Source organism: Lagopus muta, chromosome 19 (genome assembly GCF_023343835.1).
Source record: "Lagopus muta isolate bLagMut1 chromosome 19, bLagMut1 primary, whole genome shotgun sequence".
Classification (NCBI taxonomy): Eukaryota; Metazoa; Chordata; class Aves; order Galliformes; family Phasianidae; genus Lagopus; species Lagopus muta.
Genome location: NC_064451.1, coordinates 6578245 through 7130255, shown reverse-complemented (window position 1 = coordinate 7130255; position 552011 = coordinate 6578245). Strand labels below are relative to the sequence as shown.

At 47.7% G+C, this 552011-nt stretch overlaps 28 protein-coding genes, 1 long non-coding RNA gene and 3 other non-coding genes across 88 annotated transcripts in view; 15 read left to right on the top strand and 17 right to left on the bottom strand.

The window, feature by feature from the left end:
• VAV2 (vav guanine nucleotide exchange factor 2) overlaps positions 1-85397 on the top strand; it is a 99897-nt gene extending 14500 nt beyond the window's left edge. Inside the window, exons 2-28 of one of the 2 annotated variants that reach the window (XM_048965899.1) lie at positions 8193-8309; positions 47731-47789; positions 57069-57137; positions 61891-61993; positions 63582-63680; positions 64832-64900; positions 65505-65605; positions 68428-68527; positions 69323-69418; positions 69835-69903; positions 71953-72039; positions 73859-73944; positions 74221-74353; positions 75297-75406; positions 75649-75750; positions 75838-75926; positions 76446-76462; positions 76743-76764; positions 77635-77762; positions 77925-77999; positions 78339-78391; positions 79134-79250; positions 79337-79424; positions 79513-79636; positions 80358-80444; positions 82151-82305; positions 82813-85397. In XM_048965899.1, coding sequence (XP_048821856.1) covers positions 8193-8309; positions 47731-47789; positions 57069-57137; positions 61891-61993; positions 63582-63680; positions 64832-64900; positions 65505-65605; positions 68428-68527; positions 69323-69418; positions 69835-69903; positions 71953-72039; positions 73859-73944; positions 74221-74353; positions 75297-75406; positions 75649-75750; positions 75838-75926; positions 76446-76462; positions 76743-76764; positions 77635-77762; positions 77925-77999; positions 78339-78391; positions 79134-79250; positions 79337-79424; positions 79513-79636; positions 80358-80444; positions 82151-82305; positions 82813-82860 — 2403 coding nt within the window. In that variant the 3' untranslated portion in view covers positions 82861-85397. The remainder of the gene's footprint in view (positions 1-8192; positions 8310-47730; positions 47790-57068; positions 57138-61890; positions 61994-63581; positions 63681-64831; positions 64901-65504; positions 65606-68427; positions 68528-69322; positions 69419-69834; positions 69904-71952; positions 72040-73858; positions 73945-74220; positions 74354-75296; positions 75407-75648; positions 75751-75837; positions 75927-76445; positions 76463-76742; positions 76765-77634; positions 77763-77924; positions 78000-78338; positions 78392-79133; positions 79251-79336; positions 79425-79512; positions 79637-80357; positions 80445-82150; positions 82306-82812) is intronic. The other variant, XM_048965900.1, reaches the window with a different exon arrangement.
• Positions 85398-85509: 112 nt separating this feature from the next.
• Positions 85510-107393, top strand: SARDH (sarcosine dehydrogenase). 3 transcript variants are annotated; one of them, XM_048965895.1, is made up of 22 exons: positions 85510-87999; positions 88074-88167; positions 88789-89110; positions 89704-89882; positions 90202-90381; positions 90865-90988; positions 91102-91202; positions 92251-92355; positions 92878-93007; positions 94444-94530; positions 94633-94723; positions 96589-96730; positions 97684-97767; positions 98102-98215; positions 98766-98904; positions 99148-99261; positions 100637-100784; positions 101064-101157; positions 103990-104152; positions 104398-104566; positions 104984-105119; positions 106896-107393. In XM_048965895.1, the coding sequence occupies exons 3-22, from the start codon at positions 88795-88797 to the stop codon at positions 107019-107021; spliced, it is 2742 nt and encodes a 913-aa protein (XP_048821852.1). In that variant the 5' UTR covers positions 85510-87999; positions 88074-88167; positions 88789-88794; the 3' UTR covers positions 107022-107393. The 3 variants fall into 3 exon arrangements, with proteins under 3 accessions (XP_048821852.1, XP_048821854.1, XP_048821853.1); XM_048965897.1 differs by having other exon boundaries at positions 88747-89110; XM_048965896.1 differs by lacking the exon at positions 85510-87999 and having other exon boundaries at positions 88054-88167.
• A 1676-nt stretch (positions 107394-109069) lies between these two features.
• DBH (dopamine beta-hydroxylase) lies at positions 109070-120841 on the bottom strand. Its single transcript, XM_048965909.1, has 12 exons — positions 119941-120841; positions 118018-118164; positions 116993-117250; positions 115998-116174; positions 115458-115560; positions 114246-114412; positions 113437-113580; positions 113321-113359; positions 112852-112911; positions 112171-112298; positions 111582-111741; positions 109070-109647 (listed from the first exon to the last, which is right to left on the bottom strand). Exons 1-12 carry the CDS (start codon positions 120319-120321, stop codon positions 109522-109524), a joined length of 1890 nt encoding a protein of 629 aa, XP_048821866.1. The 5' UTR covers positions 120322-120841; the 3' UTR covers positions 109070-109521.
• FAM163B (family with sequence similarity 163 member B) lies at positions 111273-139593 on the top strand. Of its 3 annotated transcripts, none has more exons than XM_048965927.1 (3): positions 111273-111287; positions 138901-139016; positions 139122-139593. In XM_048965927.1, exons 2-3 carry the CDS (start codon positions 138924-138926, stop codon positions 139509-139511), a joined length of 483 nt encoding a protein of 160 aa, XP_048821884.1. In that variant the 5' UTR covers positions 111273-111287; positions 138901-138923; the 3' UTR covers positions 139512-139593. The 3 variants fall into 3 exon arrangements, with proteins under 3 accessions (XP_048821884.1, XP_048821882.1, XP_048821883.1); XM_048965925.1 differs by lacking the exon at positions 111273-111287 and adding an exon at positions 126014-126713; XM_048965926.1 differs by lacking the exon at positions 111273-111287 and adding an exon at positions 131881-131994.
• Positions 139594-141515: 1922 nt separating this feature from the next.
• On the bottom strand, positions 141516-163376 carry ADAMTSL2 (ADAMTS like 2). Of its 11 annotated transcripts, none has more exons than XM_048965888.1 (19): positions 162347-163376; positions 160248-160359; positions 159514-159656; positions 158881-158956; positions 158404-158506; positions 156775-156920; positions 156552-156675; positions 155929-156009; positions 154874-155049; positions 154046-154385; positions 152991-153372; positions 149037-149140; positions 147677-147803; positions 146614-146827; positions 145519-145674; positions 144756-144926; positions 144510-144686; positions 143384-143528; positions 141516-142219 (listed from the first exon to the last, which is right to left on the bottom strand). In XM_048965888.1, the coding sequence occupies exons 1-19, from the start codon at positions 162397-162399 to the stop codon at positions 142101-142103; spliced, it is 2949 nt and encodes a 982-aa protein (XP_048821845.1). In that variant the 5' UTR covers positions 162400-163376; the 3' UTR covers positions 141516-142100. The 11 variants fall into 11 exon arrangements, 10 of the variants coding, with proteins under 10 accessions (XP_048821845.1, XP_048821847.1, XP_048821842.1 ...); XM_048965890.1 differs by lacking the exon at positions 162347-163376 and adding an exon at positions 160458-161865; XM_048965885.1 differs by lacking the exon at positions 162347-163376 and adding an exon at positions 161483-161865 and having other exon boundaries at positions 160248-161381.
• Positions 163377-167977: 4601 nt separating this feature from the next.
• MYMK (myomaker, myoblast fusion factor) lies at positions 167978-174106 on the top strand. The gene is made up of 5 exons (XM_048965922.1): positions 167978-168112; positions 170298-170412; positions 172281-172429; positions 173031-173147; positions 173752-174106. Exons 1-5 carry the CDS (start codon positions 167978-167980, stop codon positions 173896-173898), a joined length of 663 nt encoding a protein of 220 aa, XP_048821879.1. The 3' UTR covers positions 173899-174106.
• Positions 174107-184729: 10623 nt separating this feature from the next.
• On the bottom strand, positions 184730-190833 carry LOC125702524 (uncharacterized). 2 transcript variants are annotated; one of them, XR_007380629.1, is made up of 5 exons: positions 190722-190833; positions 189242-189315; positions 188758-188827; positions 187693-188002; positions 184730-187340 (listed from the first exon to the last, which is right to left on the bottom strand). It is a non-coding gene; the product is annotated as an uncharacterized LOC125702524 (long non-coding RNA). The 2 variants fall into 2 exon arrangements; XR_007380628.1 differs by having other exon boundaries at positions 184731-187340; positions 187693-188019.
• A 252-nt stretch (positions 190834-191085) lies between these two features.
• On the top strand, positions 191086-195435 carry SLC2A6 (solute carrier family 2 member 6). 2 transcript variants are annotated; one of them, XM_048965910.1, is made up of 11 exons: positions 191086-191213; positions 191299-191466; positions 191860-192022; positions 192102-192308; positions 192891-192990; positions 193216-193427; positions 193570-193722; positions 193870-193978; positions 194188-194361; positions 194625-194770; positions 194856-195435. In XM_048965910.1, the coding sequence occupies exons 1-11, from the start codon at positions 191086-191088 to the stop codon at positions 195021-195023; spliced, it is 1728 nt and encodes a 575-aa protein (XP_048821867.1). In that variant the 3' UTR covers positions 195024-195435. The 2 variants fall into 2 exon arrangements, with proteins under 2 accessions (XP_048821867.1, XP_048821868.1); XM_048965911.1 differs by lacking the exon at positions 192102-192308.
• Positions 195436-195601: 166 nt separating this feature from the next.
• CACFD1 (calcium channel flower domain containing 1) lies at positions 195602-205484 on the bottom strand. The gene is made up of 5 exons (XM_048965923.1): positions 205100-205484; positions 201020-201092; positions 200525-200650; positions 200334-200441; positions 195602-199929 (listed from the first exon to the last, which is right to left on the bottom strand). Exons 1-5 carry the CDS (start codon positions 205221-205223, stop codon positions 199836-199838), a joined length of 525 nt encoding a protein of 174 aa, XP_048821880.1. The 5' UTR covers positions 205224-205484; the 3' UTR covers positions 195602-199835.
• Positions 205485-206705: 1221 nt separating this feature from the next.
• On the bottom strand, positions 206706-226135 carry ADAMTS13 (ADAM metallopeptidase with thrombospondin type 1 motif 13). Of its 6 annotated transcripts, none has more exons than XM_048965878.1 (30): positions 225603-226134; positions 225232-225298; positions 224128-224408; positions 223789-223930; positions 223284-223423; positions 222802-222885; positions 222590-222714; positions 222116-222262; positions 221663-221797; positions 220967-221117; positions 220202-220306; positions 219642-219793; positions 219467-219530; positions 218805-218931; positions 218438-218583; positions 217447-217567; positions 216688-216768; positions 216269-216450; positions 215702-215837; positions 213831-213960; positions 213442-213631; positions 212621-212738; positions 212136-212265; positions 211373-211552; positions 210610-210814; positions 210046-210355; positions 209556-209702; positions 208912-209088; positions 208398-208582; positions 206706-208124 (listed from the first exon to the last, which is right to left on the bottom strand). In XM_048965878.1, the coding sequence occupies exons 1-30, from the start codon at positions 225675-225677 to the stop codon at positions 207966-207968; spliced, it is 4392 nt and encodes a 1463-aa protein (XP_048821835.1). In that variant the 5' UTR covers positions 225678-226134; the 3' UTR covers positions 206706-207965. The 6 variants fall into 6 exon arrangements, 5 of the variants coding, with proteins under 5 accessions (XP_048821835.1, XP_048821838.1, XP_048821839.1 ...); XM_048965881.1 differs by having other exon boundaries at positions 212621-212735; XM_048965882.1 differs by having other exon boundaries at positions 212621-212714.
• Positions 226136-226251: 116 nt separating this feature from the next.
• REXO4 (REX4 homolog, 3'-5' exonuclease) lies at positions 226252-230330 on the top strand. 2 transcript variants are annotated; one of them, XM_048965912.1, is made up of 9 exons: positions 226252-226477; positions 226722-227170; positions 227454-227609; positions 227805-227998; positions 228150-228238; positions 228522-228596; positions 229266-229340; positions 229577-229740; positions 230037-230146. In XM_048965912.1, exons 1-8 carry the CDS (start codon positions 226301-226303, stop codon positions 229721-229723), a joined length of 1362 nt encoding a protein of 453 aa, XP_048821869.1. In that variant the 5' UTR covers positions 226252-226300; the 3' UTR covers positions 229724-229740; positions 230037-230146. The 2 variants fall into 2 exon arrangements, with proteins under 2 accessions (XP_048821869.1, XP_048821870.1); XM_048965913.1 differs by lacking the exon at positions 229577-229740 and having other exon boundaries at positions 230037-230330.
• Positions 230331-230453: 123 nt separating this feature from the next.
• Positions 230454-242097, bottom strand: STKLD1 (serine/threonine kinase like domain containing 1). 3 transcript variants are annotated; one of them, XM_048965905.1, is made up of 19 exons: positions 241463-242097; positions 241294-241389; positions 240800-240844; positions 240404-240478; positions 239663-239767; positions 239175-239245; positions 238864-238979; positions 238261-238373; positions 238000-238160; positions 237376-237506; positions 236630-236713; positions 235603-235719; positions 234931-235065; positions 234196-234324; positions 233685-233813; positions 232679-232807; positions 232051-232188; positions 231663-231742; positions 230454-230740 (listed from the first exon to the last, which is right to left on the bottom strand). In XM_048965905.1, exons 1-19 carry the CDS (start codon positions 241475-241477, stop codon positions 230693-230695), a joined length of 1917 nt encoding a protein of 638 aa, XP_048821862.1. In that variant the 5' UTR covers positions 241478-242097; the 3' UTR covers positions 230454-230692. The 3 variants fall into 3 exon arrangements, with proteins under 3 accessions (XP_048821862.1, XP_048821863.1, XP_048821864.1); XM_048965906.1 differs by having other exon boundaries at positions 241789-242097; XM_048965907.1 differs by lacking the exons at positions 241294-241389; positions 241463-242097 and adding an exon at positions 241217-241239.
• An 84-nt stretch (positions 242098-242181) lies between these two features.
• Positions 242182-255137, top strand: SURF4 (surfeit 4). Its single transcript, XM_048965917.1, has 6 exons — positions 242182-242441; positions 248792-248978; positions 250113-250189; positions 250786-250829; positions 251775-251961; positions 252259-255137. Exons 1-6 carry the CDS (start codon positions 242394-242396, stop codon positions 252523-252525), a joined length of 810 nt encoding a protein of 269 aa, XP_048821874.1. The 5' UTR covers positions 242182-242393; the 3' UTR covers positions 252526-255137.
• Positions 255017-258437, bottom strand: SURF2 (surfeit 2). Its single transcript, XM_048965918.1, has 6 exons — positions 258295-258437; positions 257878-258032; positions 257628-257731; positions 257004-257207; positions 256260-256429; positions 255017-255501 (listed from the first exon to the last, which is right to left on the bottom strand). The coding sequence occupies exons 1-6, from the start codon at positions 258379-258381 to the stop codon at positions 255418-255420; spliced, it is 804 nt and encodes a 267-aa protein (XP_048821875.1). The 5' UTR covers positions 258382-258437; the 3' UTR covers positions 255017-255417.
• Positions 258438-258468: 31 nt separating this feature from the next.
• On the top strand, positions 258469-262113 carry LOC125702515 (surfeit locus protein 1). The gene is made up of 9 exons (XM_048965915.1): positions 258469-258614; positions 258891-258969; positions 259088-259215; positions 259595-259677; positions 259766-259957; positions 260469-260541; positions 260853-261015; positions 261278-261359; positions 261650-262113. The coding sequence occupies exons 1-9, from the start codon at positions 258552-258554 to the stop codon at positions 261714-261716; spliced, it is 930 nt and encodes a 309-aa protein (XP_048821872.1). The 5' UTR covers positions 258469-258551; the 3' UTR covers positions 261717-262113.
• A 689-nt stretch (positions 262114-262802) lies between these two features.
• RPL7A (ribosomal protein L7a) lies at positions 262803-266508 on the bottom strand. Its single transcript, XM_048965919.1, has 8 exons — positions 266399-266508; positions 265820-265940; positions 265246-265395; positions 264757-264897; positions 264331-264410; positions 263884-264014; positions 263423-263492; positions 262803-262971 (listed from the first exon to the last, which is right to left on the bottom strand). The coding sequence occupies exons 1-8, from the start codon at positions 266399-266401 to the stop codon at positions 262867-262869; spliced, it is 801 nt and encodes a 266-aa protein (XP_048821876.1). The 5' UTR covers positions 266402-266508; the 3' UTR covers positions 262803-262866.
• Positions 264102-264174, bottom strand: LOC125702767 (small nucleolar RNA SNORD36). The gene has a single exon (XR_007380690.1). It is a non-coding gene; the product is annotated as a small nucleolar RNA SNORD36 (small nucleolar RNA).
• On the bottom strand, positions 264568-264644 carry LOC125702773 (small nucleolar RNA SNORD36). Its single transcript, XR_007380696.1, has one exon. It is a non-coding gene; the product is annotated as a small nucleolar RNA SNORD36 (small nucleolar RNA).
• Positions 265464-265538, bottom strand: LOC125702774 (small nucleolar RNA SNORD24). The gene has a single exon (XR_007380697.1). It is a non-coding gene; the product is annotated as a small nucleolar RNA SNORD24 (small nucleolar RNA).
• Positions 266509-266546: 38 nt separating the features above from the next.
• MED22 (mediator complex subunit 22) lies at positions 266547-272447 on the top strand. Of its 2 annotated transcripts, none has more exons than XM_048965921.1 (4): positions 266547-266732; positions 266936-267016; positions 267353-267561; positions 271118-272447. In XM_048965921.1, exons 1-4 carry the CDS (start codon positions 266610-266612, stop codon positions 271308-271310), a joined length of 606 nt encoding a protein of 201 aa, XP_048821878.1. In that variant the 5' UTR covers positions 266547-266609; the 3' UTR covers positions 271311-272447. The 2 variants fall into 2 exon arrangements, with proteins under 2 accessions (XP_048821878.1, XP_048821877.1); XM_048965920.1 differs by having other exon boundaries at positions 266549-266732; positions 271112-272447.
• Positions 272448-272871: 424 nt separating this feature from the next.
• Positions 272872-275567, top strand: SURF6 (surfeit 6). The gene is made up of 4 exons (XM_048965914.1): positions 272872-273059; positions 273423-273638; positions 274234-274325; positions 274742-275567. Exons 1-4 carry the CDS (start codon positions 272966-272968, stop codon positions 275408-275410), a joined length of 1071 nt encoding a protein of 356 aa, XP_048821871.1. The 5' UTR covers positions 272872-272965; the 3' UTR covers positions 275411-275567.
• A 168-nt stretch (positions 275568-275735) lies between these two features.
• Positions 275736-302480, top strand: GBGT1 (globoside alpha-1,3-N-acetylgalactosaminyltransferase 1 (FORS blood group)). Of its 11 annotated transcripts, XM_048965868.1 has the most exons (40): positions 275736-275954; positions 276299-276438; positions 277669-277751; positions 278102-278214; positions 278312-278440; positions 278597-278707; positions 278971-279066; positions 279326-279489; positions 279731-279850; positions 280617-280696; positions 280853-280941; positions 281465-281587; positions 282170-282343; positions 282599-282714; positions 283379-283505; positions 283656-283695; positions 283799-284034; positions 284940-285157; positions 285628-285803; positions 286267-286447; positions 286878-287024; positions 287470-287614; positions 287849-287965; positions 288283-288369; positions 288510-288623; positions 288942-289126; positions 289418-289482; positions 289812-289944; positions 290460-290534; positions 290739-290805; positions 291413-291554; positions 291871-292031; positions 292241-292378; positions 293164-293275; positions 293426-293531; positions 296237-296299; positions 297133-297183; positions 297270-297305; positions 299247-299381; positions 299738-302480. In XM_048965868.1, the coding sequence occupies exons 1-40, from the start codon at positions 275823-275825 to the stop codon at positions 300420-300422; spliced, it is 5412 nt and encodes a 1803-aa protein (XP_048821825.1). In that variant the 5' UTR covers positions 275736-275822; the 3' UTR covers positions 300423-302480. The 11 variants fall into 11 exon arrangements, 9 of the variants coding, with proteins under 9 accessions (XP_048821825.1, XP_048821827.1, XP_048821829.1 ...); XM_048965870.1 differs by lacking the exon at positions 278971-279066; XM_048965872.1 differs by lacking the exons at positions 299247-299381; positions 299738-302480 and adding an exon at positions 297597-297777.
• A 2355-nt stretch (positions 302481-304835) lies between these two features.
• On the top strand, positions 304836-344039 carry RALGDS (ral guanine nucleotide dissociation stimulator). 6 transcript variants are annotated; one of them, XM_048965848.1, is made up of 18 exons: positions 304836-304968; positions 336600-336710; positions 337079-337275; positions 337400-337474; positions 337589-337782; positions 338096-338217; positions 338335-338550; positions 338663-338766; positions 339088-339172; positions 339750-339827; positions 339906-339992; positions 340323-340355; positions 340537-340658; positions 340738-340833; positions 340939-341140; positions 341377-341703; positions 341851-341965; positions 342054-344039. In XM_048965848.1, the coding sequence occupies exons 1-18, from the start codon at positions 304948-304950 to the stop codon at positions 342227-342229; spliced, it is 2361 nt and encodes a 786-aa protein (XP_048821805.1). In that variant the 5' UTR covers positions 304836-304947; the 3' UTR covers positions 342230-344039. The 6 variants fall into 6 exon arrangements, with proteins under 6 accessions (XP_048821805.1, XP_048821803.1, XP_048821804.1 ...); XM_048965846.1 differs by lacking the exon at positions 304836-304968 and adding an exon at positions 313644-314095; XM_048965847.1 differs by lacking the exon at positions 304836-304968 and adding an exon at positions 324327-324787 and having other exon boundaries at positions 341458-341703.
• Positions 343520-352050, bottom strand: GTF3C5 (general transcription factor IIIC subunit 5). Of its 2 annotated transcripts, none has more exons than XM_048965854.1 (11): positions 351933-352050; positions 351486-351696; positions 351045-351243; positions 349891-350083; positions 349325-349429; positions 348726-348840; positions 348002-348082; positions 347608-347705; positions 346787-346869; positions 346358-346500; positions 343520-345661 (listed from the first exon to the last, which is right to left on the bottom strand). In XM_048965854.1, the coding sequence occupies exons 2-11, from the start codon at positions 351598-351600 to the stop codon at positions 345501-345503; spliced, it is 1293 nt and encodes a 430-aa protein (XP_048821811.1). In that variant the 5' UTR covers positions 351601-351696; positions 351933-352050; the 3' UTR covers positions 343520-345500. The 2 variants fall into 2 exon arrangements, with proteins under 2 accessions (XP_048821811.1, XP_048821810.1); XM_048965853.1 differs by having other exon boundaries at positions 351854-352044.
• Positions 352051-354333: 2283 nt separating this feature from the next.
• CEL (carboxyl ester lipase) lies at positions 354334-365254 on the bottom strand. Of its 2 annotated transcripts, none has more exons than XM_048965851.1 (11): positions 365068-365254; positions 358961-359111; positions 358612-358734; positions 357854-358051; positions 357638-357768; positions 357233-357340; positions 356774-356891; positions 356156-356342; positions 355431-355634; positions 355070-355267; positions 354334-354583 (listed from the first exon to the last, which is right to left on the bottom strand). In XM_048965851.1, exons 1-11 carry the CDS (start codon positions 365080-365082, stop codon positions 354406-354408), a joined length of 1611 nt encoding a protein of 536 aa, XP_048821808.1. In that variant the 5' UTR covers positions 365083-365254; the 3' UTR covers positions 354334-354405. The 2 variants fall into 2 exon arrangements, with proteins under 2 accessions (XP_048821808.1, XP_048821807.1); XM_048965850.1 differs by lacking the exon at positions 365068-365254 and adding an exon at positions 359613-359686.
• A 3736-nt stretch (positions 365255-368990) lies between these two features.
• GFI1B (growth factor independent 1B transcriptional repressor) lies at positions 368991-379499 on the bottom strand. Its single transcript, XM_048965855.1, has 7 exons — positions 379186-379499; positions 374654-374782; positions 373020-373172; positions 372306-372574; positions 372003-372140; positions 371432-371597; positions 368991-371078 (listed from the first exon to the last, which is right to left on the bottom strand). The coding sequence occupies exons 2-7, from the start codon at positions 374766-374768 to the stop codon at positions 370900-370902; spliced, it is 1020 nt and encodes a 339-aa protein (XP_048821812.1). The 5' UTR covers positions 374769-374782; positions 379186-379499; the 3' UTR covers positions 368991-370899.
• A 3719-nt stretch (positions 379500-383218) lies between these two features.
• TSC1 (TSC complex subunit 1) lies at positions 383219-410858 on the top strand. Of its 6 annotated transcripts, none has more exons than XM_048965635.1 (23): positions 383219-383357; positions 390501-390563; positions 391554-391727; positions 392523-392626; positions 393261-393413; positions 394733-394877; positions 395881-396035; positions 396366-396439; positions 397885-398063; positions 398524-398633; positions 398884-399007; positions 399378-399490; positions 399818-399890; positions 401161-401259; positions 401992-402562; positions 403243-403286; positions 403418-403584; positions 404385-404567; positions 404944-405054; positions 405575-405697; positions 406684-406871; positions 406987-407145; positions 407822-410858. In XM_048965635.1, exons 3-23 carry the CDS (start codon positions 391622-391624, stop codon positions 408315-408317), a joined length of 3477 nt encoding a protein of 1158 aa, XP_048821592.1. In that variant the 5' UTR covers positions 383219-383357; positions 390501-390563; positions 391554-391621; the 3' UTR covers positions 408318-410858. The 6 variants fall into 6 exon arrangements, with proteins under 6 accessions (XP_048821592.1, XP_048821594.1, XP_048821595.1 ...); XM_048965637.1 differs by lacking the exon at positions 383219-383357 and adding an exon at positions 383405-383517 and having other exon boundaries at positions 406687-406871; XM_048965638.1 differs by lacking the exon at positions 383219-383357 and adding an exon at positions 383406-383517 and having other exon boundaries at positions 403433-403584.
• On the bottom strand, positions 410488-417758 carry SPACA9 (sperm acrosome associated 9). Of its 3 annotated transcripts, none has more exons than XM_048965665.1 (4): positions 417336-417758; positions 414679-414881; positions 414160-414307; positions 410488-412944 (listed from the first exon to the last, which is right to left on the bottom strand). In XM_048965665.1, exons 1-4 carry the CDS (start codon positions 417477-417479, stop codon positions 412936-412938), a joined length of 504 nt encoding a protein of 167 aa, XP_048821622.1. In that variant the 5' UTR covers positions 417480-417758; the 3' UTR covers positions 410488-412935. The 3 variants fall into 3 exon arrangements, with proteins under 3 accessions (XP_048821622.1, XP_048821623.1, XP_048821620.1); XM_048965666.1 differs by having other exon boundaries at positions 414169-414307; XM_048965663.1 differs by having other exon boundaries at positions 410488-414307.
• AK8 (adenylate kinase 8) lies at positions 410969-481301 on the top strand. Of its 6 annotated transcripts, none has more exons than XM_048965655.1 (13): positions 410969-412088; positions 419397-419481; positions 423420-423469; positions 424104-424217; positions 429055-429123; positions 435703-435784; positions 437414-437485; positions 438006-438203; positions 440970-441101; positions 442867-442956; positions 455642-455783; positions 478622-478702; positions 480722-481301. In XM_048965655.1, the coding sequence occupies exons 2-13, from the start codon at positions 419400-419402 to the stop codon at positions 480969-480971; spliced, it is 1362 nt and encodes a 453-aa protein (XP_048821612.1). In that variant the 5' UTR covers positions 410969-412088; positions 419397-419399; the 3' UTR covers positions 480972-481301. The 6 variants fall into 6 exon arrangements, with proteins under 6 accessions (XP_048821612.1, XP_048821611.1, XP_048821615.1 ...); XM_048965654.1 differs by lacking the exon at positions 410969-412088 and adding an exon at positions 418159-418263; XM_048965656.1 differs by lacking the exon at positions 410969-412088 and adding an exon at positions 418464-418610.
• A 3429-nt stretch (positions 481302-484730) lies between these two features.
• GTF3C4 (general transcription factor IIIC subunit 4) lies at positions 484731-496082 on the bottom strand. Of its 2 annotated transcripts, XR_007380595.1 has the most exons (6): positions 495717-496082; positions 493115-494935; positions 491554-491684; positions 490534-490622; positions 489198-489632; positions 484731-487361 (listed from the first exon to the last, which is right to left on the bottom strand). XR_007380595.1 is itself a non-coding variant. In XM_048965640.1 (5 exons), the coding sequence occupies exons 1-5, from the start codon at positions 496056-496058 to the stop codon at positions 489568-489570; spliced, it is 2448 nt and encodes an 815-aa protein (XP_048821597.1). In that variant the 5' UTR covers positions 496059-496082; the 3' UTR covers positions 487921-489567. The 2 variants fall into 2 exon arrangements, 1 of the variants encoding a protein (XP_048821597.1); XM_048965640.1 differs by lacking the exon at positions 484731-487361 and having other exon boundaries at positions 487921-489632.
• Positions 496082-538637, top strand: DDX31 (DEAD-box helicase 31). Its single transcript, XM_048965647.1, has 20 exons — positions 496082-496209; positions 497250-497503; positions 497658-497733; positions 498196-498239; positions 498691-498761; positions 499349-499413; positions 500328-500372; positions 501916-501957; positions 503447-503511; positions 504254-504373; positions 504743-504849; positions 505466-505701; positions 505992-506165; positions 508262-508321; positions 514259-514309; positions 516045-516184; positions 520891-520972; positions 526479-526590; positions 530280-530460; positions 538205-538637. Exons 1-20 carry the CDS (start codon positions 496171-496173, stop codon positions 538356-538358), a joined length of 2118 nt encoding a protein of 705 aa, XP_048821604.1. The 5' UTR covers positions 496082-496170; the 3' UTR covers positions 538359-538637.
• Positions 538638-543344: 4707 nt separating this feature from the next.
• Positions 543345-548665, bottom strand: BARHL1 (BarH like homeobox 1). Its single transcript, XM_048965660.1, has 3 exons — positions 547775-548665; positions 544836-545058; positions 543345-543721 (listed from the first exon to the last, which is right to left on the bottom strand). The coding sequence occupies exons 1-3, from the start codon at positions 548205-548207 to the stop codon at positions 543427-543429; spliced, it is 951 nt and encodes a 316-aa protein (XP_048821617.1). The 5' UTR covers positions 548208-548665; the 3' UTR covers positions 543345-543426.
• Between the last annotated feature and the right edge of the window lie 3346 nt (positions 548666-552011).

The following is a 552011-nucleotide window of genomic DNA, read 5'->3' as shown; positions in this document are numbered from 1 at the left end:
CTTTCCCATCTGGGCCTCCCAAGCTTTGTGAGACTTACTGTTGCTATTCGGTTAATTCATTTCCTTGCAGTGTTGAGGGGTGAGGAACTGATACCCTGAATGCAAATCACAAAGTGCGCTTTGTGCACTAAGAGAAACAGCGCTAACGCCTGCATTTGTGGATGGTTTTCCTTTCCCTCATATAGAGAAATGCATTTGGAGCCATGAGGGGAGAGCCAAGTAGGATTTGGGGGCTGAATCTCAAGCCTGTTCAAGTTGAAAACTCATGGAAGGCTTCTGCTGATGCCTGGGCAGTTCTGAGAACTGAGCTGTGTTTCAAGACTTGGAACTCTTCTTTTGAATGTTGAAGGCCCTCTCTGCAGGGAGGAGGAGCTGAAATGCAGGGCCTTCATCCCAGCTGGTTGCTCTCCTTTCCCACTGTCCCTTCACACTGTGAAACGGGCACTTTGTCAGCAGCTTGCCCTGTTTTAATGGATGTGGCCAAAGGACACGTGGCTATGGTTCCTTGTACAGAGGGAGGTGGTGGCAGAGACCTCCGTGAAGGCAAAGCACATTGATTGCATCAGTGCTCCAAGCTACATCTGTCTTGATGTCTGTTGCTTTATAGAAAGCAATTGAGTTGGACAAGCAAAGCTTGCTGTGCTAAATGCGTACTGCCTGCTCCTGATTTACTTTCTGGTCTTTACAGAAGAGATCCCAATGGGACACACTGCAGCTCTGAGGTGAGGCTGGCATCCCCTGGGTCTCCCCTCTTGTCCTTAAAGATGAGTGTAACGCAGTAGGCTGTGTGTCTGGTGAATGTCCAAAGCAAAAGCTGAGCCACAAGCAAACAAACAGCAGCAGAACGTGTGAAGCCAGAGGTGCTCTGGCTGCTGCGTGCAGCTCCCATGTGCCACCACGATCAGAGAAACATCCAGAGGCCCATTAAAAGCACATTGTGAGCTTAATCTTGCACGGTACAGCCTAATCTCATATGCAGGTCTGCATCAGCCATCTGCAATGTGAAGAGTAGGGCTCTGGTTTTAATTACTTGTTGAAGAAGAAGCTGGGGGATATCTTTCAGCATCATTACCCGGTGTCATTAAGCTCAGTTTTTGGACTGTTTGTTGTCTGCTTCCAATAATGCCATCCCAGTCCCCAGAGTGTCACTTAGGAGCAGTTTCTCACTGAGCCCACTGGCAGAGGGTTGGCAGCCTGATTTTAGCAAGGACACACAGGTAAATGTGGGCTTGGGCAAAGCCCAGCAAGCTCTCTTCTATTCTGCCAGGGCAAACCAGGGCTTCCTGTGCTTCAGCACTGATGTTGATGCTGAACTGTGATCTCTGGATCTTGTCAGGCAGCAGCAAGACTGGACAAATCACGATCCATTAAAGCCTTTCAGCCCCCCAGCATTGCCATCCCGGAGGTACCCGGCACAGCCTTTGCTGCATATCCAATTTCTAAGATTTCTTGCTGACGCTTGTATCGAAATGACAGGATTTTCCAATTGTTCCAGGCCATTATGCCCTCCATCAGCGATTTAAAAGGTAAAAGCTGCAACAAATGCAGGGTTATAAATATTTCTCATGGCTGTGTTCTTGCTTTTCAATCGCACTTTCCCTGTGTGCGCTGTGCTGCTTTGGCTCAGTGGGATGAATTGCATCGGGAGATGGGTTTGTTCAGCACCTCTGATTCCTGGCAGGTAACCTGGCACTTCTTGCAGGGAGGAAAACAACACATTTGGTTGTAATTTCTGAGGCTTTGTGAAGGGGAAGCAAGTCTAATTGGAAACGGATCACCCCAAATCACGCCTGCGTGGAGAAATGATGCTTGAATAACGCAATGGCAGCTCGTACAAAGCTCTTGCCAGAAAAGTCTGCTGGATGTTGAAAGATTGCATGCCACTGGTCTGATATCAGAGCTTTTGAAATAAGATTTCCTAGGGGGCTTTAAACCAAAAGCGTGCAGCATCTGCAGCGAGACAGATGTGTGCCTCGAGCTGGGAGCAGGCCTGCCCCAAATGGCTGCACTGTCAGCTGAGGGTGTGCCAAGATAGCAGTGGGCACGTAGGATTGGGCTCAGATGGAACTCATAAAGTTGATACAAAGATCTTGAATTCAATGTGCAGATTTGGTTATTATTTCATGGTAGTCCGCATAGCAGAAATGATGTTGCAGTCAGGTATTACAGGCATCTAACGCAGCTCCTACCCCACGGTATGTTTCTGAAGTCAAAGCTTCTCTATTCAGCATCTTGGTTTTAAACAGAATAAAGGTTTTCTGTGTGTTTTATGAGCCAGCCCAGACTCGCAGCTCCTGCCTGGGGTTCCCTCTCACAGCTCTGGCCCCAGTGCTTGACGTGACAAGGGCTGATTTCCCCACTTGGCTGCCGTCGCTCCTCTCAGGGCATAGCAGAGCTGTTCTCATCTCTGTCCTGTCAAGAGTTCATCACGGCCCAATTCCTCACCCATCCCAAGGAGCAGAAAAACAATGACTGCTTGGAAAGTTCTGTGTAAGCATATCATTCTGGTGTAACCCTATATACAGTTACGTAATTACCCGTTTTCTTTAACAGCAGCTGGATTCTGCGTTACAATTCGATTGTCATGGTTGGGACAAGCCCTGTCCTAAAGCTGCTGGCCAGAATGTTTTGAATTTTCTTTGCTGCAAGCTCAGTGCGTGGGAAGGAGTCTGATTTCTTGATCAGCTACAATAATATATATATATTTTTTTACCTATGGTTGTGTTTCATGCATGATGAAGCATGAGCCCTGGTGAGGCAAACAGGAGCTTAGGACTTCATGTCAAGAGCAAAAAGCCGAATGATTCCTGTTTATTCCTGGAACTGACCTCCCCGATGGAGCTGTGCCTCTTCCAGCAACAGGAGAAATGAGCTGGGCTTAATGAGTGCAGCAGGGGACTCTGCTGAGGGTGACAGACATGGGCAGATGGAGCAGTGCCTCCGAGCCCCTGCAGCCTCAGACCTTGTGTCTCGCTCAGTCCAAGCCAGGATTTGGCAGTGTGCTGCTAATGTGCCTCAGAGGCAGTCCAGTGCTGCTCTTGTGTGGGAGAGGCTGAAAGAAGCCTCTTTGTGTTTGGTCTCTAAGGGCTGTGGATAAGGATGCAGGTCTGTCCCAGTCCATGAAGGCATAGCGCGCTGCTGCTGTCCAGGCTGGTCCTGCCATGCAGCACAGAAGCAGCCAGGGAGGGGTTTTCATGGACCAAGTGCTGATTTGGGATAACCCACGGGCATTTGTCAGCCCAGGTTTTTCCAGGATGAGTAGGGATGCAAATCCTCTTCTATTTAGCAAACAGTGCTGCTTCCTCACTTTCCTAACACTAAGAATGTGGCAGGTTCCTCAAAGCTGTGCTGTCCTTCACCCAGAATTTCCCTCTCTCAGAGCTGGTGAAGACTTAAACCTTCAGAAAGGATCAGGCCCATCTGCTTTTCCCAGAGCTTGTGCTTATTCCTTTGCAGATTTCTTCCTTAAAGACACCCTACAAGATCCATCTCTGGAGTATAATCAGCATGGAGAACTGAAGTAAGGTTTTCCAAATCCTCAGTGCCAAGGTTTCAGCGTGGTGGGTTTGCACCCTGGCTGCTCTTGTTGCATTCGATGGGTTTTGGCAGCCCTGGGGCTGAGAAAGGCAGATGTGCAACCACCTGTGATAGAAAGGCTGGGGCAGTTGGGTGAAGCCTTTCCCTTCCCTCTGCTATGCTGGCTTTCCCCTTGGGACCTTTGCCTGCAGACCCGGGAGGACTTCACAAAGAGGGGAAATGCTGTCCCCGGCTGCGGCCAGCTGCTTTCTTTGGGAAGTCACAGCTTCCTTCCGCCCATTTACAGCCCCTGTGCATCGCAGTGGCAGCGCGGCTCTGCCGGCTCCCTGGCATGCTCACAGCAAACCTTCCTGGCCCTGCTGCCAGGGATGGCTCAGCTTCCCTCCAAGCTCAGGGAAGGTCATGGATGCCGTCAGAACGTGGCCCCTTAGGATGTAAAGATTGTGTTTTCATTCCCTTACCCTAAACCACAAGGCATTACCCCGTTCCCTCCTCCAGCCCTGCGTTGTCATCTTGGGTTCATCAGACACCTGATGGGGGTTTTGTTCTGGATATTGCTCACTTTTCTCTGAAGGAACACGTGTAGTGGGTGAAGTGAGCCTGCTGGCTCAGCCTGCAGCAGCCCCTGAGGGTTTGGGGTCAGCAGAGCCCCCATAGGATGCAACAGGTTGGGCTTCTGCAGCTCTTACAGCGCTGGCTGGGCCTACAGGGGGACTTTCCCCTGTGTTTTCTCTATGTGCACGTCAGTGCGTTTCTTCTGCATCTCTGAGTAATGTGGATTTAATCATTTGATGCTACGCTGCATCTCTCATTCTTCCCACGTCCTCAGAACATCAGCCACCTCGGCGGTGCTTGCCCTCAGTCCCTCCTTGTTTCAGTAATTGATGCTTTGTGGGGAACCCAGGGGCTTTGCTTAATGTTCCTGCCGACTCTGGCTCAGGAAAGACTTCCAGCAGTACTTGTGTCTGTAACTGAGCTTTGTGACTTGGGTGAATTTAATAGGTTACTCTGGGACCTCCCACTATTGCTTTTTGTTTGTTTATCTTAAATTGATTTTACAACGTTCTGCATATTTGGGCATCCAATACAGAACCTCTGTATTGTTCTCTGAGAGACCTGCCTGGAAGCCCACACGTTGTGAACAGCAGCAGTTCCCACAGCTGCCCAGAGCTCTCTGCTCACCATACCTGTGCAGGAGCAAGGAGAGCAGCAGGCACAAAGCAGGGCAAGGGCTGTACCAGGTTCCTCCTGCTCAAAGCAGGAGCTCCTAATGATTGTGTGCTGTCCCCGGAGGATGAGACTTCAGTGACATCTTGAGAGCTGATGCTCCTTGCTGGGAAGCACCTTGGCTTGCTTCTGCTCTTCCCAGTGACCAGTAATTGTTGTTTGCTAGAGGAGATGATTGCTACCCCTCAGGTGCTCTCCTAGGGTTAATAAGGGCTTGTGGGTGGTGGTGAGGAGACAAGCTGTGGTGAAGGTCAGTGCTTATCGGTGTTTCGGTCTCGTTAATCAGTCTTGCTAAGTGGAATTTGCCCAGTCTGCGAGGCTCTGAAATGGGGAGAAATAATAGCACTAAATTGTTTGAAAAATAATTTTGTTCTCCACTTCTCAGTAGATAAATCTGCTGTCCAACAACCTGAAATTTAATCTGTCCATCTAAAGTAATTGATGAGCTGCGACTTGAATCCAAATGTGAATGGGAGGGGAGATTTTCTGCAGAGATGCTTTTGTATCACTTCTGCAGCTGCTGCTTTCTGCTAGAGACAATGGGATGGAGCAGGGGAGCACCAGAGCTGCAGAAGGTGCAGGGCTGCTGTTTGGAGTGGGACATGAGCTTCCATTGTGCTTGTGGCTTTAATTACTGCTCCCAAAATTCACTGGTAAAGCCTTGATGTGGAGGAGAGCTAGACCAGACAGAGATATTTGGAGAGATAAGGAGGTAAAGGTCATGGTTTAACGAGCGGTGGTCAATGCAGGGTTCTGGTAGCTCCAGCCCTGTGGATCCTGATGGGCAGTTGGATACTCCTAGACTTTCTCACTGCTCCTGACTTTGAAACAAGCAAAGGGAGTGTCAAGAGCTCTGTGCTTCAGCTGGCTGCAGGCCTGCTTGTGCAAGCACCTGCATGGCTCTTATCTGGGCTTCGTCACTCTTGTTGCCTCTCCAAGTGTTAAAGCAGCACGCGGGGAACTCAGCGTGACTCGAAGTCAGCCCTTTGTTTTCTTAAGAGGTTTAGACTGCTGCGTACCCGTTTCACCACTGATGATTGCAAATTCCATATTTTCTCAATGAGAGCTTTTTTCCTTTCCCGTTTGTGACGGCCGTGATAAGCAGATGCTCACAGCTCCCCCATTGAGGGCTTTCTTTTCGCCTGGTGTGTTTGGGCTGTGTTGGAAGTCAGATAAGAGGAAATCTGACATCACAGTCAGGAAGTGCTAAAGAAAGTCGCTTTCGTCATTCGTCATAGGTTATCTACAATGGTGAAGCTGCAGCATTCCTTGCATGCTGCAGGGCCCATTTAAAGCCCACGGCTTTGGACCAGGTTCAGCAGCGTGGCTCTGTGCCACCCAGAGTTATTGTACGTGGCTCCAGAGCACTAACCCAGCCCTGCAATCACTGCTTCCCAAAGAGACCAGCTCTGAAAAGCTGTGAGCTTTCACATCCCACAGCAACAAACCACCTGCCCCACTTTTTCCTTTCCCTAAATTCTATCATTCGGTTTCTCTCGGGGATCCCAAGCCTTTCACTAAGTTTACACCAGCCTGAATGTAGGAATTGGGGTCTGCTGATGAGCATCTTCCAAATCCCACCCTGGGCTGTTTGGTTGCTGAGCAGACACTGCAGCATTCACAGGCTTCAACCCAGAAGCTGCTGAGGAACTTCTATGCGCAGGGCTGCTGTCATCCTATGATGTGATGCTGAGATTGCACTCGCTGAGTTTCTGCAGGGCTGGTGGCAGTTTGTTTACCTCTCTGCAATGCAGTGCACTGAAAAATAAGCAAATCTGTTCTGAAACTTGGTGTGTGCAGGTGTTGGGGCCCTTCTGCAGCCAGCATGGCTCAGGGGCTGTGGTCGCTGCTCATTACCCACCCCAGCAGCGATTCAGGGCATTCTGTTTCTCCAGATGTTTCTTGCTCCCATTGCTGGGCCTTTGCAGCGTGTCTTTAAACAGATGATGGGGCTCTTCTGTGATGCCTGTCATCCCTTCCTCGACGCTTGTCACTGTGTGAGCTCGGTGGCTGGCTGTGTGCACACGGTGTCTTTCTCCTGCTAACTCAGCAGCTGGTGGCCTGATGGCTCCCAGGTTGGAATTGGGTGAGCAAAGACACTTGGACACAGCCCGTGTTGGAAAAAGTATTTGGTTCTGTCCTTCCTTAGCAGGGACAACCCAGGGTTGGGAGCCCTGCCATGGTGTGCTGGCATGCTGTTGGAAATGGTCAGGATGAGGCATTTCATTGCCTTGGGCATGCAGTCTCTGAGATCTCTCAGAAAGGAGGCAATGTGAAGCTGGAGCTTTTCATGGAATCAAAAATGCATTATGTGGAAGGTTCAGGATCTGGCATCCTCCACCTCCAGCTCGGCTGAATACCAATGCTGTGCAAGTCTATCTGAAGTGAGCCCTTCAGCCATCCCTTCTCCCCAAGCCCTGGGACCTGCAGGGGTGCTCTGCTGAGAAATGCCCCTTGCTGTGTGCAGTTGTGGCTGTAACCTGTGCCAGTCACGTTCAGAACTGGAGGCTGAAAAGGATTTAAAATAAACACGTGCTTTGAAATCTGAAATCAATGGGGCTGCCATGTGAGAGCAGCCATAGGCCTGCTGCAAGCAACCGGCGTGCACAGGATGTGAATTCCTGCAGGCACCCAAAAGACAAAGTTGTTTCATAACCCGTATCAGCAAGAAGTTGTAAAGCGGTTCCAAAAACCCTTTCTGTCTAGACAGGTTATATTTACGGCAGCATTTATGTGAAATAGAGGAATGCCCCAGAAAAACAGAATTGTTTTCAGTTTCTGCCTCTGGTGCTTGTTTGTCTAATGAGAGCACTGATGTGATGGCTGCGCCCGGTGCTGGGAGCTCAGCTTCACGTGGAGGGGCTGAAGGGGAGGAAAGGTGATGGAGTGTGGGTGAATCCAAGTGTTGGGAATGAGGTGGTCCTGCATCAGCACTGACCTGAAGCATCATCCTAACGGCAGTGATGCTGACGTGCTGCAGTTGTGCTTACAGATGTAGTGAGTACAACTTGTGCAGGGAGCTGCCAGCAGGAGCGTGTTGGAAATGGTTAAAAGCTCAGCGCTGGGCTTCTGTAGCCCCTCAGCTGTAATTTATATTTGGGTTAAGGCTTGAAAGGGAAACATTCTGGCTCGAGCTTTCCAGCCTTTCCGCAGTGTTACCTTATGTTTGAACTGTGAAAGTTGTTTTTCAAAAGGGTGTTTGTTTCTGCTGTGCAGCTGAGAACACAGAAGTCCTATCAGGGCACCAGGAGCCCGACTTCTCCAGGAACAACAAATAAACCAACGCAAGCGTTTTTCAGTGCAAGTCCCCAAGTTCCTATTAACTTGTCTCACACCTGAATTTAGCTGGGGGAAATCTCCATTCAAATCTGTGCCCGTCTCGCTTATTTTTTTTTTTCTTCTCCCTTTTATATTTTCCTTTCTCTCAGTTCCTCTGCTTGAAGAACATCCGAACCTTCCTAAAAGTGTGTCACGACAAGTTTGGGTTAAGAAACAGCGATCTGTTCGACCCCTTTGACCTGTTTGATGTGCGGGACTTCGGCAAGGTAAGAGCACAGCACCTGGGGGATGCGAGGGCTCAGTGCTGCTGCAGCTCTGCAGGTTTGTGCCATGCTGTCGTGAATGTGGGAAGGCTTTGTGATTTTTTTCTGAGCCAATTCTGTGCCTTAACCCATGCATCTGGCTTGCAGTAGCTTGAATATCTGGGGGCTGATTCTGCTGTGTATTAGTGAATTAGGGGAGCAAGCAGTTGAGCTTTGTACAGGTTGCAGAGCCTCTGGGATCAGGCTGCAAGTCCATGGGAGATGGCTTTTTTGGGGGGGGATGTGCTTCAGGGTTTTCCCCAGGTGTGTGTGTGCAAATCATGCACTGTCCACCCCAGCTGCTGCTTCTACCACGAGCACAACAGCCGTACTGAAATCACTGTCAGCTCTGCGATGGGGCGCAGGGAGTTTCTGAAGTGGTCAGAAAGTTTCACGCCAAGGCAAAATTAGCAGCAAAGTGAAAAATGCATGTGGAGGGTTCCCCCCCTCATTACCCCCACTGGGTGCTGGCTCTGTTGGTGCTTTGTCACCCAGACAGGGGGGGACTGAGTGCATCCTGGTGTTGTGCTGCAGCTGATGGGCAGCACTGAGTGCTGTAGGAGCCCCAGCTGTGAGGGAGGAACATCCTACGTGGTTCTGATAAGAGCCTGTTGTTCTGCTCCCTCTGCTTCTGACATGTAAGGCATCAGGAGTGCACTGTTACTCTGATGGATTTGGAGCTCAGGGAAGCTATTACATGGGACAACTGCTATATTCTGCAGTGGAAAAGGTGTGAAAAGATTTATTAAAGCTCTCTCTCTATTGTTTTACCTCCCTGTAGCTGCCAGGCATAAGCTGCTTGAAGGCATCTTCTCCTCCTCCGATTATCCAAAGCGTAGATTTTCACTGCTGATGGGGATGTATTATTTGATATTTATTGCCTAATTTATTTCTGGACCATTATCTGGAATGTGCAATCACAGGGGCTTGTTTTATGAGTTTTTTAATTTATGAAATACAAGGCAGCTCTTGTTGCTCTGGGAATAGGAATGCACAGAGGGCACCTTTTGGGCTGGGGAAAGAAGCGCCGCTAATTAAAACGCTGCTTTATTGTCACGTTTCTCTCGCTCTGTGCTGCTTCACATCACCATAGGAGTCCACGAGCAGAGCCTGGTGGGATGCAACTCCTGGAACGTGTCAGCTGAGCACAGCTTTGTTTCCTTTGTGTCCTGGTTTAGCTTCTCCTGACTCCTCCTGTTTACTTTTCGGAGGTCATTGAGGACTTCGCAGCCTTTGGTCTGTAGCAGGGGAAGCAGATGATGCGCTGTCGGCTTTTAACCCGTAACAGTGCCGTTTTTGTTGGTTTTTAAGAGGCTTTGGAAAGGAAAAAAAAACTTATCACAAACTTCAGAGGGACCCAAGCGTGCTCGGTGGCTGGGATCGTGCTCGCTTTAATGCGCCCTATCTTCAAACAGCCTCATGTGGTTTGCGAGGCACAGGTTCTGCACACTGAAATCTCTTCCTGCTGTGGCTGTCATGAGTTCGGTGGGATGTCAGCTGCCCTGAGTCCCTCTCAGAATGTCCCCATTGTCTTTGCCACCTTTCATTCCCACTCGATCCTCAGATCTGCGTTCAACAGCGGCAAAGCAAATAAACAGGGAAAAATCTGCAGCTGACCGCAGCGCCTTTCCGCCTTTGAGCTGCAGTCCTGTGAGCTGAAAGAGCCTTCAATTCACGTTCCCACTGGCCAAGGGCAGACTTCACACACAAAAAATCCTCCCCCAAGCCATTCATTACTTATACCAGTAGTGCGTTTTGGCCTGTGAGACGCTTTGGCTGTATTAGAGACTTTCAGAGCGGTGCGTAGGAATTAAGGACTGTTTAATTACATAGGGAGCAGTGCTGGGTGGTTCCTTTCTGAGGGCTTGAAAGCAGTTATTTCTCTCTTCCAGACCTGAAGGCTGGTTAGACAGCAGTCACCGACAGCACTCGGACTTGCTGAAGTGTGATTAGCAAACAGAATGTGGCAGTGGGGACTCTCATCCCTCTTTGGGCTTTAAGCTCAGGAAGTCGCTGCTTCCTTGCTGCCAGCAGGAGACCAGCTGGAGAAATGGGATCGCTGGCCATGTGGGCTGCTGCAGCCCAAATCCCCACGGGGCTGAAAAGATCCATCTCAGCCTTCGTGGGATGTTGGGTAATTGGCAAGCGCGGGCTTCTGCGGAATGGATGTGTCATGGTTCTTGTAATCGGGGCTGCAGTGTTTCCCAGTTACCCCAGGGAGCTGAAGAGCCAATAGCTGCTCACAGCCAATATTTTCCTGATGTCCAGTTGTTTGGCAAGCCCTCTGTCGCAAGGGGAGGGCTTTGCTTCACAGCATAGGTTGCCAAAAGTGACCTGACTGCCCACATTTCCAGTTTGTAAACGCTTTAAAAGACCAAATTGTTTAAAAGAATACGTGGTTTTCTACAAGTTGTATCGCAGCTTTGCTTGGGTTTGAATCCTTTTTCCTTGCGAGGAGCTCAAAAACCATCATCCACAATAGGATGTATGAATCTGTACGTATAAACTGCTCTATGGTTGCATTGACTGCAGGACGAGGTGGCACAGCTATGTCTGAAATGAGGGTCTGGCATTGCACGGGTGCTGTGCCCATTCCCTGCTAACACAGCCCGGCTCCTGGAAGAGAAATGAAGTGAAATAAAGCCTCAGTGCTCGCGTACAGCGTGGTGCTGCACTGCACTTCATGCACATTTAATAGCAGCAATGATATAAAACACAACTCTTATTGGACTTGCTAATTTATTGGCACCGACTACGATGAGATAAAATGTACATAAATATGGATTAAACTCTTTATCACTCTATTAGTCAGCATGATAGCAGCAAGGTTCATTAAATGGAGTTACTCATTTTCAATAACTTGCAGTAATGTACCTTTTTTTTTTTTTTTTTGGAGAAATATAGTTCAAATATTCATAAACCCACAGAGTGTGCTGTTTATTAGCCTCCCACTCCTCTCTGCTTTCCTGATGTGTGTTTAATTGTCATCGCTTTTCTTCAGAAGTTCTTGGGCTGCTTGGAATGAAGCTTTGCCCCGCGTGCTGCGTACATACAGCTGCCCCATGGGAAGGGATGGCAGCGCAGTGCTCCCCTTCTTGCACCCTTTGCACCATCTCAGCCACTCAGTGGCTGCTCCGTGGGGCTTGGGTGCGTGTCCAGAGAGGGATCCTATGGAGGCTGATCTGCTGATTGCTCCGTAAGTCGCAATATATGATGTGTGCAGTGGGTAGGATGAGATGAGAGCAGCGTTCCCCAAAAGAAGGGTGTGTGCATTTCTTCTAAGCTCCCATGGGAGCAGCAGTGTAACCAGCCTGCAAAGAGTACATGGAGATGTGCGCGCTGCTGATTGTTTAACTCTGCATCAGCTTGGATGTTGGGATGGAAAAAACAGCTGGGAGAGGACGAGTTGGTTCTGTGGGTCTGCTTTGGGGTGGGTGGTGCTTTGCCTGTGGTCAGGGCGCACAGAGCTGAGCAGTGCAGGACGCAGGGGTTGTAGGCTGCTCCTTGGCTTACAGGCTGCCTCACAGCAGGTGCAGTGCGTCCCACAGATGTTTTTGACCCACGCACTAAAATCGCGCACAGGAAACCCTGACGCTGAACTTCCCTATAGCAAATAGGGGCGAATGAATTGCTGATCTCTGTGGCTAGCCAAGCGTGCACCAGGTGCTGCGTTCTGCTGCACAGACCTCCTGCCATGCTGGCCATTGGAGCTGTGGCTCCAACTGCTGTGAATTTCCCCCAGCTCTCTTATGGAAGCTGGAAGCCAAGCTGTGTTGTGCCCTGTGGTGTCTCCTATCCCCAGCTGGCTGAGAGCAGAGGCTGTGCCCCCCCTACCCGCTGGTGCCCCTCCGGCACTCAGCCCAGCACAAGCTTCTAGCTGCACGGTAACCAATTAGCTCTGCTTTTTCCCTTTCCTCTCTCCCCTACTTGCAAATCTGCACTGTTTATAGATGCACAGCTTTTCGGTGGAACCGAAAGAGCCAGAAATGTTTGTTCTGGGAAGCTTTGCTTTCTCTCCTCCCCTCCCCCCCCTCCTCCCCCCTTCTTGGCTGCTTTCCCCAGTATTTTTCCAAGGGGTCACATTAAGGGGTATTAAGTTTCAGATCAAACAAGCATGGCAGGATCTTTCGTAACTCCCATGGTCTGCATAGAAGCACTGTTCTCAAAAAGCAGCTGGGTGTTGTAATGTGTGAGGAATCCAAGGTATCGATCAGGACATGGATAAATGCATATTCCTAATGTGTAGGAAATTGATTTTCCTTTGGTTCCTTCACTTGGCTGAGTTCTCCTTGCAGTCATATTAGACAAGATTGGGGTGAAAATGATGTTTTTTACTTCGGAAAACCTTTGAGCAATAAGACATCCACGTCTCTGCCTCCACAAAGGGTTTTCCTATTGTTTAAAAAATGTCTGGTTGCATTTGACCCCTGCGAGATGTTTTTCCTTTATTATGTCATCGGGCATTTGTGACTTAATGACTTGGTGAAGATCATCATGGCTGAGAGATGTCCCCAGGCAAAGTGAGTCCTTCTATACTCAGTGCTGCGTTGGTGCATCTGGCATCACTTGAGCTCAGCTGTTCTGTGTGCATTGGCAAAAGGAAGGAAATCCAGCCCGGGTCATGTCATTGAAAGCAGTCCTGGGATAAAAGGAGGTTCTTATTCCATGATGATCCAGGGTTCTGCTGTTTCTTTATTAAAATCTTCCCTATGTTTCCTAAGCTCTTGGAGCTGCAGCATCTGATAGTGAGGTTGTCTCAAGGCCAAACGCTTCAGTTACACAGAATAATTAACATTTCTTGAAGCAGATTAACGTGTGGGTGTAACCCTGTGTAGGCAGAACGCGCCAGAAGCGAAACTCTCAGCCTGAAAGCACTGACACAACCAAATGCCACCAACCTGGGGCAGCTCTGCATCCTCCCCCTTTGGAACAGATTTGAGAGGAAAAAAAAAGGCAAAAAACCAAAAAAAAGCTTCTGCAGGAAACAGATTCCAAAGGAGAGCAGGCACCAATTGGTGCATCATTGCCCCGTGCCTCAATTACCCACTGTGATGGTGGGACCTGCTGCCAGGGGAGGGGACAGGTCTTGTGTGCATGGAGCAGGGGGGCCTACTTGGGGCTCCTCCTCCTGCCTCCATTGGCATTTGGACGGTCACTTGTTTGAATAGAAGCGTTAATGTTTCACAGCAAATCAACATTGCACAAAGCAGGGAAAGAGAGATGGTGCGTGGAAAGCTCTGCTGCTTGGCGAAGCGTGGGTTTGGTGAGGTGTGTGCTCAGCTCTCCCAGCAGCTCCTGCCTTTCCAGCACAGCTCCGTGCACCAGGGCTGCCCTCCTGCTGCCGCTTGCTGCCAGCAAGGCTTCTCCTTTCCATCCCCCACTCATTCAAGTGAATTAAAAAAAAAAAAGAAAACAACAACAAAAAAAAGTCAGCATGTCGGAGTATTTTGTTCCACTCTTTCAAAATGGGCTGCTTGTTTGTCCTTGGAGCGAGTCCAGTTTTTTTTTTTTTCTTTTTCCTCTAGAAAAGAGATTTCTTCTGCTCTCTCTGTGCTTCCCATGCCCAATCCCATTGGGTGCAGGGTGGTGGGGGCAGAGGATGGTGTCATGGACCCCGAGGCACTGACATGGCACTGACATGGGTGGTTTGACTCCGCTTGCGGTGCTGGCAGGGAGCAGTGTCCTTTGAATTGGCTTGAAAAGCTTCTCTCAGCATCACAGGTGAGGTCAGGGTGATGGAGACATATGAAAGCCATCTGCGTGGGCTGTGTAATGCTCTGAACTCATCTGCCCTTTGGGAGAGCTGCCTCTGCCCTTCTAGCTCTTGCAAACTGCCAGGGTTTGAGGTGGGTGAGGAAGAGGAGGGAGGCACAGGGGCTGTACAAGTGATGATGCTTTGCTGATGAGGTTAATGAGCCTCGGATGGTGATGCTGCAGCAAGTTCATTTATGTTCTCAGTCTTAATGGGGTGCATGTAAGTGTGGTATTTTCCTCTTCAGCATCATTTTCATCCTACTAATTACATATTAAAGCATAATTGTGTTAGCAAGGAGGCAGCCCTAATGCACCCTGGGTAAAGCTAATGGTGTGGGCACACACTGCTATTTGTCAGGGTTCCCTATCCCAAGCCTGTCTTTAGGAATTTCAGGAATTTTTGCTCCAGTGTGGAGCTGGTAAATGTTTGCAGTCGGATCTACTAAAGAATAAGGCAGTGTGGGAGAGGCTGGCTTTGGAGACTTCTCCCTGGCTGACAGATGGTGGGGATTTCACAGCCTGTTCCTTAAGTTTTGAAAAAGGTGGTGAATATTTCAGAGGAAGGAGCTTATGTGCAAATGGGCTGGAAGTAAGGCCAGCAATTTTCGTGTTCTCCTGGGGCTCGGATGGAGCATCCCTTCCAGTCCCCAGCCAGGGCTTCATCCTGCTGCCTTGCTGCCAGCAAGCAGTGTCAAATATCAGGGGGAAAATGAGAAGCCATCACACCATACGTAGAGCTTCCAGTGTTGGTGTCACCAATGTGCACTGAGAGCTGAGGGTCCCATCTGCAAGCACTGGTTTGGGCAGCAGGATGGGATCTTCTGGGTGCTTGCAGAGCCCAACCAACACAAGGTTGGTGCTGGAGCTCTGGTGTGGGAGAGGAGCTTGCAGAGGCACGGTGTGATGCAGTGGGCTCTGGAGCATCGCTCCCTTCTGTCCCTACAACATACCTGAGTCTGATGGGTGCAGCCTCTCTGCAGCGGCAAAGAGAAATTTCGTCTTCCAAACCAGTGGACTGTAAAGATTATTGAAAAAAAATTGAATATATTTCTCTCATGCGGAAATAGTGCTTTAGTTCCTGTACATAGAGATTTATCAAAAGGACCTCTGTGCTCCAGAAGCAGCGCTGAGATCACAGTTCAGTGCAGATGTGAATTGAACTGAGTCCCACTTCGTAAGAATATGAATAACCATTGTACAGTGGCAGTGTATCTTGAACCCTATGCGTCAGTTCTGCTCTCAGGCTGCTTTTGGAGACGCTAGGTTTTCACAGCAAATTAATTAAGAAAGCTTAAAAAAAAAAAGTAAAAATAAAGCAAACCCAAATTTTCTGGCTCTTGGAAATAACACGAAGTTGGCAACGAGGGCTCTGTGACGTTGGTTGCTGGGGAGCAGCAGCAAATGGAGTCCAGCAGTCCCTGCAGATGTCAGAGATGGATCCGTGTAGGTCTGTTTGGCTTTGTTTCCTTTCTCAACTGGGATGTTTGGTTCCATTATAAAAGATGCTGGATGGGAAGCTAATTTTAAGCACTTTCAGCTAATGCAGCTGTTGTGGGTGTGCTGATTTTGTAGGCCTTAGCTGACAGCTCCTCCTAGGAGATTTGGTTTCCGGACCAAGAGCTCAATGGGATTAGATGTTTATGGTGTATTAGATCACATACAGATTTATTAATCACTAGGTGATGCTGTGGTAGGGCCTTGAATGGTCTGGAAGGGGAAAAACCCATTGACCTCGGTGGTGTTTTTGAGGTAAAGAGGAAAGGCAGGTCAGGGTCACCAGCCCATGTTTGATCTAAGCACCAGACTTTATTTAAAAACATACATGCATAGGAAAAGCTGCAGTTGGGAAGGAGAAAAACTTCTGGTTAAAATCCAACCTGCAGGGAGCCGTGCGAAGGGCTCTCGCCTGAAGGCTCCACTGTTTGCTCAGCCCGTTTCCTCCATCAGCCAAACCCCAGCACGCTGCCTGCCGCCCATCCCATCACCTTTGTTCATAACATTGTTCTAATTACTGGAGTGTGAAGAATTGACCCTTCAAATGCCTCTTGGCAAATTCCATTTGCGCATTGATGCTGTTTGTCTGGCCATTAGGGCTGGCTGTAGTGGGGCTGTGGTCTGGGACTTCTCTGCCCTTCCTGGCGGTTGGGAAGGAGGATCAGAGGGTGATCCCTTCAGTTGGGCTCCTGTTGGGGTGTGTGTTGGCCATATCCTTTCTCCTACTCCAGGCCAGCAGAAAGCATAGTTTTGGGGGATGTACATATCTCTACCCCACTGTATTGTGCAAGAATTGAAGTCCACTGAGTACACTTGGGCACTAGAGTAATGGCTCTGCCATTGGAGCTGTGGACCCATTGGGTGCAAGGACCCAGGAGCAGCTGGAAATGGGCTGCAGGAGTGAGGTTCTGCAGGAAGCCAAGCTTTTAACCCAAACTGGGATGTCTGCGGGGGCATTCTGATGTATGTATCCTCTGCTTGCTCATGATAGCTGTCCCTTGAGGAAGGGGCTCAGTGCCTTTGTCTGGACCTTTTGGCCCTGGCTCAGAGCAGCAGACTTGCACACATCATTTCTAGAGGACTTTTGGTTTTTAAGTGGGTAGGGAGCTCTTGAGTAATGCTTTGGGCTCTTCCTGCAGTTGTGAGGGGCTAAAAGCTTAAAAATAAAACTGAAAGCTCAGTTAGCAAGTAATTGCAAGGTTCCTTGGCCTAAGGCTTTAAGAAAAATGCCAAGGAGGAGGTTTTCTCCCTAATGTTAGAGAATGGGCAGCTTTGGACCGGCTCCTGACTCCTTCAGCACTTACGGTAGGTCTGTGCAGCTGCTGTGAAATTACAGGTTGCTGCTGTTTGGGTTTCCGTCATCCCCAAGAGTGCCTTGGCAGCACAGGAGCCCAGGCCAGCAAGTCCTGGAGAGGAGAGCTAGGATTGATTGCAGAGGTTGTCCTCCCCTGGACCCCATGTGGGGCTGCAGCCAGTTTCTGGTATATAAGGAAGTCTAATTGCCCATTATGGGAGTGCTTGGTGCACACACCGACCCTTTGTAATGTGCCTCTTCTTGGTCAATGACTCAGGGAAGAGCAGTTATCCTTCAGAGGAGCAGCAGAGCCTGAACCTTCACTTCATTACCATGCTGTTGTGTCAGCTGCTCTGTTTTAGCCCTGAAAGGGGGAGAACTAGAAAAAAACACAGGAAGGTTGTGAAGTCCCGCCTCTGGCTAAGCAAAGGAGAATGGTTTGTGGCTGGAGATGCTCAGCGTAGGCTTCAGCAGTTGGCCTAAATGATCTCAGTCACCTTTTTAACCTTGACAGCCCTACGGTTCTTGCTTTCACCGTGGCAGAGCCCAGCACAAGAGAAAAGCAGTGCTGGGAGCCCTGGGAGAAGAAAGTGGCACTGATGGAAAAAGCTGTTGGGCTGCGTGAGGTGGAAACCTCCCCAGCGCCGTCTGCAGCGGGCACTTTGCTGGCACCTCGTGCTTACAGGGGTGTTTCTGAAGCTGTGTAGAACCCATTTAATTTCAGCTCCTCCCAGACACTTCTCCAGCTCTGTCTTTGCCACAGATCGGTTTGTAAAGAGGCAGCGATCGATTGACATGAAGTGGGCACAGATTCTTGTTGGTGAAGCTGTGGGGAGGACAAGTAGATCTTTAGATGTCAGTGGTTTTGCTCAGGTCTATTTCTAGCTGTATTAAATGCATTTTTTCTTACCCTGTTTTCTTAACATAAGCAAGTAAATGCCAAAACATGGTACACTAAGGGAAAAATGACGCACGGCTATCAATCTGAGCGACCCTGCTCAAAGGAAGGTGGCTGGTGGTGCCCATTGGGGGTAGCAGTGCAATTCGACCTCAGGTTTACCTGTGTGTAGTAAAGCTGGTCAGAGGAATGATCAGAGATGCAAGATTTGTACAGGGAAAGTTTCCCTTCCTGTATGTTTGCCTTCTGGGTGATGCAGCAGGTGTGAAATGGGAGGAGGGTATTTGCATGAGTGTGGAAGCCTATCCAAGTGATGGCAGGAGGAAGGGGCAATGCAGAAATTGTGGCTGGAACCAAGCTAATGAGAGCTTATCTTGGAGATTAACTGAACTCTACTCATTGTTTTGCTTTTCCTGCCATGAAAGTGAGTGCCCTGAACAGAATTACTCCACAGCTCTGCTCCATCTGGGGGAGATTCAATAATTATGATAAACCCATTTAAATTCCCCTTTGTGTTTTGGAGGAACAGTAACGATTCCCCTGGTGCCAAGCCTTCTTCTGCTTTGTTAATACCTGGTTTTCGAGAGTTTCCTTTTTCCTTCACTTGCTCAGGGCTGTGGTTTCGGGAAGCTCTTAAAGAGATTTAGGGAGTGCACACGCTGTGTGCCATCAACAGGGGCTGCACATCAAAGTGAAGCACACGAATAAATATTATCCCGACTCGAGGCTACTATTTATTCTTTCTCTTCCAAAACAAAACAAATTCATACGTGCCTTCCCAAGGCTTGGAATTAATAGTTTGCTGTTTAGCAGCCTGGCAATGTCAGCACTTCAGTATTTGCTCCGCTTGGCTCGGTAGATGTAGGTTTGGACAGCCCATCTTTGTAAGGTTTGGCTTTCAGAAGGTGATGAGTGCTGTGTTCTCTGATATTCAGTGCTGATGGTGCTGTCTGGTGCCAGGCATCAGCCCCACCAGCCTTTGGGGCTGCCTTGTGTGGGCTGGAGCCGGGGGCACTGCCTTGGTTCCACGCAGGAGGAACTGCTTTGCATAGAGAATAATCAAATAAAATTATGCCATCCAATGTTTTATGTATGAGGCAGCATGGGCTGTCAATAAGCTTCTATGTTTTTTAATGCGAACTCTCTCTGTGTTTCTGCTGGTGGCTGATGACACCAATTAATTTTATTGTTTGGAAATAATCTTCTGTGGTGCGTGATTTGCACAGCCTTAGCCTTACGCTTTCTAATGATTTCTCTATTAATTTCACCGCTGCCAATAAGCTGAAGATGCCTTTCAAGTGGAAAGGGAAACATGACCTAATACCACGGATAAAAGATTAGCAAGAGCAAATTAAATCTCGGTTAGTTGTGTTAGGAGCCTGGCTGATGAAAGCAGATCTACTGGAGCGTGGCGGTGCGTGGAGAACCATGAGCCTTTGGGATGGAGGGTTTGGGGGTTGTTCCTTTGGAGCCCACTCACAGCCTGTTGCAATGGAAAGTGGGAGTGCAGTGAGAGGGCAGCATGCAGTGCACTGAGTGGGGGGTTCCTGGCTGGGACATGGGGACGGGTGGCAAAGAAGAGGCACAAAAACGCCTCTTGGTGATGATGTGTTGTATGTGGGTGCATAGGAGTGTGGAGGTGTAGTTTTGTTTTTTTTTCCAGAGCTTCATAATCGATGCAGGAAGTGTTTTCATCCCTTATTATTCCAGTGTGCTGTTCCTTGGGTGATAAAAGTTTGGCCCCTATAGCTCTCTGAGTTCAGTGGGGGTGGTGGTGATGGGCTGATGGTTGGACTTGATGATCATAGGGTTCTTTTCCAACCTCAGTGAATCTGTGCTTTGTATCAAATCATCAGCTAAAAATAAAAAATCCATCAAATACTGTTTGAGGGCTGAGTGGGAAGGCTTTGGGCATTTCCTGGAACGGGCTGCCCAGTGAGGTGGTGGAGTCACCGTCCCTGGAGTTGTTAGAGAAGGATTTAGATGTACTGAGGGATGCAGTTCAGTGGGGAAACATTGGTAGTGGGTGGATGGTTGGACTGGATGATCTTGGAGGTCTTGGAAACAACCTTGGTGATTCCGTGATTCTAAATGAAGCAAGAAGGGGGAAAAAATCAATGCAGCTTGTCGCCAAAATATTTATGTGAGGGCTTCTATAAATATACAAATGTAAGCATACAGATATTTACTGCTGTAGTGTTTTGGTTGCTGTGATTGCCATGGAGCAGTGTAGGCACTGCACTGAAATGCGTGGCAGAAGAGTGACTCACTGAGGAGATGGGCTGAAGGACGGCACTCTGAAATGCTTGATGTTCCCTTGGATGCAGCTGGGAGTGGGTGCCTTAGTGGTCTCTGTAACGGTGATAACATGCTTACAGCTGGATCAAAGCCTGAGCAGGAGCTTTATCTGCTGCCCTTGGATTTCTTTGCACTGGGCTGAGGCTCACGGAGCGGAGTTGAGCCCTCCTGTAGGGCAGGTACAACCTGGCCACGTCTCTGACTTCACAGAGCAGCCACCAGATCTCCAAGCCTGCTATTTTCTGAGCTTAAACAGCAATAAAAAAAAGTGAAACTTCAGGTATTTTTCCTTTACTCTTCCAAAGAAAGCAAAACCTTGTAGAGGAACGGTTGTCAGGAAAAGCAAGAAGCAAATGAGCAAAGAAGAAAAAAAGTGCTTGCAAAGCCCCCAGGGCCGAGTGCTTGGGTTGCACCTTGGGTAAATAACTGTGCAGTACCACCGTGATGCTTCCCTCCTGGATGCTTCCTTCCCTTTCTCACTCTCGTTGGCTCTAATCTTCCAGTATTATAAGAAGTGACGAGTAATGGAGCTCTTGGCCTTGTTAAATATGTATGAACTTCTCAGGGAACGCCGGAGAAATGAGGAGCGACGGAGACGGATAGCAGATGTGCGGCGGTCTCACCACCGTGTCACTTACAGGGCTTTTTTTTTTTCTGGTGTCCTAAGTCATTATTCATAGGCAGAGCATCATGTATCCATGCTTTTCATGTACGGATGATGATGATTTTAAAAAAGAAGGCTGTATCTGGGGCGCAGCTGCGATTCTGTCACAGAAAGCTGATGCTGCAGTTCCACTTGCCCTGCCTTTTGGCTTGTTGGGTCTTTGCTGCTGGCAAACAAAGGTTTTTTTTCCCTCTTGCTGGAGTCACTCAGAGTGGGAGCTCAGGCACCACGGTGTCACGGTGGTTTTTGTGACAGATTTCTTCTTGTTGTGATGGTTATTTAAAAACGTGGCTCCTGCTGGCAGGGCACCAGCCCCAGCTTGGCCATGGGCAGAGAAGCTGAGCTCATGTGTCTGTCCCAGAACATCCCAGCTCCTCTGGGAGGGCTCAGCCTGACTCCCCAGGAGATACGTATCAGCATAGCACATCTACGGCAGCTTACATTTGTCACCATAATGCATACAGCAGCACTGATTTAATTCTTACTGGGGAAGCAAAGCTGGCAAGGAGAGGAGCTTGGGGAAAGAGGAGGACAGGCAGTGACACAGTGAGATTCGCTCGCAGGGTGAATGCTCATGTCCCAGAGTGTAATAGTGAGAGACGTGCCCAGGTTGTACGCGATGCTGCTGCTGCCCATTTATGCAGTAGTGGTGTTTAATAGGGTTGGCTTTTAGGCACGTGTTGGCTTTGCTTTTCCTCCCTGCGATCTCACGCTGTGCTGAACCCACAGAGGTGGCTGGCCCGCAGTGCAGCTCTGGGGGCTGTGATTTTCCAGAAGCACCTGGGAAGGGGAGATGCCATCTAAAGAGAATTACTGCATTGCCTATCAACTGAAAACAAAAGTCTTTTGTGCTGTCAATCATTAGGAGGCTTTCTCTTGTCAATCCGGGGGAAAATGTCTCATTTTTCCTTCTGCCAGGCTTTGCAGGGTTTCTCCCCCATTCAAACAAACCAGCGCTGGGGCCAGCTGCTGACTTTATCTAAAAGCAAAACAAAACAAAAATTGGAATATTTTATCAGGTTTTAGAACTGAGAGAAAGAAGCAATGCAAGGCAGCAGGTGTCCTGTGTTGTGGCTGAGCCCAGGTGACACGTCATTCTATCAAGCAGGGCAGCAGGGAGAAGTTTCCTTTCTTCCCCCCGTGCTTGTGCTAGCATGTTCTGTGCATGCTGCAGGAATGTGTTCTGTTGACAATAGTGAAAGAAGCTTGCTGTTTCTGCTCCCTTTCCCTTTTGCAAGATAACTTGCCTTCCTGCACTGCTCCTCTGTGCTCCCAGTGTGTGCTGGGGATGGGAGCAGAGCTGGGCATGAGGTTTGGGCTCTGGGACACGCGAGCTGCCCCTCTCTGCTGCCCTTGGGAGCCCTGAAGCCTTTGCAGAATTGGGCTGTGCTCCCCCAGTTTCACCAAAATGATTGTGTTTGCAGTCTCCACGTGGCTGTGGCACACACCAGTGCCTGTGGGTGCCTGTTGGCCATCTGCTGCTTTCTCACTGGGCAAACACGAGCTCTGATGGCTTTTTCCTGTAAACAGCTCTCTCCTGGGGCACTGTGCAGTATCAGGAACTGGTATCATTGTTCTCAAGAGCCGCATGTTTCCCTTTGCAGTAAGCTAAATATATGAAACTGCTAAATATATACGGCTGTCAGATGGAGATTCCATTTGTCTCTTGGCCCTGCTTGCAGTGTGACACCCAAATGCTGCTCTCGTTCTGTGCCAGGGGTTTCATGGTGTGCTGCAGTTACGTGACTTCGGTGCCTTTGGTCCACAGTCCTTTGCCAAGCCAAGGTGCAACACTTGGCTGATACAGACATCTGCTTGTAGCAGGGAAGCCTGGATTCTCTCTGCTCAGTTTTTGATTGCGTGCCTTTTGCTTTTCCACTGCCCAGCACTGTTTCCACTGCTCTGCCCCAGCGTGTTGCCAAGTAATGTGAGCGACTGTGGGCTACCCCATCCCATGGGATGCAATGTGAGATAACAGAGCTCGTGACTCACGCAGCCAGGGCTGCTCTTTTTGTCCTTGGGGAAACCACAGCATACTGATGCTGCTCTGCATCCTGAGACGATGCTTGTTCTCTGCTCCATTTGCTTTTGCTGCCTGATGGTTCTCCAGGGTTTTACATCAGCGATGTCTGTTTTGCCCCTCTTCTGTTGTTTAAAAAGCTATTTTCAGAGCATAGAGTCTTGGAGCAGCCTGGGCTGCCTCTTGGATGTGCAGTGTCTCTGGATCAGAGCCCAGCGCTGGCGACAACCTGCCACCTGCACTGTGCATCTCTGCTGTAGGAAACGCAGCCGACTCCCAGAGAACCTCCTGACCCCCATCAATTCTTTACTCCTCAATGGTTTGTGAACTTCAGAGCCCAGGCAGGGCTGCAGTGGGCAGCTAGTGGATGATGAACCCTCCGAAATCCCCCAAACCCTCCTTTGCAGCTGCCTCATCCCAACCCATGTGCAAGCGCCGTGACTGCCTGGTGACAAGGACAAATGAGACCTGGCTTTTCCTTTCATTTCTCTGAACGCAGAAAGCGTCTTATCCAGGCTTTTCTTAAGAGAAGACAAATACGAGCAACTCCATTTTCTTTGTGTCAGTCTCTTTTTGCTTCTTTTCCCTCTGAACCATAACAAAAGCGCTGGCACACCGTGGCCGGTAATCAGCTTAGCTCCTATTTTCTGCAGAACTCACTTCTGGAAGCGTGTTGTCAAAGGCTCCGGGGCCACAAGCAGGAGAATGCCTTCAAGGTTGAATTTGCATTTCTGCTAAATAAATTCAAGCTACTTCCCTGTACTAAGAGATATTGCTTGTTGGAACATGGCTCTGTAATAGGGCAGGAGGAAGTTTGGATGGTTTGAGTACAGAGACTTCATCCATAGCCCTGGGGAGGGAAGGGGGTTCTTGTTCCCGATCAGGTTGGGCTGTGATCTTCTGTGAAGTTGTGTGAGTCTCACCTGGGTACCACTTTCATCACTAATTGCTCCTTTATGTTGCTTTATTCAAATCATGTATCCCTGTTTGCTTTGAGCGTAAGGACATCCAGCAGTTAGCGAGCCACTGATCGCTGTCAGCACAAGCCCTTAGTGTTGGTTTGTACTCTTTTGTAATAGTAATAGTAATAAATCACGTTGCATCTCTCCTCTTTCATCTTCAAATATCCTGAAGCTTTTTGCGAGTGATCATAAAGGCAGCATTCTGCCCAGGAAACCTAGAAGGCAGGGGCTGCTCCTGTCCTGGTTATTGATGCACCAGGAGATGCTCTGTGAAACACGGGAACTCCCTCAGGTTTGATGAACAAAGGCTTTTGCCTCTCCCCATGGAGTTGAGGCATCAAAACAAGACCAGATGGCATTTGAAGCGCCTCACTCTGACAGCCAGGTTTGCTTAAGCCCTGATGAAAACACAGGAGGTCAGACTTGAGGAGCACGTGCTCCTCCTGGATTTGTTTCAAGCTCTTCTGAGGTCTCCTCTCTCTTTCAGTACAAAAACTGGGACCTTGACCGTGTCCACCTCCAGCCTCTTTTGCACCGTGGGTGGCTGGGTCCCCACGGCCCTGCTCCAAATGTCAACTTTTGGGAGGATTTTATTTCCTGTGAAAGTATTTCTCACATATCCTTGTTTAATGTGAGCTAGCAGAGGGTGCCAGCTCTATTGGAGACACTTCTCAAGTGCTGACTGAAATGTCACCGTTCCTCCCGCGCATCGCCAACACCTTCGTGCCTTTGTGCTCAGGAGAAGGGCTGTCGGAATCCAGCCCAGGGGCAGGGAGCCCCATGGAAAGGCAAGTTGATGCTTCTGGCGCTGCTGCACAGCACAGCAGTGCTGTCACATCAGAGTGAGCTGCAAATCTCAGTTCTGAGGTGACCGTGCTTCTGTTGATAGAAAGGACACAGCATGCAGAAAATGCAACCCAGCCCTTCCCCAGTGCTGTTTCTGGTTAATGTACTGAAAAAGGGTATTTCTTTACAGCCTTCGCCTTCCTGCTCGTCTGTAAGGAGCTCTGGTGTCACCACGTCTGATTCTGCTCCAGCTGGATGAGCTGGGTTGTGAGATGCACTCACCACTTGCGTACCTCAAGGCAGGGCATTGCTCGCATAAGGAATCACAGAATCATTAAGGTTGGAAAAGACCACAAGGTCATCAAATCCAACCATCAACCCACCCCTGCTGACCGCATCCCTCAGTGCCACATCTGCCCTTTTCTTGGAGGAGATCTCCAAAGCAAAGCAGGGCTCGCGCAGCTGCACTCATCCAGGTCTTCCAGGGCGGAAAGTGAAAACAAAAATGAGGGAAACAGTTGTCCTACAGGAAGCTACAGCTCTCAGTTTGGTAACTGACCCCGTGATGGGACTGTGAGTGATTGGCTGCACTGGGGGATTGTGCGTCTTTCTGCAGCTGCCTTTTCTTTCCATCTTACGGCCCTTGCTAGCACCAGGCTGGCACTCATCCCCTCCTGCTTTCTGGCAGATCGCTGCCCTCAATCACCTGCAGGCTCATTACCCGCATTGGGAAGTCGCTGCGTGCGCCGCGTGGCTCCAGCAAGCATTTCCCTCCTGGGGAGCAGTCACTAATGAGGAGAGGACCGTGCATCCTCTGTGCTGTCTGCAGGAGGGACGTAAAGCAAACAGACAGAAAATCAGTGCCTCTCTCAGATCCCTGGCCTCCTCCACCTTGTCATGTGGGTTTCAGGAATCGTTTTAATCTGTGGCAGGGACTGCCTGACGGTATTAAGATTTTTCAGTGACTGTCATTTTCTTTGTTACTTTCAGGCTGGTTGTTTCAAAACTCATCACCCTTGGCGTTTATTTACTGGGGCTGGAAGCAGCCGGCACCGTGGACTCAAAATGGAAATTGATTTATGGGGACGGTGTGTGATCTAGAAAATGTCAATTTTGTTTTCCTCTTGAGTCTCTAAATTAGTTTTGATTCCAATGAGGTTTTATACCATACTTATAAATCAGCGCCGGAGTGTGAGAGCAGGAAGATTGAAGTGGTTGAGCAGTGGATCAGGATCGTGGTGTTGGTGTTGCAGCTGTGTTGCAGCACTCCTCTCCCACGTAAGGATGCACTGGGTGAGCAGCAGTGGTTGGTGGCTGTGATGTGCACTCAGGGAGGAGGCTGCAGAAATATCATCCATGTGCAAATGAAGAAGTGAATCCTAAGGTATCCCAATTGGGAGGGACCGGTAAAGATCACCCAGGCCAAATCCTGGCTCAATGCAGGGATAGGTCAGTGCTGTTAGGGGGTAAGGCTCTGTGTTGTCAGAAATGGTGGCGCTCTAGAGAAACAGCCCCCATGCTGAGGTTTTTGGGAGTATTGCAGTCTCAGCACCTCTGAGACCAATAGGTCTCTACCAGGACTTGCCTCAGGCTGTGAAACCACTGACTTCTTGTGAAATTTGGGGTTGTTTGGGCTTGCGTGCTGGCATTCACACCCTGTGAGCTCCTACTGTGTGCAGGTGCTCCCTGGGCACAATCTGGGGCAGCTGATGTGCAAGTGCTTGAGGGAGGATTGGAAATGCAGAAATCCACCTTTGATCTGGAGCTTTCAAGCGTTGGGATTTGACACGCTGCAGAGTTAGAAATCTGTGTGGGCAAAAGTTGTGTAATCTCCTCACTGCTTTCTTGCTGAGAACTGCTAGAAAAGCCATCAGAGAGTTGGAAAGGACCTTTAAAGGCCAACTGTTGCCACCCCTCACGTTGAGCAGGGACACCCACAGCTCCATCAGGTGCTCGCAGTTCCCTCCCCTTTCTGCACATGGTGTGGAGTTGGGTGCTGTGGGGAGCATGCAGCAGGAGGTCAGTGTGCTGGGCTGGGCATGGCACAGTGGTGGTGAGCTGCTGGGTGAGCACCATCCTCAGGGCCACGCAGCATCCAAGCGGGAGCTGCTGAGCACACAGCAGTCAAGATGTTGGCTTTGAGCTCAGTGAAATGTAGGCAAATGAATGCATTTTCTGCCACTGGGCAGGAGCCTCTACCTGCCGGGCACGCTGCAGCACGTTGCTGCTGGGATAAGCTTGGTTCAAGCTCTGTCGAGTACGATATCATTTGTACACATCGTCATTTTGAATCTCCGCCGCTGTCTTTAGCTTCTGCTGCTCTGCAGTCCATCTCTTCCCTCTGAGCCACCTTGACAGCTTTCCTTGCACACACGATTGATTTGTCACACACTTGTGTGACTCTCCGCTTTTTATTTGCTCCAGCTTTGTGCCTTAATTGAAATGAAGGAGATAATACAGAGGCATGCAGAGGATCTGCTGTGCTGACCTCAGATCCCTGTCCCGAAAACTTCCAATGTCCCGCATCTGAATGAAGCATCTCCTTCTGCTGGCACCTCCCAGCCCCTGCTTGGCTGTGAAAATCTCATTCCAGACAAGATGCATTAACGCCGTGTTTATGGGGTTACTGCTGTAATCCCCAGAATTCACGCTGTGCTGCTTTGCTGTAAAGCATCTGTACGTGTCAGAACACCTTGCAAAGAAGGGAAAAAACAATTTTCCTTTCTCCTTAATAAGCAGAAAATACGATGAGCCCTGTATTGCAGCTCTTTCTATGAGTGTTCTTGAGGAAACAGAGTGCAGTAGTTGGGGCAAGAATTAGGGTGCTTGGCTGAACATTTGCCCAGCTTTGAGGTCTCCAGGTTTTTACCAGTGTGATTTCGCAGCATTGGACATGCAATGTCTGCAGGCCCAAGCACATTTGGAGGCAGCTTCAAGTAGGGAACTTTCAGGAGTTGCATGATAGATGTCCTTGGGTTGTGGCAGAAGCAAGCTGGCTGCTAGCAGGCTGGGATCCTCATTCAACCAGATCACAGCAAATTGATCCCCAGGCAATTGGTTCCCAGGGGTCCCATGGCACTCAGAGCTCTGGGATGCGTGCTGCAGGGCTGGAACAACTGGTGGTGTCAATATGAGCTGGGCTGCTCTGAGTGCACTGGAAAATTATTGAAGTCAACATGAAGTCTTGTAGCAGGTGACAAAGTGATCTCAACCTCATTGGTGGTTTTTTTCCATTTGTGACTGGTATCACAAAGCTGCTACCCTTAGCCCAGTAGGAAGCCAAGGGGGGGTTATTGGTAGGGAGACTTTTAGGTGGTCAGGAAGAAAGGAGTTTTGTGTATGTGTGGTATGCTTGCTTTGCTTTGGGTTTATTAAGCAAATGGTGATGAGTTTTTTTCCCTTTAATTGGGGAGATGTAAGCTTAGAGCAAATTTGAAACAGATGGAGTTGGTGACATCACCCTTTGTTTTACTCCTATTAGTGCAGATTACCTACTTTTTGCTAAGTCCTGAATTCAGGCTTAAGCTCCCACATCTCCTGCCCTTTCCATTCCTTTCTGTCTGCCTATTTTGCTCCTCCATCACAGCTCCCTCTCCAGATTTAGTTGTGGTGCCTGCCTTAAGAATCACAAAACCATGAAGGTTGGAAAAGCCCCCTAAGATTCCCCCCCTTCCAACCTACTGTGTCCCTCAGTGCCACATCTCCAGGGACGATGCCCCCCTCCCTCCCTGGGCAGCCTGTGTCCGTGCCTCACCACTCCTTACATGCTCCTTCCAGCCCAGATCCCTTAAACCTTTCACCATTCCTTGCCTGTCCCAGCTTCATCTGTTGGCTGCTTCCCTTGTGCTTAGCCCTGCTTTGCTACTTCATGTTCCTGTGCAATCATTTGCACTAGCGTTCCGGGCAGGGCGTTCGATGACCCGTGAAAAAAACACCATGCATCTAAAGGAGCAGCAGCAGCTTGAGCCTCCTGCCCAGCCCCAGGACCAGCAGCTGCCCTTTGGGTGCAGCCATGGGGCTGCAGGGGTTGCACGGGCAGCACGGTGCTTTCCCTGGTGCAGGGCAGGGCGTGCTGCCTGGCAGGGAGCTCCAGCAGGAACCCACTGCAGTTTGCTGGCAGCACATGAAAAGCCCCATCCACAGGATGTGTTTGTGCGTGTTCTGCTGGGGAGAGCAAAGGGAGGGCCGAGAATGGAAAGGAAGGGAGCTGAGTTACGCTCTGCGGTGTCGAGTTTGTTTCCAACAAGTTTTCTTTTGTTTTCCCAAAAGGGTTAAAACTCTTTTTATTTCCCCTTTCTCCAGCAGCGCCCTTGGAGATATCTCCAACAATAACATCACTGCGGTCCTGCTTGTGGTGCTGTGCTCATGTGGATGGGATGGATTGCTGAAAGCAAGGGCTCTTTTACCTCAAGCACCTGGTGGGGCAATGAATTAATGTGTTTTCCTGGTGGGAGCAGGAGAAAGAGCTTTACCAGGCTGTGTCACAGCTGCTTCTATTTCCCTGTGCTGGTACAGGCAGCCAGCTCCTGCTCAGCGCCACTGTCCTGCGAGCTCCAAGCATACTGAATGTTGCTTAAAAACACAGCCCTGTACAACTCCCTTTTCCTTTTGCAGTGTAGCTCCGTGCCTTTATACCTGCTGTTTAATGCCCAGGCATGTAAATACAGCTTGGTTTGTCTTGGCTGCTCTAGAGATAGCTTGGCTTCATCCTTGCCTTGGGGCTTCCAGCACGGTGTGTGCAGAGCGAGGCCAGGCACAGCGCTGAGGCTTTTCTCTCAGCCAAACAACTCAGGCATCTTTGGGCCTCCCTTTCTCCATTTGGAAAACAGCACTGGCAGTTTTCAGTCCTTTTGTGGGGATGAATTAACACGGAGTGACACTGGATTTGCTCCTGAGCACTGGCGCTGCTGTAAGAGCACCTCTGCTCCCCCAGAACTTCTGAGCTGGGCTCATCTCTGGGTAAAAGCATCCTCGTGTTCCCCCAGCATCTGGAATTGGGGCTGGAGGAGCCAAGCATCGACCTTGCAGCACTGATTGCTGTTTTTCACAGCTCTCCAGTAGCAGTGCTCAGGTCAGCACGCTGTTGGCTCTTTGCTCCCATCTCCCAGGCTGAGGGTGGAAGACAGAGGCTGGGATTGTGCCGGGGCTGCTCTTGAGATAGGTAAAATCCTCTCATCTGTCTCATTTAGATCTTATCACCCGTGTTTGGTGCAGGCAGTCCTTTCCTGCAGCTCTGCTTCCATCCTTAGGCAGTGACTAAGAAAAGACAATTTATTCCTCTGTTTAAATTTATGTAAAGTGTAAACCATTGTGTCCTGAGATGTTTATAAAGCACAGAGGCATTTCCTCTTCTCATTTCTCATTTTTAATCAGAGCTTTTTGCTTACTCACCAAGAGCAAAGCCATCATTTCTTTTCCTTTTTTCCCCTGCTTAAATGAAATGGCCCTGGTGCAGGAACTGAAAAGCAACCAATTGCACTGACAGCATTTCCTGGTTCCCTGCATGGCCACTGGTGGAGGTGATCATCTGCACCCTCGTGGTGCAAAGCACTGAGGCAGCCCCAGCAAAGTGTGGGGGGGGGGAAGGGCAGCAGCACTTCTCCTGCCCTGCTGTGCCCCTGGGTGCTGCCCTGGTGGTGAAGGATGAGGCCATGCTGGGATGGAAGCGCCCTGCCCACATCTGGCCAGATGTGTCCAGAGGGCTTTTGATGCTGCTGCTTGTCCCCAGCCAGCAATGAGCAAGGGACAGCCCTTGGCTTTTGGGATGCGTGTGGGCAACCCACTCCTGCAGTTGGGACAGATCCTCAGTTTGGTGTATTCTTACTCTGCTTCCCTTTACGAACTCTTCATGATGAAATCTGGGCAGGATTTCCTCATGTGGCAGTTGTGAATAAGAGCGTTTTCCATCTCTTCATGCGCTGCAAAAGGATGAGAAAGTGTGTCTAATAATAGCTGTGCGAGGAAGGCTGTACACAATAAAGACATTATGAAAAATATTACACTCATTCATATTGATTTTTGCTTTGTTTGCTCGCTGCCTGCTTTATTACCCTGGCAGAGCCATGAGCAATGTCATCCCAGGCTTGGCTAATGAGCAAACATCAGCTGTCAGCAGGCTGGCTTGAAAATTCACTTCCGCAGTTGTGTTACAAAGAAGAGTTAGAAATGTTTGTCCAGAGCTGGGAGTTCTCCTGTACAACCTGTCTGGCATGGAGGAACACCAGGAGGAGAAGGAGCTGTTTTGGTTTCTGCTCTGGGTGTGCAGAGCTGCTCCGTGGGGACATCTGGGCACCAGGGCTGTGTGAAGATAGGATGGCTGACCCCTCAGCTGGTATTAAACAGTCCCTCCCCAGGTTTTTGCAGGTTGTCTTTATTCAGTGACCCTTTTAAGCAGTGCTCTCTCCTCCCCACCCCCAGAAAGGGCTTAAGAGCTTGTTTGCAAGCGCTTAGTGCATTTCAAACTGATCCCAGCTCCCAGTAGCAAGGGCAGGAGTTAGCCCTGGGTTGTCTGGTGGGAAGAGATTTGGGCTGTCACAGGGACTGATGTGTGTGTTTTTTGAGCAGCATTAATTAATTAGAGTTTTGCAGTCCCCTGTCCATGCTGAGCGGCGGTTCCCTTCATTAGCACCCAGGTAAATGCTGCCTGCAGACAGCAGCCTGCTCCCCAAACCTTCCTGTCTCCTTGCAGGAGAGCACGTTCTCAGCTGGGACTAGATTTACAGTGCCATCATGTATTATTCATTGGAAATAATACATATTCCAGCTCTGCAATTGTGCAGGCCAAGGCAGAGTAATTCTAAGGATATCTCTGACCTATAAATCTTAACAGTCAAAGCATTAATAGACTTTGTGTGGTGCGTTTGTGGCTACACGAGTAACTGTTCATCTTAGCAGGGAGCAAGACCAACATAAAAGTTACTGTTTTGCAAGCAGGCAGCGCAGCATTCAGTGCAGTGAGGCATCTCAGGTGTTCAGTATTCCTCTACTTTTACTGGGGGAAATCAGTGATCTGTGCATGTGTAACGAGTCTGAAGAGAAGTTCAGAGCTGGTCTTGGTGCACGGGCTGGGAAAAGGGAGAGCTTCCAGTCTGAGGCTCTGCCATTGGGACTGGGCTGGGGATGCTCGGTCTCAGCGCTGCCTGTGCCCAAGCTGTGACGAAAAGTCAACCGGTTGCTGAAGCTGCAGGTTTTGGTGTTTGTGAGTGGGATCATTTCTGGTTGGGGCAGAGCAGGAGGAAGGGGGGAATGATGTCTCTTCCAAAAAGTGCCAGGATTTGATCGCAAAAATATAGCTTCAAGTCAATAGGATGTGGGACGTCTTAAAGGTGGAGGGAGACTTATGTTGGTCTTTTTGTAGTAAGTGCTATTAAAGATTAAAAAAAAAAAAGGCATTGCTTATTTAAAAGCCGCGTTCTTTGCTGTCATTAAATCTTTGTATTCCCAGTAATATCACTCTTACCCTTAGGTCTAACAGACAGCTTGGAAAGCCCTTTTCTTTAACCGAGTAAATAAGATTTAGCTCCTGCTTGCTATCTACCTGTTTCTATGGAAACCAGATTTTAAAGCCAAGCAGGCTGCTCGAAATCAGCATCGCTCCTGGTACGGCCACAACCTGCCCACAATAAAATGCACCCCGGGGGCTCGCGAGGAGACACTGCATGAATGGGGCATGGCTTGCTGCTGCCCAACTGGTCTCATCTCCTCAGACTCTGATAGTCAAGCTATATTTTTGCTGAAGGGATGATTTTGGCTGTGCCTGAAGGGTAATGGAGATGCTCAGGACTGTGCTTGGTGCAAAGGGAATCCTGGAGCTTTGGCTATGGCTTTGCTGAAGCAATGGAGATGGGAAGAGTAGGAAAAGCAGGGATCCCACTGGGGATGTTGCCTGGGATGCTGCTGTGAGCCTGGGCTTGGTTCAGGAGGAAACCAACTCACTGGAGTGTTGCTTGTCTCTGGGTTCCCATTCAAATGCATCTAGGTAGAGCAAGCCAAGCACCACTTCCCTCCTATTCTGGGAAAAATTATTAAAGGATAATTATGTTCTTAGATTGGATAACGAAACATTTTTCTCAGCGAGCCTCAGGCCCCAAATAGATGCATTTTTATGTTGTTTTTAACACTGCCTTTTTTTAGACATCATTTCCTTTTCGTAATTAAAGCTGAGCGATGTGATCGTCTGTAGGAAAATCTCCATTCTGTTTTTGCCGTGTCTGGGGTTCAATGATACCATAAAGCCAAAGGGCCTTCCCTGGAGACAGGGGTGTGAGTAGAAACTGTCAGATGGTTGCAAACAGATGGGCTGTGGTCCTCCTGCTCTGGTATCAGCAGTTGTGTCGCATCAGTGGTTAATGTTTTAATGAAGAACTGGAGGGGAGGTTAACGTTGGCTCTCTGGGTGGCTGGAAATCCCTGTGGCATTGGCAATGGTTATGGTCTTTTGTAGCCCATTAGATTAGATTAGATTAGATTGTTTTCACTGCCTTCCATGCGTTTGTCTTTTCCGTCCTTACTGGGGTTGCTGTGATGGTTGGAGCAGTGCTGGAGGCAGCTTTGTGAAATTGGTGCTAGTTGTGGTGGAAGTGCATCGTGACACGGCAGAGAAGGGCTGATGGCCCTCGCTGCATGGATAAGCACCACATCAGGCACCTTGAACCCTGTCTGTGTGCCAAAATCCTGACGATAATGAGGGTTAATGACACACCGCTGCGATAACCTGGGAGCAGACCCAAGGCTTAGCGGGAAGGACTGCAGCCATGGGCAGAGCCACTGCCAGCAACTCATTGGCTTTGGGTTGCATTGGCCGCTCCTTGCTACCAGCCTGGGAACGCTGCCATACTTTGTGTGGGGAAGGTGCCCTCCATCCCATGTGCTGGGATTGCTTTCATTGCTGCCCTCCACTGGGAGGGGACAGGGCATAAAATGTCCAAAAGGTTTTGCTGCAACGAGGTGCAGGTGGATGCTTCCTCCATGCTCTCAAAGTGTGCCTCAGTGGCTGGGGCAGGAACCACGTCCTGCATCTGGAGGATTTTTTCCATTCTTTTTACTTAAAGCCCTTCTGCAATCTCAGTGGAAAAGAAATCCTCCCTCCCCATCACCTATTTGTGATTGGAAGTGCTAACCAGCCATCTTTCTAATAAAAGGATGGCTGTTAAATGGAGCCCCTGAGAGCCAAGCTGCTTACAGGGAGCCGTTTCAACTTATTTCCATGCCAGCTTTGTAATATAATTTAACATATTCCAGCCCTTTCTTCTGAATAGTTATTCCCCAGGAAAGCATAGCTGTTCTGTTCTTTTGCCTGGCAGACACCTAGCTTTAAGCTGGGCTATGGGGAAGGTGGTGGCACACAGGGTGGCAGAGACCTTGGTATTCATAGCACAGATGCAGATTCACCAGGAGTTCAGCTCTGTCCGGGTGACGAAATGCTCTGAAGTTAAAACTCCAGCAACAAATGTACCTGTTGCACTTCCTCCTTTGTTTCTTTCTTTGAGATTCCAGTTGTTTGAACTCTGTCCTGGAGCACAGCGCTGCTTCCAACCTGGTGGCATCCCAGCGTGTGCAGCTCCCAGCTAAGGCTGAGCAGCAGAAGCCTTTGCAGCAGAAGCAGAGGCAGAGGTGCAGGCATCTGTCAGAGGATGCAGGCGGATGCGCGTTATGGGCTCTGCTGGATATGGAGGTGCACAGTGCACTGTGTGGGGCTCTCTGGGGCCGTTTGGGAAATGCTCTTGGAAGGAGTTGATAGGCCACGTGTCTGCTTTGGGAGATTTATGGACGGGCCTGGCCAAGCTTCCTCTTCTAATGTTTCATTGAAATTTCCCGTGGATGCTGTGGAATGCGCGTTGGTGGAGGGGAGGAGAAGCGGCCGAGTGCATGCAGCTCTGATAGCAGCAGTGGGATGGTGAGTCCTTCAGTGGGGACCGATGGGGCTGTGTGTGTGCTTTGCCAGCTTCTTTTCTCACACAGCATTGTGCAGCATGTTCTTAAGAAGGGCAGAGAATAGGATCGCATAGAGGTGGTGCTGGGTTTGCTGCCCATTGTGTCCCCGTTGCTGGAAAGCAGTGCAAATACTCTGGCTGAGCTGCTTCCTTTCTCTACGTCATATTCCCCTATATATTCCCCTTTCATGGGGCTCTTCTCTCACTGCTCTGTAACGTGCATCCTGCTCCGTGAGCTCCAGGCATCCCTCGTGCTCAACACTTTGGGTTTGTTCCCAAGCAGAGCCGTGCAGCCCCACAGGAGTGAAGCAGCAGTGCTGTGCTCAGCAGTCACTGAAGTGTCTCCAGGTCTGGGGGGCTAAATGTGGGGCTAATTGCATTAGACGTGTCCCATCCTCTGCTCGTGGAGGAGTTGTTCTGCTTCATGCTTTTAACCCCACCTGCAGTGCATGGGCACAGCTGGGGGATGCACAGGGTGGGACCATGTGCTGCCCATTCTGGGGGTAAGCAGGGGTGAGCCTGGCTCTGTGCACAGTGTGAGTTTAGATAAGAAGGAAGGTGAGAAGAAGCAAGTTGGGTTCTCCCTTGTTGCAGCAGGGCTCCAATATGTGTAACTTGAGCAGATAATGAACAAACTTGTATTTAAATGTGGAGCTGTTCTGGTGTACAACCTGCCAGCTTTTATCCACCGCATTGCCACTATCAGTGCCACAGCCCTACAGTTGTGTGGGTGAACAAACGTTACTGATAACGCTCACGTCTGCAGCAGAATAAAGCAGGCTATGAAAAATACATAAGTGGAGCCTTTGTTGGAAGAGCCTGGCTGTGCTTCTCCCCACTGTGATAACGGGTCAGGGCATTTTGCTGTGTTTTCTCTCCCTCCCCCAATGCATGAGCTCATGTACTCCCATCTCATAGCTTGCATCCCCAGGTGACTGCTGCCATGGAGCAGAAGGGAAAAAGGGGGGGATGGGTTAAAAGTGAGCAAAAATAGGGAGGAAAGGAGAGGGAAAAAAAGCATGTGGGAAAAATGCAGTGTTTTGGAACTTTTTCTCAGTCTGAGCCCATTTGTCCCCATTTCTCTGCTGTCTTCTCCATGGATATGCTTTATAGTGCTGCTGGGTGTCAGGTACCAGCTGGCAAAATTGCTCCCATGATGCATATTGCAGGGAGCTGACGTGGGACTGTGGTGGTTTGGATTTGCTGGTGCACAAAGGGACAGCCCCAGCGGCTCTAGGAGCTCCCTCAGTGTTAGCATTGAACCCCTCAAATTCCAGCAAGTGGTGTAGAGAGAAATCCCTGATCCTGTGGAGTGATGGAGAGCCTCACTTGCAGGTTCTGTGTTCTTGGCATGCCTTGCTCACTCCAAAGAGCTGTTATTCATGAGATGCATCACCTGGAACGAAGTCTCACAGGCTGATGGTGGGGTCACCCTGTGGCATTCAAGAGCATCTCCTGGATCTGCTGGTGGGAGCAGGATCCAAGCTGCTGTGGGGAGAGCCAGCTCTCTGTTTGGGATATGGGTTACACGGGTCACCCCATGGGGTGAGTCTGCCTGGGCTGGTGGAGCCTCCCTCCTCCTGCCTGCAGGTCCAGTACTGTGTGGACAGCTTCATGCAATGCCCCTTAGGTCTGCTTAGCATTGCCAAATGGCATGGGAGCAATGTGGGAGCAGGATGGTGCTCACAGCTGAAGGTCTGTGTGCTTGGGTGCATCCTGCTTAGCCCTGCCTAGGGCAGAGCCTGGCTGCTGCCTGCCTGTCCCACCACCCAAAATCTCATTTACAACTGGAGAGAGAGAGAGAGCATGCTTGATTTAACGTTTTCTTTGCAAATGTAATTTCAGAGAGGGGAATACTTGCATAAATTCACATACATCATCCGACTGTCTTTTCCCTTTTAGTCATTCAAACATGTGATTTCATTCCTCCAGCTGTAAAGCCAAGCAGGCGAATGTTAAATTGTTAAATAAGTCAAACATAATTATTCAAGTACCCAGCAGAACACGCTTCACAAGTGCAGAATCTGAAATCCAACACAACACACGTGGGCAAACGCTTTTGTGCAGATTGTACTCCTATGGGGAACATCGTTTTGACAGGAATATATTTTCCCTCTCCCCTTCCTCAGCCTGCCATGTACGGTCCTGATGCTTTTGTGGAACTCCATTCATTTTGGTGGGGAATTATTCAAACCTTTCAGTCGGTCCCTGAGCTGCAGCCCAGGCACAGCCTCTGCATCTGGCTGAAATATAGCGTGGAAAAAAGAAAGTTGCTTTGAAGAAAAACCCCTTCTTTTATGGCAGAGGGGGAAATATTGGTTAAAACTGAATTTATAGCAATGTTTGTTTTTTGAGCCTTTTTGTCCAAAAATGGAAGATAGACAGTTGGAAAGTTTGTGAGTTCAAAGGAAACCCCGCAGCTCCAAGCAGTTGGCAGCAAGCCTCCATTACTGCCCTGTGTGTCAGCACCTCTTTCTCCATCAGTTTCTCTGATCTCATCTTCAAATTTGCGTGCATGGCTTTAGGGCTGGAGTGCTGATAAGGCTTATTGGTGGCACTGTCCAGAGCTCCCAGACCTCCATCAAGCTCTGGTGAGCCCTCTTCTTTCTCAGCTGCCCTCCGACCTTAACCCTGTGGCTCTGGGTTCCCTTGGGCACGAGGTCAAGCATCCCCCTGCCTGCTGAACCTCTTGTGGTTATCCAAACCTGAGCCCTTGTGCTGCATCCCATGTGATGTCACCCCATGTTGATGCAGGAAGGTAAATCCTTTCTCCCTGTTTCCCCACAGCGCAGGGCTGACCGCAGCACCGCCCGGCTGCTCTTTGTCCCCAGCGACTGATTAAAAGCTTCAAGAGAGAGCATGTGGTGATTAGAGCTGTGTTTTCCTCCCCGCGCACCACCGTGTGATTATGTGTGTGTATTTTTGGCATCCCTTTCCTGCAGCTCACTCCTATGTCATTTCGACGTTACGCCTTGAAAATTCACCGAAGCTTCTGGTTCCCGTCGACTCCTCATTTGCTCAATCTGTTCTTATTAATTTTTAAACACGCGCGTTTTAGTGGCGGATAAACAGCTGGTGACACTTTCAAAGTTGAACTGCATCACCACGCAGCTGATGAAGCTCTCCCAGAATGGGAACTCCTCTGTCCCAGGTGCCCATTGCCTTTCCTTTGCTTTCTGTGCTGCACTGAGCCATCCCACTCAGCAGGGTGAAGCTGAGCTGGTGCTGGGGCATCCAACTGGCCACCCTGAGCATCTTTGTCATTGCTACTTGCACCCCTTAAATCACTGCCTGAAAGCGTTGTGCCTGAATCATAGAATGAATTTTATCATAGAATGGCCTGGGTTGAAAAGGACCACAATCATCATCTGGTTTCAACCCCCCGCTATGTGCAGGGTCACCAACCAGCAGACCAGGCTGCCCAGAGCCACATCCAGCCTGGCTTTGAATGCCTCCAGTGATGGAGCATCCACAGCCTCCTTGGGCAGCCTGTTCCAATGTGTCACCACCTTCCTTTCCTTTTCTTGGGAGCAGCCAAGATCTCATTTTTTATGTATTTTTTTCTTACTTATTTATTTTTAACAGCTGTATGGATTTGTTAGGTCTGAAGGGACCCTTAGATCATCTTATCTCACCCTCCATACAGCAGTGGCTGTGGAAATCCACCCTGCTCCCCTTCCACCCTGTAATTTGTGAGCTGTGACTGCACACGTCCCGCTGAGGGAGCCAATATTTCGGACATGTTTTACTGCCATTCCTTTCTATATCAGTTTGCAGCACCATTTCAGGCGCTCCCATAGCAGTAAATGCAGTGTCTGTGTAGAGCAGGGACTGAATTTAACTGATCCCATCAAATCAAAGCACTTTACAGGCACATTTACACACTGTTACAGTACAAGCAGGGGACGTAGCTTCTGATTATCGGTGTCTCTGGGAAGCAGCCTCGTGCTCTATTTCCTCATCAGCACAGAGCTCCAGCCTTTCTGCAGGCACAAATGCATTAATTGACAGAATGGTATCAGCATCCCATGGTGCAGGCAGTGAATGCTCCCCTCTGAGCTGCTCTGCGATGCTCTGCCCCTGAGGCGTGGAAGCTGCTCTGCATGGAGCATGGGGGAGCGTGGGAGGCTGCTTTGAGCTGTGCCCCATGATGGGAAACCTCTGCTGATGTTGGTGGTTAATCGTTCTTTTGGGGGGGGGGGGGGGGGGGGGGGGAACTCAGTTTGCTGTTCTAAGAAGCACTGAGCTGGGTGGGAGGACCTCTCCCAACTTTTTTTGCTCTGTTGGTGTGCGTGGCTCCTTTTGCAGTGGTGCTGGGAGATGCTCTCCAAGTGAGGCGGTGGGCTCAGACCTGTGTGTGTGGCTCTGGGGGATTTCACTTGGCAAGCCAGATGGTGATAGCAATAAAAACCCAAAGTTTGCAAGGTGTTTGTTGCTTCTGGAGGACAAATTGGAGTGAATGAAGTGAAGGTCTCTTTCTCTTAGTTGTTTCTGCCTGATGTTGCTTTGGGTTTTGAGGTGATGGAGCTGCAGTTGTTGGCTTTAAGCTGTAGGAATGACAGTGTTTCATCCAGGTGAGTGTGTCCTGCTTGGTAAACTTGGAACAACCCAAAGGTCCATCAACCCCAATGGGCACTGAGGGACATGTGGGGATGAGGTGGGTTTGGACTTGATGATCTTGGTGGTCCTTTCCAACCTTAATGTTTTTGTGACTCTAAGCAGCTTTGCTGGGAATGCCTTCATTGAGGGGGATTAAAATTAATGCAACCTAAGCCAGTTTCTCGGAAGCAGGTTGGGATATCCCTGCTTGGCATCCAACTCAATGCTTTTTCCATCTGCTCTGACAAATCCAATCAGTGCTGGGGATGGGGGAATGCATGACGTTGGGCATTGTGAGTTATGGAGCACAAAGTGAGATGATTCCAAGCACCTTGCTTGGCACAAGGTGGGCTCCAGCCCTGGGGGCATCACTGAGATACTCTGCTGGGATCTCCAGAGCCAGTGGAGAGATGCAGGGTAGTGTTTTGGCTGCCTGGAAGCACAGAGGCAGCAATTAGCTGGCAGCATTCCTTGCATGGCAGTGTTGCTGCTGGTGTTTCCTTCCACGTGCTCATACAGCTCAGCACAATGCCTCTTTGTGGTGGCTTGGTGCTGTGTGGCAGCACAGGGCAATGCAAGCCAAGCTCCGTGCACTGACATCAGCCATTGTGTTCAGAACTTTGCAGCCCGCCTCTGCGAATGTATTTACAGTGTTTAAGCTAATTAGCATCTAAGGCTTTTTTTCCTGTGCTCTTGCTCTTCAGGAACGAAGGGTGGAGTGCCCAGCAGGTGTGAGTGCTTTCAGCAGGATCTCTGCTGGTTTGCAAGGTCCAGACCTTTGGAGCCAACAAGGCACTGTTCCACTTCTCTTGTGCTTGAGCTGAATCTTTTGAAAGCTTCCCTGTTTGTCCCTTCTTCTCAAAGAGAGAGGGAAGCAGGGTGGAAATGCAGCTATTTACTCCTTGCAGAGCATCGTAGACCTGCAGCCATGCAGGACAGGGGCATCCAAGGCAGCTCCTTTGGATTTGGAGAGGGCAGGACTGTCCTTTCTCCCCGCCCAGCCCTGCAAACCTGGCCAGCAATTCTTTACCTATTTTAAATTGGCTGATTGATTGCCTTTTCCTTACTTTTGGGGTCAGCTTGTGCCTATCACCCAGCGTGCTGCTGCTCCGTCCCATGCTGAGCACTCGGCATCCTTCCAGGTTAATTACAGATCTGCTGCATTGCTAATTGGGGCAGAGGGAAGGAGCTGGCTTGGCCAGGCACGGAGTTGGGCATTGCCTTTGGCAGCAGCTCCAGGGAACTCAACCAAGCTCCTGCCTCAGCCACTTGGAGTTTTCTTTCTCCCTTCTAATTTCCAGGAGATCACGGTTCCCTGGCTTCATTAGCTTTGTTTCCCAAAGGATGTACTTTTATAGCCTGCTTTTCTAACTATTACAAAGCAATGCAAATGAACCCTCTGTGTTTTTCTTAGAGGCAGTTTAGCAGTGTGCTTGGGCTCAAGGGAAGCAGCCCTGCATCTCAGACTGCCTTGTGCTCAGGCATCTCTGGGAGCCCTCCTGGTCTCTGGGCAGCTGGGAGGGCGATGCTGAAATCACATTTGCACCTTTCATTTCTCCTCCCCTCTGGCTCCCGTTGCCCAAATTTATCCCATTATTGCTCTAAGAAGAGCAGAACGTGGCTGGGGCTTCCTGGATCCCAAAGGTGATGTGTACTGTGGTGCAATGGGATCACTTGAGAAGTGAGGGCTCGTGGTGCTGGGCAGCAGCTAGGGGAGGTGACACAGCTGTCCCCATGCACTGCTGCATACCAGGACTAAGGTAGTTCATCTTCCTGTTTAATTAATGCTGTTCTGTATCATGTGGAAATGTGAGAGTGGCTGCTGCTACCTTACACCTCACAGCTGGGACTCATCCTAATGACTCATTCCCAAATCAGCACTTGGAGGTGATAACAAGCTTTGCCCATCAATAATTTTTGAGATATCAAGACTTCTCATTCTCCTCCTTCTTTCATGCTCGTGTTTAACCGCTGTGTCATTTATGATCACTTGCAAGTTCTGTGCAAATTGATGGGGTCGAGCTCAGGCAGGTGGAGATGCTGTCAGGTGGATGTGTAATTAATTGCAGGGCCTTCCTCTGAGCACTCAGCACTGGGGTCACCGTGCTGTGCATGAGAGCTCCCAGCAGTGCTGGGATGCCCACAGAGTGCTGCTGTGGGTATCGTTCCACCCATTCCCTGTAGGAAATCTCCTGTATTCCCACTCTGGAGGTATGGCCTCAGTGTCTGGTGGCTTTAGTGTTAGCTCCCTTCCTCAAGTGCTTGCATTTATTTTCCCCCAGTCCTTTAAAGTCCCGTCAAAGTAAGCTCTTTCCTTCAGTCACTGCCAGGCTATCTGATAGTGATAGCAGAAGTAACTGGATGAGACAGAGACTCAGCATCCGTGTCAGAGAGGAGAGGCCATTAAGCAGCAGAATAAGTATTTATTGCTGTTGTGTTAGAGGAACTTGCCAGCATAAAGAAAGCAGCGCTGGTTTCAGGGCATTAATTTCTGTGCCTGGGAGCAGTGTGGGAGCTGCATGGTGCATCCAGCTCCACTCATAGTAAGGCTCCTCTACATCGGGCTGCCTTGCTCTTGCCCACTTTGCTTTTGTCTTAGGGAGGTGAGGGACCTCACCATCCGTGTTGCAGAAGGAACTGAGGAGCTCAGATACCTCCTCACGGCACAGACCTCAGTGCTCAGGGATGAGGCACTGAGTTACAATTGGTTGCGTTCCCTCCAATGCTTTGTGACAGGGAAAGACAGATTGGTGCCTTAAATATGGGAGAGGATGCGTGTGCATATCTGACAAGTTTATGATGATGCGGTACGGTGCCATTAGCTCTAAGTCCACCTGATTACCCTTCTCTCCTCCCTGTCAGGGAATATTGCTGCTTTTGCAATTGCTGCCCACTGTTGCAAGGCTGAATAATAGCAGAAAGCATGCTGGCCTCAGATTGCTCAAAATAAGGGTGTTAAAATGATACGAGAGCTGTTCCCACTGCAAATCAGCTTTGCCAGTGCCTTCAGTGAAGGCGTGTTTGCGTCCCCAACACTTAATGCAGCCAAATCATGGGTTTAATGCAGCATAACGCTGGGTTTAATAACCCTTTTTAAAAAGGAGCACCCAAGCAAATATGGCATGATGGCAGCAGAGCTCCGTGCAGCCCATCACCACTAATGGCCTTCATGCAATGTGCTCCGGAGCTGCAGAGCCCACGGATTGAGACCACGGGCTGAGGTGCCAAAGGGAAGCATTCCAGCACCATTGGGTTCTGTGGATGCTCCTGCAGCCACACTGCTCCTTTCCTCCTCTCAAAGGCCTGGGTGTGAGGTGAACTGACCCCAGCCTTTGCTGCGTGCCCTTCATGCTTTCTCAGAGGAGTTTTTGGTTTGGGTAAAGATGCTCTCGTCTGGAAAGTGCATCTCTGACAGTGTGCTCTTGTTAGAGGGCTTAACCTCATTATCTTGAGAGGTGTAATCATTTGTCACTGTGACCATAATGCAGCCTGACACGGGCGCTCTGGGCTGTGGCAAAGAGGTCTTGGGGACAGTCTGTGTCAGATGCTCATTTCAGATTATTTTAACCCTTTGCTATTCCCATGGCCAAGAATCCCTTTAGCAAAATAAGGAGTGATGCGTGTCCAGTCTTCCTTGCTGAAAATTAGAAGCAAAATCCAGCTTTTACCTGATCTTTCTGCCTCCAGTTTGCAAACTGGACACCCAACCAGCAGTCTGGACCCACGAGGCTCGTGCTGTTTGCATCCCTGGCATGCGAAATCAAAGCTTATTGCTGCTATTGCCTGGGCACCTCTTGAATTCACTTGAAATTTGAGAGACCACATGCAATGTAATCCACTGGTGGTGCTGGGAATTAACACAGAGCAATCTATTGAAATAGAATCAGAGAATATCCCAAGTTGGAAGGGACCCATAAGGATCATCACTTTCAACTCCTGGCTCCACGCAGGACCTCTCCAACTAAACTTGCATCCTTTTCAATCCTGACCCATTTGCCGAGTCAAGGGCAAAGATTTCATGTCAGTCTCAAACAGGAATGGGATATTTCAGCAAAGCCAGCCCAACCTTGTTGGTTGAAGGAATTCCCTGCAACAGCTGTGGGATGCTCAAGAGGCAGCAGCCTCAGCTGCGCAGTGTCTGGGGATGTGGCTGCACATCAGCTGTAGGTTTGATGTTGGCTATGCTTGCTGTGCACGTGCTGCAGAGCCTTACAGGCATTATGCAATAGCACACACAGCATGAATGATGGATCCGTAGTCAGCAGGTTATGTTCTGTGCATTTCAGGCTGGCTCACACGCTCCATAGCTTGGCTGCACTGGTCACAGGCAGCTCTGCAGGGCTTGGCATTGGGTTACCAAGGTGTTAGTGGTGAGAGGCTCATGCGAAAAGCAGGTGATGGATAGTATTGCTCTGGCACTTTTTTTGTTTGCCACTATCCTGCCTTGGCTGTGGCTCCCGCTTCTCCCTTGCAAACTGGAGCCATCTGGACACGTGCACCTTGCCCCTCATTGTGCATGGCTGCTTCTGTTTCAGTGTCCATTTCCCTGCAGCTCCTCACATCAATGTTGTTGCTGTTGGATACATTTACCCAACTCAGAACCAATTTACCCAGCTTGTTTCCGGATCTGTGATCTGGTTCCTTCCCACTCATAGGCAGAAGATTTGCTCTGAGGATTTATTTTGCCCTTCATGAGTTTAGATACCAACCAACCCCAAAATCAACCTCTATGATTTCAGGCTTTGATTTCACCTTCCCCCTGAGAACCATCTGTGCAGGTGTGTGACAACACCAAGCTCTCTGCCCAGGCTTATGGATGCTGCGTAGAGCTTCTGATTTGCTCAGTAGCAAACGCTGGGTTGTTCTGGATGCACAGGACCCGGCCAGGGCTCAGCACAAGGCACAGCCCCTGCAGCCAGCTCTGGGCACAGCAAGGCTGGGAGCTTCCCTATGCAAAGTGTGCTCCAGCCCAGCTGCCTCGGTTTGTTTTTGCAAATAATGAGAGAGTTTATTTTAGTTTCCTAGATGCACAGTGGTACTGCTGGAAATAAACAATGCTGGAGGAAATAGAAGAGTGCTATGCATGATGATTTATTTATTTTTGTTGTAGTTTATTTTAAAATCCGTAATTCCTAAAAGAAAGCATTGTCAATAAGGAAAAGGAAAATTAGTGGGTTTCTTGTGGATTGAAGGCTCTGTTGTTGGTTGGGTTTGTTTTTTTGCTTTCAGAAATTGTGTTTTCTTGCTCAGCCAGGATTCCTGCAAAGTGACCAATGCGTTTAAAATCTCAGCTTGCAACTTGGTTTTGTTTCAGAAGTGTAGAACCCTGATGCTGGGGTGTGCATGGCTCTCCTCCCTCACCACTTGTGCTGGGTCAGAGCAATGACCTTGTGCCAGGCGGCATAGCATAGGGCAAGGAGAAATGAGGCTGTTTGATTTAGCTCATGGCAGAAAGCACAAAGGGAAATGGAACGCCAGGAATGCAAAGAGCGTCCTCGCCCTGAGCGGTGAAACCAGCAGGAATTTCCCAGCCAGTCCTTACAGGTCAGCTTTGGGAGCAGCCCGTGGGTGCATCCGTTCTGCAGCTCCATTGGGTGTCTCCTTGTCAGCCTACGTGTGTGCACTGAGTACAGTTGTCTTGGAGGAAGTAGCACTGAGAAATGGGTGAAGAATCTGCAGAAGACCGTTTTTAAGCTCGCAGCTCCTCCCAGAAGACAAACATGCACATACAGGCAGTGTGTACAAATGATTCTGCAAACCCTCTCTGCCCCAGTCCTGGGCTCAGGGCTTTCCCAGGGCTGTGGGATGGGGATGGGGCACCCAGTGCTCCCCAACCCATTGAGCACAACCTCACAGCACCTTTGAGAGCAATCCAAGGGTTGTGCTCCTCTGAAAGCGATTGCTGGGGGCTCCAGGATGCTGCAGCCTCAGTTCTCAGCTGTTGAGCAATGCGTGTTAGGGGGGGATTCCCAAAAGCTCTGAACTGATGGAATAGTGAGCATCAGTCATCAGGGAACTGATGGAAAATCGTTTCTTGGGTATGCTGGGAAAGCAAGGCTGCTGCACTTCTAGGCTGCCTGGAAAGAAAGGGGAGGTGAGCATTACAGTGAAGTGTAATTCCACCTAGTGTCATATCTGTATTAGATTAGCTGTGCTAATGTGTCCTAGGAGCAGCTAAGCCTCAGTTGAGATCACAGACCCCTCGTGCCAACTGCTTTGGATGTGTAATGGAGCAGTTCCTGCCTCGCCTCATAGAAAATGATAGCCAGGAGGGGCAGGAAGTCTTACAGTGTTTCTCAGCAAGTAAGAAGCTCCTTAATGGGAAAAATGAGACACAGTTTAGCAAACACTTCAGGATTTACTTACTTTTAAGAATGTTGTTTAATCCTGTTGAAACTGAGAGGATTACTTCTCCTCAAACTGTGCTTTGTGCTGCCTGGGCTGGGGGCTGGTGGAGCTGTGCTGGATGCTGCTTCCTTGCTCCCCACTCCAACCTGCAGGATCTGTACTGGGAGAGCCCTCCCTGCTGCCCACCCAGCTCTGCTCAGCTGTGTTTTTGGAGCTGCCAGGTTTCGTGGAAGCTCTCTGTATCAAATCCCTCTTGGGAAGTGGGTTGCTTTGCTTAGTACCTGAGCTCATTGCTGGAGCCAGGTGCCAGGCTTTGATGTGCAGGGATGCTCAGAGATTGGAGCTTTTCATGAAAGAACAAAGCAAGAAGCATGGCTGTAGAGAAGAGTGTGCTTTTCTCTTACGTTTCCCTGGAAGTCAAACCCACAGTGCAGCTGTCTGATTCACACAGTGATTTTTGTGCTGTGCAAGTCTAATAATAGATTGCAGAGGAGACTGGGACTTCCCTGGGACTGCTCACACACAGCAGGCACAATGCAGTGCCTCTGGTCTGCCCCAGTGATCCCAAAGGCACTGATGAGCTCAGTTCCTCCTCTCCCAAACTGGTGATGCTAGAGGGCACAGAGGGATTTGGTAAAATGGGCTCTGAGGTCTTCAAAGTTGCTGATAATTTGGGGATTGAGACCTGTTAGGAGGTGGTAGCTGGTTCAGTGCTTGTCCAAAGCAGAGATGGGAATCTGACCAGCTGGTGCCTGCAGCTTGCTGGCAGCAGGGCACGTGGCTGGAACACCTTTTCTAGAAGTGATCAGCTTTTGCCTGTGCTCCTCTTTTTTTTGTTACATTACAGTAAAATGAGGAACTTTATGCTTTCTCTTCTAGTTGCTCAGTGTTCATAGTCCCCCATCAGTGGCTCCAGGGCATCGCTGTAAAAACCAGGCCAACAGGGATGGTGCTGTGGTTGCTATCCAAACAATCTCCAAAGAGTGAGAAATAGGCCAAAACAGGCTCTTGATAGCCACGGCAAAAATGATGTTTTGTCTAATTAAAAAAATCCCTTATTCATGCCCTCTTGATTAGAAGGAATTGCCAGGGGTCACATCTTATTAAAATGAGAAATAAATAAGGATGCTTTACTGGCACCCCATTAGAAGCATTGCATGGTGGACAGTCAAGGCTCTGAGGTGAGAGGAGAATCCCCTGCTGCTCTGTGTCTCCTTTCAGTGCTGGATGCCCCTCGATGATCGTTTATAGGCCAAGCTTTGACAATTCACAGGCTCATTTGCCTCGTTGAATAATTCAGTATCCTCAGTTCTCCAGGTGAAAGTCAGCTGGGAAAGGCCAAAGTGTGGCAGCTCCTTTGTGAAAAGCCAGGAGGTCCCTTCGGAGCGCTGCCAAGCACTGGACAGCTTCTGGTGGTCCCAACCCAATGGGTTCTTTGCCCAACAGGGAGCTGTGGGGCTGGGGGCAGCAAGGACCCATCCTGCAGCCCTTCATGTGCGTCCCAGTCACACATCTCTGTTCATTCCAGTGGGCAGGAAACCATTCCAGAAATAATAGGTTTATCTTTTCATTCTGGCTTTGATAAACAGTGAATAGGAGCAAGGGTAGGACATGGTTTAGATCTGTGCATGACTGAAACAGTTCTTTGTTTTTCTTCACTTAAAATTCTGCATAGCAATTAAAGCAGGAGCTTAAGTCAAATAAAAGACAGTTCTCAGAACCAGCTCACGGCCTTACTGTTCTTAATGGCAATGCTGATGGAAATATTTCATGTTGAAGCCATTCTGGTTGCTTTCTGCCAGAAGAAGGCAATGGACTGACAGACTGAGGGTGCATTGGTGTTGGAGTGCGTGTAGTCAAAATCTTTCAATGTTGGAAGGTTTGCCTCAATAGCATCACCATCTCAGTGGAAAGAGATGGAAGGAGTTACAACTCTTTAGAAATAAAATACAAAGTAAAACAGTTATTTTTTCCAAAGGTACCCTGTGCTACATAAACCCTAATGGAGCAGATCTGGCATGGTGGAGATGGGTTGATAGTTGGACTGGATGATCTTAGAGGTCTTTGCCAACTTTAATGACTCTATGGATCTATTATACGAGCTGCAGGATGGGGTTTCCTGGGGCGTTGCATGGTGTCTGTATAGCTGAAGGCTGGATGTCTTTTGTGCTCAGAGGCAAAAGCAGAGGCTGCGTTGACTGTGATGGTGATCACCCAACCTCCTGCTTTGACACACTGAGGAGCAGAGCACATCCACCACTGGGTGGCTGTGGGAGCAGAAGGTGTTCAACAAACTGTCCTCTGTCTTCAATGAGGATTTTTTTTTCTCATTTCCAGGTGATCTCTGCAGTATCCAGGCTCTCCTTCCACAGTATTGCTCAAACCAAAGGAATTAGGTAAGATCCTTTTGATACTATGCCTTAAATATTGTTTCTACCTCTCCCTGCACAGACTCACAGTGTTTAATCACACCAGGCTTTCTGGAAGCATTAGTGAGACTGGGATAAATCAGGGTTAAGCAGACACCGAGGATGCTGTTGGGACATAGGCAGGGCACTTGTAGAAGCACCTTGCCAGCTGCTCAGGAGTGGCTTACAAAAATAACAAGTAGAGAAGCCATGAGTCAGTGCTGGGGAGGGAGCAGGGTGGGGTGCAGCTCCTTTTTGTGTGGAGGCTTTGCTTAGGACTGCTGCCTTGCAGACCAAGTGGGCTCTTAGTGCCCTGCAGCTGGGCAATGCCTTTGGGAAAGGCACCTGAGCACCGTGTGTGCAGCAGGGCTGATAAATGCTGCAGGCAGAGCTGCCTTACTGCTGGGGCTGCTCGTGGAGGGAGTCGGGGAGGAGGAATTCCAAAAAGCAAAACAGCCCTGCTGAGCAGAGCCATGACCTGCATCTCCGCTGCAAATTGATTGCCATCGATTTTCTTGTTTGTGTGCGTTTATGTTACAAATCTGGAAGCATCTTCTCATTAGGAAGAGATTAAACTGGGATGAGTTCTCAACCTCGTGAACTTTTCGTCCTTTTTTATTTTTACTTTTACCAGTGTTTTTCCCCCCCTCCCCTCGCACCAAGCTGTGTAGAGCACTTGCTCTTACCACAGACCTTGTCATGGTGCTGTTCTGCTTAGGTTGTAGCACAGCATCGTTCTATGGCAGCAAACACAACCAGATGTGGGGCCACATCCTGTCCTCACCCCCCCCCTTTTGCTCTCAGCCCGTGCCAACCACCCCACACCACGCTTCTCCCCCCTGGAGTTTATTTCCTTAGCATCACGTGTTATTTTCCCTCTGCTGATATCGCCGGAGGGGGAACAGCTTTTCACGTGTAAAACAAACTCTGAGTCTTCCCATCTGTTAAGCACAAATCCGACAGATCCCACCCAGAGTGGGGGAGCAGAGGTTGAGGAATAGAGGCATGCTGTGAGTTAGGGGCTGTTAGGGACAGACCTGGTGCTGGATGCAGGGCAGGGCAGTGTGCAGGCTGGGATGTGTCTGTCGTGAATGTGCTGATTTTTCTCATTCATCTTTACAGCATTTACAGTCCCTGCTCCAGTCCCTTATCTCACAAGCCTCTGGCTCTGTAATTACACAAGAATAGCACAGGGCTTAGTGGGGCTTTGCATATAACTCTGTTTTCCCTGCGAATTAACCCTGCTCCTCTGCTCTATTGTCAGAACAGAAAACACCGTGGCATGAAAATCCCCCACTGGGCTGTTCTTTCCCATCACCCCATCCCTGCAGTGTGACAGCCCTCTCCTTTCTGAGATGATTTCTTAGAAGCCCCAATGATGAGCTAATTGCAGATGAATTAAGTTGCTCTGTGGGAAGGAGCAGCAGCTCCAGCCCCCAAAGGGACTGCCCACCAGGTCCCCAGCCTTGGGAACATGCTGCCATTGGAAGAAATGGGAAAAATCTTGCTGGCTTAGACACGGTGCTCAAAGAACATGGCAAATCCAGTGCAATTAGGGTGGTATATGGACTGTGTGGTCTTCAGCCCTACAGCATGGACACGGATCTGTGTTTTAAGGGCAAGAATTCAGGATTGCGTAAACTAAGAATGAAATAAATCCCCAGCCTTATCACTTCCCCTTAAATAGATTTCATGGCATGCAGGGTAGGAAAATAAAAATCAATCTTCTCTGCTATTCAGTGAAAAAAGAAAATAATAGTCATTCTGTCTAATAATATCTGGATTCATGAACCTTGCCAGAGAAAACCCTGTTTTGCAGAGTAAATCAGATAGCTATCAGGAGAGCAACGTGGAGATGACAAAGTGCTTCTTCCTAGGAGCAAGGTGCAGGCAGCCAAACAAGCAGCAATCCAGACTGCAGTGCGTTGGGTGCAGGGTGCTGGGCTGAGCACCATGGTGTGGCTGCAGCCTGTGCTGCACATCTGATCTGCTTCTTCCAGAAGTTCTCTGGAGGGCCCATTTTCACTCTTTGAAGAGAATCAGAGGAAATAAGATTGATTTTTTTGGATGAAGCAGTGTGTTGAATGGAGGTGGGTGCACATTTGTTCTTGTTTGGGAACACGGATTCTGCAGTGATGCAGCAGTGCCCTTTTGCCACTGTTTTCACCCATGGGTTGTTTTATAAGGCTGTGTGTGGGGACAAGGAAAAGCTCATCCTGTTGAGGCATCACCCATCAGCTGAGGAGGAGATCTGTATTATCATTTTTGTGTCTCATCTTCTTCTGCATCTGTCTGGATGCTAGTCAGCAGACCCAGGAGGAGGTTACCACCACACTCCTTGCCTACCCATGGCTGGCTCTGATCAGGGAGGCTTTGTTCCAGGTCCAGAGCCCCTGGAGCTTCCCCTGCAGACATGTCTTGCAGCCCATGGAGTCTTATTATGCTGTTTCTTTTAGTGGCTGGCACTAAATGCCTCCAAGTTCGGTGTGAGGACTTTGTAGCGGACAGGAGTAGTGCATTCTTGGAGGGATATTGTACAGAGGTTCCCCTGTGAGCATGTTTTCATTCCCTTTCCATGTTTTCTTTCTTCTCTCTGAAAGACAGCAGAACTTCTTGCTGCAGCTCCCCCCCCAAAAAAAAGCAAACCCCCAGGATTTGCTTCTAACAACTTTTATCTCAGCCTTTCTGCTGCAGCCCAGTTGTTCCCACTGCCCAGGAGCACCCAGGCCATCACACACCTGGTGCTGGCAAGCTCCCCGGGCTCAGCACGAGCAGGGGGCAATGTTTTGTCATCTCCCCAAGATGTGTTTTTCCTGGAAGCGGAGCTGTGCAAGCAAAGCAGGAGGTGAAGGAATATTGGCTCCTGCTGCCTGCATGCATTTTTAATGCGCGCAGTGAAGCCATCTGAGAACGGGAAGGAGTCAGTTTGTTCAAAGGCCTTTTACTGAGGTCCTTAATCTAAGTAAGTCCTTTATATATGAGTTGAACCTTTAAGTGACTTTCTTCAGAAGGCACTGCAGTTAATAAAGCAGGTTTTATAACGTTTGCAAATGGGGAGGAGGAAGGGCCACCGCGTTTGTCACGCTGCTGCACTCTGCTCTGTGGCTGCGTCTGGGGAGGATGAGGAGGAGGGTAGAGGATGGTGCCATGCTCTGCACGGCTGCTGGGGGTCCCCTGGGGATGGGGGATGAAGACATGTTTGTCAGACAGGTGCGTTGCTTTGTGCTGGTGGTGGCTGGGCTGTGGGCCCCCCGCCCCTGGGGATGGAGGCTCAGTGCAGGAGTGGATCCATCCGGCTGTGAAAACGTGAGCAATTAAAGTCGCTAACGATTAGGGCCTGAGTGTCTTCAGGCAGTGAGGAGGTGGTTGCAGAAGCTGTTTTGCAAGGCTGCTTTTACAAGGACTGTTTCATTCCTTGCCGATGCACTCGCTGTAATTGCACTCTACCCATTATGTTTTTTACTGCTGTTGTGTATCCACTGCGCACACTTCAAGTGTTGCTATAAAACAGGTTTAGAAAGCTGCGTCAGGGATCCGTGCCTTGAAAATGCATAGGGATGCTTCTGCTCCTGGGGCTGGGGTACAGCCCTGAAACACATGTCTGCATGACCTGAGCTGTCAGAATCCTGAGCTCCTGGTGCATGGCTGCCTTGCTGCCCCCAGTCCTCACCAGCACAAAGCTGCAGAGGTTTGGGCACAGAGCTAACAGTCATCGAGTCGGCTGGGGGTGGCTCCCTGTGGCACCTGCAGAGCTGCATTAAGAGTGACCAAAGCTTCTTCCTTTGGTGATAAGCAGGATCCTTGGCTACAAGCAGCTCTTTTCCAGCTAAAAACACTTGCAACAGGTTTATTTTGGCAAGCATGTATCCGTACAGACTTGCTCCTAAGAGAGTCTGAAAAATGTCATTGAGATGTTTTGCTGTGCAGCCACTTTGTAGGTCAGGGGAATGCTGAGGTCACTCCATAAGCATCTGCTAATAAAAGCAGCTTCCCTCGCCCCCTCCGCACCCTCGGTTCTGCATAAGGAAAATGCAGTCCTGAAGTGCACAGCTCTGCTTTGCAGCCAAACTGGGGGCATGCTGCTGTGTCACAGCTCCTTGCCATTGGGGGCCATGCTACCATCAGGCTCCCTGCCCTATGGAATCATTAAAGTAGGAGAAAACCTTTAAAAACCTCAACTCACCCCACCATGCCCTCTGGCCACATCCCTCAGTGCCACATCTCCACGGTTCCAGGACACCTGCAGGGACGAGGACTGCACCACTCCTGTGCCCACGCCACGCTGAGACATCTTGCACTGTTAGCCTGCAGAGTTTTCTATTTTCTCTTTGGGAAAGATGTTTCTGGATTCCCCTTTTGATTTCATCCATCTGTCATTGTCAAAGTGGAGCCGAAGTGACGAAGAGATCGCGCTGCTTTCTAGAGCGAAGCGCTGCTACGTGGGAATTCAAAAAAGAAAAAGCGATAATGTGTTGAAACATCAAATTATACGAGCTGTTATTTTCTTGTCTCGTAGTCTCCAGAAGTTATTTGGTTCAGATTGGAGCTAAAGATAACCCAGGGCGTGCAGCTAAGCCGTGGGCACTGTGCAGAGGGCTGTGCCGAGTGCTGGAAGTGCTCTCCTGCAGAATCATCATCTTTGCGTTATCTGACGATAAAGCTTGCTGCTTCCTCGCTGAATTTCTATCAGAATTAATCTTGGGAGAATTTTTTTGCAAGTTCCAGACCACAAATAACAGCAAATCGTAATTTTTTTCAGGAGGCATGTCTAAAATTTGGCACTGCATGAGGCTGTTCTTTCCAGGGATGAGTAATGTAACACAATAGCATGATTTTAATTAAATTCAGCAGCTTTTGGTATGCTCCAATGTGCCTTGTTCTGCAGGGAGAATTGATTCCGCCCTGCTTTATTAACGGACGCTAATAGCGTGCTTCTCAGCTGCCTCGCAGCACTTTCCCAAAATCAGTCCCTGGGTTTGTTCCCATTTCACAGATGGGAACCAAAGCTCGGGGATGTGCCCAGGGATGGGCTGGGAGCAGTGCTGGGGAAATTCGGGTCACATGGTCAGCTCCCACCGCCTCAGTGCAGCTCTGAGTAATGCTGGCTTCATCCCTCTGACCCCACTGAAGTCCGCGATGGATGCGTTTCCAGTTGCACGCAAGCATCTTGCAAAGCCACATGGTTTTCTTTGGACGGCCCCGCGAGTGCTGTGCTGATGTAATGTTGTGCTGTGTGTCAGCCTGAGGGGCGTCAGAGCCCATGGCCAAAGAGTGACCCGTGGTGCTGGGGCAGTCCTGTGGTCAGGGACCTGGGAGGTGTTAGAATCACCACCCCTGGAGGTGTTCCAGAGCTGTGGAGAGGTGACACTGAGGGATGTGTCAGTGGGCACAGTAAGATGGGTTCCGGTTGGGCTTGGAGATCTTAGAAGTCTTTCCCAACCTGGATGATCCAATGATTCAGTCACTTGCTGTTCCTCAGGGAAGGATCCATAGCACACAAAGCCATCTGTAGGATGGATGATGTGGCCAGTACTGGTCCCAGAGCTCTGGAGCAGAGCTGCACTCATGCTTAGGTCACTAAGTTAACTTGGGGGTATCCATTTGGGTGTCAGCTGATGACCAAATGTTAGTAAGGAAAGGGGTGCTGCTGGGATCCTGCAGATGAGGTCTGAGCACTTCTAGTTTTGTTCTCTGGAAGGGTTTCTTGTCATGCAGGTGTGCAGGTGCATGTGTTTGGGATGAAGGCTCTACTCACAGCCCATGCCTTCAAGCAAGTGGCACGTGGTGCAAGGACATGCCAGCGGGTCCCACGGGTCAGACTTGGCCAAAATTAGAGGAGCTGAGGCCAGCTGCTAACTTAACACCGAAACTAACACCAAAAGCTTGAAGTCTAAAACCTTGGTGCAGTCACAGGCTTCTGTAGGGTTTCTGACTTGCTATAATGTTTGCTTCAAAAGGGCTCATTGGCGGATCTGTACATCCAGACATGGGGTTGCGAGTTACTGCAAGGCATAATTATGGTTCATAGGATATCTTGAGTTGGATTGGATCATTGCATCCAACTCCTGGTCTCCTTGCTGGTTGTAGATACCATGGCATGAAAATGTTTTTCTGCCTGAGCCAGAAGCACTCAGCACAGCCCCATCCATCCCAACAGAGCTGGAGAATCCCATTTGCAGCAGCTTCAGGCTCCGTCTCTTTCCATTTATTCCGAAATCCTTTGCAGAAGGGGCAGCAGATGGGAGCAGCTCAGGTTTCATGGGTGTCACATACCCTTTTTAAAGCACTGAAGTGCTATTGTTGGACGTGGGGAAATGGGGAAAGATTAACATGCTGGCATCCAGCTCCTGGTGAGCGCTGGGCCACCTCCCATGGGTTTTTGCTAAGGATGCACGTGGCCTCACAGCTCTGCCCATTGGGTCGGGAGGGCTGTGAGTGGGATTTTGCCACCCTGCTACCGGGCTGCTGTTGTCCTCCAGAAAACAGACTGGAGAGAGAGGGAAAACAGAGGATTAGTCGTGCTGGGTTCATCCTGCTCTCACACATGGATTTGAAGCTAAGATGCTACTGTATAAAATCATCTGAGTAAAGCTGCCCCATCCCTGACCCTCTGTGATGGCATCCAGAGGCCAACAGCTGGCTTCAGTCGCTAGGACAAGGTGCCCAGATGCTGAGATATGTTCATAAATAAATCTTCCTGCTTATTGCTGTTGGAGAGCTGCAGCCTACCTCGTTCACCTGAAATAATTCAGAGGAGGGAGTGGGCAGGCAGAGCCCTGAGCTGCGCTTTCCCCACGGCCAGGGCTGTGCGGTGGAACCAGGGGTGAGGATTCGGATGTGGGATGGACCTGAGCAGCTGCCGAGAGCTTTGTGCGTGAGATGCCTCCTGAAATATTCACTGATTATCATCCAGGGGTGCTCTCCACCTGTGGGCTGCTCCTCCTGCCTTTCCAGGGTGCTCCATGGTGTGCATCTGTGAGAGCTCTCCATCCCAGAATGCAGCCAGAATGCTTTGTAAGATCACAGGGATGCTCTGCAGTGGGTGTCAGCACTGATCAGCTGTGCTGGTTCTTGTCGTCAAGCTGAACTCCCTGACAAATCACTTTGTCTTAACGTCCCTTTTAGGCTCTCAAACACATAGCATCGATCCTCCTTGTGTTTTCTTCTTTGATCTCTGGAAATGATGCTGTTGGATGCAGCGGGCTCAGTCTGTAAGAGCTCTGCTCTGGGAGGGATGTGGTTCTTAAGAGCCTTTTCCAGCAGTGTTTGGTGTTGCTGGGGTTTTTGCTCTTCATTCATGAAGTGTAAATGGCTCAGCAGGTGTTCTTTGGTGATGAATTGAAAAACAAAGTCCAATGCTTAAACAATGATTCTAAATGAGAGATTTGTTTTCAAACAAACCTTAACAATTTGGGAACTCTGCAAAACTTCTGGCTTTCAGTGATCTCGAAGTATTTTATTCATTACTGTTGGGCATTTCCAGCTATTGCAGTTAATACTGCTGATGGAGAGTAACACACCCTGTAAGGATTTTGTAGGGAATCACAAGCTCTTTGTGCACTTTATTTCCAAGGTTTCAGCTATTTTGTTATCTTTCTGTTAAATAACTGCACTCGGACTGGTCAAAGGTAGCATGGGTGAGTTGACTGCTCTGCTCCCACAGCACAAACAGGGGGAGCATCACTGGAACCACGTGTGGCTTTTGCACGGGCAGCTGGAGAGAGCAAAGCGCAAACCCAAGGCGTCGTCCAAATGGCCATCCTTCAGCTCTGAATTTTAGATGGTTCATTTAGTAATCTTCTCTTTGCTGTGACCTCCTAATTGCATTCTGAGCATCCCTATCTAGCCATTACATTGCAGAGATTCAGGTTATTAATTCTTCTCCTGCCCACGGTCAAGGTGAGGGCTCCTTGTGAAGCTGCCGTCTCCCAGAAACTCTCATTAGGAAATATTTTCCTCTTTGCTGCCTCTGTGCCTTACATGAGGGGGGTTTTATCACAGCACCCAATTACACCTCCAGCCCAGATTTGTGGTTTTGTGATTTTAATGTTCATTATAGCTCTTTCACTTTCGTTCTGCCGTGATGAGTGCTGGACAAAGAAACAGGAATGAAAAGCAAAACATTTAGCGTTTAGAAGAAAGTAGGTCGTGCCTCTTGGTGGGTTCTTGTTTTTGCTTTAACCAGAGGTACTTAAGCAGAGGTCACCTCTGGTTTCTCCTGTCCCCGTGGGCTGTGTGGGTGTTGCAGTGCTGCAGTTGGTGCTGGGGGTTGGGGCACAGGGGCGATGCCAAATGGCACAGCCCCATCTCTCGGCCCCATTGCTCTTCCCCATCCTTGCCCCTGGCACCTGTGCCAGATTGGAGATAGCTTGCTCATCAAGGCAAGGCAAATTCATGATCCCCACTCAGCGAATTCAGGGTCTGGCCAGGCCGTGCATTAAATCTTTCAGGAGAGGTGATCTATGGTGAAATGGAAGGTGGGAGGGCAGGGGAGGAGGGCACACGTGGGGGCAGCAGGAGGCCTGCATGCAGTCAGTGTCACAAGGTGCATCCAGCCCCACGGAGTCAGGGCCCCGTGCCAGCAATAATACATTGCCTTTAATTAAAGCAGTATTTTTCATCTCCTTAGTACGTTGATTATTACTTCAGAATGAGCCAAGGAATTCTTGCTTTTCCCCCTACTCCTTTCCCTTTCTCTTTTTAATCCACTTCCCTCCCTCCTTCCTTTTGCCTTTCTGGTGTCCTTTCTCTGTCCCCCCATGGTTTTAACTTCTTTCAGCTGTTGCAGCTTCGCTAACATGAGGGAGCCCTGCTTTTGTAAGGACTCCCTCGTCCTGGTCCTGATGGGACTCACTGCTGGTGATGCTTTCCTGAAGTTTCCTCCATCCCAACAAGGCCATCACCATCCCTGTGGGTGTTCAGGGCACACATAGACGCGGCACTTGGGGACATGGTCAGTGGGGATGGGTTGGGGTTGGACCTGATGATTTCATATGGTTTTTTTTTCCCAACCTCTGCAATTCTATGAAGACTTGCTGGATGCGGATTGATTTCCTAGCAGGCTGTTTGTGCAGGGCTTGGGATGCTGCTGGGTGGTGCAGCTCCTCAGTGCAGCCAAGACAATGTCCTGATGCCTCAGTGAAAACAAATGTGTTTGCAATGTGTATTTTGCTCTGGAATCAGCCCTGTCTGGCACAATGTTCTGGGCCAGGCTGAGTTCATTGGGGTTCAGGAGCACCAGTAACACTGTGCCCATCTCTTTTGCAGGCCATTCCCTTCAGAGGAGACCACAGAGAATGATGATGATGTGTACCGGAGCCTGGAGGAGCTGGCTGAGTGAGTCCTCACCTTTGCAGGGGGAGGGCACGCAATGGGAAAAGTTGCAATTTAATTCCAGCAAAGTCTGATAAAGTCTGACAGTGGGAACTGGAGAGCCAGGCCGGCTGCTTTGATCATCCTGCCAGCAGTTTGTTGGGCTCTTATGATGGTCTGTGCTTTCCCACATAGAGAGCCCTGGGAGACGTCTCTGTGAGTCAGACTGGGTTGATGGGGCAGCTCAGTGGGGTCAAGCCCTTGGGAAACCCCCTATCCTGAATCCTAACCCAACTGCTGGGCCCCCTTACCAGAAGCCCCAGGTGCAAATCCTGCAGTGGGTTCCAAGAGCCTCTGTGTTGGGGAATAACCCACCCAGGTCCTGTGTGGTGCAGTACACACACCTGTGTGATGTGTATTTTTGCAAGCAGCCCAGTTTGCAAAACCAGGTGAATGCACCAAAGCGTGCAGCACCCTCTGTGCATGGTAGAGCAGCCAATGAACCCTTTGCTGGGTTAGGGATGCCCCAGATCCATGCCAGTCCCTCACACATAACGCTACGTGCTCTGGTTGGCATCCTGCATCTATATTTATCTACCTCTTCGGTGCCTGCATTTGCTGCCCTGAGCTGTGTTGGTGATATAACAGGCTTTCAAACAACCTTGAACTAAAATGTATCTGCTGAAGGGCTGGCCCAATTGGAATTCGATGGCAGTATTCCCCCTGGCTCTGGCAGGGCCAGGGCTGTGCTTATGAAGTGCACTCTGTTTCGTACATAGAAAGAATCCATATGGGTGGATGTGCGGATTTATGCAGTTAAATATTATCGTTCCACAACATAAATAATAAGCTCCTTAATCCAATGAGTTCCTTATGGCTTCGGTTATTACAGAAGTAAATCATAAATTGCCAGCACGGGAACACAGGATACTGCCATCCCCTGCTTGTGGTTTGGTCCCAACTGCTGCAGTTTAATACAACTTTAACATATAAAAGGATCCTTTCAAGAATAGCATTCTTCAACCCCCCCCCCCCCCAAAAGTTCTCAAAATCCCTTTCACGTTGAGTTTTAAAATTCCTCATTCTCACACACATGAGCACACATGAGAAATGTTTGTGCACGAGCAGACTTGGCCTTGCAGCAGGTTATTCTGCACTGACCCGTGGGGATTTTTGCCTCTAACTGCTTTGCTGCTGGCTGTCATTGCAGCAGCCCTGGGCAATGGGATGGGATGCTGCATGCATTGGGGTCTGAGAGGCTGAGAGCTGCTCCAGCTGCTCCTCATCCCTTTGCTTGAGCCCATTCTTATTCAGCTCCTCTTTACACCATCACATGGGAGCAGTGGGGAAAGGAGTGTGTAAATAAATGTAGGGATAGTTCAAATTCCTTCATAGAAATCAGTGCTCTGTTGTGCAGAGGCACTGCCTATAAGATGGAGATATCATTCATCTGCAACAGGAAAAATAACCCTGCAGAGCCTCACGAGCCCCTTCCTGCCCTGATAAAGGAGCATCTCTGCAAGGAAGCTTCTCTGCAGCTTGCTGCTTGCTCTGGGCACCCGTTTGGCATGCTGGCAAACCACGGGGCTGCATGAGAGAACCCTTTCTTAGCAGCTGCCCATCTCGAAGCAGCAGAACAAGGGCATCATTCATGGGCTGGGAGTGACTCAGTCTGCCCCAGCAGCTTTGCCTTTCGTATTGCTCATCACCCAGCAGCCCTGGGGAGGTGAGTGTGTCCCAAATGTCGTGTCAGAGGCGAGGAAATGGTTTGCACAGCAAGCAGTAAATTGACCCAAAATGCATGGAATCTATTGCTACCAAACAGCAAAGCCACACGCAGCAATCTTCTCACTTGCAAAAGAAGCACCCCCACCTCTCTGTGCTGTTATCTGTGCACAGATAGTGCAAGTTATCCAAGGGGTTATTTTTGCCCTTTGGAGCGTTTCACTTTTCACTGTGATATCACAGTGTTTTGGGGACCGGTGTGAGGTTTTCAGATGTGGCTGATATTTTGGGTTAATTCCTGCTCAGTAAAGCGTTCCAATTATGAACAAGCTTGTGATGGAGGTGCAGATTTGGGACCATGAGAAGCACAAGTAAGCTGTGTGCCCACGGGCAGCACATGGAAGCCTGCTGGGTGCAGAGGATGTTGGTGCCTCGCTCCCACCTCTATCCATACAGATGTCACCAACACTGGGCTGCCCATCCAGGAGGTCATTACAGACAATTTCACAGAGATAACTATTTGATCTTTTTTTAAAGAACAACTGGTGATGGAAAGGGGAGGAGGAACTAAAAGGCTCACAGGGGAGTGAGCAAATTCTCTGATTTCCCATCCTCAGCCATTGGCCAGATGGCAGCCTGGGAGCAATTGGGGCAGATGGGGAGGGCTGGATGCTGCTGGTGCTTTCCTCAAAAGTGAGAACTTCTGTCCAAACGATGCCATTCATTTGGGCACAGGCCTGATCCATAAGCTGCCCCCCACCATGGTCTCCTTTGTTATATTCTTGCATTTCTTTCCCTGCTGTCACCAGCGTACCTTTGTTGTATCTCCCAAAGCAATTACGTGATCAGCAGAATCTCTCAAATGTGTTAAAGAAAAAAAAAAGAAAAAAAAAAAGAAAGAAAAAGAATTGAGAAGCCAAGGTGAGATGATAAGTTAGCTGCCACTTTTCTCATTATTTTTTTGTGTTGGAAAAACCACACACGCCAGCCAGTTAAATAAATTGCTCTGTGGTCCAGGACGCTCAAGCCATAGCACTTGCACACATCTTTTCTACTTCATCACCCAGTTTTTGTGTCCTGCTTGGGCTGTCCCTAAGGTTGCATTGATTGCTGTAACTCTTTGAGGCTCATTTTTGAGACTTATAAGGTTCCCCTGTTCTGCCCACAGGGTTGGGAGTTTGGGTTTGGTTGTTGGATGTCTTATTTTAGCTCCTTCTCCCCCTTCCTTTTGCCCATCCTGGTGGCTCTGGGTTTTTCATCAGCAGAGTGAAGCAGTGTTGTGGTATAGGTGGGTTTTGGCATGGTTGGTTCACTGTGGTGGAGGGCGTTTGCACAGAGCAGTCATTGCCAGGGAGGAAAACCTCAGCCAACTGCACTGCTTTTGCCTCAAACTGCCTTACATAAGCAAAGCTTTTACCTCTTTTTGCCTTGAATGAGTTTCCTTGGCTGGGCAAGATGCTGCCAGCCCAAAGATGGTTCTATCCATCCTAATAACAGGAATAGCAAACACTGGTGTCCTCCTCTGAAAGGAGGACAGAATCCCTTTCGTTACCCCAGAGCTCTCCATGAACCTCATAATCCAGGCTGTGATCCCTATGGATAACTCTCAGAGTCTGCTGCTGTTAGTGAAGGTGTAAATTCCCCGTGAAGACAGAAAAGAGGATCTGACCTCAAATCACACCTTGGAGCTTGCTCAAGTTGTGCAGGCAGTGTGTAGCATGCTCGGGATGCTGAGCCTATTGCCATGATAAATGCTCCAAATAGCTGCCCTGCTTTCCCACTCCTTCCAGCATTTAAAATTTGGAGCGCTCAGAGGTTGCTACTGTCAAAAATCACCCAATGCCTGTTCTCTGCTTTAATCATAGGGTGTGAGCAGTGCGTATTTTCACTTCTGGCAGACAAAATATGAGTGATGGAGTGACGCAGAGCAGCAGTGCCAGCAGCTGGGCAGGCTGCTCTAAGAGAGCTGCTCCATGCCACTTGGCCGGGCACCAGCATGCTCTGGTGCTTGTCAGCAATACAGCAGAGATGTGTGTTCATAAACAAGGCTCCATCCAGCAAGAATGAGATAAAAGCATCTTTCCAATTGGCCCTGGGGTGTGGGAGCTGCCTGTGTTTTGGTCTTGGGGTGAAGGTTTGATGTTGATGCGTAGGGGTGCGTTGGCCAACTCAACCATACGCTTCCTAATATCCTTTGAGCAGGGAAATGATGTATGGAGAGGCAGCCAGCACTCCGAGAAGGGAAGATTAATCAGGAAGCAGGAGTTACTTGCTCTGGATGAGGAGAGGAGCTGAGAATATAAATATTGGTACAGATAATAACGGTGACGGCAACGCTTGGGAAGGGGAAGATGGATCACCAGCTATTAGTGGGCATTATTACAGCAGCTGCAATGCATCACTATGGAAGAATGGGATGGATACATCATGCCAGTGAATTTATTTAAAATCCCCAAACTTTTATTAAATAAATCTGCTTTTAAAAATAGAAAGAACTGCATTTAGAAAAGAAATAAAGCCCAGTTTTGCAAACAGATGTGCTGTGCTGCTCAGTGCTGTGTGATGTAGAAATGGTGAGCGCTACGGTTTGAGCACAGCTTTACACCTCAACATATTTCTATGTAATTAATGCCCGTGTTGAAAGAGATCGTTTGCAAAATGTGTGAAAGCTGTTTGATATTCCAGTGCTTCTCACTGTCCTGATCCCATGGGATTGACTTTGGTTGGAGCTGTTAGCCATCTGCACCTGTAGATCTTGAGCACTAAAATTACTGTTGTTGATTGGTACTTGTGGCGGGTTGGATTTTCTGAAGAGCTGTAGGACTTCACAGACCTCTGGGGGACTTTGTAAAGACTCGTGTGGCAGTGAAGTACTGAGCACCATCACCTTCTGATGTCCCCTCTCAGTGGCAGCTTACAGTCTGTGCTTGCAGGGGCTTTTCTTATTGCCATGGTTGCTCTCCCTCCCTAGCAATGAACACTCGTGGCTTCCCCGTTCCATGCCAGCAATGTGCCTCCCTGTTACCCCTGGTCTCTCTCCTTCTCATTGCAGTGAGCACGATCTGGGGGAGGATATTTATGACTGCGTGCCCTGTGAAGATGAAGGCGATGATATCTACGAAGATATCATCAGGGTGGAAGTTCAGCAGCCCATGGTAACTCTTTACATTTGTTTTTAGAGCTGTGATGGAGGGGGAAGGAAGAGGAGAACATTAAATAAATGAGGGATCCGTGAATGATGGGGAACGCGGCAAGGAAGAGAAGGGCTGCCCTGATTTCTGCTGGCACAGAGCTGGGAGGAGCTTTCCATCACACTATGAGCTTCCAAATTGTCTGCCATCCTCCGAATATCTGCCACCTTCATGTAAACTCTAATTACTGTCTCCTGCCTGCAAACAGCAGACGGCAGCGGAGCGCAGCTGCCTGGAGCAAAACAAGCTTGGTGACAGATCCCCCCCACACCAGGCATGTGGCAGTGCTGGGTGGCACTGGGAGGCTGCAGACTGGTGCCCAGCTCTGGCTGCAAGCAGTGCAAGGGACCGTGACAGTGCTGAGCGAGGCATCCATCACTTCACACCTTGTCCACAGCTCCCTCTGCACCACCAGCCTGCCTTGAGCCAAGAGTTGGGTGCAGATGTTCCCAAGGAGCCTTGCCAAGGCACATGGGGCTGTCTGCAGGCTGTGCCAGAGCAGCCCAGCGGCCACCAGTGATTTTGCCACTTTGCAGAAACCAGTTGGCCCAAGGGCTGCTGCCACTTGGAGAGGTTTTGGGAGGAATTTCTGCCACAAAAGGCAAAAATAGGGCGACAGTCCCACTGTGTGGGTGCCCAGCACTTAGGGGCACCGAGGGCAGTTTGTCACTGTGTCCTCTGCAGTATTCTGTGTTTTCTTGGACACTGCTGGGTCAGTGGCTCTGGCTCCCTTTCTTCCCTGTGTTCAAGCAAGAAAGACTATTTTTAATATGGTCACCCACGTTCCTGTCTACATATTGGGTTTTTTTAAGCTTTGTTGCCATAGCAAGTGTGTAATGCTAATTGGTTTCTTGTGTTTCTGCATGCTTCAGATTAGATATATGCAGGTAAGACATGAATGAAAATACTAGGCTCCATCCAGCTGATGGGTCCAAGCCATGAGTTGCAGCATGGTGTACAGAGGATGGTCATTCCTGTGCATGGTCATTAATCACCTCCCAAACCCTAACACCTCCCAGCACGTGTTCTCAGCTCCTCTTTGCAAATGAAAGGGTGAGAAGAGCGGCTCCAGGAGTTGAGGCTTTGGGAAAAAGCATGTATGTGTGATCAGATCTGACCTAAAACCACGAGAATTGGCAGCCCTGGCAGGGGATTTGTATAATTCTAACATATTATTTATGACCCATTTAGGGTCTGCTGTGAGTTTCATCTTAAGCAAAAAAAAAAGGAAAAATAAACCAACAAAACAAAAGCCAGAGAGAGAAAAAAAGCATTTATCTCTCATTTCTTCTTTAACTGATAATCTTTGGCGATGTAGTTGTTGTAAATGGAAAAAAGGCAATGCTGCCTGTGATGAAACATATTGAATAGCAGAGCCGAGGTCTCTTCCTGTGTTTTTTGGATAAAAATCCTTCCCTTTAACCTAAACCAATGACAGTACTCCTCTGCCTTTCCTAACCTGCACTTGTTCTGACTGTGCCAGCACTGGAGGCAGAACTGGAGCTGTGCCACCCTTCAGACTCTGACCATGCGTTGTTTTAACTTTGTCTAGAAAATGGGCATGACAGAAGATGACAAAAGGAATTGCTGTTTGCTGGAAATCCAAGAGACGGAGGCCAAATACTACAAAACACTCGAAGACATCGAGAAGGTAAGCGCTGAGCCATCCTTTCAATGCCAAACCCTTCCACCTCATCACTCAGTCCTGCATCAGTCGTGCTGTGGTGGTCGTTGCACGGGAGCTGGCTGATGTGACACAGCAGCATCGATGCTCGCGTGTAAAACCGCAGCAGGAGGAGGAGATGGGAAACACATCTTAACAAGAACAAACGTGCGGTCAGAGCCAAGCAGTGCATTTCTTTCTGATTGGAAATAGATTGAGAAATTCCATCTTTTGTTCTCTTGCCCCTGGGTCTGAGCTCCAGCTCCGTGCAGCCGGGGCGTCTCGCTGATCAGAGCCGGGTTGCAGATAGCTTATCGCTTTGGTTGCTGCTGGGTGATTCGATGGTTCCTTTCTTCTGGGCGCTTTTTAGAAGTGCTGAAGCTGCTCCGACTTGTCACTGAAATTAATTGGATTAAAAGCAACGTTGCGCTGCTCGAGTTGCTGGGTTTTAATTGGTTTTGATAAACGATGGTTGGGCCTTTCCTTGGGAAATAAAATGAATGGTGGAGCTGTGGGTGCTGCCAGAGCCCGGAGGTGATTTTGGCTCCAAGAAAAGTGGCAGGAATAGAGAACAATAGGGAAAATGAAACTGATGTTTCTCATCACCCCAACCCTTTTGTTTCCCCTTTTTGTAATGGTTTGCCTCCATCTGCAACCTGAGCGCAGTCAAATGACGTCTCCCATTTTCCAAGCCAATATCCTGATGTGTGTAAATGGTGCTTTTTCTTTGAAAGTAGTCATAAACCTTCTGTTTTGGTCAGGTTGCTGCTTTGATATTCCTTCACAAAGGCTTGTGGAGGAGTTGCAGGTTCCAATGGCATATTATGGGCTGCAGCATCCTGTCTGCAGAGCGTTGAATCCGGGCTTTTTGTAGTTAAAAGCAATGTAGGTATTTGTCCAGAAAGGCATTTCCAATGTAATCCTATCAGCTGCTCTTTTTCAAGGGCAAAACTCTTGTGAGAGATACAAAGAGCTGAAGAGATAAGTTGGAGCTCCTCACAGCTGCAGCTGAGGATTGAAATGTGGTGGAGAGTCCATCAGATTCATCATAAAGAAATTAAAAATATACACCCAAAGCCAAAAAAAACCCCAACTTATTCACTCTTGACTTCCAATCCCCTTTCCTTTGCCTCCTGCAGAATTACATGAACCCACTGAAGCTGGTACTGACCCCACAAGACATGGAAGCTATCTTCATCAATTTGGAGGTAATGGCACAAACTGCTTTCAGCCTTTGCTCTTTTTGTGGCAGCTCAGCTTTCATCCTGCTTAAGAAAGGCTTTCAGATTGCACGTTTCTTGGTGTGTTCTTCTGGATAGGTTCAGCCCTTTGTGTGCTGAGTGGCTTTAAAAGATATTTTTAGCGCTCATATTAAAGTTAGGGTTTATATAAACTCTAGGTAAGGAAATAACTGTATGAGGTGGATGTTGCAGAGCTGAGCCTTCACCTGTCTGTGTTTTACAAAGCACTTAGCAGTGCTTTGGGAAGACAGCTGGGTTGTTGCAGAATTAAAGCCTGATGGGGATGCAGGATGGAGTGAAGCACAGAGCCCTCGCTGGGCCGAGCACACTGTGGGCTCCATTGGCTTGCCCTGCTCATGAGCCAGTAGCTGTGCACAGGGGGCTTCAGTGCAGCTCTGTTGGTCCCACGTTGCATCTTATCGTGGCCGTGTAGGGCTGCCCTCACTAGGATGGCTTATTTTAAAATCAGCTGCATAGAGAGCATCACTGCCTGAGGAAGAGGTGAGCGTGCCCTTCTGTTTGCCCACTCGCTTTGGGTTTGTGTAAAGTATTGATTGTTTCTTTGTTTTAGGACCTAATTAAAGTGCATTTCAATTTCCTGCGAGCCATCGATGTCTCTATGATGTCTGGAGGAAGCAGCCTGGCTAAAGTATTTCTGGAATTCAAAGAGAGGTAAAAGCAAACACAGCCTTCAGACAACTCCAGTTTAACAAATCAGGGCTTTGAACTGTATGATTCATTTCGGACCATGAGGTGCATCTCAGCACAGCAATTTCCTATGAGTCGTTCAGCAGCTTGGTGCTGTAGCATCACCAGGTGCCTGCACTTAAATACAACATGTGGACAGAGGTGGCTGGGAGGGGATAAAGGTGAGAACGTTGTGTTTGTGGTGGACCAGAATGGAGCAAAGCCTCCTCACCTTCATGGGCTTTGGCACTGTCTCCTCCTGCAAACCTTGCAGGGGCTCGAGGGCAGGATCTGGCCTTGCTGGAGACGTCTGTCTGGTTAGATCAAAGCAAGGGTTAGCTATAAAAAAAAGCCATGTCTGGCATTGGTGTTGTCCAGTGCATGATGAGTAAATGTGAAAGTTGCTTTTGCAAACATAATAGGTTCTGTGTTTTGGCAGCTGCAAGGAGGAGTGTCCCAGAACACAAAGATAAGGTTAATAAAAGTCTTTAATATTCTTAATACTAATCAAAGGCCTGATTCATTGTGGACTCATGCCAGGGTTTTATTTCACCGTGCTTAAACCAGTGTCTAGACATAGAAATGCCATTCAGAAGTCAATAACTCCAGAAATACCATCTGCATTAATAATACACCGTAAGGTCAGATATTCCATCGCTCACAGTGCCTCTTTTAGAAAGCAAATGCTTTTGAATTAAATAATAATAAAAAAAAAAAAGGGTCCGGAGAAGAATGCAAATAACTCAGAAATGCTTATAAAGCTCATTTAGGTGGTTTTGATCTCCTCATTCCTGGCACAGCTTTGTGCACACCAGTGCTGTCCCCGGGCAGGAATCATTTCCTATGAGCACAGCAGGAATGGGGCAGAGCATCCCTGAGAGTTTGGCCACAGCAGAGGTGGTGCCACCCTTTGAAATGTTGAGAACTTGCTCCAATGTCACCAAGAAAAGGACCCCAAAAGCCAGCTCTTGGGGTTGAATCGTTTGGAGCAACCTGAGCTCAATCAGCAAGGCCATCTCCTTGGGGAGAAGCCACAGGGAAAAGGGACACAGTCCCATTACAGCAAAGAGATGGGAGGCAGGAGGAGAGCTCATATGGGGAGGTGCTGTTGCCCCACTGGAAGTGTCTTTCAGAGTCCTGTTGGGTCCCTGTGCCGAGGACCTTCCTTCCCATCTGATGTACCTGTGACAAAGGGCTCTTGTTCCCATCCGTGTCCTCAGAGACATCCCATCCAGATGATGCACTGCTCTGCTGCTCTGCAGAGCTTTTTAAAAAGGAGCTGGTTTGTAACTCTTTATGTGAAAGCTGGGGCTTTGGAGTTATGCTCCCAAAGCCTCTTTGGGTCTTTCCAAGTGCTGGCAAGCCAGATACTATTGTGAGTGTTCAGAAGTTGTCAAGGGGAAAAGGCAACAGATTGATCTGTGTTGGCTGCAGGTTGGTCGGGGTGGCACAGCCCATAAATCTCCCAATTCAGTTACCACTGGGTGTGAGTCCTGTGCTCGTGGAGCAGCATCAACCAGGTGCTGGGTTCTGTCTCCCTTGAGAAGAAGGGCCCTGAAATAAGGGATGAGTTCCAGCGAGTGATGGAATATGTGTCTTATCAGCAGCAATACAGTTAGCAGTGGGGAAGGGGGGGAAAGGACCTAAACCTGTCGTGCAGGATTAATGAGCAAAATGGAGAAGGAGGGGGAATCCACAGCAAAACTGCTCTGTTGCTGTCAGGTGTTTAGATTTATAGCCCAGGGCATCCTTACGGAGCTCTGCTGTGCTGCCAAAGGCTGTCACCAGCTGCTGTCACCACACCACCCTCTCCTTGCTCAGTGCACACCTTGTGAGGAGCACATGATGCACTGCTGTGCACGTGGAGCTCTGCTGGGGCACATCCAGCTGAGTGTCCCTGGGCTTCAAGGGGGGTTTTGAAGCCTCTTGTTCCCTTATTAGGTTCAATAATTGCCACCGTAGCCATTCTGGGTGCTGCTGAAGCACCTTGCCTTTGTGTTTGGTGAAGCATTCAGAAACACCAGTGAGAAATGCTCTTGGGAAGTGGATTTTCATTGGATTTTTGTTTTTTGCTCTTTTTACCCCCACACCTCCCAAGGTGCAGGGAAGCTGTTTTGCTCACGTGCACCCTTGCTCTGCCTTTGCAAACCATGGCGTGGCATAGCCAAAAACGCAGAGCATTGCCAGCAGGGAGGCACGGAGCTGATGAAGACATCAGATGGATTATAGCAGCAAAAGCCAACTTGCAGCAAGGCGTGTGCTTGGGCTGCAGGGGTCAGCGCTCCCTGCTCTGTGCATTTCACAGAACAGTCAGCAATGCATCGGGTTTCTCTGAGCCCTTGCAGTATCCTGCAAGCCCTGCGCTGTGCAGCTGTGGCTGCAACATCTGCTCAGCCCCAGCTGCAGGAGGACAGGGCATGAGGCTGGCTGGAACCCAGAAATTTGGGGATATCATCAAATCATTTGAGTCGGAAGGGACTTTTAAAGACCATCTGGTCCCACTCCCTGCAGCGAGCAGGGACAACCACAGGGTGCTCAGAGCCCCTCCAGCCTGACCTCGTAGCACCCACAGAATTGGGGCTGCAGAACCCCTTTTGCTGAACTGCCCTGACAGCCTCCAGCCCTGCAAAAGACTTCAGCATTAAAAGTGCTGCAGTAAAAGAGTGCTAATACTTTGCTAAGAAGCGACATGGGGGAGTTGCCATTCGCCTTGTCCTCTCGCCATATATACACACATAGATCTTTTATAACAGGTTATAACAGCCAGCAAGTGTTTCCAATTACATTTGCCATTTCCCCCTCTCCAGGCTGCTGATTTATGGCAAGTACTGCAGCCACATGGAGTACGCCCAGAACACACTCAACCACCTCATCGCCAACCGGGACGACGTGAGGCAGAAGGTGGAGGTGAGCAATTGGGGGCACCCAGGGCACCCATTCACCCCAAAGCCCTTTTGCTGGGGAGCAGGACAGCGTAAGCTGACCCAGATGCCCTGGAAGGGGTGCACTGTTTTTTCCCCAGCTTTAGTCTAGACACTAATCTATATTTGCTGGGCTGTCTGTGCACTTTGCCTTGCTTTCTGCAAACACCCCTTTACTCTTTGGGCAGCAGCCCAATTTAGGGTGAAGGCTCTGTCTTTTTAAGTATCTTCTCTGGGTTTTGCATCAGCTCTGAGCCACGTGCTCTGCATGCTGCAGCAGCCTCCCCTTGCCCTGTGCTTCTCGCTTTTCTCCCCCTGGCCCACAGAAGCCCTCAGCTAACACAGCACAGTCTCATATTTAAATGGGTCTGGGTGAAGGCAGCAGTGCAAAACTTCATGCGATCACATTAGCCTATCTTAATGACCTAATCCTTATCAGCAAAGCCACAGCAACTGTCTGCGTACTTGCTTTGAGCCCCCCACAAATAAAGTGCATGCTCTCAAGCCACGGAGGAGGTGAGTTAAGCTAATGTGTTTCATTTGACATTTCCCGAGGTCTGGGAGCACTGCCTGCCCTCCTAATGAGCAGTATCTCATTAAGCTGCAGTAGCTCAGCTGCATGAGACCGCTGTGCTGTAGGGCCCAGCCCCTGTGAGCTCCTCCTCGATAACAGAAGCAAAATGTTGCAGCCGTGGGGCTTTGGGGGATGCTTATGGGGGGGGGGGGCTGTCATCGTTCTCCCCCAGCTGCCGCTCTGCTCACGTATTGATTTCTCTCCCAGGAATGCACGCTGAAGGTTCAGGATGGGAAATTTAAGCTGCAGGATCTGCTGGTGGTTCCCATGCAGAGAGTTCTGAAATACCACCTCCTGTTAAAAGTAAGCGGTTCAGCTTTAGCACTTCTCTCCAGCTGCCATCCTGGTGTAGCAACTTCAGGCTTTGATGCTGGAGAGCGAAGCGTTGCCAGATGCACGGGGAGGGTTTGTTCTCCCCTTTTCAAATGAAATAATTACGAGAGCTCCTTAACGCGCCGCAGTATTTGTGCCGTCTCTTAAAGCATGGTGACCTGGGGTAATTCTGCACTTGTTAGCCACGAGAGGCACTTAATGAATATAAAATAAGCTTGCATATAATCTGATTATGTGTGAAATTCCTGCCGTCAGCTCTGCAAAAGGGAGCTCGGCAGCACCAGCACGTTGGCTCCAGCCCCGTCCCATTGCCAGCACAGCAGCTGCAGCCCTGCAGATTGATGCACGATGCTTTCCCCATGTACCCACGTGCTTTTGTGTTTCAGGAGCTGCTCAGCCACTCATCAGACCGGCCTGAGAAGCAGCAGCTAAAGGAGGCTCTGGAAGCAATGCAGGTACAGCAGACTCGTGGGTGGACAGACAGTCCAGCATCCTGGGGAAGGCAGCTCTGCTTTAGGGCACGTGTGTGTGGATTGCTGTTTGATGGGATACACTCCCTGCTGTGCACTCCAAACTTGCAGCAGGATCACTGTCAGCAGAATTCAGCCCATTAAATCCAGGTTTTCTCTCTCAAGAGCATTGCAGGGTTCATCCCTGGCCTTGATTGTTTGCTCTGAGGTCACTTTGTTTTCTACCTCAGCTTTTTAGTGATGCTGCATTTCCCACAGTTACATAACTTTGGTGACCTTTTTAGCCACTGTCCCTGCAAGCCAGTGAGTCCAAGCCCATATGTAGGTCATTCTAGTTAGGACTGAAGGACACTGCATTCCCACTCCACTACTGAACAGTACAGCCTCAAACAACCATGCTGGGAGAGGGAGAAGGGATTCCCTCTGGTGCCACAAATCCTCACTCCCCTGAAGATGTCCTTCCTGGCTGATGAGACAAAGCAGCAGACCTGGTGACAGCTGTTAAACCCTGCTTATGGCCCCGTAATGCAGCACCCACTGCTGCTGCTGCTGATAAATAAATGGATGCAGTCTCTGCTGCAGAGTCAGCATTTTTGGGAGGAAGCTGCCAATAGTCATCAGAGAGGTTTGTTTGCTTTCTTTGCCCCATCACAAAGTGCTGGGCTAGCCAAGGGGCGTAGGAAGCAGAGCGGTTTGATTTTAATTGATTTGTAAACCAGGGCTTAACTTACAGTAGTGCTCTCCATCAAGATTCCAGCCTTTCTGTCTCCTTTGCTGGCGGACGTCGGGTGCCCTATGGGGTGAGCTGTGCAGGGGGTGGGTATCCACAACTGGAGCTGCCCTTCCCAAAGGGCTTCACTCCCTTTCACTTTGCATATGTCATCATTAGCACAGGGAGGGGGCAGGAGTTGCACCCAGAGGCTGCAAGTGGTGCTTGCGTCGTCCCTACACCTGAGCACACAGGGCTGAACCCCAGAGGATGGGGATAACCCTACACACCCAGCCTGCACGTTGCTGCTTCAAGTCACCAACAGCCCTGGAACTGAGTTTCCCTTTTGCACACAGGATGGTCTTCTCAGGAGGAGGGAACAGCCGAGCACTGATGGAGGATGCTGACCTCCATTCGTGAGGCTTTTACTTTTGTTGCTCTTTATAAGCATCCCTGGCTCGGGCGTTTGGTGATGTTATAAGTATTGTCATTTCAATCAGTGATTATCATCTGTGATTAACCCTTCCTGTGTTGGGAAGGTCTCGCCTGGAGGGGGTGTCTTAAAAAATTCCACTCTCAGATTTAATCCAAGATGACAAGGAGCTCTTGCTGAGGACGAGGAGGCAGGGAGCAGATAGGAAAATAGGGAGGTATGGTTGGAAGGATGTAAGAAGTTGTAGTTGAAGGGGATGGGTTCTTTCTCTTTGGGCCAACATTTGGGCAAGCAGAGGGTTTTTTTCAGAGAAGAGCAAGAACCACAGAGCATCTCCTCATTTTACAAAATTGTCATTGCATGGTTGGAAATTCTACTATAGGACAGAGGTGGGTGTTTTGATAATGAAAATGGCTCAGAGCTCTTTTCCCGGGGGGGATGAAGGGAATTAAGGTGAGCTGAGGTTCTTGCTGCTTGGGCTCACAGCAGATATATGCCATGCTTTGGGTTACTGGGTTCATGCATTGCCCTCTTATGGGAAATGGGAGAAACTGCAGCAGAAATGTTCCTGCATTGCCAGCACAGCACACGCCGAGGTGCTGGGATGCAGCTCAGGGGCACAGGCAGCCACGATGGATGCCAACATGGGCTCCTTTGCTTCATTTGTAATCACTTGTAATACAGCAGAGCTCTGTTGGGCTGCTTTTCCTTTTCTTCTGGTGTTGCCTGTGATTGCAGCATCCTGTGCTGCTTGGGTTCCTGCAGTGCTGCTTCTGGTCCAGCTCCCAAACGCATGCAAGGAGAAAGAGTGGGAACACAGCCCAGCTGCTGTATTGAAGGTGTTGGTTCTATTGGGGAAAATAAAAAAATCAATGCTCACTTTTCTCTTTAGGACTTGGCCATGTACATAAACGAAGTAAAGAGAGACAAAGAGACATTGAAAAAGATCAGCGAATTTCAGAGCTCTATAGAAAATCTGGTAAGTTGGAAGATCCTCCTCTCACTCCCAACTTTGATTAGATGATTATTAACGTAACTGCTTCCTTCTGTGCAATTATTGCTGAATCTGATGTGCTGCCTCAAGTAACATCGCTGTGTGTTTCTATGGTCCCTGGCCACTGATAATATTCTGGCTGTTGGTATCAAAATGGTGGCTTTATCAAAAAAGAAAAAACAAACTCACTGTGAAATAGACTGGATGAAAACACTGAAAACATTCCTCCAACTTTCTCATGTTATCAGTAGGAAAGGGAATCTAAGAACTCCCCCAAAATAGGTATCTGTCTGCTATCTAATGTAAGTACTTGATTGGAATTAGTAAGACAGAATGGTAGACTGGACATTCCTGCTCTTGAAAGCATAACAAAGCCTATCTGGAAAATGGCATGTACAATACACACCTCACCCCAAAATCTCAAGGAGATCACAGATTCATTAAGGTTGGAAAAGACCTCTAAGATACCAACCCCAACCCATCCCACTATGCCCACTGACCATGTCCCAGTGTCACATCTCTGCAGTTCTAGAACACCTCTGGGGATGGGGACTCCCCCACTTCTCTGGGCAGCCTGTGTCAGTGCCTGACCACTCTTGCTGAGGATGTATTTTAAGGAGAATCTCATCTTCCAAACTCCAGAGGTCTCAAACTTGCAGTCCCATTGCCATGCACCAGCCAGCCTTCCATGCCCTATCACTCGTGTGCTCACAGCCCTGAAAAAGCCCATCCATTTAATGCTCAGAGCTGCAGGCTGATAAGCTTTATCCCCCATGTGGGGTGGGAGGGGAGGGCTGGGCAGCTGTGAGCGCAGCTGCTCTGCAGTCCCACTTTGCATTGGGGTAATGCAATTTGGGGTCTGACACCTGAGATGCTCCAAAAGGGAGGGGAGATGCTGAGCGGTGCCCACCCTGAGGGCTTCCCAAAGATGTGGTGGCTTTGGGTTCTTTGAGCCCGGGCTTCGTTTGAGAACAATGAACTTTTAATTGATGATTATTTAACAGATGGAGAGAAAATCCTTAATTTTGTAGAGAAACCTGCAAAAATTCTCAAGTGGGATACGGGTCATTGCAGCCCATGGGTTTTGAGGCAGCCGTGATAATCCTGATCCACATGAACAGTCAGACAGCCTGCTCCACAAGGCTGTGAATGCAAATGGGGGCAGCGAGCAGCTCCCTCCTTCGTGCAGCAGGTTTGATGTGTGGGAGATGAGATGTTAACAAAGCAGCAGCTCTGTCTGCTGATCAATCCCACGCACGTTCCGCTCAGCGTTTCCTTTTGTTGCACGGACTGGAAGTTGTGGAGTGGTTGGTGTTGTGTATACAGAGCCCACGCGGCACAGCGATGAGTGCAGGCTGTACATGCAGCTGCATACAATATTTCTTTTTTTATCTTTATTTTCCTGACGAGTGGTGCTTCTTCACCAGGGGTTTTCCCTTGTAAGCAATGTGCAAGCGAACTGATGCATGGGGTTCAGCAATACATGAGGGCTTTGGAGCTGAAAACCCCATTGACCAAACCATTGGGTTGGACGCCAGCCTGTCAAATCCCCAGTGTTGGTTCAGGATGGGAATCAAAAGTAAAGAGCCCTGGCTCTGCTTTTGTAGGAAACCCAAAATTAATTTGTGGGCTTTTGCATTCTGGATCCCAAATCTTCCATAATTGCCTGGATTTGTGAGCCCTGCCCTGAGGTGGGTGCTCTCCTGACACTGAGGTCGGGGTCCTGCACTTGGGGAGTTTGGATTTTGGTGTTCCTAAGCCCACTTCTATCTGCAGGTCTCACCTATGCGTTGCTTTCTTGCAGCAAGTGAAGCTGGAGGAGTTTGGGAGGCCGAAGATAGATGGTGAGCTGAAGGTCCGCTCCATCGTGAACCACACCAAGCAGGACAGGTGAGAGAACAACAGCTCAGAAATGTGCTGGGTACATTAATCCCTAACAAAAGCACATCCCTGCTAAGGTGACAGCCAGAGGAGCTGGCTTGCAACCGCTGCTCTGTGTTGGAAGTTGTAGGAGTGCACACTGACAGAAAGCACATCAGTGTGAAATCGCAGCACTCAGAGCTGCCCCAGCTGGGGATGCTCTGCAGAGCTCTCCACGTTCTCCCTCAGAATGGGGACCTCAGTTTGCTTGCTTAACCAGCTTGCTTGTTTGCTTGCTCTGGGCAGGTATTTATTTTTATTTGATAAAGTGGTGATTGTCTGCAAAAGGAAAGGATACAATTATGAGCTGAAAGAAATTATCGAGCTGCTCTTCCACAAGATGACCGATGACCCTATGAACAACAAGGACATTAAGAAGGTAGGTGGAGTGGAGATCAGGTCTGCCAGAGAGCATTTTGGAGCTGCTCTGGCCAGTCCTTGGGTAGCAATGTTCCCAGCAGTCTTTTTAAATAGAAACAGTGCTTGCAAAATACTGGAACATAAACAGTCAGCTGGCAGGACAGCCTTACAGAGTTGGGAAATGCTTAGGTGTACAGGGCTGGGCTTGATCCTCTGACCTCCATCTGTGCAAAACAGCCCTGGAGAGAATGGGTGGGAGGGAGGAGGGAGAGGAAGGCAAGGGGATGGCAGCCCTGCTGCCAGCTTGCCAAAATCAGTTCGGTGAATGCAGCTGCCTCTGAAGGAGCAGCATTTTGCTGGTGTCCAGCTATCAAAGAGGCAGGAACTTGTGTGTAGTTAGATGTTGTATGGATGGGACGCATGACATGGGGTGTGAAAAGCCCATTTTGCCACTTGGATGCTGAAGAAATGCTGCTAGCTTTGTGTTTTAATGCAATATATTTCCTCTTTGCTCTCTAATGCTTTCTAGTCTCATGGAAAAATGGTAAGCAAAGCACGCAGTTTTCTCTCATGTTTTTCTGTGCGGAGCTGTAATGAGACAGGCAGAGCATATGTGTGTTGTGCAGGTCAGGTGTTCCTCTTGGGCTGTCAGTTGTTGTCAGGGGGAGAGATAATGGCTGGGGAGTATCTACTGGAGCAGAAAAATCCCACTTCTCTCATCTGCCACCATACAATCCCATTTGGCCCTAGTGCACAGTGCAGGGCGGATTCAGGCATCATTAGCTGTGATGTGCTGCAGAGATAGAGTTGTTCTTCCTACTTCCCTACTGTTATCCTTGCAAAGGTGCAGGGAAAAGGGGCAGGGTGCTGAGAGCAGCTCTTGAGAAGTGTGAATAAAAGCTCAGGAGCTGCTCAGGTGCTGGGAGTGCAGCGATGCGATCGCTTCTTGTTTCCTCTTGCAGTGGTCGTATGGCTTCTACCTGATCCACCTTCAGGGAAAGCAGGGCTTCCAGTTCTTCTGCAAGACGGAGGAGATGAAGAGGAAGTGGATGGAGCAGTTTGAAATGGCAATGTGAGCACTGGGCACGGGGCGAGGAGCGTTGGGCTGCTGGAGAGCAGCTCTGGTGGCAAAGCTCCCATGGAAAGGTGGGACTCTATGTGAAGGGAGGCAGGGCCCAGCATGAAGTTATCCCCCCAGTGTTTGCCCCAAAGCTTGTTTCCAACCATTGACCAAAATGCAAACAGACACCACAAGTGGCCATGAGCACAGAAGAGGTGATGGGGGCAGGTCAATAATCCCACTCCTTCCTGCAGGTCCAACATAAAGCCAGAAAAAGCCAATGCAAACCACCACAGCTTCCAGATGTACACATTTGAAAAGACCACCAACTGCAAAGCATGCAAGATGTTCCTAAGGTGAGCTATGCACTTCTTGCTGTTCTTCATTTGCAAATAGACCCGGGTAGGAGCTGAACTAACACCTTGTGATCTCCTTTTGCACAGAGGAACGTTCTACCAGGGCTATCTCTGCCCGAAATGTGGAGCTGGTGCTCACAAGGAGTGCCTGGAAATCATTCCTCCCTGCAAGATGGGTGAGTTACTTGGCCATGTCAGTAGCTTATGACATTGAGGTTAATGGATGTGAATGATCCCAAAGTTCACCCCCCTAAAGTGCTATCAGCTGCTTGTTAACAGCTAAGAACATCTGATGATGCTGTCAACTGCCTCCCAGGGCTGCAGCTCATAGTGGTGGGTGGTTTCATAAGCAAAAGGGCTGACCAAACCACCAAAAATCAAGGAGAGATCCTTGTCCTCGAACCAACCCAGGCTCTTCTGTGGTGACCCAGCACAGCACTGGTGCTCTGTGCCATGGGGGATTTTCATGGAGCAGCATCAGAGGGGGTGTGAAATCTCAGAGCTTGGTGCAAGTGAGACATCCATGCCCAGTGCTGATCCCCTCCCACCAAGTGTGGAGCTGAGGAGTGACCCCACAACCCCCCTCCTTGGTCAGGTGTCGATGCTGCTTTATGGATCCTCGTGGCATCAAGGGAAGCAGAAAATGGGTTTGCTGCCTGGTAAACTAATGGCCTATTTCAACATTTCTCTTGCAGGCTCTTCAGCAGACCAGGTAAGTTGTTTGAGGACCCTTTCCCCACATCCCTCCCTCTGTCCTTGCCTGGCCTGGTGCTCAGCTCGTGGTGGGGCACTGGCAGAGGTCTCAGAGGTCCCAGTAATTGGGGGCAGGATGGGAGACCAATGACTAAAAGTGGCCCAGTCTGCATGGCACCAGGGGCTTCAGAAGGTGCCAACCCCCAGCAGAGCCAGGGAGGTTTCCTATCCTGATGTTTTCAGATGGGGAGAGCTGGGACTGTTGTGTCCTCATAGGAATTTTTCCTCTCTCTTTGCAGGATTTGCTGAGTGCTGGACCTGGTAAGGGCATTGCTGCGTTGCAAGAGGGCATCTTGATTGCAACTGGAGGTGTCATAGAGGCTTGGGCACATGGGATGTAGGGAAAACTCCTTCTGAAATTGGAAATAAGAGCTGATTGCTGCAGGAATGGGATCCTCCTGTTCCTCAAGGCTTTGGCACTGCCTGTCAATAACTCCCTGCTCAGACAGAGGAGGGCACAGACATCTTCCTCTAATGCAAGCCACACTCTCCCTGGCAGAGCAGCTTGGCAGTGATGGAACATGCCCATGCCCATGCATGATGCGCTGCCCTCTAGTGGGAACCTGAGTCACTATGGTTGCTGCAACCTCTTTTGTATATTCGTTTTATTTTTCTTCACACCAACCTGATCAGAGTGCTGGGCTGCCCTGCCCGTGTTCTGTCTCGAAGAAGAAGGAACAATTTGTTTTTGTGCTTTTCCTGTCGGAAGGAAAGCCTGGCAAAAAGAAACCGAATCAGATGATTGGTTTGGAAACACAGCACAGTGCTCCCGCTGGGTGGGGAGAGGCAGCTGGCAGCAGAGGTGGGGAAGCAATCTGAAGGCAAACACAGTGGTTGTAGAGCACTGTGGGTAGCTCTGTTTAATGTGTGATTAATTAAAAGACAACTGGACTTTGGCTGTAAACTACTGGGTTGGAGAAGTGCTTTCTGGGCACCGCTGCAGCCCAGCACAGAGCACATGGTTGCAGGCATTTTGCTGATCCCTTTCATTTTCATGCTTTCTGCCCCAAACACCTGCCTGCTGCTGCCGTTAGATCTGCAGCTCACGGGACAAAGAACAGCAGGGGGTGGGAGGTTATTGTCATTTTGCTTTTCTTTAGCAGGGATGAAACTGCTTTGCATCTCCCCCAGGTCCTAAAATGGTTGCAGTGCAGAACTACCACGGGAACCCCGCGCCGCCTGGCAAGCCAGTGCTGACATTCCAAATTGGAGATGTGATCGAGCTGCTGAGGGGAGACCCCGACTCGCCTTGGTGGGAGGTGAGGGCCCTTCCCTCAGAGAGCTGCTGGCACGTTTTAAGCCATTGTCATCTGCATTGTCCCTTTGTCACATCTTCTGTAGCGCGGGGCCGGGCTGCACGGTGCTTGGGAGCTGCATTAGGGTTTGTCCTCATCCATACATTGCTCCTCTGTGCTCTGCAGGGGCGGCTGCTGCAGACCAAGAAGTCAGGTTACTTCCCCAGCTCGTCTGTAAAGCCCTGCCCCGTGGATGCCAGGGTACGTGTGTGGCTGTGGGTCGGTTGAGAGGGATTCCTGCTTCATTCCAGGGGGCATGAGATGCCCTGGAGGGCCCTCGGCTCTCCCCAGTCCTTTTTTACTACACGCAGCAGTGCTGTCAGCTTACTTCCCAATTAAAAAAGGCTTAAATAAATGAAAAAAGCACAGCACATTCATCCACAGCTATTTTGGGGGGGGGGGGGAGGCTGAGGGAGAAGCACTCAACCCTGCCCTGCACCCCCAGATCTGGTGGCTCTGAAGCTGCCTGGCAGAGCCCCTCCCATGGATAGGAGCACCTCGTTAGGTGCTGGGCAGTAACGAGCAGTGCTCTCTTTGCAGCCTCCCAACAGTCGTCCACCGTCACGGGAGATCGACTACACGGTGTACCCATGGTGAGTCGCACTGAGATGTGTCAGCTTTGGTTTTAATTGTTGCTTTGTCATCAACCTGTGCCAACACGGAGCTGTGAGTGCACCTTGGTGTCCAGGCATTGAAATCCACAGTGTCCGTGGGGATTTCATCGTTGAGAAAATGACTTGGGAAGGGAAGATGTAATTTCTGCCTCAGCAGGAGAGGTTGTGCTTCCATTTCCTCTCGCCTCCTCCTGCTGGCACCATCCAGGGTTTCAACTTCACGAGTCTAAATTACCATGAGTCTAAGTTATTCCAGCTCCCATTGAAGCCTCCTTCCTCTGGGGACCAATTCCCAGCCAGTGGGGTTTTCTAGGAGCCCTGGAAACATGAGGGACTTAGAACCAGAGAACCATTTGAGTCAGAAGGATCCTTTAAAGGTCACCTAGTGCTATGCCCTGCAGTGAACAGGGACACCTACAGCTTCTTCATGGTGCTCAAGGTCCATCCTGACCTCAGCCTGTCCTCACGGGGGGTGTTCCATTCCTTGGAATGCCCTTCAAACTGCATTGCCCATTACTCTTTATTCAGTGGCAGTGGCTGATTCTGCCTCTGAAGGACTGGATCTGTTTCTCTACTTGCCCAACCTTCTCACCTTTAATAATTAAGAGAGATACGCACCTTTTTGCCTAAAATACACCAGTGCTTGAAGGAAGCCGAATCCTAGCTCACAAATGCCCTGGGGAGGCAGCTGGCCCCAGGATGCTCAGCCTCTGTGGCTCAGGTTTGCAGGGAACATGGAGCGGCAGCAGACGGACAACCTGCTGAAGGCCCACGTCAGCGGCACCTACCTGATCCGTGAGCGGCCAGCCGAGGCTGAGCGCTTTGCCATCAGCATCAAGTGAGTGCATCCTCACGGGGCGCACGGATCGTGACCCCAGGAGCACCAGCACACCTTTTGCTGAGCGTCTTTGCGTCCGGTCTTAGGTTCAATGAAGAAGTGAAGCACATCAAGGTGGTGGAGAAGGACAACTGGATCCACATCACGGAAGCCAAGAAGTTTGAAAGCTTGTTGGTATGTCCTTGAAGCCCTTTGGGAGCATGGCGGGCTGATGCCAATCCTGCAGAGCATCTCCCAGCCACGGCCCCTGTGTGCTTTGCAGGAGTTGGTGGAATACTACCAGAACCATTCGCTGAAGGAGAGTTTCAAGCAGCTGGACACGACGCTCAAGTACCCGTACAAGTCACGGGAACGCTCTACCTCCAGGACCTTCACCCGCTCTCCAGGTAGGACCCATCTCAGCCTCAGTGCTGCGTTTCCAATGGGAAACCTCACCCGTTCTGTGGGTCGTGGGCTCGGTCTGAGTGGGGATTTGCAGCCTCCCAGCAGCTCTTTGCTGCCTTCCCCCTCGCACTGCCCCACTGTGCTCAGCAGAGATTTGCTGAAGTGCGGAGAGATGCGTGGCAGCTTTGGTTGGGTGCATTCAGGCTGTCCTGCCCACGTCAGCTTGTGTGTGTGGGGGTCTGGTTGCAGTGTCTCTGGTGGGGTTTGAATCCCACAGGGACTCCTTTAATGGGGCTGATGGGGGAAATGGAAAATCGAAGCTTAAAAGCAAAAAAAAAAAATGAAGGAAATCAGAGCAAATGAAAAGCAAAATCTGTGCTGTTGCAAAGCATTTGGTTTTGTCTCAAAGGCCGGGAGCAGAAATTGGAGGAAAAAAAAAATTGTTTAAAACCTTTTCCATGATATTTTATAAAAATGCTACCGATGGAAAACAGTTCTTGAAAGTTGATCAGACATCTTTTCCATTTGTGCACACCCCTGTGCCCTGGGCAGTGGCTGCACCTGCCATGGCTGCCCCAGTCCTGAGCGTGTGACCTCTGCATGCCCTGCCCTGTATTTCCCCATTGGCTTTTACAACGTTGTGCATTACGATTTTCTTTTATTTTAATTTCCTTTTTAATGCGTGTTCTGCATCTTTCTGTTTCTCTCTTAACCTCTTTGCAGCCTCCTGCGCTTCCTACAACTTTTCTTTTCTCAGTCCTCAGGGCCTCAACTTTTCTTCTCAGAGCTCCTCCAGTCCCTTCTGGTCAGGTACCCCATGGAGAGACCCACAGCATCCCCAGCTTGAAAGCCATCACAGTGGGACCTGTGTGGTCCCTGCTGTCCCTTCTGCACCCACAGGCAGCTCTGAGGGCCCTGGCCATGCCCTGCCAGTGGCTCAGCCTGGAAACAAGTGAATAAATCATGGCTTTGCAAAAAGCAAATGCTCTCCCTAAAAATCAAAGCAGGAGTTTTTTGGATTGATTGGAACTGTTACTATTGAGAAAGGGTGCTTAAATCAGTGACAAACTCTGTCGCATTGGGATCTCATGATGTACTTCAAGCTCGACTTGCTCATCCCATGTGTTTCACCAAAGGAACATTGGCATCACACCAACTTCCAGCCTGGTTGTCCTTGCTGGCTAAGGAGAACGTCTCAGTGTCCAGCAGTTTTTGAGCTCTGGGATCTCAGCCTGCTCAGGAGAACTGTGCTAAAGGGGATGGGAAACCTGGGCTGTAAGTGTGTCTGGGGCTCAGGCTCCCCACAGTGGAGTTCTGGCTTTAAATGCATTGCAGACCAGTGTCTTCCTCCCTGTTTATAAGGGTTCAGAGCAAAAATGTGTCCTTTTTATGCTATTATTTGCCAGCATTTTCTTTTTGCTGGACAGGGAAAGCCATCTGCTGAGCCACGTGTGTTTTCCCCTAAAGCTGTTGTTTGAGAACACAACTTTTCAGGGCATAACAGGGAATTTGGGATCCTTTAAGCGCACACAAACTGTGACTCTGTGCTGAAATGGGCTCTGAGCAAGCTCCTGATAAAAGAGCTCAAAGCTGTTGTGGTTCTTGCTCCATTCTCCAGCCTGGTGGGGATGGATGATTGCACGCTGTGTGTCCGCCTCTCCTCCATCGCCATCCTCATCTCCTTCCACCCCAACAGCTGGAAATCTGGGCAAAGCTTTTCCTCAAGCTTAGTTCAACCTTGGTTTGCAAAATTAAAAATAATAATAATAAAAAAAAATGAATTAACACTCAAAAATCCCAGGACAAAAAGGACATTGGATCAAAATGTGTTTCTTAAAGGTTCTAATTATTTTTTTCTTCTCATTTTGCAAACTCCACAAAAAGAACCTTCCCCCCCCCTGCTTGCCCAGGAGCACCCTGCAGTGATGTGGACTGTCCTGGACCTCTCTCCCTCTCCTCCAGCCCATCCCCACTGCTCCTTTGTGTGCAGTTCTCCAGCAGTCTCCTCCCCATGCCCTGCACTTCCCTGCACGGAGCAATGGAGATGCACTGCTCAACATCTCTCGGAGAATCCAGTCCCAGTTTTGAGGTGGTTCAAACACAAGCTGACTTGCCAAACGCCTTTTGGCACGGTGGTCCCATCAGGAGTTATAAATGATGGAAAGGAAATTTTTCCATGATTCCACCATGAATAATTGTCGATTCCTTTGGAATCTTTCCTTTTGCCACCGCCTTCCCTTCTCACCAAATTGCCCCAGCAATGGGTCACAGCCCCTCCTGGGCAGCCATGCGGCTGTCCCAGCTCTGACCACGGGGCTCTATGAACCCAAGAGGAACCACTTCACCCCTGACCACCCCATTTCACATGAGACCAGAGCTGATGCAGGTCACGGCATTGCAATGGGAGCCAGCGCCGTGGTGGAAAACCCAGGTTGAACCCCGTGGAGCTTTCCCCAGGCTTCAGCTGCTCCATGTGGTGGGGGCCAGTCCCAACACTTCTCTTTGTCCCCCTGCAGTGTTCACCCCACGGGTCATAGGGACGGCAGTGGCACGCTACAACTTTGCAGCACGGGACATGCGGGAGCTGTCGCTGCGGGAGGGCGACGTGGTGAAGATCTACAGCAGGATCGGCGGCGACCAGGGCTGGTGGAAGGGGGAAACCAACGGGAGGGTACGTGCACTTGGTGTCCCATCCCCTGTGCAATTGGTGTCCCATCTCCTTTCTACCACGTGGTCCATATCATGTGCAGATCTCTTCCTTAAGCTTGCATGCAAGGAAATTAATCATAGAATGATAGAATTGTTAATGTACTAATGTCCAACCGTTGACCCATTCCCACCATGCCCACTAACTGTGTGGTTCTGTGATTGGAAGCCTCGGTGGCCTGGGGGAAAGCAGCAAGCTGATGGCTTGCTCAGATGTCCCATAGGGTTTGCAGCACTGGGGACACATTCCTGATCCCTTCTTTATTGCAACTACAGACTGAGGCAATGTACAGTCGCTCTGAGTCACTGTGCAAATTTTGGTAGCAGCTGCATCTAAGAACTGCGTCACCTCCCCATCACTGCCACATGGCTGGGTCAGATAACTCAGCATGTGGTGACAGAGGAGCAGTCCCAGAGGTGGGACAGGAGCTCCCTGCTGCTCCCCACCGCTCAGCTCTCCATCTTCCCTCAGGTCGGCTGGTTTCCCTCGACGTACGTGGAAGAAGAGGGGGTGCAATGATGCTGGGGATGCCTCATGGAAAGTCATCGAGTGCCCGGAGCGATCCGCTGCAGACCACACGCTGCTCCCCCAGCAGCCCGGCCCCACGCCTGCCAGCAATGCCGGGAGCACCACCGCTCTCCCCAGACTCTTTAGTAAATCCATTCCTCTGTACAGCATGTGTGTGTGCGTCGGGATGCCTCCAGCCCCGGCCCTGTTCTGTCTGTAGAAGATTCGTGGTCTGTCGGATGACGTTTGTGCGGCGGCTGCTCCTGGGAGAGCCGCGCTCCCCTGAATGGACAGAGCGGAGGGACTCTGCGTGGTGCCCCCCAGGGGGGTATCCGGACCTTATTTTTCCTAGAAGTGTTTTCAAATGGTGTGGCTGAAAGCCTGGGCTGTGCCCGGGGGTTCAGAGGTGAGCATGCAGGGCTCGGGATAGGGACCGTGGCTGCATCATGTCGGGATGCACCTTGGGACCAGGGATGGAGCTGCTCATCCCTGAGGGATGACAGCTGTGAGCTGGGGAGCACATCTGGACCACGGACACGGGAGAGAAAAAAGCCCTGTGGGCATCCCGAGCCCCTTTCCTCACTTCCCCCCCCCCAGACCCCACTGCTGTGCTGGGGGTGCATGGGGCAGCCCAGGACACTGGGTGAGCTGCTGGTGTTGCAGGGCTGGAGGTGTGCCTTGCCACGTGTGAGTTTTGGAGGTCACAGGGGCACAGGTCCCGGCGGAGGAGCAGATGGGAGAATGGATTGAGCACCTCAGCGAGGTCCATTTCTCTGCAGCCATACGTGTCCCACCCCACTGAGCTCAGTGGGGCGAACCCACATGAGTAAGGGCTATGGTATGAAGTCCTGATTTATCTCAAGACATTGTGAAAGCATCTCTTCTTCTCCAGCTGTGTGCACTTTTGGGGGCCGAGAGCATTGCCCCCTCTTCTTCCCACAGGCTGTTACCGCTGCTGCTGTCAAGGAAAGGTCCGTCTGTCTGTGCATTGCCACTTTGTCCTGAGTTCCATCCATCCCAGTCTGTTCTTCCCACACTGCAGCCTGTAACGCATAGGCAGAGCTGCTGTTTGGAGAGCTGGGCTGGCATCTTCTGCTGGGCGCTGCCTTTGCCACCCAGCTCCAGAATTTCCTTCCAAAGTGCTGTTTTGAACAAATACATGTGTGTGTGTCTGTGTGTGTTTGTAGCGAGGAATGACTTTCCTATCTCTGAGCCTCGAGAAATGCCCTCCTGTCTCTGTGCATAAGTGGCATTTGGAGCTGCTGCTGTGCCCGAAGCTGTCCCTGGCACGGTGTAAAAGCAGCCCTGGGAGACACCAGCACCGTGCAGTGCTGTGTCCCAGCCTTGCTGTCAGCAGAGCTTGAGGGATTACATGGGAGAGCCTGGGGATCCCATTGGAAAGGGCAGTGTGTTCACTTGGGAACACGGCTGTGTTGCTCAGTGAGAAGCCCAGGGCCAGATCAGTGTGCTGCCCAGGGCTCTGGATAGGGCTGGGAATGCGTTGGGTTCCTTGGGCTCACCACAGCAGTGCCCAGCAGGGTGAGGGGGCACAGTGCAGGGCTCGGGGCTTTAGCAAGGTACTGTTTGGTGCTAACCTCTTCCAGGCCAGCTATTGGTGCTTAGTATGGGATGTGTCCAAGGGGCCCTGTTTGCTAAAGGAGCTGAATGGTTCGTGCTCTGCAAGGGAAAAAAATTGGGCTGCAGCAAATGAGGAGCAGGCAGTGCCCTGCTGCAGCGTGAAGGGCTGTGCTCAGATTTCCCCAGTTTTGGTGTGCCTGAGAGCACATCTAAGGTGGGCGAGACACACACAGACAAGAGAACAACTGATGGCCGAAGGTCTGCCTCAGATGCTATTAAAGCCCTATGCAACCCCCCCACCTCCCATCTGGGATGGATTCCCTGTGCCTGCAGTGGGTGCATCCCCCTCAGAAGGGCACGGTGTTCCCCCTGCAGAAGGTGCGTGTGTGACATCTCCTGCACAGCCCCCCAGGTCCAACCCCCCCAGCAAGGTCTCCCTCTCGTGTTTACTGTTGTAAGAAACTTGTTTAAAAAAAAAAAAAGAAAAAAGAAAAAAAAAGATGTTTTTCGTTTGTAAGTAATTATTCAGCCATTTGCCACGATATATATCTGTGAATAAGAAGGAAAATGTGTTTGTTTGTTTGTTTTTTTATGATGGCGAGAAAATTGTATATATATTTTAGTTCGTCGCGGACGTTCAGAATTGCAATGGGATATGTTGGAAAATAATATGTAAATTCCTTGGGTTTTTCCTTTGCACTGCACTAACGGGGGTCAAACGGGCTCGGGTGGAGGGGTCCAAAGGTAAAACTGTTTGTTTATGGGATAGGTTCTAGCTGGCAATTTGGAAATCATTTGGAGTAGCTTGTAATGCTGGAATAGAATCTTTAGCTGCTACTTAGAAACCCTTTTGCATGTGGTTCTTCCAGACCTTTTTAAGTTACAATACATCCAAGTAAATCCCACGATGAAAACAAAACAAAAAAAAAACCAACAAAAATAAAGTGTAATTTTGCTGATAGCTCCTTTTATTTTTTTTGGCAGCCGTGGTTTTTATCACCAGTAAAACCCACACGAGAGGGATGGGGTTTGTGTTGGGCTTCTGTGGGGTATAGTGGGGATGGATCCTTCCTGATGGTCGGCGTTCACACCCCACCTATAACTGCATTGCTCAGCTGATCCCATCCTGCAGCCTCAGACCCAACGGGGCTCAGCCAGGGCAGCTCCCAGCAGCTGTTCCTCTGCAGCTGCCCCTCTCCCATTGGGGTGGCTGAGAAGGGAGCGGGTGATTTTTCACAGCTTCCATTCATTTCTTTGGATCACGTTCCCAAATCCCACCCGGCTCTACATGCAGTGGCATTTTCCAGAGCGATGAAATAAAAACCACAGCCTTGCTTACAAATTGCCCCAGGTGTTTTTGGAGGAAGGGGAAGCTTCCACCCCAGGGATGCTACTGTGAGCTGCCCTACTACTGAATTAATAACGTTTTTCCCTGCTCTTCTGGCTGGGGTTAGAAGGATGCAGCTCAGCTGGGTGTCACCTTGGCTGAGCTGCAGACCCCTGCCTGGCACAAACCGTGTCCCTGTTGGTGCCATTCAGTCTCAGGGAAGCTCTCCAGCACACACCACGTATGAAATGCTGTCAGCTCTGTGATCTGAGCACTGTTCTGCCAGCAGAAACCCACAGCACAGCACTGGAGCATGGAACAGGTGAGTGCCAAACTGCATTCACGCCACCTCCTTGCTGGGGACACCCCTGGCAGCACTTGGTGACGTGCAGCCCTGCAGCGTGGTGGAAGTGGGTTCCCAGCAGATCCATGTGGCTTCATGTGACTCCCCCAGAGTGTGCACAGATAAAGGAGGCATTATTCACCGTGCCAGGCCTGTGCCATGTGCTGTAACCAGACCAGGAGCAGCCTTCCCCAAGGCATTAACAGGAGCATCTATCTCCAGCGCCCAGCTGGCTCCAGCCCTGTGCCCCGGGAGGGGGAAGGCTGCCCCAGACACAAGTTCTATTTTATCATCTTTTTTTCTTTTTGCAGCTGCTGACATAATCTCTCACATTAGTTGGACTGGCCAGGGTGCTGCTCTGAGCAAACACAGCACCGGGACTGGCTGCATTTACTGGCTGCCCTCTGCAAACAACTCTGTGCCCGGAGCACTGCTGGCCAGCTCTGAGCACGGCCCATCGCTTGGTGGCCTGTGGCCGGCCAGCACATGGCCACCTCCCTCTGCCACCCCACAGCAGGCTGCCCTGAGAGCCACGCATGGTAGCAATCCTGAGAACAAGGGCCTCGACAGCTCTGCAAACGGGGAAACTGAGGCAGGGGGGCGCCGAGGCCAGAACACAGATAATCTCCAGGCAGTACCAGATCCCACTCCACTCAAGTGGAGTCATGCAGTGGTGGTGCTTTCCAGGATCAAACTCAGGTTGCAGTGCAGGGCAGAGCAGGCTCAGTGCATGCCTGTGCAGGCTCGGCGGGGTGATGGCACGTGTTTCCAGCCTCGTGCAGGCTGTGTGATCAGCTGCAGTTCTGCAGCACGCTTGGCTGGTTCATTTGTGTGTTCGCTGTGGTGTTTTGTACGACCTAGAAAACTCCAGCTGGCGCATGCAAGCCAGCATGCCCCTTTATTTTGTAATATTTTGTAAGGGGAAGGATTGAGCTGGTTAAGTTCCCTTTGCATGATGCTGACCATCAGAAACACACACCTCCCTCATTCTGACTCTGCAGCTCCGTTGGAACCCGATGTTCAGAGGAACCATAGTACAGCAGAGCTCTGCACATCCCTGCAGGACATGGATTGTGCTCGGGGTGTCCTCTCACCCAAAGGTCATGTTTGTAATTTGCATGCACTGATGAAATGGCTCTGGCCCACCAGACAGCAACACCCCGCCGCGAGCAGTTCTGACTTGCTTACATCTCTGGTTATTTGGAGTGGTTGACGGAGGAATTTGGGCTCTCTCTTTAAAACAAACTCTTTTTGTCTTTCAGAAAAAGGAGAGAAATGCCTGAGATGGACCAATTCTGAACAACTGAGCCCCTCTGCTTCTGTTCAGGCTCTTTTCAGAGTGGGGTGATTTGGATGCAGGCCCATCCTGCGTTCTATCCAACGCATAAACGGGGGCTCCCAGGAGCGGTGATGCTGAACATGCAGAACCCCTTAACCCACAGCCCAGGCAGCAGAATCCAAACCTCTAAAGCACTGCACCTCCTGCCCAGACAGGCCCTCATTACAGGGTCCTCCTGAGCAGGAGGAGCACAAAACCTTTGTGCTGAGAGAACTAAATTAAACCTTAAATTAAACCTTTTCGTACAGCTTCTAAATGTTTGTTTTGTTGGTTTTTTTTTGTTGGTTTTTTTTTGCTGTTCACACCTTTGCTTTGAACTCACAGGTCTGCCTCAGGAACTTTGTAAATCCCTTTAAACCCAGCTCTTCCAATGCAACTGCTGGGAACTGGGGCGGGAGGGGCAGATGTTGAAGAGCTCTGTTTGCTCCCTGGCAGCCGGTGAGCCCTGCTGGCTGTGAGCCCCCCCAGCCGTGCTGTCTGGAGCCAATCTGAGAAGAAAAGTCAGAATTCCGTTCCGTTTTGCATTTCTCCATTCTTCCCGACCGGCGGAGCGACAGAAAAGGAGTAAGAGCTCATCCAGGGCTGGGGAAGCTGTGCTTGGCCCCGTTGGCTGTTGGAGCTGGTTAATGTTTTTGCAGCGGGGCCGGAGGACGGCGGTGCGGAAGAGGAGGAGGAGGAGGAGGAGAGCATCGGAGGAAGGCAGACGTCCCACGGCCATCACGAGCGTTGCTGGTGAGTGGATCCTGGATCTTCTGTGGGGATTCCTGGTGGGATTTCCCAGCTTTGCGTGGTGGCAGTGAGTGGGGTCCCATAGAGGGGGGAAGCTCTGCAGCAGAACCCAACCCTGCTGCTCCACCGCAGCCCGCTGCAAACTGCTCCAAAGCCGTGTGTGCCCAAAGCACGTCTCCAGTTTGTGGTGTAGGGCTGGAGGGCTTGATCTGCCCCCCATCCCCCCCAGCAGCCGTTGCTCTGTTTTCTTTTGATAAGGAGCAAACCTTGTGCCTTTGTCGTGGCTTTTGAACGCATGGAAAAAAGAAAAAAAGAAAAGCACACAGAGAAAAGGGGTGGTTTCTGTGGGCTGGCAGCGAGCCCAGGAGCCGCCTTGTGTTTTTTCAGGTCCATTTTGTAAGCTGGGCCCCTCTGAGGGGTGTTTGGAAACTGCTGTTTGGATACAGTTCCCTGGTGGATGGGGGTCTGAGCTCAGCTGTCCCCTGTTGGATTCCACTCGCTGCCACCATGCTGCTCTGGGTGCTGCTCAACCCATTGCCCAACATGCACGTGCTGTCACCAATACAACCACTGTCCCAATAGTGACCAGCTGGCACCCCTGCTCACCATCTGGGATCTCTGCAGGTTGACATGTCCTACATAAGCTGTGCCCTGCGGGTGGCTGCCCCCCGTCGCCTGCCAGCCCCCTGGAGAAGCCCCCGACCCTACAGCAGCACAACAGGACCCACAGCTGAGAAGAGCGTTCCTTACCAGAAGACACTGAAAGAAGAAAGCAATGGGAGCACGGGGCCCAGCCGACCACCCCCAGCCTCAGCCGAGGTGGTGGTGGTCGGGGGGGGCAGCCTGGGCTGTCAGACCACCTATCACCTGGCCAAACTGGGCATCACCAACGTCGTCCTGCTGGAGAGGGACCGCCTGACAGCGGGCACCACCTGGCACACGGCTGGTGAGCTGCAGGGATGGGAGCCTGTTGTTGCTGTTCGTGACCTCACGTTGCAGCAGGGGAAGTTCAGGTTGGATACTGGAGAGCGTTTTATTCTCCAAAAGAAAGGTGCTGTGCTGTCACAGCTGCATGGAGAGCGCTGGAGTCACCATCCCTGGGGTCTTCCATAAGCGTGGGGATGTGGCACTGAGGGACGTGTCAGTGGGTATGGTGGGATGAGCTTGGGGATCTGAGATGGCATTTCCAACTGTAAGGATGCCGTGATTGCTATTATTAATGCTATTGCTATTATTGTTAATAATATGCCAATTTTCTTTGGCAGGAAGGGGGGAAACTACAAGAGTTTAACTCGGCCATCATTTTCGGGTGCTGTGTCTTGCAGGGGTAGTTCTCCACAGAGCCCCAACCCCCCTTTTCCTATTCATTTAACACGCAATCAGCAAAAAATCCATGATCGCTCTCCTAAGTAGCCACGAGATGGAGCAAGAGCCCCAGCGGGGTGACACTACAGCGAGCGGGACGGGGAGGGGAACCACGGAGCGACCGGAGCTCCCACCTCGGTCCCACTCGGCTCCGTCCCACGCTGTCCTCCATAGGTTTGCTGTGGCAGCTCCGTCCCAGCGACGTGGAGGTGGAGCTGCTGGCGCACACGAGGGATGTGGTGAGCCGCGATCTGCCGGCCGAGACGGGGCTGCACACGGGCTGGGTGCAGAACGGGGGGCTCTTCATCGCCTCCAACAAGCAGCGCCTCGATGAGTACAAGCGGCTCATGTCGGTAGGATCAGCCCTCAGCATCCCCCTGGGACATAGCGTTGGTCTGTTGGGGTTCGTTGGGTTGGCATCAGGCAAGATGTAGCGCAAAGATGATCCTTTTTTTGCCCTTTCAGACGTCATTTTCCCAGTTTCAGAGCAGCTTGTGTGCAGCCTCATCCCATATTCCCATGCAGATCATCACGCCCACCTCCAGATGGAGGGTTTGCCTTAGAGCAATGTCATCCCTGGGCCATGTGGGGGACTGGGGAGCAAAACTTTGTCCTTGGGTTTCCTCCAGCATGGGATGAGTTCATGCTCATGGTTTTCTTGTCTGCTGGCAGCTGGGGAAGGTGTATGGCATAGAGTCACACGTCCTGACCCCGGCACAGACCAAGGAGCTGTACCCACTGATGAATGTGGACGACCTGTATGGCACTCTGTACGTCCCCAAGGATGGCACCATGGATCCTGCTGGCACCTGCTCCACCCTTGCCAGAGCAGCAACAGCCAGAGGTGCTACGGTAATGCCTAATTACTAATTAATGCCTACTGGCCCTCCACCTTCCCCAATTCTGTCTCCAGTAGTTAGATCTTTGCCCTGAAGGATTGTTGTCCTATTGGGCTTTGGTGACTCTTTGGGTCACGGTGATAAAGGAGGGAGGAACTGGGAAAGTATAGGATGAAGAAAAGACCATTAGGAGCAAGATGAGAGCCCAAGGCAGGTTCCTTGGGTTTAAGGCACACTAACACACCCCACTCCTCAAAGCAGGAATTACCAGTGTGTGGCTTAGCTCATGTGCAAGGCATGGACATAACGAATGTCCTCTGCAGCTGTGGGCACACAGAGGTGTGGTTTGAGCCTGGAATGGAGAGGAGTGTTACTGTCAGCAGTAAGAGGAGTGGCTATTCCAAAAGAAAGATGGCCAGAACCCTGCTGAGCTCCACCTTTCCCAGTGCCAGGGGTGATGCCAGCTCTGACTCTGCCTCTTTTTCTCCACCTTCAGATCATAGAGAACTGCCCCGTCACCGGCATCCAGGTCAGAACGGATGACTTTGGGGTGAAGAGGGTGCATGCAGTGGAGACAGCCCATGGGACCATCCAGACTCCTTGTGTAGTCAACTGTGCAGGTACGGATGGGACAGCTCTGCTTTGCACAGCGTGTGCCAGGGATGCACCAAGCCCATGTCCCCCAGCTGATGTGTTCTGTGTGCCCCAGCTGATGTGCTCTGTGTCCCCACAGGGGTGTGGGCACGTGCCCTGGGCCGGATGGCAGGCGTGCACGTGCCACTGGTGGCAATGCATCACGCCTATGTGGTGACCGAACGCATTGAGGGTATCCAGGTGGGTCCTGCACCACTTCTCTGTGTGCTCCAGTGATGGTCAGAAACAGAACCACCCCTCCTTGCCCCACAGCACCTCCAGGACCCCCTCCTGTGCTGCAGGACCCGGTTCTGCGTTCACCCCCCTAGCTTCTGGTAGCACAGACAGCTTCCTGCCTTATTAGAACCATGTTTAGTATTTAATGATGTTACGACTAGCAGGATCATTTTTTATTATTTATTTATTTGTTCTCAGTGGAATTACTGTAGGGTCTCTGACGTGCTTGGTGTCTGAAAGCAGCGCTCATAAAGATGCCAAACACCTTCTGAACGAGCAGAGCTGCTGTAGCTCTCCAGGCACTTCTGCACCACCCTGAGAAATCTGTTCCGCCTTCTGGCTATTGAGAACGGCTCAGGAGCTGAAGCAAACTTCATTCACTCAGGTGCCAGGGCTTGCAGAGTAACACTTTAATTAGTTTCCACCCTGCTGATACAATCTGAGTTGGAGCTTTCAGTCCTCGATGCCTCATATTCAGAAGTGCTGGTGTCTGTTCACCTTTCCATCCCAGCAACTCTGCTGGGCTGTGCAAACACAGCAAGGGAGAGGCTCAGAGCAGAGGCTGCAGCTTGCGAGCCCCAGTGCATCCTGCTCCATCCACTTCATTTCATTTGTCAACATGAAATGCAGGAGGCCCTACAACAATACCTTGGCTCTGTCTAAACGTTCACCTATTCATCATTCACAGGCACAAATCCCTCGTTTGCTGCATGCTGCTGTGCTTTTATTTTCACCCATGTAGGTGGGTGGCAAAGCCAAGCTCAGAGCAGGATCTGGGATCAGACCGCAGCCATTAAGCCACTTGGAATCAAGCACCCAAATTTTGGGGCTCCCTGAGCTCCCTCTCCCCCATTAGGTTGGGAGTGCAGAGGGTGGTGCAGCCCAGCTGCGGTCCAGCTGCACGCTCAACCTGCTCAGATGTCTCTATGGGGATGGGCTCGTGGGCACATGGGGCTGCTGGGGCTGCTGCAGCTCTCAGCCCTGGCTCACTCCTGCACCTCCCTTCCTGCAGAACATGCCGAATGTTCGGGATCACGATGCCTCGGTGTATCTCCGTCTCCAAGGCGATGCCCTTTCTGTGGGTGGCTATGAGTCAAACCCCATCTTCTGGGAGGAGGTGAGCGGTGCTGGGAGGCTCTTGAGGGAACGAGGCGGGTTTGCAGGGGACCCACATCAGTGGGGCGGGTGCAGCAGTGAGCTCCTCGTGGCCCTGCTCTGCTCAGCCTGACCATGGGCTGATTTTGGGAGCTCAGGAGAGCATTGCCCCCATTGGTTTGCAGGTGATGAGGAAACCAAGCAGTGCTCAGGGCTAACCTTGCTGTTCTGCTGGGTGCCTGTATCTTAATTCGGGCTCTGCCCCAGCCCTTACACTGCATTTTTCAATGCCTCTGTCCCAAGGAGGAGGGAGTCCCTTCATCAGATGTCCATCCCCTGACACATCTGTAATGTACAACAGAACATGCAGGGGCTTTGGGTTTGGTGCTGGCTTTGCATCTCTGTACTGAGCTGTTCTTAAAAACCCACTGGGATCTGCAAAGCAGCTCTATTTTCTGGGGCCATAGAGGTTGGTAGGGTTGAGAAGCTCTTACCCATCAGCTGTGCTCTAATTTGTGTCCTGATTCCTGTTTCCCACCTCCAGGTGTCAGAGAAATTTGCCTTCAGCCTCTTTGACTTGGACTGGGATGTTTTTATGCAGCACATCCAGGGTGCCATCAACAGAGTGCCGGTGCTGGAAAGGACAGGCATCAAATCCACTGTCTGTGGGCCAGGTAATGCAGTGCCTGGGAGCAGCAGTCTGCTGTCTTCAGGCTGTGGGTCCCAGCAGATAGGGAGGCTATGAGAAGAGGGCAGTTTTGTGGGATGAGCTGGAGATGCAGGAGCTGACACAGCTCTGCAGATCCTTGCATGCTGTCACTGCCCTACGCTCTTATTCCTGATCCAGCCCATGCACTTACATCCCATTTGTCCCTTGCTTGCACTATGCTGTGGGACACTGGGATTTGTGGGAGCACTGATCAGAGCCTGTGCTGGTGGGTGTGCATTCTGGTGGGGACAAGAAGGGCTGCCCAAACCCTGAGAGACACAGAGAGGACCCATCCATGCTGGGGCTGCAGTGGTGTCACTTTCCTGGAGGTGGCATACCAGGCTGAGCCCTGCCTTCTTATGGTGCAGAGCTTGGGGACAAACAAAGGTCCCAGCTGGTGCTGGGGCTGCTGACCTGAGAATGGAGCATTTTCTCAAGTAGCGACTGCTGTTTTCCTGATATTTGTACTATTATTGTGGAGTTTTATTTATACTATTATTGTGGACTGTGGAGTTTCAGGCATCAGGCCTGAAAACATTTGGTTTGCTTCCAGTGTCTTGCAGCCCATGCAGGTAGGAGTGATGGCACCATCGAGTTGAGCCATAAGCATTTGGCCTTGAAACCCTCCACATGCCAAAAAAAAATATCCTTTTTGCTGAAGCACTTAAAGGGAAACCCTGGAGAGCCCTGGGAAGGAGCTGGGCTGTACACAAAGGGAAAGCAGGGCACATCTCTGGCCCTGCAGCATGCATAATGCAGAGGCTGCACCCTGGCTTTGATTGAATTGCGGTGTGGTTGGAGCTGGGGGCCTCCAGCAGACAGCTGACAGCTTATAGATAGATGTCAAGTGTTTGTAATGCAGTGGAGTAATTTGCAAAGGGTCAGCACTCCTCCTTTTCTTGATTTAAAGGTGCTGCTGGTCTGCTTGCCACAGAGGAATCAGGCAGGGCTGGAGCAAATAGCAAACACTTGTTCTTTCTGCTGCGCTGTAAATATTTCACCACCAGAACAGAAAGCTGCCCCTCAGTGAGGGAGTTCGTGCAGTGATTATGGGAGCAAAGTTTGGGTGCAATGCAGACCCAGCTCACATTTTGCACGGTTGCACAAAGTGCCCTAATGCAGGGAGGATGGCACACCTCCAGCAGGGTGTTCTGCACTGCCCTTCACGTGTGGGAGGTGCACCAGGGATGTGGCTGATGGTTGTGTTGGGAACAAGAGCTTTGGGCAGCAGCAATGGCTTCGCCAAGTAGCTTAAATTCCTGGCACTTCTCAGCAGGAATCAGTAGCAGTGAAAGAGAAATAGAATGAGGAATGAAGCCACCAATGGCAGGAGCAGGATGAGGTCAGAGAAGGATCTCCACGGGACAGATCCTGGCTGATGCATCTCTCTGTGTCCTTCAGAGTCGTTCACAGCTGACCACAAACCTCTCATGGGGGAGGCTCCAGAAGTCCGAGGTTTCTTCCTCGGCTGCGGCTTCAACAGCGCCGGTAAGAGAGCGCAGGAAACCCCACTGCGTGCATCCCAGTGTGAGCATCACAGCCCGGCAGCGATGGTGCTTGGCCTCATTGGTGTCCTCACCTCTTCCCCAGGGATGATGTTGGGAGGAGGCTGCGGGAAGGAGCTGGCCCATTGGATCATCCACGGCCGGCCGGAGAAGGATATGTACGGCTACGACATCAGGCAAGGCTGTGCTGGCACCCAATGGGGAGCAGGGGGGTGGGTGTCCAAATTGGGTGTCTAGGCAGTGTCTGTGCCACAGCCCCTGTCCCCTGAGAAGCTGGAATCAATTAGGCCCATGGCTGTAATGAATTTACATGTGGGATTTATCTCATTTGCCTCATTCTGCTTCTACGCAAACTGCGTCCATCAGACTCGAGGAGATTGCAGTGTTGAGGAAGGACGGGGTAATTATGTTTGGGTTGTGTTGTTGTTCAATTAGTGCTGTGCCTAATCTTCTAAGTTAATAATCGGGGGTGATGATTGCAACTGGAGAAAGATTAGTGCTCCCTCTCTGCAGCGCTGCATGGGCCGGGAGATTTGGGCAGCGCAGATGTTGGCTCTGTAATTGCTTTTGACTTGTTCAATCGTGTCTGATTGGGTTTGGGCTTTCTTGCAGGGCTGCTTGTGACAGCAATAAGCTTGTCAGGGATAGATCTGTGAAAATCACATTGCTTTGATGGGAACGGTGGTAAACAGACCATGGAGCCAGCACGGGAGCTGCTGCTAACACATAGAATCACAGAATGGTTTGAGTTGGAAGGGACCCTAAAAGGCCATCTGGTCCCAATCCCTGCAGTGATCAAGGACACCCACAGCTCCACAGGGTGCTCGGAGCCCCTCCAGCCTGACCCTGGCTGTCTGCAGGGACGGGGCATCCACCAGCTCTCTGGGCAACCTGTGCCAACGCCTCACCACCCCTATTGTAAAACACTTTTTGCTCATATCCAACCTATGCTGGTTTGCAAAGCAGGCAGCAACCCCATGGCCCCACCACAGCAATGGTGCTTTGCCAGCTGCTGTGCCATTGGGCATCGTGGCTGTGCACAGCCCTGGCTCCTTGGGGTGCTCCATCCTTCTGGTGCTCTGCCTTTCCTGCGCTTGTCAAGCTGATAGCAGTCCTGTTTTGTTGTTTATTTATTTTCTTTATTATGATTACTGAGCTCCTCTTTAAATAACTCCCGTTCCCTCACATTTAAATATTTATCCTCTCAAATCACTCGCTTGTAAATATTTCATCTGGCAGCTGTTGCTCCTCTCCCTGCTGTCAAAATGCAGCGTGGTGGTGGTGGCAGGGCTGGGGACATCCCCTGCCATGTGTCCACTGCCATGTGTCCCTACCATGTGTCCCCTGCCACCTGTCACATGTGGGCAGAGTGGGGAAGAAAGCCAAAAATACCATTCTGAAAGGTCCTGTATGTTACATTTTGCCTTGCCTTCTGCCTGCTGCTCTACAGAACTGGGGGCTCTGGGCAATGGGGACAAGAGAGATGCCACCAGCCAAGAGGTGACAGTCCAGGAATCACAGGGCTATGGCACAGGGTATGGCAACAACACCCCGAACCCGTGCTGAACTGGCACATTCCTTCAAGGAGATCTTTCTATTTGAAAGAGGAAAGCATGTCAAACAAATTTAAAATGCTTTGGGTTTTATTTATATTTCAGTCTAGGGAGAATTGGATGAAAAATGCGAGGAATGCTTGTGGCTCTCTTCCTCTTCTTGCATTTCAGGCTGGGTTGTGCAAGAAGAGCTCTCTGAGGTTTGCCCAGTGCTGAATCAGGGCAGAATTAACCTCAATTTCTCTTGTTTCTTGTTTTTCCCCAGCGGGGTTGTATCCTGCTCTGGTAAATCTGACAGGGCCTAGGGATGGCAGAGACATGGGGACGAGCATTTTGATGGGCAAGAGACGTGATTTGAGTTTCTCTGCTCTCCTCCCTACAAAAGAGAGTAGAAATCACAATTTTACACCACAGCAGCCGCCAGCACCTCTCACTGCCAGGCTGTGCCTGGGGGTCCTACGCTCACCATCCCTTTCTCTGCCCTTCAGGAGGTTCCACCATTCCCTCACCGACAACAACTGCTGGATCCGGGAGCGGAGCCACGAGTCCTACGCCAAAAACTACTCGGTTGTCTTCCCCCACGATGAGCCGCTGGCAGGGCGCAACATGAGGAAGGACCCTCTGCACGAGGTGGGCACCCCCGTGCGTCCCTGCTCCCATCCATCAGCGTGGCACTGCTCACCCCGCTGCGCAACGCAGGGATGCTGGGGTGGGCTGACCCCAAATGGAAGTTAGATGGTGGAGATGCCAAACATTCCCCTATGACTCAACATAGCGCAGGTCAACGGATGATGAAAAAGTTCAAAGCAGAGCTCAGAGCCCCCAAAAACACTCACAGAGCCCAGCAGGGAGCTGAGCCCTTTCCAATGACTGCAAATTCACACTGCAGCATCCCTCTTCCGACAGAGAGCAGTAAAACAGACATTCCTCTCCACCGGCCCCCGATGTTTGGTTGACAGCTCCGTTGTTTTCTGTCACCGAGAATGCAATTTATTTTTTAATAATGTGTCTAATAAGCAATGCCCATTTGACTGACAGCCTGGTATTTATGCATGCAGCTCCAGTACATGTGCTTGCGTTTTATAAATAGGCACTGAATCATTGCTGAAATATTCTGCAAAATGTATTCTTTTCCGAATGGAGGTACCCAACAAAAATATCTTAATGGATCCCTAATTAATTGCTCATGGAGAGACTTTCCTGAGAGCGCAGAGCAGGAATGAGAAGGTTGCTGTGTGAATCTCTGATGTTGTTGGTGTAATTATGGAAATCGTTGGGGAGATTGGTGCTATCTGCATTCAGTGCAGTGCAAATTCAGTGCTGAAGCAGTGATTTGTGCAGTGCAGGTTTTGGTGCTCGTAGTGTTGTAAGGGGGACACAAACATCAGCCAGTCCATAGGGCAACGAGGAGTTCTGCTGGCTTAGAGGGCAACCCCAGGAGCTGATTTTGGCTGCTGATAGCTGATGCCAAGGGGTTGCGAGTTGGTTTTTGAGCGTACATTGCATGTGGCTGGAGGAGGGCTCAGAGAAAAGTACTGCTTTTAACCTTTTTGTTCCCATTTCTCTGGCTTTGTCTCAAGCAGGAGCTGCTCCAGCAGGGCTGTGTGTTCCAGGAGAGGCATGGCTGGGAGCGGCCAGGTTGGTTCAGCCCAGGAGGAGCAGCTCCGGTAAGCACAGTGCCGGGTGTGCAGGGCGCGCTGCCCTGAAAGCAGTGCATCTCCCCAGAACAGGTCCATGAAAACATCCATTAATTCACTCTAACAATAAGCAGAAGGAGTTCTGTGTGCGTGTCTGCCTGCCCTTCTGCAACAGGCAGCCGTAATAGGGGGCACTGATGTCCCTTCTGTACATTGGGAGCTGTGGGAAGAGGCATCCAGATGAGGACCTACCAGTTCAGCCATGTCCCACATCCCTCTGCCTCTCCATGCATGGTGTGGAGCAGCCCTTTGGCTTCGGGGTTCTTCCTATTACCTCCCCCTCATCCTCACACTTCTCTCCTAGGTTCTGGATTATGACTATTATGGTGCTTACAGCCGGGAGCAGCACAGGGAATACACCTACAACCAGCTGCTGGCAGATGAATACACCTTTGACTTTCCACCACATCACAGCACTGTGAGTGCAGGGTGGGGGCACGTCTGGAGCTGGTGGGGGTGATGGAGGCCCCAGAGCCCCTGCAGCATTCTGCCTTTGGATAGAGCTGGGGAGGCTCAGGGGGATGAAAACTCAAAGCTGGGGGAAACGTTCTCTGAAAATGAAGCGAAATGCATGGCTTGTGCTTGGAAAGCTCAAAAGAGGCCATGTGAGTTTTATGGCTGCTTTCCCAAAGGAAAGAAATGGAACCATCTTGGGGAAGCTTCATCCGCAGAGCATTGGCTCCCCAGCCAGCTCAGTGTCCTCAAACTGCAGTGCAGAGCAAGGGACCTGATGGAAATGGGGGAGGGAATGCCTGGTTTGATCAGATGAACCATTATTATTGATAGCTCTCACTGTGTTACTGACATAAGGAACGAGACAGGGCGTACACTGACTTGTCACACTTAACACTGACTTTTCAGTGTATAATTTGGAGCCCTCCAGTGAACTTTTAAGTCACCAGGTGTGTATCCTGGTGGTGCTTCTCATTACGTAAATGGTTTCAGCAGCGTGTTTGCTTTAATTTTAGATCAAGAAGGAATGCCTGACGTGCAGAAATGCCCTGGCTCTCTTCGACATGTCTTATTTTGGGAAGTTCTACCTGGTTGGCCCCGAAGCCACCAAAGCAGCCAACTGGCTGTTCAGTGCTGACGTGAGCAAAGCGCCAGGTACCGCCAGCCCCTCTCATTGTGCGTGGGGCATCCTGAACCAGAGCGCGCAGCAGGGACCCAAACCAGCTTTTGTTCCGTGCATGTTACAACCCTAAGGGGAAAAAAGCCTTGCTCCCATCTCTGGGTAGGGCATGGTGCACCCAGGTGCAATGGTAGTAATCGGTTTGTTTAAGAATTGGGATAAGTGTTGATGCTCCCCATTGCTGGGCAGGGCAGGTGGGCAGCGTGTCTCTCCCACAGGCAGCACCGTGTACACCTGCATGCTGAACAAACGTGGAGGGGTGGAAAGCGACCTGACTGTCAGCAGGATCAGCCCTGGTGACCCCAGCTCCCCGCTGGCCCCTGCCTTCCAAGGTAAAACCCTGGGCATGGGGCAATGGGGTTTGTGCCTCCAGCCTGAGCCAGGCATGCAGCTGCATCCTCGGGATGCTCCCAGCAGTGGGATGGGAAGCCACAGTGATGGGCTCAGCACAGGGCTCTCTGTCCTTGCTGTGCTCAGGACCATGCGTGGCCGCGGGCGCAGCGCTGATAGCATTTACCTAATGGCAGCCACCTGTTTTTTTCCACTTCCACCCCTCGCTGTCTATAACCCAATTATCCCCTTTGTGCCGGGGGGTTGTGCTGCTCATCGGTGTTATTGGGTTTCTTCAGGCCAGGATGGTGCTCTGACCTCTCCCAGAGCCCTTATCAGCTGCCATAAAGGCGAACTGAAAGGAAGCAGAGCAGCCAACCCTGAGGGCAGAAATGGCATTAGGGAGCAGCAGGGGAGGAGGGCACCAAATTGGGCTGCAGCACCACTGACAGCACTGTGCTGTGCTGTGGCACTCTGGCATCCCAAACCCCTTTATCCCCAGTGCTCAGGGGCAATGTGGTGATGGGGAGTGGTTGGCAGAGCTGCAGGGTTTGACAGGTGATGGAGAAGCTGAATAGGAACGAGTCTATTCTTCCAATTACAGTAGGTGGCTGCACTTATTATCGTTATGACAGAATATCAGAGAGTAATTTTGTAGTGGCAGGAAAGGAAGAGGAAAGATCGATCGCGCAATAATCAGCTCCTAAACCACATCCTTGGGAATTTTTCACCCAGGATTATCAACAAGATGAAATTCCTCCTCATACTCACACGCACAACTCCTTGCCTACCCCTCCCTAACCCTGAGCCCCAGTGAAGTTACATTACAGGACTGCAGTAGGGTTGGATTCCCAGCACAAAGGAGGCTCCCATCTCCCACATGCAGAGGTTCAGCCCAGCTCCGATGCACCATTCCCTTCTTCCTCCACGCCACGACATTGATTCCTTCTTAGACAAAACATTAAGATTTTTTGCTGTTCTCCTCAAGAACAGAGAGTTTTCTCTTTCCATGATGTTTTCTCCCACGTATCTCCAGGGCTTGGGCAGCTGGCAAAAGCTCCATCAGCAGGGCTGGTGTGGGCAGTGTCTCTGAACTGTCCCCCTTTGACTGGGGAAGCTGCATGCAAAGGAAAGCAAATGCAGTGAATTGTGAGGCTCCTGTGGTCCTTTGGAGGCCAAAAGCACTTGCATTATGCTACCTTTGACTTCAGCCCTTAAAACTCCTTGCATAAGAGTGGAGCAGCACCTACCAGGGTTGCTCAAAGTGCTCCTTTTTTCATGGCCCCACATCCTGACTTACACTGAGCAGAGCATCACCCCCAGCCCAGTGCCATTGATCTTAAAGCACTGTTGGCGTTGGGGGATGTCATTTTCCAGGAGATGGTTACTACCTGGCCATCGGTGGGGCCGTGGCTCAGCACAACTGGTCACACATCACCACAGTGCTTCAGGACATGAAGCTGCAGTGCAAACTCATTGACTGCTCGGAGGAGCTGGGCATGATGAGCCTGCAGGGTCCACTGAGGTGAGTGGGCTTGTGGCCTCTTTCCCTGAGCCCCATTCGTGGGATAAGATCCCCAACCCATCCCACCGTGCCCACTGACCTTGTCCCCAAGTGCCACATTTCCACAGTTCTTAAACACCTCCAGGGATGATGAATTCACCACTCCCTGGGCAGCCCATGCCAACACCTCACTGCTCTTTTGGAGAAGAAATCTTTGCTATATATCCAACCTGCTGAGAAAGCAGCTGATGCCCACCAGGAGGAGAGCAGTGAGCTCTCTGCTTTGCTGTTCCCCCACAGCCGCACTGTGCTGCAAGAGCTGCTGGACACCGACCTCAGCAATGAGGCCTTCCCCTTCTCCACCCATAGGCTTGTGAAAGCTGCAGGATGCACGGTAGGACAGCACTCGGGGTCCCAAGGGATGTCTTCTACTGCCTATGGGTTTGTTGAATGTCTTCACTGGGAAATGGTTTCCTCTGCAGTGTGCAGACAAGTTTTGGGTTTGTTTTTTTTGTTGGAAAAGGCCAAAAACCACGATGGGAACTGGGCATGGTGGCTTGTGCATGGTGATGCTGGAGGGAGCTGAGGGCCCTCAGGCAGATGAGGGGTGAGCACTGGTGATAGAGAGATTTACGTGACACTCCAGATCCCTTCCTTTACCCTTAAAAAAAAAAAAAGAGAGGTAGGGACAATTTAATATGAAATGTGTCACATCCTTCCTGGAAGGGCTGAGGAGCCTGAGGACTCAGTGCATTTGATCACAGAAGAAGCCTGACAACCTTAAGCTTTCTGTTTAAGCACGGATCATTTTGCATTTGCTGAGAGTTCAGTGCTCGTATCTGCGGTTATGCAATGGGACATGGGGATGGCCACGTGCCAGGGGCTGAGCCTTGGGGTGATGAGGGGAATCCAGCCCCACTGCCCACCCAGGGGGAGCCGATGTGTTTTCAGATACTGTTTTTTTCCCCAAGATTGTCATTCAGCAAGAAAACAGCACGGCTGGGAAACAGAATCTCATTTTCTTGCTTACTTGCTTGATGACATGCCCAGTCAATTCCAGCTAAGCCCTTGTAACTGGAAATGGTGGTTAAGAATACACTTTGAGTTCTAGGCAGAAATCAGCTGAAGTAGTGCAGTGATACCGGTTACGTGGGTCTCTGCATAGCATCCATTGGTGTAACAGTGGCTGTAGCAGGAAACAATGCTTCCATTTGTTTATTGATGGTGTTGTAAGAAATAATGCAATTTTGGAACTCACTGCAAATCTTCCTGAAAGTGGCTCAAGAAAATAACAGCAGGGATTCCTCCTCCTCCTTCTCCTCCTCCTCCTCCTCCTCCTGCTCTTCCTCCTTCTCCACCTGCCTGGTTTGTGACCCCAAAAAGAGCCCCGTGCTCTCAGGGACGGGCTTTATTTGAAGTCATCCCCAGGGAAAGTGTTGCTTGCTTGGGGATTATGCCATGTTGTGTGCTGATGTAGCCTAAAACGCACTGAACAGGAGAGTTTGTGGCCACAAAGTGTCAAAACATTGTGCAAATGTTGGTATCAGGGAAAACCCTTCTGTGGGTTTATCTTGGTTTCCCATTGACAATTACCCCATACAAAATACTTCCATGCTGTGCTATGAGAATTGCCCCACTGGGGTGAGTGTTGGTGGCACTGGTGGGATGGGGCTTGATGCCACCCCAGGGGTGTGTATGGGGACAGTGACACTGTGGTCCTGGATGCCTGGGGGTGCAGCCATAAACTTCGTGCCAGCTGCCATTGGAGCAGGGAATGGGACAGGAGTGAAATTGGGTTAAGCCACACACGTGGGCACTTTTCATTAGGAATTAAAGTGGCGTTAATTCGAATGCAGCCGGCTGCTGAAAGGCTTGCTGCTAAATCAAACAACAGCCATTTGGGTGGTGAGGAAGAACCTCGTCAGGGCGCAGAGCACTTTAAGTAAGGCACCCCCAGAGAGGGGATGGTGGCACGGGGGACCCTAAGGCCAGCCCTGATTGCAGCTCACCACATATCACTGTTAGTACTGACAGGCTACATTCCTCCCTTGTGAGAGCTGTGACAGCCTCACAGCATCTTCTAATAATCCACTTATCCCTGTGAAAGGTGTAGCAATGTTCTCATCTGCTGGAGTGTCATTGGTTTATTTGCATTTTGCTTCAAGTTTGCAAAAAAAAAAATATAATAATAATAATAATAATCCTGTCCTACAAGGGAGAAAACTGCTCACAGAAACGTTTTGGTGTCTTTTAAGTGCAAATGCCCTGATTGAAAGGAAGAACAGCTTTTCTGCCCTCTCTGGGTGAGCTCAGAGGGGCTGAACGCAGCCCAGCAGCCCAAAGTGGGAGCTCTGAGGTTTTTGTGCATTAACACAGAGGTTGAACAGAATCAGCTGGTGAGAGAGGAGAGTTCCTGCAGAGTTAATGACTCTGGAAATTACCAATTGGTTTGTGAACGTGTATATATAGTGTCTCTCATTGTATTAAACAGCAGCGAAAGGGCCCCGTTTGAATTTCACTGCTGGGTGTGGGGTGACGTTCGGGTTTGAGCTTTCTAGAATAATCAAAATGCTTTTGAATTGTTGCTCAAAGACTCAGGAGTTGATGCTATTTCATAGCTCTGTTGGAAGCTGAACAGAAACCTCTGCTCCCTCTGGGCCTGCTCTGTGTGTTACACACCTGTATGCAGCCCCTGTTCCTCTCCATGCAAGCCTAACACCCAGTGCCCCACATTTTCCAACCATACAGGTTTCCTACAACAAATGGCTCGGCCTTATTGTCAGGATGCCTGGTTTCCTGCAGCAGCAGCCTGGTTGGGGCTCTGTGCATTCAGTGTTGGATTAATTACACTGCTGGGAGCGATGCTACAGAGCACTGCCTCTGCTGCGGGATCCTGAGCATCCTCGTGGGGTGGGCAGGGTGTGGGTGGGGATGCTGGGCTCAGCCCTGGGTGCCAGCAGGAAGCTGCTGGGGGTGGGATGCATCCCCAAAGTGCCACATAGAGAGCTCACAGCAGGACGGTCCCACTGGGATCTGGCTTCTCTACCCCACCAGCAATACAGCAGATTTCAGGGACTGAGGGATGCAGTGCCCATAGGGTGTACTGGATCAGCAGAGGGAGACAAAGGCCCGGCTGGTGTGGGAGCATTGCTGCTGACCGATGGTCGCTGCCACACTGCACAGCCCTGCTCTGCCCTCAGGGATTTGGGGCTTTTGTACTCTGCAGGTGCGTGCCATGAGGCTGTCCTTCGTCGGTGAGCTGGGCTGGGAGCTGCACGTGCCCCGGGAGAACTGTGTCAGGGTGTACCGGGCAGTGATGGAGGTGGGCGCCCGGCATGGCATCACCAATGCTGGCTACAGAGCCATCGACAGCCTCAGCATCGAGAAAGGTTTGAGCTTCTCCTTACGGCAGCACTGGTTGCTTTGCTTCTGACCTAATGTGCAGATGTGTTGTTCCCAGCATGGGGGTGGGTTAATGAGGATGGAGGGCACCAGAGCAACTTTCCCATCTGTGGGCTCCTACTGAGGGTGCTTTGTCCAAGGCCGAGTGAAGCAAGGGATGCCCAACAGGCTGCTATCTCAGTCTCCAGCTTTTGCTCACCGAGGCAGGGAGACCCCTGTTTGTTCTCTGCAGGATACAGACATTGGCACGCAGACCTCCGCTCTGATGATACACCACTGGAAGCAGGCTTGGCATTCACCTGCAAGCTCAAGTCCAGCATTCCCTTCCTGGGACGGGAGGCTGTGGAAGCCCAAAAAGCTGCAGGCATCTTCCGCCGCCTTGTCTGCTTCACCACGGATGAGTAAGTGCAATGCCCTGGGGCACTTCCATGCTCCTCAGCACCCAGTGCCAGTGTGATGAGACTCACAGAGCTCCCACCCAGCCCCATGCATGCACACGGGGCTCAGCTCCCACCTGCTCAGCTGCTTTCTGTGCTCTAATTCAGGCTCTAATTTAAGTCCCACCACACATTCCCTGCTAGATACTTAATGGGAGCTGGAAACAGTGTGACAGGGAGTGGGTTGATCGTGTTGCAACCAGAGCAGCAGGAGGGCTTGTGAATCAAGCTGGAGAGGATTTGACTGCAAAACAGAGGGGGCTGTGAGGGCTGCAGCTCCCATGCCAGGGGGAGCCCCAGCACATGGGGCTGCTGCCTCCAACCCCCCTTCCTCTGCTTTGTGCCATTCCAACCTGGTTCTTTCCTGCCTTCACCCTACAGGAAGGTGCCGATGTTTGGCCTTGAGGCCATCTGGAGGGATGGTGAGGTGGTGGGCCACATCCGCCGGGCAGATTTTGGCTTTGCCATTGACAAAACCATCGCCTACGGTTACATCCGTGATCCTGCGGGGGGACCCGTGAGTATGGCACTGCCACGTCCCTCCCTGTGCCCAAGGGTTGGCAGGGATGCACAGCACCCGTGTTGGAAGCCATATGCACAAATATGTTGCTGGCAGCTGGGGTGCGAGACATTGCACCCTCGTGTCCCTCCCCCGTGCACAGTGGTGGTGGCACAGGACGAGATGGGGAACGATGCTGCAGCTCAGATGCTGCACTGTCCTCACTGATGGCATCCAGACTGCCACACAGCATGGCCCTGCCACTGCTATCCACCCCCAGCACTTTCTCAGATGTTAATTGCAAGCAAGTATTTAATTGCGGTGGTAAATTAACTGACATTATGGGAGCGACTAGCCAATAGGGGAATGGCAGGTTCCTAATTAACCCTGGGAGACTCCTGGCTGGTAAATCAGGTGCCCTCGTTAAGCAGTGTGTTATAGACAGAGAGCTGTGGGCCTGTGTGGGGACAGAGGGCTCTGGGTGATGTCCCTTGGGACTGGCTCTCTTGCAGCACATATGCTTGTGCTTTAATCCTCTGGCTTGCCTTAATGTTTAATCCTGTGTTAGTGCAGTGATCCTGAGTCAGGCAGTTCAGGGTATGAGCTATCTCTGCAGCCTCCCGGGGCAACATCTCTCTATTTTGGGGCACAGAATAGGTTTCTCCTCAGGGCAGCTTTGTGCCATGTGGCACAGGGAGAGGGATGGGGATGTGTGCAGATCAGGGGGATGCAGGGCTCAGGACTGCTCATTTCCTTTGGGGAGCTGTGCAGGAATATTTCAGTGAGTATTTAAGGGGTTTCAGGCTGTCCCTGTCCCAAAACCGGGAGGTGGCTGCAGGCTTTGGGATGCTGCAGTGGAGTCTCCAATAGGTGACCCCATCCTGGGACCCCTATTATGACTATTTCCCCCTATATTTAGGTTTCTCCCTTCCCTGCCATCTCTCTCCCAGCCACCCCTGCCTGCCCCAGGCAGTGCGATGGAGGTGATGGGATGGAGGTGGCACGGGGACAGCCCCCTCCTGCCTGCAGCGAGGCACCAATGCGGCACAGCAGCACTGAGTGCACCCCGCCGGGCACATCGATGACAACTTTCCCCTCTCTTCCCTCGCTGTAGGAAATTCTCTGTGCCTATAGGGCCGGCAATAGGGCCGACAATGGGGCTGACAGCTGCAGACGCCGCAGGGAGCAGTTGTGCTTACAGGGGCTGTTTGCGGGGCCCCAGCCCTGCCAGCTCATTGTGCAGCCGCCTGCGGAACGCGGCGCTCATTAAGCAGATGTTAATGCACAGCCTTAATCTCCCTGCTCCCTGTGCCTAACTCCCGTTTGATTTACGCCGTGACGGGGTTTGCTGTGTGGGCAGGGATCTTTCCCTGCATTAAGGCATTTTGGGTGCTGGTACTGGTGAAGGGGGCATCTGCAGGGAGATGCTAGTGTGGTCCTCTCCTGCAAGCAGCGCCTGGCTGGGCGTTACTGGGGACTGACCCCGTTGGGTGTGCATCCCCCTGCTGCCCACCCAGAGTCTATTTGTGAGACCACCCGACTTGGATGCTGTTGAAAAAAAAACAAAAATAATCCCCCAGAGAAAGAAATACTGGTTTATTTAACTCCATGCTTTTAAAAATCTGCTTTCCTCCTCTCTGTGCATCCTCCTGGGATGGCAGAGCTGGGTTATCTGCAGAAATCACTGCTGTAGGGTTGCATGGCAGAGTCCCCTAAGTATGGGGAGGGTTCACAGATGGGGCTTGGGGGTGGGGGAGCCTGGCTGTGCCTAACAGGGGGCTCTCTGCCTTCCAGGTCTCACTGGATTTTGTGAGGAGTGGCAGCTATGAGCTGGAGAGGATGGGAGTGCGTTACCCTGCCCAGGCACACACCAAGTCCCCGTTTGACCCAGACAACAAGAGAGTGAAGGGCATCTACTGAGAGCCTGCAATGGGGAGAAGAGAATGCTGCTGGCCCCATTTCCTGCCTGGCAGTCTGACGTGAACTCACTGAATAAATTTGGGTCAGATTAGAAGAGAAGAAGAGGAAAAGATTCCAAAAAGTCCAAGAATTTTGTTCCTGGATTTTCTAAATGAAGCAATACCACTACAGCAATAATTCTTTCCCGTGGGTTAATCGACCTGAAAACAGTGTTTTGCTTGACTGCAAATGAAATGGTTTCAATTTTTGACTTTGCTGGAAACCCTTTTCCCCCTAAACATAGTTTCACGCTGCTTGGAAATGAATGTTTTAAACTAAATGTTTGTCATTAATACAGCCATCACCTCCAAACCTGCCGTCCCACTGGCCTCTGTCCCCACTCTGATGGGTGTCACTGGGTTGGGGCTGTGCCCTGGGAGCCTGGTGGCTGGGGGGACATGGGTAAATGGGTGGCCCCTCAATAGTTATAGCCCTGCATATCCCTTGGGAAGGAGCAGGGGCAGGGGATGCTCTCCCTGCTGCAGGATTCTTCTGAACCGTGATGTAATTGGTTTTATCCAAGACGGTTTTAAGCATGAGCTTCTATTGGCTCCATTGGTAACTGTCACCTCAATCCCTTTAAAAATCAAGCCCAGGGTGCCCAACCATTCTGTGCTCGCTTCAGTTTTGTTTGCTTTGCTGAAGGGCTGTCTCTGTGCAGGAGATGGGGAGGGCTGATCTTCCTCAGTCCCAGTCACTGACCTTTTCCATTTCCAGCAGCACAAGAGCAAAGGCAAGTTTTGAGCTGTGCATCCAGAGAGCAATTGGTGCCCCAGGGAGTGCCACTGGCTTGCACTCTGCTTTTGAAATGAGGAAAACATGACGGTGCCACACAGCACCTTAATACTGAGCTGGGGGAAAGATTTCCATCTTCTATCCCTGGAGAAGACTGGAAAATCCCAAAGGCGACTGCAGCTTGGATCTGGCTCACTCTCATACATACTGCATGTATGTGTGGGTCTATGTGTACATCCTCTGAATCTGGAGGAGCTCCACATGTGTTGGCCCACACAGAGTGTCCCCACTGGGCACTGTGTGCTCAGCTCGCTGTTCAGGGTTGCTGGCAGCAGGGCTGCCCTGCGGTCCCCACGCTGGCACCATCCCAAAGGTCACCATGGAGGGGGTGATCCATTGCGGGTGCTGAGCTGCCAGCCCCAGCTCCCAGCCCTTCCCTGGTAGCCACCAGCCCCTCTGCCCTATGCAGGTAACCTATGGAAACCACCCTCCTCTTCCCCATAATCAGAGGGAGCAAAAGGACAGGTCTGTGGTCCCTTTGCTCACCCCATCACCGAGCTGTTTTAATTACAAATGAGCACAGGCAGCGAGGGACTCTGCCCCATCCTTCACAGCACAGCAAGGGTCTGATCTCTGCTGAAGCTTTTACCTGCCTGAAGAAATAATCACACTCCATGCTTTTCATTTTATTCCCTCTGACTAGCTCTGCTTGCTTTGCATTCTCTTTGGAGCCAGTTCCAATCCCTTTGCCTCGTGCAACAAGCGCCGTGGGCAAGGGTTTGAGCTCCAGAATGTTTTGGTTTTGCTGCAAACATTAACAAACAAAATCCAGGTGGATTTGTCTGTGAATAGGATGTGATAGCAATCCCTGAGGGGCCACACTCCTGTCCATTTGTCCTAATAAATGTGTGTTCACGTTGGCTACTCGGGGATGCCAGGATTGGCCGTGTGTCTGCTGAGATAATGCAGCACTGTCTTCCCTACCAAAGCTCAGTCTTCATCCTGAAAGGATGTGTAGGGGTTGTGTGTATGGAGAGCATGTCCCAAATCAAGGGAGGCAGAGCCTGGTGTGTGTACATGGAGCCTCTGGGTTGGACAAGGCCCCCAGCTGGGATGGACACCCTGGGTCCTTTCCCTGATTCCATCAAAAAGCAATTATTATTTTTTTAATTTTTCATTTCAATATTTAATGAAGTCATTCTTCCTTCCAAAAGGTTTGTCTCTTTCTCCCCAACCCCCCAGTTTCCCTCCCCCATCTCCCCCTCTCTCTCAGTCCCATCACCAAAGCATCATTTGTTCCCATCCACTGGCATCTGGTCGCATCAAGGTGAATAATCCCCAACGTGGGAGAGCTCATCAGGGTGGATACAGAAAGGCTCCCCCGCTACTCCCACATCTGCATTCCATGCCTCAGTTTCCCTGTGGAAAAATGTTTTCTTTCCCCCCATCCCCGGGGCCAAGCTGGGTTCGGCACAAAGCGAACCTCCGCGCTATGATTCTGGGGGCGGAAAGCAGCATTACTCAGAGCCAGGATTGCTAATAATGCACTAAATATAGAGCTTTCCATCTCCAGGGTACTTTCTGAACTGGGAGAGATGAGACCTAACCCCCTCCGGAGGCAGGAGCTGGGGCAGGGAGGCAGGGAGCAATGAAATGATGCTCCCTATGGCTGTCCATGCTGCGTCCCATCGCGGTGACGGCACACCAGCAGGGACTGGGATGCAGCTCAGCCCCTCCTGATGTCACCCAGGTTGATGGGCACAGGGATGGCAGGACGAGGCCCTGGGCAGTGAGGCTGGGGCTCCCGCAGTGTCTTGGTGATGCTAGGAAGAGGCTGCTTCTCCCACACACCCTGCAAGAGAATTGCATGCTGTGAGACAGAGTACCCGGGGACTCTATGTTTCTACATGCTTATAAAAATGAAATGATCTTTAACATTGGAAGTGTTTTTAACCCAGAGCAGGATGTTTTCCCACGAGGCATTACTAATTATTTGTATTGCAGGCGCACCCACGCATCCAGGGAACAGAGCAGATGTCTGTGGTGCAGCATATTGCACAAAAGCAACACAATGGGGGAACTTCCAGCCCAAAATGCATTGCCCACCGAGTTCAATAGAGACAGCTCAAAGCCACGGGTCCTTCCAACCCACTGTGCTCAGAAAGGCTCCTTACGGGGGCTGCAGGGAGGTTGGAGATGAGGTGACATTTGCAATGTGCCAGTGCAGTTGTTTAAACATGGCAGCACGGATGAGACACTGCAGGCAGAGGCAGAGAAGGGCTGGCACAGCTATGGGAGCTCGTGGTGACCACAGCCAAGAGAAAATCTTCAGCATCTCTCATGTATGGGGGTGGCTTTCTCAGGGATGCTGCCTGCAAGGGGCAACCTGCTGGGTTAAGATTGCTCCTAGGGCTGAGCCTGCAGGGCAGGATTCAGTTCCTATGTGATGTGCTGGGTTGAGTAGGGGCTGGGGGTGTGGGGGCTCAGCATGGGCTGGCTTTGGCTCCTTGCTCAGACAGAACCATCATGGCCAGGCTGAGCTGCAGCAAGCAGAAGGAGGGAGATCTGGAAACAAAGAGGTAAAGGTGAGTCATCAGCAGAAGGAGAAACGTATAATTTATGTTTTAGGATGAAATCCTTGTGGCGTGTCAAGCAAATCAGGCCAGAACTTAGAGCTTGCACCACATCAGTATGCTCTGCATAAAGTGGAGGGGAGCAGAGAACCCTCCCCCCACACATGACTGGAAAAGGACAGCATTGCTGCAGTATGCCAGATGGAAAACCAGCAGCTTTCTGTGACCTCAAGGTTTAGGGGAGCAGTGAGAGCTTTGGGGCTGTGTGTGCTCTGAACCACCAAGGGAGCAGCGAGGGCTGCTCAGCTCCCTGTCCCATCGCTGTGCCAGCATCACCCCGCTGCCCTCAGCCCTGCCCTGCAGGATGGCACCAGGAACTGGTGGAGAAAGGCACCGTTGGAGCTTTTAAATCTCCACTGATGTATGTCATCTCTGATGATGATGTTGTCACAACCACCATTTCTGGGCATGGTTTTTCTGTCCTCCTTGTTTTGCTGTGGATCTACTTTTGGAGATTGCACAGATGTAGCACACAACGAGCTTGATCTGCTGGGACCTGATGTGATTGGCCCAAATCCTGTAAATCCCCTCACGTTTCTCCTTGGTTCTCCATATCAACATGCTTCAACACTCCGGGTTGCTTAAAGAGGGCTGTAAATCACTTTATGCAAATGCAGATTCTCTAATTGCATCCAGCCATGCACACTGTAGTGGAAATGCCAAGTCAGGGCCTGAAGCAGTGATTGAGCACCTGGTGGGAAGGCAGGGCCAACCCAGGAGAGCTCAGGTGTATGCAATGCACTGAGTGACCAGAAGGGCTGGAGACAGGATCCACCCCTACCCAGACCTCATTTAAGGATTGGCAGTGGAGGTGAAGGTTTCTTGCTGTAGATTCCTGCATATCTGAGGCCTTCTGAAGGTAAGCAGCTTTTTTTCCTATATTTCTTCACTCCTGAGTGTTGCAACTGAGCAAATCCTCACTTGGTGCAGCCTGGGATCTTACTGCTCTGTTGTCATTTCTACACTTTCCATCATGTATTCTTTTAATGCTGGTGCTGGGGCTCTGCAGCAGCTCCCTGCCCTACATTTCCAGGTACCAGAGCCCCAACCCGTCTTATGGGCTCAGCCCAGCAGTGTTGCTGAGCTGCTTTCCCCCCAGGCCTGGATTTCTGCCATTTGCACATCAGCCTTTTGCTCTGGAAGCTCTACGTACCGGGAAGCGCACAGCTGAGGATTTGTTGCAGTGCACTGAGATGGGAGCAAAGTTGTAGAGTGATTTCAGCACATCTCTGTTGAATGCATTCCAGGGGATAGAGGAGAACTGCTCTGGGACGGAGACCTGTGGGCACGTGCAGACCTCCTCATCATTAAACCTGTGCAGGAGAGATGCCACGCTGAAATGCTGTAGAGATGTTCTGGTGAGCATCCCTCCCTGCCTTAAGCTCAACCTGGAAAGACTCCAAACTGCATATGGAAGACTTGGGGCCTGTCTGTGTGTAGGATAATCCCTACAAGGCCAGATCTCCCTGCAGGGCTGCTCAGTGTCTGCCTGGGATCACACGGTGTGCTTTACAGACCCCTTACACTGGGCCATGCAGCACAGCCCCAAACCCAGGCAGTTCCCCATTCCCGGGGGCTCACGCTGCCTCTAGCCTTAAAGCCTGGGCTTGGTGCCTGCTTTGGGGTGGGACTCCTTTCAGCCATGCCCTGTTCAACCAGCACTAAAAACCCCCATTCCCAGTTCTTCTTCCAATACTGCATAGAAGGATCCCAGCACTTTCCCTGCTTCAGTCACCCTGTACCTGTTGACGGTGTTGAAGTAGAGGTGCAGATAACCCGGATCCACGGCACTTTTGCAGAGCTCCAGTTGTGTTTGGGGGTAGTAGTGCACGTAGTTCACGCACATCTCCTCCATGATGCCAAACCCACCCTGTGGCACAGACACCAAGAAACAACCCCTGTCTATGCAGCAGCCGTGCCGGGATCCAGCCTGGCAATGCTGGAGCAACAGGGGATGCAGGAAGGGCAGAGGGGCTGCAGGGCACTGAGCTCAGACCTGTGTGCACTCACTGCCCTTTGTGCAAGGTCAGGCATTCAGGCCTGCTTGTGTGCTTTACATTAAAATGCAGATTTTCTCTAAACCCTCTGCTATATTTAGCTTTGTGCCTGTTGATGGTACCTCTGACAGGCTCTTTTTATTTTCTTTTTGCTAGGAAAAAGAGAGAAATAACATGCCTCTCTCTCTCACTCAAAAAAAAAACCAAAAAAACAAACCACACTTCTCTTTAATTACCGTTAATCCCCGGTGGAACAGTTTGTGATGGGAATTAGAGTGACACATGCTACTTCTCAATTAGCACCTTGGCATCCCAGCTACAGGCAACATAGCCTTGGCTCATTTCTTTTCCAACCCTCCCCCCCCCTTCTTGTTTCTGGTTCAGCCCAGTTTGCACTGATTTCAACTCCTCCAGTGCTGCACTCACCACGGTCACTTTGCTCCTGCCCTCTGTGTTGTAGGTACAGGTGGTGATGAGTTCGTCACCCTGTGAGGTTTCAACAGACGTGAGGGGGTGGGGAAATACAAAGCTTCCCCCCTCCCCAGACAACAAATACTGGCATGAGTGAATCCATAATGCAGCAGACCTCTGTGCTCTTTGGTGGTTCAGCCCCAGTGCCCCCCAAGCACTTGCTACAATTGCACCTCCCTGGAAGATGCCCTTCAGCCATACCCCAAGAAACATTTCCTCCTTTCCTTAATTCCTCAGAATTTCTGCCCTTAACAGTGCACCTGGGCAACAGTTTGCACAGCCAGATTTGCACCCAACTTGGCTGCTCGTCCACCTGCAGGAGCCCAAGCACAGCACCATGGAGGGAGGAGCAGGGCTGGGGCTCTGAGCAGGGCACCTGTGGGCAGCAGTGATGGAGCAGCAGAGAGAAGATGGAGTCACTCACCGGAAAGACTGCAACCAACTCCTTCAGCATGCGGATCTCCTGAGTGGGAGGAGGAGAAATGTGTCGGAATTGCACCCACGGGTGGCACCGACCCAACGCAGGGAGCAGGGCTGTACCTGGAAGTGTGGGCTGTAGTGCCCATCAGCATTCACCACCTGCTGCTCTCTGCCATCCCGTGACAGCACGGTCACCACTTTCCTCCCTGCCAGGTGAGTGTGGAGCTGGGAGGCGAAGATGCGGATCCCATCTTCAGGCAGTGCCTGGGGAAGGATGGCTCCACTGACCCCCACATCCATCCCATGCATTCCTACGTTGTGTGCTTGGGTTGGGTGCAGCCTGTGCTGAGATTTAGGGTTTTGGGACCCTACAAGTGAGCTCTTTGCAGAGGGGTGGGTGTTCAGCCTGCTGTTATATGCAACTAATGTGCAGCCATGCCTGAAGTCAGCAGGAGCCTGTGAGCTGCTTGCTTCCTTGCCCTTGTTAGTGGTTGCACCAATTACCTGTTTTGGGTAGGTCCTACAAACATAACCACTAAAACCTGCCTGAGAGCAGGGTGAGCAGTTTGAAAACGTACTTGAGTGAGCTCTTGAGGAGCTCCAGAAAGCAGGGGCGATGTCAGGAGATTTGGAACTAGATGATCTTTAATATCCCTTCCAACACAAGCTGTTCTTTAGTTCCAACCTAAGCCATTCTATAACTCTGTGATCCCTGCATTCCCATAGAGCAGAGCACCCAGCATAGCACAGCAGTATGACCTCCTAGATGAGAACAGCACTCGAGGGAGATGGAGCAGGTGGTTCCAGAGGAGAGCTGCCTTCCTGGGGAATTCAGTGCATCCCAACCAGCTGCTCACTGTGGATCACATGCAGGGGGCTTTCTTCCAGCACAACTCTATGGGAAAGGGCTCGGGGTGCGGGGCACTCACCTGCAGGGTGCATTTGTCAGTGCAGTACCCTGTGAGGATGAAGGTGGTCTCCCCCGGGGGCACGGCCATCACTGGTGTGTAGACCAAGCCCAGCTCCATGATGCCAGCATCGTGGGGACGCAGGTTGGCTGTGTAGTACAGGCGGATCCCTGAGGAATCACGGCGCCCTGGCAGGAGAGAGGACAGAGCATCAGGTACAGCATGGGCTCAGGACTGAAAAATGATGCTCTGCTTGGCACAGGTGAAAGGAGAGGTGCTCGAGCTTCTTGCTCACAGCTTTCTCCATGCGTTCAAGGCTTGGTCGCCAATTGCTCCCAACAGAGAGATAAGCAGTCCCTGTAGGGAGCACAGAGCAGAAGGACAGATCTCAGGGTAATTTGGAGGCACTTATAGACGTGGGGATGTCAGTGGGGATGGTAGTGATGGGTCAGCAGTTGGACTTGATGATCTCAGTGGACTTTTCCAACCTTAATGATTCTATGATTAATTGATTGTCTCAAAAACACAGCTCTTGTTTGTTTTACTGGCATCTCCAAAAAAAAAAAAAGACCATGTTCTTACTAGGAACGTGGCAGGAAGGAAAATGCAAATTCCTCCTTGAGATGTGGGGCTGGGTGTGAGCCTCCAGTCTCTGGGTTGGAGCCCATCATGGCATGAGGATAACAAGGGAGACCCTACTGGTTAACACAGCAAAGATGATAAGTTATGAAAGACGTGAGCTCCATATTTATAGATGTGTTTCTTCTCAAGTTGCTGAAGGTGCTATGGTTGATCTACAGTACATATGCTCTGGTGTCCTAAAAATACACTTGGGTAGTCAAGAAGTTACATGATTTTATGTAAATGAAGAAACTGGGTTGTTTGCAATCCTTTTTCTTTTTTTTTTTTTTTTTAATGTGTCTCCTGACAACGTTATCGAAGCAGGAATGCCACTAAAACAACATCCAAATTCCCCCATTCCTAGCCAGGCTGGTGCTATCTCCCCAGTTGACTTTGGTATCACTGTTGGCTCTGAGCTCACATCCCCCATCACCACCCTGCACAGAAGTTGGGGGGCATCCCATAGCAGCCCCCCTAAATACAAGTGTTGAGCATCTTCTCTGCCCGCATGCTTGAGGGTGGATCTAGGCTCTGGTGTCTGTTCCCTGACAATCCCTGGCACTAACCCAGCTCTCCCATGTCTCGCTGGGTATCGCCGTGCCCCCCACTCACCTTTGAATAACAGCGGATTGTGGTAGTGAACCTCAAGGCGCAAATATCTGGAGGAGCCCGGACCACCAAAGGCAAGCCCTGCTTCTTTGGGGTAGTAGAAAGCCTGGAAACAGAGGGGGGGGTCATTAAGGGAATGATGGGGTGGTTTTTATGGAAAACAAGCTGAAATGACCAAGGAGAGGAGTGTATGGGCGTAATCCTGAGCCCTGCTGAGGGCGGGGGTCATCACTTGTGCCTTCTGTTGTGCTTGGTGTTGGGCTGCTCTTGCAACTAAAGACTTCTTGCCTTGAACATGTGATGGCATAATCACTGAGGAGAGGGGAATCATACTGATTTGAGGAGCTGAGGAGGTGGGCTGAGGTGAGGAGGAAATGCAAACATATCCTGGAGGAGAATAGAGTGCTAAGCTGAACCCAAATCCCAATTGGGGTTGGGGCAGCCCATGCAGGGATGCTCGTTCCCGTGAGAATGGGCCTGAAACAGTTGGGAGACGGCAGGAAAGGTCCCCAGGAGTGATGATGGATCCCAACTTGCACCCACCTGAGCTCCCATGGCCCATGCTGCAAGCACATGCCTGCAGTAGTTGAGCCGCTCTGGCTTCATCTTGGAGTCACACAGATCGTTGTAATGGGGGATGCTGTCAAATTCGGCTGCGCACTGGAAGATTTCCATGTGGTGGACCAGGGCTTCATTGCCTGCTGTGATCACTGGCTCATACTGCAAAATGGCATCCGAGAAGGAGGGAAGCACATTAGGATCATTTCTGAGAACCCATCCCTGGTCCTGGTTGTTCGTGCATGCTCCACACAGAGCCCACCATGGGTATGTACTATCAAGTATTACCATGCCATGGGATGCTCATGCTCTGGGCATGAGGGACCAAAGACCAAGAGCTCTTGGCTGGCTGTAGGACCAGTCCATCAGAGCTCCTGGAGAAACATCTTGTACCCTCCCTGCAGGAGGTCGCACTGGATGAATAACAGTTTGCTCTGCTCTGTGCTGACCAAGTCCTTTGCCAGTTTTGCTAGGCTGAGAGGGCTTTGGTTTTCCACAAAGAGGGTCCTGGCCCTACTGCCTGCAGCTTCAGGGCTCCATTCCTGGCCAGCAGCTGCTCTGGGCGCAAAGAGGTGGATTCGGGGTAGAAGGGCTGCTGAATGGCTCTGGCCAAAATCGCCAGCTGCAAAACTGATCTGCAGCAGCGGGAAGGTATCAGGAGTTACGCACTTTTTACTTACACACAGATGATTCATTTCACACCATCTGTTGGAGAGAAAATCCTCCTTCTAAGCTTTCCATTGCAGAGCCATCCTTCCCCTATAAATCCCTGTGCTCTCGCTGCAGCTCGCGTCAGGCTTCCCTTCTGCTTGCTGGGTGCTCACCCCCCTCCTCCCCACCCCCCAGAGTATACCTATGCCCAATTCTTTTGCTGTAAGGAATACGTTTGGGTCCGAAATTCTCCCAGTGGAAAGTCAGGGAAGTAGTGGGCTTTGCAGAGTACCTTAACGGTATGTGAACGCAACTGCTCTGCCCCTTACCATGATAATATGGTGTTTGGCGAAGCTGTCCGGCAGCTCTGCAATATAACACCAGTAGGTCGTCTCCTGGCTGGGAATAACAATATTGGGGGTCGTTATCTCCATGGTCTTCACATTGTCGGGCAGCTCAGGGATAGTGATGTTGGGCTTCAGCAGCTGCACTCTCTGCAGCCCTCTGTACATGGTAGAGATGTTGATGGCACGGAGAGAATGGACGGGGTTCTCCAGGATCCCATAGATAAGGTGCACGGTGCCATCCTGAAGCAAGAGCAAAGTTAGGTAATTTTGCATGCAGAGTGGTACTTGTGTGGATATTTGGTATTGATGCTGGAGGCATGAGTCCTTGGGTGAGCCAGGGGCAGCAGAAATGGAACACCTCCCCCAGGGCCTCCCTTTGTCCCAGCTCCTTCTAATGAGCTACACAGCCCAAAGTAATTGTGGATGCTCCATCCTTGGAGACATCCAAGACCAAATTGGCTGGAGGGTAAGCCTGTCCACAGCAAGGGATTGGATATGGATGTGGATAACATTTAAGATCTCTTCCAATCCAAGCTGTTCTATGATCTATGAGTGAACAGTGAGGGGCCCTGCTAAAAGTGTTGCGGGCTGAGGAAGTGCTGCTGGACCCAGGGTCTGTTTGCTGCATCTTTGCTCAGCTCCTACTGCAGCCTCCTATTTGCCTCCCGCTGAGCAACATCTCAGTGTAACGCTTGGCTGCAGACTGCAAACCCAAGTGATGCAGGAAGGGATTTATATAGACCTAACACATGCTCAACAGGAGCGGGTGATGCAAACAAGCTAAAATCTACACGTTATAGAGGTTTATAAGTGGTTGTAAACAGACTGTGCCAAACGTTGCTCATGACATCTGTAGCATGCTTCCTTTCTGCTCTAAGCAGCACAAACACCTGATGCTGCCCCACGAAACATAACAGTGGTGAGGTCGGAGGTTGGTGCTCTGCTTGATGCTATGGGGGTTGAGATGGGGCCGAGTGTGTTGCAGCAGGGAGAGGGTGATGCTGTACCTCTATAAGGTAGTCCTTGGGGTCACAGGTGCTGAATGCTCTTCTGAAGAGAAGGTAGAGTCCCTCGGGGGCCTTCTGAGCCCCGAGCAGCTGGTAGTCCTGCTGGGAGTCCATGTGCAGCTGCCCATGGGCATCACTCCAGGCATCCTGTGGGGGGAGAGCACCCAGTAAGAGGGGAGGCAGCAGGTCTTATGTGGCCCTAGGGCTCAGGGTGGGGACCTCCAGTGGTGTGCAGGTCATAAGGTCCCTCAGTGGGTCAGCCCTCTTTGGATCATCTCCTTTGAATCATCCCTCTCTGGGTCACCCTCCTTTGGCTCGCTCCTCTTTAACCTGGTTAATGGTGGTGACAAAGCCATACCAAGAAGCAAAGCACTATGGTGCTCCTATGCTGAAAGACTGAGGGTTGAGAGTACAAATCCTTCTGTAATTTGGATTTGAGCAGCGTTATTATTTCGATCTTTTGCGTCTCCTGTTGATGGCTTTTGTTTGCCAAGAAAAGGCCTCCAAGAAGTACCTCGCTGCAGCACTGTGAGTGGCACTGCTTCTCTTATCTTGGGGAAAGAAACAGAAGAAAGAGAATAAAGCATCTTGGCACCATTTCAGCCAAAAGTATAGAGTGGTATTTTGAGAACATATTGTCCTTAGAGGGGGAGAGTAAAATCAGCTCCATGAAGCTAGCTTGACATTTGTTTTCATAGGAGCGTATTGTGCAAATTAATCTTGTAGTACATGGGGGGGCAGAGCAAATTTGGATCTTTTAACAGCTGACATCCAGCAGAAAAGCTGCTGGGAGGGAGAACACCGGGGCTGGAGAGGTTATAGAAACCTCCTGGCAGGATGCTGTGTGGCACCAAGTGAAAGCCCAAATGCTGCATGGTGCTCATTCAGCGAGATTAGGAATTATTCTTTATGGTTTTTTAACACAGTGCTGTGAAATGCTGTAGCACTCAGGTCATCCCACATCCTGAATGGTGGGTAATTAGCAAGAAAACAGTGCAGATAATCAGCCCTCCCTTTTATCCTTCCATTGCGCTGCAGATCACATCACGGCTGATTGCAAAAGAATATGTTTTATGGCTAATTTCAAGCAAGCAGAGGTAAAATTTAACGTACTGGAAAGCCTCACATGGGGGGAAAAAATATGAATTGCATTCTGCAGCAAAGCACAACTGCAATGTGACCGGGGTGGTTTGGGGATAGGGAGAACATAGGGTTAGTTACTGTAGCAGAAAGACCAACCACCCAAGAGCCTACAGTGGGCAGCATAGGAAAGGGCAGCGATCTGCAGCAGCAGAAACAAAGAGCAAAATTAGAAATGAGTTGTCTCCCTCCTATTCTGCTCCCTTCAGGATTTACCAGCTGCCCAAATACTTCTGCATGTTTAATTTCTGATAACGCCGCGCTGCTGGCAGTCAGCCGTCAGGTTGTGTTTTCCTGCGTCCTGTTGATCTTTGCTGTAGCTGCAGACATGAGCTGCAGCCGGCTTATTGGCGCTGGCAGGAGCAGGCTTTCTGCTCGATAACTTTTGCACTTTCTCAAAGTCAGTAATGGGAGCTGCAGGTTAATTTTTAATGTTGCTGGCAGCAGCGCGCAATGAACCGAGCTGTGGGTGCCTCCTGCATGTGTGTGCGTGGCAGAGCTGCTCGGTGCAACCACCTGTTGGAGCTCCTGCAGATGCAGCAGACACCCAGAGCTTGGCTCTGTTAGCCATGCTGATGTGCTGCTGTATTTATCCCTTCCTCTTTGCATTTTCAGATCCTATACCAAGCTCATAGCATCAATGTCTGGATCAGAAACCCCGCAGCCCCTTTGCACCATCTTGACCTGGTCCTGTGCCCTGTGCCCAATCCTCCAAACTCACGGTGGTCAGATTCCCCCATCAGGCAGCGACCCCAAACACAGCCACAAAAACACACAACTCACCCCAAAATATGAACTGTGACCATCATTCCAGAGCACGGCCAGGTCTGCGTTCTCGAACTCACCCCGGTCCGACATCCCAAAGAGGAGCCCAAACTTGAGCTTCCTGATGAGGATCTGGAAATATACGGCTTGCTCGGGGTAGCTGACGTTCCATGAGAGCTCCAGCAGCCCCTGGGGATCGAGGGGCACCTTGTAGGGGAAATAAGTGCCACGGGGAACCAAGCCCTGCAAGGCCACCACCAGGATGACCAAGAACACAGCCACCATGGTGAAGTACATGGACGCCAGCTCCCGCAGCCTGAAGCTGGGGCAGGGACACGGCGTGCTGCCATGGGTCTGCATGCTGGGCAGGATGGCACCCACCCTCCTGGCTTTTGCCATTTATGTGCTGGCCCTCCTGGGTGAGCTGGATAAGTGCTGTCCTTTAATTGCATTTGGTTGTGGGGAAATTGGATTGTGATATTGACCCCCCCAATAGACTCCCGCCCCCCACCTCCTGGCCAAACACTTGTCATTCTCTGCCTCCCTCTAATTGGCCCTAATTGCACATGGACATTATCAATAGCAATTGAACTCGACTGGGCTGATGTTATTCGCTCCTAAATCATCCTTAGTGGCTGAGAAGTGCTGCTCACTTGCAGGCTGCTCCCTGCAGGAACACGTTCTGCTTCCACCCCAGTGTGGCTCTGTCTTTGTTGCTTCTTTGCTTAAAGATACTTTTTGTGCCCCATTTCTTGCTTCTCCTTAGTTTATTAATTTTGCCACATGAACCCCCTCAAGCTCTCAGATCCACACACGCACTGCCTTGATTTGGACTCAGAGCTTGTGGCCCTGTTCTATTGATGCTGGCTCCTAAAACCAGCGATGCTCTCAGTGCTGCTCAGGATCTCCTCCATCCCCTCACAGCTCAGGTTTCACTCATGCTCCTTGCAGCAAAGTCAATTGGGCAGCTCTGCATTTCCAAGCTACGAGGGGAAACAGGTCAAGCTCAGTCCCCAGGTGTTTTAATGAGTCATCAGTGTGTGTCCATCAGCCACACTTGGTGATGTTTTACACAACTGTGACACAGGAGGAGAGGAGCAGCCAGGGGGCTGCATCCCCCCAGGGGCACAGCTCAACTCAGCTCAGCTGCACGCTACAGTTGAAAGCAGCATCCCCACTGTGCTCGAAGCTCCTGGACTCAGTCCTGGACGTGCTGTGCTCTGAGATCCTCAGCAGAAAGCATCAGATGGATGCTCCTCTTGTGCCAGCCCTGGCTCCTCGGGTGGATGTCTGGCTGCGAGAACAGATCGGTGCCTTGCCCCATTTCTAACCTCCAAGTACAGCCTCATTGGCTTCATCTCCCATCTTGGCTTTGTTTCCTAATTCTAAGGGGAAAGAAGCTGAGCTGTCAGCACGGCAGGAAGAAAAATGATCCTCGGCGGGGGGTGGGATGGGGTCTTTAGCTAACAAGTTCTATTGGAGATGAAACTCCAGGCTGCTGGCAAGTGGAGCGCCTGAGCCTTCCTGTACAGAAGGAATTTGCAGTGGAACAGGCAGGCAGGTCAGCTTGAAAACAGCTGAACTTTGGAGATAAGCAGTGAGAATTTACTTAAAGAGAAGGAAAAACATGTATATATAATACATATATATCTCTCCCTTCTTTAGTTTCTCCCAGGTTGCTGCCCGTAAATCCAGACAGAGCAAGGATTCAGCCTTCTGTGTCTTGCTCTAGGGGATATTTTAAGACTCAGGCTAGAGGTAGCAATGCCAGTTTGCTGAGTCCGGCACCCAGACTGCTTGGGGCAATCTCAGAGCAACTCCCACATGTCAGTCGGTGAGAGGGACACTGGAGGGCTGCATGTTCAGCCCCTGTCCTCAAAGCAGAGCACAGAGAGAGCAGCTTTCCTCCAGTGCTGAGCTCTTGCTGGAACTCACACAGCACTGTTGCACTGATATTAGCATGGCAGTATCCTGTATCCTCCGCAGAGCTCCTCTATTCTTCTCCATCCACCCCAGCAAGAAGAACTAAGAGAGCAGTACTGCACAGAGGATACCTGCACAGTGCCTTGAGCACCTGGAGGAGGGTTCTTTTTAATGGACAGTCCCTTAGACACCAGCTCGGCCATGCTAGGTGCTGTCTGAACCCAGCAGCAGCTCTGCTTACAGGTAAGCAGGCTTAAGCACAACTGATGCGCTGAATTAAGGATTGAAGCAGGCAGCACCCCTCCGAGCTATAATCCATTGCCTTGCTAACACGGATGTAAATTCGATTAGGGTGAGGGAGGGCACAGAGGGACGGCTGCTGTCTGCTCCTGCTGTGCTGGGCTGCAGCACGCACACAGCATCCCGTGCCCCAGGGCTCTGTCCATGGCCAGATCCTGCCCTGTGCCATTGCCCTGATCAGATTTCCTGGGTGTTGATGAGGTTAAGCAGCCTCTGACTCAGGCTGGCTCCAATGGGGTGGCAGAGAGGTCTGGCATATAGAAGAGATGCTCACAGGGGTGAGGAGGGTCCCATGGATTTCTGCTTGATTCCCCTCTCTGGACAGACCCACCTCTTGCCCGTGGGTTTGTGTCATACCATTGCCAGAGACAGTCATTATTTAACACAACAGCTAACGTGGGTGCTGGCCGAGGCAGGATGCTTAGAGGAGCCCATAACCCATCAGCAGTGGGTGGGAAAAGGCATTTCCTCCTCCTGGTGCCTGTGTCCTACAGCATGAGGGCTGCAAATGAGAGCATCACCTTTGCAGAGCCTCTGCTCTTCCCAGCTTTTCCTGCCTTCCCCTAAGGTGTTTCCCTTTTTTTCTCTATTTTTTATTTTTTATTTTCCTCAGGACCAAATGTACTCCCTCTTGCACCACTGGAGGAATCTCCCCAGACTGGAGGCAGAAATGAACCTCAGCTTCGTGACTCCCATTGGAGGATCCTGAGCAGCTTGGGTGAACACCTGCAGCTCCTTGCAGCATGAAAGGTGAGGAGGATGAGTTGCAACGAGCACCGTGGCACGGCGATGGGGTGATGTGGTGATGTGGGAGCAGGGACAGGCCACAGCTAGCAAAAAAAGAGCAGCATTTCCCCTTGGGATGTGGGTGGGCAGCCAGGTCCCTGCACCAGAGAGACATTCCATCCCTGCTGCTCCCCACAAACACTGCCACAGCTGAGCCACCTAATGAAATCCTACTTGCCTGTGCATGCTATATTAGGGTTACCATGGATATGGTGCCACAAACACTGGGCTGTGGCTTTGTTATATAAACAGGAGAGATTGCCACAAATACCCAAAATATCTGAGAAGGACAGGAAGAGACAAAAGCATTCGCTGGGTTTGTTTATACAGGGCTGTGCGATGCGGTGGATGGTGCCAGTGGGAGGTGGGAGAGATCTGAGCTGGATCTGAGAACTGGAGCATAACCAAACTGACATCATGGTGGTCCCAGGCTCCGTAGCTCTTGGAGGTTCCCTCATGTGCTCCCCGCAGACCATGGTGTGAATTGTGCCTTTCTCCAGGCTCAAGCACGTCTGAGCTGAGTGCCATGCAGCCCTATTGCTGTCGTATGGGATGGGATTCTGCTGCCTGCAGAGGGAGGGGAATGGGGCCGGTGATGCTGGAGACCTGCACTCAGCTGCTGGAGCTCTCCTCACCCAGCAAGGCTGAGCCATGCCAGGTACAGCAAGTCCCTTTGTGCAGTTGGAGAAATTGTGTAATTCAGAGCAAAAACGGCTCTAGAAATGGAGGTGGAATGTAAGGGAGATAGAGACATCACAGTGGCTAAAATTGTATTGCACTCCCACTCCCCTGCCAATAAAAGTACCATAAATAAAGTGGCTTTGCAATACCCTTCTCCACGCATTGTAACACAGATTCACGTGTCCCAGCAAAAGATGCTCCAGGCAGGATCAGATGAGTTTCCATTTGCCATCCTTGGCCCTCTCCTGTGGTCACCTCATCGCCTTCCAGCTCCCTTTCCTGAAGCCCCAAAGCAATTCTGCATTGCTCTGCTCCCTGCTGCCAGCCCTCCTCACAGCTTTTCCCATAGCCATTGATATCTGTAACAGGAGAGTCAGCAGAAGGTATAATAAAGGGTAGATTAGTGGATAAGTATTAAATACATGAATAATTCAACGGGGCTCCACTACAGATTTGTCCTACATGACTTTAGCTGTATCCAGCTTTGGTTCTGCTTGGTGGCCACGTAATCCAAGGGTCAAATGGAGCCACGTTTGGAAGGAAGTTGTCACTCATGTCACAGGCTTGAGCCTGCTCCTCCCTGATGGCAGCACATTGTGAGCAGTACCTTGGGGAAGGAGGAGGGGAAAAATGCCTTGTTCAGATGCTGAATGATGCAAATCATGTGATATTCCTGGGCAGTTTGATCCCAAACCCTGAGGCAGGTATGAGGATGCAGTGTGGATGCAGGAGGGCACTTACGCTGTGCATACACCAATGGAGGCATTGGGGGGAAGCAGCTGCTTACAACGTGTGCACCTTACTTAAAGCCTACAAATGGTTTGGCTCCTGGCTGCTGCTGCTCTGTTTATCCCACAGCCTTGGCAGGCACAGGACCCCTTCCAAACGGCAAGGAGAGCCAATGCAAGTTGTCACTGGCCTGTGGCCAGCTCTCGAGGCTTGCGACTGGCTCCCATGCTGCAGCTCCTCATTAGCACTTCCCTTCTGCAAAAATGTCTGTTGCAAAGTCTGCGGGATTCCAGCTCTTTGCACCCTGTTCTCGTTCAGCCCCTGGCACAGTGAGGCTGTGCTCACAACAGGCTGCAGAAATACGCCATGAAAACCTTTCTCTCCTTTGCAGGTTTGATAGCTGATCTTAGCAGGGCTGCTTTTAGAGAAACAGATCTGGTGTTCGAGTTCCACCAAATAAGATCTATACTTGCTGAAGGCAGCTCAAGTATTCACTAAGTCCTTGCTGTAACATTGCTTTTCCTTGCTGCTGTCCTGGGTTCAGATCAGTGAAGAATCGCTTTGACATATTCATTATAAAAGCACTTGGGAAGAAAGGAGGCTGTTTATTTCCATGCTGGGATACGAGCACAGAAACTGAAATGAATGGTCCAAAAACGAGCCTCTATCTTTCACGTTTCCAAACAAAGATGCAGTGATAAATTGCTAGACAATGACGTTTGACCCATAAAAGTAATAAAAAGCTAAAATTGTGTTTTCTTGGCATAGCTTTCCAATATATACTGCGCAAAGTCCAAGCAACCTTGAAGCAGAGCTGAAAAGGAAGCATGGTATGGACTGCTCAGTGCTAACCAGCAAGGTCTGTGATAATTAAACAGTGATGCTCTGAAGTGGACCTTCCAAAGCTGAACTATTTGTTGTCCCCTTGCTTTCATTACTCACTGTCAGACTTGTGCTCAGATCCCTGCTCAGGAGTTTGAACTGCATGCGAAGTGTGCTGAAATTACTGGCGGTAATTAGCTTATTTAGGGAGCAATTAATTAAATACAACTGTTTCCCTCTCTATAGATTAGAAGAGTGCTATAAGAGACAGTATCTTAAAAAGAGCAGGTGTGCTGTGAGAGGACCAGAGACCAATTGTTCCATCAGTAGAGGACAGGACAAGCAGCAGAGGGCCAAAAGGAAACATGAAGTTCAGTGTTAGGGACAGCAGCGACAACAGCCCCGGGGGGAGCCCACCTGCCTGAGGACTGGCTCCAAGCAACAGCTTTTCTCTGTTACCAAATGCTTTTGTTTTCGGCTTTGGGACACAAGAACCTTTTCCCTCTCCACTCTTTGATGGCCACTCGGATGAGGATGTAATTCTGTGCCACCTCTGCTCGTGCAGAGAGCGGTGTGCTCAGAGCTATAGAGCCGGGGGGAGGGGAGGGGGTCTGAGGATGGGGCTCCCCGAGTCGCTGGGGTGGTGCTGGGAAGGGAAACGGGAGAGAGCGGCTCTTACCAAAACCTCAGCGTTAACTCCTGGTGAATGGCGCGTGGGACAAAGCCGTGTAACGTGTGAGAAGCCACGGGATGCTTGTGGGGCTAAGTGGGGAGCACGGGGGGGGGGGGGGGGGGGGGGCAGAGGGATTGATCCTGATGCTTTTCCCTTGCTGGGTATAGAGGGGTTAGGATGTGCCAGCACTGGGATGGAGGATCCGTGCGGGACCACCGCGCTCTGTGCGGAGACATCAGGCTCTGCAGGGGGGTTCCCGTCTCTATGCACCGAGGGCTTCCATCCCTCTGTATCCAACCCCCCTCCCCCTGCAGCGAGGTGAGGAGGAGAAGGTAGAGGAGGACCCGGCAGCGGCGGCGTGCTGTGAAAGAAGGGGGCACCGCGTTCACGCGCCTCTACCCGTGCAGCCCCGGTGCGGGGCTTTGGGAAAGAAGGGGGGGAAGCGGGGAAGGAGGAGGGGGGGCCCGCGCTGCTCCGCACCGCCCTCATTGGCGGCCCGGTTGGCGCCGGGGCGCGGGGCGGGGAGGGAGCGGCTCCCCCGCACCGCCGCGGCTGCTGCCGGCACCGGCCATGTGCCGAGAGGATCCCCGCTGCCGGCTCTCCCGCTCGGTTCCCTGAGCCGGCATCGGCCTTCCGTCTTGTTTATCATTCACTTTATTTATACCCCCCCCCCCTCCCCGCAAATCACTGTTATTATTATTATTATTTTAATTTATTAATTTTATTTGTTTATTTATTTCTACTCTTCTCCTTTTTTTTTTTTTTTTTTTATTTTTTTTTTTTTCTTCATTCCCGCATTGATGCGTTCCGAGCTGGAGACTTCAGGAGACGACGCGGTCCTCACCTGAGCGATCCGGCACCATTCCCCCGCTTGAAGGTAAGACGGGAGGAAAAGGGGAGAGCACCGGCGCTCCACTCCTTCTCCATGCCCTCATTCTTTGCTCCGGGGGGGCTCTCAGCAGTGATTTTCCCCTGCTTATTTCTCTTCTTCCCCCCTCCCCCCCCCCTCTCCTCTTCCTGATGTATCCTGGAGTGCTGGGGTAGTCCTGGGAGAATGCCTGCAAGGGGAGAGCAGAGGACGAGCTCCGGCTGCAGGCTGGGGCTGGCAGGGGTTTGGAGGGGGGAGATGGACATGGAGAATTGCACAGCATTCTGCTCCCTGATAGCCTGTCTTGGGGAGAGTGGTCCAGCCAACGCTTTAGCCCAGGATGATAAACACCGGGATGCTCCAAGCTTGGTGCTGCTGTTCCTACAGCATCTTTAGTTCTAAAGCTGTATCTACAAAGGAGGAAGTGACAGCATCTCTCGGGGCTGGGGTGGGATGCTTTCCTTCACCTGAGTGCTCAGGTCGTGTCCTTGGCCACTCTGGGGACAGCTTGCTCTCGTTGCATGTGTGGTTTGGGGACAAAGCTGGCCCCTCTCAGGGCATTCACCCACAGCCATGTGGCCAACACCAGGGTCCTTCCTATCTGCTGTCCTGTCTCCAATGGACATAGGAACACCCTGCGTTGTCTGGGTCAGGCAGCAGAGCAGCCCCAAAGCAGTGGGAATGGAGAGAGATCCAGGGTTGAATGCAAGGAAGGTGACAGCAGGATGATCTGCTGCTTTGAGCACTATCTGGTTAATACAGCAGCTGGCTGGGGCTGAGCTCGTGGAAGCACATGGACGGTGTTTGTTCTGCAGGATGGGGGGGCTGTGGGGGAGAGAAATCCCCCGAGGGAAGATGGCTTTTCATTTCCCCCTATCGAGCGGTTTCAGACAGGATTATTTATACTTGACATAACAGATCACCAAACTTGGAAGGTAGTGGGGGTGTGCTCATACTCATTAAGGTAGACAGTTTTCTGACAGAATAAATTAAAGGTAAGAGAAGACAGCACTCTGAGGTTCAACAGATTGTCTTCTAGCCTAAAAAAGAGCAGTGAAATCAGCATAAAACCTCGATGGTAAAATCGTGCTCTTCCATGATGGATGGCTGTCATTTTAGGAAAGCTGGCTGACATCCCGATGCTTAGAGTGCAGACAGTGCTCCTGGGTGACCTCACTGGAGCATCCGTACCGGTATGACTGGGGTTTCAGTCATTGCATCTGATGTCCTCACTGAGTAAGCAGCTAAATTATAATGCAGTTAAGGAAAGTGAGTTTATGTAAATTGTGCATAAACTCAGTGCACGGCTTGTCCTCACAGCTGCCTTTAGTTGCTGGCCCTGCTGTGGTGGTGTGTGAGTAACGGAATGCTGCTGGCAGCCTTTTGTGGCTGTTTCTCTTCTCATCTGGAATCAGCAGCAAAATGCACCGTGGCTGTCAGTCGGTGAAAAGAGATTTCAAACACCTTAAAGACAGTGCAGCTGTAATTAAGGCTGTAACCTCCTTCCTCTGCATGTCAGTGTTCTGTCAGTGCAGAGCAGTGACAAGGAGTCTTAGGAAACAGTGCTGGTGCTCCAAAGAGATAAAGAATTTCGGCAAAATCCCCCCAAAGTGACTGATGCTGATTTATCACTCCGTAGCTAGGGGCATGGCCAGCCAAGAGGTATTTGTATCTGGCAGTGCTCCTGATGTGACAGTGCTGAGAAAGAGCAGGGGAGGGGTGGAGGAGAGGGGGCAGGTGTTGGGTTGAGCTTGCCGCTCATTCCTGTTCTAATTTACACTGTTCCCCACGTCGTTGTCTATCTCCTCCTCTCCTCGTGATCTAATTTATTGCAGTTGGCAGGATTTGTTCACCTTTTGTTAAAAAAAAAAATCATGTTCCAACATTGCAGCTTGGCAGAGAGACTAAAAATATGTAGGGTGATGGACTCTGACCCTGCCCAGACTTTTCAGCCCCATTGGGATCACAGCTGAGGCCAATCCGAACAAGAGACATCAGCAACCTCCAAGCCCTGCGATCCCTGCAGGAGCAGCCCGGAGCACAGGTCAGCTGCAAAGGTTGGAGGAAGATGAAAAGTCATGACAGCATTTTGAATCATTCTCAGACAGCTTAACGAGGTCCGTGACCCATTTAGGGCAGCTCAGAGCACCAGGGGAGGACCTGGCTGCCATGGATGGTGCGGGTCGCAATGTGCCCGTGTCAGACATGGCGTGGGGACTGGGAATGGGGCTGAATCAGGCCGAAGTCACAAGGGCTGGCTCTGCAGAGGACAGGCGATGTGTTTTCAGCTGATGATGCTTGTTGGAGAAGTCATCCATCCGTGGGAAGGCTGAGGCTGAGGAGCGGTGACAAAGCCACTGCTGGGGATGGGCTGCTCGGCATCCAAGTGCTCCTGGCTCCCAGCTCCTCTTCTGTTAGAGGAGAATTTTGGGGCTCAGCAGTGCCAGCACAGCTGATGTCACGCCATCCCTGGCTGTGTGCTGATGCTGCACAGTGCAGACTTGAGGTGAGTCAGGTGTGGAGTTTTGATCTCCCTCTCCCTTCAGATAGGGATCACACCCGCGATGAGGCAGAGCTGGTGCTCATCTTCATACAGGCTGAGCCAAGGCTTGCTCCCCAAGCCCCTGCCGGCTGTCCCCAGTGCTTCTCTCCGCATTCCTTTTCCCCAGCACTGAAGCCATTCACAGTGACAAACACTAATCCAGGCAGTCTATGAGCTCACCAAGCTGTGCTGGGCAGGAACACACACACATTGTCCCCATCTGAGCATGAGCTGACAACACCTGCCCAGCACTGCTCAGGAAAGGAGCAGGGCTGTGTCCCACCACCCTGAGGCACACCACTGTGCTTTTATCACAGAGATGGAGACTTGTCATATTCTCCCTGTGACATTATCCTTGCAATCTGCCCTTGGTGCATTTCCAGAAATAGTCGGGTCCACAGTAGACACGGGTGACATCTGGATGCATTACTGTTGAGTTTGGAAACATTCAGTAAACAAGACAGGATCTATTGTTTAAAGGTTATTTCGAGAGACTCCAGGCGAGTTATCCGGCCATGCAACGAGGAAAGCCTTAATGGCACTGTGATAATTGCCTTTTTCTAAGAGACCTTTCAGAATGAAGTTAGCAGAAACCCGAAAGAAAGTCTTAGCCTGTCCTCGGGACGTGGTCCAAACAGAAAATATGTGGATTTGTGTCTGTTTGCTTCAGTGCTGTTGGATCAAGGCTCAGTGGTGTGCACCTGACTGTTGGCTCCTTACCTTGCCCTGAGGGCACTCAGCAGGGGATGAAGGTGATGATATCCCCATCAGCAGGGATGCAGCCTCTGCACCACCAGCTTTAGGGATGGCTTTAGGCCACACTGTGGCTCTGCCTTGGGCACAAGCTCATCACAGGCTTTGAGCTGCAGAAGCCCATAAACTCATTAGTGTGTGAATTGCAAGCGGTGGGTGCTCTGCATGGCTGAGATTTCCTAACTCTGTGCTGGAAGGGAGCAAGCTGGGAGAAGTCTTTTGTCATTTTATATTTCCCTGGGCAGAGCAGTCCCTTGTTCTTCAGCAGCCTGAGAGTCTCAGCTGGACCGTAGTGGACCCAAGTGGCCCCTGGTAGCACTGCCCCTTCCTCCTGCACCTGCAGAGCTGGCATCAGCCAGCACCACGCTGCCCTTTCACCCACCAAGAGGTTCGGGCTGAGGTTAAAGCTTTAATGAGAGCAAACACTTGTGGTGAGACGAAATGCTGGAGGATGCACAGGGGACTCCTGCAGCCTGTGATGGGCTCAGCCATCCCTGTGCCCCAGATCATGTCCCTACTCAGGTCGCTTTCCCCTAGGAAATAGTGCATGCAATGAGCTGATGTGCTGAGCTGCTCCGAGCTCCGAGCGAGCATCCCCCTTTGAGCCAAGCATGTTGCATTGGCTTTGCCCTGCACTTTACATCCGTATCCCTTTTGCTCTTGGAGTGGATTTGGATTCATTTCAAGCTCTGTTGTGGGTTTTCCTGCCCGAACTCTGGCAAACCATTAACTCTCGTTTTTCTGTTTCTGTTGTCTGCCTTTTCAGCCAGACTGCAAGCTGCTATGTGCAGGGAATCCCCCACGCCGGGCTGCCTGCAGTCCCACAGTGACCCTGCAGTGGTTATCTCTGCTTTTCCATCACCCCTGGCCCCCAGCAGATGCTGCCCAAGGTGCGGATGCTCGAGCTCTGCTCGCATCCCTCTAGCGGTAGCCACACTGCTCCTGCCAGCGGTGGGGATGTTATGGGTTATATGGGGAAGGCTGGGTTGTCTTAGGGAAAACCTGGCCAGCCCTTCAGTGTTTAGGTTGATCAACAGTCAGTAGCAGCTCTGCTTTGATATAAACAGTTGCTGCAATTTGATTCTGCTGCATCTGCAGTTGTAGAAATCACTCACGGTACAATAGAGCGCATATTGCTGCCCTTTAGTTAACAAAATATGCGTGTGTTACATAGCAAGATATGGTGCCTTTAGTGGAAATGCAAGGCATGCTCCCTCAGGGGAAAAAGCTACAGTATTGATGCTGCTGGAGACTCAGCTTTGAGCAGGGATTTGAGATTTTGGTGCCCTGGGTGCTGGAGAAGCTCAGGAGATACGTGGCCTCGAGGGCTGTGCAGTGCCTGCAAGCAAGGATTGGCAGGAATGCCATTTGGAAGGCTCTCATGTGGAAAGAAAAGGATCTTTCTCCTTCTGATGGCATTGCCTGCTGGGTAGCTCAGCCCTGGGAAGATTAGCAGTGGGATCTGGGGGAAAATAGCCGTGCTGCCTGTGTGGGAGTGGAGGTGGGAGCAGGGGGATAATGAACGTTGATTGGGGCTTGCCATTAGGCAGACTTTGTGGTTGGGTTGTGATTTTGCTGTTATTCACTTCATAGTCCCTGTAGGACTGATTTGCAACAGTTTAGCATTGCTGACAGCCCAAGAGTTATTCCCGATTCTCACAGTGGCTGGTGGGATTCAGCCCATGGAAAGTGGGATTTTCTTGGTGGCGTTTATTTTCCCTTGAGCTTCTGGCATCAGCCTTTTGTTTTTCCTCTATGCTGAAACAAAACAAGATAGGTTAGTGGAGCAGAAATGCTAAGTCAGGGCTTGAAGCAGTAATTGAGCACCTGGTGGGAAGGCAGGGCCAACCCAGGGGTGCTCAGGTGTATTCAATGCACTGAATGACCAGAAGGGCTGCAGTCAGGATCCACCCCTGCCCAGACCTCATTTAAGCACTGGCATTGGAGGTGTGGGTATCTTGCTAGAGATCCCTGCACGCTTGAGGCCTTCTGAAGGTAAGCAAATTTTCTTCTTTTGTTTTTGTGTCTGTATCTACTGTGTTTGGACTTGTCCTCGTTTGTTGCAGCTGCAGACTTTGCTACCCTGATATTATTGCTGTGCTTTCCATCGTGTTATACCATTGAACTTATAGAAAATGCAAGGCTTTGATACCAGATTCTAAGAAACCAAGCGCTGATTTTACTTGCTCTCTGGGTACCTTTGTAAGTAGACAGAGGGCAGCTGGACTACTGTCTGAGATCATAGAATCATTTGAGCTGGAAGGGACCTTTCAAGGCCAGCTGGTCCCGCTCCCTGCTGTGATCGGGGCCACCCACAGCTCCACCAGGTGCTCAGATCCCCTGACCTTGAGTGTCTGCAAGGATGGGGCACTGCCAGCTCTCTGGGCAACCTGTGGTAGTGCCTTCACCACTTGACTGAAAGCAAATAAAACCTATAAATACTGCTGGGTTGTGGCAGCGCTGTTGGCTGCAGAGTGTTGGGTAAACCTTTAAATGCTGAAATGCTGTACCCAGAGCTTCTGTTTTGCTCAAAAACAGAGATCTGCAGAGGTTTGGATGCTCAGGGGTCGCTGGTGGACACCCACCCCCTTCCTTGGGCCTGATAAAAACCATCCCCAGCTCAGCCTGGTGGCAGCAGTGCTACTTTGGCTCTGGGGATGTGGGGAGGATGCACAGGGAACATCGCTGCATTGCTCTCCAGGGCCTCTCTGGATCAAGGAGTCATTTCAAAGGCAGTGCTTGCATCGTCCCAGTGCTGATGCCAGGCAAAAAGATACATCGCATGTGTTTTGATTTCTGAAAGATGCCATCCCTGGGAACAGTCGATATTTCAAACATTTGATCTCAGCAGCTCTGCTAAGCCCACGTGCTTTTAAGTAGAGCACTTTATGTGAAGGTTTTCCCTGCTCCTTTCTTTGCCTAATGATGGTTTTCAGCTGAGCTCTATGAATTACTTTATCTCTTCTGCTTTTTTGATTAGGGTTGTCTCGTTGTGGTGGGTTTTCTCCCTCTGATCTCTCAGAAAAAGCTGTAGCAGAAGTAAGAAGAGGGAAATAAAGGGGAAATTTACTGAAAACGGTTCAGCAGAGTTGCCAACAGTCTGGAAATTACCCTCTCAGACAACGGCCCGTATTAATTCCCCTGATGTAGCAAAGATAAATCCCTATTAGAAATGAGAACATAAGGAGATTTTACTGCCCATAAGGAAACTCCTGATTGTGAGCCATGAGGAAGCACATTGCCTTCTTTTCTCTCTGTTGATTCATGCACCATGCTAACTTGCTGGGCTGGAGAGGGAAAAACACTCTGCTTGCTTTCCCTTGCATGGGTTCGGCCTGAGCCTTTGTGTGAGCGGTGTAAAGCTGTAGCTATGGAAACTCCCTACCTTTTTTGTGGAGTTTTGTTGTTGTTTTTAAGGCAAAAAAGGTGTGTTGTATCTCCGTGGAGATTCTGGATGCTGCTGCTGAAGCAGCCCTGGGGGTCCATCCATGGCTGCTGCTCATCTCCCTGGGGCAGCCAAGATCAGCTCCCCTGTCCATGACACCCAGCAGAGACCCTACATGGGGTAATTCACTAAATGGGGTGAAAGCCCTTTCCTGCAGCTGGACAGAGGATTCTCCCCAGAGCTCCCAGCTTGCATCATTTAGTGACCCCAAGGAAACAGTGCTTCTGCTGTCCCCAGCCCATGGGCCCATCGGTCCTGAGCAAACAAGGCTCAGCTGAGCTGTTCCTGGATCCTTTGCAGAAGACCTTTTTGAGCTGCGCTCTCACCTTGTGGAAATGCAAAGCTGAGTGAATTTACTGCTTTATGGAATCGCACCCTGTGTGCGTCTGTCCTTACTTCCTTCCTTTCCCCATCCTGATGGAGCCTCAGCACCTGTAGGGTCCTGGATGAGGTGGGATTCTTTGTTCTCCCCCCCCCCCAGCACCATGACATGGAGGAGCACAGATCTCACCACAGCTCAAGGAATCACTGTGACCTGGTGATGTGCTGCTGTGTGACAGCCTTCCCACTGCCTGGGCCATCCTGGCTGCAGTGTCACAATTCCTCAGTGCTTTGCCCTTGTCCTCTGCGTCAGCATCAGTCACTTGGTGAGAACTGCTGAAGACAGCTTCTGCTCCAAGCCAGGTGCTGTCCTCTGCCAGCAGCATCGCGCTCTCAGGACAGCATTTGCAGAAGGACAAATCCCCCTTTTTCCAACTTCAGTGCTCAGTTTTCTGCACGTTGGGTCTTTGTAACCTTTCAGCTGCTCTGTGCTGGGTGGTGATGGAGATGGAGCAGTCCCCACTGGAACAGAAAGAAGTGGAAATCGAGGCAGAGATGGATGGCCAGGAGCAGCTCCTTGCTGGGGGCTCTCCCCACCCTCTCTCTTATTTTCCCCCTTAGCACTGACTGCAGCTTATCTCAAGCTGCTAATACCAAAACCTGCTCTCTGATGCTAATATCTCAGGCGGACTAAGCCGCAGTTCAAGAGGAGATTAAATGATGCAGGGTGGAAAGACAGCCTGTCTTTTTGTTTTTTCCTTTCAGAAGGAGTTCAGACAGCTTAGGAGTCTTCTGGATGACAGCGGATGTATGGAAATGATTCCTGGTGCTTACGCAGAGCGGGGTTGTTTGGGCAGGGACAGATGGGATTGAGGAGGGCAAAGCTTTCCAGTGTAGCTTACCCTGCTTTATTCCAGGTGTGCTGGAGCAGCTGCCAACTCCTTCCCTGTCCTCTTTAATATGGAGTTAGCTACGCCTTGAAAAGATCCCAGGGCACTGCAATGGCACCAGGTGGTGTTTCTTCTGTCCCTCCCCAGCAGCACCACCGCTCTCCTTTTAGCAGCTGCAGTTGCTGACATCTATGCCTGGAGTTGTGCTCACTAAGCCTCGGTGATGCTTTGATGAGCTGTGCAAATATTGTTTTTACATTAGGTGTGATTTAGTTGTATTAAACAACATTATTGCTTCATTATTGCTGTGTGCGTGTTCCCTCTTGCTCTGTGCTGGGGCTGGCATCCCCTGAATTGATTTGCTTTGTGGGCATTCAGAAGTGAGCATTCAGAAGGCTCTCTGAGCTGGTTTCTGTTTTAAATCCTAATAACATTAATTAGGGTGGGGGGATCCTGAACTGTCCCATGATTGCCTGGTTGTTGCAAACTTTTCTGTGGTATCTGGTGTAGGAAAACCTGAAACTCAGAGTGGCTGTAACGTGTGTGATGTTTTGGGCATGCTGTGCTGGGTTCTGCTCTGATGTCACCTGTGAGGATGCAAACCCACAGCATATGGAAAAGTCTTCCACTGCCCATCAGGAATATAGTGGCTTTTCTGTCAGTTTTGAGACTGCTGTGTAACGTTTAACAAAGTGCTTTGGGATATAAAATGGTGCAGGGTGATGATGAGAGCAGGCAGAAGGAGTGTGATGTTTGACTGTCTCCATTGCCCTGGTGTTGGCATTGCTCTGGGAGCATTAACACTAGGAAGGGGCAGAGCAGAGGGGAGCAATCCTGGGGCACGGAGGACCATACTGTGAGCTATGATAGAGGCAATCTTTATGCCTGCGTTATCCTGAGCATGCAGGAGTGGTGCAGCCCTGTGCTCCGGGGGCTTTGCAGCTGGGGAGCCTCGTTCTCTGCCCATATTGCTGGCAGCTGCCTGGCCCACTGGCTCCCTGTGTGCAAAGCCTTGCGCTGGCACACTGCCCTGCTGTTCTGAGCAGCCCAGCTCTCGTTCATTGACTGGGTAGGATTACAGGAACTGGGAGAAATGCAGGAATCAGGCTGCATTGGCTACCAAACGTATTTGAGCTGCTAGCAGCTGTTTGCTGCTTCCCCTTTTGGGTTCACCCTCAGGCAAAACCTTGGTACCAGGCTCCAGGGCACAGTGGGATGTTCTGCATGTTCCCCCTTTTTCCCCTTGCTGATCAATTTCCCTTTCTTCCAAAGTGGGATGTAACTGGAAGGATTGGCATCAGGGTTGGATGTGCGTGGAAGAGCTGGGAAATGGCTGCTCTGTGGGTTGGGTGTGCTGCAGAGGATCAGGTCTCAAGCTGGCAGGGGATGCAGAAAGCTTGCTGCAGTAAAACAGGCCATGGGCCTACCTGTGTGGGTGAGATGCAGTGTCTTTATGAGGGCACAGCTTTAGTGGAACCAGTGTATCCATCTGAGGTTCAGTTTTGGAGGCTTACCATCACAGCACTTCCAAGTAGTGCAAAAGGCTTTGGGGTGACTGTTGGGATGGGATGGGAAAGAATGGGAGGGGGTGCAATGAGTGTAGACTCTGCTCGTGGCAAGTCCTGATCAGGTTTTTCCTGCCACAAATCCCACAGTCTGGTTTAACCAGAACTTGAGGGTCTCTTAAAGAAATCTAAGTATGCTCACCCTAGCAGTCCCTAGCTGTCTTCCTGCAGGTAGCAGCAGAGTCCAGCATCCGACTGTGTCTGCAGCACTGCAACATCTGGAGCAAGGGAAGAAGCCATCAGTCAGGAGTTGGAGCCAATGAGAGCTCTACTTCTTCCTTCTCCAAGCTGCAAGGAACACAAAAGCCCATTTTCTCTTGCATCAAACTCCATCTGCTGCAGGCTGGAACTACTCAGCCTGAGATGTCCTGGCAGAACCAGGCAAATGGCACAAGGTTGTGCCTGTGTCAAAACTCTCAGCCTGGAGCAGTTGTGCAGGAAGGTATCTGAGGCTCGATGGGGAGCTCAGGTATCCTCCATAGCTCGAGGGCTCCTCACCTTCCCCAGGGACATGGAAGGAGCCAAGTGGCTGTAGACACGTCTGCTGGTGCCTGTGTTCCTCATAGCGAGGCTCCTGCATACCTTCCCCAAGACCACAGCGGAGCTGCAAAGCACTTCCTTTTACCAAGATATTTATTACTGAATATATGAACCTGGGAGCCTGCAGAGCGTGAAATTAGGAACAAATGTAAAAAGGAGGTCTAGACAGGAATTGTTCTGCTTATGGGCTTTTTTCCCCCCTCCCTCCTTTGCACGCTGGAGAGTTTAATGCTTCCAGGTACATGGTTTTAAGCAGACAAGTATGTTACGGGAGGAGAAATAGTGTGATACAAATGGCCTTGCTCTGAGCAGGGCAGTGGCTGTCATGCCATGCATGGCTGACCACAGGGCACTGGGGGTTGGGTGGGAGGAATGCAGAGAAAATTGCTGTGTGTTCCCCCTTGCTTTCCCCTGGGACGTGCAACCCTTTAATTCACGGTGAGCAAATGGGAGCAGCAAAGGTCCCAGGGCTGGAGCACTGATGCTTCCACATCACTGCTGCAATTTTGGAAGGCTTGTTGTCTTCCTGCTCTGAACCCCCACAGGGTTTTTGTCCCAGGGCAAAAATAGGGCAGGATTTGGCAGGGCTCTTATCCTGTGGCTGTACAAGAAGCTCTCGGCCATTACACAGCAGCACAAATTCCCTGCTCCTACAGCTCTGCTCAGCAGCAGCATAAAATGTGATACTGCTTTATCCATTCAGTACTTACCCAACTTTAGCAGGACATTAAGCACCTGAAAATATGCCACAGATTTATTTTCTTTGGAAGCAAGTTAAATCCCTGACAGATACAGTTGCTTTTCCTCAGGTGCTGAAGTAATTTGGGTTTGGGGAAGCTGGTTTTTTGGTTTAACCTGATATCATGAGCTGGAGGCCAGCTTTGTTAAAGCACTTGTCGGGTAGGTGGTCACAGTTTGCTCTCTCTGTCAATTTATGTCATTTATCCCAATCCCAGACTGATGCCTGCAGCTCTTGGGCTGTGGAGTGATGCTGCTGTAAGGAGGGATGTGTTACAGCTGTGACTGTCCCCATTATCCCCCCTGGGTAAAGAGTTTGGCATTATTCTGCACAGGATGGTGGGAATTTCAAGTTTTTGGGATAGGGATGCTCAGAGCAAGCACTGCAGGGCTTGTGTTCATCTTGCACTGTGCATCTGCTCAGCTCAGGACATGGGGGCCTCATACTTTTGCTGTGTCTGTGCTAAAACCCCTGTGGATGCTTTAGGGGGAGGGAGATGCTACTCAGACATAGGGACTGCAACGTCCCTGTGATGCTCTGGCCACAGCACTGGCTGCAATGCAGGTTTCAGAAGCATCATCCCATGTACCATCATGCTCCCTTGATTTCATCTTGGCCACAGCAAAGCAAGGAGCCCACTGCACTGTGCGGCTTCGTCCCATGCTGCTGCTTTGTGGGGGAGAAGAGTGCCTGGCCCTGCACTCGTTAAAGGCTCACTTAGCAGCTCCAGTTATTCCAAATTAAAATACCACATTGTTTTCATGAGGAAAATGGATTATAAGCTCAGAGGAAAAATGTGCATGGCTCCAACCCCCCACTTGCTGTGAAGCTCCAAGCAGGAGCCAGGCACGTGCCATGAGCAAGTCCCCATCCCCAACACAAAGCATGGGGTGTGCCAAGGGGCTGTGAGGCTCATGGCCAAACCCCATGCTGGCATCATGCAGGTTTTACTTCCCTAGACCCCCATTCTGCATCCAGAGTAGCTTGGTGATGCCCAGACTGGTTGGCCAGGACCATTTGTACAACTCCCATAGTGTCCCACTGCTGCCTGCTCACTCCCTGCATCAACCTGCAGTTGCTGGAGCTCAATTACTCAGCCCACCTGCGGGCTGCAATAACACTTAGCAAAGTTCTTCTGGGCTTTTTCCATCCTCCTCCAGCTGTCAGGTGCCATTGGGAGGGGTTGGGAGCTCCCTTGATGGCTTTCACAGTACTGGCATCCAGCCGGATCCCCTGCAGGAGAGGGGACAAACCCTTCTGCTTGCAGCATGCAGGCAAACCCAGTGGGAGCTCTCTGCAAATGGGGGTGAAGTATCTCATCCAATCCCATTCCAACCCTTCCCAACCAGTCCAATCCCATCTTCTCTTATCCTCCATCACCCCATGTGCTCTCTGTTGCAGGCTGTTAATGGAGAAGAGGGCGAATGACAGCCGGGACCGTGGTCATCACAGGTGGAATATTAGCAACTGTCATTTTACTTTGTATCATCGCTGTCCTCTGCTACTGTAGGCTCCAGGTAAGGCAGGGCAATGTGATGGAGGTGGGATAGGGTAAACCAATCCCATCTCCCACGCGTGGTGCGAGAGTGTTGGGATCCCAGCTGAGCCCCATCCCGTTCCAGTACTACTGCTGCAAGAAGGATGAATCCGAGGAGGATGAGGAGGAGCCCGACTTCGCCATGCACTCCCACATCCCTCCGCTCCACTGCAACCGCAACGTAGTGCTGACCAACGGGCCGTCCCTCTACGGCTCCTCACCCTTCAGCAAGAAGGCAACGCCGAGTCGCAGCGGCTGCCCGGGCTGCGGGCAGTATGAGCCTCCAACCTTCTTCCTGCAGGAGCCCCCTGAGGAGCTGCACAACGGGGGGGACCGGGTCAGCTTCCAGACCGTCAGCCAGGAGGAGCTCGACCTGCCGGTGAGCGTGGGTAACCTGCAGGCTCTCAACCCCAACCGGCTCTCAGCCATGCGTGAAGCCTTCTCCCGCAGTCGCAGCATCAGCACCGACGTGTGAGCCCTGCGCTGCATGGAGGACTTCTTATAATCCACCACAGTGTTTTAAAATAAAATTTAAAGGGAAAAAAAAAAAAAAAAAGTGGAGTTGGGGGTGGGGGGAAGGGGGAAAGAAAGTTGAATGTATTGCTGCATTGGCAGGGATGAGTTAAAATTCAGTGTAATGGAGAGGGTAGTGAGGGGGGCTTGACGGCAGCTGGGACGTGAGGTTTTCTAGTGCTGCGTTGCATTTCTTTTTTTTCTTTTATAAAGAGGATTTTGATATTGTGCATCCTTTTATACAGAGAAAATGGCCATCAGCCACCAGTGGGTGGTGGGCCGAGATGGGAGGCTGCAAAGCGTCTCGAGCTGCAAGGCTGCTGTGCTGTAGGGAGATGTGGCACCTGGGGGCTGCTGGCCCTGGTGTGCAAACACACACAGCCAGCACCATCCCCTGGCAAAGCTGGGCTGCTGCTGCCCATCCTTCTGCCACTGCTTTGTGCTGCAGCCGTGCACATCCCATCCCTGTCCTGCACCCTCTTGTTCCTCCCAGTGCTGTCCTAAAGGGGCAGGAGCAGTGGGTGCAGATAGAGATGGGTTATCAATCAAGTTACTTAGAGCGAGGAGGGAGGAATGATTCCAGATGGAGGAACGCACCCGCAGCTGCCCTCTCCAAATAATGAGCCTCCCCTCTCCAAATGATGCCATATGCTACTTCTAATCTAAGGAGCTGAGTGCTGGCAGAGCGAGAGTGCACCCATGTATGTGCACACACGCCCCTGCATGCACATTTCTACTTTAATTTTTAAAGATTACCATAAGATTTACTTCCCATTATTCTTATTTTTTTTTTTCAAATAGAAGCAGTCACAGCAGATCCTACCCAGCCAGGGACGTGGCAGAACACTTCATGCCCTCCTTGCTGTCCCCTGTGTACAATTTCTCTTGCACAAAACCCTCTATGCCCCAGGTTGGGCTTTATTCAGGTTAAAAGCATCACCCTGCGCTGGAGCAGGGCTTGCTGCTGCAGAGGAGAGGTGGCTACAAATCGACCCTAACAGCCTCAGTGCTGTGCTTGGGGCCAGGCTTTGTTTTTAGAGATGCAATGAGAAGGAAGCGCTGCTGTTCCATAGCCCTCAGCATACACACGCTGTGTGCAGCCCATCTGGAGATGTTGCTTTCAGCTGTGAGGGCTTTTAATTCCCCCAGGAAACCTTGCAAAGCACAAAGTCAGCCTCTGCAATCCAGTACCTTTGATAGTTTGGGGTTTCTGTTGGGGAATTGGGGCTTGGGTTTGGCCCCGTTGAATGGCAGCACAACCACGGCTGTACAGTGCTCACATCAGTTTGTTTGAATGCATTCAGCCTTTGAGTTCTTTGCCTTTCTTGTGAACATTTTCTTGTTCCAGCTTTCCCCCATTTCCTGTTCTATTTTTTGGGGGGTTTTTCCTTCCGTTGTAGCTTGGAAACTAAGCAAGTGATTGACATTCTCTAACCTTCACCTGGCAAACTGTTGTACAGGACTTGGGGAATCATTGAAGAAGAAGAAAGCAAAAAAATAAAACTACTTTGACACAGGCTTTGCTGCTGACCTTTGTGTACCCACCTTGTGAAATACAGAGGGCAGTGGTTGCAAAAGTGCCACAGGGGTGCAGGCTTTCCTCATTGTGAGATGCTCAGTGTATGAGAGGTACGAGGCTGGGGGGGATGCTCAGTAAGCCCTACCCATAAGGATACAGAACCATAACCACCTTCACATCTCCTTTTTTCACTCATTCCCCCTCAAACCTCTTTGCATTCAGGCTCCTTGAGAAGCTCGCAGTCCCTAAATCTATGTACATCACCCCAAATCCCACAGCAATAGGCCTGGAAGGACCCAACTCAGGGACTTTTTCTTACATCCAGAGCTAGGAGCTGCTGCACTCCCTGAGGAATAGGCCCAGCACACAGCACAGCAACAACCCTCCACTACACACTAGAGGATAAAGCAAGATACCACCATAAATATGACAACTTTATTAAAATATACATGGGTACAAATTAATGATTACATGGATAAAGTTCACTGTCTGTAAACAAATATATTAAAAAAGAGCACGTCTTTTTTGTGATATAAAGTGCAGTAATGTTTCCATATTATATACAATATGTCAGCATTTGGGGGGGGGGAGGTTGTAAGGACTATGGCACTAACATTTGGTTACAAGATAAAATCCTCTGAAAAAGTATACACCTCCATATTACAAAAGAGGGCTTGGGCTTGAGTTCATTTAGCAAATGAAAATCTGCTTCCCACTGTGTTAAACGTGAGAGAGCATTGAGGAGAAAGCAGGGAGGAGGCACTCACCCCCTCTGCTAGGGAACACACCAGTACTTTCACTCCCATGGGTCCATGCCCACCCCCTACTTGCATAGGCAGAAAGAAACCAAAGGACGAGACCTTGTGAAACCACGTGAATGTCTGCTGTTGGGGGAAATCAAATATACACGATTGTATGTACAGCTCTGATAACCAATGTACAGCAGCTCTGAAAGCAAGCCGTGCCAGCAGAGCGAGGAAAGGAACATCCATCCCCAATGCTCACCAGCAGGGCTGCGGCCCCAGCCCTGCACTACGAGTGGGGGGTGCGGCAGGAGCGGCAGCAGGCTTTGCTGTAGTACCAGTGGCTGCACAGGTTCACTTTGATGGCCAAAGCGCAGTTGGTTCCTGCCTGGTCCTGGCAGCTGTCATCTGTAAGGGAGAGAAGAAGAAATGGGTGTGGAAAGAATAAAACACAACACCAACAATGCAAGTTCATACTGATTCCCTTTGGCACCACACGCGGCCCGATGTGTGGCTGTGCAAAACATCACCCCATCTGCCACCACCACATCCCTATTACCAGGCAGAGCATCCCCTGGAAAACCCTATTACCAGGCAGAGCATCCCCTGGAAAAGCCATGTGCTTTCTCCATGAATATCATCATCCAGCCAAGCCAAGGTTCACATTCCATCACACATGGCCTGACCCAGGGATCCTCGCTCGGTCCCACTCTGCAGCTCAGGTTCTTCCCTATGGAACAGGTTTGCCCAGAGATCACCAGAGCCACAGAGGGATACTGGACTGAGCTGTCCCTAAGCAGAGGGGCTGCCACGGGAGCACAGAGGATGTCCTAAGCACACAGCTCCTGCCCAAAAATCCTACTTGAGGTATTTGGGGCAGATGAGCTGCTGGAGGGAAGGAAGAGAGCAAAAACCACCATAACACACATCCAGCCCCCTCCAGAGCAGTATTTTGCTTTAAGTCTGTATACAAGTTACAATTTTTGCATCGTATCCATAGGAAGCACAGCTTGCTCTGGGGGGGGGGGGGGGGGAAACCATCAGAGGACCCCAAATTCCCACACCACATCCCTGACCCACAGGCGAGGCAGAGCTGTCAGTAAAGGCACCCGCTGAGCCAGGAGCTGCCCCAGGCCTGCCTGCTGTCTTCCTGCTCTTCTCCCACCTCAGCCTTATTCTCAAATCCTATTAAAGAATTAGAACCGTGTGTTTGCTAAAGATCACAGGGGCTTTGAGCCAGCAGACGAGTCAGATAATGAGATAGTTACAAATCCCGCAGGACATTCAGAGACCAAAAATCATTAAAATAATGGCACAGACGAAAAACTTCTTAGACATGAGCTGGAATCACACAGAAGCACCATCCGAGCTCCCTGCAGCTCCCTTTTTTCTTAAGGTCAGAGCACATGGCTTGTGAGCTCTCCCCTTTATTTAATGGTCATGTATAGAGACACACAGTGGTACAGCACACAGTGCCATTACTGGGGCATAGAGAGGGCAGATCCTGAGATGACCATCAAGATAGCAGTGGAAAATGAAAGCTAAAGGTGTGCTGCTGAGGAGGGGGCTCACCTGGGGGCTCGGTGGGGCAGGGCTGCAGGTCACAGGTCTGCTTGCCCACTGGCTTCACCAGGGGGTCGCAGCCACGGACGATGTCCTTCCCCTGGTAGCACTTGACATCCCGCATCCTCACACCGATGCCGCAGGTTTTAGTGCACTAGGGAACAGAGAGTGGGGTGAGGTGAGAACCCCCCAGCACAGGGGGCTGTGCAAGAAAAAACAACAACAAAAAACACACTGGAGCAGCTGGGGGCATGGGTGAGCACTGCCCCTCGCTGAGCACTGTGTCCACACACCGCACTGCTGGCCTCTCTCTGCCTCACTGCTGCCAGCAGCAGCAGACGCCTGCAGCAGCCTGACTGCTATCCATGGATGTGCTCCCATCCCTGGGGCTGCACTCCTCCCTCTTCCTGCTGCTCTCTGCAAAGAGCCACGGCTGTGCTGCGTGGCTCAGATACTGCTTATTGCCACCGGGGGGCTGTGACCCTATAGCTTATAGGGTGCGGGCACTGGGTTTGGTGTCTGTGCAATGTGTCTAGGGGGCTTTGCAGAGCAGCTCCCGGGCTGTGCTCGCTGCCTGCTGCCCTTTGGCCGCCTCTTCATGTGGGGATTACTGCAGGGTTTCTTGGGCTAATTATAGGCTGCCACGACAGTTTTCAAGACTAAACAAAATGAGCTCCAGGCGGACAAAAGGGGCTGCATTGGGGAGCTCTTGTGGGGAGCTGGGATCAGCTCTGCAGCTCCTTGCAGAACAGGGGCATCCCATGTCAGTCCAGCCTGCCCCCAGCATCACTCTCCAGCTTCCAGAGCCCCAGCTCTGCTCCCCACCTACCTGCAGGGCAACATCCATGTGCTGCTGGAAAAAGGTGGTGAAAAAGGAGGAAAAAAAAAGAAAAAGAGGGAAAGAAAAAGCCAAAGCTAACCCCAAACAGCTCTTATTCCTGATCTGTACAATGAAGCAAGTCCTGTCTGCATTTTGTCAGAGCTGCTATAGCAAAACAAAGGGGCCCCTCTCTGTGCTCCTTTGCAAAGCTTCAGCCAGATCCATGGGGTATTTTGCAGGTGTGCAGCCTTTGGTACAAGGCCACGTGCTCAAAGAAAGCATCTTCCCAGAGCAACCCCCTGCACCCCCACCTACCTCTGACCATGGGGTGGTGTACCACTTGAAGCACGGCCGCTCAAAGCACGTCGTCTCCTCCACAGGCTTCTTGGCCACGTCGCAGTCAGTGGGGCTGTGAGTCTTGATCTTGCCATTGACAATCTCCAGGCAGAGCACAATCCTCTTCTTCACACCCCGGCCGCACGTGGTGTTGCACTGCAGGGTTCCCCACCATAAGCATCCTCCATTGCCACCGCCACGCATCGCCCCGTCCCCAGTCCTTACCCGCTCCCAGTCCTGTGCCAACCAGTGTGACGGGCAGTTCTTGTCCCCGCAGGGGTGAATGGCCAGAGGTTTTGTCTCCAGGTTGCACTGCGACTCTGGCACCACGCGCCCATCGCTGGTTTTGCAGTACACGTGTCGGATCATCCTGCCCTGTCCGCAGCCACCACTGCACTGAAACCACAGTGGGCACAGCAGGCGGTCACAGTGCAGTCCCAGCTGCACAGATAGGGAGCAACATGCCTGCATTCTCCCCACCCACCTCATCCAGGGATGCTCGGGGTTGCAGTAAGAAAGCAATGCCTGCTTTGTTTCCTCTCATTGGGAGCCAAAGCATCCCCATCGCAGCAAAACTTAGCACAGGCAGAAAGGAAAGTGACACAAACAGGGAAACATGGGGCAGTTTCAAAGAGTCTGAGTGAGGGGCTCTGGATGTCCCCCCTTTGCCGCCCTACAACTTGGGGGGAGCAGCAGCCACTCCAGCCAAGATGTGCGGAGCTTCACAGCACCGCTGCTGCCATGGAAACTGCTTATTTTTAGCCATAGGATAAAAGCTGGGTAAAAATAGCTTGGGACAGAAAGGGTCTCTGTAGCAGAAGTATGCAGGAAGGGAAAATGGGGTGAAAAGGAAAAAAGGGTCATCCTCTAGGTTCTGAGCATCAGCACTGCCAAGCTCAAGACCCCAGGCCCACCAAACCGCAGCGCTGCCACACGCCTAAAGCCACAACACAACCCAGGTGTGTCAGCCATCCCTTCCCAGGCTCACCGGTCCCCAATCAGACACGGTCCACTGGCGGTCGCAGGGCGGCCCTGTGCAGTTCTTCTCAGCCAGGGGTCGGGCGCTGGCATCACACAGCTTCTCCTCCTCCGAGCAGCGGATGTCCCGCGTCACCACGCTGCGCTCACCGCACCGCGCAGAGCACTGTTGGGGACAGAGGGGACACACAGGATGGGTACGGGGTGAATGGAACTGGGAGATGCTTCTGAGGGTTTTGCATTTTTAGCCTGGAACTCTCTACAAATGCATGATGAAACCACAGAGCTGAGATTTTTTTTATCCTGCGGATAAATTTGGCACCGTGCAGCCCAGTGACATTATTTAGAACCGGGGTTGAGTTACTGCAGTCCCCCATGCATACGTTTGCTCTGTGCATGCTGTAAAGCAGGGAAGAGTGTCAACAGCACTCAGACGCACTGTGCTGATATGTTAATCCTCAGATCTCCAAAACGTGCTTTTTTGGGGGCTTACTTCCCAAGCCAACTTGGCACCCAGCTTCAGATGCGATCCAAATTAGATTAGTTCTGCTGCTGGCTCAGAGTGAGCGGCTCCAGAGCTGTCTCAAGCAATCTGTCCCTGACACATGCTGGAGGTGTAGAGGGGTTCTGGTAAAATAAGCAGCTCTGGTTCTCTCTGCCAGTCAAAATATTGCAAGAGCACGCGTGCAGGGAGCCTTGCTCTACTGGATTGAGAAAGTCAAAACATCCTGCAACAGCAGAAAGGAGCAACCCTCCACGCATGATGGAAACGGCTCACCCAGCCTGAAGAGGGAAGGAGATGGGGAGTGATGACCAAAAATGACTTTGGAAGGCTCTGGGAGGAAAGGGTTTCATTCATTCTGCACGAGTTTCATTCTTCTTGTAGTGTGGTGCAATGGGAGGTGAGCAAAAGGTGCTGATGGCAACCCTGTTTCCATGCCAACCCCATTCCTACTTCCCTGTGCACCAAAGGGGCAATGCACACCAGTCTCAGGGGCATATGTTATTAACCGGTGTGCATTGGTCCAAAGACAACCATCACTACCAAGGTCCTAGGAGGTTCCCCTCCAATGGCCGGGGGTCATTCCAAAGCCCCAGAGCTTACCTCTGACCACTCAGACATCTCCCATTGTGGCCCACAGGCCGGGTTCTTGCAGACTTTGCGCTCGTCGGGCCGGGTGATGTCAGCTGACTCACAGAGGTCGCTGTAGACAGAGCTGTCAAAGCCTGGAGAGATCATCTTCCAGCAGCGCACGATGCGGAACTGGTAGCCCTCACCGCAGGTACGGGAGCACTCACTCCAGCTGCTTGTCTCCCACCTGTGGGAGAGCCAGAGAAAGGATGCAGTCAGCAGGAAGCTGGAGGGGTGCACGCAGCCCTCAGGGTGCTACTATCAGCCTCCAGGAGGGGCTCAGTGCAGCACACTTGGAAGGCCCTCCTTCGTTCCCCCCATCCTGCTGCAGGCGCAGGGCAGCTCCTCTCAGTGCTCAGGCTTCATGGAATGGGACCGGCCCTACTGCTCATCTCCATGCTAGGAAATAATTGGGTTACTGCAAATGGAGAGCGAAATCCCCATAGCGTGTCCAGGATAAGGGAGCAGCACCATCCCCCTTCCCTGTGCTCTTCTTGCCTGCACTGCCACCTGATCTGGTTTTCAGCCTTAATGTGCAGAGCACAGTGAGATCTTACACCCCAAAAGGTACACACATCCCCTCTTCCCTCCCCAGCACCAGCTAGCCACACTCTGCCATCAACCAAGCTGGAAAACACGCACTCTGCATTTTCACAGAGCTATACCCAGCCCCTGGTATCACCCCAGTCTTGCTTTGCACTGTGGATGAAGTCATCGCAGAGCATGCACCAGGCTGTTCTACTTCTCTCTTTGCACTGCTCATGGTCTGACACTATCACAGCCCTCCCCTTCAACAGACACCAACCACTGCTGCTCTCTACAACAAGCACACCTCTGCTGTACTGGGGTGTGCACAAGTCACACATTTCCACCCAAGACTGCAATCCAAATCATCCTTTTTTTGGACAAAATGCTGCATCAGAAAGGATTCCAGCATACGTTCCATCCCTGCCAACATCTCACACTTCACCCTGAGCACAAGCAAACCTCAGTCATGTTTAGGATGCTGAAGAGGGCACAGGGATGGGTCCCATACCTTGGCTGGCACTCTCTCCCAGCACAGAACTCATGGACAGGCTCAGGGCGGGTCATGGCATCACAGTACGTATCGTCCACTTCGATCCCATCATAGCGAACGCACATAGCATATGTGGACATCACTCCTAGTTTCAAAGAGAATACACATACAAAAAAACTTCTATGTTTTCAGCTACATTTTCCAAAGCTTCCTCCTGAAGGAAAGCAGCAAGCCAGCCCTTCTGCCCACGTGGAGGATGCTGACCAGCAAGAGGACCACGGTGGCCACCAGAGCCAACCTAAGCAAGGACCGAGGCTAGAAGTAGGTCCAGCCATCATGCTCAGCACCAGTAACAACAAACAACCATTGTGTTCACATAGAAAATGCTCAGGGTCTGCTGGGGTGCTTCCCACTTCCAGGCTGGTGGATGTAGGTGAGATGGAAACAGCCCCCAAGCCATCCCAACCACTTCCATGTCACCTCCAGTGCTGGCACAAAGAGAGACTGACTGTAGCCTAGGCTGGGGGACAGAATGCTATCCTTGTCTTTCTGTAGCTTTCAGGAACCAACAGGCTGCTCTGGCTGCAGGTAACTGCAGATGCAGCTCCAAGAAACATGATTTGCACGAAACTGAAAAAAGACATCTACAGCTCCTGACGCTGCATGGCTCCTCTGCAATATGTAATTAGGAAAAGGTAACAAGAAAAGCAAATTTTAAGTCAAGAAAAGCAAATTTTAAGTGAAACCTTCCCCTGCTAGCTGAAAACTGGGCATCCCTGGGATTGCAGTCTCCTCTTCTCCCCTTCCTTCTAATGCCAGAAGCCCCGTAATGTCAGGATTATTCCTGAGACGACACTGGTGAGCAGTGTAGCACTGTGGGACAGAGCAGGGTCCTTCCCTTCACCTGGGGGGTCAAAGAGGAGGGAAAGCAGTGCTCTGGAGACAAAAAGGGGAAATTTAAGGAGCAGGGCCAGGTTGGGGCAGGCATGTCACTGTTCCAGGCTCAGTGTCACAGCTGACATCAGGCACGGCAGCAGCAGGAGTGGGAAACCAAATGAAAAAAGCCAAATGCCGCTTTGTTTCCTGCCAGAGCAGAATCTTTCTAATTCTGCTCTGTCAGAAAGAAGCTAAGCTTTTCAAAACCTTCTGAGCACTCAAGAGGGGAAGGGAAAGCAGGAGCCTGGCAGCATGGATTTCAATCTGTTGCAGCTGCTCAGGTTGAAGGAGCCGAAACTCAGCACGAGCACCAGGACCCTGCAAGGCTGGTAAATGCTATGTGGGACTGAAAGATGGAGAAATCCCCTGTGCATCACCAGGTCCTTCCCATCCCTACCAGACACAGCGCGACTCACACGGCTGGGGCTGTTCTCGTAACTACCTGTGGTGCATGTAGAGCTGCAGGGTTCATGGGAGGAAAGCTTCCACCTGTACATGTCAGCAGCACTCACACCTTGGCCCTTTCTTAACAACTTCAATCTGTTTCTAGCAACAAGCACAAAAAAGAATAAAATAAAATAGTGTTTACAAGGAGAGCCGTGATATGCCACGTCAGAGAGACACATCTGCGAGCAGGTTGGGTTTGGGAGGGGATTGGCTTTGTTTGTCGGTTGGGTTTGGTTGCTCTGATTTTTGGGGTTTGTTGGTTTGAATTGTTTCATTTCGTTTCACAACATACCTGTCCTGAGCCCCAAGTAGAATCCCCAGCCCGGTTAGAGGCAGAGCTTCCACTGTCTAGAAATAGAGAGAATGGGATAAAAATACCCACAAGTAGAAACAGTTCAGAATTTCACAAAAGTTTGCATTTTCTGCTCAAATACACCTGGCCCTCGGCGTACAGCGGCTAAAGGCGCAGCATCTCCTCCCGGCGCTGCTGGGCTCGGGCTGCTCCCAGCTCCTGCCTCGGGGTCTCAGCAGCCTGACGCTTTGCTTTGGGACACGAAGGCATGCCGCTCGCCTACCTGCTGCCTCGGCCACTCTCGCTGGGTTGTTTTGGTTTGGATGCGCGATTGGCATCGCTCACGTTCACGCTACGGTCAAACGCGTAACGCCATTGCGGGGGAAGGGAGAACAGATTCAGCCTGGTGTGTGAAAAAGCAGCGTCAAACCAAGAACAACGGCTTCTCAGTGCGTCGTACATCCCGGAATGTTGTAACACGTCAGGGATACGGCACCTTCCCAACAGAAGGCTTCGGTCCTCAGACCTTTGTCCAGACCCTGGAGGTGCCTACGCTGATTGGAACAGGGGACAAGGCTGTATCCTGACATCCAGCTGTCTCTGGCCTGGCAAGATAGGCAGCTTTATGATTTCTAGGCAGCAGAAGCTCTGGGATTGCCTTATTTAGTTGTTCGTAAGTTCATGTCCAGCCTATCCAATCCACTCTGACACTGAGAATCCAAACGTTCCCTTCCAGACCCACCCTCCTTTCAGCCATCCTCCAGGAGGATTGCGCACAGTTCTCCTTCCCCCTGGTCATTTTGCCTCTCATTTTGGCACAACAGTCATTTCCCTGCATACAAAAGGGAACTGAAACAAACGTGGCTATTTTTGCCCCCCCCCCTCCTCCCCACAAAATAACCAGCTTGACTTGCTATGCATAGTGCTTCATCTTATCAAGCAGCTCTGCCACCGCCAGCCCTGACACAGACACCAGGACAGCGTTCAGAAGAGCCATGGGAACAGACATCTGGATTTTATGTTGCAGTTTGCCTGGAAAAGGGGCTGGGACTTCACACCACTGCTCTAAGGCACCAATGCCAGCATCATGTTGCCCTAGGATTAAAGCATCCTAGCCCAGCTTCACAAGGGGAAAAATAAAATAAGCATCTCAGGGCAGAAAGTCCATCAGTACTGCCCCTTTCGTGTGATCCTAAAGGGCTTCTACATGTAATGAGGTCACAGGGATAAGTTCTTTCTGGATAAGCCAGACATTTGGTCACAGGTCAGCGCTCAGCTTTCATCATTTCCAGAAAGACAAAACATGTTTTTGCTCTCTAAATGCCAACAGCAGCACATCATCCTATAAACAACATGGCTGGGTTTTTCCTATTTATTAAAAGCATTGTGACTTTACTTCTGCTTTTCATGCAGGACCAGCACCAGGCCATTAGTGCCAGGTGCAGGTCAGCCCTTGCTGCTGCTTTCTAGTGAAACTCTTTTACGGGGCAGCAGAAACAAACACCCCTTTTGGCAGCAGCTGGGGCTCTGGCTGCCTGTCCTCCCATAGCCAGCTGGTAGCAGGAGGAGAAATCCTAATAAGTGCAGCTGAAGAGGAGATAACTCCTGGAGGATGGCTCCTGGAGCACAACAAGCCCCTGCTGGAGGAACAGGTCTGGCCCCTGTGCTACTCCTTGCACACCTTGCTCCAGCACCCTGCCCATGGCTGGTGGGATGGAGAGCAAGACCCCCCACTCTACTTCCACATTTTGTTTCCATACACACGCTCCACAGGGCAGCACAGGTTGCTAAGGGACTTTCTGGATGGCTGGAGGGTGAGGCCCTGTGAAATAAAGCACTTTTTTTTTTTTTTTGGATGATGCTCCCGAATTCAGAAATCTAACAGCTTTTTCTCAGCTGTTATCATTTAGATCTGAAAAATTCATTTCATTCCAGAGAGCAGTGGGAAGAGGTAACACTGCAGAGCAGAGCCAAGGGAGGAATGGGAAGAAAAAGCACAATGCTTGGTACTTCCACTGAATGGCATTAAATCCCTGAGCTGTGCCTCTGCACCTTTGATAGAGATGGTTGAGGATAATGGGGAGAAAGCTGTTGGTTTGCTTTGTTTAGCACAGGTAAGGGCACTCAAGGCACTGACAGTCTATTGGGGGCCATCCTACAACAGTCACGTTGCTCTGAGTCTCAAAGCACTCGCAGTTCCTCCTGGGGAGGCTGGAAAGCATCAGCCACATTTAACAGCTCCTGGAACAGAGGCGTAGGTTACAGGGTGCTGCCCAAAGCCACCCAGGGAGGGTGCAGGGAGCAGGGCAGGCTCCTGCTGGCCCCGGAGAGCAGCACTGCAGGGAGCTGAGGCGCTGCCCTTGCTTGTCAGAGTGCTAACAAAGTGCTTGCTTTGGCAGCAGAGGCAGGGTTTCCAAGCCAAGCCACAAGAAGAGATGATAGACAAGCCCGTGGCAATGTGTAAGTGTTCTTATCATTAAGAAGTCTGTTGATATGTTTGGCTGCATGGACATTTTCTTTAGCATAAGCTAACATAAGTTCTAGATAAATACAGCTAACTATAACCAGAGAGCATTTGTGCAGTGCTTTTCATCTCCTGAAGTTCAGCATCCCAACCCATGTTTTAGCAGTGGGAATTGGGCAACAGAGCTGAAGTAGCACAGAAAGGAGCTGTGCACTCAACCAAGACAGGAGGGACCCAAATCCATGGCTGTGCCTGTGAGACCTGGATAGCCCCCAGGGCCTTGTTTCAGCCCAAGCTCTCTAGGGAATGCTCTCATCTGTGGCTTCATGCAAGGAGTCCTAATTGCTGCTCTGCCTTGTGCTGGGAACATGCTGCTGAGAGCCCTGGGGCACCTCAAGGTGTCCTCATGTCCATGCTGAGGAAATACTGTCCTTAGACTTTCACACAGCCTTGTCCAAGTGAATTATGCTGCTAGAGACAGATTACACTTCTTTAAGCTTCCCCATTGCACTTCTGTAATGCTACCACTCAAAGTCAGACAAAGGAATCCTGAAGTGCCAGTTCTATTATCAACCACTTTAAGCTGCCAACTGAGTGCTTTTGATGTTCTTATCAGAGCAGTGATTAATTGCACTGTTTCTTCCTCCATTAAGGCAACAAACCCAGGCTATTTCTGTAGGCCCTGCACAAAAGCTCTTGTTCTGCTGTGCCTCTCCAGCAGCAGAGAAGCAGCAGGATCAGCCCAGGGGAGGAGGACCATGGGTGGCAGTCAATGGGGCGCATAGAAAGGGCCCAGGATCAACTTCTGCTGCATCAGAATTAGGAGGAAGGTGCCCAGGGAAATCAAGAGTGGGACATCAAGAGAAAAGTTTTGTTTGCTTTTATATACTCTGATGATGTGCTACAACAGAGCAGTGGGCAAGCTGACAGCCATCACTGTGGCCTCACCAACAGCCCCACTGAGGAGAGCAAATTTTCCTCTTGCTCAGAGGTTCTCTCAGCTTTCTATTCAAGCCCTTGGCCCTTCCTTTCAAGTCAGTCCCTAATGGGAAGCTTTTGTGACATCCTACTCCCACTTACCTTCTGGCTTCCAAAGAAGATACAAATTATGCAATGGGTCTGCATTGCGTACAGTGCTATTACGAGTCGAGAACAACAATAAATAGGATTGACTACAAAGATACGTCTCCTACCTTGCTTTGTGGGTTCTGTTCCCTTGAGAGCTGGTCATGGTGACAGTGGCATTTGAAAACGGTGTCTCTGCAGATGAATTGATGGCTTTGCCATTGCTGAGCTCCATGTACGTGCCATTGATGGTATAGGTCACAATGCCATCAGTGTCCTCGTAGTCAACGTAGAGGCTGTCGATGTGGGACCCCACAGAGTTGATTGGGTCTCCCTGGGCAAAGATGCTGTTCATGGTCATGTTGAGTACCAACTCCTTTGAGTCAGAGGCCTTGTCCAGCAGTTTGTCTGTGATGGCATTCTCCGAAAGGAATTCCCTGGAGGTGAACCTGGGGTCAAAGTCTCTGTCGTCATGGTCTGTCTGGTAAGTAGACCTGGTTACGTTTGAATCTAGATTGGAGCCAACAGGGGAAACAACAGTGACAACCACAAAATGCATTTGGGCTGGGAGGTGAAAGCAGCCCCGAGCAGCAGAGATACACCAGAGCCTGAGCAGCCATGTCAGAGGCAAGTGGAAGAAGTAGGGGCCTTGGGGTAGGAACCCTTGGAGTTGCACCCACTTGGAAAGAGTCCACAGCTCCCTGTGGGCCTCATCTTGCAGTTGTGTGGCCCAAGGAGGAGAGCCCGGCACACAGCAGTAGGGTCCCAAGCAATAGCAGAAGTAAGAATGGTGCCCAATAGTCCCAAGCCCACAAGCCATGCAGGGGAGGCCCCCAAGGCAGCTTGATAATGGGATGCCCAAGGGACTTGGGAGGAGAGGAGCTTGTTGGCACTGTGGAAAAGTGAGAAAGGAGGCTGTGATGGGGAGATTGGCACACCTACAGCTCCCTCCCTTCAGCATTAGGCAAAGCATCATGGGGCATCAGTGGGAGAGCTTACCCACGGCATCCCCCACCCACCAGAAACCAGAACCTGAAGGGCAAAGAGGATTTATGAGCAGAGATGTTTTAAAGAACTTTCCAAAGTTTCCAAACAAACCAGTAGGATCACTAGAGTTAGAAACACAGCGTTTCTCCACAAGAGCTCTGAAAGCAGAACAGTGAGGCCCAAGTCTCCTCCTTACCTTTGGGTTGTTTGCCCTTCAGTTTTGGCTCACAGTCAATTGTTTCTGCTCTTTCATAGACCTCATTGGTTTCCTGACCTTTGCTCAAGTTTAAATCTTCCTCCGTGTCCTGTCTTCCAAACACCTGGTTCTCCAAGTCTATCCTTTCCCTGGAGATTTTCCCAAAATAGGTTGCGTTGTGTTGGATAAAACCCAATGGCACATCTCCATCAAACTCCCTGCTTTCTTCGCTATCTGACTCAGAAAAGGTGTAGTAGATGGGCTGGAGATTTGAGTGTGGTTTCCTCAAGAGAGTGTATTCAAACGTGATGGATGGATTTTTGCCATTTTGATTCCAGACCTAGCAAACATGACATTATTAACGGATGCAATGAATATATGGCACGCAAAGTTTGTGATTCATCTTGGACTTGACAGTTGGTGAGTATCTACCTCACTGTTTCCAATCTGCTTTCCATCACATTGCCAGCTTCACACAATTGGAGCCCAACGGAGTTTTCCAAGGGTTAGTATGAAACATGCAAATTCACAAGCAGCTCCCACCCAGCAGCTGAGCAACTGCTGAGGCTTGGGAGGGCTGTCTTCATGTGCACAAACCTCCTTTTTGAGGCATTACAGGGAAGTGAGGAGCAGGTGATTAGGTAACCACCCCTTCCCTTACAGGCAAGCCCAGCGACACAAGGAAGATGGCAGCAGAGCACGGGGGGGGGGTTCTAGTTGGTTGCCCAGAAGCAAATGTCTGGTTTTAGATGGTTTGCCCCTTCTTCCACCCAACACAGCTTCTCCCCCACCTCCCCAGTCTCACATACTTGAAAAGACAAAGCTCACCATGATGTTCAATCCTTGGTTTGTTGGTCCTTGTGCAACAATATACTCTATGCCAGTCTCATAGACGTCCATGGGCCGGCGGTACTTGAACACCGTGCCTGCAATGTTGAAGTTCTTTGGGCTGTCAACTTTGTAATTCCCATTGAAGAAATAGTACCCAGCTTCATCAGCCACAGCTTAAGACAAGAAAAACAAAACAAGATCAGTTCCAAAGGCGAGATGTAACGTTGCCATTTGTCTGCTCAGACTGTAAGGTTATCGGAGTGTCACAATAATGAGACGTGTTTTCTCCTACACTTTAATGCATTTGTCAGATGTTGTCTTCCCAACATGGATCCTGCAGGTAAACACCCAGAACCCTGGGCTATGTTTTCCTCTACACTGCAAGCTCCCAGGCACGTCAGCTAACAGCACCAGCACAGCACAAACACAAAACAAGAACAGCTCTGCAGACAACAAGCAGACTGCCAGAGGCTACAGGTGAAGATGCCTCTCCAGGAGCCCTGAGCTGACCACATCTCACCCAACTGTCCCAAGACTCATCCAGAGCTATCCAGAACCTGTCCTTCATAAAGCTTTTTTGCTCAAACCTTCCTGTGCATGGCCACGAGCCTCTGAGGCAACACCAGAGCACGACAGCAAACATGTGCCTCCATTGGGCAAGCCCAGGTTCTCAAACAACCCTACAGAACAGCTCTGCCTTCTCCAACTCGGAGATCAGCCTATGAGCCATCCCCATGGTACTGCTGTCAGGTGGCCAAGCTAGGAGGGCATCACAGGAGAGGTGAGATCACTTGATTATCATCTAGCACCAGCCTATTCAAACTGCGCTGCAGCAGCAACGATAGCGACCAACAATTCTGCATTAAAGCAACCAGAATGCAGAAATACACAGCCCAGGTGCTCAGGCTCAAGTGAGGAGAAATGCACGGCTGTGATTTACACCAATGGATCTGGCTCGAGTCTGCAGTAAAGCTACATTCATACAGACACTGAAAAAAAAATATTAGCCAGCACACATGCATTCTAGGGAAGTACCAAGAGGTTATACACACCCAGAACATCTGCAGACTTTTTCCGTTCCACTATCTGGATATCCCTTGCTCCAGCAGGAATGTGCGTTACCAGGGAATAGCCTATGGGAAACTACAGATTAATGGAAGGAGAACTTTGTAACGAGTCATCTGAACACAGTGCTCAGCAGACAACGCTGTGATTCGTGAGCAAGTGGGACAAATCCTGCTAGCAGCACTGCAGCTCACTCTGTCTCAAACCGATCCCCAGAGAGCGCTACTCATGCCTGAATTAGGTCACTGTATTTGGGACCAGTAGGTTCTGTTGCTTTACACTAATTTTGGAAATCCTGGCCTTTCAAAACATCCTCGCTTCCTGTTATTACAGTGCATTTATTGCTAGCTTTAGCGGGTCATGGGTAAGCAAACAAACCTCTTGCATAACTGTGCTGCTCCATTCAGAGAGCTCAGATTCCTGAGAAGGGTCATGGAAAGGGACTGTTTTTGCAGAAGGGTTTCCCTGCCCAAATCTGCAAGTGCATCAGCATAGAGGACACATGGGAAAAGGTGATGGAGGACACTCAGTGGGAGCTTGAAGCAGTTTACTGAAGAAATAAACGCAGCTAAAAAACACAAATAAAGCAAAGGGACCCTTGGAGCCTTACCCAGATGAGCATTTCCTTTCCTGTAACTCCCTGTCACATGAGTGCAGCTGCTCCCATCTCCTTGGCAAACTCCACATTTATCCAAGGTGTGGGTGGAAAAGAGAATGCCATCGCAGCCAATTGGCTAGAAAAGGCACAGAGTACTGCGGGTCAGGCAAATATTGCACCCCTTGTACCACTCTGAATGCTACTAACAATATTTTTGCTATAAATGTTTAACAACCTCACATTTTCCAGACACGCAAACCCCTCGGAAATCAGTGTATTTGCAGGATGTTCCATCCCGAGCCTGAACCATTAATTGTCTCTGACCATCCACAGTGGTGCAATGGAGGTCACAGGGCTTGCTAGAAATGTGAACATAGTCATCTAAGGGGAAAGGATATAGAGACACATTCAAAACAGCAGAAACACAATAACTTTCATCCTACCAATGTCAATGAATCTCTGCCAAGCTAAACAACAGCAACACAAATTGCACAGCAGCCAGCGCTGCAGGAGCCACAACCTCTTGTGCCTGCAGGTTGGACAGGAGATTGTGCTCCTGGCAGCCTGCTGCTGCAAGCCTTTGCACAGCTCCAGTGCTGGAAAGAGATGCACCTGGTGCTGGCAAAGGTACCACAGCCACTGCGCTGTGCAAAGGCATGCAGCCACATTATACATATATTACACATATGCACATTCATATATCAGTATTTAATACATACATTAGTTGTTATAAATTGACATACAAGACTGTTCAAAAACACATCAGCTTATAACTCAAGATCTCTCCCACTGACATTCCCCCAAGTTGGGCTCAGTTTGCCCCTTGCTTTCTGCAGATGCTTTATAATACCCACAGGAAGCAAGAGACAAATCCACGTGTGCAGCAGAGCCCTGTGCCAAGCGTTGCACTCCACAAGGAGGGAGCATTGATATACCCACTGGCCCAAGGCAGCATCAATGGCAAAACATTATCCTGCCAATCCCCCAGGAGACACGTGAGCGCCTGCTAAAAAACAAAACAGTTCACTGTCACTATTCTGGTGAATCAGCATCTTGAAGGGTGAATACGTTCACAGAAATTGCCCCCCTCCTATGGCAAGGTGACAAGGCTGAGCAGAGCTAACCACGTCCCAGCACACAGCCCTGCCATGGGGATGCAGGCAGGGGCTGGTGGCACTCGGAAGGAGGCAACAAGGAACATCATGAAGCATAACTGTTGGTTGGTAACTGGAGACACCCAAGCAAGAAAATTCTGCTACATCCTCTATTTTCAGACACCTAAGTTCCCAAGGGGAATCCCAGTATCCCCTGGAATTGGCTGGGATTTTCTTAAAGCTTGGTTTCAGTGGGAGTTAGGTGCCTAAAAATACGCTTACAGTACATACATATCCCAGCCTGATTCCTCAATTATCCCTGCCGTTCTGTGTCACTCACCCTACATGACCGAACTGATTCCATCTCAGTGACATTTGGCAGAGCCCACACATTGTGTGGGAGTGAGCAAATGTCACAGGAATGCACTGCAGCCAGCAGCAGCCCCAGCTCACCACATGCTGAACAAGGTGGATGCTCCCTGCCAGCACAGAGCATCACCCCATGTCCTCATCCTCCAGCCTGCCTTCCTTGGGAGCTGTGACCAAAACAAAGCTGGAGGATACTGTCACAAATATGTTTTGCTATTTTATTTTTTAGGTAACCCTGCAGCTGGAAAACCCTCCTTTGAACCTGGGAGGCAGCCGATTGCATCCCTGAAAAAAAATCACTTTAAAACAGCAGAGGAGGGGCCTTCCTGCACTCCATAGCATCATAACTATCAAAATATTTTGGCTAAGCATTATGAAACACACAAAGAATGTCTTGTTACCAGGGTATAAAGGTTTCCATTGATACGTTCTTCCATTATACACATGGGAGTTAAAGGATGAACACTGCTCCTCTCGAAAGCTCCTTCCGTTTGCAGGGCACTCCTAGAATGGGATGCATTAACATCCTGATGAAAATCAAATGTGGGAGAGGCTCCTGGCACACAGCACCCCCTGCAAGGAGCACTTCTTCCATCACCAGCCCCATCCAGAGCCACATCCTCCTCCTCCCACTGTGGGGACAGCCAGGGAAACCCCAAGGCAGATGGCACAAGGACCCCACTGGGTTTTATGGCCCCCAACAGCAGGGATAGCAGCCAGAAAAGGGAACTCCAGCTGCTAGAGGGGCAATATGGGGACTGCTACAGGATGAGCAGCACCTCCACTCCAAGGGACTCAGAAATGCCATCACGTGGAACAAGCATGACTTCCCAGTTTTTCCACCAAATGTCACTAGCAAGAAAAAAGGATATCCTTACTTGTACTTTGCAGAGCTGATATCTTTTGGATGTTCCAGTGCAAGTTTTATTAGCCAGCCCACTCACTGACTTTCGTCTGAATAAAGAAATAATGGTTAAAAGGGATCAGAAATACTTTTCTCTGAAGGAGCCGTTGTTCCCTGCTTCTTCAAGACCTGTGTCAATGCAGCAAAGCCACACCTGAAGGAGAAACCTTGGGGCCAGCACAGTGCATCTCAGCTCCCAGGTAACAGTGACAGGGCAAGAGGGGATGGCCCCACAGTGCCAGGGGAGGTTCAGGATGGATACCAGGAAAAACTGCTTTTCAGAAAGAGCAGTGATGCAATGGTATAGCTGCCCAAGGAGGGGTGGACTCACCATCCCTGAAGGTGCTCCAGAACCATGGAGATGAGGCACTGAGGGACACAGCCAATGGGCATGGGGGAATCTTAGTGGTCCTTCCCAATCTTAATGGGAATTCTTTCCCTAATGGGGAGGATGCAGCCCCTCACAACACCACGCTCTACCCACACTCACCTTCTGCTCACATAGGGTTTGCCAGCTGACCCCTCTCTACTTGCACTCACCCACTGAGCAGTGACCTGGACCAGACCCACTCCCAGTATGCACACTGGGGTCTTCCCACCCTCATACCTCTGCCGCAGGCAGTGCCTCTCCTGGGACTTCACACCTCCACCACAGCTCCTCGTGCACGCCGTCCACTTGGTCCACTCACCCCACCAGTACGCAGTGACATCTGCACCCTCCTCCAGGCTGTTGGAGGTCTGAGGCAGGTCCTGCAAGCACCGGGGGGGGGTTGGGAGAGAAGCAGCATTCAACACTCATTGCAGAGCCCATCCAGCCCCTGCTGTGACATCCCAGGGCATTTTTTTCCCATCTGAGGTCAAGTCTGGGATTCCCATTCTTGCAAGAAATTCTGCTTTCTCAATTGTGTTTTCATTACAAATTGGAATGAAACTGCAATATTTGGGATTCCTCAGGAAAGGAAACGTTCATTGTTTAGCCCAGTTGGCAAAACCAAGCTCCCATACAACCCACAAGTTCTGGCTCTTGCTCCACCACAAACCCAGAGAGTTGATGAGCCGGCGGCAGCTGAGAGCTGAAGCAAAGGCCTGCAGAGCCACCCCACAGAGGCCCAGCACACCCACAGCAGGGTGCATGAGTCCAGGTTTGGACAGGTCAAAGACCACCAGATTTGTCACTTCAGGAGGATCCCACATCTCCTCCACTGTTGCAACCCACACCTTGCGGACAACGAGCTGCTCCAGTAGCAGCATCACCATCACCCACAGGTACCACAGAGGCTCCCATCCCTTCCCCAACCCCAGGACATTCACCAGAGACCCCCCCAATAAGGTGACACTTACCTGAGCTATCACAAAGGCCATGTTGCCAACGACGAGAAGGGCCAGGGCAGCCCTCAGCCAGGACCATACACTGACAGAGACCCTGCTCCACCTCCACCTGAGCATCTTCATCCTACGGAGCAACCACGCCGTGCTGAGCAAGACCCCATGCAGCCCTATGGGAGGACCCCCACCACCAGTGACTGCAAGGGCTTGATCCAGGGGTGGTACCTGATTAAAGGAAACATCAACATGGCACAGGTTCCCATCCCCGTCTCTGCTGCTATCCGCCAACCCACACATCTGCACTGGTTCCCAGTGGCTGCACCAGATGTCACCAGTGGGCCTGGCTTTTAGAAGATTTGTATACTTCAATCTCACCAAGCATTTGATACAATTAACAGTGATTATTTTTCCTTTTCATTTATTCTACTCTAATTCCCAGCAATTTCTTGAAGCCTGCTCTTATAGAGAAGAAACCACATGCAACTGAAGTGCAGGAACACAGCATCCCAACTGTCAGCCTTCCACCCCTTTCTCCATTTGCCTCATGAAAGAGAATAACCCAGAATGGCATTTTCTTAATTAAAACCCAGCTTAAAGCCACAACATATTTCACAGTGAGAGCCAGAAACAGGCAGGCTTCAGGAAGTCATGCTTCCAAGCAATCACAGCAGCTCACATCTGCAAGAAAAAGCAGTGTAGAGAGGAACTTATGCTAACATCCCTTGAAGGGCAACTAGGCAATGCCTCTGGGAAACGGGGAGGTGGGAGAGAGGCTGCAGAGCAGCAGCACAGAGGTTTCTCTGCTCCTTCAGCTTCCTGCAATGGCTCTCGTGCAGCTGTGGAAGCACAGACGTGCTGGCAGTGCCTGCACAGCTGTGGGATCTGCCTCGCCCAGATCCCCATCGGGGCTCCCGGTTCCCAGCTCAGCTCCACTCTCGCCCCACGCATTGCTTCAGGGCACAGACGCGTTCCAAATCGCGGATCCATTGATTAATCGAAGCGCAGAGCTCTTGGCCGGGGATGCCGGGGACAGGTGGCTGAGCCTTGCCTTACACTTGGTTTTCATTAAGACTTCCAGACACTTCTGATTCCAAGCCAATAAAAGAGCTTGCTCAGAGTTTATCCTAGATCCAGCGAAAGAGCTTCACGCTTAAATAAAAGAAGGGGAAAATAAAGGAAAGGGGAAGGGGGGGGGCAGGGAAGACACCAGCAAGCACTTCGGAACCGGGAGAAGAGGAAAACATACAGACCTGCATACAGACCCGCCCGCCGCGGGGGGATACGGTCGGAGGAGCGCCGTCCGCACGGGGACAGCGGGGACCCCTCGGGCCGAGCGGTGCAGCGGAGGCGGTATCGATATCGGTACCGGGCGGCGCGGAGCAGCGGAGCAGCAGAAGCCGCCGCTCCTCCCGACTTCAAAGCTCTGCCGGGCGCCGGGCTCGCAGCGAGGAGAAGCCGCAGTGGCTCCCCCCAGCCCGAGCCGACCGCTCTTATAGCGAGGGGGGAAGCGGGGCGGGGGGGAGCGGGCGGAATTCACACCTCTCGGCCCGGGATGCCCCCACCCCGGTTAACCCCTCGCCTCCCCCGGCGCCGGCCCGCGGCCGCCAGCCGGTTTCCTGGTTTCCTGCGGGGAGGCCGGGCGGGGAGGGGGGGGGGGGGAAGCGGCACGCATGCGTCCCCACCTCGGTTTTTTTTTTTCACCCCCCCCCCCACAGGCAGGGTTGTGGATGGGCTTCTCGGCTGGAACGGGGCTTTCTCTTGCAAAAAGAGAATAAAATTGCCCTAAGCTGCGTTTTCCGTGCGGTTTGTTGGAAATCAGCGTCGTTCGCTCTGCTTGTGCCACGCCAAAGAAAGGCGGTGGGAATAAGGTGGGCTCGATGCACTGCGGGGACCACGGCTCCCCCCAACCTCCCACCCCATCCCCGGCTCGGTGACAGCCGTGCACGTGGCAGAGAGAAGCCAGAGGAGCACAGCAGCACGTGGGTACTTGATGTATGGAACCACGACACACGGTTCCCTGGGCTCGGTGTAGCCGATGACACAGCTGACAGTGACGTGTGGCTGTGTGCACGTTCCCAGCAGGCACAGTGGGGACATCTCATTGTGGAACCCACCTGAAGGATCTCCTGCTCCCAACTCCAAGGGGTGCTTCATCACCAAGTGCCATCCACGTGTCACCCAGCAGCTGTGCGGTGCAGAATCCCCAGGGGCAGCCACACCTCTTGTCCTTGTAAATTTGGACCCGGGGATGGCAGTGAGGAGCTGAGGAATCTGTCCCAAAAAAATTTACATGGGAAATGAAGTCTCCTTTTTCTGTTTGGCTAAACGTCTGCCAGCCTGCTTTAATTCATCCAGCCAGGTTGATTTGCAACTTTTAGTTTTCCATCGGTTGGCTGTGACCAGGACACTGGGAAAATTTAGCACTTGAGTTCACCCAGCTTCTGCGTTTCAAAATATCCCAGCTCGAGACACACAGGAGGAAACCCTTTCCGTTTCGGAACAACCAGGAGGGAAAAGTCTGAACATGAGAGATTTTAACAGCATCAAAATATTTCACATTGAAAACGCCAGCTCAGCTCAGCCCAGCTCTGTGCGAGCTGCTGTGTGCCCAGGGTTTGTCCAGAGCCACTCTGTGGGTGGGACCCCAACCCGGTGGGACCCCAACCCTGCATGACCCCATCCCACTGCAGTGACAAGCAGAGCTGGGGAGCATTGGGGTGAGGGACAGCTGTCCCCATGCAGGCACTGGAGGTGCCAGCAGCAGGCGAGACGCACTCGGTCTCCGTGCTTCACCAAAAGTCCACCAAAGCCAAAGGACTTTTTTTTTCTTTTCTTTTTTTTTTTCTTTCTTTACGAAACAGTTGAGATGACTCAGCGGTTTCTGACGCAATCCCCGTTTCATCGGAAAATTCCTAACCAGCTCCTAGTGGCAACTGATCGCTCCCATAAATCACGCCGTGTTATCCCTGGCCGCAGCAGAGCGGCTTACGCAGCCCCGGCCCCTCTGCGTGAAATCAGCAGGAGCGATGCCATCGCGTCACCGGGAGCAACACCAGCCCTGAAAGCAAAACGCGGCACAGAACAGATCCAAAGCACCACCCCAAAGCCGGGGGACGCGGTGCTGCTGCCGAGGCTGCCGGCAGGTCCGGCATTAATCATCGACGGCCGGGCTCAGACGACAGGGTTTTTTATCTCCTGGTTTTTGGCGTGAGCGTTAGAAATGATTTGCAGATGTTATTGACTGCTTTTTGGGGCTGGAGTAAATTGAGACAAGATGCACCTGCGTGGAGGGTGAAAAGCACTCTCAACCTGGGGATGGGCGCAGTGTGCTTGCAAAGGACGTTCCCAGAAAAGTCCAGGACTGAGCCATGGGAAGATGGAGCACCAGCCCCATGTGCAGCACAGTGCATGAGGGGCAAATCTCAGCAGGGGTGGGGCTCAAATGGTGCAGATGGCCAAATGTGCAGGAAAAGCTCCAGCTAACCCTATCCCGAACCTTAAACCTAACCCTAACCCGAACCCTGTGCTTCACTTTCCCTCAGGACAGCTTTTCCATCCCAAATCTGTGCCTCGCACAACTCACACTACAAATAAATGGGGCAACAGAAGCTCCAGAATGTTCTCCTGCTGGAGTGGTGACCCTGGAGCAGGGAGCATGGAGCAGGACCTGCTTCTGTTGGACTGAGTCACATCTTGGCCACAGGATGCCTCCTGCACCACTTTTCAGGCAAAATTGTCCCTTTTCTGGCCCCAGTGCCACGTGGTGTGCTGCAGCATTGCTGTTCCCAGCCCCATTAAAACATCCAGGAGAGCCAGGCTGGAAGAGCATGGTATGGCGTGTGCTGGTCCAGGGCCCCGGCAGCTTTGGATTCACTCAAGGGTGAGACATCTCCCAGACTTTCTTCTTTTCTGACCCTCTCATTGAATAATTCTGCACAGCTACATGCAGTAAATACAGCTGTTAAGGCAGTCACAGAGTGGGGTGAGAGCTCCGCACGGCCAGGACTTTGCCAGGGGGATCAAAATGTGACAAAGCCCCAACAAATGCCCTGGCAGACAGCCCTAGCTTCTTCTCCAGAGCTGTGGCTATGGCCTACCACTGTGCAACTGAACCAAAAGGAGACCAACAGTTGTCCTTTGGAGACGCTCCCGGTCCCTTGCAGAGTGACCCTACGGCACAGTGTTAGGCAAGGCACTTTAAGCTCTGCATGCCTGCATGAAATGTGGACAACAGTGATTTATGTCGTGTTAGCATGAGGGTTTCATCCGTGGATATTTGCAATATGTTGAGTCAAACCAACAAGCCACCAAGCTGCTCTCGCCATCAGATTCCTATTAAAAATGCCTCTGGGAAGTCTGAAAGCCACAAGTGACCGCAGTGTTCCCAGGTATGGTCATAGCCATAGGGTTTTAATGCCTTTAAAACCACTTTTTTTTTTTCTTTTGCTTTAATTCTATCTGTCCCCAGAGGACGTATGTTCCTGCAGGAACCTGGAGGAGCCTTCAGACCCATCGCACTTGGTTGGAAATTTAAGCTATGCAAAGATTAAAAGGCAAAATTACAAAGCTTTTTCTTTTAGTGGAATGTGCCTTGCATGGAGGTTGTGTGGTATTGTGTTGAGGAACACAAGCTATGCAGCACTGCCAACCACAGGCATTCAAAAGTCATGAGTCAGACTCCCCCAAATCCTAAGATTGGTTTCATTCCCTTCTGGCTTCTGAGCCTTTAAACATCACAGATTCAAACTTTTCTCTTCAGAAAATGAGATTTTTGGCCAAGGGGGTCTGGAGCTGAGATCTTCCCATTGCCACTGTGCTCCAGCAGCTGCGAGTGCAACAAAACCTTTATGCCCCATGAAACCAGCAATAAACACCACTGCAAGACCCCCACCTATTTCCACCTTTGGCATCCAAGCAGCCCACCCTGAAGCAGAACCAGAGGGGTAAGAGCAACAACAAACAGGTGACAAAACATACGTCCTCATCACTAATGGTGACGTTGTAACAGGCAATGACCAGGTAGAGGGGCAGGGAAGGGTGGAAAACCCAAAGGAAAAAAGCAAAGGTGTCACACACAACAGGTTTATTCAATAGGGAGACAGGAAGCAGGAATCATTAAAGCCAAGCAGTAAGCTAAAACAGGGCCAGGCCTCACAGAGAACAGACGTTTGAAGTGGCAATTTATTTCACTAATAAGGCTGCAGGTGCAGAAGGGGGTGGGTGGGCACTGCCCCATAGCCAGCACCATGCCTGGAGGGCCCTTTCCCCACACCTGTGACTTGCAGTCCTACAGAAAGGATGGTGGTTCTATCAAAAGCTCTCTTTGCATTCATGCAGCGGCTCTGACAAAGGCGATGGGAGGGATTTTACCCCAATGCTCTGCTCGCCCCTGCTCCTTGGGGTAGGGAAGGCGGCTCCTTCACTCACCCAAAGGAGAATATATTCTTCATATTCGATACTGGCATCGATCCCCACTCCTCTTTCAGTGCATTCTACACTCAACCTATCACCCTCACATTAAAAATAACACAAAACTCTCTGTGTCTCCTTTCTCCTCTGCAACGTCTGAGCTGAAACAGTAGAAGTGCTCACAGAGAGCCATGGTTAGTGTTACCCTGGAAGGATCCAGGCCGGCATACCAGAACCTGGTTTTGGCATCTGGGAACCACTTTTCAGCCATATGTATCACCGTTCTTGTGTGCACTCTGGTCCACACAAAATTAGCCCTGTGGAATGTGAATGTGAAATTTGCTTTCCAGAAGCACTTAAAACGCAGGAGCTAAAATTTGCTCTTTCTAGATTTCCTACCTGTTTAAGAGTGTAGGAACAGAATTCTGACCCTTTGTCCCTTGGGTTCCTTCCCTGGAAGATGTGCAAAGCCCATGTCTAGCACCGTGTGTTGAAACAAAGACCCCGAGGTGAGCTGCCACCTGCCCTGCACGCTTTGCTTTGGGCTCTCTTTTTCAATCCATGCTGGAACACGTGTGCAAACCAGGGGTGTTTTTTTTCCTTCGTGCCTACAGTGCTGGCTGCAAATCAAGCACCAGCCCAGGGCGTGCAGCTGGGAGAGACAAAACCCAAAGCACCTGAGGAATGTTTTCTTGCTCCTGAGAGCTCCAGCGCTTACTGCCCAGGGCTGGCACGCGCTGCAGCCAGCAGCCAGCTGGGTTTCCCTTCCCCTGGGCTCCAGCTGTGTTTTGGGCAAAGAAGTGAGGGGGGTTCATGTGACAACGGTTTGATCAGATTTTGAAGCTGTTGCATGACCGCCACAGTCACACATCCATGCGAATGGTCCCAAGGGGTTGCCATGCACACAGTTGTGGACATGTGTTCACTTTGCTCCAGTTCCCACTCAGGAGAAGTTGGGTAGTTCTGTGCTGGGTCGAGGTGAGAGATTTTCACGGTGTAAAGGGATCATAGAGGTTTTCACTGTTTATTTGCAGTTTTGCAGGGATTGGTGCTAAGCTCGTGCAGGCAGGAGGGCAGCTGAAGACGTGCACAGAGCAGCTTCCTGTGAAGGGATGCTCGCCTGCAGACCTGACCAGTTACAGAACCACAGAATCATTCAGGTTTTAAAAGACCTCTCAGATCCCCAACCCTCCCCACCATGCCAGCAGATAAGTCCCACAGTGCCTCATCTCTACGGTTCTGGAATTGTAGCCCCACCACTGCCTGGACAGCCTGTTCCACTGCATTACCACTCTTTCAGAACAGCAGTTTTTCATAATATCCAACCTGAGATATCCTATAGAACAGGACCCCATCACATTGTGCCTGGAGGAAGACTGCCAGCAAACCCTCCTATGCCCACACCTTGATACTACTGGGCCATCCTCATTGCACGCAACACCCAAGTGACTCCTCCTCCCTTTCCAGCCTGTCTGGAGGCTCACAATGCCTTTTTCTCTATGCGTTCCCATCAGAGGCACGGGCAAACCCATGCTATAGAGCTCACACACAGTTGGTGGCTCCCAGCAGCCCACAGCCCCCTTCCAACCCCCACCAGCACAAAGGCGTTTGCTCAAGCTCAGCATTCCTGCTCCCTGCTCATGAGAACAGCTGGACTGAAAGGATGCTGAGAATCCCTGCAAGGCTCCAAGGAAAAGATATTAACCTAGGAGGGGATCAGCGGTGATATAATAAAAAGGCATAATAAAAGAGAGAAGCCACTGAGTGGATTAGCAGCCCAAATTTTGCTTGGCTTTTGGTCTCCTTCCCTCCAGTTCTCCCACACCATCCAGTGATCTGCTCCTATTCCTCTCTGCAGAGGGAAAGCTCAGTTCTTGAATTTCCATGGGGTTGAGTTTCACCCTTCCTGAGCACCCAGGCACACGCGTGTATAGGCGGCATTTCACACCAGATAGGATGCTGGCTCAGATTTGATGCTGCTCCCATGCTTGTTGCTCCCCAGCGCCTCTCCTCCGTGGATAAAAGCCAGATTCAGAGCTCCATGGGTGTGTGCAATAAACGCATGTGCATTACAGCCAGTATTAAGCAAACCGCAGTCGTCGAAGGACACAAACAGCTGGGGCATTGCAGGGCATGGAGCATTTGCTGCCCCAAGAATTTTGCTATCCAGGAGGGAATGGAGTGCATGGGCGGCTCAGCTGTGCCACAGCCCGCAGCTGTTCCCTGCCTGCAGCTCTCTGGACATTTAAAGTTTAAAGCCTTCTCTCCACGTCTGTTTTCTCCTCCATCTCCAGCAGCTCACACAGACCCAGGAGCCGCCGGCCTGTCAGGCACCCATGGGCTCACTGGTGGCCAAACTCCTCCTGCCCACCCTCAGCACTTTGGTCTTTCTCCCCACCATCAGCATCGCGGCCAAGCGGCGCTTCCACATGGAAGCCATGGTCTACTTCTTCACCATGTTCTTCGTGGCGGTAAGAGTGCATGTGTTTTTCCTCCCTCCCAGTGTCAGGAACAGGGGGGTGTCCATGGGGGTGAGAGGGGATGTAACCAAGTGACCACCAGAATACCCAATTTTAGCTATCTCCCACCGTGTGCAGTGCTGAGCAGTGTGTTCTTGAACGTCCCCATCCTTGGAGACACCCAAGGTCAGGCTGGTTGGGGACACGAGCACCAGACTGAGCTGTAAGCGTCCCAGTTCAGTGCAGGGAGTTGGACCAGATGGCATTTGAAGGTCACTTCCGATTCAAATGATTCTATAATTCTATGGCCCTGTGATTCTTTGGGTGGATGTGCCGAGGGCTGTCCTTAAGGGGACGTAGTGGTGTTTCATGGTGAATTTAGGAAGGGTCTGGATGTGAAACAGTGATTCAACACAGTGTTCTGGAGCCAATCCTCTCTTTGTTTTACAGCTGGGAAATAGCCACGCTGGACTGAGGGTTTAAATGCCATTCAGAGTATCTCACTATGCTTCTGTCCTTGTAGCCAGAAGCACACAGTCAAATTCTTGATTTTGCAATTGCTAAGTGCTGGTGTGAGCCATGCTGGAGTCAGGGACTTTTGCAGGGGGGAAGGAAAGGCTAAAACATGCTGCTGAGCTATCGGGGAAAATAAGTTTTACCCCTCCACTGTGGCAGTGATGTGAAAGTCAGCACCTCCTGCCCCCCTTTTGTTCATTTCTCACCACCCATCCTAAGGCATTTCATGGAGCAATTTGTGTCCCCTGCATGGACACAGAGACAGTGGATAGCGAGGCATCTTCCTGGTGCAAACAGCTCTTCTGCAGCAGAACTGAGGGTAAAGCCCTCTACGCTTTTATTCCTGAGGATCCACCATTTAAAGCCCCATTTAAAGCACAGTGCAGGGGGAAAACTTCTGCCAGTTCCATAAAGACTCCAGGAGCAGTCAATAAACCCATCCCCGCCGAGCACAGCCCCCCCCTTCCCCCCCCAGCTCCCTCCCAGCTCCCCGGGGAAGCCAGACATCTACGATTTCATTTTGCACCGCTTCTGTGTCTGCTCCACCTTCCCCAGAAGCCCATCGGAAAGTTGGCGTGTGCCTGGAGGGGAGGCGGGACGGATCCTCACCGCGGAGCCGAAATCCTCGCTTGGGGAAGGGGCTGCAGCTGCCATCCGGATGGGGCAGGGGGTGACAGCTGCTGCCATCCCCATTCTTGTCACATCCCCTCCTGGGTTGCATGTGGCCGTGCCCAACAAGTGGCATGATGCCGGCCAGAAAGGCACTCCTTCTCCTTCAGCCCTTCTCCTCCCTGATCTCCAAACACAGCCTGAAGCAGGGAGAGGAACGATGGCCATAGTGCTATCATTGCTAGAAACCATGGTGAGCCAAAGGGCTCCGAGTGATACCCATGATACAGAATAGCAGCATCCTGCTCTGCATGGCAGTGGGGCTGCCCCATAGGCACGGGGCCAAGCAGTGCTGGGACCTTTCCAGTGCTATGGTGCTTGTGGTGGGAAGTGAGTAGGGCTGGGAGCAGGTAGGGAAAGGTGAGCACCAGGCAGGAGCATTGCTGTGATTGCTCTGCGAAATTTCTCTTGGCTTGGTCTGCATCTGTGCTGCATGACAGTGATTCTTTGCAAATATCCCAATCGATGAGCAACATCCAGTGGACAGGAACCAGCAGGCACTAATGAGTGACGTCCCCAGTATCCAGACTCTGTCCATAAAAACCCTAATTAGCCCATACGGTGACCTGGCATCTAGACGTGTTTCATTGGGAAACTCATTAGGAATTCTTTTACAAGAATCTTTCACAATTAAGATCAAAACTGTCTGAGCCCTTCCTTCTGCTGGAAGAAAGCAGCTGTGGGTCCCTGCTCACAGCAGTGGTGTGGTCATCACAATGCAAACTCTGGCGCTGCCTGGAAGGCAAAGCAGAACCAGTCAGCAGATAATTTTTAATAGGACAGAAGGGTGCTGGCACTGGGGTGGTTTGCCATTGGGTACGGTGATATTGTCTCTCCAATAGATTCACTGCTGCACATCAGCAACCCTGGTGGATCTGGGACTGTTCTGCTCCTATGGTTTAGCAGCCACACAAAGTCTGTTTCAAACCAACTGATAAGAGGAGGTATATTTTACCTGTCTGTGGGTAAGAATCTAGATCTCTAATGTTCTCTTTTTTTCTTTTTTGAATAGATTTACCATGCATGTGATGGCCCTGGCTTATCGGTGCTATGTTTCATGCGCTATGACATCCTGGAGTACTTCAGCATCTATGGGACAGCTCTGTCCATCTGGGTGTCCCTGATGGGTAAGCACGGCTCAGGGTCCCTGCAGGTGGGTGCTGGTTGCAGGGCTGTGCTTTGGAGCTCTACTACATCACTCACCTCTTACAGAAGTCAGCCCACGCCATGGTTTGGTCTTTCTTTATGTCATGGAATCATAGAATGGATTGGGTTGGAAGAGGCCTTAAGGATCATCAGGCTCCAAACCCCTTGCCATGGGCACGGCTGCCTGTGTACCACACATACCTTGGAAAGTCATTGCACCTAGTGGATGGATGCACACCAAAACCATCCCACATGGTAGTTGGGATGGCTTTGCTCTTTGAGATAAACAGAGCCCTGGAGCCAGCTGTTACAATAAATTAGGCACTCTTCTTCCATCATTAGCTTTTCACATAAGCAAAATTGTTTACTTCAGATAGGCTCATGCAATCTTGTGCTTTGGTTCAAGGAACCAGCAGCACTGGGAGTACTACAGGATGACTTGGTCTGAGACCTCACACACCAGAGAATCTCACTTTTCTCTTCCCTGTCCCCACACTGTGCCCATTGGTTTGTGTGCTGAAGTTCTTCTAGCCATGGAACAGCCCACATCCCAGAATTGAGGCATTCAAAGTGCAGAGCTTGCCACTTCCCTAGGCAGCAAGCAAACCAAAGTGGTTTAGTCAAAACAAATCTATCTCCCTAGTTATCAAGCCTGGTCTGGGCTGTTGGAAATTATTAGATCTGATTAGAAAAGGCAGAAAGATACTCTACTTGCTTTTCATTAAAAATCCTGACTCTGGCATATTCAGGTTTCCTATTCTCACATTCCCTCCATTCTCTATTTTTCCCCTCTTGTTCCTCATTCACCACTGAAACGAGGCAAAATAGGAATGAACACAATGAAAGAACCAGAGAAGGGGGAAGGCTGCAGAAGGGCACGTGGTCTGCAAGGGACATTTCTCAGTAGATGACGGCAGGGTCAGGGAAGGTCGGTGCTGATCCAGGCGCTTTGGTTCCTCGCAGCAAAATTTCAACTCGATTGCTTCATTAACCGCGTTCAAAAAAAATCGGACAGCAAATCAATAAATAATAAAATAAATAACCCCAGACTAAGATGTTTAAAATATTGACCCGCGGGGAAACAACAGAGATTAAAATGCGGACATGATCCCTTAGCCAAACTCCCTATAAAAACCTGATCCAAGGACATGGAGGTGCACTGACTGCAGCCCAGGGAAGCCTCTGGCTGTGCCTTGTAAAGCCCAGGCGCACATGTGCGGACGCAGACCCTCGGGCACGCTTCCCGGAATGCAAATCCAGGACAGCCATAACACAGCTGTGCGAGCTGGAAAAGCATGGAGCCCACTGGGATCCATAACTTTTATCAGTTATTACCCCATTCTGTGCTAAACAAAAGCCTTCAATAATTCACTTGCACTGGCGACTTCCAGCTTGCAAACCCAGGCAGGTGCCGGTGTCGCCCATCAGCCTGGAGCCCCATCCCCACCACAGCCAGGAAATTTGGGAGGGCTTTGGGAAGAGCAGGAACCAGGCACAGCTCCACCAGCTGCAAGATCCCTGCTTTCATCCCTGACTTTTCGGTTGAGGCAGCAGCAGGTTCTGCCAGGGTCAGCCCTACAGGTGTGCTGAGCTCCCTGCATTTGCAGAGCCAAGGGGAAGGGGTGAATGCACATCCCAGCACTGATGGCTGTAGAATCCTAATCCTAACCCTAACCTAAAGCACAGCCCCAATCATTAAGGTTGGAAAAGACCTCTGAGATCATCTAGTCTGACCAATCCCAGACCCAATCCTGGGGTCCCTGGGATGAGGCTTGGGCACCCCGAGCTGCTCTCCACACCACGGGAGCAGGAAACACAGCTGAGCCAAATCCATGCTCTTTGCCCACAGCCCTGGCCGAGTTTGATGAACCAAAGAGATCGACCTTCGTCATGTTTGGCGTGCTCACCATCGCTGTGAGGACCTACCATGACCGCTGGGGATACGGCATCTACTCGGGACCCATTGGGACAGCTGTGCTGGTGATCACCGTGAAATGGGTGCGTCCAAAGGGCATGCCTGGGGCTCTCCAATTACCTGCAAGAGGTTTTCAAGGTCCAGCCCCAAGTTGAACTTGTCTCTCAGACAGAGGCTGGGTTTGCAAGGGCGCACGCATCCTTAGCTCAGGTTTTGGGGCTGAATGTTGAGAATCCAGCATTGTGCAAAAACAAACAAACAAAACAACAGAGGCAGAAGGAGCACAGGGCTTGCCCAGTGCAGGCAGAGCCCACAGCCTCAGAGCGTGACTGCAGCTTTGCATGGCTTTGTGTTAGAGTGTTTCATGGCTTGGTGTTAGGAGAGATTTAGACTGGATATAAGGAAAAAAAATTTACAATAGTGGTGATGCAATGGCACAGGTTGCCCAGAAAGGTGGTGGGGTTCTGTCCCTTGAGAAATCCGAGGTTGGGGGATGGGGCTCTGAGCACCTAGTGGAGTTGCAGGTGTCCCTGTTCACAGCAGGGCATTGGATCAGGTGGCCTTTAGGGATCCCTTCCGACTCAAGTGGTTCTGTGGTTCTTTGTGTTAACATTAACGAGATCTGGGCATGGAGCCCCTGTGGGCCACAGGTGAGGCTGCTCAGTGTGCTCTGTGTGCTTGCAGCTACAAAAGATGAAGGAGAAGAAAGGGCTGTATCCAGACAAGAGCGTCTACACCCAACAGATCGGTCCTGGCTTCTGCTTCGGGGCATTAGCACTGATGCTGAGGTTCTTCTTTGAGGTACCATTTGCACTCTCGCCCACATTGACATCTCCAGAGGTCATCACCCTGGCTAACATTTGTGCCACGAATAGATCCAAACCGTCCTCATGCCAAGGTGAAGGCCCCACTGGCTCCTGGATGCACACAGCCTTGCTTTCAACCTCTGCTCCCACCACTGCCCAGTGCCCCTGTTCTGCATGAGAGCTCACACGTCCCACCCACACCGTTACGGCTGCTCCGTGCATTGGGAGCTGTGAGATCCGACCTCGCCGCCATCCCCAAGGGTTATTTTTCAAAGCATGCAGTAATTGCACATTCTAGCAGAACATAAAAATGTCACTTTGCAGCGCGTCCCCCCCCCACCGCACCCCATCCTCCCTCCTGGCCTTCCCAGCCTCGTCCTTTGCAGGGTAATGAAACACTTCATTCACCAATTGGGAAATGTGCAAATTGGAATGTGTTAAATCCACTTTGCCTCTTTTTTTTTTTTTTTTTAAGGCTGAAAATCGTTTCTTCTCTGACAGCAGGACTCAGGATATCTCTTTTATCCCTTTCCTTTGGGCTACTTGCAGAACCCCCACGCTCTGCACCCACTGGCCCAGTAATGCTTTCCCCTTTGCAGGAGTGGGACTACACCTACGTGCACAGCTTCTACCACTGCGCCCTGGCCATGGCCTTCGTGCTGCTGCTGCCCAAGGAGAACAAGAAGGCCGGGGGGGCTGGCAGCCCTGCCAGGCTCGACTGCTCCACGCTGTGCTGCTGCGTCTGAGCCCCCCGCATGGTGCTTTGCTCCAGAGGATCTTTGCCCACCAGCCCCATACACACCCAGGGCTTTTCTTCTGTGGAATGGTTTGCTCTTTCCACCATCAGCCCCAGCTGATGTGCTTTCACTTTGCTCAGTTCCCCTGGTGAAGCCTTTGCATGGGGTGTGCCCCTGTGCCAGAGAGCTCTGCATCACCCTGTGCGCTCTTGGTCACGTCACCTCCCCCTGTCCCCTTTGCTGGCCTGGGAGGACCAGAGCTTCAGGACCAGTTTGAGCACATAGTTCTCTGTTTGTAACACCCAGAACCTTTTTGTGAGATGTTTGTATTTTTGTGAGATATTTACAATTTTATTTATGCATTCTCTTGATGTAAATAATACTTATTTGCAAAGACTTGGCAAATGTGCAACACCAGCATTTCTCAAGTGGTGCAGATCCCCTCCCTGCTCAATCCTGTCTTTCTCCAGCCCCAAACGCTTTGGGCACAGCCACCCCATCCCCTGCCTCACCATCAGCTGCAGCTTTGGGTGCTTTGGCCAGGCCAGCAGGTGTGCTCACAGCAAGCATCCTTAGTATGGGAAGCCCAAGGAAAATGAGAGGGCACAGCAAAGCTCTCGGAGAGGGGGGAGGGCTGTAAGCCTCTAACATCTCCTCTAACAGACTATTTACTATAGCAGAAGTGTATGATTTATTTAGACTGTCTGGGAAATACGCCAAGACTATATGTCATGGACAATTAGAGCAGTATTGATATACAGTGATGTCCACAGAAAGCCCACATTAAGCCTGGGTTCCTCTGGAAGAGAAATCCAGCCCGGTCATTCATCAGAGCCACTTCCTGCAATGGGGCAACGACCAAAGCTGAGCAGCTTTCCAACAAAAACACAAATGAATCACGGAGCCCCGCGTGTCCAGGAGTCACTGGCAAGCTGGTGGCACAACCAACCAGCTGCACACAGAGAAAAGTGTGCCCAAAGGGCTCTGCAGGCACCTCGACCAACAGGACTCGCTGGAGTGCACGCAGCCTCCAGCCCCATCTGCAAGGTGCATGCAATGCTCTGCCTGTCGCTTGTCGAGCCATCCTGAGCACATCTGTGCATCCTGAATGCTGCAGGCTGGGGTTCATTGCTTCGCATTCAAACGTTCATCCAGCCTCCACATCTCTGTGCACATCTTCACCACTGGTGCAGCCACTGACCAGAGGGACATGAACCCCAAAACACATATTGTGGCTGTTTGGCTCTTGCAGGGCAGCAGTGCTGTGAAAGTTCCCCATGGAAGCCCCAGCTGAGCTCACAAGCATGGGGAGAGAATCGTGCCTGCAAAATGCTTAGGGGAGAGCTGCTGATAAATGCAGTGGTTTATGGTGCCTAAATGCATGTTATAAGAAGGCTGACAGATCCCTTGCAAGCCAGGAGGGCATATGAGCTAAGGTCCAGCTGAGTAAATGAAAGCTCCTGCTCCCACCTGCTGTGTACTCAGGTGTTACACCAAAAAAAAAAGCCAAAACAAAACAAAACCAACCATCCAGAAAGGGTATTACACACCACAAAACGGCAGTGAGGTTTCTCTCTATTCCTTTCTGCCTATTGTTGCCCTCAGGCTCTGCTCCCACCGTCCACCCCCAAACCAGCACCCATCCTGAGAGCTGCACCACAGCCTGGAGCATCCGTGGTGTCCACGGTGGGACGAGCATCCACGGGGCGATGCAGGGCTCCCCACACCTGCCTGCAGAGACTGAGCTCGCTATCGCCCGGCCAGGATATCCCATGCACTACAAATGCAAGGAAATATTATAAACATTTACAGCAACGTAGACAAAACAGTCTCTTGTAACCTTTTAGCGCTGCTGAGAGCTTTGCCTGTAAGAGCTCTTGAGCCCCTGCCAAAAATTCTTGCTGTTTTCATAAGACGAGGTGTTTTCGTCTAAGGTGCAGTCTGAGTGCTGTGACCTTTGTCATGTCTGCTACTGAAATTTCCTGCTTCTCTGTTATTCTCTTCTTTGGTAAGACGATATGAAACCCAAAACTTTTATTGCCCCTTTTAAAGCGTCTTTATAGCTCCCCGTCTACTTCATATACTGTGTTATTCTCCAACGCTGGGATATTACTTATGGGATCTAGGCTTGATGCTGCAAAAGGCATTTGGGTTTTGCGGAGCCGAAACCGCCCGGGCTTTTTTACCATCGACCCAAGGGGGAAAAAAGAAAGAAAAAAAGGAAAAAATGAATGAGAGGGGAGGGACTGTGTTTTCTGCTCCAGCCCTGTATCTGCTGTCAGCACAAGGCAGAGCAGCATCGCACTGCACACCAATGGGCACCCGCATACAGGATGACCCAGTGCTGCCCCTTTGCAGCACTCATGGCCAAAGTGTCCCCATCCCCGTCCTCTCCTGATGACAGCCACCCCACAGGGCTGGGATGAGGGGATTTAGGACCTGCTGCTGCACGAGGGGCAGCTTCCAGAGATGTGGAGTGAGGCTGAGTGCCAGCTAATCTTCCAGGCAAACCTTATCCAGATCCCTTTGGCTGCAGAAAGCAAGAATCTGGCCAGACCTAAACATAAAAGCTCGATTTCTGCTGCCAGCTGCATGGGGCACTCCAGAAAGCACCTTATCTCCATGGGATTCTGAACGGCAGCTTTCGGCTTTTTCCACTCACTGCTCCCCCTCTCCATGCTGACTCTCTATGCATGTCCAAGCAAGAGGCTCCACTGGCTTAGTGGCAAGCTTGGCTTCATCTTCTGACTAATGCTGTGCCCTGTGGGCCACAGCAAGGCTACCTCGTTTTGGAAAGCACTGCAGCTCCTGAGCTTGGGCAGCTCCAAGGGAGCTGTGCTGGACAGACCCAGGAGATGCATTCTCCAGGACTTACTCTCAGGGGTTGTCCATAGAAACTCAATTTTCATGGAAGTTCAGCTTTGGTGATTTGTGTTCAGGGAGCCCAGGGGAGATCTTGCGCTGGGCTCTTCCATCACCCTTCATTCTGTTTTCTTGGAGATGCCTGTGCCTTTGACAGGGCATGGCTCAGGGGGAGAACCTGTAGTGGCAAAGGCAGCCACCACCCATGTCCTACCCAGCACCAGATCTCCCTGGGACGTGATACGGGAGCACCAGACTGAGAGCAGCCCCATCCACCAACCTGGAACAAAGGGGAGCAGGGTGGGATCACCCTGGTTGGGTTTACTATGCAAAAACAACCTTCCACGCAGCAGCACTAGACATAGTCAAAGCAGATGCATAATATGTGTAGCAAATAGGTAGCACTACCAGGACATCCATCCCACTTCAGTGCTGGGCGTCCTGCAGGGTTGCAACCTTCAGCCCCAAATATGAGCACAGAGTCCTTGGAGGGGCAGCTGCAGGCTAGCAGGGCTCTCCTGGCTCCTGCAACGATGCTACAAAACTCTCATCCCAAATCCAGGTTGGGCATCTTTGGCCACCCCACTCCTGCAGCAGAGAGGTCCCTGAGAGCGGCAGTCCAAGGTTTTGGTTTAGGCCAATCTCCCAGAAATTCTGTCATCATGCAGAGCATCACGCACACTGCCGGATCCACATTACAGAAAGGATGGCCCTGAGCCAGCACCTCTTAAAGGCAGTGGAAAAACCCTCCCTTGCTACAATGGGAGTTGGCTCAGCCCTTATATGATCTGACAGATACCACAGAGCAAGAGGAGTTGTTTTAATCTGGGAATATCTCATGGCCCCAAAGCTTCTCCTGCAGACTGACAAGGCAGCGTGTCTGTGGAGCGTGTGCTGCTGGAAGGAGGGCCTTCCAATAAGTGTTGAACTGATGGTCTTTATCTGATCCATGTGCTCTGAAGGCAAGGGAGCCGCTCGGGTTTCCAGCTGTACACATCATCTGATGCTCATAAAAGGAGCTGATGTGTCTGGGAGCCCTAGACCCAAAGAAGCATTCTTGAAATGGGGGAAAGTCAGTGTTACTCAAAAAGCACTGCACAGACAGGCAGGGCAGCTGTGTCTCCACTACCTGTGTTTTTCCAGCAATGATAAAACTCACGAAGGGTCTTTTTGCCCATAAAAGGGAATCATGGAATCATAAAATCATAGAATCACAAAGGTTGGAAAAGCCCTCTCAGATCCCCAAGTCCAGCCCATCTCACCGTGCCCACTGCCCACGTTCCTCAGTGCCACATCTCTGCCATCCTGGAAAAGCTTTTCTTGGAGATTAGGGGAAGCTTTTCACACACCTCTCCCCTCTCTAAATGCCTTTCTTTGCATTTTTGCTCTTTCAGTAGCCCAGCTCATTGGAACAGAGCAGGAGCTCAGGTCTGCGCTATGACCAAGGTATCAGGTAGCACCTCCACATCTGGAAGGGATTTTGACACGAGTTCTCCCAGACTCGTTACAGACACTTTAAAAGCAAAATCTGATAAATAGCAAATGTTTAACAAGTCAATAGGAAGCTGTGTTTGCTAGAACATGTGGCCCTCACTGTCCTAGCACTGCCGCATCGCCAGTGCTTTCTGAGCATGCGACCATGCAAGGCTCCAGCCGGACCTGCTCTGCATTACAGCGGGAAGAATTAAAGGCAGATGTATCTTTATACATCCAGATGTGTCCAATAGCCCTCATGCTGCCTTCCTGCCCTGGTGGTGAGGGGGTTTCTTCTGCTGTTACCAGTAAAGTATCTCAACACAACAGCTCTTGTAGTGTTGCAACCCTTGCCTGCTTTCGGGCAATAAACAAATGAACTGCCAAAAATGTGGCAACAAGCATTAAAATAGACAGAATTATGCAAGGAGCAGAAGGGGAGACAGAGGAATAAGGAATGACCAGAAAAACCACCAGAAACCCTCCGGGATGCCTGCCTATATTTAAAGATAATGTGTCCAGCCCTCTTGCCAAGTCCCACTCATTTGGAGCTGGGCTCATGTTTTGGATTAATTTTAAGTCAGTTCCTAAAGCATCTCGCTCTCACGAGGAAGAATGTTTGCCTCCTTGGCCAAGGTGACCAGTTATTACAAAATCTCACTCACTATTTTTCAGCCTCTCACTCATTTAACATTGTCATCACCCAGAGCTCCAGGGCTGCCCAGGGGGGGGGACCACATGGCCCCAAGTCTGTTCATTGGGGACAGGGCTGGGAAGAGTGGGGGGTGTTCCTCTGTCAGTGGGGCTCTTCTCCTCTCCAGTGAGCATCTCTCCGTCACACAGAGCAGAATTCACCCCTCCCGGCTACCTGAGGCCCTTCAAAATAGTGGTCAGGTGCTGTAGTGGGCTGCCTGGAAAGGTGGTAGAGTTACCATCTCTGGAGATGTCCAAGGAGTGTTTAGATGTCTTGAAGGTCTTTTCCAACCTTGGCGATTCAATGATTCCATGTGCCCATCCTGGGTTGGCTGAGGTTTCCATGTAAACCACTCTTCCCCTGAAAGGCTTTTTATAACCAAACTACTCTGCTGAGGACACATGTATGTTCTCCCCAATGTGCTTTGCTTTTTTTTTCTTCATTTTCTCTCCAGAGCACTCAACTCCTGAGCCATGCCCCAAACTCACCATGGAGGAGGCATCCAAGTGGTGTCACCCTCCCATGTCCATCCAGTCCCAGACACAATCTGGGGACACTTCCTGAGCAGAAACGTGGCAGTGATTCCTGGTGACCTGCTCCCACCTTCTCACCGAAGCATCTGCAGCATCCTAATCACCTTGGAATTCAAAGCACGTCCACAGCACTGCCATCAGATGCTTCCCGTTTAGCCCACACGACATGGCTGCAAGATGCTTTGCCACTGACTCACAGTGGGACCTGACTGGGCAGTCCAGGGTCACCTCTGTGGAGCACATGGCAACAGATTCGGCTGAGCCTCTTCTCAGGCCCTTGGGACATCCCAGGAAAAGGCTGGATGCTGCTTCATTTCTTCACACCTCGATCCTTAAAGATCCAGTGTAAATGACCAAGTGAGAGCAATCATCAGAAATCAGCTGCAGTAAAAATCATACTGCAAGATCTTGCTGCATTTGGGATTTACAGCTAAACACATTTCCTCCAAGCAGCAAGAAAAGTTCAGTTTGAGTTTGGCAGGATTTGGAAGATAAAGCCATGGATACACTCAAAAACTTCATTTAAACCAGTTCAACCAGCACTGCATAGCCCCATCCCAGCAGGGAATGCACAGACTGAAGGTGCCTCTTGTGCAATGGATGCTGCCCAGCAAGGTCTGGGATAGCACTCAGCATTTTGCTCCGTCTCTGGGCTGTCCAGGCTAAAGGGAAGACCACACATAACATGGGTTCAGAATGCCAGTAGCTGTGCAGAAAGCATTTGGTTTACATTAATTATGTCTGGATGGAAAAAAAAAAAAAATAATGGAGAGAGAAGGAGAGAACACAAGGCAAGAAGACAGGAGGGATGGAGGCAGCTTCTGCATCATCCCAAAAAGATCTCAGATCCCAAAGGTGGATGACAGCACACGTGCTTAACACCTTCTGCCCCGAGCAGTGCACTGCAGCCTGAGTGGCTCCTGTGCAAGAGAGGAACAGGCACAGCCCATGTGCTGAAGGCTCCAGTGGGATCTTTCCTCCAAGCTCTGCTCCCTGCCCTGCTTCCCTCTTTTTATCCTTTTCCAAACTGAAGTGCTCCTAAGAAAGACTGAGGAAGGTGCCACAAACGCTGCTGCTGGCAGGATGCTGCTGCTTGCGGGGAAAGGAAGCAGAAAAGAAGAAGTGAGAATGCATGCATGGGGAGGAGGAAGACGGCAGCAGATTCATTAGAGACAGAAAAATCTCCACTGTCCACTGTTGGTGCATGAACCCAAGCAGCAGGATCAAAGCAATCCCTGCAAACCAGCAGTGCTACGGTAGGGCCACAATGCCACTCACAGCTGCATAGCATCACCCTCAGCCCAGCTCTGGGCTCTGCCACGCATGGAGCCAGGGCATTCAGCCCAGGTGGTAAACACCTGCCTGCAGGGATGGGGCTGAACGGCTGCAAGAAGCTGCCTGTGATCTCCAACAGCTGCAGCCTGCACATCTGCACTCCATGCAGCCTTCTCCACAACCTGCATGCTCCCTAGCACCGCAGCAGTCCCCAAGGCAGCGCTTTGCAGCACCATGAGCTGTGCAAACCCCAAACACATCCTTATCTCCCATGGACATTGGGCATGCAGAAGTTGGTCAGGGAGTGACGGTGCCTGGCTGTAGGGAGCTGATGCAAAACAGCATTCAGGAGCCCAGCTCTGCATCCAGCCACTGTCCTGTGCCCACACCCCTCACTGCATGCTGAACGTGGGCCCCATCTCCACTCAGTGGCTTGGGCAGCCCAGGCTGCATGTGCCAGGAGCTGGACTGACCCATGTCCAAGGTGATTAATTTATCAGGCTTTTGGCACCCACCGCTCCCCACCAGAAAAACAATATCCCAAATTCCAGGCCCTCCCGTTCAGCAGATGTGTCTGCAGTGAGGGCGACCTTTCCAGCCCCGCTCGCAGAAGCCTCTGCCTGTCCTCATGTCCCAGTGGAGTCTGTGTGCTGCCAGACCACAACCATGGATAGGATGGGACAGGAGGGCAATGGATGCTGCTGGACCCAGGGAATAACAGCACCACAGGATACACCTTGAGAGCATGCATTTGACCTCAGCGGGTGATTAAGGCCTCATTAAATTTGCATTAATCTGTAGAAACAAGGAGATACAGCAGGTCTTTAAGGGACACGGGCACAAAGCCATTGGGGCTGGCAGTGGGGATTGAACATGGCACTGCTGTGAGCTCCGGAGTGAGCCCCACTGCTCGCTATCCCCTCCTCTAAAAGTGAGAACGAAAGAGTGCAGTGATCTCATCCTGATGCTGCAGGGTGCTGGGGTGTCGGGCAGCCAAGAAATGGGGGAGGACTTCCTCCCACCTCCTCTGCCTTGAGCCCGGGACTCAAGGAGCCATCCATGGGGACTTCTCCTGCCATGACATCGATGCAGTGGGACAGCAAAGAGCCTCCAAAAAGGTCACCAGCATTTGGAAGAGACTGGAACTGGACCCCATTGCCTTGGAAGAGGTTGGAGTTGGACCCCGCAGTCCTCTCCTCGAAGGAGAAGTTTCACAATTCATCCCGTTTGTTCGCTGTGGCATTTTCATCACAGTAGTTTGACTTATGCAATTACATAAAAAACATCTAATGAAATCTCAGTGACACAAAACATGAACGTTTATATTGGCCTCCCCGTGCCGCGGAGTTGATCTTGGCCGGGGCATCCAGACAGACATTCTGCATTCTTCAGAGATTAAGCACTGAAATGCTCCGGAGAAACCCAGCTGCCTTCTCCCCCTGCAACCGCGGCGCTAATTCCAAACACATGGTAGCTGTCCGGGGAAAGGGGAACACATACATTACACACACACAAATATCGCTGTGTCTGCGCCGGGCGCACGCGGCCGCGTCCCCATCACCATCCATCCCCATCTGTAACGCAGCGAGAGCGATGCCAACAGCTCAGCAAGTGAAATGTGAAGGAGAAAAGGTGCTTTGGGAACGTGGAGTGATGGGAAAGGGTGGCACAGCGCTGGGGTCTGGGCTTCAGCTGTGCCCATGGCACCTCTCTGTCCCCCCCCTGGGTTTTCTGCCCCTGGCCCCATTCAAAATAAACACGGCTGCGAGGCTCTGGGCAATGAAACTCACTCCTGGTTGGGTTCCCACCTCCCCCCTTTAAAAAATTCTTCTGTCTCCCATTAAAAGTCAAGCTGATCTTTAACCAAAAGGAAAAAGGAAAGAAAGAGGAGCGGAGGGATTTTTTTTTCCAAGCAGCAAAGCCCACAGCTCGCGTGCCGGAGGCCGGGAGGGGCCGGGTAGGACCCGTGTGTGGGGCAGTGCAGAGCTGTCAACCCCACATCCTGGTGCCATGGGGCTGCAGCATCATCCCTGCTCCCACTGCAGCAGTTCCCTGAGTTCATACCCAGGGCTCCTGCAAATGCCCTCTGAGCACCATGCAGCTCTCTGTGCCCACCTCAGCTTGGAAAATGCAACAAAACACCCATGGAAAAGCATGCTGTCCAGCGAGGCTGTCCTGTGTCCCAAACACATCGGATCTGCTGTTCTGATGGATGACGTGGAGGTGATTAAGGTGCCAGCAAACCCAGCTCAAGGCTGATTTCACTGTGGGCATTGCAGGGTGAAGGAGAGTGAATGTTGCCCAAAGCTGGCTGAGATTTGGGGTTGGCGTGGGGAGGGTGACCAGCACCAGGTGACAGGGCCAGGTGCAGCCACTGTGTTCCCGCACCACATCATCAGCCACAGCCCTTGGAAAAGCACCAAACTGTTGTTTGCATGGATAGGGTGTGCAAAGCGCAAAGCCCACCGGGGTCCCACCAGCACCACAGGGTCCCCTTGGGCACATGTGGGAGCATCACCACCACCCCACATCTCTCAGTTCCCCTGTTCTAACAGCAGAACCTTTTGGACAACCGACAGACCATCAGCAAAACAAGATGTCAGGGCTGCAACCACTGCTGGCCGGGGCTCAGCTGGGTGTTGGGAGGGATCCAGGAGCACGGGGGGACACCGAGCAGCCCACAGGCCCCAGACCTCCCCTTACAGCTGGGTGCTGGGGGCTCCAGACCCACCAAGGCACTGGAGATAGGGGAATGAGGAGAGGGGGAGAGAAAGAGAAGGAAGGAGGAAAATAGCCCCTTATTCTACTTTCATCAAGGAAGCATCCAGCCGTCCAAAAAATTTAATGTTGTATTTTAGCAAGAAAAACAGCTGTTGTGGTACTTGAAGGCCCAGCATATTTTGGCCAGGGCTGCATGTTGTGGATATTGGCTGAGTCAAGGTTAGCTGTTAAAAGGCAGAAATTCTAGACCCATACAAAGAAACATAGCGTTCCTTCGTATCCAGATAATATTTACTCCCAGGGCTGCTTTGTTTTGCTTTGTTCTCCCCCCTGGAGGGTGGCCAGGCACTCAGCCTTGCTGCAGGACTCATAACAGCGTGGAGAGGGGGGAGAAAAGCATTAGGAGAAGATGGGGAGCCCCATCTTGGCGCCCTCATTTTGGGCTCTGCCCACTGATTTTTGGCATTGCCTGGCTTAAAGAGGTCATAGCAGGGATTTGCAAGACAGTGAAAACACCCCAGCACTGTGAGTGTTCAGGGGTTCAAATGATTCCCTATAGTGTAGCACAGAGAATGAGGACCATGAGATGATGATGGCTTTGTGCTCAGTGTCCCCAGGCTGTGTGCTGTGTGTCCTCAAAGCTCTGAGCACTCACTGCCCTGAGCTGGGGAGAAGCATTTCTATTGCATGGAGATGAATCCTCCCCCCCTCCCCCCCAAAAAAAAACAAAAAAAAAGCAACTAACCAAAAATGGACATTGTGAAATTGAAAAATCCAACATGGCTTTCAGCTGCCAAAAGAATTTTGATGGGGAGCCCAGCTCCTCCGAAGCATGGTTGGTTGCCTTCTTGTTTTCAGCCCACTTCCCTTCACCCAAAGAAACATAACTCAAAGGAAAGCATCAATATAATGCTTTCATCAGCCACCGCGGCGGGGTTGGCTCGTCCTCCAGCAGACAGCTCCGTGGCAGGGCTGGCTCTGCCGACAGCCCCATTTCCCAGCACCGTGTGACATCCCAAGCACTGGGGACATGAGGACAGCACAGGATACCGGCGACCTCAACCCCAGCTCGATGCCACACAGGCTGTGGGTGACTCATAAAGCTCAGGAATAAAGCAAAGCCATTGCCCTGAGACAATCCCCCCGGTGCCTGCCAGGCTCTGCAGGAGCCATCCGCGCCGTCTCTCTGTGTTGGCACCGATGTCCCCCCACTGCAGGACCACCGCTGGGCACCCCAGGGTGTCCCTCCTGCCTCCACCCTGGCGCCTGCCCAAAGGCAGAAGCCACCAAACCCAACCCCACAGACTTGGCCGACCTCAGGCGCTTGGATGGGGGAAGGCTGTGGGTGAAAAGGGGAAAAAAATGGGGAAAAAAAGAAGAAGAAAAAAAAAAAAAGAGTCCAAGGTGGAACCGCAATGTTTATAAAATGGGTCACTGAATTATACATAAAAATATTTTCCTTGTGGATGCAATTACTTCCTGGACTTGTTATTCCACAGATGCTTAAGTTCGCCTCAAGCAACTCCAATAAATGCTTTACAGTCTGCTAGATCAACAGTAGCAACACTGGAGTGAATTGAATAGCACTGTTTCAAATTTGTCAGAAAACCACACAGTGTTTTCATGAGCACGTTTTAGAAACCCAAACAAAACGATTCCCAACCATCGTGCTCCCTCTCCTCACACTTTTAATGAGTTTCACATGAGCTCTGTGCAGCAGGCAGGGTGCTGGGGGCTCCCCGAAAAGCACAGCAGCACCTCCCCATCCTTTCCCATACAAGCCCCGCTCCTTCTCGCTCCCACATTCTCCAGTCTCATCCCGCAGGACCCGGTATGCATTTGGGATGTGTAGGGCTTAGGATGCTTTCCCAGGGGAAATGAGTTTTGGGAGCCCCCTGTGCATCACCTCCGCCTGCCTTAGAGGTGAAGGTGCTTTGATGCATGCAGCACATCCTGATCCCCAAAATCTCTGCACGACCATCACGAGCAAACCAAAATATTTTGTGTGCTTCCCATAACCTCGAATGATAAAGCACGGGGCAGCGGGGGACACACCATGATGGCAGGGCAGGGTGCACTTATGCCAATAATACAGGTGAAATCTGCCTAGGAATGCTGAAGATTCACCCCAGGATCTGCAGGCAGCTGTAGCACAATCATCCTGTTCATAGATGGCCAGTGGAGCAGAAATGCATCTTCATATCTCCAGATTCCATCTGCAAGATTTTACAAGAGGATGAATGGGTTCGTGGAATCACTGAACATCCCAAGCTGGATGGGACCCATAAAGATCATTGGGGTTAGAAGGTTCCTGTGAAACGGGCTCACAGAAAGCTCCCTATCCCCTGCTCTGAGGATGCAGCCATTTTCTGCTCCCCCTGACGTGAGGATCCTAGCTCATCGTTTTAAGACAAGGTGTAGAAGGGAGGGAGGTTCAGTTTGGATAGCAGGAGAAATTCCTGATGAGAAAGAACGCTGTTGCACTGCACAGCTGTCCAGGGAGTGCTGGGGTCACCGTCCCAGAGGTGTTCCAGAACCACAGAGATGTGGCACTCAGGGATGAGTCAGTCAGTGGGCACGGTGGGGTGGGCTGGGAATCTGAGAGGCCTTTTCCAGCCTTAATGATTTCATGATCTTTCCTTTCTACTTCCCCACGCACCACAGAGCCCGTCTCCAGCCACCACTAAAAACACCCAAAGCCCCAAATCCGGAAGAATCCAGGAAAAAAAAAAAAAAAGAAAAGAAATAAGAAAACCTCATGGCCATGGTGGCAAGTCCTTTACAAGCCCTCCCAGCCGGCCGCAGGTGGGAAGCACCGTGCCTGTCTTTCCCCAGCCCTGGGATGGGGACACATGCTGCCCACCCCACAGCTTAACCCCAGGGCCCCAGGGGGGTGCACTGGCATTTTTATTTGGGATTAGGTCCCAGCACATCTTAATTTTCAATTCAACAGCTGTTGAAAAGAAACATAAAATAAAACAAGCGCCAGCGCCGGGTCCTGCCCACAGCCCCGAATTAGCCACAGAAAAACGTTAACATTCCTGCACTGGCCCTCAGCCAGGAGACGGAGCACTTCAGGAGACGGCGGCGGGCACAGCGCCGTGCTGCTCACAGCCCCCAGTAGGTGGAGGTGGTTTGGGATGCGGGACAGCTGGGGACAGCCCTGGACACGGCCCCCATTACTTTTAGTTTAGTGCCATAAAGCGCTTTAATTCCCAAGGAGAAGCAGGGTGGGAGATAGCATGCGGGATGACAGGTAACGCATCCCATGTGATGCTGCTGTGGGATATCACCCCGGCTGAGTGCTGGCCCCAAGCTGGTGGCGTTCAGAGCGCAGGGATGCAGCAATCCATCTGGAAATGCCATCGCACCCAAGTTGGGGTGAACGTGCAGAAGGCCAAGCGCAGCTCCTGCGCTCCTCCGAGCATCCCCAGCACCCCATGCCACCCCCAGCCCCACTGCAGGTCCCAGCAGCACCAGCCCCATCCCGCAGCCCACACGGTTCCACGCTGCTGGCACGCGCCCTGGCACCTCCCCATCCCGCCATCCGCTGGAGGTGCAGCGCCGGCGGGGGCTGCAATCTGGTCCTCATTAGGAGCAGCAGACAGCCCAGCGCGGGAGTCTGAGCGCTAATCTCCTTTCCAGTTGGTATCCGTCAGCAGATGTACAACAAGTGGTTGGATACTTTAGAGGGCATTTGTGTGACATAGGCTTTAGCTTTTTTCCATCCGCGGGGATAAATGGCCAGGGCTGAGGCTTTGCCGGGCGCACGCGGAGCTGTGCTGGTTCGTTTTACCCAACGTCTTTCTTGGAAGAAGCGGTGATGAAGTTAACAGCCCATGAGCCATAATTGGCTCACATTAAATCGAGGAAATGATCTGTTTTGTTTTGCCCTTTAAAAAAAAAAAGAAAAAAAATTGTATTAAACGGCAAAAAAAAAAAAAAAAAAAAAAAAAAATTGCACACGGCCAAGGAAAAGAGCAGGCAGCAGCTCTCAGGAATTTAGGGGGAGATTTGTGTCCTAAAGAATAACGAAACACAGCCTGGGCCATCAGAGAGAGCAGCTTCAATCCAAAATGCTCAGCCCAAGATGCCCACGGGCAAGGGAAGGATCTCCAAAAACCCCGAATGGTGGCCCCACAATGGGCACCACTTCAGAATCCATCAGAGCAGCTCAGTAAATTAAACTGGATACCTAAAAGCTTTATGTATAAATACGTACACATATACATTATGTATACATACCTTCAAAAAAGTTCTTTATGCAAGTTATGCTTTCCTTAATCTCATTGCCTCTCAGCCAACACAGGGTATCAGGAAGCTTGGCGGTTCCCTAGCACAGCTCTGGATATACAGAGTATTGCTGACAGCAAGTTTTCTCTTCTTGTTGTTTTTCATTTTCAGCCCCCAAGGACACGAGCCAAACACAGGCAGATCGTCCTCCCAAGGCTGCAGCTGGACAAAGCCACCAGGTGTTGGGAGGGAAGACATCCAGTCCCAAAAACCTGCCATGCAGACACTCCTGCAGTCCTGTTATCTGCTATCTCACTTCCACCTGTTCCAGGAGTTGTGCTGGATTAACCCAGAGAAAAACCCATCAAGCAGGGAAAAAAAACCACCCCAAAGAACCACAGAGACACGAAGGTTGGAAAAGTCCTCTCAGATCCCCAAGCCCACCCCACCAATCCCACTGCTACCTCCCTCAGTGCCACAGCTCTGTGGTCCCTGGGCAGCCTGTGCCCCTGTCCTGCTCTCAGTCAGGATGTGGATAAAAGGCAGCACCCGTGCTGAGGATCACCCACATCTTGCAGCTCAGCCCTGCTTCCACGTCAGCCAGGTTGGAAGTGGGGCACCAAAACCCCCTTAAATAGGAGTGGGAGCAGCAAAGCCTTTCCTTGGTGCAGCAACCAGCAAAACCCCCATACCCAACACTGTGAGCTTGGCTGTGCTGGTGATGGGTTAACAGTTGGACGTAGTGATCTTAGAGGTCTTTTCCAACCTTAACGATGCTACGATTTTCCAACACATTCATAGTGAGCATGTAATATTTTTCAAAACTACTTATCCTGGGTTTTTTTTCCAACACATTAAACAAATGCAGTGTTTAACTCCCGAGCCCACAGCACTCCATCATCCAGCTGTGTCAGAGCAGAACAGATCCTGCCCAGCATCCATTCCTCAGTCTATTAGGCAGAGTTATTCTCTTGCTCTGTGTTTTGATACTTACAAAGCCATTACCATCTCTTGCATGCACATCCATCATCAGGGCTTCAAACTCCAGAATGTCCCAAAAAATTATTTTCCACTCACCAAGCAGCCTGCCAGGCTCTGTTCTTCTACTCTCCGTTGCTTCATCCATCGAAAGACATTTCAGCAAGTTCTGAGTCCAACCAAATAAACAGATGGCAGCCTGAGAAGGTGCTGATATTTTTTCTGAAGGGGGGGGAAGGGGGGGCAGTGTGGTGAAGGATGGAGTAGAGAAGAGCAGACTTCTATCTGTCTGCTTGGAAGAGCCCTGTTGGGGCTGCAGACACCAATGCCCATTTGGAGCAAGATGCACAGGACCCCATGTTGCAAAGCCCTCAAACTTGTGCCTGGAGGGCTCTCCATGGAGCACAGTACTGACCCCAAAAATCCCCACCTCCCGACCTCTTTCCAGGTCCCCCAGTGCAGCTCCTGGAGCCCACAGATGCCATTCACCCACATTTTGCACAGATCCCATTCGCTACCATAACTCCACATCGCACCAATGCTCCCCCAAACACCCACCCAGCAATCACCAGCCCAGACTTACAGGGAAGATTTATGAAGGGATGCAGCTGGTTGAGTGATGGAGACGGATCTCCTCAAGGAGCGACTGATTTCTCCCTTACAAAAGGGATAGAAATTAATTTATGAACTTGGTTAGTCAAGTTGCCAAGTGGCTTTGATGCAGTTTATTTTTTTGCACATGGCCGTGATCGATCGCACAGCTGTCAGAGGGGGGAGGAAGAAACCCATTGAGTCGGAGCAATGCATCGCCGTGGCCGAGCAGCCAGCAGCTCTCAGCAGCACCAAATCACCCTTCACACAACCCTGGCACTGCTGGCACAACACGGCCACATCGTCCCCCTCCATGCCAACCTTGAGGGCTTGGAGACCCACCCCCCTCTCTCCATGCCATGGCCAAACACACAGCACATCAGAGTTGAGAAGCACCTTCTTTTGCTTGTTGTGCTTTGGTAGGACCTACAGAAATGCAGGGATAGTCACAGAGAGATGCAATGCTGCATGCATTGCCCACCAAACATGAGCTCAGAACCCCTAACACATCACCAAGGGACCCCCACCTCCAAGGACACTGAGGGACAGGCCCTGCCCAGCAGCTCAGCCCCGGCTCGCCGAGCCCAGGCCAGCAGACAGCAGCTCCCTCATGCTCACAGCGTTACAGGTGCTTGGAGGGTTTTCAAGACACGAAGTAATTTCCTGCTTGAAGCAGTTGACAAATCTGCACAGCAACTGGATAGCACTTCGCCTTTCAGAGATCCGACTGCTTCAGGGCTCCTCTCCAACGTGCTTTTTTTTGCCCCAGATAGAAGGGAGGAGGTTGGGTTGAGCATTCCTCTCTTTCCTCTGTCCAAGTTCAGGCTTAGGACAGACACCACATCCTAAACGAGCTCTGCAGTAACCACAAGCAGCAGCCACCTGGCCGGGAGGTGCCTCGCACCCCCAAGCCTGGGGGGGTCCCAGCCCCATCCCACCATTGCCAGCCTCATTACACTGCATAGCTCTGAGAGCTCCAAACAGCAGAAAACACAAACAGGGCCGTGTGGGGGGAATTAAATTGGCACATAAAGGCAGCACTTGCAGATTTGCTACAGTCTGCATGGTGCAACCAGCAGCAGCACTTCTTAACCCCCACAGTCCTGTGAAGGACCACAGCCTTGCACAGAGCAGCTGACAGCATCCCACGCTCACTGAAAACCATTGTGGCAGCCCTGTGAGGACCAACACAGCCCTGGAAATTTTGGAATGAGCTGTCCTACTGTCTCAGCATCCCCCCCCCCCCATATGACCTTTCTTGCTGCAGGGAATTCACAGTCTCGAGTGGCTGAGTCAGCTGTGAACCCCCAGCATCAATCAGGCACTAAACGCAAAGCTTGGTTGTTGGAGAATGGGAAGCAGACAGCAGGAAGGGAAAATGCTCTGAGCCGAGGCAGCAAGCTCCCGAACCACCCTCAGAGCTCCCATGTGGAATTAAGGTGTAGAAACCACTGCAGAAAGCCAATACTCACCTCTCTCTCCTATGGAGTGAACCTGTATCACGCAGCCCTCAGGAACCACAGCTACTCCAGCACTGTGCTGCTGCAGGTCTCAGGGCAGGGGGGCACTACCAGCCCACATCAGTTGCTCCCAATATGCCAGAGCTGCCCTCCCTGCTCCATCTCTATCAGCATTCATCATTGCCCTCAGCTGCTCCCTCAAATCCCCTGGTTTCACCTCCATCTGTTTTTGGTCCTTCCTCTGTTTTATATTGTAAAACCTTCCAAGGGCAGCTCAAGAAGCAACCCTCCACTGTTGCTGGTTCCTCAAGGGGAGTGCCATGACCTCAGCAAAGGGACTTTCGGGTGAACGGTTCCTGCAAGGATCAGCCCATAAATGTTCAATTTTGGTGGCTTTTTCCTGCCCAGGAGGAAGTGCCAGATGCGTGGTGAAGGCGTGCAGAGCACCGTCATCTCCCTCCACCTCTCTACCCCAGCCCAGTTCCCACTCCAGAACTTATCAGGGTATGAGCTCACAAGACAGATTTCCCTGATTAAGCAACACTGGGTGGCCTCTCCCCTTTCGCTTTCAGTTGCTTCTTCCTCTCAGGCCCCTGAAACCTCCTCGAGCATCCGGCCCTGAGCACAGCAGTGCCTTCACCACGACAGGCACCACCATGGAGCCGAGCGTGCGGGAGCCGCTGGTGAGGAGGTCGAGCTCCTCATACCACACCTTCCCTGAGAGCATCAGAAAGGGGCTGGACAAGGAGTACCTGCAGTAAGTGCCAGGCTGTAGCTGTGGGGCTGGATGTGGGGTGGCCATGAACCTGGATCTGGGGTTTGGGAGCTCTGAGTTGGCTGTGGCCCCATGGCTGTGGTGAGAGGGAACTCATCCTGTGTGAGGCTCACGGTGCTGGGATCTGTCTGGGAGAGCCGTGGGTAGGTGGGCTGGGGGGCACAGGGTGCTGCTGTGGGGTGGTGGCAGGGAGCTCTCTGGGATTGCAGTGCTGCCCGCTTCCAGCTTCTGCTTTTCTGTTTGTTGAACTGGCTGAGAACCAGCCGGCTCAACTGAAATGCATCCATGGGGGAAAGCTGCAACAGAGTGAGCTGGATCTTCCATCGAGTGCCATAGAGATGTCCAACACATCCTTCTTGCTCTGCCCACCTCCAGGAGCCTCAACAACAAGCGGCTCTACATGGCAGTGTTTTCTGCCGTGCTGGGGAATTTCAGCTTTGGCTTTGCCCTGGTTTACCCCTCACCGGTGATCCCTGTCCTGGAGGCTCACCCCAACCCCGCGCTGAGGCTGGACCGCTACAGAGCATCCTGGTTTGGGGTGAGGTGCAGGACCGTCTCCACTGGGGGGATACAGAGAGAGCCAGGCTCCACCAAAGCCCCTCTGTGTCTCCCTGCAGTCGGTGTTCATGCTGGGGGCGGCGGCGGGGGGGCTCAGCGCCATGCTCCTCAATGACCACCTGGGCCGCAAGCTCAGCATCATGTTCTCAGCTGTGCCCTCTGCTGTGGGATATGCACTGATGGCCGGTGCTCAGGGCATCGAGATGCTGCTGCTGGGCCGCGTGCTTACAGGCTTTGCCGGTGGTGTGACGGCTGCCTCCATCCCGGTATGTGTCCTAAGAGTTTGCGTGATGGGAGGCGAGGTGGAGCTGAGCTGAATGAGGTGGGGCCTCATTCTGCTTCGGAGGCATCAGCAGAGCTTCAGGGCTGTGTCTGTGCCATAGGGGATGGAGGTGCTAGAGGGGTTGGGGGGGATGCCCCAGGGTAGTGATCGCAGCACATCTGCCCCCATTCTGCTGGGTGGGCTTTTCTGGACCACAAAAAGTGGAAGGCAGGCAGGTCCTTGTTCCTTGCTCTGTTCCTCCACAGAGTTGTTCCCTCCCTTATTTACCAGTTTGACCTCATGTCACATACAGAGAGGAAGGCAAAGATTGAGCAACTGAGGCTGTGTCTTTCCAGTCATTGGAGTCTGAGCACTCCTCCCACACTGGGGCAGGGATGAGTGCTGTAGGGGCTTCCCTGTCCCACTGCCAGAAACAGCCCCTCCACGTTCCCCTCTCTAAGGATGTGTGTTCCAGCAGTTTGGGATTCCCCAGCTGAGCTGTGTGACTGTGAGACACATGCAGGGATGTTCTGTTCGTTCTGGCTGTGTGCTGTAGATCAGCTAAGTGTGTGCTGTCCTGCTCCAGGTCTACATCTCTGAGATCTCCCACCCTGGGGTGCGAGGCATGCTGGGCACGTGTCCTCAGATCATGGCAGTGCTGGGCTCCCTCATCCTCTATGCGCTGGGCAAGTATCTGGCTGTGCAGTGGGAAGGCAGGGTTGTTCCCTCACTTGCACAGGGAAGTGGTGGAGTCACCATCCCTGGAGGCATTGAAGAATCATGGAGATGAGGCAATTGGGAACAAGTTTAGTGGCTGTGGTGGAGGTTGGGGCTGGACTTGATGATCTGAGAGGTTTTTTGCAACCTCAGTGATTCTATGATTCTCCTTCCAATCAACCTGGCTCCCGCAGGGCTGCTCCTGGACTGGCGCTGGCTGGCCGTGGCAGGGGAAGTGCCTGTGCTCACCATGATCCTCCTGCTCTGCTTCATGCCCAACTCACCCCGCTTCCTGCTCTCCCAGGGGAAGGAGGATGAGGCCCTGCGCTCACTGTGCTGGCTCAGGGGCAGGGACACAGACTATGCCCAGGAGTACGAGCAGATTAAGGACAGCGTGAGGAAGCAGGTGAGGACCAGTCTCACCTCCAGCATGAGATAGGAAAATGGAAAAACCCAGCCTGCTTTGGGCAGCTCCTGAGCTGCTTTTTGCGTGTTGCAGCTGTGCTAATGTGTCAGCTTTCTGGCTTTGTGTCCCCCCCCCCCTCCAGAGCCAGCGGATTTCCTGTGCTGAGATCAAGGATCCCTTTATCTACAAGCCCATCCTGATTGCTGTGGGGATGAGGTTCCTGCAGCAGCTCTCTGGTGTCACCTGTATCCTCGTGTACCTGCAGCCGATATTCAAGAACATGGCCGTCATCCTGGTGAGCCCCTGTGCAGCCCAATGCCCTGCCAGCAGAGATGTCTGCCATGTCCCATGCAGATCCAAGACCCCGACCCTGCAGCCTGTTTTGAAACACCTGGTTGGCAGGTCTCCCATCTCAGCTTCTCCATCACTTTTGCTGTTGCAGAAACCAGAGTATGATGCAGCTCTCGTGGGCCTGGTACGGCTGTTCTCAGTGGCAATCGCTGCTGTGTCAATGGATAAAGCTGGGAGGAAGATCCTTCTCTTTGTATCGGGTATGTCTCTCTCAGAGTGTGCAAAGGAATCTTTTCTCTAGAGATTTCCAGTGGCTTTGTAAACGTGCAGGAGTGGAGACTTCCACCATGCAGGACTGTGGAAGGGTGTTTTCCCTTTGGCAGAGGCTCAGCTCCAGAGCATCATATCCAGAACCGTCACACAGATTGCTCTCCCTTTCATCCCTCTGCGCTGTTGCATCTCTCCACAGCTGGAGTCATGTTGGCCTCCAACCTGACCATGGGGCTCTACATCCACTTTGTGCCATCTTCTGAGAACAGCACCACTGCCAACAGGACCCTGGGGAGCATTGCCAACCCTCCTGCTGAGCCCATCCACTACATCACCCTCATCCCCCTCCTGGCTGCCATGTTCTTCATAATGGGTAGGTGCACAGAGCAAGAGCCCAGGGCTGGGTATGAGCCTGGGGGCATGTTTCTCTTCTTGGACAAGATGATAAGGAACAAAGAGATCTGGGCTTGGGGTTGAAAGGGACACAGACCTCCCTGGCAGGCTAAGATGGCATCTGCAGTCACTTTCAGGATTGGTGGAGTATGTATGGTGGGGAATAATGAGGGACTGGTTGAGGTGGGATTGTGCTGTGCTCACCTAATGGGCTCTGAAGCCTCACGACTTCGTCCTCTGCAGGCTATGCCATGGGCTGGGGGCCCATCACCTGGCTGCTGATGTCAGAAATCCTCCCTCTGAAAGCCCGTGGGGTGGCATCGGGCCTCTGTGTTGTCATGAGCTGGGTGACAGCCTTTGCCCTGACCCAGCTCTTCCTTGGGGTTGTGGTGAGTACAGCCCTAGAGGCATCCAGGATCTCTTCTTTGGAGTCTCTTGCACCAGCTCACGTCCGCTTTCTGTCTCACTTTCCAGGAGTCCTTTGGCCTCGAGGTGCCGTTCCTATTCTTTGCTGTCATCTGCGCTGGGAATATTTTATTTACAGGCTGTTGCGTTCCAGAAACCAAACGGAGATCCCTGGAACAGATTGAGGCCTTCTTCAGGACCGGTCGGAAATCATTCTTGAGGTCGTTCAGGAGGTAGGAGCTGCTGGCTGCACCAAGCCATGTGCTCAAGGGCCAGAAAGAAAAGGGTTGTGCTGATAGAGATGGAGCCTGGAGACCTCTGCAAATACAGCATTCCCCAACAAAGGGGAGAGAACAGGCAGCAGTGTCTGTATTGCTTTGGGTGTTGAAATTGCCAGCTGAAGCTTCTAAGATATTCTCACCCCAAGTCCTTCAGCGCTCCGTATGGCTCTCCAGGCAGCGCATCAGCACGAGGTATAGGACCACAGAACCAGCAACAGGCTGGATGTGAAGCTGTCCTGGAAAATACCAGGTATGGCTGTGGACCCAGAGCCACCCAAGCAGCCCGAGAGCCCCGGGCTTTGGCTGGAACAGAGTTAACATCTACCGCTGTCCTGGCGGGCACTCAGCATGTAGTTGCAAGAATAAAACTGTTTCACCTCCAACTGCAAGACGTTGCTTTGAATTGCAGAGAAGAGCTGCAGGTGGGATGGGAGAGGCAGGCAAGGGCTGTGAGGGGGGGAATCACAGCTTCCTGCTGCCTCCCAGGTGAGTCTCACTGCTTGAAGTCTTCAAAAAAAGGCAGAGCCCGATACGTTGTATAAAAAGCTGCCACATTTTATTGCTCTAAAAACACGTTACACTAGAAGCCTAACGAACAAGACCAACCACGGTTCACAAAGAAAACTCAGGACAAAGCACAAAGACTGGGAACAGACAGACATTCAGCTGTAGTGCAAGTGATTCCCTGCAGGAAAGACACGGTCGGTACAGACAATGCTTTGTAGTGGGGCAGGTCCTTCCCTCCCCAGGGTTTTACAAAGAAGGAAGGTGGATGTGCCTCCATCACAGCTGTGTGTAGAGCCTCCACCTCCATCACTTTGAGATTTCAGCTGCATAGATAGTAGCAAATTGCTCTTACCCCTTTCCTGATGTCCTGCGTGGCTTAAGGTCTTATTTAAAGTAAAGCACAGTGCAAGAGGTGGTTATGGCTGTGAGGAACAACTGGCCTTGCTGAGAATTGCCTGACCTGGCTCTCCCCATAGGGGCAGAACAACATAACAACATGCCCTGGGCCTGGGGATCACCTGCCCAAGCACTTGTCAGCCTGCTGAAATGCACAGGGCGAGCTGAGTGTCCTGGATAAGCTTGTATCCTCCCTTCCTGCCAAGGAATCAGGAGGCAGTGCAGAGCATGTGACTGAGATCTCAGGAACTACTAACTGCTTTTAGATCCCCTGCAGCAGGAGGTGCATCTCACCCAAGGGAAGATGTGCTTTATCAGAGGGTTAATTTAAAGCAGCCAAGGACAGAGGAAGAGAGATGGGCCAAAATCAAAACACAACATTTTCAGTATTAAACTCAACCTTTACAGCTGAGACCCATTTCCAGAAAGATGTCCAGTCCTGGCTGGAGCATTACTGTTTCTGTGCATGGCCTGAGATCTCAAGAGCCTCTGGTTTCCACTGACCTTCAGCAGATCAGGCTCTCTGGCAGCCCTGTCCTACAGCATTCTCCTCCTCACATGGCTATGGACCAGGTCTCGATATCCTCACTTCAGTGAAACCTTTCCCTGCAGACAGTGGATGTTTTTTTCTCCTGAGGAAAAAGAAAAAATGACAAAGATGAATTGAGCTTCCCAGGGCCAAAGGAGGAAGTGCCCAAATATGAATCGACGCTGGGCTCTCCAGGTCCTGAGAGAACCTCATTGGAGAAGTGTTTGCTGAGTGACCTTCTTTCTTCCATACAGAAAGTCTGAGGGGTTTTGCTGCATTTGGATTGAGAAATCACAGTGGCTCTTTCCAGAGGTAGAATGGTCTTTTTATTCACTGCACACACAGAGGATCAATTTGCTGTTACAAAATCAGCTGCTGCTTAGAGCAGCAAGGTGTGGGCATACAGCAGAACGAGAGGTTCTGCTCTTTGCATGCCCAGTGGAGAGCCCTTGGGAACCTGGAGCACAACTGCAGCACTTTTTGTGACTAAATGGAGCAGTTGCACGCTGTATAAATGTGCTTGGTAAGAGAAGTGCACAGCTCAGACAGGAATGGTGTAACAGTCCATTTCCAAGTGCGTATTTATTGCCAGTACCCAGCTGTCTTTCCATACTCACTGCAGTCAATGTATCACCTGCTCCTGAGGTCTCACGTAACAAAATTTCTGTCCCATCCTCCCCTCAAAGTCCTCTCCGAGACCTGGCAAGCAGTACCTCACCCATGGATGCCCCTTACCTGCACTGAGCTGAGCCTACCAAATCACTGCAGTGGTGCTTTTCACTTCCTTCATTCTTGCACAGCTCCAAGCACCCTAATGGTGCCTCTAAACACAACTAATAACCACCATGCACTGTGAATGGGCACGCTAACTACTGTGATACTACTACTCTAAAAGTCTTCCTATTGCCACTAAAACAGCCTCTCACCCAACACTGAGGAGAAACCATCCATTAACACTCCACCACTCCTGAAAGCCATGGGTGCAGCATGCAGACTCCACCAGGCTGTGGCCACAGCAAGAGCAGCACCTGGTTTGTGTTCTGCTGCACCACAGCCAGCAACAGTTCCCAGGAGCACCCACTGCAGATGTGCTCACCCTGATACTGCTGCCTCTGTCTGCAATGTTCCTCTACCAAATGCTACTAAACTACTGAAAACCCCCTGAAATCAAATGTGGGTGCTCTGCCCATTGGGCAGGGTGCTGCTCTGCAACCACTCCACGATGCTGCACATGGATGCAAGGAGCAGAGAGGCCTTGGCTACTAACAGGGGTCCCTGCACTCCCCTCACAGCAAAGGGAGCATGGCAGTTTGCAGTCCCTGTGCACACATACACAGAAAGCCAACACCCCACATACTGCACACAGCCAAAGGACCAGCCCAGAGCTGGGGGGCTCTGAAACAGCAAAGCTTTTATTAAACCACGTTGCATCTGGGCTGGCAGTTCTGTACCCCAGACAAGCTGGTGTCAGAGCAAATACAGCACAGAGGCCCAGGGGGAAAGGGCTTAGCACAAAGCAGCTGCCCAGCAAGGCCCTGCATGTGCAAATCAACTCGCACCAGATTCCTGCCTGGTGCAAATCTTCACACCTCCTTGAACTCCAGCAAAGAACCAACAAGGAGCAGTCGCTGACAGCTTAACCCCCCAGCCTCCAGGGACAGCACTGCTCCTGCTGCAATGCCCACACGCACCAGTGCCCTCCAGCAGCAGCTCTCCCAAATTGCAGGGTGACCCCCCACCCCAGCACCCCAGTAACACAAAGGGGATCCTGAGGTGCCAGCAGGCAGCAGGCATAGGGCCAGAGCTGCTGCCTATTTCCACTGAGCACCAGGCCCAGCAAGGAGAGCCATCTCCTGTCACTGCAATCAGACAAAGGGATCAAAGGAAGGACAGCACGCTTTCCAGAGACCCCTGAAATGAGATGATGCACTCTGATGAGTCTCATCAAAATACTTAAATAAGCAGAAATAAATTATTCTCCCTTCTCCTAAGTAAAACAGATGGCAATCAAGTAAAAACAAATAAATTAACCCTTCCCCTCCCATCCCCCAAAAGAAACTGTGATGAGAGGTGGGGGATCTGGACCCGATGAGCAGTTCTGCTCGGCCTCAAACAAAGCAAACAGAATCAGCACTGCTGATGGTGCTTGGAATAAAGCAGCACCTCACAAAAATGGGATTTTCCTGTTTGCAAAGCAAGGATTTGCCTCCTTCCCATACAAAAACCAGCCCGGGTTGATGCAAAAAAGCATGAGCTCAATGAGAAAGGCTGTACAGACAGAAGCCAAGGGCTGGTCCCACGCTCAGAACAGACTGCAGGAGCAGACACAGGAAGTGAGAGAACAGAGCAGTGTCTGCCTGGGCTCAGAGGGGACTCACTTGCACATTAGCAACCATCCCACCTGCAAACAGCCTTCATTTGCCTCAAGCAACACAATGCCTTTTCAGCCTTGCTTCTCTCCTTGCCCAGTAAAAGAGTGAAGCTGAAGAAAAGTACCCTTATTAAGATTACATAATTAATGCTTATAATTCAAGTAAATTGCATTATCTGCCTGAAGCTGTATCCAGAGAAAGGGCAGACTGTGCTTCTCGCCTCTGGAGGCATCACTGTCTTCATGCTTGGCTTTTTTTTTTTGCTGGAAGTCCTTTACTGTGCAAAGATGCCTCCAATGTCTGACCTAACTGGACCCATATTAAAACCTGCATGATGAAAAACACCAAGTGCAAGCATCAGCAGGTACTGCTAAACACTGCATTCTTGTTTTACGCCTGGAAAGAGCCACACCAGAGTGTGCTGCATTAAATGTGTAATGTGCAGCAGCACCCTGGGCATGAGACCTCTGGAGCCAAGGAGTTCCAAGAGCAGTCCCCAGAGAGTGTGCTGCCCACACACAGTCCCCAGCAAAATGTGATGGGCATTAAAACAGAGAAAGGCTACGTATTTAGGCTTGTACAGCAGCACACAAAGGGCCAGCACCTCTGCAAATAAATAAATAAATAAAAGAAAGAAAGAAAGAAAGAAAGAAAGAAAGAAAGAAAGAAAGAAAGAAAGAAAGAAAGAAAGAAAGAAAGAAAGAAAGAAAGAAAGAAAAAGAAGGACCGTGAGATATTTGGTTCTGAGTGGCGGGAGGAGGGAGCAGCCAAAGCACTGAGGTCCAAGTGCTGGTGTGTGAGGGGGGCACAGCCCACCCCATCCCTGAGAGCTCCAGTTGTTGCCGTAGTGTCCAGGGAAATCATGGAGTGACAGAGAGGGGGTGGGCAGATGGGAGGGCAGAGTGGGTTCCCAAATCTTCACCACCATCTCAGGGTCCAAAAGGTCGCCCAGGGCTCATGCACTTCACAGAGCCTGTCCCTCCAGGCACCCTGTGAGCTTCTCTTCATCCATTTGCTTCTGCTGCTGGTGGATCCGAGCGTAGGAAATGGCATCTCCCCTGCAGAGAGAAGGGACATCAGGGTGATATGAGCACCAGGCACCTGTCAGATCAGTGCAGCACACAGTACAAATGTCTCCCAGCTTGTGCCAAGGCCTCTCCATACCAAAGTGACAACAGGAATGAAATGAGACTTGCTGGCCCTCCCCAGCCTCACCCCAGTTGGGACATGAAGGTTTTCCTGAGGCAACCTACACTGAGCTCCCAAGGAAAAAGCTCAGAGGTTCAGCAGACCCCCAGACCTTCTTTCACAGGGTTCTGTTTGAAGAGAAAACACGCCAGCAGGGACATACACACCCAAAAGCATGGTTGATACAAGAGGAAAGCACAGCCTTCCTTAGAGCTGGGGCAGCAAACGGGGCAGGACTGGAGGTCCCCTCCTCAAGCAAGCAAATCTTACTTACTTCTTGCCAAGAGCTGACAGGCCATAAAGCACCCCGGTCGCAAACGCAATGGCATTTCCAAAGAGCGTGGTGAGCGTCAGGCTGAGAATGACAGGGAACACGGCCATCCTGGAAGAGAGACACAGCCCTGGGGTGGCATGGGGACACAGCACCCCACACACCCAGCACACCAGCCCTGGCAGCATCCTCACCCGCAGTAGAAAGCAGCTTTCTGCCAGGCCCGCAGTTTGTCTGCCCTCGAAGACACGGCGTTGGCGAACTCGATGAACTGGCAGCAGAATGGAGCCTCACACAGGAACAGGACGAAGGCGTTCAGCCTCCAGGGAGAGCACATGAGAGTTAGTGCTGCCCGCAATGGGGTCAGCCAGCCAGCCCCCAGTCCCACTGATGCTCCAGAGTGGGCAGAAACGTGTGGCAGGGCTGGAACCTGCTTCATTCTCTCCCATTCTTGATAATTCCCAAACCTTGATCCTAGATTCCAGCCATAAAAGGGGTGGGGAAGGGGGTAGGGAATAGGCAGGGCTATGAATAAAAAGAAAACACCCTGTCTCCACCCAGCTAGTCAAACAAGACCCAGTGATTCACAGATAGCAGCATTTCACCCCAGCTCCCCGTGCCTCAGTTCATAGAGCCCAATGGACAGAACCTCCCTCCCAGTGGTAAAAAAGAACAGAAACTCCACTTACATCATCCACACACCGGCTGCAATGTTCAGTGGGTTGATGGTAACACAGTTCCAGAGACCAGCAACAGCACAGGCTGGGAAAGAACAGAGACTTTCATTGACACAAAGAGCAACCCAGTGTGCAGTGAGACCAGGCTGTCACCTCTGCAAGATAGGGTTTTCTGTGCAAAGGAATTCCTGCTTTGTCCCAGGATGAAGAAAGAGGACCCTGCAGGCACACGTCTGAGCAGCACAGGGAAAAACTCAGGAAAAAAAATAACAAAAAAAAAAGACTTGCAGCAGCGAGGTGTTAGGGCTGAAAACAGAAAAGGAGAGGTGAACCCCATCACAGCCACAATCTCCTAGTTCTGTGCCTCACTACTAGAGATGGGCCAAAAAATGCCAAGTCTGGGCCTCCACGTATTCAAATGGAAGTGGATGCTGACTAAAGCAAGGCTCAAAATAGCTCTGTGCTCCTGAATTTGTAATGCAAGGAGGGGAACCAGCCAGCAGCATCCACACACCTGCCTCCTGCCTCATTAAACTTGCAAAGCGTTCCCTGCACTTGATATGGACGCTGCTCACCCAGGAACCTGATTCCCCAGTAAACAACAGCACAGCACAAAACACCAGCTAAAATCTTACAGCCTTTAAGCTTTCCTCGGATGTGGAGCTGAATAATGAAGAGAGCAAGCAGCAGTCTCTGAAAAGGAGAGCAGCCTGGATGCAGGAAGTTTATGTTCACATGTGTTTTGCTAAGGGAATCCCTGTGCGAGGCTGCTCTGAGCAGTTCTGACCTTCACACGCCTGGCACATGTTTGCAAGATTTCTTCTAAGCAGTCATTGCTGAATCCTCAAGGTTTCCTTATATACCATACTGAGAAACAGAGCTGCATGCCTAGGACCAGTGTGAGGTCATCCCACAAGCAAGCAGACTCCTATTTCTGCAAAACAACAACACAACTCTTATTTTTTAAAGGATTCTTAGGTCTATCCCATAGAACTCAGGGAGTCCTGCAAGAGCAAGGTTCTAACAGAGCACAAATGCCAGAGAGCACGCTGCCAGCCATGCTCCAACAGCATCTTTCATCCTCCCATCACAAAGGGACAGTGTCAGTGTCCCCACACTGCAAGGGGAAACTGTGGCACGAGGTTGGGATGATCTGCTCACAGTCACACATGCAAACAGCTCGAGAGTTGGCAAAGCAAGCAAGCAGTACTGCAGGGAGCAGCAACAACACGTGGAGTTTTCTAACTCTTCTCTCTGATTAATGAACTCTTGGATGCTCATGGAAGGAGAGCTCGGGATTTTTGTCCTTAGTCCTTTCTTTTTTATCTAGCCAATCAGCCTTGTTTTGTCCCCAAACATCCCAAAACAACCCCCTGAGCAATAAGGTCCTTGCAGGAACCCCAGCTAAAAGCTCAAATCTATTTGCCAATGGACCCAGCAAGCCTAAGCGGAGCAAGCCCCTATGTCAGCACAAACACCAACCAGAGAGGAAGGAGTCAGAGCTTTGTAAGCACAGGAACACTGCACTCGATGGTGGTTGCCAACAGCCAGAGATAATGATTTGGTGACCTTGGCTCTCCTTTGCAGCACAACACATCCTGCAGCAGCCTGGCACTTCCTGGTCCTGCTGGGCGGAATCAGCTCCTGCCTCCATAGCCAAAAGGGGACAGAGCTGCCAGCTCAGTGACTTCTTTTTGTAAAACAAAGGCTCAGAAGAGACATAAAATTTAGATAATGCTCGATGGCACGTAAGCTATGGAAGACAGTCCTGCCATTTGTTTAACAGCCGTCCCATCCTGAAAGCCCTGGGGGAGAACAAATAACTGGGAGCTAAAACGAGGAAGAAAAAGAAAATAAAAAAAGAATACCCCCCACAAAGACTCTATTCATTCCAAGCAGCTGGTCACTGTCTTCAGTGCAACTCTATTTTTGCTCCTGGAGCATTTTACAAAAGCCACAGACTCTCATCCTTTTACAAACGGGAACAGAAGGGGGAGAAGGGACTCGGCCAAGGTCACCAAGCAGTCTGTGCAGGAGCCAGCAGCAGATCCAACGTTTGCCTTGTTCCTGCTCCAGTCCCTGCACCTTCCTGACTTGATCCTGTGGGCCACAGGTGTTTGCAAGCACCAGGCGTTGCCTCCCACTGCTAACAAAGTTTCTCATCCTTCCTGCAGGGAATTTTTCATTCTGTAAGAAACATCCCAGCTCTGCAGCAGCCAGAATCCAGCTGCCCAAACTCCTCGTAAATGAGTTCTGTTCCTTCGGAGAAACAAGAGGCAAAGTGCAACCTCGCAAGCTGTTATCTGCTCCTTGATCCAGCTGTTCAGCTCCAGCAAGGTGACCCGGACAAGGAGCGTGTTGCAGTCTGCACTGCAGGATTGCTTTCTTCCATGGCATCCATTTCCCTGCTCCTAACAGCAGCCATATCCACAGCTGCCATGGTCTGGACAGCCCTGGTGGAGGTTCCTGATGCCCTGAACTACTGGCAGCCCTGTGGACGGCTGCTTCACCCAGAAACACCCACAGATGTAAAACTCCTAGAAAACAAGCCAGGAGTTCAGCATAGTTGTGAACAAAAGGTTGTGAAAAGAATCCAAGCATAACTCAGCTGCTTCGAAAGCTGAAGATAGAGGGGGGAAAAATTGATTTCAAAGCGCTGTGCTGCTGCTAAGCCAGGGTTGAGCTGCTCTGGCACACAGGGTGGGCCAACAGCTGCCATCTTGGGCTCCTCACCCCCCATCCTCAACCCCCCACAAGGGAAAAGGCCACATGAAGGGTGATAAGATTCTGGTTGCAACCCCAGCCCATGGCAAAGCTGCTGCTCTGGGAGCTGCCCTCCGACGTGTCCTATCCAGCCTCCTGCCTCCATTACAGATGTGGGGCTGGAGGGGCCTCCACCACAGTCACAGTGCCCACAGCCAGTGTGTTTCACCTCCTAAGAGTGGCCCTGCAAAATCTTTTCATGCCTCTTTCAGCACCTCGGATATAACACAGACCACAAAGGACCACAGGAGGCTGCGTGGAGATGCCTCAGGGTACAGGGCTGGGTAACAAACCCCAGGGCCTGGCTCCATCAGGTGGCAAGGCACAGAGGAGGTCAGGACCAGCCGAAACACTGCAGCAGAGGGAACAGATCTGGGCTGACAGTACTGGCTGAGAAACACTCTTGTTTTAACACTCAAGTCATGGACCCAAAGCAGAAGAAGTTCTCCATCCTGCGCTCTGCAGGAGATCAGACTAAGCAGTCATAACAGTCCCTCCTACTTTTAAGAGCTATTAATCTCCTCACAGAACACAGCTGATTCCTGGCAAAGGTGCAAAAACTCTTTCTCTGGGAAAATTTTCATCAGCACCAGGTAATTCCCAGCCAGCCAATTCGCTTCGCTGTGCACTGTCTCCTGTCTTCTGCATGTCCAAGACTAAACCCCTTAAAAAAACAAACAGTGCAAACCAAGTTTGTTATTTGCCTTCAGAAAACACAGCCAGGGCCCCTGTGATAAACAGCAGGAGTAACGGGAAACATGCTCTGACACTCAGAACAGGGAAAGAAAATAAGTGGAAGGAACACGCAAACACCTGACAGCCCAATAGGATGAATCAAACCCTGTGGCCCCAGTTCAAGCCCTGCACCTGACCCTGCTGAGCCTGGTGCTCGCCGTAAAATCTTTGTCTGCTTTCTCTGCCCACAGCCCTCCCACAGGACCGGGGCTTGGCTGCTGCTCCCATCGCTCCCGGTGATGGGAGATGATTTTTATCCAAGAATAAACTCGAGGATTTGCAGATCCCCCCAGTGACGTCCCTTCTCCCAGGTGCCGAAGTTCAGCAAGTTCAGCAAGCACAAAGCACATCACTCATGCACAAACTAAAATCACCCCTGCTTCAGACATGCCCACAGCTCTTCCTTCTGCCCAAAACACAGCAAAATACACGCGTAAAGAAGTTACAAACCTGCAATCCCAGATTATCATTCCTTGGCCCGCCTCCCCATGCACAAACCTAACCCAACGACCAGAAGCACGACCCCTGACTTAGGCTTTTGCATGCATGAGCAGAGCCAATGGGGAACTGCTGGCTGTAAGAGGGGATACTTACACACGCCCCCGATGACCCCGGCAATCCTGCAGAGCCACCTGTACCACCAGGTCATGCCATCATCAGCGGAGGAAGATGCTGGCTCAGGGGCTGCTGCTTGGAACTGCTCATCCTGAGAGCTCATGGCCTCACTGCTGCTGGGGGGTCAAAGGGCAGCTCCCCGCTCCCCACCTGAGCCCCAGCAGCACAGGATGCCCTTCTAGGTGACACCCCCCCGTCCAGCAGGACCAGGAGATGGCCCTTAACCCAGCCCTGCTGCTGCTGCACCTCTCCTCGCACCCCCATACAGGGCCGGGCCCCCCAGGGCTGACAATAGAGGGTTTCTGACCGCAGCGGCGATGCCAGCGGCCGTGGGAGCAGCCTCCACGTCTCCCTGCCTATTGCATTGTGGGTCCCCTCCTCCAGCAGGGAGGGCTTTGATGTCACACTCATTAAAAAGCCAGTGGGCAGAGCCCGCGTGTGCATATTCATTGGAAGCAGCAGCCTGGGCGGCATGCACACTGTGCTGGGAGCTGGATTGCTTGGGGCGGCCGCTCTGTGCAGGGCAAGGGCAGATGAGTGCATGGGAATGCAGCGGCAGCGAGCCCCAGCATCTCCTGCCAGCCATCAGGGGAAGCTCTGGACACACAAACCACTGCACGGAAGTTTGGTCTGGGCTGATAATGCAGCTCCTTTCCCCACATCACAGAGGGAGGTGGTGAAGGTGCCTCATTTCTGAAAGTTGCCCCTGTCTGTTGCACCGTGCCTCAGCTGTGCGGCCAACGTGAGCACACAGCAGTCTGTGCTCTGCTCTTACCTCCAGCCTCACTCCCTTTCACCCCTCTGAGGATCGAGCTTTTGCTTTGGGAGAAAGTGAAGTGATTTGGTCTGATGTCACACAGTAAAGCCAGTAGCAGAAGCCAGCTCCAGGTCCTGCCTCCCCTTTCTAACCACTAGATGTTATCCATCTACAAGCAGAGAGAAATATGATTTTTTGAACAAACATGAATTTCATGTGAATACTGTTACAGAAATTGTGCCCTCAAGGCAAGACAGAACCACTCCCCTTAATCTGAATGGAGTTGGGTTTTTGCCCTAGAAACTGGGAGCTGAAGTAGGACTTTGCATATCAGAGATGTCCCAGTTGGCAACGTGCTGGCATCCAAACAGCTGGTATGGTGAGGCAGCATTAATTCTCTTAAATTATCAAGGCAACAGCTGCACATTTTGCAAATTAACATGGAGCACACAGCCAGTGATCAGAGCCCATCTCTGCAGAGCAGAAACTCTGCATAGTTGATCTGGAACAATAAACAGTAATGAGGCTTGGGATCCAGAGCAGAGGGGGAAGACAGATCCCATCTGTTAAAAGGTTACAAAAAAAGAATTAACACAAGGATTTTTTTTTTTTGTTACTGTTACGTCTCTGGTTAGGCAGGAAATAAAGGCCCACTGCCTGTATCACCCACACACTGCAGTGGAACAGCTGATCTATTCAGCTCCTCAAGGATCTTGCTTAAAGAATCTACTTTCAAGCTCTTCCAGGAATGGAACGTAAATCTGAAGGCTGGCAAGCAAAAAAACCAAACAAATCCAGGCAGAACTAGCAAAAATAATCACTAAGAAGACAGAAGAAAATAAGGTTTTATGGTTGTAAAAAGACATCAGAGAATTCAATGAAAAGAAAGCAGAGGTAGCATTAAAATTGCCCAAGCAGAACAATTTATTGCATCTGTCATGAAGTGTAGAGGCAGGTATGTCCAGCCAGGCTCCAGGTTTGGAAAAAACCTCTTTTGTAGGATACTGGGACGTTGATGGGGATGATAGATTGGTACCAAAGTAGAGAACTGTAGAAAAGGTTAAAAACATTAAATAAAAAGAACTTTAAATATATATTTAAAGTCAATCTTGAGTGAATATTTGTTGCTGCTCTAAAGCACATCTTCCTGTTACGACTCATATCACAGTTTCAACAGCCTCTCTTGACACAGTTCCTGTGGGATGCAGATACATGTAGATTATTAGCACAGCTACTGTTATTATCTGAAGAAATATCTCTAGGCATCAAACCCATCACTAAGGGACAGGATTCAATTTCCCACAGAGAAGAAGTACTAGCAGCACTGCTAGATCTGTAAAAGCAGAATCATAGATGTGGTGGCTGGGGAGGGACCTCTGGATGTCATTTACTCCTCCCATGCAAAGCCAATTATCACCAGTACTTGACCAGGCCAACTGCTCTAGTTAACCAGGCCCACTGGTTAGCAAAGTCCTGAAAATACTCCATGATGGAGATTCCATCAGCTTTTTAGGTGACTCTCCCTAGTGCTGCACTACCCTGCTGGGCAAAGAGTCTTGCCCTCATACACTTCTCGAGCTGCTAGGACTCAGGATTCATCTTCTTACACATCTTTGCCTTCTTTTTCATCTTCCAGAATTTCAATAGGCTTCATTTTCAATGGGCATTTACACTGCAGGAGAGTAAACTTCACTGTTAAATCATCATCATAACTACCTGTGGTATAGAGAGGTTTCTAAGCCACTGAGAAACGAAATGATTGTCCTAAAAAGTCACAGCATATAAACAGAAGCAGGACCTTGAGACTTCAGTGTCCAAGTCACGAATTTCAGACAAGTGAGATGCATTAATGCCAATTAACGTAGAGAATGTACATTAGAACTATTTGTGAACTATTTGGTGGTTACATGCTTTTGCATAAACTTTCTAAGTATTAACGGAGATCCCAACGGAGCCAGCAAACTGTTCTTACTCAGTAGATGGGGAAACAGCTGTAAAAGGTTAAATGATGTGTGTGACATCAAGCAGTGAACAGGCAGCAGTGATTAACTGGAGCAGTCTTTCTCAGTGGAGTGGCCCTGATCCCTTTTATTTGGGTTCAGCAGCATGATATTCAGCCCAGAAACTGGTTTGGTGATCCTTAACGTTTTCATGAAATTCAATTTCAGCTTGGCTTCCTGTTGATTGCCAGAAGAATTGCTGTTTCCCACGGAACACCGTTGTCTTCATGGTGCTTACATCACGGATCTGCACGAGGAAAGACCAAACCATTATATCACAGCAGCCTACATCTCGAGTACCCATAAAACTGGGGTCTTGCCCATTGGTTACTCAGGGCAAAAGCTGTCCTATTCAAATGTTAGAGCAAAATATGGTAGAATTCAATATTGCTCACTCACACCTACATTTACACAACAGTCTGACCCTCCTGGGCTTTAAACTCGGCACCTGGATGGAAATCTCTAGTGAGCAGCTGGGTCCTCACCCATCTAAACCACCTCCTCTAGGTTTCCAACTCACCAGGATGTAATTAAAGTTTGTTTGGTTGCTCTGATGGCTCAGGTCAACATAGAGGCCTCGGATAGCTATGTGATGCTGAGGAGCCACATTGATGAAGGTCCGACACACCACCTCTTGTTTTTGACCAGGTGATTGAGTAGGATTCACTATTTCACCACGGGGACCAAACAGCTGCTTGTCACATTCTGATAGGGAGCAGAAGAGAAAATGATTCAGTGGAAGTGTCCAGTATCTCCAGGAAAAAGATGTTTAGATCAAATGCAGACGGAAAACACTCTCTAAGGATTTTCATCTGGGAAACTCCAAGCATCAGTAAACACCTGCAGGGAGCTTGGCTTTAAAACAGAAAGGTTGTCCATAAACAATATCCATTCCAACACTCCTTGAAGAGGAGCTTATTAGCTCTTAGAGATGGAGCAAGGCTTCAATAGACTTCCATAGACAGACATGACCTGTGGAACTCTGCCACGGGCCCCTTGAATCTAAAGCAATAGTGAAGCTTCCAGTGAAGTACCTTGGTAATATCTTTTGGTTGCATTTCTGCTGTTGTACTGAAGAACGACCCCATTTCCTGGCAGCAGAACACGCTGTTTCACAATCAATGTATTTGTTCTGGAATTTATCAGAGACAAAATCAGCTTCCTGCAGCCCATCCGCCACATCATTCGTCCGGAAAACAGCACAACCTCACCTGGAATGGATGAGCACAGGGGCTAGAAACACTTCTACTTTAAGTGAGACAGGTCTGAATGCCATTCAGCCTCCCATATTACATGGGTCAAATCAAATAATTTCTGTGTCTTGTCCCTATCTCATGAAACAGTTAACTAATCTATCTGTACTGACTCCAACAAGAGGGTATATATTGCAGAGTTTGTAACAGGCCAAAGTAGGAAGCTTCTTTAACCCCATAAGGTACTTGAATCCCATACCTACCAGCAGAACAAAGAAGAAACCATCATGCATGGAGAGGAAAGATATCATTTTAAGTGAATCTTATCTGGCAAAGACTTTGTGAAACTGAAAAAATGGTTTCAGAGATTATGCAGGCTCCATCCAAGATAGCAAGAACTACTCAGGGCACCAAAAGCATGCAGGAAAATGAGGTGCACATTTCCCAGCAATCCAAGCTAGTTCCCACTTAGCCCTGGGCAGCACCTGCACTGCAGTTGAGGGAGCTCTCCAGAACGTTGATTGTGATCTCCTCTCCTAGAGGACGTCCAATAGCAACAGTGCAGTCACTGCTCCCTGCACCCGTCATGTTGATGATCCCACTGGTATTAAGGAAGAGCTTTCCACAGATGCCTGTGCAACAGAGACAGATGAGAAACACATCCAGCTGTTAAAACACCGCACTCATTCTTCTCATGGCACTGTGAAGAGATGAGCACCAAGTATGTCCATCTTCTGAGTAAAGCACAGGAGGAGCCTGCTGCCCAAAGAGTCCCAAGTCAGGAGAGCCTTGGGAAGCCAACGGAAGGCTGTCATTGTTCCTGGCTTAGGCAGCATGGAGAGTTCATGGCATGCTGTCCCCTCGAAGCAGGAGCATTCCCTTCTGTGCTCCTGTCTCTGTATGCCCATAGGGTCACTGGAACCCCATCATAAGTAGTTAGCAGCCATCTGTACCTTTTGGTAGTTTTCTCCTCACCTTCACTGGTCTCCACCCGTTCCTGAGGGACAGCTGGCAGAGCAGATGAAGGAAGGATCAGGTCTTTGTATCTTGCCCCCTCAGCATTTGCAGTACTCATCAGATGCATGGCTGGTGTCACTGCCTGCAGTTCTGCTCCATGCAGCCTGGTGTCCATGCCCTGCTCAGGACAGGGCCCTGCAGAGCAGCCACGCAGCACAATGGCCTTGGGGAAGTGCCTGCAGAAGATGGGGCTCACGTGCTTGTGAGTTAGCCGGTTGAGGCAGAAATCGTGCCGCGTCTGAACACCATTTCCACATGAAGTTGAACACTGCAGAGTAAGAAATCCATAGGTCTTTATGCACACATTTCAGCTCGTATTCAGAAATAAATAACACTGGCTTGCTCAAGCACGATCCAGAGTTCTCATCTTTTGTTCACTGATGCTGTTCTACAACTTGACTTCTCAGTTCTTTAGTTTCATCGTCTGTAAGATGGAAATAATGAAGCTGGCCCACCTCCCAAGGGACCCTTTAAACTATAACTTTGAACCACAGGACTGCTCCCCCCCAAAAAATGTGATACCTCTGTCCATTCGCTGAAGCTCCATTCATAAGAACACATTCGGATGACACAGGGAATGGTGGTAAGGGGCTTCTCTGACTCAGGACATAAATGCTGCTCCAGCAAAATCTCTTTGCCTTGCTGAATCTGCACACAGGTGACCAGCTGAACAGATAAGCCAAGCCCACAGCTGGAGGAACAGGGGCCACCTGGGGTTACCTTCCATCTGACAAAGGACAAGGAGGAGAAAAATGAAGTTAAGGATGAAACCCTACCCTCTACTGTTTCTCACCATAGAGAATGTAATGCAACTCCCTCATCCTTCTCTCCTTTCTGCTTCTCAGCAGCTTTCTTCACCCATCCACCTCACACATTTTGCTGCCTAAGTACTTACAAGGCAGACTCTGGAACAAAATGAGGCATTCTGGATTAGGTTTGGTGTTGGGTCCAAAGGAAGGGCACTCGTATTTTACAGGGACCACACAGACTCCAAACTGAGTCTTACTGCATGTCCATCACAATTTCCCTCAGGGTGACATACACAGGCTTAGCAGCAAAAATAATCATATCTCCCTCCAAAATGCACACCACTCTGAATGGCCAGATCAGAAACCAACTTAGGGTTGGTTCATCCTGGGAGTGGCATCCTGTAGCAAGCAAAAAAAAAACCAACTCAGACAGCAGCAGCTTTCCAGTCCCCATTTTACAATCCTAAGCCATAGCCTAGATCACACCACACACATGTACAGACAATTGCTCGTGTGGCCCATATGACCATTTTGACCTTGGGGGGCATGGCTCCAAGTTACACAGCTCCTGCTCTTCTGGACGAGGCAAACCATCACACTGACTGTCTGCCACAATCTCTTCTTCCTTGTCTCTGGTTTCCCTTGCACAGTAGAGGACCTTCTGCATCACGCCTCCTCCACAGCTTACACTGCATGAGCCCATTTTGTAATGCCACCTGGGAACAACACAGCCACCAGTGAGTATCTCCAGCTCTCACCCATCTTCCCTGGAATTTGAATCCAATTCTATCAAAGTACACCTGGGATTCTGTTAATGCAAACATACACACTTGAGAGATACCAGTCACCTCACTGATGATGGTCTGCATCGCTGTAGTTCCTAAGAAAAGTGCAATCAATTTCCTTTAGTTCTCAGAGCAGCTATTCCAGATTCTTAGAGTGTTTCATATCAGCTACTTTATTGTAGCTGGCACATATGCCACCACATTTTGCAGTTACAGATTTGTTCCCACTTTCTCAGAGTAAAAAAGGACCAAGAAGTTTCCAGATTTGCTGTGGACTCCAACTCCAAAGACTTCGCTTAGTTCTTATTGAGAATTTACCAATCCAGAAAACCCTCTGAGTTTGATAAGAATGGATCACTGCTACTGTTCTTGGAGCTGTCTGGCCAGGGCAATCTCTGCTTTCAAAGCAGAGAAGAAGAAAATTATATCCCCAGAGTAGCTCAAGCCACATCACTGGGCATACACAGAAGGAAAAACCTCTCACTAGCTCACTGTCTCCTGGTAACTGCTTTACCTTGGTGGGCAGGGACTGAGATTGCAGTCTTCCAACCTGCTCTCCGGCTTTGCTACTGGATGACAGTTTTCTTCTTGGGTTTTTTCCTTGGTGTCAAAAGCCACACACGCATACTGTATCTGAGTCTGACCTAGAAAAAGGCAAAAAGAAAAAAACACCCTACTGCATGGCATACATGCAAGGTTTGAAAATAAGCACATAGTGACAAAGGTAGCGTCACTCATATCTTTGTCTGTGAGACAAGAGAACTGTCCTGGCACACTCATCCCACCCGTTTCCCCAGCTCTGGCAGACAGCAGTAGCACCCATTTCCCATTTGATGCCAAGCCTCCTTGTCTCTTCTTGAGATACAAAAAAAATTGTGATCACAGCTACGCATGCACATTGATCTGCAGGGAGGAAATGATCAGCTTCCTGGGGTTCTTAGGTTCTGAGCTCACACGTACACCCAGGTAACATTTTCTTGCAGCACTGAAGGATCTCACCTCCACCACAGGACACTGAACACTCTCCAGCCAGAGGGCTCCAGACATAAACACTCTGGTTTTCCAGTTGGATATGTCCAGGTGACTCTGCAGCCTGAAACAAATCCATGTCTTCCTCCTCAGAACAGAACAAAAAGAACCAGGCTGACATTGACACCTGTTTTCCCAGAGGTCCTGATCTAATGAAGGCGGGGGATACCTCCAGATCAAATCCACAATATATTCAGAGGCACATTTAAGCTCTATTTCTATTTCTGCAGACCATACAAGTTTAAGCACCAAGAATAGCTAAAGACACCCAACAGCCCAAAGCCAACCTAATTCACACTACTTGAGGCTGAATAGAGATACCTGAGACTGAAGAGAGATGCCTGAAGCAGTCTCTTCCCCTCTGTAAACTGGCAGTGGTTCTCCAGAATGGATTTGGATCTGTGATCTACTGCTGAGAAGCCCTCTTCCCTGTTGGCAATCTTCCCTCCCATATCAGAACCTCTCTGTTTGGCAGTGATGTATTTGTCAGTGCAACAAAGGTTGTTTGAGTTTCTGATTTTTTTTTTGGGGGGGGGGCTGAGGAGAAACAAAGAAGGAATGTAGTCCACAGCTGCCATAAACAAACCACTGCTAATAACTGTGGAATCTAGCAGCATAAATTAAGAGGGACAGAGCTCTCTAAAGTCACAAAATTAACCTTTAATTGGACAAATTTCCTTTGGGTAAACCACCCTCCCAGACTCCACTAATAACGTGGTTCCTTCTAACTGACACCCTCGTGTGGATCACAAGTGCAAAGGGTCACCTGAATGCCAAGCTAATAAACTCACTTTGTCCCATCCCAAAGGGCAGACATTAACCACACACGGCACAACAGAGAGTGGTTTTTCTTGTGCAGAACATAAGCTGTCATCCACAACAGTCTCTGATCCGTTATGGAACTGAACACAGGTCAAATTCTGCTGGGCAACACCGCTTCCACAGACAGCAGAACATTCATCTGTCTGCGATATCTTCCACCTAAATGGGAAGTAATTGTATCACCTTATTTCTCATCTGAATCATAGAGGTTTATTCCTCATGACATTTGTTGCAGAAAAGGGCTGAAGTATTCAGCTTCTCTATTTCAAGAGCCTACTCTGGATGTGACAGAGGATGGCTGCTGGAAATTCAAGTCCTTGCACAGTGAGAATTCAGCTTAGCTTCCAGGAGCACTGACCTGTATGGGCATGGTTCCACAGCACAGGGTTCATACCCTGGAAGGGGCTGTGGGAGTTCCAGACACAGCTGATTTTCTGTTATCTCATTCTTCATCTGATCAAAGCACACATGGTTCACCAGCCGCGTACCTTGGATGTGAAAGTAAAAGGAAGGGAATTTATAAGCAGTTTACCTCTATTCTAGGCAGATCCTGTAATTTCACTTTAACCAAATTATCGGCGTAAGAAAAAGAAATTGTATATTTGGGAAGCAGACTTCCTATACAACTCATATTTCTGATGTAACTTTTCCTCAAGAATCTTCCAGTGACTTTCCAAGACAACCATCTCAGAAGATGAGAAGTTGGATGGATAATCCACTATCAAAACTGAAAGATTGCTTACACTGGCCGTTTGCAAGAACAAGGTTATCAATCATAATTTGATCCAATTACTTCTAATGATCTTGATGTCTGATTGATGAAGGAAAGGTTGTTGAAAAGAAACCCTAGCAGTCAGCCATTGGACTTTCTGTAGAACTAATCGTGTCATACCATCACACTGCCTGTGTGTGATCATCAATATCCAAAACCAGACGAGGGACAGTCAGAGAGAAACTGCAGACTTTCAGTGCCTGCGGCATGCAAGTCACAGAATATTCATAATCTACTCCCATAAACAAGATTTTTAACAGTTCTAAACATAAAAATATGCCCAGTTTAAAATAAACTTGTCCCAGATTTGTGGAAAGACATTACAGTACAAAGCTTAATGGATAAACTGCAAAGAGCCTCCATTGCAGTGAATGAGCCACCCAGAAGGCATTCCTGCATCCCAAAGAACACGACTCTGGGAAGAAAATGTCAGGAACCAGACAGCAAGGTTATCTTCTCACTGCCCTCCTGGTTTTGAAATAATGTGAGAAACAATGGTGATAGGTGGACGGTTGGATGGATGATCTCAGAGGTCTTTTCCAACCTTGGTGATCCTACGATTCTAATGTTTATTGATGAGGAGGGCCTGAATTCAGCTTTCAGCTCCCAAGACACAATTTTCTCTTGGTTTCTCAATGTTTTCTGCTCCTTCAAGTCTCAGCTTTCTCATTTTCCTGTTTGTTACCACATTAGCTGGGAGGGCTTCACACATTACAGCATTTTGAGTTCTCTAAGTCAGCAATCACTTCACCTACAGAATCTGCAGGATAAACAGTCCAGGCATAATGAGTCTTAAAGAATGACTTCCTTAAGTGGTCATTAATGTATTTACTAAATTCTTGTCATGAATGTCTTGAGAAATTTGCCAGTGTCACCTGTAGAGTGTGGTAAGGAAGATGTCAAACTGTCTACCAGAGTGTTCTGTTACAATCTGCGTTATGATTTCTACAGGGAGACAGAAAGGATTAGCCATGACACAGGAATAGAATTCTAAGAAGGAAGCTGTATAATTAGTTCTGAGGTTTTAACTTGACACCAGATACCACTGTGGTCTCCAACGTTTGACGTTCAACCATCTCCAAATTACAGTCTTCAGTAACTTTGAAAAATCTGAGAGAATTATTCAGTTTTAAAACCAGAAGGTAGGCCAAAACCAACCTAAAAATGCTCTTCTGAATCAAACATTTTCAATACCATTTGGATGATTCAGCTCATTTGCCAATCTGCTAATTCAATTCAAATCCTGTACTAGTCTTTTCCTCAACTCGCTTTGGCACTGGCAGCTCCAGTTCACTGTCAGTAATTTGCTTTACATTTAATTTCAGCCATTGAATAACTTCTAAGTAAGTGTCTCACACTGATAAGTCACATTCATTTCTGAAGAACTGGGTGATTATCAGCCAGCCAAATTAAAAGCCTATCCAGACCTTCATTAGAAGTAAAGACTGCTGCCTCACCTCCTCCACAGGTCACTGAACACGGCCCCTGCTGAGGAATCCACCTGTAGGTCAGATTCTCTTTTGGCACAAAGTAGCTGAAGGTGATGTCTGGGTTGGTGGCATCGCCATATTCTTTTGCATACCTCCTATAAACCTGATGAAAGAAAAGGTGGTGGTCAGTACACAAATCAACTCACAATCCTTTCTCAGGAGAGACATGAGAGAAGAAAGTCCTTCATTCCTAACCAGTCCTGAGCCTCAATGCTACAACAACCAGTTCTTCCAAGGTACAGTAAGAGTGAAATCTGTGCACTAGGCAGTGAAAATATAAGATCAAGCCAAGCAACAGGTTTGACCTGGTATGCCTTTTCTCACACATAGCCATTCCCTAGAGCTGCAGAAAGCCTGCAGGAAGCACACCCTCAGCATTACCTGGGAAGATGACCATTGCTCTTACTGAACTCCAACTCCAGCAGTCTCGGGCACAAAGCCCACTGCATCTCTGTTGACTGCACTCAACAGAGCCACACAAACTCAGTATGGCCAGTTCTGACCAGTCCCTTTCCAACTCTGCTGTTTATTTACCTGTATTTCAATTTCTTCTTGTGTTGGCCCATCCACATGGATTTCCTCCAGGCTTGGCAGGTTGTCCTTGGTGAGAAACACTTTGTATTCAATCTGTCTGTCCTCCAGAACTGAGGGATAGGAGACATTCAACGAGATTTTTCCCTTTCCAGCAACCACGTATTCATCTTTTACCTTCACAGCTAGAAGAACAAAGGTTGCAGTGAGGTTAAGATTTGGTGCAGACAGAGTCCCTCAGTGCTGGCAGCCCCAGGTTGCTCATTTGCTAGAAACCAGTTTGATTTAAATCAGATATTCCAAAAGAAAGCATCCCACAAACAAACAAACTGCATAACCCAGAACTTCCCTCATGGATCCTGTCTGCTTGCTTTCACAAACTTGTTTGAGCTCTGCCTACCTCTCCTTTTCATTCAACTCACCCAAATGTGTGAAGAGTGGTCTCTGATTGATAACACGGACTAAGGTGGCATTATAAGGCAGGGACAAAAACGTAACGTACTCTGAAAAGGTGGAAAGAAAGAACATATGGTCATGATCCCCTCCTGTACCTGTTTGAAAAAGGCAGAGGATTACAGATCAATCCAGCTTTGCCTTATTAGCAAAATATTTCTTGGAGGACAAGCCTTGTAGGCAGCAACAGGACTCATTGCAGGCAGGGGTTATAAAGGCAATACTCATTAAATAAAGACACAACATCAAAGGCCACTTAAATTCATACTGATCTTAGCTCTACCAGCTTGAACACAATGGTAATGATGGAAAGAGCCAACAGCTGAATTTTCTGTTCTGTTCTCAGCTTTCTTTTGTTCTTCCTATGTTTATATGCTGATATGTCTGTGTGATACTAAAAGAGCCAAACCAGTTCTCTAATGGCTGTTTATGCTCTCAGGCAGCACCTGATAGAGCTCTCAGACCCCATAAACATGCAGGACTTCCAAATGGCTGCATTTCTTGTCCCTACCCAGAGAAGAACTGTGAAAAGAAGTCACCATGCCCCCACAACAGCTACACCCCTGTTACAGACCTCAGCTGCCTTCTGTTGGCTACCCAAACTCCATCACCATACACTCCATAAAATAAGAGCAAGCAAAACAGAAAAGGAGGTCACAAAGAAAGGTAAGAACCCCTAATATGCTCTGCATCTCCTACAAGTAGCACTAGGGCTGAGGACTACACACCTTTAGCTTTTCCTTCTGTGTAAGATCCACTCACTTCCATGCAGGTGGTATTATCACCCCCACAGACCTGGCAAGAGTCCATTGCCTTCTTGGAGTCCATTTGGCCATCACACCCGAATGCCTGAGCAAAAAGGAATGTCTCTTAAAACTGGCCTAATTCTGAGAAGAAAGCAAGCAAGTGAAAGCAACGTTACCTGAATTTCTCAAGCTTTCTTTTTCATCTGTAATTCTGAATTAAAGGCACAGTTACATTTTACACCTGGGTCTGCATTTGTACAGCAGCATACAAAACCAGGGATTGGAAAGTCTTAGCTGAGAGCACAAAAAAGTTTCATTAATTGTGTGACATCTTCTTTCCCATAAGAAGCAGCCCAGAAAGATTTCTCCTGTGACCTAAACCCCAAATCCACACCCAGCTCACATGCTTCAGCCTGGCCCTCAATCCCACAGAGCTCAGAGCAGAGATTTTATCCTCGTTCCCATGAACAAGAGAAATTCACACAGTGCTGCAGGAGGATCTCAGCAGGCTTAGCAGCAAAACACGTGCAACTGCCGAATTCATGCTAGAGGCTTTGGAAGCTGCCATAACACACATATTTATCACTATTGCCAATGAAGCAGCAGATATCAGAATAGATTATGCCTATGCCCTCTGCTGTTCATTAGCTGGAAATACATGACAAAGCTCTCAACACCAGGAGAATCTGGGCAGTGGGGGGGAAATTAACAAGTATACCTCAGGAATGTGAAGGAACAACACGCAGAACAACACGGTCAGCACTGAGGAGTTACTGAGATACACACAATGGGGGAATAATACTGTGAAATTAGTGAGGTACTTTATCTAGAGAGCATTGGATCCAGTGACAAAACGACGTCCAGTAATCTAATAACAAAATTCTCCTATTTTGGAAAGGACTCGGTGTAAGATCCTACTCAACTTTTAGCACAGAATACATCAGAGCTTCCCCTGGATTCTTCAGTCACTTACTCTGCAGCTTCCTGCTACACACAGATGGAAAGTCCCATCGTCAGAGTTATCAGGCTCACATCTGGTTCCATCTATGAAACTGTCCTCACGGCTTACCATGAATGCATCTTCAATTGCCTTGCACATGTGCTTGCACTGCGTGTCCCCTGCAGGAGGCAGGCATGAGGAGCAAGTAGTTACCCTCTCAGGAGGACGTACAACCATCAAACAGTAAGAAGAAGTTAAAAAGAATCTGTCAAAGAGAGTATCTAAGTTTCACCTGGGATCTAAAAGCATCATTGAAATGGCCTTTGGATTCAAAAAACACAGTAAGGCTCATGAATGTTTTACTCCACAAAGAAACCAGGGTTTCTCAGCCTTTTCTTACCTTTGGCAAAGCCAACAGCAGAAGTCCAGGTGTAAAAGGCTGGCACTCCTACAGTGAGATACAGTGGCTTTAAATCTGTTGCTGCACACTGTTCAGCCATAAAGTCAAGCTGGGTCATCGGACAGGCCTACATCCCAGAGAGAATTGTATAGACAGTGAAAAATTACCAAGCACAGAATCTTAAGCAGCATTTCACCCACTAGCTAGGGGCAGAAAGCAGTGGCTGATAAGTAAAACAGTAGAATGACTACAAATAAAGAGCACCACTTTAAAGGGAGGCTGCAGGATACGCAAAGAATTGCATTCAGATGATGCTCTTTGCTGCTTATTAAAAAAAAAAAAAAGGAAAATAGGACCAATGTAAAAACGTCCTTCCAAAGAAGATTAGCATTAAATGAGTCTCTATTTTCCCAGTGCCTGTCCTACTATAAAGGTGTAGAGAGAAATGCTTCCTTACATGTGAACAATGCGATTAATAAGTAATGCTGTTATCTTCAGGCACAGTGGAACAAATACATCAGACAGAGGGAAGCAGTATGCCAGATTTTAGTTCTCCTTCCCACAGCAACTGGCTGTAAAAAGTACAGTCCCAATCCACACAGCTTTCAAAGGGTCAAGCAGCATTAAGAGAACAGCTCAGAAGATGCAATCAGCTGCCAAACCTGAGTACTGCACATCTCTGCTTGAAGGCTGGCACCCTGGCACTCCTTCCCTCCAAAAGCAGGCCTGAAAATGACAGGAAAAGACTCTTCTACAGCAGCAGGCTCACACCAAGCAAAGCTCAGACTCCTTGGCTCTGAAAGAGCCAAAAGCCTTTGCAAGGTCCACACCTCTTACCTGGGGGTATTACAGAACCGCTGCCTTATCCGAACTCCACCTCCACAGCTGCGGGAGCAGGAGGACAAGGGGCTCCAGCTGGACCACTGCCCATGGACTACAGCCATGGGATTTAGTTCCTTCAGAGAGCTGCACTGTCCCTTGGAGCACCACTAAGACCAAGAATACACAAAATTGGCAGCAGCACCTCATGAACCCAGCAGCTCTGGCATCTACAAGCAAGACATAAATCTCCATCGTTAGGCAGGCCAGTCTGTCACAGAGATGAATGAGGCACTTTTTCACAAGAGTCCCATGCTTAATTGTAGTCTAACATGAGGTTGGAGTTACAAAAAAAAAAAAAAAGAAGCTGATATGTCGTTTCAAGTAGAAAGCAAAGCCTTAGAGAAGAGCTGTTATCAGACTATGGGACTGCAAAGCAACTCCAGAGATACAGACAGTGCAGAAACACCAAGATCAGCTGGTAGCAGCTTCATGGCCTTAGCTTCTTGGCCGAGAGAGAGCAAATCCACAGCACCCACATCCATTTTTGATTATTCAAGCATCAGCAGCCTCCTTACCTTATTGATGCCACACTCAGTACCATCCAAGAGAGGAACAAGAAGCCGGGTACAGCTGGATTTGTCTCCTGGTTGTACATGGCATGAGAGAGCTTTACATATATCCTGGTGTGACGAGAGAAACAAGGAGGTCAAGAGGTAACTCATCAACACTGCAGTCCCAAAAGCTGCTCAGTGCACGTCCCAGATGTTTGGTTCCCCCATAGTAATCCAAAAAGGCAAGCAGGTCCCTTAATTTCTCCTGCTATTAGTGAAAAGTTGTGTGCACATCAAATGACCAGCAATACCAGCTGTAATGCTAGAAGAGGATCAACTAAAGCAGTTAAAGTTTCACACAAATTAGTGCTTCCTCATTAACAAAACGTGTCCAGATGGCAGCTATGAGCCATGCTGCATTTCTCAGCCATGTAGACTTGCACAACTGCAGGGAAGCTGAAGAGATCCAGCAAACAATCACTTGCCAAGACAGAACCCAAAACTCACCTGAGTAGCACAGCCAGTACTAGCACTACCAGACCCAGTGTGGACAGAAGGTTCTGGGTACTGTGTAAAACTGAAAGGAGCCTTATGTAGACAAAAGCAACGATGGAGAGAAGAAAAGCATTTTAAAAGCCTTTTAAGGTTTGCTTTTTGCCAAAACAATCTGCAGCAGAAAAGCACCTTCAATCCCTTCATAATAACAACATCCTGGCCCTCTTCTCCTGAATGCTAACTCCAGAACATTTCCCAGCTGCCCCCAACAAGACACACAAACTTTCTACCTACAACATTGCTGTCAGCAAAGGTGCAGGCGGTTGCAACACTCCCAAAGGCTATTTTACATTGCTCATCTGCTCCATAGTACAAGCCAGGCTTCCATCCAGGGATGCTGCCTTCCATGTCCGGCAGGTCATTTAAGCAGTTTGTTTGGCCTGTGCTGATACAGACATAAAAAATATCACTTTCCCAGCTGTGCATAGTAAGGACAATGACATGTTTGCAAACTTCTGCTGAGTTTCATTCTGGGAGTTGGCTGTTGCTTTCCCAGACAACACATGCTTACTGTGGGCTGTGATAGATTTAGCTGCAGCAGCTGCCTGGAGATGCTCACAGTTCTCCATTGCTGAAGTTAAAACAAAAATCCATGCTTGTTCTACCAGACAGCTCACAGTCCACAACATTTAAACCCAGATTTTCTGACATTTTAAATAACATTTCTAAGCTGAAAAAGTGTCTGAGGAGTTCAAGACAGCCCAGGTCTGTTAGTCACTAACCAAAGTAATTTCCAGCTACTTGAATAAAAGACTGGGTTTAACCTCAGCGACAGCCTCAAGTGATAAGAAACAAGCAAACAAGTGCACCACAGTTCCTCATTTTCCAAGAAAGTTTTGTTCTATTCCTTGTACTTCCCTGTTCCTTCCTAAGCTGGCAGCACAGGGAGGTGCTCCCACACATGCACACCAAACTCGACCATTCCCTTACCTGACAAAGGCCAGGAATTCTTCTCGGCTACACTGTGACCAGACGAGGTCAATGCTGTTATGGCTGCCTGCTGAACCCATGATGTAACCACTGCTGCTGCACTGATTCCCCTCGCCATCATGGGGGATGCCAAGACTGGAACAGAAAAAACACTGTGCTCTGAGAAGGAACCCAGAGGTTTTGTGTTCCTGCAAGCACCTCTGTTATCTCTAACTATCTAAGCAAGGGCCAAGCTCCCTCTTCAGAGCCTTTCCTACTACAGTTGTCATAAAAGCTTATAATTGTCCCAGAACTTGCAGAAATGCAAGGAAATCTTTACAAGAGTTTTAAATAATCTATAGGAAAGCCAACGTTGTGACAAGAGATCTTTTTCTTTCTCCTGAATCCTTTAAAACAGGGAGTGTTCTCCCCTGAATAAAACACACTGTGCCACTCTGGGGCTTTCCTACTGACCTGTGCCCAATCTCATGGGCTATGGTGACTCCCAAGTCAAAGCCAGTGTCCTGGGTAATGACGCAGCTCCAGGAGGAGGAGCAGACCCCACCTAACTGAGTCACTCCACGTAGCTCCTTGTTCCCATCAGGTAACTCCAGGTCAAACCTAAAGTAAGGGAGACATCCAGAAGAAAAAGCAAATAACCACTGCAACCAATAAAGTCAGGACTAGATCTATAAAAGGACTTATTTGCACCTTCCTGACCTAACTTTGCTAGCTAGCATTTTTCCTGCAAATACAGAACTCTCTGGGGCAGGATGGTAGGAGTAGAGTCCCATGAATGCCAGTCTACACTAAGGACTGGAGAATCAGCTCCAAACAGAAGAATCAACCCATTTTCAAAGGCTCTGTGCAGATCAGTGTCACTGTGTTGGTGACTGGACAGCAGTGGCCTGACTTCCAGCCTCTGACAGAATAGGGGAATTACAGTACCTGGTCACATACAGGACAATGTCAGCATGCTGGGGATCAGAGTCATTCTGGGGGTTGACCTTCTTGCTCCACTCACAAACACTGATCAGCGAGGAGGTGATGTTTGTTGTGATGTTCACATTCACCTACAGTTAAAGCACACATTTGCACACTGCATACAGGTTTTAACAACCCACCCCACACAACACTCGGGCAGAATCCTCCCTGCTTACCTCTGGCTCCCTCAAAACAAGCATTTGCATCAAATGAACCCTGAAATGAGCACCCAGTGAGGCGTCTCGCAGCAGTTCTGCCCCCTGTCAAGTGATGGAAAGGATTCCATAAAGTGACTCTCAATACCTGTTCCCATTTAGAGGGGTGTACTCACTACAAAGGTAACACCTCTGGTAATTATAATGACAAACACAAAACCAGGAAGTGACATATATAAACTTTTGCCTGATATTACGCATGGAATTAGATCAGTAATGGAATGAAGATCTTCTAACATTCACTTTTATTCATGCAGCTCCTTCTACAAGGGTAAGCTTGCTCCCAAAGAGACACGGAGGAATTCCCTACAAGTAAGCAATGCCCTCTAATAGGAGTAGAGAACCACAAACACCTCAGAAAGAACAGTCACAGAACTGAATCTGTTAGCAACAGTGGGAGATCTCACACTGGAACAGCAATCCAAACAGAAAGCTACACTCACAATGTTCAGGTTGGCAAGAATATATCGCTCCGTGTCCTCTTGGTGGTACATGTAAACATCAGGACCTGCTACAACCATCAGCTCCAGATGTTTGACAGTTCCATCAGCCCTCTTTTGTAGGCGAGGAGCAAAGTGCCCTGCTGAGCAACAAGGAGGGACGCAGAGTTTAAAATGCCAGGCAGTACAGAAGATTCTAGAAGTCCATTCTCTTTTCCTGAAAGACTAAAATAGTTCTGCCACCATTTCTGTGGTTACTTGCCTAAGTTTCCCACTTTGGATGGTTTCTTTCACCTGTCTTCATGCTTGATAACAAGTTTTTATTATCAAAATAACACCTAATTGAAAACGTGCACTATTTACAACTCCATAAGGTAACATACATCGAGTAAAATCACATACTTGCAGATGCAAACCTTCCTCTCTTTCTCCTCATTCAAACAACCTCACTACCAGAAGCCAGTTTGTCAAAGCAGAACCACCAGAGCTCCCTCTGCATACACCTTACCTCTTGCTGTTTTTGCCCCTGTTCCAGCACTTCTGAAGAGAATGTGGGGACTGGAGAAGCCAAGATCCTTCAGCAGAGCAGTATCTTTGCTTTTGACAGGCCTGATATGAATCTTTTCTTCATCTGTAACAATGACTCCTTGCTAGAGGAGATGAAATTCCACCTCTGAGTTATTGCAGACATTTGCTACAACGGAGAATCGCGTGCCATATCCTTCCTGTTTCTTCTTTGCTCAGACTTACTAAATGGATGGTTCACATATGTTTGGGGTTTCAAACTGCAAGCCTGCAAAGGCTGTAAATGCTTGCAGAAAAGCTGATAAGCTCAGTGCATACTCACCAGCTGCCCTTCACAGTAAGTGACTCTACACTCAGCCCCAGGAGGTGCCAATAGATTTCCACCTGCAAAGCAGTTGCCTGAGAATCGCTTTATTAAGCTAAAGGAAGAGTTCACCACTTGATTGATCACAAAGGAAGAGGAAAGAAGGGTATGGTCCTCTAGAAATTCGAAGGCATACACTTCTCCCCAAGCCTTAATGGAGCAGCGTTGGATCCGACATATCAGCCCAATCTGCTCTTCTTTACAAGCGCAATTCGGCTGAGCAACAACAAACTCAGGTACTGAAACACATGAAACAAACAAACAAAAAGAACAAGGGAAAGAGTTATGAAAAATAACGATACACGCAAAAGAAATGTAATGATCTGTCTTCTCAGGAAAAATTATTCTCTGAATGACAGCTATGGCCTTTTGAGGTCATTCTGTCAATAGGCAAAGAACTTCTGTCTCTTCGTCTGTTCCAAAGTGAGGTACTCAGACTGGGAACAGAAAACAGCTCTGGGACTGGATCCTGGATGATCTGTGCTTCTCTCCCTCAGTGAGAACAGTTCATTTGGCAAAGGCTGAGAAAGATTTGCTTCCTCAGACGTTAAATATTACTGAGTGAGAATTACCACAAACTGAACAGAGACGCTGGGAACAGCAGTAGGTAAACTCACAAATTGACAGCATCCTTGCTTTAAGAATGTGACAGTTCAAAATGTACCTTTATGCTGAACTATCCAGAACGATCCAGACCTAGAATGCTCCACCTGTGCATTTCAAAATATTAACAAGTGTATTTAAAGCTTTCTTAGTCCATACCTTCCCATTCGGATGACTTAGATCTGTTCATCTTGTAGGAAAGTACCAGTACAGAAAATAAGGACTACGGCTGAAAAAGATTTGTCATAGCTCCTTAAGCAGATTTTAAATGCTGGCCCAGTTCTTCAATCGCTTACACACTGAGACTGGATTACCTCACTGAGCAATGAGACTCAGAAATGCTAAACGCATGTCAGAGCAGGGTTAGTTTAAAAGCGTTCTTAGTGTTATCAAATGTACAGGATTAGGAATAAACTGACAAATGTGTTCCAAAACCAAGAAGGAAAGAGCTCTGCATACCATCAGACGCTGAGCTGGTTCCAAAATAAGAGAAAATATCATCTGCATCCAAAGCTCTGAGAAATCTCTGCAAAAGAAGGATAGCTTTATGTTTTTTAAGCAAAACAAATGGACACAAGGTTATTATTTAACCGAAACGAGCCTGGAAGGAACGTCAGCAAACAATTTAACAAGCATCGATGCCAAGGTCTAATGGTTTTATTTTGCACTAAGCGTATGCTGCACTACGGCCACCCAGAGGAAATAGCTTTATCTTCTTGATTAGTGAGGTCTGATACATCTTGGCTTAGAACACGTCGTGTTTTCTCTTCTTTTTCCTAGAAATAAAAAAAGGCTTCCTGGAAACAGAGCTTTTTGGAGGTCAGGCTTACCTCTCGGAGGATGGAGGGCCAGCAAAGCCCCAGAGGGAGCATTATGAGCGCTCGGATGGTCAGACTGATGATCATGCTGGAGGGATTGCAAGCAGCACCGCAGAGCAATCTCTGGCCCAAGGGTGATTAAAATGTTCGGTCTGAGGCATCACGTGGAACGGAAGCAAAGAATGCCGAGTTTAAATAAACAGGAGAGATGATCGACTGCAGAGGGGGACAGTCGAGGGGGAATTGAACTGCTGCGGGAGGATTTACAGGAACAGCTGGAGGGGGAGAGCTTTTGCACAACATTTGCAACTTCATTACAGCCAAAGAGCGCAGCAACGAGAGCAGCTTCGGGCCAGCTACAGCAGCCAAATAAACAACCAGCGATTTGCGCGGGGAAAGGGCTCTGACTTGTCGAACCGTGCGCTCCTGCTCGCCAAACCTCAGCCCACCCGGAGCCCCTCGGGCGGGCTGTGACTCAGGGCGACGTCCCGCAGGCCGCGCACCCCGCAGCGGAGCTCCGGCCCGCACAGACCCGCACGTGAAAGCTCCTGGCGCCCGCCCCGCCCGCCTCAGGGTTCGCCCCGCGGTTGGCCACCAGGGGGCGCCCGCGCAGCCCCGGCCCAGCAGCGGAACGCAAAGAGCGGGGCGCCGTTCCCCGCCGGGCGCTGCACCGCTCCCCTCGCATTACCGCCCCCTCGCCGCGGTCCCGCATGGCGAAGGCGGACCCCGAGGCGGCGGCCGGCGGGAAAGGCCGGAGGAGGAGAGCCCGGCGAGGCCCCGGGCAGCACGCGGGGACGGCCGCGCAGAAAGGCCCGAAGGCGGCGGCCGTGGCGGCGCTGCCCCGCAGCCCGCAGGAGTTCTCCTCCAACTGGAAGGCGCTGCAGGAGGTGAGGGCGAGCCGGGCCGGCTGCCGTGCTCTTCATTATCGCAGCTCCACGCTGGGTGTCATCGTTTAAAAAGATTCTTTGTGCCTAATAATGACCCACGGGGATGGGGCTTTGCAGCCAGCCAGAGCCCTGCTCTGCTTCAGTCCTCGCAGCACTGATGGCGGGGGAGAATTGAAGGGAGGCGATCAATCTCTCTCTCTCTCTCTCTCTCTCTTCTGTTTCCCTCTTTTTTTGGCCCTTTTAGATACTGAAGCAGAAGGCAAGCAGCTCGAACGAGCCCCTCCCTTCATCTCAGACTTACTCCAAGAAGCAGCATCCACTCAAAGAGGGAAACAGCCAACAGGATCCAGGCACCAGGGATGAAAACACATTGAAACCCAAATCCACAAATAAAAAGGACAGGGGTCCTGCTGCACACAGCCCTCCTTCAGCCAAGGAGAAATCTAAGAAGGCTGCAACTGACAAGAATTCCAAACCTAAGCATACAGATAAGAGGGCCAAGAGTTCTGATGGCAGCACTCCTGTGGCTGAGCCCAAACCCAGCAGAGCTGAAAAGAACAAGAATTTAAACGGCACCAAAAGCGATGGGAAGGGCTGCAAAGAGAAAAGGAAAAATGGCAACGTTGAAAAGGAGAAGAGCGACGTGAAACATAAGAAGAGGAAAGCTGAAGATACAGCACAGCAGCCCAAAGAGTGAGTACTTCGAGCATCAGTACATGCATACAAAAATTTGCTTTAGGAGGTGTACAGAGAAGTATGCTCCTAATAGCTGTGCTCTTCCAGGCTTTCTTTTGGGCAGCAGCAGATGCATGCTATCTCTCCTCCCATACAGCAATAAATCTGCACAGATGACAGCATAGACTACTTTTCAGAGAGCTGATTTCTTGATTCTAAAAGATAAATCTGCTTTTTGTACACTGTAGAGATGCACAGTCACTTTAAGACTACTTAATGAAATTAAATTTATACTTACCAGGGCTGACATCTGGTTTGATGATGTTGATCCAAAAGATATCGAAGCAGCAATAGGACCCGAAGCAGCAGAAGTTGCTAGAAGGAAACTGGGACTTGAACCAGGCCAGTCCAAACGGTCTGTGGAGCAGGTGCTGGTTAAAGAGAAGTCTTCTGGAGGGTGAGTGGTGTTCCAGCAGGAAGCACAGGCATCAAGATTACCTTCTAATGACTGCAGACAAAGTTTGAGCTGGTGTCTGAGTCTGCTGCCAGTCAAACTGCTGAGTTTTTCCTGTTTGTATCAGTGTGTGAACCTCGCAGCTTTGCTGTGCGGTCCCCGTTAAGAGATGCATCACTGAGTTGTCCTTTCTTTCAGTCTTACAAGAGCTGTAGCTATGGACTGTGAGATGGTGGGAGTGGGACCCAACGGCGAAGACAGCATCGTGGCTCGTGTGTCCATCGTGAACCGGTTTGGAAAGTGCATTTATGACAAGTATGTCAAGCCCACGGAGGAGGTGACAGATTACAGAACAGCCGTTAGCGGCATCCGGCCTGAGCATCTAAAGACAGGTTTGTACATTGATGGTGCAGGACAGGTTGGTGTAAGCACAGTCCCAAAAGATAGAGCTGTCTTCACCAAAAAGATGCTGTATTTTAACTGTAGGTTGCTCAAATGTTTGATGTGTCTAATGCAAAGTGTTTCATTGCCTGGTGTCTTTAGGTGAAGATTTTAAAACGGTTCAGAAGGAGGTCGCTGATATCTTGAATGGAAGGATTTTAGTCGGGCACGCATTACACAATGACCTGAAGGTAACAAAGCTCCAAACGCTGAAAATTAATGAATTTATCTTCCTGGATCAGTCACATAATACACCTGAACTCCTAGAAACTGCTGCTTTTTTAACTGTTAGCTCGGTTTCTTGTCCTCTCATGCAGTACCAAGTGTATCCCTGTTCATGGCACCAAGTTCTTCAGCTTCCACACTGATCTTAATAGCACTGATTTGGATACCGAAGAGCAGCAAGCTGTACATTCACCTGTGTACATTTTTACGTAGCAGCACCCTTTACAGTGGAAATATGATTTCTTTCAGGTCCTATTTCTTGACCATCCTAAGAAGAAAATACGCGACACGCAGAAATACAAACCTTTCAGACAGAGAGTCAAGGTAAGAAAGTGATGGAAAGGAACCCCTTGATTAACTGACACCAGAGCTGCTGACTCCAGCTTTTAGCTTGCTCATTCCTACGCTCGCCTCACTTGTCCTCATTTCTTCTTTCCAACCTGAAACAGGGGTCTCTACTTTTTGCTGGTTGGAAATACAGATCTGACTGAATGCTTGGTTAGTATTTAAAGCATGGCAATGTTACTTAGTTGCAAATATTACCTGCAGTGCCTCTGCACAACATTCAACAGTCCTCCCACTCCTTAGCATGCACGCAACCTTTGTAATGCTGTTCTGGAATAGCAAAATAAGATTATACAGTTCTAGTAAGTTATAGTTATGGTAAGGATATGTAATACTCTTAGCAGTGTCATTTGCATATGGATATTAAGAAATAGATGGTTTCAAGTTTCTACTTAGACTCCAGAAATAAAGATATAGGACCTTATTTTATATTTCATAACTATAGACTGTTTGTTTTCCACAGTAAAACACCTCAAACATAAACCTGTGTTATGGTCCTACATAGAGAATCCTCTAAGCAGTGCATACAGGTGTGCATAAGCCTCATAATTCATTAATTCTCCTTGCCAGTTCACCAAGGGAGGCTGTATAGACACGTAGATAATTCAAGCAGTGTGAGAAAGCACGATTCAATCTTTGTATTTGTAGAGTTCACGGCCATCGTTGAAGCTGCTCTGCAATAGACTTCTAGACGTCCAAGTGCAGACATCAGAGCACTGCTCGGTACGTATCTCATCAGTGCAGCCTTTTAGGGCAGATAAACAACAGGGTGCACATTGGTTCTGGGATCAGAGTTCAGTCCAGAGTCTTGTGCCTTCATTCTCACCTCGCAATCAAAGTCAGCAAGCTCTGCTTGGATACAGTCACATAAAAAGATTGCCATCTAAGCTTTCTTAGTGGCACATGCTTCATCTGTATTTTTAAATACTGATTCTTACTTTAATTCTTGTTATTTTAAGATCCCCAGGGAGAAAAGTAATGTCAAAGTTCCAGTTGCTTACATTAAAAGCAGCATACTGCACTGTTGTGCCGTGATGAATAGGGTAGAAATAAATGCATCAGGAGTGAGAGCCTACTCTCAGCAGTTCTATCCTCTTATCTACTGAAACACTGAAGCTAACAGGTAAAGAAGTTGGAAAAAAACAAATTGTGAAGGTATCTCCATGATCCTGTAATCAAGACTATTTTTTCATAATGATTTTCCAAGTCACAATCAGAGAGAACACTGCATGGCACTGTAGTGGGCAACTTACATGCTTACCTTCCTGCACTGGTCACTCAAGATCTGAACCTAGATGGAGATTACAAAATGTTACTTGAAAGGATGCATTCAAATGAAAGATTTCACTGTTCATTAATAATAACATTTTAAAATCATGTCAAGCCATGTTTTAAGCCTCCTGTTCTGTTTTCTTTTAGATTCAGGATGCACAAGCAGCTATGAGACTGTACACCTTAGAGAAAAAGAAATGGGAAGCTGCTCTTAAGAACAAAGCTAAAGACAAACCATGAACCTTGCATAATTGCACACTGTGTTCTTTAGCTGCATTTGCTGCTTCACTGTCAGATCCCAGGCTACTCAGAACTAACAGCAGCAATTTGATAAAATACAAACAAAAGCCCAGCAGAGTACATGAGTGTTGCCATACAAGAATACTGCCCCTTTCTGGATAGGGCATGCACCTAATTAAACAATACTGCCAAATACCTGCATTTATGAAGTAGTTCATCAGAAATTGCAAGGAAATAAATACTAAATGAGCAATAAAGACAGAGAGTTTTTAAATTATGATGGGTACGAGAAGAAACTGATATTGCTTTACTATTACTCTCAAGACTAAAACCTTTATTTTGGATATTTTGGAAGTCTACAAAGTAAGGCAAGTTCTTAAGTATTGCCATTAGTCTCTCAGTTGTGGTAACTAAACAGAACACAGAGTTGTTTAAGTACTGTTAATAGCCCAATATTAATCTTCCTGGTGAGAAATATCTTGTAAAATACTTCAGGGTGATCCAAGCTTTTATATCTGAGCCAGAAGTCTGCACCTCTTGTTCTTACACAGGAAGCTTTTCCTTTACTCCTGCAGTTTCAGAAGTGCCGTATCCACAAGGCTCAGAATCTCCTGGAGAGAAACATGAGAACTGATAAATAAGACCACCTTGTTGTTTTGTTTTTATACTTCTTTATTAATAAAGAACTGTGTTTAAAGTAGACCTTTAAAACAAATGATGTTTTAAGTATTTGGGGTTTGAGCTGCAAAATCTAGAGCGGTTGTAATTATCAAACTGAATACTAATGCAGTGCTTTCAATAATCTGAACAGTGGAAGGTAGCAAGGTACAGCTTCTGGAGAGTTAGCAGTTGCATGCTACCAAGTGTACTGCTAGATTACAGTACACTTGCTAGATTTACTGCTGGAGATTCATGTCTTGTTTGTCTGCCTCGTCTGTCATCATAGAACATAGGGAACAACAGATTGCATTTACGACAGGGAGCTGCTTTCTTCTCATTTCTGGTTGTTGTTTTGTTTTTGGTTTTGGTTTTTTTAAATGCACTAACTTACAGTTTCTGCTTTCATTAATATGCTTCAGGCAGTGCCTGCAGGAAACAGTGGAGAAAAAGTTTGCTTGCTTCTGTCTGAGACAATTTATGTAGGCAGACTAAGTGCATAACTAAAAAAAGCAGCGTCATAAGAGTAACCAGTTATATTGCCTTGCTGGGAAAAAGACAGCTTCTAATCCTCTAATTGATGGCTACCTGACAGCAAGCCATTGTAAAGGAAATTTTAGAATAACACATTAAATAGCCCAAATAACTTTGTTATCTGTTCACAGTTTCTGGTGTTTCCACAGTTTGTTCTTCCCTTATATGACTGTGTTGGAATTTAACCCTTCAGGCAGACCACCAGAATTGTATTTGTACAACCTCACTGATCACACATATACAAACAACTCTTCTGTAAAGTTCTGCAGTGTGTAATTCCAGCATTTGAGAATGACAAAGGCCGTAACATTAGGCACCCTTTATTGTCTGACTTCTACGTACCACGCTAGATGGAAACCGGCTTTTGATTTCAGACAGCAGCTCTTCCATCTGCTGTGACACCATTTCCAGCGTAACGTCATCTAGAACATAAATGAGAAGGATAATTCATGGTTACTAGTATGATTTGCAGTGGTTTTAGCAGGGACTAAAAGGGAGCAGAAAGGAAATAGGTCGACATTAGAACATTTGTACATTTACAAGGGCATTTGTAATTATTCAGTGACAAGAAAGAATGGGATGAAGTCACTTTCCAATTCATCCTCCCTCATCAGATATATAGTAAGCCTTCCCAGAGAGATTTAATTTACCTGAGTAGCTACTGCTTCCTCACTGTTTGTTCTTTTTGGGGGAGGGGGAAGAGACTGGACAGGTAACACCACCGTCTTACCGTACTGAGCCATCTCATTAATCAGCACGCAGATACTTTCCACCACCTCTGGATCATCACAGTAGAAGCGGTAGGCATCTTTGATCAGGTTTATTCCATTGCCTTTTGAATCTGTTATAAATCTGAAAGCTGCTATTTCTGAAAGGGAAACAAGTGCTGCTGGACTAACTGGGAGCTGCAGACTGTGCTGTTTGCTTTCTGGTCCCTTGCCCCTGACAGCACACATAACATTTCTCCAGGGAGTCATGTCCTTTTTTTCAGCCTTTCTAAAAGTTATTCTGAAGATTATTTGGACAAGTAAAGAACCATACATGCAGCATGATGCTGCATAGCAGGGGTAATATTTTTGTATTTATTGTTTGTCTGAGCTCTACCCATTTATAGTGTAAATAAAGTGAGAACACTCCATGAGTCTGTGCTGATCTGCTTCTCAGACATGCATGCCACATCCACAACAAGAAAATAAATTGCACTTCCAGTTTTACTGTCCTTCCTCCCTGTTCTGCAAGGAAGAAATGATAACAAAGCAGAGCAGATGACAATCTCAATTCCACTATGAGCTCTTGAACTGATAGGAAATGTCTACATCTGAGGTGATCTGCAATTAACAAAAACTGTTCAGCATTACCAGATAGCCTGAGAAGGCTTGCTAATGCCAGGCAGGTATTATTCACCAGCATTGGTTTTTCCAGGTTCATCCTAAGTGCATCCATCAGAAGCGCTGTTGTTGGCTCATAGTCACCCTCAGTTAAGAAACCTTTAAAACAAAATAAATCAAAACACTATAATGTTTTAAATACTCATCTCAATTTCTGCCTCCTGTTTTTGAAAGGACATCTAACAAGGCATCAAAAGAAAGAAAGGGTGTGAAAGCCCATATAACTGTCTTGTAGGCCTAATAAAATCTTATTGCAAGTTCTTCTAGAAGCCTAGGAAAAAAACTTGATATGTCTTTTGTGTCAGGATTTCCTTGCACTCTCCAAGCTAAAAGGAATGGAGAATCCCAAACACTCAACATATTCTACTGGTAGGCATTAAAAAGGAGAAGAGTGCACTGCTCAATGGGTCCTTTTTCATCTTCTCTTGGGGAAAACAATGGTAGGAGCACAGGGCAGTACATAAACATACAGCAGTATTCTTACATGTGGGAGAAACAGAACAGTATTGCAAAGATGCATTCATTTGTGTGCATGATAATGAGAGAGAATACATGTTTTACTTTTTCATCTGAAACACTGCCAAATTACAAAGCAAATGGCCCTAAACAAAACCTGTATATATACACACACCATGATAGCAGCACATAACAGAGTAACACAAGTGGAACTCTTGGTCTCAAGAGAGAGGCCCGGCAGGACGCTCCGCACAACATGAACTGTTATGGCTGTGGATCCTCGCAGTATCAACGCATCAACAGCATCTGGTTACATAATTGCCGTGGTTCTTCCAGAACAGCTTCGTTACAGCGACAGAAGCGAGCACAAGGGGGTTTATTAAGAGGCGAAGTTTCTGACTCTGCTGCCACCTGCAGAGCCTGCGGAGGCCGAGCAGTCTGTATTTCAAGAACCAACCGACAGAAGCATTTGGCCTCTTCCATGCGGAGAGGACAATGAAAATGCCTTGGGAAAACACACCTTGCAGGGACAGTGCCCACAAAACCGAGCAAGCTGTCTTCAGAACTGCTCCGTTCTGGAAGTGCTCCTGAATGACTGCAGTGACAACGGGGACAGCACTTTGCAGCACCACTTGGTCTACACTGTTCTCTAAATTACCATAACAAAAAAAAGAAACGCATTGAGGTATTTAATCAAGTAATAAGCCATAATAACAATCAAGTAATAAGTCATAAGCACAGTCTATATCAAATTACACCAGTAAAACATTAATGGATGATGGCACTGGAATAACACATTGTTCCTTTTCTGTGCTAAAACAAATTCAAAATGTGCAAATCAAGTTCTACAGCACTACTAAATAATACAGGCTATTGTAGAAAGCTGAACTTCTCCAGGAACCAGTTTCCTCTGCCACTTAAATTATATTTGGACACCACAGCAGGAATCTTCCAAAAATAACATAATTTCAGACTGAAAACAGTCCACAGGGTGGGCATTTCACATCTTAGTGTGCATATCTTCCACTTACCACTCACAGCCAAGCTCCAGAGAACTGCACAGCTTGAGTGGCAGATTTGCTCATTATGAATAAAGTTTTGTAAAATTGACAGAAGATCTGAAATTAATCCAGCTTTCCTTAGATTTTCTGCAGCAACCTCTAGAGGACACACAAAAAGAAATCCTATGAAATCTAGCATCTTCGTCCTGCTCACCATCCTCGCAACAGATAACTCCAACATATTTAAACAGTGGTAACAAAAACAGTAAACATATCACAAGAAAAAAGAAAACAGATTGGATTCTTTAATGCAATGTAGTTAAGCAAAGTCTTTAAGTGACTTTTTCAAACAGATTTTAGCCAATCAATTTTCCTTACAGATCTGCAATTGAGAGAACAGAAAAGGAACTGAGAGGGGAGGAATTCCTCCACTCATAAGTGTTCCCAACTTCAGTGGAAATCACCTCATCAGAGTTTGAAGACAACATATGAAGTTCGGTGTTACTCAGTAACATTAGTTGTATAAGTGTAGATCCTTCCTGACACTTTGTACAAGTTAGCCTATGGAGGTCACCCCACTTCTGCTACATCCCTACCAACAAAACACTCTTCTGAATGAGCGTTCTGATGGATGTTGAACAGACACTGCAACGTGCCTACAAACACCCCATCTGTTTTGCATGTATCTCAGACTACATAAAAAAAGTGGGAAAATAAGAATATGCACCCCCAAAACAAACAAACAAAAACAACAGAGGGACCAACCGTCAGCTGAAATCATCATCAGTAATGGGCAGATCAATGAAAGAAATCCTTCATCTTCAGAGTGCCTTCTCACCGTCTCTAACAGAGAGTTGGTCACATCCTCTCCCAGAATCACCACCACATCCTGCTCTAGAGCTGTCAAGCATTAGAATAACACGGATTTCAGTGGCTCTGAATGAAGTTCGAACCTCCTGCTCTCTTCTTAAATAGAGCATTCAACTAACAGCATTTCTTCACCTAACAAATCCTAAACCTATTTAAAATTCTTCTCTTTTTCTTGAAATATAACTCCTATTACTCAATCCTGTAAAGTAGTCAGTTGCCAAGAAAAAGGCAGAAGGAACAGTCTGAGAAAGCAAGATGTGTGTGCTTTTATCCTTTGAAATTCAAATAACAAAGCACTGAAAATCTCTTACTCATAATAAGAAACAGATTTAGCAACCTAAAACCAGCATCCTGGATTTAAAATTTACACTTTAGCACAGAATTGATTTATGTCTACTCTAAAGAAAGCCCATGGGAACCTAGGCTTTTATTAAAGCTGGATAAATTCTTCTATTACCTTAAATTTAGATCCTAGGAATACTTCAGAACCCATTTCAAACTTTATTTCCTACATTTAACACTATAGGCTGCATTACCCAGCATTAATTGGAAGTCTCATAACTGTACCTTGACTAAGAATTTCAAGCAATAATCTGCAACCATCTACTTGTAACTTGAGAGAATCTATATGACTCTTCATGGCAAAAGCAATCAATTCAGTGAATGCTAGCAGGCAGGGCAGAGCTGTGGGGAAGAGAAATAACTTGAGATAACATTCAGTTAGACAATCAGTTGCTTGGATTGCTCAGAAGATGGTTAAGCTTCAAAACATGAGAGTTTCAGTTTCAAATAAATTTGAGTCCCTGCAAATGATGGGATATTTCAAAACATGGCTGAACCGAAGGGAATTATAAACTTTTCTTCAGTAAGAGTGGTGAGGATGAAGACAATTCTGAGGAAAAAAGAAAAGTTGTTCTTTCCTTTTTGTTCTGCTGATGATGAAGCAAAATTGCTTCTGGCAGATTGTGGCAAAAGCAGGCAAAATATATGCAGGTGGGCCAATATCCACACACAGAAAGAACTGAACTCAACCAGGTGGTGAATGAGCTCTCTGGCTGCACAGCACTCCTCAGGAAGCAGCCCAGCTCCAAGAGATGCTCTCCCTTCAGTGCCTGGCCTTTATATGAGCTAGGTCCCTTCTGGTCATGAGGGGAACACAGGTGCAAACAATTTGCCTGTGCTCCATGGGCAGCCACAGCCCTTCAGCAGGTGCTCAATCACCAGTTCACCCTGACCTAACAGTTCCCCTACACTTACTAATCACAGATATTAAACACTTCCGTGTTTTATTTTTTTATTATATGAATTACCTTCTTCAATTAATGTTAATTTGACCATTCAACTCAGCTCCCAATTTAAACATCACTATGTTTCCAATGCCCATTTTTCTTACCCAGTAAAATACCTCTACGTTTCAAAAAAACTTTTACAAACAAGTACCAACACAGTCACCTCAGTGACTGGTCTGTTTCAGCACGTTCAAAAGATCAGAAAGAGAGCAATTTCACTATCACTGCTGTGAGATTTTTTTCTTCTTCCAGTTATCTCAAAAGGTAAGGAAAAAAAAGCATGACTGAACAAAGCAGGACCTTACCACTTTTATCTCCTACAAAGCGGGCGAGGTGCTGCATGGTTCTAGCCTGTGCTTCTTCTACATCCCAGAAAGCCTGCATGAATTCTATGTTAAAAAAAGAAAAGGAAATTCTTCTCATCATTTGAAACAAAACGCTGACAAAAATCACTCAAACTTTATCTATTTTTGTGCAAGACACAAATTCATATAAATGGAAATAATGCAATTTGGGACTGTTGAAAGGGAAACCCTTCTTCCCTAAAGCATCAATCACTAAATATTCCAGTGCATTATCTTCCATCTCAGTGACCTCTGTACTTCACGCATACTTTGGGGAACTGTTAGATCACTGAATCAAGGCAGGGCTAGGGGCTTTAAATCACTCACGTGGCCTTTTACATTAAGATAACCTCATCCTTGCTCATAAAGAAAACAGCAGAGCAGATCTTTCGTTGGCATACATGGGCAAACATGGCAGTATATAGGCAAAGTAAGCATGGTTCCCAAGCTTCATGAGAAATTATTTCTGGCCCCATTTGATGTGCACAGTACAAAGAGCTGCTAAACCGAGCAGGTTGCAGACAAGGCTGTACAGTGATTTTTCCACTGAAGAGCATGCCATTTCAGTTGAAATAAAGTGAAATCATTCATTTCCAAGCAGAATACATGCAGAATGGAAAAGACATTGGTTTCTTTCCTACAAAAAAAAAAAAAAAAAAAAAAAAAAAAAAGCTATTCTATTCAATTTGCCTTATTTTTCTTATTACCTAGAATGCTTCCAATTCCCCCCTTAAGGAACACATCTATTATACAAGAAGGCAAAGAATTCCTGCGTTTTATTAAAGATGAACCAGCAACAACCAGGCATTCCCCAATAAACGGCACATCGATCAGATCCCTGGAGTTAGGAGAGACAAAAGTAGTACCAGTATGTTAGATTGGTAAGTTACAGAGAAAGTTCTACAGGCTTCATTTCATTTTGGCATAAAAACTTAAACAATACTGTTTGAAGAATACATATATTTATACATATTTTACAGAACTTACAGAATTTACTTAAAAGCTGTTGATGAAAAAGCTAACCTTAAGCAAGCCAGACTTAGGCTTTAACGTAATGGCTTTTTTGAAGGATACAGTACCAAAACATTCCACTGCACACTGAAATGTATACATTCTCAAAATGCAATGTGTTGCCTGCAATGAGATTTTACCATGCAAATCTCCAAAACAAGGACAACAACCAGGATGCCCATTTCTACAAGCTGAACACCAAGTCTCCCTCTCTCTTCTTTTTTTTTTTTTTTTAAATAACTTTGATTCAAATCCTTTCAAACAATCTTTGTGAAGGTAGGTGGGGTTTAGGACACGAAGGGAAAGCATCAAGAACTCACTTTGCTGTGGGTCTCATGCTGGGCTGGATCTGTAGCATCATGGATAAAATTGGGAATAAAGGCAAAGGACTGTTATCTTCATTTTGCATTAGGGGCAGAACTCTTTCAAGATGGCTGGTATCTCGTCTTATATCCTGCAGTAACAAAGTGATTTCTTCTGCCTGTAAACAGTACAGGAACAGTAGAGCCTTCCCACACTCAGTTACAGATGCTCTGCGGTGGGCTCATATTTTAAATCCATAATGAAACATCATTACATACATTCAAAACTAAGCAGGTCATCATGTCAAGCAGGATGCACCCTAGAGCCCAGATGTCAGACTTATCACTGAAAGAAAAACTGAATGCTTCAGGAGCCATCCAACACTTGCAATCTGTGGAAACAAGAATCCCAAGGTAACGTTGCTGACATTGTGCTACACACAGCACTGCTTGTGCAGGCATGAACTGCAGGCAATAGCTGTATGTCTACGAGTTATGGATACACGTAGCAGAGTGCTGTTTGGTGTTTCTTTTTTTTTTACTGTTGATATGCTGCAGCAGAATGAGAGAGACACTACAACTAATAAATGATTTTTCAAGATGTTGCTGCTTCTGTATCATGCTAAAAAAGGATTCCAACTGTATTTGTTGTGGAGGAGCTTTGAGATTTACAGTTTTCAATTGTGAACGCAGTTAATGCTGCAGGCAACTGACCATGAATATTCTATTGATATTTTTGAAGAACAGTTGTAGTATAATGTGGAGGAGGGGAAAGCTAGATAACTTTGTGGCTTGTTTTTCTCCAAAGATTAAAAACATCCATCACAACTGAATCTTTTAAAAGCATTGTCAAAGCACAGCAAAGCAAAAAGACATATCTACTTTCTTCTACTCTTATTTTCCATTTCCATTCATCGGTCATAAGTGTTTCTGTACTGAAGTCACAAAGCTTGAAGGATGCTTCGCCAGTCACAAGTATGTTTGATGGCTTGAGATTTCTGCAACACAAATATTTTCCATCAGCATGTGAAATCAGGTTCTAATGATATATAACTACACATTTCCACATCTTCACAAATTAGAAAGTAAAATCACTTCATAATTGAACAGCTGTACTGAGCCAACAGTCTCAGAACAGTGAATGAAGAACAATGAATGACTCATCAAACAAAGAGAACGGGATTTCTGCTCACCTGTGGAAAATATTTTGCTTGTGTATATAAAACAAAGCATCCACCATCTGTCCCAGAAACTTCAGCACCACCTGTTGTTAGGTATATACATGAAAGCATAACATACACAGAACAACATAACAAAGAAATCAGATATTCAACAAGAGAATACCATTGTTTGAAATAAGGTCCAACCAATAAGTACTATTTTCTCCAGATAGATAAACATGCTCATCACACAATGGTGTGCTCAGCAATAACAATTAGCCACATTTTTCATGGATAAAAATGTAAAATGGGGAAAGATGTAATTGTTTGAGAACAAGCTACACAAAGAGTTAGTGCTACAGAAATGCCACGGTGATTAAGGACAAAGCTTCCAAAAGCACCCTCCAGCAAAACGCTGTGCTTTGAAGGTCTTAGGGATGACTTTTAGAAAGACAGAGGAAGAAATATGCATGCAGTGAGATTCAGTCACTTCAGCTAGGTGCCTCTTCTGTACAATTTACCATGTCTGCTATTTTCTCTGGCTTCTGCCTTTTTGTCTTGATCAGAGATGAAAGATCTACTTGGCCTGAGTGCTGCATTACCAGACAGAGGAATAGAGATGATATCTGTAATAAAGCATCACACCAAGATTGACTAATTGCTTGCAGATAATGACATATCCAGTAAGAAAGATAAAACCAAGGACTTGGCCAAGCTGGTAGATGTGATGTTCACCAATACCAAGGCATCCCGAGACGTTTAATTTCTCACAACGCAGACAGCATTTATATTAAAAACAGAGCATCTATTGTTCAAAACGTTATCAAGTGTTTCTTATATGAAACCACGTGGGACAATTCAAGTAAAAAATATACATCCATAAAAGCCAACATGAATTTCATCTGAGTGCTATCTGTTTGTGCATAAAACCTCAGGATTTTTGCCTTTCTACAGAAGAGGGAATTTTCTTGTTTTGCTTTTTTTCCTCTAACACTGGTTTGCTGCAGATGGGACAAAAGCAGCTCAAAATCAAGTATGCATTAGAAAACAGGACAGCAGCAGCAGACTTCAAAATCAGAGCCAGCATGCAGTACTGCCACATGATGGACACCAATCCATAGAGCTTCATAATTCTCACCATGATTATTCAGAAATTAAAAAACAGGTTAATTTCATACTAAACAACCTCTTATCTTACACCAATGATCCCAAACATACCTATATGCCTACATTAACAACAACTAATCCTAGTTAATTCTCACCTCATTATCCCAAGTCACAAACAATTCCTTGTAAGCACAGATGTTTGAATGACGAAGTTTTAGCAAACCCATTGCCTGCACAGATAAATACAAAAATATTGATGAAAAAAAACTACATACTCCACTTACTTTAACCTATTTACTGTTGTTGGAAAAGGTAATAGGAATTCAGCTTAGCACCCTGTAGTTTTGATTGTGACTGTGAATCTACACATTCAAACATAGGAACATTTAATAAGAAATTCTGGCTTGAACTCAAGCAGAGGGCAGGGAGAACACCTGAGATTGTCCTTTCCCATATTTACACACTTAATGCTCAGATAAAACGTTACAAAAACGTCATTCTGCTACGAGCTAGCTTTGCAAGCGAAGCTAGTGAAGAAGAATTGCGGATACCTCCTTCAACGCCTCATTTGCTTGCTTTTCATCAGTGCATTCAACCTGTACCAAACAGAAGACAAAGTTGAGGTTGTAATATGGTGAAAATGAAACTTTGAGGAAGCACGATCTTGCTGAGATTAGAACTGACAATTGAATACAAACTGGCATAAGTTTAAAACGATAACTTGAATCTCTCATGATTGGAATGGTGTTGTTTTTGGGATATAGACAGAAACAAAGCTATAAATGACTGTGACAGCAGGCCAGCCCTCCTGCACTGTCGAAGCAGCAGCACAAAACACACTGGGTAGACCTACTGCAGTTCAATGTCAGTATTCTGGTAAGCTTTCTCAATATTCTGGTCATTTCCAGAAGCACAGCAATGTGTGAGGTATAAGCTTACCAAACAGCCAAGCTGCCCACCACATTCACCTGTTGTTATCAGAAGGGGCCACAGAGATGAGCAACACACAGACGGCGTCTTGTTTTCATAGCAACCGCCCTCTCACCTGCTTTATTACAAATCTCTTCTCCGGGCTTCTTTCTCCTTTCAGCCCCGCTACCAGCACGGTGCCCAACGCCCCGGGCTGCAGACGCTGAAGAACCTGTGGGGCACAGAGCGCCAGCAATCAGCCAGCCTACAAACACACGGACCCCGCTGGGCGCTTGGGGAACCACCTCGTATTTCTCCATGGCGAGGCGGGCCCGGCTTGGAGCTTGCGGCGAAGACAGAGGCGGGGCCGTGGGACGGGCTGTGCTGCGCTGCGGGGCCGTGCTGTGGGGCTGAGCTGTGTGACGATTCCCGCGCCGCCGTTCCCGCCCAAACTGAGGCGATGGCGGTTGGCCCCCCTCACAGCACGGGCTGGGCGCAGCACCTCAGCCGTTTCTTTTATTTATTTCTTTTTTGAGAGATGTCTTCCCGGATGAGGGTTTCCAGTTAAAACAGGAAGAACTCCCCCCCGACTGCCCTTCGGAATAAAAAAAAATAAAAAAAAATACGCAACCAATAGAGGCAGGAAAGCCGCAGATGGCAGCGCAGCCCCGCGCGCAGGGACTCAGCCGAGCGGTTCAGCCGCGCCGTTCCCCGTCGCTGCCCGCAGTGCTATCGCCGCTGAGGCGCAGCCTGCGAGAAGCAAATCACGGGCAACTCCGTGAAGAGATAAGGAGCAGCGGGTATCCCGCCCTGCGTGCCGAGCCGCGCTTTTGGTCTGAAAAAACAGAGCACAGCTTTAATACAGCTCTACAAAACTGAGGGAAAAAGGAAGCCCGATTTGTCGGTCTGTCGGTCGGCCCGCCCTCAGCGCTGTGGACACCCATACACACACACACCCCATCCTCTCAGCGGCCGCCGCGAGCCCTTTAAGCGCGGAGCGGCAGCGGTGGTGCCGCCCCTCCTGCCGGGCCCCGCCCGCCCCGCGTGTGTTGGCGCTGCCGCCCGCGCGGCGCCTTTAAGGCCTGGCCTACGTGGCAGCAGCAGCGGCGGTGCGGCGCGGCCCGGCGCTCCCCCTCCTCTCCTTTCCTTCCTTCTTCCTTCCCTGCGGCCGCAGCCCCTCAGCGCGAGGCCGGGCCCGAGGCGCGCGATAGCAGCGGCGCTCCTTTCTCCGCTGCGATGGGTCAGAACGATATCATGAGCACCGCGGAGGACTTCGCGGATCAGGTGAGTGAGCGCTGGGCCCTGGGGAAGGCCTGGGGTGGGAAGGGGGCGGTGAGGTGAGCTGAAGCCGGGATCCGGCGCTGAGGGAGCGGCTGCGGGCTCTCGCGGGTCGGAGAGGCCGCGGTGTTCCCTGCCCGCCGGGTGGTTGAGCTGGAGCTGAGGCCGGCCGGCCTCCTCCCGCTGCTGGGTGTGCGGGGGGGAGCGGGAGGCCGAGGTTTGCCCGCGGGGTGTGTGGAGGGAAGGCGATGGGCTCTATTCCTGGTGGTGTGCGAGGCCTCGCCTGCTGGGGAGGCGCCCAGCGAGGAGGCCCTGGCCGTGGGGTGCTGTGCTTGGGGCTGGGGTGGGAGGAAAGCAAACGAGCAGGTGTTGTGTCGGTGCTTCTCACCTTGATTTCAGCCATTACAGGTTTCTGCGAAATAGAAGCTTATAATCACTGTATGCGACAGCAGGAATATTGTGTGTGTAAGCAGCAGTAGCGTCAGAAAGGCTTTCATTGTAGTGATTTGTGTAATTGAAAATAAGATTTAACATCTAATAACAGTTTATCACATTCTTTGGGAAAACCTTATTCTACCCATCTGTGCAGTTTAAACTTCTGAACAGTCAGTGGTACAGTGCCTGCAGCACCAAGGGCTGTGCTGTCACTGCTGGGAAGACCTGCTCAGCATTTCCTCCCTGCCCCGGATGGAAGACTCATTTTAGAGCTTGTGGCGTGTGGCAGCACCCAATTTAATGAGTGTTCTAATTATTTTCATCAGCCTGTACTTACCCTGTTCTCTAAAGGTGAATGTAAGCTGTCAATATAGCAGTCAGGTTGCTTGCCAAAATTTACGCTGTTGTCCTGACCTTTTTATAACACCTCTCTGTTTGTTCCTGTGTGCCTATTTCTAGATGTCTCTAACCCCCCACTTTTCATAGTAGTGAAAGCTCTTTTGTCCAGCAGAATTATGACTTGCTCCCTTCTGAGTTTTAAATGGCTGATTTGATTTGTGTTTGAGCACATACTATTTAAAGATGAATCTTTCCCTTAGTCACAGAATTTGGGGTGTTTACATGCACTTACCCATCAGATTACAAAATAACTGCTGCCTCTCAAGCAGCTGCGATGTTCTTGCTTCCAAATGGCTGCCTTCTTGCTCAATCGGATCATTTCAGTGCTGTGCCTGTTGCTAAAACGCGGTATCACACCAGTATGGGAATGGAGAGAGTTACCAAACAATAACCTTTGGTATATGTTGTGAAGTGAGCACTTGACATTATGGAAACTTAGTTCACATTGAGTTAAAAAAGATAATTAGGGCATCTGGACTGTCAGTATGTTGAATCTCTTAGTGAGAGAGTTAGAGAAGTTGGGCAATTACATGGGGGACCTGAATACACTCTCATTGATAACCTTGCTTTCTTCCTTGTATTCAAAACCTGACAAGTCTTTCTTTCTGTAACATAAAGCACTGTGAGAATGTTGCAGCTACTTTCATGGCTTATCAGTAAGTACTGAGTATGTCATAAAAGCAAGAATCATATTTTCCTTAAGTTCAAACACTGAGGCTTAATTTTTCTCCAACGCTTCAATTTCCATTTGAATCAAGAAAACTACCCATTAAATGTCAAGATACTCATCAGAAGGTTCCCAGGAGGTAAAACAAGTGGCTCTTGATTCTCAGGTGAACCATCCCAGTAGAGTGGAGTACTGCATTGAAGACATGGCCTTGCAAGGCAGCTAAGCTTGCGGGACAGCTAGCTGTCACTGACCAGAGCTGTCCCACTTTTCCCAAGGCCATGTTTCACTTTCCTTCTCACACATTAGCACTTACCTGTCACCAGCTTGGCAAGCTGAACTGGCTGAAAGAATTCAAGTCTTCATTTTCAATTGGCTCATTTATCTTTATGCTTAGGCACCAGCCCTTGCACAAGAGGATTACTGGAGTGGAGGACTGGGGTGATAACAAGGTGGCTAGATCATTTGTGGTGAACACTGGCCACTAGTTTAGTTTAGCACACATCTGTAGCCTGTGGGTGTGCAGTAGTGATACTTGTTAAAATAGCGCATGTTAAGCTTGTCAGTGCAGTCACCATGCACTGTTCTTATGCTGACAAAGAAAAGCTGTATGTAGTGGTTGTTTAAGCTGGAGAACTGTAGGCCTCTCTTTTGTAATCCCCATAAAGCAAAGCAAATCTCAAGCAACTTTTCTAATGTCTGCAATAATCTTTAGGAATGTGGGTGCCTGGTATTTCTGCCATTCTGAAGAGAAAAAAAAAAGGACAAAAATGCAATGAGACATTGAGTCATTGTACTGCAGTGAAAGGACTGTAAGGGAGAACCAGGCTGGGGTTTCAGTTAATTTTCCTATGTAAATGCTGTTGCATGTTATTCAGCTAATTCTAACATTTCTCTATCCCATTTTGAAGGTAATAAAAGGGAGAAGAAAACATTTCATTGTTAGTCTGACCTTTATATTAAGGAACTGAATCTGGAAGCTCTGGCTTAGTCATGCTGGTGTACTGATTCTTTATCATTCTAAACCAAATGCAGCCTATTCCTCTCAGGCTGGGGAAGACTCTTCCCATGAGTAGTGACAGCAATATGCAGTAGATGACTAAGAAATATCATTCTAAGGATTTGATTGAAAAGTCGTCTTGAAAAGGGAGCTGATATAAAGCACATTCTGTAAGTGAAAAGCATTGTCATGAGAAATCTTAGTGCAGTTAAAAACATGATTAAGACTAAGTGTTCTGGTGGATCAGAGCTCTCTTTTTGCCTTTTGTTGATGAGGCTCTCATACTTATTTGTGTATATGATGGCTGCTGCTGTCCTTGTGATTATTAGGTGAGGTCTTCACAGATTTTATACACAGGTTGATGAAAACGTAGCAAGCATCCTGCTCTTGAAAATCAGTGGTATCTACTAGAGCTGTCAGCTCACTTGAGAACAAAGCATCCCCTTAACCAAAATCACAACAGATCTTTCTAATAGATCTTCATCAGAGGCTCTGAACTGGTAATGTTCTGAAGCCCAGAAGAGTTTTTCTGTAGTAACAGATGGTTGTTCAGCACTGTGATCACAATGCATGATGAACACATAAATGAGAAAAGTCTTTGTGTTTAGACTTTGGACGTCTTCATTGTCGAAGCATTTCTGCTAAGTTCCGTAGAATCAGACTCACAAATCTGGAGGAAAATGAGAATTCTTGCATGCTTACAGATTTAGAGGTGGGAATATATTTGAGAGAGCATAGGAGTTGAAAAAGGATCCCTCTGTTACATTTCTTTGGGCCTGTTCCTTTCAAAGGTTTGAATCTTTCATGCCTCATTTTGGAAAAGCAGGTTTTGAACAGAGATTGGATATTGGTGTCCCTGGATCATCCCGTGTGCCTTTGCATGTCAAACGAAGAGAAGCATTTAAATCTATTTGCCCTCCTAATCCCGTTGGAGGGGGAAGTGGCAACAGGGAGCCCCTCTGCTGTATGCTAATGACTTGGCTGCCATCACAGCTCCAGCTGTTCTCCTGTCAGACAGTTTTGCTTTAGTATTTTGTTCTTTTCCCAAGGTGTTTGACTCTTGCAGGGAGGCAGCGTGTGCTAAGAACAATTGCTGCAAAGCCCAGAGCAGAATAAGCCGCCTGATTGCTGCACATGGAGTCTTTAATGCTGCCACCTCTGTCCATCTCAGCACTTCATTTTTGCTTAAGTGCATTGTGTGCAGTGGTGTGTGTTTTGAGACCCCTGTACTACCTGGCTACATTCATCAGCTGCAGAGTTTCATGCTACTTTTTATCTATGTGAATCATGCACCAGCATAGGAAGTGGGCTCAAAATGCAGTGTGTTCAGCTACGTGCTGCTAATGTTGTGTAGAGACGAGATTGGATTTCTGATAGCTTTAGTTCAGTCCTACTTCCAGAGACCTGTTTCTTTAAATTGCTCTGTCCTTGCCTAAATTACTTCTGTTCTCTTCTTGTAATGTAACTGCCACACAAGACATCAAGTGAATTTTGACATAAAAGAATTCAGATATTCTTCTTTCTGGATCTTCCTCACCAGTCTCTTGTTTTTTTTTTTTTATCCTTTTTTTGTTTATGCAGTCTGTTTCTGAAGTTTGAAATTTGCTTTAAACTGGCTACGCATCATGGCTTCAGCTCATGTGTAGCTAAATAAATGCAGCCCCATGACTTACGGATGTCTAGAGATGGTGCATGTCGTGATAAGGTTGCTTAGCACTGCGGCTGCTTTAGGCCTCAGTCGCTCTGACTTGTCTTCAGCTGATTGGACGTTCACACTTGTGTTTAATAGATAGTGTTAAATTCCTGTTACATGCCAAGAGAACAGGTAAATGCTAAATGTCTTTTTGGCTCTCTGCTCTGTACTGTTGGCAGCTCTTTTAGGGAAGAGGAAGATGAGATAAACTTACATGACCCACTTCAAAAGCCGCAGAGATGAAGTCTGGCAGTGGGTATCTTCTGTAATACTTCCTTCTTTTTTCAGGCTTTCCACAGCAGTGGTTTATTTGTTTTTTTCTTTCTGCTTTTCTTACTGGTGCTCAGTCCCTGTCCTCTTGCATTTCCTTCTTGTGCTTCATCCCTCTTGACCAAGGTTACCTGTTTTTCAGCTTGGCAGGGAACTATTACCTTATTTTGTTTACTTCTGGTTTTTACTATTTCCAAAATAACTTCATCTGTAGTATTCTTCACCTCAGGCTGTCCAAACACACAGTGAAATAAGAGAGAGAAGAGAGCTGTAAACCAAGATGTTTCTCCTTCAGTGACAAAGATCATAAATTTTTTTTCTGACTCATTCATCCAACTGTTACCATGGCTTTAACGAGTCTGAGGTAGCAGCCCCAAGTCAGAGTACAGCTGTGCTTAATGTGCACTTAGTTAACTCCAATCTTGACCCTTAGACTCTGGATGCATACAGTACAACTAGTGTAGTTTGTTCTGATATTAACTGTTAAGCATGTTTGCTAGATCATTTTTTCCTGTGATAATCTTCAGTTACAGAGTAAGGAAAGCTTTTAATTTCCATAGGATTTGATACAGCCTTTAGTACTTACTAATTAGTGTGATAAGTGAAAACTTGCAGAAGTGGTTTTTGTGTCCCTTCCATTCACTCCCATGTGTACTGAAAGCTTCCGGAGCCTCAGAAAATATTCTGACCAGAAATAAACTTATTAGCTGTACTGACTAACCCGAAGACAAAGTGAGTTCTGAATCAGGAAAGAAAAGCTTGGTCTGCCGTTTCTTCCGCTTTGTTACAAAGTTCAGTGCCGTCTGGCAAAGACCTGTGCACATGTGGCCTTCCCCATGCCCTTTTCATGCTTCGTGTGCTTTGCAGTGCATCAAACTTTGTGTGGGATGCTGGAGTTCTGTTAAATGGCTCCTCCTAATTCCGCATTGGGGATTTCTGGTGAGTCTGGCCGTTCTGCATGAAGACTTGTAACACAGGCATTGACTTTCACAAGTGTCAGCCTGCCCAAACTGCTTCATGTGAAGGTGGAAAGCCTGCTGGTTGATCTTGTGGAGTTAGTTTGAGGTTTATTTACATGTGTTACTTACTAGACAGCTTTTGCCTGAGCAGCAGTGCGCACTCGCTCCACGTGTCTTTCTAGAGATGTGGCCAAGCCAAAGCAGTGTGTGCAGCGGGCAGCTGGGTGCTGCCTTGCATTCAGAGTGATAATGCCTAGTGGAAATCTCCTTTAAGTAATTAATTAGCAATTCCCTTCAGGAGGCTGTGTGACAGAGTTGAGCACTTGTCATAATCCAGATGCAGTATGCTTTTCTGTGTATATAGGAGAGGTTCCACATAGATACATACTTTGCAGTGGTGCCTCTTTGAGCTGCTAGAGGGAACTAGCTTGGCAGAAAGCATATTCATGCTTTTTAATCTTTCTGCAGTTAGCCCTCTGTCAGCCTCACTCCCTGAATCAGTTTGTTACAGGGTGTTGAGTGCCTGAGCATGTGGGTGGGAGTAGGATTGCCCTTTCAGCTCCTGGCTATCTGATAGATCAGTTGAGCTGTAACATGAAACTGAGACAAACTAAAACCAAGGTCAGCCTTCCTCCACTAAGAGCTCCATCAAAACACAGTTCTAGTTACACGGGTGCTGCTGGAATCTGCTTTTCCCCAAGTCCTTGGACAAAATCCTCTTCAGGCAGAGCATAAAAACTAATTTTCCCCCACTTCTCCCAAATGTTCCTAAACTGGAATTGCGGAGAAATTAATTAAATTGTAGTGCCAAGCCTGTGTTTCCCTCTAGGTGTTGATGATGGTGTGTGCATGAGAACAGTGGATCTCTTACGCCTGCAGTATCACCTTGCCCTAAGCCCTCCCTCCCCTGCTAACTGTGCTGTCTGCCCGCAGTTCCTGAGGGTGACAAAGCAGTACCTCCCCCACGTGGCCCGCCTGTGCCTGATCAGCACCTTCCTGGAGGATGGCATCCGCATGTGGTTCCAGTGGAGCGAACAGAGGGATTACATTGATGGAACGTGGAACTGTGGCTATTTCCTGGCCTCCATCTTTGTGTTCGTAAATCTCTTCGGACAGCTGAGTAAGTGGCTCTAAAGCTGTTAAGGTGGATGCCTGAGCACTCCAGTGTGTCTGCCACCCCGTGGCTCATGCAAGCACTGTGAATCATGTAAGCACGGGACACCTCATTGATTTGTTAACAGCCGTTAATAGCTTAGAGTTGAGCTCCACAGGCTGAATGAAAAGAACTGACCTGCTTCAGGTTTTCCTGGAAACCAACTGCAGGAATATCTTGTGACCCATTACCTTTGAGTCAGGTGCCAGGAGTCTTATTAGGACAGTTTTATTTTCAATTCTGTACATCCATCTATAAACACTCCCACAATTCTGTGTTCTCTAAGTTGAATAATCACATTTTCTTAAATGGGGCACTGATAAGACTTTCACAGTCTGCTTTTTTTTTTTTTTTTTTAAATAGAGATTAATCTCACTGGCAGAGTCTTACTCTGCAGTTGGTGCACCTCAACCACAAGAGAGTGCTTATATCAAAGGTACTCAAAGCCCTGAAGCAGAACATCTGGATATTTCCTGAGTGAAATTGGTGTCCAGAAATTGAGAGGAATAACATCTTATCTGTTTACATTATGTTCTTCATCTGTTGTCCTTGATTGCTCTGCTAATTTCACTTTTTGTGCCTGGGTTTGGTTTTTTACCATTCTATTCCCAGATTAATTCAATGTAGTTAATAATTCCCATGTCAGTGCTTTTTGTTGGAACACTTGAGGAAAGATCTAAAAGCTTTCAAAGCAAAAGAGTGCAGCATGTTTGCCCTAACAGTTATCATTAATAAAAGAATAAAAAGTGAAAGAGCAAAGCAAAATCTCACCTTGTGATGAGTTGAGTTTCTCTGCAACTTCTTTTTTATGCTTTAATACTGACAGCTGCTCCGGAGTGCTGTGTACTGTGGGCTGCATCCAGCATATGCTTCCTCTTTATGAAATAAATGGGATTATTCCAAACATATCTTTTTTTAAACATGTTCAAAAACACTGATTCTGAAACTGATTTGTGTCAGCGTGCCATTAATCCTAGCTGACTCTCCTCAGCACAGCTGACAGAGATCTGATTCTGCTCAGTTCAAAACAAGTTAGCATTCCTGCAGCATCTTTTCCTGTGCAAGCCAGAAGTGTAACTGTGTTCAATTTCCCCAACTCAGGCGGCTGTATCCTGGTGCTGAGTAGGAACTTTGTGCAATATGCCTGCTTTGGACTGTTTGGAATTATAGCATTACAGGTAGGAGGCTTGAGTCTTCAGACCTTTTAAACCGTAGCTTTCAAGTCTTCTCTCTTAGCTGCAGTATGACCAGCATATTTAAATACCCAGAATTTTTATCCACCCTGGCCTAATGCCAGTCCTCAGTGACATTGAACTGTCTTGCAGTTTCTGTTCTTCTGGCATGTCCAACAGATCCTTGGATATAATTGTAATTAGTCAACTGGAGCTGTTGATTCGATACTTGACCTTGACCAATTTAGCAGAAGTGACTTGCAGTTTACCTGTACATCAGTAATGTACCAAGCATGGATCTTGCAGTTGCTTTGGCGTTCAGCACAGTTATTCTGAAGGACTGTCCACCGTGACAGAGAACCTTGAAACATTTTTGTCTAAAACAGATGGTTTTTGTGGGGGCTGAAGCACAAGTTAAATTCTGGCTTCAGTTCTGTTTTACACTGACTCACAGGACTGTGGTGGTGTAGTTTAGCTTGTTGCCTGTAGTGTAATGTACTTTTGACTTTTGTATGGATGGTACATGTTTGAGAATATAACAAATATGCAGAACTTCAGCACAATGTACATGGTGTTTTCAACTTATTTTATTCTTTGCCTAGACTATTGCATACAGCATTCTATGGGACCTGAAGTTCTTGATGAGGTATGACTACTTCAGTTTTTATCAAAGCACAACAAAAGCTTTTGTCTGTTGCTTCCATTCTCTGACAGAGAATTATCTTTGGACAGAGTGCTGAAAAGATTTTACAGATGGCCTGCTTGTATTCATATCCCAGCACTTAATATATATACAGCACTTGTATAAGCTATAGGCAGCAGGTTCAACACTGCAGAAGGAAGAGGCTAATCCTGACCCACAAAGATCTAATTGCTGCTGTGCCATCCTTGCCGAGAGCTCGGGATCTGGATTGGATCAGCGAGCTGCTATTTCCAAAACATTTAAAAGAGCAACTGTGCTTACGTGTGAGACCAAAGGTGTTATTTGAGAAAACTGAAAGGTTTAGGTACTAGGATGGTTTCTGGGATTTCGAGTCTATATCATCTTCCATAAGTTGAGGACAAGTTTATTGATAATGATGAACTTTCCTGTAAAGTGTGGAGTGGTGGCTGTTACCTTCTCACCCCTCTCCCCTGAGGGTAGGACAGGGGTAGCAGCACAAGATCTGTGCTCTTGGGCTTACTACAACCCTGTAAATGTGTAACTTCTCCTAGCAGTACTGCTTTTCTGTGTTCTCAAAGCAAACTCTGGACTTTTTGGCATATATAGTTAAACCAGAGGCACAGAATAACAAATGCTAAGCAGCTGTGCCTGAACTGCATGTGCCAGACTTCTCTAGCAGGCTGTGTGTGTCTACGCAGGCTTGTGTAAACCTACACTGTGTACAAAGCTGCTGTTTCAGCTGCAAATTCTCATGCAGGCACACAGTGCAGGTTACAGAGTAATCACTTCTCACTAGTATTCAGATTCTTAAGAGTTAAAATTGTCAGATAAGACTTAATAGTTTGTATTTCTCTATAGGTCCAGTTGTGTTGGTTTTGTTTTGTGTAAAAAAGAAAGCTTTCATTTTCCACTTGTATCTTTTTGTAGGAACCTTGCCCTGGGGGGAGGCTTGCTGCTGCTTTTGGCTGAGTCACGCTCAGAGGGGAAGAGCATGTTTGCTGGTGTCCCCACTATGCGGGAGAGCTCTCCTAAGCAGTACATGCAGCTTGGGGGCCGTGTGCTGCTGGTCCTCATGTTCATGACACTGCTGCATTTTGATATGAACTTCTTTTATGTAAGTATCGTGAGTGAAAAGTATGGGTTGAGGAACTGGAATACAGTGCTACCTCCCAGGTTGGCTGTCGGTCTTGCTCATTGCTTCTCTAATTAAAGTCTTTTTTAATTAATATTTAGAAAAAAATGTTACTAGATTATCTGTACTAAGACAGCTTGCTCTGATGAACAGCTTATCCATGCTCTGATGTCTGTGTATCCATTTAAGAGACACAAAATCTTACTTGGTGTGTTGGTGGGAGCGTTGCTTTTTGGGTTTTGACTTCTTTTTTTCTTTTTTAACCTCCCCTCCTTGCAGATCCTGCAAAACATTGTGGGCACAGCCCTGATCATCTTGGTGGCAATTGGCTTCAAGACGAAGCTGGCTGCCTTGACTCTAGTCATCTGGCTTTTTGGCATCAACATCTACTTCAATGCCTTCTGGACCATCCCAGCCTACAAGCCCATGCACGACTTCCTCAAATATGATTTCTTCCAGACCATGTCTGTAATTGGAGGGCTCCTCCTTGTGGTTGCACTGGGTCCTGGTGGAGTCTCCATGGATGAGAAGAAGAAAGAGTGGTAACAGGAATAGCAACACTTTTTGGGACATAACATGTTAAGATCAGAACTGATTCTGTATGGATTCAACAAAAACTGCCAGCATTTTACACATACATGCCCCCTTCTTATTAAAGGCACAGATGTTTTGAATTTGATTTACGATGGCACCAGTAATATCATAGATAAAATCCCATTTCTTCAAGGAATGTTGCCTAGGCTTATTGTTCTAACTTTCTAGATTTGGAACTAACCCAGCAAACCTGCATTTTGCTGGTACTTCAGTGAGTTGCAGTAGAATGGTTGCTCTCTTTAAAGTCAGCATTGTTTTAAAATTTGGAGTACTGTGAGAAGTACAGCTGTACCACTCAGTGTGATGTTGGATTTTAGCTATAACTTAGAAGTGGATCCCCTTTTTCACCCTTATCAGATCTATCTTGTGTATAAGGAGTTCCACTGGTTATAGCATTGCTAATCAAGGTGGAAAGCAGTGTCAAAAGAACTCATGGCTATTTTGCTATTCAGAGGGCCTGTAAATCCATTATTACTTTCCTTTTAGCAAGAAGGAGATCTTTCCTGCACCCAAATGGAAGGCAAAAAGAAAATCCTGAAAGTAACTGAACCTCCTTTAGGTAAGAAAAGGGAGAGTTTTCCAACAAGTTACGGCTCTGTTCTTGAGGGGTCATATTCCTTCTTGCTTATGAGATTTTTAAGAGGGAAGAGGCAAGGTACTCCTGAAGAGACAGAACATTAGATGCTGGTAGAATTCTGTGCCAAAAGAACTTTTTACTCAACGCTCTTTTCCCAGAGTTGCCCCCTCCTGGGTTCCCAAGGAAGCGAGCCTAGTTATGCTGCACGTTCCATAATAAAAGCTCCTTTCTGCTATTAACCAGTTTCCACCCATCGTCCATCCATGTATGCTCCGAATTCACACCTGAATTGCAGGTTACTGGTGAAAGTATTTATCCAGAACCATGGAAACTCCCTTTTTCCCCGCACAAAATACATGCAAGATGAGAGCAGTCAATCTTCTAATTACTATAGTCTTCTTGCTTTTTTGATTCACTTCTGTCAGTCTCAGCTGCAAAAGCCTCAGCTGACTGAACTGTGGAAGGGTTGGAGTGCTGAGCTCCAAGTCTCGCTCTTCCCCCTGATATCTTGGGCCACACCTGAGATGCATAGGGAAGGAGTGTGGAAGTCAGCTGTGTGCTGCCATAGTCCCAGTTCTCAACTGTGCATTACAGGCAGTTATAGTTGAAGAATGCAAGTGCAAAGCCTGCACAGTGAGTAAGCAGTCAGGAGCGTAACTTCCATGTTCAGAAGGAAGGCCTCAGCTTAAAAGTGAGGAGAGAGCAAGGCTCTGTTTTTACCTCAGTGCCACAGCCTCTGTGCCATGAACATGCTTAGTGAATGCTGCTTGGAGGAGGCATTTTTGCCCTCTGCTGGTAGATAAACCTGTTTCATGAGATCGTGAAAGCGCTCTAGATTTTTAGAGAGCATGAGCCCTACCAACTTGCTAACATTACCCTGATTTCTTGTCTCCCTTGAGAAAGCTGCTCTGCTATTTGTTCAAGGAGCAATTCAGCTGAACCATCTCCAGCAGGAACTAATTACCTAGGTTACCTAGTAAGGATACTGGTTTGGACAGTTCTCCTGAAGGGTTATTTATTAGGTGAGAAAACTAGGCTAAATAGAACAGATGGCAAATAGAAGGGTACTGCTAAGTGTTAAAGCAGTGATTCTGTCATCCTAAGGGAAAAGCATCCCATGTAACCACAGGATGTGCTGCTGCTGAAGGGGGGAGGAAGATGAGTATTTGGGGGTAGATGAGAGGAAGCCAGCATTGAAGTTCAGGTCACTTAGAAGGCTTCCTTTTAAATAGGTTTTGCAGGAGAGGTTTTTACCTCAAGTGCTAACTGTGCCTGTCTCTTTATAGCAAACTAAACTAGTCCTTTCAATTCCTGATGTGCAGCACAGGATGTTCTTTGCTCAGTTTCACTGCAGGTCCTATAACTGTTAGACTACATCAAGGCAGCCATTCTCAGATCTCTCAACTGCTGTTGGTGTTTGTAGTATTTATAAATTGAATTTCTGTAGGTAGCCCTTAGTCAGCTTCCTCAGCTTGTTCTTTGTGTCCTGTCTAACTAAGGAGCTGGATGATGGACTAGTCTGAAATATTGACCAGTTTCCTCTGTGAAAATAAAGAGTCCGACTTCCAATAAAAGACCCCAAAAAGGGAACTGTTACTGCCTCTTGCAGCAGAAGTATTCTGGTACTGAAGAGGCACTGTAAGGTGGAGGGCATTACAAGGTATTTCTAGGCAGCGCAATACGTGGACTTACAGCTGTGAGTCCTGGTACAGAAGATTCTGGTATCTTACATACACTGCTGTATTCACACATCTCCCAAAAATACAGTGACCTCCCCCAGTGGCTGAGAAACAGGATGTCAGTTATCAATTGGCTCTGCAAAGTGTTCTGGAATTCATTCTGAATATATTTTTGCTTTCTATGTGGAAAAAAAAAAAAAAAAAGTATAAATTCTCATTTTATGCTGTATTTTGTACCTTAGTTGTGTTTGAAAATGTTTTGATTTTTGAAACAATCAAAATAAAAACAAATGGCATCTTTGTATCCACTTGAAGTGTATGACTAGTGACACTTAAACATGCATGCTTTTTCTCTTTGGAAAGAGTTCCAAGCAGTAGCTTTGCCTTTATGGTACTGTAGTAATTCTTGTTCTGTGAGTAGTGGATGGAGAGAGCTTTAACATGCAGTTCAATTCCCCCTTGCTGTTTCTCCCTGCTGTAACAGTTAACTGGAACGGGCAGCAGGGCTTACAGGTGAACGCTTTGGTCTTGTGCACCACCTGGAATTGTTACACAAGACTCTTCAAGCTGCGTTTTTATCATAAAAATTTATTTACCATTGGTTGTTTTCTTGAACTTTTTGGGTTTTTGATGACAGCTCTTGAATTTTTTCTTTGAAGGGCCGGACTGTTTCTGTAGAAAGAAAACATCAATCAGCTTTTTCCAGAAACTAAACCCAGCCTTGCCCCAGACTGCTTAAAGAGAAATCAAGCATGCTGTCCTTTACCAAGAGACAGAACAAGCACAGCCCAGGGCACAGGGCAGCCAGGGTGGTTTTTTGCCCCATCCTGCACGTCAGCATCTCTGAGGTTTCATCAGATGCAAACAGTGGCCCTCTCCCCACAGAAATGAACCTAAACTTCATCCAGCCTTAACCTTTCAACTGCTACAATCAGAAAGGAATCCTAAGAGAGTTTATTCACCTTCATGTATACAACATGTCTGCTTCCCAAACTGAGAAGGATCTGGGCATACCCTCCTGTAAGCACACCCAAAGGCAGGACCTGGTCAGCTCCTCAGGTAGGAGCAGAAAAAGGTGTAGGATGAGTCCATGACTTTGGAACTGTTTAGCTGTGTGTGTGTGTGTATGGAGAGGAGGACTACAGAACCCACAGTCTTACTGTCAAGATGGTGCAGCAGGATTCAATCAAAGATGAGATATTTATACAGGAAGTAAGATCCCCAGTTGGAGAAGACAGGATAAACATTTACTGCTACTAATTCACACCTCAGGATGCAAGTCAATGGCTGGCACATGGAGAAAGTATTCTCCCAAATAGATTTACACCTTCTGCTGATTCTCAGACAGGAACAGATCAGAAACCACCTACAGGATAGCATGATGGCTGTTCACGCTCCCCATCTGCTACACACAGCAAAGTGACTCCCACCTTTCCCCTCTTGCCAGCTGCTCTGCTGACATCCATTCTGTCACCATCTCCATTCATGTCACCGTTCTCCCTATTCAGCTCGGCCCCATCGTCCCCACTGTCTGTTGCAAAACCATCGTTGGCCTCTGTGTTTTGTGGAGCTGCTGGGCTTTTTTCTGGGAAGAGTCCAGCTAAAATACAAAGGTTTAGTTCAGGATCAGTTCTTTGTGCACACAGGCTCTGATAACCCATAACCTTATTTTCTGCTCATCTAAGCTGACTCTGGCCTCCAAGGATTAGCCCATCATATACATCACTACTGAAATACTCAATAACAAACGCACTGAAGTTTTATTAGAAAAACGCCTGGTGCTCTCATTAGCCCAGATCTGGGAACCAGGCAACACAGGCAGTTCTGGGGTCTTAAAGCTCTGCTCTCCTACAGCAAGGCAGTGTTTTCCAGATGTGAGTGGAACAACCTTACCAGCTCCTGTCAGGCTGCGGGACTTGCTGAGAGATAAGGAAAGCAGTGATACCTAAAGATCAGATCCTGTATCCCTCCCTCACACCTTACGGGATCCAGCTCTGTGTGATAACTGCTATTTCACATTTGGCAGTGGGAAGTTTTTACCAAATCCAAGAACCTCAAACTGGAAGGAGGTCACGCCTCCAGCATGCGAGCAGACAGCAGCAGTACCAAGGCGCTGTGAGGCAATGAGCTGACAAACCTGCTGCAGGACACACAATGGCAATGTTCTTACTCACGTGGGTACAGATCGCTCATGCTGTCGTCTGTCTCCTCTCCATCCTCATCCTCGTCTGTCCTGGGAGAGCTGGGCTCCCAGAATTCTTCTGTTCTGTGAGGCTGCCTGCTCCCATTCGTTTTGTCGTCAGCGCGCTGTCTCTGCTGCTGCTTCTGCCGCAAGCAGGCAGGGACATACTTCACCCCTTCCTTCTGGCACTTCTCATCTAATGGTGCAAGGGATTGAGCAGCACTTAGCAAAGCTGCCCAAGCCCTGAGTCCTATTTACTGCCGGGTCTACTTTATATTAAATGTGACTCAGAAGCACGTCAAGCTCCAGTACACGTTCACATAATCAACATGAAAGATGTTAATGCAGATACTCTTAAAGCTGGACGTGTTAACCCCTACTCTGGGGAATCTTTTGTACCACTCCTTCCAAATAAGAATGCTCCAAAGTATCTGCTAAAGAAGCCAGCTGATCCCTGCTCTCGAGACCTTCCTTCCCAGTTGAGATGCACACACAATTGCAGCAAATTGCTGTCAACTAGAGAAAACTTACCCATTCCCTTCATATACAGCTACTGGAACTTCCAACAGCTCAGGGGAGAAAGCAGCTTTTCTGAAGGTACAGCCAGCCAACTTACATGTTTTCAGTGCCTTCTGATAGCGTTTCCCTTGGACGTGACGCAGGACGTGCTCTGGAAGCTTGTTGATGTGTCTGAGAGTGAGTTTGCAGAACAGCTGATGTCTGAGACACACACACAAAAAGAAAGAGCCACAGACTTTAAGCAAGCTACCTAATAACCTTTCACTTACACATACTGTGCTCAAATGTAACAAACAAGCAAAAGATCTTTGCTCAGCCACTGAGACTGAATGCACTGGAATACCCACAGGTTCTTTGTGCTGGGCACAATATGGGGCTCGAAGGTGCTATAATCAAACTCTCGGGATGTCTTTATCAGCCGTCGGTATTTCCTGCCGTCGGTGTAAGCCTGCAGCTCCGACAGTCGGCACGGCAGCTCGTGGCCCGTCAGCCGGCACCGCACCTGAGAACGAGGAGTCTCGGTCAGAGAGCTCAGAGATGACCCGGGGGAGTGCAGGGCAGGGCAGGGCAGGGCAGACCCCAGCTCCTCTCAGGGCCTTCCTCCCCAGCCCTCCCCGATTTACACCGCGGGAGAAACCCCTTCGGCCTGGGGGCTGAGCTCAAGCGGCCTCGTTCCCCTCGTGGGAAGCGCTCCAGCCTCTCCTCAGGTAACGCGGCACCAGCACCCCTCTCCCCAGCTCCATCCGCAGACTGCTCCTGCCCACCTTGCCCGACTCCGCGAGGCTGAGCAGCGGGTGCTGCCGCAGGAAGAGCAGCACCTCCTCGGGCACCTCCTGAGCCACCTCCGCCATGAGCACGCCGCAAAGCCCCACCTCACCATAGAGAGGCGCTGCCAGACAGGAGCCTCCTCACTTCCGGTACGGGCCTCGCCGGGAAGCGGCGGTACCATAGAGAGGGGGAGCTAGAGGGGCGGCAGCCGCGGTCAGCCTGGGCGGAGCGGAGACGACGGCGGCGTTGCCTCATGGCGGGGTGGGGGCTGCTGCTGCGTGCGGGGCCGCGGCTGCTGCGAGAGCGAAGGGCCGGGGTGAGCGCTGAGAGCAGCGGGAACGGCCTGGGTGGGCTCCGAGGGGGCGGGGAGGGCCTCGCCGGGCACCGAGCAAGAGAGAGAGAGAAGGAAAGGCGCTCGCCCGGCGTTTATTTGAAAGCAAACGGCAGCGCTGTGTACGTGCTGTAATACAAACACATGCGTGCTGGTAGCAGGTATAGAAGGGTCATTTGTGGTGGTGGGACAGCCGATAGCATCTAGATGGAACGCGTGCAATGCAGAGAGGCTGCAAAGGATGTTGTTTGGTTTCCTTAGATACCGCATTGCTTGCTCAGAAGAACGTTGTTTGGCTTTCCCCGAACGAAAGCAGGTTCTGCTGTGACCCAGCAGAGAGGTGAGCAGATCTGTGTGGGGTTCTGTCGCTTTCAGCCTCACACTGAGGTGCCATTTCCAAAGGAATTTATCAGCTCTCCTCCTGTTGCTGTCCGGTTCCTCATTCTGGTTCTCTGCAGATGTTTGCTTGAGGCTCTGCAGCCCACGAAGCTCCACGACAGCCACCAGTGCATCGGGAGAGGACGTCTGGCTGAAGTGGGGCCTCTTCCTCGTGCCCCTGACTGCGTTCTGCCTGGGCACATGGCAGGTACCAGCCAGCACATGCTGCATTTCTTCAGAGATGAGCGCTTTGGGGCTGTCAGGGTTTCAGTCTCGGGCTGATTGCTGTAGATCGTGCCATAGGCAGGGCAAAGATTTGCTGATATTTTACCTTTCTGCTTTCCCACTGCACACTGGTGAGGTTCGTGCAAGTCTTTGATGGAGAGATTTATTTATTTTTTTTTTAACACTTTTGTTATAAATATTTTCCCCAGACAAAGTCAGCAGTCTCCATTTTCATATCTCAATTTGTTTTGTTTATGGTCAGGACAAACTTATGACCAGGAAATAGATTTTAAGGCTTGCAATGATCGTTACATTGCTCTGGTCTACCAATAGGAATTCCTTTTCTGTTTGTGTACTTCCAGATTCAGCGTCGAAAATGGAAATTAGATTTGATTGCACGGCTGGCATCCAGACTTTCCTCAGAGCCCATCCCTCTGACATTAGAGTAAGGAAGCTAAGAGTTCCACAGTAAAATCCCGCCGTGTAATTTGCCTATCACAGCTGTGATTTTCGTTTCATCTTGTTCTCTGCAGCCCTATGGAGTTGAAGGAATTGGAGTACAGGCCTGTAAAGGTCCGAGGGCATTTTGACCACTCCAAGGAGCTCTACATTTTGCCACGGTCACTTGTGGACCCAGAGCGAGAAGCCAGAGAAGCTGGGAAGCTGACATCCCATGCAGAAAATGGAGCAAATGTCATTACTCCTTTCTACTGCACAGAACTAGGGTGAGTTAAGTGGTAGCTCACACGAGCAACTCATTTCTTTTCAAATATCTCAATCATAGAATCACCTGGGTTGGAAAAAGCTTTGGGATCACGATATCCAACCATCAACCTGGGTCCTGTCCTTAATCCTTAGTGCCACATCCACACCTCCCTTAAATACCTCCACCACTCCCCTGGGCAGCCCCTTCCAATGCCTGATCACTCTTTCCATGAAGAAATTTGCCTTAATATCTAATCTAAAGCTGCAGCTTGAAACCATTTCCTCCTGTCCCATTATTTGTCACCTGAGAAAAGAGACTGCCTCCCTCCTCACTGCAGCCTCCTTTCAGGAGCTGCAGAGAGCAATGATAGTGATTGGGTTTGTATGTCTACCTCTCCCTTAAAATGCATCTGTCTCTTAGGTGCTTGAGTCTTGATTCCAAATCATATTTATGTTTTCTTATGGCTGTAGACAGGAGCAAGAATTTCCTTTAATTCATGACATATATTTGTCCTGTTTATGTAACTCCAGAGTCACAATTTTAGTCAACCGAGGATTTGTGCCCAAAAAGAAACTGAAACCAGAGACCAGGCTGAAGGGACAGGTAAGAGGGATACAGGGGAATCTTGTGCATTACTTTCTGACCTGTGCTTGCCCAGAGATGCTTTTGACAAACCAAGAAAGGCAACAGCCACGTTCAGCTTCATGAGTCACTGCACTTCTTAAAGGTGCCTTTTCTTGATGCCTTGGATGAAGTAAACAAGGCATCTGCCTTTTTCCCTGCTGTGTCACAGCACCGTAGCACAACCTGCTAACTTCCTTATAACCAGACCCTGCAGGTGATGTACTACCAGGTCCAGGTATGCTAGAAATGAATCTTTGAGAGATTCCTTTTTTTCCTCCTCTGCATTTCAGATTGAAGAAGAAATCGACCTCACAGGGGTGGTGAGGTTATCAGAAAAACGGCAACCTTTTGTACCTGAAAATAACATTGAAAAGAACCGCTGGCACTATCGGGACCTGGAGGCTATGGCCAAGGTGACCGGTGCTGAGCCCATCTTCATTGATGCAGATTTCAGTAAGTCACAAAGGAACCCAAATCCACAACCAATTTACGTCAGTCTGCCCCTTTTCTCTGTGATGTATTTCCAGAGGTACTGTACTATTTACTGTACAAGGTTTTGAAGCTACAGCTGCTGGCTTTGCTGGTAACTTGGGAACACCGCTGCCCAGAGAAGTGGGCTGTCTTTGGGACTCACACTGTCAGCTGCTCACTTGGCAGAGCATGGGCAGCTCAGGGCTTTGCAGACCAAACATTTGACAGTGTGCTGTACCTACAGGAAGCACAGTGCCAGGAGGGCCCATTGGAGGTCAGACAAGAGTGAGCCTGAGAAACGAGCACATGCAGTACATCATTACCTGGTAAGTTACCCAGCCAGTGTCTGACTTCTGTTTTCTGAACACGAAGCCTTAAGCTGCTTTCTGTTGAATCCACTGAAAGCAAGGAAATAATTTTTTCCTGGTATTCTTGCTCCTGCATCAAGGAGACTGAGGAGATCTTCAGCTGCAAACTGTTTGAAGCTGAGTGGTATTTCCCAGATAGTCTGAAATAACTTTAGTATTGAATTGCAGTTGATTTAGGGAACTTTTAATCAATTTTGGAAATACCAGGTGGACGTTTTGCATTATTTTTTTTTTACTTCTTGTCACAGGTATGGCTTGTGTGCTGCAACTTCCTTCTTGTGGTACAGAAAATTCATACAAAAAATACCTCTATGAGGGGAAGGATTAATTTCTGCTCTGCTGTACTACAGTCAAGACTGCAGCCTGATCAATCCTGAAGAAGTCAGTCTCAGGGCACAGGACTTCCCAGCTGATGCTGGCAGCAGTTTGGAAGCGTTGAACTTCAGAATTAGTGATGGGTGTCGGCACGCTTGCTTACATCAGTTTTCTGGACATGTGCAGAATGCATTTTTGTAGCTTGTGACCAAACTGTCCAACAGTAGAAAACCTTTTCTTCTCCACTGCTCTATTTTCTCTATTCAGTGTAAGCAAATGAGGGCAAGGGATTTTATCAGTCAAAATTTTTCACATGGCAGTCATTCCTGAATTCAAGACAGGGACACTGCAGCTCCATCAGGATAAATAAAACAGGCTGTTAGTGCTTGCCTTGTGATTTACGTTGCATATCTTACAACTTAGAGGGACATAATTGCCCTTAAATGCAGCAACTGCAGACTCCAGTTTGAGTGAGACAGCGCACAGCTTTGCAAGAACATCATCAGGGCCAGCAGAAATACAGAGCTGCCTCAGTTTGGGCTGAAGGCCTTACCACTAAGCTTGTTGCCTTCAAGAATGCCACACGACCAAAGTCAACAGTCAGCAAAGAACAGAAGGGTAAGTAGAGTTAGATACTTCCTTCACCCCTTTATCGTGCCTTCACTTGTCATGAAAAAGGGATCACAAACCTTTAAGGGTCCTGATTTGCTTAATCCAGTGAAGTGTCACAACTGTATCAACATGTCTTTACAAAATCCATGCAGCAATTAAGCCTAGGCACTAATGATGATGTACAGCTATTTCCAAGTCAGATATCTGCATTACTAAGCTAGGCTTAAAGCCAGAAATAGGCAGGCTTGTCCCATTCAGTGTAGGATCACCAGTATGTGCAGCTGAGGGGGCTATGCTTAAAGGAGAAGAATTTAGGGCTAGCAGAGCAGCCGAGGGGAACTGTTCTAAGGGAAGTAATAATCTGTGCAGCCTTCTGTGCTGTTCTATCCAACTCTTTTGTTGTAGGCAAATAGAGAAGGCAGGCAACAATCGCTTGCGACCCACTTACTGCAACCCTCATGAATAGAGACCACAGCAATTTAATCTGGGGGTTTATTCTCTTTATGTACACAAACCATGGTACCAAATCAGTACATCTTTAGCCCAGCTTAGTAGCCAGTTCTTTAGCCTTTGCTTTTTCAAGCTTGGCAATGCGAGCCACAGATTTTGGACCCAAGACGTTGCCACCCCAGTGACGACGGATCTGCAAAGAAGGGAGAACAAGTCAGAGCCCTCGTACCATCAGCTGAGCTCCTCATGCACAAGGGTTGGAGGCCCCCCCAGTTAGGAACTCCCACACGGTTTTTAAGCAGTGAATTACATTCTGGGAGCAGCACAGATGTGACAGTGTAAAGTTTTTCCCTGTCATCCCATTAATTTCAGGACTTCAGGGATGGAATCAAGTCTAGCTGAAGTAGATTTCTCTACACCCCTCTCCCTGTTTTAGCTCTATTTGCCTCTAAGCTGGTGACAGTGTTCACCTTGTATCCCACCAGCAGGAAAATAATCTGAATACCTAAAAAAAACCCTAGATACAATCTACACCCAACAGGCTCTGAACTGATCTCACTCCAAAACAGCAATCTGCATCTTAGTGAGAAGCTACTGGGGATATTCCCAGTATGAACCTGAAAGACAAGGGCCACACATCTTACCTCATCATATCTGTCATTGTAGTTGGTCTTGACAGCCTCCACCAGCTTTGCAAGTGCACCTTTATCCTCCCTGTTGGGGACAGTTGCATTTCTTTAGAGCACCAGTTTCATGTTTTCTGTTAAGTCTTTTGTCTTGGAATTAAGCAGCTCATAATACCAACATCATTTTTCAGGTTAAGTATAACAAAAGGATAATCACACAAACCATCAATGCTGTAGAACTTACAGTGCTTATAGTTCAGCTTATACATGTAATATTAACACACCCATTTGAATAAGCTAAAGTGATCTCTAGCTTCAGGATTTGACAGACTGCTTCATACAAGGTGACAGAGTTCATGCAAACTCAGTTGTAGCTCTTTACACTGCACAAACTCAGATTTGACATCCATCTGCCCTATGATCTAGGCTTATGGGCAGTTTGTTTTCTCCACTACAGCGAAGCAAATCAGAATACTTACGGGTTAACTTGGGTGAAAGCAACACAGGTACAAGTTTTCCTGTGCACCAGCCGCCCCAGCCTGGCCTTGCTCTTGATGATGCAGTACGGCACTCCCATCTTGCGGCACAGAGCAGGCAAGAAAACCACGAGCTGAAAAGAGAAAGAGTGTGTGTGTGTGTGTGTGCTGTATCACTGCCAGGACATGGAGGGGTGTTGCAGCTGGCCTGGGCTGTGGCAATTGCTCAGTGTTAAAAAGCTCGTTTTGCTCTTCATTGTTGACTCAGGTGAAGAAATTCATACATCATGGCAAGGCCAAGCCTCGGTCTTAGTCCAGGAAAACTGAATATGCATTGGAGTTCTTGTAAGTTGAAAGTTTGTCTTAAAATGCACTCTCACCCCAAATCCACTCCTAACCTCAAGTGCAGTTGTACAGGCAGCCTCTCCATGCACCATGGGGTGTGCTTACCTCAATGGGGTCTACATCATGGGCAATCACCACAAGCTGAGCTTTCTTGTTCTCTACCAGAGTCGTGACAGTGTTGACACCTAAAAAACAAATGACAGAAGTCTGTTTCAAGTCAGACTCTTTACCTGAGCTTTCATGTAAGCATCACAGAATCTGCTGCTTTCACAGCACACCTTTCATGAGAACTTTTCATATTCATTCAGTAGCACAGAGAAGATTTTCCATGGACAATTTGCTAAAGCTCAGGGTTAAAAAGCTCGTCTATTTCACTCTTCACTTTGAGTTCAGGTGAAGAAATTCATACATCACTGCCATAGCATGTCCAATCCTATTTGGCTGGAGCAGAGCACCAACTTTTCTCATCCATTTTATCTCCAAAAGACCACATTCCCATGTATGCAAGTAGGGAAGTTCATATACACTTACCTGCCCGGAGAACTGGTGGTCTCTTAGTTGGAGTATCTCCCTTTCCTGCAGCTTTCTGCTCAGCACGAGCCAACAGCCTCTGCTTCTTCTCTTGCTTAGTCTCTGGCCTGTATTTGTGCGCCAGCTTCAGAAGCTGTGTGGCTAGAAGTGAACATGAACTAATCAGTAAAGCAACTTGGAAATCTCAGCATTGCCTTTTAAAGAACGCAAGTGCACCAAGAAGCACCTGCTGAGGAATTCTGGGTTTGCATCCTTAAGCAGAACCTCTGACACTTCCTACCTCCCTTTTCAGAACAGTAATTTAGGCCAGCAAACTCAGCAAGCCTGCTGATCATCAGCCATCATTAAAGCCTCCCTAAACTCCCAGACACATCACAGATTATTATTTTATTTATTAATTTTTTAAGTCTTATTTTGGTCTCTTTCCTGACACACACACACATCAACCATCACAGAAGTCAGAAAAGATTTGGTAGGTCACATCCTTACCTGTTTGGCGGTCCAAAGCCTGACTGAACTGGTTGATTGCAGGAGGCACCTTCAAGCGCTTGTACAGAATGGAGCGCTGGCGCTGCAGCCTGATGTAGCGGGGCCATTTCACAAAGCGTGTGAGGTCACGTTTGGGCTGGATATCCTGTCCTAGAAATACAGGCTTTAACTCAAAACCATTCCCAGTTCACACAGTAAGAGCACGCAATAGGCAAGGGTGCATCAGAGATCTTGGTGGTTATGCATGTCAGCACTGCCATTCAGATAGCAAGTATTTTTTCACATCATCTGCACAGGTAACAAAAGCAGCGTTACAGAAACCTGAACTAGCTGACCACATCACAGGTGAAAGATTCATCACAACGGGAATACAACACAAATCTTTTAGCTTGGCAAACTGTCACAGCTACCTTCAATACCAAATGGAGTACAGCTCTACCATTGATGGTGGTAAAGCAACTGCCTTTATGGCTTGCTCCACTCCATGGCTTTATCACAATGCTCTTCTATCTACAGTTACACGCAACAAAATAAACCACAGTCCTTGAAGCACTCTGTGCATCCCCTTACTCACCAATGCCAAAGTTCTTGGGCCTCTTCTCAAAGAGGGGATTGACAACCTTCTTGGCCTCCTGCTTCTTGACTACAGCAGGGGCAGGTGCTACCTTCTTGCCCTTGGCCTTTTTTCCTTTCGGCTGCAAATAACAAACACGTATTTATTTTTTTCAAACTTTTTTTTCTTTTTAACACTTAATGCACTTTAAGAACGTGCCTGCCACTCCAAAGAGATGCTTTTAAAACAACGAACAAATCCGGCTGCCTCCCAACCCAGCAAGAGACCAGAACAAACCCTTCAATGTGACCTAAAAGCGTTTACGAGATGACCCGATTTACAACAGCGATTTGCTCCCTCGGAGCACCCGGGGCCCGCAGGGCTGCCCGGTTCCCATCCCACCGAGCGAGCGCAGGCCCAGACCCGCCTTCCCCCATCCCGGCTTCGGCTCCCGCAGGCCCGGCCTGAGCCGAGCCGCCCCCCCGCGGCACCGTAAGGCTGCTGAGCACCCGCACCGCCTCACAGAGCGCCGCGGCGCAGCGAGGTGCGCGGATGGCGCTGGATGCCGGTAACCCCGTCCCACGGCCCGCTACCGCTCACCATCTTGGATGTATAGTAAAAAAGGCGGAACAGGGCATGCTGGGGAATATCTATGTGGCACCAAATCTCGCGAGGTGTTGAGCCGGAAGAGGTGGGTCAGAAAGGAGGGGTTGGCCGGAAGAAGCAGGACCGGAAGGGGTTAGCCGGAAGAGGCGGGACCGAAAGGGGACGGGACGGACCGGAAGAGGCGGTAGGAAGGGAGGAGGCGGTCATGGCGCAGCAGCGAGTGCTGCCGCAGAGTAAAGAGACCCTGCTGCAGTCCTACAACAAGCGCCTCAAGGATGATGTCAAATCCATTATGGATAACTTCACCGAGATCATTAAGACCGCTAAGGTGAGTCAGGGTCGCGGAGGGAGCACCGGAACGCCTGATGGTAGGGTGTGGACAGCAGAGTCCAGTGGGCATCGTGAAGCTGAGCGATTAGGCTTAAAGCCTAGGGATTATTGGCGTAGAAAGAAATGAAATGCGTTGTGATGCAGCAGCTGTGTGTCTGCGTTTGTGTTTATAAAGATGAATTTATACGTTTTTGTCTTTAGATTGAGGATGAAACTCAAGTCTCTCGAGCAACCCAGAGTGAACAAGATAACTATGAGATGCATGTCAGAGCTGCAAACATTGTGAGTAGTGCTTTCATGTTCACTTCATTAGGGACGCATCGTTCAGGAGCTGTTTGGTTTGTTATTGTATGTGGACAAGCCTTTATAGCACTCAGGAGGGCTGCTGCCAAAAGAGCGACCTGATATTTGGGGCAGTGGTGTGGTGAATCCTTTCTGTGGGGCAAAGCTTGCTTGCCTGTGTTGTCAGCTACCGGCTTCTGTTGGAACTCTCACCTGCTGGGGGAGCTCCTGTGTAGTCAGGGATTGAGCAGGAGGAGCAGCTTGGGGTGCTTGTATTACAACTGGCATAAAGTCCTGTTTGAAGATACTATCTGTGATTTTTCTTCCTTTTACAAGGTTCGAGCTGGTGAGTCCTTGATGAAACTGGTGTCTGACCTGAAGCAGTTCTTGATCCTCAATGATTTCCCCTCTGTAAATGAGGCCATCAACCAGCGCAACCAGCAGCTGAGAAGCTTGCAGGAGGAATGTGACAAGAAGTTGATTGCGCTACGGGATGAGATCTCCATTGACCTGTATGAGCTAGAAGAAGAATATTACTCTTCCAGGTACAAATAGGGCAGTGGACTTCTGTCTAATGACACCAGCCCTTCTGGGGCAGTTAGTCCAAACAAACAAATAGTGCTTATAGCGTAGGTCTTGAGACTGTTCCCAACAAAATTCCATTTCTGTTCCTAATTTGGTCAAACTCTTTAAAGTTTAAAACAACTGCCTCTTTCTTGCAGATATCCTGCAGGGTAGAAGTGTCATGTTGGAAGAAGTATTCTGAGCATCCAGCTCTAGGTGCCTGCCTTGGTTGGCTAGAGGTGACAGATGATGACAAAGGAAACCTAAGCAAATTATTGCAGAAAATCAGTTTCCTTAGGGGGTGGTATCCTTCTGGAGGAGTCTCTATCTCTCTCTAGAAGAACTAGCTTGCTGAGCTGGGTGCTGATCTTAAATGAGATGCTGATGTTCCATGTCCTTGTTGCAAGTTCTTTCACAAGTGACCTGCTCACACAGTGTGCCTTTTACCTTGTAGTCCACTGCCCCAGTTGCCTGGTGTCTTTTTGAGGTGAACATCTGAAATGAGCAGAGATTACATGCTCAGTTTCATTTAATTATGAAGTACTGTGATAGGATTTTTTATGAAAGATTTATTAGCGATTTGCTTGAGGAATTTTTAAGATTTTAAAAAGACTTTTGCATAGGAAACAGGCTTTAGATAATTCAGACACTTTATTTTTTTAATTTTTTTTTTGTCATGCACTCCAGCACTTCTAATTGATTATGCAGTAAATGAAAGCAGGATAAAATAACTGAGACTCAGATTATTTTGGTTGCACTGTCCAAACTAAGTGAAGCCAGTGCAATAAAGGAGTGAATTCTAAACAAAAGCTCATCTTTTCAAAATCTTACTAAAAATTCTTGTGACCAGGTTTTCCACTTTTGTCTCTCCTCTCTTTCTAAACATTCGGAGTGTCTGTAGCTCCAGATAAGTCAATTAAAACAATAATTGCACACTATACTTGGCAGTTAGGCCATTGTTTATGGGTAATGTATTTTAAGAGCAGTCTTTTAAAGAGTTCTTAAAGACTTAAGGTACTGATCTGACATAGCTTAGAACCAGCTATGTCGTTTTAAGAACATATAGAAGTTTAGAGTTGTCTTTCCAGCTTTACTTAGTTCTTTTAGGGAGCTGTGGCAAGGAATCCTAGAAGTGCCTCAGAGAAAAGTGATGATCACAAACCTCAGCACCACTCCTGGCCTTAGCAGGTCAGGGATGCATCCACTGCACAGACTGCAGCGTGCCAGAAGCTGCATCCAGAATGGCAGTGTGGAGTGAAGTGCCTCGCGAGTGCCAGAGGTGCTGCTCTCACACTGAGGCTGCCATGGCCGTGTCTCAGTGGTTTTGTGTTCTGAGCTGAGGAGTTCAGACCACGCTGGCATGGTCTCTTCACCTGACTGGCGCTGCATCCACCTGAAGCAATCCTTCACAGCAGAACTGATGTTAAGCACAAACAGCTTTCTTTCCTGACACCTAAAGTGGATCTGCCTTTGTTTTCATTCTTGTGAGGGTGATCATGAGATGAGGAGACTTGGCTTGTCTACAGAGCTATGATCCTTCTATTGAAACCTCACACCATGTAGCACTTAACCATTGCTTTTAGCACTTAACTACTTTCCTGTGCTATTTCCTGTCTTTTTCTGCACCAAAGAATTTATGTGTGTAAATACAGAAATGATGATTTATTGAGAGTCCTTTTATAATCAGAATATTACGATATTTTAAATGAAATTTTATTGCCTAATGTGGGGAAAGGGTTTCTGTTATGTCACATAGCCTTAGAGTGTTGATCGTGGTTAACTGGTGATGAATGCAAAAGCTAACTTGCCCACAAGTGGGCATTCTGTGCTGACCTGGGAGCCTGGTTGGGTTTCCTCTCTGTACCCTATTACTTCCCTGTGAGCTTAATCCCACAGGATTTATAAAGAGTCCTGTGAGGCCACGATGTTGGTTCCATACAGCCATCCTGCCAAACTGTTCTCTGATGCCCCAGATTCCCCAAAGGTTGCTGGTGAGTTTATTTGAGGTTGTCAGGTTGTCCCTCCAGGGAAGGCTGTAGAAAAGTGGGCTCCCTGGAGCAGCGTACCTGCAGGTGCTGCAGAGTTGTAGGCTGCCCCATGCTTCCTTTCTTCCTGTGTGTTGTTCCCAAGAGCTGTAGAAGGACTGTAAAAGGGAGTGTCTTGTGCAGCAATTGCCACCACCATGGGTCCATGAAACTAAAGCTGAGTGGGAATCTTCACTTTCAATTTCTGTTTGAGTATTTTCCTAGAGCTGCTTCTCTGTGCACAGATATTGCTGTGCTCCCTGAGGGGAGTAGAGAAGTCCCTTCTGCACACTAAGAAACCTTCACTCAAAGGACAGAGCAGAAGGTTGAGTGGTAGTGCCTTACCACTTCTGGTACGAAGCCGACTGGGTGATGCTGTCAGAAAACACTACAGATATTTGGTGCTTGCAACTGGCGCTTTGTGTGTTTATTCTGCAAAGCAGTAACCCCCCAAGTCCAGCTTGCCTTTCCTCATTCTAAACCCCAAACTTGTATTTATGTTCCGTTGCTCCCTCCTCTGAGATCACAGGAGCTGTCTGAGTGTGGACTTAAATCTCAGCATTTCATGTTTGTGCAATTTGAAGTGTCTCGTATTTCTGCACTTGAAGTACTTTGCAATGCAACTATTCAAGTCCATACGTAAAAAAAAAATGTAAATAAAGTTGCAACAACAAAATCATTTGACCCACTGGGTTTGTTTTACTCCAACCACAAGCTGCTTTTTGCTCCAGCACTCACTTTGTCTTGGGGGTCTCTCTCGTGTGTGCAGCTCCTTCCTCTCTTTGGAATTTGTTCTGTTTTTGTTCCAGTTTCTTCCAATGCTTTCCTTTTTAGTTTTTGCCCTTCCACATTGTGTTTTCCTCAGACCACAGTCAAGACTTAGACAGCTGTTTACTTTCCCACACTGCTGTATCATCTCATACTGTAGTCTGGAGTCCAATCCAGTAAGCTGCTTTTGTGAGGACTGTGGTACTGCTGTCAGTGCTTCAGAGGCTGGGGATTTTCAAAAGAAGACCAAGGCCTTCTGTGGGACACTTTAGTGAGGTGGTAAGGGTGTAAATAGGCTTAAATTTAGAGCACGATTTGTATTTGTTTTTCCCTCACATAGGCTGTTATGTGACTCCTAGTGAAATGATCTGTGCCTCACTCAGACTAGTAGAACTCCTGTCTCTGGGGTGCCAGAACCTCAGCCCAGATCTATGTATGGACTGGTAGTGTCTGGATTACAGCTGAGACTCTTTCAGTTTGTAGCAGCAGCTTTGTCTTTGAAATTTCCCTGATCCTTACTAAGCCTTTAAGATTCAAAACCAGCCTTTACAGGGTATTTTGGGGAAAAAACAGTGTCACAAGACTTGGGATGTGAACACAGGCCATATATCCATGAACATTTTTTTGCCATTTTCTTAATGCTTTGCTTCTGTCTTGCTTTTCTCCCTCTCCTCTTTCCTTCCCCTCCTTTATCATTGTACTTGCTGCCTCTCCTTACTGTTTTTTTTGTTCTGGAAAGCTACAGTCTATGTGACAGCAATGATCTACCACTGTGCGAAGCCTACTGGAGGGAAGACTTTGACACGCTGTCTCCTGAAAGCCTCTCCATGCCTCTGACAACTGCCACAGCAGAGCAGAGTGTTGCTACCTCTCAGAGCTCAACCCCATCACACCCCCACGTGAACGGGCATGGGGCAGGCCCGACAGACCACTCCTGAAGAGGATTCTTTGCTGCTGGACACATTCCTCCTGGTGGCACTGAAGAAGTCTTCCACCTGCTGTGCTGAGCAAGCATCTCCCCATCGGGACAATGCACTGGAGCTGTATTTGCAGGTTTCTGCTCACTGGATAGCCACAGTGCTTTCTCCATGCCTGGGACATTGCCATGAGTGTTCCTCTCACTTAAAGTGATAAGTGAATACAAAGCTGATTATTCTAACAACTTAGAGGTAAGTTTGGTTTTCCATGACAGTTACATGTGGAGTTGAGTAGAAAACTAGTGTTTGTTTCCATTTGAATTTCACAATAAGTACATTGTGGAGTGCTGGTAGTTGAATTTGGTTGGTTTAGAAAACTTGAGCCAAATCTGAGGATAGTAACTGTTCTGGGCCTCTTTACTCAATTTCTTATGTTTAGTGATGTTCTGGCTGCTTTAAAGCTTTCTCAGGATGCCATCAGACAACCTGTAACACTTAAGTAGGAATCCTGCAGTATTTTTCACTCAGTATTCTTCACTGTCAAAGTGCTTCACAAACTTGAACTTTTTGCTGTGAATCGTTTAAGAGGAGGCTCTCCAGGAGACCTGTATTGAAAAGCAGTGTTATTCCTTTTGGGAAGCAGAAGGCAAACAGAATCAGACTGAGGTGTTAATAATGTGACTTGCTGAAGGCTACGGATAGAAGCATGAGCACACTTTGATTAGGCTGATTCCAATGGTTACACAAAGCTTTCTATTAACATAGCTTGAACTAATGTTTGTATTCTTGAACAGCTTCATCTAATGAAATTTTGGACAACTTAGGTGTGTGGAACAGAGGGGGTTGCTCAGTTTCCTTCCAGATAATCTTGGTGCTTTGTCTGCAGCTGTTGGGCAGCGCGGTTTTTCTGCCCTTTATCTCTGCAGTTGTTCTGAGTTGACCCTAAGAGTGCATTGTAGGGAATAGAGTTGGGCTGAAATGTGGCTATGGCAGCTGTATTACCGACAGACAGTTCAGTAGAGCTTCCCCAGCATTCTGCCGTAATGTCTTGTTTGTGAGAATGTGAGTTTGGTGTACTTTCTGTTCTACTTTCCTTCCATTCCATTATTTTTTTCCTTTTTGTAATTAGGTGGTTTAATAAATAATTCTTTAATATCACTGAATTGTGTGGTTTTTAGCTGCAACTTTTTCTGACAGCGTGAAGCACAAATGGGTGCTAGGATGAGCGTTCCTGTATGGCCTGAAGAAAATCGCCACTCTTGCAGTTTGTGCCGTGTACGCACTCCTATTCACCCTGCAAAGCATCATAAACCTGGAACAGCACCAAAGCTTCTGGGAGAGCAGCTGTCTGGGAACCACCCGTAGCGTTTCGCCTCGTGTTTGCAGAACCGGTCCGGCCGTGTCCTGCCCTACCACCCCAAACTGAGGGCTGCGGCTCCGCAAGCCTACAGGCAGACGGGGGAGCCGGGGTGGGCGGCCTTCCGCAGGCAGCGGGACGGCAAAAGCAAGATGGCGGCCCTGCGCTGAGGCTTCGCGCCTCGTCGCGCAGATATGGCGTCACTTCCGGCGAAGTGTTAACTTCCGGCTCGCTCACATTACTTCCGGTGCTGTGCGCGGCGGTTGGGCTCCTTCCGTCGCCGCGCTTCTCTCGGGGCCGCCCGCTGCGAGTAGCGGCGATGTCCAGCCTGGCCGCTCAGGACGCCTACCTGCAAGGCTTGGCGAGGAAGGTCTGCGCGCAGAACGCCCCGGAATCGCGGAAGAGGAAGTTCGGTAAGGCTGCGACTCTCTCCTGTGTGGGAACGTGGGCCTGCGGCGTGTCTGCCTCCGCCGGGTGATGGTGTGTGGTGGGGTGTGTTGGTTTGTGGTGGTTTTAAGCAAAACCTGTGATACGGGGTTTCTTCGCTCGAAGTTAGCGTTCTCATCCATCCTTACACGTGTGAGGATGGCACGCAAGTGAATGCGGTTATTGCTAAAATGGCTGAGCACGTCTGGCTCTGCTTGGATAACTCTTCAAGATTCTTAAGCACCACTACAATGTTGTGCAGCGTGGTTGTACCTCAGTACTCTGCTGTACCTGAATGTTATTGATGGGGGCGATGTCCTGGTTTGTATATTTTTTCCTTTGCCTCCTAGTATCGAAGCCAGGCCAGCCAGATGATGCTGGCAGGCAGCTCAAGAAAAAGAAGAGAAGGAAGTCCAGGAAGCAAGTTGAGAAGACAAATTCTCCTGCAGTTAAACAAGAGGTGTCTAACACTAATAAACTTGCTCCAGGACAGAAAGCAGCCCCACAGGCCAAGAAATCACTTCCAGTGGGTGTTAAGCAGAACCAAAATGAGAATTCTGTTACGGGTAAGAATAGCAGAATTGTCTGTGGTTAAAGTGAGCTGAGGCGGCCACGTTTCAGCTGGTTCACATGCCTATCATTTGGAAACCGTTTAAGAAATCCAGTTCAATTGAAAACACTTGAGTTTATTCCATGTACATAAGTATGCAGTGTGACCGCTGGGGGGCTCTCTAGAAGTATGAGCACTTCATATGAATTGCTGTTTTTGTTTTTTTTTTTTTTTTAATGGGTTTTATTTCATGAGTGCATATATATCATCTTATGTCCTCTTTTCATTATAAATAAGGAAACCCTGATCACAAACTGAGTGGAAAGATGTATTTGGCATCTTTGTTTCCATTGGTGTTTACCCCCTTTTTGTTTGGGAATTACAAGGCATATCACAGGCCACTCTGGGCTGGCAGTGTTGAATGATGATGTAGATAGAAAAAGGAGAATTCTGAAGAAACCAGCAAGAATAGAAGCTCTTGGGTTCATTGGAATTTCGTTGCATCCTTTCGTAACACCTAAAGAACTCTCATAGCTTTTCCCATAGCTATAGAAAATTCCTCAGTGTAGCTAGTGCTGTATTTTAAGTATTTTTCTTCCTTTCATTTTCAGATGCCAAAAGTGAACGTGGTTCCACTTCTTTTTCTGCAATAAATCTCTTGCGTCAGAGACTTCATGAGAAGATTAAAGAAGCTTCTGGGCGGGTATGAGAACCCCATGTACCCTACTGTGCATGTGGGTATGGTGTGAATCATCCCTAAGTCACCACATGCCTTGGAAGCTGTGATGTTCCAAGGTTTAGGGCTGGAGATAATTCCATTCCCTAAGGAATAACAAGGAATCCTGTTTATTTTCTGGGGTCCAGAAAAATGCATGTGGAAAGGTAGGGGCTGGAGGAGTGCAGAAAAGGCACTGGAAATCTGCAAGGGGAGTTTAAGTACAGGATTCTAGGTGAGAGTGAAAGGCTTGAAGTGCATTTACTGTCTGCATTTGGTGTCTGAAAGCTGAGCTGGTTGCTTCTTAAATACTTCATTTCTAGGGAAAAGTTTGAAATCAGGACCTTAAGCAGATCCCACTTTTATCTCTGTGTTATCTCCTGATTCATATCTGCCCTTTTTAGGATGATACCAAAGAATTGCCTCCTTCAGTCCTGGAGAAGAGGCGGCGAAGGAAGTATGAAAAAGAGAGAAAGAAGCGCAAAAGAAAGGAGTTGAAGATGAAGGCAAAAGCAGTGAAGGAAGAAACTGAGGAGGTACCTATAGAGCCACAAAGCAAAAAGGAAGAGAGCAAAGCTGAGATTGTCTTCAACAGGATCAAAGTGCATGAAGAGAATGAGCTGAACAAGATCCAGAAGAAGAAAGAGAAGAGGAAAGGAGTGAAGGGGAAAATCACTCCTCTGACAGGTAGGAATTACAAGCAGCTGCTGAGCAGGCTGGAGATTCGGAAGAATAAGCTGGAGGAGCTCAAGGAAAAGGACCAGAAGAAAGCTCAGGATCTGGAGATGAAAATGAAATGGACAAACGTTCTGTATAAGGCAGAAGGTGTGAAGATCCATGACGATGAGGAGCGCCTGAAGGAGGCTCTGAAGCGCAAAGAGAAGCGGAAAGCACAGCGCCAAAAGCAGTGGGAGAAGAGAACAGAAAAAGTGGTAGAAAGGATGCAGCAGCGGCAGGAGAAGCGTCGCAAGAACATTCAGAAGAAGAAGAAGGAGAAAATTGAGCAGAAAAAAGCCAAGGCCCGGAAGAAAGGTCGTGTTCTGCCAGAGGACTTGAAAAAAGCTGGCTTGTAGTGGCCCAGGAGGCAGCTGGACTTGTGTCCTGGCCGTGGAAGCTGCAGTTAAAGGCAGCTGACGGGATTCTTTGTGGCAGTCTTTAATGGGGCCATTCCAGCACATCAGCCTGCAGCTGTCCCAGCCTGGAATTGAGGTCTGGGGGTGTCACTGTCACCTCTCCCCAAGTCAATAATAATAATAATAATAATAAAAAACCTGCAGCTACTCGTGTGGATTTGCTGATTAGTTTTCCTGTCCTGCTGAAGCACTGTTTCTAAATAATTCGTTGCTCGAGGCGTTTGCTGCACCCGGGGCTCTTTAAGGCGGCGGAGCTCCGCGTTCCCACCCGGATGTGCGGGAGCGTCCCGCGCTGCCATGGCAACGAGGCGGCTGTTGGCCACGCCCCCTGGCGTTGCTATGGCAACGGGCGATGCGTCGGGCCGTGCCGGGAGGCCGCTGTGATGCTGCGGGAATGAATGGCAGCTGCGGCGGTGCGCGGCCGGGGGGGGCGGTACGCGTGGTTCCCAACGGCGAAATCTACCTGCAGCTCTTCGAGGACGAGGTAAAACACATAGAAACGGGCAATAGGTGGATGGGTTCGTTGTGCTGCTCTGCTGTTGGGCTTGCTTTAGCAGAAAAGAAGTGTAAGCCTGCAGTGAGCCCGGCTGGGGCGTTCCGGAGTGCAGCCTGCAGCCGTGCACGAGGCACTGCTTCAATTCCCTTCATAGGGAGATCACTTTCAGATGGGGGGGGAGAAAAAAACCTCCTGGATGAAACTTCATACATATGCTTTATTTTATTTTGCTGTTCTGTTCTGCTGCCTTTCCCATCTCTTAGCAATTAATTTGATTCTCTGCTCAGTGGATTTGGAGATGATTCCAACCCGTTCTGCTGTGGGTTTTGCAGGCTCGCTGGGTGCGATCACTGGGCGCAGCAAGGAGTGGGAGGCTCCGTGTGCACGAGGAGCCGGGCAGCATGGCTGCTGCGGGGCTGTGGCTGTGCAATGGGAAGAAGGGGACTGCAGGAGCAAAGCCGCTGCAGGGCAGGTAGAGAGCAGAAGCAGAAATTCCTGATTGCACGTCGGTGTGATTCTGTGGCTATGGGTGTGAAGCTGTAATGCTGGGAACCTTGTTTTTTGGTCACGGTGCTTGTGACAGTCTACCTCCTTTCCCTCAGATGTGAAACGAGTGCACTGAGCTGCTGCCTCTTAAAGCACAGATTCTCAGCTCATCGTTAAGGCTGGAAACTGCCACTAAGAGCATCTAGTCCAACCATCAGCCCATCAAATGTCTGTAATGATTTACGTGTGCGTGACTTTTCTTTTAAAAGGCTCTTGGATGATTATTTTGTTGTTCAAAACCACCTGGCTGTAAGCCTGTATTCCTGATACCACCTGATACATGTAACTCTAGCAGAAATGCCAGGTCAGGGCTTGAAGCAGTGATTGAGCACCTGGTGGGAAGGCAGGGCCAACCCAGTGCAGCTCAGGTGTATCCAATGCACTGAGTGAGCAGAAGGGCTGGAGCCAGGATCCACCCCTGCCCAGACCTCATTGAAGGGTTGGCAGTGGAGGTGAGGATTTCTTGCTGGAGATCCCTGTGCACTGAGGCCTTCTGAAGGCAAGCAGCTTCTTTCCTTTATTTTTGTGCCCATGCCTGTTGCATTTGAGCAAATTCTCTCATGCTCCAGCCTGGGACCTTTCTGCTCTGCTGTCATTGCTGTGCTTAACAGTAATACAGTAAAATATACTATTTTATATTTTATGCTCCTTTAATGGTCTTAAATGACTATGCAATTATATTGTTACTCTTAACTAGATTAGTTTCCCATATGTTTGGGAACTGTTTCCTTCAGTTTAGTCTACTTGAGCCTTGTATTAGCGGGGACAGGTACTTTGCAGCAGTAGTACTGCTCAGCTCTACTCTGAGCAATGTTCAGAAGCAAGAAAGTAAATTAATGCCTTCATCCTCTACACCATAACCCTCGTGCTGAATAAGCACACCCTCATTCCCCAGTTCTCCCAAATAGAAGCACAGCACCCTGATAGGGAGAGTGGGGGGCAGGTAAATGCCATTCCCTGATAGAGAGAGTGGGGGGGCAGGTAAAAGCCATTTCCTTCCATTTGAGAAGCAATGCCATTAGTTCTATGAGCCATATTCTTTGAAGCCAGAAGCTTTCATTCACTTTAATGTTACATTTTGCCAGATGAGTGGAGTATGGTGCTAATTACAAACCTGTGGTCTCAGTACAAAGTGAGGCTCTGTGTTCTGTTTCAGAGAAGCTACAGCATCTCAGGCGTCCTGCAAAAGTGAAGATGTCATTGCAGCTGAGGAAGTCAGAGCCCTCCCTGATCTTGTTGGTAAAATCTATTTCCTTGAATGTCCGATAGTTTCATTTTGAGGAGCCCCCATATGTATAACATCTTGAGCTGGATAAGGTATAATATCGAGTTCAGAAACGATCTGATGTGTTTTATAATGATTTGTATGTAATTCTGGCAATGAAGAGTCTGCGTGTAGGGAAGAAAAAGAAGTGAAATTGTCCATCAATTACAATTAGTGTTCAGAAGGTAGTGATGATATAAGCAGATTTAACTCGTGGGAGCTGCCGTTTTCCAGCATCACGCCAAATGGCAGAGCTCAGAGCTTTGATTTAGCAATTTCTTGTTCCAAACAGCTCTAAGTTCCATCGTCCTCCTTTTCTTCTCAGAGGTTGCAGAGGAAAGCAGGCAAAACCTCTTAGAGCTCGTGTCAGAACGCCGGCGCAGCCGCCACGATGCAGCACTGACCTCAATGCACCACGAGTTTGCTCGTGTCTCCAGGGTGAGGCTGGGGTTGGCAGTGCAGACAGTCTGGAACAGCAGGCAAAGCTGAGAGCCTGGTGTTCAGGAGATGGGGCCGACTTCTTTACTGCTTTCAGGAAATTGAGCCCTTTGTTTTGGAGCCTGGAAAACTGCTTTTGATGAAACTGATGGAATCTGATAGAAAAACGGAGGTTCTTCTAACAAAGATGGAGCTCAACGGCACTCCTGAAGGCTTTTCTATTGAGGTAAGGCAGCTCTTGCCACTGTCAGCTGTTCCACTGTTGATTCCTGTTGTTCACAGTCTGCTCTGCAGCACAGCAAAGCACCTTGCTGCAGTTTTCTGATGTCAATGCATTTGTTTTCATTTTTTCATTGAGATTGAGAGTAAATCCTTCTTGCAGGATTTGGAAGAACTGTGGGCAACCATTCAGCAGGAATCCCTGACCAGAAAGGAGTGGATTCGGGAATGGGATGAAACCTTAAAGAAGGTGGAACAGAGCCGAGCTGACAAAGTGAGCTCAGATTTTCAGGAATTGCAGGCACCAGAAAGAAATCAGTCAAATAGTAACAAAACCAATTGATTTCTGGTTATTTTTATGAATTGGTGTCTAATAATTTAGAATCAATATTTTAATATTTACTTCTCGATCTGTCAACCAATTAAATTTATTTGGGGAGAAAAAAACCCAATTCTTATTAATATCATTGAAGTGTCAGTTCTCTAAGGCAAGCTGTTCTACAGAGCCCTTTGTGCCTTTTTGGTTCTGTTGAACAGATAACAGACGTGCTGAGGAAGTATGCTGCAAAGCTGGAGGGAATTTCCTTCTTCTTGTCAGCCGATGTGCACAGGCTCATTAATGACGAGGCCATGGTAAGCTCTCCTTATTGGGAGGCAGTTTTACCTGTAAGAAGACAGCGGTCTGAAGTTCACCCCCAGAATTCAGTTCTTTCTTCTTCTCATTTTCAAAAGGAAATGATCATTTCTACCTGCCAATCCCTGCCATGTAGGAGAGGGGTCTCTATACTGCGTGTCCCTTGTCATTTCAGTTCTTCATCCTCAGTCTGACATCAGCTGGCACTTTATTCCTGTCTTATGCTGCTTCTACTCCCATCTTTGTTTTCATATGCAGATGATTAACAGAGCGTTGTTGGCGAATCAGAGGGCAATAGCCAAGCTGTTCTTTAATCTAATGAAATCAGAGATGAAAAGGGAATTATCACTTCAATGGAAGTGGCGAGATAAAGTCAAGGACTGGAGGCTCATCCAAAAGAACCGCATCGTTCAGAGCTTCAGGTGTGAAGTTTGACAGCAGGTCACATTTTGAGGCATGAAGTGACTGGTTCATGTTTTCTCCAAGAAGCAGTATTTTAATATTTTTCCCCAATGAAACTAAAAATTTAGTGTTTTTGTTTTCAACCAGTACTCATAAGATGTATTTTGTGTTTGTGTTTCAAGCATTCTGTTCTTCTCAACACAAAATCACATCAGCGCGTTCTTCCATCCTACTCACATCCTATTTCCATCTCCTATCCAGAGAATTTATGGCAAAGGAAGAAATACAGAATCCCCAAACGGTGGAAACAGAAAAGGGAAATATGATGAACGGTCAGATTCTGCTTAATGAACAGAGGCTGGAATGGCTGCAGCATCTTATGTATGACAGAAGGGAGTACAGTAACAAAAGTAGAATTCTTGGTGTGCTCAATGAGGGACTTTTGGTGGCAACCCTGCCCATGACTGGAAATGGAGCTGGGTGGCCTCTAAGGGCCCTTCCAACCCAAGCCATCCTTGTTAGTCTTTGATGTGCTGAATGTTCTTTGTTGCACCTCAATGTCCAATGCAGCATTGAGCAGGGCTTAAATCTCTTCCATAAAGCTCTTTTTAATGGGGAAAAAAAGAACAACAACTATGTTTTGGTTTTCAGTGCACATGTTGCACTACCAAGGGGCTATCTAGGGTGAGAAATGCAGCAACACCAAAGTAAGCCTTACTGATGTATGAAGCCTGGTAGGAAGAGGTGGACATGGATGGGTGAACGTGTAAAAATGGATGATGCTGTCCAATTTCTGGGCGGGAGACTGATTTGTGTAATGTGTGAAGAAATGAATGTTGGAAGGAATCTTATTCTGCTGCTTTTGAATTCTGTCCATTCTGACAAAAATAAGATGGGTTGGGTGCAACACTGTGATCTTCGGATGCAGTTTTTCTTTTATAACAGACGCAGGAAAAAATGGGGGTTTAATTCCTTGTTGGTAAACAGAGGCCTTGAAAAACAGCATCCATCTTGTTTTATTTTTGTTGCTGAAATGGCTGTAAATAAAGCAGAGTAGCCTGGTTATGCTGATTTATAGTGTTTATCCTTTAACAACTGACTGGGTTATCTCTGTAGAGATCTGATATATTGTTTCCTATTTTGATAGTGATCTGTTGCCTCCAAAGAGCACACGAGCTGAGATTGATGAGTGGTACAACTCCTTGGTGGATTTAAACAGAAGTATAGGTATGTTGGGAAATCAGCAAACCAATCTGGAATCCAAGCAGTTCTTTCTGTTGTCTTTTTTTTTCTTTTCCCTCTCAGCAATGAGATGAGTGCTTTGAAAGTATGTTTGCTGTGTTCTGTGAAATAGCAAAGTGCTGGCGATGCTCTGTTTTGCAGATGCCCACAATATGCAGTGCACAGTGAAAATTCGTGCCCAGTATGACAGTGTGCAGCAAAAATGTTTGGCAGAAGCAGAGCTGTGCAAGGTCAGTACCACAGCGCTGTGAAGTCCTGGTAGGGTTCTTGGTAACAGTATGCAGTGTGTTGTTGCTACGGGTTTGAGGATTGAGATAAGATGATAAATTCATATGATTCTACGATAAATTAGATACAACCAGTGCTTTATTCTGCTAGAATAGCTGCTGTCCATTTCATTTCATGGTAGCATTAGTGCTTGAAATGCATAGAGGCAATAACAACTACCAGTGATGAAGGAAGTGCTTAGGTAGAGGGCTCAGGGTCAGAACCCTCAGTCTTATCCTCAATCTGTCTCATCTTGGGGAGAAAACATCACCCCCTCAGCTCTGTTTGTCCCCATGTCTGAACTGGGTTGTTCTGCTTGCTTCTGGGATCTGGGAGGCTGAATCTTTGCTTCACAAAACGTGTTGAATAAACTGAATACTGAAGCTGTAGGAAGTACAGATCATTTTAGCCCATGTTCGTTTTCTTAAAGCCACATGATGTTGTGTTAGATTGTATGTATGTCAATAACTTTTTTTTGTTGTTCAGATTAACCTGTTGAATCTGAAGGTATGCACACAAAAAGAGGCTGAAGAAGTGGTGGCTTCTGACTTGCTTCTGTTGACTGAGAAACTGCGTTGTCGCTTTGAAGAAGAACTGGAGCATATGGTTGTATGTTTATTACATCTACTCTTATTCCTCATCAGGAATAGCCTGTTATTCATGTGCCATGGTCTGAAATGCTGAGTGCATCTTAAGCTATTGGTGCCTTGCTGTAGAGTGATTGAGTACCTGTCCCATAAGTAACACAGGTAGGATGTGATTCAAGGGAAGAGTTTATGACTGATGGTTTTGTAATAGATTGTCAGGGATTGGATGGCTATAGCCCATCTGGCCTGGAGGTGGAAGGATTGGTTCCCAAACTTCTTCCACTCCTATCCTGTATGGTCCCATATGTGGTGGTGACTGAGTGATTGTTCCTGAGATAAAGGATGGCAAAGTGCTTCTGGGGCTGTGCAGATCTTGGTGGCTCTGTGCTTTACGGTTCCAGAAGAATAAAGAGAAGGTTTGATGGCTCAGCTTCTGAAACTGAAGTCCATATTCTTATCTATTTTACCTGGACTGTTTTTTCCTCTCACAGTAGAAGAGACTCTGTTGAATGCTGATCACCTTTTATCACATCATTTGTCCCCTTACTCTTGTATTTCACCTTCTTGCCTGCAGTTTTGTAATAACTGGGGTGTATTTTTTTAGAGAGGCTTTGAAGAGGTGGCTAAAAACAATGAGCAGAATTGCAGAGACCTGTACAGCTACTGTCAGGAGGCCAGTGTTCTGTGGGACTTCCATCAGCTGAAACTGTCCCAGCAGGAAGGTGAACTGCAGAAGAAATTAAAGGAATGCAAATGGAAACAGGATAAATCCATTCAGGTATTATAAGCATAAAAATAAGGATACGGTATGATGTAAAGAAAGGACTTAATGCAGAGGAGCCTTTGGAATTCAAAATGCCTGGCATAAAAATGTAATAACTGATTTTATACTGGATTTCCTACACGTTACTTTCATGCTATCAAATATGCTTTTGGCTTCGTTCCAGTAATTAATTTATTTTTTAAGCCTAAATAGTTATGAAGCATGTTTAGTAAGAACCCACTTTTACTGGGTTCTTTGTATTGGTTTCAGAGGATGGAAACTAACCTGGATATCATTTTGGATAAAATGAGAACAGCGAGCTCTGAGAAAAAGCTGAAGAAATCTTTGGAGAATGCCTGTTCTTGTTTGGATGGCATCAGAGCTGGGTATGGATTTTGTAGTGCAAACTTAACTGGTGTATGTGAAAGTTGTGTTTATGCTGTAGTATCATGGTGTGGAAATACACTGCCCTGTGCTCATAAGGACATGAAGTGAAACAGTTTCCATATTGAGCAATGTTAAGGCGAGCAGTACCTATGTGTAAGAATTGCATCAAATCAGGCATATACAGCTCTACATGCTGGAGATTTTACTCAAAGACAGACTGAGCAGCTGGAGAGGGTGCAGTCATATCTTCACACCCAGATGGTCTTTCCTCTTGCTCAGATCTGATGTAGCCACGAGGACCTGAGAGGCAGATCCCTATGAACACACCTCCCACCGAAACTGCTTCTGAAGCTGTTGGTTCAGCACTCTTTATTTCCATTAAGACCATTAAAATCCACCAAACAAAAGCAAAACGCCTTTCAACGTTAGCAAGGACATCATGAGAGGTGGTGGCTTTTGCTCACTGATGTCTTTATACTGAATTAATCCCTTACTGACGAGCCAGGATGTAATGTGTTCAGGAATAGTAGAATAATTGATCCCAGCCTGAAGCACTTATGACATTTTGATCAAAAACTTTTGGATTTAAGGACACAGTAGTCATATTTCACTTTATTTTTGTACATATTTAAGTCTCTTAAAAGACAGCTTTGAATTTAACAGGTATGAAGCATCCAACAAAGTTCTTATGGAGAAAGTCATGAGTTACCCAGAAGCCATTTTACAGGAACTGATTTCTTACAGTGAATCCCTCAGCCAATACTTTAATGTAAAAGAAACCTTCAAACAGGTATGAAGAAGACAAACTTGTTTTGAAGTCTCCCAGGCACATTAATTTCTTTAAGACTATTGTAGCTTGATAAAGTAGATCTATTTTGCAAAAGAACCTGCATCTCTTATAAGCAAGACTTTAGAATTGTCCTGTTGTTGTTCTTTCTAGAACTTGGAAGGAAAGATAGACTCCACATTTCCAGGTCGAGGTAATACCTTCATAGTACAAATAGGCCTTCTGCTTGCTTGTTTTTCATCTGTATTTCTCTGGATTGTGGTCACTAAAACTCTGCTTTCACTGGAAATGATTAGGTGAGGTTTTGGATGCTGAAAATCAGGGGGAGCAGCAAACTGAGAACGTTCTGCAGGAAAATGAAGAAAAGCAAAAGGCTGAGAGCTCTCAACAACAGAATGAAGAAACAGATATTGCTGAGAACGAGGAGGTCTTTGCACAGGAAAGTGAAGAAGGGGAGGAACAAGAAGACAAGAGTATTTTTCAAGGGAGTGATGAAGCAGGGGACACAGAACAGAGGATGAGCGTTTCACAAGTGAGCAAACAAGAGAATGAATGTATTTGAAAGTGACAGAAGGTTTTTGCAAACTCATAGCAAATAGAAGGTCATCTTCTTGCTGAAGTCTCTTGAATTCCTTAGCATGTATTTAATTTGTACATAGAGCATGTGTCCATGATTATTAAACAGTATTTCTGCACCATAAGGATTTTCAATGTTGCTTCTAGCTGAAGGGCATAAAACAGTTCATAACCATTCCTTATTGTAGCAGAAATGCTAAGTCAGGGCTTGAAGCAGTGATTGAGCACCTGGTGGGAAGCAGGGCCAACCCAGGGCATCTCAGATGTATGCAATGCACTGAGTGACCAGAAGGGCTGGAGCCAGGATCCACCCCTGCCCAGACCTCATTGAAGGGTTGGCAGTGGAGGTGAGGGCTTCTTGCTGGAGATCCCTGCGTACCTGAGGCCTTTTGAAAGTAAGCAGCTTCTTTCCTTTATTTCTGTGCCCACTGCTGTTGCAGTGAATCCCCACTTGTTGCAGCCTTGCTGCTCTGCTGTTGTTGCTGCACTTTCCATCGAGTTACACTCATAGGCTGCTTTAATCCTTGTAAAAACATGTGGCAGCTTTAGCATGTGTGTCTGTCTTTCTTCCTGGTTATTCTTAACCTAAGCAGAATGATTTCAGATCTGTTTGTGTCTCAGTGTTACCTTTTCAGGTCTTTAGTCCCATTAATTCCATTTATTACTATAACGAAAGCCTCTTAAAGTATTTATCCTGCCTGTTCAAACTTACAAACACATTCTGTGTGAGTTTGTCCAAATTTGGGATCAGAATGTTGTCCCTAATGACCACAGGTTCCTGCTAGTGCACTGTTGATTATTCACTTAATTTAATGTAGTATTGTTTGAGGCAATGGATGATGATTCCCAGTTGTTTCCTAGGATACGTTCGACAGCAGCAGGGTGGAAATCTCTGAATTCACTGTTGAGACCTTTTCCACTTCCAGTGGAAACACCTACACTGTTCTTGGAGCTGAAGAGGCAGGGAAACCTGATGTCCTGGAGTCATTTCTTACAAAGTATGGTGAAAAAGGATCCCTTCCTATGTGCTTGGAACATGCAGTTATCAAAGAAACGGTGTTTGTGGAGCTGAAGAAAAGGTTAGTAGGAAACTGTTTGTTCTCCCTTTAGGTAATAGAAACATTTCAGCTCTTTGGGAGGGATGTCGAAATAAGTATGCAAAAATTATCTGAGTATTTTGGTGTTATTCCTTTTTTAATTGGTAAAAAGAAAATAAACTTTCAGCAATGCTCTTCACACATAGCTCCTGGATGAACCACACAAGCATTTCCCTCTTGCAGAACATTCCTATGTTAGGGAAAATTCAGTGAGTGAACAGGAATAGTGACAGAGCATTTTAATAGCAAGTCAAGCTACTTCAGTATTATAGATATGTAAAATACATACGTGTATAGTTTATAGCAGTAGACAAAATGAGCAGTGCTAGCATTGTGCAAGTGTTTGTGAGACCACATCTTCCTGTAGCCAGAGTTAATTTCTTACATTTAACAGGTAGAGTGCATTTCTGTTTATTTCCTACAGTGAGGAACACTATGTATTTAAATCATAGGATTCGCCTCTCCTTCTTTGAACACTTGGAGAAGTGGTTTGCAGAGTCCTTATCCAACTCATGGGCCACTGTAGATGCCAAGAAAGAAGAGCTGGGTTCAGAACTTCAGCAGCATCTTCTCTCGTGTGAACTGAGGCGGGAGAATATAGAGACAAATATCTCCAGTGTCAGAGCTGGTAGCTACCTCTTCACTCTGAATGCTCTCTGTCTTCATCTTGAGATGATCATATGGGGGGAAAAAGTGAACAAGTGCTGGGAGAGACAAAATGCTGGGGGTGGCTTCAGAGTACAGGAGGTGGAGGAATTACCAGTGTGAAACACCACTGTGCAGCCACAGATGGGTCACTAATGGGAAATCTTATGTGAGGAGCATCAAGGATATGGGGGGGGCAAAAATGTGATTTAAGGCAGGTTTGTTGGTCTTTAGCCAACTGTGAAGAAGCCTTTTTGAGGAGGACAGGAAAATAGATCATAAACCAACAACAGGAGAAAAGTCAAAGAGTTGGAACTACTTTATTAGTAGCTTTAAGCTCCTCTGAGCTCCAGTTTTTGTTTCACTGATGCTTCTGGTAATGGTGGTCATGGCAGCCCATACCAAACAGAATAATGACTGTATTGTAAGTCATCTTTTCTCATCAGCTGAACTGTTACTTCATGAAAAGCACCTGGAATGCCACTGTGATGAGGTGGAAGAAGCTCTGAAGAAGGAGAGAGCTGAATTCCTCAGATTTTGCAATCAGCAAAATGACAACATCCAAAACTTGGACTCTCGGATCCGTGACATGGAATCAGCATTCCTCAGGTCTCCTGTGGCTGAGAGGTCAGTGTGCCAGCAGCAGAGCCGGTCTGCCTGCTCATGGCATTGTTCTGAGCCCCTTCTGTCTGTCACAGAAATGGAAATGATTTTTGTTCCCTTTCTCTCTGCACAGGTTACTTTCTTCATATACTTTTGAAGGAACACCAATCTTAAAGTAGATTACATGTTTGATTTATTTAGACTTTATCCAGCTTACTGAATCTGATAAGTAATAGGCTAATTGGCTTTGAAGGATGCTCTGTAACTGCAGCAGCTGCTTGCTCGTGTGTGCTGAGTGTTATCAAAACAACCACCATTGGGTTAGTTGTTGTTAGAACAGTGAAATACTTCTGTGTTCTCAGATCTTATTGATCTCATAAAGCCAGGAGTCTCCACACCATCCTTCTTGCTCCTCCTCCTACACGTTTTCTCTGCCTTCTCCTGCTCTCTGTAGGTTAGCTTCCTCCAGCAGCAGTGTGTGCCCAGACCTCCTTCATTACCTGGATGTCATCCGAGTTTCCCTGAGGAGTTATCGGAACTATCTGGAGGAAAACTTGGGAAAATTAAGAGATTCAAATGTGGATTTTCTCAAAGGCTGCAGGTATAGAGATATTGCTGGAGGAATGTTGTCTGTACCTGGGAATCGTCACTTGTTCTATTGGCAGAGCAGTAAAATTAGGGTTTCTTTGTTACTCACCTAGTTATCTGTACGTTCCTCTAAAGAACATCAGTTGCTAAGCCACAGTTGTTGCACTCTTTTCATCACGTCTGTTTTGATATCTGTGAAGTAGGACTGCTCAGCTACCATAAGAAAAAAAAGGAAAACTTCTCCAAAAGAGCAGTGATGTGTTGGGCTGCCCAGGGAGGTGGTGGGGTCGGTGTCCATGGAGGTGTTCCAGAGCCATGGAGATGCTGTACTGAGGGATGTGGTCAATGTGGAAATACTGCTGATAGACAGACAGTTGGACTGGAGCATCCCAGAGGATTTTTCCAGCCTTGATGGCTCTATGATGAGTGATGGCTTTTCCTTTGCTGGCTGCTTTCAGGTTATTCGTGGAGGGAGGCAATTTTTCTCCTGAGGAGGTGCAGTCTTTCAGTAAGCGTCTTCAGAAAGAAAGCAAACGTATTGACTCTTTTGAGAGGTTAATTGTGGCTGATATGGAGAAAATGGAATCGAGGTGCTTGGAGCAGGTTTGTGCAGTGCTTCACTCTTTCAGATTATGACTGTATTGGCGTATATAACGGGATTTATAACCACCCTGGATTGGAGCTTTAAAACTGTTGTGGTTAATTCTGGTGTGACAAATACGCGATGGAAGAAAAGAAGTAGAAATGGTGACTTCTGTTACTTAAGCTGGAAACAAAACAAAAAAAAAAAAGTGAACACAAATGAGTTTATCCCTTATTTCTGGGATTTTTTTAAAGGCTACTGAAATTATCAACCAGGCTGAAACAAGGCTCCGCTGTCTCTCTATGAATCGAGTCTTTATGGAGAAGATCCAACGGCTTCTGACAAATCTACGGGTGCAAATCAAATCCGAGGTACAAGCAGAAACATCAAAGTTCTGTTTGAATGAATTCTAATCGTTCCTCTTCTGTTCAACTGAGATTTCAGACAGACTTCAGAGCGAACTGACTGCGAGTAACTTCTTGTGTCAAATCAAAACTCATTTTTGTCACTGTCCTCTGAAACCGTGGCCTTCCTGCAGCTGTACTGGAATGCTGTAACCTTGCAGCCATGGAGCTTGTTGGTTTTGGTGCTAATGACTGAGTCTCTTACTAGCAAGTCTTGTGCTTTCAAAGATCGTGAAAATCCTGTGAATGAGATTCTCCTTCACCAATATCTGCTTCTGTTCCAGGTAGCAAATTCCAATTTGCAGGCAGCAGCATTAAAATCCTGCCTGGAGAAGCTCCATGCTTTTGCTCACCCTGCAGCAGATAAAGAAGTAAGTTCTAAACAGATGAAATGATATTATTTTGACCACATTTTGTCTCAGACCAGCTCTGTATCTCTTCTCCTATTTGCAATACAATCTCATTGCTTCTCTGGTGCAATGAATGCCATCTATATTGCTGTATCTTTCAGGCTTTGACTTCTGAAGAGTTGTATGATTTTATCAAAGCAGCGCTGAAAGAACTGAAGGCAAGGAGCCAGTACCTTGATTGCCTGCTAGTGGACACAACAGGACCACGTGATAATGTAGGATAATGTTTGTTCTCTCCCTTTTACTTAATGTTGAGTGATATTTTAACGTGCATCTATTTTAAAAGCTTTTCAGAGTACGTGTTAAGATGGTGCTTATGATGATTGTGAGGATCTACTCACAACCACTTCTTAGTGTCACAGAGCCATACAGCTGTAACAGCATTTCTCCTGGAGTTACAGAAGCCTTTCTTCCAGCCTGTCAAGCAAAATAGCATAAGTTTGGAATATCTATTTTACAGCCAATATCTACATGCATTGCTGACACTACCTGCCTGCCACAACTGACATGGTTTCATTCTGTGCCCAATTCAGGAGCGCTTTGCCCCTCCTGCAGCTGAGGTTACGTTACAAGGTCCCATTGCTGCTGCCATTCGAGTGGAGCACAGACTGGTGATGATGGGGCTGGATCCTGGCAGATTTCCTTTGTTAAATCCAAGCAGAATGGGAAAATCTGCAATTGATGATTTATCAGTAAGCGTTATTAAAAACTTACTCGAGTAAGTACTTGTTTGCCTCATCATGTTTTTCTGTTCCTGTCTTTATTTGCATTTGCCTTGCTAAATATATCTCATCTCTTCACAAGGCCTCTGATAGTAATAAGAACAACTTAATGCACAACTATGCAATTATTTACTCTGGGAAGGTGCTCCTGTTTACACTGTTGGCTGCAAATGTGACCCCATGGGTCGACCCCCACCTCAGCAACTGGTCTGCAGTGAACACTTGGTTGGAGAAGGGAGCTTGTAGCTGGGTGTTCCAAAGCCAATTAGCTCTTCCTTTTGTTTCAGAGTTCAGTCATCCAGGAGAAAATCATCAGGCCGACATCAGGACAGCAGGGGTTCATTGGAACCAGGTGTGCTGGAAGTTCTCTTAATTTATTGCATTCATCTCAATTGTAGTTCATAGCACATCAGGGAGCAGGTTGAGCTGTTCCAGGCCAGTGGCTTACACGTGAGCCCTGAGAGGGCTGTGCATCATCCTCACTGTCACCTTAGCTGCCTTTACTTTGCACTACAGTGTTGTTTTGGCTCTTAACCAATGATAGGTGCAGAATAAGATGAGGTGGGCTTTTCTTTGTTTTTTTTTTTTTTAATGAGGTACCTATATTTGTAATAGCAAAAGTTGTGGAAGAAAGCTGGCATTTATACTTTGCTCTTTTTCTTTCCTTATTAAATATCAAAGCAACTCTTACCACACAGAGGAAGAATTCTCACTTAAATGTATCTGATGAAGGCCCTCGGAGCTCTGCTGCTCACAAGCACGCAGCTCGGAGCATCCAGAAGCCAGCTACTAAAAAAAGGGCATCAAGAGGAAGGTGAGATGTTGCACACTCGTGTGTTCTGCCCATTCTTGGAGAAATTCTTCACTGTTATTTGTGTTAGCCTTTCTGCCAGTGCTTCTCAATTGGGATCTTGTGGTTTATGTCCCCATGATCAGACTTTGGGTCTGATCATTTCAGATTCATTTCAGACTATGGGTGGAAAAGTGCTTTACTCCTATTTATTGGCTGCTGGTCTGTACTATGAAATTGCTGAAATATAGACTAACACCCCCTTAAACCAACGTGGCTTCATTTCTAGCTCAGCATCTGAATGGTGCATCTTGAGCTAGATGAAATTGATGAAATGAGTGAGTCTAATGGTGGCAGCAACAAAAGTACTGAGAAGCCATTGAGGAGAGAGTCATCAACAATAGTTCCCATGTAATGCTGGTTTTAGAGTTACATCTTCTCAATTTTTCTTTAATTTCATATCCATCACATCACCAACTAGCTTAAACAAGCAGAGAAACAAAGACTTTATAGACCAATATTTTTTCTTGCCTTCTCAGCATGCAGAAATGCACCAAATCCGTTCTCAGTGACAAGAGATTCCAGATATTTGGGGAGATGCCTCCTGAATCGAGGTGAGTTGTGTGCATCTTCAGAAAGAAATCCATCACCTCGGGGGGGTGTGATGTGTTTGTGGGCTCACTGTTACATCTGCACAAATGAAATAGGAACAAACCATTTCAGAGATGTGGTTCCATTCCCCTGCTCTATTAGAACTGACTGGTTGATCTTCATACAGTGTGATTGTCTCTTTCATTATTATTTTTATTCATTTGCAGTACTTTTAAAGGGACTGTTATGAAAATTCTCTGGATGGGTAATAACAACTTGCTCTGTCTTGCTGAGGTAAGAAAAGTGTTTCTCCATCACTTTTGCTGCCACAGGTGTAACGTGTCAGCTAAATGATTTGGTTGTATCATAATGTTTGGGTGGCCATCCAAAAACTGCTTACTTCATCAGGCCATCTAATTCTTAATAATCCTTGATGCAGACTGTTTTTAATGATTAAGTATTTCAGGAGCTCAGAATGTGGTTTAACATATGGGGGGACACCAACACCCGTATCTGGTTGTGTAGCAGCGTGTCTGCAAAGCCAAGGCAGCCCCAATCTTCTTCATTCTAATGAATAAGTCCCCTAATGGGACTACAATACCTATACTAACATATAACTAATATTTGAGGGCATGTTACCAAGGCTAAGAGCAGTACAGTGCTAAGAGGACTGATAATGTCTTTTCAGAATTGGGAATTAAGCTGCACTGTAGTCTTGGAAACACTCCCTGTTCAAAGAGCAGATAGGAAATAGAATAAAAGCACAGCAGAAGAAGATAACTGGTATCAAATAAGAGAGAGATTGACAGCGTTCTGTATCTCTGTTACTGCTATATGCATAGATACGACTTGTTTGTACGTGTTATCAGCATCTTTTCTGTCTTATCTTAAACTCTTGAAGGAGTTCTACCACAAAGAGAAGCATCAAACCACAATGCCTGAAGATTTGCCAGAGACATTTGAACGTTTTGCAGAAGTAATCAAACAGACTCTGCTGTCATATCAAAGTCAGATAGATGATTACTACAATTCCTGCCTTAAAGGTAAATTAATTCAGCCAAGACTTTTAATTTCACTGAAAATTGCAACAAATCAAGAGTAAAATAGATGAGTGGAAAAACTGTTGATTTTATTGGGCCAATGCCATCTTTAATGTATTATCTGCAATATAGAATGTGAGGAAAGAGCCACTGACTAAGCTGATAGACCTGTACAAGGTCAAGTTTTTTAGCAAGCGTGTTTCTGTAGTCATGGGTCTCAGGAAAAGGAATGTCAGGGACAGAATTTAGAGAGGAAATTCCTCCATGTTTGACCATTGCAGTTTTCATTCACCTCAGCTGAATTTTCTTTGCTTGCCAGAATTTTGGGATCAGTTGAAGTCATTTGAAGAGGAACTCCCTTATGTCTCCCAGTTGGCAGTTGATGGTCTTTTAAAGGAACACGAACAGAAGCTCAGCTATGCCACCAGTAACATTGAGCACTCCTTCAATCAGCAGCTGGAGGACTGGAGGAGCGTGAAGGTATCCAGCATGGATGCGTTGGAATGCTTCCAGTCTAAGCAGTGCTGAAAGCATCAGGACTGTTCATAGTTTCAAACTCTTTAGGATCTGTAACATTGTATGAGTCTTGTTTGCATGCTTTTATATGAAGTGATTGGTTTTACTACTTTCTCACTATGACTCCATTGCACCTTCTTTATAGAAAATATTTCTTACGTGTTTGCCTGCAGGCTGAACGTGAGAATGAATTACGTCCCTCTCTGGGACATCCAGACAACTTGCTGCAGCTGGAGGCTTTGTGCCAGCGGGAATCAAAAGAACAAAAGGACCACGTTGATGCTGTTCACCTCCACACTCGGATGCTTCAGGTAAGCATAAAGCCCAGTGCTTAATATCAGCTTGATAGGTGTGGTATATGCAAAGGATTATATAAATTAAATCCACTTTTCTCCTGTGCCAACAGTAAAGTGGAAAATGTTTTCAGTTTTATGCAGTGCTGTTCACACAACATCTTTAAGTTGGCAGCATTTGATTGATATATGCATGAATGCATGCACGTACAAGTGCACATAACCCATCATCTGTATTGTTCATTGGATGTACTGAGGAGGGGTGGCTCATCTCTCAGTGACAGAACAGTTGCATATAAGTTTATCTGAAGTAACAGTGATGTTCTCTGGTTATTTTACTTGCAGAGGACAGGCCTGGAAGGCTTTCTTTCTGTGTGCGTTTCAATTAGGGCAGTTGGTATTTGTGCAAACACACACATACCATTTCTAGAGCAATATCTGAAAGCCCCTCTGCTCAAAGTATGTGAATTCCATAAAGTGGCCTTTGCTTTGGAAGCTGATGTTTACAAATTTCTTTTTCTACCTATTTTGAGTGCTTAACCCAAATATACAGCTACATGGCAACCACACACAGTACTCTGCAGGCTGTCATGCTTTACCTGAGATCATCAGAGTGTTTAGAGCACTGCGTAAGGCACTTCCAGATCCTTTTCTGTGCCATTTGCAGCCCCATGGCTGTTATCTGCAGCTGTTGCAAAGCATCATGGTTGGAGAGGAACATAGTTCTTAGGGAGCTAAACTGAAAGGAGAAGAGATTGAGTTATCAGAGGAACTCCTCTCAGTGGTATCCAATGTCCCAACAGGACTGTGCTGCTGAGTGCACACAGAACTTCGTTTTGGCTCTGGCTGCCTTCACAGAAAAGCTGCTGCTGGAATTAGATGAAAGCATTACTATTGATGACATACAAGCACCAAGTAAGTAATGATGGAATTTCTTGTTCACACGTGATTGCACATGCAAAACCATTTCTTGGAAGTGGTGAGCATCACGTGGAGTTCCTTGAAAGCAACAGCATGACTGCCTCTGTTTGGTTCCTCCTGAGTATATCTTACATCATCTTCCAGAAACTGAAACACCGAAGCAGAAGACATCCTTGTTAATTCCTCATAAACAAGCTGGTCTTCCTCTACAGACCCGTGGGGCTGAGCAGCTGGTCGAACGTGGGAGGAGGTAATATTGGATCATACAGGACACAGTTGTATTCCATTTCTCTTCCCTAGGCTGACATCAGGTGTTCTCCTAGTTTTGTTTTGTTTCGTTTTGCTCCAGTTGTTAAAATTGCTTGGTTGTTTTGCTTTACCACTATTTATCACTTGCCCGTATACAAATCTGAGGAATGCTATGTGTTTTCCCTGTGAAAGTATGAATTCTGTTTACGGTGCAGAGCTCCTGGTCACTCTCTTCTTTTCCAACTGTGTCTCCTCTGGATATTTTTGTTGTTGTTGTTTATTTGTTTTGCTCCTTTAAGGACCTGGCCAGGAATACCCATGACCAAGCTTATGGGCGATTCAGACTGCATTATGGTCAGAGAAACAGCATCAGTCACAACAGCAAAGACTACACTGGGCCACACAGCAGCAGTGGAAGCAAGAGATGCTGTATATAAGGTTGATCGGTGGGAAAGGGCTCTTATGGGTTGTGTGTGGATGGGATGTCTGTTATTGCTGTAGATTTGTATAGATATGGATATATTTTAATATACAGAGCAGTTTCAGACCTTGAAGCAGTGTTCTCCATGCATAGAAATCCATTCTTATGTCTCCATGCAATCATTTAGGCATTCTATGATTCTAGGATCTGATGGTTGGGTTTTTAGGAATCATACTGGATTTCTACCAGTTTTAACCTCAATTGTTGTTCTTTGTACAGAAATACATATGTAAACTTGAGCAGCAGTTAGCCCAGATCAAGGAAGAATGCACCTCTCAGCTGGTAATGATTCAGCGTTGGGGAGATTGGTGGAAGCAGTCCATCCAGAAAATTAAGCAACTGCATACGTGAGATCAGTCAAATCTTGCTCAAATGCCTGTGTTCTACCAATAAATATCCTCTTCAACATAAAAAGAAATAAAATTCCCGTGCTGCATCTTTACTGGAGTGATTGGGGGATGTAATTAGTTCATATGTGCCTTTTCAGCTGTTGTAGTTTGGCCTGGCTTCTTCAATAAAGGGGTGAAGGAATGTTTTCCCAAGATGAGGATAACCGTGACAGCGAGCTAAAGGAAAATCTAAAGCTTTGTTTACTAAATATATTAGTTATATTAGCTACTATATTTGGTATATAGCTACTATATTTGGAAAACTAATTTTTCTGTGGGTCCCTTTGCCCTGCAGTCATGGAAACCAGGCCAAACTGTGACAATTCTGGCACATTGCCTGGGATGCAAATCCAGGCCTCGTGCATAGCAGGCAATAACTTTACCACTGAACAACCTCTACGTGATTTGGAATACTGATGAAAAACCATGAAATCATGGCATCAGCCCATTCCGTTCTAAGAAGAATTAAATCACAGCATCCCAGCAGTTAGAAAGGTCCTCTGGGGATCAAGTCCAACCCTCTAAGAACAATGTTTTCCTTGTAGTGATCATCACTTTATGAAGGCTAAAAGGAAGTTTTTATTGAATACAGGGTTGTTCTGTACTGCATGCTGTGGAATTGCTGACATATTGCTGGTTGTTGTCATGGATCTTGATTCCCCTATCCGATCCAGTTTAAAGCCCTGGTGATGAGCCCAGTCAGCTTGCTGCCTGTTACATCCTTACTCCTCCCAGCCAGCTGTGGCCCATGCAATGTCAATGTGCCCGTCTCTTGGAGGTGCAGCCATGCCCACGGCGCACAAACCACGAGTGTGACACCATGCCAACACTTGTGCCCATGTCACTCCCAGCACAGCCCTCAGGGCTGTTGGTCATTGTGTAATTCCAAGTGCTGCTCTCTGCTGCTGCCCATAATGGAAGAGAATGCTCCGCCTTGCACGGATGTTACGCACTGCTCTGCTCGTGAATGCTGTCATCTCTGTTGGCAGCAGAGCCATTCCCACAGCTCCTGGCACCAAGCCTGCTGCTCTCAGCCCGCATCAGAAATTCCTCTAATGATTTCCAGAAAGGCGTTGGGATCTTTAGTCTGCCTGTCTGCTGTAACCACATTGATCTGGTAAGCATTTGCTGACAAGTTGGTTAATGTTTAACTGTGATTTCCCTGGCTGCAGCCGGAAGCGTGACAGCAGGTTGGCACAGGCAAGTGTATTTTTCAGGAAGTTCCCCTTCAGGTAAAAATTAGCAAAAATCACCAATCCCTTCTCCCACCCACACCTTAACGGGGTGGCTCTTCCCCACCCAGCCCTGCCTGTGCCCATTGCTCAGCAACTTAAATGGTCCCTCCTTGCTCTGCATGCCCACGCACACCGCTGCAATCAAAGCTGAAGGGAGAAAGAACAGAGTTTGCACGGTTGTCTGTGATTTATGTGTGGCTTGCCCAGTGTCTCTGCTTCAGAACTCATCACTGTGGCACACTGCTGTGGCTGCACGCTTCTCAGTTTTGAATGTTGCCCCGCTTGTGTCTATTTGTGCATCTATTTTGAAAACACGTAGAGCTCAGTTTTGTAGATCACTTGATGTAAACAATATTGAATCCTGATGTTTCAAGCTTAGTGCTTCCAGATTCCTTTTAACCCGAGCTTCCTGTTTATACCTTAGCAGCGCTGTATGCTGTTAAAGGCTGAACGCAGTGTATGCTACACTAATGAGTAAAGAAGTTGAGCAGTTAATTACTTATCACAACCTATGCCAGATTCTGAGAACATCTTGGGAAGCACCAGGAATATATTTTTCAGTGCTGCCTGTCTTAAAATACTTCTTTGCTATTGTTTACAGGGTCGCAGTTGGGAATTGGAAAGTGCACTACCTCCCATATTACCTTCCCTGCCCTGGAATCTTGTAAGTCTCCCGTTTTGTATGTAATAAGTATCATAGATCACTGCTACAAGACCTGAATTTTGCTGACAGTGCACCTGGTTGTTAACAACTGCTCTCTTATCTTTTATTTTATGCAATAACGAGCCTATGGTTAGTGTTTCTCAAATAAAATGATGGTGATACAGCCCTGTCTGTTCAGTCTGCTTCCTCTCCTGACCAGCCCTGTGTTTGTACAGCATGAACAAAGGTCTTGAGGTCTCATTTGTTGTATCATCACAGAGTTGGGTTCGTTATCAGGGTGTGATCACACACATACACCTGTACACACATGATCTCGCTGCACTTTAGGATGTGTGCATCCCAGGTTGGTGGATGGAGCGGTGTAAGTCAGAGGGGTGAGATGAAGGGTGACACAAGGAGTTCAAACAGAGTGGTTAAAAACATTGTCTCATAGGTTATTAATTTCTCTGACTGCTGTTCTGAGTGTGGTGTATTTCAAGTAGCTCAGCCCTCCTGGGGGACAGGAACAAACATGCAGGGAATGAACACGTATGTGACCAGAACTGGCAGCCCCAACAACTGCGTGCTTTGCTGGTTTTTGACCACTGCACTGATAAAATCACAGACTCAGAGGGCTGCCATCCTCTCCCCATCCCTGTTTTCTTCTGTGCTTGGCTGTAATTTGCCTGGCAGCCCATTAAGATGTGCACAGGCAATGCCCAATTGTTTATATCTGTGCACAGCAACTGGAGTGAAAACTGGGACAACTGTCTGTAAACCAGCAGGTCCTGAAGTTAAACCTGTGTCCTGTTAAAATAAAAACGTCACAGAACCTTCATTCTCCCGTTATGCAGCTCCAAGGAACTCCTGTATTTGGAAGAAAAGCCAGTCCAGCTTTTCCCACAGTAAGTAATAGCTTTTTATTTCCCCTTGTTCCTCCTTATGAGCCTATTTTGTGTATTACTCATTGGATATTTCTTTCTTTTTGCAGATTATTTTATCAGCAACCACGAGTGCTGGCTCCAAAGTAAGATTTTTTGTTTACTGTTTGTTTCTTGATCCTGCATGTTACAGAGCTGCTGGGTTTGGTTTGGGTGCTTTGTGGCTCTCGGACAAAGATCTGCTATTGGGAAGAGATTGTTCTCAGAGCAGTCAGGCACTGGCACAGGCTGCCCAGGAGAATGGTGTGTTTATGTCCCCAGAGATGTTTGAAGGATGGGGGAGGTGTGACACTTGGGGACACAGCTTGGTGGGCAGTGCTGATGGTCTGTGGGTGGTTGGACTGAGTGATCTTAGAGATTTTCCCCAACTTTAACAGTTCTGGAGCCCTCCTCACTTGTCCCACGAGGAGCCCAGCTGTGTGGGTATGCCTGCAGCCACCCATGATGCTCTAAGATTGATCTCAGTCACTGCATACTTGCTTCTATACCAACCATGTTTTCCTAACTAATACATCAGCACAGTCAGCCCATCTACGTATTGCTGCCAGGGACTCTGAGGTGAGAAACAAATCTGTTTTCTGACTACTATAATTTCTAGAACTGCACTGTAGCTTTAACCAGCTGTGAGTGAGCTCTGAATCCTTTTCAGGACAAAACCAAGCAGGTGCCTCATATGACCTCCAGCAACACTTTCAGCCAACCTGCTGGATCTTACCCTGGAACAAATTACAGACACTCCTGCAGACGAGTCTGGCTGGGAAGCAGTCAGAGCAGTGAGCTTGAACAGACAGGGAGGGTTTTGGGCAGCAGCAGCAAGACGTGCTCCTGTCAGCTTGTGTTTGTCAGTGGTCTCCTTTGGGCCAGCTCCCATGGCCTGACTCTTATCTCCAGCAGCTCTGCTTTGTCAGCTGTTGTTAATAAGCACACCCTGTAGGGAGGCTTTACCTGGCTGTTGTTATGAGCTGTGCTGTGGCTGAATGTTTCATGCCTCCAAACTGGAATAAATTAATGTGCACAATCAGCCAGTGTGTTTTGGAGTAAGGGAGAAGAGAGCAGCATAGCTTTGAGTGCACTGCTTCCTAACAGAAGGTGTCTGGGTGCACTAAGTGGGTGCACACCTTCATCTTGTAATCGTGTCTGTTACCACTGGAGAGTGTTTGGTGTCTCTTTAGCTGCCATTGCCTCGGGAGCATGACAGGTGGGAGACTGCTCTGGCCTCAAAACGTGACCCTTCACCATGTGGCCATCACCAACTTCGTTAGCAGAATGACACAGATTGTGGCCCAGGGGAATGTGAACAGGCGAGGGGAAGGCTGATGTTGTAAATAACATCCTGCTTAAAAAAAAAATCAAAGAGGTGGGTAAGAAGCCCTGAAATGAAGGAAGAAGGGTGGAAATAGCATTGCGTAACAGTCACTGGCTTCAATCCGGCTCTGCTGTGTGTATATTCAATAGTTCCACTTCCCCCACTCAGAAGATCAAGGATTTTCTGTAGCTGTTACATATTTGAATGCCAGTTCATACAAAGAATCTTAAATTCTTTCTGAATATGTTAAAGCTATATATAAATAGTGGGGAAAAACAACTGTCGTGCCACAAGCTGTGTTTTAATAATTCCACAGCCATGGAGCATAGTTCTATAATGATTTATATATTAGTACTTGCATTTTAATCCACTTGTAGCCATGTGCACCAGAGTGATAACAAATGTGCATAGCTTCCCATTCTGTGAGTCCTGAGGTCATTAAACTCCCCTCAGCAGATAAGTCCTGTAGGCTTAAATGAGATTTTGGTGTGTCATCACTACATTTATTTATTTATTTATTTATTTATTACTAATTCCATAGACAGCGCTGAATTTCACCCCAAGAACTGAAATTCCATGCTGTATGACATTAAGAGCATAGGGAAAGAGATCTGAACACCATACTATCCATAAGAAGTCAGTGCTGATGTACTCTCCAGTGTTTCTTCCCCATTGGGTTGAAACCAAAGGTCATGTTTTGTTAACATTCTCCTTTTTTCAGGCGTCAGGATGTGCTAACAGTCACACCATGGTTGGCCCCCATTGTTTGGGAAGGCACCTTCAGCCCTGAGATCCTGGACAGTGTCTACATGCCATTGAATCTCACCATAGGGGTGACAGCCTTTGCCATTGGAAAGTAAGTGAACCATCTAGGGGGAACCCAGTTCTTGGCTGCTTGTGGAAAGGTACTTTGGGCTCTTCTTGTCCTCAGCAGAGCTGAAGCCTGTTCCAATCTGCAGCAATTTCTTATGTCTATGTAGAATGCCTCCTTAGAATGGTTTGGGTCAGAAGGACTCTGCAGAAATTAGAGATGTAGAGAGGTGGTTGGGTTGGCCAAAGTGGGGACAATGGCTTTGTTTGTTGTTCTCTACCCCTCTTCGCTGTATATATAACACGTGCATCCCTGCAGCAGTACCTAGTAACACTCCCTAGACTTTATTCACTGAAGTACCCTCCGTGATCCACCGTGCAGCCCCATGCTTGTCTGTACAGATACACGAGGTTTGTGGGCCGCTTCCTGGAGTCAGCAGAGATGCACTTCATGAAAGGCTATCGAGTGAACTATTACATCTTCACTGACAACCCCGAGATGATCCCCAGCGTCCAGCTGCAACCTGGCCGAAGATTTGATGTTGTGCATGTCAAGAAATACCCCAGCTGGCAAGAGATCTCCATGCGCAGGATGGAGACTATCAACCTACACATAGCAGAGAGGAGCCATCAGGAGGTGGACTACCTCTTCTGTCTGGATATTGACATGGTGTTCCACAATGCCTGGGGGGCTGAGACCCTCGGTGACATTGTAGCAGCCATACACCCTGGTTATTTCAATGTCCCTCGAAGCCAGTTCCCATATGAGAGGAGGAGCTCTTCAGCAGCCTACATCCCTGAGGGAGAAGGGGACTTCTACTATGGAGGAGCTGTGTTTGGAGGGCTGGTCAAGAAGGTCTACGAGTTCACCAGGACTTGCCACATGACCATCCTGGCAGACAAAGCCAACGGGATCATGGCAGCCTGGCAGGAAGAAAGCCATCTCAACAGGCACTTTCTCTCCCATAAACCCTCCAAGGTGCTCTCTCCAGAATATATATGGGATGACAGGAAGCCAAAGCCCCCTGAAATTTACCTCATACGCTTTTCCACAGTAGATAAGAACTACCAGGAGGTAAGAAACTGACCTCCTGATCCTCGCAGAGAGATGTCCTCCAACCTGCTGAATGTTAGCTCCCAGAGAAGGTGTCCCACTGTGGGTAGTTTCTCTGGAGAATGAGAGCCTTAAAGCATTTCAGAAGCAGCAGCCAAAGTGGAAGTGAGAATGGAAAGGTTTCTAGGTTCCTAATCATTGTAAATACAAGTGTAGCTCTGAGAGTGGAAGCATAGCAGCAGGTATACAAAGGGTGTGCTGTCAAGTAGAAGGCTGTCCTTACAGCAAGGCTGCAAATGCTGTTGTTTGCATATTTTCCTGAAGCTTTGCAGAAACTTAGGCAGGATCAAAACTTTGGCATCCCTATGGAAAAAGACCTTTCCACTTAAAAATACTTCAAACACTCTGCTTTTAAAAAAATTATTAATTTTCACATACTGTAGTTCAAACACTTGATAAGGATCAGCTTACCCTCAGTGCAGGTTATCCCTATTAGTGTGCAGCAGTGACAGAGCTCTTCTCAGCAGTGAGATGCAGGAATTCCTGATGGACCAGCAGTGCCATTTCACACAGCACTTACCTTCCACTTCCAAGCTGTTTTGGGCACCCAAATTCAGACTGAACTGGCACAGTTCAAACCCAGAGAGCGTCATGGGTTTGTTCCAATCACAGATGTGCTCTTCACCTTCTTGCCAGCTCACACGTCTCTGGGGCTCATATAATCTTTTCCATGGTGTGAGAGGTCCACGTGCTTACTCTCTGCTTCAGTCCTCTCCAAATTTTCTGAGCATTATAAAACAAATGGGCCAGAAGCTGTTGGAGCTGACAGCCAGAGTTGGAGCATTTCCTACAGACAGGGTGGCTTCACTCCATAATGAAATGCTCTCTTGGATCTATATGTTCAGCTGGGAGCTGGAGGTAGGCTGGGGTTAACCTTTTCTTTGCATGGACATGATGAGAAGCTGACCCAGGCACACTGCAGCCTTCCAAGCCTGTGAGCTCATGGGGCAAACAGGTGGGGAGGGTGTCCAAACACGGGAACAGCTGTGCCTCACCAGCAGCAGCTGCAAAATGGTTCATCAGCTGTGGTTACAGGGTGGAGGTCTGTGTGTTTACTCCCTGCTACAGCACACTGGCTGTGAGCATCTTCTCTGTGAGCTCCTGAGGAGTGCTGCCAGTGGGCACTGCGGGTCTGTGCCAGCCTCACTTGCCAGGAATATCTTTATCCTAGTATTTCCAATCAAAACCAGGATTATTACTGACCATCTTCTTGTTCTAAAACAATTGTGCCCAAAGCTCACACCTGACTCTAGGGTCTCATTATGTCAGTAACTACATGTGGGCATATGGAGCCCTTTGCAAGCCAGAAGGAGCTGTCTGGTTTGATCTCCTGCACGGGGTTAGCCAGATAATTTTATCTCCTGCTGTCAGTATCAATGTCATAATACAGGGCTGAGCTGTGCTACATCTCTTAGAAGAGAATTCCGGCCCAACACAAACATCAAGTGATACAGAAGCCACAAAGCCATAGTCAGCTCCTCCTGTGCCTTAATTCTTCTCCAAGTCAGGCTCTCTTTTTGGCTGTTGGATTTTCTTCTGCCACGCTAGATTATTCAGATTCCTGTGCAGATATTCATATTCATGTCACAGTTCTGCTCACCAGGGCTGTGATTGGAAGCAGTGCCCAGAGACACCCATGTCTTTGGGGAGCAGGAGACTGTGGCTGCAGGAGGATGCTGCATTCCCCATTGTGGCACACTAATTGATGAGAGCCTGGACTTCTGCCATCACCTCCTGCTGATTAATCCCCTTCCCCCAGCACCAGGCTTTGCTTTTTGCCTTTGCATTGTGCAGCCTGAGACCTGTGGGCTGGGGGGAGTTTCACAGAGCTTGCTTTCTGCTCTTAATTTTTCACCAATACTCACAGGGAAACTGAGGCACATAGTAGCAAAGCATGGCGTGGTGCTGCTGCGTATGGGGGCTGCCACAGGGGGACAATGCTGTGTCTCATGTCCTTATGTCAAGGGAATTTAGACTTGGAAACGTGCTTGCTGTACTGCTTAGAAAGTGAATCAGCACATACAAATAAATTATCACCCAAATTTACATTGTCTGGGGGTCTGATTGTGCTTTCAAGGTATTTTTGACTCAAGAGCTGCTTGTCCTTAACCAAGCATCACATTATAGCTTGTTGCTTTCCCAAGGGTCCCTTGTTCTGTCTCTCTCCTTCTGCTTGACTGGAACAGACCCATTATTCATTGTCCATCTAATTTAAGAGTGCACCTGACAGCCTTCTCTCCTTGTTCCTGCTGAGGACAGGCATGGTGCAACCATCCCAAAGGAAAACCTGCTTTGGGGAACAAGAAACAGAAACTTCCAGCACTGAAAATGATCTCAGGCGGGAGAAGGACAAGAATCATTTGCACAGAGCCACATTAGCACCTTTTTTGCTTTTTGGGTTTTCCTTTATCCTCCCATAGATGCAAAGCGAGGTTCCTCCCCAGAGAGGATTTGTTCTGATCCTAAAGGGCAGCTGTGGGCGCTGGGGGTCCTTTTTGCTCACTCACACTTCCCCTGCTCTGCTTCAGCTCTCCACCCAGTGAGGGATCCCTGGGGAGATCCACGCAGAGAGCAACAGCTGCTCTCTGTGTGACAGTGATAGGCACTGGGGGACAGCAGAAACCAGAGGGCTCTGCAGCAGTGGGTTGCACTTCACTCCCACTAAATCCCCACAGCCGCTAGCAAAACTCATCAGGGCAGTGAGTCCTCAGTGCCTGCCCACCCCCAGCTCCCTCCTTCTCTGTGGGTAAGAGCGCTGCTGCACTGACTTGACTTTTCTTGGGCTATATTTAGAATAAATAGAGATCCACCAAATGTCACTGTCTCAAATTGAACTGCTGTACAGCCACACGGATAGAAAGGCAGCTTTAACCAGCAGCCACTGCCTGCCTTGCCCCCCACTCTGAGCCTTCAGCTAATTTACAGCAAGTCAGATGAGTCCAAATGATTTTTTTTCCTAGTGAGTTTTGCCTGTAGCAAATTACATCGTTACAGGCCTTCTGAAATATGTATTTTCCCCACCGTTCAGCACTGACAGTGTTGCTATAATTAGAAGGACTGCTCTGTAGCAGCATCTAGTGCCAGAGAGAGAGCCCTCGCAGCGCCTTTTCCTTTCACGGCTGTGCTGCTTATCCAGAGCCTCTGGTTCTGCTGGTGTGAAGCCGCAAAGCCATGAGATGCAGTAGGTTGTGCTGTGCCACCAGCTCCTGCCATGACCCTGGTGAGGTTGCTCCAGGAGGGGCTGCGTGCAGTGGTTCCCAGCAGCATGGTGGCCAGATCAGTGTCCCCAAGCCAGGAGCATCACTTGGCTCCATCCCACCTCCATGTTCACTTGCCCAGGGAGGGTGGCGTATCTCTCACTTCTGACATCACTCAGCGATAGCACATGTCATCAGCCTCATCAATATAAACTATGAGCACTGGAGCCTCACTGTTTCCAGGGCAACCCCGCTCCTCTCAGCCTCCGCTGTCTCACCAGCTGACGCTCCATGGAGCTGTACACGGAGACTTCCAGCAGCTTTTTCCTAGGGTTTCTCCATGCCCCCATTTCGGGCGCTGGGCTGAGCAGAGCTAGGGGCTGGATACTGTGTGCACAGTGCAGTGCTTTGCTTGCATCGTTGGAGGCGTTGTGCAGGGCACAGCCTGGCAGCGGCGCACGGGGGATCTCTCCCAGCAATGACCCGTTTCTCTGCCCTCAGCTCTTCTATTTATAGCTTTGCACAGCAGCACCGTGCTGCCAAAACCCTGCAAACCGCCGCTCGCTCCACGGTGAGGCCTGAGAGGCGCTTTCCTCTGCGGCACCTGCAGCTCAAACATCCCAGGGCTGAACCCGAAGGGCTGTGAGGTGCTCAGGGCACGGGGATGAGGGTGCAATGGGAACAGATGCCTGCAACTGTCGTCGCACCCAGGAAACAAACGTGCAACCGTGGAGCTGCAGCCCGAATGCACGGGCCTGGGGTCAAGTCTACATCCACGGAGGGTTGCTGCACACCCACGGGAGCTGACGCACACCTCGGGAGCGGTTCTGCACCCCGGCGGGCTGATGCGCATCCACGGGGGTCTCTGTTTGTGCACCCACTCCCGAGGCAGGTGCAAAACCAGGGGAGCAGATCCGCGCGCAGGCGGACGGGCATCCGCGCGCACAGCCTGGGAGCAGAAGTGCAGCCCCGCGATTGGCGTCCTCGCGCGGTGCGGGAGTTGCAGGCACGCAGGTACCGCGCACATCCCCGCTCCGCGCCTCTCTCCGGGCGGAGCCGCCGTTCCCCGCCCTCCCTTCCCAGCCCGCTCGTCCCCGCCCCGCACTCCGCTCCTCTCTCCTGGCTGCGCTGCGCGCTCCGCGCTGCCGGTGCCGGCGGCTCCCGGTGGGGCTGCGGGGCCCCATGGCCGGCACGGAGCGGCCCCGGCCTCCGGGCAGCGCGGAGCGGCGCTGAGCCCCGCGGAGCCCCGCAGCGGGACCGGCGCCTCTCGTAGCGCGGCCCGCGGAGGCTATGAGCGGGGCATGATGATGATCGACAGCCAGGTGAGCTGAGCGCTTTCCTCTTTCGGCTTTGTCACTTTTCCCGGTGCCCGCGGCTCCGCAACGACAGGGGTTCCCCCTTCTGCACCCCGGCTGCGGGGCTCGCGGGGACCCACGCTATGCGTTTGGTTTTCTGCGTGAGGAGGGGACGAGCGGAGCCGGCAGGAGTGGGAATGAAGGAATGAGGAGAGCGGCACAGCACAGGGTCGGGTACGGAGGTTGCTGCGGTGCTGCGGCCGTTCCTGGCTGCGTGCGGGGCTGCAGCGCTCAGCCAGGTGGCACCAGGAGCTCCCTGTCCCCGCTCCTGTGTTTGCAAGGCTGAACGAAGCCAAATCGGGCCTAAAGGGGCAAAAGCTCTGTGCTTGCAACTCCCGTGGTGCTTTTGAGGCAGGAGAACGTGAACCAAAGGCAAAAAATCCGATGGAAGGTTCCTCATCTTTTGGTCCTGATGCTGCTCTGATTTTATACTTTTTATTCCCCACTTCTTATTTATACTTCTCCTTTTATTTATTTTTACTTTTTATTCACCTGCTCTCTGGTCCTGCAGAGGAATGGGGCTGGTGGCCACGGGGTGATGGGAAGGGAAGTGGGCAGTGATAGCTCCTAGGAGTCCAGAAATGGAGAAGGGAAAAGGCTGATGCTGTGATGGAAAAGTGGGATGGGAGCCATTTTTGGGCTGGAAAAAAACATGCATCCCAAAGCTGCCTTCTGCACCAAGTGTATCTGTTTGGTCCAGGCCTGGTTTGCCTTGCCCCAGCACTGTGAACAGAAGCTGAATTAGCTCTGGTGGACGTGAGCGTGTGAGGCAGGAGCTGTGCCAGCATGTGTGTGTGCTGGAGCGTGGTGTGTGCCTTTGGAAAAGGGCATTGGCAGCCAAAGTGCTGGGTTTGCATCCTGGCACTGGCAAGGGGCAGAAGCAAGACTGCGTGGCTGTGGGCTGGAGGGAGAACCAGAAAGCCAGAGGTGTAAAATCATACAGTAAACGATGTCCAGAGCTCAACCTCCCAGCTGTGCTGCGGAATGAACACTGCATTCCTATGGAGTGCATCATCCAATGTTTGCCTTCCTTCGCTGCGTATACTTACCTCCATTTTGCATGTGGGTAAACTGAGGCACCCAGCGGTGTCACCAATCCCAGGGGTGTGTGTGGCACAGAGTGCACGCCCTGGCTCTCAATGCAGGCCCTGCTGGTGGGGGTGAACGCTTGGCCATGTCAGGGGTGCGATTCCTTCAGCCCCATCATTTTTTGTGACTACAGGGTGAGTGGAATTTCCAGCTGCACCCACAGCCGCACCCGGCCAACGTGGCTGCGCAGCGGCATTCTTCGTGCCTTGTACGTGTTCCTCTCCCTGGTTGCTACGAGAAGGACCCACACAAACAACCGAGTGCTGCAAATCAAACAAGCTGAGTAAACAAGGAGGGTTCCCCCTCCCCGTCTCTGATCTAATCATTGCAGGTGTGTTCCTTGGGGAGTTGTAACACCTGGATAGAAGGGCTTCTGAGGAAGGGAAGGTTTCAGCCTTGAAACCAAAACTTGCACGTGAGTGGGGTCAGAAGGTGGCTTCCAGCTGGCAGAGAGATGCACAGTCCCTCCCCAGCGTGGCTGGGCTGCTCCATCTGGAGCTCCCACTCATGCTTGTATGTGTGACCATGAGCAGGGGATGCAGCAGCTGCTGCAGAATGGATCCCACTGTGGGGCGCTCGGTGCAGTTTGTTGTCAGTTTGCTTTGTAGGTGCCTTTGGTGTGAGCAAAGGAGGGGGGTTTCAGGGCTATTTGTTCTGGGCATCCTGGGGATTGTGTTTTTCAGCTCCTCACACTGCTCTTGCTGTGCCATCCCCTGTATGGTGCCTGGCTGTGGGACTGTGAGAAGCAGGGGTCCTGATCTTGCCTTGCTCTTAAAAGTGATCTGCACTATCCATCGGAGCTGGCTTTGCATCTGATACCTTTCCCATTGCTATAGCAACACATATCTCACAGAGGATGCCAGCGTGCTTTCCAAGCTGAGAAACTGATTCACCTGCCACCAATCTGCAATCCACCAGGAGCTGGGGTGGCTGACTGCCTGCTGCCCACAGCTGCTGGCTCTGGGAAGAGCTGACATGGGCTCACAGCAGCTGACCCTGCTCTTCCCCACCTCCTGCTTGAAGTTCCCTGGGATCTCAGGGTCAGGGTTGCATGGCGTTGTGTGCTGGGATCTGGGACTTCTCTCTAAGGAGGAAGATGGGGGTGGTGCCAGCAAGCTCACTGAGGCTGGGAGGGTGTTAGGGGCTGTTTGTGTTCTGTCTTGCCTGCAGAGGCTGGAAGTTGAGCTCCACCCGTGGCATGCTGTGGGGCAGTGGGGTTGTTGGCCTGCTTTGCCTTTTGCTCTGTGTCTTTGCATGCTGCTGTCACTGTATGGGCTCAGGGACATTCTGTGGTCTGTTACTCTTCCATGCAAACCAGAGCTGCCCCCAGGCATGCAGCGATTGGTGGCTATTGGGATGGCTGCAAGGATGCCTTCCCTGTCTGATGATGGTTGCTGCTGCCTTCATGCATCAGTCGGTGCTGGTTAGGGATGCATTTGTGGGCGGTTGTGACTGTTGTGAGCTGAGTGAGCCCACGTGTGCAGGCCAGGCTGCACAGGGCCGAGCAGAGCTGTGCAGCAGATGGCACTGTTGTTTTCCCTGTGAGTTATTGGGTTCTGCCTTTGTAGGTGCTGGAAGGGTCAGTGGATGGATGGGGTTGTGGGGGTGGCACAGCTCTCGTGGGAAGCAGCACTGGAGCCACGCTGTGCTCTGGACTGGCTGAGTCCAACCAGCAGTGAGGCTGCACCCATCTGCATTCCTTGGGGATTTACACTTCACGTTCCATGGTGTCCTGACCCTTTTTACTCCCAGCTCACCCCGGGAATGCCTGCCCTCCCCATGCTTCTCTCCTGGGGCTCTCCACAGGATGTCGGATATTTGCTTTCTTCACCTTTTTTTTTTTTTCCCCCTGTGCTTCAACTTTTGGCTGTGGGTCAAAACCAATGTTTGTAGATATGAGCTGACGTCAAAGGCGGTTCAGCAGAGGCACGTTGGGGAATCACGGGCTCACAGGACAGAGTTCCCAATCCTTAGAGGCCAGGAGGTCATCCAGCAGAGAGATCTCGCTGTGCTCCGCTGCTCTGCGTGCAGAGAGCTTTGGCAGATGGGAGGAGGAAGAGATGAGGGAGGCTGCCCCAATGGGTTGCTCACTTGCTGCAGATTGGGGAGGGGAGGAGAAGCCCCATGGGCCTGAACTGATTCTGCATGGGATCAGGAGAAAATGAGAGGGGCTTTGCATACACTCCAGAGCTTGGGGATGCTGGAGCATCCCAGCTCCACGCTTGGAGAAGAAAGGCTGAAGGAAGAGAGAACAAGATGCCCAGAGCTGTAGGTGCCCCATCCTCAGAGGTTCTCAAGGCTGCGGATGGAGTCCTTGGCATCAGATTTGGGTTGGAACTGGATTGTCTTTAAGATCCCTTCCAACCTAAGTCTAATTCTGTGGCTCTGTGTGATGGGATTCTCCCATTACCCATCCATGGGGAGCATGAACCCATTGCTCCTCTGAGTGCCGCAGGCTGGTGGCTGCCTGAGGCCCTGGTTTATCTTGGAGGAGGATGAAAGCCCCAGCTGGCCCCGAGCTCTCTCTTCAGCATTTCCATGGTGATGGGCAGGCACTTGTGCACAGTGACTGAAGCATCAAAATTCACCTTGTTCTGTAAAATATTTAAATTGTGGTCTGTCTTTTGCTGGAGGACTTTTCCAAGTGCAAACAGGGTGCTGGTAATTAAGGATGGACTGAAATGCAGCGATATGTTGCTTTTCTGGGGGACAGCTTTTGCAAATTTGTGTGCCTGGGCACTGCTGTCCTGTGCAAGAGCTCCCAGCTCCTTTGCCAATGACCTGCTTGGTTTATGGGTCAGATCCAGCACCGCACTTGCAGGTTTCACAGTCTCACATTTGGGTGACTCCTCAGCACTCACGAAGCTGTGTGCTGCACTGGGTGGCTCCTCCTGCTTACACAAGTCCCCTTGGTGTTTCTGCCACTGCTGCTTGAAAGGGTGTTTAGTTAATAGGATTATAAAGCTTTTCCGTCGTTAGGCAACGGAAATCAATGGTGGGCCTCCGGGGTTGAGCCTCATCCGATTTGCAGCGGTCGCTCGATGGCTGTGCATGGTGGGATGGAGGACGTGCACCTCCCATGCTGTATCCCACTCCTGTGGGATGCTCCCAGTCCCATGGCACTGGTTGTTTTTCCTGCTGTGCACCTACTCCAGGATTACGGACCTGTAAGAAGGTTACCCAAAGAGGTGGTGACACCTCAACCCTGGAGACACCTGAGGTCAGGTCAGGGGATGGGATTCTCAGCATGCTATAGGTGTCCCCCTGTTCATTGCTGGGTTGGATCAGATGGCTTTGAAAGGTCCTTTCCAACTCAAACGGTTCTATAAAATCTGTCCATGCAACAAGTGTTGTGCTAGAACGAGCTGGTTAGAGGGCAACCACACATGGTGGAGACTTCTTTCAAGCCCCTTGGCCATACAGCAGTGTGAGGAGGGAGGGCTGGGAGAGCCCTGGCTATTTGCATAGGGCTGGGAGGCTCCAAGCTGCTGCTGCTGTGGCTCTTATCTCTGAGCCTACAGTTTGCTGTCTGACAAGTGACACGGAGCAGAGATGGGGACCTGCAGATAACCCCTTGGCCACGTGTTGGGTAGGGGAAAACATGCAGTGAGGTATGCTTTAGCTTCAGATGGTGAATTGCTGGATGCTCCAGCTCTGTCAAGTGCTTCAGGTCATGCCTTGTGCAGTCTGTGAGTCCTGTTTGTGTGCAGGTCTCGATGGATGTGGCCGTATGCCCAGAGAGCCACCCCGCTCCTGCTGCCAGCCTGGGCTCTCTCTGCAGACGGCTGCTGCTCCAGCCTGGCTGCCAGGTGGAATAAACCCTCACCAAGAAATAATCATTGGTGACAGCAGGGGCTGTCGCGCTTGGCCTGTGCCTGCAGCCCTCCGTGCCCCACAGCACTGCTGTCTTATCACACAGACACTGTGTGCAGCAAGGATCTCTGTTCCTGTGGGGGTGGCACAGGGATGGGTGAGCCCTGCTGCCACCTGTGCACACCCAAAGCTGCAGCATGTTGCCCCCAGCCCAGGCTCCGTCCCCATCTCTGATGTCGTTATGGAAACCCAATCAGCCCGTTGCCATGGCAGCCTCCAGCTCTCCTCCCTCCCAGTGCCATCCCCACTGTGACAGCTCAATGTTAGCAGCTCCCACAGGACCGATTCCAGCAGGATGAAGTGCTTTCAGTGCGGGATGCAGCAGCAGGATGGCAGCACTGGAGCCTCACTGTGCTGCTGATGCAGGGAAATGGCCTCAGAAGCAGAAGGAGGGGGGGCTGTGGGTACCTCCTAGTTCCTGCCTAGGGGGAAGGTCCTCCTTTGCATCCTCCCCGGCCCTCCATCCCTGCTGCTCTGCGTTGCTGCAGTGACCGTTTCCATGGAGACCGCATCCAGGGACTGTGATGGAAAGCATCACTACCCCTCGCCATGGGGCAAGGGAGCTCTGGGGGTGTGCTTCATCCCAAGGGGATGTGCTGCTGGAAATCCCTCAAGTGGAAAACGTGTGGAGGAATCCCGAGATGACTAATTGGCTCCCTTTTTTAATAGCTGGCATTGGTAATTGCTACTCCGTGCTGTTAAAGGACTGTCTGTGCTTCACGCGAACTGGTTTTGCATATGTTTCTATTCTGGGGGAACTGGGGAATTCATTCAGCTCAGGGTGCTGACCAGCTGCGCTCCGCTCAGGCTTAAAAATGAGCCAAGTTTATTCTCTTAATTCATCTGGGACAAGACAGACATTTCAAATGGGACGTACAGAAGCACCATGAGCTAGATACCGAGCTGCCTTGGGTGTGCACTGAGGAATCAGTGTCCAAGCCCTGGAAAACCCACGTGTCCCATCCCATGCCCAGCCCCCATCTGTGCCCATGGCTCCCTGTAAACGCACATTTCTCTCGAGGGATGCTGCCATGTTGAGATTTCTGTGCTTTCAAAAGCAGATTTCCTCTTTCTTTTACTGATAAGCTTCAGAGGGGAAGAGCTGCTGGGATTTTCCATTTGCCTTCCCCTCGTCACACTGCTTTATTTCCTCTTTGCCTTTCCATCAGCCTCGTGCTGTGAAAATAAACCAGTCGGCTTGCATCATTTCTCTGAAGCAGAGCATTCTCCTCCATGCTCAGGATGCAGCGATGTTTGGGCTTGTGGACAATACTTGGGGTTGAAATTTCCTTGCAAAAACAAACTTGCCATTGTTATTTGTGGGAATTCTTTAGTTTTATGGAAGCCTTTGATGCTTGAATCCACCAAGCATTGAGGCTGGCTTTGCTCAGATGGGCCTTTGTCACTCGGTGTCAGTGTGACCGAGGGGTGGGCACTGCATTTTGGAGCATTCAACGTGTTTGTGCCACGGCAGTTGAGCTAGGTGCCAAAATCCTCCTGTGTGGAATTGTGTCATTGAAACCTTCGCCCACCTATGCAGAGACTTAACTGTGCTCCGTTGTGAAGTGCCCCAAACGATGCCCGTGTGGGGAGCAGAGACAGCTCTATTTATTTGCCCTGTAGTTGCTCTATTCCTGTCAAGGCAGAACTACAGCTATGAAGCAGTGAGGTCCCAGCATGGGTTTTCTCTGCTGAATCTGCAGGAAGCAATAAAACCCCTGTGCAAAGCAAAATGGGGAAGTACTGGGGTCTGTGCTGGCATTTCTCGCTCTGCTCAAGGGCTGCGGGCTGAGATGGTGCTGGGGGGGGGGAGGTTCCTGCACATCTTGCAGGGCTGCCCCACTCCGTGGGCTCTAGCAGTGCTTGGGATCTGCTTCTGCTGCTGCAGGGTGTGGGATCACAGCTTCCACCCGTGCCAGCCAGCCTGGAGGTGGAGTGGCTCGGTGCTGCTGTTCTGATATCTGTGTGGGATCACCCTGTTGGGGCTGCTGAAGTGCTGGGGGAATCTCTGTGTTCTGCTTCAGCTGAGTGGCAAGTTGTCCCAAAGCACCTTGTGGGCTTCTGCTTTAGGAACACAATGTGCCTCGGTGCTGTAGATGAGGATGGGACGTTTCATGCTGTTTCTGGGGCTGCATGGGTGCCCTCATTCTGCATTTTTGTGTGTGCAGCTGTGCATCCCATCATCCAGTCCCAGTGCTGTGGGTTTGAGCTGGTTTCAGAAGCAGCTGTTCCTGCATCCAACCCCATGTGCTGCTCTGCCTGGCACTCCCCCAGCACGTTGTGCTTGGTGTTTGGCTTTCCTTCATGGTCTCCCTGTGGGGTTTGTGGCTTTGCTGGAAGGGTGATCCCTCTGGAATCGTTAAAGCTGCCTGGCAGGGGTTTAAGGGATGAGACACAAGGGGTTGCTGGTCTTTGGGAACCAGCACAGTAGATGTTGGATGTGCCGGAAGCACATGTTGTGGGACAGCCACAGCTGTCCTTCCTTGCTTGTTGCTACCTGGGGGCATTCCATGGACCCAAGCACCAGTGAGAGAGGGGAATCCTACAGCTCCTTCACATGGGCTTGGTGCAGGTTTGAATCACCTTCCTGGAACCAGAGCTGTGGGTGCTGCCCATGCTGGGTGCAAATTGCACAGCCAGTGATGGCAGGATGAGGAATGGGGCAGTCTCCCATGGGAGCATGCATCACTTTGAGTCACTGGACATGGTGACTGTGCCAGGATGTTTTCTGGGCTGTGGCACTGCCTCGTTGGCATGGGAGGGGCAGCTCCCAGGTGCTGCCAGTTGGAGGAGAGCCCTGGAGGCAGCTCCCTATCCATCTTCTATGGACAGGAGCCTGTCCCAGAGCCCCCGTGCAGTGCTGGGCTCCTCTGTGCCAGCTACCATGAGCATCTCCCACCCTGTGTCATCCCTGCAAGGTCCAGCAAGACGGACTGCAGTAAGGGTGGAAAATCTGGTTTGCTTGAAGGCAGTGGGGGTTTTCATTGGCTTATTCCTTGAGTTTTGCATGGCCTCTGTGCTGGGCACAGCTGCCCTGCAGCGAGGCACCAGGATGTTGCATCTCTGGGACACACATCTCACTCCACCTTGACCCACTGACACCATTCGTGCAAATCCTGCAGTGTCTCTTGGTTGCAGAACCACCCTGGTTTGTGCCGCTCTCTTTCAGGAAAACTCAGTTTTGGAGCTGTGAGGAGAGGAACGAGCAGCCTGTGCTGTGCTCACCCAGGCAAAGCTTCCCATGCAGGAATTGACCTCTAAGCAAAAATCACTGCTGCTCACTGCCGTAATTGAGTGCCACCCTGGATTGCCAGTGCCATCAGGTTCCCGAGCCCTCTCCGGGTGTGAATTATTTAAGCCTGGCTGTAGTCCTTGGACTGTAGGACGGCGCTGATCCGACAATGGGCACCAGGGATGAAAGAGGAGAGGGAAAGAAAAGGGGAGGCTCCAGCCGGGCTCAGGCATGCTCCCTGTCTCACACCCTCTCATCCTTCCAGCTCTGCCTGTTTGCTGCCACAACAGCCAGCGGGAAAGGCTGTAACTGCCGCAAGACACAATGTGATCCCAATCAGAAATCAACAGCCGGCACGACCTGTTGTGCCTCGGAGACAATGCGCGGGGGTCCGGGGGTGTTGTGCATGTAGATGAGGTGGGAGCATCACACCGAGCCAGCACCCAGCTCGCTCCGGAAGAAAGAAAGAAAGAAAGGAAGAAAGAAAGGAAGAAAGAAAGAAAGGAGCGGTGGAAAGCGGCGTGCCGCGGCATGCTGGCACAGGGCTGCTCCGCCAGCTCGGGAGCATCGCCCGCCGCACGCACACCCGCACACACCGCCTCCCGGCGCGGCTCCTCGCAGCCCTTTGATTTGCGGGGAAGGAAATAAAAGCTTTCGGAGCGACGGCAGCTGTTGGCAAGATGCGCTGAGAAAACCGAGCAGGGAAAGGTCTTTGCTCTGCCTCTCCGCCCGGGCTGGAGCTGCTGCTGGACGAGGGGCGGCGGAGGAGAAAGAAGAATGAGCAGCCCCTCCGTGCCGGGGAAGATGGAGGCGAAACCTTTGTTCAACGTGCAGAAGGCGCTGGTGCAGCCGGTGCAGATGTGCATGTTGGACATCCCTCTGAGCGTGCAGGACGACGACGTGAGTGGAGGCGAGGCCGGGGCCGGGTGGGTGTGCGGGGGGGCAGCCAGGAGCCGTGACCCCACCCCGGGGCTGGTGAACTCGTGGCAGAGATGAAGGTGGCACCGCCTCCGGGTGCAGCCGTTCCTTCCCGAAGCGCCGTGTTTCGAGGCAGGCTGTGCGAAGCTCTTGCAAAATGCATCGTGGAAGGAGGGGTCTGGGATGCAGACGATGCCTCCCTGCGTGGTGGTGGTGCAGAAGGGTGGGTTGGCTGCTGGTGTCCGGGCTGGGAATGGCTTGCTGCCCTGCCCATGGCGCTGACACACAGCAAAGCAGCAGGGCTGCAGCATCCAGGCAGATAAACTCCTACGCTTGGATCCGCCTCTTGTCACCTTAACTCTGCCCATTGCAGGAATACAACAGGAATCTGATTGTGGGGGAAAGGCCCCCGTGCTAAACCTGATGGAGAGCCCCAAAAAGGGTTGAATGCTTTCCAGAACTAACAGGGGGTTCGTGGGCAGTTCCCCAGCTGTGTGAGAGTTTGGGATGTGCTCCAGGTGCTGGTAGCATTGAGGCAAAGCTGATGAGCAGGGGAAGCCCATGCTCTTACTGTGCTCTTCATTGTGTGTCCTCCCCACAGGAGACTCTAATCAGCAGTTTCTTGCTGGTGAGCAATTAGTGCGTGGTGGAGAATGCTACCTTCTCCTCTTCTCCTTCTATCTGTGTGCTCTTCTGTGTGCTCACAGGGATACAGTGACATGGAGAGGAGCGCTGGAAGCACGGAGGGCTCCCTGCAAGTACCTTGCAGGGGTGTGCAGCCCCAGCCCCTCCATCCCAGCAGGGATGGGGCTCCTATATTTAGAAACAGCCTCGGGCTTTTCCAGCACCTACAGTGCTGCTGTGCTAATGAGGATACCTGTGTCGGCCACTGCAGAGCCAGTGGGGCGTGGAACCTTGGGAAGGAGGAGGGGAGGCAGTGAGTGATGCTAAGGAGGGGAGGGAGCTGCTGACCTCTTGGTTGGAAGCTTTATTCTCATTTAGCTGGGTTTGTCAGCAGCTTGCACCATGCCATAGCGGCACCTGGGGCTGGGTTTCCCTGTGGTGTAGCAGATCTGGAGAGTGGAGCCCACCTGGGCAGCAGTCAGGATGGAGCAGGGAATGCTCTCCATGCTTGGAATGACTTCCTCTTGCTAATCATATCCATGGTTTTACTGGAGAATAATAACAAGTAATGATGATCAGTGGGGTCAGGCACTGTTGGAGGGCACTTCTGGCTTGCCTGGGTTTTTCACTGTTCCTTGCTCAGCAGTGTGGTGGGGCATCCCTGCCCTCAGCCCCTGTTGGGCATTCACTCCACTGTGCAGAGTGGAAAGGGTGAGTGCATTCTGATGAAAACTCTAACCATGGAGAGCACATTCTCCATATTCTCACTTACACTGGGGCTCTGCCTGTGTGTTTGTAAGAGGGACACCCATGCGAGCGATGCTTGCTGCCTCTGCCAGCAAGTGTGGGTGAAGTGGCTGCACTCATACAGCCAATGCCTCACCGTGCTTGTGCAGAATTTGGGAGAAATTTAGGTGTGCACTGGAATTACACTGGGATTTTGGATGTGCACACCCCAGTGAAGCTCTAATAACTGAACAGGGTCCAGGCATTTATTCCAGCAGGGAGCAAGCAGCTGAATATTGCCCGTGCTGCAGGGCTGGCCCTAGCCCAGAGCTGCTGCTTCTGGGTAAACCCAGGCAGGTCTGCAGGGATGAGAGCAGACACTATGGGTCTACCTTATGGGAAAGGATGCAGCACTGTGCCCTGCCACTCTTCAGTGCACCCAGTACATGTCCCCTGTTGAGTTTGCACTTCGCAGCCCATGGTGGGAAGGGATGTAGTGATGTGTGCTGCCCATGCCCACATTTGGGTGCTGGCAGCTGGACGGGGAGCATCGCCCCAGCCAGCCCAAGCTCTTATTTCCACCTTCCCTGATGGCTTTCCATGGGACTGTCAGTCCTTCCCTTCCATAGCCCAGCCAAGGCAGTTGCAACATTTCCCCGGATGCTTCTCTTGCTATTATGGGTAGGGATTTCCAAAGCTTTGCTAATAAAAGAGTAACAGTTTCTATATCTGGGAAATGGGGAAATCAATGAGCAGACTGTCGTAAGCGACATAACAGCTTTTTGTGGCAGCTCGGGCAGTTCTGTAACACGATGGAGCTGGAGGGCAAGTTAGTTAGTCAGCTTCATCGGCAACATCCGCTCTCGTGAGTGATGGGACAATGCCAGGATGGGACCATCTCATCCCTAGGGGTGTCCCTCTGGGGCTGTGTGTCCTGGGAACACTCCTAGGAGCCATGGGGTGAGGTGACCCTGCTGCTGCCCTCTCCGTGCCCCCCAGCCCACCCTGGTGCCCCCACATCCCCTCTCCTCAGTGATGTCCTCGTCAGCGCGGTCGTTTTGACTTCAAAGCGGTTCGCCAACATTTTCCACTCCACTGGGCTAATTAGTCAAATTACATTTCACATGCTAATTTATTCTTCTGATATTATATTTTTTTCCCAATGTACTGGCATAGAAGGGGAGATAAAAGCTTCATTTGACCTTAGAGCCAGGCCTTGGGGGAGCTGGAGATGGAAGGGATGGTTCATGCCCAGGTTTGCTGTGACACCGCTCTTTCCCTGCCTCTTTTAGGGACCTCATCCAGGCTTTACACGTTTTAGCTGACTGTTACCTTGGGTGTAATGCACATAGAAAAAAATCTTTCAGATCAGTGGTAATGAGTTACTAATTTCTAGCTTCATTACTCGGAAATGCACCGCTCTGCAGCACCGGTTGCACCGTGGAGTGCTGCGGAAATGGCAATCAATGAATCCTGGCTGGAGCCAGTGGGAATGGAGCGATCTTCCCAGCACTAATTGGGCATTGAAGCTGCCCTGGGGCTTCAGGCTGACAGAGATGGCTGTGAAGGGGTAGGAATTGAGCCTTCCTCTCCAGACTTGGAAGGCTGAGTGCCGCCGGCATCCCATGGGAGCCTTTGGGCAATGGGGTGAGCTGCAGACACACGGCATGGAGCCTCCCATCCCATTGGGGAACCCTTGCTGATGGCCGAGCACCCAGCACCCATCCTGTCAGCACTTTGTTCCACGCAAGGGGCTTTCACCTGGTGGAAGGGGGATCTGGTGCTTGTACAGGTCATGGGGCAGAGTCGGGTGCTGGTCCAAAGCCGCCGTTGCAAACAGCCCCACAATGAATCAAAGGCTTTGTCGTGTTTATATCAAAGGCTGTTTCTTTTCCACTGCCTGTGTATGGTAGATGTTATCGAGAAGGAGGAGCTGAAAGCAAGCGCTGGGACTATTTCCTGACCACAATTACAGTCAAAAACAACAAATCCCTCCATCCCCGCTCTTGGCCAAACTTTCTACTGGGATGAATCATCACTTGGCTTCTTTGAGGAAAGCTGGAAACTGTGCAAGAAGTCACCCAGGCTGAATTCTCGTCTGCAAGGGCAGAGATCCAGGAAAGCACTGTAAAATCCCAGGGATTCTGGGAATTCTCCCAGCAAGGCTGTGCCCATCTATCCAGTAGCAGCATTCCCCTATTAAAGGGATGGGGCAGAAAGTCACCAATCACTGCTGCCTTTGGCAGCGCTGCTCCCTTACTCACACTGAGGACGTGATGTGGTGTTCAGGGTGACATCCTCAAGAGTTTCCTTGCTGCTTTGCTCTTTCTCCTCCCCGCCGCCTCAGCACCAGCTCTGTCTGACGGCCAAAGGCAGGAGGCCCTTCTCCTTGCAGCTTTTACTCTGCAGACGTGTCTCTGCAGAGCAGATGCACAATTAATTGCCTGGAGCCAGACCCTGCCCTGCCTTCAGATGTGGCTTCCCCAGTGCCCTCGTTTCCTGCTGACATACGCTCCGCTCTCATCGTGCTCTGAAATGTCCCAGCATCATCACAGTGAGAGTGCAAATTAGGGCTGAATTTCACCACTTGGGCTGCAAATAGTGCTGAGGAGCTGCTCAGCTTGGAGCCTTGGCCTCCGTGTGATGCAGACAGCCCCTTTGGTCTCAGTGTGATGTGCTTGCAGGACAGCTGAGTGCTGCAGCCCATCATGGAGCACAGCTGGATGCAGCCAGGGCTGGCTCTGATGCTAACCCAGAGTGATTTCATTGCGTGATTTTGGTATTTATGCAGTGAGGGTTGGCTCCGTCCCGCCTGGCGGAGGAGCAGCTCTCGCTCCATCATATGACCGTGCTGTAATGTGCTGGTGGCTCCGTTTGGGCAGAACTTGTGATATTTGGTATTTTTAACTGCTGGGGCCACGTGTGTGGGTCACACAGGCTGTCTGAGAGGGGAGCTGCGGTGCGCGGCCGAAACCTTCAGGTGCTCCCTCAGTGCCGATGGTGGCCAAGGACAGCATCCCCACTGCTCCTCTTCCCCTGTGCCTCTATGGTAAGAATCTTACTCTTAAAAAATAATCCTAAAAAATACTCCTCCTTCTGTTTCACCCTCTTCTTCTCCCCTTGGGCATCTCTGTGTGCTGCTATCAGAGTTCAGGTTTTTCCTTTTGTCATAGCAACCTTCCCCCTGCACTTCTGCTTCCCATCCTTGAAACGATGTGCAAGGTAAGAGCTGCAGATAGGGAGGATGGAGGAGAAATGGCCTTTCATGGCAGCCTGGAGGCTGTCGGACCTGCACAGCTGGGGCACTTGTGGGGCATTGGGATGGGGTCTGAGGGATGGGAAGTCCCTGTCTGTGGAGGTCATACCGAGGCAGCCCCCGAACTGCTGGAGCCAGGAAATGGAGACTAATCCCTACTGAAAAGCAGCAGAAAATCCCGGATTTCCCTTCCCCTTTGGCAGAGGGATGGGGGAAGCACGAGGCAGGAGAGGGACGGGCTGCAGGGCGCAGCTCCAGCTTTTCCTACTGCACAAAGCCTGCGCCCCACCCTGCCCTCTATCCTTGGTTCTTTTGGGGTCAGCCCAAGGCACGGCTCTAGCAATTCTGCTGGCTGCATTGCAGCAGCAAAGCCCCTTCGAAGACCTCTGACCAGCCTCCATTTCCAGGCTGCACAGTAGAGAGCTTTGCAAGTGGCACTGAATGTCCACTGAGACTGGGAGGGGAAGCAGAGCTCTGCAGGGCTTTGGATTTTGCAAGAAGGTGACTCAGTGCATGCCAGGCTGGTGTTGCACCTGCATGCTGCCACGCTGCGTGTCATGGAAACACTGACACAGCTCCTCAGCAGTGCATTGCAAATAGAAATGGGGTAATTAACCATGTGTACGTAATGGTGTGAGCTGCTGAGGTGACAAAAATGCATGGTGGCTGTGCAGGACAGGATTGATCAGCATGAGCCATGATCAGAGGTGGGAAAAGCTCTCGGATGCTGCAAGAATGGCACTGAAGTTGGACCCAGCCCATAGGGAGCAGCTCGTGGTGCTCACTGTCTGCTTCCTGACCCTCCTGGATCCCATTCTCTGGCCTTTCTCCCTGGTGGGTGCCTGTCTGTGTCTGCGTCCTTTCCCCAAATGACTTCTGAACCCAACATCATGCAGATTTGGCAGAGGGTTGGCAGACCAATTAAATCTGTGTGAATATGAGATGGCTGAGAGGAGGTAGGGAATCCTGTGGATTCCTCTGAGCCTCTGCAGCGTGAGGTTGTGTGCCATTCAGCACCAGCAGGTCCACGTGGGAGGCGCTGCTTACAAACGCTTCAGCCGCAAAAACGTTTTCGCTCTCAGTTTTGTGCAATTTTAGGCTCACAGGATGGCAATGGTATTTTAATGGAAACCGAAATTCTTTGGTGCGTGGAGCTGAGGTGGGCAGGAGGAGCAGTGCCCTCCAAGGGATGGAGGCGGCCCAGTGGGGTCGTGTGGCCACAAAACCCCCACGGAAATCTGGGAGGCACAACTGGGATGACTTCCCCTGCTGAAAGAATGTGGGGCGGAAACCTTTAAAGTGGTCATTACCGAGAGAGAGGAAAATTTTGGTGTTAAAACCTCCTTTGTTCTGAGGCTTTACCAATACCTGCGGTGGCCAACAGACTTTTGCAGTTCCTAATTGACTTGTAAGCCATTTGGCTGTATGTATCGTAGAGGCAATACCGAGGTCTGGGCTTTCAGCACTTCCAGGCTCCTCTCCTGCTGCTCGCTTGCTCAGCACTGACAGACTCTGTCCATATCTGCTCTCCACATCCCAGCCTGGACAGAGAGGAATTTTCCCTGGGCTGTCTCTGTCAGATGCTGTTCTTCCATAGGAGCTCTGCCTCCCTGTGCTCGTGCCATAACAGCTTCTGCTGTACGCTTTCCCCGATGCAGAACCATTGTTGGAACATCCCCTTTCCATAGCTGCCACTGAAGGGCTTTGTTCCTGTTTAACTGGATTTTTTTGAGTACCCTTGCTTGTGTACTTCTAGCATTAATGCTGTGTGCAGGTTCACCTTAGTGCTGCGTTTCCAGGATCTGAGATTTCAATGTGCACCACCTCAATCCTGTTCTGGGCTAACTGCACTAAATGGGCCGGAGGAGGGGTGAGAGCAGGGCTGGAAAGCACACTGGCAATGAGCAACGTTTCTTTGTTATCCATTGGGAGTTCTCTATTGATCCGGTGCCAGATCCTCGTGTTTCTGAGAGCCTCCTTTTACACAATTCAGCTGAAAGCGTCATTTTGGCTATTTACCATCGCTGGAAAAATGTACTCCCTGCCCTTGAGTGTGGGTCTGAGAGGCTGAGCTCCCATCCCATCCATGTTCCTCTGTGGATTCTGTTCCCTTTGGGAAGCAGTGCAGAGGGACCCCGCAGGGCTCAGAGCACTTTGTTGGTGCTGCAGCAATGGCCAGAGCTGTATTTCTATATATGTAATGGCTTCTGATGATGTCACCCTATTTTTCTATTGCATGTTTTGATTTCAGAGAAGAATTTATCCTCTCTTTAGGGGTTACGCCCATCCATGACTTTCCCAGCCTGTTTCTGTGGCTTCATAGCTCTTCTCTTTCATACCAATGCTTTGTCCTTTCCCTTCTATCAGCCGAGCAAAGGTGGAAGCTACAACTCAGTGCAGCCAGGAGCCCCAAGCTGGCTGTATGCTGATTGCTAAGCAACACAGAAAGAAGGGGTTTCCTGTTTTCCTTTTGGTTACGAGTACCTGAAGTGGTGTTTGTTACATGAGCTGACAAAAACACTCTGGCAGAAAGGCAGCAATGAGAAAAACACTGCCTTCAAAGACACACAGTGCAAGAAATACGCATCAGTGTCTGCAGCATGTCAGGCTTCAGCTGACCTTGGAGCCAGAAGTTCAGTGAACATTCCTCAGAAAATGCCTTGATTCCCCTTGCTGGCAGCGTTCTGCTCCATACTCAGAGGTCTGCAGGTCTGAAAACCAGAGGTTGAAGTTATCAACCCTGAACAGAAGGTGCTCCAATACCATGGCAAAGTGGATTGGTATGAACCGTGGAATTACAAAGGTTGGAAGAGACCTCTGAGATCATTTAGTCCAGCTGTCAAAGATAAGTAGGATGGGGTGGAAGCTGCAAGCTGCTTTGCCTTCCAAATTTGTGTGGCTCTGCAGGAGATGCTGTGCCCAGCTGTGCACGGGGCTGCAGGATGAAGTGCAGCAGTGTGGGGTGGAGAGGTGAACTCCTAATGCCGGGGGAGTTGGTGTGCTTCCTTCGTTAGGCACTGATGATCGTTAGGAGAGCTGGCTGGGATCTGTTGGTTCCTGGATTTTGGGAGCGGTGCTGTAACTTCACATCAGTGTTAGGGTGTGCTGAGTGCGGCGGTGACATCAGGTTCCCTTCTTGCACAAGGTCTGAGGGTTTTTCCCTGGAATAGATGAGGAAGTGGTGCTAGTTCTTCGATTTATGAGAAATGCCAGTAATGATTATCATCATCATCATCACCTTCCAGCTAAGACTGGGCCTTGGAAAAGCAGCTTGGGGGAGGGCGGGATGGAGCTGGGGGTGCTCCTGGGTTATGGGATGAGCTTGTGTATGCTGGGAGAAAACTCAGAGCATGCACTGAGCCCTGGTGCTGAGACAAATGTAGGGTCTGAACCTGCAGTGCTGCCCCAGAGGCGCTGAGCTCACCCAGGGCATTGGCTCAGCATTGGCACAAGTGCCCATTTGTTGCCTGTTCTGCATCATTTGCCACATGGGGAAGCCTGCGGGCTACAAGCTGTGGCAGATGAGGGCAGATCTGCGATCTAAAGGGGCACCAGTTTGTGTTTATTCAGCCAAATGCTCACTGTGGAGTGATGGGAAGGAACCAAGCGAGGGGTTTCCCGCAGCCTGTGTCTGTCTTTGCTGCTGATGCTCACAGCTGACGTCAACACGAAGTGCTCAGCATGTTGTGAAAAGCTTTTGCTGAGTTTGCCAAATATGAAACGATTATTTTTATTGTTATTATTATTTCACTGAGTCGTTCAATGGTGGATGGTTTCCTTAAATCCCCAATCCCGGAGTCACGTGCCTGTAAGACAATCCTAGAGTCACAGAATGGCTTGGGTTGGAAGGAACCTCAAAGATGAGAACTTGCACAAATTTTTAAGACCTTCACAGCTGTAGGGGAGGAATCCAAGGCTGTTGTCTGATGGTCGCCCTTCAGAGGCAAAGCAGAAGCCCTGAGCATGTCTTTGCTTTGGGTCTCACGGTGCTCAGGAGTGCCGGCCCCAATGTCTGAGTGTGTGGGGTTGGCAGTGCTGAGCAAACATCCTGAACTGGGGTTCCTGACCCCGCTTGGAGTGTTTTGCTTTTCAGGCCCAGAAGGTTCCCAGGAGAGGGAAAAGGAAACTGCCTGGCTATTTTTAAACCCTCACCATTGCCTTCCTGCCACTGTATTATTTATTATCCATTATCAGAAGTGTTTCTCTCCTGGAATTATCTTTAGTGGTCAACCAAGGGACGGATGAATGCAACCCCTCAAACAGCTCCATAGCTTTCTGTAGAGGTCAGACAAAGCTGGGGGGTTCTACAGAGGTTTGCAGCTGCAGACGAGCAGTGCTGCTATGTGTTCTGTGCACTCAGTGCTGAGCCATCCCAGCTGTGGGGCCACAGTTTCACCTCCCCAAGAGCTGAACCCTGGCTTCTCTCTCCACGACCCCGCAGCTCCTGAGGGCAGCACTGATTGCTCTGGAGGATCCTGATCTCTGCATGCACCGAGCTCAGCTCTGCATGTGACCCATTGCATTGCAGAGCACATCTCACTGCATCACACGATGCTGCATGGCATGCAGGGTCAGGATTGGCATCACCCCCACAGAGCATCTCAAAGTTGTATGGCTGCGTGCAGCCCTTGTGCAGGGCTCTATTCCCTTTCCCATAGTGTAGCCCTGGAGGTCCCGTTGACCCTCTGCAGCTCCAGATAAGCGGGACAATAGCTTGCATTGTCCTCCTTCATCCTCCTGCCTGGTACGTTTTCAAGTTGAGGAGTATTTCAGCTTTGTTAATCCTTTCCTGCCCAGGCAGGAGGTGCCCTGGGCAGATCTGGATGCACAGCCCCTATATCCATGCTTTCATTGGAAATAAAGCCGCGGGGCTGCACGGCTGGGAGGCTGCTGTTATTTCAGCTGTGCAGAGAGCTGAGGCATAAGAGTCTGGGTTTTGGTGGTGTCAGCAACAGCTGCCATGCATTTATCGGCAGGGAAGGAGAAGGGGCAGGGAAGGGTGAGAGGATGCTGAGCTCAGTGCGTGCAGTAAGTGTGGAACGGCTCTGCCTGTTCCTCTGGGCCTCTGAAAACAGTTACGTTGTGTGGTTTCTGCATTAGCCTGAGAGCTCAGAGACACTTCAGAGTGGGATCGGCAGCCCTGCTGCACCCCAGGCCAGTTCCCCTTTCTCTGCATCCCTGCAGGGCCACACACTGCTGCTCCGCACCCTGCTGCACCCCCCAGGTTGCCTGCACATCGGGGCCAGCACGGGAAGGGGCCCCGGGTTCCATGGGCTGTAACTTTGGGGCCAGCACCGGGAAGGGGCCGAAGGGTTCAATGATTGCAGCATCCCATAAATCTGCTGGGGCTGGGCGGTGCTTTGAGCACAGATGGTACCGTGGGGGCTGAGCTCGCGGGATGATGAGAAGCAGCCCGGCTGAAGCACTAGGTTAATACTTAGCGGTGGGTTCGAGGTGGTGCGCTCTGAACCCCAGGGCTGGATGTTAGGAGCTGTACGAACGCTTGGCGATACCAAAACCCTCCTCCAGGGTCGACGTCCCAGCCCGCACGGCTTCTCCCATTGCCGCCCACCTCGATCCCCTTTCGCTCGGCTCCGCGTTGCCCCATCCCGCGCTCCCCCGCAGCTCCCGGCTGAAGCTCTGCCCCCTCCGCCCGCGCCTTCCCCCCGGGGGCCGAGCCGAGCCGGGCCGGGCCAACCCCCGGGGCGGGCGGAGGCTGCGGGGGAGGAAATCCAAGCGCCGCTTATTCTCAGCCCGGCCCCTCGGTGAAGCCGTGTTGCTCCACCGCTGCTCCCTCCGGCAGCTTCTCTCCCATCCCGGGGGCGGTGGCGGTGCTGGTCCCCGGTTATCCCGGGATCCCGGTCCCCCCGGACCGGCCCGGGGATGCGGTGGCTGTGCCCATGGTGAGCCGCCGGCACCATGCCGCCCCGCCCGCCCCCGACATGTTCGAGGGCTGCCGGCGGGCGCGGAGCCTGTGGGGCGGCGTGAGGCTGGAGGTGGCCGGCGAGAACAGCCCCGTAGTGCTGCACAGCTTCACCCAGCTCGACCCCGACCTGCCGCCGCTGGAGGTGAGGATGGGGGGGGGTTGGGGATTTGGGAGGTGAGGGTCGTGCTGTGATGAGTTGGGTTGGGGCTCAGCCCGGTGCAGGAGGATCGCGGTGCTCGCCTTCTGGCAGCTCCCGGAGTTAAGCATGGGGACAGCTGTGGGACAACGCGGCGTTGTTTCGTTTCATTTATTAAATAAGTGAGTGGCCCTGCTTGGTGTTGTTGCTCTGAGCGGCGGGCAGGCTGCCAGACAGGGCTTTGCAAAGGGCTGCCCTTCTTCTAAGCAGCAGGGGAAGTGGACAGACCTCAAAATAAGGTTTTTTTTTTTAGTGTCTTATTAAAAATCTTATTAATATCTCAGCTCAGCTACTGCAGGCAGAGAGCTGCTCTGATCTGCCCTTAAGGACTTCGGGCTTGTCTAAACCACAGAAGTGTCCTCTGGGAAGGTTATGGGCTTTGCTGGAGGATGCAAAATGTTGGTGTTGCTTTGGGTTCGACCCTGGGCGGCTCAACCCGAGCAGTTTGTTGCATGGAGGTGGAGGCTGAGGCACCCAAAATAACGTGAGTCAGAGCTCTGGCTTTTCTCTTCGGGATGGGTGATCATCTTCTGCGTGCCAGGAATGTCATTGATTCAGAGCGAGCGGTGCTGGGAGGGAGAGGGAGGTTTGGGCATTCCCAGCAGCATGGAGCCCTGCAGGCTGGAGGCACAGGGGTTAACATCGGCGAGGTCAGGGGCTGGGCTGGGTGCAGAGCCAGCTGCAGATGTGTTTTGTGGCTCTGGATGCTGGTGAGGGGGGGGGAGGTGGGGGAGAACAAGGGACGCCCCGCGGAACCACTGAGTTCCGTGCAGATATCCGGCATCGCTTCAGCACGGCGATTCCATTCCTACCCCATAACCCACAGTGGAAATTCCTGGTCAGGCTGTACGGGATCAGTGCTGGCTCCAGCCCTATCGCTTCACCTCTGGCCTGGCAGCAGGGATTTGTCAGCTCATGAAAACTCTCTCCAGCTTGCTCTTCCCCCCCCCCCCCTTTTTCCCCTGCTTCTCTCTCCTGGGGGTGGGTGTGCTGACATTGTTCACAGCACATCATCTGGTTCATGTTATGTCTGGCAGGAAGTCCAGCCCCTGCGGCCTGCTGCTCTCCGGGAGGCTGCACGGGGCCGCGGTGCTGGCAGGGATGCAGGAGGAGCAGGGAGGGGGCAGAATGGGGGCTCCTGTGCTTCTCCCCTTGGGGTCAGCCACCCTGTGCACCCCACAGGATGCAACCCTGGGGCTGCAAAACAAAGTTACGAGGCTGAGGAGCAGCATTGCATGGCCCCAACTATTCTAAGGTCATCAAGTCCAACCATCAAACCATCCCCACTGTTCAGAACATTGGCCGTGTCCTGGAGATGTCCACTCTGGGCCATGATGTGGCTGTGTGAGGGCAGAGCAGCCCCAAAAAGCACATCGTGGAGTGGGATGCAGCGCTCACTGTGTGCAGCAGAATTGGCTTGCTGTCACTGCAGCACACAGCTGGGGAAAGGCACGCTGAAAGGGGACAAAAATTAAATAGAGTTGTTGTGGCAAATGTGCTGGCAGCAGCCTGGCTATAAGGCTCGGGTGAGGTTACTCTGCAAGATGGATCTGGGGAGGAGAAGATGGATTATTCAAATCCTCCCTATCCTGTATTGCTCGGAGGTCCGAGGGCTCTTGAACTGGTTTTAGCCGTGGGGAATGGCAGTTTTTAAACCAACGATCTCCAGTGCTGCTTTGCTTGCCTTTTACTTGGACCTTCCTGCTTCCAGTCCTGCCCAAATCAGTGCTATGAGTGTGGGGGCCCTCCTGCTCCATGCTCCAAACACAGACTGGGGCTGGCACTGCCCAACCTCCCTGTGAGTGGTGAGGGCTATTGAAAACTCTTGGATTGTGGTTATTTTGGCTCTGTTTGTTTTTTGAACAATTGGGAGATTTCTCAGTTGCTAAACACATCCTCGAAAACTTGAATTGCTCAGCCCAGATGCCTCGGAGGTCAGTGCTGGTGCTTTACGGCAGGGAAGGAGGGGTGAAGATCTCACTTAAAAGCCATTTTCTTTCCACTTCCAATGGAAGAGGATCCTTTTCTCACAGCCCGTGTCCCTCCCCGAGGCACCACCCGATATCCCCTGTGCAATCTGCAGGATGGACATCATCTGTCAGTGCTTCTGGAGAGGGACCTGCTTGTGGCTCCCGGCCAGAAGGGTTGGGTGAGCCGGGAGCTGGCTGAGATGGGAGTGCAGGAAGGGAGCGAGGAGGTGGGAGGAGTTTCTGATGATTGTTTGATATCACTAAGAGAAGCTGGAGAGAGCTTCACCATGTGTTTGGATAAGGGTTGTGTTGCATGCCCTGTTTCCATAGGGCAGGAAACCCTCCGGGACTGGGATCTGAACGAGGTTTTAGCAGGTTTGTAATCCCAGATTAGCAGCCCTGGAAACTGAAATCTTGTTTAGCCCTCTCTGGCCCTACAGTCTCCACTTGTGCTGCTACAGGGCCCCAGGATCTTACTATGGCTCTCCTATGGCCATTTGTTTTCTAGCTATGGACAAGGGGTTCCCAGGCAGAGCAACTAAATGTGAACTTGGAGGATTCCTAAGCTTCCTTGTGCTCAGATATGAGTGTGGAATGAGCTCAGATTCTGTAGGAAAAGAGCAAAATGACTGCAGAGCTCTGGGGTTGTACTGCTTGTCCAGCCCTTCTGTTTCAGTGCTGGGGTCCCAGCTGCAACCCACCCCAGTTTGGGCTGGGGTGAGTTGGTCTGGCCATAGGATGGGCTCCATCACCCTTCTGCCTCTAATTGCCAGCCATCACATCCCCCCCAGGGATGTATAATTGAAAGAGCACATATTTAGGTCACTCCAGACCACACGTAAGGGCTGGGCATTCCCTGCTTGTGCTTTTCCCCAGTGCTGTTATCTCCAGAGCTGCCTGAGTGGCAATTTTTCAAGTTGTGTTCCTTTTACTTGAACGCATACTTGCAGCCAGGCTGTTTCAGTTCTCAAATATTTCTCTATCTCCCACAGACCAGCAAAAAGGGGGAGGGAATGCCATTTCCAAGGAGCAGGATTTGGACTCTGAACTGGCTGCAGCAGGATCCGTGCACTGATTTGTTTATCCTCTACTGTTCCTGTGCAGTGCTTAGACCTATTGGCAGCATCCTTGTCCTATCTCAAATAGGGCTCCTGGAATTGCTGGAGTTTGTCTTGTTCCTGTCCCAGCACAGGGACCGAGCCACTCATCACATCAGCCCCAATGCTCTGCAGTACTGTTGTGTTTGGCTTTGGTCATGAGCCGTTAAGAGAGGGAAGCCTGGAGCCCTGGGAGCAATGTGGCTGCTCCTTGGGGATTGGCTCTAGGGGGGGAAGTGAGGGACAGGAGTGTGGATGGGGCAGAGTGGGGTTGGGGTTGGCGTTGGGGTCAGTGCCGCTCTCCTTTGAGGCAATAATGGGCATGGTGGTGCTGGGTTGATGACTGGACTTGATGATCTCAGTGGTCCTTTCCAACCTTAATGATACTATGATGAAGCAATGACTGCAGCACAAAAATCACTGCGCCTCTTAATGGGGTTTGGTTTGTTTGGTGCTTATGGCGTTTTGCAAACAATCCCTCACAGCCAATAGCTACATTCGTTGGTACGGATTCATACAGCACAGCACTTTTGTTATCAGATAACCAGAGTGCTTGGTGTGTCTTATGGTCAGTAGGGAATTTGCTCCTGTTATGCCACTGGGATGTGGATGGGATCTGTGCTGGGATGGCAGAGGTGGGATGGAGGTGGCTGAGGTGTTTCCCAGGGCTGGTGGTGAAGGAAAAGAGTTGTTTTGGCTCACACATGGCACAGACTGGGGAGGAAAGTCATCGGAATCTGGAATGCTGAGGCCTTATTTTTAGCGTGGCTTTTCTTTCTGCTAACCACACTTTAACAACGAGCAGCTGAGCTGAGTGCCTGCGTGCAGACCTGGCTTTAAAGGGCTTGCTACCCATCTTACCAGAGCTGCTTTTCATATAGGGAGCAAAACCACGAGGCATTTCCCTGCTCTTTGCAGCGGTTGTGTCTCCATGGTGACCCGAAAGCTGAGAGCCCGTGCCCGCCTCGCCTCTGAAGTCGATGTTTTGGTTTGTGAAGTGATGTGGCTTTTGTTGGGGCTGTTTTGGAGTCACAGCTCAGCTCAGGAGGCCATGCTGGGCAGAGCATGGCAGGGGGCTGCCAGGGGCAGCACTTATCTGCGGGGAGCTCTGGGGATGCTGCACATGGTTGGTTTGGATCCCAAACCTCACCTTCCAGCCTGGGCCAAAAAAAAAAAATAGGGCTTCAGTGAAAGATGTTGCATAAAAAGCTCTGTGGGTGGCTGTGTGCATTGGGGCTGCTGAGGGACGTGTGTGGCTTTGTTATGGGGGTCCCAGGGGTGATGTTCTGATGGTCTGGATGACACAGGTTGCTACATCCCATCCCAGTTGCAGCAGTGGGAGCTGGCAGCAGAACAGCCTGCGCTCCTGCAGCTCTGCTGTGACTTAGAGCATCACCCCACTGCCTAGGGTGTTCCTTGGGGGGTGTCCCACACACCCCCTCTCTCCCCATCCTGCTCATTCTCCTGCAAAACTTGGCTCTAAAGGGGTGGGAGTGTTTGGGGGGTTGACCCCTCTTAGGCCAGGGCCACGGTAGGAGCTTTATATGGAAGGAGCTGGTGTACCCCTACTGTCCCACATGAGATTTGTATTTTCACTTTGAAGGGGAGGGCTGCATGAAGCTGCCTGCTCTCCACCTCCAGATTTTGGGGAACTCTGACAGCAGGGTTTGCTGCAGGTCGCTGTGGCGGACAGGGGCAGCTGAGGGATGGGGCTGGGATTCTGCTGGGAACCGGGGGAGAGAGTTGGGGCTGAGGGGGTTCACCCTCCCTGGGCACCCCCTTCCTCCCCTGGGATGCACACACACCCATTTCTCAGGGCAGGGCTCCAAAGTGCAAGTTCAGGCACTTGACAACAGCTTGATTTTTGTTTTTTTTTCTCCAGTTGTTTTCTCTCCAAAGGTGCCAATTAAAATTAAACCCTCAGTGGCTTCAGCTGTGGAAATCAGACCATGTAGTTGACTTTGCATCCTGACTGCAGGCCCCCCAGGTGCCGGCATGTTGACTCCTGCCTCTATACCTGCTTATGTAGCACCTCCTGCTCGTTGACACTTAGTTAAGTAATGCTCTGAAGCTGAGAGTTCCTTGATTACAAGGCAAAAGTGTTGCTCTTCCTACAAAGCAGCAAAGCTGCCGCAGGGAACCACGCAGAGGGAAAATGTGCGAAAGGAAAAGGCGCAGAGGGGAAAACGTGCAAAGGGAAAACGTGCAAAGTGAAAACATCCCCTGTTCAGCTCCCCCCCCCGAGCACAGGGGAACCGTGGCTGGGCATCCATGGGTCGGAGGGAGGCTGGGAGCAGTCGGGGTCAACCTGCGGCTGCGCAGCAAATGGAGGCTGCGACGTCACACTGCAGGGTGGGAGCTGGGGGCACGGCCAGCAAACAAAGCACTGCTTTTATGCCTATTGCCGGCAGCCCCTCGCCCTGCCTCCCTGCCCTGGATTGTTCATGCATTTTCTCTGCTTCAGCTGTTTACTGGGTCAGCCCGCCGTGGACACGCACGCACAGTGGTAGCATTGAGTTGGGCTGGGAGAGAGCCCAAAGTTGTGCCCTTTGCAGGGTGGGAGCCCAGCGGCATCTTCCTTGTCTTCCTCCTCTGGGATTTTGGGCATGGGGTGATCTGGGCTCATTGGCTGTGCTCGTGTTTCAATCTCTAGACAGGGCTGTGGTTCTTGGATAGCCTCCAGATTGTCCATCCCAATCTGCACGCCTTAGAAATGATGGAACTGCAGAGCTCTGTTTTTCTCTTCGCAAGCCGCAGCCATTGAGTTGGTGCACAGCTATGTGGGAGTTATCTGGCCTGCTTGGGAATGGCAAAGCTCAGCCATCTCCCCCAGGTGTGCGCTGCCTCCATGTGGGTCACCCATGTGGTAGGGCTGAGGGGAGATTTGGCAGTGGAACCTGGTTTTGGAGCAGCTGATGTTGCTTAAAATTAAATTTTTGGCTGTCTAGACAGGCACACAGGCTGCAAACCAAGAGCGGGAGGATATGTATTTGTGGCTTTGTGTCTCTGGGAATGCAGAGATTTGGGGTAGGTGAACTGTCTTGTTTGTAAGTGTTGATATAGGCCAGAGACAGGCATTGTGCTGGAATTGAGACCACTAAGAGATCTGTGCCCTGTGCTGGTCCTGTAATCAGAAACACATGGGATAACATAACTCAGAATTCAGTGAGGCACATCCCAAGTGAGGTCAGTGGGCTCTGCATACTGGCTGTTTGCAAACACCTTTGGGATGCAGGTGGTACAAAAAGGGGCACGTTTCAGCATCAGGGTCAGCAGGGCGGCATGAAACCCTGTAGGCTTGGGCCTGCCTGGGGCACACGCCTGTTTCTCTTTACATTCAAACAAGGCATTGCAGGGCTCTCGCACTGCGTGGGACTTAAACAAAAAATGCATTTCACTTTTTGACCTTGTTTCTGCGAGTTCCTTCCAAATTCCTCCGTTCCCTCTTAGTGAAACACAGACCGTTGTTCCCAGCTTGCTGCGAGCCACTCGAGCTGTGCTTACTCTTACAGAGTGCTACACATTAATATTTTATCCACCAGTCACACAGTGCTGGTTTCACTTCCAGCAATTACCCTGTGGGTTCCAGGCGCTTTCACAGCCATTGCTCTCCCAGCACAGCCCCAGCTGTGTCCCTTGGATTCAGCCCCAGCCTTGTGGGTGTTGGTGCTGAGCTGGGATGCTACAGGAGCGCACGCCGGAGCGCTCACGAACTCACAGCAAAGCAAAGTGGAGCAAGAGCTGGAAGTGCTGTGTCGGCTGGATGCTTTTTCCGTGGACGTAGAGAGGAAGCAAAACCTGCTGCAGTCAGTTTGCTGCTGTGCTTCAGCACGTCCCTGTGTAGGAAACGTGGAGTTACGCAGACACCACGGGTGGCAGATGGAGCTGTTGTCCCCATGGCCGATCCCCTCGAGGTTGCTGGGGATGGAGTGGGCATGCAGCATTTTTACCCAGCTTTGGACTCTTGATTTCCAGACCATAAAAAGAGCGAAGTTTTCTTTGAAAACAAAACAAATGCAAATGGAGGAGGAATTCTGCATATCTGCTCTGTCTCGTTTCTGGACTTGAGTGCTGAGCTCCTAATCCTCTCTCCAGCCACTGACTCACTGCGTACGAGTCACAAGATGCCTTTGTACCAGATCCTCCTTTCTCTTCTTCCTAAACCAGGCAGGCGGAGGCAGCTGCCTTTGAGTATTCTCTGCAGCCATGCTGGGTTATCGACACCAGCACGGCAAGTGGGATTAGATGTGGCAGTTGGGGATGGGTTGGAGTTGGACTCGGTGATCTTAGTGGTTTTTTCCAACCCTAATGATTCTGTGATTCTGTTCCATGTGACCTGCTACCAGGCTTGGGCAGACCCCAATGGAAGAGGGATCAAACCCTCCTGACAGGCAAATTGGGGTGGCTGGGGATGCCCTCCTTCTGCCCACCCAGCTGCTTTGGGATGCACAGCTGCTCCCCATTGCAGCTTCTCCTGCTTCAACTCCCAGAGCTGTGCGTGTCAGGGAGCCTGGGCTGCAGTGCCAAGCAGCTGATGGGTGAGAACAGCCCCCCAGCTGTCGCTGCTGTCCGGGTGTCCTGGCAAAAACAGTCCCTTTTCACAGCCGGCTGAAGCTTCGCTTCTGGCCCTTTTTCTGTTCTTTTCCTGTTTCCCCCTTTGTTGTTATTTTATGTTGGATCCGTTCCTGGTCTGAAGTGGCTCGGAGCAGGCAGGAAGGAAGGCGGAGAACGTCAAAAAGTCAAAGAAGAAAACACATCCGTCTGTCTGCCCATCACCCCGGTGCTGCAGCACTGTGTGGGGCCGGGATTTGAGCTCCACTGGAGCAATGCAGCACAGCACAAGGGAAAAGGGACACAGCCTGAGATCGACCTGCCAAGGTCTGATGGAAAGCCTCGATACCCAGCATAGCACAGTGATGGTGTTGGCAGCTGTGGATACTGCAGCACTAGGCACCTTTCTGCAAATCACATCATCACCCACCAGCTCTGCGGGCTTCCTGAGCGTGGCCAGGGAAAGGAAATGGCTGAGGAGCAGATGGGATGATCCCAACCTGCCATGGAAGGGACAACATCTGCCGGGATTTTGCACTGGAAGTCCCCATGAGGAAGGGTGTTGTGCTGCATGCGTTTTGTGTGGGCAGGATGGGGGGTGCTTCTGCTTTTGTGGTCTCTCTGTGGTTCGCGGAACTGAAGTTGTTTTCCTTTCACTAGATGGGGGTGGCTTTTTGTTTCCAGTTTCCTTTACATAACGCCGTCCGTTTTGCTTTACATAAGAGGCCCCAAAGTTATTGCAGTGCATTGCGTGGGGTCAGGATCTGTTTCTGGGGATGAAATGAAAGTTAACTCAGAGCTGTTGGAAACCACGAGGGTATGTCCTTGGTTTCTTTTCTGTCTGAAAGAGCCAATTTCCCATTGCTGGTGGAAGGCGTTATTACAAGAAGGGACTGGAGGCTGCGAAGTCCAACCCCCAATTTTGGCTTTCATCTGGCTTTTGAACCTGTGCAAATGCAGAGCTTCAGTGGGGAACTCCAGCTCAAGCAATTCTCTGCTGAGTCGGGGATGTGCCATGGACGGGTCTGTGCTGCACTGTGCCCACCTATAGAACTCAAGTTCTGTGTTGCAGAGCTGAAAGGAAGCCGAGCAAGGCAGCCATCCTGAGCTTTCAACCAGCTGTTGCTCAGGGAGCATCAGTGAAAGCGCTTTAAGCAGTTTTGTCTCTTCCACGTGTGCTGAAATGAATACCTTTTTCCACTAACAGTTCATTATTTTGTGTCTTTGGAAGCCAGCACGCTTACCCAGGGCCACGTGGGAGCGGAGCTCTTAAGACCTGGTAACTGTGGGGTAATGGTGTGCGATGCACAGGAGCGTTGTCATGCTCTCACTTAATCCTGCACTGCGCTCCTGTCTTACCAAAACCACTCCCGTGACTCATCTCCAAGGCTTTCCAAAACATAGTTTCCTAGCCAGTGTTTTCTTTGCTGTTCAGGTTTGGCGTTTCCCCCCATTGTGCCGATGCAGGCAAGCTCCTGCTGCTCCATGCCTTGTTCCTTGCACCGCAGCCCTTCCTCCAGGCTCTCAAACCTTGCCTGAATCCTCTTGCTCGTTACTGAAGCCCCATGTGCAGACGTGGGCTCAGCGCCGCGCTGTGTACCAGAACACGCACCCGAGAGCAGAAGAGTTTATTGCACGGAGCAGGAATTCCTCCCCGCTGTAGTCAGCACGGCTTTGAACCAAGGGCCAGAGCTCAGCATTGCTCACACAGCCCAGGGCGAAACGCGGCTCCGAGGAGCTGGAAAAGCAGGCGGGCCATCTGGTGCGGCCGCCAGTTCGTATTTCAGGGGGTGAACTCCCACAGCGTTCACTTATGGCTTTTGCAAAAGTCTCCGGTTCCGTGCAGAACCGTGTGCCCGATTTTCCCCCCCCAGGTTAAACAAGAGTGGGGTTTTCTTGTGCTGACTCCATTGGAGTGGCTGGAGGTTCAGGACTGCTGAGCTGCAGACATGGTGGCCAAGCGATCGTTTTTGCTGCGTTCCCATTTTTTTTTGTGCTTTGGATCTCATTTAACGCTGTGCTGAGCCCCTCCTGTATGACTGCAGTGGAAGGCACAAATATAACCATCAGTGGAAGGGGCTGTTTACCCATATCTCTGCTGTGTGCTACAGGTGGAGCTGCTGATGAAGGAGGGTTTGCTTTTGGTGCCCAGAGGCCATGTCCCACCAAGCAGAGATGCACGCTCAGTGCGGGTGCTGAGGTGTGCTGCACAGCCTGGGCCCTGCTGCTGCTTTTTGCTTCGTTGGTTTTTAACGAACACGTGCAGAATGCACAATCAGCATCTTGGAGAAAGAGTGGTAGGAAAGAGGAAGCTCACGCAGAATATAAATAACCAAATTTTAGAATGTGGCAGTGTAGCAGCTCGCCCGGCTCTTGGCGTGAGCCAAACTGGAGACCGCTGGGAGCCACGTGCTGTGCGTGTGGTTTGCAAAGGGGGAACTTTGGGGGATATCACACGAGTCAGCAAACAAAAAATGAATGAATCTGACAGCCTTGGATATAAGAGGGAAATGAAATTTGCCTCTACACACATCAAAATTGGGTGCGCTTTCAGCACGTGATGTGAAATACAAGAGTGGAAGCCCTCGCAGTTGTGGCAATATTTTCCACTGTAGTTGCACAGCAGCTGCCAATGATTCATGCATTGATCTTGGGACATTTTGTCCTCTCACATGATTTGATTTCTTAACTAATTTAACTGCACCTCGACGAGCATCTGTTTTTTGTGATTCTTTGTGTCTGGGCTTTCCAATGGCCTGGCCAAACTTCCACTCAGGTTTTGTTTGGAGCTTTCTGCTCAGCATCTCCTGGACCCACGGTCCTCACATCCACGGGCAGAGAACTGGGAGGAGGATGTTTTGCAAGGAGCTGGGCTGTTCCTGGTGCATGCTGATTCGCAGCGCTCAGCTTCAGCCATGGTGTGGCTTCATGGGAAGGACATGGGAGGGATGTGGCTTAGTGGGCATGGTGGTGGGTTGGACTGGATGATCTTCACCATCTTTTCCTGTGCTGCGATTCTGTGAAGCACTGGGGCCGCCACTGGGAGCAGTGTGGGATGGGGCACCCACTGGCAGCCTTAATCCTCAGCAAGCTCTGAGCAGTTGCCGTTTCTTAGGGGTTTTTCATGCTCTGCAAAGTGCAGGGAAAGCTGCAGGCTGGCATTGGCTGTGGGTTGGCAGCGTGCTGCACCCAGCGTGTGGCTGCCTTCCCCTGCTAACCCCCTTACTGCTTGCAGGAGTTCTCCCCATCTGCTGGGCAGTGGGTTTTGCCACATGCGATGTCCCAAATGCTGTGGGTGCTGGGGGAAGGGGGAAATCCCTTGGGAGTGCAGAGGGATCTGCAGAAATCCTCTTAGAAGAGATGCTGAGTCAGCAGAGTGTGGTGGGAGAGGGGCCAAACTGAATCTGAGGTGGTTTTTGCATCCCCAGAACAGAAACATAAGCCTTGTGGCTGGGTCTGGCAATGGCCCTGGGTACAACCTCCTGTTCATTTGTCCCCAAGGGCACCCTGCTGCTGCTTCGTGAAGTTTTTCCCCCAATTCAGGCTGCCCAGAGAATTTGAGGACACCCCATCCCTGGAGATGTTCAAGGCCAGGTTGAATGGGGATCTCAGCAGCCTGATTTGGTGCCTGATTTAGTGGTTGGCAACTCTGCCTGAGCCATGAGGGTTGGAACTAGATGATCTTTTAGGGCCCTTCCAACCCAACCCATTCTACTCTACTCTACTCTATGATTCAAGCTTCCCCTTGACTTTCTGCCCAGCATGCTTAGCCAACACTGCCCAAAGCTCATGGACAGCTTCATTCCCCAGTTGTTATTTATTATGAGACTTTGAGTGCTTGAGATGCTCAGATGAAGCTGGGGCAGATTACTCACATTCTTGTCATAGCCAGCAGCAGTGTCACCTTATGTCCCATAAAGGCACAGGAAGGAGGATAACTGAGGTGTGGGTATGCAGAGTCTTGGTTCTGCTTGGGTGTTGGTGGGTACTGGGTTCACCTGCCCCAGAGGGCTGGTTCTGCCTGCTCTGTGCTTCTGAATGGACGAACAAATTGCCTTTGGGATACCCCATCCAGGCTTGGGTGAGCATCTGTGCCATGTGTTAACCTCCTTATCTCATGGTGTATCTCATCCCATGCAGAGCTCCACACAGGAGATTGGAGAAGAGCTGGAGGATGGTGTAATCTACAGCATATCACTGCGCAAAGTGCAGCTCCATCACACAGCCAACAAGGGGCAGCGGTGGCTGGGGGTAAGTGGGGTTTTTCTGCCCAAGAGGATGACCTGATGTCAGGGCTCAGCAGGGTCTTTACTAGGCTACATCCTGCCCTCTTCGGGTGTCCCGATATGCTCATGTTCTGGGAGCTCTTTCCAAGCATAATCTGAAAACCATGTATTTATCTGGGCAACCCTGAGGTCTTTTCTGGGGCTTGCCAGATGGTCAAGTCTTCTCAGTTGGGTTGCTGGCCACTTGGTGCCCAAGATGACCTTCCCTCTCCCCAGCCCCATCACATGAGGTCCCATCCAAGATCCATATGATGCTTGTCGAGGTGATGGGACCACTGTGAACTTGTTTATATCCATCTTCATCCATCCCGCTGACTTCTGCTCCTGTCCCAGCAGTTTGAGAATGAATCGGCCTTAAACCTCTATGAGACGTGTAAGGTGCGGACGATAAAAGCTGGGACCTTGGAGAAGCTGGTGGAGTACCTGGTTTCAGCCTTCAAGGGCAATGATTCCACCTACGTCACCATCTTCCTGTGCACTTACCGGGCCTTTGCCACCACCAAGCAAGTGTTGGACCTGCTGCTCAACAGGTGAGGTGGCCGTGCCCCAAAACACAGATAGAAGTGGCTGATGTCTGAATATCCTCAGCCAGGAGAGCTCCAGCATCTTATGCCATGTCTTGGAGCTCTGATGGGCTTCTTCCAACCCTCTCAGGTATGGCAAACTGCACGTGCAAACAAACGGGGACCACGCCAGGCACGTTGTGGATGAGAGGATGGAGCTGAAGAAGTAAGTCTGACCATGCTGGGGGTGATTGCTCTTCATGCTCTCACGAAGGCATGTGCTGTCCCATGTGTTTCTCATGACACCACCCAGTTCTCCCCTCTGTTCCCTTCCCCACAGCACCATCTCCTCCATCCTGGGCGCCTGGCTGGACCAGTACTCAGAGGACTTTCGCAAACCCCCGGACTTTGCCTGCCTCAAGCAGCTCATCTCCTACGTGCGCCACAACATCCCCGGTTCGGACCTGGAACGCCGAGCCCGCATCCTTCTGTCCCAGTTCCAGCAGCAGGAGCAGAGCGAGGCCGAAGCAGAAGGTGGGGATGGTTCCCTGCTCGTGGAGATGTCAGGGTCTGTAGGGAGCTTCAGGTGTCTCCACGTGGCTGGACATGGAGGTACACTGGGAAGCTTATCCAGCTGAACTAGAAGTGGGATTTCTAAGCGGATTAGTTAATCTGCCTTTAATCCTCTGCAGATGCTTGCAACCAGGTTAAATATGCCTGTTAATTTATCTGAGCCTTATCTTGAGGTGTGAAAGCACAGCACTGGGGATGGGATGTGGTGTGGGATGCAGCGGGATTCCTTGCTTGTGGCTGCACTGCAGTGCTCAGCTTTCTGCCATCTTCACAGCTGTGGACCATGGTGGCTGCACGTTCCAGCTGGTGGAGGAGAACGGGGTCGGGGATGGGAAGTCGGATTTCCTCTCCTTCTCCCCTGAGATGGTGGCAGAACAGTTCACACTCATGGATGCTGTGAGTACTCATTCAGCACTGGGTCAGTGCTGCTGCTCTGGGCACAAACCACTCTGTTCCCTCGCACCCCACTCCATCTTTTCCCAAAGAGACCCATCCCATCTCTTTATCTTCTAGGAACTGTTTAAGAAAGTGGTGCCTTACCACTGCTTGGGCTGCATCTGGTCCCAGCGAGACAAGAAAGGCAAAGAACACCTGGCACCCACCATCCGTGCCACGGTCTCGCAGTTCAATAGCGTGGCCAACTGTGTCATCGCCACGTGTCTTGGGGATCGGACCCTGAAGCCGCAGCAGAGGGCTAAAGTGGTGGAGCGGTGGATCGAAGTGGCTCGGGTAGGACAGTGCAGCCCCACTCTCCTTGCCCAGAGCTGGGGTTTTGTGGGGCACAAATCCCTTGGCTTTTTTTTTTAACATCAAGCCCCACTGTCCCCTTATCTGCCCCCAGGAATGCCGCATCCTGAAGAACTTCTCCTCGCTCAGAGCCATCCTTTCAGCTCTGCAGTGCAACGCTGTGCACCGGCTGAAGAAGACCTGGGACGAGGTCCTGCGGTGAGCAGCACCTGGGGGTCCTGGGGCTGCTGGGAGGTCTTTGGGGGGTGGCTGTGCTGGAGCTGTGGCCCTTCAGTGTGTAGATGGGAGATGTGTAAATGGGATCATTGCGGCTCTGGCATTGCCCAAAGCCAAGGGATCTGAGGAGAGGGAGGAAACAAAGGCAGTACTGTCTGCTTCTCCTTTCTATCTGAACACCCTGGAATAACCCCAGTCAGCAAGGCCTGCTGCAGCTGTGAGCTTTGCTGGGGTCATTTGGGTGCGCAAGGAAGGGACCCAGTGTGGCACCATTGCTGACTTCCCTGTGTTTCCCCTGAACAGGGAGAGCTTCCGCACTTTCCACGAGCTCTCAGAGATCTTCTCCGATGAGAACAACCATTCCTTGAGCCGAGAGCTGCTTATTAAGGTATTGGGGCACCTGTAGTCCTGTCAAGGAGCTTGGCTGGTGCTGGCAGAAAGGTCCCCGTTGTTCCAGCTGCCAGACAGATTGGGCATTCTGCTTCCCCACCCCAAAAGCTGTCATTGCATGAAGATCTCAGAGCAATTGAATGGGTAGAGATAAGCAATGGGATATGTTCTGGTGCACCTGATGATGGCCTTTCCCCAGATGCACGTGAACAGCCTGGTGCACAGTACAGTTCTTCAGAGGCCTCCTGGGTTAAGGTGAGGCAGTGGAGTTCGGGAAAGGCTGAAGCCAGGTGTCCTCACAGCTTTCCAGCTCCAGACTGGGGGCTGAGATCACATGAAATACAAAAAGGAACAAAACAGCCCATTGAAAAGCTATTTATACAGAGAGCTGGAAATGGGAGCAGCATTTCCTATTCATTAAGCTTCTCCTCCCTGTTTAGCCCTGAAAAAGCTCAGCTTAGATTTCCTTCTCTTCCTCTCATTCCCTTTATGAGGAAATTGTGGCAGTAAAAGTGGCTGTGAATTTTAGCTCATGTTTCCCGCTCATGCTGATGCTGTCTTTCCCCACCATCCAGGAGGGCACATCCAAATTTGCCACCTTGGAAATCAACCCAAAGAGGGCCCAGAAGCGGCAACAGCAGCAGCGAGAGATGGTGAGTGGTTGTTCCCATGTCCCTGCTGGGTGGCTGCCAACTCTATGCTGACCTCAGCCATCCCTCACTGTCCCCCAGGGTGTGATGCAGGGCACCATTCCCTATCTCGGCACCTTCCTCACGGACCTGGTGATGCTCGACACCGCTATGAAGGATTTCCTGGACGTATGTACCTCCATCTCTATCCTCCTCTTTTCCTTCATGCCCAGACATTCCCAGAGCCTGGCGGTTCAAAGTGGAAGGTTGATCCCTGTTGCTGTCGCTTTGGGCATCCCATAGCCAACTCTGCACCCTGTGCATCCCATAGCCGACGTTGTCCCTACGCATCCCGTGCGCAGCTCCGGCGGGCTCTGGCAATGGGCAGCTCTTGCAGCGCCCCCTGGCGGGCACGGCACGCATTGCAGCGGCAGCAGCCGGGCGGGCAGCCGGCGCGGAGCGGAGCGATGTCCTAATCTGTCCCCGCTTCCCACTGATGCCCGGCTCTTTCTTTTGCAGGGAGGGCTGATCAACTTTGAGAAGAGAAGGAAGGTGAGAGTTTGCACAGCTGGGTGGCGGGAGGAGGCTGGCGCTGTGCGAGCCCAGGCTCTGCCTCTCTCTTCGGGGGAAGATTCTGGTCCTTCCTAGGGGTCTTGGTGCATGGGGCTGGGCTGTTTGCAGAGGGCTGTGGGGCTGCAGACGGAGGGGGTCTGACTGCCTCCATTGGCTGCAGGAGTTTGAAGTCATCGCCCAGATCAAGCTGCTTCAGTCAGCCTGCAACAACTACAGCTTCACTCAGGAGGATCATTTTGTGGACTGGTTCCACAGCCTGGAGCGGCTCAGTGAGGCTGAGAGGTGAGTGCAAGCAGGGCTGTGCTGCTGCCCGTGCACTGGGAAGTTGCACAGAGCACTGAAACCTTTGTCTCTCCCCCAGCTATGGTCTGTCATGCGAGATTGAGCCACTGTCCGAGTCAGCCAGCAACACGCTGAAGGCGAAGAAGAACACGGGAATCATCAAGCGATGGAGCGAGTGAGTCTGTTTGTCTCAGTGGGATGCGGGTTGGAGACAAGGGTCAGCACCATTGTGTCCTTCCCTGGGCCCGCTCTCTCCTCACCCTCCCCTCTCTCCCTTCAGCCGGCAGCCAGCCAGCACTGAGCCCTGTGCCAGCGGCAGCTCCCACTCCAAGTCCTTCGACCAGCTCAAGTGTGGGCAATACCTGTGCAGTGGGGATGCCACTGACTCAGTCAGCGTCACCTCCGCCGGCTCCAGCAGCTCCGATGTGGAGGAGATCAACATCAGCTTCATCCCTGAGTCCCCCGACTGTCAGGAGAAGAAGGTATGGGGCAGCTTGTAGGGCTCCTGAAACAGGTGCTTCTCTCAAGAGGGGATGGCCCCTGCCTCACACTGGGGCTGGGGAGCTGGGGCTGCTTCTGCTTCTGGGGAGCGAGGGAGGCCTCTGCTCTTTGTGGTGGAGCTGGGCTTGCCTTGGCACTGCAGGGTCTGGCAGCTCTGGCAGCTGTACGTCCCCTGCTGGCACAGGGCAGTGAGATCCCTCTGGCCTCCCTTCCCCAGCACTCGTACACCCCGTCTGTGGCTGATGGAGAAGCTAAACCAACTGTGTCCTCCGCATCCCCTCTCCTCCCTGCCCTCCAGTTCTGGGAATCCACCTCTCTCTCCTCCCTGGACACGTCGGGCATTGGCTCGGGCTCCAGCAGTGCCTCATCCTCCTCCGTCTCCTCCACACCGGTGACAGCATCTCGCACTCACAAGCGCTCCGTCTCTGGCATCTCCAGCTACTCGTCGCTCTCGCTGCCCCTTTACAACCAACAGGTCGACGACTGCTGTATCATCCGTGTCAGCCTGGCTGTGGACAACGGCAACATGTACAAGAGCATCCTGGTTAGCACCCAGCACTTGCATTACTTTTGGGGTTTGGAGGCTCGTCACGCTTGGATGCGGGCATGTCTCACACTGGGAGGGTATGGAGGTGGGAGATGTTGCACCATTTTGTGCAGAATGGTGGTTAACAATGCTGTGTGCTCATAGGTGACGAGCCAGGATAAGACACCGGTTGTTATTCGCAAGGCCATGGCCAAACACAACTTGGATGGGGACCGGCCTGAAGACTACGAGCTCGTTCAGATCATCTCAGAGGAGAGAGGTGAGTATGGGGGTGGGATTCTCTTCCTGGTCTGGGCTCTGGGTGGGAACAAACTGCCCAGCTGACTCCATCCTTGGTCCCTCCCCAGAGCTGAAGATCCCCGACAACGCCAATGTCTTCTATGCTATGAACTCCGCTGCCAACTACGACTTCGTGCTCAAGAAGCGGGGTTTCTCCAAGGGGGTGAAGATCAAACACGGCTCCAGCTCCACCCTGCCCAGGATGAAGCAGAAAGGCCTGAAGATCGCCAAAGGCATCTTCTAGCCTTAGCCCCACTGCCACCCCTCACCGACGGGGCCTTGGGGGCAGGCTGTAGGCAGGCCTGGTGCTGCTGGCAGAGCCAGGAGTGATGCTCACCCGCACCGAGAGCTTCGGCACCCGGCAGCCCTTCCGCCTCTCTCTGCGCAAGCTCCCGTTTCAATCAGGTCTTTTGTTTTTCTACACAGGAAGGCAGCAGGGAGGAATTTCTCTCTCTTTTATTTTTCTTTTTAAACCTTCCACGGTGCGACACTCGTCCAGCCACCGGCCTGCCCAGAGCAGGAGCCCACCTCTCTGCCGTAGGTGCCTTGTGTCCGCGCGAGCCGGGGAGCGGCGGCTTGGAGGGGCCCTTTGCGAGGAGCAGCCATGAGCCACTGCCACGTGAGCTGGGATGGGTGCTCCCCTTCTCAGCACTCGTTTACCTCCTTCCCTGGATCACCTGGCATTGCCACCACCGCCTGTCTGTGCCCTGGGAGAAGCTGTGCTGGAAAGGATGCAGCCCCATGCCGGTGCCTCGTGGACCAGGGCTGCTGTTGATGACTGGAAGCTTCCACGTGGTCTCGCTCCTCTCCCCAGTCCAGCTGCCGGCCCGCGTTCAAACCTGCACCAAAGATCAAATGCCAGTGTCCCTTCTGCAGGCAGGAAAGCTTTGCGTGCACCCCAGTGCCCCCAGAGCTGCCAGCCGAGCCAGGAGGAGGAGAGCAGACTGCTGTCCAGATTTGTGTAAATAGAGACCTTGTGTCTGCATGGGCAGGCGAGGAGTCAGAGAGCTTGGGGTGCTCCGGCTGCCACCGCCTGACCCACAGGAAGTGCCACTCACCTTGGGCTTTAACCTGACTTTTCAAACACTGACTATGGGAGAAGCAGCGATGAGACTTCTTTTGTACAAAACAAAGAAAGGTTTTGGTTTGTTTTTTTTTTTTTCAATATTTATTGGTTGTAAATAGAAGAGATGAACTTGTACATTTTACTAACCCAGAGTCCCCTGCCGTGCAGCCCAGTCCCTCTCCTGTTCCCCCCCCCTGCTATTTAAGGCTGCTGGGAGGGATACTCACAGCAGCAGTGTTGCTCTGCCCTGCTCACACAACACCGCCTCTTCTGGCCTCCTCCCTTCCTCATTTCTTTACCACTAGTCGCTCAAGCAGTGGCAGAAGCTTGTTTTAATGACTGTAGGAAACACTAACCAAAGGGGGGACTTCCTTTTTTTTCTTCTTTTTGCCCCTGGACCTGCTGGCTCCATTGCATTTGAGCACTTCCTTCCAGCACATCTTTTGTTTCCTGTCTGTCTGTGCTGCTGGGTGGGGGGGGGGGGGGGAAACGTGTTCCATGCCTCCAGGAGAGGGGCTGGGATGTAGCAACACTGCACAGTGACACTCAGAGGAGCAGGACTGGTGGCAGAACCAGGTGGAGTGAGGCTCCTTGTTTCTAAACATGGTTGGCACTAGTTCTGCCAGCCCTCTTCCTCTTGGGTGGCATCACCTGGGTCACCATGCCCACACTGCACATGATGGGAGCCCTTGGCACCCTGACGCAGGGGCTGCCTCCTGCCTCCCACCCTGCCCGGAGCCAGGCCCCTGCCTTTGGGTGCCAGCACCCCTGGGCCTTCCCCTGGCTCCATGCTGCTCTGTGCCTGCCAGCTCCTGCCCACCCCATTGCCTCCCTCCCCTGCTGTTGGTGTCCCCTGGAAGCCCAGCATCACTGGAGGGACTGGCTGTACCATATGTATTTTGTACCACTTCAGTGAAGGAGCACACTGCCCAGTGTGACTTGTATACAGCAATGTAATTAGTCTTTGCAATAAAATGTCGATCCTCAAGCATCCCTGCCCTAAAGCAGGGGCTGTTCTGTCTTCCTTCCTGAATGGCTTGCCTGCTCCTATGGAAAGGGGAATGGATCTGATCGTGGAGGTGGTGCTTGAGCCTGTTACTGTGTGGTAATCGTGCTGAGCTTTGTTTTGTGCTTGAATGAAGAAACAAGGCTTTTTTGTTTGCAGGACCAATGCCTGATTTCAAGCAACTCTGTTCATGTGAATCTGTGTTGCTGGGACTGGTGCCTTTTCTGGTAGCATAAATGTGACATCTGGTTTACTAGTTTACTTCTTTTTACACGTGCAATGGCTGTAAGAGCAAATGCAATGTTAAGGAGATAGCAGTCTGCTTTGGCTTGAGACATCATTCCTTCACTGTTCAAGGGCTCATTTCCTAGCACAGCCAGCATGTTTATTTTTTATAATTGCACAGACTTCAGTGGAAATTGCCTGGATGGTGTGGTGCCTCTGGCTGTAGCTATTAAGGACGAAGCTCCAAGAACCAGAATTTCTCTGTGCCCCTACATAGATTACTTTAAAGCTGAGTGTTCTGAAGATGAAAGGACTGTCTTTCACAGACGGGGCTGTTAGTGCCATTTCCTGCTAAGTCTGAATTAAGAATCCAAGTAACTGCACTCTTCCCAGAGAGAATTTCAAAAATAGCTGGGGAATAAGTAAACCCTGACACAAGGGATTGCTGGTTTCTTTGGCCTCAGGCTAACTGCTGACAACAAGTTTGGCTTCAGGTGTTTTCCTTGCATTTCTAAGAGTGTTTATTCTTGGTGCCTGATAATACCTTACCTGGAAGTGCAGCACCCACAGCATTAGAACAGTTATCAGCTACTGATGATAAACCTTCCACTTGTAACGCACTGAGGAATGCACAAGACTTTGAACATGCCAGCAGTTCTTTAATTTCTCTAACTGAATGGCAACCTCTTCAAACCATTTTTCTGTTTTCCATATGGCCATCAACCCAGACAATATTTCCTACAGAGATCTGGGAGCATAGTTTCTCCTATTCCAAGGTGTATTGCCAGCTGGTTTCAGTTCTCTTTTCTTGAGAGACCGTTGAGCTGCTGCAGTAAATACCAGTTGAAGCCTGGCAAAAAACCTGTTATCTCCATGGTGGCAATATTCTGAAGGCTTATTATCCAACAATTATAAAAATAGAATCATAGAAACACAAGGTTGAAAAGGATCATGTAGTCCAACTGTCCTCCCATCACCATTACTGCCACAAGCTACTAAACCACATTTCATAGCACCTCACCCAGATGCTGTGTGGGCCATGGTGCCTGAACATCCAAAATGACAGCTATCAGCAGGCACCACAGTCAGTGCAGACAGGTAGTGAGCAACTTAGTGCAAGTTCTGCTCTCAGACACCCTGTGTATAGTTGCTAGTCAGCACTGAAGGAACAAGAGCCAAGAAAATTCTGTCCAACAGCAGTGAGACTATTCACTGAGTTCACACGTAGTCTAGGATTTCTGTTTCCATCTCATTTTCACTTCCATCAGAAGGCTTGAAGTCTTCTTCTTCCTCCTCCTCTTCATCGTCCTCATCCTCTGCAGACTCATATGCCAGCTGTTCTTTGCCATCTTCACTGCTTGTTGTACTTGAGAAAAGAGCTTAATTAGGAAGGAAGAAAGGAAGACATGATGACATATCTCTCAGTACAACCTGAAGAAATTTGCAGTAAAGTTCATAAAACAGTGAAAGTAAGGTAGAAGCCTGAGGATCACAGTTAAGGCTGCACATGTGTAGTGGAAATGCTAAGTCAGGGCTTGAAGCAGTGACTGACAACCTGGTTGGAAGGCAGGGCCAACCCAGGGGAGCATGACCAGAAGGGCTGGAGCCAGGATCCACCCCTGCCCAGACCTCATTTAAGCATTAGCAGTGGAAGCAAGGGTATCTTGCTGGAGATCCCTGCATACCTGAGGCCTTCCAAAGGTAAGCAGCTTTGTTTTGTTTCTGTGTCCACAGCTGCTGCATTTGGGCTTGTCCTCGTTTACTGCAGCTAAAGACTGCCATCCTATTATCGCTGTACTTTTCATCACATAGTGTTACAAACCTGAAGGCTATGATACTTGAATAGTGAAAAAGAAAACCTCTACTCTTAGCTGTTCCTAGTCTCCAACCCATGTCATGTGGCAGGACAACAGCCTCAGCTCTCACACTGTAATGCACGAGAGCATGGAACACCACAGGTGGTGAATGCAGTAGTGCTGCTTTCCCAGCACTGACAAGATCCTAATGCAGTCTCTGTGTCATCAGACAAGTGGTAATACATTGCTTGGCATTTTGAGGTTCAAAAGCATCCGTACCAGGTCTTGTAGATCTGATTATCTGCTTTATCATCAGGGACATGCTATCTCGCAGATCATCACTAGTCTTTGGAAGGCACCATCCATCCCGCTCCGTGCATTCTGACTCTGTACCATCGTTCCGATGGATGATTTTTTGTAGGCTAAAAAGCAACAAAAAGAAAGTGAAATGTTAGCCTTCTGCACTCAGTTGCAGGCTTCAAATAAGACAGACTGTGGCTTACTTTGCTTTCCTTGAGTTGGAAAGCGTGTTTGGTTATTCATCTGTCGTATAGGAAAGGAAGTTTAGGTGAGAAGTCTGTCCTGTTTTTATTCAGAAGCCAAATAACTCTTAAGTTTCTGGTCAAGGAGAGTGAGAGTAATGAAGTGGATATAAACAGGCTTTGAAATCTAGTTCTAACAGAGGACTCAGCTGGCAGTGTGTAGTACCTTTCCACATTCAAGTCACAGAGTTGATAGAACATCTGGCGATAAGGGGGTAAGGCTCCTTCTCGGAAAATATAGACCGATTCCTAAGAGGAAAAGTGGAAAGGATTTAATGTGCATTCTGAGCTGTAACAGGGCAACTCTGGTGTAATGGCAGAGTACTGAGTAAACAACAAGGCACTTCTTGCACAGATCTGTCCCTAGTCACAAAACACTTACTATCCAAGCTACAGCTTCTTTAGTAGCTTGTTACTGCATATCAGCAGTTTTGTTCTAGCAAAAAGGAAGAAAAAACCAAACAGGTTCCTATTTAAATATTCATTTTACCCTGCTTGTTCTGCAGTATGACCCCATAAACACATGGCAATGTTTTGCACTTCACTGCCCTTTAACTTAAGTTCTCCAGTTTTCTCAACTGAAACAAAGTGTTCATTGAGTCTAAGGCTGGAGCAAAAGTAGCAATCCCCTGTAAGAAATACCTTCACAGAACAGCAGGTGAAGTTCACAGAATCACAGAATCACAGAATTGTAGGGGTTGGAAGGGACCTGCAGAGATCATCGAGTCCAACCCCCTGCCAAAGCAGGTTCCCTACAATAGGTCGCACAGGTCGGCACCCAGGCAGGTCTTGAACATCTCCAGAGAAGGAGACTCCACCACCTCCCTGGGCAGTGACACGTTCAAATAGCAGCTCTTCAGGTAAACTTGTGACTTTCAACTCATTCACATCTCAAAGAGAAACCCAAACCCTCAATGAATTCCAAAACAGAAAACAGTCCCTTTTTACAATGCTATTTCAGTATTCTGGTAAGAGAGTAATGCTTACCTTCAGTTTATACCTGCTGGAGGGAGGCTTTTTTGCACCAGATGCACCAGGAGTACCAAGTCCCTGCTTCAGATCGTGTACACTGACTGTATGACTTACTGAAAGGCAACAGAGACCTGATTGGGAACAAATTCACTGTGGCATTGTACTGTTGCCTCCCAGTGTTGATCCAGCGTGGCTGCTCAGCGAAAAGCAGATCAACCCAGAAACTAACTGAGCATGCATGGCTGATCCTTAGGAGATGTTACCCGATAATCAATTGGTCACAGGAAAGATCTGAGTTCTAATTTTGGCTCAGCTGGAGCACAGGAGACACTTCTCACTACCTGAGGGTAGGATGGAGTAAAACAAAGAAACAGCAGAGTCAGACAGCCCTCCAGCTGGCACGACATACCTGGCTTTTTGACAGTGATGGGCAGGCTGTAGTTATACGTGCTGCGTTTTGCTTTCACTGGCATATCATTGGGGGTGTAACCTAGAGAAAAGAAAACCCACAGTGAACTGAGGATAAGCATCCCACAGAATATGCCTAGCTCAGTAACAAGTGCTGGACCACTGTGTGAAACAAAGGCTGATTTTTGGGACACACCGACTTTTGCAAGACAGAGAGAAGTATCAGATAAAACCTTTTTGGTTGGAAAGAGGGGAAGATGTGATCTGATCATAATAACGAGATGACAGCTCTCTCAAGGACTTATTATATGACCTCAGAAAGTCCTTTCCCTCAACTTGCTCTGTACAAAATCACACCAAAGGAACCCTATGTACCACAGCCTGAGTCCTGGTGTCCTGCACATGCAAGCAACAGAGTCTACTGCTTAGTGCTTCCCCTGAGCAAGAGTAAAGATGGCCTGCTGACATCATTTGGGCTTTGAATGCATGGAAAAGGAAAGTCAGACAGCTGTTCATAAGGTCTGGAATATGCCAAATGAGGGAAGAAATACTGCTTAGTATAAAAATAAAGAAGTTCATGGAAGAACTGCAGGAAGGAATGAACTCCAAAGATGCACTCTCCATCAGAGCAGACAGAGCAAAAGAGTTTGAAAACAAACAAAAATAAAAGAACCAAAGGATTAAGCATACAGCAGAGGTGGTCTCTGTGGGTCAGACCCTTTTACCATATTTCATTCCACAGCGAATTCGGAAGTCCAGTACTTGATAAATCTTTGCTTCAGGGTGTTTTCTAGGGTCATACCCAAACCTAACCCACAAGCTCCTCCAAGGACCTGTGATCTGTGTGAACAAACAGGGGGGACAAGTTGCAAATATAGTTGTATTGCAGTCTCTTTGAAAATGCTAATGTTTTCCTGCACTGCCCAAATCTACTTCCTTACCAGTTCCTTCATCACTTTCTACAACTCCTATTTACATACCAAAATTGGGCAACGTACTGAAGCCCAAATATTTGTGTGCCTTTAAAAATAATCTGCAAGGTCACAAGAATCTGTTTGGAAAGAAATCTGCTATCGTTGCCAGATGGACAATCAATCTGAGTGTCTGACTGTATGACAAAGTAGACCAGATCCAACAGAGCTAACAGCTGCTGAATCCTGCATGGTTATAACTTCTGTTCAAGAGGAAGATTTACTTTCCCTCTTCCTCTTACATTAAGCTCAGCTAGGACCTCAGAAACTGCAGAGAGCAAGGAACACCCAGGTAGATCCACCCTTGCTTTCTGCTAACTCAGACAGGAACAAGGGCAGGTATACAGACTTACCATGTAATAGGCCAAACAAGGCAGCAGAAGTTTCAGCTTGTCTGGGTGGACACTGATATTTGCTTTAACTGCATTTCGAGACCAGACTGGACGAACCTCAAAGAGCTAAAATAATACATAATTTCAGATACATGCTCCTCATTCAATTGCTTGACATGATGGTATTGGCCTTGACAAGTTTTTATCCCACCCGTTATTTACAAGAAGTGCAGCTGTTCTGGACACCAAACATTCTAGTATCCTGAGAAGTATAGCCCCTCTCATTTGGAGGATCAGAGAACAGAAAAAGCAAACGTTCTTTGCCAAGATTTCAAGTGACAGCTGATAGTGAACAGGAATCAAACCCAATGGCCTGGATTTGGAATCCTGGTGTAATTCAACAGGCCACACCACACTAACAGTATTATACACAGAACTTCACAATCACAAAACCTACAGAGGAGCCAGCAAGTAGTTAGGATTACAGCCATTTCCTGGGAAGTCAAAGAAAAGGGCTGCATGCAGTCTTTTCCTACACAGCACACCAGGGCCGGGTGCCCAGCCCAGCTCAGGAACATGGCACGTACTTTTCTCAGCTCTTCCTCCACCTTCCTATCCACAGGATTGGTGCACACTTTCTTCCAGGCCTGTGCAGCAGCATCCAGTGGTTTGGTTGGCACTTCATCATCAAAGTTCACAAAGATGGCATTGTTGGGGCGCCGGGCCCTGCTGAGGCCAATGAGGTTCTCAGCTGACACCTGGGGATTGTTGTAGCCATCCCTACAAGACAGGGCAAAGGACTGGGTTTGCTGTCTGCCTATGGCACACACAGGCATGAGGATTTCATGGGAACATGCAAAAATGCAGTTTGTTTTCCAGATGACTGAGGAGAAAGGATCAAGCTGTATGAGCAGTGGGTTTTACTTTGGCCCCAGCTCCTCGTGGATTTTGGAATCACACACTTGTAACCATGAAGACTTTTGCGACATCAACGTGGAAGGGAAATTCCAATTAAAAAAACAACACCATCCAAATGGCCAAAGTACCTCTGATGAAAGAGATCCCTTGTGCTACTTGAGAGAAACCCCCCAGGCAGTTTATCACTGATTTGTATGACATGGATTTGTTGCACAACAGGCTGCACATTCTCTCCTTGCTCTGCTGTAACTCCTGGAGTTCAGCAGGGTACAGGGACAGCATAACATGGAAATGCAATTATTAAGATATTTTTTTCCCCTACATGCTGATAAAGGGTAGTAGTGAGAAAAACAAAAGCTGTTTCTTGTGGGAGATCTCACAGAATGTTCTTCAGGCATAAGTGACCATGGGCCTGGAGGGAACAGGTCCAGTGAATGTGGTCAGAAGAACATATGGCATTGACTTCTCATAGCCTCCACACAGCTCCAGCCCATGGGAAGCAGGCAGAAAGCCACACTTGTGTATCCCATGTGACATGTTGTTTCCTGCAGGAAAAGCTATCACTTGTACCGAGCACTCAGTAGCAAAAACTAATGAAATGCATGAGGCATGTATTTAACGCTGGCCTGATGCTTTAAGAGCTTAGATCCTATAACAGCACCGATGTCAGAATGGATTCAATCCATCTCCATATGATAAAAAATGAAACCTTAACTTGAAGATTTGCCCGTTGGAAGTATATATCAAACTAGAAAAATGTGTCACTGTCTTTCCATTCAAGAAACAACATGGACTATTTATTATAATGAGAAAAGGCACTGACCGGTGTTGGACATCTGGCCGATAGAAATAGTCAACAGGAGTGTCCAGTCGTGAGAAAATTGGGGGAGGGATGTACAGAGGCAATTCCCTATTGAAAAATTCTTCCTTCTCTGGCTTGAGCATTAGGACTTTGTCATACATGGAGGTTTGTTTGCCGTCAGGACCAGAATGCATTGCAAGGTACTGGAAATCTGACATTCCTATGGGAAACAAGTCATAAGGAATCATAGAATTATACGAGTCAGAACGCTGTGAAGTGTGTTGTGAAGATAATGCTTCTCCCAGCACTCAGCTTTCAGGAGCAGAGTCTGATAGATCTATGCAAAGCTTTATACAGAAAGGAGGCTGTAATAATAGGTGTGCTTTCCCTTCCAGCCTTAAAAGGAAACCTTTCTCTTTCCCATCAGCCTTTAAGCCCTGAGGACAAAAACACCAGCATTACCTTGAAATTTGTAAACCGTCGTGACGATCCCCATGATTTCCATTTCAAACTGCACGTCCTGCTCCTCCGCGCCCACCCGCTTCCTCCCGGTCCTCCTCTTCACCTTGAGCAGCATGGCGGAGGCGGGGAAGCGGTTGGCACACACGGGATGGCAGTAGGGGTCCTTGGGGCGGAAATACAGCTCCAACCTTCTGCCGGGGTCGGCGTAGATCTGCATCACAGACGGCACGCCGTCAGCTCCATGCCTTCACATCACCCCGGGGTCTGAAACGCCTTCCAACCACCTCCAGCACGGCGCCTCACCGCCCCGATACCCCGCGTAACCCGCAGCCCGCCTCCCTCACACGCGGCTTCCGGCAGCCCCTCACCCTCGACACCCCTTCCTCTCCTCCCAGAGTCCGCAGCATCGCGCCGACATCCCGCACCAGCCCCGGATATTCCACGCACACCAAACGCGGAGCGCTGGGCAGCTCCAGCACCCCCGAGCCTCGCTCCGCGCGCTGCCCGTCCGCCGCCATCGCTGCCCGGCCCGTCTCCAACCCGTCCCCGCTCCGTCCCCGTCCCTTCCCCGCAGCCGCAGCGCGATGGTTCCGCCGCACGGAGGTTCCGGGTCGCCCTTCGCTTTCACAGCGCGCTGTGCTTAAAGAACGGAGTGTGAGCGCTTTGGAGAGACGCGAGGAGGCTCTGCTGTGTGCATCTGTGTGCTCTCCTCCCCTGAGGACGGCCAAAGGCTGTAAGACACACACCTGCACTCGGAGCTGTGTAAGAAGAGCAAACAGATGTGGCAGATCAATATTGGGAGATCGTGGCTTGGAGACTGTTTATGGGTTCTGCTCGCTTGGAGAAATGGACTTTGTCAGCTCCCTGGGGGGTGTGCACTCAAAGAACTTTGCAAATAAAAAACCCCACTGGCCTGTACTCATAGACCAGCTGGGATGTGCTTGGATAGACAGCTAAGCAGAAAGCAAGAGGCTCCAGTGTAAAGATTAGGGAAATGGACAGAGCAGACATTATAAACACTTACAAAACTAGCAGAGATCAGGAGGTAACAAATTATGAACCAATAATGAGATAGGAATAATGAGAGAGAGGAAGCATCAGATAGATTGTGAACCTGGAGTACCCAACCAACAAGGAAACAGGGAAAGAATCCTTATGTTGGGGGTGTAGGTGATATCAGGCTATGATGTGTTTTTGGTTGTGTGTTCCTGCTTGCAGGACACCCACCATTGCAATCACGAATTAAAACATTTTCACAAGAGATCTGGTCTCCGAAGAAATCAGTTGGTTATTTCTCACTCCCACCATCCAGGAGAGCAGGGCTGAATTCACTACCTTGGAATCAGCTTGAGGAGAGCTCAGGAGCAGCAGCAGCAGCAAGAGATGGTGAGCTCACAGAATCACTGAATGTCCTGAGCTACAAGGGACCGATCAGGATCATTGTGGCCAACTCCTGGCTCTATGCTGGGCCACCCAAAAATCAGACCATGTGCCTGAAAGTGTTGTCCAGATGTGTAGGCACAGCTGCACCCATGTCCCCTCCCCTGTAGCTTTTGGCACCCATTCTGGCTCCCTGCTAACCCTGGTGTCCCTCGCTGTCCCCTAGGGGGTGATGCAGGGCACCATTCCCTATCTCAACACCACCACGTTTTCTGGGCTTATGCTCCTCCATCTCTATCCTCCTTCTCTTCTCCCTTTGCTCAGCCTTCCCGAGAGATTGGGGGTGCAAAACAGAAGGGTTAGTCTCCTCAACAACTGATGCTGCTTCTCGGGCATCCTATATCCAACGCTGCACCCTATTCATCCCATAGCCAACGCTGTCCCCTGAGCATCCCGTACGCGGCTCCGGCAGGCGCTGGCAATGGGCCGCTCTCGTAGCGCCCCCTGGCGGGCATAGCGCGCACTGCAGTGGAACCTTCCCAGATAAAGAACAGAAAGCAGCTGATGAAGTTCTGGTGAGTTCTGCACAGGTGAGTTCTAGTTCCTCTGGCCTTGGGCTTCACGTTGGTCACGTGGCTTTAAGTGTTTCTCTCCGCGTTTTTAAGAATATTTGCAGTGTTTTTTCTGCCTGAGCAGAAATTCTTACCCAAAAGCAGAGTGCCTGCAACGTCTCTCCTTTGTTTGCATTACATTTATAAGACCACGGCTATCTTTGAACTTTCCTTTCATTCCCCACCAAACCAATCTGACTGTGCTCACTGAACACTGGAAAATTACTAAGTGGAAACAGATGAAGGGTAAATACCCTTTGATACAGCAGCCAGGGTGCTGTGCACCAAAGCTGCATGCAGCTGGCCATGGGCACGGGGAGGATGTTGGTATGGGACAAGGTTGTGGGCATCCATGGTGTTGTAAAGTTGGGAATAGCTCCAGGTACAAATCCTGGGTGACAAATTCTGATCCTCTTCTTTATTCCTTGGTTCAGAGCTGTAGCTCACAGCCTGGCTTGGTCTTTGTGAAGCAGAGACTTGTGGCCATAAACCAGTGCAGAATAACCTCCTTGCATTTATTATTATTATTATTATTATTATTGCTAACTGGGGAACATTTCTCTAAGAGATTTGTGTGCATATATTATAATTATCTATGAGATGTTTGTTATAAGTGTGGATGATTAGAATCCGGCAATATCCAGAGGTACAGATCAGGATTGGGTCTGTCCTGATAGGGATCATGCAAGGCACAAGCAAAAACAAACCTTGAGCCAATGATGCACTGATGCATCATTAATTGACCCACTGCTGTCAGGGGAACATGCTTTGCCAAGAGACTAGATGCTGCTTCCTGCCTAACTGTAGTGATAGGGAGTAAACCGTGATGACAAAGACATTCAGAAGCCAAAATGCCTCAGTTGCAATCAAGCCTTTAATGAACTCGGTCTGTCTTTAAAAGGTGGTTTTGCTTGGAGCAGCTCCACAGTCTAGGATGCCTTTGGCAGATTTAGATAGACCGAATTCCAGTAGTTCACATATTGGGTTCTCAGATTCTTTTTCACTGAATCAGAGTTTATTTTATTGTTGATTTCCAGGTAGTAACCACCCTCAGTGGTGTAGGCCGGCCAGGTAACAGGCACCTTTGAATCCCCACTGTTGGGGTCACTGGGAAAAAAGAAATAGAAGTTTAGTTTTATCATGGCAGATTTGTGTTCTCTGCAGATCTTATCTGTGCTCAAGTAAGGCTTTAAGTGAGTGCAAGGAGAGACTTTGAAATTTAGACAAATGATAGCAATTCTGCCTGCTAGGAGCAACTTGCCAACCTGCATTCTCCCCCTTTGTTTCCCACTAGCACTGGCCCTGGCTGCACAGAGCAAACTGAACTCCTGCCCCAACTCCAGGGTTCAGAAAGAAATGTCATCAGAAATTTTAAGCAGAGATCACAAGTCCTGAAAATGCTTCTGCTGTTCCCAGGTGTTCTTTGGATGAGGAAAGCTCAGAGCAAACTCTAGCACTGGGAGACATAGAGCCAGGTTTGCAAAAGTACAGAGGGCACTCTGCTTTTGAGAATTGCTTCTGAGAAGTTAATAGACAAAAGCAACAGGTTGAAGTGCTGCAGCAAGTTCCAAAGGTGGAACCAGGATCACTTACCCAGTCTTGGCAAAATTGGTCCAATAAGCAATCATGGCAGATGAGACTTTCCTGTGCTTGGGCAGGTAGCCTAGAGGGGTGGCAAAGGGTTTCCCAAACACGTACTGCAAATCATCAGCATGGTCTGCCCCTACCCAGCTTGGATAGATGGGCATTCGAGATGGCTGGGAGAACAAATAGCTGTATGTCTTGCCAGTCCTGGGGAAATAAAATAGACTTGATAAGCAACTGTGAGTGGGGAGCAGGAAAAGGAGTGTGGATTTGTAACTATGCTCCAAACACTGATGGAGCCCTTCATGCTGGGAGTAGCATTTTGGTTCCCAAACAAACTCTGAGCTCCTACCAATGCTGTGCTCCTCACCGGGCATTCTGATGGTGCAGGTTTAGTGCCCACTGCGTGGGAATCAGGAAAATGTAGTCGGTAATCAGGTCCACCACTGTTTTCTTCATGACTTCTTGCCCTGGGTTGTCACCCCATGTCTCTGTGTAGAGATCGTACGTCAGGGTGGCTGCTCTCTCACCCCTCTCTGCAGTAAGTCCTTCGACCAAGTCAAAGAACTCGCTCCTGAAAAGACAAGAGGTGTGAGATAATTGAGGACCAGCAGCTCGAAGAGGAGTGTAGAAGTTGTCCCAGCTCCCTTTGATGTTTCACATCCAACACCTGTGGTTGGCAACTGTTTGGTGAAGTAAAAGCTGGGAGTTTCAATCCAGGTCTTAGATGGAGAGACACAACCTTTTCAGCAGAACCGCTTGGGTTCCAAATGGGCCATAAGCTCTTTTAGTCCTGAAAGAGGGGTCTTATGGCCAGGCACCCAGCATTTCTGCATGAACACACTCCACACAGAGAGCATCAGGGCTGCCATGCTTGTCTCTACTGCTGAGTTCAGGGGTATCTTAAAGATATTTGGGAAGGCTTCCCCACTAAATTAGATCATTTTCTTGAAGGCTCTGGGCTTGGCAACACATGCCTTGGGCACCCCAGCTTGGAGTGACATCCTGTGCTGAAGGTAGTGCCCCTTCCAGTCTTTGGTGTTTGGGAATATGTTAAAGTTTCTCTTGATAAGGGTTTTAGGAATGTCTTCTTACGCAGTCATTTTCCCTAATGGACGGTTGATAGCAGGTATATCAACGCCAGCAAATATATGTCCATCCATGTCATTGACCCCAGCAATGTAGTCAATGTCAGCAGCATTGGCAAAGAGGTTTTCTGGCAAGTCAGGGAGAAAGTCTCCATCAACAACGGGAGTGATGGTGAGTGTATGAACCACGGGACCTGCAGCAGGAAGCAAATCCAGAATCTGTTAGGAGCATGGAAAAAACAGCTGTGTGGCCTGGCGTATCTTATTTGCTTAAGAAAAAAAAAAAGATGGATGTTGTCAGTTTGTTGTTGTTTGTAAGCTGTATTCTGGAATTCCTCTTGCTGCTTTCATGAAACATCGCAGAACAGAAAGCTAGTTGTTCTGGAGCTAAGGCACAACCCCTAGACAACTGATCTGCCACCACTGCCATTGCACAACCAACAGCATTCACTCAGCACAGTGTGCACCTGTCTGTGAAGGAGTGACTGCAAAATCTGTCATTGTTGTCCCCTTACTGAATGACACAAGCACTGTTTAAATACTTCTGGCAATCACCCCAGTACCCCATTGAAGGCTTAGTGAACTTTTTGTGCATGGAGGACACAGCATAGGCTGGGGAACATACCAGACAGGGAGGTCAGTTCCAAGTGGAAGGCCAGTGTCACGTCTTTGGGGTCAGTGGCACGGATGCAATTGGCCAAGGCTGTGGTGTCATCTGTGGGGCAGCCCACTTTCTCTCCAACCTGCAGAAGAAGAGAGACAAAGCTCATGGCAATACTCTCTGAAGCCAGGCTGCATTCCCAGCTTCCCAGAGGAGAACTTGGTTTTAATCTCAAAGATTCGTGTTTCCAGAGCTCTGTGTTTGGCAGCGTGGCTCCTGCTAAATCCCATACTTGCTATGCTCTTTTCTATGAAATCTCATTTTTTTTTTTTGTACCCTCAAGTAAGACTTCAGCTTCAGGATTGCTGCCTGGAGTGACACAGCCACGATCCAGCCAGCCCAGGTAGGTGTGCAGGCCACTAACTGTCCCGTGTGCCAGCTTCCCTCTGTGGGTTGGGGTCCCTCTGCAGAGGTGCACATTACCTTTTTAGCCCAAGTGAGTGGGTCGTCTTGGATGACCCAGCTGCACAAACCGACACCACTTTGGCTGATGGCTCTCTTGAACAGACCGGCATTCTTTGGGGACAGCATCTGCAGCACAAAATAGCACAAAATAGAGAGTTTCATTCATGAAAGCATGAAGAAACAATTCCATGCCAGAGCTGGATGATCCCCCTCACAATTTGTACACAAGGTCCAGGGAAGGAGCCAGCTCTTGTTATACTCAGCAGTTGAAGTAAAAAGGTGGTATGATGAGAAGGAGAGAAGAGGAGGAGAGCAAGGGGGTATGGCATGCATGGAAGAAAGCATCAGAGTGCCAAGGGGGCTGGTTTGCCCATTTGCAGAAATGAGAAGCAGCTATAGTGTGGTCTAACAAGGACAACAGACCTGCAGGGAGACACTAGCAGCACCAGCTGACTCCCCAAAGATGGTGATGTTGTCTGGATCCCCTCCAAAGGCCTTGATATTCCTCTTCACCCAAGCAATAGCCATATGCTGGTCCTTCAGCCCATAGTTCCCTGAGCAACAGAGGGTACCCACCATTCATTCAGGGCAAAGGTGGGGAGCTGGGCAGGGTCCCCTAAGAGGGAGCAACTGTGGTACCTGGCATGTTTTCGTCTCCAGTGCTGAGGAAGCCCAGGGGCCCCACACGATAGTTGAAGGTCACCACAATCACATTGCCCCGCACAGCAATCTCCTCACCATCATAGAGGTAATTGTCAAGGAAGTTGGCTCCCTGACCCCCTCCAAGAAGGAAGGCACCGCCGTAGATCCAGATCATCACTGGCAAGTTGGTGGAGACTAGGAGGTGAGGAGGAAAAGCAGCATGAAGCACTACACAGCCAGAAGGTGCTGCCTACTTCCATGCCCATTCACTGAGCACTGCTCCACTTGGGCATGAACCTATTGGGGCTGACACAAATGCCCCTGTCATCTTCATTGTCATCTTACCCCACCACAGGAAGAGCATTGGAAAAGCATTCCCAGGACAACAAACCTATGTGGGCTTTCCCTATTGGCTGACATCCCATGCAAATTACTCTCTTTTCTTGACAAGAAAAGAACTTTTATATCTCTACTAGAGTGTAGGACAGTCATTTGTCCAGAAAGGGTTGTCTCCAATTCAAGGACATGATGCTTTGTGATAGCCTATGGCCAAGAAAATCTCTGCTCTGTAGAAGAGGCTGCAACTCCCAGTGGAATGCAGCTGGGGAACAGTGGCTGAGATCTCTCCTACCTTTCCCACTGAAAACCAGTGCTGTGCTCGCTGTGGAAACGTAGCTGTTGAGGGATGCCCCAAAGCAGTTGATCCACAGAAGGCAACTGAGAATCTCCTCCTCAGGTCTTTGCCAAACACATACCCTCTTTCCTCCCTTGAGGGATCCAGATGTTCAGATAGAGACAGTCCTCTTCCCCACGGACATCAGTTTGTGCAACCGTTGTCTGCATGCAGCGACTTTTAAATTCTGTTGTTTCCAGTGTTCCTGAGAGAAGAAAGGGAATACAACAGGTCCTGGTTAGAGGTGTCAGCTATTTTGGTTGTAGGTTCTGTCCACCCATCTTCCCCTCTGTAAGTCTGGCAGGAGCAACAAAGCCTCCCCATCCACTGTTACTGAGCGAGTGGGACCCTTTCCCGTGTGAACTAGCTCCTGCCAGCAATGGACTAAAGAGACAGAAGTTAAACAAAATAAACCCAAAGCTCGATCTTACCTTCCCAGCCAGGATGAGGCTGGGGGTCGTACAGTGTCTTTGGTGGGGCAGCAAAAGGGATCCCTTTGAAGATGTCCACATAGCTCCCCAGGAGTCCCCGTCGTTTATTCTTGCCTTTCACAAAACCTCCCTCGGTGAGCACCACACCAAGCTAAACATGGTACCATCGAGAAGAAAGTAAATCCCTTGCAATCCTTCACGACTGAGGCTTCTCCTGTTACCAGCACCCACACCTTCCCATGGCTGGAGGATCCCCCAGCACAAAGCGACTCACAGCCCCCTCCCCCCAGCCATCCTGGGATTCCTGGTGGGAAGCCCACAGGTAGCTGCTGCCAGCGATGTGCCCACACCAATGTCCTTCATGTTGCCCTTCGGAGCAGACAGCCAGCAGCAATATCTCTGCTCTTCCATGTGTACATGGTAGACTGTGAGAACCTACAGCCTTAAGATTTAAGCCAAGCCAGATCTGATAAAGAACTGTGCAGGACGCTATTGTGAAGACACCAGGGACAGCCTTTTCAAGAACAATACCCTGCCTTTGCTGTCACTGTTTGCAGGCCTTTTTCATGAGCAGACATTGGAGAAATTTGCTCATTCAGGCAAGAACAGGGAAAAAGTCTTAGGAAGCTGTAAGAAATGCCTATGTACTTACTGTCGCAGCCTGTGCCACCCCGAGGCAGCAGCACAAGGCAAAGCTCAGAGTCACCCAGCGAGCCATGGTGTGCACCTGAGGAGCCTGCCTCCAAACACAGCCCAACGTATGTATATATAGGTAGCAGTGCGGCTATGTGCCAGTGCCATTACGCAGTTTTTGCTCTGAGTTGTGCTGCGTAAGTCCTTGTACGTAAATAGGCCAAGGCTAAACCTTGGCTGAGGGAGGCTGGTGTCACAGTGTGGGAGCCCTGCAGGTGTTGCTTCTATGGGATGAAGGCCATCCACGTGTAAAGAAATATCTCAATCAAAATTCAGATAGTGAAAGAGAATTGAACGCAACGGCCTGGATTTGGAATCCTGCTGTAATTCAATAGGCCACGCTAACAGTATTATACACAGAACTTCACAACCAAAACCTACAGAGGAGCCAGCAAGTAGGACTGCAACCACCTGGAGGAAGTCAAAGAAAAGGGCTGCATGCAGTCCTTTCCTACACAGCACACAAGGGCTGAGTGCCCAGCCCAGCTCAGGAACATGGCACGTACTTTTCTCAGCTCTTCCTCCACCTTCCTGTCCACAGGATTGGTGCACACTTTCTTCCAGGTCCGTGCAACAGCATCCAGTGGTTTGCTTGGGACTTTTTCATCATCAAAGTTCACAAAGATGGCATTGCTGGGGTAGAGGACTGGGTTTGCTGTCTGCCTATGGCACACACAGGCATGTGGATTTCATGGGAACATGCAAAAATGAAGTCTGTTTTCCAGATAACTGAGGAGAAAGGATCAAGCTGTATGAGCAGTGGGTTTTACTTTGGCCTCAGCTCCTCGTGGATTTTGGAATCATGTACTTGTAAGCTGTAACTTAAAGACTTCTGTGATAGCACTGAGGAAGGGAAATTCCAGTTAAAAAAACAACACCATCCAAATGGCCAAACTACCTCTAGTTGTCTGATGAAAGTTTTACCCTGTACTACCAGAGAGAAACCCCCCCATGCAATTGATGCTGATTTGATGAGATGGATTTGTTACACAAAAGGCTGCACGCTTCTGTTTTTGCTCCACTGTAACTCCTGGAGTTCAGCAGGGTACAGGGACAATGTAAGATGGAAATGCAGTTATGATATTTTTTTTTCCCTTCTAAATGCTGATAAAGGAGTGCAGTGAGAAAAACAAAAGCTGTTTCTTGTGGGAGATTTCACAGAATGTTCTTCAGGCATAAGTGACCATGGGCCTGGAGGGAACAGATCCAGTGAATGTGGTCAGAGGAACATATGGCATTGACTTCTCATAGCCTCCACACAGCTCCAGCCCATGGCAGTGGCATCACTCCAAAATCTCACATTGATCTTGCTGAGACTCAGGAGCCTGGGTAGGGATTCCTGCTGCAGGGTCACCCCCTGCACTGTTCCCTCCTCTGGTTGGGGCTGAACTCCTGGCCCTACGAAGGCACACTTTCCTGTTTCTCACAGTGCTCCCCATCATCAGGTACCCCATACATAGCAGAGTTTGGGACAGCTCTAGCCAGGGCTTTGGTAGTGAGTGTGTATTTGTGTTACAGCTGCTGGTTTTCCTGCTCATCCCAGCAGTACAGGCAATAGAATTGTTCATTGTGGTATGGGGCAGAAGCAGAACTGCCAGCCCTAAACGTGCAAGAGTCCTGATCCAGCCTCCCTCTCAAAAGTGATGAGCCTCATTTGGATACTGTGATATATATATATGTGTGTGTGTGTATGTACATATAAAGAATGATTGACTCTTTATTTTCAGCCTGTAGGGTGCAGTGGCACTACATTTTCAACGCTCTCCCTGCAAACAAATGTCTTCATCTCTTAGCTCTGACACTCAAGCTTTAAGCAATACAGCTGATTATCATTAGACTTGAGAGGAAAGCCTCCAGACCTGTGAGAGCAGGTGGCATAACTGCAAAGGGAAATGCTTTAAAAGGAGACAGATGTGACTTCAACTGTGTGTAATTCAGGTGATGTTAATTCATAGAATCATAGAATGGCCTGGGTTGAAAAGGGCCATAGTGATCATTTAATTTCAGCCTCCCTGCTACCGCTCTGTAAGTACCTAAACTAAAATCCTGTTCCCTTTAGGAGCCCATAGGAAAGAGGCAAGGAGTGCTTTCTTTTCTTTTCTATGATCACAGGTCTGTTTAAACCCTGGGGAGAGGTTGGCAGATGAGTGGGTATGAGGCAGTTCAGTACTTCATGGTTGCTTTCCTGAAGGTTTTGCTTTACTCTTGCCTTGTCAACTGTTGCCCTGGTGTCCCATGGAGCAGCCCCCTGAAGCAACACACTTTTGCTCTGATTCATGTCTTTTTGAAGACGTAGTAAGTGGCTTCAGTGGGCTTTATGAACTGTGATTTCACATTGGTGTGAATACATTAATATTCACAAAGAATACACAAACCCGTAGGGAGGTAAGTCAGTCCTCCTTACTTGTAGTTCAGTACTGAAATATGTGCATATGCTTCTTCTCTATGTTTTCTGTTGTAGCATTTAATCTAGTGGAGGGGTGCATCTCTGTCTCACAGATGTTGGAGGACCCACTAGCTTGAGATGTTCCATAAATGTGACATGAGTGCTCTGTGAATTGCAAACACTTGCAAACATGGCATTTCTGGAAATAGTGGGCTCTGACTGGAATATCTGGGCTGAATGCTATTCAGAAGTACTACATTTTCTGACTGATCTCTAGCTGTTAAGTGTTTGACAACAGGCTTCTGAGCCGTTGAAAGTGTTGGTTACGGTGAACAAAAACTCTTTTTGAAAGTAGTTTGCCTGGTAGAACTTAATTTCAATGTAAAACAGGATGGATTCTTTAGCTCTCAGTGATGCCACGAGGGCTCCATATCAGCCCTGTGCAATGCCCAGATCACAGAGGGTGGAATGTGCTTCATTTCCTTACATGTGTGTTCTCACTTAGTAATATTTTAAGGAGTAAGGACGCGGAAAGACAACTATGTTTTATATTTTTATTGCTACACTCCACAAAAAGTCTATCAGGCATTTCAGCCCTTATGCCATGCGATTTCACCAGCTTTTATCTCCCTTCTTTGAGCTGCAGCTTTTCCCCCGCTCATCTTTGTAATCTGACATTGTGATTTGTTCGCTTGTATGCTTGTTTTTCTCCTCAGAGAAGATTTGCTGAATCATTGGGGAGGAGGCAAGGGTTGTACGTGCAGCTGGTGGGCCACGATAAAGCCGTGGTCGCATCCAGCCATCAGGGTTTGCAGATGACAGCCGTTCAGTTGAAGGGTCTGAGTCACATTCCCTTCGGAGCTAAGATTGCTGGGGACTTGGGAACTGAGGAAGTGGGGCTGGGAGCTAATACCAATGACTTATTTTTGGGACACAGAATGAACTGTAGATTCTGATAACTACATTTCTTTTGTTGCATCTCCTGAAAATTTATAATGATGCTGTGAGAAAGCTTGCAGACAAAGGCTTAATCCTTGCCGACTGTTGTCGGGGGGAATATTTATAGGTGGAAAATTAATAGGGGGTAGGAAGATCACAATGCTTTAATGCTCTGTGCATTTTCTATGGGATTTATTTTCATAATGCCAGGTCCCATCCCAGCACATGTGCAGCAATTCTACCTTGCTCTTATCTGTTGATCTCAGGGTATGTCTGTGTTGTTATCCTCATTTTGTGGTTGGGAATCCTGAGACAGAGAGAAGGATAGTGACTGGCTTGGATCAGCTGACAGCAGCAAAGATAGGAGAAAAGTCTTTTTTGTTTGAGTTTCATGTTCATCACTCTTCGTGATGCCTCAGTATTAAAAAATGGACTTGCAGTTTCTAGATGCTCACACCTAGGAGTTTATTGAGCCAATTGATTTACAGACAAGCCACTACAGGCTGGATCTAAATAAGGCACTGGGGCAGGGATGTGTGAGTGACACAGTGGTTCACCATGTCCATGCCCTCAGGATGGTGTCTTTGAAAGAACAGGAATGCATCATCATCTGACTTCCCTTTCCCCAGCTGAAGCAAGAGATAACTTCTATTATATAAAGAGAAGAAACCAGCAGTCTTGGCCACTGCTAAAAATCCCACCAAAGTTCTTAATATAGAAGAGCCTAGGATGTAAGATAAAGTCCCATTGCTTTAAAACTCCTCAGTGAGAAAGTAGAATCAACAGTAGGTGGGTTTTTTGATTTGTTTTTAACTCGTAAGCCTTGATGAGAAAGCCTTGAACCTCAGAAGTGCATTGGCCACTGCTAAGTGTGGATGTTGTACTTAGAGCTTGGTTAAGAGCCCTTGATGCACCGAGGAATTAAATGGCCGTGAACAAGCTCTCTGCCTGGAGAGCAGTAGACTACAGACTGGAACAGAATCAGCTGTGAGAAACATGGCCTGAGAGCAGTGCACAAACCACAAGAGTGTGACTCATCCCACGTAACTTCAGATATCTGCTGTGCTAGGTTCCCTTTCTGATCAGTGGGAGAACAAGGTGCATTAAGGACAGAACTTCTCTGTCCTATTTTAGATGCATACTTTAGGAGGAGCTGGATCGTGCTCTGTGTGCATGTATTTATATATATGTGTATATGTGTATATATATATATATACACACACATATATATATATATATGTATATATATATATGTATATGTAATGTTACTTGCCATAAAGGGAGCCTTTGAGTGACTAGCTCATGTAGAAGATATCTTGTCCTACAATGTTGCTGTCTCCAGCCCTCTATGATATCCAACGTACTCACTTGTTGGCAGGTAGCATGTTCTCGTGGGACAGGCTCAGGGCTTTTACTTGAGCCATCTCTCAGCAAAATTTCCTGACACAGACAGGACCTGAGTCCCCTGTTTCAACCAAAAGACCTGAAGATGAGCCCAATGCCCTGCATGCAGTCCACTACTATGAGCAGTGATGCGGTAACAGTACGGTTGGAGGGGCTGTAGGAATGCAGTGTGTCTAAGCTCATGGTCTTACACTATTTCTATCCTGCATGGCACATCCTCAGCAAGGAAACCAAGGAGGAAATGTTCTGTGCAACAATTCTTTTACCCTCTGTCATGACTGAGGTGTGCAGAAACGGAGTTCATCCAAACATGGGAGAGTCTGCTGTATAGATCTGGGTATTGCTGCACTAAAGCTAAGTGTGAAAGGATTTGCTGGTCCATGCTTTTGCTGCTCAGAATGGATGAGAAGGTTTTTCTTCTATTTACGTGTTTGTTTTCCTAAAGGGAAAACAAAACAATTTTTTGTATGCTGAAATTTGGTGCCTTAGCGTTAGCCTGAGCTGCTGGAGTTCAAGCTCCAAGCTCAAGGCTTGATGGCAGCCTTCTGAAGGATCACCTTGTGCAGTAAGCATCCAAACTCCTGAGTCCGACTCTCCCCTCTGGGCAACGTTCCTAGGAAAGCTTTCCCCCTCACCTTCCCTCAGGCCTCTATGTCCAAATTTGCAACTTTCCTACTGCACTTACCGGTGTCATTTGCATGGACAGGGCTCGTGGCTGGGAGCAGCAGGCTGACAGGTCCTTCCTGCCAATCTGTCTGCTCTTCAGATGAAGTGGTTGGAAAGTGCTCACTCTCCAGTTCCCGCTTTGGCTTAGGCGCTCCGATAAGGCTGGGGCTGTTCTATCTGACCCCGGGAGCTGTTCCCCCTCCCTAACAGGCCCACTTTGCTGGCTGACAGTTAGCAGCCGGCAGTGCCTGATAAACTTATCAGGCTAAAGCTGAGCCCGGTGCATGCTCAGCTCCTCCCTGGCCTCAGATTTCCCCATTTCTGGGAACTCTTTGCTCTCTGCCTGCCTTGCAGTCTGGTGAGGTGAATGATGATCACCCTTGGGCCACCAGGTCAAAATCAGCCCAAGGGCCAGATTGGAAATGCCTGTATTTAGGCAGCATCCTCAGAATGAGGGGGGTCAAGTAGGATGTCTGTAGCATCAGTATCCAGCTCTGTCTCTCTCTCTCTCTCTCCCTTAAATATTATTCACTGATGGAAATGCTACCTGTCTGATTTATCCTTTGTCTTTCCACTTGCTTCGTTTCTCTGCTTACATGAAGTTTAACTTCTAATTTGGTGTTCTTGTTGTGCTTGGAGGATTTCTTTCTAAGCCATTAACAGAATTGGGTTGCTTTGCTGAAGTATGTTTCTATCATTCGTTATTAGGATCACAGTAGCACTAAGTAGGTTCCAGCTAAGATCAAGGCTTCATTGTGCAAGGCACTGTTTGTAGGAGATAAGGAGGGGCAGTCCTGTGTCTGATTATCATACCGTTGGGGGGGTGGAGGAAGGAAAAAAAAAACAAGTGAAATAGAAGGGAGAGGTGGAATTATCCTCCTTTTGCAGATGGGCTGAAGTTTTCTATGAGCACCTTTCTATGCATAGGGTGCTGAGCCAATTTCACAAATCCAGATCTAATGTCTTGCCCAAGGTCATGCAAGAGATGTGGCAGATCTGGCACCTCAGGTCAGGGTTGTAAACATAGGATCCGTGTGTGTCCATGGTGACTGTTAGCTGAAGTGTGCTGGTTCTGTAATTGCTGCACAGGTCTGCATTTTCTTAGGTCTCACCTACCATAGAAGAACTGACTGATTTAGCTGCCCTGGGATGGTTGGCGTGGTGGTTTGGTGCTTCCCATGTGGATGTGTTGCTCCAGGTCAAAAGTGGGAAAACATCTCTGCTTTGTAAGCAGAATAATTGATTAAAACAAACAAACAAACAAAAAGTTTATGTAGTATTTCCCTATCTGTGGCCAGGCCCTTTTAATGGCAGGCAGGAATGTTTGTCCCATGCAAGGAAACATGCTTATGCAGCTGTTACTGAGAGACTGTGTAATGCTTCCAGGTTTCCACACGTGTTGCTGTTGCAGTTAGCACAAAACTACTGGCAGCTGGGAGTACAGCTGCATCCCCTTTACTTACGACAGGCTGTGCAGCACTGGGGGGAATGGCCTGCTGCAAGGACTCTGCTTTTAACCTTTCACTGAAAACACTCTTGTGTGGTCTAGGATGGGAAGCAACTGGACTCAGCAAATATTTTTTTATCCAATGCAACCCATACCTGTCTGGATCCAAATTCTTCCCCATCCTTTCTCTCACTTCCACTCAGACCTTCTCTAACTTTTGCCAACACATGTGAGAACTTCAGTTTTGCCTTCTCTGTCAGTTAATACAATCTGAAGATAAGCTCCAGTATAATGCCATGCTAACTAGGAGAGCACCTTTTCTTCCTGCAGGTGTCCTGTGGCTGTCTTCATTAGGAAAAGATGCACCCTGTGTCCAGACTTAAATCTACCTTCAATCACAACATTTCTGGTCTGCTTCTCTCAATACCTGAAGGCTGTCTGGAAGACAGAGGCTCACCTCTGCTCAACAGGATTGCTTTGCATGTCCCTCATTTGCTAAACAAAACAGCCCCAAGACTGAGGATTTTCTTTCCCTGGCAATAAAGGAATGAAGGTGTGAAGAGGACTGGGGAAGTGCAGGGTTTATGGTAGGGCTCAGGGAGAAGCAAAAACAATCGGTTCTTTCTTCAGCCACAAAGATTAGTTGAGATTTTGCTTTTTGTTATCTATTTCCTTGATTGACTGACCAGAATGTTTCAGATGCAAGGGGAGATGGTGGAGAAAGGGGTTACTTTCAGAACAGTCAGAACTGGGGAGAATTTGCATTATTGGAGAACAAGGCCAGGTGTGTTTGGACTTGGTGACACCAACTGCCTGATCCTGACAGGTGCTCAGCATCCTTGGGTGCCTGTTGTGTGAGTTCAGCAGTGTGGATCACGTTGGGTTTGAAGCACTTGGGTAGGACCAGACCTGCTTCTTTCCTCTCTCCTTCATGCCCAGGGAGGTGGTGAAGTCACCATCCCTGGAAGTGCTCCTGAACCAGGGAGATGTGGTCAGAGGGCATGGCAGGGATGACTTGGAGTTGGACGTGATGATCCTAGACAATGATACTATGATTCTATGATTTTTTCAGAGCTTCCAGTAGCATGGATGGAAGCCTGGGGAATGGTGCAGAGTGGAGCTGCCAGCCCCAGAGAATGGGGTGTTCCTTTCAATCTGGAAATGGGGTGCCACGCACTGAGCAGCAGGCCAGAGCAGCCCCTGCTCCACGCTCCTGCCCTGGGAGGTCCATTGCAAGCAGGCTGTGAGGTTACACCGCTGTGTTTGTCACCCTGACTTCGCTGGGGCTGTTCCTCAAGATCTTTACTAAGATCTTTCTGATCTCTCACTGCTGGGCAGATTGGAACTGTCACAGTATTTCTCTTTGCAAAGAACAGCAGGCAGTGAAACCAAGGTGGGGGTCCCTCCAGCTTCTTGCTCAAAAGACATCTCTCCCTGATCTGAGGAGCTGAGGATCCATGCTTGGTTTTCCTCTGAGCTGATGACATCCGTTGCTCCTTTAAGCATAAGGTGGTGTTACCTGGTGGCCTGAGTCAGAGAGGCTCTTTAGGAAGAAATATTTTAAATTGCTTTAGTGCAAAACTCTGCAAGCTAATTCCTTCTTCCTTCTCAAGCCACCTTCCGACTCTTGTTTTTCTGTCTTGCAAGCACCTTTGCCAGCTGGCTTCCTTCCACAACCTGTGTTTGTGGAGATATGTTCACAGAGCTGGTGAGAGTGGGCTAGTCTGCCCACCCCGTCCTGTTGCAGCACAGCATGCTGCCCATGCTCACCCAGCATGTCTTTACTCCCTGCCTTTCCATCTCCTGGGAAAGGGTTTGGCTCCCATCAAGTAGATGGGTGAGGATGGCACTGCCTGCTCTGGTGTGACTGCTCCTTGGTGATCTTTAGGCTCAGGAACAAAGAAGAATGGTGAAAGCTTTATTTCCCAATGTCCAGGGGAAATAAATGAAAGTTCTTGGGTGATCCTCTCTTTGCTAGAAGCCCCCTATTCAAGGCTGTGACTTCTGTCACATAGAAATCAGAGGCAGAGAGGAAATCTAATGGATACAGTTAGATCTTGTTCTGCAGGCTCAAACCTAGCTGGCTGCTTTGGATTTGAGTGGTTTTGCTGGCGGTCTTGCTATGGTGCTGATCAATGTATACCACCATTTCCCTCAAAACTGAGGAGCTTCTCATGAGTCAGAAGCACCTGCTGTCCCCCAGGATGTGGACTGGGTGCTGGTGTGCCTGTTGTTTTGGGGCTGGAGGGTGTTAGCTACAGAGCCGTTCAGATGCTCTTTGTATATCTCTGTTTGCAGATTTGAGGAGGACGAGGGAAATAATAAACACAGTTTGCATTTTTGGCAGCAATTTTAATAAGCTAAAATGGTTTTTACCTTATCTGAGGTTCGTGCATGTGTGTCTGGTGTCACAGATAGGGCCTGGGCATTGCTTTCTCTCTGGGAGCCCATACCCTGACGAGGTTCTGGCATGGTAAAATGCAGAACAGCTCAGCTTTAACAGGGGAGCAATGCTGTACTGTCACCCCCCTCCTTTCCCCTTCTGCCCCCACTGCTGGCACCTCCAGAGCTGAGCACAAGACTTTCTTGAGATGAATGTTTTTAACACAAAGCACCCTGTGTTGGCAGAGCTACTGAGAGGTAACAGGTTTATCAGTTAAATCCCAGCAGGCCTGTACATGTTGTTGCTGTCTGGTGTATTGCAATAAAAATATACATTAGAATAAGTATAAATACATATTTACAGTGTGCAAGGACAAGCCAGGAGTACAGACTCTGTTTCGAGTTGCCAGGCTGCGTATTAATGAGTACCAGCTTAAGCAAAGAACAGGGGCAAGTATGTTTTAAATCTTAGTAAGGAGAATGGCTTTGGATTTGCAGCAGTGTAGCTGAGGACAGGATCAGAACTCTTTTCTCTGGGCAGTAAATTAATTTTCCACTTGGATTGCTGCTGCTTTGCCCGTGGGGGCAGCCTTCCTTAATGAGCATTGGGAGTGAGATGGTGGATGGCACAGCCCCTTCTGCAGGCTGCTTCCCATAGGAGTCATCGTGCGATGCCATGGAGTCACGGAGTGGGCTGTGCCCTGCTGCAATGCCCCACTCAACAGCAAGCACTTGTCTGTTTAATGCTATAATAATACTTTGTCCTTCCTCTCAAAAACTCAAGGGACTTTACAAACCTGAGCGAATGACTCCTCATCACCAAGAGGTGTGGAGAAATAGAAGTCAGAGCAGTGCAGTGACTTGCCAAAGGTTATGTACTGAGAACACAGCAGAGCTTAGAGGAGAGCCAGCTATTTACTTCTTCCTGTGCTTTGTTTCAACCTCTAGACCTGCAAGAAGGAGGAAATACCACTGCTGTGTTTGTGTAATATTTGTGAAGTACTCATATCATGCCAGTGTATATGGGTTAGACCACTTCCTCCTGTAAGAGTGGAAGGAAATCATGTTTCTTTGGCCCTTGACATCTACATCCATGGTCATTCCTGACCGTGCAGTGACACAGAGCTGTCCAGGACAGATTTAAGCCAATAAATCCAGCATACAGTGCAACACTGGGGAACATCCCAGCCTGGATTCTGAGAGCCAGTCTCTCTCCCAGGGTACTGAGATCCAGGGCTCATTAGCTTAACCCCAGTGCTGTGGCGTGGCTTTCCCTGGAGTTCATCTGGTTGTCCCTTGCTTAGGGATCTTTGCTGGAGGATGTGGGTGTGGAATGCATGCGGAGACCCTTGTTATTAGTTAGGGATAGGAGCTATTTTTTCCCCAATATTTTCCTCCTACTCCAAGCTAAAAATAGGATGCAGTTAATTTGTCACTTGATCACAGTAAATGCTCCACTGAAAGAAAATGACTTTAGGTGTCTGTTGCTGGAATTTATGACCCGGGCAAGTCTCTGCAGAAGCCCTGTCCAGGTTAAAAACAACTCGCTGAACACAATCTATTTGCATGCCCTATCCTTATCTTTCTAACCATCAAAGCAGAACATGGTTACAGCAGCAGCTTGGCACAGATTGTGGCTGCCACTAGTCCAGGTGTTCCCACCTCACTGCTGGTCAGGTCGGTGTGATGGACTGAATTCTGAATGGTGTAAATCCAGAGTAATTGTGACCCTGGAGGAATTCCCCTGCATTTATGCTTGAGCAGGTGATACCAGATCTGGCCTGATACCTGCTGTAACCAAGAAGTGAGAGCTCCCACAGGTTTCTTTGTCACATACTGGGGTGTGTAAGGCTCTGGGGTTGCAAGAACACCAAAGCATTGTCACTTCTCAGGAAAGTGCAGGAAGCGATGTGAGCTGAATGAAATGAGAGTCCCCATGCTGGATGGAAATGCTGCGGAGGGTTGTCTTCCATGAAGCATGCACTGGCAGTGGGACCTCCAGCAGAGAACTGGAGCCATCCCTCACTTGAGACTGTGTTGGGTCTCCCGGTGCCTCCGTAAGTCCACCTTACGTTGGAAACCCTTGGCACAGAGCTCACAGCTGAAGGGCTTGAAGCCAGTGTGCTTGCGGCTGTGGGTGATGAGGTTGGAGCTCTGGCTGAAGGCTTTGCCGCATACCTGGCATTTGTGGGGCTTCTCTCCTGCAGAGCAAAGAAGATGGTAAGAAAGATCTCAAAAGAGAGAAAGAAATATGCCTGCTAGTGTCTGTGCTCTCCTTGAGGAGCAGGGGGGGATTAACACCAGAGGCAGCCCTCCCCATCTTGGTCCCAGGCCCTTTCTGCATCCAGGGCTGGGGGTGAGCATGCTGTGGACCAGAGGCTGGATAATGAGTGGCTCCTCATTACACAAAGGAGGAGGTGCATCTCAGGGATGTTCAGACTTAGAAAAGAATGACTTTGTGTGTGTGTGTGTGTGTGTGTGTGTGTGTGTGTGTGTGTGTAGACATGAGGGACTCCAGTTTGTATTTATTCCATGGGAATATTTTGTTTCTCACCAGTGTGGATGTAAGTGTGTTTCTTCATATCCGACTTCTGGTGGAAGCGCTTGCCGCAGTATTGGCAGGGATAGGGCCGTGTGTCGGAATGGATCAGCAGATGTGTGGAGAGGGTGGAGGAACGCTTGAATGTCTTCCCACACATCTTGCACTCAAAACTTCTTTCCTGGTAGGGAAAGAAAATCATGAGGTGTCAATCAGTGGCTGCAGAACATGTGACAGCTTGAAGAGTGTGGTAGATAGGAGCAAATCTCAGCTCATGGGCTGATGTGCTAATACAAGGAGGATGAAAAGAGGATTTAGGGAAATAGCTGGCTGTTTGTCCTGCATCCTTTAAGAGAAGGTGAGGCACAGGAGAACTAGTAGCAACAATCCTCCCCGTGCAGGACTTTCCCAAGGACTGTCTGAGAGTGGAAAGGTGAGAACTATGATCTGTGGTCTTCAGAGCTTCTGTTGCTGGGTGCTGCAGGAAAGCCATTGCATGTGTAATCTAGGAAGGATCACCTCCCTCGTCACAAAAGTCCAAGCACCACTGGGCTGTGGAGGGCAGTTCTCTTGGGATGCTACACACCTGGGAGTGAATGTTGGTGTGCTGCTCCAGGCTTACAGCGTGTCCGAAGGTTTTGCCACATACTTCACAAGCGAAGGGCCGGATCCCACTGTGAGACCTTCGTACGTGGACCTCCAGGCCGTGGGGAGTGGAGAACACCTGAAAAACAAAATGCCATTGATTTTTCCAGGAGGCAGCTTTGTTTTCACCTCTGTTTATAGTTCCTACTCTTTATTTGATTCTTCCCTCTCACAGGCCGTGTAAACTGTACCATTCTTAGCCCCCTCCAGCCCCAACTCATGGCTGAGGTTCTCAGCCACACACCTTGCTGCACTTCACACAGTGGTAGGTCTCCATGTCCGAGGAGTACCGCATGCTGTAATCCAGAGGGGGCTCGGTGCTTGACAGGAGATGGCTTCCATACAGGCTGACTGGGTGCTCCAGGAGGGCTGACTGCATGCTGGAAGACATCTGTCTGTAGCTGTATGGCAGTTGGAAAGCATCCCAAGAAAAGACGGTTTTGTAGAAGGTAGGCGTGCTGGTTGGGCTAGCGCAGTGTTTGACTTGCAGACCTGAGATGGTCATGTCTGAGTCTGTAAAGGAGAGGGAGAAAGTGAGTGTCATACCAGTGCTGAGTTACCCCCAAGCTAAGTCAAGTCCTGGTGCCCATATGATGTTTGATTTAGGACTTTGATTTCAATCTGAGGAAATGTTAATGGAGAGGGGATGTTAAGGGATTATTTTCTTGAACAAATATCATGGGGATACCCATATCACCCACCACAGTTACATTTGTTGCTGAGATTTGGAGGCTTGCTTGCTGGGAATCATAGCCATATGCTTCAGGGAGATGCTGATCTAAACCAGAATCATAAAGGGAAATAGAGAAAGATTTTAATGATCTCTGCCTGGGGCAAGTTTGACCATTAGTGTCAAAATAAGAGCTGCCATTTGTTGAAAATCTGGACCCAGTCATAGGGGCCCCCTAAGCTTACAAAGCCCTGATCTCTTCTGCAATTCTGGCTTTGGTTAGCAGACCTTGAGCTGAAGGTCCTGGCAGCATCCTGCTCAGGTAGGGGACAGGGACACTTTCTTCCTTTGGTTGAAAAGAATCATTTTCTTGTTTTGGAACCACCCATTCCAGGTCCTGTTTCTTGCCATCCTCTGGTGTCTTGTCTCTGTCTCCTGCGGCTGTAATCACAGTAGGGTCACAGTTAGTTTATTCTAGCCAGTAAGAGAACAGTCAGTGCACTAAGCATGTGAACTCATGCTTGGACACACAGATCACCCACTCAGTTCCCTGAGTTGGTGCAGAGTGGCCCAATCAGCATGGCAGTCAAGGTCTGTCCATTGCTGGCAAAGGGAAATTCTAAGCAGAATGAGATACGCAATTTAGAGAGGGGCAGGATATGATATGGCACTTGATGCAACATATACCTATAGCAAATTAACCCTAGGCTGACACATTTCTGTAAGAATAATTTCCTTATTTAAAACCATTTCATTTATGAGGGTAACTAACGATCACTAACTTATTAACTTCCACATCTCTCCCAGCAGAGAGTTCAGTAGACAGTCAAGTAAGGAAGCTGAGAGGGGAGGTAGCTGCTTGTACAGCTGCAAAGGTTGCCACAGAGTCTTGTGTCCTTCTGCCCACTCACATTTCTCCATGCCTGTCTCAGCCCTTTAATAGACCAACCAGTGCTTGTTAGATGTATAATTTATAGTACAAATCTAAACCAGAAGTCTAATACATGTGCCTCATTTCTGCTGCAGACAGCACTGGGCTGCTGAAGGAGAGCATCCACGTGTCATCCAAGCCATCCTGTGCACTGCAGATGGCCAAGGGATGATGTGAGGAACTAATACTGGAAAGTTGCCTCCATTCTTCTATCAAGCGTATCATAGGGCTGGACTCTAGTTCCACAGCCAGGGCTAGAACAAAGGGTAAGTTGATCCTAGATTTGAATAATGAAAATTTGAATGGGGCCTGAAGGAAGGAGATAATTGTCCCAGCCCTGCTATTGCATGGATGGCTGTGGGAGAGCATGGCCAGGAGAAGAGATGGCAGCAGGCATAGGCAGAAGCAGCAGCATTGGTTTGTGTTAATCTAGCATACAGTAGCTGATCTTTCCTCTGCAGTGCACAGGATTCCTTTCAGTGTTTGGATATCACTGTTTTCTAATTCTAGTTTTAACCTTCCTTGCAAGTCATCAGGAGGAAGTGGTAACGCTGAGGTAGAGAAGATATGGTGAATGGAGATGGCAGTCAACAACTGGAGCAAGAGCCAAAAACAAAAGGCAGAATTCTGTCTAATTCCCACACAGGTAGAGTACTGGCCATCAGGAACTCTGTGCTTACTCAGGGCTTCCAGTGCTTGCATCTGCCCAAAGCTTGCCAGTGTAAGGGATTCTCGCTCTGCTGGAATTATAATAGCAGCAGCCCAACAGGAAACAAAGGAAGGATCTAAATTCATTTCCAGCATGACAATGTGGATTTAGCCAACAGAAAGAGGGTGCACACAGAGGGACCAGTTTGTCCTCAGACTGCCATCCCTGCATGGGAGCCCTTAGTAATTCTTTTGCTCATTCATCCAGCTCCCTTAGCTTGCTTACTCAATTATTTATTTGCCTCGGTGTATTCTTACATGCCCGGTGGATGTATTGACTCACCAGTGAAAGCAGAGGTGATTGGATCCCATGTGAATATAGGCCGATCATCTTCCACAAAGCGGTGCTGATGGTAGGAATGAGCCTTTTTGCTCTTCACCAAAAAGGAACGCGGCATTTTCCATTCACTGCCTGCGCAGAAGCGTGGAATAACAGCATGTAAATCCCTGCAGTTTGTGGGGTTATTCCTCCTTGCTCCCACAGCACCTCAGCTGTGCATCCAGCAGAGGTGAGAATTAAAACCCTTCTGCTGGGGTGACAGATAGCCCACCTCAAAGGGCCCCCCACCCAGCTGAAGGGATGGGAGTGGTTGCTTGGCTGTAGGCGCTCAACGGGCCTTAACTCTGGAGAAGACACACAGCTGTGCGTAAGCTGTTACAGACCAAAAGTGTTCGTGTGGCAGGGATGCACCAGAACTCAGAATCTCCTTGACATCATTCTTTGTTCTGGCTGATAAAGTCAAGCAGAGGCTGAGCAAAGAGAGGTTACCTTTTGGACCCGACTCAGATATCACAGACCGTTGAAATGGTGGGTTAGGAACTAACATAAAATGCTCAAATTTAATCATATGAAATTCTCTTGCAATGCATCTGTTATCTTTGCTACCCAGAGCCCAGCCCGCCCTGTGCCCGCTCCCCGTGGCCAACAACTGTTCTCATGCAGACAGTGTGACAACAGGCTCAATCCTGCGTATGGCAATATCAGCTGGTGCATTATTTGCATACGTATTTGCATTTTCCCTAGTAATTGTTCAAGATAGCAGCACTAAAAGCAAATCTTGCTATATTTCATATGGAAAGTTAGCAGTAAGTCCTGGCTCTCAACCGATGGGCAAATGCATTATGTTATTGCTTGGGTTCTTTTTCTCAGGAGCAGTTGAAGCGTAGAGTACTTATTTACTGAAAAAGAATACAGTTTGTTCCTGTTGAGTAGGAATGATGTGAAGTGTCTGCTTAAGTTAGGGCAGAGCAGTGTGAGCTCTTGGAAACAGCCAGGGATGGAAAAGCTCTTCTCTTGCTCCTCTTTAGGGTTCAGAAGTGTATGTGCTTACCCCTAAATGCTAAATGTAATCACAGAGCCCAGTGGTGTTTCATTTAAGGGTCCAAGGGACCAGATTTACACCAGATCTACGATGGCAGCTTTGCCTACATTTACACATACAAGGGCACTCATGCAGCAAAGTCTGCTGTGGCCAGTGAAACTCGCTGCTGTCTGTGGGAGTCAGGTGCTCACCAGCCCCAGTCCCCTTAGAAATCCCATTACAGCTCCAGCTGTCTTTTTAATTCTGGTCCAGGATTCCCACTTTCATGTATGACTTTAGCCATTTTTTTCTTCTGAAATGACTCACCTGTTTTTATCTTCTTCCGAGAAATGTACATGTGACTTGAGATGAATATGAGACAACAAGCCAAGAGTGGATGTGTTAATTTAATTTTAGTAAGAGAACAAAATAGTACTGAGAAGGAATCATAAGTATGCACACAGGAGAAGGGATGCTGAAATACATCGCTGTATTTACATTTCTGCAACTCTCCAGTGAGGTTCTTTTAAGCATCATGAAATGTATCGGCCTGACCTGCATGCAGAAGCACTCAGCTCAGTAGCACAGAAGTGCTCTGGGATGGCCACGACCGTTGCAGCAGTGTGCTCTGCCTGGCCATGTGCCTCACACCCTATGGAAATGTTTAGCTCAGCAGCAATGGTGGGAAGGTCTCAGTACCCTTGCTCAGCCCCGGGTCGGATCTATGTGCCTGGACAACTTGACAACACAGACGTGCCCCAAATTAAACTTCTGCCACAAGCCCTTTCTACGTGGGATTTCCACTCGTGTCAAAGGGATTTTCCCATAGAGGGCAGGACCGTGCCATCTACAATAGAGACTATTCAGATGTCTAAAGCTTGTTGGTATGCGTTGTCTGCCTGAATGAACCAGTTAATTTTCCTGGGCTTCCCACACAGTGGAGGAAGAGGCTCCGGCAGCAGGTGAAGGGCAAGGTGAAAACGTGTGCTCAGTGCTCCTGGAAAGGCTGCTCTCCCTGCCTACCAGCTGGAACATCCAGAGGCACTCACAGATACATTGGAGGACTGCAGATGGGTGGCAAAAACAGCCTTGCTGTGTTTTACTCTAGTATCCATGCACTCAGGATATGAAGGTACTGATTCCAGCCCATCTTTTCAGGTGGCTGTTGAAAGTAGCTGCCTAAAAATCACCAGGGTTTTTCTGGATGAATTTGCCCCAGCATATGCAAAAGTCAAATTTGGGCCAGTATCTTGGCTGCTGATAAGCCTGTACTGAGCAACACAATCTTTAATGCACTACTGAACGTTGCAAAAGGAAGTTACCTTCCCCCACCCCATTTTGCAGAGAAAACAGGAACTGGGAGCCTGAGCATAGTTAATTAACGACTCCATCGGACTGTCTTTGTGATTCACACAGCCAACATAGAGGGAAAGCTGGGGAGCACAGATTGTCAGAGAAAAAATACTCTCTCCCTCTCTGAAACTCAAGATTATCAGCAGCTAATTGAGCTGCTACAGACAGCTCAGTGCATCTCACAGGGAATGCAGTGCAGTGGGCAGCAGGGCCTGCTATGGCTTGAACCATCACTGGAGCTTCCAACAGAATTTTGCTTTGACTTTCTGTTAAAAACTGGTCTTGTCTTTTAGGGAGCCTGTTTTTGCCAGCTCCAGTGGCAGTGGTTTCTGTCTTCTGATAACTGCATGGCAGAGTTCATTGCTTGGGCAGGACATCTTCCTGAGGCACACAGGGATGGGTTGGGTTCAAGATCCTAATTTGTATCCTAATCCTAAATTGTAAGGGCTCATGTTCCTCTTGAAGCCCCAGTTCCCATCTCAGCACACAGCAGCTCACAGTCCCCAAAACCACAGGATTGGCTCCTTTGGTATATTTTAGAAGAAATTGGTATTCTCTCTTCCCTCTATGAGGTTATGGGTCTGTTCTGTCAGCAGTTCCTTCAGGGACACAAACCCAAATTACCATATTTTGGGGGCAAGGGTTTGCAGGATTGTGCCATCCTAAATCAGGAACCCAAGGTGCCATGTAAGTTCCATTCTCAAGCTGACTCATTTTCCTCGAAGTCTTTCTAAATTCAGGTTTCCCATTTTCAAATTTACAATGTAAACTGTAGCCATGAAGCCCTTTCTCCCATGGCACTCAGAAGAAATACTTAATTTTACTTAATTTAACTTAAAATTGATGCGTGGCTTTATGTAAATTGATGGGTATATAAAGTTTTAGCCTGAAAGAGGCTTATTTCCTTCCTACTGCTTAATTTATTTTAAACCTTAATATTGGTTTGTGTTTTTTTTTCTTTTTCCTGGCAAAATTAAGCTATGAAGAACAGTGTATCTACTGGAAGACTGTATTTGTGAAGAAAAAAGCACAAAACATAACCTGTGTGTGACGTTTTTAAGAGCCCAAGTAAAATGAGAAGTTTTCTGGACTTCTGACTCTTTAAATATAAAATACTTCAGAATTCCCGTTCTTTACACTGAGATCAAGCCAGTGTAAAATTCATTGTAGTTGGGGCAAATAATTTGAATGTGGCTTTTTGAGTGGGGAAAGATGCACAGAACACTTTCCATTCCTGCAGTAAGAACGGGCAGATGGGCGTTATGCCAGAGCCTGAAAATTACAGTGAACATTTTGTCAAAGAAGTAGATGGGAAATCCGTGGAGATCTTTATTATCTAGACAGAATGCTAATAATATAATTGCAGCATTTGTCCTTCAGAAAGCTCCTTTGCTCCTAGCGATGTTGGGAATGCCACTGGTTTTAGCACTCTGCCTTAGGCTTCCATTTATAGACTTACATGGCACAGCCTAACACATCCTATGTCCCTCTGTATATGCATTTAGTTTGTGGACTTGTAAACCATTTGTTTTCCTGCTTAATGCATTGAATCAGCCAGGTAAATATTAGACACTTATAAGTACCAAATTCCATATGTTAAAAATTGTTACACTAATTAGCATGTGCTTAGAAAGGATGGAGAGGTGATATAAATTATAGGTTGGAAGCAAAAATCCTCAACAGGAGAGACTGAGTTCTCACCTAGCAAAACCGGCATCAAAACTTATGCAATTAATCATTTAAGTCAGCAGAGATGTACTAAATCTGAATGTAAAAGTCTGCACAAGAGCACTTAAAAGGAAAAATAGAGTATATCCTCATTGCTCAAGTACAGAAGTCTACAGCTGGAAACTGCTCCTGCTGCACAGAACTCGCTGGGATGCAGGTATCTGAGACCACTGACACATCTTCTGTATTTTATTCTGCTATTATCATTTTCATGCATGCATGTGAGGGTGCAAAGCAAGTATACAGTATGTCACTTTTGTGAAGTTTGATATAAGTAAAGTGTTCTCACAAAGGAATGCTCAACACAACTGACTTAGCGGGGAGCTACGTTACATATTTGCACACAGAAGCAAAGAATAAGGCAAAGGGTACGAGATCAGAGAAACAAGCCGGACAGTGACACTGAAAGTGTTAAAAAGGATAAATAAATCACCTGTTTAGGGTACTCTGCTTCACTGGATTTGCCTTGATGTCTCCCCAGACAAGCCCCCAGCAAGACGTAGTCTTCTCTCTGGGCTCCTTCTTCCACTTTTTCACTTAGTTGCAGCCTGCTGAAATAGAAACTTCTCCTTTTTTCTCTCTGTTTTTTGCCCCCGTTCCCCTCCCTGATTTTTCAATCAGATTATTTGTGTCAAAATCTGGCGGTGAAGAAAGAGCCAATGGAGAAGCAGAGCCCAGAAAGTATTTGCTTATCAAAACTTCCCAGGACTTTGAAAACTTGAAGAGAATTCACAATGCCCAGCTGCAAACCCTGGAGGCAGCACCCTTAAATTTCGCTTTCTGCAGGAATACTCTTCTGTCATATTGACAAAGAGCACAACATGGGGAAATAATGTACAAAGCAGGCATTTCTATGCTTTTTCTTTAAAAAAATAAATAAAAAAATAGCCCTTAAGAAACCTGTATTTTCACACACGTTCATCCATGCATCGTATCTTTCCCAAACAGACATGTCATCTGTCTCACATACACTCCCATGCTTCAGTCTCATCAACAAAACCATACAGCACGTATGTACAAAATTATTTTATTCCAGGATGGATTTCTCTCCAATTTCCAAGAAAAAAAGAAGAAGAAGAAATAATTTCACAGTAATAACTGAAAAAGATGTTTGTTAATCAGCCTTTATTCTCCTAGATGTGTGTATGCAGTCTATATGCATTTTAGGCACTGCTCTTATCTATATACAGCTGCATATAAGGTATAGACATAACACATAACAAGCACCTTTGTAAGAAGTTCTTCACCTCAAGAGCAATAATAAGAATTTGTATTACTTCTATCACTTGCTTTCAAAAAAGGTTTGAAAATGGGTTTACAAGTGTGGAATAACTGACTGCCTGTAAGGTAGGTGAGAGAAGGGAATGCACAGCAGGGCAAAATGCCTTTCCTCATCACCTGGTGGCTCTCCAGCACAGGTGAGATGGAAGCTGAAGAGCAGTGATTTTCTTTGGAGAATCCTCAGACACGACTCTTGTTTGGGGGGAAAACAAGGAGAGAGCTGATCTTTCCATAGCCTTGGGAGGGGGAAAGAAGTGATTCTTTGATTTCACTTGTTTTCTGGTTTCCACTGCACCACTGTGCAGTGCACAGCGTTGTGCTACCTGTGCCACTGGTTAACCCCTCCTGCACAGCTGGAACAGCAAAGATACCTCCTAAGTTTGTAGCTTCAGAAGCACGCAGCCAGCTGCCAAGCATTCAGACTTCGCTGTCAGAGGACTGCCTTGATATCATGGACTTTTCTGTGCGTTGTGAGCCTTCAAACACATCTCCCTGTTTCCTACAGCCAGCTGCACTACGCCAGGATTCAGCACGCTCCATTTTCCTGCTGTAACGCAGAGCAGTGACAGCACCAGGAACGAGTGGCTTCTTCTCTGCCACGCAAGAGGATCGGCTGCAGGGTGCTGGTGTTCCCCTGCGGAACAGATGCGGTGCAGAGGAACCTCAGATTCATCGTGGAGGTGCTGTGTGTGTCGCCGGTGGCCCGAGCGCTCCCTGCTGGGACAGCCACAACTCACAGCTCGTGGCACCGCGTTGCCCCACGGCACCGCACAGGCTGTGCAACGGGGTTTGCTGCAACTGGGAGATGGGAGCATAGATTCTCAACGTAGACCCACGTTGAGAAAGAATCAGATTTTAATCTTTGCCCATCTTCACCTATTTACTGAACATAATTAATTCTTGCTGTTTACAGAAGCAAACGATCCCTTTCCCTCTCCCTTTTCCCTCCCTTTATTTATTTAGCTGTATTTTGCATGAAAGAAACGTTCCCAAAGCATTGTGCTAGCAAGCTGATTTGCATCCTCTTAAACACAGGCATTTCAAGGATTACGTTTCCCACTACAAAAAACAAGCACTGTAACAGAAAACCAAGATGTACATTGCAGCTTTGGGGTTTCATGTGAAGACAGTTACAGGAATTAAACAAAACAGGAAAAAAGACAAGCTGCTGAAGGGACTGAGATGTTATTCTATGAAACACTGGAGCTAGCTCCTGCCAGCACCTTGAGCACAGACTTCCCATTGACATGAAGTGCAATTGGTTGTTCTTAAACCAGAGATAATAAAACCAAGTCGACCACAGAAACAAAATCCTAGAACAGACTAATTATACAACACAATTTAACAGTGCATACAGTCAAACTTGAGCAGCTAGCTGGTTCCAGAGGAGATCCAAACAGCACTGGGCACGGTCCTTTGGAGAAGGAGGATGGCTGCACCTCCTCATTTCAGTAGGCTGTGCAAAACATCATCTGTATCAGCCATTCTAGTTCCCCAAGTAGCTATCATCTCACAAAGCACCTATATCACTGAATACAAATTGATCCCTGAGATACTCTGTATTACTATTATTACAATGCTAGAATGTCTGAAGAGAGACGGGGGACACTGCTGTATCTGATTCAGCTCTCATTCATCCCTTTTTACTTTATTTTATGTCAGGAGTTCCTTTGGAACAAACAGCCCAGGACCAGAGTGTGGTCAGGAAAGCTGTCACTGTGGCTCCTTGTGATCTTCTGTAAATCTTTCTGTGGCTCCTGTTAAACTTATCACCTCTTCAGTGAAATCATTAGCAAAAGGTGATTTACACAAGCTGATTATACAAGGAAAATAAAAGAATGTCAGAGGTGCATTTTAGCCTAGAAGGACCTTTGAGGTGACCCTTTGTGTTCAGTCATATTTTATGTTCTTATTAATCCCATTTCCCTTTTCTTTCTTCACATCTCAGGGTCAGCAGACAAAGAGGAGAACCAGAGAGGGCATGGATTCAGAACCTTGTGCTGGCTCTGACCCACATAGGGGATATACAGTGAGTTCACTTGGCAACTGAAGGCAATTTAATTTTATGTATTGCTGTGAGTTCTTATTACATGTCACATGCTCTGGTGCATCCTAAGTGAATAAATGATTACGTGCATAACTCAGCAAGAACAAACAGGTTAATTATAGTGCATCACACCCGTTCTAATGGTGTTATCTTTCCTTTCAAATCTAGCAGCAGACCTCTCCTATAGCATCCATGTTCTCTATGTCATATTTAACGGTATAGTAATTAAGTCACAGTAAAATAACACAACTAATTGTTCTCAGTTCTTTTCTGAAGCTCATCCTAACTTGAACTCTCTTCTGTGAGAAAAGCAATAAATACATCTGCACAGCAGAAAAAAATGCCATCACCCAGCCCAAGCTGCAGTAAACATTAACTGCAATGGATGCAGCAGAAGCGGATTAAAAGCACGCTCACATCAAGCAGCTCCATCTCATCCAGAAGCAGAACAACCCATTGCAGGTGCAGCACAAAGGAACTGCTGTAAGAAGGCACAGCTGATGCTGCAGAAGTTAAAGATCGGCTGTGACTTGTTGCATGGGGCTCACAGCTGTGTTTTCTTACACCTGGCTTCTACTCCAATCTCTGCACTTCTCTCTGGAAGACAGTTCTTACAGGTAGAATTGGATCAAACGCTTGCAAAGGATTGTTGGTGCAGCCCTGCTGAACTCATCCTATGGGGAACGCTGAGACCCCGCTGGGCTGAGGGCTGAAACACGGGCCTGAAGAACCTGTGTGGCATATGGCGGCTGGAGAACCTTCCCTGAGCCAACATCCTGGCTTCTCCCCTCAGCCCTATTTTAACCACGGGAATAAAAGAAAAACACCTAAAAAGAAGGATCTTTGGCTGCTGGTTCAGCGCGTGGCCCGGGCCAGCAGCACGATGCTCGCAACCACTGCTCTGCCGCAAAGGGCCAAACCAGGCGATCTCAGACGCAATATCACTCCTCGGGAGGAACCGCGTACGGCGCCGCTCAGCGGCACGTAGAGAAGCACCGCGGAGCCGGGCCCAGGCAGTCAGGCAGTGCCGGGCCTTGTTTACCGGCCGCACCCCGCCCCGCCCCCTCACGTGACCGCCGCCCGCGGCTCCGCCCCCAGAATCACGCGACCTCTCGGCGGCCGCAGGACGCCCTAGTCCGGATCCTTCCGCCGTGAGAGACCGGGTGGGTGCGGCTATCTGTCCGGCCCCTCCGGCTCCCTCAGAGGAAGAAGGGTTCATGAGGGAAAGCAGTCGGAGAGGGGCGGCGTGGGACCGGCGCGGCGCCGAGGGAAGGGCGGTAGGAAAGCTGCGCGGGATTACTTTCTATGGCGGATGGATTCCAGGAGAGAGGCGGCTCGTGAATGGGAGGGGGAAGGGGGAGGCTGGGCCAAGATGGCGGCGCCCTGTGGGCCAGGGGAGCCCTGAGCGGTAAACAGCTGAGGGGAGGAGAGGACGAGGTGAGTGCCGCGCCTGCCGCCGCCCCGCTGGGGGAGAAAGGAGCGGCAGGGAGCGGGGGATACCGTGAGGCGAGAGCGGGGAGAGCACTGAGGACGAGGCGGCGGGAGAAAGGGAGGGGGCTGGGGGGCGGCGGTGCGCGGAGCGGGGCTGGGGGGCGGCGCGCCTTCCTTTGCCTTCTTCCCCCTTCCTTCTCCTTCCTCCTCACCCCGCAGGGTCGCTTTCTGAGTACCGCCGCGGCTCCGCTCCCAGCGCCGGGCGGCGGTGTGCGGCTGCCCCCCGGCCCTGAGGGGCTGCCTGGGTGGGGGCGGCTCCCCTCGCTCGGGGAGTTGTTTGTTGGAGCACAAAAACGTCCGGCTTCCCGTTGTCACGGAGAACTTGGGAAGCTGCAGCTCCGCAGTTCTCACTTTGTGAAGGCGCTCTGTCATCGTGCTGGCTGTTCAGTCAGTGCTCCTCTTTCTCTCTCTTTTTTTTTTTTTTCCCCCTAATGAGCCGTTTACAAGGCAGTCAGTGGGAGAAAGACATGCCTCAGAGCAGTGCGTGATTCAAACCCCTCAGAAATGGCCCGGCGTGGGGATCGGGCCGCGTCTGTAGAGCTGTTTCTAGAAGTGCAGGAGCTTTTTGTTCTTCGGTCCCATCCCGACCTTTCCTCTGCAGCGAGTTGTTAGAAACCATCGCTTGGAGCAGTGCTGAAGTGATGCCATCAGGTGGGGAAGGTCCTCAGTGCTCTGTGTGAGCCACAGGGAGCTGGCAACTGAAGGACTGGAACTGCTGAGCATGCAGCAGTTATTGCGAGCACTGGGAGTGCAGCTTTCTGAAGTTTGCTAAGCAGCAGCAAGGTGCCAGATCTGCTTATCAGAATGAGCTACATTTGAGCTTGAAATCAAGGATTTTATGTCCTTTACTCAAACGGCAACAAAAACATCTCTTCTTGTTCTGTTTTTCAGTTAACAGCCTCATCAGCCTTTGGCTAAGTTGTGTTTTTGTGGAGTGACGTGGATTACTCAGATGAAAATGTAGTCAGAGCGTCTAATGTGTCATGAGATAAGCTTTAATTAAATGCCTTTATCTTTGTTTTTCAATCTCAGCTACCTGACTCTGTTACTTGAGAAGTTACTTTAGGTGACTAACAGAAAACAGTGCTACTGAAGGGTTCTCACATGAGATGTGCTGTGCTATGGCAGATGTTCTGATCAAACCAGTGAATGTTGTCTTGGCTCCACGTAGAGCTGAGCTGCTGACCTGTAGTGATCCCTGATATTCTGTTGGCTGTCAGACACCTTCTTGTTGGGTCTGAAATGACCTGGTGGTGTGGTTACCACAGGCCACGGTTCTGTAAGAGCCAAATAACATGCAGCACATATACACACACGTGTGTGTGTCTCTGGAAAAGGTATTTTCCACGATAAGCAAGTCAAATAAATGGTCAGTGAACTTTTTAGTGGCAGAAGTGAGGAAGAGATACCAGATTTTATGGCACGTTGTAGCCAGATGAGTGTCTTTTTTGGAGAGACTGTTAGAGCTTGGTCTGATGTGCAGCTGCAGTGTTTTCACATAATTTAAAAAAACGTGATGAAGACAAGTAATAATACTGAGTGATCATAAACACCTCTTTGGGTATCACATTAAGACACAGAGCAGAATTTTGGAATCAGTGTATCCCCATTTCACTTTCCTGGGTATCGTTCATTGTTTTTAACTGAGAAGTTTAGCATCATTTGGTAATGGCTCTGTGCAGTGCCTGCTTTGATTTTGGGGTGATTAGGATGACAGCACAGCAGCTGGTTTGCAGTGGTTTCAAGGCCTATTGGATTGCACTGTAACCCCTGGGATATGCTTAAGGGGTTCTCCTAAGGGCAGACAAACCTGCAGCAGTGGTTCAGGAGTCTCACTTGTGTTGCTGTGAGAACTAGAGCTCTCTGTGCGTAGTTCTAGAAGGATTCTGTATCTAAACTTATTTTCCTCATGTGCTGTTGATTAAATTGGCATAGAGAAGCAGTGCTTGTTTATATTTGTTTGTTGTTAGTAGATATGGTTATATGTAAGGAGCTGAAATCACTCCTTGTCGGGTTGGTAACTGGCTTGTTAGCATGGCTGCTGCCAAAGGGTTATGTGTCATCTCTGCCATGTTTGGGCTTTTTTTTTCAGCATGAATTGATTTTAAACAATTTTCTCTCTGTCAGAAGTTTGATGGGTAGCAATTAGTGTAGTATATTGGCACAGCACAGTTTCAAAAGAATCTTTAAAGATGCTGAATGTGATTCTCTCTTTATGTGGAGGTGCTGGTCTTCGTGGGTCTCTATGCTTCGTTTAAGCACCTGTAACAAAGTACGTGAATGTAATATTGAATTACACCTTATAAAATAATTACTGAGTTTAAGAGTGGGTTCTCATGTTAGATCTTAAAATAACCAGAAAAAATGTAGACTATTAGGAGAAGCCAGATGCCTGCATTCTTATAAGTGAATATTTACTGTATTGCCTGTTGTAATGATCCATTCAAACTCATGTTCAAAGTGTTCAGGGTTAATATTTTCATGGGGCAAAAAAGGACACTATGAGCTGCTTACTGCCCTGTTGCCACCACTGCTTTTTATTCCTACTCTGTTTTCATTCTTTTTTTGCTTGTGAAGAAATTCTAAAATCAGATATTTCTAGGAAACCAAAGCCAGGATTGTGGTGTTTCACGTTGGAGTGAGGCGTATCCTGTTTGACCATAGAACATCTGAAAGCTTGGAACGTAAGGGGCTCCGTTCTTATCAGTCTGAGCTTTTCTTCAGAAATAACAACCCCTGTGCAATACTTCTGTCCTCATTCGTGGCCTGCTTTGCCTGCAGTGAGAATCAGACAGAAGAATGTAAGCCTTCAGTTTCATTTTGTGGCTATCAGCAGTGCTCTTACATTGTTAACATCTACGTGCTTTTGGTTGGGGGCAAATAACCATTCCCTTGTATGTCTCAAACTGTATTTAATGAAAACCTCTTGTGAGGCCCCATCTGGAGTACTGTGTCCAGGTGTGGAGCCCTCAGTACAAGAAAGACATTGAGATTTTGGAAAGGGTCCAGAGGAGGGCGACTAAGATGATCAGGGGGCTGGAGCACCTCCCCTATGAGGACAGGCTGAGGGAGTTGGGCTTGTTCAGCCTGGAGAAGAGAAGGCTGCGGGGTGACCTCATTGCAGCCTATCAATACCTGAAGGGAACCTACACCCAGGAGGGGAGTAAACTCTTCAAGAAAAGGGCTGACAACAGCAGGACAAGGGGAAATGGTTTTAAGTTGAAGGAGGGAAGATTTAGGTTAGATGTTAGGGGGAAGTTCTTTACTAGGAGAGTGGTTAGGCCCTGGAACAGGCTGCCCAGGGAGGTTGTGGATGCCCCGTCCTTGGACGTGTTTAAGGCCAGGTTGGACGGGGTCCTGGGCAACCTGATCTGAATATGTATGTTTGGTGGCCCTGCTAGGCAGGGGGGTTGGAACTACATGATCCTTGGGGTCCCTTCCAACCCGGGTGATTCTGTGATTCTGTGAAAAGGGATGAAATGCTGACATGACCCCAGCAGTAAGTGCTTCTGAACTGCTTCACTGTAGCCAACGCTAAGGACGTTACAGGAGGAGCAGGTGTGTATGTTGAGTGCGTCCCCCTCCTCCCCACCCCTCACAGAGGCATAACTGGCACTACCAGCTGCCTTTTCCCTTGGCTGGAGATAAAAATACACCAAACAGAAGAACATCTCTTGACAGAAATACTTACAGAAGTCGTAGTCTTTTGAAATACTTTTTCTCCTTCTCTCCGTAGCCTTTTCCAATGAACATTTGTGTAGTCTTTCCCTTTTGTCGTGCTTGCAGCTCAGCTGTATTGTGTTGTGGTTAAATTAACCACTGAGAACTTTTTAATTTGATTCTTTGCTTCTCGGCTTCTTTGTTTTCCCTCTTAAGCTGGCTCTGAAGTGGTGCTGGTACTTAAAGACCACACTTCAGTTAAATTTGTCTTTATGGAAGGTGCTGAATATAAGAATAACTATCTTGTTCTTGGTGTTTGTATCTTCTGATGAGAAGAAATGTTAAAAGGTAACGAAGCAGAATTTTTTCGATCTTAATTACTGAGCACATTGGACATTTTACATAAACCTAATGGTAGTGAAGAGCCTCAAACTGCATGGAGAAGTTGCATTGTTTCAGTGCTGTCCGTTCTGAGGATTGCTGTGTGGACGTGGAAATCCTTCTTGTGGGGGAATGATTGCAGCAGCTAGTGATGGAAGAAGTAGAGACTTGTCTTTATGCTGTGTGTCTGAGAAGCAAGGCACAACCATGATATGACAGTGCAGAGATCTAAGGGAGATCTGGTCACCACAGATGCCATACCAATCCCAGGTGCAAACTGCTGTGGCTTTCAGTGGATGATCTTGTTTTGTTCCAAGGTACTGGACGTTCCCCAGCCTGGTCTGTCTTGAGATCCTTATCTAAAGATTGGAAAATCACGTCCCAGGTTACTGTGGGATTAGTCAGAAATCACCACAGCTCCTGGGAACCGCGCTTGTTTTTCTGTCTTTAAAGCATGACACAGTGGTGATGCTGTTGTGGATTTCCCTGGTTTGTTCATTTCTGCTGTGCGTTGTGCGCTCTTAGGATTTCAAATCTCTTCCTCACAAAGGTCTTCAAAGGAAATGTTGCATCAAACAGATTTGCTTTTTAAAAGTTTGTTTTTTAAAGGACTAATTGTGTGCAGTGGGGTGACAACTTTGTACTGGTTTTTATTCAGCTGATCAACTTTCCCCTCTAATACCATCCCACTGTTAAACCTGGCTTTGGGATTCTTTTCATATTTTGAATGCTGGCTTCTGGAGCATGGCTCCAGTTCATGGCGAGTGCTTTCAGTGCACAACTAAGTGTAAGGCAAATTCATTTTGACTGTGCTGGATTTCTTGGCACAGGGTCGCTTGAGCCATCTGTTTTAATTAGTTCAGGGGGCTTGGGAAGTTATTAGTTACCTCTGCGTGTAGTTATCATGGATTAAGCTTGCAGTGTCCACCTTGCTTTGGTCTGACTGTAGTGTTTGTATGTGCCAACAGCATAAAGTTTGAAATCCTTGTACCTGCTGAACACTTCAGCCAGAGTTCTTCCCATCTGACTGCAAGGGTAGCGCTGAACCTGGCCACCAAAATCCAGCCACTGCTGTGGCATAGGTGGTTCTTGATGCCACCATGCTGTAGCTCTCCTCTGGCAGTACCAGGCTTGGGAAGACCTGCTGTTGACCTTTTTACTGGTGTCGTGACAATCTGCTCCAGCACAATGTGGTATTCCTAGAGGAAAATCAGAAATAAAAGCATTTTGGGTGGTGAGTTCAGTTCTGTATGTAAAAGGTGCTTAGGCAATGGTGGGTGTGGGGAGCAAAGAAAATACCATTGACAAGGTCATGATGGGGTAAAGAAAAAAGAAATAAGAAAGAAGCAGAGACTGCTATTTATGCCACTTCAACTCTCAAAACAGGTTTTGCTTGCAGCTTTGGGGGTGTGGTCATCCATCTCTTGTTAACAAGACTTTAAACAATTAGTTCATGTTGCTTAGGAAGCCCATGAATCCCTTGCTTAACCGAAGCTGAGGCTGAATCCTGATGGGGAATGAGGGATGTACGTTAGCAGGCCTTGGGTGATCTCAAAGGTAATGTTCTCGGATGTAATGGAGTTGGTGACTTGTAGTAAACTATCTCTGGGACTGTGTGAGTTCTGGGTATCTCAATATAACTGTAATTTACTAAATGGAATGTTTCAGTGATTACTAGAAACTGATGAAACACTTGGCTCCTGAAAATGAACAGTGAAGCAGAAGATTGACTACTTAGGTTGTGTAGAGGAATGACTTTAAACTTTTTCAGTGGATGATTTCCCACTTTGAGCATTGCTTCTCTCTGACCAGCAAAGTTCTTTGAGGAAGAACTTAAAGCTTGGAAGTCTGTAAAACCTCCAAAGTCAAAGCAAAATAAACCCAATGCAAGAACAAGTTCTGCCCCTCATCTTTTTGGAAAGCATTCTGAGCTCTTATGTATTCGAGTGAAATGCAGCACTTTCCCCTCCACCCCCAACTTTCTCTTCTATTCTCTTCAGTCGAGGTTCTTCTCACAGTACCAGCTGGTTTCTGAGTGCACGGTTTTTAAGGTCGTGCCAACACGAGCCATGAAATGTCCTGGGAATTGTCAGGTAGCTGCTTTTCTTTGAGCTGCTGATCTGTCTGTGATCATTGAGAATCGAGGGTGATTCTGTGTTCTGGAACTGTGATTGCTGAAGCATTTTAAGAAAGTTTGTTGCTATAGAAATGCCTGTTGTGAGCGTGGTGCTATATTATCACCTTTGAAATTGCAGTCAGTGCCAAATTAAGTAAGCTGATGGCTTGTGGCCCCAATAAAAGTGACCTTGGGCAGTTCTGCATATAGGAAGTGATATGTTGCAAATGACAAAGATTACTGGCGAACAGGTTAACTCCTGCAATCCACTAACTGTCAGATGTAAGCTCTAGAGAAAGTAATACCTACAGAAGTAATGATAACATTATTTCCAAAATAGAACGTGGATACATAGTCCTTGGCTAATGTGTAACAGTGTTTTAGCTAGAGACTGAGGACTTTAATATTATAGAAATTTTGCTGGGTTCAAAGTTTTCTAGGTAAGAGAAGACTTTTTTTTTGTAAGTTTTTACCTATAAAATAAAACTCTTTTTGCAGCAGCTTAAGATTCACAGTAGAAAGCTGTGATCTCGTGAAAGCCATCTGGTTTGAGGCCATTGTGCAGCCTAACTTATGGACAATTCCAGAAGAGGCATAATTGCAATACTTGGTGGTGTTTTCCAAAACTAAGGGCTGACCTCTTACAGGCACAGGTCCTCCTTTCTCCAGTACAGGACATACTGAGCTCTGCTGTTCTAAATTTACCTGGTTTGATAAGGAAGAGATAAGCTTTAAACTTTGTTAACCTTGTCATGTTTTTTTCTTTACTTAGTGATCATGAAAGCTGTGTGGTTGACAGCATTGCAGACAGAAGCTCAAGGCATCCACAGAACAGGTACAGTATACACAATTCCAGTAAAAAAAAAATACAATAAAATTCTTGTATGTAAGCCTGGTGCATGTCAGTCCTGCCTTCCATAGAGGAAATGAAATATGCATGCTGGCTGGTAAAGAAAAAAGAAAACCTTACTGACAAAATTCAGTGTGATTTGAAGCCAAATTCCCTCTGTCATTTGGAAGAGTTCAGCATAGGAATCTTATGGATGAAGGAAAAATTGATGTATTGTAATAGGTAGGTGTGGTAACTACACCTTTCCCCCAGTGCTCCTTGAGAGGAAGCCCTTAAAAAGACTGAGATGGTTTACATTTACTCTTGCTCAGTACTGCAGAGATGACCTGAGTCATTTAATCTACACAGTGTTGTTTGTAATGATCTGTACAGCTTGTGTGCTGTGGAGTTTTTAATATAGAATGCACAAATCATACATGTGAAATTGAAATGTGTTGTACTGCAAAGCTTGTAATTTAGTATGCATGGATGGCCAGGCAACAGCAGCTGTAGTAACCCTGAGTTTTTGAACAGCTGCAACTTGGCCACATTGCAAATATTAAAGCACAGATCTGTTAGTATGCAATAATGGAAGGCTGAGGGCAGAGAAATTCTCATCTAGTGGTGAAGGATCTTGAGCTGTGGATTTCTTCCAGAATGTAGACCACTAATGCAAAGTGGTTGGTTGAAGAGGAATTGCTGTTAAGAAAATGAGTGGTTTCAGGGAGTATTTTGTTTAAATTAATATTGTGACAGTCATAGTCAGTGTACACTAGCCAAAGTCTTCCATAAAAGACATTAATATCTTAAAAACAAACAAACATTAAAAACAAAAACAACCCCAAACTCTTCTCTCAGAGCTTTTGTTGCAGGTGTGTGAACTCTAGCAATTGTTTCAGTGTGAAGCTGTTGAATGGCCAATACTGCAGAAAAGAGAAAAGGAAGTGGTGAGAGATGTAGGGAAAAAGGAAAGCTCATTCATCTCTTCTCTCCTAGTCTGGTAGAGGCACAAATGAGGAACTCCTTGACATTTTAACCTCCACATTCATGTTAGTACATGCATCATGGCTCAGCAAGGGAATGTTGGTGAGCTCCTCTCAATGCTGGATTCTCCAATTCTGGGTGTTCTGGAAGACATAACAGCTGCATTCAAAGATAATCTCATCTGTGGTACGTATCCTTATGGTGGTAGAATTCTACTTAGGCACGAGTAAATGTAGAATAGTGGTGTTTTTTTTTCTTTTTTTCTATCAAATACATTGTTTTGTGAATATGGCTTGAAAGAAACTCTTAGTATTTGAAATTTAAATGGCTTTAAGGCTTGAGTCTCCTCTTTGGTCTGTTTTGCTTAATGGCATGCCTCTCCAAAGGTTTGTTATATAACTGTTAAAATGCTGTTATGAAATGACTGGAGTTTCCTGGGGCATAACCTCAAGATGCAAACTCATGAAACTTTCTTTGTGGATTGTATGTAAAAAGAATTAGGTGTTATGTACGTTATGGGAACTGGTGGAATTCCACTCACTGGAAACAAAAAACCCAACCCTGAAGAGAACACTTTCTGTTACTAAAGCATCCCTTATGTTGATGGAGCCTTTTCAGGGAGTGAGAGCGCTGTTAATGTCCTTCTAGTAAAGGGAGTGAGGATAGAATTGCTCCTGAACTCTTCTCCTACTGGGTGGAATACTCCTGCAGTTCAGCTACCTCCAGGTTTTTAAGGTCAGACAGTGTCACAGTCATTGCTATTAAAACAAACAAAAGAGCTTGCAAGTTCATTTCCTACCGAGCTGAAAGCGGTTGCTCCATCAATTGTAGCTGAGATCTTCTCTCAAAGGTCTGGTAACAGTTAAGTCCTAGTTTGTGTCATAAATTGTGCAACTGTTGTTATAAAGTTGAGCAACATTCCTGTAACAAATGCTTCATTTCTAGTGTATTGAAACATATGTTGTCTTTTTTCTTGTTAAGACCGTGGACCTATGCTTGTGAACAGCCTGGTGGACTATTACTTGGAAACCAATTCTCAGCAAGCACTGCATATACTGTCCACATTGCAGGAGCCTCACGACAAGGTAAAAAATAAAAGTAAAATATGACAAATGTTAGCCTCATAATTAAAGAAACCTTGAAATAACATCTGCTAGAATTCAGCTTTTACATTATGATATGTAATTGTCTTGTTGTAGAGATACAGTATCTCTGTAGTAAGAGCACTGCAGTGTTTTTTGTGGGTTTTTTTTTTAAAGTCTTCAGAAGACTCCATTCCTGGGGTTGTTTAAACTGGCCAGGCTGTTCTGAAATTTAAAACCTTGAGGAGTGATGTTGTCTCTTGGAAGTGCTGCTGCTGCTTGTTCAATGCTGGATTCCTCAACCTGAAAAAAAATGGGTGTTTTGAGAGCAAGTAAACGTTCTTAAATAGATTGAGTGGAGGGCACTGGAAATGTTTATTTTGGCTGAGCAAATTATGTGGTATCATTTTGACCAAATTATATAATAACATTTTATATATGTATGTATCATTATATCATTTTAATGTTTGGATCTGTTGTTAGATCCTGTGTACGTGTAAAGTTGCCTTAGTTTCCATAACTGACAATAGCAAACTGTTGAATGTAGATTGGTGGAAAAGAACATATATCAGTTCAGCATTTAAAAAACAAAACACAAAACTTCCCTTTTTCTGCCTCTCTGCAAATCTTCCATCAGCACCTTCTGGACAAAATTAATGAATATATGGGCAAAGCTGCTACTCGTTTACCCACTCTCTCGCTGCTGGGACATGTGATAAGAAGACAACCATCGTGGAAACATAAGCTTTCTCAAGCACCTCTCCTGCTCTCATTGCTTAAATGTCTCAAGGTAAGAACTGTCACACTTGTACACTTGAGGTAAACGTGCATACTTGCAATGCAAGGTATTTTTCTGCTTTGATGTCATTTAGTTAAGCTGTGAGAAGAGATGCTGATTAAACTATAGAGTTTAAAAATTTCAATTGAATATTCTGTGCTGACCCTGTTGTTACTGACAGTCTTCTCTTTAAAGAAGGCACTGCAGAGCTTCGTGTTAGAAAAGTTCACCAAAACTCTTCTTTTGGTATTATTTTTAACTGTGCCAGAGATTGAGAGCTATTGGCAAAGCTGACAGATACCTTGAATGTGATCTTAGTAAGAAATACAGTAACTTCCCACTAGTGCATTCTGAAATGCATACCTCTAAGGCACTGCATTCCACTCTCCACAGCATAGATGAGCCAAACAGCAGCAGAGCAACTGCAAAGGAAAACATGCATTGAACTGGGGGAGCAAGTAGGTGCTGCACAGGGAAAAAGTTTGAATGTGTCCTGGTCATGCTTTAAAATTTGGTTCTTTATTGTATCTAGTTAAAGGTTTTTACTCCCACAGCCCTTTTTCTCAATATAAGCCATAGAGTTCTGACAGTTGTTTGAGTTGCTGCTTTTTGAAATATTTACCAACTGGAGTCATCAACCAGGCATTGTTTATGCTTGTATGCCATACAGCATTGCCACCCTCAGGTCTCAGTGTTTCAACAGTGCTGTTTTGTTTTTTTTTGTTGTTGTTGAACATTGGAAGACTCTGAAACTGTGAGAAGCTAGCTTTTGATTCAGTGAAGATTTAAAAGACACAATAATTTATATAATAATTTATCACTTGAATCATTTATCCTGCAAACTTACTGGGCACTGTCACAGGTAACTTGTTTGCAGGAATACACATTTGGTAGAATATCATCTGATCTTTGTGTTGGTAGTTGGCCAACATCCTTGAATGCTCTGGTCAGGTTTGCCATTTCTTAGATGCTGAAGTGCATTGTGCTTGGCTCTGGGGAAGAAAGACAGGCAGTACATAAGATGCTTCACATACCAGTGATTTTTTTCTTACCTAATTGATGGAATTGTGGTGATGTTCCATTCTTAAGTGAAGGTGTTTTCAACAGAAAAGCAACGGGCAAGTGACAGGTTAAGAACAAGAACTTACAATATTTCTTAAATTTATTATGGTTGAAAGAAACAATAACCTTGGTCCATTAAGTTATGGAATGTTTTGGAGAGAGTGTTTCAATCTAGAGGACATTTTTCATGATGATGATTCCAGCATTCACTTCACCCTTGGAAAAAACAACCTCTAGTCAACTAATGCAAGTTTTTTCCCTTCTTGCAGACTGACACAGATGTAGTAGTACTCACCACAGGTGTCCTAGTGCTAATAACCATGTTGCCAATGATTCCTCAGTCTGGCAAACAGTACCTCCATGATTTCTTTGGTATCTTTGGGCGTCTCTCAGCCTGGTGCTTGCAGAATCCAGGTGAGATTTCAGTTTGGTTGCATGCAGTTGCAATGTAGCAGTATCCTTGAGATTCTTACACCCTTTCTTTTGTGAGATTCCTAATGGTTTCAGATTATTTAAATGCAGAAAATGTTGCAGCTCACAAGGTATGCTGTTCTTTGACAGCATTGGCTTGTACATCTGTACTCAAAAATTAGAGGTCTTAGATTCTTTAGCGTGATGCTGCTATTATGTGAAGTGTCACTGGCCAGAAAGGCTACATTGATGGCAGTGAAAAAGCAGGGGTTTATGTTAATTAATAGAGAAGGGAAAACTGCTAAATTTGAGGCAGATATGTAGGAATTTGAGATTCTGAGGTATGGATGGGTAGGAGAGGAAAACAACGTGCGTGAGTTTATTTTAATTACAACTATCAATAGTACTGAAATGTCATCAAACCTAGTCAGCTTAGTTACAACATCGGTTTTGCAGAAATCCTGAGTTATCTGAGATGTAACACTGTAGTTACACATGGATGTCTTAGGGCTGTGTGGACAGAGGCTGGGTTAAGCACACAGAGGTACAGAGGGCCATTTGACACTGGCAATTAAGATTGGAATTTAATAGGAGGAAAGATGGCTGGTAAGAGTCGAGTCAGAATGCTTTGTGTAGAGACAACCTTTCAGTTTTTACTTTGGAAGTGAAGCATACCTTGTCTTTTTTTAATCATTTGGTCAATCTTGCAAGCTGTCTTACTATCTAGAGTGGTTTCGACCTTTACATTTGGATAGAAGGGACAAATTCCAACCAGCATCCTTTAATTCTTAATAGTCTATATCTATTTCTTGTGTTAGCTGTGATTGGATGAGTGAGTATTTGCTTGTTCACTCCGAAGGCTTCACAGCTTTGCTAGGGAATGTTCATAACTCTGAAGACTTTCCAGTTAGCATTTCAAATTTAAAAGCACTTTGCCTGCCTTCTTGAGGTGTTGTTCTTTACTCCAATGTACTGAAAAAAAATAAAATCTAACTACTTTTTCCAGGTCACGTGGCAGAGATTTATCTTGTCCATCTTCATGCCAGTGTTTATGCTCTCTTTCATCGGCTTTATGGAATGTATCCTTGCAATTTTGTCTCCTTTCTGCGTTCTCACTACAGTATGAAGGAAAACTTGGGGACCTTTGAAGAGGTAGTCAAGGTAAAAATGCACTTCAGCTCTACGTTATCTGAGACAAGGAATTCATAGCTGTTCAAAGGCAGTTATGTGCTACATTAGTACACTGTTTTATTTAACTGAGTGCTACTCAACAAAAATGTATAAAGACAGGGTACTACAGGGATGAAAGCTCATTTGGGAACAGGATCATCTCTTGAATCTGGCAATGTGTGTCAGCTTTGAACATCTGTTAAATGCAAAAATCCCATTGATTTTTGTGATCAGGAGTTTCAGCTTTGTGTAGTTTAGTGCAAGCAGAAAAAAATGTTTTAATTGAAGTCTGTACTTTTTTTTTTGCTCTTGCTCATTCAGCCAATGATGGAACATGTGCGAATTCATCCAGAATTAGTGACTGGATCTAAGGACCATGAACTGGACCCACGAAGGTACATACGTTCTCTCTGCTACTAGGAAAGACTGCAAACTAGCAGTTTGTACTTGACATATTTCAGAAGGCTTACAGCAAAACCTTTTCTCTTGACAACAGTGTGTGCCAGTGGTGTTTTGCCATCCATTTTTCCTAAGTCCACCAGGTAAATGTAAAATTTCTTCATCCAGGCTGACAGCTGGATGAATAAGCAGCCTTTTGTCATGAAGGGCCGTTAACAGCGATGTTGGGGCTCTGTATTCATTTTGATTTTGGGATAGAATCTGTCTCTTACCCAACTGCTGACTTTGTCTTAATTTTATGGCTTTATAGTCAAACATTCTCAAAGTTCTAAGAAAAAAATCCCTTATAATAGGAAGGAAACATTGGCGTAAGTTTTGGGTCATATTTTTTGGTCTGTTGTAGTACTTGGTGGGATTTGCCCATTTGAAATGGCTTTGGTGTGTCTTTGTTTTGGTACCTAGACATTGGTTCCATTAACAGATCAGTTCTTTTAACAGGTATGTCTTAACATCAGCTGTATTAGTTTTCTTTAGAAATAGGCTCATTTGCCTGCAGCAGCACCACTTGCTGCTTTTCTCTTGTCTCCACAGGCCCAGCCAATGAAGAGGAGAAATTGACTCTTGTTGCTGCACAGTAGTGCTCTTGCCCTGCTTTTCAGAGCCACTAGGAAAACACTGCTAAATGGGAACCTATTGAATATCACAGTGCTCAGTTTTGCAGGCTTCTCTCAGACAGGGAGGAGGGGGATGGAGAGAGGGTGGCACCACTGAGGAATTCAGTTGGCACAAAACTACAATTTGAAGCCTTCTGATTTGGTATCTTTCACGTGTCTTGATATTCAAAAGTAACTCAGCCTTTCATAGACAGCCTAATAGACAGCCTTCTGTGCTTTCTCTTCTTTACAGTGAACTTCCATCCCTTGAAATATTGGGCAGATCTGATATGGCTGCTAAATTTAGTGAGAAAAGATTTCCAAGCGAAGGTGGTAGTAATAATAAAGGACGTTCCCAAAACTTAGGAGCCAAAACACAGACCTGAAACTGGCATTGCAGGTGGCAGTTGCTTAAATAATATGGTTCCCTGTCTGCTGGCATTTCTAAATTTTGGCAACCAACATCTGAGTCTAAATGAGCTGATTTCTACAGCTGCCGAAGCTCAGGATCAACCGAATCTTCATATGCTATTCCTCCTTTCCAGAATGCTCCATGGCAGACCTTATGGATCCCTATATCAAAGCTGTTTGTCTCCTATCTGAGACCCCCTTTTCACAAGTCATCTGGTTACAATTTCTGTACGGTGCCTTGTTTTGCATTTGGGAGCATACAAGGCAGTTTGGATCAAATGGGCCATCCTACAAGCCAATTCCTGAAATCTCCAGGAACCTTTGTTCGTAGCAATAATTGACTAACTTACTCTTTTGGATCCAAAAACTGTCTGCAGGTGGAAAAGACTAGAAACTCATGATGTTGTGATAGAATGTGCCAAAATCTCCCTGGACCCTGCAGAAGCCTCATATGAAGATGGCTATTACTCTGCGTCTCGGAAATCCTGTACAAACTTAAAACATCATCAAACTGACCCCAGTGCCAGCCATTACATTGACACACAGAGCAGCTATGGTAAGATCTGCCTGATGTCTAATGAATACCCATTTCCAGGAAGAAAATGGCCCCTATAGCAAAAGGGCATCTTAATTGATTTATCTCACTTGAAGTCCAATTCTTAAGCACTGGAAAACAAGCTTTCATTTAACATGTGTATATAATGTTATATGCATGTATGTTTATTTATATATGCATGCATGTCTGGTCATGCAGACGTACAGAACTTTGACAAAGTTACCTTTGCCTACTTCTGCCTGGGCCCTCAAGACAACCAAACCAAACAAAAGCTGTAGTATGTAATACATTCAAAACATGTTTTCTTGGGTTGGAATAGAATTTTCTTGTTTGCTAGCTATGACTGCATATGTTTAATGGACTTAAAGGCTTTTAAATAAAACATTTCAATATTAACCATAAGAATAATTGTTTGGTATTTGGTATGTAGGATACTTTATTTATCTTTTTACATTTTCAGGGACATCTACCCCATATTCCACTCCTCGACTAACACTATCACAACTGCCAGGGCAGCTACCTCAGATTCTGAGCCCGCAGTCAATAAAGCTGTCAACTGAGCCACAGCAGGTAAAGGAGAGGATCACATGCAGTGTGTGTTCAGTGCCTTGCAAGGTACAAGTGTACCTTCTTGTGACAGTCTTAAAAAAAAGTCATGGTTTTGGGAAGTGCTGTGAACTGGTCAGAGCTTTGCATACGTTTCAGATTTCATTCCCATCTTGTTTGCAATGTCAGAACCTGGATACGGATGTCTCGCAGTGCACGTGTTCCTGTTATGAGCTTTGCTGATCTGTGTTTATTGTGTATTACTTTTGCATAGGTTACCATCTGGAGTCCTTCTGCAGTTTGTGGTATGACCACTCCACCAACCTCCCCTGGAATTGTCCCATCAGAGTCATCCCAGTCAGCATCGCAACCTTACAGCAAAGCTTTTGGCACATCTGGTACGTGCTGTGTTTTTGTATTACTAAAATAGAAATTCTCACTATAAATTGTGCTGTCTGCTTCATAAATTGGAACTGCAGCACTTGGCTATTTGAGAGGCTTGAGCCATTAATTCTGTGAACAGAGTACCAGGTCATCCAGGGTAGTACTAGTGCAAATACTGAGAGAGGAAATAAATTCCAGTGAATTGAGTGCCCAGGTCTGAAATAGGTCCACTGGAAACTCTGCGCTTTTATCTTGCTCAATAGTTGAGAGAGATCTAAGAAGTGGTTGAGATCCTGTTTAAACACACAATTCTTCACATACAATGTTCAGCTGAAATGTGGAAATGGGAACCTTACTGAAATAAGTTTTGCTCCCACTTTTCAGCAGTGGGGAAGGGAACACCTTTGGGGACACCAGCCACATCTCCTCCACCCTGCACTTCAGATGACTTTGTGCATGTCTCACTTCCTTCAGCTGCTGCCACACCTCCTAAAAAGGTACAACAAAATTCTTCTGCCAAATGAACACAATTTGTCATTGACTGATGATACATGCAATGACCATAAATGAGAAAGAAAATCAGAGTAACAGATTTAATGTTATATTTTATTGCAAAATCCTAATTTCTAAGGTTAGAAAACTTTTGCCATTTCCAATTGCACATTTTTGTGTGATCGTTTCACACAGAACTGTTGTGTTGCTTTGCTATTTAAGGTATCTACCTGCAGGAATTTCATTTCTATGAAACTACTCAAGAGATTTGTTTCCCACAGATATCTGATGCAAGAAATCTGTATGCCTTTCTTGTGTTTCTTTTCTAACAGGAGGACAAACCAGATTCTGGGAGGCCTTCACTGTACCGACAGCAAAATGTCATAAGCAGCGATAAATCATTGGGTAAACTCCAGTTTCCTCTCCCCATTTTCCATAACCTGTGTTAGACAAACCTTGGTTTTGTTGCCACATTCCAACTGCCAAACACTTTTCCACAGGTTTTTCTCTTTTTCTCTCCTGTGAATTCTTCATAGTTCCAGGATCCTGCCTTAACCTCAGCCTAAAACCTTCCTGTGATGCTTTTGATTCAATTTTAACTGTTCACCTTCAGTAATAGGTTGCAGATATTTTTTTTACCTAGCCCTCTTGCATTCTTACACACATCTAAATATGAATATCAGCACTGAAACCTGGAAAAGGATTAAAAAAAGCTGATGGTTTGAGGGTGATTTTTTTTTTTTTTTTAGAAGCAACAAATTCGAAGCTTTTACTTGAATAACTTCTATGTTGTGTGCAGCCTTACAATTTGATCCAGACTTAAGGATAGATGCTTCTTTTTAAAGGCTTTTGGAAAAATTTTGTTTGCTATCTACAATTGTAGAGCTGTACTTGAACCTTTTTTTTTTTAAAAGTCCTGTGGAATGTTGAAAGCAACAGTGGATGGTTGAGGAACTCAGCTTCTAATAGGTAAATCTAGATTTCCTTTTCCATTCTCTATCATCTACATCTGTGACAGCTATAAAAAGGGATTTTGACTCTGTGTTTGAGGCTTCTGTACTGTCCCCAGGCTGGAGATGGTAATGAAATTTAAGCTCATTTTCCTGGTGATGTTGTAACAGCAACCCTGGAATCTGAACTTCATGAACTACAAGTGAAGACTGTGCTAGATTCTTCGCTTGGTTCATAATCTGTGACTGAGCTGTGAGCATGAGGTTTCTGTCCTGCACAGTTGGTGTGTATTCCTGGCAGCTGTCTCAGAGTTTTGGTCAGAAGTGTAATACATCAGTTTACTTTACCTCCTTCTCAGGGAGTAAGTACTGTGTTTCTGAGTAGCCAGGACTGAAGCCAAGAGGGAGTTTAAAGCTAACATGGAGGTGTAATAGTCACACTAGGTTTTGGCTGCTTTTCTAACATAATGGGTTCAGTTGAATCCTTCTTGGTAGAGGAGGCCACCTGCAGTAACAGGTGTTAAGTTTACCAAATGAAATTCCTGGATCAGGAGAAATGTGACTCGTCTCTGAACTGGTTTCCACAAGAAGAGATGCTTCCTTAAGAAGGGGATGCATTTAATCTAAGGTCCTTACAGCAGTAAGAGGCTCCTGTTTTTGCTCTGATAAGACTAGACAAGGCATCTGTGCAATCTGTACAACTAACTTTTCTCTTTTTTTTTCAGACACATCTGGTAGTAAAAGTTCAGTAACCTTAAGTGATCTTCCAGAGTTTTTAGGCGGTTTGTCTTTTGAAGATAGTGCTGAAAAGGACAGAGAAGAAGGTAACTTCTGTCATCCTTACATATATCTTAGCCAAGGAAGTATATTTAATAGAAATGTAAGATTCACAGCTTGTTCTGAAGCATCTTGCCCTCTATCAGTGTTGTTCACCATGCTCTCTACAGTAGATTTCATGTGGTTAATGCACTTCTTTTCAAATACAGCTGTTGTTTATAAACAGTGAAAACAGTAAAACTTGCAAAGTTAATCTTCAGAAGGTTACTGAAGTGAGTATGATTTTGATGGAAAAAGCAAGCTCTCTAGAAGGTGTTTTAGCTGCTGTAAATCTGTGTTGCCTTCAAAGCAAGTTGTTGGGGTTTTTTGTTTAAGGCACGTTTTTGTGTTGCCCATTTTAATTCTAGGATTTAAGTTTTTGAGGAAAAGTTGACCAATTTAAGAACTAGAGCTATTTAAAACAGAAGCAGATCACTCTTCTACCTCAAAACCATGAGTTAGCTTGTGCTTTTCAGTTCTGAAGCATGGTCTGGTTCTGAATTTCACATCTGGACCTGAATCATGGTCTGGTTCTAATTTTATATTAGGACACATTATGCAGGATTTTTTCCCTGGTTATTGAGAAGTCCAAGCATGGATGAGGTAAATGGATGCCTAGGGATGCTTTGAGAACTGGTTAGGATACAGCACTGGAACAGCAATAAGTACACTGTACAGAAACAAAGTATACTAAGCTGAGCTGGCAAATAACTGTGCTCCCTCCTCCAATCCTTTTTCAGATGCAATATCTAAAGAGATCTCTGAGATCACAACCGATGCTGAACACATGGTGCCTAGAGGAGGTTTTGACTCTCCATTTTACCACACAAATGAAAATCTGTCGGGTTCTCAGAAGAAGACCCACTCAGTAGTCTCTAGTGTTCAGGGACACAGTCTGACCTCTGAGCCTTTAATATCTTCTCTGGACAAGCCTGGGCCTGAGAGTGTGCTGGAGACACCCAAACAAACATTTACTCCCATAGACAAACCCTGCAGAGGCTCTGGTGAAAGCCCTGCTGGTAACAGGGAAGGAACCTCTGGGGAGACGAGTATTCTCACTCCCAGCCCTTGCAAAGCATCAGCACAAGGAAGAGCAGTGTTTGGGAGTGGACAGCCTCCCCTGTATGAGCACCTTTTTGAGGTTGCGTTACCAAAGACTGCCTACCTCTTTGTTGGCAAGAAGACTGAGGAGCTGCTAAAGAAAGCCAAGGGAACCCAGGATAAAGACTGGATGTCCTCTACTTCTCCCGTGGAAGTACTGGATAGGCTGATACAGCAAGGGGCAGATGCACACACTAAGGAACTGAACAAGTAGGTGACTGAAAGTCATACTCCACAAACTTTCTCATGCAACTTTTTTGTGTTGGCGTTATTTTAATACCTCTGCCTGGAAAGCACCTGTGCTAGGAAACGTGAATGAAAGCATATTCTGTGAAGTGTTACTGTTAACTGAGTTAGATTCTCTACCCAGCAACCCTTTATAGTAACAACTAGTTTAATATTTTATGAAAAGTGAGGGGAGAAAGGTGTGTTGGGGAGGTCTGTTAGAGCTCTATATACCTTCAGTAACAGAGTTTGGGATGAAGAAGCAGTGCAGCTGGGTGTCTTAAAGACCACTGTTGTGCATACTTTCTTCTTTCTAATAGAATGACACTAAGAACTGAAGAATCAGATTTCAGGGCTAGATGCATCTGCTGCATTCCTTCTTTTCATCTCGTTACTCTGTACTCCACTTTGTCCTTATGCTGTTTTTTATGCCTGAGAGAATTATTCTTGCTGAGTTCCAAGAAATAATATGGCCTCTTTCACCATCTGCCCTTGCAACCTGCTTCTTGCACAACTCCTCTTTATTCTCCCCATATAAATTGATCATCATCGTGCTTAATTATTAAGCTGTAAGCTCGTTTGAGGTGGGGATTCCATTTTAAAGTGATTTGCTTAACGTTTGCATATTTAAACTTACCGGTTAATGCTGCGTTTTCATTTTTCAGATTGTCTCTGCCAAGCAAATCTGCTGACTGGACTCACTTTGGAGGTGATGATGTTTCTTATGTTTTGGCAATCTGTTCCTCTATTATTAGACTTGTTTAAACAATGACCTGCTACTGTCTTGGGTGTGTGTGGGTGTGTGTGTGTGTTCATCTCTGTCTTGTAACTCCAACCCAGGTTCTCCCCCTTCAGATGAGATTCACACCCTGCGTAACCAATTGCTGTTGCTGCACAACCAGCTGCTGTACGAACGCTTCAAAAGACAACAGCACGCCCTCCGGAACCGGCGCCTCTTGAGAAAAGTGATTAAAGCCACAGCACTGGAGGAGCACAACGCTGCCATGGTGAGGAGGGGTACAAATCTAGCAGTGCTCTAAATCACTGCTCCTACAACAGGAGCTAATTGGTTTGGGCAGCACCTCTCAGCACCACTGAGTTGCAGAAGCCCAGTAGCTCACCGTACTCAAGTCGGTGTTTGTGGAATGGCACGTGAATGAGTCGTGTGTGCTGTGATTGTTCCTGTTGACTGTAAGTGGCTGAATCAGTGGGTGACTGCGTGCTTTACCTCTGCAAGCAGTTACCTTTGTTAAAGGCTTCGCAGTTGGTGCAGTGGTTACTTAGTGCTCCTCAATTAAAGAGGGGGAAAAATAAAAACTGTTGGAAAACTCAGATGTTCTTTGAGTTATTTACTGTGATGAAATTCCAGGTTGTAAGTGCACTGAAGAATGTTTAATTCTGTACCTCTTTATTGTAGTTATTTCCATTTACAATTTCACTTTTCAGTAAATAATTTGAGAGTGAAAAAGAGCTTTCCATATTCGTTTTGGAAAATAAAGTGTGGCTTCAGCTCTGAAGTCTAAGTCCTGTCAAGAGCGTGGCGGGGAGGAACATGCTATTGCTCACTGTGCCTTTGCATGCAACTTTGAGTTATCAGCCAGTCCCCTCTAGCACCATTCAGTCTCTCTTTAAGTTGAAGAAACCCCACAAAACCATACATTACACAGAATGTTCCATGTATGGAGAAGTGTTCAGCCTGCATGCTGTTAACTGATGTTATTGCTTTACTTAGCTAGTGGCACTGAATAGATGTTCTAACTAATAAATCAAATGTCTTGTCTAATGCTTTGCATGGGGTTCTCAACAGAAAGATCAGCTGAAATTACAGGAAAGAGAAATCCAGGCCTTGAAACTGAGTCTGCAGAAAGAACAGGCCAGGTACCACCAGTTTCAGGAGGAGCATGAAAGTATAGTGGCTCAGCTTCACAGCCAGATCAGACAGCTGCAACATGACCGTGAGGAATTCTACAACCAGAGCCAGGAATTGCAGGTATGAAGCAGAACATTGAGCAATATTGTGTTATCTCCTCACTGTGGTTTTAAAAATAACCTTCCCAATGACAGAGCATGAAATACCTAAGAGAAATTTATGATCATCTTTGGATGCATTGTCCTAATTCAGAATAAGACAAAGCTTAGTTGGAAATGCCTGGCTAAACAGTCTTTGTCCATTCGTAGCTCTGTTTTATTCTGTCTTCTATTTGGAAATAGGAAAATGCAGTTTCTTAGCTTCTGTTTTGGGACTTTCACAAGTGCTCTACATAACTTGACTCACAGCCTTGGTGGTTCTGGCCTTCCAGCCATGTGGCACTGCTGCTCCTTGCTGAAGTTTCAGGACCCTGAGCGAGTTCTTTTTGTTTGAACAGACCAAGCTGGAAGACTGCAGGACCATGATTGCAGATCTGAGGTTAGAATTGAAAAAGGCTAACAACAAAGTCTGTCACACAGAACTGCTGCTTAGCCAAGTTTCTCAAAAGGTAAGAGAAGTCACAGATTGCAGGGTCCCTCTGTCTGTCTTTTTTTTTTTCTTTTACTTTTGGTGATTGCAGTTGAGTGCTTTTTCTTTCTTGTTCTGAAAGCCTAGATCCATAGAATCTGATACTTATTGCACAAAAACAACAGAAGCAGATCATGGTGATGAAATTCTAAACAGTTAAAGGCTCTTGAAACTTCTCATTTTGGCTGCTCTTCATGCAGTAGGAATTCACAGAGTGAGCAACATAAACTTGTATTAAAGCCCTGCTAAATCTGAGCGTTAGAGAGATCTTGTTGAAGTTAAATGGTCTTCATCAAAGTGGAAACAAGATTGAAGGAAACAATGCCAGTGTGGTGAGAGCCTGTATGAATTGTCACTGCCTTTATGAAAATTCATTTCTGTAGCACCTATGACCTTTGCCTTTTTTAATAAAAATAGCTTGTGAGCAGTGCTGGTCAACTGTGACTCCTGCTGAAATGTTAAATCCAGTGTTTAATTCTGTTTAATTTCTCTTTAAAAAGCTTTCCAACAGTGAATCAGTGCAACAGCAGATGGAGTTCTTGAACAGACAACTTCTGGTTCTTGGAGAGGTCAATGAGTTGTACCTGGAGCAGCTGCAGCACAAGCACACAGACACTACAAAGGTACAGTTGCAGACAGTGCCTTCCGGGGAGACTTGGCTCACAGTCATCATCAAGCTGAAATAGCTTGATGTCAGAATAAAAGAAATGATTCAGAGCTTAACATATTTTGTTGGCCTTCTGTTCAGATATTTTTATGCACTGTGTGCTTATGAAATCTCTTCAGCTCGCTGCTCTTGAAAGCTAAGAACGGTGTGTTAGCATACAGTTGAAGTCAGTTTTAGCCACTTCATCTGAATCCTTATTAATTTCTTCATGCCACTGCTGTAAGTCCCAAACCTTACTGTGCTCCTGCTGTAATTGGTAGCAGACTGTTGGAGATTAAGCAACACTGGGCTCTTATGTTTGTGGAAGTGTATCACATGGAATAGTATTGGCATTTGCAGGAGGATCTTAACCAGGATTTAACTAGTTAGTGTGATATGCTGTTCTAAAACAAGCAGCTGCTTGTTCCCCCTAAGTTGCTTTCTTCATAGGAGTGTTAACTTTACTAAAACACCTGTGGTTCGTGTGGTTTTACTTCTTGACTTCAAATAAGCCTTTTTCTAATTAGGAGCAAGCAGCTTGCCCAACAGTAGAACAGTTTCTGCATGACAGCAAGTAATTGAAGAAGGTGAATAAGCCAAAAAAAAAACAAAAAAAAAAAAAACAAAAAAAAAAAACAACTATTTTTCATGTTTTTATTGAAGGCCATGTTGAAAAGATTGTTTTAAAATTGAGGCTGCCTAATCTGCAGAGCTGACAGGTTTGCTTTGCTAAAAAGTTTTTTTTAATAAAGAACAGCAGTGTGCTGATGAATTGCAGTGATGGGGGATTGCTTTCTCAGTGACTGTGTGTATGTCCTCTCACTGTCTGGCTTTCTATATCAACTTCTAGAAATGCATCTTTTTATCCTGCTTAAGTTGTGCTTATTTATAGTGTCAGAAACATGTCTAAATAAAAATAACACACAATCAAATTGTACTTAACGTTGTGCTCTTTCCTTTGAGGAGGTTGAAATGTTGCATGCTGCTTTTCGAAAGGAACTGGAGAAAGCAAAATTGTGTGTTCAGCAGCAAAGCCAAAGGCTCGATGCTTCCCAGAAACGGATAGCTGAACTGGAATCTCAGCTTTCTAAAAAGGACCACCTGTTCTTGGAGCAAAAGAAATACCTGGAGGATGTCAAAATCAAAGCAAGGTAGAGATTTCTAATTAAAAAAAAATTGTGAGTGCATTGACAGATGCAGTGTTATATTTGAGGGAGAATTTGGAGATAGTGGATCTGATAGGTTTTGATTTCTCTTTCCATTCAGAGGTCAGTTGCAAGCAGTAGAAAGTAGATACAGGGCCCAGAAAAGAATCACCCAGGCGTTTGAGCTGGAGATCTTGAACCTGTTTGGCCGACTGGAGAACAGCCCACTGAAAAAACTTGAAGATGAAAAAACAGAAGCAGCTGAAGCAGCAGAAGAAAGGTGAGGATGATGATGCAAAGTATGCTGGACTCACAGCCAGCTCCAGGGGTGTTGTATAACTGGGGAATTCCTAGCACTTGGATGTATTGTTTCAAGGTGTTTCTGTTACTCCCCCTTTTACAGACTGAATTTGGGGATTCTTCCTGGATTACTGAGAGTCATTAGCAAAATTGGAAATGCTCATAAAATACTTCTCAGATAGTTGAGCTGTTATTTAAACTTTGGGCAAACTTCTCTATTTACACTGTTCTGAAGAAGTTGCTGTATAAGTGTAAAACAGTTGGGTATTGATTCCCCTCAGATGATACTTGTTCTACACCGGTCTTCTACAGCATGAGGATCATTCTTTGCACTGCAGGCAGATTTGTAGCAAAGAACTTGTTCTTGGGATAGGTGAAAGATCTGCAACCCAGGCACAGTGCATAGCTACCTCCGTTTTCCTGTCTGATCCATCCAGGATACTGTTCTGTTTTGCTTTAGGATTGCTGTAAGTTATTCCCTTCCTGGTTACTCGCTGTCAGTTCTGCTTCACTACGAAACTGCAGAAGGAAACCTGGTGTAGGCCTGCTGAAGCATACATGCAGTTCTAGAATTAGGAAGTAATGAAACTCGCCTCCATTCCCATTTTAACAGTTACCATTTCCTTGATGCTGTATCCTCTCTTGTTCCAAAACAGGCTGGATTGTGGTAACGAAGGTTGTGCAGATACTGTGGCAGGATACAGTGAAGAAACCATTGATAGAAATGGAGAAACCAAACCTCCCAGCACTCGAGGTAGCAGTAGCAGTAAAGGTGGTAGCAACAGTGAGCTCTCCACCCCAGAAAAAAAACAGAACCAGAGATTCAGCAGTCGCTGGGAGACCTCCATGTTGCGGGAGCCCTCCACTACCGTCCCACTGACTGTAGGTTCACTCCCCAGCTCCAAGAGCTTCCTTGGCATGAAGTCACGAGAGTTGTTTCGCAACAAGAGTGAGAGCCAGTGTGATGAGCACGGTGTAACCATCAACAGCCTTTCTGATACTCTAAAGACTGAACTATGTAAAGATCCAAGCATGGAGACGAAGGCTCCTCCAAGCCCCGATAACCTTAGCCTCTCACCTAAGATCCAGGAAAGCAGTGTTGGACAGCTTCATATCATGGACTACAACGAAACTCATCATGACCACAGTTAAAAAGGAAGATAGTCAATCAGTGTTATTTTCATGTTCTTGGCATAGAACAGGAGGCGTGAATGCAAGTTTAACTAAAAGCTTTTATGTTTCTTTGGTCTGAGCAGCTAGCTCATGCAGTGGAATAGGATTGATGTCCAGTAACACAAGAAGGCTGCTGAATGAATGCAAGGTGGATTTTTGGGTCTGCAGTTGAAATGCCCAGCCTAACTCTTGCTTCTTTCTCAAATTCAGTCCTTAGCAGCGTGTACTAATTTGAAGGGACAACTGTTAGCATTTACAGATATTTTTTTTCCCTTTCTCCCTGTGCGCAGTGAGTGGCTGCGTTTATGAACTTGAGTGCAATATGAGGCCAAACTAACGTGTGTGAGTCTACTATGAATGCTTTGTATTTCCTTGCAAGCTTCCAATTTAGAGCAGTTAATTGTGCTGCCTGTTTGGGTGATTCTGATTGTTTTCATCACGGAAAGGAGCAACGCTAGAATTTCTGGTGTGTTCATCTAAGGGTCTCTATTTTGCCTGTCTGCTGCCCCACCTTTCTCAGAGCCCGATCTTTAAGTTGGACTCCAATTGAGTACTTAAATGTTTAAGGAACGGTGTACCTCTGCAAAATGATTCGTTCATCCTAATTCATAATCACTGTTTATATTGTCCTTAACATTTCTTGGAAAGTTTCATTTGAACAGATGCTTAACAAGGAACTGGAGCTTGTAATGCAGAGACGATATGTGAAGACTTGTTAAAACACTAGCTTCTGATTGCATTGGAATTGTGTTTGTTTGACAGACTGGTACTGACCTCAGACTGGTTCATAGGGGAAAGCAATTAGGTGGGAGAAGAGGGAGAAGGAAGCCTTAGTCACATAAGGAGAGCATGCAGAACATGTATGTAGAATGAAGATTTGCAGCTCACAAAGAGCGTTTCTTTCTGTAATCAGGGAAGTATTTGTCCTGCCTGGACTCCTTCACGGTTTTTGTTCCTGATCTGAGCAAGACCACTGTGTTCTGACGTCAAGAAATTGGCTTCTACCTGGGAGTTTGTTTTGGGGCTTGACTTGCAGAAAACAGTTTCCTTTGAGTGCTGCTCTGTACCACCTGCAGCACGCTTTTCAGCTCAGCGATGTCAGTTTGGCACTAGATGTATCCCCTTCATCCCCATTTCCTTAGAAGATGAGGCTGAAGAAGCAGCTTGCTCGATCAAACTGAGAATCTGATGGTGAAAGCCTTTCTGTGTTAATCATGTTTAAGCCTTCAATGAAAGAGGATTGCAGGGTCAGGGCTTGTCAGTGGTCTGACTCAGTCTCCTTTGTGACAGAGCAGAGCCTGTGGTTTAGGAAGGCAGTGTGCTTGTTTCAAGCCGTAGGTGTGTCTGAGTCCAAGCGTATGTGGCCATACTGGGCTTCACAGGTACCTGCACGGCACGTGGCCTCTTCTCAGACCTTCTGTGGGTGGCAGCTGCTGGTCGAGAATCGTCTCAAGTATTAAATCAAGGCCACATTAAATCAGTTCCCATCCTAACATGAGGAGGAGTCTGCTGGAGGAGCTGGCGGTCTGATGACTTGTGCCTGGCACTGCTTCTCCTGCTGCTTTGTCTGTAACACCTCGGGTTGAAATGCATTTCTGCCTGTCTGCGTTACTCTGTGTCCTTTTGGTCAGTCCTAACTCTGAAAGTAAGGTGAACTTAAGTGGTTTTGTCAAAGCTTGAATCTGCATGGAATAGAAAATAGAGAGTTGGTTGTAAGTGACAGACTGGTTTTGTCGACATGTCTATAGGCTTTCTAAGACTTAGTGGTAGCTAACGTGGTAGCGTATGTTTTGGTAAGGTTTGGAGGTTTCCTGCCTCTCATCCCACCTGGTCCCAGCATGGGGAGTGGAGCAGTTTGCACGTTGCCCTGCAGGCAGCTCGGCTGGTGGAGCTGGAGGTGTTGCATGGCTTCCTTGGAGCACCCTGCTGTGCTGAGCCCCAGAGCAGCACCCTGCTGGCGTGGCGACCTCCATCGTCCAGAGGAGAGGCAGCTTTTGTTGTCGGTGACAAACGTGCCCTGGTGGTAATGCAAGCTCATTGAGGTGGCTTTTTTCTTCTTTTAAAAAGGACTTTAGCACCAGGATAGTGATAGAAACCACTTTCGGTTTGTTTATGGACCACAATGATTACGGAGGAACAAATTTTGCAGTTTATTTTTTTTTTTTGTAAAAGTCAAAAAATCATGGATCTGCTGTATGTAGTTAACCTGCAGTTTGTTTGAAGGGGTCCCATCAGTGAAGTGGAAACAGATACATTTTTTTTTCTAACTGACTGCTTTTAGTTAAATCTAAAATTGCTGTCTTTGTCAAGTTAATCTGTTCCCTGCCTCGCTCTTTGTAAGCATGTTAAACAATCCACATTAAATGCCATAAATATGAAACATGAGGAAATGGTACAATCCTAAGCTAAAGAGAACTTAAACCAAAAGGAGGTTTTGCTGTCCTTATTAGAATGTTCTAAAATGTCAAGGCAGTTGCTTGTGTTTAACTGTGAACAAATAAAATGTATTGTTTTGCACTACTAAGTGTTAAATTCCCTGCAAGCTGATCTGTTTGGGACCAAGCTGTGCTGAGGCTGAACGTGCAGAAACCAAGTGAAGCATCCTCCAGGATCTGCGAGCAGAACAGCATTGAGCAGGTAAGAGGTTCTGCCCCTTTTTGTATGGTGTTCATTTGACAGAATTTGAACAGCGTGCATGAAGGCACGAGTCAATGTGCGGCTGTCTGTGAAAGCACACTGGCTGAATGGGAAGATGTTGTGTAACCCTATGCCTTGTTCTAGATACTGGGTGTTGGGGAAAGCTGCTTTTGGTCCTCCTGCATTGGGTAAGAAAGCAGAAAGTTCATCCAAGCTCGTTTTGAATCCCTTTTGCACAGCTCTTAAGAAGCGTGCTGCTGGGAAGCTGAATGTGCCAGTGTAAGAATGGCAGGTGTTAGCCACAGAACTGTGGCCCCAAGGTACAGCAAGAAAGAAGAAAGAAAAGCTACAATGTAATAGCTTGGTAGTTTGTAAACCTGGCTGCGAACAATAAATACACAATAGGCACCAGGGAAGGAAATCACTAACTTTATTTCATGTCTTTTAAGCGCTTTTTGCTGGTTGATCTTGATTTACTTGTACTGCTTCACTACCAGTGCAATAGGCTGGAGTTTGGAAGTTACAGAGCTTTGTGGGGGAAGCATTGGCATTCAGAGCCCTGTATCAGCATTTGGGGCTGCAGGGCCGGACACTTAACTTGCACACTCACAGAAGTCAGAGGTGAGCCTTACCCCAAGGCAGTGATGGGTGCTGGGATGCCCTAAGCTGTGCTGCCCTGCAGCCCTCAGCATCTGAAAGGAATGAGGCGTTTATTTTCTCGGCGTACATCAGCTCAGTGCCAGCAGTCTCTTGAGATTTTATGCTCGCAGAGGCTGAAGTAGAACTTTATGGCACTTCTGTGCTTGGCATTTACATCCTGTTTATGTAAATGCCTCAAACAGCTTGATTTGTAAGAGAGAAAAACAATTCTTGCTGTATCTTTTTCTCTTTTGAAGTGTCCATCCACTCTGGAAGAGAAGAACTTGTATGGAAATTAAGTAATTTGTCTCTCTGTTTTTGTGAGGTTTAACTTTGTGTCTTTCCAACAGATCCTGGTCGTGTCATTACCAAACCCCAGACTGCAGTTTTATGTGCTCGTTTTCCTGCTTGTGTCTTCAGATTTTGCTTAAGACTGATTGAAAGGATAAGGCCAGGTTAGAGACGACTGCTAAGGTCTGTGAATTGTGTTTGTTGTGTGTGTCAGACCTCTGTCAAGCACGAGTGCTAACAGCGGGGCTGGAGAGGCAGCAGCTCTGGTGGCACTGCTCTGACGTGCAGTTTGTGCTGTCATGTGCTGTGGGAACTGAAAGGAGCTCTGGAGTGGAGGGTAATTGCAGTCTGATCAGAGCCTGCATATTCAAACTGAAATGTCTTGGCAGCTGGCACTGGGACAGCCAGAAAAGAGAGCTGGGAATTGTATCCCTGGTGTCCCAACACTTGTTGCCCTGTAGCCAACATAGCTGTGCTGGGTTTGGAAAACTTTCCAGGCCAGCAACTGTTATCAGACACTTGTCTTTGCAACACGAAACACAATGAGGCAGCTGCAGACAGCTTTGATTCCCTTCCCAAAAGCTGCCTCTGCAACACAGCTCCCTAATGAAGCACATCTTGCTGCTGTGGCCCCGTTAGTGCCCTGGAGTCTGTGTCATCTCAGGAAGGTTTTGGAGTTCATCATATTTCAGTTGGAGTGCAATGCCTCATAAAAATCAGCTTCTTCTCCAGATGGGCAGATGTATTAGAGAGCAGCACATGGAGGCAGGGGAGGAAGGAAAGTGGAGAAGAAAGAGGGTATATGTGAGGAATCACAGTGCTCCTGGAACTACTTACTTCATCTGAGCTATCATTCCTTACTATGTTCCCTCCTCTGTGTTGTGTTAATTCTCCCTTCTTTTTTGGCTGCTTGTTGCCAAAATCTGGTCGTAAGGCAACAGCTTTCCACAATTTGAGCAAACTGAGCCAAGTATGCAAGGGGAAATTGTTTATTCAGGAGTGTCTTCCAGCAGGAAGCAAAGAACAGGAGCTAATTTGCCTGTGGGAGGGGAAAAGAGCAGTCAGATACAGGGAAGACATTGCATTAGTGAGATCCTAAGTTTGTAGCTAACTGCATTTGAATAAAAGCACCACCACAGATGCATGTCAGCTGCAGGGAGTGGGGGCTCTGTAACTGCTGAGCCCCCAAAGAGGGCTGGGAGGAAAGCTGCTCTCAGCAACTGGGGAAAAGGTATTGTGCTGGAATTGCAAAGGGCTGTTATAAAAGCAGCGTGAGACCATTTCCAGTGCCTTTCAGTTTTAATGAACGAGGTGTCATAACGCCCTTGAAAATCAAGGAAGCTGGGTTCTTTTCTTGAAAAGGGGGAGAGGCATTTTTTTTTTATATAACTTGCAGTCTGTAAAGAAAGGAACCATCTGAAAATGGCCACCGCTTTCTCAATCTCTGCTTCCCTTATATTCCCATTAGTCATGCTTAATGAAAAGGACCTCCCGTTAGCTTTGCCTGGGTCTGGGGAGGAATCCTTTATATTTCCAGCTCTGCTGACAGCAAAGAAGTCAAAGTGGATATAAGGAAAATGTTCTGGTTGGTGTTACTGTGATGATGTGAGGATCTGCAAGGACCCCGCAGAGCCCAGGCAGTGCAGCTAAACCATGCTGACCTTTCCTATAGCCAATGGCATTGCAGTCCTGTCAACACTGATTTTTTGGTCCAAAAAGCTGGTGATTTCCATGGGATCAGCTGGGGTGGGGAAATCTTAGGGATAAGCCCAGTATGATTAGAATATGATTGCTCCTCACTGGTACTCTCACCACAATACTTGTCAAAGGGACCACGAGTGATAAAGGTGCTTCTGTTGAGATCTGACTTTCAGGAGGAGAGTGGAAATAACAGCAAGGAAGAGGAAGATAGATCTGCCAGGACTAACTCTTCAGATCTTGGATTTGCAGTGTTCATTTCACTATCTTTAATCAGCCACCTGATTAAAGGCGGTTAAGTGGAAGATACACGACCTCCAATCCTTTAAAAGGCATGTCTGCCAGGTGGTTTCCAGGGGCCTTTAAGTTTCCCACAGTGGTTTTCTCTGTCAGTCATGTGCTTCTTTCTGACACGCTTATTCCCCTGCACTTGTACACAATCTTTGTTACTAACTGAGGTCTGAGCTTCAGGATGGACGGAAGGTGTTTGGGGGGAAATGGCTGCCCTAGATGCTGCATCCTGGGGTGCCCTCTTCTCAGCACTTGTATCACTCACGTTACACACCATGTGCCGTGGCAGCTTCTCAATGTGGGACAGCCACTCCTTCACGCCATCTAGGACAATGGGGATGAGGCTCACCACACCTCCAAAGTGATTCTTTGCTTCGTCGCAGCTCAGGTGATTCACAACATCGTGAGGATATCTGTGGGACAGAAGGAAGCATTCGTTGAGTAGTCCAGGCAATGCAGCCCTGGTGAGTCCAGCAGTGCGACCCTGAGCCCACAGGGAAAGGTGGAGATGTAGACAGCAATGTCCCCAGAGCAAAAGGGCGCTGATAGAACTTGAGAAAGGAGCTGTGTTGTGGCTGCTGGACTCAGCCTGCAAGAGTTCAAGAGCAAATACAAACATCTGCTCCGTGAAATTAACTACACACAGAGCAGGAATAGCAAGGAGGAGCCAGAACGATGTCATAACAGAAACCAGCAGGTAGGTCAGGTAGGAATATGCATTCTTGTGACAGTCTTCCTGTATCCACAATTGCCTCCACAGAACTCAGCTGATGGAAAGACGTACTTGGCTCGGATGGTGCTCAGATCATTGCTGTGGTTAAGGAGCAGCTTGCATCTTTCCAAAATTTCATTGGTTGTGCTGTTACCACGATGCATAGTTTCCAGCTTGTGGCAGAGATTGCTCAGGTCATTACAGATGTTTAGGAACATGGTGAGGATACGCCTGTCCGTTAAGTTGTTACAGTGGTGGTCCATGTAGGACTGTACCTGCAGAGTGCAACGTGGGGAAAGAAGGGGTCATGCATGTTAAATTACACTGTGATATGCTGCAAAGTTGCTTAAGTCAGTGAACAGCAGATACTTTCTGGTGTGACTGAAGGAATGAGCCACTATGGAAAATGATACAGAGGCAAGCAGTAAGCTTTCTAGGGCATGCCTGAGATTGTTTGCTCATCGTTCATCACAGCTGAAGAGGGCTGGGGTAATGGATCTGCTTGTCAGCACAGCAACAAGCCTTCCTTCCCTCTTTGGAGAGTAGTATGGCAGTACTGCAGCCAAAAACAGCTCTGCTACGAGCACTGCAAAGTTGGGTTGGGTGTAAGCAGGGGAGTTTACTGTCTTCTGTAATGCCACAACTGCTTGCATAGAATGGGGTGGGAGATGGGGGTGGTGGCCAAACTGGGAGTGTTCTGGAGTAAAGCATGGATGTGCTTGCATACGTGCATGTTGTTCATGGTTCTTTATTTGGCACTATTAGCTGTGACAGCAAAATTAAAAGCATTTAACCTGAGTTGTCCTTACTAACCTATTATAGCAATGGCAATTCCCTATTTGCCTTGAATGGTTTTGTTTCTCAGAGTAAATGGCACTGTGTGGTGAAAGACTATGACAAGAGATTCAGTATCTGCTCCAAAAGCATTACAGATGCTTCAGACTTGAGTGGTAGGAATGTAAAACACAGAGGGGGGGTTGGCAGCCATGGCTGGACTGTAACACCTTCAGTGCTTTCTGTAAGACTACAGCATAAGAACGAAGGAACCGCTCCACCACCAGCATGCTCTGTGCATACAGAACAGCCATGCTATACACCAGGGCAAATTCTCAGCAGGTTTGTAAGAGAAATAAAGAAGGCCCCTAAGGATCCATTTCCGCTACGGATTTTTCCTTCCTCTGTGTTCATGCTGTGTTCTGTCCACGTGAGTGGCAGGATTTTTTTTTTTATTGCTGCTCTGAGCAGAAACAGTCCTAAAGAGAATCGCGTTTTAGCCTGGGTGTTCATCAACAGGATTACAGGACTTCTTTCTGTCCACATCAACAGAAGAGAGTTAGTGCACCGGGAGGGGACCAGGACAACGTGAGCAACAGCTTGCAGTGGTCACCAGGTTCTGCAGCAGGAGTTGCTGGCTCTTAAGCTGCAGCCTGGGGAGCTCAGGGAGAGCTGGACTAAAGCCATGAGCACAGCCAGGCTCGGCGGCAGAGGCACTTGCTGGGTTATTTGAGTCTCCGACTGAAGCAAGTGACAGCACAGGTATTTGCTGGTTTTATTCCTATGCCCTCCTATATACAATTCAAAACAGGATTGGGATAAGGCAGAAGAATGGCAGTGAAACTAAATGTGTGATTGTTTTTGTCCCAGTGAAGTTTCTTTGTTTCAGTTCACACACAAGAGCCCACCACCATGTGCTGTACCCATGTTCCCTGCTCTCCCCAGTAACAATCTCTTCCTTTTTCTCTCCTTTCTCTAAGGTGACGTGGTGATATCCCTAGGGCTACCCATACAGTAAGGTTTGCCACTGCTGAGTCCACGTCCCTGTATCACTGTATCACTCTGTCAGTGTCACTGTCACGTATGAAGTAGTTGCTAGGAGGTTTCATCCCTACAAAAAGCAGGTCTTCCACCCCACCAGGAAGCAGAGTCTGAGCTTGCTGTATGCTTCTACAATACCTGTGCTTTTAAAAACAACATAATGCTATACAAAACTTCAATGTCTATTTTTGGGGGGGGGAAAAAAGAAATTAGCTTAATGTCTGTGAGAATACCCTTCAATGTTAGAACAAAGTCAGCCCTCTTCAGTTTCTTAATCCTAGTAAGAGCTTGGCCTTCAGTCTGGCTTTGGCATGCTTCTGGTCTTTGTGCCTGGGTTCTGCTTTCTCACATCCACTATTCTAGTTCTGTTTGGATTTTTCTTCCCCCTTTGTTTTCCAGTGATTGAAGTTTGCACTACTTAAAACATCCCCTTATCAAAATTCCACGACATTTCACTTACCAGCCCAGAAAACACCTTAGCCCACTGGGGACTTTCAGCCCTCGATCCATCATACTATCTCTGTAACACAGCCATTATTTTTAATAAGCCCTACAGAAAGATACAGTAGCACCAATACCAGGGGAAGAGGCAAGCAGGCTGGTTACTGCAAGTTGAGGATTACAGATTCCATGTGTGGCTGGGGAGGAAGGTGGGTTTGTTTGTAGTACCCTGTATTTCTGACTATGCCTCAGCAGTGAAATGACAGTGTTAAGCTAAATTCTACAGCAATGCTGAGCAATGTACTTCCTTTTCTGTCAATGGGAAAGTCTAACAGAGGTGTTCCTTTCCCCTGCTTAATCTTTTGCCACTGCTTCACAGTTGTGCACACGCATTAGTACCAAGTTTCTGTGCATTCTTGCATCACTGTGCCCAGTTCCCATCAGCAGAAACCTTTGTGCTGAGCGTTCTGTACCTGGCTGATGCTCGCCACGGGCCTGATCATGTCGTGTGCGTTCTCTCGGGTGTGTTGCAGAGCTCCAATAAACGTGAACTGCTGCTGCAGGAAGAGCTTGTAGTTGTCTTCTATGACTTTTAGGGTATCCCTTACCTCATTCATCTTTTCCCACTGTTGGAATCTGGAAGAAAAGGAGAGAAAAGCAGCTCCTTTTTAGAAATGACACGATTCTACGTGTGTAACTCTATGTTTCAGCAGAGTTGGAAAGCAACACCACCACCAGAAGGATAAAAAAGAAGATATATGACGTCAAAGCACGGTGGTCCCCAGGCCCCAGGCAGTAAGTCATGGCAGCGGTAACGATGCTGGAAAAGAGGCAGAGAGCCCGGGGGGCCGCTGACAATCAGCTGCCATAAACCCGAGCGGGGCTGCTGTAAACATAACGCAGCACTGCATCAGTCACGGCGCTGGGAAATGGCCGCAGGGAGAGCTGTCGTTTTTTTGCCCGTGTGAAACCATTGCCCGACGGGGAGAGCGGGGCAAATGGAGGGCCTCTGCCCAGCACCGCAGGTGGCTCCAACGCCCCCCTCACCCCTTCACCGCCGCAGAGGGTCGGGCCGGGCCTCCCCGTGCAGCTTTGTACCAGCGTGTGGGGCCGCGCGGGGCAGTGGGGCCTGGGCCGGGCTCAGCACGCACCCCGAGCCGGGTCCCTAGCAACCACCGCCGCCGTCTCCGTAGCAACCGTCGCCGTTCGATGACGTCACACTGCAGCGCCTCCCTTACGTTTCGGGGCGTGTGTCGCTGCGTCGCATTGCAGTGACGTCACTCCATAGCAACGCAGCGCCGCGGACGGTTGCTAAGGGCGGCCATGGACGCCCCCGCCCGGTCGTGGCCGCCGTCGGTGGGCGACTACGCGGAGCGACAGGGGCTCTTCCGGCTCCTGCAGGTGAACGGGAGCGGGGAGGGGCCGAGGGGGGCCGGCTTTCCTCACAGCCTCCGGCGTCGCAGGGAAAGTGGGCACGTATAGCTGGAGTGCCTGCGTCAAACTGAACCCCGATGTGCAGAAGTGAATGAAATGGAGGGGAGGCACGTGAGGGTGTGGGCGCGGAACGGCGAGAGTCCATCGCTGCCAGCCTGAACAAGTTCGATAAAGCTCGGTTTGCTCGGCTCGCAGCTCGAACAAACGCTGCAAAGCGATGGTCGTGTGCTGAACTTAGGAGAAGCCGAGCTTTGTGCTGTGCTGTTTGCTGCTGGGTGGGAAAGGAGACGGTCGTTCACTCAGCACTGTTTGAGGTTTGCTTTTAATTACAGAACTCCCAGCTGTGCTGAAGTTCCTGATGAGAAAACGGATGGAGTGGTGTTTGCCCATAGAGCCGCAGTCAGTAGAGTTCTGTGCTGCTGGAGGGACTTCAGCTCAGCTCCTCCACAGCCTCCATTCTGCAATAAGAGAACAGGATCCAAAATCAGAGTTCAGAAGAGGGCTTTAAACCTTTTTTTCCCCTGCTAGTTTTATGGCAGGACAGAGGGCAGCGAGATTACAGCAGCAAAATGTGCTGCTTTTGTGGTTTTGATTGCTTGGTTTGGGGCAGTTGTGTGTATTTCCTGTGGGCCCCATCTATTCCATTGCCCTCTAGGCTCTCTGGGCACTTGTGGGGATGTGCCACAGGTTTAACTTGCCCCAAAAAGGCACGAAGGAGGCTGGTTTGGTGCTGTCCGTGTGGGTTGATGTCAGTGCTGGCACGAAGGAGGCTGGTTTGATGCTGTCCGTGTGGGTTGATGTCAGTGCTGGCTCAGCCACTGCAGCACTGGGGCAAAACCCTTCAGGTCTCCTTATGTATCATAAATAAGCAAAAGCAAATTGCTGTGGGGTTTTCATTTAATTCATTTCTTTATTTACTGTAAAACCATATTTCGCTTTTTCAGCCTCTAAAATAGGGTCTATATTCCCTGCTTTGTCTGTTGAAGGGGACCTAAGAAAATGAGTGACTAAGATCCTCATCACCACCTTGTTGTAACATTGCTCCTGTGGCAACTGAGAGCCCTTTAATTTTCCTCTGACTTTGTCCTGTTGTTTTTCAGAACATGCTTGAAGAGCTGTTAATTCATAAGCCGGAGGACCCCGTTCAGTTCATGATAGAGCATTTAGAGCAGCACAATGATGATGGTAAGTGAAAATTGAGAGACTAGAGACAGTGCAAGGCCTTATTTGCAACGAGCTGCTCAGAAATGGCATTTTGGTTGGCAAAGGGTGGATAAAAGGTTTCAGACCGTTCCCTGGAAGGAGTAAAAAGGATTGAGCATTATGCAGTGGTTATAAATAAGGTGCTTTTAATTTCATCATCATCTTTTTTTTTTTTTTTTTTAGTGGGTAATCTAATAAAAAACACACTTATAACAGTTATAACAATGAAACCCTCTCAGGGAATAACAAAGAGTTCTATTGTATCAATTATTAATGCGTTCCGTGCCCCATCTGATATTTCCTGTTGTCTTTAAGCTCACTAATTACTCCTTTTGTCAGGTGTAAATTTGGTTTCCCATTCTACCTGGGCTGGCAGATTCTCTGGTTTTTGATTAGTGAGTTACTAGCTGTTGTTAATGAGTTCCGCCGCTCAGTGGCATCTCAGATGAAGGAACAGTGAGTGTGCCTGCTTGTGTGGATAACAAAACCTGGTAAATTGAATGGGAAGGCTGTGCTCTGCACAATAAAAGCATGTACACTCAATCAAATTATTTGATTTACAAACTGTTCACCCTTAGGCAGATTCTATTTGGATATGCACCACGGAACTCTAATTTTTGTTCTGCGTGAGCTGTCAGGAATAGCTGGCGTCACGTTGCTTTGATGTTTCTTTAAAACCAGAGTAAACCATTACGAAAGTTCTGCTGCAGCATCAATGAAGTCATGATCACTGGAGGTGCTCTGAGATCTTCATACGTCGTGGTAGGGATCAGATGGATGTTGATTGAAACCCCGCTCAGGATCAAAACCAGAAAGAAATGTCCAATCCTGCAAATTGTGCCTGACCCTTCCTGGTGTGGGCAGCACCAGTAATCAATCTGTTTTATTGGCCCGTGGGCAATTTGCAGAGGAATTGCAGCTTGATAGAATGCTGATGAGATTTCTCTGCATTACTCGAGCATTTGTTGCTGAGCCCCACAGAATTATTTGAGCGCATTTTAGGCGGGCTGCCATTTTGTGGCTTCAGCTCTTGGAGACTAAAGATAGAACTACAGCAGTTGTTTGTCAGAGGAAAAATGCTGTCTGCTTTTGGTCTGGAATGAGCTATTAAGAAGGGGAAGGCGCTCCGATTAAAATTAGAGACTAAATGTTGTTTTAGAGATAAATTATATGGAAAGTAACGTAACAGAGATCTGTAACAAGGTTGATTTTACCTTTTTGATCACGGCAGAAGGTGCTGACTATTTAGAAGAAAAAAAACCCTTATTAGAGCCATCAGTAAAGCAATGAATTTTCATGATCCTGCCTTGCTAGACAGCTTTAGCCCTAGAGAAAATTTCAAACAGAGACGTGTGGAAAAGGAGTATTGCATCTATCCCAGGTGTGAAGTTAGCAACCCTTTTTAATTAATAATAAGATCTAAAGTACTCTTAAAAATATAAACAAGTCTAATGATGATTATAGCTCACAACTGCCTCCGAAAGCTCCGAGGTCAGACGCACACCAATGCGTTTGTGCTTCCAGTTCTGTGATGTTCTTCTTTCCTGTGATCCTTCTGGAAGCCCTAACGAACGATACGAAGATTGAGAATTCTTTAATATACAGAGATGTGAATTTTGTGCGTTGCATCTTGGTTTTTGTTAACAAAGAGAGCTTTCAGGATCCAAGCAGCATTTCTGTGAGCTTTTGCTTCGCAATTCCTCTGAAGGAATTTAACACAGTTCTGTAAGAATGTTCTTCACATACTGTGTGCTGTTCCTCTTTGACGTGGAATTTCCCTCATAAATCAAGCAGATTTTATTGCATTAATATTAATTGTAGACTCTTTTGGACCTAAATGGAATGCAGAGAGTCCAGCCGTATTTCATTATTCCAGAATTCATTTTGTTTATTGCTATGAGCATCCTTGGATGTTAAAACTTCATAGTGCTTGGAAGAGTAAATCCTGTAACATCGGGACTAAACACAGGATGAAATGTGATTTGTTGCTGCAGGAAAAGTCCTTTTCCAGGTTTTTCTCACTTTGTTTAGGGATGGAGGTCCGGACCTGCAGCATTAAGCACCGACTGTCTGCTGATGGGAGGGGGTTAAATATGACATCCAGCCATGTCCTGCTTGTGCCCTGGTGTCAGATGTTTGGGGAGAATGCTTTAGAAGAGCCTTACAAGTGTGCAAATGAGTAAATCAGTGAATTACGCTGCCCCATCTGCTGCGAGTCACTAAGCAGAGAGAAAACCAGATTTAGTACAAAGTGAGCATTTACAGTAGCCCTGGGCAATATTAAAGCATGATATGGTGTATATAATGGTATGTTTCGTTTTTTATCAAACGTTTGTCCAAGAAAGCTGTGTATTAAAGCTTCAATACCTAAGGGTTTTCTTGTGAATTTTAAATCACGCTCCTAGTTAAACCTCAAAAGGATCTGTGGATGGAAAGGTTTTTTGATTTTCTTTGAAGTGGTTTGAAGAAGTTGATTAGTGTTGGCACCCGAGCACTCTTTTATGACGCTGTTTATAAATAATTCCTAAGTATCGGGCTGGAGTTTCAAGGTGTTAGATTAAAAAAAAAAAAAAAGCCCTAGGATTTAATCACATTACATTTGAAAGAAATTAGGTGATAAAAACAGCTGATGTATCCTTTTAAAGTATTTTTCTACATTGTGTACTAGTTCTGTTGCACTTGCAAGAACCAATAAGGGGGAGTTTTTCTTAAACCTTCCGAGTCGGAGAACTTTGTAAAGATGAATCTGTAATTCGGGTTTCATGTATGTTTAAAAATTGCACCTGCCCAATAACTGGTAAATGCGTGGAAGGCCTCATAAAAATACAGTTCACATCCTTCCATGTCTGCTGTCATCACACGCTGCATTTCCCTCGGTTACCAAGAACTGAAGAGATTTGGGGGTGAGCAGATCCCTCCTCTGTGCTGCCCTGTGTTACTGCTGCTAAGCCCTTGTCAGCCCCTTCTCTAGATGATCCTTTTTTTGTTATAATTTTCCTGAGAAAGCATCAAATGCATTAACAGAAAATGTCAGCTCCAGGGATTGCAGCCCAAAATATGGTTGTGCAAAAAGTCCCAAACACTTTCCTGAGAGTTGCTCCATTTTCCCCCTTTTCTTTTTGCCTTGCCCCTGCTCTGTTCACATTACAGCTATCAGTGGCAGGACTGAGAATTCTCCCCATCTTGGGTGGGGGACACACAGCAGAGAAATGCAGCTTACAGAGGAGAAAAAAAAAGGCCTTTCAACACTGACTTGAGAACATGAAGGCAGCTGTCAAAGCGCAGAGGAAAAAGTGCTTAGTTTTGCAACATCTAAATCTGCTTTCGACCCTGACACGGCTGTTGAGTTGCAACTAAAATGCAGAGTCTCCTTTTTTTGTGATGGGAGCCAAAAGCTCTGCCAAAGTTTGGTGGTTTTGCTACCGTATTTCATAAGGAAAATGAGAAGAGATTAGGTGATCTCCGAAGATCCCATCCAATGTCAACAACCCTGTGATTACAGCATTAGTCACTTTTAAGTAGTCTTGTCCTGCAAACACAAACTATCTTCTTTTTTTTCATTGCAAAATATGCTCTAAATCAATCTTTTGGGAATAGAAGTCAAACTGAGATAAGAAAATGTTCCTGTTTATGCTCTGGTTCACCCCATATCCGTTGGAATAGATAGAAATATGCTTAAGTGACGTGTTTAGTTAGGATATCAGTCTAATTAACCTCAGAGGTTAAAGACAGACCGAGGTGGCCCTGGCTGAGTGTTCCCCCTTCTTTCTCCTTAGCCCAGTCCTGAGCTTTACGTTCAGGCAGATTTCCTATTGAAATAATTGTTTCTATGTGCTTATGGTTAGGCTGTGCAATAACAAGGAAACAAGTTTGGATTCTTCTGTTCCACATCTTAACGTTGGCATGTTCTCATTTCTTAGCTCCAAGGATTTTCATACTGGGTCCACCTGCTTCTGGCAAAACTACAATGGTAAGTGTGCTCTTTTCAGGGCTCTTACACTCCCCACGTACCTTCTTGCTTTTTACTTAGCACAGCACTTGTGAAGATCAGTTATAGAAGAGCACAAGGCACGTTGAAGGGTGCCATTCATAGGGTTATCTACCATAACCCGTAAAGTTAAATGGGAGCATTCCTGTGAGCTCTGTGAGAACCTGCAGGGTAGTGGTGGTGGTAGTGCTGTAATGCAGAACTCTGCGTGCCTTTTCAGTGAACCTGGGAGGAGTTTGTGGTGTTCCCACATTGCTGGTTGCTTTGTTGGCATGGCCGGCTGCCTCTCTTGTCCACACTGAAAATGTCGAAGCTGTGTTTGAACCACAGAGAGAGCTGAGCGCAGAAACTTCACAGATGATGGTGCTGTGTGCATGCTAGGAAGAATGCTTTCTTCTTTAAAATCCGTGTTATAGTAAGGTAGATGAAAAAGGCCTTATTCAAAGCTTTAGATTCTTGAACGTCTTTGTATGATACTGTTTAAAGTTACACACATAGTCTGCTTGTTTAAATTGAAGGTGAGGAAAGCTCCCTTTCTTTCTCGAGTCTGCTGAAAAAATGCTGCATTTTCTTTCCAGATATTTCATCCTGTACTTTTTTTTTTATCTTTCCTCAGGCAATACAGCTTTGTAAACATTTGGATGCCATACGTATCTCTCAGGAGACTTTGCTTTCCAAGGAAACATTAGCTCTGACAAAGGAAGCAAAGGCATATAAAGAAAGAAAGCAGGTGTGTAAGAGGATATAATAATGGTAGCTCTCATGGCACAGAAGGAGAATTATGTGGCATTTCCATGATTTCCACTGCTATAAGTTGAGCAGATCAGAGTAAGTACTCTTGTATCTATGGAGGTTTATGCATCAATTTATGTTTACGTAGGTGCAGGGTCCTTCCGAGAGGAAGGGTTGCCTCTGCTTGATTAGAAGATATCTACAAGTATAAGAATATGTCAGGGCATAGAATTAGGGGCGAGGGAGGAAGAAAATGTAGAATAATGGAGATCTTGAAAACATCAACCTTGGACATGAGTTGACAGAACTGAGAGAAGCCCAGGAATGCTTGGTACCATTTAAAGAGTGTTTCATTATATCATCAAACAAAGCACCTTCTGGTTTCAGCATATTTGGTAATCTGCATAAAGTAAGCATTAATCTCTGAGGCTTCCTTCAGTACAAAATATGTACACAAAGAACTCTTTTTTGATCTGACAGAGCTACTTAGTCGTGCACATTTGATTTCTCTGTAGCATGACACGAATAACTCAGTGCATCAACTCAAAATTTGAATGACAATTCAGTCAGTTGTTGAAAGCTGTAGAAGCTTTCAAACTGAGGCAATAGCAGTAACTCAGGAGATCATTCCATTCCCAGGTGCCTTCGTCCAGCTGTGAGTGCACTGTTTGCTCTATTCCATTTTCCATTGAAAGCAGCATGTTTTTCTTTGACCATCTCTAGCAAGTCCACTGCTCTGAGTTGCTTTTCTCCTTCATCGCTTGTTTTCATGAAAATTGAAAGAATTTCATGTCTGTAAGAATTCCGTATCCCTACTAAATTTGATTTGAATTGGCCAACAGATTCAGAACTCACTAAGATGGTAGGTTGTGTAATTTCAGAGTTTTGGTTTCCTGGGAAAACTAAGTTGAAAATGGAGTGGTGTCTGTTACACTGAATTGATGAGTGAAGGTTGGAGATACCTCAGGTGATAGATTTAAAGATCTGAGAGGAAAGACATCGTTGAAATCATGGAATATGCTGGCAAAATGTTTGCTTTTGGCTGGGATGATAGAAAATTATTCTTACTGAGCATTATGTACTTTGAAATTTCAGTTCTAATTGTTAGAGATTGTTTTACTGGATTCATAAATTTCAGCTTAGATGGGGGAGAATTTAAAACAAAAATTCCCGTTGGTTTAATTACTCTAATTATTAATGTATTTCAGACTATACAGATGTACTTTCAAGGGTGTCCTTTTGGGCTTATTTGGTTTAGAAAGATGGATGGTGTGGAAGATGAAAGGCAAAAATGTCAAGGCTAATCAGGTAGTGAGGGCTGTGAGGAGTGCCTGAAGAGCAGGATTTGTTGGTGTTTCAGCACTGTGCAGTTTGCCTTTGTTTCTGAGATGCTAAATGCTAAATGTTAAATCGCTCACTCATTTCTTTTGTTCTTTCACGCAAATTTGAATCTTCAGATGTAACTCCTAACGCTGGGAGGGAACTCCTTGCTTCCTTTAAATCAGCTGAACCTTTGGAGTAACTTAACGTGTAGGCAGAGCAGCATCTCAAGAGCTGTGTGTTCTCTTCCTGTTTCATGGCTGCTGGCTACATCTACCTTAGCAGTAACTGACCCTAGGTTCTTCTGAAGCAAGCAGTAAACTTGATTCCTCTAGCATACGTAACATCCATTAGCACTAATAGGTTTTGAGTGTCTGTTCAGGAACAGAACAATAGCTGTTTATACAATCTTCGATACAACCAGGGCATTTAAAACGTTGTACTGCTGGCCAAAGCAATTTAATAAATGGAGAGAGGAAAAGCATGAACTAAGACTGGTTCTGAGACTCTAGTGTGAAGATCACATGGCACAGTTTAATGTGAGAGGAACGTTCTGTGTGTGCAGGGTTTCTGGGGCTACATTAACCCCAGTGCCAAAGGTCATTTGTTTTGGGGTCAGTAGGCCAATGTTACCAGATTGGGGCAAATGCTCCAAAAAGGTCTGCAAATATTTGTTCTCATATTTTACTTCTCTTTAGCTATGCTTTCATCTCTTTTGTGTTCACTTCTAGGAAGAAAAAAAAAGAAAAAAAAGCATGAGAATTCGTGGTATTTAAAGTATGTGATTATTCTCTTTAGCTCAATTTTTAAATTTGGACATGCAATCATCTACTAACACACCTGGCCACTTACTAATGAGCACAGCTGAAGTAGTGAATTTTAAATATTGACTGTTCAAAGCAAAATGTGATCATTCTGCATGTAAAAGTATTCCAAAAAGAAGTAAAATATTTGAATATTCAATAAATTTGAGGAACCATGAGCTACCAATAAATATTCCATGAACAGAAAAAGAGGCTACATTTTTTGATAAATCATTGCAAATTATTCCCTCATCTCTAGTTATTATAATGTTAATAGAAAGCACCTTCAGGTTTTTCCTATAGTGGAGTCTAATGATGTGCTACTGCATGTTTCACTTCTCCTGTTAGATGGGTAAAATAAGAAGCTGACAGAGCTGTGCTGCTAGCTGTGGGCTTGTGAGATGGGTGTGCTTTGAATTCAGTACTGAGTTACAGGTGTTTGTGTACTACTGCATCATTTAGATCTGCTCTACGGTTGCATCATATCCTCGTAATTTCTTGGAAGGCATAGAAGAAAGGAAAAGCCACGGTTTTATGCATGGGTTTTATCCTTTTTTATGCATGGTCAGTGTTCTATTCAAGAAGTCACTATGAACAAATGAATAGGAGCTGTTCCACTCTTATGTATGCATTAAAAAAAAAATCAAACTAAAAAAAGCCCATCCTTGCTGGGTATTTTTCTCTGATCAGTCTAAATGCACACACTCATGGTTTTCAAAATGCTAAGCCAAGTTTCTCGTGCCTTTTGGAAGGTTTGACATTTCAAGCAGCATGTCTTTCCATTAACCAAACTGGATTTTGGGACAGGCTCAGAGTGCCTGCAATCAGATGCACTGCTGTAGTCATCAGATGTGTTTGTATCATTTCCATTCTTGCAGATTCCTGGGAGAAGTCCCGCTTTATCGTGATGTATTCACGTGTTAATGTGTGAATGTGCTTTATACACCACATGTGCTTTGGACTTAATGGTTTCTAATGCAATAATCAGGTGTTCTACAAGCCAGCTGTTCAAAGTGGTTCTGTAGGCAGCTGCTCAGTGGGAGGAAAACTGCCCAGGAAATGAGGCTGGAGTTTGTGCCACAGAGAGCAGAAGTAGCTAAAGCACAGAAATACCTGTGTGTCACCTGAACTGCTTTTGTGCAATAAACCCTGCTCAAAAGAGTGCTAAGAATACCGCTGCACTGAAAGAAGGTAGTATAATTTAAATTGCTTTGGCAGAGCTTAGCAGAGTGGACCCCTGGCAGTTGCTAGCCCGTCTTGACATGACACATCAAAGGAGTAAGCAAGACGCTGGCTGTTTCTGATAGCAGCATGATGCACCTTTGGAAGGTGACAGACTCAAAGCCACAGACCCAGGTTCCAGCAGCGAGAGACGGCGGGAGGCTTTGACACACCGTCCTGTGGGACCTGCTGGCTTTCAGGAGACGAAGCGATTCCTTTCCCTTTCCTCTTTCACCTGCTCGAATGCTGCCTGATGAATGGCTGACAATACCACAGGTGCTGAGGCCTGGGGACAGCAGAGATGAACAAAACAAGGAAAGCAGTGCCTGGCTGGGCCACCTTGTTGCTTCCCCTGCTGGGCGAGGACTGTTTTCTGCAGCGCTTTCTCCGCTCTACTTTAAAGTAGGAATCGTGTGGTAGTGTGTTCAGTGCTCCTGGTGAAAGTGTTTTGTGACTAGTGTGCTAGGAGACCTTCCACCACACTTCCACCAGGCCTGTTTACATCCCTCAATATGATGTAAGCCTACAGAAACGCTTTATTTCAGGATCATGTCCATCAGGCTATTTGGTTAGACAGAGACATGGGAACCCACAGTGTATGCAAGTGCTTGGAAGAATGAATCTGGTTCACACTGTCAGGTGAAAGACAATTCCATGCCTCGGAAGGCAGGGAATCTGACAGCAGCATTTTTTCTAAGCGATGGCAAAATGAATGAGGCTGAAGCATAGCATTCAGCTGAATGGTCATTGACTCAGAGTGGCTGGGAAAATATTAAATCTGCAGAGGAGGATCTTTGTTCTCCTGCCCAATAGCAGATACCACGTTACAAAACGTCCGTCCGTGTGGGCAAAGTGGAAGACACAGAAAGAAAAGCCACAGCAGAAAGTTTTGGGACGTCTCATTTCAATTCCATTTGGAACTTGTGCGTTGAAAATTAATCCAACATTATAATGAACTTTAACATTACCATTTATTTTAAATAAGCTTTCTGGAAATTGAAAGAGAGTTAACAGAAACCGAAGCAAACTGCCTGAAAATGAGGCTGTCTTCATATTTCTGTTGTTGCCGTTCTGCTGAGATCACTCCATGGCTGTTCATTTCACTAATGCTGTGTGCTGATGTGACGTAGGGGGTCGGATGCTTGCAAAAGAAATTACATGTGGATGTGATATCCTTGTGGATCCCTTTGCCAGTTTGATGTCCAACATGGTAGTCAGTGTGCAACATTTGGCACTGCCAAATTGGTCGTGCAAAGTACATGGAGGTGGGCTTGGGCAAGCAGAAGTGTGCTCAGCTTCCCTTCATTTTTATGCCTTTATTAACTCTCTGATCTATTATGTTAACGACTTGGGGCTTACGCAGTGTTATTTATATATTTATTTCAAGAAGACATCTCAGTTCACCTTTAACCGGAATATGCCTGCATGATAAAATTCCTTTTGAACTCAATTGTGAATATGCAGCCTTCTTTTTTTTTGTTCTTTCTTTAGCAAATTCCCAACGCGCTTTGGGCCAATCTGATCCGGGAACGTCTGTCAAACGTGGACTGCATCAAACAAGTAAGAATTGCTCCTCGGAGGACCAGTGGATAAGCACTTACACAACTCGTGCATAGTAGTTAGCATTCTGAGTCCTGAGCAGAGGAGGGAATAGGGGCAAATCTGTGGGGGCTCGGGAGCGGATTGCTTTCTTGAACATCAGCAGAGGGAGTTTGGAGCTTTATTAACAGGATAAAGGGGAGGATGAGAGTATGCATATGCTAATCTTTTAGCACTGAGATGATCAAAGGCTGAACAAGTGTAGCTTTGTTGATTGCCTGGGGCAACTGGCAGAGTTGAAGTGGACAAAACAGATAAACAGAAAATATATAAAAATCAATATGTTAAGGCTTTAACTCTTATTGAGGACAAGAGGAAAAAGAGTCTAATGCTATTCATTTCAATTTGCTTCCTTTCTTATTGAATCTTTTGTTTCTTACCGTGTAACACTGAATTTGAATATATTCTCCTCTGGGTAATAATTAATATGTTCACTGTTAATTACACAAACAGGCAACTGCATAGGTTTGGTTGTACCCACAGATGGGTGGCTTTCCTTCTCCCCTTTCCATTCCAGTATGCTCGATCTTAATGTAAGTAGAGGCTGTTAACTTGGAATCAAAAGAGACCTTAAGTAGATTAATATTGGTTGAAATTAATGGCTGGACTCAACAAAAGCAAAACTTCCTTTCTGTGTTTCCTTTAAAATCTCAGGTGTTGTCATGGTTTGTTGACTCCACAGTCAGACCATTATAAAGGATTATTGGTGAGAGACAAACCTGTAAGGATAAAAACCTCTCCCTAAACGGTGCCAGAATAATAATGTATATTACTTGATGTACTGTTGAGAGGAAAAAGCCCACTGACCAAAGCAGGTGTTGCACTCGTGAAGGACTGAGCAACATTTCCAGAAGACAGTACAAGTGCTTAGAAGGGTTGCTCTGTCTCTTCAGCTGGTGGTCATAGGCCAGCTGGTACTTCTGACCTTGCAGGGATGTGGCAAGCTCACAGCTGTACTGAAATGTGTTACTCCTTGATATCATTCTCTACCTTGTTGCTTCAATAAAGCAGGGCCAGTAATTAATATTTCACTGAAGTGTGAAAATTGCTTCTTGAATTTGACCCAGCATCAGCCCCAAAAGAAACTGAACATGCTGAAACCGTATGTCCCACGTTTCTGGATCTGTAAAATTAGCAAGAAAAAGGAGCAAAACTAGCAAGAACTCAGATCATTGTTTTCTGCCCCTGACTGAAAGTTTCTGCCTTACAGCTCAGGTGATGTAAATGATTGCTATAAAGGTCTTGTGCTGCAATGCAAAGTCAGTTACTTCAGCCTAGGCCACTGGTGGAGCTGTCTTTCAGTGGACCTGCCTTGTGTAAGCTAGATCAGATGGTCAATTACAGTCTATGAACTGTGGAAAGGATAACTTGATCAGGATGGTAATGAATAGCTGGAGATGTAATCTCTTAAATTGTTCTTTCCTGGCAGGTTTGCTAGGGGACATCTGTCTGTGTCATTTATCTGTTGCAGAAGTATAGCTGTAGCAAAATGGGTGGCGTGCTGCTCTCCTTCAGCAATGCTTTAGGACTAGCAGTAACTAAACTGTGACCTATCCTGTCAGATAACCCACTGTATGTATGGGAATTGAATTTAAAATTCTGCCTGCTGGTATTTAATGTTACTGAGAAAAGTCATTAAGCTGAAATAAAACTTGCCAGGTTTGGAAGAAACGCACATAGTGCCCTTATTTGTGTGACAGTGCCCTTATGTGTGGAGGGAGAACCTCAGTATGGAAGTCCTTCCATTCACATCTGTAGAGAAAGCTGTGAAAGAGTAAGAATAAGTTAGGGTGGGTGATTTTTGAACATTTCATTGAATTTGTAGCATCATCCAGGTTTACTGAGAGACAAAAAGCTGGGGTGCATCGTTGGTTTGCATTAATATTTACAGATGACAGTACTTCTCCTCCCCCATAGGAACACGTGCAATTGTTTTATGACTGGTAATGTATGAATCAAAGGCCTGGCTTGTCTCTAGGTTATAGTTTTCCACCAGGTATGAATCCCACTGATGGTAATGGGGCTGAATCTCTGCAAATTTGGAGTGATGAGTTGAACCCTGCACTTTTAAATTACACCAATATTTGCTTACATGGAGAATTATTTAGATACTCTCAGCTGCTCTAAGTGGTTCTCATTTTTAAGTACCAGGTCATGCAAAGTCTGAGTGAGGTGACAAGATGGTTCAGATGCCAGCAGCTGCACTGTGTCCTGCCCACGTTTTGTGCCTGCTGTTATCAGAGCAAGATGGAACTGGCAGCTCTGGATGTGTTACAGGAGCAACAAAAGCAAAAACCTTTATTTCTGAAGTTTCCCTGGCATTCTGAAAGAATGAAATTCTTCCTATTAGCCTAAGTTAAGATTTCAGCTATTTTTAGGAAATAAGCATAACTGGCTTTTCGAAGTAGAGATGGATATTAAAACCATTTTGTTTAATAGACAGTAATCTACGATCGCTAAAACTTCCTCACGTTGTGCATGTCTCCTCTGTGGGAGAGGGGATCTAGAGATTTCAATTGCCATATTCCCCCTGTATGAGTGGAAGTCATGCAGTGGATTTTGTTCTTCGCTGAGCAGATTTATGCCATCTCTCTCAAAGCATGAGTCAGCCTTTTTTTTTTTACTGAAAATGTTAATAGATGAGGAGCTGGATGTTGGACACAGTACCACCAGCTGTTTGTTTTATTTCTCCTTGTGGTGTCATTGAGTTGGCATTAATTGCACAGCTTTCATCCCACTGACAGTAGGAATACAGGATTTTTTGTGCCATTGTTTTGACACTCGCAGGTTTATAGATGTCACAGGCATTCTCTGAGGAGAACATTTTTATTGATCAACGGCTCTGCTGGAGACTGTGTTGTGTGTTCTTCTAATACAAATGTCGTTAGGACTGCGAGGGATCAGATGGGTAGGTCTTCCAGCTCACACACAGAAAACTTATTGCAAGCATTATGTTAGAACCTGGGACTTGGGAAGTTGATAGGAAAACTTTTCATCTTTCAGGGTTAGTACATGTTGGTTATAGCACCTCTGGCTGCTGTGTAACTCCCAGTGCTGGGGCTGAGGAGGGAAATCACAGAACTGGGGAAAGCTGGTGAGGAGATTGCTACATGATGAATTGGTGAGAGAGAGCTGAGCAGCCTTCATCCTGCCTCAGACCACTTGGAAACTAAGTTTAGGCTGGTGATGCACATGAATAGAGGCACAATTACATCTGATTGGTATTAAACTATTCAGAAGGGTGGTGGTTGCCATTGAAAGAGAAGGAAAAGAAAGCAATGGCTACTGGTTCTTCTGATCTTGCCATGACAGATAAAGATCATCATGCTGTCTCTGTGAAACTCCATACCAAAGATAGTGAGGGTCTATGTTTTTTCAAGCACAATGTGGCATTTTTATATCTTCATAGTTAACTAAAGCTACAAAAATACTTTGCATGTGGGAATGAGGGGTTTCTTCCTAATGGAGAACTCGGTAAAGTTGGAGCTTCTTCCATCATCTGTACTCCTAATGCTGACAGGCTGCAGGAGCCAGGTTGGCAGTTTGGGATCCATTCTGGCAGAACTATTACTGATATCATTTTGTTGTGTTATTTTCTGTCCCCTTTCTTCAGATGGCAGAGAAGGATGGGGTAATTTTCACAACCACTGAATGATGATGATGCGGAGAATCTGTTGCAGTCATCTGCTTTCCTAAGGGCCAAGCTGGTTGTGTCCTTTGGTTGCCATGCTTGTGGTTAAGATTTCTTTCAGAGGTGCCATGTAATTCAGAGCTACATCTGTGTGCTATCCCTTTGCTGTTTTCATTATTCCAAGCCAGTCTCAGTTCTGTCTTTTCTAAAGCATTTTAAGGCTGTGCTGGTCAAATAACAAGAGAGAATTGAACGTCTAGGTCATTCTTATTGGGGTGGAAGGTGTGAAAGTCTGTAGGCTTGGTCTTACAGCTGAGAGCAGTGTGCCAGTGAAGGAATGAGATCTACATTTCAGAATGACCTTGAGGTTTTCCTTTGCTCCAGATGCCTTAAATCTGGAGAGGAAAGTGATGGCTTTGAGCGTACTTCCTTGTCACTGAATTTTGGTGTGGTGTGGGTCTCCAAGGAGCACTTCACTTGGCATTAAGGCACCAGCAGAAATCTGTATTTACAGCATTCTTCATGGGGGAAAGGATGGAGGTTTGCAGTCGGTGACCACAGAGTAAGGCACCGTGGAATTACTCGTTTTTAGCCTTTGTTCAACCCTTGATGTGATAAAGTGCAATCGTGCTTGGATGTAAGGTTACTGCTATCAAGAACAAAAAATAGATGACTTCTTAAAGAAGCAAATTTACCATGTGAAGTTACTAATTACACTTTAATGATAGTCAGGAGGGCAAAAAAGACCAGTGTTTGCATAAAGCATGATAGGCATATTTTAAGTCAGGTCTTGCTCTGCTGTGTGTTGCTTCCTCTTGCTGGTTCCCAAGCCACACTCCTTTTTACTCTTTTTTTTTTTTTTTTTAATAATTTTTTTTTTTTATCTGTGACATCTGCTTGGAGCTTGTCCCTCCTGTGATACCATACTACTTGCAGCTGTTCAGACCTCCAGCTCTGAGCTGTGCACGGGGTGCCCTGAGCATACGGCCTTTTTGATGTGTGATAAAACAGAACCAAGCCACTGGGGGTATGGAGAGGGAATGCAGCAGAATATCAATAAACCTGTTCTGAACAAAGCTGCAGCTCTGTGGTGGAATAGACATTTCACTGAAGTGTCAAGTAGATGGATAATGTATTCTAATTAGGGACTGACTGATACCCTGCAACTCAGAGACCTTTGGAAATAAGATCCAAAATGCTAACTATTTCTGTAGCAAGTGGTTATTATGCATTTGTTTAATGCCTTGAAATGTATTTGTTGCAGGAAGCCATTTATTGAACTACGTTTTACTGCACTGCAAAAAACTTTCATTTATAAAATTCCTTATTGCTTGCTTTAAGGACCTTTGAAAGGAGTATAGAAGCATCTTGAAGCTTACGCTGTTAAAGAACAGGCTTCTGTGTTTCCTGCCTGTTGCTCAGGATTTGATTTTGAGCACTAAGCTGTAGTGACACCAGAAGCAATGGTTCTGTGGCATGCTGGATATTTTTGTATTTTTTTTTTCCTTCTGTTTAAGTTTCCAAAAGCGCTGTGCTTGGACTGAAGAAAATGAGCCAGATTTGTAGTCTGTGTAAATAGGCATAGATTTATTGCCTTCCAACCTCTGATGCCATTTCTCCGAAGAAGATTCGGGCCTGTATAACTCCATACAAACACAACATATTCAGAAGTAGCACTGAAGTTCCTTGCATACAGCTCAAAATACTGTGCAGCCTTGCCTCCTGCAAGTCCCAAGGGATAAATTGATTTCTTGGCACCTGCGTGACCTTAGGCAGCGGTTCATTCTCATTCGATAGAGCAAACACTGGGAGTGGCAAAAATGGCTCGCGGTTTCTTAAGGCTCTTATTTTCTACAGCTATCAGCAGGATGACATGTTCCTGAAACCAGGCTAATTAAGGAATTTGAAGTAGTCTACTCTATTTTCGTGTATAATTGGAATGTCCCAATTTCCTCTTACAGAAGTCATGGAGATATGCGAAAATGCTTCTAAAACCTTTGGACCCCATACTGGCAGAGCTTCAAATTTATGTGGGAGATGAGAATGATTGCTAGCTAATGCAATATTAAAGTGTCTTATTTCAGTACAAAGATGGTTTTCCCATTTACTGTAGTATCTCAGAGTTGTCTGGGGGTATGGGATGTAGTGACGAGGACGCCTGGTTCAGGCACTGATAAAAATGAGAGAAAGTCCCAAAGATTCAGCCTTGAGTCTGGGAAGTGATTACTTCTCAAATACTGCATCACACAGAAGCAGACTGAGGCTGCTGCTCTTCTCTGCTATTTTGCAAATCCGTAAATGTTTTTTTAAAGATGCTCAGTCCAACACTTAGCTGGCTATAACAAGGACTTAAGGGAGCAAAAGGCTCTTTTTTCTTTTTCCTTTCTTTTGCTCTGTTGCTTCATTAGCTTTGGGAACGCCGGTTCCATTACTGTGAGTTTCCCTGTATAATTTAAGAAAATAATGAAAGCGTGCATGTTTTCCTCGCTGTTCTTGGCATTAAATCTGTCTTTAGATTTGTTTAGCCTCTTTTTTTATCCACAGTGTGGGCCGGTATCCTTTTGAATATTTCAAAACTGTAGAAATTGTTTTGGGGTTGTTTTTATTCAAGAGAGAAGTTTCCTTTTATTTAAGACAAGTATGGGGAAAAAAAAAAACCAAAACAAAAAACATTTTTGCTGCAAGACAAAAGTGCCCACTGCACTGTGCTGGTGGTGATAGTGCGTGCCACTGCACAGAAACACCAGTGCTCCATGTTTGTGTTCTTCTCTCATAGGCGTCTATAACAAATATTGTGCAGCTGTGATAGAGAATGAGGCAATTTGTCTGCAAGCAGCGCTGATATTTAGTGCTATTTTTTGGGTTTTCTCTTCCAGTACCAATAACACTTTCGTGGTTCTGTTCAATAGGGCTGGATTTTGGAAGGCTTCCCTGAAAATCAGGAGCAGGCACGGTTGCTGCAATCATCTGGCATCATTCCGAGGCACGTTGGTAAGCAGTGCGAGGTTGATGCGTGGCTGCAACCAGCAGGTGAAAGCCTCCAGTGTTCTTCCCCAAACATCCTCTTTAAATTCAGTATCAAAATTGGAGACAACAGAGTCACCAGACAGCCAAAGGATGTTTCTGTGTAGTTCAGTTTCACTCAGAACCTTGAGTTAACCTGGAGATCTTGAGATCCTGTCTTTCATACATGAACCCCTGTCTTCCTAAATGTTAGAGAGAGAAAATTCCTGCAAGTATCTCTGTGCAGCTGTATGTAGCTTTGCTTAAGTACTAGGCGTGGGTCTGAATTTTTTATGATTTCAATCTCTAGATCTCTAAATCAATCTCTAAATCTGTTTGGTGATTCTCAGATCAAAGCAATTTCCTCATCCCCTAAATACAAACTCATTCTTCTGCCGAATTAGAGAATACAAACTTCACAAACTGCACCGAGTGAAAAAGAAGCATTGTGATTTTAGACTTGATCTTCACCAGTGAGGATGAATTAGAACTTGATTTGAGAGGAACGTTTCTTTACTGAAAAAGAGCTCACAAACACGACCTGTCCAGCTGCCATTGCCATCTAGAACAGCCAGCTGTCCCAAAGTCATACAGTTAGAGAGCCTATTTAGATGTAAGAAATGATTGCAATTGCCTGGATTACAGTGTGAAGTGATAGATGTACTGCTTTTCAGTGGATGCTGAACTTAACACAGTGTTAGAGAACTCAGATTGTCACTTTGGATTTGATTTGGATGAGGTTTGACTGCTAATGAAGAATTTGGAATCACTGCAATAGAGTCAGGCAAAAATGTTTAATGTCTGGTACTTGCATGTATTTTTAATATAGCTAATAACATTTGAAGTCAAGTTTTGCTCACAATTATATCTGTGCAACCACGACCTGAATGAGAATCTTAAAGCTCAGTCTGTCTAGTTAATCAAAAAGAAGATTGAGAGGAGATGAGATTTACAGTGTACGAGTACCTTAATAGGGAGAAAAGTGTCTGAAAGTGTTATTTGATACTGTGAAGAAACTCTTAAGAAGAACTGGTTTGAAACTTGTAATCAAATGCACTGAAAACAGTAATTAAATTACAACGTTTAACTGTGAGAATGATGAGCTGAAAGCAACCGGGGAAACTGACAGATTCTCCATCTTTTGATGCTTTCTAATTAAGCTTGAACAGTTTTCTGGGAGGTTATCCAAAAATAAGTTTCACTGGTTTCACTACCAGAATAGCTGGGTGTAAAGGAATTGCTCGTGGTGCAGAAGAGAATCAGTGTTGGGTGATCTGTGGCTGCTTGTGTGTCCTAAATTCCGGATATAATGTAAGTGAGAAAGAGCCTTGTTAATGGATGTGGTGGCTGGGATAGCCAGTGCTCTTAGGTTATTATTATTATGTATTTTCTCCTGCTATACTGTTTAGGAGAAGGAGGAAAACTGATTAAAGTGAAACTAATTATTTGCAGTAGAACAGTGGGAAAGGACAATAAGACAAGCAGAGACGAGTGCGTTTGAAATGCATTTACCCATCTTTAAAACTAGAATATAACTGACCAGCTGCAAGAAATAAAGCAAATAACTACACTTCTTTTCTTTCTTTTTCTTCCTACTGTTTTTTGGTGGGGGTCCAGTTGTGCTCTATGCTGCAGACACTATGCTGATTGAGCGGAACAGTGGGAAGAGGCTCGATCCCCTCACAGAAGGTGCAGTGTTTGTTTCTTCCTGTTCTTGGTTAGAAACGAGGCTAGGATAAGTCTTTTAATACATCCCTTTAAAAAAGAGAAGAAATCTATAATTATAAATGCAAAATTTATAGAGTTTGGAAAAAATGCATTCGCTTTATATTATTTTCTATGCCAGAAAAGTATGGCAAAATGTAAAGCTCACTATTGATTTTGTAAACAGCAGAATATGGCAGTACAGAATCATGAAGGTTAGGTCTGTCCATATCAATTTACATCAAGCATCTGTGCTGGATCCTGATTTTTTTCCTGAGCTTCAGGCATGCTTTTGTGTGTCTTCCATTGAATGACTGTCACACAGATTTAGCTCCACATCATCTCTCAAGTAGCTGTCAGTACAGCTAAGAAGTGTGTTGCACAGATTCTTGCTTGTGCTACGATTTGAAGCTTAAATGTAGACCTTGATATTCTCTATGAAACTGGAGCTGAGCAGCATAGATGAAATCATCCTCTTAGCTCCTAATTACTCTCTAACTTCCAGAGGTGTACCACACGACCTTTGACTGGCCAAGTGATGTGCAGATACAGCAACGTTTGGTGAAACCAGATGTGACTGAGGAGGAGATGTCAAAGCAGCTGCTGGAATACCATAGGAACTTCCCCGGGGTGTTCCACATCTACCACAAAATTCTGCGATCGATCAACGCAGACCAGCCTTGTGTGGATGTCATCTCACAAGGTAATTGGGCATGTGTATGGCAAATGGTAGTGGACAAACTGTTCTCTGAAAGGTAGCTCCTAATTGTTCTAGGATTAAAATTAGTCAATATGGATGGCTCCCAGCTGAGTCGTGTTCTCTCTATGGCAGAGTTTGGGCTGTTCCTGATCATTATTTTCAGAGGGCTGCGTAAATGCAGATAACCAGAAGGTCTTGTTTGCACCCTCCTGTCAAGGAGCAGCTTGCTCAGCACAGCAATTGTCAGTTACTTCTTTGGGGGTCACTTAAAGGCTGCACGGTGGCTCAGCTGCTCACCCCCCAAAGGCCAGTGCCTTCCACAGGTCTGATAAGAAGAAGGAGTCGTTGAAAGCTGGTCACATTTCATGATTTAAAAGCTGCTTGTGCTTGTAGCTTTTCTCTTCAACAATCCTTGTTTGCCTCTGCTTGACTGTAATGCAGTCTGACTTCTAGTGTTGATACTTGAAGAAGAAAAGAGGGAAATTGCCAGAACACCCAGCTGATAATGTACTTTGCAGCTGCCAGTCTGTAGATGATCTGTTATATCTCAGCAATTTTGCATCTCATAAAGGTCTTTTTTTTTACTGACAAGTGCAGCACTTTTAAGATAAACAAGTAGGAAGTTTATATTCTGAATTTACGCATTAATTACCTCTAAATTACTTAATTAAATTTAAAAGTTCGTATCATAATTCATAAAGAATTCATGCCTTGAATTGTAAATAAAAATGTGAGTGCCTGAATATTAATTATTATTAATTAATAATGTAGTGAGATAAATTGAAAATTGGAATGAAAAAATCCTCTCCAGATCCTTTTTTCTGTAGTGCATCAAGCAGCCAGATTTTTTTTTTTAAAGAATAATTAGATGTGGAGACTGTCTAGGGGATCATTACTCCTAATTAACTTGGTTATTTACTGCAAATTAAGCATCATTTGTAAGCAGGGTGCTTTGCCTGTAATGTTTGTGCTTTTCAATACACAGGGTTATGGAAAATGTTCAGAATAACTAGAGCACTCCTTGGTTAGCTGATATTGGGCTCTGCAGCAAACAGACTTTGCTGCTGCCATTTTCCTGTTTGGTTTTGATTCTGTGGTGGCTTTTCTTAAAGTATTTGTATTACTGCAGACAGAGATTAAACAATACAGAGATCTCAACAGCACTGGGATTTTAATGGATTGTTTCATACAAGGATGAGATTTTGCAGATTCCTGAATTTTAGTGGAATTACTGCTGGGATGTGTGACATCACATCCAGTCCATGTCGTGGTGTTGCAGCACGGCTTGCAGTGCTGGAAAAAGAGATGTGTGTGATCCTATGTGGTTGCACTTTGAGGTAGTTTCTCAATTCTCTGGATTCTCTAGAATAGCAGAGTGGGAGCTTTCTTGAGCTGCTGCTTTATTAATTAGTCCATAATGATACCTCCATGTCCAGAGGAGGGTCCTTAGAAAAATTGTTAGTATGCAGCAGCATGTTAACAGTAGTAATTCAAATACTTATCCTGATGATGTTCTTCATCAATCCTTTTGCATTATTTTAATACAGAACTATGATTCATACAGATCCCAATGCCTGCCCTAATAAGATTCTATTTTATTGCAAGGACTCTTTAGAGCATAGACCTATTGGGATTGGAGATGCCTGGGCTGACACTTGGCTGTATATGCTGCAGGTGCAGAATAAATCAAAGAAGTGCAGGTGTGCTTATGCAGCTTCTAAACATGGGTAGCAATGGCAGTCAGGATGCAGTAAGCATGAAGTTGAACCTTTCTGTGTGAATCTGTGATGCTGGAAAGCTCAGGTAGCTTATACTGCAGCTTTAGCTGCTCTCCTTAGTGTTATTTTTGGCCTGAATAGGGGTATGGAGAGTAAGACTGCTCAGCTGTGTACGAATACAATCCTAGTTTGTCCTCACTGTCAAGCCACCTTGTGCTATAGCATCTTGGTGTCTACCAGGTTCTACTGTTCTACTGTGGCAGAGTTCAGGTCTCTTTAATGCAGCTACAATTATACTCCATGCATCCTGTGGGCCTTCCAAGCTCTTGTAATCTGTACACTGATACAACTGTAATTTCTAATATGCAGTAGAAAATGCTGAAGAAGGAATACCATCCAACACAGAACTGAATCAGACAGAAGAGATCAAATAGCCTTTCCACGTTATGCAAGAATGATGGACAAAGAAAGAAACTTGTGCTCAGTTATGTGTTGTCAGTGCCATATTGTGACATGATACATTACAAGTCTGTGATAATGTAATTAGGAGTGTGTTAATCACAAACGATGCTCTGTAAATGTCATATTAATTTAACATCCTGAGTTTTTACAGTTAAATATTTGTTCAGAAACTGCAGAAAGTATTAAGTGTAATTATCTCCCTCTGTAATTTGCATGGTAAAATTGTACCTATCAAGCAAAAAAAAAAAAAAGACTTCTGCTAAAAACAACATGGTGAAAGAGCAATTATTAATTGAATCTGCTCTTTAAAATGATTTGATGTCTGCTGATGAAAGGAGGTACAGGAGCCTAATGATGGTAAGATTTTAAGATTTCTAAAGTGCTTCTCAGTGGAAGTTGCTGACACGAGAGTTTTATGAGAGTCTTGATTTGGGCTGCAATCTCTGGATGTTTCTGTGGTAAAATAAACGATGATGATGATTACAGCCTTCAAGGGAAAAAAAATAGAAGTTAATGTTTATACTGTAAGTTAAAAAAACTGAAGAAATAAGGTATGAGCAACATTTCTTGCCTTTCTGTCCTTTTCTAGCTCTTACCTACGTCCAAACCCAGCCCCGATCAGCTGCCCCTTTTACTCCACGTATTCTCTTTTGTGGCCCCCCAGGCAGTGGGAAGAGCCTGCAGGCAGCACTAATAGCTCAGAAATACGGCGTTGTCAACAGTAAGTTCTCAGTAAATATGCACTTTGCTCAATTCCTCCTTTCTGTCTTTTTGATCATTTATCTTCTGCTGTCTGCCTTTCTTACTCGCACCCAGAATTTCTCTGCCCATTGCTATGGATGTCAGATTTTTGAGGGAAGTGAAAAATATTTCAGTGTAGAAGTACATACCAACAGAACAAACATTCTGTGACAAACCAGCTCTAATGTTTTTTTAGTCATCATTTTTTATATCCTTTACATCAGTGCTTTTTCACATGTTGCATTCTTGTAGTGCCGTGAATTCTTCAGTGGATCGGGGGATTGTGAGTGATAGCATTGTAGCTGCAGCTGTCTGACTAAATTTGGGGCACTTTTAAGATAGAATTTGCTCTGAAATTGTACGTTTTCTTTCTTTTCTGTCAGAAAATTCAGTTTGAGGCTTCCTGGTTCCTGCTTAACATGCTGGTGTTAAAAAGTGCTACAGTACAGACACTCAGCTATGTGATGGGATCAGTGTAATGTGTGTCCACATTCCATAACATTTTCTAATGCTGGAGTAGCCATCAATTATTTTAAACAAATGTCTGATTTCTGTAAAATTTGCCAGCTGGCAATATCCTCTTGGTGAAGTAAAATGCTGATTTGTTTCACTAGTCTTCCTTCAGCATACACCAAACAACAAAGAAACAAACCAGAATTAGGGAGGTAGTGGGGTTTTGCTTTTCTTTCTTTCTTTTTTTCCTGCAAGTTTGGCACAGTGTTTTCATCTAGGTCAAAATTTGCATTTTTAAAAATAACTGCTATGTAAAAGAGTTGCAGCTCTTTCTACTAAATACCACTGCCACTGCTTTACCCACCCATTACGTTTTATTGTAAGTATACTTTAAACCAAATATTGCTAAGAATTGCCTATTTAAGACAAAGTCAGAAGACCATCATTTTTTCATCAAGTCAGTGGTGCTGCTGGTGTTGATGCCACTGATTTCAGGGCAGAACTGATTTACAGCTGTTGGTTGAAAGGTTGTGCAGTAATGCATGCTGCTATCCAGTACTTACCAAAAATGAAGTGGAATTAGGACATGCTGTGATATCACTTAACTTCTCCATACCTTGGTTCCCTCTCTGTAAAACGAAGGAACATGAGCTCATATGGGGCAGCCAGACACAATAACTCAATAACTCAAGTCCAAAAGTGCTGCACAGTCCAAAATGGTGACATTTCGTGCACTGCTGGCCTGAATGCAACTTTCAATCTGTGTCTCCTGGTATTCTGTGTATTTGAAGTCAACGACAAGATTGCATTAGCACAGTTTTTAAAATATAATTCTTGCATGATCATTAAATGACCCAGGGAGTCACTGCCTCGAGCTGCGTATGATCCTGCGCCCCCAGCAGTGCGGTTCAGCTGCTGTTCAGCAGGCGAAACTTTTTTCCCCTAATTATAACTTTATAAGAAGTGAAAAACACTAGCAATCCCTTGAGTTACTATTTCAGTAACATATTTGATTAGTATCTTTCCCTCTGTTTTTAATATGATCTTTGCCAAATGTATTCTTTTTTATTCGGTATTCTCCCCTGCTCAGTCTTTTTGCTTTTTCCTCTGCTTGGCCAAAAAGAAAATAATCCTAAACAACAAACCCGAAGAACCTACAACTTTTATTTTATTCAGTGACCTTATTCCAGTATGCAGCTTCTGTGTTGTGCTTTTTTTTCTTTTTTTGTTTTTCTTTGTTGCTTCCTTTTTAAAATTTAACCTTGTGTCTTTTTGTTCTTCCTTCCTCTTAGTTTGCTGTGGGCAACTGCTAAAGGAAGCTGTTGCAGACAAGACAAAACTTGGAGAACTCGTTAAGCCTTATATTGACAATGGATACCCAGGTAGGGCACCTTGTTGTCTCTTTACACTGTAGTTACAAATTAATGGAAAAAGATCAGTGATGAATGATTTTGTTTTCTTGATTGGAGTATGCATTACATTGATCTGGAGGCTGCTTAATTCCATTCATTAGATGTGACTTACAGTACTACACAGTTAAAAAAACAACAGAAGTTAGATTTTTAGGCTCCTCAATATGTTCAAATAGTCCACTGTTCCAGTGAAATTCAATATTTTTGGTACACATTCCACAATTTAATTCCATGTTTTTTATCTCTAAATCCAAATCAAAATTCCGATACAGATGTGCAATTTAACAATATTTAAAGTGCCTCCTAAAGCACAGTATCCTGTTTCACTTTTATTTCAGTTTCAAGTAGATGATAATAAGGACTGCCTGCTTTTATGTAGGTAGGTATTGACTTATAAAATGCTACTGTAGGTTCATCTGGATTCACACAAGCATTTTTAACTCAAAAATAAAGTTTCCGTGTCCTTCATTTCTTATTAGCCTCTATGGTGGTAGGAGGGGCATACCACAAAGAATATTTAAGTATATATTGCTTCTGGATGATGGTTCTGCAAGTGATTTCAGATAAATCATAAATACTGTAAGCTCCTTAGGGCAGCAGTTTAAACTTGCATGTTTGTTAGCTTTCTTGCACAAAGATAGTTCTCTGTGGTGGATATTAAAAATCAAAAAAAGATCTATAGTTCTAAAATATAAATTGCATTTCAGCACGGTTCAAGCATGTTTATTTTGCCAAATTACAGTGGCCTGCAAGAGGAATTTTTAGTCCTATTTCTAGCAACAGGCCACCTGGTTACCAATGAGACAAATGCAGGGGGAAGATCTTGCTGAAAATTGAGCAATCTCAGTCCAGTTTTCATATTGACAGAACTTTGAACAAAAAAAGTCTTCATTGTTTTTTTTTTTTTGCTTTTTGGCCAGCTGAGCCATTTGGTGAGATGGAAAGCTTAAAAGGCTGTCTCTTTTTTTTTTCCTCCACAATAGTTTAATTTTGTGACTGAATTACACAGATCTGAAACGTGAGCCTATAAAATTAACTGATCCCTCAATACCATATGAACAGATTCAGTACTTTCCTAAGCATTTCAAAAAGACCTTTGGCAGCCTGCAGCTTTGGGTATTCTGTCTCTCCATCAAACCACAAGGCAATGTATTTTAACTCTAAACTTGCTCGTGGATTAATGGCTCGTGGCTGCCCTTGCTTGGAGAGAACATTCTGATCTAGAGATCCAGCTAACCAGTGTTTAACCCACACGCAAGTGTTCTGAGCCTTTGTCATTTGCAATGTATCCAAGGTCTTAAAGTATGGAAGCAGCTTCTGTATGGGTGTAGCCTGATGGACTCCGGACCCGTGCCTGCTTGGTATCCTTTAATTTCAGGATCTTACCTAAATACCCTTGTTTCACTTTTTTTCTCATCCCTATGAACTCTCTAGGAGTGTTCAAGGCCAGGTTGGATGAGGCCCTGGACCACCTGATCGATGGGTGGCAAACCTGCTTGTGGCAGGGGTTTGGGTCTGGGTGGGCTTTAAGATCCCTTCCAACCCAAACCAATCTGTGATTTCTATCATGATTCTATGGGGGGAGAGCACTGCCACTGCAAACACCTTCCTCTCTAGATTCCAGTTATGTTTGAGACTGGAGTTTGGATGATCTGTCTATTCAAAGATAAGTCCTAGAAGAGCTTTATTTGCTGCGTGTATTTTATAAACTTCATCTAACCATTGAAGATCCTTAAAGGGGATATCAAAAGCATTCCCAGGAGAGTAGAATAATTGCACATGTAGTGTTTAGCCTTAAAAATACGCACATCCTTAGTCCAAGGGAGCTCCTTTTATTTCAGGAGCACGCAGTTGAAGTGATAATCCATTTCTTCCTCCAAATTAGAAATTATTTCAGATTTAGACAAATTTTCTAATATAATATGCAAGGATAAAACTATATGGTGCTTTTGAATGTTAATGGGAATCATAACTATATTTCAGTGCATCGTGCTAAAAAAACTTCATCTCTTTTGCTCTGCGTGCACATATATTTTATTTAGTTGGACGCACTACAAAATTAATGGATGAATAAAAATAAATATTATATAGCAATACCAGAAATAATAAGTTCTGTCACTTTGCTAATCCTCCTCTCCTAGGGATAACAGAGAATGAATTTACATTCGTAAACACTAACAAGAATTCATTAATGCCCTCACAAGAGCCTAGGAGAAAATGAAAGAGCATAGGATACTGAGGAGGAAAGAAGGGCTACAGAGTCACAACCAGGTTAATATGAGGGAAAGGTTCTTGTGCTATTATTGACTGTGTTCTGTTCCGAGAAAATGACATTTTTATAGAATTAGTTTAGCAAATAACAGTAAATGAGGACACATACGGACTTTCACAGTGTTATAAATGTGAAAACAATTGAAACTCGAAAATGTTCAGTACATTTCTAGTTACAGGTAAGCTTAGTGCTTCAGAATAACCTGGAAACAAAGGCCAAGAGAAATGTGACACTCAAATCATTGCTAGTCAAAATCAAACCAGAGCCATAAAATCCTGAGGCATGCCTCATATATTCTTAAAACACTTGCCTTGGGGACAGATCTCAGTGTGATTTCCCTTCTTTTGGACCATTGCATACAATTAGTCAAGACACGCCAATGGAATATGTCATGGTGTCATAAAAAGGCTCAAAAAATAGCTTATTCAAATCTAACTCATTATGGAGTTACTGAGGCTGTCCGCTGCCTGTTCTGTTCTAGTTCTGGCTGACTAACTCAGATCTCTCCTTGTTTCCAGGATTCACAAACATTCCTTGTTATTGTTTCTTTCCTGTACTGCTGCTTCATGTATACTACATGCATTTCAAGAACAGCTCAAACAATTCTGTTATTCATCCCAGAAGGCAACTCAGTGCATTCCAGTTTTCAGTGTTTTCTAGTGCTTGTTTTCTCATAAAGACCTTAGCTCTTGTTTCATCAAACTCATCAGGTTTTTTGTGGGGTAATTTATTTTGCTTAATGAAGGTAGCATGAGCATTTTGAACCCACTCCTTTTATTAATTCCCAGAACACTTTTTTTTCGTGTGCTAGATATTTTAATGTGTGTTCTCAGTTAAAAGTTCAACAACCAGACAGCCTTCTTTATGTCACAAACACAGATTTATTCTTTGGACAACACGTCTGAAACGTGCTGATTTTTCCTTTAGTACAATGTGGTTTTCTTTGAATGCTGTGCAATTATTGCTAAATATACTCTGGGCAGAAAAAGACCTACCTGGAATCTGATACCAGTTTCCTGGTCCCTATCTCCTGTTAGCTTAAATCTCGGTCGGTAAAGCTGGATTCAGCAATTACTGTTTGTTTGGTTGGGATGGGAAGACTAACGTGTACGGGATGAGATGCTCTAAGGAGCTTTCCCAGGCAATGACCCTTCCCCAGGCAGCAAGACGGCTCCTACAAAAGAATTCTTTCCATTTGGCTGCTACTGGAACGTTGTGAAAAGTCTGTTCCTTGGGCTGCTCCTTCCCTTCCACTATTTGAGAGCAAATGTGAACAAGGCACATGTATAGACAGTCCACATTCACAGACTCCTCTGGCTTGATGAAGCCCTTGAAGGCCTTTATGCACGATTTGTTGATTCAGATTGCTGTAATTCTGAGGGCTATTCTGCACCTTAGTAATGAAAATAGCAGAAGAATTTGGGCAAGAAAAAGAAAAGCCATCAGTCAGTTGAAAAGAAATTTGTTCAGTCTGATATGTCGTTGTGGTGAAACAGCACGGAGTGATCACTGCTAGTTAATGCGTTTGCGAGGCTGCAATAAATGGATGCAGGAAAAATGAAACGACAGGAAAACAGCACGAAGGGCAGAAAAAAAAGCCAACAACCCTGAAGCAGAAAGATTTTGCTTTTCAGCTGGGAGAACCGCTATTAGTTTGGGTAACGTTGGTTTTTTTTCCCCACCAAAATGAGCATTCAGGTGGTAAAGAGATTCACGGAAGACAAATAACACGGCGCTGTGTGCAGCCTGTTAGGATCGAACGCACACAGTCCGTGTTGGTTTTTCCCTCTTCCTTTTTCAAGCAGTAACATACGAAGCTGTCCCTAATGGCAGTCTTTGTGTGAGGGGCACAATCCGGAATTCCCTAATTTCTCCTCTTTTCTAATAACAACCATTAACTGCACAAACGATGATTTCTGCCCTGATTTTCAACTGGGATGGATGTAAAGGGGCGCTTTTTGGTGCCACCTCTGAAAGTCGGGGTCCCCTGGTGACAGTGATCACAGTCTCCCTGAAAGCACTTGCGGGGTTGTTTGTTTGTTTGTTTTATTGACATCAAATTAATATCCTCGTCGCTAAGTGCGAAGCACAGGTTTGACAACAGAGCAGCTTCCTCTTTGTTTAAAAACTTGCAAAGAGTTTGGGGGTTGAAAGGCTGAGTAAATCCTTCTATCTGAGGAGGTAAGCTCCGTGTTATTTCTTGTTTTTAGCAGCTCTGTACTGGCGAGCTGCAAGCTGTCTGAACATCGGAGAGAGACCCTTTGGGAGCTCCATTGGTTTTCAGCAAGTCTTTGCATGCAGTGTGTTTGTACTAGCTGAAGACAGCGCATGGCTCTCTAAATAATTTACAAGTTGATTAATAGACTCACATGGGTATAATTAGAAGAGGGAGAGACAGCAGCTACAGTAACGGGTACAGTGCTTGGGGGAACTAGAGACTTTATTTTTTTTTTAAGAAACTTTCTAGGGTGCTGGGCGTTTGAAGATAAGTTGGGAAGAGCTCAGTGCCTCTTCTCTTTTGAAGTGGAAATAGGACAGTTTGAATCCGTCGAGTTTAATTTTTCACAAGCTTTAGGGGCCCTGCAGTGCAACTCCCTTTTTATTATTGAAAAAAACTCCCCATTTTTCTTTCATTTTTCACACACATGCGCACACACGCACACGGACGCTCAGAGTCCAAACAGCACCTAATAAACAAATCGATTTCCTACTTTATTTAAGCTCATTTCATAACAAGGGCGCGCATTCATTTATATACACCCCTCAGTCACACACACACCATAGAAAGTTAGGAAGGTATTTGTGAATGCACCCTCCTTTAATTTATGCATTTTTAAGGAACCTTCACCTCTGTTTGACAATGCTTTTGAAGTAGCTCCGTTTTTCAAGTCAAACTTTTGACTTCTCCTCTGGGACCTCTACAAAGGGTTTTTTTTATGGAAAATAGGTAGCAGCCTTTTTTCCTGCCAGGAGAAAATTGGTGGTCAAGAGAACAAAATAAAATTTAAATATCTATTTTTTATTTTTATTTTTTTTTCTGGTTTAGGTGTCCGTATTTTAGTAACAGATGGAAGGTCGTAGAATAGAAAGCTTCACATGGGGGCACGTGAACAGTAAGTTGTCATCTCCTTTTCTGATTTTTTGCTTTTGTTCTTTAATGTGTTGAATCACCACAGTGTGGTAAATTGGAGCCGTCCCCCATTTCCTTTATTTGGCAATGGCAATGTGTTGACTTTCTCCTGCACAACATGCAAACAATGCAAACCTCTGCATGTGGTCACCAGATCTGCTGGGTGACACTGGAGAGACCTGGGCACAAAGGCATTCTTTAATGCCACCCCATTTGGGATTAAGAAAAACAAACAAAAAGAAAAACCAACAACAAAACAAACCACCACCAAGCAAACAAACAGAACCACGCACACACAAACCGGGAGGCAGATCAGAAGCAATCTGTAGAGTCGGTGTGACTTTAGAGGCTGGTGAGGCTGTGCTCTGAGCTGTTGTGAGGATGGCAGTTAGTGGGCACAGCTCTGCCCATACATGTGTTGCCATCCTCCTGGTTTTGCAGCAGTGTTTGCCAATGTCCTTGTCACCAGGGTATCAATAGGTGCCTTCATTTCACAGAGACGCTGCTGGGCTCTGTGGGTTTGCATGAGGAAGGGGCTGAAGCACTTTGTAGATGACAAGGTAATGCCCACAGTCACCCTTTGGAGTCATCAGGGATCACTGTGAATCGACACAGAGCCACAAAAACCTCCTGGATTGGAGGGAAGCTGTGACCATGCTGGGCCTCGTGCTTATCAGTGCTTTTAAACAGCAAAGCAGAATATCGATTCCGAGTGCTGATCTTCTGTTTATTTTGATCTCTATTGCTGACTGTCATTCTTAGAAAACATAGAAATAAGTTCTTTATTTTCTTCCTGGCTGCTCTTCTTGCAGCACCAGCTGCTGGGCAAGAAGCTTGAATTGTTTGTTCTGCTGTTTGGAGTTCGGGATGGTGAAATCACAGTGTTTTTATAAGTGGAATGCAATGCACATTGGCAGCACTCCTTTCTAGGATCTTTGGAGTTTATCATCCAATTCTGTCTTTGGCTGTGTTTCACTGGGAGCTGTATGAATAGAAACACTTTATTGTGACAAGCAAAACATTAAATAGCTCTTATGCATCACTCTACATTTTGGAAACGTGACATTCATTCACTGTTTTCTACCTCAGTATATGGTGAGCTGGGGTGGTGTGAGGTGCTGGTTTGTGTGGCTGGGAGCCCCTGAATGAGGATGGTGGGTGAGGGGAGCAGCAAGGGGAGCAGGCTGGCACCAGGCATCACTGCTGGAGGATGACAGACCCCTTAATATCCTCCTCATGATGAAATCTATATTTGGTATAGAAAGACAAGGTGGCTTTCAGCAGGGCTGTCAGAGTGAATTTCTTTTTTTTTTTTTTTAATATTGTCAGTGTAAAAAAAAAAAAAAAAAAAGGGTTTTATAGCCCAAATTCTACCGCAAGCCCTGTGCTCTTCAGTAGAGCTGTTGTAGAAATAAGGAAGAGATAGGGAGCTTTGTTGAGTACCCTGGAAATGATGCATTACCTGGGTGAGAACTGTGCTTACTGCCTGACATTTAGCTGTATTCTCTCTGCAGAAGCTGAAGGAGTAAGAAGCAGTGGTGCAAATACACGATTTCCTGCTAGTTTTAGAAACTTGCAGGTTAGAAACATCCCTTTGAGGCAATTCAGAGCAGCTTTTATCTTGCAGGTGGTAAACTGAGGCAGAAGACCTAAATCAGCTCGAGCCGTGCTGCAATCAGCGTGTATTTGGGGATGGGAACCCAGGTGTGTGGATCTGACCTTGCTGTCAGCCCACTAGATCATCCCAGGGCTCGCTGATGGCTGCTGCCATTAGGCAAATTATGCAGAGATGCTTGAAAACACCTAAAAACAAGGGGCCTGTTTTTAGAGGAGAAAAGCTTTATTTGTTGTTGGTGGATGCAGGACTTGGACTGAATTTCCGTTGCTAAACAGAAGGTGCCACTGGCAGGTAAAGCAACGCAGGGCTGAGTGCTTTCCCCCATCCCTGGCTGTGAACAGGAGGAGATCTGCCTCGGTAACCGAGAAGGAACGATGCGCTCCTTTCACTTCATCATACGGTTCTGAAAGTCTGAATTTGTCACACATCATCTGCTATCGTCTGATTGATGATTTGGGGTTGTACCTGCCTTAAAAATGCTGCTGTCACTTCTCTTGAAAACCTTTAATTTTTATTCAATGACAACAAAACTGAGGGGGGAGAGGAAAGAAGAAAAAAAAAAAAAGGAGGCTCTACTATGTTAGAAGAGACAAATATATATATATATCTAAAATGCGGCCGTTTTATTCTATTAAAATAATTCCTGTTCTTCCGGGGAGTCGTCCTCTCAGCGCTGCACACGCGAAATGACCGCAGGCTGTATTTCTGCGTGCATTTTCCATCCGATGAGAGATGATTAAATAAGCGTTCACAGCTCTTCGCAAACACCGCGGGCCGCTCTTCTCCCTTACCTTCTCTCCTTCTTTGCCGCCTCTGACGCAGCAGCCTCAACGCTCGGGAAGGAGCGACGCGTGCGGTGCTCGGGCTTCGAGATTCCGAGAGCCCCGCAATTCGGTTCCGAGCGCCCCGCTATTGAGTTCCGAGGGCCGCGGGGCAGCTGCAGTCAGGCGCTGCTGCCGCCGTGCCGCCGCGGCCGGCAGGTGGCGCTGTACAACCGGGAGCGGCGCGCTGCCCTCCCCGCGCGGCGCTGCCCCGGAGCGGGTCGGATTCCGCGCATCGCCACCCGCAGTGGGGATGGTTGGTTCTGTCCAACTGTGAGATGGAGGGAGAAGTCCCTGCGTGCTGGAGGTGTTATGTGAAAATCTCGGTCGGGCTACGCGATGGCGTGTCGCTAAGGAATGCCGTTTTTGGATGTTATTAAATTGGGGCGAACGTGGGTGTGAAAACGGAGTGCCTCTCTGAAAGGTGCAAATAAAATTACCTAATGTGAATAATGCGGAGTTTATAGAGCAGTAAAATAAGCAAATTGCGTGCTTTGCTAATTTTAGGATTGACACCACAATCCGGGAAAGCAGCCTTTGGCAGTAGCTTCTACTCAGGGCAAGATGTTAACTGTCAGGTACTGGGATCGAGCCTCAGGCATCTGAATTAGCAGTGAAAGTCTTCTGCTAAAAAAATCTCTGAGTGAAGTATAAAGGGCAAATGGGCAGTACTGTCAAAAGGACCTTAAAGTTTTTATGGTGCAAAGCTGACAGAATTTACGCCTGCAAATGCTTTTATGCCCTCCTTAAAATCAAGGGTTTATAGCATTGGAGAAGCGAGTCAATAGGCTTCAGACATCTGTTTTAAAGAGAAATAGGTGGAGGAGGAATCTATTTAAATATGATAATCGTATAGCTGGGAGCACTGACAGCACTGAAGCTATTGGGGAATGGTGCCCTGTAAGCTCTCAAGCACTGTTTTTGCCTCTCAGTCTGTGCCTTTAATGTTCTGTTACTTTTGTCTTCAGCAGATGGTATGATTTTGTCAACTGATTGCCTGATAGGGTTTTCTATTAGTCCTGCAGATCTATGGGTTGGGTCAGAGCTAATAGGCCACACTCCTTTGAGTTTCATGAGAAAGTGCTTTTCATGCGAAATACCTTTTACCTGTGAAAAGCTTTGAAGCTCTGGGAAGTAAATTTATTTTTTAATGGTCTGCTGGAAGGGGCTGATTGACAGTCGTGGAGACAGGAGCTCTCCGGGTGTCTGTGCAGCAGTTCCAGCTTCTGTTCCTGTGCCATGCATGCCCTTACCTTTGGGCTGCTTAGGGTCACAGCCAGCTGTGTGGTCTGGACCATTAGCACAGCCAAAACAGGCTGAGAGCTGAAGGGGATGCGCTGTGCGCTATTGACGTTAGGCAAGAATATAGTTCATTGCTGCATATACTTCTGCATGGAGCTGATTGTGGCCCAGTCCTGCCATGCGTGCCATTTTGGAGGCTCACCGTGTCCCTGCCCCACTGCTCTCAGCATAGGGTGCCATTGGAGCTCTGAAGAATTACTTCTGAGGGTGGGTTTTACTCCTGTACCTTAATTTCACTCCTTAATAGAGATGTGCTCCAACTGCCTGCTCTGGATACCTCTTTGTAGCAAACTGTAATTTTTACAAGAAACTTATCTTTGGACCTCTCTAATGATAAAGTAAAATCTCTCTAGAGCCTCGTTCCCCCAACTTTCAGAGTTGGAAACTCACACAAGCTTATGTTGAAAAGGAATTGATTATTCAAAGCTCTCGTGCTTCATAATCTACTTAAAACGTGTAGACTGACTGCCTCATCAGAAAAGCTGTAGGCTCTACTTTGCTGTATAGCCCTCTGGGTCGTGTGCTAAAGGCCAGGAGACCTATGGCTAGCTGCTCACAGGCTGTGTGCCACTCCAATTACAGGTTATTAATTTCCCTTGCATTCCAGAGACAGTTCCACATGAGTGAAAAGGAATACCATACTGCAGCGTTCTTCGTTACTTACTGTCTATACCACGGCAAAATACTGATTTCTTTCTCCCCTCCTCCCCCTTTTTTGTTTCTCTGGCCTGTGGAAGATGTTTTACAGTTTTAATGCAGCCGTTTTAAGTGCGACTGTTCCTGTTCAAGGGCAGCTGATGTACTTTGTAATGCCATTGAACAGCCAACAAGCTATGTTCCCCCATTGTGTTGAAGTGATAGGTATGTTTGCTAATCAAGAGGAGAGCAGAGCTTGCTGTCTGACTTGTTTATGTTTTATTTCTCACCATCAAGCTTTAGAAGGAGGCACAGAAGTATGTAAGCATCTATATTATTCACTGATACATGGATGTACGTGAGCACACAAGCAATGTGAACAGTATTGCTGATCTCTTCTCATCAGTCATCACCAAAATTAGCAGGATATCAGGGTTACCACGTAATCCCCAGTACTCCTCAAAAGACCCATCAACCTGGTGTATTGTTGGCTGTATTGTTAATTAATTGTTACTTCAACCTGTTTGATTGGTTTTTTTCCTCTTGTGTTGGCTTCAGTGCTGTTTCCAAAAGCAGTCACAAAACGGGAGGATTTTCATCCTCAGGCTTCATAGAAGACTAATGGGAAGTGATCAGATGGATCAGATGGTTCCCATCACAATTGTATTTTAACTGCTTGTAGGCTGTGGTGTTTCTCCTCCCCTTATGCAGGATGGGAGCAGTTTGACCCCTGGAACTGGAGAATCTCTGAAGATGTGCTGGCAGCCCAACAGCAGAGTGTACCCACTTGTGTTTCTGTGCCATTGCAGGGCTCCAAGCTCTTGCCCCGGTTCCCTGGAGTTCATCTTGCAGGGAATGTGGGATCATGCAGGTCTCACCTTAGCATGGGTTTATGCATGGCTTTGGAGGCCTCATTCATTTCCCTTGCACAACCATCTTTAAGCATTCTGTAAGTTTCAAAAATCACACGTTTTGGCATCTTTACATCCATTCCAGCGGGAATCGTGACAAAACAATGCGCATGGAGCCTGAAAGTTTCGCATCACAGCCAGAAATTCATGAGTACTGGGGAAATTCCACCCATCTTTGCATGGGAATACGTTTTCAGGAAAGAGAAGGTGGGATTTTGTTCTTGTTTTCCTACTGGAATGGCTTGGTTTTGTGTTAGATCTTGAAACCTGGAGGGCGGGGAGAAGAGCTGACCTGCAGACAGCTCTGCAATGCTGCTGCTACTCCCAGCCTGCAGCTCAGCTCTTGGGTAGTTAGATAGGTAACACTGCTTAATAGCATTCCTGCCTGCTGTTAGTTTTATCAGTCCCATTTTTAATGCAATGCCGAGTTTTGCACTGTCATTTTACCCCCTGTCAAGTGACTGGTGATGATTTTATTCCATACCTTTCCTTTTTCTTTTAGCAGATGGAGAATAGCGCTCTTTATCTTGTTGGGTTTTTTGGTTGGTTGGTTGTGTTTCCTTTTGTTGTTTGTTTTTAATAATGTGAAACGAGTACCCTCAGTTAATACACTAATCTGTTTTGTAATTAATTCCCTGTGGTTTTCCTCCATTTTTGCTGGTACATTGAATTCTGAGTGCAATTCTGTAAACTCAGTAATTTGATTACTTAAAGGAGAGGTAATGAATTTCATGATAGAGGTATAAGTCTTTAGGAAATATTAAATTTCAGGGAGCAAATGGATTCTATTACTGCAGTTCAAACCCAGCTTGTATCCAGGGTGTAAACGTGCACTGACAATAATATACTCCTCTAAACACAGGCACGCTGCTGTCAGTCAGTCCTAAAGCAAATTGCATTGTCAGAAATCTGACACACACACCCTCCTACAAAAACCTGTTGTATTTCTGTATGCAGATGTGATGGCAGGGCGAGTATCAGAACATCAGCATCCCACCATGTGGATTTATGTCGCGTTTTTTATTGCTTGCTTCCAGTAGAGGCAACAGTGTATTAAACACAGAGCACAAATGAAGAGGAGAGACTCTCACTGCTTCTTGCAGATCACTTTGGCTGCTTTGTGGGATGCGGCTGGAGGTGGTTTTGCTGCCCTTTCTTTGCATTATTTGACAAGAATCCCAACACAATTCAAGGCCTCTGGAAAATTAAGTCGTTGGTATTGAAGCTGGTTACTGAATTCTCCAGTTTGTTTAAAAATGGTAAAAATATTTACAGTAAAATATTTTACTTTATGGGGTCTGTTATGCAGGATACCTCCTGTGTATGAATACCTAGAATTTAAAAGGCTACATGGTGATTGTAAGCCCAGCCAAGCTCTTGCAGGTATTACTCTCTTGCCTAAAAGATAAATAATAACAGAGGAAAGAAAACTTCTATCTCTAAAATTGGAGTCATCAGTGCTGTAACCACAGTAGTTGACACACGTTTTGGAAATGTATTTTTGCTTGTAAAAGCTTCAAGCCTTTGGGCAAAATGGAGAAGTAGCACATCCAGCCTGCTATTGCAGAACCATTATCATCTCCAAAGTTAAATACAGAATGCTGCAGACGTTTGTTTTTGCCCCTGATTTTAGGATCAGGTCATTATTTTTGCGTTTTTATAAGATTATGTCACACACTTCATTGTGACACCATCCCAATATGAGAGAAAAAGGACAATGCAGAACTATCTAGGTGTCAGTTCTCACCAAACACTTGCTGTAATCCTATGGTTTCTTGTGATCTGGGGGTTTCTGTGACAGCACAGTAGATGCTCGGGCTCGAAAAGATCCTGTCTCCAAAATCCATCATCTGTAAACACGTTTCTGTTTTTGTTGTTCCTTTTAACCAGAAGCAGTGGCATGCTTGCCTCTTTAATTGCAGACTCAGTGTACAAAAGAAATGTCATCTTTGTAATCCTTTGCAGTCCCAGACAACATGGTTATGAAGATCCTGGAGAGACGCCTGAATGCACCAGACTGCATGACCAAGGGCTGGGTGCTTCGTGGCTTCCCGAGGGACATAGAGCAGGCAGAGAGGCTGCAAAAAGCATGTATTATTCCAAACAGGTAAGATATATATTTAGCACATTACATACATTGCAAATAAGCCTGTGGAGAAATACAGATCTTTGCTGACATTACGTAGGCAGCTGCAACTCCTCTGTTTATTCCTTCCATATCTAGAAAGGGGGTCTCATTCTAAAGAGCTGGAAATAGAGCATTGGCCTTACAAAGCCTTACGAATTAGAAATCAGATGGCTAAACTGTGGAATAGAGGAGAGGTTGTTCTGCTCGTTTGTCTGAGTTGCTTTTAAAGGCACGCCATAAAACCATAAGAAATGGATTAAAGTTTGGATTATATCAGGAGGTGGATTTTTATTTGCAGCAGGAGGGGGATCGACATCCTCTTGCTTTAGCATTGGCATAATATCATGGAATACATTAGTACTGCAAGGACTCGTTATGAGAGTTTTGGGTTTTGTGAAATAATTAAAGACAACATGAGAATTATATTTTATTGGAGCCATAAAGCATTGTTCAGAAATGCAATAGAGGAGAAATGAGCATCAAAAGAGAACTTGTAATACAGGCAGATACAACGGGGTTACTCTTCACAGCTGGTCCAAAGGTGGTGAGCATTTGAAATGTTGGTAGACTTATCTATGCTGAGAAGCTTTTCCATTCTGCTCCAGGAGTTCCTGGTTCAGTCTGTGCAACTGGATGACACGATGGCCACTCCCAAGGCACACAGTGGAAATACGTGGTCCTTGAGCTTCTAAAAACCTGTTTCTATCTAAGAACTAATGGTGGAAAAAGTGTTCAAGTTGGTGAGGGTGTTCTTCCTGTGTCTTCTCTGTGGCTGCCTTTGTCGTGAAAGAAGTGGAGAAAGAATCTTGGTAGCAATGCTAGTGACAATTAAATAGCATTTCCCATGGATTATTCTTGCTGTGCACTTAAAAAGCAGATCCGCTGTCTCTGAACAAGTGTCTGAGGACATGAGATCACTGTGAATGCTCCAGTGTGCGCAGGGTGCTCCTTCACGGGGCTGGGACCTCATCAAGTGAGAAAGAACAACTCGTTCTGAGATCTTCCATGCAGAAATTTGGCACTCATCCGTTTCCTCAGCCTCCATTTTCTTTAAAGAGCAAGGCGCCTTCAGATCTGAGTTAAGAATTTGGCCCTTACTGTTTTACCCAGGGCTTGAAGTAGGGGACAAAAATAGGCATCATGCTACCTGATTGATTTTGGAGCTGTTATTTTCCATGCAGCTGAAGCAGTAGGTGTATGAGGGAGAGAGGGTGATTATAAACAAAAGGACATATTGCAGCATAGGATAGCAGGGCAGTAATTCAGTTGCAGTTGTGATGCTAGTTATAAAACACTATCTGCAGAGGTGGTGTTTCTGACATCAGGAGAAAACCCTGATAGAATTATAGCCCTGAAATCAATCTGGGAATAGGATGCAGAAATCTATAAATCAGACACGGAACAATCTGCAAAGTCTCATTTTTAGGAGGACTCTGTTGATGAAATTAGATTAAAATAAATTTACATATATATCAAGTTTATTATTAAAATCTAGTCACATCAGTAAACAAAATTCTTTGTGAAAGAGTATGTTACTCTGTGTTTTGAACTCAAAGTAGACCTCTTTGGCTGATCAGAACACAGAGTTATTGTCTGGTTGTCAAGTCATAAATCTATTCCTTAGAGCTAATAAATGGTTAGTGTTCAAATACTATGTTTTATCTGACTCCCACCTCATAAAGCTGGTACACATAATACTAAATTATACAGCATGGAGCAGGATCAGTCTCCTGACTCCTCCATCTTATGGAAAGAAAAACAAACCCAGTAATTGATGGTAGAAAAGAAGGAAAATAAAGTTATTTGAAAACAAACAAAATGGGCCATAAAGTTTGTTAAAATGTAACAATAAAAAAAACTCATAGGGAGTCAGCCACTGCATCCAAAGAGCTGCCCTGGAACAAAAAGGACAATAATTCATCTTCTGCTGAATGAGGAAGGTGTGAGGTTTTGTTTAAATTAGAATTTGCAGTAGAGCAAAGGCTGGCTGATGGGCTGGTGGTGCAGGAAGATCAACTTTGCATCAGAAAAAACTTGTCTACCAGAGAACTTCCTGTACTCAGAGAAGAGCCTTGTTCTGCTTTCTGTGTTCTTCCCCATGAAGCAGTACTGCTTAAGTGGACAGGATCCTCACCGCATTGAACTGTGGCAGCCTTTAGGGCAAATGAGAAGCTGAATCCATTAGTGGTCTCACAGCTATCCAGCAAAAGAACAGCATTAACCACTTAGTGACTGCAGCAAGTGGGACTCCAAGCACAATTACAGGTTGCCACCTGAAGCTCAGAACTTCTAAGGCAAGAGGCTGAATGCAGTTCCTCATCCAAATGACCACAAATAGGCATTTTAGCTTTGTTCATTGCTAATGCTTGAGCAACAACAAGAGGAAGCCCATAGCACAGCGCTGGGCAGTTCTAATATTAAGAAAACTCTACTTAATGTTTGGCAAAATCCTTCTTGTCTCTTTCTGCTCCCTCCCAGTGTAGATAAAACACAGTTCAGCAGCAACAATCTCATCTGTTATTGTTCTCTAGTCATTTGCTTCAGCTCATTCATGACCAGCTGTCTGCTGGTTCCAGGCCACTGTGGCCACCAGCAGTTTAACAGATGCCCTGAGCTAGAGGCTCATCTGATCAGCTACGTCTAACAACCCATTTTTCTTGACTTCATAGCTTCTTCAACACGTTGTGCTTTGGGCCTCGACCAAGCAGGAATGGGTTTCCCTTGTTAATTTGGCGTTATATGAAAATGCTTTGCTGGTGCTTTTTTGGGTTGTAAAAAGAAACAGTTGTAAGTATTTCCTGCGCACCCTCTCCTCACACTCCTGTTTTAATCCTCTTGTATGTCCCAGTTCAGCCTAAGTTCCCGTGTAAAGGATCTTGATGTGTTTATGCTTTCCTTTTTTGGAAGTCATTTCACTTTTCTGATGATGCTGATTCACTCCTCTCTTCTTGTAGTTCTTCCAGCTGTTCCTTTTCTATGACGGGACAACCAGAACCACGTTCAGCTTTCAACACAGTGCTGTGTACTGGATATGTAGATATAGGAGCACAGATACATTTTTATTTTATCTCCATTAATAACCACTCATATTCCATTAGATGTTACTGTGATACATTTGTGAATAATATCTCATGTTTAGATTGTGGTACCTATACATTGTCTCCTTCATTGAGAACATACTGGAAAATGACAAAGTGTAACCAATCTCAACTGAGTGTATAAACTCAGCAAGAAGGAGCCTGAGGACCCTTTAACTCAAGATCTCTGTAGTTAAAATTATAGCCTAGTTTGTGTTGGAGTTCCCCTCAAGATGATAAAACCATTCTTTCCATGTGTTCCAATGGGGGCTACTGCTAACGGTGTCCTGAGATTCCCATTTGCTCTGCTACACTACCTGCTTTGTTTTTTCATCTATTCTGAATCCAGGGCTGATTGTTTTACATCTCAGTATTGATTAATTATGCTACAGTAGTACCTACAGACTTCATTATTAGACAGATAACAACGTTGTCAGTTCCCATCTCATCTAATAAGCAGAAAATTCATCCAGCCATACACCATGCGGACAGACAAAGCTGGGGAGGGATGCTGAACTTGAGGGATGATGTAGCAGTACAATGAAACAAGTGTGCAATATACTTCAAATACCCATTTTTCCAATACTAAAGGTTTTTCTTTCCCAGTGGAGAAAACAAACAGCAGTAGCTTCTCCAATACAAGTTTTCCAGTGCTGTTTTATCTGGCCTTCAAAAGGATGTGGCTGTATCTCCAATTATATGATCTTTTCACATAATAGATTTAAAGCTTCTTTTTCACCAGGCTACTAAGAACTTGTATCCAAACAGATTAGGGTAATGAAGTCCCCCATTTCCAACGTAGCATACGTGGATATGCTGAGAACAAAAGGAAAAAATCAGAATGGGGAAAAAAAAAAAAGATTTTTTTAAACTATTTGGTCTTTACCTGGGGCTTTCATATTTCTGCAGCTGATCCCAGTGTGGATTAGGGATAATAAACAGCCTATTAATGGAGGCCTGAACTAGGAAATGGAGTTTGAATCAGCAGCAAAATTCAATGGCTGGTGAAGGTTAATAACTCCATTACTACCAGCTCTATTTTTGAGCCGTTTGAAGAGCTAGGTGTTAGCCTTATCTTACTCCTCATTAATTGAGCTAATAGAACCCCAGTGACCCTGCCGTGCTGCCATTATCTGAGAGTTTACCAGACATGGACTGGAATACTTATCGCTGAATATGTATTCCTCGGATTCATTTTTTATATCAGAAATATTTTTGTTAAAGACTGGCTGTCTTCTGGCTTTTTTTTTTTATTTTTTAATTTCCTGCCTTCTGTAACAGCTACATATTTGGAAATTAAATGTAAATGACTTAATTAAAATCCTATCAAGCAACAAGCTAAGTCCCAAAATAGTTGCATCAAAAAAAAAACATAGCAGTGATTGAATTATTCTGTCATGGAAAATCTTACAGGGCGTTTTTAAAACTTTGGCCTAATTTAAATGATAGCTTCTGTGTATCTTTTTAGTTGTGATTTTAATTGATGGCATGCAAAAACCTTATGAGTAACAAAGAAGAAATGTTGTAACAATATCTTATTTTCCCCTCATTTTCAAGGGAAAAATAGAGAAAGATTGTTTGTTAATTAAGGTACTAAATCAGTACACCACAATTTGCCTGCACCAGGGACAGAGAGAAACTGCATGCAAGTCCAAATGGCCTATGGCTTAATTTTAAAAGGATGTAGTAAAAATAATGGGCAGATCAATTCCCCGTTTCAATCATTCTTGCTTTCTGTCTCTTCTGATTAGAAAGCAGCTCTCTCTTACCAGAGCTGTTTTCTGGTTGCTGGCTTGCTGACTGTTGTCTTCACTAATGCTAATTGCTTTCCTTTTTATTATCACTTCTCACATCAGTGCTCCCACCCCAGCTACTCTCGTCCTTCTCCTCTACATATTCAACGCCAAACAGACTCGAGTGGCCTGGTAAGATCTTAAGAGGCGAGTCATTAGGAGCTGAGAGGGCAGGACAGTCACTTACCTTTCTTTTCCTGTTCCATCTCTATTGCAAGAGTTGTCACTGAGCTCTTCATGATGGGCAGAAGCGTAGCTATGCCATTAACCTTACGCACAACAGCTGTGCATGGAAAGGCACTCTTTGCTCTGGCATCTGGGCTCTATCCAGCAGTCACACCCTCAGGTTTCTTCACAGTGACAACTAATGCTCCATGTTTAGTGCAAAAAGCAGCACACCCAGTCTTTGGTGAAACTGACAGAAGCATCTCCTCTGACACACGTCTGATGTTTGGTTGATGGTGGAGAATCCTTATTCTCCTTTCTCCCTCTTCCTTAGCAGACTCTGTTATTTCTACCCTCATAAAATAGCACTAATCTGAATAGATGTTATTGCTACTAAGGAATCCAGTAGATATCTACAGAGGAGAAAAAAAATCCGTCATTACAGGAATAGGGTTGTGATGTCACTGCTGCAGCCTTTGCTGATCATTGTGCCTGACCTGCAGTGGTAGCACATCCTGCAGAGAGCCATTCCTGTCCCTCTTGAGCCAACAGCAACAAAACATCAAATGCAGCTGTGAAAGCCTTCGCTGGACGTTCTGTGGGATGCTGCATTTGCTGTCACAAACATCACTTCTTCTTTCTTACTCTGCTCCAGCAAGAATAAGAGGTATATAAGAGGCTTCAGCTGTGGGAAGCAGGTATTAGTTTTACAGGTTTCCTCTTCCAGGCTCCTTCTGATGGTTGAAGTTGGTTTGGTGAAGTCCTGGGTCCAGCAATTAAGGAGATCTCTGATGTCAGCAAGCTTCCAAGTCTCCAGGAAGAGAAAGAAGAAAAACTTCTACTTCTAAGCCAAGGTTTTTTTATTATTATTTTTTAAGGACACAAAACCACACGCAGAATCCTTTCATTCTTTTTGCTGCAGAAAAGAAGTGATGTTTTCTTGCAGCAACCACCTCTTGCAAATGAAAAGACATTAGGAAACCTGAAGACTCTCTACACTGATAAAATGTGTAGTCCGGGCTACTTTTCATGTCTTTGGCCATTGTAGCAAGTTTTAGACAAGACAAACCAAACCAGAAAAATCTCTATGGGAACAGATAGAGTCGAACTGTGCAAGCACTGAGCTTAATATTAATGCTTTGGGTGCTTCTTCACCAAGTGACATGAAGTATCCATACTGCCAAGGCAATGCCAGTGCTCCTAGATCCTCCTTTGGCTTCCAAAATTAGATGCCTTTGATCAAGGTGACTTTGAATAGCTGACATTGGGTAGTAATCTCTAAAATCAGCAAAGACAGTTCAGGACATTCGCCTACAACACAACTTTTGTTGAAGGAATGAAAGTAACAGAATCACAGAATCACAGGATGTCATGGGATATCAAAGTGTTATTGCTTCTCTGATCATACGTGCTTTTCGCTCCTGAATTATTTTTGCTTTGGTGACAAAAATGGGAATAAAAACCATAACAACATCCTTAGGAGCTCACTGAGCTCACAGAGCCTGGTCCCCTTGGGTTTCTCAGCGTGCTCTCCTCTCATCCTTCTCCCTGGGCTGACCCTGTGGGCTGGGATCTGGCAGCAGCCTACGTGCTGTGAGAGGGCCATCCTGCAGCCCTTGGCTGTTTGGTGTAGAGCTACTTTTAAGTAATGTTTTTGCTGAGATGAGTGTGCAGGAGAAGATGGAGCTGCATGAGGCCATGCACCCACAGTCACATTTTGTTGAGTGTGGTATTGACTGATCTCACCAGGCTAAAACATGACACGCAGTGTCAATTCTGACTGTTTCTTCAGGGACTAAAGCACCTGTTTTCCAAAATTTTACCTTAATTTCCCCCAGTAGTTCACACACAACAGAACCAATATGCAAATCTTATCTTAGGGGACGTAGCAGCTTTTGGTAAGGAAATTACTGGTTTCAAGAAGAGATTGGAACCAACAAGTTGGAGGAACTAAACTGAGGGAGGAAAGCTTCAACTATAATGGTGCAACAGAATTTTAATATGCACTGGAGAAAAGACCATGTATTGATAAAACTGATGAGAGTTGTATGTGCCTGAGAACTGTGGGTGGAGACGGTGTCTGAGAAAGCACAGGAGGAAGAGGAGGGTCTGCAGTGTTGTCAGGCATCTCAGATCATGGATCTCTTACCATTGATTCACTTCAGTGGTGTGGTGGCAGAAGTGGGCTGAATATTATTCTGAATAAATGTGAAAATTTAGTTTATGAAAGTCCCTGTTTGCTGTCTGATTTTGCACAAGGTTACATTAGAAATGTTCCTTACTTTTGAACTCTGTGGTTACTAAAATTCGGGAATGCTGGAATAAAAACGTAGGACAAGGCTTTGCCAGCTGCCCTCCTGTTTAGAAATCTCTCTGGGCCTGAGCCTCATCCCAGAGTAAGAAAGCTGTTACTCAGGTAGTGTGGCTGGCAGCATTGGGCCGTGCTGAAATCCACAGGCAGAACTGGCATTATGCTGCTTTTGCTTAGATTCTCCATGCTGAAGATCTGGGGAGACAAGTGCATCAGTCTGTAGCAAATGTAATACGGCTCGGGTGATTAAAACTGTCAAGTAATATTGCATATTGAATGGAGACTAGTTTGTCATTACCAGAAGGATTAGAAAGTGTAATCTTCATTAAAACATCAGTGGATTTACTGCTGTTTGCCTTGGAACAAGATATTTGCTCAGAATTTTCTAGTTAGTAAATTTAGCAAGCGCGGGGCAATTTGAGAGAGCAGAGCTGAGTGGTGTCAGAGCTGATCCTGCAGGAAAGGTGTTGGGACGACCCCGTAAGTCTGACAGATGCAGTGGATCTCATTCTGTTGGTCTGGATCGTGTGCAGTCACATGAATGTATTAATTGCCATCACTTAGATTGGCTTCCCTTGTCTCAGCTGTAAGTGGAGACGCAGCGTTTTTGTGCTATGAAAGGATTATAATTTCTGTCCCTAAATGCATCGTGTTTACATATTTGTGTATCACTAAAGCCTGTCCTTTGTGAGGCCTGAAACACATTTTGGGTAAGGCTCTCATCTGTCCCACAGAGGCTTCTTTCTTCTCCTTTCCTAACAGATGCTGTATTTTTGAGCTCAGTAAGACCAGTATTGAAATTTGCATGTGTTCAGAATTAAAAAAATAAAAGATTGTATGTTAAGGTTGTTTTGATCTGAATCCTGATAAATATCCCATTGACATGAACCACCATGATCCAGAGAGCAATTTGTTCTTTTGGCATAGCTCTCAAAAGACCAAGAAATGGCAAATTAAAAAAAAAAAAAAGTTGTTTGATTTAACCAGAAATGCTGCTGATTTTGTGAACATAATTGAAACTGATTTTCTAGCCAAGTTTATATGAAGAATTCCACCTCGTGTAGTTGCAGTCAAATGAAAGGATTTGTATTGGCTGTGAATTTGCCCCAAAGTTGAAGAGAAGAGAAACAGAATAAGGAAATCACATGGCTTCTCAGCCCCGTGAGTCTTCTGGGCTTTTCATGTTGACATATATTTTTCATGGCTGTGTTTCCAGTAGACCGCTGAACTGTCAGAGCTAAGTCATGGGTAAGGCAAAGTTGTTATGATTTCGTAACCCTAACCCTAACTGCCATGGATGAGAGTGCTTTGGTACAGCCAGAATAGGAGCAAGTCCTTGGCTTTTTTCCCAAGGATTACAGGGCAAATCTAGGACTGGATTCAGAACTTAAGGTCTCATCTACGTCCTTCTTTATATTTGCCTTACATAGGAAGTTCAGTCATGGCAGCTTCCAAGTTGTTCTGTCTGCAAGAAGCTGAGAGTAGCTCCCTCTGATTTATTAAGCCTTGTGTTTGAGTGCTAAGCGGAGGAAAGCTCAATATTCAAGCTGAAACTTTGTTTTCAGTTCCTGCCTTGCTGAGAATTTCTGCAGCAGTTCCCAACCACTCCGTCTTCCTTTCTCCCACCCCTACCTGACCCTGCCATAGATCTCAACGGTTGTTTTACCTTGTTGATGTTTTGTCTATATTTGCTTTAACCAGCTGCCCCTCTTTGCATGCAGCACTGGGACTCATCCCCTCTCTCCTATCAACAATAATTAGCCTTGTAAGACTAATGGAAGAAATCGTGTCTAATTACCCTGTTGAAGGCCCAATTATGTTATTAACATTTGTGGGCTATAAGCTAATGATGAGGAGAGCCGCTCATTTGCATAGCATTAAGTTAATTGAGCTGGAAGCTATGGGGTGGATAGCAGCGATGATAGCAGGATTCTGTTACAGAATGGATAATGATGACCAGAGCAGGACGATTCACCTGACAGGTTTATTAATTAACAGCTATCTGATTACCTAACAGAAATGGCAAGTGGCAGTCCTGAAAGAAGCGGCAGCATTTCTTTTTATTGAAAGATTCTGTATCGCTGTTGATGTTCTGGGATGATTTATGGTAATGGCAGTGTAAGCTCCTTCCTGGAAGCCTACCCAAAACTCGTTTGGGTCCAGCCCCACGCCGTTATGAAACTGCCCAGTGAATGTCCCATAATTCTACATAGGCCTAATTCCTACATCAAGTGGGGCTGTGCCAGTGAACTCGTACAGCTCTGAGAACAGTGTATTTTGGGAATCCTTAATGATGATACAGTCCTCGAGTTTTGGCCGCAGAAGAGCTGGATGGTTTGGTTCGGTAAAAGCTCTTGTTAGCCGTGGTGTTGGGAGGGATCCTCTGTTGTATCAGGGAGAAAATAACAGTAAACGTTGAGCTTTTCAGATTTCCCTGGTACAAACAATGCACAAGTGGAGGTGAGCGCCCTTACCTTCAATTTATTTCTAGGTACAAAGAGTTGTGCAATGTTGGTGGGCCTTTTAAGAAACGGGATTTTTTTGTTATTATTACTTAAAACTGTAATAAGTGTAAAAATGTCTTTTCCTTCCTGATGAGATGTCAGCTTGTCTTGTTAATTCCAAACACGTTGTAATTCACAACAGATTCAGACGGTCTTGTTTGAACTGCAGTATCCTTTAGATGAAGAAAACCCACTCTGTTTAAAAGTTGCCTGTATTAATGATTCCAAGGCAGAGCTGAGCTACTTGCTACACCGTTCTTCTTTCTTACAAATCCTCACCTTAGTCCTGAAGGTACCCTCATGTCAAATACACCTTCCAGTCAACAAATGCTCTTAGATTATTTTTTTTTTCCTACTACTTCGAAGGGCCCATTATTAAATCATGTGAACTCCAGCCCTTAACTACTGGCTGGGACACCGGTTCATCCTGGAATGACCTCTGACCAGACTTGTTCCAGGCAGAAAGAGAATACTGCCAATTTTAACCTTCCAGAGAATGATCTTTTATCCATCCAGGTGGCACAATGATTAGGGTTTCAATAGTAAGGGATCTGTGAAGAGTAAAGACCTATGGTTAAAATGCCATCGCCATTATTGTGCTGTCAGAGAACCTACATTCATAAGGTTTCCCTTAGTTCTGGGACTGAAATTTGTTGGATACCAAGAAGTAGATAACGTTACCTTCATCAGATGTGATAAGGAGTCCAAAAGCTTAGTTTAATAGATACTTAGAAACATTCACAAATCAGCACAGGCACATTTGGTCGTAAGGAGAAGAAAAGTAGAAAATCAAATATAAAGGACACGGTCTGGGAGAGCAGCTCCTGAGCTGCTACGTCCGATCTGTTCCTACAGCCAGCAGCTGCCAGCAAGGAGAAAGTCCCACTGTTCACACTGACTGAGGGACAGTGACTCTGTGGCTGCAGAAACCTGTGTGATATGGAGCAAGTGAGGGTGAAATGTTTGTCCAGTATTTACAAGGAGCATCTTCTCTCTCCTTGTAGCGATGGCACAGAGGCTGATCTCCACAATTGTGTTAAAATTACCTAAAAGGTTGCTCAGGAAGCGTAGCGCAATAAACGAGTGCTGGAATTTAAACCCTACGTCCTCCTGCTCCTCATTATCTTTCTGTAATCACTAACCCGTACAGTCAGTGTTGGATAGAAATATCTTTACTGTACAAATTAGTTTTTCTGTAAGGCATTGTGCAGTTCACCACAGTGCTTTGCTGAATAAAATAGACAAACGCAGCATCAAGCCAAGATCCAATAGATGAGGAATTATGTATTTAATTCAGAGTTCTGTATGGAGTGCTCATAAAAGCTTGATCATGATGGAGGGGCCAATAAACATTTGGGAACATAAATATTTCTGTAGGAAATGGCTTTGTGAAACATTTAGTTGTTGAGTAATAAGAACAGAGAAAATCAGAGGAGCAGAAATCTCTAGGTACTAATCTGATGGGTTATATATGATACAATGATAATAACATTGAGATTTTTTTTTTACGGGACCAGAAGCAACAAATACATTGAGTCCTGCACTTTCTGCTAACATCTTCATCTGTTTGATGCCCCACTTTCTATCTCTAAAAGTCAGCTTTAAGCCTAGGAAAGCAGTGGATGAGACGGAGGAGTGCTGAGCTACTGTGGACACGACCTGTAAGTTCTCTCTGAATCAACAGGAGTGGAGCGCTTTGAGCAGACAGAGCAAAGCCTTGGAATCTCAGGCTCACCCAATCCCACCCAGCAGCTCTGCTGTTGGAACAAAGCCTCTGTCAGAGGGACCGAGAGGGACGTGGCAGCAGATCTGGTGGCAGCTTCTGCCAAGGGACAACCAGGAGCAAGCTGGGTGTGAGCTGGAGGCAGGTACTGGATGTGCTCTGCTGGCAACTCACCTGCTGCTGGCGCCTTTCAGCAGCAGAAGGAGCTGGGGGAACAAATCTGATCACACAGCCCATGCATTGCAGATTGTGGTCAGGGATGGGCTGTGAGTGGATGTGCAACTGCCGGAGGATTTGGGGAAAATAATGCTCGCAGCATCTCTGTCTTTTGGCTTTTTTGGAACATCCATTACTTGAGAGTTTAGGCATCGATCCAGATCGATGACACAAGGAAGTGTTTTTAGAAAATCACACATTTTAAATTGTATGTTAAGTGATCAAATTGTAGAACAAACACTCTGGCAATGCAGCCGGTGCCTTTGTTGGTGCATAGGCTCAAAAAAAAGAGAACTGCTAAGAAAAATAAAACCAACGTAGGAATGGCTAACCAGGCAAGAAGGGATGCTTTGGCTGCAAGGATTTTTGAGGGCTACAGAGAAAAATAGAATAAGATTAGGAAATGTTTGTCCAGCCCGAATGACAGATGTGTGAGAAGATGTTATCATTTGCTACTTCTCTTTTTTCCTCTGAAAACAGCAGCGGCAATGAGCTGGCAGGCACAGTGAAATGCAGTTAGCAAAAGTAATGGGAGTTGAAAGTTTGACCTTTTGTGATGGAAATTTGATATGAAAAAAGGGCCTTTTGATAATTTCTCTACCCAATCAGATATTGGAGATGTCTTGATCCTGTTTCCTCATTTGCATGCTGACTGATCTCATTTGAAAACCCAATCATTCAGAAATATTGGGACGTCAACAGAAATGTTACAAGCAAGGAGCCGTTTTATCTGAAAGGTCTGCAGGATGTCATCTCTTGTTTTTCACTCCAGTGGCCTGATCTCTTCTTCATCATCCCATGTTTTTATTGGCAGGATAAGTTGAACATATTGAAATGCAAATAGCCTTTTCCACATTGAACCAAAATAGAGAAGTTTTTTGCTGTATGATTGATTGTATCCGAGGTACTTCAAAAGCAACAAAGAAAATACTTTCTGCTTCCTTTCGTGACACTGCCAAGTTTTGACGTTTCCTGTCAGTAATCATGGGCAGAACATGGGCAGAAATCGTGGGTTTCTGGGCCCCCTTCTCACCTCTGTTTTTCCCCCTTGTAAGGCCCACGCTGATGCATTTCACTGTTTCTGGGACAAGGCTGTGAGGTCCTCCCATTTCTCTCCATCGACTCACACACAGATGCTGTCCTCAATGTATTTAATAGACCTTCTGAAATTGTAGAGCTATATTAATCCAACAGTGGTATAATTCAAAGCCTACCAATATTGCATACTGACTTTCAGCTGTGTTAACAGATCCCTGATGCTGGGCACTGCCCACTCGAGTGAGTTGAATCTCACAAAGAATTTAACCTTTTTATTTTCCAGAGCAGGCAATTCAGTTTTCATTTCACTCAACCACATGGTGGGTTCATGGTATGTTCTTATACTCTGCAATTGGAATCACGTTCCCTTATTTCAGAGAATGCCTATTCATGTCTTAAGCCAAAATTCTCTATTTGTTAAGCCAGAAGCGAAGAACAAATGAACAATATATAGTAGTTTGAATAAAGAAAGTGATTGTCGGGGACTTTTTAGAGACATTCTGCTTTTTAGAAAAAAATAAATGCTCACTGACTTTAAGTCTCTTGCCTTGTGCTGGTGAACACCTGCATTGGACTGCAGAAGTACTCTGCTTTTGTGCTTTGGTGTGGCTTTTAGAACAGAATGATGCCAGCAGAAGTGAAGGGCAGAAATGGATGTTATTAGTTTAATGCTGTGGCACTTGGCTGGGAGATGGTTTGTCATTGGAATGCCAATGGAAGCTGGCACATTTTAAAGAGTAATCCTGTGCACCAGCTCCTGGCTGTCCCTTCCTAACAAAATCTTTCTTAAAGTGGTGTTTTTGTAGAGTTTTGCTTGTGGCAAATTGGCACACATCCTTGGGTTCTTTGGAGCCCATAGGTTCAGACAGGGGACTCGATGCCCTGTGCTGTAGTGTGGGGCATGTGATAGGGAGCAGCAATGCAGGAGTAGGGGATGGATGGACCAGATGATCAGCTTTACATTATGGGATGTTTTGAACTTAGTGTAGTTAGTATTCGTACAATGCTATGAAAGGTAAAGCTCTAAATTAGGAGGTCAGGAATTACCAGTCTGCCTCAGGTGGGTGACAATATGTCTGATTAGGGATGTGTAGAAGTTCAGTCTGCAGTTCTGGGCTGCAGAAATAGTACCCAAGTTAACCCAACTTGTTCTTTATTCAATAGGTGTCAAGGGCTGACCACAACGTAGTGCATCAATTTGTGGTATCCATCTTCCCCCTATTTCTCCAGCAGTAGATGTAGTTCTGGGTGCAGGCTGGGAGCTGATGGAGGAATGCACGTGTGGGTGACTGAGGACAGGAGCAGCCCAACTGACTGATGGGCCTCTTCCATCAAACCCCTCGGCCTGTCGGCCAGCGGAGATGCTTTGTGGGATGGCAGCAGAGGTAAACCTCCTGTTCTTTGGGCAGGAAAGGTAAACCTCCCATTCTTTGGGCAGTAAACTGAAGCTGTTGGTATTAAGCCCAAGTGCAGCTCTGCGTTAGACACCAAGTGTTTTCCCAGGTGGGAAAGCAGCCTCTTTCATCTCTCAGTATTCTAGAATATCGAAGCACGTAAGTTAAAACATGATGTGTTATCCTCAATAACCGCAGCAGTCAAACTCCTCCCTGCTGGATTCTTTTTTCATAATATATTTCTCTCGCCACCTATTTCTGTTGCTCCTCAGTGTTGAGAACAAAAACGCAGCTTAGTTTACCAATATTTTCTCTGCGGTGAAGTCAGCATAGAATATTAGTGTCCAAAAAGTTGTAAAACAAAAGACTATCATATGTTGCACCTTTTAATCATGTAATTGCTGAGTGACATTTAACTCTGCAGCTTTAAGTTTCCCCTTTGTCAGCCAGCCTTCTCCTCCTGCCCCTCTCATCCCCTCCTCTCGAGGCAGCCTGCTTTTGCAGAGTAGTGCTTTAACTACACTGAAGTTTGGCTGGGCTTCTACATATTACAGCAGCAACACGAAAGCAAACAATTGAAGTATTTGAGAACAATGAAATATGTATGGCTATCTGTGACAGCCCTATAAAGCAGAGCAATTAGCCGCGTAATCCGAGAAAGCCAAAGCGCCCGGCAGCCCACGGTTCCCTATTAGTTAAATGCTTTTTGTACGTCCTCTTCCCATCAAATCAACTAACACTTCCTTTAATTGGTTCATGAATTATACAGCTTGGCTGCATTATAATTTAATCACCAGTAAACATTCCTGGGGCCCGCTGTAAAGCGTATAGCGCTCATTAATTCCTTAATTTCAGCAGATGGAAGGGGAGATCGGATGAACGGTGGCAGTACAGAGCGCCTTGGGCAATGGAAGAAGGAAAAAAAGGTGGGGGGCCGTTTAGGTTTTTTAAGGGCTGTCAGAAACTCAATCTGTGAGCTGTCAGCAGCTTGGACCCGCTTCCCCCCGCCTTCCCCTGCCTTCACCCCACCTACCGCTGCAAGTGACTGACGGATTCATATGGAGCCTTGTCAACCCGTCTTTAAACATCAAGCCAGCGGGTAAACCAAGCCCAATGTAAATTAATTCTTGTCTTACGGGCCCCCCTTTCTCTGTCCCCATGAATATTTCATGGCGGGCAGCATAAATATTAATTCTAATAGCTCTGCACAGTGGTTATTATTTCTGTTTTATGACAAATATTCATAAAATATTCAGGACCCTTTTTTAGAACATTTACACACTTGATTGTGAAATTTTCCAGCTTCCTGGGGACACAGTAAACATATTGGGGTTCTCTTGATGGACTTTTTTCTCTCTTAATTAATACTACGCCGCATTAATATTTAATCGGATTTAGTTTTCTTTTCCCCAGAAGTGAACCCTATTACATTTGAGGATTTATTTGACAGTATTTAAACAGGGAATTTTTATTCCCTATTATGAAATTGGTTTCCTTTGACACACATATAAAATGACACATAATAATCCATTCTTTCATTCCCTCCCCTCGCCCCCACATCGTACACTTTTTGGTGTCGGTTCTTTCATTTATCTCATCGGCCAAATATCCTGCCAGCAACAGAAGTTTGTGTTTAAATGGTGGAGTGGGGGGACTCCGATGTAGCTTCTTATGAGAACGCTTAAGATTAAACATCATTTGCTATCAATTTGATTCTGTTTATTTAAAAGGAAGAAAAGTGTCAGGAAGAAGATTATAAGGAGGAAAAGTGCTTTTTAGAAGCAGTTGGTAGCAGAGAAAAGCAGCAGACAGGCAGTGAAGGCATCGCTTCTGATACGAGTTTCCAAGTGCTTAACCCCAGAGTTAAAATTTGCTCAGCAGAATGTAATTAAGGCAGGGAGGGCTGCAGGCATCTGAGGAAACGGGACTGCGCTGGGGGGAGTGGATTCAGGCTCCCAACCGTGGGCCTCCGGGGCTGCAGAGGCTTTCGATTCTGGGAGATGGATCTGACTAACCTTATGGATGGGGGGAATCGTGGCAGCCACATCACTCCGAGGCAGTGCTGGCTGCCATCTTATTGTGTGATTCATAAAGCACCGCTGGAATGAACTCCAGGTGGAATGCAAAGATGCTCGAATAACAGCTGAGAGTAAGGAGGAGGCACAGAATGAAAATGAAGGGAGAAACGTAAAGCAGGTTTGAATGGAGCAAGCCACACAGTGCATACAGAAAGAGTTAATGTTGCTTTCTGAATTGAAGCTTTAAAACCCCATGGAAGCCCCTAGTATGAAAGCATTTGCTCTGTACATGTGTGTTTTTGACTGTGCTTGTATAGCACTTACACTGCCAGCAGCTGGTCTCGCGTGGGACGACTCTGGGTGCACATCTGTGTGATGCCAGAGCAGCATCTCTGCTTTCTCCCAGCTGAAGCCCCAGCCCATGGTTCTGCCCCGCAAGGCTGTGCCCAATCCTGTGGGGTGAGCCATGTGGCACCTGCAGAGACACCGTGATGGCTGGAGGGCGAGCTGCCCAGAGACCCCATCCCTGCTGAGCATGTCTAACTGCTGGGTGGAGAGCACCTCATGGGGTCATTGCTTCATACTGCCCACTAAGAGAACATCTGCAGCTCTGAAGGATGATGTTCATCTCGCTCCCCTGGCCTGAAGCCACGTCTTGGGAATTGTGGCCCACTTAGCTGCCTTTCAGAGTTATCCTACAGAAATGCATCCATTTGAAAAGGAAGATCCGATGTCTGGAAAGAGCTTGTTGTCAAGTGAGTCATTGTAGGAGCTCTACGTTGGGCTGATTAACCTGTGCTTTAGTCTTTATGCAATGTTTTTTCCCTCGTGGTCCAAACCTAGAGGGTGAAATTACTTCTCAAAATAGAACTAAGCATTCTTCATCAGAAGAGATCCTAGAACTTGAAAGACATTGCTGAATAAAACCTCCCAATACCTCCATCCATAAATAAGAGATACGGTTCATTTCATCCTCTGCAGAGAGATGCAAAAGCGCTATTTAGGATAGGAGGTAAACTAAGATCCACATTCAGCCTTAGAAGATCATTTGTAGTCTGGGTACCCATGGGCAGAATACCTGGTTTATAGCTACACTGAGAGGAAGCTGAACAAGACTGGGGAAGAGGTAGGTGGGATCTACATAACCAGTCTTTATGAGGGAGTTTGGAGATGGAGAATGTAATTATGGAATAGGGTGTGCACAGAGTCCTGTGCATGGGCTCTTGAGAGGTGGCTTAGCCAAAGTTTCAAGGGCACATTCTAAAGGGAAACTGCTTGATCCAAGCCTGGTGTCTGGCTGGCTAAAACATCAATAAAGACAAGGTGACCAGGGTTTTAACTGAGAGGAGTCACTTGGATTCAAATCTGAACCTTTTTTTCCCTCTCAGGTTGAACCCTAACTTCATCTGCCATATTGTTGAGAAAGCTCAGCAGTGCTAAAAGCACTTTGCAGTGCAGATTTTACTTGTATCTTGACCAAGCCTGCTGCTTTACCCCTGCTTGGCTTGATCCAGAAGTTTGTTTTTTTTTGTATTTTGGGAAACTTTTAAACAAAAACAACTGTGGTCAGTTTTAACAGTGGGCCCATGGTTTATCCATGGTTCTTATCTCTCTGCTAGGCCAGTCCATAACGCCTCCAGGGCTGCTTCATCCTTTTGTGAGAGCTGTGTTATTCCCTCCTCCACCTGCTTTGGCTCTGTTTTATGAACCAGAGGGAGGAGCTTGCACGGAGCCAATGATCACACAAGGATTCGACCTCTGGCAGCCCTTTAGGAAGCTGCTGCATCCATACACTTCAATAGCCTCATTTCTTTTCCAGCTTTATATCTCAAATACAAAAATTGAAGCTGTTGTGCTGCCAGAACGAAGTCCTCCAGGTGAGTTCCTTTTCATAGGGAATTATGTCATAGCATCAGATAACGTGGTGTTAATATCTTGATTGTCAAAGATGTATCACACCTTATCAAAGACTCCATTTTCTCGCCTTGAACTTAGCATTTTCTATTTGTCTGCCTAAAAAAGAGCGTAGTTTTAGGGTCCTTCCCTCTCCTTCCTCTTTCTTTTGCTCTTTCTCCCACTCACTCTTTCCATTGCCTTTTGCTCCTGTTTAGCTGGGGCTTCTGTCAAAGTTCTGCCAGCAAAGTTAGAAGTCACTTTGAGATCACACAGACATCTGATCTTCACATTCTATTTTTTTCCTTTTTTATTTAAAGAAAAGCAGACTGATGTGGTATGTTGTAAACTGCCAGGAGCACTTGCTAATTTAGTAGTTAATGACAGTCACAGAGAGTGTTTTTCTTGCCCCTGGAGAGGTTTTAGACACAGCTGGGGTAGATTTGCCACTATCAATTATGCACAATTTTAAACAAGAATTGGCCAGCAGGGGCCTCTTTTTTTGCAGAGTGCAGAGCGTGAAGAATGGGAGTATGGCAGCTGGTACCTGCCTACATGGGAGGAGATGTATAGGAGTCGAGAAAATAAGGGAAAGATTAATAGCTTACTATTTTTAAAGTTGCAGTTTCAACTCAAAAGTTTCAATGCTGCATTAGAAGCGGCCCAGTGCTGTGCTTTTGGTGTTTGTTGTTGCCTTTTCTTTTTTTAATTCAAGCGTCCCAACTTTCTTGCCAAGGCTGTTCTGGCCATAGCACAGCCACAGGTGAGGCAGCACTGCCTGTTTTTAAATGCCAGTTAGGGAGTCAAGATTCTGAGTTCAGTGTTCTCAGATATTGTGTCACGTTCTCTTTACATCCATAAATGTAAACGAGGTGTGAATTCCATTAGATTTAGTGGTGCAGGTCGGATTTTACTGGCAGTAAGCTTACAAAAAGGGCTTGGCTTTGTGCTCCCCTCCACTGATGTCAATCCAGAGTAACTCCAGGTAACAGGAAATGCTGATGAGAATCTGGCCTAAGTAAATAGCTCAGGTCCTGAACAGTCAACATCTGCATCGTTCCTTCAGGTCAGCCTCGCAGAGCAGCTGTGATGACATTACAAGACCAAGACCTGTGGATGGCCGTGGTCTGACAAGCAGAGCTTTGCTTCTCATGGCTGTGAAGGCAGCTGGAAGGCAGTGGGGCCATCCTGGGAGGTGGCTGTCAGGACCTACCTGGGGAAGAGAAGCGTGCCCTCATCCCCAGCTCGATGGTGTCAGATGCAGGCACACAACACTTTTTTTAGTTCTGTTTTAATGGCAACACATTTTCCTGTTGTACGTGCTTTGAGACTGTGACATTATATCCACAAAACAGGAAAACCACCGCCAAAAAAATTCTCCCGAGGACAACTCTCAGCTCTGTCAGTTGTTAATAACTTGGGTTAACCAGGTTGCCATCTGGAACAAATGCATTGTTCAGGATTAGAAGAATGCTGCTGTGCAGATCAGAACTGCTTCCTTCTTATTTACTGCATGGCTGTGACATGTTTCTCCAAAAACCTCTGCCATCACCACCTTTACCTCCTCTGTTTGTCAAGGGAAGCCATCAGGATGCTGCAGTGGCAGTGCTGAAAAGCCAGAAGCGATTGGAACACCGTTTTGGGATAGCAGATGGCTGGTAGGAAAACAGCATTATATTCCAGCTGTTGGAGGCCCCATGTGCTTCATCATCATCCAAAGGCAGATAGTTCTCATAACGGAGCCTTTGACTACGTGCGCAGTGATGGTGTCATCAACATTATTAATTTGTTGGAGTTTAATGTCTCTAATGTATCTGAAAGCTGCAGTAGATTAGACAAGTAGAGTCAGAGAATCGTGAGATGGTTTGTGTTGGAAGGCCCCTTAGCAATCACCACGTACAGTGGGAATTAAGCAGGGTTTTGACATAAGATTTTTTCCCTTTGACATTTGTTCCTGGTTTTGTTATCTGTGTAAGCCAGCTGGTGGGACTGGACCCTCTCCCCCATCCCTCTCCTGGAACAGAGAGCAAAGGAGAGAGCACAGAGCTTTGCTTACAAGTTGCTTTGTTCACTCCTGCACTTGGCAGCAGTGTGTCCACTCGGTAGGTTTGGGCTGAGTGTTCTACCAAGTTATATTCCACAGAACAGCCATCTGTACCTGGGTGCCGAGGGTTTGGGGCTGTCCCCAGGCAGGGAGCTGAGCTGTGGTTCAGCAGGGAGGATTCCTGGAAGGTCTGTGCCCAGCCCATCCCAGAGCAGACCTCGTGCTGCTGCTGATTGACGTTATTCACCTGTTGCAGAGCTGAACTAACAGCTTGCCAACTCTGAAAGAGAAGCTGTGCTAGATGCTAATCTAGCAGTATAATGTAGTATCCTTTGATATGAGGCTGTGTTTCCTTGCCTCCCTGTCTACCGATTCTGATGACATCTGTTTCATATTTCCCCTTGATAGAAGTTGTGACACATTACAACATACAAAGCCTGGCTGATTCCTAACGCGAGCTTTACGAAGGATGCATTGATGTGGGGAAGAGAAACAAAGCACTGTATGCAGAAGGGGCCAAGCTCTGAGCCCAGTGCTTCCCAGGAGCTGCTCCCATTACGGCTCTGAGCTCTGGGGTCGTGGATGCAGCCCTTTGTCTCAATGCAACAAAGGCATTACCTGGACGGCTTGAGGCTCGAGAAATACCAACCAGAAGGCCAACGCTCTGTAGAGCGTGTGTAAATAGGGCTCACTCATGTGGGTGACCTCCTGGGGCTGCGTAAGTGTGCAGTGCTGCGTGTCTCCTTCAAAACAATCACAACACTTTCTAAATGGAAGCATTTAAAATGTCCCTGATAGCTCCATTGTTTTTTCCCTTTCTTTTCCTGCCTACCCAGCCAGCCCTGGGGCTCCAGCTGTGTTGCACCTCTGGGGGCCGTGTGGTGCCTCCTTCTGCTGGGCCACGTCAGGAGTTTGTGCTGTGTGTCCCACGTGCACCTTGTTACCATGCGTTGGGGGAAGAAAGAAATCCGTATTAGCAGCAATGTCTGTTCTCTCCCACATCTTCCCCCGACACTTCTCTTTAATGGTGACACCAGCCTGGATAATAAGAAGCATCTTGTGTAGAAAAGAAGGGAATCTCAGACAAGGCTTTCAGAGTTCATTTTGTTGGCAGCTTTTTAAGTGGAGTTTTTTAGGCTCTTCTGTTTCAAACACCGTAATACTTCCTGAGTTGGTAACTATGAATTACGACAAGCTTTCTTGATACGCCAGGTTATAATCCTTTAGTGGTTTTGTTTATTTCAGAATATAATGGGAAGCCGTATCAATTATCATGACTGCATAGGTGTTGTTCCTCTCTACTAGAATATTCATCTCGAGATGCATCATCAGATGTTACCTGTTCTGACAATCACGTTTTTGTGCCATTGTTGGGCAACGGAAACAAAGAAAAACAAAATGTTCAGAGTGTATGGGATAAAAGAGTGTTGAAACTGTTGTTCTCTTCCTGTCTTTGGAACCTCCGAGATCTTGAATGTTTTATTCCTGGCTGTTGTTTTGTTACCGCGGTGTGAAAGGAAGTCATTATCTGTAAACATTTGAAAAGAGAGATGATTTTCATAACTTTAAATCCTACAAAGGATTCTAGTAATCTGCTCTGTGCACGCCGAGGCAAAGCTCAGCCTTTCATCTGGTTTGATCCCACCCAGGCAGTGTAAAATGTTCCTTTGGTGAATGTCTAAAGCGAGCTGCATTGCTGTGAGAGGCAGACAGCCGAAGTGGGAAGTCAGGCCTTGCAGGGAGCAGCAGAATAAGGTGCTTTATAAAGAAACACGGGTGTACAGCCTTCAGGCCTGTTCAGTTGGTAGAAGTTTATTTTCCTAAGTTTTCAAGGGAAGCTTTACTTCTTGTTTTGCTCTAAATTCACCATTAAATGTGACCTTTGTTCCGGCTCTTCCAATGACTGTGGGACTCCCCCAGGCTGGGGGCTCACAGCACTCAGTCTCACTATGAGAATTCATCGGGAGTTTTCTGCTGATGTGTTTTTGGACCAGAATATAAAATTGACAGAACCATTGTGTGGAACCAACCTGCCAACGAGGGGTCACTGTGGGACGGGCACAACGGCACGGCTGGGCTCCATAGCAGTGTGTATTGAGTTCTGGTTGTGCATCCTTGATTCAGCTCAGGGCTCTCATGTAAGGCAGGTGGAAGAAGCTGACCAGTCCCACCCCATGTTCACAGCATGAAACCCACACTCCTGACACTGGGGGTCGGATGTTTTAGGGTGCTGAGCAACTGTGACTCGTACAGACTCAATGAGAATTGCAGACTTGGATCTTAAAACCAAGCATGAACCTTTTCTCTTAGCAGCAAGGCTTGTTGCCAGAGGGGTCATGCCTCTCTGCGCTGCTTTCTGTGCCCTGGCATGGGTGTATGCTGAGCTCTGACACTGCACTGTGCTACTCACTGCTGCCTTTGAAATGCAATAACTGCTCTCCTAGCTTGGAGGCTCAACGAGATGGGAGAGGAACCAGAGAAGAATCTGTGCATATACTACTGCCTTCTGATACACTAATGCATGACGGACATTTCCATGTCTGTATGTCCCGTTCCATTAGGATAAGGATTAACTCCTGTCTGAAGACTGCCAGTGCTGTTCTCGGGATGTTAATGCTCTTACTCATTATGTTCTCCATAGGGTATTTTTCTTCAATCTTCCCTACGAATCCATCATTGAACGACTGTCTCAGCGGAGGATTGATCCAGTCACAGGGGAAAGGTTAGCACTAATATCTCACGTTTAACTTTTTTTTTTTTAAAGACTGCCAGCAAGATGAAAGCAGCAAGTAGACTTCATAGAAATCTAAGGAACCTCAGGAATATTGTACTCATGCTCAGGGATTCCTTAAAAGAAAAGTTAAAATTTTCATAGCTACTCAAGTACCAACCCACCCATCTGTTCCTGTATGCTCCTCTCTGCAGAACAGGGCATTTTAAATTCCCAGAGACTGAAATGCACAGCAGCAAGTGGCTCCATTCTTAACATTTTAATGGCAACTAAATTGGTCGGTAAAAATAATGCTGAGGGAAGATGTCTGAAACCTAGCCTAAATGCAGATGGTTTTCAGACATTCCCATGAGAATTCTGAAGGCTTTCCAGCTGGGGAAGATGGAAATCTTGCTGTGTTTTACTTCCCCTGCTGCTGTGATGGTTCTGCCTACCATGAGATATTGAAACATTTCCCGCTCAGTAGAGCAAACTTGTTTGAGACACAGAGTCGCTGTACAACGTGGTTCTCAGATGTGCTGGTTTGTCTCACAGATGCTCACATCGCCTCGTTTCATGGGGACATCAGGTTACTGCCTTCCCCACCCTCGTGTTGTGAGGGACCACCCTACATCTCTGCTGGAAATGGGGCTGCAGCTCCAACTGTCGCTTGTGCTGTTTTATTATCTCCAGTGGATAACTCCCCACACTGGAGTTGTACAGCACTGTTTCACATTCTTAACGTGCAAATGCCTGCTGTTGAATCAAAGACAAACACGGCACCCTCGAAGATAAGGCCCTAAATACTGGGTTTGTGCCAAAGCCATGTGATTATTCAGACATCTCACTCTAGGTGCAACATTAACTGGTGACAGCAGCAGTGATTCGCAGAAGTGTTCTCTTTGTTTTAGTAATAAGTGATGCAGTCGTTGAGAAGAAATGAACGGCACGAAGCAAATCATTCACACGTCTTTGCATTTCCTATCATTAGGATTAGCCTGTTTGGTATCTGCTCCAGTTAACACGTCTCCTTCTTCCAAAGTCTGGGTTTTATTCCTTACAAATTCATTGTGAATTGAATTGTTTTAGATGCTGTATCTAATCCTCATCATTATATTAAAGCTGCATCACTGGCTGAAATGCAGTGAGGAGGGCGGGTGGCCTTCAGCTGTATCCTAAATAATCCTCACGTGGAATGAATTTTGTTCCCACATCGTGGTACCAGCTGGAGCTGCAATGCAGTTCTGTGCAGAGGCTCCGCTTTCCTCCTCGTTGTTGCTTCTATCCCAGTGGTTTCAGGAAAATTGGCTTTACTATAGAGGGATGCACTGTCTCTGTGACATCAGGAGCAAAGGGGGCAGGAGATGATCAGTCAGATGCAGAAATACTGTGGCAGAAAATTTAAATACGTGTTTGCAAAAGAGCTTTTAGCAATTGCTGGGAGCCTCTGGCAATACAGAATCATTGTCTGAATACCTTCTGGCATCAGCTGTGTGGGCAGGCTGGGCTGGACTCTGCTGATGGAAATCCTCTGCCTCTGTAAATCCACAGCTGCGGGTTCAGGAGAACCAAATTTCAGCATTTTGGAGATCAGAAGTAACTAAAATCTACCTCAGAGCGAATCAAGCTCTTTTTATTTCCAGCTACTATAAAAAGACACCAAGAATTACATTCTATCTTTTATCCTCCCAGAAACAGGCACGGGAGAGCAGGGCCAGAACAGATCCAGAAGTGCTTCTTAATTTGCAGCATTGGGCACAGGGCAGGGGTTTATCTGCACCTTACGGGAAGCAGTGTTGCATTGCCTCCAACAAAGCAGACACTGGCAGCAGTTTCTGCACCACTTCAAGGGAACCTCTTGGTTCTTGAGTATCTGACGCTCTTGAGAGCAGGAATGCTGGTTAACTTACCTTGAAGTTTCCAACCTAGACCAGAAAGGAACAGCGGTAGGAGAACCATGGAGTGAGTGAGGCGAGGGCTGCTGTGTCCTCAAGCTGAGCTGAAGAGGTGGCATTTGTATCTCATCTGCAGATACCACACAACACTCAGACCAGCACCCACTGCGAAGATCCAAGCCCGCCTCAAGCAGAACCCCAAGGACAAGGAGGAGAACATTGAGAAACGCGTGGACGTCTATCACAGGAACGTCAGGGATCTGCAGGAGTTTTATGAAGACGCCTTTGACATCAATGCTGATCAAGATCCATATCCTATCTTTGAGTTTATAGAAAGCTGTATCATTAAGCCCCTTCCGTGCAAAAAATTAAATGCTTCTAATTAATTAAGGTTGATTTCTTGGATAGTTGGTTTCAATTTTTCCTTGTAATGCTTGCAATCCAGTCACTGATGTGGCACATTCACAGGGGAACAGGAATTCAACCAAGCAGTGTTAGATCCAGAGCTCACCAAGGTGAAGTAAGAGATAAGAGATTGTGGTTTTGGGGATTTTTGTTTTGCTTTTGTTTCGTGATCCAAATTATGAAGGGTGGCAGCTAAGGAAGCTCCTGTCAGATGTCCTTTCCTGACTCTGCAATGGAGCAATTAGCAGTTTTATGTTAACCGTGTGATATCCATACATAACTTACAATATTAAAGCTACTAGATGTTCTTTGGTTTTTTGTTCTCTTGTTCACTCAACTTGCTTAAAATATTCTGGCAGAGCAGCAGGATGGTCCCTGCGATCTGCTCTGCAATCACACAGCCAGGCAGAAACACTCAGAAGAACAGGAGATAGTTTCTAGAGTCATAGAAAACCACGAGCAGGTTCATCATGTTTAGAACCCAATTAAGGGCATAACGAGGCTCTCAGCCTGTGTTAGAGGCTCTTCTGTCGCAGCTACTCTCATCTTATTTCCTGCTGGCTGGGGTTGCACCTGGGGCTGCTGTAGCTTGGCTGGGGTTTGCTCTGCCTGGATCGGGTTGTCCTAAAATTCAGGTAAGTCTTTCTTAATTAGAAAATCACGAGAGGTGAGAAGTACAGCACTATTAATTAGAGCCTGGCTATGGGAACGTGCATCTTTCATGCTTCCAAGGAAGGAGTGTGATTTGTTGTTGCGATTCACTGAGTTTGATGCCTTTATTATGACTGTTTCTGCTGTGTATGTGAGTGTGAGCTCCCCTTGAGCAGGGGTTGAGGGTGCCTCGACTTTCTCCTTGAAGTCTTTATGTCTAGGAAGAGGTAGGATGCGTGTGCCCCCAGGAGCCTTTTGGTTCTGTGACTTCTCTGCTCCTGCTGCTGTCAAGTATGTCCCTGTTGTTGTCTTTAATCAAGTATATGGAGTACCATAAGGATATATGTGCTCAAATCCTTCCTTGCACCTGTGGAGTAAATTTGGTTGGGAAGGCCCTGCTTAGCTGGGTGGCTCCGGTGGTGCTGTGTTATTTGGGGTAGGGATGATGAGAGTTTAAGGTCAGAATTCTCAAAACCTTTGGGAGGTTTGATGAGGGGGGATTTGCCAGACTGAGGGATAGCATTAAAGATCTCAGGATAAATAAGTTAATCTCTAGTACTGGCAATATGAGTTGAGTCCTCTGTGCCTCTTGCACTGAGAAATTCAACTCGCGGTGCCAGGAACAGCCACGCAGGGCCTGACTGCAAACCCTTGTGTAAAGCTGGGCCAGAGCATTTATAACAGTTTTACCTGTTACAAATGTGCTGTTTGGTAACCTGTTTGGGCAGCTGTTTTTTATGCTATTACTATAAAGATATGCTGTAGCATTCATGCATAATTGGGAGCCCTTCTATTAATAATACATGGGAAGCTCATCTCGCTAATATCACCTTCATCTGAGTGTTCCAACTAAATATTTTGATAGATGAAATGGGTAGAGAGTGTATTTAAATACTGTTTGTACTGCAGCTAGGGTACAAAAGGGACGGCCTGTCTTTAATTAGACAGGTACATCTGCTTAATTAATTTAGCTGTAAAGCCCTTTTTCCTCTTCATTCTTTCATCTATATGCGGACGTTATATTAGTTCCGCTCTGCTGGTTCCATAGAAACTGAGAAAAAGAGCTTGTCTCATTGAGATGCACTTGGCATGTCTGGGTACGCAGTCTCAGGTCAATGGTCAACCCCCAAGGGTTTGCAGCAGGCCTGAAGAGCAGAACGTAAGGGTTAGCAGAACATGCTAATACTCGTGTAGAACTCTCCCTCGGAAACAACTAAAACAATTGACATTCATTTAATTACTGTAAACGAAACAGCCCCTGCATCACTTTGCATAGTAAAGCCTGTTAATACCAAAAAGGTTCAGCGGATGGGAGGAGGAATTAGGTTTTTATAATTGGAATGCAACACTTGAAAACCAATTTGGTAACTGTTCTTGATTTTATTAGCATCTTATTCCGGCAAAACAAATGTTAAGCAATGAGAGAAACACGGTAAAGAGGAGGCGGTAAGAACACAGCAGGGAACAGACATTACTTATTGCACCGTGTGCCCAGTCCTGGAGCAGACATCTTTCATCAGTTTTCCAAAGACACTTTGCAGGGAGGGCTGTTTGGAGGCTGTGCTGTACTCAATAGATTATGCTGGTAATGATGTAACTTGCAACAAAACGAACACATTCAGCTGTTCCACAAACTTTCCCATCTGCCTGCTCCACAGAGCGGATCCTCCGTGTGCTTTGTGGAAGGATGCTCAGGTGCTGTGGGTAGAAAACCCAATCCTCCAGCCCTGTCTCTGCAGGGGCGCCAAATCCTTGAAGGATTTACCCTGCCTTTTTTGCTTTCTCGGCTTTCCTTTAAGGGTTTAGGTGCACACATCTCAGGTGAGGATGCCAGCACAGAAATCTTAGCTGTAACTGGTTTTACATCCACTCACGGGGTGTTGTAGAAGCTGTATGATGGAAGGAAGAGAAGGAGGCATCCTTACAGCTCCTTAAGTTTTTTGTTCCTGTGCCTCAGGGTCTGCTTCTCAGAGGTGCAAACTGCAGTTCTGACCCTGTAACTGCCCATCTGGGTCAAGTTGCATAAACACAGCCTCAAAGGTGACTTCTGGATTGCTCTTACTCATACAGTGTCTATTCCTCTCTACAGGCAGGCTGTCCTGGGTTATTCTCCTCTTTCTCCAACCAGAACAGTTTCTTTCTATGGAAGAAAAGAAAAAAGTGATTGTCAGACCCCTTCCTTGGAAGCAAATTGCTTCTTTATTGTAACTGTGGATCTGGAGAGCTGCCATGCAGCACTTAGGGTGTCAGAGGTAAGGGGCTGAACCTACACAGGTGAGGAAGGAAGGGCTGTATGGCTGAGGACCTCAGGTCATCCTTCAGGCTTTACCACCAGTGTTGTGGCACCTAGGAGTCGAAACTGCAAGTGCTATAGCTGGGAAGTCATCGTCCAGATCCGTGGAACTTGCCTCTAAATCATGTCTCAGACTTCTTACTTCTCCCTTCCTCTGTGTGTAACAACAGATGAACAGTGCTTATTCACCCCCAACCTGGTTATTTGGGTGTTCACAGACATGAAGAGCTCAGCATTCCGTATTTGTTTTAACCAAATAGTTTCCATTGTAAATAACTTCTCAGGATTAAATGAGGCACAACTGCTCCATTTCTCCAGCAAGCCACTTTGTTAGAGCTGCAGAACTAAAACTTTCTTTTCTTCTCATCTCTTTAAAGATTAAAATCAAGATCTGATCTTTTTATCCTGTTTCGGGCAGCCTAGGCTAAAAACATTTATCCTTTCATAACACAAATGAGGCCCAGGGTTACAGCAGTCAGAGACTGAGAAGAGCTGCCTGTCTGCACCATACAGCTCCCTTGACACAAACAGCCCCTGGCTCTGCATTCACCTTTCCCACAGCTCCTGTATTTCAAGTCTTTCGTATGTCATAGCTGAGAAATCCAACTTTCAAAAGGCACGGGGTCAAATCTGCTGCTCTGTGTTGTCCTTATGGAAGTGAGACTTTTATTGAGTGCGAAGCCTTATGCTCAAAGACCGTGTGCTTTACATGCCTCACCCTTCTCTTGTCCCTTCCAGCTCTTGGCGCTCTGTGTCCCTCCCAAGAAGTCACTTCCTTAAAATACAGACATTACAAACAAGTACTTTATTTATTTATTTAGAATTTAAAAAAAGGAGCAGGATTACAATGCAGTATATAAAACATCCATCCGAGTTTGCTTCACGTTTACAAAATGTGCCATATACATAGCATCATATTCAATATGATAGCATCATAGCATCAATATTCACAGCAGCTTTGTCAGACCCTCTCGTGAACTGAATCTCCAAAGAAAAATCCAGAAACTGAAGATGAGAACTCATCTATGCTTTTCATTTAGCTTGGACCATGCAGTCTGCCAGCTACAACACTTACACTGCAGAACAGAATTTGAAGCAGCATGAAGAGATCCATTAAATTAGCAGAGCAATTAAATTAAATCTTATGTGAACTGTTCTGTTTGGGTGGCTCTTGGGTTTTCCCTTTTGGGGGTTGGCTTATTATGCTTAGTGTTAAATAAGAGTGCTACAGGATTGGTGTGGCCCTGGAACTCTGGCTGTAGGCTCTCAGCAGTGCAAGAGTCCTTCTGTGATGGAGGTACTCCAGATGAGATGCACACACTTAGAATGATTTAGCTGAAGCCTAAGACAGTGCAGGAAATTTGCAAACTCCCTTTGCTGCTCTGTAATGCACACAGATTGGATAGCAATGCAGTTAATGTTAGGATGGAGACCTGTGTACCTGCTGTGTTGCAGCAATGGGAACAGCTCTGTCTAGTCATGTAGAGGCAGTTGTGACACTGCTGAGGTCCCTACGCAGGTGACAGAGCAGCAGGAGTTCTGGGTATCTCAAATAAAGACAAATAAAAACTGAATCAGCAGTAATAAAATACAGCTATGGAAAAAGAATATTCCTACTGACAGCAAGGGTCTGGAAACAACTCCAGTGTAAAGTATTAATGCTCACTTTGTATGAGTCAGAACTGAGTATGGCAAAGGATTAGCACAGATTAAGTGACAGTGTGGATACAAGGCCCTCCTCCACTAGAAGTGAGAACAGCAGCTCTGCAGACACTGCTGTGCAGACGTGCTGACCTCCATGTAACTGTGAAAAGCCATCCTGGCCTGAGACTTCCAGGAGAATGCTGAACTCTGTCTTGTCAAGATTCCTCCATCTTCAATAGGCAGAGTAGGAATCTTGGTGCATAGAGCCAAGCTCACATCCTCCTTGTTTACCCGCCCAGATGGGAAAAGCAGCTTTGCTAATCTCATGTAGCAGCAAAGCAGTAAACTAGCAGGCATCCCACAGCTCTTGTTAAAGGATAAACCCTTTCCCTTGTCAGTGTACATTTAAAATGCAAGTGTAGCTTGTGCATTTACAGGCCTGATATAGAAAGCTTCAAAAGGGGGGTTGAGAAAAGCAGTCCTGATAACTACTTGGAGCATTTCACCTCTATTTACTGAGATCCCATCAACTTTTTCTTCCGGTTTAGAAACTTCTTATTAATCTCCCTTCTGCTGTAACCACCAGCACTTTGAGCCTAATTCTGCTACTGCCCTTGCTTCCAGCTGCATTGCTAAACCAGTGCACAGCAACAAACTGCAAGGCTTGCTGTGGTGGGCACTGAACTGCTGCTGTCAGCACACTTACCACGTGACTGCCAGAAAAAATGATGACATTCTTCTCCTGGTTCTCTCTGATTTCCTATTCGGAGGTGGTTGCTGAGATGCCAGCAATTGTGCCTTCAAGTGCTGCCCACTGTTTTACAAACTGGGTAAGCAATAGAGAAGGGCTTTGTATTTGAGAAGTTACACTTGTGAAAACAAGCCTCCTGTAAACGCTAGTTTACTTCCCCACCCCAAAGCTAAATTAATTAACAAGGCAGTGATGAGCTGTACTGTCACTGATTCCAGAGCAGGAGATGGAGTTTGGAGAACCAAGTGTCATCATCACCCCAAACTTTCACCTTACTTCAAGCAATGGCATTTAACATCAAGGCAAAACAACTGTCCAAAACCAGTCCAAAGCTGTTCTGTCCATCTCTTCAACAGCCTGGATTTCTTCTCTCCAGGATAAGAGCGATGAACTCTTGTAATTGCCATGAGAAGCACATTGTGGTTTCTCAGACCACACTGGGCCTTAATGCAGAACTGCTTTACCAGGTACCAGTTTGGGAAGGCAGCTCTGTTCACAGCAAAAACAGTGCAAGGACCCAGCAGCAGGTGTTTGTACCTCCTTCATCCGCTGCCCTTCTCTGTACGTGGGGTGAAAGCAAAGGCTTTGATAAGGGAAAACACAAGGGATGATGCACTAGGGTGCAGCTCTGCAGGCTGCTACAGTACCAGGAACGGGACTAAACCTCCCATTTCTAGGCCTGCAAGCCACGTATCCAAGACAGACAAAAGGTTTCTTGAAGTTTCAGCTGGTAGCTGGGCAGAAAAACCCAGTAAGATCAACATCTGAGGTTAAATGCTACTGGTCTGAGGCTACACTACTCAATCTACACTAGTTAAAAACACATTCAGGGACCAATGACTGTTTAAAAAATAAATCACAATACCCCTTTACCTGTTGTGAATGGGTCAGGGTGAGAAGTGAAAGCTTTGTGCTAAAGGATCTCCACTGGCATGCAGACAAAGCTGACATCGTTGGCTTTAAAATTCCGTTCTCCCAGCAGTCATAAACCAGGTTAAATAAAGTGGCAATGGTATAGTGAGTATCTACTGCCTTGAAAGACAAGGAAAATAAACATTAATGCTGGAACATCAGTGCTAGGTGTACTAGCTTCTACATGTCTAAAGCATTAAAACTCCAGGGAAATTCAGGAGAACTGCTTGAAGTAAAACCAGGTTTTCATCTGATGACAGCACAGTGAACCTTGCAGTCAGCCAACCAACACTTCAGCAGAGCAGGGCATTAACCTAATATCAGAGTTCTTACGTGCAGCTCTGGAAAGCTCTCTCATCTCTGTCATCAGGTGAATTTCTGAGTGGGCATATTTATTCACTGAGAGAAGTGGTCAGGACTGCCCAAGTGAAGTCTTGAAGCTTCTACTTCATGTGCTTTCCCTGTCACCACCTTCTGTTCACATCAGAAATAAACGTTGCGCCCCCCCACGCCCCACAGACACTGGGAAGGAGAACATCAGTGCTGTCTCAGGTAGATTCTGCCTCAGACTGCACACAAATTGGGCAGCAAGGTTTGACTTTGCTGTAGGAGATGCTGCCACGATCTGCCTTTTCTTTGCAGAAACCCCAAAGTCATTTCAGTGTTCAACACGCAGCAATAAAAAACTAAACATTTCTTTAATACAGTCATGGTATCACTTCCAAGGATATTTACAAACGAGGCTAATTATGTTACAGATGAATGTGCTTCCGTTGCTCTAGTCTACTATCTCAGTATTATTCATTCAAAGCACTGTCATGCTTAATGCACGAACACCAAATAGTGAGGACAGCCGACTTGTTTTAATGTTAGCTGCGAAACATTTGCTCCTGCTAGAGGTTAAGGAACAAGAAGAAAAGATGCATAGTCATTAAATGAAGGAAACTAAGCACCAATCCACACATGCACTGCTGGAGACTGACACTGTCACAAACAGAGCAGCACAGCTGAGTGTCTCAATTCATATTCTGAGGAATGTAAATACATGAACTTTGTATTATTTGACGCCGTGTTTTTTGAACAAGACAACTGTACCATGTAACCACGTGTATTTCAGAGGTATCGTTCCTCTAGCACTGCATAGGAAGCTGAAAAGGATTCTCCTGCTCCTTGTGTGAACTAGATGCAAAAGACAGATTTCTTTCTGAAAGCAGAACAGATTTCTGGGCTCAGCCATGCTACATCACTGCCTTGTCTATGAATCTCTTGATGAGAAAGTCAGGGTTATACAAGAGCAGCTTCACCAGGCTCCAAGAGCAGCTGTGGAAACTTTACCTGGAGTACATTGGCCATGTTGGGGCTTTTGTTTTGCTTTAACTGCATTATTATGAAAAGAGAAGCTGTCAGCTGGGAGTGATTACTTACATCAGATTTCTGTGAAACAAAGTCTGTATGAGGGGACTCAATTCATTTGAAATTAAGGTAAATTGGTAGTGGTTTTGGTACTGACTTGCACTGGAAAAGAGGATTCTTGTTGGTAAAGGGTTAAATGGAGTGAGAAGTACATGCATTGGGAAGCAGTCAGAACTTCTTTTAGAAAGTTGGGCAGGAGACCTGAGATTGGGAATTTTATATATATTAGTGTTTAATTGCTAATAGTTTAAAATCTATTACGTTAAAAACTCTTCTTACTGATCTGTATTTGATCCAAGCAATAGTTTACTCTTCTAGCTGCAACACTGTTACGACAGCTCAAAGGCAGTCATTCTTCAAGACTTTGGGTGGAACTAATACATCAGCCCATTTCTTTCCTATGGCTGCAACTGAGCCTGGCTTTGCTCTTCAAGAAATTAGAACCACAAAATGTTTTTGTTGGTTTAATATTCTGCAGGAAGTGCCCCTATTGTGGGGGGAAAAGGCAAACAAGCACTACAAGTTAAAGCCTGCTCTACCCACCAAGGCTATTCAAGAGGCAGCTCCGCTGTTCCCTCCCAGCTTTTGGGAAATCACACAGTTGGCCTGCAGAGAGGACAGTTCACTCTGTGTGCTTAAGACTTCAGTTTCTTTTCAGTGAAAGGAAGCATGTCCAGCTGCTGACACATCAATGGGGTGCTTAATGAGCTCACTCTTCCAGATGTACTTCTGCTGCTGGAGCATGGAATGGCCTCTGGACACAGGGAGTTTCTAGAACATCCAGCGTTCTATTTACAGGGACAGAGTCCTCCCCCTCCAGTAAAGTTTGTATTCCTGCACTTGATATCAATCTAGACTGTGAAGGGAGCTTATGCAGTAGAGAAAATAGTTTCAGTCTTTACACAGCTCTTGTCTAGAACACAGGAGAGTCGCAGAACGTGCAGGGTCCTTGCAATAACCTCTTGATCCACTCAGGATCTGCAAATAAGAAAACACTCTTTAGAACTGGAGATGCAGATGAACAGAAATGGTGCTGACATGGACAAACTAAACAGCAATCCTGAAAGTCTGCATACATTCACCATGCAGGATTAACTGAGAGTGCAGGGAGTCCAACTCCATTTCTGACTTGAAATTCCAAGTAATGACAGCTTAAATCTCATTTCAGCAGGCGACAAAACTAAGGTGAAACAGTCGATGCTTCATCATTACATACTCAGCTAAGCAGTCTCAGATGGGAAAAAGTCACATAACTCAAACAGGCAACAAAAATTGAAGAATCACAATGCCAGAATTTAACATCCTTGGTTTTTAAATGAAATTACATGCGCTGCTTGCAGTCTGTAATTCCTTCTTCTTTGTCCCCCTCCAACGTGGAGGTAATGAAGGTTACAGCCTCTCTCTATAGAGGTTTCAGTTCTGTAGTTGATCTTAGTGATGACAGGAATTCTCACACCTTATAGAGGAAAAGTATCAACAGAATTTGGGGCCTAAGCCAGCAGGATGCTCATTTTTTCTTAACTTGTGCTGCATCAATACAACTTGCACTGAATGTCAGGGACATCCCACATCTGCAGAACTGTGTGTTAATTCATTTCTTTAGCTTGAATATAACCTAACTGTTGTAGCACCCTACTGTAGTTTACATGTTCACCAGCTGTCATAAAATACAATACTAACAAGTTAATTTCCATAGTAGCTATTTTGTAATTAACATCTACCAATAAGGCATGCCAAAACCAGGACAGCACACAGTGCATACTAGTACCTTCATACAGCTGCCTGAAAGAGAAAAGTCAGTGAAATTAATTCAGGTCTTTATGCAAATAAGATGTAAAAATACACAGTCCTGCCCTTTTAGGCCACAGGAATGGTTTACCTTCTGGGGTTGGATGCCGTGCAATGCTGTCGTGAAGCAAACACCTCCTGTACACCAAACTCTGACAGGACTGGTAGGTTAGAAAGCACCTGAGAAAGGACAAGTTGCTTTCAATCCCAAAGCTTGGGGTTTGGTAACCTGCTCACACACCCTGCCCACAGGCTGGCTGGGTTCTGTTCCCAACAGACCTTGCCTCCTGAGGTAAGGGCAGCGTGAGCCACATCAAACACAAGAACTGACAGTTCATTCATTCAAGTAAGTGAAACTTCACAAGCACACATAGTTTAAAAGCCCAAAACCCAGCTTTCTAGCAAAAAAAAGTTCATTATTGGCCCAAGAACTCTAGTGGACAGTAGAAGAGGCAAAATGTCCCACAGCCACTGCACAGGGGAAGAACCACCGTGTCTCCAACCAAAAGCAGTGACAATTTAGCCAAAATAGCTCTTACATCTGCTAAGAAAAATGTATGTGGGAAAGGCTTTTCTGAAGTGAGACTGCTGCCATGCTAAGGCTCCAGGGACCAACAGCATCCTGATGCGTTGATGTGGAAATATTTCCTTTTCTAGATATTCCAGAATATGTCTGACTTCTCAGCATGGCTGCTGCCTATCATTTTTCACTTTGTTTTCAGTGCTGAAGTAGCTAGAATTCTTTTACATGCTGTTCCAAAGGATGACATGTGCTTCATTTCTCATCCTCCCCCTGCTTTCTCCCTGTCCCATCCCTCCCCGTGCTTGAAGAGTTAAATGATCAAAAGCATTTTATTTTGAAAACAGTATACTGATAAAAGATCCAAGTCCAAACTACAGTGTTTTCTCTAACTACAGTGTTCTTCTCTTTCAGGGATGAGGACACATAAGAGCCAGCAAAAACAAACAAAAAAGCAATTAATTGCAGTATGGCAACGCACTTCACGACTTCTTACTCCAGAACTACAAAGAATTTGATGTCAGCTATTAAACCACATTTAATTTATGTAGGGGAGGAAGAGGAAAGGCAAAAACTCTAAGGACAGATTACCTGAGCCAAATATGTCCATTGGAGCAGACTGCCTGTTTGCGATCAGTGAATGGCAGGATCTCCTTACACAAGCTGCAGTGCTCTGGAAAAGTCTGTTTGTTCATTTTCTTTAAGATATGCCCAATCAGCACCTGGGAACACACAGCAGTCAGCATCGTTTATAGCAAGACAGCTGCCTATTGAAAGGTAGAGGAGTCTCTCAGGATATAGTGATTTTAGAGCATGATACAGGATGCAAAGACCTATCCACTTCACTGAAGTACACCAGAAGCAGAAACATAAGGCTGTCAAAGAGACGTTAATTTATTCTTGCTTTATCAGGATCTCCTAGATTAATCTGTGCTGTACTAAAGGGGTACAGAAAGCAACAGTGTTAGGTTAATTATAAATGTAAACACCACTGGAAAAGTTGATGTTGTAGCACTTTAGAAGATCTTAGTGTTACAGTGACGTTTTTATGTGTATCACAGTGAATGTGCTAAAAAAAAAACCAAAAACAAACCAAAACACCTATCCAGCACCCAGTGGGATGTATGTGTTCAGCAGTCATCACAGAGGATACACGTTTACACTAGAACATCTACATGATCAGATTTGTCATTTCAATGTCAAGTTTGTAAACCACATCCCAAGAACCTTTAAAATGTGACAGCAAACCAAATAGATGAAATAGAATTTGGAAGTCAGCTTTTAATCACTGTAAGGAGTAGAATCTTAAGCCTTCAACTGATAGTAACTGAGTCCTAGAAAAGCACAGCAGTTCTGCCAGAATGCTTTTCCAGTGAACTACTGAAGAGCCCACGGTGTGCCCTGCTTGCTTGCAGAGAACACTACACTGCATCAGCAACAGAAACCGTGCTTGTTTGTCCTTCTGGATGCAATGTAAAGATTGGCTTTTACAGCTCAAGTGGTTTGAGAATTTAGGTACAGAAAAGCATTGTTCTCTGCTTGTACAAAGAGGCATAGACAAATGTGAGACAATCCTGTCATCCAGTCTTAAGAGCAGGGAGGCTGAGGGCAGCATTCCCACTGAAGCTTCCTTGTCTGAAGGAAACCTCAATGCCCAGTGCAGGGCTCACTGATCACTGATTTCCTGCCAGAGAAATGCAGGCCTGCAACTCTTACATCTGCAATTGCAGATGTAACTTTCTAGAGGATACAGCCCCTAGGTTTAGTTTTGAAGAGATGCTAAATTAAGTGAACTTCGCCACGAAAACATTCTTCTCAATCAGCACACCTTCTAAACCTACCAACAGCTGTGGAATAACTGAGCCTCTCCCATGTTCTGCCAAAACTGTGTTTACACGTGTTTATTCTTTTTGTACCTGATTATTCTTATTGTACCTGATCCAGATTTCAACATCTGTACTTCCATTCCCTCTTGTTCCACAATTTCAAGGAAGCACAACTTAAGATGTATGCACTGTAGGAGCTGTCTAGTGAGGATTACATGATTACAGCTCTCTTTCCTACCCAAGCTGTGTTCTCGTTTAAGGTTGTGGAAGGGGGTGAAAGAAGTAACTTGTAACACCAAATCCCCAGAGCATAGAGGTGCACTTACTCGTGCTGTTCTGTCATCATATCCATCATCGGACATTAAGAAATCACAGACTCCTCTGGTGGGAATACTGGTGTTTTCTGTAATCCATGTGTGTAGATAAACTTCTCCCAACACCCGTTTCATGTGTTCTCGTGTCAAGTGCATTTCTACTGCCTCAATTTGTGCCTGTATTTCAAGAAGCTTTTCTTCCATTGGCTCACGGCCTCCTATGTCACTCGACTGAGGAAGAGAATCATCTGCAGTGTCATCTATGTCCATACCTTTGCCTGTGTCACATAGGCTCTGCTTGCTGGCTTGTTTAGAAGTTCCTTCCTCTTGATCGTCTTCAGTGCTGCCCATTCCAGGGGAATCAGATATCAGTATTTTTGCATCCTCGTGGGAAGGTTTCCACATCACCTCTGAGGGAGCTTTCTGCATTGACTGGTATAAAATCCTCAGGAGAAACAGCTTAAACCGCCAGAAATAAGTAGAACCACAGCTCTCAATCTTTTTATCCAGTGCTTCCTGTAAAAATTGAGGAATATGCTTATCCTTCAAGATTTTCCAGCGCACAAGATCTGTCAAGTCCACTTGCCGGAAAAGGTTCTGTACAGAAGATTCCAAGAGCTGTGCAGCTGCCTCCTCAAAAGTCTTAAGGGTAACAAACTGAACTTGGTAGTTTTTGTTAACAGGGTGAAGGCCGTTAGTCATGCCCTCGGTCGTAATAACTGCTAAGTATGCACCGCAGGGGCTAACAGCTATTCCGTGAGTCCTTACAGAGCCAAACACTTCTGAGAGCTTAATCAGCTGGTGCTCAAACTTTAAAGCAACATCTGTAAAGATAGGAATCAGCTGCCTTACCTTTCCATCGTTGGAGCACGTATACACTGTGCCGTTCTGTTTGTCCGCCGTCATAGATACAATTGGCAAAGAATGTAGCCCTGTCACGTGGGAATTATGGACATTCAGACCTGCCTTGGATATCAACAGAAGACACCAAAACACGTAAGCTCCTCTTGCAGCCACCACTAAGCTACAACTACATTTCTGGTAGGGATGGTAAAGAGGAATACATTTGATACTATGCACTGGCAACTGGTCCATTTCTTGCCATAAGACTACGGGCTGCCTGAGCGTAAAGTAGCCTTTGACTGCTTTCAGATTGACGGGAAGGATTTTAACTGGTCCAAAAGCACTGCCTACAATAAGTCCACTCATCTTTCGGTTGTTATGTTCATATTCCCACCAAGACAGGACACTCGGAGAACTTATTCCGGACTCTATGGTATTACAAGAAGTAATTGATTCCTTACCCAGAAACGGAAGCTGAAATTGCCAAACCGCAATGTTACTGTTTTCAAAGAGCACTGCTAAGAGCACGCTGCCAACATCCCGACATTCGTTGTTGTGTTTAACCTGCTGAGTGGTACAGATACCCGACCACTCCATGCGTACTGGGGTCTGCATGCTGTGCCGCCGCTGAAATTCAGAGAAGTCTTCTAATTCTCCCCTGGGAGTGTCAGCCTTCGTCAGTCTGTAATTGGCTTCATACAAACGTTCCCCATAGATTTCCGTCAGGTCCACCAGCTGCACCCACTGCAGCCTGTTGAGGTTTGCGTGGATGGTCAATCGATTGTCCATGGTTAAAGCTGCAAGCAGGCACCTTCCGTTGGCATCGCAGCCCAGTGGTGACCAGCTGGAATACTTGAATCCTCGCATCGGCGGCAGCGACTTTCCCTCTGGATTGAACACACGATCCAGCATAAAAGTCTGACTAACAGTTGGATCCATGGAATTGGCAAACTTCTCTTTGCATTCCGCTACCTCCTTTTTTGGGCCAACCTGAAAGATGACGAAAAAAAACATAAGGTTTAGAATGTTACTTGAAGAAGGCTTTTTTGGAGTTAATAACTGTAGAAGCATGAGTTGGAAGGGATCTTTAAAGGCCAATCTGGTCCAACTGCCTGTAATGAATAGGGACACATACAGCTCAATCAGGTGCACAGAGTGTGGTCCAGCCTGAGTCATCTGAAACAGAGCATTTCTATCACAACCTGTGCTACAGCGCTCAAGTTATTTGATGTCAATCTTGGTGACTGAAGCTTCTCTGTTGGCCAAAATTTGTATAAGTTCTGACTTAGAATCACTAAAGTTACAAGAGACTGCAAAGATCACATCCAACCATCAGTGTTCCCTCTGAGCTGCGTCCTTCCAGGACTTCAGGTTTCTGAATCTTTGTCTGCTGAACCAAAGAATGTTTTCATACAACAGCTCTGCAAGCTGTCCAGAGGGGGATTTCAAACAACACTGAGAGTGGAGTAAAATGAAATATGAGGTGCTTTATGTAATCTCAAGTGTTGATTTGGAAATATAACATTAATGATCAGTGACACTGACTGATTACTGAGATGCTCAGCCGGAGCTGAGTGCTGTGTGGGTGAGGAACGTAAGAGAAACGTGGAAATCTTTCCGCTCCAACAGCAACACGAGCAGCATTTCCACTCAGAATTACACTCGCAGCTCTCAGTGTCGGCGCTGAAGCGATTCTTGGAGCGGCAGTTCGTTCTCGGAGCCGTTCCGTACCACGTCCCCGTACGGCTCTCGGAGCCTCGCAGCCGCTCACCTTCAGCAGGCAGGCGGCGCCGGGCGCGGGCACGGCCGTGCGATGGATGACCATCTCCTGCCCGCCGCCGTGCACGTCGCTGAGCTGCTCCAGCACGGCGATGCTGCGGGCGGTGCTCACCGACACCCGGTGATCCTCCGACCAGGCCAGCGGCTCCAACCCGCTGACCCCGTGCTGCAGCCGCACCGCCGGTTCTCTCCTCACCGCCGTCAATCGGAACCCCGCGCTGGCCGCCGCGGTCGCCGCCGCTTCCTCCACCAGCGAATCGAGTCCCAGAGGCGGCTCCTCCTCCCCCGCCACCGGCGCTGACGGGCCGCCTCCGCTCTCCGCCGTCGCCGCCATCTTACCGCCGCCTCGCGGCCGGCCCGCCCGCACCGCGCATGCGCCGCCGCCGCCGAAGGCCCCGCGTTGTGCGGCTGCCCCGGCGCTGCCTGAGCGCGGTTACCTCGGCGCCATGGAGGAGGACGGGCCGCTGCTCCTCAACCTTGGGCGGGTGGGTGCCTCCTCTTGCCTGAGGGGGGTCGCTTGGGAAAGGAACCGCGGGGCGCGTGGGGGCGGCAAAGCGCGGGGCTGAGGGGGCTTCTCCGAGCGCTGTGATTTCCCGCGGGGACGCCGAGCTGCGAGCGTCGTGAGTCGCGGCGGGTGGAAGGACGGGGGTTTGTTGGGTTGGGTGAGCGAGGATGGCGCTGCTGGTGGCGCGTCAGCCTCCACAAAGCGTGGAGGGGGGGAGGCCGAGGGGGCTGAGGGGGTGAATCCCTGTGGGGGGAGCGCTGAGGGTAACGAGGGGGCCGGGTGTGAGACCTGCGGAGCTGCGAGCGGCTGGGATTCGGTCGCTGTGAAAAGCTTGGACAGCCGAGAGTCTGAGCTGAGAAGTTCTTTAATGCCAAACGACGTGAAGAAGAGAGTGGAGAAGACGAACAGGGCTTGAGAACGGTGCGGTTCACAGGAGGACAGGGAGAAGTGGGGAAGAGAGAGGAACGGGCGAAGCGAGGCAGTGTGGGGACGTTGCCTCGCTGGGGAGTTCTGCAGGTGTGTCAAATATTCATTGAGAAAGGGCTGAGGAAGACGAAAGAGCTTTAGGGACAAAGGAAGCGAAATTAGTTTCCTTCCTCGCTGTTTCTGGAGGGAAAAAATCTTTCTTCAGATTGGAAGGTAAGGAAAAGAATCCAATTGTAAAGGGAAAAGAGCTCAGAAATCTTGGAAGCTGGCAGGAGCACGGGTTGGAGTGAAGGATGGGGTTCTTCTTCCTAAGAGAAATAAAGAGTTCCTATGAGCTTGTTTTGACGATGTGAGGACGTTTGCAGAGCTTTTGAGAGTGATTTTTTTGTAGCTAAACAGTTCCTAGTTTATTTATGACTATACATTAAAAATCTACCTTTGTTTCTTTAATTAAGGTGCAGAGGATTTAAAAAAGAAGGGATCAATTTTTGGGCTGATATTTCTGTTGTTCACTGTGAGATATGGTACCATTTACTCAGTCCTCATTCATTAATGCATTCTTGCTGTCTGGTTTGTTTGCTAACATCAAAGCAGCGTAATGCTCTGAAAAGAAAGCTCCAGTCGTCACCACATGGAAACCCACCTCTGAAACGTAAATCTAAGCCATCAGTAAACAACTTCAAGAAACGTGCTGCAGAGACTGGCACCAGGGAAAAGGGAAGCTCATCACAAAGATCTCTTCCTAAGAAGCAACTGACTGCCAACCAAAACGAAAGCCAGAAAAGCAAACTGTTCATTAAGACATCCAGCCTGTTTAAAAACAACCCTGATATCCCAGAAATTCACAGGTATCTTACAAATTTCAGTGCTTAACATTCAGTCTGCAATTCTAGCCCTTGCTTTGGCAAAGCAATTGCTTGGCGTTTGGTGTCTTTGCTTTCTACATGAAATGCTCATGTGTAATTGTTTACTGTATGCTTTGCTTTGTTTTCCCTAACTTAGAAAAGCAGTGCAGCAGGTGCAAGAAAATGTTTTCACTACAGACTCTTTCAGCCAGTTGGACCTCCATCCACACCTGGTGAGTGTTGTGGGGGCTTTGTGCCTTAGAACATGCTATTTAAGGGAGGGTGACTTTTGAAAGATGAGAGATGTGCTTATATTCACAGTGACTTAGACAGACTCAACAGTGCTTTGATTGTATTGCAGTCTCTTAGCTCAGTGTGCTGACCAGTATCCTGACATATCCCTGCACACAGTGACTCAGCACCCTTTGCTGTTTCTATCTGTAATGTGGAAACCACTGAAAACTGTTCGAGAATTTCAGTATTTTGACAAATCTGGTATTTCATGTTGTACCAGCAGTGGTGTAATTCTGATGAACTAGTAGAAGTATTTTGAGGATGTTGAAACTTTTCCATTTGGTTGTCCTGGGCTAGCAGAGAAGGTGTTTTCTGGTTTTTGCTTTGTCTTGTGCTACAGAAGTAACAAAAAAGACAGTTTGACAACAAAACCTGTTTACTCCTGTTCATTCTCTCTCTAGATAGCCACAATAACTACAGTTCTGAAGATACATAGTATGACCAGGTAAGCAAATACCATGTCAAAACTTCACGTTTCACTGACTCTTAAAGCCAATCGTGTGTGATTGTTTCATTACATATAATTGGTTTGCGAAGGCAGCAGCAACTGTTAAGCTGACCCACTCCATGGGGTTTGTTTCTTTCACATTTTGGGACAGTAAATGACTTCTAAGTTACGTAGCAATTCGTTGTCATGGGTAGAGGTGAAACCTTGGAATCCTAGCTCCTAATTTGGTACTCAAATCATAAAATCATCTTTTTTTGTGATTTATCATACCTAACTTGTATCTGTAGACTTTCCTCAAAAGCCACCTTTACTGGTGTAGCTGTACAGCAGAGATGAACATGCAAAATTAAGAGTAAACAGTTTTGAAACAGCTATTGTATGTTATAACCTTAGGTTTCTATGCTCTCTTGCATTCTGTATTTCCTGACCTGCTTTGTTTGTTACGCAGTGTTCAGAAGCAAACAATTCCTGTGCTCCTGCAAGGCAAAGATGCTCTGGTGAGATCTCAGACTGGTTCAGGTCAGTGCTTAATTGCCAGTTTCCATTCCTAGGGCATTTTAAGTTAGATCTGAAAAAAAGAACCAAAACATCATGTTTCTGGTACAGCTTATGAGAGTGACAGGCTCAGAACCCTGGGGTGGGAATGCTGTGGCACAGACAGATGCTGTGCAAACTTCTGTAATGACACAGTGCCCAGTGGTGGGACTGAATGGTGCTGTGCAGCTGCCAGCTATTGCACATGGGCCAGTTCCAAGGCTTGTGCTGGGGATGCCAGTCCAGGATGCCAGTGGAGCTAAGCAGCACACTCATCAAATAAACTTATGTGCTTACTCTACAGTTAACTGTCTTGATGTCACATTTTCTTGAGTGGAAGTATTTATTTAGATGGATTTATTCTGCTTTCTCTCCTTTTTAATTTAACCCGAGTGTATGATCTACCAGTCTTTCTTCCTGGAAACATTCTACCTAATTAAGACTTTTCCAAGTTCTGACCTCAGTTTAAGAATAGTGGGGTGAATTATTTTATTTTATTTTCTGGAGTACCACAATTTCCTTTTTTAATTTTATTTCTTGAATACTCTTCCAATTTTCTTCCTTTTATGAAGGTAAAACTCTCGCCTATGGAATTCCACTTGTACAGTCTTTGCAAGGAATGAAATCCAAAATACAGGTAGGTGCAACAGAGTATGTTTAGTTTTGATACTAAGATTAATAAAAAATAAATTCTGTCATCTTGAAGTCATCAGTGCCTATTCTTGTTACAAAGATTAAGCAGTCTCACTTTTTTCATTCGTGGTTGTGGCTTATGTGATTGTCCTGTACTGCTGAGGTACAGATGATGTAAGAAAAATGTGGATGTTCTCATATATAAAATGTTGCACATTTGCTTTCACATCCTGCAACAGCTAAATGGGCTATATTGTAAAGCTGGAAGCAGGTGGATTGCAGGAGAGACAACAACATTCAAGGGAAGGCTGGATGTTGTGTTGAGGGACATGGTTTAGTGGGAGCTATTGGGAATAGGTGAACAGTTGGACTGGATGATCTTTTAGGTTTTTTCCAACCTTGGTGATTCTATGATTCTATGAACTGTTTGGAATCTTGGAAAACTGAAAACAAAGGTTACTGCCATGTCCATTGAAATAATAGGCTTCTAATTTTCAACATTAAGTGAGATTTGTTATTTGCTTTGGATCATCTGGTTGGCCAGAGAATGCTGCTGCCTTCATTTGTGCATTGTGTTTTGTGGAAAGCCTTCAACCCATAACAAAGTTGGGGTGATGCTTTTCCAGCCCTTGGAATAAATGGGTACAGTGGAATAGATTCCAGTATGTGGAATAAAATGTGGGGTCTGACTGTAGGTGGGTGTCAGAGCAGAGAAGAGGTGGCAGTGAGGTACTGATATTTGAAAAAGTGGTGGTTTTTTTAGAACTTCTTTAAAAGGGGAGGGGAATACCTCAAAGCATGGTGTGCAGGTTTGTACTAAAACCCATGAGAATTTGCTTTGTCAGCTATTAGTGCTAATAGTGGAAATGTCACATGTATGAGCACGGCATTCTTCTTAGCAGTCTTCTCTGTTTGCAGCGAAGTGATGGGCCTTATGCACTGGTGTTAGTCCCAACAAGAGAGGTGGGTGACCCTTTTCCTTTCAGTCTTGCTGAGTGTTTGAACGTAGGGCAGATGTGGATCCACAGGAGCCTAAAAAACCTTAAGAAACATTTGTCCTTTTGCCCTCCTAGAAAGAAACACTGGATGTGTGTTGGCATTTTGCTTGCTGCCATACTGAAATAAGTCATAAGAAATGTCTAAGTTTTTCCATGCATTGAGATATCAGTTAGCAAGACTGGAGGAACACTCTAATTCAGTGCATGGGAGGGAAAAGCTTGCTTAACTCATGCAGGGGTTATAAGTAAAGCTATTGAAATTAGCTTTGCAAGTGCATAGGTTTATACAAACACATCATTTTTAAAGCCTCTCTTTCAAATGTGTGAATGCTGAAGATGATGCTATCAACAGTTGGTTTCTCCACTGAACTGTTTGATGTATGTGATTTGCAAGTGCCAAGGCAATTCCAGAGTAAGGTATCAACCTTTTTTTGTGTGTGTGTGTGCGTGAAATAATAATAACTTCAGTGTGGAGAAATGATTACAGGCATCCAGTTTGGGTCACAATATTTCATACAACCTGCAGTGCAATATTTCATCTCAGTTCCATGAGAAGATAAGGATCTGAAGCTATTTTGTTTTTAAATTTTTACTGCAGTAAGCTCTCTGCCTTGCTAGGATGCTCCACGAATACTAAGCATGTAGGAAGCTGCTCGTGAGTTTGTTTAAAGAGCTTCCATTAAATGCACTGACGCAGATAACTTGTAATTGCAGTTGTGTCATTTTTACTTGCTATTGAAGGCAATGGCCTTTCTGGAGAGCTCGACAAAGAGTGTGTAATGTGTGTAGTCAGAGCATTTAAAAAAACTCTCTCACAACTAAGCCCTTTTCACTTGTGTTCCATGAGTGAGTCAGAGTGGCACCACTGCCATTCTCAGTCTTCCTCATTGCTGTGGCACAGATGTCTGTTGGGCAGTACATGAAACCCAACAGTGAATTGTTTCTTAAACCAAATTTTTGGTGACTTGCAAGCTTTGTGTGTACCATCTGTGTTGTGCTTACTGGGATATGAAGAGGTACTGAGATCCAGTGGTGTGATCAGTGTGTGGTCAGGGGAGGAAATAATGTGGCCCTTCCTGACTGCTGGAAGACAACTTGTTTTAACCTCTGGGCGCTGCATTTCCTTTTTGTAGTGATTTTCTTCCAGAAGTTGCAGAGCTTTCCTTTCTGCTCCTCCAGTGGAGCAAAATCTTGTGTGCCTCCAACTTATTTTCTCCCTGGGGCGTTCACAGAGGCCAGCAGAAGTCTGTATAGTCCTCAGAGCTGCCTTCTGGACCTGAACAAATAGGGGGGTTTTTGAACAGTTGCAAATACAATAGGAGAATTATTCAAGGTAATAAAATAATAGACAACTTCTTTAAAAAAAATAAAATAAATCAAGGATGTTGTTAGGATTCTGAAAATCTATGAAAATGAATTATTTTACAGATTTTTCTTGAGCCTAAAAGGGGCTTAACGTCCACAAGCAGGCTTTCTCAGAACTCACTTTCTCATGTTGATTTCCTTAGCTTGCACTCCAGACTTTTGATACAATACAGAAGCTACTCAAGGTAAGAATGCAACTCCCCGTTGTTTTCTCGTTTGGTTGTGTTGTGTGGTTTTCTTTATCCTTTGATCATCTTGGTGATGCTTACAATGCCATGTACCATTTTACTGAAACTTATAGACTGATGTGTTTCGGAAGGGGAGCAGAAGTTGTTTTGCCAGTTGAAAAGCTGGAGGAGTCAGAAGGCTTTTCGAAGTTGTTTAATGGTGATGTGCTCTTTTTACTGAGGCAGAGGTCTTATAGTGGGGTTAGAAGGTACCTAGATGGTTTATCTGATCCATATTCTCACTCCATCTTTTGGTTTTCCTTGAAATAATTATGGACTTTCCACATCTTTTTTTAATGCTGGAATTAGTATTTGTTTGAATCATGGTGAGGTTTAAAGTACTTCAGTCTTTCACAGTAGTTACAAATTATGATGAGCAGTCTCTTGGTGTGGAATTTGCACCTTTTAATACTGGCCAGTAGCATTCTTTCATGATCTCAAGCGATTGAAGATGATCTGCAGAGATGAAGTCTGATTGCTGCCCTTTTCCCCTCTAATTTTTTGCTTGATTACATACATGTCATCACTATCAATTGCCATTGTGACCCAAACCAAAAGATTGAGATCATGGTCTGACTGGACAACTGGAGAGTGTAATTTCTTGGGTGATCACTGAGGGAGAAAACAGACGGTTGATCTCTTTTTGGCACTCTAACTTTGCCAGCTGCAGAGATGACATTGTATGGATCTTGCTTAGACATCTTTCTTATTTTAAACCTTATAAAGAAGTGCTTTTTGTTAAAAACTATTTTGTTGGAGTATTTTTGGCAAGCAGTGACCCATGCAAACTGAAACTTACTTCCCAGTCACGCATTTGTGCAGTCCTTCCAAGCTGTGCTGTGTCTGTCCTGCATTTCTTCTCAAGCGAGGCAATGGCAGTCCTGTGCTTTGATTATCTCCCCTGTAAATATTGGGCAGTGTTGGATGTGATGAAGAGCTGGGCCTCATTGAAGTAAAAGGCAGAAACTCCTGCTAGTATCAATGAGACTGACGTTTTATGTGCAGGCATGGTGACTGTGTGCCTGTAGGGCTGTGTACATACCAATAAACTTCATAGGTCTTGTGTCTTTCTTAAGTCTTTCTTGGCCACAGGAGGATATTGCTTAAAGGCAAGATAAAGAAATAGCAGCATAGTTTGTCTTTGAACATTTAGACTTCATGGGGAGAAGGAAAAGAAATATTATTATGTGAGTGGAAGTGTTGCAGAGATGATTTCATTTCTATCTTCCTAGGCAATGTGGGGAGTAAGTTACATGCCTAGAACTAGAGGTGCCATTGATATTTAGCTGTGGGTGAGATAGAGCATGTAGATTGGGTCTGTTAGATCAAATCAGGAACTGCTGCCAGCCCTGTCTTTTCTCTTTTTGCCAAGAAGAATAATTTTTTGCTTAGGCTCTGTTTCTTAATAAAGAAGAACCTATGTTGTTCTTGGTTTTCCTTTCTGTAGCCATTTACCTGGATTGTGCCTGGAGTGCTTATGGGGGGAGAAAAGAGAAAATCAGAAAAAGCCAGGTAGGAAGCCAACTTCTTAAATTGCATTTTGGATTCTTCTGCTCTACAGCCATTTTATCTGTTACTCTTCTTCGGAGTGCTTTTCTTACTGAGCAAGGGAGTTGTGAGTTTGGATCTAGCTGTGATCCCCTTGGATCTTACGTAGGTAGGTTGGCTGGGTCAGCAGGAAGCATTCACTTTCCTCAGTTGGATCTATTTCTAAAGTGTTGATGAGCCTACTGAGAAGATGATCTCTCTTGTCAGTATTTTTTCTCTTCTGACAAACACTTATATTTGCTTACCACCAAGTGCTGCCTGTAGTATTTGTTACGGGGGAAATTGGTTTCTGGAGAAGAGATTTCCTGGTGTTAAAAAGCTTTCTTTTCCCTTTGCAAAAATTGAACTGTAAGCCAGTAATCCAGAATGGAGCTTTCATTTGTCTATGTATAAGCATACACAAAAAGAAGTTTACTCTTGACAGTAAAAAATACTCAATTTGAAAGAAAACCTGGCTTGCATGCTGTAATATTACTGATATTTCTCTCCACCTTGTCTGTATCACTGAGTGTGCTGCTATGAATATCAGTGATGATTAAAGGTGAAAGTTGGCAAGGAATTCCAGCTTTCATCAGTAAGAAAGTACTGTTCTGTTCATCTTACTGTGGCAGTGATTTTTCCTCTGTAGGTTCAGTTCCTCATTCCAGGTTCCTATTCCAGAGTTTCTGGTGATCAGTGTGTTGGGTTTTTTCTTTTTCTTAATCAGATTACGGAAGGGGATAAATATCCTTATTTCAACTCCTGGTCGCCTGGTTGATCACATCAAGTCCACAGAATGTATTCATTTCCGTCGCACTCAGTGGCTGATCGTTGATGAGGCAGACAGGTAAACTTGCAGGTGTTTGGGTACAGAAAAGAATGAAAATACCCCCTGCAACCACATGGATAATGCATTTAAAAAAGTAACGAAACCGTTCGTACTCAGGGCATCAGTCAAGCAGCAAATGCCTGAGATTAGGAAGAAATGTCCCAGTTGGACAGATTATTCTACAGTCATTCAACTACAGAGGTTCTCTCAGTGTCTTCTGACATCTTCTTCTGGCAAAACCCAAAGACAAGACATACAGCTAGATGGGCAGAAGATCTGATCAGCTCTAACACTTCTGCTATTTTTAATGGGATTGTGTAGGCTTCAGACTTTTTTTTTCTCATTCCTTCCTTACGGCGTCTTTTGTCATTTCTGTTCCTTTTGTAGGATCCTGGACCTGGGCTTTGAGAAGGATGTAACTGTGATACTTAATGCTTTAAATGCTGAGAGGGAGATGCGTCAGAATGTCCTGCTCTCAGCCACACTCACTGAAGGTAGGTTACAGACAGGTGGTCAGCGATGTTAGCTGAAAAATTCACAGGGAACTGCAAAATAAGAGACTTAAATTACATTGTTGAAGCTTACTAAATTATAGCCCAATAAGAAGCCCTTTGCTGAAGTGGAATAATGCCTATTGATGATATGGGGTTTATGACACTTTTTTGTTACTGGAGTTTCTGTCAGTGTGTTTATGTATATGTCACACACGTTCCAGAGCCATGAACCTGGGAAGTGCTGTTTTTTAATGATATTTCTTTCCTTACATGTGAGTTAAGGCAAAAAAAAGACAGGGCAGGGCTGTTGCTGTGTTGTTTGTTCTGATCTTACAGTCAGCTGGGTGGAATTGAGCCATGCCTAGTGACTCTTATGCTCTTGGTAAATGCAAAGTAACACAGTTGGCTGGAGTAGGGTCCTGTGAGACTTTTGTGGAGTCCACAGCAAGTATGCTTGGCTGAGACCTGAAAGGTCTTAAGTCTGTGCAAGCGTTCTCTCAGTGTTTGAGGCATTACACATTAATTCCTTGCCTTCACTGTTTTTCCCTGGAATTGCATTGTTGTATGATCACCTTCCAGATTGAGCCTCATGTATTTTTCATTTCCTGTGCTGTAGGAGTAACACGGTTGGCTGATATCAGTTTGAATGATCCCATCAGAATTTCCATAGCAGATGAAGTCCGAAAGAGTCTTAAACCAGCATTACAAAGAGAGAAAGAAGCCAACGGTTCCTCAGACTGTATGGAGCAGGAAAACTTTGCTGTTCCGGAGAAGCTTAAGCAGTATTTCATGATGGTCCCCAGCAAATTGAGGCTTGTCACGTTAGCAGCTTTTATCCTGGAGAAATGCATGGTGAGACTCTTGTTTGCATTTATGTTAAGTAGCCTTTTGCTCATTTCAACTCTCACATCTCTTAGTCTGTCAAGGTTAGAGTGGGTTACATATAAAGCTTTGAACTTAAGGCTTTCATGCTGACTGAGGTAATTTCTTCAGTGGCTTAGCCTTTGGCTTCAGACTCCTCAATGTATCCATTCCTGGGTAATTGTATCTACAGAAGTGGAAGTCAGGTAGGTAAATGAGCTCTTGGAGTTGGGAGAGGCCTGCAGGAAATGGTTAAATGCAATTTTCTTATTTTCTTACAGTATGCAAAGCAACAGAAGATGATCATCTTTTTCTCCAGTTGTGAACAAGTGGAATTCCACTATGAGCTCCTTGTTAATGTCCTTTCAGGAGAGCTAGAGTCTGAACAGCCTAAACGTTCACCTGTCTCTGTGCAATTACAGTTTCTACGACTGCATGGCAACATGGAACAGGAAGTAAGTGTTATCAGAATGGCTGGATACACAGTTTTGTTCCTTATTCACTGTGATTTATTTTGTGGTTATTTTTGGGAGGAGGGCAGAAGAGAGGATAGAGAATCATTTCACCTCTAGGGGCCTCACTCTTCCATCTGCTAATGAGAATAAGGATATTGTCCTACTTCTAAAAAGTACTTTGGTAGCTATATCCAAAAAGCACAGCTGAAGAGGAAGGAGGTACTATTTCAGCAGGCTGAGGCAGCCGTTCAGTATTCCCAGTGGGCATGCTTAAAGCATTTATGTATCCATGCTGCTTTTTCATGCAGTCAAAAAAGACTTTTGATGCCAGAGGCAAACTTCATCCAAGCCCCAAAATGTTACTACATGATAAGTTGACCCCCATTAGATGTGGATGGAGCAGTTTGGCACTGATTTTAAAGAACAGTGTCTTGACAGGCTGCTCTTTTCACTGGGCTGGAATAATAGCAAGATAATGATGATTACCCCAAAATAAATGGGTTTTAGCAGGGTGTGCCTGGATGATGAATTTGGAGTTTGCTGCAGGGAGCTGAGAGGCCAGGAGAAGAGCACCAAATAAGCTGTCACTGCAGTGTTTTTCTCAATAACTAAGAGAGCTCCCTTGAAACTTCAGCCCCTGATCTTGCCCTTAGCCTGTGATAGAGAGAGCTGCTGCTCCGCTCTGAGCTGCACAGCAGAGATGGTAAATGAATAGAGCTTTTCTGATGAAGCAAGAGGTGAAGAGCCATTGTTTTTCTCACTCATTCCCATCCTGTGGAGACCAGAAACATGTGCTTTGCTGTCCCTGCATTCTGGCCTTTCCTCAACCTGCCTGTCTGAGCGAGTAAGCAGGCCTGGTCTGGCCCAACTCTACCCTGACCAGCTGTTAAGGCAACAGAACACCACTAAGTAGCTGGCACCAGGGGAAGGGTTTTGCCTTTTTAGTACCCAGTGTGTAATTAGTGCTTGATGTCTTCAAATTAAGAGCATTAATGGAGCTAAATTGTGGATCCCATATGGTACTGCTGAGCACGGCTGCTGTCATTGTCAACAAGATACAGCGTGCTCTCTTCTTTAATTTTTGTCAGCAGAGGGTTCAGCGTGTCAGCAAGGCCCAAGTTTCCCTTCTTTCCTAGAGCAATGAGTCTAGCTGGGAGTCAAGTGTGTAAAGCTGTTTCTATAGCATCAATGTATCAGGTTGTTCACTTAGCCTCTAACTCAGGGGGGAAAGGTTGGAACATGGAGGGTGAGGATATTTTGGAAGAAAGAGGAAAGTGGCTCAGGAAGGAGGTGGGAATGGTATATTGGAAGCCAGGGACAGGACAAGAGTAAATGGAGTAAGATGAAAGAAGTGTGAGTGTAATGCTGTTTCTTACAGCTGGGGTGGGCAGGAGCAGCTGAATGGGTGTTATTCACAAATGTGAAGACCAAATGCTGTTGAGGCCTTCAGTTACTGGTCGTCAGAGGTTGACTGATGTGACAGCAAATACATCTGTGATGTCATGTGGGACTGCTGGCAGGGCAGTGTGGTGTCTGGGGCTGTGGGCAGCCTTACTTTGGAGGCTGACCTCAGTTTAGAAGTGGAGTAGCAGGAATCATGTTGGTACAGACTAGAGGTGGGGACACAGCTGTGGAGCTGAGGCTGGGGTCCCATCCCAGTGTCATCAGTCCTGGTTTTCAGGAGCCTGTGGAGTGGCCCTTAGAAGTGCAAGGGCCCTCCTCATTGCTGGGGCCACGGGAGGGCGCCCAGGGAGCTCTACGGATGCTGCCTCAAAGCCTGGGAGCCCACTTCCTCCTTTCTCCTGCACAGGAGATTCTGACCAAGGTCTCCTTTCCCTCGTCCTGTTGCTTTGGAAACTTATCCTATGGTTCTCGTGTGCAGCTGAGCATCTTTGGGACTTAATAATCTGATTTGCTCCATTGTGCCTTCCGGGCCACGCATCTGTACCATTACTTTGTCATTTGAGCCCGACTGCTCTTGAAGCTGTACATGATAGAGTTGCAGGAGGTGTAGTTGTTGTTACTCTAGCTAACTTGCTTTGAAGTTGATTGTAATGTGCATCTGTGTTCTTCATTTTTCTGTTCTAATCCTCTAGGAAAGAACAGAGGTCTTCCAGGAGTTCCTAAAATCCAATACCGGCATCTTACTTTGCACTGTAAGTATCTTAGTCTCTTTGCAGCACCATGCTAATGGGACTGCCTGGTAATCTAATGGTAGGACAGAGGACTTGGCACTGAACTGTAATTCCAGCTCGCTGTCTGACCTTGAGGAAGGTCATCTCCTTTCTCTGCATCTCACATGTTAAATAAGGGCTGGTGCCCTCTTTGCAAACTACTGTGTGATCTTTTGCAGTAAGGCACCATATGCAGAAAAAAGCTTGTATCTTATACAAGAGCCTTTAAGTATGTTGCATGGCCGTATGTCCACAAAAATCTGTTCAATTGAAGCTGGAACCTTGCCCTCTGTGTGCAGTCAATAGAGAGCAATCCTAATTTGTAGCATGCCCCGTAACTGCCAGGTAAATTGGATGTGGTGTGATATTTTCCATCTTAATGACTATCCCAAGGTTAAAAACAAAAACCTGTGGGGATGGAAGGGAAGCCCTACCAGAGAACGGTGTCATTAGAAATGCACATGCTCTGCTGCTCTCCATAGTTTGCCCTTCAAGCTTCCTTCACGGGTGCTGAGGGAGAAATTCTTGTCCTCTACTGAAGTTTGCTGGCACCCTTGTGTTATGGTGGCACCTTCTACTTCTCGTTTCTGACCTGTCGGTGCCACAGCTAGCCTGCTGCAGTGGTGCAGAAGGCTGCACGATTTGCTCTCTAATAGTGGCAGCTGTTGACCTGAAAATGTGTGAATCTTGGCGATTTCTACCCACTGCAAACTTGTAAATTACAGCGATCGGGAGTAATTAGAGCTGAGAAACCCTCTCTAGCTCTGAAGTGACTCCTGTTCTTGCAGCACATTGTTCTTAAAGGAAACTAGTTACGATTTATTTTTTGCAGAGAATGGGGGCTGATTTTTGTCTTATTTTTAAGTGCACAGTTATGAAGTGGGACTGCCACGTATATAGGAGCATTTGACTTAGCACTGCCAAATTATGTTCTCTATCCCTTGTGAAGATGCATATATGACCTGCTCCTTGTCTGTGTGAAGTCTTTACAACAAATTGATCAAGGTCAAAATGCATCTTTGCAATTCATAAGTGTAACTATTACTTGATTTTCCTGTATCTGGAGATAATACTTAAGTGTCTCAGGTGAGGAACGTACCAAGCTTAATCATTCACTGGTGCAGATAAAGTATTTTGAAGATAAGTAGCATATGGTAAATGCTGTATACTAAATAGGTAAACTGTGCTATCCTTCATGCACACTTTAGCTGTAACTGAGAAATTTCAAGGACTTTGTTGCTGAAATTTCTGTTTAAGGAGTTCACAAAGATGCTGAATGTTTGGTTTTAGACAAAGATAAAATAGAACCATTGCAAACACTCTTCTGTCTTTCATTGGGATAACAGTTCCTGGGTAAGACAATCTGGAGGGGAAGTGCAGCCTGTGTCAGGAAAAATATGGCAGGAAACATACAGCTGGTGGCAGGGTAGGAGGAAAAAAAAAGTTAAGTAAAGAAATCCCAGTGGATGGGATTCCCTTCTTGAGACACTGGAGATGTGGCTTGATTTCTTGCTATGCCACAGGCTCCATACAAGTGGACGAGGAATTGTGATGACAGGGCAGGTAGCCACATGTCAACTGAGTGATGATAGTTGTGCGTTTGCTCCTGACCTGTCATAAATGGGAGTTAATGTGTATTAGCTTTGGTTGCAGTGAAGAGAGTAGTGTAAGGTGATGCATTTATCATAACCCTTTTTCATTTTTGGTCTAAGCTACTTTGCATTTACTGCAAGGTAGGGATGCAAATCCTGACAGCTACAGTTACTATGGCTCAGCTGGCACATGGTTACCATGTTAAGTACAGTAAGTTGTATGTCTAGGCCAAAATAATCTCTGCGCTTCAGTTCCCCATCTGTAAAATGGGGATAGTAGCACTCTTCTGTCTTACAGAGATGTTGGGAGGACAAATGCATTGAAACCAGGAGGTGGCCTGTTACCACAGTAATGGGGACCATATGGACGCCTTAATATAGAGATAGGCTTTGCACTAGTCCCACATTACAGGTGCCTCCCCAACGCAGATGTCCAAAGGGCAGCCAGGCACTATGATCACCTCCTGCCTCCGAGGGCATTGCTTTTTTTGTTTGTTTTTTTTAAATGCTTTTATTCATATCAGCAAAAATCTGCAGTGAGGTGGATCTGCTCTCTTCACTGCAAAACCACGTTTGGTGCCTGCGAAATTTTGAAACTTGGCTCACAAAAGAGCTGCACAAATAATGTTACTGTCCTTCCCTTGTCCCTTATGCCATGTTCTCCACCCATCTTTCCGCTCCAGTAAGCAACGGGACCTGCTGTTCCTTTTATTAATTTGCTCTATGTCATATGTATATTAGTACAGACCATGAAATATTTTGTGCAGACAGGAAAATAAAGAAGGGCTGTGCATCTCAGAGGGTCTCATCCAGATTTATTTCTCTCTCCTTCACTGAAGTTCTTTGCGGCTTCCTTTGGGATGTGCCTTTTAAACAAGTTCATCTCTTCCAGGGAGAGAGGAAAGATCATTTGGAGATTGTTTGCTGTTTACTCAGTCACGCTAACTCATCTTGCCAGTTTTCTGGCGGCCCCAGCCAAGAGCTTTCGCCTCTGACAGCTTCTGTGCTCTCTCCTTCCTCCTCTGATTACGCAGCCCAATCTGTCACCCTGCCGACGGGGGTCTCTACCCTGCTGATGGCTTTCCACACTCGGCAGTAATGACTTTTGGCAGGCCGGGAAGGCGCGAGAGCTTCTTCCCCAGCTTGGAGAGCCGTTAGGCCCTCTCTGCCTGTTAGCTAAAGCACTTTGTGAGGTTCTTTGGTAAATAAATGAGTCATTTTAATCCAACTGACAGCCTGGCACCTGAGAAAGCTGCCTTCCATCTGTACTTCTAGGCCTCATGTAGGCAGCCAATTGTCAAGCTCAGGGCCTTCAAGACCTCACCATTGAGTGTCTTTCAAAAGCAACTTTAGCAATTTCCTTTGCCCTAATTAGATTGTGAGCAGCGAAGGCCACTGCAAAAGTTTTGTGGCTGCGCTGTTTCTGATATTCTGCAGCAATACCCTTTGCTCTCTGTATGGGGTTTCTGCCCTTTGTTCCCTTGCATCCAACCCCTTTCTCTCTCCCTCACACCTCTGTCGTGCCATGAGGATGGGCTGCTGATGTGCATTGTTAGTAGCAGGAATTTCAGCATTTCTGCAAGTCTTCAGGTAGGCTGGATTTTTAAATTGTGCCATTCTTTGACTTGCAGTTGGGATCGGGGCAGGAATGTGGTGAAGGCTTCAGGTTATGATTTGGTTGGCATCAGGGTTTTCTTTAAAATTATGCTGGAGTGGTTTCTTTCTCCTTGCTCCTGTGAGATGGGCATTCAGTTCTCCCTCTCACTGCTCATTGAGAGGAAACAGCGGCGATGTCATCAATCAGGTGTCATATTCTTCATTTCCCTGTTATTAAGGAATGGTGGTGTGAGAAATATATGGGAGGGATAATGCTGTCTGGGACAATGGGGAAGAAGTGAAAGTAGCGAATTGGAAATCTGTCAGGTTTCTTGAAAGAGCATTGGCAGCAGGTTAGTGCTTCTGTGTAGGAAATAAATGTAGTGCTAGTAGAACAGGATAATTGTTGTTTGAGCTGTATTCTCTTTCCTGATACAACGACCCAAAAGTGTTTTTTCTAAAGATGTGAGAAGCGAGAAGCTCATGCCTTCCTCAGCAGAAGGCAAATCATCTCAAACTTTTAATCCTAATTCTACCCTGCTGCTGCCTACCAGGGTCTTTGTGAAAAAGGAGCTACAGGAGACGCAGGTGGACTGATACTGAGAAATCTTTGAGAGTTTGCAAAACACTCCAATTACCAGTGAATCCCAAGACACTTCTGAAAGAAAGCCAAGTTAAACCCCAAGAGAATAGCTGCTGATACATGTCAGTAACAGCTGAATGGAGTTGGTGGCATTGTGAAAGCAATAGCGAATGCGGGGCTGATGATGGCAGAGAGCCTCCTCCTGAAACGTCCCTGGCTCTTCATCATGATTTTGGTTAACCTTTCAACTGTTCTTCTTCCTTTGGCAAAATGTACTTGGAAACAATGGTGTCTGCAGTAGTGGTTTCCCAGCCAGATGTGTTGAGAAAAGGTATCGTAGAAGAGGAAGGAAATGGTCCTGATGGTTGAGAGGGCAGGTCCCTTTCTCTGCTGTTGTCCCTGTGTAGGAGCTGTGTGCTTGTGACCACAAGGATAGCTTGGTTATCTGCATGTTTCAGGTAAGCTGCCCTTGTCCCAAGGTCAGAGCCCTCTGCTCAGCTACAGCCTTCCCTATACTGCTAGGTGTGAGAAAGAGCACAGAACAGGAGAAGACCAAAGACTTGTCAGCGTGGAAGTGCATAGCAGAACCAGCAAAATCAGACATCAGCACTCCTATCTGATTGTGCTGTAGAGTTCATAATCTTGTTATCCCAGTAACTGCTGTTCTCTGACTTCTCTTGATTTATTTTCTCCAGCCTCCTTTAAATGGCTTTTTGTACATCTGTTCATCTGACTCTGGGAACAAGTCATTTCTTAATGAGCGTGTTGGAGTGGAAGTACATATTATTTCAGAGTGGGAGCTGTGGAAACTGTCTCCTCCTTTACTGCACTTGGAGCCACAAAGCAGCCTGGCTAGAGCTCATGGAAAGGTCTTCGCTGCCAAAACATCAGCTTCCTCGTCTTTTAACGTGTGTGGGAGTCACATGAAAACACTTCAGTGGGTGGCTGACACATTTTTAGTACATTAAGCTCCTGCTTACATTCTTAATATATTCTATTTTGCGACTAGCTAAAAGATACACATGTTCCGAAACATTACCTAACAGAGTTAAATCTGCACACCTGCTCTGTTACTGTGCGTGGTGAATGTAAAATCCAAGGAGTATGTGAGGACGTTGCTAATGAACAGAGCATCAAGAAGGGACACTGAAGCACGCTTCTGCTATCTCTCCATTTTGAACAGTATTTAAACTGTTTCTTCTCCGACAGGATATATTTTTGAGCTGCACTTGTCTGTAGATAACTAAAGGGTCTCACTCAAGCCCTTCTCCAAGTTGATGGGTTTTCTCACCAGCTGGCACATCAAACCATGTGAATGTCAGTCACTTCAGACTGTTTTCTTCAGGACTGAGTTTTGTTTCTCCAAATTAAAACCAGACTGGTGAAAATCTAAAGCATGGCTGGAGTCTCCTCCCCTTGGGCTGTCCTTCAGCTTCCTGCAGCTTCTACCAAATTCTTTGCTGCCCCTTTTTTTTTCTTTTTTTTTCTTTTCTAATCACAGCACCAGGTGACCTGCAAGTCTCCTGCTCCTCAGCTTCATATCATCACTTAGGACACTCTTAGTTCTTGGTGGAGATCCGTGCACTTTTAGATGTTGTACTCCAGGCCTAGGATCATTAGGATCTCTAATCACTTGTTTTGTGGCCGTTTTCCTTTTCGTCATTAGTAACCTGGTTTTAGTTCTTAGAGTTGCAAAAGTTTGCTCAGTGGCAGTATTGCCTTCCAGGGTTTTAATTCTGCCTCTCTTGTTGTTTGGGTGGTATATGCCTCAAGTGGGTCTGTTTCATCAATGAAACAGACTGAAGAACCAAAGGTGTCGGTACCATTAAGGTAGTTGACCCTCTGATGTAATGCAAAGGGACTGTTAATTCAACACCACTCTCCTGAAAGAGTTGTTTTTATATTCTCCAAGCTTTGGCCCATGGTAGTGGAATGCTTTTCATTGTGTTAACCTGATAACAGTCTCCCTTATATTTAAAGCTCTTTACTAGTTGTGACCTCCAGCCCATCTCACCCAAAAACAGGCACGTAAAATTCCTATTTGTGCAGCCAGTTGTTCCCCAGCATAATCACTGTCCCGGCAGAGTTCTTAATTTGCTGAGACCTGTGAAGCATTTTCACTTGATAATTTCCTTGTTCATTTTAAAGGACGTCGCAGCACGTGGACTAGACCTGCCTCAAGTCATGTGGATTGTGCAGGTAGGTTTGCTGTGTATGTATGTGTGTGTGTGCATTAAGTGCAGTCCTGCTTAAATGAACTCCCTTTCCAGTCCAGACCCTCATTCTGAAGTTGACTTGTCTTTGTGCTGATGCCTCAGGTGTGGGAGACCCATGTATTTCTGACTGCATCTGTGTATTGGTCTGAGTGCTTCAGGTTGGGCTTTACTGGATTGGAACTGGGTTAGCTGTAAGCATTCAGCTTTCAGTAGAACTGTATAGTCCAGATTTCTCCTTCAAAAACAAACAAAAACCCACACCAACGCTGCATTGCTGTTGACAGAAATATTGTCTTTAAAAAAAAGCCTTGAAACTAAGAGAGATGGATTGAACCTTAAAAATAGCAGCCTGTCACTTCAAAGAGGAATCTGGGGGCATGAAGCATTTCATTTTTTGCAAAAGATCGATAATTAAAAGAAAGTTAGTTGAACTGGGGAAAACTGATTTAGAGATTCTCGTGTATCAAGTGACACGTGGGTAAAAAGAACAGGGCACAAAGCATTGGTGAAACAACCTTTTAATTTCTACCTCATCAGGTAACAAATTTGATTTGAATTTAGTGTTTTTAAAAATGAAAAGATTTTGTAGCAGCTAGCTCGTCAGAGAAGGCTGGGGAAGTAAAGTCTTTAATTCCCAGATCTGTATATTAATATAATTTACCAAAGATATAGTTGCCAGTGTTAGAACGCAGTGCAAATTACCTCGAGCCCTGGGAGACTTCTGTGTGTCCAGAAGGCGAAATCTCAGCTGTCCTGAGAGCTGTGTCCAAGAGCAAGGACCTGCAGGGAGCAATTAGATTGCTCACAGCATCTTACTCACACCTCTAGCCAGTAGAAACTTTGCCAGAGGGCACAGGTATAAACACTAGAGTGGGCTTTGGTTGTTGGTTTTTTTCCAGTTAAACTGCTGAGGGCTCATTTCTGAGCAGTATCTCTGTGCATGTTCATTTTTCTAGGAAAGGAGGGGGAGAAAGAATGGGGGAGGGCTGAAGGGAGGGAAATATGTCACCCTTTATCAGACCTTGCAAATAGCTGGGCATTTTCTCAGTCAAGTAAATGAGAGGCACTGCTCTACTGGGGTTGGGTGGGGGCCTTTAAGCAACATCTCAGTTTGGACTCACAGTCATAGATGGAAAGACAACTGCTACCTGTATCATATGCTGCCCAAAGGACTTAATATCACATCTCTCTTAGGCTTCTTCTATCCAAAAACTACCTATGATTTGCTTTAATCACAACAAAAACATAGCCAAATTTAGATTGGCCATATTTAATTGCATGGCTTTTCTCCTAAATGCAGCACAGGTGGCATCCCACTCTGTATGGGTACTGATGGGCTTTGCTTGGTTAGAGGATTTAGTGAGAATTTATTTTTTGAGATGGAGAAGCAAACAGATTCCTGATGTGCCTGTATAGAAATAAAATGTAAAAGGCAAAGAGAGACACTGAGATGGGGAAAAGTGTCCTATTATCTGAAAGTTGGCCAATGTGTCACATTCACATGTCAAAAAACTGCTGCGGCTGAGGGGGTTGAGTGATGGTTACAGAGATGAGTCCAATGGGCTCTTGATAAACAGACTGATTCCGAGGGAGGTACAGCAGGTGGGTTTTGCTGAGATCCCCTTTGTTTCAGACGAGCAGACCGAGCGTCTCGTTTATAATTAACATGCTGTGTTCTGTTAATTCCTCCCTTCCCTTCTCATGTTCCCTTTTTGAAGTATAACGCTCCAGCTTCACCTGCGGAATACATCCACCGGATCGGGAGGACGGCTCGGATTGGCTGTCACGGGAACAGCCTGCTTGTCCTGGCGCCTTCGGAGGCAGAATATGTCAGCTTGCTGGCTTCTCACAAGATTAAGTGAGTCAGAAACGCGAACAAAAGTTTCAGCTCATCCTTGCTAATTAACCTTCCGTGGCGCTTTCAGCGGGACTGTAGCTTCGTGCAGGTTTTAATAAGAATTTATTAATTCTTGTGATCCAGAACCAGCCCCAGACTGGTAAAAGGAGAGGGGGATGCGTGTGGAAAATCATCTGGCTGGCAGATTGTATGAGTGTGTGTGTGTGTGTGTGTGTGTGTGTGTGGTGAGGGGCACGGAGGAGATGGGAGTCGGAGATCCTTTGCGTTTGGTTGTTATCTCTGTGGCCCTGGGTTCAAGTTGTGGCTATGCGGAGATCACAAGTCAAATGAGCCTGTCAAATGCTAGCTGGCCATCTGCCTGCATAGCACCATATTGTCAGAGATTGTGCTTTCTCTTCAGGAGAGATCCGGCAGAGAAATAGCTGGGGAGCAGTGGGTCGTATCTGGCAGGTAATTGGCCCAGATATGTTGTGTAAGTGCCTTGTGGCAAAAATAGAAGAGGTTTCTGTGAGTGGTCAGTGCCCAGTATGGTCCTGGAAGGCAAAGGGGTGGGGGGGACTCAACAGACCTAAAGTGGGGTGTGTTTCCAGGCTGGCTGAGAATGCTTCTCTCACACCGGCTGTGGCCAGGACTCGGGAACAGGCAATAAGGAGAGCAAAGCCAGGCTGGTGAGGGAGCTGACTGCTCTTTGGGCTGCTACTTGATGGCTGGCATGCTATGATATTTCAGTCCAGGTCTCCTTGCACAGTGGTCCCTTTGTGGGGATAAAAAACCTTCAGTATTGCTAGCAGGGAGCATTACCAGGTCCCAAGCCTCCCCAGCAGGCAACTGGAGATGCGACTGCTCTTGCTTCCTGCATTGCTGTCTCTTTGGCATTTCAGAGCAGCAGCTGAATAGAGTCCCTTTAGTGTTGTTCTAGTGTTGGTGGAGTCCTGTAAACTCATGCACAGATTAGTTCTCTTTTATTTGTTGTGTTTATGTCGGGTGGAGCTGCTTGGAGCCGAATTTGGTTTTGCATCCTTGAAACAAACAAATGTTGGCAGTAAATACGGGCTTATTCTAGGCTGCGAGCCATTTAGTGGTCTAACAAAGAGCCATCCATCATCCCAGGTAACTATCTATTAAGCAGACACCAGCAAGACATGGAGGGCTAAGCTGACAGGGTTTTTTTTCATGTAACAAACAGCACTGACATTTAAAGGTGAAATCCCACATAATTGTGAATTTTTAACTCCAAGTAGAAAGTTGTATTTTTCCACTTTATAATATTTGGGAAGGGTTGGAGGAAGGAGAGGAAAACTTCCTTTTTTTTTTTTTTAATTGTTAATGCTTTTATCCACTTTTGCTGGATTTTTTTAACAAGTTTAAGAAGCAGTGTCACTCACTCACACTGCTAATTATATCTGCTGAGAAGACCTGTTGTTGAGCTAGCCACCGTTCTTCAGCAATCTAGAAGACTGTGCTCAGTGTGTAAGGGAGAGCTTTATGTGAATATTTTTTCTCTGCTTCTCAAATCAGTACGTCCAAACAACTCCAGGGATTGTCTTCTCTTGTTTGTTTTATGTTCGTCATAAAACTTGCTGCCCTGGAGATAAGGGACTGCCGAAAAAAAGGAGTGTGATTTTTCTGCCTTTGACCTCTGTCTTCAGATGGGAGAAAATCAGTGTCTAATTGGCATGGGTGGGCGATTCGGCCTGTTTGCAGTCATGTGTCCTCTGCTCTTCCTACGTAGCAGTGCACGGTGTGAGAAGGGACAGCGGCAAGAAGAGAGAGCTGATGAATTACAGAGAAGATGCAGGAAGGCAGCTCGAAGCTGAAGGCAGCGAGTGCCATCAGCACAAATTGCCGTTACTCTTCATAAACAGAGCATTATGGTGATAATCCTGACAATTTAATTCAGTGCGAGGCTGAAAGACAGCATGTGTTGGGCTGTCACCGATCCTCTTCAGCACTGGTAATTTTTTTTCTTTATCCTGGGTCTTCACAGCTTTTGACCCGGGCTGCACGAGTTACCAGAATTCGTGTCGTTTTTAATTCTTAGCCTTTTGTTTTGTGTTGGTTTCAGCGTGCGCTGTGAATTGTTTTTAATTTTTTTTTTTCCTTTTATAAATGAAATTCCCGCGAGGTTTATTGAAATGTAAATACTTCATAAAATATGTATTTGTGAGAAGACAAAGCACGAGACAGGTCCCTGCCATCTTCAGCTGGTGTAAATGAGTTAGTGCCACACTGATTTACAGGAGGTGAGGATCTGACCCAGAGGTTTTTTTAAACCCCTCCACCCACCCCAGCATGCATGGGAGTAAGTCCAGAAGTGTTGAGAGTCGGAAGTAATGAGAGCAGACGTGGCTTTGTTCCTGGATGAAAATCCACTTCGGAATTAGGGATGACTGCCTTTGAAATTGGAAATCGCTCGCAATTAATTTTCACCAGTACCTGAAGCCTCTCCTTGGCTTCCACTGTGGAAAAGCAGCTTTAGCCGTTGCCAAAACGATCTCACTTTGGCTCTGCTGAGATCAGAAATTCCCAATGGGTCTCAAGGAAGCCGTGTGCCTCTGTAACTTTCTTTTCAGTCTTTGTGTGGCTTGAAGTTGTGGCTCCTCTGTCCAGCTGTGTGTTCATGCATGCTGATGTTTTGTGTGCATTTCCCCATTTTTCTTTTTCTTTTTAAAGGTTAGACTCCAAAACATTCTGTCTCAGCATAACTAACACATTTTCCTCTATAGGGAAGAGGCAAGAAGCAGCAGAAAGTCAGTAAGGTTTACTTTTTTTTCTTTTTTTTTGCTTATGTCTCTTTTAGTTCCTTCAACTGCAATCTAGCAGCGCCTGCCTCGACAGCTATCAGATAATTTCTTTATCTCCTAACGGGAGGCCTAACTAATTTATAAAGGAGGGAGCATCACCGTGAAGGCACGAGTCATTTCTCTCCCTTCTCCACGTTGTGCTCCCCCTCCCCTGCTCCCCTCACATGCTGCTCCCCGCTGAGAACCGAGTTCACATATCTGTTAGGCTGCGAGCTGGCAGTGCGCCGCGAGAGGGGAGGATCGGCGAGGGGGTGACATATCAGACAAATCAATGTCAGAGGTTTGACGTTTTCATTCATAGCTGTGTCAAAGAAACCTTGGGGGGATGGGGAGGTACACTTTTCACTTGCTTAAGCGGTTGCCATTTATGTTTTAATTTACTGTTGCACTTTTCAAAAACAAACAGAAACCCTCAGTTGTCATTTTATGCTCCATTTCCCTTGCTCTCCATCTCTCCCCTAGCCCTCTCTGCATCCCCTGTGGAGGAATTTGTGTACTGAGAATCCCAGCTGCACAGAGATGGGGCTCCTCTCCCATGTAGGATATCTTACGGCCACGTTCGCCCGTGCCTCTGAGGCTGGGTGACTCTGCAGACCATCTCTCTTCCTTTAGTTGCGTTGTGATGATGAGCCAGTGGAGGTTGGAAGTGCAGATTGCAGGAAAAAGGTATTTGTTGCTTTAAGTGGAAAGGACACTGCATCCTGTTGTAATGCAGAACATAGCAAGGAATTATTCATTCCTCCTTACCAGGAGTTTTGAGATCTCTGAGTGAAGAGAAAAGGAAGATCCTTGTTGGTACAATTTGTTTCGGTACTTCGTAGAAAATCATCAGTGCCTGCTTTCAGAAACTGCCTGCATCTGTCTGACCATGTGAGATCTGGGAATCTGAGGAGTGCTGGGCCCCCAAGATTTATCTCTTCCTTACCCTCTAGTAAACCCCAATGAACTCCTTGGCTTCCATGCAGTATTTATTATTTACTCTGGTATAAAAAAGGGAAAGAATCTCTTTTTCTAGAGATGACCTTTGCCCACCGCTGAAATGCAGCGACTGGAAAACTTGGACCCACAAACCTCAACTTTTATTATTCGAGCAATTCCCTTGGAAATGGGGCCCAGTTTGGATGCAGGCATGCTATTAATTGCCTGAAGCTGCACAGCTGTTCCTGTGCTGTGTCACCTGGTGTGTGTGTGCCCCACAAGACAGTGTTAAAGAGGACGAAGGATATCTCATCTCCTTTACATGTGTCTCTGGATGGGACCACTTGCATGCTTTAAAATGAAGCTGGCTCTTAAGAATTCATTGGTATCTAGGCCATAGCAGTAGGCCAGCAGTGTCTTGCAAGCAAGCAGGGCTAGAGAATAAATCATCTGGTTGAAGCAACAGGGAGAATGTGAGGTAGAATGGAAATAAATGCCCAGTGTGAAACATGGCTAGGGATAGCTAACTGAGTTGCCTTTATTTAAAAAAAAAATGTTAAAAAAAAAAAATAAAGTATTTTAAGTCCCTAATGTGCAGGGCTTTGGTTTTATACTTGTGCCGAGGGAGAAAGAGGGTGAGTCCTCAGAATGGAAAAGAAAATCAAACTGTGTGTTTGGTATCAGAACTGGCTTTTGAAGCAGTAAATGAATGTGAGAGTAGGTCCATCAGGAGGAGTATTTCTGGGCTCTGAGTCCAGCAATGGAGAAAGAGGTTGGAGTGACATAAGTGGGGTACGATGTGACTGTGTGGAAGAGAAGAGTTGGCTTCGTAGGAGAAGTTCCTTTTGATCCTGTTGTTTCCCCATAAACACTTTCCTTCTTTGGATGAAGGTTGAGTATCACCTCCTATCTTGGCATCCATTATCAGCCTTTAGTTTCTTATTCAGAATAAATTGCAAGTTTGTTTTGTCTTTGCTGCTTCAGTGTCTCAGAGATAAAGATGGAGAAGGTCTTATCCACCCTGATGAAAGACGATCGCTTCAGGCTGCACAGACCAGGAAGCAAGGTGAGTTTCCTGATTTGGAATTGCTGCCATTTTCTTTTACCAGTTAAACATCATAAATATTCCTCCCTTAGCTTCCGTCTTTGTGGTGTGGTGGTTGGTATATCCATCATGTCAGGCAATGCAAATAATCATAGAATTGCCTTATGTCACAGTTGTCCAATCTTTAACCTGCTGTCCAAAAACCAGTTCTTTCTAACTCTTCAGCAAATATTTTGTAGCAGACAGTAAAGCTTTCTGGCTGCAAAAGTTTTTTTTTTTATTATTATTTTTTGCCCACATTGCTTCTCTTCTGCTTGGCTTTTCTGCACTATAACTGTTGGAGATGGCAAATAACATAAAATCGTTCCGAAGAAATGAGCAAAATGTATTTGGTGATGTGCTGTGTAGGCTTTTTAATTATTACCTGTATTTACTTGGAGCCTGAAACAAATCTTGCTGGGCTGACAGACATCTTTTCATTGATTTCTGCAAACTTTGGGTCTGCCGTCAGTTTGCTAATTCACAGCATTCAGTCATTTGCAACTGATGGCTGGGGTGTTTCTGCATTCTGTGGAATTAAATCCTTGAGGAACTTTCAGTCAAGAATGCTTCAAGCATTTTGCAGAGTGCTTTTTTCTTTCCTCTTGTTGCAGTTTTGCCTGATTGTTCTTTCTGCTTTAACACACGTGAGCCTACAGCCTGTCCAGTGCCTTCTCATTTCCTGCAGATGGCTGTTAAGAACTGTGGTGGTTTTGGTAGATATGCTTTTGGAAGTTGCTGTTTTCCTTAATGCCCTGCATTTCACAGAAAGCCGCATCTGTGGCTGCTATGAGACACAGCTGTACTTCAAGCTCTGAGCTTTTCACTGAAATCACCATACATCCTCTATTTTAGATGTTTGGAACATGCTTATGGCATGGTCTGTCAGCTGGTTCAGCAAATACATAGAAGTGTAGATGTGCTTTGTTAATGCAGGAATTATTTAAAATAGCTTTTTGTGTCCTTTTCTGGCTAGTAAGCCTGGTTAGTAGCAGGACTGATAGAATTTGTATTTCTACCATGCTTTCAAATTGCAACATACTCTGCACATATAAGTGTAAAATAGTCTGACTTAAATACTCTTTTTTTTGCCTTTCTTACTCTTCTCAAAACAAAAACAAAGGAATACACAAACAACAACAAAATGTATTTGGAAAACAGTTGTTATTCTCATTTTTTTTTGCTGGGTGCTGCTGCCTAGCCATGCCCTGTCATGCCAGGTACTGTGCATAAACAGGAGCTGATTCCTTTCACCTGCAGTCAAAAGTAGGATTGAACTTCTCTTTTCCCTCTGCCTTCAAAGTGAATGGTATTTGGCTGTTGACTGCACTGGAGCTGTGATAGATCCACTCTGGCTGTAGGATGGTCTGAATCTACTGTGAGGACTTAAAAATACAGAATTATCAATTTTGATATGACTCAGAATCTTACAGTTCTGAGAGTGAGAAATAGTTGATGGAAAAGAAATCTCTGCGGTTTAATGGGGATGAGATTGCAGTAGGCCTATCAATATCACATGGGCTTCTTGAGGAATTACTTGAAAAATATACTAAATGCAATCAAGGATGTTGAGTTCTATTTTATTACCATCAGAGGCTCTGTAAGAGGTCTAACGCTTTCTCAGCTGTTGCAGGGACACGTTACCAAGTTTTAAGGAAGGTTAATCTCTATTAAATTCCCTAAGTTTGCTGTAAAGGCAGCAGAGTAAGCTGGGAATGCAATGGACGCTGCATAGGACAGAGAGTGAAGGAGGTCTTGTTACGAGGAGCTGAACCTGATCTAGTTGTGATGTTCCCATTCGAGAGAGAGTTAGCTTTGCTTATCAGCTCTCCATGCATTGAGTCATGTATATATTATAGTTGTGCACACAGGAATCTCATTACGATGCTCTTCGGTTCTCATTGCCTCAACTGAAGTCCATTACAAGAACCCCGTTGGAACGTGCATTTTTTGGGCTTCTGTGTGCAGCCAGGGAGCAAGCTGAAGTGCCTGTAAAATGTATATTTTATATTTAGGTGTATAAAATATATATGTGGCTATGTCTGGGTGTGTGAATGTTCACCTGCCTACAAAGAGAATAAATTTGATCTTTCAACTTTTATCGAGGGGGGCAGGGGGACTTGGTGAGTTCTGGAGGAGGTGTGTGGAGGTTAGTAAAAAGTTGTTATTAAAACAAAATCCTTCATTTTGTTTTGAAGTATAATGGAAGCAGGAGATGTTATAGCCAGGGTTTGGGGCTGGTTTTTTTTTTTTTTTTCCTTCCTGCTTTAAGAAAGAGAATTTCTCCACCTCAGCCTGGTTTTATTGAGTTTCTGTCCTTTCCACCATTAACAAACCTCCTAATGAAGTGAGAGGCTTTCAGTTCTTACCCTCACCTCCCAAACCTGAAAGCTTCAGTCTTTATAATCACAAGTTTCTTCTGAAAGTGGTAAGTGTGCCTTTTCCAAGCGTAGCTGTGGGGAGGTTCCCCAGTGTCCTGAGCTGGTTAAGTCACGTTATGGCCAGGCCTTTTTCTTCTTAGAGATGATAGATGCTGTTATTGATCGCAGGTTATGCTAGTGGTTAGGGATCTGCCAGAATAGGTTCATTCCAAGCAAATACAGGCTAGAAAATGCTCTTCTATCCCACTAGTTCTCCATAATGACAATCATGCTTATTACTTAAAGGATGTAACAAATTCATCTATGTGGAGACTAGATCAAGCAAACCTCTGGAGTTGGCTTTTATCTTCTGGGCCTTGAAAAAGCTGTAAGGGTCTCAAATTAATTGTCCTGCTTGCCTGAACCTGGGCACAAGCAGGATTAAAGCTTGTAGAGCATAGGGCTTGGTTTCCAGTACACTTCCAGTAGCACTGCTCTGTTTGATCTGCCCAGACACTCGCATGGTGCACTGGTTTTATTTTCAGTTTGGCTCTGAGACAGTTTTAAATTTAGATTTTCGGGGTTTTTTTAAATTATTTTTTAAGATGATCCTCTCTGGAAGGCAGGAATCAAACACAGATATTTTTTTTTCATGCCCATTAGGGGGCAATTTTAAAATGAGATCTGTCTCAAGGGGCTGGAGGGGATAAAAGACAAGGTGGAGATGGGAGGAGGGGAGAAGCTGTTTTGTGAGTACATTATGTTTCCTGCCATTTGCTTTTTTCATTTATTTCTCTTGGACTGACCTCACACTTTGGAAATTATGCACCTAGTTCTTTATCCCTCATTTTTGTCTTACTTTTTTTTTCCCCCAGCACCAGGAAGAAGAGATGCCTCATTTTGAAACCTAAAGGGGGGAATAAGAAAAGTCCTTTGTAATATATTGCCATATTATCACTAAATCCCCTGACAGTTGTGACACAGAAGCAAGTCACCTGTCACTTAAGCTTGAGGTCTCTTTAATTTTCTCCTGGAATTCGCACCAGGCTGTCTTTAATTTGAGGCCTTTATTGGAATTCTGAAACCTTTCTGCCTCCCCGGTGCTCAGATCTATTCTGAGTGCTGTTACAGAATGTATACAATAACCAACAGAGGGATTCAGAAGGGGCTGAAGCACTGTTTATTTAACACTCTGGAGGGATTTTCGTGCTTATTCGGTCCAGGCTACCCGGCTTTCAATATCGCTTTGACAACCGTTATGCCCTTCTCATTAATTTTAAACAGTTAAAACACAGGAAAAAGAGAAAAAGTTTTCATTATTAAAGTGCTTTACTTTTTAATAACAGAGGATTCTGTCCGCCAGGGGAAAGGGCAAACCTCACTAATTTCACATTCATATTAAAAAACGCTGGGAAGGTGACACTTTGTGCTGCCAGGAGGCTTAACAAAAGAAAAGTGATGGGGGCTAGGAGGAGCGGGCGGGTGGGAGAAAGTTTTATGTTTCACGTCAGTGGAAACTTGTTAGTCACAATGACGAGTGTCCACTTGGAGAAGGCAGCACCACTTGTAGTTTATTAAACCCTTACAGAGGCCCCTCGACTGGAAACTGTCTCAGCTGATTAATAGGAGTGTGTTAAGTCGAACCAGAAGATGACGACGAAGCAGTCTGTATTGGCCATCTCTGCGGTGCACTGGGAGATGGAGAGCAGAGACTGGCAAACTGGGAGCCTCTTACAAGGCCTTAAAACACCAGCGTTGATTTTGCTGGAGGTACAGGTAGTTCAGGCAGGGGGAGAGCAGGAATTCTGTTCCCTGTATGTGTTTGTTTCACTGGAGGATGATGCAGTGGCTGGGAGCAGTGGGATCTCAAGTTCCAAGGAAGGCACTGTGCAGGGACTTTGAACTGCACTTGGGGTCTTTCTGCGGGTGGGTTTTCTGTTAGGATACAGAGCAACAGATCTGGGTCAGCAGAGCTTTTTGCATCGGGTGTCAGCAGCACTGCCTGGCTTCCACAGTCCTCAGGGTTCCCAGTCAGCGCGACGTGGCACCTCTGGACTGGCAGCAGGGCAGAGGGAAGTGAGGGTTTGAGCAGCATTAGATATGCTGGGGAGGAAGATGAGGGGTTGACCAGCATCAAATTACTGTGTTGGCTCATGTGCTCCAGCTTGGATGCTGGTTCCTGTTTGAGTAGCTTTTGAGAGTTGTGGTCCTTTCTTGAGGGAGGTTTGTATCCATGGATGCTTGACTTTGCACTTTGCTGTCAACTTGCCATCGAAAATGTTTTCTTCTGGTCCCCATTTCCTCTGCCTTGGTAGCTTAGAAATAGAGCTAACCTCTTTCCTCCTCCTAGTAATGGCTCGTTCCCTGCAGTGTTTGCTCTCCATTTCCTGAACCAAATCCTACAGTCCAATGATGGGAAACCTTGAGCACATTCCAGATTGCCTTTTTGGTTTAAGGAAGTTTCTTCTGCCACACATTTGGTGCACAGGACTTATCTTACCCTAGAGGAATTGTGTGATAACGATTAGTTACATATGCCTTGTTGACAATGAGGAAACTTCATGTAGCCATCAGTAATGAGAAGTTCATTGTAGCTAGGTTTGTTCTCAGGTGCTGAATTTGGTCCAATCAGGCATGGACATGAATGTAGATCTCTTGTCCTGTGCATGCTAAGAAGGGGCCAGGTGCTGTGGGGGGCTACTCAGGAGAGCTTGAAACATCAATCTGAAAGTCCTAAGAAAAAAAGCTCAAGTCTGGTGAGGCTGGCATGGAGCCTGTGGAGAGTTACTCCAAATAACGGCAGGGGAAATGAGCAGTGGTATCTGGCCTGTTGAATCAGAGGAGAAAAAAAGAAAAAGAAAAAAAAAAAGAGGGGAAAAAGAAACGTGAAAGATGTTAGAAAACACAAAATTAAAACTGATTTGCTCTCCTCACCATGGAGTGCTTACTGGCTGCTTTGACTTTAACGTCTTTATCTATAATTTTTTTTTTCCTCTAGTAATATTGAGAGGATTACCTTTGTTGGCCCCTGGGTGGTTACTGTGTGATTTTACTGTTATTAAATCTATTGTAAACTGCTTCATTATTCCTGACTCAAATTCTCTCTTTCCTCTAATCCTCCCTTGTAGAAATCCTATGGTGTGGATCCTCAGGAAGTCCGGGAGCGGGCCACGGTCCTGCAGACAAAATTTGAGAATTATGTTCACTCCAGTGAGGGGACCATCCAGTGGGCCAAAAAAGGTCGGTGCATTTCTTCTCCATTATTCCATTCTAGGAGTGGGGCTCGTAAGCTCCTATGGTTTGCTTCAGGATTGGAAGAAACCTTTTTGGGTCCGTTGGGCCCTGCAGGGGGTTGGGATGGACCCAGAAGGCTTTGTGATGATATTACATGTTAATTTCTCGCATTCCCATATTAAGTGCAAATGAGGTTTAGTCTTGGCTTTCAGCAGGATTCACATCTGAGGGCTCTGACCCAATCACTTGAGCGAACAGAGAGTGTGTTGCTCTGGGAAGGTCAGCCTGTGCAATACCTGCTTGGTGCTTTCAGTTTTGCACCGTGGATGTTTGAAAGCTGTATGGCAGGATGTCTTAGGAGCAGCTCTCAGGCTGGTTGTTGCTGTGTGGGATGGGAGAAAAATGGGAGATCACAACTGCATGCAAAAGCAAGCAGGAAGTAGAAAAAAACCAGGGTGGATTTAATAATAATTGTACCTAGGAATAAACCTGCAGACTATGTATCCATCTTTGCCTGGTCAGATATGCAGCTGCTGTGACTGTGCAGCCCCAGAAGCTTTTTCCTTCTGCTTCTCTAAAAAAAAAACAAGTGAGGTGGATTTGGGGAAGAAGATGGGAAACTTGACAGAGATGTGGTGGGAACTGTACTGCATATACAACAAAAGTCACATGCTAAGTGGTCCAGAAACAAGGGGGGAAGTTGGCCTTTGAGCTGTACGATGTTGTCATGTAACAGAGCACGAGGAGGCTGTTCTCCACGTAGAATTTACATTCAGCATTACAATTGTATGAAATCAAGAGATGTGATTGGACCTGTTAAAGAGGTCAAAGGGGATGTTTTTTCTGAATGTTAGCAAAACTTTTTTGATTGCACTCAGAAAACCTCTGTAGGCTGTTTATCCAGCATATGTCACTGCAGGTAATCACACACACACACATTCCATATGCACTTGTTGCTGACCTCAACCCCAAGCTTTTCCTATTTTCCTCTTTTCCTCTTTTCCTATTCCACTATCTACATATGCAAATTTTCCACTGCTGAGTGGCTTCCATAAACCCCCTCTTCCTCCTCTCTGCGCCAGGCATCATGAATAATTAACATGGCAGCTGGCTTTTGCTTTCATGGCAGACAATCAATTGGAAACTGTGCCAGAGATGCATTTGTTTCTCTCTTTTTCTCTTTTTCCCCATTTTCTGACCCAGTCAATGTTAATAAGCAGTGTTTTGATTGCAGCTTGCTTTCAGAAGGCGAGTGGCTCCCTGCCCGCTCATCCCTTCTGCCCTTCAGATCCATATTTTTCTAACTCAGATAGTTCAGAGAAAGTGCTGCCCTTCAAACTTGATTGACTGACCAGCAGTGCGATAGCATGGGAGGAGAGCTGTGGCTGAGCCCTGCTTTCTGAAGGACAAACTTCATGGAGTGTGGAGCCCTTTTTGGAAAGCTGAGGTCTTACGTGGTGAGAGGTGTGCTGCTCTGAAGCTGCAGTGACAGGCAGAGCTCATTCTTCGGAACCTTCATGCTGCTGTGGTTACAGGAAGGTAGGGAAGCAAACCACTGTTTGTGGTTGGTAGTTGAGCAGCTGCTCTCACCCTCTCTGTCCTCAGCACTGCTATGTGCAGAGGCACAGCAGCGTTACAGGAACCCACTGCTGTGGCACAAAGCCTGTGTTGGTGGTGGTTTTGATGCGTTCTTCCTTCCTATTCCCACATGCTCTGAACAGTGGCAAAATGTCCCCACCAGCATATCCAGCCATTATCCACAAACCTATCTGACCTCCACCCTGTGTAGTTCTTTGGTTTTTCCCTTTGTCTTTCCACAACTACAATTCCATTGAAAAAGAGAGAGGAAATCCTAAATCCATTCTAATATATCAGTGCAAATCTGAAATCTCCCCAGACCAGCATGCATCTCCTAGGGCTGCTGTTGGGTCTTCATTTAAATCTCATGGGTGCTGTGATGAACGTTAGCAGCTCTGAGCTCCCCAGAGGTAAAACAGTTACATGAGCTGAGCTTTCACCCTGCTGATGTGGCAGGGCTGCTAGTTCAGATTTGGATTAGTCTCTCTTTCACATGCTCTGAGTCAGCGCTGGGGCTGGCAGTTTTCTGGCTGGACTTTGGGAAGTGAGGGGCCTTTGGCACTTTGATTCTCAAATGGTGATCTGGGGAATGAGTACCAGCAGCCTTTGCCATCTGAAGAACTGTGGGAGATGAGCTCAGCCTTCATAATAACAGGATCTTTAGTATCAACCATTTCAAATGCTGAAAGAAAGACAGCTATATTAACTCCAGTGGGACTGGATTCAGTGCGGGAGAGAGCTCATGTTGTTCCTTTTGAGGAGTTGCACCCTCTCACAGCAGGTGAATTCGACCAATAACTTTGTGAAAAAAGCAGCAGCAGAACAGGTTTGTTGAGAGCATGTGAGCTGGTTTATAAGCCCTCCGAGGGATGGCCTTCAGATGAGACAGTGAGACTCGGTGTTTGGAATTTAACATTCTCTTTTTGGGAAAATACAGGTCTCTTGATGTTCAGATGCCTCTAAAACAGTAACGTTGTGAAATTGGGAAGAAGGTGCAAAAAAACTCAATCTTTTCTTCTCATCGATTGGGAAAAGGAGTTCGCTTTGCTCAGTAAACAGAGCTTTGATGGATTCCCTGGGTCCTTCCAGGAGCTGATCTGCTAAAATGACATTTTTATTACTGTTCATAAACTCCAATCTCCTGCTGCTGCCAAGAGATTAGACATAAGCTGTGGGCAAACTTGCTGGTCCGGTGGCTCAACAGGCAAGGGCAGGAGAGGTTAGAGTTTAGAGCTTGCTGCTGTCAGGGGCTGAGAGGGAGAGAGAAATGAAGGTGTTGGTTGGGGTGAGGGCTGAGGGGAGGCACAGGAGGTTTAGAAGCAGAGGAGCAGTCGGGGGATTGTGGGGAGGCGTTTTCTGAGCTGTAGAGTTTCCTTACTGAAAGTCCTTGTATTCCCTGTAGCAAAGAGGACAACCTGGGTATAATGTTACAGGTACATTGAAGAGCAGTGCTGGTGTTCATATTAGTGGATGATTGTCTTTGGAGCAATGAGCCCTGAGGGAAGGGCATTACAGGAATATAAAGATGTGAAAGAGAAAATTCGTACGCTATCCTATTATTTTTCCCTTCTGAGAAGGTGAGCTCTGTTCTCAGAGCGATGATGAGTCAGGAAATCCATCTGGTTCTCATATATTTATAAGGGACTATCTAGTAACTGGTGAAAAATGCATGGACTGCTGGGATTGTAATATCGGAGGAGCCTTCCTGTGCCACTTCCATGCTTCCATTTCCCTTTCTTCATCCCTCTATTCCCTGTTTCCCCCTTTCTGCTACCTTTTGATGTCAGCAACTCTTCATATGAGATGTGCTGCAGACGTTGCCCTCTGTGGCAGAAGGGGCATCCTTACAAGAGGCAAACCTAATGCAACTTAATGTAGTGTTGTTTCAGTTCCTAACCCTTCTTCACCACCTTTCTTCTCCTTATGGGATTGTACCAGTGCTATATACAACCTTCACAGATTTTTAACATACCAACCTTATTCACCAGCTGCTGACCAGAAGGTGTCCCAAAGGACAAGACCAATGTCCTTTCAGCTGGAACAGCTGAATCTTTAAGTATATATATATAAAGATGCAGTAGCAAACAGAATTCACTTGTTTTTTTTTCTCTCCCCAGCACTGCAGTCTTTTCTTTGTGCCTACACTGCCTATCCCAGAAGCCTCAAGCACATCTTCCACATCAGATCTATCCACCTGGGTCATGTGGCCAAGAGCTTTGGCCTGAGAGATGCTCCCCAGAACCTGACTACTCTTCCAACTGCGAACTCAAAGAAGAAAACCAAACTAAAAGCAAAAAGGTAGGCCAGCTTGATGTTCTCAAGCCAAGGGATGCCATGTGCCAACCCAGGGTATGCATTGCTCCCTGAAGTTCTTGTGGTTGCTCCAGGAGTTCATATGTGATTGCCGAGAGGCTAAATCATGCTGAGCCATTGGCTTAGGTTGTGCTCTGAGCTATTGCTTAATTCTCTGTTTTTCCCCAACAGCTGTAGAATGCCTAAAAATTATGTGTATTAAACCAGCTTGGTTAAACATTTGAATGTGAATTTAGTTTAAAAAAAAAATAATAATAATAAATAGCTCACTTTGTAGTTTTGCTTCTGATAAAGATGGTCTTTTCTGGAAGGAAGGCATTAAGTGTGGAGCAGTGCCTCCATGGACTCGCCTGGGTTTTGCTGCACCTTTTCTGTTTTTTTAATGCTTGAAACACAAGCAGAAGCAGCCTAACTTTTATTTATTTATACTTAACTCCAGAACTACTTTGAAGGATCAGGAAGGGCACAGGCACTGTTCCAGAGCGAAGCATGAGATTTCCCATATATTGGAGTGGTTCTGTGCCTTGCACAGGCCGTGGTTGTGACAGAGCTCCAGCAGCTGTCCTGTTGGAGCCAAACATTTCTGCAGTAGAAGCTGCCAGGGTTTTCCATTCACATCCTCGTTTCCAATCACACGGTCCTACACAGATCTGTGATTCCTGGCTTGGGAGCAACTGCAGTAGCATCTCTGCCCTCATCCCTGACTAGGGAAAGTCTCTCAGACAAAGCTGTGTGCATAATTGCTTGCTGTTGGTATATGGAGCGATAAAGGCATCAAGGAAACTGCGGAGTAATGAGTATTTTCCCTTCTCAAGTTTGACCGTTCTCCTTATTGTAGTCCAAGGCAGTGTGAGTGGTGATTTATCTCACAATACACTTCTTCCTTCCTGGCCTTGACAAATACCAGTCATTCTCCCCTGTCTTACATCTGTTCCAGTCTCCTAGGTGTGCCTTTCCTGCATCAGGAATCTGAGATTCCCTGTCAAACCTGGAGGAGAAAAGCCCCAGGTGGTCTCCTCTCCCTGAGATGGAGCTGAAAATGCTCGGTACCTCCCACCCTAGGTGCTTTGAGGTGGTTCCACGAGACAAATAGTCCTCCCTTCTGAGATCATAACATTAAGCTCTTGCAGTCTTCCCCAACACGACAGCGGACTGCAGACTTCTGGCTTGCCTGTAAAATCACTGCAATAATTCAAAGGAAGAAAAATCTTTCTTTTCCTGGTATCAGTTGTGACTCCTTCCATGTAATTGCTGCTGCAAACCCCATTAGCCATGCAATTAAAGCACTAATCCACTTAATTGTTCCTAGGCTGGTGACATCTCTTGCACATGTATGTATTTTGGAGGGGGGAGGAAAAACAAAAAAAAAAGGAAGAAAGAATGGGGAAAGGATTTTAAAATAGAAAGTCGGAGACAGCATTGTCCTGCTTTGAGAAGCCACCAGGGACAGAGCACCGATCTGCCTCCTGCTTCAGCTGACCCTCACCAGCAGATGGGCAACAGGATGGGAATGCCCCTGTGAGGGGGGATTTAACGGAGCTTTATTTCAGGAAGAATAGCCTGATTAGCTGATAAAGAGCATGTAAGATGGTATGGGGTGGGCTTTGATGTCTTGCTGGCCCAGCAGGGTGTCGAGCTATGACTGACAGTAGCGTGTCACAGGATTACTTGGCCTGCAACAATGCCTCTCTGTGTTCCTATGATGTTGCTATTCTGTTAGAGCTACTTTTTCCCTTGTTACGCACCTCTTCTAGACAGCATTCCTCCTCCCCAAGTCTTCATCCTATTATAGTACAGACAAGCTCAAGATACAGTAGGTAGTTCAGGCACAGGATGCGTGGGGTTGGGGGATGTGGAGGCGTTGGAACAAATGGTCAGAGTGATTTGAAAGCTCATTTGCACATGGGTCATGCAATTGCAGCTCAAGGCAAGTGGACAGACTTTGCACGGGTTTGTCACTGCTCAAGCTCCAGGACACCTGAGAACATCTGGGAGGCTAAAATGCTGCAAAAATACTCTACTGTCATACAACTGTTATTGCCTGTGAAACTTAGTTCTAATTAACTTTGGTTTTAAAAAAAAAAGGTATATTAGTATTTAAGGGACAGCTTAGAAAAAAGGTGAATACAGATTCAAATTCAGTATCTGCTAACGTAAATCCAAGATAGCTGTGTTCATTTGCAGAGGATTGCTTCCGAGTTCACACTGCCATAGCAGAGAGCAGAATTTAGACTGCCATAAATGGTTTTTAATTGTAATGTGTGGGGCTTGAAATGATAGCACTGTAGGCACGGGGCAATCTTTTTAATTGTATTTCTCACGTGGTACCGTGAGTGTTGGTTGTATTACACATTGTCTCCAAACATTTGATACTTGTTTTAATCAGTCTGCTCACTAAGGCCTCATCTCTCAGCACCTGCCCAGAGAAGAAAGAACAGTTGAAAGTAAAGGCAATCACTAAATGTTTCCTTAAGAGGACAAAGAAAAGTTGTCCTCGTTTCTTTTGAAGTCTCCTTTTGCGCTTAGTGCCTCCTTAGGGAGCCTGGCTGGGGAAGGTGGGACAGGAAGATGTGGCAGCCAGGTGTGTGATGGTTCAGTGCTGGAATGTGGAAGCAGCCCTCTCATGAACAAGGGTAGAAAACTTCCATGGGTTTTTTTTTCTTAATCTTTTTGTGCAAAACTGTCCCCTTAGCCATAGCAGGCTTTGGAAAACCCAGTCTGAGGATGGCAAAATCACCTGCTTGTGAATTCTTTGGAAGTTGGAATGCTGTATTTATGTAAGCCACATAAACCAGATACTGTATATTGAGTTACAGTACATCAGCTTAGTAAGTGCCTGGGCTCGTGCTTTTACTGAAGGGTAGATGCAAGGAAGCTGATCCCACTTCCATTGAGGGATTAACTGTCTTTCACTCACTGCAGAGAAGCAGCTTGCACAGGAAGCAGCTGACGTGCCCAATAGACATGTCTTTTGACTCCTTCACAATGCAGATGCTGAGGACCTATTGCCATTCCCCCAAGCCTCCCTGTGCTGCTCGGCGTTTTGCACTGTGAATCAGCAGGATTTTATGGGATTCTGTAGGGTACTGGTGGCCTGTTTCTTTTCCCTATTGATCTCTCTGGAAGCCAGAGGGTTTCACCATAATGGGGAGTCACAACTTAATTTGCCTGGTTTGTGAACTCGTGCCATTACAAAGAAAGGGGTAAGTCCTTAAGTTCAATGGATTCTGTGGAACTCATTGCTGCAGGAATGCTCAGGAAGATTGAATATTAAATATAGTCATTGCTGCTGCAGCATCTGCATTTAAAAATGTATATATAAAAACTAAGGTGAAAATCCCCTCTACTCCAAGGTTAAGTCGAAGCTCAGGTAATATGGGATCAATGTAAGGCACACAGGATGGCTCTGTTTGAGGGGGTTGATTTACATCATTATTACACCAGCATTGCTCTGGATATGAGTATTGTTAGGCCCTTAAGGTTTTGGCTGCAAGATTGTTATCCAGTTTTGTCTCTATGTGTAGCTGAAATAATCGACTTTGGTTGGTGTGCAGTGAACTTTACTGTTTGGCTGTCTCAATGTGGACACTGCTCTGCTCTGACTGCTGCAACAGCACTTGATGCTCGATCTGACCAAGTGATAATTATGTGCATTCTGCTCAAGGCAGTGTTTGTATCAGCAGATAAGAGGCCCTAGTCTGTCTGTTGGGAGCAGTGTAGGATTGCTGATGAATTTCATGCCCCCACTCCACTAAAAACAGCAATGGAGAAACCAACGCAAGCAGGGTTGCGTTGGCTGCAGATGGTTCGTCCAGCTCTGTAAGTAGAAAAAGCAGGTGTTGCAGCAGCCTTGGCCCAGAGGTAACCCAGCTCTGCTGCTGGCACAGTTTCAGAGAGCTGCTGGAGATGCTGTCAGGCAGATTGATGGCGCGTTCCATGTTGAAATGCCTTCTGATAAATGAAACAACCTAGCTCAGTCTCCTCCAAAGACACACCATGAGTTCTGGGACTGTGCGTCAGAACTTTTTACTCTGTCTTTCTCAGCTGAAGCAATTTGGGAACCCTTGGTTGCTGCAGATGCTGCAAGTTGGCTAAAGGTCGTCACACTTGCTGCACTGCATCACACCAGCATTCCACAGAGCTCAAGACAAAGGAACAGCCAGCAGTAGTGACCGAGAGGAAGGAGAAGAAAAAAAAGCTCTTCATCTAGGTAAAAAGAGGCATCTTCTCAACCATCAAATGATGTCTGATTAACCACGCACACGTGGGTGCAGTGCTCTGGCTGTGGGAGCTTTTAGTTGAGAGATCAGCTTGCGATTCAACTCTGCAGTGAGGCAGATATGTCACTGTGATGCACAGACTGGGATTTTGGCATGAAAATCAAAGATGTCTTCAGATGCTCAGTCCTTTTCTTAGCACTGTCCCTCGGTCCTTTCACACCTGAGTGTGTGAGAATCTCCCCATCCATGATGAGGTTTAGTAAGCGTGGTGGTGATGGGTTGTGGTTGGTGTGGATGATCTGAGTGCTCTTTTCCAGCCTCAGCAGTTCTGTGATTTGAACACACGTGTTGCAGTCATGTTAGGAGGTTTTTTGCTTGTTTTTTTATGTCAACAAAGATCTGCGTGGATGTTTTTTTGTTTTGTTTTTATGATACTCTGAAGCAGAGCAGTGAATTGAATTATGGAATTGAAAGGAATTGCAATCCAAAATTGTTAGGATTTCCTTTGGGTGGAAGGCTGGGCAGCTGGTCACTGCAGACAGTGACACAGGGAAGTCAAATAACTTGTGTGCAGGGATAAGTTGCTCCTAATGTGCACATTGGGACTGTTTCATTTTCTGAGTTACGGTTTCTCTATTCCTGCCTTGCTTTCCCCCAGCCAATAAAACTAGCTATTTTCTCATCCATTTGAGCCTTCCTTTCTCCTTTAAGCCCTGCTGAAATCTTGGCACCGTAGCACATCGAGATGGTCAATCATTAGTGATTTTTTTTTATTTCTTATTTTTCTCTGCAAGCTCCCCTTCGTTTCAGTGTCTTGTAGCTCCCCACCAAAACACTGACTCTGGTTTGGAAGGAGGAATTTAAAGGGCTGTGGATTTCTCTGCCCGTTATCAACATGATGTGTTCTCATTAGAGCTCAATACAGCATGATATCTAGACATGAGATCACAGAAAGAGATGCTGACAATCCATGTGTTTATCCAGTGATGGGAACATGGGTTCTGTCTGTGTTGCAAATGTCTTACGTTTCCAGCCGTTCTGTGAAGCTTTTTGCCAGGCATTGCCACACAGCTCTGTTCAATTAGCATCACTCCAGCCCTCGGCAACTGGGAAATACAGACATCCTGGGTTATGAGGTGGGAGAATGGACACGAAGGACAAAGAGGTTAAATACTTTGCCCAAGGATGCTCAGAGTTGAGTGCTGAGGTCTCTCTCCATTCTCCTGGGCTTTGTGTCATAACCACAGGGCACCTTTCCTTGTTAGCTTGGCTCCTTTAGCAGAGCCCTGGAGACTTTGGCCAGTTGAGCAGAGAAGGGAATGCACAGTTAGCAGCAGCACAGCAGGGTTAAGGATCTGGACGAGGATCCTGACCTGGTGCACTTTCCCTGCATGCTGTCACTACAGCCTGTCACTGTTGCTGGTGCCTCTTACATCTTGTGGTTAATCGAGGCCTTGACAGCTGTTTTTCTGCTTTCAGTGATCAGCACAGGTTCCACAGCACAGCTCCATTGATTTTTGTGGCACTCGTTAGAGGGGCAAGCCTCTCTTTTTGCCCCCCCCCCCCTCCTACATCCTTATTTTTCGGTGTACAGCTGATCACCCCAGCAGGAGGTATTGATTTACTAATTGGACAATGATTTCACCTGATTGATAATAAAGTGTTGGACAACCTCCCTGCTGAGCTGAAATTCAGCCTGGCAGCTACTGGTGGATTGCTTGTCCTTTTGCAGCAGATAGTTCCATGTTGTTGAGTATACTGATCTGTTGCTTGGTAACCCTGAATTACTGTAGTAAACACTTGGGGACACACCAAAAATGTCAAATAGAAACTTTGTCAAGTGATGGAGGGGTCTGGGCAGGGAATGCAGCTGCAGAGGTACCCTACAAAGTTACTCCAGCATTGCTGGGTGGCTGAGGGCACATCTTGCACTGGTGCTGTGCCTGCACCCCCTTGAGCCCCTCTGTGTAGCAGTGCCATGTAGGTGTAGGAAGGCAGTTTGACAAGGTGCATCTGTGGAGGTACTGCAGGTAGGGCTTTACCAGCAGCATAATTGCTTCACTGGAGCTGATTCTGTCTTTTTCCCTTAGTTTCTTCTGGTTTCAAAACAGGCAGTGGCTGTGTGCCTTATTTCTCTGCTATGTCCAGTCTCTAACCCTTCTGCCAGCACAGAGTTTGGGTCTTAAATTAGTGAGAGAATGGAGGCTGCACCAAAAATAGCAGTTTTCTCTCCCCTGTCTTCCAGGTTTTATATGCTAGAGAAACCATCTTACAGAAGTAATCATCACACCATCCTTCTTACCATTCAGAGCCTTCCTCTTGAACGCAGTCCAGCTGTGGGAACTACACAGGGATGGAAAATGAGATGTGGAAAAGGGGCGAGCAGATATCCCAGATAGCCAAGTGTTTGCTTCCCTTCCCTTCCTTGCGCATTGGGCCTAATGAATGAGTTCAGCTGTTGCTGCAGCCAAGGTTCTGTGGTCCCCACCATGGTTCTGCACACCTGAAGGCGCTGTGAGGGGCAGTGCTGTATGGCTGCACCCTTTAGGACTGCTGAGGTCCCTGTGTTATTAATGATGTGTGCTGGAGTGCATATGGAGCTTCTGTTGTCTTCCTTCATTTACTTAGGTGGGCTCCTGTTTACTTCTCAGGAAAGGTTTGAGATCTGGTTCTGGTCTTTGCAATAAACCAAAGAGTGGGATGTGCAGACCCAATAGCTGTGGGTGTCCCCTCGTGCCCAGGACTGTGGGAATGCTGTTGGGAACAGTGGTCCTGTGCTGAAGAGGCTGCAGTTCAGACAGATAAGAGGGAGGGAGCAGCAACAAGGATGAAATTTGCCCAAGGTCACAGAGCAGGACAGTGGCAGAACTTGTGGTAGAAAAATGCTGAGTGGGGTTTTTATATTTATAGCTGGCAGTTTAGGGCTGCAGGGAGATCCACGTCGGAGTTTAGAGGCTGGGCAGAATGTGGCTTCCCTTGCAAAAGCTGGTCTCTGGAGAGGGAGTGCTGCAAGGTGCATGTGATGTCTGCAGGACAGTGCAAGGGAAGAGTCTGCTGTGTTACACTCTTGAAATCATTTTTTGTTGATTGTTTGTTTGGGATTTTTGCTTTCAAGCTATGGATTTCAGCTCTGTTTGTAAAATGCTTCCATTGTTCGGTGTCTTAGAGCTCTTAGTCTTTTCCATTATTATTACAGTTTTCAAACTGCTGTGTCACCTAATTCATCAGCCTTCAGCACAACCTTCCCTCCTTCTCCCCACCACCCCTGCAAGAGCATTTGTACAGAACAAAGGCTTGCTTTTAAAAACGGCATGATATTTTGCCACCTTTGTGAAAACCTGTCACAACAATATCTAATTTTGCATGAGACGGAATTTCAAATCAAGCCTCAAGAAGAGGAAGCTGTTCTTCTGCTAATGCGCAAATGTCACTTTCCACAGCTGTAAAATAAGTAACCCACCTAGCAGAGCAAAGCAAAATCTAATTCCTGTTCTCTTCCTCCTGCCCAGGTCTGACCTTCTCAAGAAGACTCGTGGCAAACATCGCCTGGCTGAGATCTTGCGATCTGAATATTCCAGTGGGATGGACAGTGGTGTATCCAAGGTCAAGAAGAAGAGGAAGAAAAAACAGAGAAAAACTGGCGACCAGCAGACCCCAGTGTGAGCCAGGACCTCCCAGTCATTTGCTGCACAACCTGCTGGAGTTACCTCAGCCAGAGGTCAGGCTGGTCTGCCAGACTGACTGACGTGGTTCAGTTTGTCAGGCAAAATGGGGAGGGGTCTTGGGGATGCTGACCTCCTCCTTCTTATCCCATAGTTCCAAATGGAATTGAATCCAGACGTGTCCTGTTGCACTGCTACAATTATATGTGGCTTCCTGAGGATGCAGCTTGTTTCTAAGGTGATATTTTGCAAGAAAAATAAAAGAGTTTAATTATGGTTTTCTGAGAAATGTGGTGTCTGTGTAACCTCAGAGTGAGACAAGCGTGTTCAGAAAGGAGACTTTCCTATGTAAAGGACCCATAGAAACACTCTACAACCTGTTTGCTTATTTTTAGCCAGAGAAGCAGTGGTGGAGAAGGTGTTCAAGGTGCACATTTAGGAGGAGGGAGAGGAGGCTGCTGCTTCCCCTGCTGCTGTCCAAGAGGATACTCTGCTCCTGTTACAGGTAACAGAGTTGCTGCCACCTTCCCTCTGTGCACGGGGGCAGAAGCTGCCCATGGACACCGTTACTCAAATGCTGCCACCTCCCAGCAGCATCCCCAGTTTCAGTGAAATTGGTCTGCTTGTGGAGAGCTCTTCAGTGTGATGACACACGGTCCCTTTGGGGCAGAGCTCATGGGCACAGAACTTCATGTCAAAAGTCTGAGTTTGGGAACAAACGTTGTCACCGTAGGAAGGAGCCAGAGTGGAATCCAGCAATCTCCAAACTTCTCCTTGCCTGCAGCGTATTGTCATCCCTAATTATGAAATGCAGAATATGTATGAAATGTCTCACCTCTCTGAACATGAAAGCCTTTGCAGAGCCTTGCTAACGCTTCCCACTGCTAAGCCAGGCTTTCAAGGTTCTCCCTGCTTTGGCTAGGCCTCGCACTGTGCTTCATTTCAGTGTGTCCCAAGCCAACAGTTTTCATTTTGTGCTTTTACCATGTGTTGTTTTTTGGGGTTTTTTTTCTTCATTCCTCCTTCTCTCATCAGCCACTACTGACTGAGAAAAGGGACACGGTGTGATCCTGAACACACCAAGGATGGCACTCGTTCCCCGTTGCCCAGCATGGGGAGACTGAGCTCCGGTGGGTCAGGAGTTTGTGTGGGGCCAGCAGGGTTCCAAGCAGGAGACTGCAAAGCCCTACAGGTGCTCACCCACCTCACCATGCTGCTCCCAGCAGTCCTGAGCCTTCCTCCAGGCTGGGGACAAAGCGCAGCCCATCGGTGTAACATGGGGCCAGAGGGGGGTTCCAATCCAGCAGCAAAAGGGGACAAAGTCAGGAGAACAAAACCCACTTTGTGAATACAGAATTGAGGACACCTGCTGTTGGGTTGTAGTGAGTCATGCTAAAGGCTGTAGGAGGGAATAAATCAGTCCGAAAGTATTTAATTTCTCAAGTGAGTGCAACTCTTGAGAACCAAAATGCTTCTCCTTTCCTCCCAGGCAATTACCAAACAGAACGCTGATTTTACTGCAGCACTTTTCTGACTGCTTAAGAAAGATGTTAAAAGGACTCAAGCAAAACATTAATTGTATTTTTGTAGAGAGAGAGAAAAATTAATAATATTTATTAGATTAAGATAAGAACAAAACCCACCTGACTCTGTGATTACTGCTTGGCAGAGCAATCAGGTCTAAGCCAAATGTCAGCTTAGAAAACAGAAAAGAAACCCCTGAGGATGAAAATGACTCAGAGAGGGCAAAGCAGAGAGCAAGTTTGGAAAGAAGTGATCTTGTGCATGAAGGGAGAGCACCTGAGCTCCTGGCTCACTGTTAAATACGAGTCAATGGAGACTATTGGTCAATTCACAGTAACAGCAGCCATGGCCATCAGCACATCAGAGACTCCAGGACATTGCAGTGCTGCTGGCATGAAGTGGGCATGGGAACGTTATGAACAGTGATGAATAACATGATGATGTTTTTTCAGCTTCATCTTTGTTAGCAGGGGGCTCTGGGTTAACGGGATGGTTAGGGAAAGGAGGAGGAGATTGTTAACAGGAAAAAGAAAGTCTTAGAGGTGGTGGGCTCACCTGAAGCTAAGCCCAGCTCTTTTGCTCTTAAACTTCAGAGCCAAAGTGCAGAAAGCTGTAGCTGAGGCAGCAACTCTGCCCTTATTTACACTTAAGCAGCCCTCTGCTCTGAGCTGCCTTTATCCATGTACCTCCCCTAATTCAGCTAGAACTTAGCTACCTGTTTGCAGTTCATTTGTGCTCAACACCCCCTTAACAAGCCAGGGCTCTGGACATGGGGCCAAACTGCAGCTCTGCACCCAGACCAGGAGGAGCTGCATGGTGGTGTGGCTGAGCTCCGCTGGCAGCGCGGTTGGACGCAGCGCTGAGGTATGTGTGCGTGCTGTGGGGTTTGGGCTGGAGAGCTCAGGAGTTAGATTGGCTCACTGAGGTGTTCAGTGGAAGCATGGCCTCGTGTGACTGTTGGCTTTCAGGCAGGTTGGTTCTGGTGGTGGTGACAAGCAGGACCTGGTTGTCCTGCAGCCTGAAGTTGGGTCTGTAACGGTGGCACTATGGAGCCTTCCTTGAGCTCCTCTGCAAATGTGGGTTTGCCTTCCCTGCTGCTTCTCCTTCTGGCTCCTTGTCCTTCCCAGCAATGGAAGCTCACGTCCTATGCTCCATCAGGCCGGACTCCTTGCCCTGCAGCCAAAGCACCCTGAGTGTGGAAGCTTTGGGAGAGGGAAAAGCAGAACAGGGACCTCAATGTGGAGGGCACAGCTGAGCAGTCAGACACCAGGCACCCTGTGCCCTGCTGCTGAGGTCGCTGATCAGGGGAGAAAGCAACAGAACCTCTCTGTTATGTTAGTTTATGTCCTCCATCAGCACGGTGAGGGGACTGGAGCAGCTCTGAGCTCTCCATTTTGGTGTAGCATCGCCTGCATTCAGACAGAACAGTAAAACAGCAGCTAAAACCACTTCTGGTGGTTTCCTTCCATTTGTGTGTCTCTCAGTGTGTTGGCAAAGCAGCTCTCAGCCTTCACCTGCTCCCCATGCCCCGGTTGAGGCTATGGGGCCAGGTGGGGTCGGCAGTCAGGAATGAATCTGGGGGTCCTGGGTCTGCACGGGGGCTGTTAAGATTCCCCACAGCCGATGCCTCTCTCAGAGCAGAGCCCAACGCGCACAGCACCTCTCCCAACCCTTTTCTCTTTGGGAGCTGCCTTTGTTTGGCTGCCGGGAGGTCCCTCGAACCCACCACCCTTCCAGATGCGAAAAGGCAAATTGGGATACCGCAATTAGCGACGTGTAACGAAGCCTTGTACTTCGTTAATGTCGGAGGAGGAATCAGCCGCGGCTACAAGGACAATTAAATCTTAGATAGCTCCTTTGATTCGCGTTCCTGCTGTGCGGATGGGAGGAAGGCTGCCTGCCCGCTCCTCGCCTTCCCTTTCGCCCCGCGGAAAGCACACCCACTGCAAGTTGTCCTTTGATCGATTTTTAATATGATTTTAAAGAGTTTTGTTTGGGCCTCATTCTTATTCAATGAGATTAATTTAAAGCACTTATCCCCTGGGTTTAAGTCAATCCATGTCGGATTGGGGACGGGGTTTGTTGCCCGCGGAGGGGGCTGTTTGCAGGGCGCTCTGAAAGACTCCTTTCCCACTTCATTAACCCGGAGCTGGGAGAAACCCCCCCCCTGCCCTCTCAACCCCCCCAATTCTTCCTCCTCGCCGAGGTTCGGGGATTTACCAAACTCCCCCATTCACATGCAAAGGATCCGCTCCGGCCACAAAAGCCGGGGCTCTCCGCTCGGAGCGTGGCCGCGCATTTCTCGGAGCCCCCAACCCAAAGCTCCGGGGACGGGGCGGGGAGAGGCGCGGAGTTTTGCTCTGATTCGGGGGGGAGGCGGGGGGGGGTTCGGGGCCGACCGCAGCCCGCAGCCCATCTGTCGGCTCCCGGAGCCCGAGAGCCGCTGCCCGGCTGTCCCGGAGCAGCTGCCTGGCCCACGGCCTCAACCATCTGAGCGACACTTTTCAAGGGTGGAAACAATCCATTTTCCAAAGCGATCATTTAAAGCACTTAGGCAATTATACGCTTAAGATTAGCGTTAATAATTCACCGGGCGGATGCCGGCAGTGGGAGCGAACCCCGCTTTCCCCCAAGGAGGGGGGGGGGGGGGCAGAAAGCCCGGCGCAGGCAGGAGCCGTTCGTGTGTAAAGAAGTTTATTTTCACATTTAAAAAAGGGGGGGACGGAAGCGGGAGCTGCCCCCGAGCTCCCCCCGCCCCGGCCGGGCCGGCCCCGGGATACAGACGGACAAAGCATCACTTACACAAATACGCCCTCAGGGTTCACAAATAAATAATTCATATACATTTTGCGCACCGTATTTACATTCGCCGCTTTTTGTTTCTTTTTTTTGTTTCTTTTTTTTTCTTTTTTTGGTCTTTTTCCTTCCCCCCCCCCCCCCCTTTTTTTTTTTTTTTTTTTTTTTTTTTTTTCCCTTTTTTTCCTTATTATTATTATTTTTTGTTCCGGTTACGGAGCTCCCAAAGTGTCGCTGCGGCGGAGGTTGGGGTTCGGTACCCCCCTGGTTCTTCCCGATCCCGGAGCGGAGCCGGGACGGTTGGGGAGGGGCCTCCCCGGCTCCGGCCGTACTGGGGGTCGGGCCGGGCAATTGCTTGGAAAGAAGCCTTCCAACCCCCCCCACCCCCCGGGCAGCCCCTCCCCGTGCCCCCGGTGCAGCCTCGGATTGGGCGGGGGGCTGGGGAGGGACCCACATCGCTGCCCCCCGAGGGCACAACGGAGTAAAGCGGCCGCAGTCCCGGAGCCTCCGGGTTGGGGGGGGGGGGGGGGAGCGGCTTTTTCTGTTCTTTCGTACTTCATATATTAAAAAAAGGTGGTGGTGTGTGCGTGTGTGTGTGGAGGGGGGGGGGGGGGGGGGGGGGGGTCTCGTTTATATATATATATATATTTATATGTAGGGGGGAAGCGGGAGTCTTTCGCTTGCTCGAGGCCCCAGGGCTGGGCTGGCCCTCTCCGGCCCCCCCCACGCCCGGGGATCGGGGCCGGGGCTCACCGGGGCTGCGCGGCCCGGGGCAGAACGCCGGGCAGCGGGGGTAGGGGCGGGGGGGGCTCGCTGCCGCCCTGCAGTCCGTGGATGAGGATGCGGGGCACCAAAGGTCTCTGTAGGGCCGGGGGCGGAGCGCTGGGTCCGCGGTACAGGTAGAGGGCGGCGCCGGGGTCCAGGTTGGAGACCAAACTCTGCGGGTAGAAGTAGGGCGAGGGGAACATCCTCTGCAGGGCTGAGTAGTTGCCAGCCTCGGCCAGCAGCTCCAGGCCCACCGCCGTCTGCCTTTTCCATTTGGTCCTGGAGGGGGGACAAGCCGAGACAGGGGGGTCAGGGATGGGGATGCTCGGAAGGACGCTCCCTGTTCTTCCCCCCGCCCTTGCGTATCCTCCTCTCAGGCTCTGCTCCCTTGCTGCTGGATCCCCGGGCGTCCGGGATGGGATGGGATGGAGGGACGTAGCCCTCATTAACGGGACGAGAGGATTTAGCTGTCCCCGGGCAGCCCGGAGGCACGGGAGCCCTAAAGCGGCCGCGATACAAATCACTGCGTTCCAAACCGCGACCGATACGGTCCACCTTTCCCGGTGCGCAGCCCGCGGGTAACGAATCCCGCACCGCGTTTGGTGCATCTCGTGCGGGACGCGCACCGGGCAGCTCCGCCGGCACCGAACCGCGGGGCGATGCGCAGAACCGGCACCGCAGCTCTCCTAAATCAGCGCGGAGCGCTCCGGGCCGCCCCTGGGGTCGGGAGTGACGCTGCCGGGAGGAACCGCGGTGTCGGTGCTGTGCATTCGTTTGCGATCTGTATGTGTGGGTGCGTGTGTACGTGTACGTATATATCTCTTAAATTTACGCATAGACCGCGCCGTCCCCACACCGCCTAAAAGCCCCGACGGGTTGGCAAAGCCGCCGGGCATTGCAGAGCGTGAAGTGGGGCTGAAATCGGAGGGGGAGAGGGTTAAAATGTGGAGGGAGAGAGTGGTCGGGGGGGGCTCGGTGTCCCTCGTTCCGTCGGGTTTGGGGACAGCGCCGACAGGGCCGTCTGGGTGAATCAGTCGGAGACGTCAAATGTCTTCAACCCTTTTACGGTTTCGTCGCTGAAGCGCTAAACCTATTTCCCCCGGTAAATTATTCATCATAATAATAATTGTGTAATTACTGTAAGGGGTGTTAATTATTGATGCCCAAAGCAGTAATTGGTATCTATTATTAATGGGCCGATGTGTTATGCTGTTGTGTTTCGCTGGAAGCCCGCTGCTCTCCGCCGGCTGGGGCTGGGGGTGCGCGTCCCCCCGGTTGCGGGGCGGGGCGGGGCGGGATGCAGAACCGCTGCGCTCGGGGCTGCGGGGCCGGGAGAGGGGCAGGACGGGGCCCGGCGCGGTGAGGCGGGAGGGGACGAGCGGTGCGTTTTTACCTTCTGTTCTGGTACCACGTTTTCACCTGCGTGTCGGTGAGGTTGAGGGAGGCGGCCAACTCCATCCTGTCCTGCACGCTCAGGTATTTCTGCCTCTCGAAGCTGCGCTCCAGCTGGGCCAGCTGGTGGTCGGTGAAGGCGGTGCGGGCTTTGCGAGGCTTTTTCAGCCGCACCGGGGGGCTGTCCCGGGAACTGGAAATCTCCCGGTCCCCTTCTTCTTTCACTGGGCCGAGAGGAAGGAAGAGAGGCCGAGTCAGGGCAGGAAGGGAATGGAAAGGCGCTCAGAAGAAAGCGGCAAAGCGCGGGAGCAACAAACGGGAGCAGAGAGTTCGGGCACCGCGCAGATTCCCGCAGCGTTTGTCCCGCAGTTCCCTCAATTCGAATCCGCGGGGCCTCGCGTTGCGTTGCGTTGCGGTGCGGTGCTGCCTGGGCCGCCGGAGCCCCAACTGCGCCGCTCCGCCCGGCGGGCAGCAAACCCCGCAGGTCGTTTTTTCTCTTCCTTATTTAAATACATTTCCCACATTTTTTAATTTTTCCTTTCCCTTATTATTTTTTTTCCCCTTTCCTTTTATCTCTTTTCTTTTCCTTTTTTTTTTTTTTTTTTTTTTTTTTTTTTTTTTTAATTTCTATTTAAACCATTTTTAAATCCCCAAACAAACCCAACCCCAAAATAAAGATGCTGAGGCAACGTATGTTTAGAGAGAAAAGTCTCCGGGCCCGGAGCCTTCGGCCTTCCGGAGCCTCACAACGAAATGCTGTGGGATGACCCCGCTTGGGCCGTTTTTTAGCCTCTAACGAGAGGTCGGGGGCCGCGGTTCGGTACCGGTGCTGCGCGCACCGGAGGGGATTTACGCTGCGAAACATCAGCGAGAACCAGGAAAACAGCAGAGAGGAAAAACATACGTTAAAAAAAGAAACCAAAAAACAGAAAACGGGGGAGGGAAAAAGCTTAAAATGAACAGAGAGAAAACAAAATAATCATAAAAAAAAAAAGGAAGAAAGAGTCCGTGTTGGTGCTCGCCGTGCCCTCCCTCACCCCCTCCCGAAGGATTAGGTGGCAGAAATCGGCGTCCGCGGGTGTTTGCGGGTTTATGTTAAATTTCCCGGCGGTGGGGGTTGGTGGGGCCGGGGCTACGCGGGCCGCGAGCTGATGCCTCTCTGTAGGAAGACAATAATCCCGTTAATTGAGCCACCGGGGAGCGAAAGCCTTCAGCCGGAACCCTCCGCTCCGGCCGAGCGGGCACAGTGAGCTGGGGGGGGGGGGGGGGGGGAAGGAAGATGAGGGCAGCGGGGATGGGGGGTCCGGGTCCGTCCCAAAGTTTGGCGGAGTTTCTCCACCACACTCCGGGAAAAGTAAATCCGCCCCCCTGGAGCTCCCAAAAAAGTTCCCTGGGCGGCTCCGTGTTTTGTGCCCCGGCCGCTCCGAGCTGCCATAAGGAGAAAAGCACGGATCTGAGTTGCGGGGTTCGGGCCGTTCCGGGTTCTGGGCGCCCGCGCTGCCCCTCCGTGCGCGAACTCGGGGGGTTGGCCGGGAAAGGCGATGTCCGAAGTGGCAAAAAGGGGTCGGAGGAGCTGCGGCCCTCCTCTGCTGCCCCATTTACGCGAAGACTTTCAACTCCAATCGGGCACTGTTTTTAATCCTAGTTAAAACGTATTTATTCTGTGTTTGTTTGTTTGTTTTTTAAGGCTTTCTCCCATTCCAGCAGGGTTTTTACCTCCATGTATGCAGAGTTTTCACTCCGTTTAACTAAGGCTTTTCCCCCATGACAGCGGTGTTTTCTCCCCTGTTTAAGCAGGGTTCCCCCCATTTAAGCTCTCTCCCCGCCTGCAGACGGCCCCGCTCCGTTCCTCCCTCTTTTCCTCTCTCGCTTTTTCCAGGCTCGGCCCTTTTTTGGGGAAAAGGGATAAAGGCTGCGAGAATTGCGGGGGGAGAATTCAGGAAGCGTAAAGAAACCCCCCCCCAAAAACAGCATCTTCCCCCCCACCCCAAAAAGAAACAACTAACCAACAAACAAAAAAAAACTATAAACCAAACCAACCAAACAAAACCAAACCATCTTTCCCCCCCCCCCCCCCCCCCCCCCCCTCAGCAAAAAAGCAAACAAACAAACAAACAAACTCAAGATCCGCGGAGAGGATCGCGGCCGTTTTCGATCCCTTCGCAGCGCCGGAGCCGATCCCCGCTGCCCCCCCCCGCTCACTCCCAGCCCCGGCCCCGTCCCTCGATCACAACGAGGAGCCCCCCGGCGTTTCGGGGCTCTTCGGGGCCGCCCCCCCCCCCGGCCCTACAATTTTTCCGGTTGGAAGTGTTGTTTTTATGTGGTTTTTTTTTTTTTTTTTTTTTTTTTTTTTTGCTGGGGCGATGAGAGCGAGAAGGACGGGGGCTGCCGGCGGAACGGGTTCCGGGGGGGCGATCGTCGATGCCGACCCTCCCCGTGCTGCTCCCGTTCCTCCCGGCCCGGACGGAGGCTGTGGGGGCCCGAGAGGCCGCAGCCGCTTCCCCGCAGCCCTGGGGCTGCCGTGCTCCTTTCCGAACCATCTCCAAAACAACACCGGGAGTAACACCGATAATACAAATCGGATCCAACCTCGCCGGCTTTTCTTATTCGTTTCTTACCGGAGCAGGGGAAATACCCGGCAAAACCCGTGATTATTTCATTTAGCATTATTATTTCTTTTCTTGTATTTTCCTCGCTTTTTTTTTTTCCCCTGGCGGTTCTCCCTTCCTTTCTCCCCGCGGATAGGAACGAAAGAACCGAATTCTGTCCGCGGAACCTGGCGCTGCGCAGCCCCCGGGCGCCCCCGGCCCCGCGCCGCGCACGGCCCCATCGCTCCCTCCCGAAGTTTCCCCAAGTTGGTGCCGCTCGAATTTCGGGGGTACCCCGGTTCCCCCCACCCTTTTATCTCCGGGGACCCGCAAAAGGCTGCGCTGCTCTTACCTTTGTACTCGGAGTCCGAGGAGGAGCTGCTGGTGGTTTTTTCCATTTTCTCCCTAAAGTCCTCTCCGGGTTTGGTGGGGATCCTGCCCGCCGCCTCCTGCCCGCCGTGAGGTCCATTGGTGCTGGAGTAAGGCGCGCAGGCGGCCAGGGGTTTGCAGTCGGCCAGGATGTCTCTGATGAGGAAGGAGGAGGTGACGGTTCGGGACTGGGAGGGAGCCGAGAGCTGCCCCGGCTGCAGGTGCGCGTCCAGGCCCGGCCGCACCGCCGCCTCCGGGGAACGCGGAGAGGGGCACCCGCTGCTGCCCTCCGAGCGGGGGCTCAGCTCCAGCGGGGAGCGGCCGTCGCCCACCAGCGGGTCCCCCTTGGGCACGGCCGGGCTGCCGGCTCGGTGCGAGAGGATGGAGTCGATCCCGAAGCCGGTGGAGCCCTCCATGGCCCCCGCGAGGTGCCGGCGCTCACACAGGCATTGGCGGGGAGGGCGCGGCGGAAGCGGGTTGGTAATTAACAATAACGGCGACGACAACAACAAAAAGCGAAAGGAAAAAAAAAAAAAAAAAAAAAAAAAAGGAAAAAAAATCTAAAAGGGAAAAAAAAAAAAATAGAGCGAAGTTCAGCTTGAGATCCGGGCAACAATTGCTGCAGGGCTCTCCGAGGCGCCGCGTGTTACATCCAGGGCTGCTCCGTCTTCAGCATCGCGCCCAGCTGCACTCAGACAGACAGACAGGAGAGGGGGGGAGAGGGAGGCAGAGTCAAACTTTGGCCGCCGAGGGGGTGGGGAGGGGGAGGAACGGACCCCGACCTCACCCGGGGCCCCTTCCCGGCCACCCCACCCTTGCCCGGAGCCGCGGGGCTGGGGGCTGCCAGCCGGTGGTGGGGAGGCAGCGATCGATAGTGAGGGCTCCGCAGCGCCTTAACCACTTAATGATCCAGAAATCAACGGGGAGGGCGAGGGGAGGGCGGAGGGGGTGGGAGCCTTCGGGCCGCCGCGGCGCCCCCCTTCCCCGACAGCACCTCGGACAGCGCCGGGGGGGATCCGGGGGGCGGGAAGGGGGGGGGGAAGTGGGAGAACCGGAGTCAAACCGGAGCCAAAGCGTCAGCACCGCGACCAGGAGTCACTCCGGATGCCAATTTCAGGACCTCGGACAGCTCCGGAGTCACACCGACTTCAGCACCTCGGACAGCGGCTTCCCCACGGTGGGGGCCGGGTGGGGGGGGGGGCGGTGTAAAAATAACACAAAATTAAACAATTAAAAAAAGGAGAACGAAATGAACTTGTGCCGCTCCGGCTTGCGCTCCCCCCTCGCCTCAGCCGTGCGAACGCGCCCATTGGCCGCGAGGCGTTTCGGGGGCTGTCACTCCCCGCCGGAGACACCTTGCAGCTTGATTAACGCGAATTAATTGCCGCCCGTGTCCCCGCGCTTTCCGGGCGGTTTCCGCCCTCTTTGCTGTCATTATGGCGCTGATGGGGCTCTTAATGGGGTGATTAGCCGCGGGGGGGTCGGGGGCACACGGAGGGTTGCTGCTTTCTGCTCGCCTCCCCGCAATTAACTGCTCCGCCGCTCGCTCCGAGCAGGGAAAGTTTTGCTGAGCGTTCGAAATACAAAATAATAATAATAATAAAAAAAAAACGAACGGTGAGGAAAAGTGCTGAAACCCTTCCCGAAGCCTCAACGCAGAGGCGGCAGCTCTGAGCCCGAGCTGAGCTTCGGAACCGCGGTTTTCGTTGAATCCATTCGTTGAAATCCGTTGCGAACGGGCGGAGAGCCTTTTGCAAAAGCAAACGCGGGGCCACCGTGTGCCGAACTCCGAAGCGGCGGCGCTGCCGTCAGTTCGGCAATTACCCCTCCAACGAACCCCCCGGCCTGGCTGGAGCTGCCCGCCCCGCACAGTTTCTCTTTTCCCCCTCCCGCCCCGTCGGGACATTTCGCCGCTCTCGCACGGCTCCCACCTTCCGACCGCTCCGACCGCTCCTGCCTCCTCCCGGACTCTTTTCCTGGGGGCAGACAAGAGGAAAACGTCCGCGCCCGCGTGCGTGGAGCCGTGCTATTTGAGAGAGATACTGCGGCTTAATTCTCAAATAGTCGATTTCTTCCTTTTCCCCCCTTCCCGGCCGGGCAGCTGCATCTTGTCCCTCTTCCAAAGCCGCTCTCGGCCGGCAGCTTGGAGGCGGCAGGGCCCCCCCGGGCCGCACGGCTGCCAGCTGTCGGGCAGCGGCCAGGCAGGGCCCCCCACCTCCTGCCCTCCGCCCCGGCTCAGGGCTGGCTGTGAGCGGGGCAGGGAACAAAGGAGCCCCGCAGGTGGACAGGGATGGGAGGAAAGCCCCGTCAGTCCCTCCTCTGCCCCAAATCTGGGGGTGCAATGGACCTGGCTCGAGGCTGCACGTCCCCCCATGTTCTCATATTAGGAGAAATTCCTCCTGTAAAAGGATGGTCAGGCATTGGCACAGCTGCCCGGGGAGTGGTGCAGTCACCGTCCCTGGAGGTGTTCCAGAACCACAGTGATGTGGCACTGAGGGATGTGTCAGTGGGTATTGTGGGGTGGGTTGGGGTTGGATTTGGGGATCTTAGAGGTCTTCTCCAACCTGAATGATTCTGTGATTCTATGATTCATCTGCTGGCATTGCTTTCGCAGCATCCACCAGATTGAGAGATGCACAGGAACTGGTCCCAGTGAGAAACGGAGCAAAGACCCCCATGGGGTTTTCCAGCTCTCTGCAGCATGCTAGGCTCTGGTAACCCACCCAATCCAACCGTAGCACCCTGTTCGGGATGGAAATGGGCACTTGGAACAGCACAGAAGTTGGGTTTGGGGCCAAGAATGGGAGCCAGAAGATGGATCACGGATGGGATTGGGATTGTGTTATAATCACACACGTAGGGAACTGATTTGAATGGTGAGTCTGATGCTGGCATTCTCTCTCTTGAATGGAGCACTGGCCCTCAGGGAGTCACAAGGAGATCTCCAGTTCAACTCTGCTCTCTGTGCAAAGTTATGGGGTGCAGGCAGGGGGGGTCCAGTCCTCACTCCTGAGTGCACACAGTATTGTGCCATGCCCAGGCAAGGCCCCGTGTCTCTCTGTGGCTACATTTGGTGTTCTCAGCAGCTACAGGTGCTCTCACTGCTCATGTCCTAATGTCAGTGTGGCTGACATTCATTAAAATGAATTATTAATATTATTATTATTTCAAAACTGGACTCTCCAAGGCAGAAGTGTCCCCCATTTTGCCAGTGCATGGCATCCCAGCATTCAGCAGGTAGGAGCTCATTAATTCAAGTGGTGACACTGTCAATGTGGGTCTACCCCAGATGCAAGCTTTCTCCTTTGGTTGAGCTGAATCCTGCAGAACCCTGGGGCACCTGAGGCCGTGCAGGACCTTAGAGGGTAAATCCCCATACAGCAGAGCCCAGGTTCATCCTGGCAGCCCCTCTTTCATGAAGGCTGAAAAGCAGCTTAGGAGCAGTCCCAGGGGTGAAGCTGGAGGAGCACCAGGACATGCTGCCCCGTGTCCCACTGGCCAGATGGATCCCAAATGGTTTATTCAACACGGGTGTCCCCATCCCTGTCAGCCCCTGCTCTGCAGCCATGGTGTCCCTGGAGGAGCGGGATCTGCTGGCCGTGGCAGGGCTCGCACCTCCACATCGGGGTGAGGGACAAGAGATGCTGTGCTGTGCTGCTGTCTCCGCAGGATTGAGCTCTTTCAGTTCCAACACCTTGTCGTTTTCCTACAAAGCAGACCTAGCTGCCCTGAAAACCCATTTCCTCGGGGCGCCGCCGTTCCCCGGAGGGTATCCGGGTGAGAGAGAGTAGAGCGGTCGGGATGAGGGTAGCGTTCGGGTAGGAGGAGTGGGGAAAAAAATCGGCCCGAAGGCCGCAACGAGCGGGGGGGGGGGGGGGGGGGGGGGCGGCGGGGAGCCTGCGGCAGCGGTAGAGCAGCGTTACCAGTGGGTGTCACTGCAGGACAAGGAGCGCCGGGGCGTGCGGGGCGGTTCAGGGCCCCCCGGTATCGGGGACAGGGAATGGGGCCGGGGGGGTCGGGGTGCGGGTCTGCCCGGCCGGCAGCGGGGGGAACACAGAACGGAGCCGGGCGGCAGCGGCTCTTGAGCTGTACGCGGAGGATCGGCGGGGGCTGAGCGCACGCACAGAGCTCTGCGGAGGGGCCTTGGCTTGGCAGAGGGTTTGCAGCAGGTGCTGGGATGGCTGCATGCAGACAAACGGGCAAGAGCTTTGCTGAATCAG

Excerpts from the sequence above, each read along its gene's own strand:
- GTF3C5 (XM_048965853.1), bottom strand. The coding sequence starts at position 352,003 with ATGGCGGCGGACGGGCAGCGCGCGGAGCGAGGCTCGGGGGTGCTGGAG. Across the intron at positions 346,501-346,786 it reads TGTGACTTGAATGTGGAAAG|CCTACAAAAAATCATCCATC; the intron begins GTACTACACACT and ends GTTGCTTTTTAG. Across the intron at positions 345,662-346,357 it reads AATCAGATCTACAAGACCTG|CTCTTTTCTCAAGTACAACA; the intron begins GTACGGATGCTT and ends TTCCTAATTAAG.
- SPACA9 (XM_048965663.1), bottom strand. The coding sequence starts at position 417,479 with ATGAATGAGGTAAGGGATACCCTAAAAGTCATAGAAGACAACTACAAG. Across the intron at positions 414,882-417,335 it reads CCGTGGCGAGCATCAGCCAG|GTACAGTCCTACATGGACCA; the intron begins GTACAGAACGCT and ends TGCACTCTGCAG. Across the intron at positions 414,308-414,678 it reads CTGAGCACCATCCGAGCCAA|ATATCCTCACGATGTTGTGA; the intron begins GTACGTCTTTCC and ends TCTGTCCCACAG.
- DBH (XM_048965909.1), bottom strand. The coding sequence starts at position 120,321 with ATGGCAAAAGCCAGGAGGGTGGGTGCCATCCTGCCCAGCATGCAGACC. Across the intron at positions 116,175-116,992 it reads CCAAACACCATATTATCATG|TATGAGCCAGTGATCACAGC; the intron begins GTAAGGGGCAGA and ends GCCATTTTGCAG. Across the intron at positions 109,648-111,581 it reads CCTCAGCTGTGCGCTTCCCG|GGTGTGTGGGAGAAGCAGCC; the intron begins GTACGTAGAGCT and ends ATTCTCTTGCAG.
- ADAMTSL2 (XM_048965884.1), bottom strand. The coding sequence starts at position 160,529 with ATGTGTGGGTTGGCGGATAGCAGCAGAGACGGGGATGGGAACCTGTGC. Across the intron at positions 158,957-159,513 it reads AGGCACTGCCTGCGGCAGAG|ACGAAAGTCAGTGAGTGGGC; the intron begins GTATGAGGGTGG and ends TTCTTTATTCAG. Across the intron at positions 153,373-154,045 it reads GAAGGGCAAACAACCCAAAG|ATTCAAACGTAACCAGGTCT; the intron begins GTAAGGAGGAGA and ends GCTCCAATCTAG.
- DDX31 (XM_048965647.1), top strand. The coding sequence starts at position 496,171 with ATGGAGGAGGACGGGCCGCTGCTCCTCAACCTTGGGCGG. Across the intron at positions 499,414-500,327 it reads GAATGAAATCCAAAATACAG|CGAAGTGATGGGCCTTATGC; the intron begins GTAGGTGCAACA and ends CTCTGTTTGCAG. Across the intron at positions 530,461-538,204 it reads ACCAAACTAAAAGCAAAAAG|GTCTGACCTTCTCAAGAAGA; the intron begins GTAGGCCAGCTT and ends CCTCCTGCCCAG.
- GTF3C4 (XM_048965640.1), bottom strand. The coding sequence starts at position 496,058 with ATGGCGGCGACGGCGGAGAGCGGAGGCGGCCCGTCAGCGCCGGTGGCG. Across the intron at positions 491,685-493,114 it reads ATGATGACAGAACAGCACGA|GTGCTGATTGGGCATATCTT; the intron begins GTAAGTGCACCT and ends GTGTGTTCCCAG. Across the intron at positions 490,623-491,553 it reads AATGGACATATTTGGCTCAG|GTGCTTTCTAACCTACCAGT; the intron begins GTAATCTGTCCT and ends GTCCTTTCTCAG.
- SURF2 (XM_048965918.1), bottom strand. The coding sequence starts at position 258,381 with ATGGCGGAGGTGGCTCAGGAGGTGCCCGAGGAGGTGCTGCTCTTCCTG. Across the intron at positions 258,033-258,294 it reads GCCTCGCGGAGTCGGGCAAG|GTGCGGTGCCGGCTGACGGG; the intron begins GTGGGCAGGAGC and ends CCTCGTTCTCAG. Across the intron at positions 257,732-257,877 it reads GTGCCCAGCACAAAGAACCT|ACATCAGCTGTTCTGCAAAC; the intron begins GTGGGTATTCCA and ends TGTGTGTCTCAG.
- RALGDS (XM_048965844.1), top strand. The coding sequence starts at position 324,620 with ATGGTGAGCCGCCGGCACCATGCCGCCCCGCCCGCCCCCGACATGTTC. Across the intron at positions 337,783-338,095 it reads GAGCGAGGCCGAAGCAGAAG|CTGTGGACCATGGTGGCTGC; the intron begins GTGGGGATGGTT and ends CCATCTTCACAG. Across the intron at positions 341,141-341,376 it reads CCGACTGTCAGGAGAAGAAG|CACTCGTACACCCCGTCTGT; the intron begins GTATGGGGCAGC and ends TCCCTTCCCCAG.
- ADAMTS13 (XM_048965878.1), bottom strand. The coding sequence starts at position 225,677 with ATGATCATCAGTCTGACCATCCGAGCGCTCATAATGCTCCCTCTGGGG. Across the intron at positions 222,715-222,801 it reads TTGTTTTGAGGGAGCCAGAG|GTGAATGTGAACATCACAAC; the intron begins GTAAGCAGGGAG and ends CTTTAACTGTAG. Across the intron at positions 218,584-218,804 it reads TGCTGTTGGCTTTGCCAAAG|GGGACACGCAGTGCAAGCAC; the intron begins GTAAGAAAAGGC and ends TGCCTCCTGCAG.
- SLC2A6 (XM_048965910.1), top strand. The coding sequence starts at position 191,086 with ATGTTCAATTTTGGTGGCTTTTTCCTGCCCAGGAGGAAGTGCCAGATG. Across the intron at positions 191,214-191,298 it reads CCACTCCAGAACTTATCAGG|GCCCCTGAAACCTCCTCGAG; the intron begins GTATGAGCTCAC and ends TCTTCCTCTCAG. Across the intron at positions 192,991-193,215 it reads CCTCATCCTCTATGCGCTGG|GGCTGCTCCTGGACTGGCGC; the intron begins GCAAGTATCTGG and ends TGGCTCCCGCAG.
- MYMK (XM_048965922.1), top strand. The coding sequence starts at position 167,978 with ATGGGCTCACTGGTGGCCAAACTCCTCCTGCCCACCCTCAGCACTTTG. Across the intron at positions 168,113-170,297 it reads TCACCATGTTCTTCGTGGCG|ATTTACCATGCATGTGATGG; the intron begins GTAAGAGTGCAT and ends TTTTTTGAATAG. Across the intron at positions 173,148-173,751 it reads TGCTGAGGTTCTTCTTTGAG|GAGTGGGACTACACCTACGT; the intron begins GTACCATTTGCA and ends TCCCCTTTGCAG.
- SURF6 (XM_048965914.1), top strand. The coding sequence starts at position 272,966 with ATGTCCAGCCTGGCCGCTCAGGACGCCTACCTGCAAGGCTTGGCGAGG. Across the intron at positions 273,060-273,422 it reads ATCGCGGAAGAGGAAGTTCG|TATCGAAGCCAGGCCAGCCA; the intron begins GTAAGGCTGCGA and ends TTTGCCTCCTAG. Across the intron at positions 273,639-274,233 it reads AAATGAGAATTCTGTTACGG|ATGCCAAAAGTGAACGTGGT; the intron begins GTAAGAATAGCA and ends TTTCATTTTCAG.
- TSC1 (XM_048965635.1), top strand. The coding sequence starts at position 391,622 with ATGGCTCAGCAAGGGAATGTTGGTGAGCTCCTCTCAATGCTGGATTCT. Across the intron at positions 396,036-396,365 it reads CCTTTGAAGAGGTAGTCAAG|CCAATGATGGAACATGTGCG; the intron begins GTAAAAATGCAC and ends TTGCTCATTCAG. Across the intron at positions 399,008-399,377 it reads CAAAGCTTTTGGCACATCTG|CAGTGGGGAAGGGAACACCT; the intron begins GTACGTGCTGTG and ends CCCACTTTTCAG.
- GFI1B (XM_048965855.1), bottom strand. The coding sequence starts at position 374,768 with ATGCCGCGTTCCTTTTTGGTGAAGAGCAAAAAGGCTCATTCCTACCAT. Across the intron at positions 372,575-373,019 it reads GCCAGGACCTTCAGCTCAAG|ACTCAGACATGACCATCTCA; the intron begins GTCTGCTAACCA and ends TCTCCTTTACAG. Across the intron at positions 371,598-372,002 it reads ACACCAACATTCACTCCCAG|GAAAGAAGTTTTGAGTGCAA; the intron begins GTGTGTAGCATC and ends TTTCCCTACCAG.
- FAM163B (XM_048965927.1), top strand. The coding sequence starts at position 138,924 with ATGACAGCCGGGACCGTGGTCATCACAGGTGGAATATTAGCAACTGTC. Across the intron at positions 139,017-139,121 it reads TCTGCTACTGTAGGCTCCAG|TACTACTGCTGCAAGAAGGA; the intron begins GTAAGGCAGGGC and ends ATCCCGTTCCAG.
- CEL (XM_048965850.1), bottom strand. The coding sequence starts at position 359,678 with ATGGCTCGCTGGGTGACTCTGAGCTTTGCCTTGTGCTGCTGCCTCGGG. Across the intron at positions 358,052-358,611 it reads CCCTCAAGGGAGGAAAGAGG|TCTCCACCAACTTGCCAGTG; the intron begins GTATGTGTTTGG and ends CTCACCTCCTAG. Across the intron at positions 355,635-356,155 it reads CCATTAGGGAAAATGACTGC|GAGCGAGTTCTTTGACTTGG; the intron begins GTAAGAAGACAT and ends TTGTCTTTTCAG.
- MED22 (XM_048965920.1), top strand. The coding sequence starts at position 266,610 with ATGGCGCAGCAGCGAGTGCTGCCGCAGAGTAAAGAGACCCTGCTGCAG. Across the intron at positions 267,017-267,352 it reads ATGTCAGAGCTGCAAACATT|GTTCGAGCTGGTGAGTCCTT; the intron begins GTGAGTAGTGCT and ends TCCTTTTACAAG. Across the intron at positions 267,562-271,111 it reads GAAGAATATTACTCTTCCAG|CTACAGTCTATGTGACAGCA; the intron begins GTACAAATAGGG and ends TGTTCTGGAAAG.
- LOC125702515 (XM_048965915.1), top strand. The coding sequence starts at position 258,552 with ATGGCGGGGTGGGGGCTGCTGCTGCGTGCGGGGCCGCGGCTGCTGCGA. Across the intron at positions 258,615-258,890 it reads TGCGAGAGCGAAGGGCCGGG|ATACCGCATTGCTTGCTCAG; the intron begins GTGAGCGCTGAG and ends TGGTTTCCTTAG. Across the intron at positions 259,216-259,594 it reads TCTGCCTGGGCACATGGCAG|ATTCAGCGTCGAAAATGGAA; the intron begins GTACCAGCCAGC and ends GTGTACTTCCAG.
- SARDH (XM_048965895.1), top strand. The coding sequence starts at position 88,795 with ATGTCCTACATAAGCTGTGCCCTGCGGGTGGCTGCCCCCCGTCGCCTG. Across the intron at positions 96,731-97,683 it reads GGAAGGACCCTCTGCACGAG|GAGCTGCTCCAGCAGGGCTG; the intron begins GTGGGCACCCCC and ends TGTCTCAAGCAG. Across the intron at positions 104,153-104,397 it reads CAGCCTCAGCATCGAGAAAG|GATACAGACATTGGCACGCA; the intron begins GTTTGAGCTTCT and ends TGTTCTCTGCAG.
- CACFD1 (XM_048965923.1), bottom strand. The coding sequence starts at position 205,223 with ATGAGCTCTCAGGATGAGCAGTTCCAAGCAGCAGCCCCTGAGCCAGCA. Across the intron at positions 200,651-201,019 it reads GCAGCCGGTGTGTGGATGAT|GCTGAACGCCTTCGTCCTGT; the intron begins GTAAGTGGAGTT and ends CTCTCCCTGGAG. Across the intron at positions 199,930-200,333 it reads CTGTCAGCTCTTGGCAAGAA|GGGAGATGCCATTTCCTACG; the intron begins GTAAGTAAGATT and ends TTCTCTCTGCAG.
- REXO4 (XM_048965912.1), top strand. The coding sequence starts at position 226,301 with ATGGCGAAGGCGGACCCCGAGGCGGCGGCCGGCGGGAAAGGCCGGAGG. Across the intron at positions 227,999-228,149 it reads GCCTGAGCATCTAAAGACAG|GTGAAGATTTTAAAACGGTT; the intron begins GTTTGTACATTG and ends TGGTGTCTTTAG. Across the intron at positions 229,341-229,576 it reads AGACATCAGAGCACTGCTCG|ATCCCCAGGGAGAAAAGTAA; the intron begins GTACGTATCTCA and ends TGTTATTTTAAG.
- STKLD1 (XM_048965905.1), bottom strand. Across the intron at positions 239,246-239,662 it reads CAGAGAAAATAGCAGACATG|GTGGTGCTGAAGTTTCTGGG; the intron begins GTAAATTGTACA and ends ACCTAACAACAG. Across the intron at positions 235,720-236,629 it reads CTTTGTAGGAGATAAAAGTG|CTCTGCCCTGCCTGCTAGCA; the intron begins GTAAGGTCCTGC and ends TCTTCCCCACAG.
- RPL7A (XM_048965919.1), bottom strand. Across the intron at positions 265,396-265,819 it reads GCCCAAGAACTTTGGCATTG|GACAGGATATCCAGCCCAAA; the intron begins GTGAGTAAGGGG and ends CTGTATTTCTAG. Across the intron at positions 264,411-264,756 it reads ACCACCAGTTCTCCGGGCAG|GTGTCAACACTGTCACGACT; the intron begins GTAAGTGTATAT and ends TTTGTTTTTTAG.
- GBGT1 (XM_048965868.1), top strand. The coding sequence starts at position 275,823 with ATGCGTCGGGCCGTGCCGGGAGGCCGCTGTGATGCTGCGGGAATGAAT. Across the intron at positions 276,439-277,668 it reads GCAAAGCCGCTGCAGGGCAG|AGAAGCTACAGCATCTCAGG; the intron begins GTAGAGAGCAGA and ends GTTCTGTTTCAG. Across the intron at positions 293,532-296,236 it reads CTGGTCGAACGTGGGAGGAG|GGTCGCAGTTGGGAATTGGA; the intron begins GTAATATTGGAT and ends TATTGTTTACAG.
- SURF4 (XM_048965917.1), top strand. The coding sequence starts at position 242,394 with ATGGGTCAGAACGATATCATGAGCACCGCGGAGGACTTCGCGGATCAG. Across the intron at positions 250,190-250,785 it reads TTGGAATTATAGCATTACAG|ACTATTGCATACAGCATTCT; the intron begins GTAGGAGGCTTG and ends TTCTTTGCCTAG. Across the intron at positions 251,962-252,258 it reads TTGATATGAACTTCTTTTAT|ATCCTGCAAAACATTGTGGG; the intron begins GTAAGTATCGTG and ends CCCTCCTTGCAG.
- AK8 (XM_048965654.1), top strand. The coding sequence starts at position 418,186 with ATGGACGCCCCCGCCCGGTCGTGGCCGCCGTCGGTGGGCGACTACGCG. Across the intron at positions 419,482-423,419 it reads AGAGCAGCACAATGATGATG|CTCCAAGGATTTTCATACTG; the intron begins GTAAGTGAAAAT and ends CTCATTTCTTAG. Across the intron at positions 435,785-437,413 it reads CATCATTCCGAGGCACGTTG|TTGTGCTCTATGCTGCAGAC; the intron begins GTAAGCAGTGCG and ends GTGGGGGTCCAG.
- BARHL1 (XM_048965660.1), bottom strand. The coding sequence starts at position 548,207 with ATGGAGGGCTCCACCGGCTTCGGGATCGACTCCATCCTCTCGCACCGA. Across the intron at positions 545,059-547,774 it reads CTCGGACTCCGAGTACAAAG|TGAAAGAAGAAGGGGACCGG; the intron begins GTAAGAGCAGCG and ends CTCTCGGCCCAG. Across the intron at positions 543,722-544,835 it reads ACGTGGTACCAGAACAGAAG|GACCAAATGGAAAAGGCAGA; the intron begins GTAAAAACGCAC and ends TCCCCCCTCCAG.